The 525,318-nt window shown below is 44.8% G+C and overlaps 2 protein-coding genes and 1 long non-coding RNA gene across 3 annotated transcripts; 1 reads left to right on the top strand and 2 right to left on the bottom strand.

The window, feature by feature from the left end:
* Positions 1–80,519: 80,519 nt before the first annotated feature.
* Positions 80,520–440,683, bottom strand: TMEM178B (transmembrane protein 178B). Its single transcript, XM_060020026.1, has 4 exons — positions 440,302–440,683; positions 325,992–326,105; positions 116,033–116,170; positions 80,520–80,904 (listed from the first exon to the last, which is right to left on the bottom strand). The coding sequence occupies exons 1-4, from the start codon at positions 440,681–440,683 to the stop codon at positions 80,654–80,656; spliced, it is 885 nt and encodes a 294-aa protein (XP_059876009.1). The 3' UTR covers positions 80,520–80,653.
* Positions 440,684–443,735: 3,052 nt separating this feature from the next.
* LOC132430787 (uncharacterized) lies at positions 443,736–475,375 on the bottom strand. Its single transcript, XR_009520565.1, has 3 exons — positions 475,284–475,375; positions 472,353–472,454; positions 443,736–444,214 (listed from the first exon to the last, which is right to left on the bottom strand). It is a non-coding gene; the product is annotated as an uncharacterized lncRNA (long non-coding RNA).
* Positions 475,376–475,464: 89 nt separating this feature from the next.
* Positions 475,465–485,526, top strand: MRPS33 (mitochondrial ribosomal protein S33). The gene is made up of 3 exons (XM_060021010.1): positions 475,465–475,536; positions 480,344–480,585; positions 483,980–485,526. Exons 2-3 carry the CDS (start codon positions 480,371–480,373, stop codon positions 484,083–484,085), a joined length of 321 nt encoding a protein of 106 aa, XP_059876993.1. The 5' UTR covers positions 475,465–475,536; positions 480,344–480,370; the 3' UTR covers positions 484,086–485,526.
* The last annotated feature ends 39,792 nt before the right edge of the window (positions 485,527–525,318 follow it).

Genomic DNA, 525,318 nt, shown 5'->3' with positions numbered 1-525,318 from the left:
GAAAACGAAAACAGGTGATAGAAAAGGAGTGGGGTGAGGGGAGAACTATTTTAAGTTAGGCCTCTCCGAGTAAGGGGCAATTAACCTGAGACCTGAAGGCGAGAAGGCGCAGGTCAAGCAAAGATCCAGAGGAAAAGAGAACCTGAAGGAGGGCACGGCCAGTGCAAAATCTGTAAAGCCTGAGGCAGCTTACCAAGTCGGGGGCCAGTGCGAGTAAAGCAGAGACAACTAAGCAATAAGAGGTAGCGATGAAGCCGGAGGGGTGGGCAAGACGGGCCATGGTGAAGACGTTATATGGAATGGGATGGGAAGACCCTGAGAGGATTCAGTCAGGGGAATGACCTGATCTGGTTTGCATTTTAAACACCTCTGGCCACAGTGTAGTGAATAGATTCTAGAGAGCCAGAGAGCTGCAGAGAAGCCAGGGCCCATGCTGACCACCAGAGGGCAGTTCTAATTCTCTGTCCGCCTCCCACCAGTTCCCCCACCCGCACGTGTGCTGTGGGGACCATACCAGTCAAGTTTTCTTACTTTTCCTCTCCCATCCATCATTGGATCAACCAACATTTGCTGAGTGCTGCGCATGCGCTAGGCACAGGGGATGCACTCCTGTGCAGCACCCACCCCCGCCCATTGTCCCTGCCCTCATACAGCTTGCAGTCTAGTTTCCCCATTTACTGCATAAAGACACGCATCCTTACTATCGCCCCCCCCAGATGAATGTTTTAAGAGAAATGAGAACCACCGACGAGATTATGGTGCAGTAAAGCATACTCGGTCGGGTTCTAATCCTCAGGACCCCACACTACCAGTAGGGTGAACTTCCTAGCCCTTCCACCTGTCAATTAGGAGACTGGATCACCGTAAAAAAAAATCTCTTCTAGCTATAAGATGTTGTGATATTCTAGGTATGAGAGACAGTTATTTTCAACTCTCCTTTTCCAACCATCTAAAACATTTGCATTTGATAATGAGTTGCTGAACTCCTTGCCTGCAGGCTATAAAAATCTGCAACTTGATGCTGCATGGTCCAATGGGCAGACTAAGCTTTAGGGTTTCAGCAAAGTGAGAAAAGTTTGGCTTAAATGAATTTTCCATAATTTTCCAATCAGAAAATGAAGAAATATAGAAAGAAGCTTTTTCTTAAAATATATATCTATACTTTATATATAGATGTGTATTTTGTGTATGTATACTTTTTATATATGCATATCTTTTCTTGTTGTTTTAGGGCTGATTTTATTTTTGTTTTGGATTACACAGTGACTGGGAGCTCTACACTCATTTCTGTCTTTAGGGTCAACAAAGAACAGAATCCAGTCTCGCTGGGACACCTGCATCACGTGTGGATGTGATCTGACCACGCTGAATGTGCTCGTGTGCATGCTGGCCTGTGAGCGCCCCTGTGAGGACAGCTGTGCAAGCATGGCCGTGTATCTGTGCACACGGTGCGGATAGTGTTATGGCAGTGAAAAGAGGCCTCCCTCTGTGGTCTGTGACTTATTGGCACAATTGGACGAGAGCACAGCACTGCCCAGGCTGCAGATGGGCATTTAGTGTGGTCTTTACACTGCACTTAGCCAGTGCGGGAAGGCAGCACTGTCCAGTAGGTAAATGTATTTGCACCTTTGGAACCAGGTGCCTGGACTGGAATTCCAGCTCTGCCACATACTAGCTGAGGGAGTTGAACAATACCTTTCATTGCTTGGTACCTAAGTTTCTATAATGATGATGATAATAACTGTATCTACTTCAATGGATTGTCATGAGGAGTAAATGAGTCCATACATGTAAATCCTTTAGAAAAGTACATAGAACAGAGTTAACACTCAATAAATACTTGTGGTGTTTTTGTTTTTGTTTTTTTCCTGTAGCCACTGCCTAAACCTCAAGCAACTACCAGCTAACCAGAAAATCCCTGGGATCCACCAGGTACCCTGGAAGGAAGAACATGTATTTGGCAAAACTGGGATGAGCTGAGAGTTTCAAGCCCACCGGGAGCAGGCCATCCGTGCACATGGATGGAGTGCTAGTCGGCCAGGGCGAGAATTCTGAGTACCGACCCCTCCGCAATCCACCCCCCAGGGTCACTGAAGACAGGAGACAGGAACGTTAACTCACAGAGGGCTGATGCCAAAGAACCAGGGCTGGGATGAGATTTCAGATCCCCTGTTCAAAACGGAGGTCACAGCTTTGACTCTCCCAAAGCTCCGGGGAGAGGGCGTGAGGGTCTCACCGGAAGGTAACATCTGGATGGGGTTGAGCTGTGGGAAAAGAAAACTCTGGTTTTATTTGAGTTAGAGCCACGCACTGTTGAAAAGCTCAGGCATCACAAGGCAGATGCCCAGAATGCCTGTCGAGAAGGGTGACAGGCCTCTGCCACCAGGGGGAAAAGAGCACCCCGCGGGGGAGGCAGTCCCTCCAGGGAAGGGAGAACAAGGGCGTGTGGAGGGTCGTGTGTCTCACAGCCCACCTCACTCAGGACTAGTCGAGTCGTGTTCATGAGACCATTAGGGAATATTTGTTAGTTTTCTTTACTTTATTTCTTTAATATGAAGGCTTTAATTCATTGTGGCCAGTGTGGCAGTAATTGGGAATGTTGGTGTCAGGCTGTTGAGTTCCCAGCAGAGAAGTCTCCCAGGTTTTTATCTGGATTCTCAGACTAGAGAAAATAAGACATCTCCGCAAGATAAAGCCTCAGAATTACATCTGCAAAAGAGAGGAGTGTAGCCATGGTGTGGGGCATGTCTCTGAGAGAGACCTTTGTGTTCCCTCCTTAAATTGCACGTTGGTATAAACAGGAACAATAGGTCATATGGCTCAGATAGGTCACCTGCAAATGGGAAAATACCTGCATCAAAATGGGAGTGAGCCATAAATTCATCTCTGAGGAATTAACTGTACCCATCACACGACACATGTATTTCCTGACACTGTAAAGCATTACTGAAGCAGCCCATTTATTTTTGAAATGATATAATTTATACTATTAATATTTTTGCTGTAGAAACTGCCCTGTTTGGGCCACATTGGTTAAGCCAATGATTGCCCCTTCGTATCCTTTCTAGAGGCACACAGTTGTAAATAAATAAGTGAAGGATTATCCCTGTTTCAGATGTAGAAAACAGATGGACGGATGCCGGGGTTGGGGGGGGAAGGGGGAGGTGGGATGAATTGGGAGATTGGGATTGACATATATACACTACTATGCATAAAAAAGATAACTAATGAGAACCTACTGTAGAGCACAGGGAACTCTACTCAATGCTCTGTGGTGACCTAAATGGGAAGGAAATCCAAAAAAGAGGGGATATATGTATACGTATAGCTGATTCACTTTGCTATACAGCAGAAACTAACACAACATTGTAAAGCAACTATACTACCCCCCCCCAAAAAAAAGATCAGAAATTGAAAGAAAAAAAAAAACATTATCTGTGTTTACAGAAGTTAACCCCACCCACATCCTGTGGGGGGATAGAGTGGAAGCCACATCCTACACATGTAGTCTGTAAGGTCACAAATGACACTAAAACATGGAAACCTCTCAGAGGCTCTTTTCAGGCATCATGACCAGGGCTGAGCAGTGGACATGGAGATGCGCCACCTGGACCCCCCTTCAAGGAAAGACCTGCTGTCCCAGCTGCCAGGAGCACTGTGATAGACAGCCCCTGCAGGGGCAGCCTCCATGCAGCGAGCCATCTTAACCAGTGTCACGCCCTTCTGGAAGTGACCCACATCTAATGACCTGACCCAGGAGAAAGTACAACAGCTTTGTCACTTTAGACCCAAATAAGACACCTCTGACCAGTTATCCTAGCCCCAGAGCTCCTCATGGGGTCAGCTGCGGCTGTCAGGCTGCATCATAGCTCGGCTTCTCCCTCTACTCCATCCTGCTTCCTTCTCTCCCTTTTTGCAGGTGTTGATTCTGAACGCTAAACACTGTATGCCAGACAGCGTAATAACCCTCCCCAAAATGTCCGTGTCCATCCCCAGAACCTATGAATACTCTGTAGATGTGTTTAAGTTAAGGATCTTGAGATAGGAAGAGTATCCTGCATTATCCAGGTGGACCCAGTATAATCCCAAGCATCTTTATAAGAAGGAGACCAGAGATCAGAGAGAGAGAAGATGTCGCTCTGCTGGCTTTGAAGGTAGAAGAAGGGGTCACAAGCCAAGGAACGTAGGCAGTCTCCAGAATCTGGAAAAAGTAAGAAAATAAGTTCTCCTTTAGAGCCAGAGAGCACACAGCCCTACAGACCCATTTTAGGTTTCTGACCTTCAGAACTGTAGGATAAGAAATGTGTGTTGTTTTAAGCTACTAAGTTTGTGGTAATTTGTTACAGCAGCCAATAGGAAATTAATATACACTGTCATAGAATATGCTTCCTGGAGAATCCAATCTAGACAGGTTGATATTTCAATACTTTCAGTGAATCAAAATTAAAACAAAATTATTTTTCTGTCTGCCATTTTGTTTGTTTAGGGCCATTTGTGCAATCCCTCACCCATCCCCAGAGCAAACCTGCAGTGCCCCCTTTCCTTCTCTCTGCTCATCCAAATCACATCCTTCCTGCAGCCTTTCCTGAGAGCTACACCCCTGTTGATCTACCCCTTTCTCGAACAAGGGTAATGTTTTTAGTCTGCATCTTTCACTTCAGCCATTAATCATGTACAAAAATAGGACAAATGGGCGACATCAGAGTTAATGAGGGAATCCCGGTATGCATTCCTCTAGGTAGATATAGAGGTTGGAGTTTTTGGAGACCTACACCAGCTCTACTCTCTTCCAAACTCTATTTTACTAGGATGTACACAGATCCCAAAATAATCAGGCTCCATTGCTAGCCAGCCTTGAATGGTTTCCTGCAGCCCAGCAGAAATCTGACACTCTGGCTTAGGCAGCCCCAAGACCTTCTGTTAGTCAAGGACTGGAGCCTGGTGCTCTCTCATAGTTAGGGAGAGTCCTGGAAATTTTCCTCTGCTGGTCCATGATGAGCATCTCTAGTTCCAGAGAAGAAGACTCAGGTCTGACGCCACAGGCCTTAGATGCCTGCAGCAGCCCCTTGGGCAGCGTCCCTGAGGTTCACTGGCACATTCATGTCTTAGATGAGGCCAAAGATTTATCCAGATGTGCACAGCCAGAGACAAGGGCATGGCTCATGCTCTCCCTTTCCCATGTTCTTTGTTCAGTATTGCTGACAGTTAAGTGAGGTTCCTAAACAGCAGAAAATTAATTCCCAGTAGTCCTTTGGAATTTTCCTTGGTCTCCAACTCTTGCCTGGGATCTTTGGAGAACATTCTGCACCGTCAAAGATAGGGATTTGTGTCTCTTTCACACAACACATTGCCACACATGGTACTGGCTACATGTTGAAATAAGCTACACATTGAAACTGTGAACTCAGCTGCCTATAAAATGAAGTCATGTTTCCCTGAGGGCATTAGAAGAACGTGCTGACAGATAGCCAATAGCCCCTAGTACTGGAAGAGTCTTACTTACGTCTCAGTATCTGTAATATTTAAGAAACTAAAAATAGAGCTACCACATGATCCAGCAATCCCACTCCTGGGCATATATCCAGAGAAAAACATGGTTCGAAAGGATACATGCACCCCCATGTTCATTGCAGCACTGTTTACAATAGCCAAGACATGGAAGCAACCTAAATGTCCATCGACGGATGAATGGATAAAGAAGATACGGTACATACCATATATACAATGGAATATTGCTCAGCCATAAAAAGGAATGAAATAATGCCATCTGCAGCAACATGGATGGACCTGGAGATCATACTAAGTGAAGTAAGTCAGACAGAGAAAGACAAATATCACATGATATTGCTTATATGTGGAATCCAAAAAAATGATACAAATGAACTTATTTACAAAACAGAAACAGACTCACAGACTTAGAGAATGAACTTATGGTTATGCGGGGGAGGGTGCAGGGGGAGGGATAGTTAGGGAGTTTGGGATTGGCATGCACCCACTGCTGTATTTAAAGCAGATAACCAACAAGGACCTACTGTATAGCAGAGGAAACTCTGCTCAGTACTCTGTAATAACCTAAATGGAAAAAGAATAGGTACAAGTATATGTATAACTGAGTCACTTTGCTGTACACCTGAAACTAACAACACTGTTAATCAACTATACCCCAATATAAAATTTTTTTAAATCTGCAGTATTTTCCTAACACGATGACAGACCATCTGGAAACCCAGTAGCTTCCCATTAGTCCAGAACCAATCCTGAGGTGACTTTCTCTTGGCTCAAAATCTGTTATTAAGAATGTTGAAGGGGGGCTTCCCTGGTGGCAAAGTGGTTAAGAATCCGTCTGCCAATGCAGGGGACACGGGTTCAAGCCCTGATCTGGGAAGATCACACATGCCGCGGAGCAGCAAAGCCCGTGCGCCACAACTACTGAGCCTATGCTCTAGAGCCCGTGAGCCACAGCTACTGAAGCCTGCACACCTAGAGCCCGTGCTCCACAACAAGAGAAGCCACTGCAGTGAGAAGCCCGTACACCGCAAGAAGAGTAGCCCCTGCTCGCTGCAACTAGAGAAAGCCTGCGCGCAGCAACGAAGACCCAACACAGCCAAAAATTAATTAATTAATTTTTAAAAACAAAAAGAATTTTGAACGGAAACAACCTCTGTTTAGAAGTAGGGTAAGAGGAAACAGGAAGAGGAAACAGGAAGACAGGGTAAGAGGAAACAGGAAGATCACTCACGGATCACTGGGGATTTAAGAAGCACTTAAGTCACCAGTCAGATTGCTCCCTAATGTGGAAGAGTGAGAGAATGTGAGACTAAACCAAGGGAGAGAGACTCAAGGCTTAAGGTAGCCCCACATTTTACTTTTATGCTCACTGACAAGATATACACATATACATGCGAATGCCTATATCTAATACTCTTATACTTGCAACCTCCTTCCCAGTTATATACATCAACCTAGAACAGCAAAGGTGGCTGCTGATTACCCTAGAGAGGGTGCTGTGTGGCTCTCACTTCTCACTTACTTCTCCCTGCTTTCGCCACTTCCCTGAAGCTCCAGAACTTGGTCAGCTTAGCTAAGCCTGACGGTAGGATCTACTGCAGGGGTGGTATATGGAGTGACTTCAGGCAGTGACCATGGTAAACCTACAGCAAAAGAACCTTCAGAGTGTCCTAGAGTCGGAAACTTACAGATGCAGAACAAAAAGCCAGAAAGAAAGGAAGACCAATAGAACAAATAAACCCAAGAAAAGTGTAGCCTCTTTCACCACTGATTCTTGGCTCCACTTGTAAGTATGTTGTACTAAGTGTAGTACACACTTTCTTTCTTTATCCATCATCCATTTCCCCCATTCTTCTTTCCTAAAAGGAACCAAATTTCGCTCAGGTATACGCTTCTCACCTTCACAGTCCCTGCCTGCCTGTGACAACTTTGCAGGTGACTAGATAACCCCATCCCTGTTGTTAGGAGTTAGTTCACATCCGTTTAAGGTCCTCATAGTAATTCCTCTTCCACTGCCAGTGCTTGGGTTAGGAAGTGATCATGTAGCTCACTTTAGACCAGTGAGTCTTAGGGGGAGTCTGCTGAGAGATCTCAGGAAAGATTTCATTCTCCTTAAAAGGGGACATTCAAGAAAGATATGGTGATGACCCTTAAACATATTATGCTAGATGAAATAACCAGTCACAAAAGACCACATATTGTATGATTCCACTTATATGAAACATTCAGAATTGCCAAATACATAGAGATGGAAAGTGGATTAGAGTTTGCCTGAGGCTGGGGTTGGGGATGGTTGGGGGAAAAATAGGAAATGACTGCTAATGGGTATGAGATTTCTTTTTAGGGGGATGAAACGTTCTAAAGTTGGTTGTGGTGAGAGTTGCCCAATTCTATGAATATACTAAAAACTACTGAATTATAAACTTTAGATGAAAGAGTTGTAAGGTATGTGAATTACACCTCAATAATGCTGTTGAAAAAAATGAAAGGGATGGTCCCACTTTTTCCCATAGATAGGGTCATATGTGTACATAATACCTGAAACTGCTACAACTATTGTTCAACCATGAAGGGAGCCAGCCCTTGGGCAAAGCCAGCTCACAGGGGATGAGCAGGAAGAGGTGGAAGGAACTTGGTCCTTGGTGACATCGTTGAGGCAAATGGTTGGACTATGCCTGGAGTTTGCTCAAACTTGAACATCCGGGCTTCCCTGGTGGCGCAGTGGTTGAGAGCCCACCTGCCGATGCAGGGGACACGGGTTTGTGCCCTGGTCCGGGAGGATCCCACATGCCGCGGAGCGGCTGGGCCCGTGAACCATGGCCGCTGAGCCTGCGCGTCCGGAGCCTGTGCTCCGCAACAGGAGAGGCCACAACAGTGAGAGGCCCGCATACCGCAAAAAAAAAAAAAAAAAAAACTTGGACATCCCGTAATGTGAAATAATAAATTCCATTATTGTCTAAGCCAGTCAGAGCCAAGGTTTTCTGCTTCTTGAAGCCAAGAGCACTGACTTGATAAAGCACAAGCCATAGGCTCTTGGTGGGTAGGAGACACAGTGAGGACAATGTTTTTAAAAAGATGATGTTGAAATTTTAAGGGAAAAACAGATGAAAACAGAAGGCAGAAAGGAGCTAGTTGACATCAGTTGGTATGTCTAACCTTAAATTGTTCCTAAAATCATTCTCCAACCATTCCCCTGGACCCTGGACCCGGGCCATGCTCATTTGCTATAGATTCATTGACATTAAAATAGAGTTAAGTGTTCAGAAAAATCGGTATAACATTCATATCACAGCAAATAGCCTTACATGAGGCATCTCAGATGGAATCTGCTTCTTATGGGAATAGACGCTCCTCCACCAGAACTTTGACCCTCAAAAATTATGTACAAATTCCTTTAACATTCATTTTGGTTTGTTTACATATTTGATGCACACAGGTTCTTCTTTAGACTACTTTGTTTCCACTAAGAAAAGTATGAAGTGGAGATCTTGTGGTATTTAGGCTTAAAATCTCTTCTTTGTTTTGACCTTTAATATCCACGGTTAGTAGTAACTAACAGATTGGAAACATGTAAATGAGGCCTTTCGAGAAACCAGCAGGTTGCCAGGAGAGAGAATATCTTCCACATTGAACATGGGATTTTATAAGAACCCTCTGCAAAGCCCATTCTCACCCATGATCGATACGGGCCCTGCCTTTTCCCGAAAGTGACTTCTTTTGTTACTGTGTCTCCTTGTCTTTTGCCACCTTCTCCTCCTGACGACATCTGGGCCCTAGCTGGCACTTTCCAGGTGGCTGTTTCACATAGGCATGAAAAGGGACAAAGACAGGGTTCACATTGATTGTATCAAGCAAGTTCTCCAATATTGTTTTGCAAAACCCAGTCTCCCAGAGTAACCCAGTTTCTAAGTATTCTGAAACAAGGAGGAAATTCTATCCATAATGAATTTTAAGGAGGTGTTCTTTTAAAGATTCTATTTTTTAGAGCAGTTTTAGGTTTATCACAAAATGGAGAGGAAGGTACAGAGATTTCCCATATATCCCCCTGCCCCTACACTTGCCTAGCCTACCCCCATTATCCCATCACTCACCAGAATGGTGCCTTTTTTTTTTTTTTAATCTAAAGATGAGCCTACATGGACACATCATAATCACCCAAAGTCCATAGTTCACCTTAGGGTTTACTCTTGGTCTTAAATGTTCTATGGGTTTAGACAAAAGCATAATGACATATATCCATCATTATCATATTATACAGAGTCATTTCAATGCCCTAAAAAAACCACTGTGCTCACTGTGCTTTCTATTTCTCTGTCGCACAATCCCCACCCCAGCAAGCACTGATCTTTTTACTGTCTCCATAGTTTTGCTTTTAGAGACTGTCACATAGTTAGAATTGTATAGTATGCAGCCTTTTCAGATTGGCTTCTTCCACTTTGTAATACGCATTTAAGTTTCCTCCATGTCTTTTCATTGCTTGATAGCTCATTTCTTTTTAGCCCTGAATAATATTCCATGGTCTGGATGGACCACAGTTTATCTACCCATTCACCGACTAAAGGTCATTTGGTTGCCTCCAAGCTGTGGCAGTTATGAATAAAGCTGCTATACACATCCATGTGTAAGTTTCTTTTTTTTTTTTTTTTTGCGGTACGCGGGCCTCTCACTGTTGTGGCCTCCCCCGTTGCGGAGCACAAGCTCCGGACACGCAGGCTCAGCGGCCACGGCTCACAGGCCCAGCCACTCCCCGGCATGTGGGATCTTCCCGGACCGGGGCACGAACCCGTGTCCCCTGCATCGGCAGGCGGACTCTCAACCACTGCGCCACCAGGGAAGCCCCATGTGTACGTTTCTGTGTGGACATAAGTTTTCAACTCCTTTGGGTAAATACCAAGAAGTGTGATTGCTGGATCATATGATAAGAGTATGTTTCGTTTTGTTAGAAACCACCAAACTGTCGTCCAAAGTGGACGTACCATTCTGCCTTCCCATCAGCAATGAATGAGAGTTCCTGCTGTTCCACGTCCTCACTAGCATTTCATGTTGTCAGTGTTCCAGATTTTGGCCATTCTAACAGGCTTGTAGTGGTATCACCTTGTTGTTTGAATTTGCATTTCCCTGATAATATTATGTGGAGTAGATTTTCATATGTTTTTTTATTTGCCAACTGTATATCACTTTTGGTGAAGTGTCTGTTAAAGTTTTTGGTCCATTTTAAAATCAGGTTGTTTGTTTCCTTATTGTTGAGTTTTAAGAGTTCTTTACATATTTTGGAGAGCAGTCCCTTACCAGATGTGTCTTTTGCAAGTATTTTCTCCCAGTTTATGGCTTGTTTTCTAACTCTCTCGATATTATCTTTTGCAAAGCAGAAGTTTTTCATTTTAATGAAGCCCAGTTTATCATTTTTTTCTTTCATGGGTCATGTCTGGTGTGGTGTCTAGGAAGGCATCACCATACCCAAGGTCATCTAGGTTTCCTCCTTATGCTATCTTCCAGAAATTTTAGAGTTTTATTTTACATTTAGGTCTATGATCCATTTTGAGTTAATTTTTGTGATGAGTGTAAGGTGTCTAAATTAATTTTTTTTTTATAAGTGGATTTCCAGTTTTTCCAGCACTATTTGTTGAAGAGACTATCTTTGTTTCATTGTACTGTCTTTGTTCCTTTGTCCAAGCTCAGTTCACTCTAATTATGAGGGTCTATTTCTGGGCCCTCTATCTTGTTCCATTGATCTACTTGTCTGTTCTTTTGCCAATACCATACTGTCTTGAGAAGTGATGCTCATGGCCCTCTACCGAACTTGGGTTCCTTGGTGTGAAGCAATGCTGTGCAAGATACCGCAATCATTCATAAGGCCCCTGTTGAGTCCCCAGTTGGTGGCTCTGGCAAGGCATGACAGGCAGGGAAAATAAAACCAAACCTGTGAATCCACAGGGTCTTGCTATACGTCCATTCCACATCCTGATCTGCCCCCAGACACCAGGAACATGGTTAGATCTGTTAGATCTTAAGGGCTGAAGGACAAAATCAATTGTAGCCCTCAGCAGAGGAAACTTCTCCTGCTCCAAGCCCACTCAGACCTGACAGCTTTTTGCCCACCTGTGAAATGGGTCACTGTAGCACACGTGCATCTCACAGTTGTTGCCTCAAAAATGGGTGCCTTCTTTTGGTGGAGGATGCAGTGCGTGGTGCGCTTCCTTCGCTGTGGTAGCGTTAAGGTAGTGGACCAGCCAATATGATATTTTTTAGGGTAGTGTGGCAGTAAAAGTCTCTTGCCTTCAGTGGCCACATGGTTGCAGGTGACCACAGATCATAATATATATATATTTTTAACTTACTTATTCATTTGTTTATTTTTGGCTGCGTTGGGTCTTTGTTGCTGCGCGCAGGCTTTCTCTAGTTGCGGTGAGCGGGGGCTACTCTTTGTTGTGGTGTGCGGGCTTCTTATTAATGTGGCTTCTCTCGTTGCAGAGCACGGGCACTAGGCATGCGGGCTTCAGTAGTTGTGGCACACAGGCTCAGTAGTTGTGGCTCGCGGGCTCTAGAGCACAGGCTCAGTAGTTGTGGCACCTGGGCTTAGTTGCTCCGTGGCATGTGGGATCTTCCCAGACCAGGGCTCGAACCCATGTCCCCTGTATCGGCAGGTGGATTCTTAACCACTGAACCACCAGGGATGCCCACATAATGTTTTTTAAATTCTTTTAAATTAATACATAATATTTCAACATTTGGATACATCATTCTTTATCCCTTCATTGTGGAAAGATTGGGCTTTAAGATTTTAACTAAAAAAAAAAAATTGAAGATCTTTGAAGTCGTTTAGGATTATATCCTTAGGGTTAATTTTAAAAACTGGAATCAGGGGAAAAAAATATCTAAGGTTTCAGATGCATATTCCCAAACTGTTTTATTAAAAGCTTATAACCAATTTAATATTCTCACCATCTGTATAGGATAGCCTTCTCACCAGCAGTAAGTAACTTTTTTTCCCTCCCATGTCTAATTATTTAATTGCTGGGAAGATGGTATTTCGTTTTTCAACTTCCATTTGATTATGAGTAAAAATGCTTTTTCATCTATTTAGCCATTTTAATTTTCCCTTCCATAAAATAATTGCTTGTTTTTTACTTGTATTTTTATCATATTTTCCCAACTTGCTTTTTATGTTTATTTTTGCCTCTAAAATTCTATAACCTTATCTAAATGATGAAAGTATTAAATCATTTTAGAAGGATGATATTATAGTAACTGGATTCTGTGAATATTTTAGTGGTTTTCTCATCAGTTTGGTACATGCTCTTTGTAGATTAAGAGCCGTAATCCTTTATTTGTTCCAAATACCTTCATGGTCTATTTGCCTTCGTACTTGGTTTATGATATGTTTTACATTTAAGAAAACAAACAAACAACAAAAAACCTATTCTATGGTATGCAGTTGAATTTTAGTCATACTACTGGAGAGCCTTCTATCAAAATCATCAGAAATTCACCTGTATTTATTTCCTAGGAATTTTCTGTGGTTTCATTTTTTATATTAATGTTTTAAAATTCACCCATAATTATTTTTCCATATCAAAATATACCAAAATCTTTCCAATGTCAAGGTCTTCACCAAGCCTGGTCCATTCACTCGTCACCTAACCCACTCCCATTCATCTTCCTCCTCTCAGCTCAATGGTCACTTCACCCCAGAGACCTTCCCTGGGTCATTCATCTAAATTAGGTTCCTCCTGTTACACTCACCCAGAGCTCCCTTAGCCTTCGTGGAATTCATTAATAATCTGAATGTTTCGCAATTGTAATATAATACAAGTTTGTAATTGTATTAGTGCCTGACCCCTCCCCCAACTATGATGTTCTAAATTCCATAAGGACAGTGATAATGTTATTCTTTTTCCTATAGAATACTCTCATCCTTATATAGATAGTGCCTGTCATAAAATAAATACTATTTTAGGGTTGAATGAACCCTGAACTTCCTCAATCTTCTGCCCTCCCACACACAAAATTACTCACATAACATGACTCAAAGGTGAAAATGCACCCTCCTCGACTGCAGGCTGTGGGACACAGTGTTCCCTCCTCCCCTTCAAGGCTCATGCATCCACCTGTACTTTGCCAGGCACCCCCTTCTCCCTCTCTTTGAGAAAACTGCCTTATCAGTCAAACCCTCCCTCCCGTGTTTTCTCCCTCCATCTGCACTGTCTTTCCCTCTTTAGCATATAAACCTACTCAAAATGTGTCCACCTCAACACAGAGATATACCCAAACCTATTCCTTCCTGATCTTGCATTCCCCACTACAATTTTTAAAATCAATTTTATTGACATATAATTTACATACAATAAAATGCACCCAGATTGGTGACTTTTGATAAATATATACATTCCTGTCATGGCCACAATGAAGACATACATAGATCAATTTGAGGAGACAACTTTTTTACAATATTGAGTCTTCCAATTCATGAACGTGGCATTTCTATCCATTTATTTAGGTGTTCTTTATCTCAGTAATGTTTCTTAAGTTTTAATTGTACATGTCTTGGACACGTTTTGTTAAATATATCCCTATGTTTTTCAGGTTTTTAGTACTCTTGTAAATGGTACTATTTAAATTTCAATATAGAACTATTTGTTTCTAGAATATAGACTATGCAGAAATATATCTTTTAAATATTCAGCTTGGATCCGTCAACTCTTTTCTCCAAATCTCTCCAAGGCTAATTGAAATTTTTCACTTACAGAATTATTTATTCCAATTACCAATGCTTCTGAAGCACTAAGAACTGATTATATAGCGAATATTAATTTGATCAGATTGTTTTGCTAACATCAAACTGATAGGCACTGAGGAAACCAAAGTAGGTGTGAGTGGTAACTTTGAAACCTGCTGTATGCTGAGATGGAGAGGTTAAAAGGGGCCGCTAGACTATGAGTCATTTATGTCTCAATGAAGCTGGAAACTAAATAAGTAAATAAAAGGTTAAAAAACAAAAAAGAGAGAGAGAGAGATGAAAAAGATGGGGAGCTAGAGTGAGTAGCAATCCAAGAAAAAGATGAAAGATGTCGAAGAAAGGAAGGGAGAAGATGCCATACCATGGGTACATTTTACATTTTCATGGAGACCCCCGGAGACAATCACTGTACCATTGAAATCCTGCTCCCCCATATTAATTCTTTCTTGAACAAGGAAGGTTACAAGTAAGAATTTTGAAGCAAACTTATGCTCTGAGCTGTTTTTCCATTTTTGTTTTATGCCCAAGGACTATTTGCAAAGATTGAATCCTCATTCAGTTCAAAATCATCTCTCAAGTCCAGGTCTCTTCAATCAGACTGTCCAGCATATTAGCTTCCAGACCAGCATTTCTCATGGTGTGTTTTATAGCGTGTTATGTCAGAGGAAAGTTAACAGTTATGCACACATACCAAACAACAACAACAAAACAATGATTCCATGAGCTTGGGAATCACTAGGCTAAACATGTGTATTTATATTAGATTCAATAGAACCTTTGATATACAAATGAGCATACAAATTTCCAAAAGGGTGATACAGTATATAGTGTTTTATGTATTATTAAGTTGGGAATAAAAAAGACTTCTTGACCTCAAGTGTGGTGCAGTCAGGTCATGTGGCAGAAATACTCCTAGACATTGAGATAGGAAATCCAGCTCCTTTGTTTACTTATGTCATTGGGGGTGGTTACTTTAAATCTATGAATGACATGCTCTTAAAGAAAATGCAGATTTAAAAAATCCACTGTGATCTGCATTAATTAGGTTAAAAATATTACATACAGAGATGGACCTAAATTTTATAATGGACAAAGGAGAGAGGAGTTGACATTATAGTTAAGATATTTAATGTATATAACAAATGCAATAACCTGCCATCTGCATTATAAAAATTCTCAGGAACTGTAGTTCTTGCATTAGGGACAGAGTGATCCAAGCCTTTAGGAGTACAGTTTGTTGCAATAGGATAGAACAAAGCTGACTTGCCCATTGGTAGGAGAATATCAATGCAATTGTGGCAAAACTAGGTGAATATCAAAAGAAAGGGGGCCCTAAGAAGCAGCACAGCAAGAGGAAAAGATCATTCCACCCAATCCAGGTCCTTGCTTCCTTTGTTGGCCACTTGGCCTTGGGCGTTTAATGGAGCCTTACCTGCTCTAATTGAGAAATGGATAACACTTGCTCTGCCTGGGGGTAGGGGCTGGGTCGGGTTCTCTCTTCTACTTCTCAGTTCTGCACTTCTTTGCACAGCTTTAACTTTTGATCTTGGCCTCATTGACCAGAATTGCTCAATATCCCAAGCTGCAGAGAGATAAGCACAAATACAAAACCCTGCTCCTAACTGTATGCATGTAATTGCTGAGATTAAGTTCTGTGACTTAAAATTCTCTGACGTTAATTCTAAAGCTCTCCATTTATTCATTATTTCCACATAGTCTCTTATCCTGAACCTTAAGAGGAAGGCTTTAATCCTTCCAGCTTTAAGCCAGGGCCTGAAGCCCTCCCTGGTCGGTTGCTTTGGTAGCACAGCCAGCCTGAAGGGCACATCACTAGGTGGCGCTGAAGATCTGGCTGGAGAAGGAGAATTGGGGCTAAACAGGTCCACAAGAGACCAATTTTCCTCTGGGTCTACTGGCTGGCCCCAGGTTGCTTTTTTCTTTACTGTCAGAGACCTTGGGGATGTCCTGGCCTGAATCTGATACAAACAGTCCCTCTGCAGTGCTTAGCAGTCTGTAAAGGGGATCTTGGTCTCCGCAGTCGTATCTCCCTGGCCTTATCACAAGATCATTAATGACTGGATCTTCCTGCCTCCTCCTGGCATCTTCCCTGAGTCCCCAAGTCTGGGGGCCTATCCTGTGTTTCCTCACCCATTCATTCAAGCATTTATTGCATGCTCTTACGTGTCAGGTTTGAGATACAAGACTTGAGCATTTTTTTTCTTAGTCGGCCATCAGCAGCAGGCCCAGGTACTGTGCACCAGGCCCTGCGCTTAGGGGACCAAGTTGCTGGCAGTTGAGCTGTGTTTCCAGGAGGGAGAAGAAGAGCAATAACCAGGTTCTCATATTTACAACCAGCCCATAATCCCTGCCCCCTCTGAGACACACCGCCTGCATCAACGCGACGAGAGGGGAAATGCAACCTCTCTGCCCACACACCTCCACATCAAGCTGCCCTGTGCACCTTCCTTTTCTCTTTCATGGAATTCTTGATATTTAATTAACTCTAATACAATGCGGTCTTTGGTCTTTCTTTTTAAATAAAATGTCTGCTGGGAATACGTTGGTAATGGAATATTTTTCAACAATGAAAAAGAGCTCTCAAGGAAAAGACCTGGAGCAACTTGAAAGACATATTACTAAGTGACAGAAGCCAACGTGAAAGGCCACACACTGTATGAGTCCAACTCTATGACATCTGGAAAGGCAAAGCTACGGAGACAGTGAAAAGATCGCCGGTTGCCAGGGTTCTGGGGAGACAGGAGATGAACAGGGGAGCACAGGGGATTTGTAGGGCGGTGAAACCATTCTGTACAACACTGGATATATGTCATTAAACATCTGTCAAAGCCCATGGAATGTGCAACACAAAGAATGAACCCTAATATAAACTATGGATTTAGTTCATAATAATGTACCAGTATTGGCTCATCGATTGTAACAAATGGATGCAAGAATTTAATAATAGTGGAAACTGCAAGCGGAGTGGGAGGCCTACGGGAACTCTGTACTTTCTGCTCAATTTTTCTGTACACCTAAAACTGCTCAAAAAATAAAATCTATTATTTTCTTAAAACATCTGCTGGGAAAGACCTTATATTTATATAGTGCTTTACAGTTTCCGAATCAATCCATTTGATTCTCAGAAGAGCATCATAAGATGAAAAGGACTGGCATTGTCCTGAGTTTACAGACTTGGGCGTCAAGGTCAAAGAAACTGAGTGACTTTTCAAATTCATGTAGCTAAAATACTGCAGAACAAGGACTGGACCTCAGGTCTTCTTATCCCACATCCGGAGCTCGTTTCTCTATTCTAGACTCTTGCAAACAGGGAAGTCGGTAATAGTCCTCTATGCTCTCTAATGATTATTCTCTTTTCTCCCAAGGTTCTGGGTGAGCCCAATTTGATAGAGATATACACCATAAATTATAACTCAAGACTTCACTCTATGGCTATTTGACACAATTTAATGCAAAAGTTTCATGAATAAAAGAGCATCTTTAACGTACTTTTTTCACCCAACTCTACCACCAATTCTTTCCTCCAGAGTCTTGGAAACTTTGTTTCCTCTCCACTTTTAGGATAATTCATTAGAGCAAGAATGAAAGCAGAGAGACCAGCTAGAAGAGGCTGGGGACCCTTTTATAGAATACAGCACTGAGGACGTGGGATTGTTCTCCATAAGAACCCACAGCAGATGGTGATGGGGTCTGAGCCTTCTAGGAGGATTGGTCCAGAGCAAACCAGCATCTGTGGTCAGATGGCTCAGAACAGGTCCTCAACAGCGACACCTTGTGGTCACGAGACTCAACTGCAGTAGAAATCAGAAGAAATAACTTTTGTCTCCTCTTGACACTGTATAAACCTCCAGAATCCCTGGGAGGGGAGTGAAAATTCCTAAGAGAGTCACCTGCTTTCAGCTAAGTCGTCCTTTAGACACTTGAGCAATGAATTAGAGAAAAGAGGTGTGACCATCTTGCACCCCGAGGTTGTGGAGTGGTTCACAACAATTGCACTAAGGAATGTAATCTGGAAAGAGACCTTTTCAAAAGGACGAAAGTGTATTGGGAATGTCCGTAAAATGACCAGGGAAAAGAGGGTAAAATGGAGGTATCATGTTTGTGATTCTTACATGGTGACCGTCCCTGGCACACTAAGTACTCTCCTGCCTCAGGAATGCCAATGGAACCTGAATAAATATAGATGCGGTCAGAAAGGAGAAGACCAACTTGGAAAGTTATGAGATCGTTGGTGAAATGTCTCTGGAAATTTTTAACTTTCCTATAAGAAATGAAGACTGTGGTTTAGGAAGTCACGATAAAAATAACATTTTTGACCCACAGCTGGGGGACCTTGGTGAGCATGAGAGGGGCAGCCTCTGTCTTCATGGGTCTCACATTCTGAAGGGAAAGACAGACATGTTAACAGGAGCACAGACCCACTGGAAAAGACAGGTATCGTGCTGGTAATTTTTTCACGCTTGTCCAGCCCTCCTGACCTCTGATGTTGCTGTTCCTCAGCACTTGTCCCAGGGCCCTTATTATGGGTTCAGTTGTGTCCCCAAAAGGTGTGTTGAAGTCCTAACCTCCAGCACCTCAGAATGTAAGCTTGGTTGGAAGCAGGGGTTTTGTAGATATAACTCGTTAGGATGAGGTCATACTGGAATAGCAATGGCCCTTAATCTAGTATGGCTAGTGTCCTTCAAAGAAGAGGAGAGAAAGATACACAGGAAATGGAGGGTCCCATGGAGACACAGACATGTGAGTGGAGGGTGCCTTGTTTTTTTTGTTTATTTATTTTTGGCTGCATTGGGTCTTCGTTGCTGTGCGCGGGCTTTCTGTAGTTGCGGTGAGCGGGGGCTACTCTGTTGCGGTGCGCGTGCTTCTCATTGCAGTGGCTTCTCTTGTTGCAGAGTATGGGCTCTAGGGCCGCAGGCTTCAGTAGCTGTGGTGCACGTGCTCAGTAGTTGTGGCTCGCAGGCTCTAGAGCGCAGGCTCAGTAGTTGTGGCGCATGGGCTTAGTTGCTCCTCAGTATGTGGGGTCTTCCCGGACCAGGGCTCGAACCTGTGTCCCCTGCATTGGCAGGCAGATTCTTAACCACTGTGCCACCAGGGAAGTCCCTGGAGGTCGCCTTGTGAAGACAGAGGCAGATATCAGAGGGATGCATCTCAAGCCAAGGAATGCCGAGGACTGCCAGCCAACACCAGAAGCTAGAAGAGGCGAAGAAGGATTCTGCCCTGCAGGTTTCAGAGGGGGCACAGCTCTGATAACACCCTGATCTCTGACTTCTAGTCTCCAGAACTATGAAAGAATAAATTTCTCTTGTTTTAAGGCTCCCAGTTTGTGGTACTTGGTGACGCCAGCCCTAGGAAACGAATACAGCCCCCATTCTGCTTCACCCTCACCCTGAGTGACCTTGTTCATTTCCATATTTTTAAAAACCATCCGGTTGCTGATGATTCCCAAGTTTATACACTAAAGCCGTATTACGTGAACAGTGATTTCAACTTTACCCACGTGGCAAAGAAAAAAGTCTTCCTTCCTCCATTTTTCCCATTTCTGCAAACCAGACTTTGCTTTCTGGTAACCCAGAGAAGATGTTGCTGGGGGTGAGGGAGATGCAAATAGGGGCCACAGTGCAAAGAGCAAAAGAAGTGGACCCCGGCTTCTGGCTTCCAAAGGCTCAGGTTCAAGAGACAGTAGAGTTTTCCAAAGGCAGTTTCTAATTGTTTACACTTTGGCTTTACATGCTGACTTTACACCTTAACCCTGAGGTCAGAGGAGACTCCATATATCCCCATCCTACACGTCATCTTTCAACTCCCAGCCTGTATAACTGACCACTAGACACATCTGCTTGAATGTCTCACAAACATCTCAAACAAGCATCTTCAAAACTGAACTCTGGATTTTCCTCTCTAACCAGTTTCTCCCTGTCTCTGGTGCTACCACGCTAATCTAAGCTATTACAGTCCCATCGTGGGATTCACTGAAAGTAGCCTGATTGCAAACCCTGCTTTCACAGTTGCCTCTACAGGGTCCATTCTCACATAGTGACAGTTGTGTCATAGCTCTTCTGGTTAAAATCTTTAAAAATCTTCCTAATATCCTTACTGTAACCTAAATCCTCATGAGGGCCACATGGCCCTGTGAAATCTTTCCCCTGCCTACTTTTTCCAACTTCACCTAGGTTCCTCTCTGCGTCACTCACTGCATTTCAATCATCCTGGCCTCTTTCATTCTTCTTAAATATGCCAAACTCTTTCCCACCTGACTGCCTGCCCCTGGTGGAGGGAACAGCACACGTGAAGACGCTGACATGGCTAGCTGTTTCTCAGCCTTTAGGTCTTAACTTCAAAGCATCTTCTCAAAGAGGCCCTTCCTAGCTCCTGAGTCTACAATAGGTGCTCACACTTCTCTCTCAACATACCCTGCTTTTTCCTTTGAGTACTTCTTATTATTTGTTATTATATATTCATTTAGTTTTCTTATTTATTGTCTGTTCCACCTGTTCACCTCCTGCCCAGACTATGGGCTCCTTGAGGACAGGGACCTCTGTGTCTTGTGTATCAGAATATATTCAGTATTGGGCACTGTTATGGACTGAATTGTGTTTTTCCAAGATTCATATGTTGAAACCCTAACCCCCAGAGCGACTGAATTTGGAGATAGGGCCTTGTCTTGGCTCAGGCTGCCATGATAAAATGCCATAGACAGGGTGGCTTACAAACAACCAGAAATTTATTTCCCACAGTTCTGGAGGCTGGAAGTCTGAGATCAGGATGCCAGCACAGTTGGGTTCTGATGAGAGCCCTCTTCCAAGCTGCAGACTGGCGACTTCTCATTGTATCCTCACACAGCAAAAGGAGAACTAGCTAGCTCTCTGGTCTCTTCTTATAAGAGCACTAATGCCATTCAGGAGGGTTCTACCATCATGACCTAATAACCTCCCAAAGACCTCACCTCCAAATACCATCACAATGAGAATTAGATTCAACATCTGAATTTTGCGGGAACACTAACATTTAGTCCATAACAGGTCTTTAAAGAAGTAATTAAAGTTCTAAATGAGGCCATAAGGATGGGGTCCTAATCCAATATGATTAGCATCCTTGAAAGAAGAGGAGACCACGACAGGGGAACCTGAGGACTGATGGCCATTAGCCAGGCAGAAGGAAATAGTGTATGCAAAGGCCCTGAGGTTGAGAGGAGCACAGTGTATTTTAGGATCTGAAAGGTGGAGCTCAGAGAACAAGGAGAGAGGTTCTAGAAGAGGCTGGTGAGGCAGGCCAGAGCCAGACCAGGCAGGGCTTCTCAGGCCACATGCAAGAGTTTGGAGTAAGGGCAATCCATGTTAAGGACACAAATGACAGGATCAGGTTTGTGTGGAAACAAGATCCATCTGGCTGCTCTGTGGAGAGTTTGTAAGATGGGGCTGGGGTGGGGTGGGATGGTGGGGAGGTGAGGATAGATGTAGAGAGACCAGGAGTCCACAGGAGGCAAAGTGCGAAACCGTGGCTTGAACTAGGGTGATGGAAGCAGAGATGAGCGGGTAATTCCAAAAGATATTTAGAAAGATGTACAAAAAAGAAAAAGACCAGGTCTTTGCCCTCAAAAACCTTACTTTTTCTGAGGATGGAAAGCCATGCCGAAGGTAGGAATGGTAGTAGATAAGGAATAAATAGGAAGAGGAAGGAATAGAACCTGGTCTAATAGAATCCTGAAAGTATTAAAAATGGAATTCTGAGGGGTGATATTGTAAGAAGAGGAAAGTCAAGATTCTTGTGCCTAATCTGTTTGTCTGATTACCTTACAAAATCCCCTTTGTAACACAGAAGCCCCAACATGTATCAGTTCACTACTGGAAATAATATTTTGCATTAAGAGTTTTCTCTTTTAGCCCACTTTCATTCAGTTTTAGATCTGATTTTTTGCTACTCAACAGATCATACTCTTGGTTGCCTTTTTTTTTTTTTTTTTTTTGTGGTACGCGGGCCTGTCACTGTTGTGGCCTCTCCCATTGTGGACCACAAGCTCCGGACGCGCAGGCTCAGTGGCCATGGCTCACGCGCCCAGCCGCTCCGCGGCATGTGGGATCTTCCCGGACCGGGGCACGAACCCGTGTCCCCTGCATCGGCAGGCGGACTCTCAACCACTGCGCCACCAGGGAAGCCCTTGGTTGCCTTTTAATTATTGGATTGCTGTTCTTTATCTGCAGTCTCTGACTAGCAACCTTATTATAACGATTGCCCAAGACTCAGAACTGCACAGGGCACAATAAAAATCTGGAATAATGAAAATGCTTAAATTAAATAAAAATCTCCTAACAAGTAGCAGAGCACATTGGAATGGATTATATGAGTCACCGACTGTATGAATGATTTATTTTGGAAGTTACATCAGCTGAGGAAGATCATATTTTGATCTCAACATTCAATACTGAGGCTTGTCCTAATACCCTCATCACAGAGCCTCTGAATGAAATAGCCTCATGCAGAGATTATTAATCTATAAATAAAACCCTGATGGTCTATTGGGATTTACAACTACTGTTTTTAAAAATATTTGCTAGTGGCTTTAATGGTTGCTGCATATTTCTTTTCAGTGTCCCATATCTGTTTGTAACTGTGTGTGAGTGTGCGTGTTGTGTGGTAAACTTGCTAAACTAGCCATATTGTGATATGCAGGCTAGAATCTGCTTCTCGTTCTTATTTTTTTTTAATACACTATTAGATTCCATTGATCTTTTGTTTTAGTAAGTTTATTTTATTTATTTTTATTTTTGGCTGCGTTGGGTCTTTGTTGCTGTGCGCGGGCTTTCTGTAGTTGTGGTGAGCGGGGGCTATTCTTTGTTGTGGTGCGCAGGCTTCTCATTGCAGTGGCTTCTCTTGTTGCAGAGCAGGGGCTCTAGGCACACAGGCTTCAGTAGTTGTGGCACTCGGGCTCAGTAGTTGTGGCTTGTGGGTTCTAGAGTGCAGGCTCAGTAGTTGTGGCGCACGGGCTTAGTTGCTCCGCGGCACGTGGGATCTTCCTGGACCAGGGCTCAAACCCGTGTCCCCTGCATTGGCAGGTGGATTCTTAACCACTGCGCCACCAGGGAAGCCCATCTTTCTTATTTTTAAAGAAGAATAAGAAAAGAAGAAAGCCTTATAAAACATTAAAGAAAATCCCAATTTTGTGACTTGAGAATGCAGAATGGTTTTATGAATGGAAAACTAGAGAGCTATGTTCTAAATTCTATTCCTCCTTATTCCTCCTTTACTAGAGCAGCACAAAGGAATCGCATGGCAAGAGATCTCATCAGACACTTCCCAAAAGAGGAGATCCGAATGGCCAGTAATGACACGAAAGGGTACTCGACCTCCTCAGTAATCAGAGAAATGGAAATGAAAATGAGATGCCTTAACAGAAAGGCTAGAGTTAAAAGGACTGGCTGACGAAGCATTGACAAAGACGCGGAACAGTGGGAACACTCATACATTCCTGGTGGGAGTAAAGTTGGCATAACCAAATTGGAAAACTGACAGTGTCTAGAAGAGATGAACATGGACATACACAATGATTCTACTTACAAGAACATCATTGTATTAGTTTTCTATTGCTGCTGTAACAAATTACCTCAAACTCAGTGGAATAAAACAACATATCTTTTTATCTTATGGTTCTGTAGTTCAGAAGTTCAAAATGGGTCTCCTGGGTTAAAATCAAGGTGTCAGCAAGGCTATGTTCTTTCTGGAGATTCTAGGGAAGAATCCTTTTCCTTGATCATTTCAGCTTCTAGAGGCTACCCATAGTCCTCGGCTGATGGTCCCAGAGCCAGCAACAGTGGGTGGGTCTCAGAAGGCATCCCTCTGACCTCCTTTTCTGCCCCCTCTCCGACTTGCACAGTGATTACACTGGGCCCAGCCAGATCATCCAGGATAATCTTCCTATCGTAAAGTCAGATGATTATCAAATGTACTTCCATTTGGTGCCCTAATTCCACTTTGCCATGAAATGTAACATATTCATAGGTTCTGGGGATTAGGATGTAGATATCTCTGTGGACCTGCCTACCACAATGGCTAACAGAAATGCATGCACGTGTGTATCAAAAGACGTGTACAAGGAGGTTTAGAGCCTAGTGTAGGTAGTGTCTTTATTGGCCCCCAAGTGGAAATAACCCAAATGTATATCAGTGGTAGAATAGATTGTTATATAATGTATATTGTAGTATATTCATATAACAGAATTCTTTATGGTAATGAAATACATTGAGTTACAGCTTCATACTACAGCTTAAATGGACCTCACACATATGTTAAGCAAGAAGCCAGACGCAGAACACGTACTGCAGGATTGTATTTACATATAAGTTTAAGAACAGGCAAATGTGTCAATTATACCTCCGTAAAGCTGGAAAAAAAAAAAAAAAAAAAAACCCAGGCAGATGTGGTACCAGAGTCTAGGTAGCGGCTACACTTACGGAGGGAGAAGAAAGGTGATGCCTGGGAGAAGAACTAGGGCTTCTGGATGATTCTGGATGATTCTAGGTCATGTTCTATTTCTTGACCTGAGTGGTTACATGGGTGTGTTCATTTTATGAAAATTCACTGAGCTGTGCACTTTAGATCTGTACACTTTTCGTATCTGTGTTATGCTTTGATTAAAAAAAGGTTTTTAAAATGACCCACCTACGTTACTTTTTCTTATTAAATGTCTTTAACTATTGGTCTCACGTCGCTGGGCAGCCCCGTGGAGAGGCCCACGTGATTGAGTTTGGAAGCACATCTTCCGAGGCCTATGAACAGCCACACAGCTGAGCTTCGAAGTGGCCCTTGGAGTCTTGGGATGAGGCTGCAGCCCAGACCGACACCTTGACTGCAGCCTGTGAGACCTTGAGCCGGACACCAGCTCAACTACTCCCAGAGGCCTGACCCACAGGAACTGTGAGACAACGGACGTTTGCTGTTTCAAATCGCTAAGTATTGGGGGTAATTTGTTACTCAGCAATAGACTGCCAATATGGGAACCACCTAGGGCTGCTTCACATTTGCAGAGATTTTGGGGAGAGGCCTGGCCTGTGCGGTCCACATATCCACGTGAAAGCGTAAGTGCAGCTCTGATCAGAAAGTCAGCCCCATAAGTCAGTGCCCTGTCAGGGAGCACAAGGAAGAGGTGTAGGGTGCAGCCCACATGAGTTGGGCAAAGGGCAACACCTGCATGACAGAAGACAGAAAACAGCGACGGTGTGTCCCAACGCCTGGGCCTAGACATCCCGGAACAAACACTAGGTAGAGAGATAAAGGTCCCATTGGCTGACACTCTGACACACTCCAGACATGGCGTCCAGGGCATGGATTCCTTTCCTGCAAGACTTCAGATGAGCCCTTCTTTTCCTCCAAGTACAGCACCAGTGGTCCCCAGAGCCTTTTCAACCCCTATGATGGTTGCTCAAGCCTTCCCCAGAGCAGCTGTGCTGAGGAGTGCTTCCAAACAACGGAAACGGGGAAGTCCTGTGACGTCACACCTCCCCTGAGCTGCTCCAGGCCCGGCCACCCAGCCAAGTGACCGAGCTCTGTCACTGGCTGCATGACTTCTCAGCTGCGCCCTCCACAGCCCAGCGCGCAGGAGCGGTCCTCCTACTCCAGGGAAACCTGTTGACAGACTTTGTGGTTATTTACCACGAAATCTGGCTGCACACGTTCCCACAGATGTCTCCAAACTCCATAATACGTATCGCAGCACCCTAGCTAGCTCGTGGGCTTTTGGAGACACAGAATTTGTCTCATGCACCCTCTGTAGCATCACACGCGCCCTTGAACTAGGGGGAAGGGGCCATGTGTGCAGAGAGATGCTGATTTCTACCTTCACACAGACGTGCCAAGAAAACGCAGCTCTTTTATTTCCTGTAACTGATCTGCTCTTCACCGTCAGCCCCCATCCTATTGGGTAACTCTGAAGAGAAACAAAATTAAAATTTGAGCAGTGTATAGCTTCATAGTTTATTTTGCTGGGTTGTTTGTTTCTTTGTTTTAATCACTCATCCTCTTTGTGGTGTGAAGCTCAGTAGTTCAGATTTCCTCCATACCTAGTTCCTTTCAAGGATGCTCTGTGGAAAGGTAGAGAGTATTCAGGGCCTTATGGTAGCAGAGATCGGGGGGCAGCCTTCACTGAATCATTTCACTCAAAAAATACTGATCGAGCTCCTACTATGTTCAGTACTATATTCCAGGGGCTGGATAGATGGCAGTGGACAAAGTCCCTACCCTCTGGCCTCATGGACCTTATATTCTGTGGGATGTGCAACAGATGATATATAGACTCCCAATATGTCAGGGGGAGATAGGTGATTATGTGGGCGGGAGAGGCAGGTTAAGGGAGACTGAGAGTGCAGGGCGGGGCTGTTCTTTCACGTGGAGTGGCCACGGAAGAGCCTACTAATAAGAAGACATTTGAAGCTGAGTTCTGAAGAAAGTGCAGGACCGATTCTGGGGGCAGGGCCTTCCGGGCAGGCAGAAGAGCCAAGGCACAGGCCTGGAGGCCAGAGCGGGCACGACGTGGAGCAGGGAGGGCAGGGACTCCGGGCGGCTGGGCTGGAGGGGGCAAGGGTGAGAGGCAGCCAGAGTGTGGCAGACCTGGTGCGCCGGGGGAAGGAGTTTTGCTTTCACAGTGAGATGAGAAGCCTTTGGGGACTTCGAGCAGAGAAGAGACATACATTTTAAAAGTCCCAGTACAGCTGCTGGTGGGGAACAGGCTACAGGGGAGCAGGCGTGGGCGAAGAGAGGTGAGTTGGAAGGCAACTGCAAAACTCCTGGTGAACGATGACAGCGCATGGCCCAGGGTCGTAGCATGAATGGTATGAGAGATAAAGAGGTCGAGGATACTCCATGGCTTTTGGTTGAGCAATTGGAAGACTGGCATTTCCCTGTAGAAGAAGAGAAGGCTGAGGGGGAGGCTTTCTGAGGGGAGATGAGGGCATGGACTTCAGTTTTGTGCAAGCAGAAGTGTTAAGGAAGGAACTGCCTTTAAAGGTCTGAGTTCAAGGAAGAGCAAAGAGTGGAGACATACGATTGAGATTTGTTGTGTATGGGAAGCGTTTAAAGCCGTGCCAATGCATGATATCACTAAAGGAGTTGAGTATAGACAAGAATTCCAGAGCTTAGAGATAAAGAGGAATCTGCAAAGGGGACTGAGAAAGAGGACGGGTCCCAGCCATTTGCCCTGGTCTCAATGTCTCTGCCCAGGGCAGTGTCTTCCGCCAATCCCAAGCTTCCACCTGCCCCCAGCACTCTCTGCATCCCCTCTTGGCCAGGGAAGAACTTCCGGATGCTCTGCTCTTCCTGAGCCGGCCAAGGGGACCCAGAAGTGCTGCCTCAGGGTCCTTCATGCAGCCACTTCCTCAGTCAATGCCTCATGACCTCTCTTTTGTCACCTTGGACAGGTGGGTCTTTGACTGGGAACAGGTAGCCTCCTCTAAGGTGTGTCCGGGTACATGTGCCACAAGGCCACCCTTCACTTTAACCTTCTCAGCTCCCCCATAACTACCTGTTTCTCTCCCCGGTCCTCCACCTACACACACACACAAACACACACACACACTGAAGGCTTTCCACCCCTAGAAACGGGCAACAAGAACCCACCTGATTCCTCATCCTAGCTCAGTCTCCCCTCAACCTGGATAGGTCTTCTCTCCGATGTGGACCTCCCTTTTCTAAAACGCACCCATCTATCCAACCAGGCATGGCTCTTCATATGTTAGAAGACCTATCCAGGTTTCTAGAATCTAGAAAATCCTCTTCTGGTTCCATAAATCCTAGCTTTCAAGATCAAGCTCTTGACTAAGAGGTCAAAGTAGTGAGGATTCGATACCCAAAGGTAATCAAGTTGCCTCTCAGTTCTACCCACCTTCTCCTTCCCTGGTGCAGTAAACTCTGTGACTCAGACTTGAGGGGAGATTGTTGCAAGTAATATGATTTAAAGGAGAAATGAAAATACGCCATTTTTAATATTTTCCAAATAGGATTCTCTTCTCGACCCATCTACCTGCAGATAACAATTCTCCCTTTCCCTTTCCCTCCCTACTCACCAAAAAGAGGGGGATCTAGAGGTGAGTTGTGAATGGAAAACCTTATAGTGAGGGCTGAGAGGGAAGGAAGTAGAGCGCAGACTGCACGAGAGGGCAGGTGAGAACCAGCAGACAGAGACTCAGAGCTGGGAAGGCGGGGCAGTCCTGAGGCTCACCTCCCGGTCTTCTCCAGGCTGGGAATGGGTTGGGAGGGGGCATATTTTTAATGTGCAAGGTCCCCGCCCCGGGATTCAAGTCCAAGCCCTGGAGAGCTTAGTTCTGTGGCCAGCGAGGGAAGCTGCAGAAGGAGCTGCTACTGAGCCCAAGGAAGATTCAGCACATTGATTTTTTTCCCCTTTATTTTTTTCTAGTCACTGTGGTTTGTGATTGAGTGGGGAGGTTGGGGAGGACAGCCAAGGCTTTTAAAGGTGCCAATACTCCAGCCAGAAATAAGGAAGAGTGGCTGCTAAAAGAGTCTGGATTCTCCGTTCCACCCTCCTGTGCCTCATTTTTCTTCTCCTCTTTCTGCTTTCTTAGATGACCCTGCCTGTCAGCAGTGTGATTAAGAGCTTTGCTGAAGTGCAGATCAGGACTCGGACGAGGGCTCAGAGCGGGAGTCAGAAGGCCTGGGCCCTGAGCCCGGCTGATGATCTGACCTTGAGCACATCGCCACCCGGCTCCCTGGTTCCTGCCTCCCTTCCTTCACGTGCGCTTTCACTCTGGCATCGATCAAAAAATAACGGAGTGTCTATTGTGTGCTAGGTACTCTTCATGCAGTCGTGACAAAACAGACACGGTCCTGCCCTCAGGGGGCTTATACTCTAGGAAGGTAGAGGACATTCAAGAAAGGGCAAGAAATAAATATGTGCCTACAGGTAATGTTAAATGCCACCGAGCAAAACAACCGCACACCATGGAAGAGAATCACCACGCAGTTGGCGGTCAGGGCAGCTTTCTCTCTGAGACATTTAAGCGAGGGCCACAAGGATGACATAAAATGGAGGTGGGACCCAGGTCACACCCACGGGGACAGACTGCCAAGGAAACCAACAGATGATGAGGAAAAGAGCTCCAGTTGACCCCTCATCTGGTAGGACAGATTCAGGAGCTACTCTCCACATTTTTTAAGCTTATTCACTTCTTCGTTAGCACCAGCCTGTAAGGTGGCACCTAGAAATCCAGTGTCTGAATGTCTCCTGCCCTTGACAGAACCATGTTAAGTGCATAGTGGTACAAGTCTGCTATTTTCTACTTTTAAAATAGGACTTTCTAAATTGAAAGAATTTGTGAACGATGCTATAATAAGGATCTAAAATCCTTCTTATATCAAAAGTCAGGAAGCAGAGATACTTGTGAAATCAACTCTCTACATTTTCATTTGGGAAAGCCTCAAATTCTTTTATAGAAAATTGGAAATTGAGTGTGTCCCAAGATCTTTCTTATACAGTCGTAACATTCCCATCTGGTAGACTCCGAGCAATTACCAACAAAGATCAATAAAGCCAAGTTTTACGCTATGGTTACAAATATTCTTTCCATTCTTTTCTCCCTATTATCCATCTCCATGACCATTTACTCAGCAAACATTTCCTAGACACCTACTGTGTGCCAGGGACCATTCTTCACACTGGCTGGGAATATAGCAATGAACAAAACAGAACAGACTAAGTCCCTCTTCTCGTGAAGCTTACCTTTTGCTGGAGGGAGACAGTCAATAAATAAACAAATTAACATGCAATGAGTCTGTTAGCCATTGATGACAAAAAAGAGAAAGAAAGCAGAGAAAGGAGATAGAGAGTGACTCATGGGGGTCAGAGTTCCTACTTTGTACAGAAGTCAGAGAAGATGGTATTTGAGCAGAGACTGGAAAGACTCGAGGGGAAGAGTGTTCCAGGCAGAGGAAACAGAATATGCAAAGGCTCTGGGTGGTGGGGTGTTTGATGTGTTCTAGAAACAGGAAGCTGGTGTGGCTGGAGTGGAGTGAGAGGTGTCTTAGTTTTCATACTTCCTGAGACAAGGATTTGGGTACAAGGGGTTTCTGGAGGTGATCTTAGGAAGCACTAAGAGAGAGTGGGAAAGAGAGAGAGGGAAGGAAGGAAAGCTAACAATGGGACATTAATGAGTGGGTGTCTCAGTGTGGGCCACTGAGGCTCAGTCCTGCTGGGGACCTCTGAGAATACATGGGACATGCCTCAGAACTGCCCCAGTGACCAGTCAGGAAGTTGGGTATTTTCCCACTCCTGCCTCACTGCTGAAGATGGCTTCTGGAAGCTGCCCCTGAGGCCACAGAAGACTTCCAGGCAGATGCACAAAGACCACTGGAGCCCAGGCCAGTGTTACCAGGTGGCGTCTGGGGCAAGCCAGGGGTGTGGGCAGGGCACTGACCCCATCTGCTGGAGGAGGCAACAGGAAGAGATGAGATCCAGAGGCGGCGCCGCCCAGATCAGACAGGCCTGCTTGGCCTCGATAAGAACTGCGGACTTCATCTTCATCATGGTGGCAAGCATTTGGAGACTTTAAGCAACATGATCTGATTTCCACTTTTAAATAAAAATATTATGGGGGCCGGGGGGGAGGGATAGACTGGGAGGTTGAGGTTGACATGTATACACACTGCTATATTTAAAGCAGATAACCAACAAGGACCTACTGTACAGCACAGGGAACTCTGCTCAATACTCTGTAATGACCTAAATGGGATAAGAATTTGAAAAAAAAATAGATGCATTTCTATGTATAACAATCACTTTGCTGTACACCTGAAACTAACACAACATTGTCAATCAACTGTACTCCAATATAAAATTTTAAAAGAATGTTTTTAAATATGTGGTATATACACACAATGGATTATTACTCAGGCATTAAAAAAGAATGAGGAGAACCGACTCCCTCTTGTGAGAGCACCGGAATCACAAATAACTGCTGAACAATCATCAAAAGGAAGACATTGGAACTCACCAAAAAATATACCCCACATTCAAAGACAAAGGAGCAGCCACAATGAGATGGTAGGAGGGGCAATAAACAAATAAACAATAAAATCAAATCCCATAACTGCTGGGTGCGTGACTCACACACTGGAGAACACTTATACCACAGAAGTCCACCCACTGGAGTGAAGGTTCTGAGCCCCACGTCAGGCTTCACAACCTGGGGGTCCGGTCGGGTCCGGCAATGGGAGGAGGAATTCCTAGAGAATCAGACTTTGAAGGCTAGCGGGATTTGATTGCAGGACGTTGACAGGACTGGGGAAAACAGAAACTCCACTCTTGGAGGGTACACACAAAGTAGTGTGCGCATCGGGACCCAGGGGAAGGAGCAGTGACCCTGTAGGAGACTGAACCAGACCTACCTGCAAGTGTTGGAGGGTCTCCTGCAGAGTCAGGGGGTGGCTGTGTCTCACCGTGAGGACAAGGACACTGGCAGGAGAAGTTCTGGGAAGTGCTCCTTGGCGTGAGCCCTCCCAGAGTCCGCCATTAGCTCCACCAAAGAGCCCCGGTAGGCTCCAGTGTTGGGTCGCCTCAGGCCAACAACCAACACGGAGGGAACCCAGCCTCACTCATCAGCAGACAAGTAGATTAAAGTTTTACTGAGCTCTGCCCACCAGAGCAACAGCCAGCTCTACCCACCACCAGTCCCTCCCATCAGGAAACTTGCACAAGGCTCTGAGATAGCCTCATCCACCAGAGGGCAGACAGCAGAAGCAAGAAGAACTACAATCCTGCAGCCTGTGGAACAAAAACCGCATTCACAGAAAGATAGACAAGATGAAAAGGCAGAGGGCTATGTACCAGATGAAGGAACAAGATAAAATCCCAGAAAAACAACTGAATGAAGTGGACATAGGCAACCTTCCATAAAAAGAATTCAGTATAATGATAGTGAAGATGATCCAGGACCTCAGAAAAAGAATGGAAGCAAAGATCGAGAGGATGCAAGAAATGTTTAACAGAGATCTAGAAGAATTAAAGAACAAACAAAGAGAGATGAACAACACAATACATGAAATGAAAAATACACTAGAAGGAATCAATAGCAGAATAACTGAGGCAGAAGAACAGATAAGTGACCTGGAAGAAAGAATGGTGGAATTCACTGCTGTGGAACAGAATAAAGAAAAAAGAATGAAAAGGAATGAAGATAGCCCAGGAGACCTCTGGGACAACATTAAACACAATAATATTCGCATTATAGGGGTCCCAGAAGGAGAAGAGAGAGAAAAAGGACCCAAGAAAATATTTGAAGAGATTATAGCCGAAAGCTTCCCTAACATGTAAAAGGAAATAGACACCCAAGGCCAGGAAATGCAGAGGGTCCCAGGCAGGATAAACCCAAGGAGAAACACGCCGAGCCACACAGTAATCAAATTGGCAAAAATTAAAGACAAAGAAAAATTGTTGAGAGCTAAAGGGAAAAATGACAAATAACATACAAGGGAACTCCCATAAGGTTAACAGCTGGTTTCTCAGCAGAAAATCTACAAGCCAGAAGGCAGTGGCATGACGTATTTAAAGTGATGAAAGGGAAGAACCTACAACAAAGATTACTCTACCGGGCAAGGGTCTCATTCAGATTCAATGGAGAAATCAAAAGCTTTACAGACAATTAAAAGCTAAGAGAATTCAGCACCACCAAACCAGCTCTACAACAAATACTAAAGGAACTTCTCTAAGTGGGAAACACAAGAGAAGAAAAGGACCTACAAAAACAAACCCAAAACAATTAAGAAAATGGTAATAAGAACAAACATATCGATAATTACCTTAAACGAAAATGGATTAAATGCTCCAACCAAAAGACACAGGCTTGCTGAAAGGATACAAAAAAAAGACCCATATATATGCTGTCTACAAGAGACCCACTTCAGACCTAGGGACACATACAGACAGAAAGTGAGGGGATGGAAAAAGATATTCCATGCAAATGGAAATTCAAAAAAAGCTGGAGTAGCAATACTCACATCAGATAAAATAGACTTTAAAATAAAGAATGTTATAAGAGACAAGGAAGGACACTACATAATGATCAAGGGATCAATCCAAGAAGACGATATAACAATTATAAATATATATGCATCCAACATAGGAGAACCTCAATACATAAGGCAACTGCTAACAGCTATAAAAGAGGAAATCGACAGTAACACAATAATAGTGGGGGACTTTAACACCTCACTTACACCGATGGACAGATCATCCAAACAAAATTAATAAGGAAACACAAGCTTTAAATGACGCAATAGACCAGATAGATTTAATTGATATTTATAGGACATTCCATCCTAAAACAGCAGATTTCACTTTCATCTCAAGTGTGCACTGAACATTCTCCAGGAGAGATCACATCTTGGGTCACAAATCAAGCCTCAGTAAATTTAAGAAAACTGAAATCATATCAAGCATCTTTTCTGACCATAACACTATGAGATTAGAAATGAATTATGTAAAAAACACAAACACATGGAGGCTAAACAATACGTTATTAAATAACCAAGAGATCACTGAAGATATCAAAGGGAAATCAAAAAATACCTAGGGGGCTTCCCTGGTGGTGCAGTGGTTGAGGGTCGCCTGCCGTTGCAGGGAACACAGGTTCGTGCCCCGGTCCAGGAAGATCCCACATGCCGCAGAGCGGCTGGGACCGTGAGCCATGGCCACTGGGCCTGCGTGTCCGAAGCCTGTGCTTCACAACAGGAGAGGCCACAACAGTGAGAGGCCCGCGTACCGGAAAGAAAAAAAAAAAAAAAACCTAGGGACAAATGACAATGAAAACACGACGATCCAAAACCTATGGGATGCAGCAAAAGCAGTTCTAAGCGGGAAGTTTATAGCAATACAATCCTACCTCAAGAAACAACAAACATCTCAAATAAACAACCTAACCTTACACCTAAAAGGAACTAGAGAAAGAAGAACAAACAAAACCCAAAGTTAGCAGAAGGAAAGAAATCATAAAGATCAGAGCAGAAATAAATGAAATAGAAACAAAGAAAACAATAGCAAAGACCAATAAAACTAAAAGATGGTTCTTTGAGAAGATAAACAAAATTGATAAACCATTAGAAAGACTCATCAAGAAAAAAAGGGAGAGGACTCAAGTCAATAAAATTAGAAATGAAAGAGAAGTTACACAGACACCACAGAAATACAAAGCATCCTAAGAGACTGCAACAAGCAACTCTATGCCAAAAAAATGGACAACCTGGAAGAAATGGACAAATTCTTAGAAAGGTATAACCTTCCAAGACTGAACCAGGAAGAAATAGAAAATATGAACAGACCAATCACAAGTAATGAAATTGAAACTGTGATTAAAAATCTTCCAACAAACAGAAGTCCAGGACCAGATGGCTTCACAGGTGAATTCTATCAAACATTTAGAGAAGAGCTAACACCCATCCTTCTCAAACTCTTCCAAAAAATTGCAGAGGAAGGAACACTCCCAAATTCATTCTATGAGGCCACCATCACCCTGATACCAAAACCAGACAAAGATGCTCCAAAAAAAGAAAATTACAGACCAATATCACTGATGAATATAGATACAAAAATCCTCAACAAAATACTAGCAAACAGAATCCAACAACACATTAAAAGGATCATACACCATGATCAAGGTGGATTTATCCTATACATGCAAGGATTCTTCAATACATGCAAATCAATCAATGTGATACACCATATTAACATACTGAAGAATAAAAACCATATGATCATCTCAATAGATGCAGAAAAAGCTTTTGACAAAATCCAACATCTGTTTATGATAAAAACTCTCCAGAAAGTGGGCATAGAGGGAACCTACCTCAAGATAATAAAGGCCATATACGACAAACCCACAGCAAACATCATTCTCAATGGTGAAAAAGTGAAAGCATTTCCTCTAAGATCAGGAAATAGACAAGGATGTCCACTCTCACCTCTATTATTCAACATAGTTTTTGAAGTCCTAACCACAGCAATGAGAGAAGAAAAAGAAATAAAAGGAATACAAATTGGAAAAGAAGAGGTAAAACTGTCACTGTTTGCAGATGACATGCTACTATACATAGAGAATCCTTAAGATGCCACCAGAAAACTACTAGAGCTAATCAATGAATTTGGTTAAGTTGCAGGATACAAAATTAATGCACAGAAATCTCTCGCATTCCTATACACCAATGATGAAAAATCTGAAAGAGAAATTAAGGAAACACTTCCATTTACCATTGCAACAAAAAGAATAAAATACCTAGGAATAAAGTTACCTAGGGAGACAAAAGACCTGTATGCAGAAAACTATAAGACACTGATGAAAGAAATTAAAGATGATACCAACAGATGGAGAGATATACCATGTTCTTGGATTGGAAGAATCAATATTGTGAAAATGACTATATTATCCAAAGCAATCTACAGATTCAATGCAATCCTTATCAAATTACCAATGGCATTTTTTACAGAACTAGAACAAAAAATCTTAAAATTTGTATGGAGACACAAAAGCCCCTGAATAGCCAAAGTGGTCTTGAGGGAAAAAAACAGAGCTGGAGGAATCAGACTCCCTGACTTCAGAGTATACTACAAAGCTACAGTAATCAAGACAATATGGCACTGGCACAAAAACAGAAATACAGATCAATGGAACAGGATACAAAGCCCAGAGATAAACCGACACACCTATGGTCAACTAATCTATGACAAAGAAGGCAAGGATACACAATGGAGAAAAGACAGTCTCTTCAATAAGTGGTGCTGGGACAACAGGACAGCTACATGTAAGAGAATGAAATTAGAACACTCCCTAACACCATACACAAAAATAAACTCAAAATGGTTTAGAGACCTAAATGTAAGACTGAACACTATAAAGGTCTTAGAGGAAAACATAGGAAGAACACACTTTGACATAAATCACAGCAAGATCTTTTTTGATCCACCTCCTAGAATAATGGAAATAAAAACAAAAATAAGCAAATGGGACCGAATGAAAGTTAAAAGCTTTTACAAAGCAAAGGAAACTACAAACAAGACGAAAAGACAACCCTCAGAATGGGAGAAAATATTTTCAAATGAAGCTACTGACAAAGGATTAATCTCCAAAATATACAAGCATCTCATGCAGCTCAATATTAAAAAAACAATCAACCCAATCCAAAGATGGGCAGAAGACCTAAATAGACATTTCTCCAAAGAAGGCATACAGATGGCCAAGAAGCACATGAAAAGCTGCTCAGCATCACTAATTATTAGAGAAATGCAAATCAAAACTACAATGAGGCATCACCTCACACCAGTATGAATGGGCATCATCAGAAAATCTACAAACAACAAATGCTGGAGAGGGTGTGGAGAAAAGGGAACCCTCTTGCACTCTTGGTGGGAATGTAAATTGATACAGCCACTATGGAGAACAGTATGGAGTTTCCTTAAACAACTAAAAATAGAACTACCATATGACCCAGCAATCCCACTACTGGGCATAGACCCAGAGAAAACCATAATTCAAAAAGACACATGCACCCCAATGTTCATTGCAGCACTACTTACAATAGCCAGGACATGGAATCAACCTAAATGCCCATTGACAGATGAATGGATAAAGAAGATGTGGTACATATATACAATGGAATATTACTCAGCCATAAAAAGGAACAAAATTGGGTCATTTGTTGAGACATGGATAGACTTAGAACTGTCATACAGAGTGAAGTAAGTCAGAAAGAGAAAAACAAGTATCGTATATTAACGCATATATGTGCAACCTAGAAAAATGGTACAGATGAACCGGTTTGCAGGGCAGAAATAGAGACACAGATGTAGAGTAGAAACGTATGGACACCAAGGGGGGAAAGTGGCAGGGGGTGGGGAAGGTGGTGTGATGAATTGGGCGATTGGGATTGACATGTATACACTGATGTGTATAAAACTGATGACTAATAAGGACCTGCTGTATAAAAAAATAAATAAAATTTTAAAAAAATTAAAAAAAGAAAATTCTAGAGAACCTAAAAAAAAAAGCAATAAAATTCTACCATTTGCAACAATGTTGTTGGACCTAGAGGGTATTATGCTTAGTGAAATAAGTCAGAGAAAGACAGAAACTCCATCACTTATACGTAGAATCTAAAAAAATAAAATGAATGTGTATAACAAAACAGAAACAGATTCACAGATAAAGAGAACAGACGAGCGGTTACCAGTGGGGAGAGGGAGGGGGCAAGATAGAAGTATGGAATTAAGAGATACAAACTGCTATGTATAAAATAAGTAACCAGGATATATTGTACAGCACAGGGAAATACGGCCATTGTTTTATGATTACGTTAAATGGAGTATAATCTATAAAAATATTGAATCACCATGTTGTACACCTGAAACTAATATAATATTGTAAGTCAACTATACTTTAATAAAAAATTTAAATCTAAAAACATATTATGACTGCTGTGGGGAGAATATACAGTAGCAGAGCAAGGATGGAAGCAGGGAGACCAGTGAGGAAGGCTTTGCAATGACGTAGGCAAGAAATGATGGCAGTGTGGCCCAGGGTGGTAGCAGCTGGATGGCAAGAGGTAGCTGATTTCTTGGTATATTTAGAAGGAAGAGCATACAGAATTTGCCAAAGGATTAGATGTGGGGCAGGAGAGGAAGAGAGGAGCTCAGACTAACTCTAAAATGGGAGAATAGAAGAGACGTTTATTGAGATGGGGTGGGCTTAGGGAGGAACCGTTTGGGACCTGTTCTACTTGGAATGTCTCCAAGTGGAAGACACCCACGTGGAGATGGGCATCAGGCAACAGGATATGTACACCTGGAACTTAACTCATGCTGACCTGACCCCCAGCTTTGTCCTTTCCCTCCTAGCCAGCCCAGCGTCTTCTCTGTCTTGGCATGACACTGCATGATGTCTTTATATCTGAGCACTTCCAGCCTCATCCCACACTTCCGACTAGGTTCAATGTCTCCCTGGTTCTCACACTACTCCACTCCCTACTCCTAAATCAAAAGGTGAACAGGCGATCAGGACATGTCCTATGCTTGGAGAGCAACCATTTGAATGCCTTCCCCATCTTCTGTCAATTCCTTTCCAGCACCTCCTAAGCAAAGGCAGAAATGCTTAAGTTGCACTGCAGCCTCAACACACTACCTCTGAAGCCTTTGTTCCATGTCCTTCTCACCAAGGAAGCCTCTGAGGATGAGGTTTCTCGTGTGCCCTGGGATGAGGGAGAGAGTTTTTGGAACAGTGGGAACAAGTTACTTTTCCCCTAGAAAGATATACTAATGCTACCTTATGAAATAAACTATCTCTAAAGCTCAGTATCTGAACACACTAGAAGTTAAATTCTCACCCACATCACAGTTTGGTGTGAGTCAGGCATCTCTCCTGGTGGCACTCTTCCACGTGGTGACTCAGGATCCCAGACCCTTCCATTGTGTGTCTCCTCCATTGCAGTCCCTCACTTCCAGCACTTGGGACATTGTATGGCCAGGTCTGGAAGTGGCATATGTCACTTCTGCCCACATTGGGCAGAACTCAATCCCATGGTTCCACCTAACAGCAGGTGAGGCTGGGGAATCTAGTCTCCCCACCTGCCCAGGAAGAAGCAACAGGACTGGTGAGCACCTCTCCAGTCTCTGACACCAAAAGGTTTTCCCCCCCTCCTAGTGATGAATACATTGGTACTTCGGTTTTGCCCTTATTCTCTCGTGAATGTTACAGCGTGATTCTACTCTGCCGTGCATGATTCCTCCCAGTGAACCCAAAAGATCGAGCTTCTGAATCAGCAGAGTTGAGGACCAAACCGCACTGACCCGAAGCGCACTCAAGCCGCAAAGTTCCCTCAGGCACATCTTAGCTGGGACAACACTGCCCACCCGAGTCATCAGAAAGGCCCAAGTACATTACCTGTGCTCTGTGCTCTGTTTAATATGTCAATGAAGTGTGTCCTAAATTTAGTTATTTCTAGGATCTCTTCCTCATTACCCAGCAGGCCCGGTTTTACTGCCCTCACATGCTTCCCATGGCGAGGGAGGGAGCTGAGGAAAGTGACTTGAAAAGAAACAAGGCAGAGGAAGGGAGGGAAAGGACAGGGTAAGGGAGGAAGTAAGCTAAACGGTGAAGACAAAAACCTGTGGGCTTCCCTGGTGGCGCAGTGGTTGAGAGTCTGCCTGCCGATGCAGGGGACACGGGTTCGTGCCCCAGTCCGGGAGGATCCCACATGCCACAGAGCGGCTGGGCCCGTGAGCCATGGCCGCTGAGCCTGCGCGTCCGGAGCCTGTGCTCCACAACGGGAGAGGCCACAACAGTGAGAGGCCCGCGTACCGCAAAAAAAACACAAAAAAAAACCCTGTACCTGAGAGGGAGGAAGGGAAGTCAAGGGTGAACACCTGCTCGGGAGAAAGGGTTGGGGGGGCCACCCGGCAAGAGGGCGAGAGCTGCAGGAGCCTGAGGACAGGGAAAGGCAGGCGGACGCAGGGAAGGGCGCCCTTAAGAGACCCTGGGGCGGCAGCCTGGGAACCGAGTGCAGCTGTTACTACGGCAGCGGCGAAGCCCTTTGGGCTCCAAGGAGCACGAGCATCCCCTTTGGGAGCAGAACCTGCTCCCCCGGGAATGGGGGAGCGGGAAGCAGGAAGGAGGGGGAGGTGCAGGGGCGGGTAAGGATGGATCTGAGCGCAGGCAGAGACATGCCAGACGGACGGGGAATGCTGCCCCTGCTGGAAAGAACAAGTAAGTGCCCTGTGCTTGGTAGGCTAGCTTTTTACCTCCCGCTGACACTCAAAGCTCCCGCTTCTCAGTCTCAGTTTGAAATAAACACACTTGCCCACCTAGACGAAGGGACTGAGGCTGGTGCCTCCCACCCATCCGAGCTGCCCGTGCCTGGGCCTTACCTGGCCGCACTTGTATGCTTCTCGCCGGGAGTGCAGGCTGCCTCTGGGACTTTCTACTGCTCTGCAGGAAAATCTCAGGGCTGGGGCCTGAGGTCAAGAAGTGCGACGTGGGGTGCGGGTGCGTGGGCTGTAATTACGGTACTCGAGGGGGCGGCCGGCCCGAGGCGCAGAAACAGCCACAGAATCAGCCGTAAAGGATCGAACTGGCCCCGCTTCCTCTCTGAACGTTGGCCTCTGTCCTTCGCTCGGCAATACTTTTCAGACTGCCGGCTATTAGCAGGCAGAGCATGCGCAGAAAAGGTCCCGCTCAACTCCAGGCGCAGGTGGGCAGGTCGCGCCCCTCGGGGCAATTGCCCACAGCTGGGCAACCTGCACCTTCCCTCATTGGTTTCACTCCATCAGATCTGCTTGGATTTTGTTTTTTGCTCTCTCCTTTTGTTTTCTCCGTTGCGTTTCCTGTCTCTTCCTTTCCTTCGTTGTGGGCCACACCTGAGACTTCTCGTGGACGTTACTGAGTCTACAGGGCACTTAATAAGAGGGCAACCCAAGGCCACCCCCATATGAAGGTTTTTTTTTTCCTCCAGGCACCTTGGGGAACTTACTTGCATTTCCACCAAGCCCCCTCGCTGCCAAGCTCCACCCAAACCTGTCAGTTAAAGCGCACGATTAACTTTATGGCTGTTTAAGTAACGGAAAGGAACTGCTCATATACACAGTGCGGTTTGAAAGTAATCACGTTGAGGCTACAGGCCACATAGGAATCCCACGTCATCACTTCAGTTACATCTGAACTGTGGTGGTAACGGCGCCATCTTGCTTCACTCAGTTATCTCCACGTGGGTTAACGCCCTTCCCAGGAATCCCTTATCACCCCTCTCTTGGGTCCTTTTGGCGAGATTCACTGGATCTGGGGGAAGGTGATGGCTGGTTGCTGTTTCTACTGCCTGTCTCTCCAAGGCTTCAAAACCAAGGCTTGTAGGTTCTCCGAGCTGCCTGGGACTACCATGCACGTTTGTGTTCCATTCTTACAGATCTGTCCTTTTCAGTTCTCCCTCTGTTTCCTTGTGTCCTTGCTCCCAGGGTTCCCTGGCCCTCCCTTCGCTCGGATTCGGCTTATGTTAGTGACTCTTTAGCCTGCGTCTGGAGCAGTTACACTAGAAAGTTCCCTCAGCTTGCCGCAGCTCCAGGCCCGGCCTTGGCAATCCCGGCCGACACAGATGTTCCGCTTTACCTTGACTGATACGGATCGGCAGGCCGCAGAGTTCACAAGTCCCAGCTGCGTTCTGCCTTGCAAATAAACACTCCTAAGAAGTTGCATCCGTTTGCTTTCCCAGAGACACGGCCCCATTTCTCTCCTCCATCTCAGATTCCACTCAGGACAGAGCCACTGTGGAAGAAGGCTAGGCAGCTGGGATGTCTTTAAATAATAAAGTGCCTTTTAGACCCTCAGAGCTGGACTGGGCCTTAGACATCACCTAGTCCGGTGATTCCCAGAGGAGCTGGGAAGGATGAAGAGAGCTGAAACTTGCCAGTGGCAGGAAACACTGCACCCAAGCAGCTGTGACATCCGGGCAGCTCCACTGGGAAATGGGCTCCAAGCCTGGCTGACCACGAGGATCACAGAGGCGCTGAGCTGGGCCCTTTCTGCTGGGCACAGGCTTCCTTCTCCCCTGGGTTTCTTTAAAATGTTAATTTCTTGAAACAGTTTGTCCACCTGTTCTTGTGACATTTTCCATCCACCCTACTACACCTTCGGCGGTTTTCTCCTTCCTCTTCAATGTATTTCCTAAGATCCTCTGCTTCTCCACCCACCAACTTGAGTCCCACACAAACACCACAGAAGAGTGTGGACATTCTTATCACTTTATATTTACCACCTGCCTTCATACCTATTCCTGTTCATTTCTCCTAAAGAAAACACCATCCCGATCAGTTCTCCTTCGATCCTGTGCCCAGTTGGCAAACACAGACCCATCTGTACAAACACACACATAACAGGACGTTTAATCCTGCTCTTCCTGAGGCCTCTGTGTTCAGAGGGAATCCCCAAAGGTGGAGAACAGTATAACAGGTGTCATGCCTCTTACATCCTAATGGGTGTCAGACCACTTGCAGGACACCTTGTAAGGTTGAGAAACCAGTGTAGTCAGAGTTAGTCCACTACCCGCCTGCGTCCTATGACAGAGAACCAAGGAGAGACCATTCCTTTGGAGAAATTTCTGATGCTTTGCCCTCCTCTCAAATCATCATGGACTGCTGGGGTTCCTCGGAGAGGCTGGCATGTCTCTGGGGGCATACTGGGAATTAGTACGTAATATGAACCTAAAAAATACAAGGGGAAAAGGCTTGAGGTGATGGGAGAGAGAGAAAGAGAGGTGCCTTAGAAGCAATGGCATTTGCACAAGTAACAGTAGAGCAGTGATGTTTCCTGTCCTGGCCAACCAAATGTGTCACGTGCTGGAAGGAAATGACCTGGGGCCATTTCCCAGGAACCTCGCCCGTGAGCACTGCCTGGGAGGATGAACTGACCCAGCAGAAGGGTGGATCCCTGGAGTTGAGAGCCTGAGTGTTGGAGGTTTAAGCGGCCGTGGGGGGAGCTATTGCCTGATTCATTGGAACAGCACTGGGAGGTTCTAGTGGGGAATGTCAGAGAAACCAGAGAAGGAAACCTCGAGTAAGAAGTCAGCTTTGAAATTCTGCCAGAGCCAGAGACCACCAACATTACAGCAGCCAGAAACTGTTCCTTTTTCCTAACCCTCCCCAGGACCAGACATAGCAGCTTGCAAGGAGCCAGTGGAGAAAAGAGAAAAGCAGCCATCCTGACCCCTCCTGTACTGCAGGCAACAGACCTGCGGGAGGGGCAAAGCCCTAGATGGTGTAAATTATTATGTGGGACTGGACATATTCACTACCAAAAGAAATCTGTTCTTGTGATTACAAGGACCGGGGAAAGCTTCAGACCTGCCCAGGACTTCCCCCAAGGCAAAAGCTAGTCCACAGAGCAAAGGGGCACAAGAGGAATTGAGTCCCTCTTGTTCAGCGTAATGAGCACACATCCTGGCACCCAGACAAGGATGACAGTTGAACAGATAAGGATATATCCAACCATTACTTGACCTACAGTAAGAATACTCAGGAAGGATGTGGACCTCGTATATATTTTGACTTGGTCATTCCCACCATGATGCTTCTCATGGATGGAGTTTGGGCTCACACCCCCAGCAGTGACGATGCTTCTCTTATTTTCTTCCAGGTACGTGTCTTCCATTAGGTACCCTGCCACCCGATGAAGCGGGATGGGAGGAGATGACTTGATCATGGGTTTATAATCCAAACCACTAGGCTTTCCATAGAGTCATGAATAACATGCTTTTCTGCTCAGTTATACTTTTTACATAAAAATAGAAATCTTTAATAAAACCAGATCAGCATAAACTAGTATTAGTAGAACATCACTGTTTCAACAGATGAATCATCTATTTCTATAATGAAATAGGAATATCTAGATATTTTTTTCTAATCCAGAGACTCACGTGTGCATACGAACCATTTTAGGACCTTGTTAAAATGCAGACTCCCAGGCCCTGTCCTACCCGGGGCAGGACCAGAGAATCTGCATTTTAATAAGCCTTCCTAGCGACTCTGAAGCCTATCGCAACTTAAGACATTGTTTTAATTAGTTGCGATCTACTGCCACTAGTTACTTAACCTAACCTTTTGTTTTTCCCTAGACATGAGCGGAACTATTAGTTTACCCAGAATCTTTTAATGTAAAGTTTTAACATTTTGGAGGCCGTAGGCTTTAGCAACTTTGCCAAATGTCAAACCTACTAGCATTTCTCTTGTATGGAAAACTAGTAAATTGATTCTAATTACCTGCCTCCTAGTTTACCTCCTGGAATATATATTTGCCCTTTTGGCCGCCCTTCTCTTTGGGTGACGGAAACAAACAAAATGGCCAGTTAGACCATAGATTCGCAGTGGTTTCCCCATCAGAACCACTGCCCCAGTCAATCGCAAACACCTCTGAAGTTTATTCACTGAACAGTTTCCAAGCCAAGATCACACACTCAGGATTAGAGACAAGTCAGCTTAAGAGCTTGGGGTTTAAAAATCTATGCTAGCCCAGTCCATTTAATAGGAATTTAACAAGATTTTTAAATAGATACGGTAATTTCTTCACACATCCAGAGCTAATCAGATAGAAACAGGTGTGACTAGAATAGTAGAAACCAGGAGGGAGGGAATCTAGCCGGCCAAGGATTTAATCCGAGGCTGCGGTCAGTGACCTTTCAGATCCTTTTCCTCTGAGATTCTGCCATTTGTTTTTCTCTATTAAATTTATTCTTCGCTTTGGCTCACTGTTTCAGCCTGCTGAGAACATTTAGGGGCTTGGTTTTATCTTCTAGCATCTTAGTGATTCCCCCAATTTTGATTCCCCCTCCAGTTTGATTCACGTACCTGTGAAGAGGTTCTTTGAAGCTGGTGAGAAAAGCCTGGACCGGGACAGACCCGTAACTTGGCTGCATCACCATCAGACTTATTTCACGGGTGATGGGTACACTGCCCCGGCTTACAATGGACACCTGTAATTGCACCAAAAAAGAGGGCAGAAAGGGAGCAAATACATTTGTTACACACTGTCAGAGACACATAGCGGGTGTGAGTTAGGGTCAACGTGGGATGGGGCAGTAGGAGGGTGGCAGGGTGGGACTGAAAGTGGGCTCCCAGCATACTCATCACAATCATGAAGAGTAAGAACAGCTGCCTTTAGTGAGCACTGACCCGGCATCAGTAACGAGCTAGAAGTGTGTACGCATCGTCTCATTTAATTCCCACAAGGCTTCATAGGAAAGCACTGGTGCTGCCAGCATGGGTTCTGGGGCTGAATGGCTTAAGTTTGAACCCTGACGCCAGCACTTACCACTTGTGGCCTTGGGAGAGTTACTTATCTGTTTGAAGATCCTCATTTGAAAATAATGATAGTAATAGCACTAGTCATGGGCTTGTGGAATTAGGTAGGGAACTGTAGCTGCTATTAGACCAGATAAGCCCTCAAATCTTAGTGGCTTAACTTAATAAAGGTTTCCTCCACAACGGTAATAGTCCAAGTGCGTGTTTGATGGGCAGCCTTCCACGTGGAAATGTAGGGACTCATGTTTCTTCTATTTTGTGACTGTGCAAACTGCTAGGAAGACAGGTATGAATTGGGGGTGGGCTGGGTGGGAGAAGAGACGGGTTATGGACCAGACCTAGAAGCAACACACATTCTACTGAAATACCCAGAAACCAGTCACGTGGCTACTCCAATTGTAAGGCAGGCAAGAAATAGGGTCTGTGTGTCCAGGAGGAAAAAATAAAAGAATCTGGTCTCTTCCATAGTTGAGAGGCTTAAACGTAAATTCCTCGGTTTGGTAGCTGGTACACAGTAAGTGCTCAGTAAATGGTAGTGATTATTAGCATTGCTATGGCACTAGCTCTGGCTACATTCCCTTCCATGTCTTCTTGATGCCTCTGGTCCAGCTCTCTTAACCTTTCCCTTCGGAATTCCCTCAGATGTAGCCTGACCTTGGATTTGTGATGCCTTGGGGAGTCTCTCTGTAACTCTTGGGAACCTTCAAGCATTAGGTCTGACTCTGTTCTGTGGACACCAACCCCGGCATCTTCTCTGAACACACTGGCCACTGTAAAACCAGTGGGATGCGAGGGTGTAGGTAGGATAGCAGCTCAGGAGAGAGCTCCAGACAGAGAAGGCAGAGTCAACATCGTGTCAGCGGTGACTGAACCTACGTGACTAGTGAGAAATGGCACGAAGAATGCGTAATGTGAGAGGAGTGAGGACCGAGGTCAGTCCTGAGAAACACCAACGTGGAAGACGGTGTTTCCCAAACCGCAGGCATCTGTGTACCCCAGGCTTGTGTCACCCGGACTGTGATTTTTCTTAGACTTTTTCTCACTTTAACTCAACTTTAATTTTTAGAGATTATTTAGAAAGGAAACATATTTGCACTGTAATAAATGAGAGAGTAGTATCACTTGTCACCAGTAGCAAGTCCTCCTAAAAATAAGTAAGAATGGAGATAAACAAAAGCCTGTTTAGCTGGTGACTATCGGCTGGAAAAGGCTGTATGCCTGAGAGGGCTTTCCTTTTATTTTTTTAGAAGAGGAAAATTAGCTATCATTAGAGAGGTGTTAAAGACGTACTGATTCCAAACTGAGACTCTCTGTTTAACTCAGAAGAATTGAAAGAGAATTAAGAGAGAATCTACTCTCTCACTACACAACTCACATTTGAGGCAGGGCTCAGATCCAGAGGGGGCCATCTTACATGGTGTAGAAAGCCCTGGTTGTGACCTTGTACCACCTAAAATGATCCCTCTGCCATCAGTGGTATGAATCCCTCCCTTTGGGAAAACCGGGAGAGGTGGAGTCATGGCCTCCAGGGGTGGAAAGGTCCAGGGAGTGGTTAGTTTTCAGAGGCTGCGAAAGGATCAGCAAAGTCAGGACTGAAAAGCTCCCTCTGAACCTGGCAACCAGGGCTCACTGGTGTCTTTGGCGGAGGGGATTTAATGGCACAGTGAGGGCCGAGAGGCAGAATGCAGCACTTGAACCGTCAATGGGAGATGACACTGTGGAAACAGCGTTGAGGAGCTTGGCTGTAAAGGAGAGAGTTAAGTTTCAGGGAGATTTGTTTTGCATTCTTTTGTAAAACATGGGAGACATTAGAACATATTTTTAGACACTGGGGAAGGAGCTGGATGCTGGTAAGTACTGCAGGGGGGTGACAGTAGATGGATCAAGGTCCCAGTTTGGGGAAGATGAAGAGTGTTCCGGTGAAGAGCACAGGCGGGAGATCTAACCCAGAAGAGGAAAAGGGTCAACTTTTCTTAGTTTGAGGGTAGAAGGTGAGGGCATATCCAAGCCCAGGAACTTTCTTGGGTAGAAGAGTGGAAAGTGGAAGGATTTCATGTCTGAAGCCTGATTTTCCTTTGACAAGTAAGGGGTGAAGTTATATCTGTGGCCAAGAGAAAAAGTGAGTGCAGGCTTGAACTACTGGTTCTCCAGTTCAAAGAGTGTATTAGCGTTCTCCAGAGAACCAGGACCAACAAGATGTATATATACCTATTGAGAGAAAGAGAGAGAGGAGAGAGAGACTTTAAGGAATTGACTCACATGATTATAGAGGCTGGCAAGTCCAAAATCTGCAGGGTAGGCTGGCACGCTGAAGACCCAGGGAAGGGTTGATGTGACAGCTCAAGTCCAAAGGTGGTATAAGGCAGAATTCCCACTTCCTTCTGGGGACCTCATTCTCTTTTCTCTTAAAGCCTTCAACTGATTGGATGAGGCCCACCTATATTACAGAGGGTAATTTGCTTCACTCACAGTCTACTGATTTCAATGTTAATATCATCTAAAAAAAAATACATTCAGAGCAACATCCAGACTGATGTTTGACCAAATATCTGGGTTCTGTGGCTGAGCCAAGTTGACACATAAAATTAACCATTGCAAGTAGTATTAATGATCTCATTTATATCCATAGCAAAACCATGAGGCGATGTAGATAAGGAGAAGACTGTAGAATGTGGAGAGAATCCTCCGGATTCTAGGAGGTTCTTATTGTCAGTAGGTGCTCTACGGACCCCAGGGTTTCTGATGGAGCCAGAGCTGAAGATGACAACACAGAAGAGTCATGGGGGACAATCCACCCACCCCACCTTCGAGGAGAGACGCCATCTCGGCATAGAAGGATAGACCCTGTGAAAGCAAACTTTCTATATGCAAATTCTGATCTGTAAGTCCCAGTCAGTAACTGCTGAGGACTCCTCTCCTGTCACACTAGCCCCAGGACACAGGTGCTTTCAAGATAACAAAATATAGGAGTTACCTTTTCATTCATTCTCCTTCTTCTATTTTCACCATGGGTCAAAGGTATATATATTTATTTCATTGAGATCAGTGTGATTATTTATTTTCAAGGCTGCCTTTTCTCAATAGAATTTCTAGTTGAGCTTATTCTTTCCCTCATTCATAAGCCTGAGGTCTTTTCATATCCTGTCCTTGGCAAGAATCCTTGGAGAGTAGCCTTGGAGACATACCTAGTGGGAAGCCACCTGCCCTGGACTGAGCGTGGATCTATTCTGGTCATAGGCTTTGTGATCTGGACAAAGGAATTGAGTATGTGCCTGTCCAATTGTCAGGCGATACTAAATTTGGTGGGCCAGCTGAATTCTAGCAGAAAATCATGCAAAATAATGTCTAGCAATTGGGGGAAAATTGGCCCACAGGGAAGACAATTGGATGAAATTCAGTAGGACTACACGGGCCTAGAATTCTAACTCTGGGACTGCAACTAGCTATATCATAACCTTGTAGTTCAGAGACCAAGCCTCAGATATGAGTTGTGCCACACCAAAGAGTTTTGGAGCCAAAGGGACCTTTGAGAAGTCATCCACCACCCCCCCCATTTTATATGCATCAGACAAAAAGGTTTCTCCCAACTTTGAAAGGTTATGGTTCTCCAAGTTCATGTCTTCTGAGCTCCCCTGATCCAGTTTCCCATCCTCTCCATCAGAATCCCTTGCCCCTGCTCCTCCAGTTCCACAGGGCCATGCTCAGCACCCTATAGTACCTCCTTCAGATGCCTCAGGTGGTTTACCTTCCTGATTCCCAGGCTAGATTATCAGCATCTTGACAATGCGATCATGTCTTGTGTATCTCTGCATTTCCAAGGTCTATCATGGTGCCTGGCACATAGTTAATGATCAATAAATTTTGGCTGAATAATAATCAAAAGAAACTGCACATTTGCTCATGTATTACGGTTTTCATATTTTCTCACCTCTGATGCTCTCCTTTATACACAGCCTAACTCAGTGACTCTCTTAATATTGTAAAGGTCAAAAATTGAACACAACTCACCACATTTTTGACCAGCACAAAATATAGGGAGAAAAACATACGTTGTATACCTGGACATTTTACTTCTGATAAGAGAAACTGAAGACTGCATTGGCTTATTTTTAAAGCTACATCACATTAAGCTTGTGGTCAGCTGAAATACCATGATGTTTTCCCGTGGATTTCTGCCACGCTGCAGCGCTCACATTCTGCACATGCGCAATTGATCTTGAACCCCCAATGTAGGACTTGACATTTTTTGGTTTTGGCTCAAGGTTAAATCCAATCAAAATCACTTTGAATTTGATGCTATCAGTGACTACATTAGCAATACTTCCTGGATTCGGGTCACTGGCAAATCCGACATGCAGATCTTTTCTGCCTTTATCCCACTGTGTGACAACAATGTTGAAAGGATTGGGGCTAGGACAAGAGCCCCAGTAGTAATCACCCGCTTCCACGTTGATCCAGAATCACTGAAACTTATGAGCAATCAACCATAAACTGATAAATGCACTCCAAAACACTACCAGACATACCTGATTTCTCCATCTTTTTTTTTTTTTTGTGGTACTAGGGCCTCTCGCTGTTGTGGCCTCTCCCGTTGCGGAGCACAGGCTCCGGACGTGCAGACTCAGCAGCCATGGCTCACGGGCCCAGCCGCTCCGTGGCATGTGGGATCCTCCCGGACCGGGGCACAAACCCGTGTCCCCTGCATCGGCAGGCGGATTCTCAACCACTGCGCCACCAGGGAAGCGCCATTATTTCTCCATCTTATCCACAAAAATCTTGAGGTTGCCATTTTAAAAAGGTTTTCTAAGGTACACACATACTTTATCTACAGCTCCTGAAATTTGCCAGCCAAGTAACCCATTAAAATAAATAAAACACAGCTCGTATGGCACAACTCCTTAGCACGCATGTGCTGGCCCTGGTGCCAATGGCGCTCTTTTCTAAGTCTCACAATCCCCGCCCCTTTTAAGTAAATCTAATTTAGACTATGGCCTGGCATTGACGCTGAGCTGAGTTTCCATGGTTGGGATCCCATCTGACGGCACATCCAATCTTCCATGAGTCCTCAAAAATTACCCACTGTGACTATGAGATCAGAGTACAAGTTCTTTGCACATCCTAGGACAGGGTTACTTAGACTTGAAAACAAACCTTGTGGAGGGTGGCCTTAACACATGTGCGGAACTATCCTTCACTTTTAAGTGACAAGCGTCTTCAGTCAAAGAGATCGATGATTATTCCTTCTGATTTTCACCTGATGCTGCAGGGCGAGGCAATGGCACAGACCTTTGTCACCCTGAACATCTTCCACTATTATACACAACCACCTGCTGAGAAGCTGCTCTTCCGCATCTCAGGACACTTTACATCTTTTCCCTAGTTGATATGAAGAATCTATATGTGTTGGTATTCTTCTGGTCTTTTTTTTTTTTTTAACTATAGCTGATTTACAATCTCGTATTAGTTTCAGCTTCTGATCTTGTAATGCTGAACACATGAAAGCCGTGAGTGGTACCCACAGTATCAAGAGGCCAAGCTGATTGGCACAAGATGCCAGGAACTTAGAAGATCTTCTAGGAAAAAAGATGTCAGAATTTGAGATGGAGGTCACAGGGCAGGCTCACTCCTTCCCTGATAAGACCTCAGGTTGCTCTCATGAGTAGAAGATGACAGAACCAAGAGGTAACAGGAAACCATCCTGATGGGAGCAGGAGTTTTCCTCTCGCTCCTACTCTCCTTGTTCAGATTATAAGCTTTGAAATGAGGTGGGGGATATCCATGTTCTTGCTTCCATAATATGTCAAACAATGAGATCAATAAAATATCCTAAGGTTTAGGATACGCCAGGTTTTGTCTTTTCCACCTGACTCTGGAACTCCAAAAAGCCATAAGCTTTCAAAAAGTGACCCAGTAACAAACTCATTTTATGGAAGAGTATTAAAGTTTAGGTTTTTAAAAGGTAGCTTAGAAATAAAGTAGTCAAACTGTCTCCTTTTATAGGTAAGGACACTGAAGTCCAGAGAGGTTCAATGACTTGCCGAAGGTCACAAAGTTACAAAAGATGGAGCTGGCCCTTGAACCCAGAGCTTTGCAGCTCAGGGCTCCCTTTAGGGCAACTTGCTGACGCCCTCTTGCACACGAGTTGTAGTTTCTCTGTTACCCTTTATTTCTGCTCTTTTCAATTCGAAAATGTTTTTTTTTCCTAGACAAGAGCTAAAGAGAGCAGAGTTTGAATAGTTCTGGCTTCTGCTAATATCATGCAGCATTTTCTGAGAGTGAGAATGTGGAAGGTGGTAAATGTAGAGACAGATAAGCCAGTAATGGAAAAACAGGGTTGGTAGGGAATGAGGAGGCACAGGTGTAACACAAAGAGACCAGGGAGGTCATGGCTGACCACAGATGGAGGCAGGCAGCAGTGGAGTGCTACTGCTGAGAAGCCAATGTGATACTGGGATGTATTTATAGAAGGATGACATGCAAAGCCCAGGAAGCAATCATTAGGCTACAATCTACATTAGTCAGATCTCTATTGAATATGATGCCCATTTTGTCACACTTTGAAATGTGAGAGCCCGGTGTGGTGGGGGGATAAAAAGGGACAGGAAATCATTACTTAGAGTAAAAGTGAAGGAATCTGGATTGCTGAAAGCAACCCCTGCTCCCATCCCACCCATTGCCTGATTGCTCAAGCAGGTAGGGGGACAGAGAGGGAAGGGGAAGGAGAGTCAGCCAGAAATTTCCCTCTAAACTGCTGGTCTCTCGGCATAGAATTTTAGAGGCTGATTCTGTCTCCTTTCCTTCCAGTCAAGGTTAAGATCCCCTGCCTGAGTTCTCTCTCTGCAAAGAGTTGAAGGCCTAGCATCATCAGCTCTTATGGATTAAAGATGCCTTCCTTACCAGCACAGAGCCCTCACCGAGTAAGTCACCACTTCCACATGCTGGTTACAGGAACTTCAAGAGCAAAGTGCTTGAGGAGACTCAGGCCCATCACTGGAACCCCACGCTGACCACAGCAGCCTCGTGGCCTCCACCTGATTTCGGACTAGTTCTCAGCCTGTATGTGAAAGATTTTCTCTTTCAAAAAGAAGTTTATAAAAATAGAAGTATAGTTGGTTTACAATGTTGTGTTAGTTTCTGGTGTACAGCAAAGTGATTCAGTTATACGTATACATTCTTTTTCAGATACTTTTCCATTATAGGTTTCTAAAAGGTATTGAGTATAGTTCCCTGTGTCCCTATATAACAGGTCCTTGTTGTTTATCTATTTTATATACAGTAGTGTGTATTCTCACTCAGTCTTAAGCAAATCTGAAGCTGTGGGCATCTACATCACTACTGCCTTTCCTCTGTACAAGAACTGCTTTATGTAACAGCATGTTGAGTGTGATGGAATAGACAGGTCAACCTCAGAGCCTCAACCTGACTTCCTGAAGTTAAAAACATAGGATTCTTCTGGTTTCAGACATATCTTATGCAGTAATTCCATATTTTGGAGAAAGGTGGTGATGTCTTTAAAACAATCCTCTGTCATGTCTCCTTTGCCCTTCTACAGAGATTTTAAGCTTCATTTAATCTCTCCTTAAAAAAAAAAAAAAGAAAAGAAAAAGAAAGGCACACGATGGAGAAAGACCCTTGTAGATATCACATACTAGGTTCTTGCAGGCCAAAGAATACAAGTAGAAAAGTCCTTGTGCTGGCTTTCCCCATCACTTTCCATTGAAAAAATAAATAAAAGGCCACTGCTTCCCACCTGCAATGGAAGACCTCGAGAAGCCAAGTCCCCTATGGCTGATGCTGTGGGCCAGATTGTCCTTGCTTCTCCATAGGAACGTGGGCCCTGCTTGCTCTTTCTGGTCCCAAGGTTCTCTCTTTTAGTGAGAGGGGCCAAGGAAGTGGGGAATGTAACAGAAAGTGGCCTAGTCCTCAAGTACATGTCACCTGACTCGCAGAAGACCAAGTGTGCCAACACAGAGAGGCCATGAAAGGTTGGGGACATAGGCTTTGTGGTCAGACAGACCTGGGATTGAATATCAATCCCTTCTCCCAGCACAGGGTGAGTCTCAACTGTGTCCAAGGACAAACCCACACACCTTCCAGAAACTGCTGGTCTCCTATAGGATTAAACCACATGTCTGGTGTTTTTCATTTAATGCTTTATCTTGTACCTCTTTCTATACCAACCCACCAAGACTGACCTCGATCGCTTTCTTGGCTGTATGGCATACCACTCTATGGCCATGTTCACTTTTGTCATTTCCCAAGAATTAAAGTCAATGTGTTTCTGATTTTTGCTACAGCAAACAATACTGCAACGAATATCCTTCTACAAATATTTGTACACGAATACAGCTGGAGGAAAATCCCCAGAAAGAGAATTGCTGCAAATGTCTTTACAATTTTGATATTGTCAAATTGTCCTCTACAGTGCCTCCACTGATGCTGCCCAAGAAGTCTTCTTTCTGAAGGTGGGACAATGGGCATGAGGGTGAATGAACTAACAATGTCTTTTGTTATTCTTCTACTCTCCAACAAAGCGTTGTTGCTACTATTTGGGGGGTCCTTGGCCATTGACTCCATGGAAGATGAGAACCCAGTTGTGCTTTTCCCAGAGGGGACATCTGCCAGAAACCAGGCTTATTTTTGGCAACTGGGTGACACGCTCCCTGCATTTCCAGGGGATTCTTGGCTTCCCTCAACAATGACCTATTTGTGGCTGAATATTTAGCTGTTCTCTCAATCCTGATGTCTGGTCTACAGCCTATTTTGAGATTTGATAGGTTGTTGTCCAGCAAACACTGTGGATGCAAACCCCAAAATAGAGTCTTACACTCCGTTATTTGTCTGGGAAGCATTCATGGGTAAAACCTGTTTTTATTTTTATTATTTAATTTTCAAACTTTTATTATGGGAAATTGCAGACATATACAAAAGTAGAGAAAATAGTGTGATGAACCCCTATATACCTACCACTCGGCTTCAGTGATCAATTCATGACCATCTTGTTTATGTATACACCAACCAATTCCCCACCTCCTGTATCATTTTCAAGCAAATCCAAGACATTTTATCATTTCATTCATAACTGTTTCAGTGTCCACCCCTGAAATGTAAGAACTTAAAAAAAACGTACTACTGTTACACCTAAAATGACTAACAATATATTAAAATATACACAAATAACCCAGTCGGTGTTCAGATTTCCAAATGCCTCATAAAATGATTTAAACAGGATTTTTAAATGTTAGAAAAGCAAACACTGAGGACCAGGAGATCTGAGTTCAAGTCTTAGATCTGTCCCTCTCTCCTTGGGTGACTTTAGATAATTCTCCTGACTGCCACTGCCTCTGTTTCTTGGACTTTGGGGGCTGGAAAATACAAATCTCACCACTTTCAGATGATGCTGATGATTTGAGGAAAGGAACCAGAAAAAATGGTAAAAATTGAAACTAGAGTCAAGTTTGAATTTCTATATAATAGTGACCAGATCAATAAATGTCTGCTAAATTCAATAAAATTTACAAAATCTGTCTACTCTTATCCCATGAAAGAGATGTTAGGGTCAGGAGGGCCTCATCTTTTCCTCTTGCCAGAGAAGTGCTTTTCAAAATGAAGTAGATATAGGAGCTGCTTTCATTTTAAAGCACATAATCTTAATACAGTATTTGTTTAAACCCACAGATATTCCTCTAAACTATCCCCCTGCTTTTAGGAGTCTGGAAATAGGGCAAGGGGAGAGGAAGAAAGAAGATAGATTTGTCGGTGGTTCTGGACGTCAAGCAATGCCACTGGGAACTCTCTTATCCAGCCAGTTAATGTATGCCTATATAAATTAGAAAGCGTCATAAATCTGTGATTAGAAAAATGAGGGTCTCCAGATGGTCCTGAATCACTCCTAGCATTTTCCCCTTTGAATTTCTATTAGCAGCAATCGGTTTTCTCTTCCAGAGAAAAATTCTCTATAAAATCTAGGAAAGGGAAGTAGCCAAATAAAGACATAGATTGACAGGACACTGAAAATATTGCTAAAAACTCTTGAAGGTCTTTTTTTAGACCACTGCACGTACCTTCTCCTCGCTCTGTGTATGTGCGGGGGCACGGGAGGTGATGGAGCCTGTGGTGTAAAGGGAGGGAAAGAGAAACGAACAAAAGAAGAATCTGCATTTCTCATCGTGGTTTGGTGAAGGCAGAGCGGAGAACTCCTTCCCGAGCTGGTGGACCGTGGCTGCCAGGAAAGCTGTGTGCGTCTATCTTCTCAACGAGAGGGATCGTTTAGCAGCAAAACGGCTTGGCAAGGATGAGGGGCGGACACCTTTTCTCTCTTTCAAAGACAACAGCACTTAGGGTTTGAAGAGGCTGCATTTCTGCTATTTGAACGTCTGCGGGGTACAATCTCTGTCCTTCACCTGAACACACACGCCCACACATGTAGTTGTGATACCTGCTTCCCCTAAACATACAGGGGACCCTGACCAGCCACCCTTCTGTTGAAAGGTGAAGAGTGTGCCCCTTACTGTCGGGTCAGGGAGGGAGAGAGAGATTGCATATGGGGGAGCTGGGGCGGGGGGTCGTCACAGAGGCGAGCCTGGGAGAAGCCAGGTGGCTTCTGCGGCTAGGTGCAGGGCCACTATCCTCGGCTGCCCAGAACTGATCCAAGCAACCCGAGGAAGATTCACAATTACCTAGGCAACCAGATCACAGGCCAAGCTGTTACCTGGCAATCCCCCTAGACCCCTCCTCCCCTCCCCGCTACACTCTCTGTTTCTCCCAGTGCAGCTCACACACTCTTTCTCCACTTTGCTATGCCTCGAAGATCACGAGATTCTTTGTACGCGTGGAAACGAGGGGACAAGAGGAAAACAGAGATCCAAGACGTCGGGAAAGAGAAAACATTTTCTAAGTGCAGGTGGGAGGATGCAGTTTGAATGACCTCCTCCCACTGGTGACTGGAGAGAGAGGGATGGGACCGGGGTCAGGGAGAAGAGGGACATGGGGTGGCGAACAGCAAAGCTAGAATATCAGGCAGTTTATTTGCTCATTGATTCCAGAGACCATGAAAACTGAGCAAGATTAGAGGGGAGAGTTTATTCCCATTCCCATTTCCCTTTCTGCCCCTCCCCGTCTCCTTTCGGAGGTCTTATCATAGAAACTTGCCTTTAAGCCCGTTGGGTTCCTATCCGGCGGGCACTGGCCTCCTTTCTTTCATTCATTCACTCCACACACATCATTTTGTGCCTAACTATGGGTCAGGCATCGTGCTGGGCTCTGAGGCTGCAAAATTAAAGACAGACATTATCTCTGTTCTCTTGGAACTTAAAGTGTTTAGCAGAGGGGACTGACCAAAACAAGCAGACTCACAAAATAATTGAAAATTAGAATAAAAATGCAGTGATGGGAAACAAGAGCGAACGCAAAGCAAGGGCTTGCGGTTAAGCCTAAGAGGAAGGGACTTACTTTTTGTTCGTTTGTTTTTTATTTTTCGAAAATTTTATTTTGAAATATTTTTGGGCAGAAGAGTTGAGTTCTTATATATACCAGCTTCCCCTCGTGTTCTTTATAATAGTTTTATGGAAGTATAATAGATCTATAAAGACGTGCACACATTTAACAATTTGAGGGTCTGGACATCTGCAAACACCTGTGATATCATCACCCCAATTAAGATAACAGATATACCCACCACCTTCCAGAATTTCCCTGTGTCCCTTTTGTGTGTGTGGTAAGAACACTGACCGCGAGACCTACCCTCTTAACAAATTTATTCTGAAGTGCACAATCCTGGATTGTTAACTACGGCCGCTTTGTCCTAGAGCGGATCTCTAGAATTTATTCATCGAGCAAAACTGAAACTTTGTACCCATTGAATAATAACTCCTCATTTCCCTCACCCTCCAGGTCCTGGCAACCACTATGGTATCACCTGCTTCTATGAGTTTGATTATTTTCAATAAGTGGAATCAGGCAGCACTGGTCCTGTGACTGGTTTATTCATTTACCAAAATATCTTCCAGGCCCATCCATGTTATTGCAAGTGGCAGGATTTCTTTCCTTTTTAAGACTGAATAATAGTCCTTAGTATATACACATCACATTTTCTTTATCCATTCATCCACCGATGGACATTTGAGTTGTTTCTACATCGTGTCTATTGTGAATAGTGCTGCAGTGTACATAATAAAACTTAGGGGATGCAGCAAAAACAGTACTAAGATTACTTTTAATTAGATGGTCAGGGAAGGCCTTTATGAAGAGGTGTCATGTAAACCAAGACCTGAAGGGTGATTGGGAGTAAGGGAAAGAGGTGGAGATTGTCCTCAGCAGGGGAACCTCCGGGGATGCTGTAAAGACAGGGACACCTGGGCATTGCTGGAGGAACTGGAATTAGACCAGCATGGCTTCAGATTAGTGTGTAAGTTAGGCAGATGGGGATCAATAGAGAAGTCAGACGAACTAGGGCTTGAGAGGCCATGGAAGGTGTTTGGATATTATTCCTAGTTCTACAGCAGGCCACTGAATGGGTTTAAGCTTGAGAGTGGCGTGATCAGATGTACATTTTCATTTCAGTAGGCCTGCCCGGTACAGACCAGATGGGAGGGCACCAGAGAGGAGGGACATGGACCCCTAGGTAGATTATTGAGCTGATCCAGGTGAGAGATGATGGGGGCCAGGTGAAAGAATACAGGATGTATTCCTAAAACAGGACCCAGGTTTTAAGTTCTTTTGCACTTTGTTTATCCCTTTAGGAGGAAAAACACAATATACAATAAAACAAAGTAGTGAAGAGGCAGGCTCTGTAATTATGTCCTGACACCTACTTCCTGCGTGACCTTGGCAAGTTGCCCAAACTCACGTATGGAAGATGAGAGTTCTTATAAAGACTGAATAAGATAATTAATGTAAAGTGATAAGTATGACGCCAGGTACACAAAATGCTCAAAAATTGGAAGCTAATGTTAGTGGTCATTGAAAACTCCAAACCAAGCAGCCTAATTTCTGGTCAAGTAAAATTATCATGGGGGCGAGAACAGGGAGTGCTTTCCTTCAACTCAAACTATGAACCTGTAACAAAATAGGAAGAAGATTTGCACTTATGGCAAGAGGGGACTGATAATGCAGGATGTTTAAGGGTTTGGAGATACAAGCTACATGGCAGAAAGAAAGTACATAACGGTCATTAAGAATATGAGTTTTGGCCGAGTAATATTCCAATGCATGTGTATATCACATCTTCTTTATTCTCAGCCATAAAAAAGGATGGAATAACGCCATTTGCAGCAACATGGGTGGACCTAGAGATTATCATATTAAGTGAAGTAAGTCAAACAGAGAAAGACAAATTATCATATGTATCATATGATATCACTTGTATGTGGAATCTAAAAAAAATGATATAAATGAGCTTATTTACAAAACAGAAATAGACTCACAGACATAGAAAACAAATTTATGGTTACCAAAGGGGATAGTGGGGGGAGGGCAGGGATAAATTAGGAGTTTGGGATTAACAGATATATACTACTATATATAAAATAGATAACCAACAACAACCTACTGTATAGCACAGGGAACTATATTCAATGTCTTGTAATAACCTATAATGGAAAAGAATCTGAAAGTTTACATATATATAAAACTAAATCACTTTGCTGTACACCTAAAACTAACACAGCATTGTAAATTAACTATACTTCAATTACAAAAAAGTTAAAAAAAGAATTTAGATAGGGAGCCTGCACCATCACCCAAGATAACTTTGTTTTATATAAGGAAGACTTCTCAGATTGGCAAGGCAAATGTTCGTTTACCAAACGTTTGCTCTTCCCATCTCCCTGGGAATTGTCTTTCTCCCCTTTGAAGTCCCAGACCACTACCACCTTCTCCCTAGCTCAGAAAAGCATTAAAAAAAAAAAAAAGAATATGAGTTTTGGATCTAGATTTTGAACCCTAGCTGTGTGAACCTCAGGGATGTCACCTAACCTCTCTGAGCCCATTTCTAATACAAAGGTGGCGAATGGCCATGCTGTCTGTCTAGGGTCATGGCGAGGAGTGAATACATTAAAAGGTTTGCTTGGCATGACGCCTAGGACCTAGCAAGGACTTGATCAATGGAAGCTGCTGCAGAAAGGGATGAATTTATGCTAATGTGTTGGGGGTCAGAAGATCCATGTCCAAAGAAGGTAATGCTCCTTTGCAATGACAAGGACGTCACTGGAAAATGAGAGTCTATTTCCACTGTGCTTCTCTGACCCTCAGTAGGACTATTACTGTGCTGATTCCACAAATGAGGTGCTTTAAAGAACAGAAATGTATCTTCTCACAGTTCTTGAGGCTAGAAGTCTGAGATCAAGGTGTTGGCAGGGTTGGTTCCTTCTGAGGCTGAGGGAGAATCTGTTCCCGTCTCTCCCCTAGCTCTGGCGACTTGCTGGCAATCTTTGTTGCTCCTTGGCTTGCAGATGAGTGATCTTCCTTGGCTTGTGTCTTCATCTTCACGTGTTCGTGTCTCTGCATCCAAATTTCCTCTAAGGACACCCGTCAAACTGGATTAGGGGACCATCCTAATGACCTCATCTTAACTTGATCATCTGCAAAGACTGTTTCCAAATAAGGTTCCATTCACAGGTACTGGGGTTTAGGACTTCAATATCTTTTTGGTGGGGACACAATTCAACTCACAACAGTCAGTATACCAACACCATATCAAATTAAGAGACTAATCTAAGCCTCCACAGCTAGTATGAAGATTGCGAAGGCGGGAGGGGAGCTGATTCTTCAGAGACAGCCTCTGCCAATCATACTACCTGGGAGGCCCCTTCTCACTACGTCAAATGTTCCCAAACAGGCAGCAGCAGTTTGCTTACAGTCAACCCAACAATCACACCCATATCTCCTCTATAAAATTCGTAGCAGCCCCTATACAAATAAGTGAGCATCCACCCTGCTTTCTACATGCTATGTCTCAACTTTTGTCATGAGTCAGCCTTGATATTGCACGATTGGGCCGCCGTGAATATTGTCCAGGTGTGCACTGCACAAATCTAGAGGATGCCATTTACATTATAGTCTATTTTGTACAAAAATATGCAGAAACCCTGAGACCACATCCAATTCCTACACTCTAGTTGTTCTTCTCAACTGTTTTTCCCCATCTCCAGCTATGTATTCGGGCTTAGTGGTGGGACTCAACAATGTGTGTGTGTGTGTGTGTCTGTGTGTGTGTGTGTGCGCGCGCACGTGCACGTGCACATGTGTGTATGTGTTTAGAGAAGGGGAGAAGAAAGGAGAGAAGGAGAGGAAGAGGGAGAGAAGGGGAGAGACAGAAAGACAGACTGGAGGGAGGAAGAGAAGAGAAATGAGGGATGCAACAGACCACAATAAAATATTCTGTGTATAATCCTTCAAAAGGCTAATAACAAGAAAAATAATACTCTAAGTTCTGATAGTTCTTATAAGAAAATCCATTAAATTATGGAGAACAATTCAACCAGTAGCTTAGCAATTGGCAGAACCATTGTGCTAATTATTAAGGGATAAAAGAGGGGCAAAATGAAAAGCAGAGCTTCACTGTCATGTACTTGAAGGCCATGTGTAAGACTTAAAACTGAGACAGATTTTCAGATCAAGTCTGGAGCTGGTGCTTGAAGTCTGGCCTCATTTCAACAGCATTTTGATGTTGAAGCAGAAGATGATGAAGGATTGAAGAATGAAGCTTCAGTGCACGGGAGAAAATGTTCCTGATTTTTATAAGCTGCTATGTCACTTGTGCTGCATAACCAGCAGGCTTACCATGATTTTAGCAAATAACAGCTAGAAAGTAAGTATGTCAGATGTTATTGGTGATGGTCTTCTTTGGCTGGTGGGATGTAGTAGATCTCCTCCTACTTCTTGTTGTTTGTTCGTTTTGTTTTCCTTATTTGCATTTTTCTCAATGAAAACAATTTCTTAAGGGTAAGAATCCCCTTTTTAAACTTTAAGTTCTTGGTGCAGACACGGTGGCGATTCAAAAATTTTTCCTCTACAATGGCTAAAAGCCATTGCGTATTTTAGTTCCAGAAAAGTGTTCAGTGTTGGAGGAACTGGGTTATTCTAGAAGAAAATATATATGCCTGGATATGCAATATTCAGTAAGATGAATCCACACTTGGCCTTCAAAATAGCTAAGGACAGATTTTATTTTTACTTAGTCCTAATTTTACTGTAGATGAAGTTCAATCCTTCAACACTTGAAAGTTATATTAAAAGGCAGACCTCTAGGGGCTAGAACCCAAATTCTCAAGCTTGGATAGCTAGAGTCCTTTCTGAAGGCCAATTTGTTTTTATGACCATTTGGTTCAGAATTAATGAGAACTACTTTGCATAGATATCATTTTATATTCTAAACAGTACCTTTTGGGGATTCTTCCACTCACCTTGTAGATATAGATTATCAAAGTAGATTTTTTTTTCTGTTCCCAAACCATTACTGTGCTAGTCTATGAACCTCAGAGATAATTATCTTTTAAGGCCCACAATTTCAGAACATTTATCAAGTTATTAAAGCCACCAATTATGGTATTAAATACCCAAGGAATTTAGAGACTGTTGGAGGAGTTAAGAAAACCAACTTCAAATATTCCACTGGGGGGAAGGGACACATGGGACAAGAAAAGCTCTGTGTCTTGGTTGAATCCTCGTATTTTCACATCTTTTGGAATGTTTCTTTTTTCTTCTAAAAGAAGAGATAATTCTTCCTGTGAAAAAGAGCCTCAGAAGGCAACTGATGACTCTATAAAATTTTAGAGAGGTCTCGATGTCCCCAAGTCTATTAAACCACTAAAATGATTTTTGACCCCCTCAACGGACACAACAGTGGAAATATATTGCCATAGATGGAGAACCTTATGTTATAATATGGATGGTGAAGATCTTTGTTGGTCTGGGATCCACAGTGCCAGATATGTTAACTCCATTCAAAAGTATCTTTGGGGCTTCCCTGGTGGCGCGGTGGTTGAGAGTGCGCCTGCCGATGCAGGGGACACGGGTTCGTGCCCCGGTCCGGAAAGATCCCACATGCCGCGGAGCAGCTGGGCCCGTGAGCTATGGCCATTGAGCCTGTGCGTCCAGAGCCTGTGCTCTGCAACGGGAGAGGCCACAACAGTGAGAGGCCCGCGTACCGCAAAAAAAACCAAACCAAAACAAAAAAAACATAGGCAGAACACTCCATGACATAAACCACAGCAAGATCCTTTTTGACCCACCTCCTAGAGGAATAGAAATAAAAACAAAAATAAACAAATGGGACCTAATGAAACTTAAAAGCTTTTGCACAGCAAAGGAAACCATAAACAAGACCAAAAGACAACCCTCAGAATGGGACAAAATATTTTCAAATGAAGCAACTGACAAAGGATTAATCTCCAAAATATACAAGCAGCTCATGCAGCTCAATATCAGAAAAACAAACAACCCAATCCAAAAATGGGCAGAAGACCTAAATAGACATTTCTCCAAAGAAGATATACAGATTGCCAACAAACACATGAAAGGATGCTCAACATCAGTGATCATTAGAGAAATGCAAATCAAACTACAGTGAGTTATCACTTCACACTGGTCAGAATGGCCATCAACAAAAAAATCTACAAACAATAAGTGCTGGAGAGGGTGTGGAGAAAAGGGAACCCTCTTGCACTGTAGGTGGGAATGTAAATTGATACAGCCACTATGGAGAACAGTACGGAGGTTCCTTAAAAAACTAAAAATAGAACTACCATACGACCCAGCAATCCCACTACTGGGCATATACCCTAAGAAAAGCAAAATTCAAAAAGAGACATGTACCACAATGTTCATTGCAGCTCTATTTACAATAGCCAGGACCTGGAAGCAACCTAAGTGTCCATCAACAGATGAATGGATAAAGAAGATGTGGCATATACATACAATGGAATATAACTCAGCCATAAAATGAAATGAAATTGAACTATTTGTAGTGAGGTGGATGGACTTAGAGTCTGTCATACAGAGTGAAGTAAGTCACAACAAGAAAAACAAATATTGTATGCTAACATATATATATGGAATCTAAAAAAAAAAAATGGTTCTGATGAACCTAGGGGCAGGATAGGAATAAAGAGGCAGATGTAGAGAATGGACTTGTGGACACAGGGAGGGAGAAGGGTAAGCTGGGACAAAGTGAGAGAGTAGCATTGACATATATACACTACCAAATGTAAAATAGATAGCTAGTGGGAAGCAGCTGCATAGCACAGGGAGGTCAGCTCGGTGCTTTGTGACCACCTAGAGCAGTGGGATAGAGAGGGTGGGAGAGAGATGCTCGAGGGAGAGGGTATGGGAATATACGTATACATATAGCTGATTCACTTTGTTATAAAGCAGAAACTAACCCAACTCTATAAAGCAATTATACTTCAATAAAGAAGTTAAAAAAAAAAAAAACAACCCTCCAAATGATTGTGGTGCACTCTAAAATTTGAGAAAAATGGTTACCACCTCTGTTGGAGCTGATCCAAAGTAATTTTTAATGTTTATTTACTGTATTTACTTAAGCAATTTCAAGTGTTTACTTTTTAAAGTTAGGTGTGTAGTATACTGAGAACAGTAAAATTAATTGGTTTTAGTTATTAGTAGTATTGTGTTGGTTGGTTGTTTGTTTTTTTTCCTGTAGATCAGAGGCCCATTAGTTCTTCAGGGAAGGGGCCCATAATTCCCCACTAAAGTGTGATTTACATATAGTGACTTATTTTCAGAGAGTACAGTATGGAAAGGAGGACAGAGAGTCAACTTCAGAGAAGAGAAATCTGACAAACATGACCTCAGCCAGGTGATCAAGGTCAACATCAAGAAGTGATAAATCAAGGTGACAGTACGTACCCTTGATATGATATGAAGAAAATGGCAATTCTCCTCTGTGGTCTTCCTCCTAAAAACCAGTCCAATCATGAGAAAAACATGAGACAAATCCCAGTGCAGTGGAGAAACAGTCTACCAAATACCTGACTTGTATGCCTCAAAATTGTCAAGGTCATCAAAAACAAAGAAAGTTGAAGAAACTGTCCTAGCCAAGAGGAGCCTAAAGAGATGTGACAACTAAATGTGATGTGGCTTCCTGGATAAGATGAGATTCTGGAACACAAAAAGGACATCAGGTAAAAGCGAGGGAAAGCTGAATCCAGAATGGACTTTTATTAATAATAGTGTGTCAATCTTGGTTCATTACTTGTACCAAATATACCACACTTATGTAACATGTTAACAATGGAGGAAACTGAGAGATACATGGGAATTCTCTGAAGTATATTTGCAATTTTTCTGTAAATCTAAACGTGTTCTAAAAATAGTTTATATATATATATATATTTATTATTATTTTTTTTTGCTGCGTTGGGTCTTTGCTGCTGCGTGTGGGCTTTCTCTAGTTGCGGCCAGCAGGGGCTACTCTTTGTTGCAGTGCACGGGCTTCTCACTGCGGTGGCTTGTCTTGTTGCAGAGCATGGGATCTAGGCACGTGGGCTTCAGTAGTTGTGGCACATGGGCTTAGCTGCTCCTCAGCATGTGGGATCTTCCCGGACCAGGGATCAAACCCGTGTCCCCTGCATTGGCAGGCGGATTCTTAAGCACTGTGCCACCAGGGAAGTCCCCAGTTTATATTTTAAAAAGAAAAAAAAAAAAAGGTCTTCAGTCTTATATGGCACACTGCCAAAATTTAAAGAGTAGTTTAGGGACATAAGGGAGGAAAAGCTAAGGATGACCCTCCACTCCCAAGGTAAACCGCCTTGTCACAAACCTCAGTGATAAGGAGGGTGCTGAAGACATATGGAAGACTCTTTTCACATCATTTCCACCTCATCGGTGGGAGGAAGGGGGTTCCCGAGGCAGGGCTCTGTACCCTCCCCATCAAGTAGTAGAGAGATGGCGGCCCAGAGAAAATACAGAGGGGCCGCTGTAGTCCCTGCCACGGAGCAGGAGGTAGAACTGTGGACATCACTGCTGTAGGGGCCACAGCCCAATCGGTGTCGCAACACCCGGACATGGAAAGGGTCAGGCTGCAACCAGTGATGCCAACAGATGCTCACGGAGACAGGCCTTCTGTTGTGTCCAGACGGCTGGAATCACCATCACCTTCAAAGTGACGCCTTGCAGAAAATCCTTTTCCATTACCGTTCTTTACAAAGGCTCCGTTCCACAATTTAGTACCAGTCACACCTTCTGATCATGTCTCATTAGTCAGTGGAACTTCACATAGACCATTTAAAGTTTGAATTATTTAATGATAAATATGTATATAACAGCTAGTATATGCCAGGCGCTCTTTTAAGTACCTGGCCAATATGAACCCATTTTATCCTCACAACAGCCCTACAAGGTAGATATTATTGGTACCATCCTCATTCGCTGAGGGGGAAAGTGAAGCATGGAAAGGGTAAACATCTTGCCTAAGGTTACACCGCTAGTAGAAGGGGCCAAATTTGAACGCAGGCCATCTGACCCTAGAGTCCTTGCTTATAACCAGGAAGGTATACTGTCATGAACTAAAGCTTTGCATCTAGCTCACAAAAAACACAAAAGAAGGGATATCAGGGTGAAGGGCCTCCAAGTCCCCTCACTCCAGATCTACTCTGTCTTGTGGTCTAGACTTTTTCAGGAAGAGGCAAAAGTGAACTCTTCCCCCTAGAGCCACCCCATGTCTACTTTCCCACAGTGGCTGAAACCTCGTGGTCTCACACACACCTGCTCCGGGGCAGCTGATGCAGAGTTCAAACCTGCTCACTGGGAGAAACAAAACCTAATTACTTGGCCTTGTTCTCCCAGTGGTGACCCTAAAAACCAGCGTTACACCCAGCAGAAGGGATCTTTCTTGGCATGTTAGTTAAAAACGATACCTGTTCCGACTCACAGACATAGAGAACAGACTTGTGGTTGCTAAGGGGGAAGGGGGTGAGGAAGGGGTAGATTGGGAGTTTGGGGTTAGCAGATGCAAACTATTATATATAGAATGGATAAGCAAGTCCTACTGTATAGCACAGGGAACTCTATTCACTATCCTGTAATAGAGCATAATGGAAAAGAATATGAAAAAGAATATATAATTGAATCACTTTGCTGTACAGCAGAAATTAACACAACATTGTAAATCAACTATACTTCAATAAAATAAAATTTTAAAAAATGATACCTGTTCCAAATTGGCTTTGAGACCTCAGATGGGGACAACTGTTTTCATTGTCCTTTGAAATCCTCCTGTGATCATGATCCTAGATAAAAGATATTAGCAGAAGCATTGAAACGAACGCTCAAACCACACAGCTAGTAAGTGACCCTTCCAGATCAGTGCATACGAATCACCTGGAGCTCATGTTAAAATGCAGACTCCGATTCAGTGGCTCTGGGGTTGGACCAAAGACTCTGCATGTCTAGCAAGATCCCGGGTGATGTGGAGGCTGCTTGGCCCTTGGACCACACAGTGAGTAGCAAGGTTCTAGAGCATGTCTCTCTCTCCTAGAAAAGGAAGAGTTCTGCAAAGGGAAAGACTATTTTCATTCCCAGGTTTTCCCCTCTCCTGAAATAAAAGTATTTCAAAGCATGATTTTATTACACACACACACACACACACACACACACACACACACATACCTTTACAGGGTAGCTGTATTGACTGAAGAATGGTGAATACAATACATGCGAGTTTGCATTTAAATTGTCAATGCGTCCACGGAGCTTTGGGTGTGGTGAGTGAGCAGGGTGCCTGTGGGACTCTAACACCTGGGTGGGCTTCTGCTCAGACACCCGTCTTAGAGGGTAAGAGGTAGAGCCTGCTTACTAACGGAAGAGGACAAACTGTGCAGAGCAGGGAAGGGAGCCTGATGAGCACTGATCACAGTTCTGGGCAGGCCCTTTCGTGGGGGGCAACTCTCTCATCTTCCACAGCAGTCTGGAAGGCAGATGGTGGAAACCCACTTACATAACACACAGGCACACAGGTTGAGGGGGCCAAGTGACACAACCTGTATATAGAAAGATACGAATACAGATCTGTGCTCCTTCCACCCCACACCCACACCCATCTCTCGTGAAGGGCATGTGAGCTGCTTGAGAAGAAGCATGTATGGAAAGGAGTCCACTAGACAGAGAACTTTAGCCAATGACCTGAGAAGAAGGCCAGGGCTGGGCTTGTCTGTAGTGGATCAGGGGGAGGGGAGGGAAGCTAGGATATCTGGGGGAGGGCTTCAACGTGGAGAGGAACTATGTCATGTTTGATCTAACTTAAGATGTAGCACAGTGCACAGTAAAGGGTTCACTCGGCAGGGCTGGGGTGCCCAAACTCTGCACATTCCAAAGAAAGATGTGGCCTTTGCGTGGCTCCTGGGAGATAACCTTCAAGCCCTTGGTATATCTGTCTGATCAGTGTCTTTGTTTACCTGGTTTTCCTTGGGCCATGTTGGATAATTTATGCTAACAATGTGATGTATGGTGGAGACCTTGTTTGACCTTTGGAGGTTGGGTAACTAAGGTCAGCTATATGGGTGTTCCGTGCCCACCCTACTGACCTCCCCCAAGTCCCTGCCTGGGCACTAAGGCTCAGGGGAGCTCCCCTGGTTAGCAATACTCCTGTTGTCACACAGCTTTGCTGGGAGAATTAAGCACTGTCTGTACAAATCCACGGCGGGAGGACAGCTGGAAGCTGTCTCATCTCTCCTGAACTCTGTCCTACCTGCCTTTTACCTTTGTTGATTTTAATCTATATCCTTTCAGTGTAATAAACCATAATCCTGAGTATAACAGCTTTTCTGAGTTCTGTCCGTCCTTCTAGCAAATCACTGAATCTGAGGGCGGTCTTGAGAACCCCCAACAACACTTACCTAAACAGGAATTTAACACCAGCATTAAGGACCAACTTGAGTGAGTGGATGGGGGAAGACTTTAGATGGATTCAGATCAGTAAGTGTTTACTGAGCACTTACTACACACCAGCCACTACTAGTCATTGGAATACGAAGATGAGTAAGTCAGAAGCCCTGCTCCTCAAGACAACCCAGTTCCTGAGGGGGTCCAAAGGAAAACACTCATTTCATCTGGAAGTGTAAGTGCTATGAGAGAGACACAACGTGATGCCATGGGGCTGAAGAAGGGCACTTAGCAGCATGGGCACTCGGGAAAGGAAGGCTTCCTAGAGGAGGGCACCCCTCTGTGGACATCCCAGCTACTGGGGGGACCTGGTCACAGTTTCTGGTGCTGCTTTTCCTTATTTAACAGCTCTCGCTGTGCGGATTTTTGTGCCTGGAGGCACAAGTGCTGAAATGAAGTAAGTGTGTTTCCTACATACCCAGTGGACTGCATAATTCATCACAGACACAGAGATCAAAGTTGTGCTTCTTCCTTGGAAAAAGGAGAAGCAGGCTGTTTACCTCTTTGTGGTTCAGCCCAGGCTGTCTCCAGGGCATCTGTGTTATGCCTCAGATAGTTGCTGGTGACCCTGCCCACCCTTCAGGTCGGAACACTGCGGCACAAACTCATAGGAACTTCTGGGAGCCTCATCCCAGAAGCCTCCTCCCAATGCTCCTCACCTGACCCTGAAGGTACCTGGGCTGAAAGGCCTTGCTCATTTCTTAGGATCAGTGGTGCTTCCACTTTCTCTCTTCCAAGGGACATCACCAACAAGGAGGGCAGGGGACCCTTAGGATTCTGGTCTCCCACTTCTTCAAGTTAAACATCCCCTTGCCCATTCTGTAAGGCACTTACCTTGGCCTGTACTTACTTTTGAAGTATTTTACTGTTTATTTCCATTAATTCCAGGATTCCTCTTTAAAAAAAAAATTTCCGCTTGTGATACTGTTATTTATAATAAGAGATATACATTAGGTCTTCATCCCTATTGCTGGCACAGAGCTTCTAAAGCCATTGGGATTTCCTAAGCAGAAAGAACAAGGGGAGCATCTTTTGTTCTAATATTTGTTCTTTTGTCCTAAGTTTCTGAAATCCTGAAAGAGCTCCAGTTCCGTAAAGGTGTAAGGAGTGTCTTGTAATTCATAACAAGCCCTTTTCAACCACACCAGAGTTTATGTTAATGAGGTCGTTTTGGAAAGTCACTAAGGATGGGGGGCTGGTTGTCAAGGGAATCAACCAGGTGATTGGATGGTTGGAACTTTCGGTCCCATCCCCCAGCCTTCCGGGGAGGGGGGAGGGGCTGGAGATCAAGTTCAATCACCAATGGCCAACGATTTAATCAAACGTACTTAGGTAATGAAGCTTTCATAAAAAACCCAGAGGATGTGGTTTGGAGAGCTTCACGGTTGGTGAACATGCAGAGATTCGGGGAAACTGGTGCCTGGAGCGGGCACAGAAGCTCCACGCCTCCTTCCCCATACCGTGCCCTATGCATCTCTCCCAAGGGTCTCTTCCTGAGTTATATCCTTTTATAATAAACTCTTCATCTAGTAAGTAAATTGTTTTCCTGAGTCCTATGAGCTGCTCTAGCAAATTAACTGAACCCTAGGAGGGGTCGTGGAAACCTCCAATTTGTATCCAGTCGATCAGAAGCACGGGTGATAACCTGGACTTCTGATTGTGTCCAAAATGGGGACAGCCTTGTGGGACTGAGTCCTTAACCTATGAGATCTGACACTATCTCCAGGCTGACAGTGTCAGAACTGAGTTGAACTGTAGGACATCTGGTCAGTATCCTCTGAGACTTTCTAGGCAGGTCTTCTTGTACAATGCCTAACACTTGTGCATATCTTGGAACACAGGCTGCCAGCCATGGTGCTAATCACTGTCATGAAGATCCTACACAGACCCACTGGACACTATTCAGATGCACCATAAAGAGATGCAGCAACGTGCCTCTCATTCAGGGATCCTTCCTCTCACTCAGATATCCCACCTCTAATGAACATTTCCCCTTTTTTGCCTGCCCAGGACCTATGCCTCTTCCAGTGCTTGGGGAATTGCCTACTCTATGAATCTTGGCAGGAGACAGGGTTCACCATTCAAGAGAGAAGCTAAGGGCTCTAGACCTGTTTGCCTGTCCCCCTCAGATGGTGCACACCCCTGGGATTCTGGGGATACCGACTGAAAGAAGCGGGTACCTGGAGATTCATCCTGTTGACAGTGGCAGCGCAGCAACATATGGTCTCCATGGTGACAGTGGCAACCAGGCAACTGTGATGGAGAGTCCAGACTGGACTGGGTGTGATTCTGGCTAGCTAGCTGCTCATTTTTTCCTGCCTGCGCTGCGGGCTTCCAGCTGCCCATGTCTTTTCAGTAAATGACTTTCCCACTTAGACCAGACAGAGCCGGTTTCTTTGGCTTAAAACCCAAGATGCTGACTGACACTATCCTTAAAAAGCACCTACCTGGGCTTCCCTGGTGGCGCAGTGGTTGAGAATCTGCCTGCCAATTCAGGGGACACGGGTTCGAGCCCTGGTCTGGGAAGATCCCACATGCCACAGAGCAACTAGGCCCATGAGCCACAAGTACTGAGCTGCGCGACTGGAGCTTGTGCTCCGCAACAAGAGAGGCCGCAACAGTGAAAGGCCCACGCACCGCGATGAAGAGTGGCCCCGCTCGCCGCAACTAGAGAAAGCCCATGCACAGAAACGAAGACCCAACACAGCCATAAATAAATAAATAAAATTAAAAAAAAAAAAAAAAGCACCTACCTCCTGTCATCTTCACTTCTTCCCTAGATGTCCTACCCAGGCATGAGCCAGAAATGTTTAAAAGGCACATGGGTGGAAAGGAACTGGGATTCTAAGGTAGGGATAGAGATGATGAAGACTGTGAGAGAAGTGTCTCTCCTTACTGATAGCTAAGAAATAGGGTGGGAGGTTAGAATGTAACCAGTAATTTCAGCCTCTTATAAAGCATTTTAAAAAATGTTATGAATGCCAACACTAGGAGAAAAAGAACAATAGTTTCCTTGTTTTTCTCTTCGGAGTCCCTCTCCATCCCCACCCCACCCGGCCCTGCAACTTTAAAAGCATTTACCTTCGGCTTACACATGCTTGAAATGTTTACTGTCTATTTCCCTCAGGATTAGAGTTTTCAGTCTGTTATCTACATAAAAGTTGTTCTGTTTTTCTTCTGTACAAAGCCTGAGGGAAAACTATAGTTCTCCATCAAATACTGCAGGGTGTACCCCTCTTCCCCAAGTAGATACAATTACTTAAAACACACAACATGATCTTCTTTATTTAATTTTTAATCAGTTTACATTCCACAACTGACAGATTATTTATTTTTATTTTTTCCATGAACAAGTCATTTAATTACCAGACACTTTATTTCTTCAATCGATGGAAATACAATATTTCTGCCAATTTGAAAAAGAAAATTGCAAGATGCAGTCAGTGTCAGTGAAGCCCCCAAATGCTCTCTGCTTCCTCAGTCCTTGCAAAGTCACAGGAACCTGGCAATTTCCCTTTTCATCCCCCCCTCCCACTTCCCTGTTAAATTCACCTCTCAGAATAGCACAATAGTTTCAAGATCTGGTTTGGATCACCTTTCCTGTAATTAACTATGAGAAGGAACAGACAGTACAATAGATCTGATAAGATGTAGCATTCTTGTTAAGATTAAACAACACATTTATTCACATCGTATCAGAACAAATTAACATAACATTTAATCTTATTTTAGCACCAATAACCACAGGAATTGCTACCTCTCAGGGCAGAGGCGGTGTTGGAACCCTGCAGTACACATCACTCCTTGTCTAACCAATCAGAACGCACTATGCAAATTAAAGGTAAATCAATTTATATTGACTGAGCAATAATAATCTGGTGGACCATAAACTGAGTTTTTACGGCTACAGTCCCTGTCTAATGACCATATATAAAATGTACTCACCAAATCAGCTCATTCTCTTTTGCTCCGTAACACAGGGCTCAGAATGCAATATTTTAAATGAATCCAACCTTGTCATATTGGCTCTTTGAAATGCTTTGAGAATGCCCAGGGGTTGTTTGCTCGCATTTTATTCTGTTCTCTGCACTAAGACCTCACTTCTTGTCTCCACCCTGCTTCTGTCCCTGCCCCGCTGAAAGAGGTTTCTTCAAATCTAAGGAAAGCCTTGGGGCAGGAAGGAGTGGTGGGCAATAGTGGACTGAGTCCTAGTGTAAGGGACAGAGCTTGTCACTGCCACCTCCTAGGAGACCCAGTCTGCCTGTGGCCACTGCTCTTTACAGCATAGCCCCTTTTAGCATTTAAGGAAAGTAAGGGATTGAGAAAACAGCTCCAAATATTGGTGAGATGCTATTAGCAGGTGACTGGACCAGGGGACGAGAAGTTGTGTAGATCTTTATTCTTGACGAAGAGAAGGTCCGTCCGCCCCTTTCCATCCTAAGATAAAGGACGTCTGGATAAGGGATAAGCTGGTGTTCCTACAGCTGAAGAAAGTGACTTGCTTTGGCCTCTAGAACTTTGACAGGTCATCAGGGCCATGCCCAGGGGCAGCACTGACCCTCTGGGGCAGATGTGCTATGTATTTGACAAGCAGCGGTCCTCTCCTCTAAGCAGGTGAGCAACTTCCAGACGCCAGGATGGCAGCCTGGACATTGCTCCTGTGTTTTCTACCCGGGGCCAACACCGACCTCCAGCATCTGCCTGCCGTGAGATCTGTGTGACTCACAGGTAAGGGTGATTCCATTCCATCCCCTAATGAAGAGACTAAATCTTTGCTGTCCTACACGTCAGCCAGTGGCCGCGTGTGGTTACTGAACACTGGAAATGTGGCTGGTCCAAACTGAGGTGTTTTCTAAGAGTAAAATTCACATTGGATTTCGAAGATTTCATTTGGAAAAAAAAAAAAGAACGTAAGTAGCTCAGTAATTTTTATACCGGTTCTATGTTGAAATGATAATATTTTTGATATGTTGGGTTAAAATAGGTATTAAAATTAATCTCACCTATTTCTTTGGACTTTTAAAAAGGGGGCTACTAGGATATTTAAAATTGCATATGTGGCTTGCATTGTATCTACTGGACAGCACTGTTCTGAATTGCCTTCCTGAAGCTGACCCTAGAGGTGATCACTGTGGACCATCAGAGAGGAGAAAGGTTTGGATTGAAGGTGCCATGAAGGAGGAGGGCTTAGGTCACTGGCCAAGCTTGGTGTGAATCTGCCCCTGGAGCAGCTAGTCTTCTCTATCCTGTGGGGAGGCAGCTCCTTGTGCTATAGGATTACCTGCCCCCGTTTCTCTTTTCTACTTCCTCTTCTGGGTGCCCTGCCTTTTGGGGGTCCTTCTCTGCTGCCATGCTGAGGATGCCCTGTGATTCTGCCACTTCCCCTTCCGAAAGCTTTCTCTACCTTACCTCGACTGCATCTACCCCCACACCCCACCAAGGCTTTCTTCATTCTGATTCGGTCGCATCCCTGGGCCAGACTCCCTGCTTCTGATAGTACAAGCTGGGGTGGCAGAGTAAGTCACAGATTCCAAAGCAATTCACATACATCATCTCCTTTGAAACTCTACCTCCTACCCCAGCACAGCAAAGCTCTGTCCGTAACCACAGTAAAATGACATCATCAAAGTGGGTGGAAAGGCATCCGAGAATGAAAAGGTAGATAAAAGGCTTTGGACTCTGAGCACAGAATGGCTGTTAGCTCGAGGTTACTTTCCGAGGAGTGAAAGCGTGGGGCGAGAGCAGCCAGGAGGGACTCTCCGAACGCACCTCCTGCAGTAAACACGTACCAGCACGGGCTTGAAGCCTCTCCCAAAGTAGCAGCAGAATGGCCAAGGAGACTGGGAGCCCCAGGAGCCCCCAGCCCCGTCTGGCTGAGAGGACGCAGAGACCTGGTGAGGTAACCACATTCGCCCAAGGCCCCGAGCGAGCCGGTGACAAAGCTATTACTACCGCCCCCAGATCGGGTCTCTGTGTTGACCTTCACGATGACCTTCACCCTTCACACTTGGATGACTTGCTTTTACTTTTTGGAAAATATACTTTAAAGGCCCAAACCTTTAGAAAAGAGAGTTCCAAGCAGACACTCGTTGACTGTCAGAGAAACAACCAGAAAGAAAAACCCAACAAAATTCCTGCGCCAATGGCCTCCCTCCCTTCAAATCCCACCCAGAGTTGGGATTTTAGGGCAGTCCACGTAAGTCCTCAGAAAACCGAGGGCTACAGCAATGCATTTGTTTAGTCTCAATTCCCTCCCCCTTATTTTCAGTTTCCACTTTTATTTGTACATTTTTACAGATAGTCTTGACTGGCAAAACAGTCACACCATGAGTGGAAAGGGGAAGGGAGGAGATGGAGTCGGTGAAAGCTCTTCATGTGAAAGACATCATTACAGTCACAGCGACACAGACACACACACACGTTCAGCCTAGAAAGGGTCTACGGGCGACCCGGAAAGGAAGGGAAATGTGTAGCCAGGAGAGGACAGCGGGACACAGAGTTCCTCCAGGAACAGACACCCGGTCCTTGGAAGTGAAGAGAGCTGCAATGGCTGAGGTTGCTGTCTGTCAAAGCGAGGCCAGGTTTGAGTTACTGCCGTGTAACTTACACCCAGTTTTCTGTTTTTCAATAGTGAACAACCACCCTCTGCGGTTGGGTGGTTGCCCCATCCCTGGCTGGGCTCCAACCATACCGGGAGTAGTGACCTGGATTTCCCTTAGAGAAGGTCTCGCCATACCACTTAAGCTGATCCACTGCAAAGTGGAAAGCGTGCAGACCCTTTGGGAAATGCTTTCTTGTCTTGTTTAGAACCTAGAATTCAGCTTTTCCCAAACAGGATCATGCCCAGAACAACTCCTAGTGAATGCACCCTCCAAAGGCCTTCCTATAAGAACCCACGTGCTTTTGATGAAGCCATCCGCTTCACCAACGGCCAAGGGAAAGAAGATCCCAGTTCCTTGAAGCTCGTTCCCATCGTAAACTTCTAAGACCATTAAAATGCTTCGGAATCTGACTTGCCCCACCACTTGGGCCCGGACAGCTAGAAACGACGTGAGGAGAATGGTAAAACAGTAAATAACTGAGGCCTCGACTCTGTGCCTTAACAGTTAACTGTTTTAGCTCACTTATGCCATTTGCCACATATGGTTTACTTATTCCATCACCTCTGGGAATAATAAAGACGATTAAGAGTGCTCTTGCACTGGCCTTGGACATAAGGAAGGAAGGCTGGGGATGGGTAAATTAAGGAGCCGACTTCTCTGAGGAACCTGGATGATCAAATAAAATCTATGTGCCTAAGTTGGAGAGGACAGTCCTGTTCAGTGGCCAAGATGACCCCTCGTTTCTAGATTATCCTTTCCGCGGTGAGACTGAGAAATCACGTGGAAAAATTCCATTCGGTGGGGGCTCGGCCGCTGCAGGAGGATTTGAACAGCGCATAATTCATACGACGCTTCATGTTTGCAAATCACTTTGCAATTTCTTTGTCACCCTTAATATACCATGAGGTAAAGTGTTATCTCTATCCTCATTTTGTGGATGAGGAAGTTCAAGTATGGAGAATACACAGTGCCCAGAGTCACAAATCATTTTAGTGCAGAGCTGAAATGAAATGTACGGTAATTGCATTATACAGGTGTAGCTGAATTAGTGAGTTACTCTGGCTTCAGTGCTCTCACACCTATCATTAGACTGAGATGGCACTCAAAAAAAAAAAAGAGAGAGGAAGGAAGGAAAGAAGGAAGGAAGGAAGGAAGGAAGGAAGGAAGGAAGGAGAAACAGAAAAAGGAAAGAAATCCCAAAGTTGGAATCTTTTAGCTCTGTTCCACCCTGCCCCTAAGCTCTGGCCTCTTCAAAGGGCTGTTTGCTACCTCTGGGGGCTCAGGGCTCTGTGCTCTCACTGCCGTGAACATGGGGTCGACTCCACGCAGCCCAATGTAGTTCTGTGGTCATGGGCTGCACCCCTGGCCCCAACTGCCAACCCAGAGACAACCACTGATGAAGTGTTGGGGCTATGATCGTTGTGATGCCCAGAGCCACGGGATTATGAACAATCTTCTAAGGTTTTTTTTCTTTTGTATTTTATTTTTCTAGTTTTCTACAATGAACATGTATTATTCAGGAAAAAAAATCAAATAGCCAATAATAATGCAGTCTAAGAACTAACCATAATGTTTAAGAAATATTTTGCACCATGGAGACATTGATGAAAAGAGGGAAAACCCAGCCCACCAAGGTGACCACGTTGAGGGAAACCAGAAACTTTTGTGACCATCAACTCAGGGGGTCTTGTTTAAAAATCTGTCCCCTTACCCTATGGTATAACAGCTGGAAGACAGCACAGAAGCCAACCCGGCCGTTAATGCACGAACTATTTCTATCTGTGGTGAAATCACTCCATGACTCATCACCTTTCCCTGGAAAGGGCTGGATATGTCCACGGGAAAGGTTCGTCCCTAGAGCAGAGGGGACCTTTTCAGAAGAGCAGCTTCCCTTTAGCTACAAGAATCAAGCAAACATCCCCCACGCATCACACCAAAGATGACCAGAGTGTATTTCTTCCCACTCCTTCCCCCACGATACTTGAAAATCAGTTCGTTAATGCTCTCAGAATAAGCCAGGTGAAGACAGAGTCAATTCTAAACGCCTCCGACTCAGGTGGGCAGCTTTGGAGACGTAAGCAGCACATCCTCCCATTAAAGCAGGACAACTACACGTGGTTCTTTCATTTCAGACCTCTCATGGTGACAGTGGATGAACACTAAGACGTGGGGCACCGACGGAAGAGTCTCAGGACATCTTCTTCCCTTATCGAAAGAAAGGCAAGCATTGCGAGGTGAAACCACTCACTCCCGACAAGAGAACATCCCCAGATGGCGCCAGGGCCCAGGGTGCCGCACAGGGACGTGTGATTGAGGGAGGCTTTGTCTTGATTTGGTGGAGTTGTCCAGTGTTTGTGACCTTGTGATCCCTGAAATCGAAAGGGTGTTATCGTTGAAAGGCTGGGACTTGGAGGAGGATTGAAGCTGGAACAGGCACATCTGAAGTTGGTTTACACTTTGATGGCAGGGAGTCACAGAACTGCTTATGAAACCTACAGCCACAACGAACAAGGAAGGGGGCTGCTTGGAGCGGATGAGCGTCTCTAAAGACAGATTCCTTAACTATTTTAATGGGTCGTAGTTGATGCAGGGAGAAGGTGGAAGTGAGTGCACAGAAAGGAACAGAAATCAGAAGAAGAAACCAAAACTCTCCAGATGGGGGAAGAAATAGGACCTCTTTCTAAGGCAGACACCCCACTTTCCTGAATCCCCAGGGTCCTAGGGCAGGGAAGGAAATAAAAGGGCCCGTGCTCAAGGTCGACTTTCACGGAGCTCAAAACACATACACGGTCACAGGCCTCGCCTGCACACCTGTAGGGAATTTGAACTTGACCCGGGGTGGGGGCTGGTGGGTGAGGCCGTGGACCCTAAATCCCGTCGGAAGGCTGGGTTCTACTCGGATCTGGGGTTAGCAGAGTCTGATGTAAAGAGTCCCGAAGGTTGAGCCTCCTCCTTCCTTCTCCTCCCTCTCTGCCTTTTCTTCCTCAGCGCTCACAGCACGAAAGCTTCAGTGACAGCTTGGAGTGACACGTCTTCATCTGCGGTCAAGTCCCTAGGCCGGAGGGATCAAGGTGACCAGAGCAGTTCTCCCACTTGCCATCTGTACAGGGCTTCCGTCCTGGCCACGTGGCTGGGCTTTTATTGGCCCCGAGCAGGGTCAGACCCAGAGTGTGCGTGTCTGTACATTTCTGGCCCCATTACCAAAGAAAGCGGCTCTAAGCTCCTGCTCTGCTGATGGTGAGTTGGGCCCAGGTGGTTTACTTCTTTCCTAGGGGTCCTCCTAGCATTTAGGAACATTTCAAAGGGATGCAGCAATCTGTGATGAAGGTCTATGATGAAGATTAGTAGTTGGAGAGAGTGGATGATCTATTTACGGCAAGCATGGGATTAAAAAAGAGGGTATAAATTACAGGTTGGTGAACAGTACCGGTTCCTTAGGAAAAGTTTAAATGATTGATTACAAATTGCCCCATTTGGAATTTCTTTCCGCATTTTCCTACAATTGGGAAACAGCTGAAATTTGGATGTGGTCACAGACAAGCCTCCCGCCCCAAACAGATGCTGGTGGACGCCCAGCTCTCCCTGCTAGGCGGAGCCCAGTCGAGATGCTTGGAAGGAAGACACAATCTGAGATACTTCTCACTTTTCCTCAAGCCCAAGTATGCCCTTCCCCTGAAGTGGGAAATCTAACTTTTCAAAGCAAATTATTATTTTTTTAATTCCCTGTACAATTGAAACACTGGGTTTTCCTGAAAATTATCTCCCTTCTCACAGAATACATCCTTTGTTTTAAAAACCATCCTTAGAAGTGCAATTAGGAGCTAACAGCATTTCCTGCCCCGTCGTCTCCTAGCTCCCCATGCACAGGGCACTCACTCACACGTGAGCCTATCTGCAGAAGCTAATCCGTGTCGCCAGCAAGGAAGTCTTGAGTAGTACACACCCACACCTGCGTCCAGGTACATACTGACACAAATGTACACAAAATGCACCAGAGAGATACACACACACAGAGCCCCACAGTCAGACCCGTCCACGCACATCAGATGTCCTATGTGGTTGTGAATTACACACACACACACAGTCAAAAAGAGCAGATGAGGAGAGAGGCGGGACTTGGAGCCTGGTGGATGGAAGAGGGAGAAGGGAAATGGTTCACAGGTGAGAAAAGGGGGGAGCTGGAGGGGAGGCAGGGTAGAGGACAGGTAGATGAAACAGAGGGCATGGCTGGGAAGGAAGGCTGCTGAGTGGGTGGCAAAGTTCCCAGAGCACATTCAGTTATGAAGCAACTGAATTCTCGGCTACACGGGTGACCCACGGCTGGACGGCTCGGGGAATTCTCTCTTTGCCTCCCCAGGGCTGCTCGGCCCCCGCGGGGTCACTGAGGTGACGGTCAGCTGCTGCTGCCCACTCTTGCTGGCAGACTCCTGTCCCCCCAGCTTTCACAACCCGCTGGCTGACTCCATAGCTCGCCAACCCCCGCAGTGCCAATGCGCTCAACCGAGCCTGAGACACCGGGCTGGATTGAGGCCACTTCCGTTTGGGTGCTAGCCACCAGGATGGCTACTTGGGGATTCATGGCCTTGAATACCAAGAGGAACAGGAAGAGGGCAAGCGTCAGGAGTTCTCCATGAATTTACACAATATCATACAAACTGGAGTCCATGGGACATGGCGGCTCTCTGCAGGTGACCCATTTTCTTTCGTCTGTACAGAGGTCAACCCTACAAAAGGGGTGGATGTCCAGTGACAAAGGACAGCTTCTGTGATGGGAAGTGAAAGGTCTTGTCTGGTATGTGGACTTTCCAACAGCAACAGAGGCCACTTTCCTTCTCCCTCTTGAACCGTGTTCCCCCTCTTCGCTCATGGCTCGTGTACCCAGCTGTGTCTTGAACTTCCAAAATCAGAGGACTAAATCCTGTGGCATCCCAGAACTAGGATGTGAAGCACACAGGTCCTCTGCCCAGTGGTTTTGTCCTTGGTTCTGCCCTCTGGGAATTTCAGGTGCACTAAAAATAACAGAAAAACGCAACACAAATGATAAAACCCCACACTCAGAAAACACACACACGCACACGCACGCACGCACGCACACACACTCCAGGGAGCTGAAGCTGCAAAATTGGCCCCCATAGAAGCCCCCCCCTCATGATGCTTCCTAGGTCTTGGGCCCTCCATCCTGGGCCATGAAACCACCCCAAATGACAGACAACAGTCATAACCCAGTATTGCCATTTAAAAAGGGGAAAAGAAAAAAAAGGAAACTGCCTGAAGTTGTTGCACACACACGCGCACGCATGCACACACATTACAGCGTTACTCCAAGGCTCCGATTTTCCCGGGGAGTGCAGATGGGGCTCGGGGCAGGGCGGCCTCTTGCTTAACTGGGTGTAAGGCAGCTGGAAGGTAAGACTGGGTTTTCTGAGCATCCACTGAAGTGTCCTCTCATCGAGGCGGACCTTGTCTCTCAGCGTGTCGTGCTCTCCCCCTCCCCACCTCCGAAACTCTGTCCCAAAGTTCGGCAGCAAAGAGAAAACTCCCTTCGCGGTGTGTCTTCTCTTCCACTTCTTGTGCGTCACTGGTCGGCCAGGAAGGAAATCAGACGGGAAGAGCAGGAGAAGAAAATGCTTCTGGAAATGGCCTCAAAGATCTGGTTCCATTCTATGAACTAAGGGCGTCGTTCCTCTGATATGATCGGTGTCGGGGTATCGTCCCCTTCTGCCAGCCCAGCGGAGGGTGCTTCCTTGTCTACACCCGTGCCGCCCCAGACCACGGGCACCGTCCCTTCCCAGCCCACCACCCCATCCTCGTGAGTGACGGGCGGGAATCGGGACTGTCTCGAGTGGTGATGTCTTCAAGAAACCACGGAGCCAAAAGTTAAGAACTGATGGAAGAGCCACGTGATGGGAACGCTTTCCCCATCTCGGTGATGAGGCAACACAAAGTCCGACGAGATGCAGGTGCCTAAGCCAGCTCCACTCTGCCTCGGCACTGGCGCCATCTTGATTGAGTTCTGTTGTATATATGTATATTATATATATATTTATATATATATATATGTATGGGTTTGTTTTTTTAGCACACTGTCCCATTCTCGGGTCTGGATTTGGGGCAGTTGGTCCTCGGGACAGGTTGGACAGAAGGGGCCAAGGTACAGAAGAATCCCGAGATTAGCGTGAGGCCCAGGCCCCCCCAAGCACAGAACATGGACCATCCGTAGCCATGGCTGATGTCGTCGGGGAGTCCATACAGGTAGCGTGGGTAGCGTGACAGCTCAAAGTTGATCCCGGCCACACAGGTGCACAGTGAAATGATGCAGAAAGTTCCTGGAGGAGAAGGGAAGAAACAGGGGTGGGGTAACAGAGAAGGAAAGGGAAGAGGAGAGGGAGAGAGAAAGAGAGAAGTGAGGTTTACTACATTTTCGATTTTCTTGAGTAGAAACAATGAGGAGATCCAGGTAAGAGTAACCTGCTAACGAGATCAATATTTGGAAGGATTCACGGAGAAGGGAATAGTATCAAGGCTTCCTCATGCTTCAATAACGACCCAGTCTTGGATAAACTCGGGGAGTCTCTCCTTTGGGGAAATACTAAAAATATATCACATGAAAGTTTGTGTAGGGAGCAGTGAAGCAGGAGAGTATTCAGCTCATTTTTCGAAAGCCTTTAAAATTCAGTCTTTCCTTGGAGATGCAGAAAACACCCCCCACTGCTACTTCTTTAAAGAGAGAAACATTTTTACTCTTTTCTTTTCCATACACAATGTCTCATACGATATTAGGTTTTCCTTTAATCCATTTACCAACCAGCCATCCAAATCCTGGAAGCCTTTTCCCGTAAGACATTTCCCAGCGTTTTCTGTGGAAAACTAAGCCTAGGAGATAACTCCTTCACGACGCGGCAGCAGAGTCGATAACTCTGGGAAACTCTGTACGTCACTTCTCACCCACTAAGATTCATGATGCACAGTAACATAAGTTAACTTGTCCAGCCTAGTCTTACGAAGTATTTCACAAACTTATTCAATGATGCTCCTTTAAAAAAAAACCATTGCTCAAATTAACCTCCAATGAGAAGGCTGCTACAAGAGATACAATGTTATCAAATAGAACAGAATTATAAGTCCACTTTTAGCCAATAGATATTTGATGTACCTAAAATGAGTTTAAGACCTTTTCTCGATATTTGCTATGTCTAATGTTTCCTCTGTCACTGCAGATAGGAGAGCAATGGCCTGAAGAAGTAAAGTCTGGAAAAGGCTGGGTGGGGTCGATAGTACTGCAGGGGTCCAGGCTCTTCAGGGGCTGTGATCTGTGTTTCCAAAGACCACTAATTCAGGAGCAGAGCAGAGGGCGGTCCAGAGGCAGGAGACCAGTTAGGAGCTGTAGTCAAGGGGAGAAGGAAGGAGGGGTCTGGCAAGGAGGGAGCAGGGCAGGGCTGAATGACTGTTAGTGAATGATGGCTGGTAGAGGCAATGGAAAGCAGCGAGTCAGGGGCGACCTGGGCACAGGTGCCACAAAAATAAAATTGTGTGGGTGGGAAGCATGTAGGTGTACATATGTGTGCATGTGTGTGTGTGCACGTGTGTGCGTGTACATGCTTGTGCATGTGCGTGCAGCGACAGTCATCGTGTACAAACAGATATGGTACCATCATTACCTGGGAAAACTGGGGGGGGTTACAAAGCACCCCGAGTCTCTCCTGCTGTGCCCTGGGGTTCAGATGGAATTCTAAGACGGCACCCAGGGTGGATTAGGGCTCATCCCAGACTTTCTTAATCGGAATCTTAGGGAGAGGATGGGAATCTCTCCTTTTTAAAAGTTCCTCATATGATTTCTGTTGATCGGCCGGGTGAGACCCTGTGTTAGGGCAGAGGTTCTTTGTATAACCTTGAGGCACAGATTCAGGTGAGGGAAGAAGCCGAGGGGGGGCCACAGGGAAGGAGGCAGCCGGTGGGACCCTGGCCAAGGACAGCGTGATGGCTTGGCCATCACTGAACTGAAGAAAGCTTCGTATTGACACCAGTTTCAAAGACTCCAAACTCCAACAAACGAGAGCTGGCCTGCTCGTGCCTCAAGTACGCTTTCAATTTCTGGTTCAGAAACCTGAGTGTGCGATGACGTCATCTACTAAAATTTAGATTTAGGACAGGAAGAGGGAGAGAGAGCGCGCACACGTGTGCACGCGTGCTGAGTTCAAATCTGAGCTGCCCTTGGGATGTTAAGGCACTTGGCACCGTGGGTCTGGAGCCTGGTAGTAATTTCTGAGCTAGAGATGTGGACTGAGTCATCATCTTATAGATTGAAGCTCTGGATGGGACTGAGGTCACCCAAGGGCTCTCTATAAACTGTATCCACATAGGATACTTTTAAAAATGGAGACGTTTCTTCTCATCAAATTGTGCACAGTGATTTGTTCCGGGAGAGAAGGTCGATCTCAAGGAAGTTTTGATCTTCCTAAGTTACCAGTAGCTGAAAAAGCTTGACAGACACTATTTTAAGGGTGTTCTGCAAGCAGAGCAGACAGGACACAAAGATGTGGTTGATAAATCAAGACCTAATTACTTAATTACCATACGGACTTAATTAGCTACCAATTGGAAGTGGCCCAGCTTGTTGGTAACATCCATCTTGTTGTCATGTTAATAGGGTTAGTTGGGATATCTTCCTGCCTCCACTTCCTGTCAGTTGTTCTGTGACTCTGGAACCTTTAAAGATTTCTGTAGTTTGTTAGCTCCCGTCAATATCCCCGTAGATGGGAAAAAACTCTGAGGGCTCTCACTTAAGACGGCGCGTTGTTACGCAGGTCATCTGTACAACATGTCGGGAAAGCCCGTTGAGACAGAGAAGAGTTGAAGCAGCTTCTGCCAGCTACCATAGACATGGCTGTTTTCCATTCGGAGCAAGGATTTATATATTTTTATGTACTTCTGCACTTATAAATTCAAGTTTGGAAACGTGCATTAATAACTGGAAATACACACGGCAGGAGTACCGGAGTGTGGGGGGACGAGGGGCACAGGCATGCAGGGACCCTACCTGACCCAGCTTTCTGTCTCAGGTGATGAGCCCAGCTCTCAGATCTGTGGACTGGTGACCAACCGGGAAGGGTGGGGTGCAGAACTCCCCCTACCACCACCAACTCTGACGGGTTCTCTGGGGAACTAATAGAGATTCTAAATGTTTCTGCTAGAAAACATCCTCAATTAAAGGGCGGTAACAGATATTACAGCACGGGGGATTGCAGCCTCCTTCCGTTCACCCAAAAGTACAGTGGTCCTTTGGGCAAGTATAAGGCTCTCCTCTCCCCTCAAGGAACAGGCCGTGGCCTGGGTCATTTTATTTCTCAGGAGCACTTATCGATTGGTGAGTGAGGATCCAGAAAGGCAAACGTAATAATGCATGGTCACATCTTCTCAGTAATTCCCCCCCATGGCTTGGGATTTGAGCCTCACTCCAATCAGCCTCCAAGACTAACTGTAGTCACAGTTAGCAATTAAGTGAAATGAACTACCCAAGCCCTTCCCTTTGGAGCAAGGCTCTGCTGTGTGGCCAGAACTGGCTGTAACACTGGCTAGGCAAGTAGGGACAGCAGCAGCGCGGCTGTCAGACCTAAGTGACGTCAGGTCTGGGGAGGCAGGTTAACTGCAATGGGGCAGGCGGAAGGGGACACTCCTGTGGCCGCCGGCTCCACGGTGTACCCAACGGCCAATCAGCAAATATTTGTTGAACTTCTGTGTTTGTGCCAAGCATTATGCTAGATGCTAGGAGGATAAAAAGGAGAATAAGATAGGATCACTGTTCTTAAGAATTTTTAATAAAGTCTAAAATAACAAGATGAAAAAAAATCTTATAATCTCGCTGGGGATATGAGACAGATATAACTGAAAAGCTGAGGATGAAGTGAAAATAGCACCAGACTGGGGATTAAGAGACCTGAGTTTAGTATCAGCTCTGAATCTTTGGTCCCCTCATCTGTAAAATCAGGGCGCTGGGGCAGACAGCTCTAAGGTGGCTCCTATATCTAGCCACGTTTAGGAAAAGAAGGGCTAATACCCAGAGGTAAATGGTAAGAGACAACTATGCTGGGCCAGGGAAGGTTTCCCAGAGGAAGCAGGGTGTCCGCAGGCAATAAAGAGAACGGGGTCCGCACCTGGCCTGGAGAGCATCCCTCCTTCAACCCCAGTGCTCCAGTGTCCTAGGTCTCTAAGCCTGAGTAGAGAAGGCATGTCCACATCCCACTCCCATCGTGCCTCTAACTTCTGAAATGCTCACCACTGCCATCCTGGTCAGGCTTCCATCATCTCCCACAGAACCTCTGGTAACAGAGCATGGGTTCCCTGCCTTCTTCTTCCAGTGATATTTAAACACATTTAAATCCCACCTTCCTTACCCTGCCTGTATGGGCTTACCTGAGTGGACGCTTCCTACCGATCTGACCTCATTTCTTACCTTGACCCCCATACTCCCTGTACTCTAGCTAAGAAGAATGGCCTTCTTGAGATCTTCTGGGATCTCAATTCAAACGCCATCCTCTCAGAGACCCTTCCTGACCCTCTCCTAAAGCAGTCCCTCCTCCAGTGGTTTTCAAACCCCGTTCCATGGAGGTGCCTCAGGAGCTCCCACTGGGAAAGGAAGAGGGAGTAAAAGAGCCTCCCAGCCCTCTCTCCTCTCTGTGGCCAGAAGAGCCCTGCTTTGATCTGTTTCCACGTGAAATTTCACTTGATCTAAACATTTTTGAAAAGCACCAGCCTTGTCCATTCACAAGGGGACCGTAAGGCCTGTCATTGCAGGAACTGTAAAGCTCTGGACAGCAAAGTGCAATGGCTCTTCTATTAGTTTCAAGTCCATGCCTTTGGCCGAAATAGCTAATCAATCTCAACCCTTATTCCTGCTGGCCTCAGACTCCGACTGAGCCCAGCCCTCCCCAGCAGCCAGCCGCAACTAGTCAGTTGCAGCGGGTTGCAAGGAGAAATGACACCTAGTTACCCTTTCCGTGCCAGGACTCTCAGCTCAGGAAGTCCAGTTAGATGAGACCACACCATCCCATGTGCCCGCAGCCTGAGAGCCAGTGCTAACAAGATCCACTGGCACAGAGGGAACAGTGTCATCCAGAACCCTCTGGTGTCCCCATTTGCAAACTCCACCTGTGAGCGGGAAGGCATGGCCAAGGAGTGGAACGCACTCTGCAAACATAAATGCTTCCTTTTGATTCCAACACAGCACCTGCTTCCTTGGATGACCAACCCCACCTGGAGCTCTTTCAGGAATCAAACCCATGATGTCACCTGGCAACCCATGGGCCAGCCCCAGTCACCGGTGTCTGAGTGTCCCGTCAGCGCCTAGCTGGAAGGGGCGAGGGCTGCGTGGGGTTCTGGGATCACTGGCCGCACGCCCACCGGCCGCCCCCCACCCCTCCGCTCCAGGCACCGCTGAGGCTTGAGTGAGGGTGAGACCGAGAGAAGGGTTTCCATGCCCAGCCGGCCGACTTCTTGTCCCAGCGCCAAATACAGCCCCCTCACCAAGCTCCTCGCATTGTTGCCGTTTCTAATTAACGTTTCTCTGGTGCCGATATTAGATTCTAGTTTTCTCCCCACTTTTAGTTTCTGGGCTGTCTGACAACTTCCTCCTGCTTGGCTATCTCTTCCCTGAGTTTCCAAGCTGCCCCTTGATCCAGGCTTGGTCCCCCTCCCTAGATGTCCCTGTCTGTCTCCTCCTTTGTCTTTTCAGACTTGGGGCTTGTCAGTCTTCCTCTGAAACCACATTCCGTACTCTTTCTGGCCACTTCACCCTCTCCTCTGATTTGAACTACCACCAGAACATGAGCACTTCATAGGATTGTATGATAGTGTGCGCTATCACATGTTATGTAATTCTGTGTCCCCATCCCCAGGGACACGGTATGTTTGAGGCACTCCCTGGCTACACACAGGATTTCCACTGCTTCCCCCATAATCTCCAATTCCCTTCAGTTTCTGACTTTTGTTTTCTTTCTTCCTTCCCTAGAAGGGTGATCAAGCATCCCAGTTTGCCTGGGAGCTGGTGAGGGTAGAGGGTGTGTCCCTGGTAAGGGTGACTTTTGGTCCTAAAACTAGAAAGATGTGGGCTAAGGAGTACACATTGGTCACCCTTCCTACACGTTCCCTCCTGCCCTGCACTCTGGGGCCAATCGGTGACACTGCAATGACTACAGAAATGAATCCTCGCTTGTAAGTTACAGAAAACCTAAAGCCTTAACCCAGTGGAAGCACAGAAACTTGGATCCCCAGGTCTGTTGCCACGTTAAGAAATGCCTGGCCAGGAGAGCACTGTTTTGGGGTAGTTAATTCTTCTGCAACCTTGAAGTGTCACCAGGGAGCACTTACTCTGCAACCCCAAATGGTTCTATCCCAGTACCACCTGGTAGGTTGATTACCAAGGTATGTTTAAGCTGATATTCAGAGTTTTGGCGTTAACCTCTGCTCAGCCCGCTTCCGAGCAGTGACTGCAGGTACGTAAGGCGGGCGAGATGGGGCCTCCCGCGTGGCTGCTGCTTTAGCGCCCACAGGAGGGGAGGGGAGAACACGTCTCCACTTCTTTCAGGGACTGTTGGAGAAGCCACGCAGTAACACCGCAGCCACGGACCCTGTGGAGAAACAGCATCAAAATTGTGGCCTCAGGCAAGGCAGCGAAGGGCTCTTACTAATTCATTGCCTAGGCAACCGAGGGCCTCGAGAAGGTTCTCACGGGAATCCAGGGCGGTCACATATTGTGTGCAGAGGCATTTTCCCAAATAGCTGTTCCTTCTGTGACCAGGTTGTACCCAAAACTTCACTGGAGTATAATTTCTGCAGCTTTCCAGGGCCAGAAATCCATCTGTGTGACATTTTCTGCTCTTGGGAATAAGGAGTGACGCCTGCTTATCCCTGACCCTCACGTGGTGCCTTATTGCTATGGTGGCCAGAGGGCCTCTGTCCTGACCCCAGCCCCACAGGTCGCCGCAAAGCTGTCTCTGCAGAAGTGCCCTGGTGGACGTGTGTGTCAGGGAGGTCAGGAAGCAGCCCAATCCTCTCTCTAAGACTCTCTCCCTTGCGCCCCCTCTGATCTTTAAAACCGTAAAGAAGCAAATCGGCAAGCAGAAAAAGGATCCCTCCTCCTTTAACAGTGGTATGCACCCCAGGAAGCTGATGTATACAAACCCATCCTTTGCTTAGATTAAATGCCTCAGCAGCATTTAGCTCTTGATAGCACTTTATAGCTTTGCTCAGACCTGCACGGAATATAAATTACTGTTGAATTATACACCACTGCATCAGCGGCAGCCAGCAGGCAGGTCATGTGGGGCTTTACAGCCAAGGTGCCTTAGGGGTTCACTGGGATGAGGCAGGGGGTGGTGACAGGCTCTGGGGGAGAACACACTGCAGGGGATGGGGCCCTGAGCTAAGACAAAACCATCCATCATCCTGCAAACTCTGCAGATGCTCTAGGCAGTCATTGCATAAATGCCACCTCACCCCCAAGGCAAGCGGCTTTTGTATCCCCGAGCCTGTGTCTGCACACTGCAAGGCTGGTCTACGTCCGGGCATGATTATGCCACAGTAATGCCACATCCTCAACTCAAGCGACGAAAGGGACTGGCTGGTTCAAATAGCTTGGCATTGACTCTAAAGAAGAAACCTCTGCGTTCCTATCATAGCACATGGAGTCTCATCGCTTGGTTTTCCATATCTCCTCACAAAATTCCTAAATTGAAGCCCTAAGCCCCCAATATTTCAGAATGTGACTGTATTTGGAGATAGGGCTGTTAGAGAGCTAATTAAGTGAAAATGAGGCTCTTAGGGTGGGCCCTAATCCAATGTGACTGGTGTCTTTGTAAGAAGAGGAGATTAGGACATACAAAGAGATATGAGACAGCTGCACGCACAGAGGAAAGACCACATGAAAAGGCAGCAAGAGGGAGGCCATCTGCAAGGCTGCGAGAGAGGCCTCAGAGGAAGCAACCCTGATGACACCTTCATCTTGGACTTCCAGCACTGTGAGAAAATGAATTTCTCTTGTTTAAGCCGCCCAGTGTGTCGTATTTTGTTTTGGCAGCCAATGCAATCTGATACAACAGGTGGATATATGATGACTGGCTTATTAACAGAACGTTACAATACATGATAAAATAAGGCTCTGTTTCCAGACTTTATGGCTACCGGTAACTGAAACAGGCATCTGAACACAGCCGTACAAAACGTAGCTGCCGGGCATCGTGTGGGTTTTTCTCCGTCTCATCAACGCATCTACGCTCACTCCCCCTCAAGCCCCATCACGATACTTATTCTTCTGGGTGTATGTTAGATTTGATCACAAGATCACTGGCCCTGGTGACCTTTACACCCAAGACTGAGCCTTTTCAAACTCGGGGAAACACCTAAAGGGCTGAGCCAATGGAAGAGAGCATCAGTGGGTTCAAATGTTGTCATGGGAATTTACTAAGGTCAAAGCGCCACTGTCCAGTCTCCTTAACTGGACTCTGCCGTTTCCATCCTTTACCCGGTCTACACAGGGTCCCTGCAGCTATCCTGGCAGTTAACCTGTACGGCCCAGTCCAAGCCCCGAATGGCCCAAGAAGTCTTCTCTGAGTGTGCCCAGCACCAGATAATCCACATTTTTTTTCAGAAGCCCTAAAACTTTCTGGTCTGGAACAGGCAATCTCACAATGAGCTATAGGAACCTTCTCTTGTTCTCTGTTTTAGTTTGTGTTCAGCTAGACTGTAATTTTCTCCAGAATTGGTTACGGTAGTGGTGTCTCCCTTCATATTAGATACAGCACTGCCCAGTAAATCTATATCACTGGAGGAAATGGATTTCTGGGCTGTGGAGCTTTTAAATGAAAATATGGGCTTTGAAACCCAGAAGGGAATGAAGGCGATATCACGGCTGGCCCTCTCACCCTCCTTTCTCCTAAATCGTTTTGCGGTTGCTGAGGTGTTTTTGCGTGCGTTCACGCGTGTGCCCACACAGGTACATGCCTACCTACCTTGTGTTTCAATGGGTGCCCTGGATTTCAGGAAGCATTTTTATTTTTAGGGAAATTCAGCATCAGGATAATACCCTCTCCTTAGGATTATTTTGAAGAGCGACAATAATAAGTGTGAAAAGGCTGAGAGAAGTTAAGATTGCTTTCTATATGTAAGGTATGATATTAGAAATGGAAAGCTTTAAGCGAGGGTGAAGACAAATTGTTCCGGAGGACAAGAAAAATTGTGCTTGTTGCTTTTCACCTCCATCACCCGCTCCATTCTCTCCCGGCCCCGTCGCAGGGCAAGTGCCAAACCAGGAAGCACTTGCTCTCAGCAGGGACCAGAGACAGTGCTCCCTCAGGACCCTTCGTTCTGTGGGCTTTGTTGGCACTCCAACCATGGAATTTGGAAGATCTCCGAATACACTTCTGAGACCCTCCTTAGTAAGGAAACCTATCTTTGGGCTCAGGTTGCAGCATCCCGTGGGGGTTAGTCACATCATGACATCGCTGGGTTTGCAAAGAAGCCTGTGGCTCAACTGGGACGGGTAAAAGGAAGCAGCTCTAAGAGAAGGGTTGGGAATAGCTAGGTGACATGAGTTGGGGACCTTTTATAAGTGCTGTAGAGGCTCTGACCGTGACTCCCCTGGAATGTAGAGGCGGCATTTATTAAATTATTATAAAATTCATTTATTAAACACCTATTGCCTAGTGGACTGTGAGAGCTATTTTTTTGTTTTGTTTAACATCTTTATTGGGGTATAATTGCTTTACAATGTGTGTTAGTTTCTGCTTTATAATGTTTTGTTTTGTTTTCAGTCTACACAATACACTTTCCCTTCTTTCTTCTTTTGTTAAAGCACCACCACCATTCTTTCTCCCAGGAAAGCCTTTCTGTGACCACAAGGATTAATTCAGGCAGGGGCAGTTGACTCAAGCCAAGCCTCAGTTTCTGTCTCTTCTGTACCTCTTGAGGTTGCTGTGAGATTACATACATTTACGTAAATCATCTATGTCTATGCATTAATCTATATATATACACACATCCTATAAATTATATAATTCACATCATAATCCCAAATTAAATAATTTGCTGAAGGTCCCAAAGTATAAGGAACAGAGCAAATATGTGATTTCGCTGTAAAGAGTCAAACTATTTGATTGTGGAAACACATGAGAACTACGCATCACACTTGCCTCCACTGGCCCCATTAAAACACAATATACCCCAGGGGAAGCAATCACTGGCCCACTCCACTCTTGCCCACCTGGTCTTGGACATCTCAGGGAATGAAAAGTTGTGAACATCTGAGCCTGGTGGTCTGTGGTGAGCTAAGACCTTTCCAAATAGGGCAGGACAGAGAGTTCTAGAGAGGAAATGAATCAAGAGTGCAGCAACACATTTTTCTCAATGCGAACTTTTGCAGTTTTCTATCCATCTGGGCCTTGGTTCAGAGCTGAGAGTTAGTGGATCCAACTGGCTTCTTAACTAGACCAAGTGTGGCATCTGCAGCTGTGTAGAAAGGAACGTTCTGAAGCTGTGAAGAGCGAGCTTCCAAGCGTAAGGCCACTTAGAGCAGGCCATATTCCTGCCCCGGCTTCTCTTTTCTCTCCTTCTCTTTCTAGGCCAGCACTTTCTGGTGGACAAGGGTCCATGGAGCAAACTTTGAGAACCTTTAGGGCAGAGGGCAATCTTGCCCTGGGTTTCTTGCTAGGGACAAGGTTTGAAGTCATACAAAACCTCCTGCAGACCATCTCAGATACTACAGCTCTCTGTTTGCTCTAACATTCATCTTCCTAAGTAGATACAAGGGTTTTGCAGAGAAAGCCACGTCACCAATGCCACCCCCACCCCCCAAAGCCAGCATGAAGCCCAATACAAGTAAATCTATCATTATGTTTGAATTCCTGTCTTGGTCATCATAAGGCTCTCCTGGCCCGCCCAGAGGTCCACCAAGTCAGCCTGCAACAGCTTCCTGGGAGGAGAGCTGCTACCAATGGGGATGTGGCTTAGTGGAGAGACAACTCCACCAAGAATTAGAAAATCCAGGTTCTGGTCCCATTCTTTCCCATTAAGTGGATGAACCACCTCATCTCTCTTGGCTATGATCAACCATGAAATACAGGGGGTAGGACCAGATCTCTGAGATCCTTCCAATTAAATGATCCTGTGACTCTAGGTATCGGGACAAAAAGGTACCATTCTCTCTGAATTGTTCTAGAACTTGCTGTCAGTTATTTCGTCAGACGTGAGCTGCCTGGAGAGAAGATACTGCTTCTCACCTCCTGACACGCACAGAAGGGCTGGTGCATGGGACCATTAGATGTCATTATTCACCATCAACGTGCCTAGGAGGCTCAGCTCAAAACTGCCCTGATTTGAAACATGGAAGGTTGGGACCCAGCTGTTTAAGTGTCTGGAAGAACTTGGCTCCTGTAAGAAATCTCTCTGGCTTCTGCCCTATGTGATCCAAGCCAATGCCATGTTCATTAGCAGAGGAAGACGCTTGGCGTGGTAGCCAGAAGATCAGGAGAGTCTACCGCCTGGTTTGGTGTATGTTTCCATATGCCTGGCTCATTCGTCAGCTTGGCCTGGCCTTTCCTTGAGATGAGAATCTGGACCCAAGTGATTCTGGCATGCTGTCACCTCATCACTGGGTCACTGGACACATATATAGATTTAGATGGATCAAGCGCTTACATATACTATTATTAATAGGATAGGCATTGTCCCAAATGCTTTACAAATAAAATGGTAGTTCTTTGAATCCTCAAAGCAACCTTATGAGATTTAGATGGGGAAAGACACAGAGAGGTTAAGTAAATTGCCTAAGATCACCAGCTGCTCTGTACTGGAGCCAGGATTCAAATCCATGTTTTCGCCACTTGTTTTCTCTCATTCCAGTTATTTCACGTGCATGCGTATTACCTCTAGAGCTGGACTGTAAGCAATGTAAGCAGAGAAGCTCTTTTCCCCAGTAGGGCCCTATACCCAGTGGTGTTTAAGTAAGATTTACTGGGCTTCCCTGGTGGCGCAGTGGTTGAGAGTCCGCCTGCCGATGCAGGGGATGTGGGTTCGTGCCCTGGTCCGGGAAGATCCCACATGCCGCGGAGCGGCTGGGCCCGTGAGCCATGGCCGCTGAGCCTGCGTGTCTGGAGCCTGTGCTCTGCAACGGGAGAGGCCACAACAGTGAGAGGCCTGCGTACCGCTAAAAAAAAAAAATTTATCCACTAGATGGTGAGATTGGGAGAAGAGGCCCTATTCTTATCAAACGTGGTCCTGAGGAGGTTCTGGGTGCCCCTCAGACTCAAGGCTCAGTCAATAAAATCTCGTCGCTGAATTCTCCAGAGAACTAGGAAACCCTATCACAACCGTACGTAACTTCACTCCTATTTGTGTTGGGTAAAAGGGTGGGTTCCTGTAGAGGGACATGAGTTTCCTATGAGGAGCAGGATGGTGTGGCTGAGGAAGGAAAGGAGTCAAGATCAGAGCATTAACTCTCTTACAGTAAGGCAGTTAGTAGCTTCCCAGGAGGTCAGACACCAACCCCAGTGGGCAGAGTAAGCTGGTGGTCAGAAGACCCAAAGGAGCTCGGTACGGACCGCAGCCCATCAGAGGGCTCCTCCCCACAGTGCTCCTGGCTCGTCAGTGGGCCTCCACCTAACAACCCTTTTAGCTCCACTTTTGTCTGGGAGATTTAGGGAATGATCACTATTCACTGCTCTTCATTTTCTGAATTCAAACTCTGATGAGAAGAGAGTCCCAGAAAGGAGGTAGACAGGATGGGAAATACCAGCTTTCTTACTGTTGAGGCAAGTGTGGTAACTGTGGCTTGGCCCCTGGCCACAATCAAGCTGAGTAACACTTGCCCCGCAAGGCTGACATTTTAGGATGGTTTCCCCAAGGGAATGTTTGGGCCTGCAGGGCAGATACACTCACCCAGAAGTGACTCACACTGGTGGGCCAGAAGAAGAAAGGGAAAATAGGCCTCCAACCTGGCCTCCTGATGCTGGCCTGAGCCTTGACCCTGGGAATACTGACCACCTGGAGGAGCAAAGCACGGGCAGAAGACCCAGATGTTGCTGGGCTCCCCAGGCTTGGCCTCCTCTGGCAACCTCACCAATCGGAGAAGTCAGTCACCCCTTCTCCTGTAGAAGCAGGGCCTTAGGGCTTCCCTGGTGGCGCAGTGGTTAAGCATCTGCATGCCAATGCAGGCGACACAGGTTCGAGCCCTGGTCTGGGAAGATCCCACATGCCGCGGAGCAACTAAGCCTGTGCACCACAGCTGCTAGAGCCTGTGCCCTAGGGCCGCGAGCCACAACAGCTGAGCCTGCATGCCACAACTACTGAGGCCCATACGCCTAGAGCCCGTGCTCTGAAACAAGAGGCCACCACAATGAGAAGCCTGTGCACCGCAACGAAGAGTAGCCCCCGCCCACTGCAACTAGAGAAAGCCTGTGCACAGCAATGAAGACCCAACACAGCCAAAAATAAATAAATTAAATAAATTAAAAAAAAAAAGAAGCAGGGCCTTAAAAGGTAGACTTGGTACCCTTCTAAAGAGAGGAGAGAAGTTTCCTACTTTATGGGCCCAGATGGGAATGCTGAGATAAAGAGAAAATGCCATCCGATTTCCCTTGGCTGTACTAACTCAGGGACCCTAAAGAGCTGTGACCCAGAGGCTTCCTGGAAATGTGATTTCAGTAGAACTTGTCTGAAAATGTTGAGAGCTGAATTGGAAGGGATATTTTAATTAATTATCATTTAAAATAAACTGTAGCCTGGGAGTGTGGTGGAATGTTTAAGGGATTCCTAGGTTTTGTTACATGGGCAGTAGGAAGGACACAGCTATTGGCATTTCTTCCTCCCCAGGGCCAAAATTATGGGGTCAAATATCATACTAAATTTACATTTAACTTGACACAAAGCTGCTTAAGCATTTTTTTTTTTTTAAAGGTGAAAGGGGAGAGGGCAGACGGCAGAAACAGGAAGAACTACAATCCTGCAGCCTGTGGAAGAAAAACCACATTCACACAAAGACAAGATGAAAAGGCAGAGGGCTATGTACCAGATGAAGGAACAAGATAAAACCCCAGAAAAACAACTAAATGAAGTGGAGATAGGCAACCTTCCAGAAAAAGAATTCAGAATAATGATAGTGAAGATGATCCAGGACCTCAGAAAAACAATGGAGGCAAAGATGGAGAAGATGCAAGAAATGTTTAACAAACACCTAGAAGAATTAAAGAACAAACAAACAGAGATGAACAATACAATAACTGAAATGAAAACTACACTAGAAGGAATCAACAGCAGAATAACTAAGGCAGAAGAACGTATAAGTGACCTGGAAGACAGAATGGTGGAATTCACTGCTGCAGAACGGAATTAAAAAAAAAGAATGAAAAGAAATGAAGAGAGCATAAGAGACCTCTGGGACAACATTAAATGTAACAACATTCGCATTATAGGGGTCCCAGGAGGAGAGGAGAGAGAGAAAGGACCAGAGAAAACATTTAAAGAGATTATAGTCGAAAACGTCCCTAACATGGGGAAGGAAATAGCCACCCAAGTCCAGGAAGCACAGCGAGTCCCATACAGGATAAACCTAAGGAGAAACACACTGAGCCACATAGTAATCAAATTGGCAAAAATTAAAGACAAAGAAAAATTATTGAAAGCAGCAAGGGAAAAATGACAAATAACACACAAAGGAACTCCCATAAGGTTAACAGCTGATTTCTCAGCAGAAACTCCACAAGCCAGAAGGGAGTGGTATGAGATACTTAAAGTGATGAAAGGGAAGTACCTACAACCAAGATTGCTCTACCCGGCAAGGATCTCATTCAAATTCGATGGAAAGTCAAAAGCTTTACAGACAAGCAAAAGCTAAGAGAATTCAGCACCACCAAACCAGCTCTACAACAAATGCTAAAGGAACTTCTCTAAGTGGGAAACACAAGAGAAGAAAAGGACCTACAAAAACAAACCCAAAACAATTAAGAAAATGGTCATAGGAACATAAATATCGACAATTACCTTAAACGTGAATGGATTAAATGCTCCAACCAAAAGACACAGGCTTGCTGAATGGATACAAAAACAAGAACCATATATACGCTGTCTACAAGAGACCCACTTCAGACCTAGGGACACATACAGACTGAAAGTGAGGGGATGGAAAAAGATATTCCACTGAAATGGAAATCAAAAGAAAGCTGGAATAGCAATACTCACATCAGATAAAATAGACTTTAAAATAAAGAATGTTAAAAGAGACAAGGAAAGGACACTACATAATGATCAAGGGATCAATCCAAAAAGAAGATGTAACAATTATAAATATATATGCACCCAACATAGGAGCACCTCAATACATAAGGCAACTGCTAACAGCTATAAAAGAGGAAATCAACAGTAACACAAAAATAGTGGGGGACTTTAACACCTCACTTACACCGATGGACAGATCATCCAAAATGAAAAAAAATTAAAGAAACAGAAGCTTTAAATGACACAATAGACCAGACAGATTTAATTGATATTTATAGGACATTCCATCGAAAAACAGCAGATTACACTTTCTTCTCAAGTGTGCATGGAACATTCTCCAGGATAGATCACAATTTGGGCCACAAATCAAGCCTCAGTAAATTTAAGAAAATTGAAATCATATCAAGCATCTTTTTCTGACCACAACGCTATGAGATTAGAAATGAGTTACAGGGTAAAAAACGTAAAAAACACAAACACATGGAGGCTAAACAATACATTACTAAATAATCAAGAGATCACTGAAGAAATCAAAGAGGAAATCCAAAAATACCTAGGGACAAATGACAATGAAAACACAACGATCCAAAACCTATAGGATGCAGCAAAAGCAGTTCTAAGAGGGAAGTTTAGAGCTATACAAGTCTACCTCAAGAAACAAGAAAAATCTCAAATGAACAATCTAACCTTACACTTAAAGGAACTAGAGAAAGAAGAACAAACAAAACCCAAAGTTAGCAGAAGGAAAGAAATCATAAAGATCAGAGCAGAAATAAATGAAATAGAAACAAAGAAAACAATAGCAAAGACCAATAAAACTAAACGCTGGTTCTTTGAGAAGATAAACAAAAACTGATAAACCATTAGCCAGACTCATCAAGAAAAAGAGGGAGAGGACTCAAATCAATAAAATTAGAAATGAAAAAGGAGAAGTTACAACAGACACCACAGAAATACAAAGCATCCTAAGAGACTACGACAAGCAACTCTATGCCAATCAAATGGACAACCTGGAAGAAATGGACAAATTCGTAAAAGGTGGAAACTTCCAAGACTGAACCAGGAAGAAATAGAAAATATGAGCAGACCAATCACAAGTAATGAAATTGAAACTGTGATTAAAAATCTTCCAACAAACAAAAGTCCAGGACCAGATGGCTTCACAGGTAAATTCTGTCAAACATTTAGAGAAGAGCTAACACCCATCCTTCTCAAACTCTTCCAAAAAACTGCAAAGGAACACTCCCAAACTCATTCTATGAGGCCACCATCACCCTGATACCAAAACCAGACAAAGATACTCCCAAAAAAGAAAATGACAGACCAATATCACTGACGAATATAGATGCAAAAATCCTCAACAAAATACTAGCAAACAGAATCCAACAACACATTAAAAGGATCATACACCATGATCAAGTGGGATTTATCATAGGGATGCAAGGATTCTTCAATATACGCATCAATCAATGTGATACACCATATTAACAAATTGAAGGATGAAAACCATATGATCATCTCAATAGATGTAGAAAAAGCTTTTGACAAAATCCAACACCTGTTTATGATAAAAACTCTCCAGAAAGTGGGCATAGAGGGAAACTACCTCAACATAATAAAGGTCATATACGACAAACCCACAGCAAACATCATCCTCAATGGTGAAAAACTGGAAGCATTTCCTCTAAGATCAGGAACAAGACAAGGATGTCCACTCTCACCACTATTATTCAACATAGTTTTGGAAGTCCTAGCCATGAGAATCAGAGAAGAAAAAGAAATAAAAGGAATATAAATTGGAAAAGAAGAAGTAAAACTGCCACTGTTTGCTGATGACATGATACTATACATAGAGAATCCTAAAAATGCCACCAGAAGACCACTAGAGCTAATCAATGAATTTGGTAAAGTTGCAGGATACAAAATTAATGCACAGAAATCTCTTGCATTCCTATACACTAAGGATGAAAAATCTGAAAGAGAAATTAAGGAAACACTCCCATTTACCATTGAAACAAAAAGAATAAAATACCTAGGAATAAACCTACCTAGGGAGACAAAAACCTGTATGCAGAAAACTATAAGACAGTGATGAAAGAAATTAAAGATGATACCAACAGATGGAGAGATATACCATGTTTTTGGATTGGAAGAATCAATATTTTGTAAATGACTATACTACCCAAAGCAATCTACAGATTCAATGCAACCCTTATCAAATTACCAATGGCATTTTTTACAGAACTAGAATAAAAAATCTTAAAATTTGTATGGAGACACAAAAGACCCCGAATAGCCAAAGCAGTCTTGAGGGAAAAAAGCAGAGCTGGAGGAATCAGACTCCCTGACTTCAGACTATACTACAAAGCTACAGTAATCAAGACAATATGGTATTGGCACAAAAACAGAAACATAGATCAATGGAACAAGATAGAAATCTCAGAGATAAACCCACACACATATGGTCAACTAATCTATGACGAAGGAGGCAAGGATATACAATGGAGAAAAGACAGTCTGTTCAGTAAGTGGTGCTGGGAAAACTGGACAGCTACATGTAAAAAAATGAAATTAGAACACTCCCTTACCCCATACCCAAAAATAAACTCAAAATGGATAAGAGAGCTAACTATAAGACCAGAGACTATAAAACTCTTAGAGGAAAACATAGGAAGAACACTCTTTGACGTAAATCACAGCAAGATTTTTTTTGATCCACCTTCTAGAGTAATGGAAATAAAAACAAAAATAAACAAATGGGACCTAATGAAACTTCAAAGCTTTTGCACAGCAAAGGAAACCATAAACAAGATGAAAAGACAACCCTTAGAATGGGAGAAAATATTTGCAAATGAATCAACGGACAAAGGATTGATTAATCTCCAATATATACAAACAGTTTCTATGTCAAGAAAAAACAACCCAATCAAAAAATGGGCAGAAGACCTAAATAGACATTTCTCCAAAAAAGACATACAGATGGCCAAGAAGCACATGAAAAGCTGCTCAACATCCCTAATTATTAGAGAAATGCAAATCAAAACTACAATGGGGTATCACCTCATACCAGTTAGAATGGGCATCATCAGAAAATCTACAAACAACAAATGCTGAGGGAGAGGGTGTGGAGAAAAGGGAACCCTCCTGCACTGTTGGTGGGAATGTAAATTGATACAGCCACTATGGAGAACAGTATGGAGGTTCCCTAAAAAACTAAAAATAGAATTACCATATGATCCAGCAATCCCACTACTGGGCATGTACCCAGAGAAAAGCACAATTCAAAAAGACACATGCACCCCAATGTTCATTGCAGCACTATTTACAATAGCCAGGTCATGGAAGCAACCTAAATGCCCATCGACAGATGAAATGGATAAAGAAGATTTGGCACATATATACAATGGAATATTGCTCAGCCATAAAAAAGGAGCGAAACTGGGTCATTTGTTGAGACGTGGATGGATCTAGAGACTGTCATACAGAGTGAAGTAAGTCAGAAAGAGAAAAAGAAATATCGTATATTAACGCTTGTATGTGGAACCTAGAAAAATGGTACAGATGAACCAGTTTTCAGGGCAGAAGTTGAGACACAGATGTAGAGAACAAACATATGGACACCAAGGCGGGAAAACTGCGGGGTTGTGGGAATGGTGGTGTGATGAATTGGGAGATTGGGATTGACATGTATACACTGATGTGTATAAAATTGATGACTAATAAGGACCTGCTGTATAAAAAAAATAAATAAAATAAAATTTAAAAATTAAAAAAAAAGAAAAAAAATGAAGTGAGTGTACATGGGGGAAAATATTTGAAATCAGGGATCACTGGCAAATAATGTAAAATATTAAAGATGGGTTTTGGAAAAATAAAAAAAAATAAAATAAAAGATGAAATGGATTTTTTTCCTCATTCACAATAGAGTTTAGTTACACAGAGATGTATAAAAACAGATATGTATTAATGACATGTGAAATCCTAAACGAGAATGAATAAATAAGGACTTGGCATGCTTCTTCTGAAGAGTGGCCAACTCCAAGTCTAGGAGCAGTTTCATTGGATAAACGAACATTAAAAGGCCTTTAAGGGGCAACAATAAGAACCAGGCAAGTTTACTCAATTCTCCCTTTAGCCTCAATCATAAGCTCCCCTGCGAGGCTGCTCCTGATACCCAGCAGAGAGACGCTCCCTTTCTCTGCTGCACCCACAGTCCCCTCTGTTACAGCACCGATCACTCTGCCTGGGTGTCCTTAAGGCAGGGACCATGTGTGTCCTGGGTACTAGCACAATGCCTAGCAAACAGTGGGCACCAATCAATGTTTATTGAGTTGAATTTAGTTTGTAAAGCAAATAATTAGCAAGTGCAATAGGATTGTCTCCAAATACTTTAAGGATCATTGGAGGAAGAAAGTAATGACTTTAATTGATCTTACTTTAGCAGAGAGGACCCAAGTCCAGTAAGTCAGTTACCAGAAGCCATATTAAGGTTGGTTTTGTTTTTTTTAATCTTTGAAAAAAAATTTTTGGCCACATCACGTGGCGTGTGGGATCTTAGTTCCCTGACCAGGGATCAAACTCCCTGTGGTGGAACTGCAAAGCCTTAACCAGTGGACCACTGGGGAAATCCCCATATTAAGGTTTAAAAATAGAAAAGAGCAAAATGACAACTGGCAAAGTCAGCAAGAAGGAGGCCCCCTGCCACCACAGAGGCTTTGACCCAGAGGGGAGGCAGGAAGTGATCTAGATTTCTGCTCTCCAAGGTCTTCACAATGAGGTAAGTACCATCAAAATGTTACAAAGGGATGTCTGAGTCCAGAGGAAGAGTCTGGTTTTAGTTAAGCTGATTCAGAAAGGTTTCTGGAAGACACTGACTATAAATTGAACCTTGAGGAAAGCACAGGGCTTCAACAGGCAGAGAAAGGTGGCATGGTGGCAGACAATGACAGGTGGTCTGAAGGGGAGGGAACACAGGATGTACGGCTGAAGATGGGACTGTGGCCGACATTAAGCTCCAGGCCAGGGACATGGGCTTTTACAGACCATACGGAACCACAGAATGTTTCTCATCAGACAAATGACATGGTAATAAGTGTATTTTAGAAAGGTGGTATGGTGCAAAGATGGAATTTAGTGGAAAGCAGGGAAGTGAATACTTAAGGAATGTTTATCCTCGGCCAGATGTTTTTCCTATGTATTATTTCATCTTTACAGCAACATCTCAATTTTACAGATGAGAAAATAGAGGCTCAAAGGTTAGCAACTAAGTGGTGGGACAGAGAGTTCCACTAGGGGCTCTACAATAGTAATAGAGGCCCACGTGCTGCTCAGGGGTTGGAAACAAGTGAATGGGCCCCAAAGATTATTGCAAAGGGAATATTAGCAGATGTTGATAATTGATGGAAAGGTGTGGGATGAAACTGGAAAAGTGAAAAATGATCCAGGGGTAACTGACAGACACACGTGCTGAGGAAGTCAAGAAACGCAGCTCATTTCATTGGGGGAAGGGAAAGGATGGTGTCCAGAGTAAGCCAGGTGTTTGGTATGTATGCAAAAAACATAAAGCACATGTATGTAGAGAAAGGACAAGCCTAGTTCAAGGCATGCTTGAGGTTCCAGAAGGGGGAGATGTCTAGTGAACAATGAAAAACATGAGGCTGGAGCTCAGAAAAGACTGTTCCATGCACAGGTTCCAGACTCATCTGTGCAGAGACAGTGATCACTGTGAAGGTAGGTGTTGTTGACAAGGGGGGCATGTTTATAGGGAAAAAGAAGAGTATTGAAGACCATATCTACAGGTGGAGACAAGAGCAAAGAAAATCGAAGGGCACAGAGAAAAGCAAAAATCATGAGTGTATTATCATGGAAGACAAGTGATGAGAGTTTCAGGAAAGATGGAGATAGGTAAATCTGAGGGAGCTCAGGAAGAGAGGGTTCAAGGACAGGTGAGCAGCCGGAAGTTAGCAGGTCTCCAAGCAGCTTCTGTGACGTGGTGGGAACAGAATCCAGACTTCAAGAGGCGAAGTGGGTTGGTAGCCGAGCCACAGAAGTAATAAGTAAGGATTATTCTTTTTGCTACACGAGTCGCAAGCTTCGTCTTTTGTCTCAGAGCATGTGGAAAGATAAGGTCCTCATTTTCCCATTTCTCTAGGAAACACTCCTTGAACAGAATCAGCCTCATGTTCTCTGCCACCCCGAGAACAATGCCATTTGTCCACTACGATGACACGTCCGTGTGGGGTCGTCTCTTACCCTATCAGGTCACGAAGCTGCTTGAGATTCATAAAGATGTCAGCAAGTTCATTATTATTTGGGAGATACCGCTGCCTGGTGATTAAAAACCCAGTCTTCAGAGTTAAATAGATTTGAGTTGATCTGGGAACTATGTGACCTCGGGCAAGGTACTTAAACTTTCTAAGCAAGAGCTAGGAACTGCAAAGGAGGGAATAGCCAGTGATAAACGGAGCACCCATGAACGAGAATGTAGTAAGTGCTCATTCCGTGCCTGGCACGGTACTAAGCATGTTACCCATCTTGGCTTATTTAATTCCCGCGACAACCCTACAAGGTAGGTACTATTTTACAGCTGGTGAAACTGAGGTATATAAAGGCTACATTTGCCTAAGTCTGTAGAGCTTAGATTCAGACCTGACTCCAGGGTTGATCTCCACACATCTAGACCTAATGTAGGAGAGGTGGCCCCTCTGTGTCTTCTCTGCCTGTCTTCCTCCTGTCCTGCCCCAAAGAGACATCTACCTGCCCCTTGCTGGTGGGGGCAGAGGCGGACCCCTCTGGCCTACGAATACTAACGGAAGCTGGTGGGTAAGCCTGCATCTGACTTCTGGTTCGGTTCTCACGCCTCCTTCTTTATCCCAGGTGGCCTTGCCCAGTACCCTTTTCTCTTTCCTCCCACAGTTTCTAGGAACAGAGAAGAAAGGGGTCGGGGGTTAATCTGAAGGCCTTAGATTAAGGCTCCACCATTTACTTAACTGCATGACTCTAAGCTTGTTTCATGGCTCTCTGGGTCTAGTTCATTATCCACAAAATCAGGGTGGTAATGGCGACCTTAAGGGCTGCTGGGAAGATGAAAGGAAATACCGTTTGAAGAGCATCTACCATTGACACAGCATTGATACTCCAAAAAGTGAGCTCTTACCTTCCTGCCTGCCTCTTCCACCTGCCTTCTCAGGGGGTGTGAAGGTCAAATACGCCCTTACCCCCCCCTTTGGAGCTCTGTGAACTAAAAACTGTCAGCTAAATCGTAATTGACCCTTTTAAAATCCTTTCTGGATGAACAGCACCTTCCTTCCCCAGGAATGGTAGACAGGTAGATTGAAGACATCCTCATCCTCCCGACTGCTGCAATGACACGGAATTCTTTTGTTTTTAATATCTTGCATTTTAAAGGTGTCAGTCATTAAAAGGAAAACGGCTCATTTATCACGCTAATTGGTCGAGGTGTCTGACTCTCCTCTAAGATTGTGGGCAACACCGAGGCAGCGACGAGTTTTATTTTATTTTATCCTCCGACCACCTAGTACTTGGCCGGTACTTAACCGGCTGTTTATTGAGTAAATTATAAGCATTGGGCAGATTCTAATGGTTTACTAACGTGGGGATGGGCTCTTGTCTCTCACAGCCACGTCTTGGACATCCTAGATGTTCTGATGGCTTCTACAGATAGGGTGAGTGTAGTTTTCAAACCCCAAATCAAGGCACATGGAATGAGACATGATCTAATAAGAGGTTAAGTGTATTTGAAATCAGGAGACTTCTAGAATGTCAGGGAAAGAACAGCTCTACACAGGCACTCATTCTCTAATTATTTTATACCGGGAGGTAAAATGCAAGTGACTCCCCATTTGTCCCAAAAGCCCAAATTCTATTGGGATGAAGAGGCACGTCCACGAGAGCAGAATTCACGTACACCTCTGGGGCTGTAATGCTTTAAGGTCTCCCCAGAATCATTCCCCACCAGCACCTAGGCCTTCAAGGCCATCACCACCAGACCCCGGATGGTGTACACAGCAATCGGTACAGGCTTGCTAAGCGCCTCTCTACCTCTGCCCACAGTGGGCATCGTCCACAATGAGGTCCAGGGGCGGGGTGGGGGGCAGACCTGGGCCCAGGGTGTGCTTGACTGCACACTGTGGGGGCCGGCTGCCCACCCTCCCTCACCCCCGCTCTCTGATCTGGGCTGCCTCTCCAAATCAGCTCTCTGGTCCCCAGGGGGAGCTGGGGCCCTGCGCCCGTGCACATACCCCAACTCATCTGCTGGTGATGTCCTCTGAGTCTATCCAGGGGGCCCTTGTGTCTGGTCTGGGCCATTTTCCTTGGTGTCGAGTACCCTGGCTTCAGTCCCTGGACACACAGCACATCCCAGCCGTCCAAGGAGTGAGGGTGACAGGAGCCTCTTGAGAGCAGAACCCCCTGTTCCCCTTCCCTGGGCGTGCCTATTTCTGATGCCACTTTTCCCCTTCCTCAGACTCCTCTCTGCCCCCAGGGCAGGAGAGAGGCAATTCCTCCTCACTTCCACCAGCTCCTCCCTCTTAAGTTTTTCCCAGGAGCAGCTTTTTTTGTTTTTTTGCGGTACGCGGGCCTCTCACTGTTGTGGCCTCTCCCGTTGCAGAGCACAGGCTCCGGATGCGCAGGCTCAGTGGCCATGGCTCACGGGCCCAGCCGCTCCGCGGCATGTAGGATCCTCCTGGACCGGGGCACGAACCCGCGTCCCCTGCATCGGCAGGCGGACCCTCAACCACTGCGCCACCAGGGAAGCCCCCAGGAGCAGGTTTTAAGCCCCATCGGAGGGGTCTCTGCATTTACTTCAGGAATGAGCGTTTTTCTTTGATGTATGACTTGTTTCAAGAGGCCAAGAACTTGCCAAACAAGTTCCTTTCTTCTGAAGCTTGCTCACCTCTGTAAGGACATCCTAGAAGAGCCACAGGGAGGGAGGATTTTGAAGGTGCTTTAGAAATTACCTAAGTTTCCATGGCAGTCAAGCACTGTGGAGTCACCACCACCGTCTGGGTCTTTCTGTTTCCGGTGAAAAGGCTGTTGGAGAAATCTGTTTTCTCAACAACCACTCCAAGAACGGAGATGGGCTTCTGGCTACCCTGCCCCCTCTCCCTTCTCCTGGCTGCCCTTCCCCATCCCATTCTTGCCGATAGTCTACTGTCCGGAAGCAAGAGGCCCCAACTTAGGGCAGCGATGTTAGTATTTCTAGGAAAGACAGGAGGAGACCTCAGGTTGTCAGCAGCCCAGCCTGAGTCTCGACTATGTCTGAGCGTATCTGTCCTGGTGGAGACAGGCCAGCCAGGAATGCACCGAGGCTGTGGAGAAATCACTCATCCTGAGTGGACACCAAATCACCCACTCACACCCAGCCTAGACGCAGAACCATAACCATAACTTACCATCTATAGTAACCTAACTCTGCTATTCCCTCCTTTACACCTTTACACTTCTGGGTCTGCCCTGCCCACGCAAGTGGTTTGACTGCATTACAGGAACTTCCTGCGAGAGCCATCAACTCGCCCATTGAGAGCATGAGGAGACAGTGTGAGCTCTAAGACTTCTTCGGTCCTGCTGTTTCCATCGACCTTGGATAATCTCAGTATTCTCACCCAGTCTTAATCAAAGACCTGCATAGAAACAAAGGGCTTAAACCAAGGTTCCAATTCTCAATAACTCCCACCCTTAACCTGCCCCCTCTCAGACCCCACCAGTTTTGGAAGCTGCTGTTCTCCCTGATGGCAGTAAGCGATGAACTCAGTCTAGTCTTATTAGCGGGTTGTGCTGGCAATGTCTGCGGAGCCAGCTTTTGACCTGAGGCAGGCGGGAACACACGTTCTATGTGATTATTCAGTCATCCAAGACGAGGGGTGATTTTAAACACAGCAGACTCAGCCTGAGTTAGGGAGAAGGAGAGCTGCATGCAGAATAGGGAGAAGACCTGAGTTCTCAAGCTCTCCGCGAGCCCCTGTGGCAAAAGGCTGTGGTGCCCTGGGATCGGGGAGTCTGGGTGTGGAACGATTCTGGAGGCAGAGGCGGCTTCATGGGCATGCCACCTGAGCAGCCGTGTGCTTACTCTAAGGCTCTGCTGTTGTCCCCCTGAAATTCTTAATAATGTTTGAATGAGGAGTCCAAGTTTTCATTTTACACTGGGCCCCACCAATTATGTTGCTGGTCTTGACTGGAGGGGAAGGATGCTACCGGGTGTGTGGCAATGCAACACCTTCAGGGGGCGCGTGGCAGTCCCCCTACCCTGACCCGGCCACCCCAGGCATAGATACCATGCCCTCACTCACTGGAACTGGGCATGGCAGGTTGAAGAAGCCCCAGCTATAGGTACCCCTGAAGGGAGCCAGACGGCTGATAAAAGCCACACGATATCAAAGGATCACCCAGGGGAGAACCCCAGAGCAATGTGGAAACAGAGAGAGGGCAGGGCAGAATCAGTCGAACCCAGCCCATGGCCTCCAAGGCCCTACGCAATCTACCCAGCTTCGGGCATACCGCCATCTCACTCTGCTCCTGTCACAAGCTTCCTGTTGCGCAACTTCTTCAGACTCAACAAGCTCATTCCCATCCCAGGTCCCCTGCGTTTGCTGTTCTTTCTGCAGGGACTCATCTTGCCCGAGTCCTCCCACAGCTCACCACCTCCCTTCATTCAAGCCTCTGTTCACTGTTACCACTTCTGAGAGGCCTCCGTGCCCACCCAGTGGTCCCTCATCTACAATAAGGCCCCCCAGAACTCCCTATCTTCCGCCTAGCTTAATTTTTCTCTATAGTTCTCATCCCCTGACATCAGATCATGTGTTTATGATACTTGCTTCTTGTCTGTTTCTCCAGCTAGAATGTAAGCTTCGTGAGGACTTGATTCTATTCCCTACTATAGCCCAAGTGCTTAAACAGTGTCTGGAACCTAATAGGCTATCAATATTGAATGAATGGATGAATGAATGAATGGGTAGGGTGGCGATTAGCCAGAGAAACAATATCTGTTCGAGCAATTCCGTCTTCATCACCCCGTAGCGTGTGTGTCTGCGTGGTGTTGGTGGTCGTGGTACGGGGCTGCTTAAAGTGTCCCTGAAGGTGGTTGTTTAAAAAAAGAAGCATCTCAGTAGTAAAAATAATAACATCGAGAAATTTATTGAGAACATTAGCAGGCATTGTTCTCATCCTTTTACATGAGTGAACTATAATTTTCACTACTAGGTCTCAAGTGGGTACTATTATTAGTCCTGTGTTACAGGTGAGAAAATTGAAGCAACACATGAAAGGCAGTTAAGTAACATTCCCAGTGTCACAGGGCTAGTCCAAGACTCCTTTGGTCCTCGACAGGTTCTCCATGATAAAACCGTAACTCTCCCTTTTAGCTGGATGATTCTACTTCCTGAAGAAGGACTTTAACCCCCAGTCAGGTAGCAGGGAATGGAAGGTGGCTCAGGGCAAGTGTGGGCAGGGACATCTGAGACGAGAGTTGGTTCTTCCCAAACCACCGACCACCCTCCCCCCACCTTCCATTTCTTTCCAGAGTCTGCTCTGTCATAGCCTCTGCCCTGGAGAATATGTAAGCAGTGTGGCTTTGTTGAGTGTTTGGTGGACAGGTTATAAGTCATTCTGGCATGGCCTTCACTGACCACATTGGGCCAGGGCTGCTTACTATTTTCCTCCAAAGTGCAAATCTATAACAGAGGCAGGTCCCACTGGGTGGCAAGGGCGAAACCGCTTTGAGGTCTATTTCGGCTCTTAAGACAGAAATGAAGCCCCACCCCTGCTGTCCGGGTTGCTGGAGTGATCGGTCCTGGCCACTGGTTCTACATTAGGCAAGCATGGATGTTATTTCCTATTCCTCCTGACGATGTGTCTCCTCCCCCAAAGGTCTTTGTTTTGAATGTAATTATCAAATGCTAATACATATTCAAACATGCACCTTCCAAAGGGCGAGACATACCCCAGGGCCGGAAGTAGTCTGTGAATTTCCGCTTAGGATTTTGAAAGAAAGACTGTGAGACAAAAAAGTCAAGAGAAGAGCTGTGATGTTCTAGTGAAATCCCACATGAAACTATAAAAGCCGTTTAGCGGGGTAGGTAGACGGGCTTTATGCCCTCGTTTGGTCATGATAGATTATGGGCTCTCTTCTGCCTATTGGAATGGATTTCACTTGGTAATACTCACTACCACTTTACTACCATTTACATATAATAGTAATAGCTATGATTTACTGAGGGTTTCTTCTAAGCTTGCATCATGTTAAGTCATTGGCTTACTGATTCTACCTTCCCTCCCTAGAATAGTATCTAACTTAGGTGGTTGCCCACATGACTCTTACCCACGAGTCATGAATTTCGAGGCACAGTCCCTACTGGACCTTCAGAAATGCAGCCCTAGTCACTGAGCACTGCTGGAGCTCGGAAGGACGGTAAGGAGAAGCTGATGGATGTTGCCCTACTTTACAGCATCCCTAAAATCACTCTACTGCCTGGAAGAAACAGTCACCCAGTCAAGACATCCATGCCTTGGCCTTTTCATTTTAGGTTTGTAAGTTTTCATAATCGCTGGGCCTTTATCAAGGTCTTTGTCTACCAGAAGAGGGGTATCTGGGGGTTCAGCACACAGCTGAACTGCTCTCTGGTGAGCCTGGCGGAGGGGGAGCCATTTGGCATCACTGGTTTGCAAATGACTGCAATCACTCCAAGTGGATAGCTTGAGCTTCTTTGGGGCACTCTCTTTGCTCTCCTGACTGACTGGGAAGGTAGAAAATGTTACACTGATCACAGGTGGGAGGAAAAGGACCTTACCACCTGTGCCCTCAATTCTGGCCGCTGTCTCCTCCATATGTCCCTTCGTGCTTTGAGAAGGGAGGAACAGAAAGGGAATAGAGCAAGATTCTGGGACTGGCACCTGCTTAGAAGCACAGAATTGGAGGTATGCTAGCGTGGGAAGACGTGTGTGGTGCAGGGGGTCAGGGGGATCTCCATCACGGGGAGCTGAAAGCAGAGGCAGCAGGATGGGCTATGAGGATCCAGGCTGCTGTCATGGGCTGGGCTCTGGCTCCAGTTCTGCCACTCACTAGACTGGATGACCTCGGACAACTGACACAACTACTCTTATCTGGAAACACAAGAAGGTTGAACTGGATGGTCTCTAAGGCCCCTGCCATTTCTAACATTCTAGGAGTCCAAATTAAAGGCAGAACGTTCTTCATGAGGTCATGTATAATTCATACCCTACATCCAAAAGGAATTTGGGACAGACCCCAGGACTATTCAAATAAAGATGAAAAGAGAATAAGGAGCCCCATGGAAGAAGCGCTCAGACCAAGAACAGAAGACAGGCTAATTTCTTGAAGGACTGCTGCTCTATCAAGAAAAAACAAAACACTTCCTCTGTTGTACATAATTCCCTTTTCTGATACATGAATTCAACAGATATTTGAGGCTGCAGACACTGTTCCAGACACAGGGGGTGCCTTGGAGAATAAGGCAAAGTTCTGGAGCTCATGGAGCTGATATCTATGTTGGTGGTGGGAGGCAATGAAAACATACCAAATGTTAGAAACACTGCAGACACCTAGTGTCCAGATCTCGGTTTCTAATACCATTCTCCAATAAAAGGAACCAGGTTCCTAGAAGAAGTGGCCGGTTCTAAGAGTAGGGCAGGAAATACACGAGATGAGCCTGGAACACCTTGTAGTGCCCCAAACTAAGGAAGTACTCACAAAAAAGCAAAAGCAAAACCCCACATTGATAAGAGTCCACCAAAGGGGGACAGGGGCCAACCAAAAGAGCTCCCAGTGGCCAAAGCCAGAACTGGACAACAAATACAGTATTGAATTATGACCCGAAGTATAAAATAAACATTCACGAGTCCACACTGATATAAATAAATGATTGAATCAATTAATAAACAGGGAAGAAGAGACGAATCTCCTGTGCAGAAGAATTCCAAATAATTTATGTAGCTGCTCTACCCTAAAGGAGGAGAAACGTAACCCCCGACTCCTTAGGTGTGGGCTGTGCCTAGCGACTTCCTTCCAAAGAGGACAGTATGGAAACAGGGGCAAAAAGAGTAACGTTACAGTAGAGAAACTTGACACATACTCCTTCAGCCAGGGGATGAAGGGTAGTAGCCACAGTCAGAGGTCATGGTGATAGTATGTATCCTTGAAATGACGTGATGAACATGGCACCTTACCTGTGTGATCTGCCTCTCCAAACCCATAACCCAGTCTAATCACGAGAAGAACATCAGACAAGTTCCCACAGAGGAGCATCCTACAGTATGGATGGCCAGTACTCTTCAAGTACTCAACTGTCAAGGTCACTAAAAACAAGGAAAGTCTGAGAAAGTGTCACAGAAAGAGGAGACCGAGGAAACATGACAACTAAATGTAACGGGGGATCCTGGATGGTCCAGGAACAGAAAAAGGATATCAGGTAAAACTCAGAAGCTAAATAACTACGGACACTAATTAATAACAATGTACCAATATTTATTCATGAATTGCAATAAATGTACTGTACTAATGTAAGATGTTAATAATAGGGAAAACTGTGTGCAAGGGCAAAGGGTAATATGGGAATTCTCTGTACCATCTGCTCAGTTTTTCTGTAAACCTAAAACTGTTCCAAAAAAGAAAGTCGATTTAAAAAAAAGAATCTGGAGGTCAGAGATGGAGGAAGTCAGAGACCCTCTTCTCCTGCTGGCTTTGCGTAAGCAAGCTTCCCTGAGTCCTACAGCTGCAGGGAACGAATTCTGCCAACGGCATCATGATCTTGGAAGAGGATCCCGGCCTCAGACGAGACCCCAGTGCTAGATGATACCTGGACTGCAGTTTTGTGAGACCCTGAGCAGAGAACCCAGTTAAGCCTGCCTGGAATTCTGATTCATGGAAACTGTGACGTAACAAATGTTTGTTTTAAGCTGCTTTAAAAAAAAAAAAAAGCAACCAAAACACAACAACAATAAACATGTCATAAAGTAGTGGGTGTGCTGCAGAAAATTAATTAAAATGTAGAGAGCAACTGGGTAGCTCTGTTAAATTGGGTGGTTGAGGAAGCCCTCTCCGAGGGGGTGACTTTTCAGTTGGAATCTGAATCCTAAGCGGAGCCAGTCATGAGGTATTGGCGGGGAAAGCACGGTGGGCAAAGCTATCAGGCCACTGCACGGCCTTGAAGTAAAACTGTGCGTGTACCGGGAGAGAGGCAGCCTGTGTGGCTGGAGTGACATGAGCATAGGGGAAGGAATAGGAAAGGAGGTGGGGGAGGCAGAATGAGCCAGATTACATAGGGTTTCCACCGTGGACTGAATGTTTGCGTGCCCCCAAATTCATATGTTGAAATGCTAACCCCCGAGACATTGGTATTAAATGGAGGGGCCTTTGGGAGGTGATTAGGTCATGAGGGTGGTGCCCCCGTGAATGGCATTAGTGACCTTATAAAAGAGGCCCCAGGGCTTCCCTGGTGACGCAGTGGTTAGGAACCTGCCTGCCAATTCAGGGGACACGGGTTCAAGCCCTGGTCCGGGAAGATCCCACATGCCGCAGAGCAACTAAGCCCGTGAGCCACAACTACTGAGCCTGCACTCTAGAACCCATGAGCCACAACTACTGAGCCTGCGTGCCACAACTACTGAAGCCCACGTGCTCTAAGGCCCACGTGCCACAACTACTGAGCCTGCGTGCTGCAACTACTAAAGCCCGCGTGCCTAGAGCCCGTGCTCCACAACAAGAGAAACCACCGCAATGAGAAGCCCGCGCACCGCAACAGAGTAGCCCCCACTCGCCGCAACTAAAGAAAGCCTGCACACGGCAACAAAGACCCAACACAGCCAAAAAATAAATAACTTTAAAATAAATAAAAGAGGCCCCAGAGAGTTCCCTTGGCCCTGCCACCGTATGAGAACACACAAGAAGGTACCATCTATGACATCTATGACCCAGAAGGCAGGTTCTCACCAGACACCGAGTCTGCCAGTGCCTTGATCTTGGACTTTCCAGACTCCAGGACAGCAAGAAATAAACTTCTGTTCTAAGCAGCCCAGTGTCTGGTATTTTGTTATAGCAGCCCAAGCTAACTAACACAGCTTCTAAAGAAGGGTAAGGAGTTTGGATTTTAAGTTCAAGTGTAAGCTTTTTGAGCAGTGGTAGATAAGTGAATATCTGATTTATAGTTTCAAAAATATTATGCCAACTGCCCTGTGAAGGGCTGACTGCCCGGTGCCATTGTCTAGATAGGCGGCTCCAGCATTAGCCTAGGTGAAAGCTCACGGCAGAGGTGACGGATGCCTCCCAAGAGTGGGAGGACGAGGACATGTGAGCGGGTGCTGAGGGGCGGGGCACGGGTGTTGGATGTTCACACCCATCTTGTGGATCTGTGCCCACGAGGTGGGTCTAGGTTCGCCCGGCGAGTGAATTACAAGTAATCGTAGGAGTCACACGCTCCCTGCCACACGGCCCCGCCCCCCATGTCATCCTGTCCCTGTGCTTCTGAATCTCACTGATGACGAATCCAGACACTTGTTTCCGGCAGTTGCACCCAAACGCCGTTGTGCCAGTCTGGACTAGATTCTCCCCTGGAGGCCACGCCAAAGGGGAAACTGGATCCCACTCACCACCCGCAGCCTCCTGGCCCCACAGAGCTGCCGTACTTAACTAAGCGCCTCTTCTGGGCTGAGCGTTAATTGAACACTTTGTTGCTAGTCATCTCACGAGGTGTGGGGTGCCCTCTCTTTAACCCCGGAAACAGTTAAATCGAGAAGAGAAGCACCCAGTGTGGGCCACCTCCTTTCGTGTGGGAACAGAGAAGAGGTTGTGAAGAGAACTCTTCTGTTTGTATTGCGGCCTCGGCCGGTTCATCTGCAGTCAACTGCAATTCCATCTTCAGACTCCCGACTTTAAATTCACCTTTTCCACTCTTGCCAACCCCTCCTTTTCCAGCTGCTCACCACACCCACACCCGGCCAGCACTGAGACAGCTGGTGCCCACCACCTTTCTCACTTGCTGCCCAGTCTAACCCCCTGGGCCCTAGTCTGTGCTCAGTTCCGGGTGCCTGAAATGCCAATCTGGGTGAAAGCTAAGGCCGTGGGGCCTTTCGGTCACAAATATCTACAGTTTGAGTGACTGCTCTGCTGTGCTCAGGAGGTTCCTGTCACAGGCAGCTGACTCTCCAAGCCCTTCAAAGGTCAGCCCTAGAGGGGCTGCCCTGGAGGGCAGGCACCGGTCGGGCTCTGGGAGGGGTTGATGCTGACATGTCTCTCTGACACACAGGGCTCTACAGGACAAGACTTCATTTTGGGGTTTGGCTCCCAACCTCTCAGCAGCTCTCGGTGCTGAGCGGGGATGGGGGGAGGCACAGCCTCTACACTGAGTCTGCTTCCTCCCAGCCTCCAACTAAACCACACTCATGGGGTCAGCAGGCTGCAGCTGCCCTGGGCATTGGGACCCCCTGAAGCTGTGTCGGGCCTCCTTGGAAAGGGCACTAATTTGAAAAGGAAGAGGGTGCCTTCCCCCGCGTAGAGCTTTATCTTCCCCAAAAGACCAGGGTTCAAGGGGTCAGCTCTTAGCGGCTTTGTCCTTCTTCCTCTCCTACTGGGGCCTCTCTGACGGTACCCATGAGGTGTGTGGACACCACTTTCCTCCCCAGCCTCTCTGGGGAGAGGACAGTTCTACCTATGGACACAAGCCCCATGGTGGATGGATGCCCCCACTCCAACCAGGACAAGACTCCCGTCAGGAAGAAACAGCTCTTAGGACAGCAAGCTTCCCCAGAGTTCTTCTGGACGCTAACATTTTATTATGAACTATGGTTTTTCCATTAAAAAAAAAAGAAAGGGAGTGCGTGTGCTGGGGAAGTGGGTTTAGCTGGGACCCTCGGTGATCAGGGCTCGGACAGGCCTCCACAGTCATAATCGAAGCCCTGTGACAGCACTTCCCTGTCTGATGCTGCCTAAGGTAGTCATAAAATGGGGCGGCTGGGGGGCATCGGGGGAAGGAAGAAAACAAATCACGAGAGGTCTTGCCCAACGGATTCATCCCCAGAACATAACATTTCAGAGCTGGAGGGAAATTTAAAGGTCACCTATTCCCCCAGCTCTCACCCCTTATTGAGCGTCACCCCCAGAAGTTCGGCTTGGATCGGTCTGGGGTGAGGCCCTAGCATCAGTACTTTTAAAAGTTCTGCAGGTGATTCGACTGTGTGGTGATTAAGAACCACTAACCAGGCAGAAGGGAAGCAACACCCTCACTCATTCCCCGTGGGGAGGGGCCTCAGGTCCCCAGTCCAGCCTAAGGGCTTTCCTGGCGTCCCCAGAGCCCTAGGGCTCCTGGGCGGTACCTTAGCAAATGGGAGACAGGGCTTCCAGGCACCCTCCTGCCCCCCACTGTCTGCCCCACACCCTCTTCTGGGAGAGTTCCTACCCAGGGTCTCAGGTGAGTGGGAAGTGTCTCAGGGACCACCCCCTCTTCAGGTCACAGTGATGTGTGGCCTGGCCTGGGAGGATCACTGGGCCCATCACTCGTTCTCTGGAAGCTGTCAGAGTTGGAAGGCTTACTTAGCACCTGGGAAGGATGTGAGCCAAGTGCCAGCCTGGCGAGGGGAACGTGCAGGGGATGACGATCGCCTCGGAAGAGAAAGAGTATCGGCTCCCAGGGCTCCTGGATTTCTGCTCTGCCCGAGGCCTGTTTGCTCAGCTTTTCTCGGATCCCTGGGAGCCCTCTCTAGAGCCTTAGAAAAGCCCCGTTTTACTGGAGCCCATCTTTGTACAACCACAAGAGTCTTAGAGAGAACATTCACTACAAACACAGCCACTCCACTTTTAGCTTTTCACTTTTTGGGGTCCACGGAAGATTCTGACTGGAAGGTGGAAACAAAAAAGACTCCGTGCTGCTAACACCAAGTATGGAAATCCCGGGCCAAGTGTGACCCTCGCTTCAGTGAGGAGGACACCCGGGTGCAGAAAAGGTGGTGCGGCTGGTTTTGGGGGCCCCCGTCTCAGCGGGAGACCGGAAGGAGGGGTGAAGGAGCCACCGTGCCCCTCCCTCCCCAGCCTCTGCCCTAAGTGCCGCTGTGGGACCCACAGGGAGGCAGTGCTGGGCAGGGGCAGCTGACCCTGACGGCAGAGGATCCGGGAGGCACAGGGTGTCTGTGCTTTGGGGGAACAAGGATAAGCGGTCAGGCACGAGGTGGAATCCTGCAACTCTCCTCCTCTCCCAACCCACAGCTCACTCACTGAACCCCAGATCTCTCCGTCCACCTAGAAGGATAGCCGCCTCCTTTCTCCAGCCAGACCCACCCCTCCACCGCCTGCCCCTGCTGAGACCCTGAGTCGGGCCATTCACGTGGTGTCTACCATCTACCTGATGGTGGTTTCCACGCATGGGACTCACTGTCCTTTTTCCCCACACATATTTCTAACTCCCTCTGTCCAAGCCCAATTCCCCCTCTTCCTAACTCCATGCAAGTCATCCACCCACTTCTCCCCGAGGAGTGTACTGTGATGGGCCACTTCTCCCCGAGGAGTGTACTGTGATGGGCATGCCGCCCGTTAGCTTTGGCTTCAGACTGAGACTCAAACCAGGAGACCAAAAAGCACATCTCAGCTCCTCAGGGGAAAAGAGGCACGTGCAGATAGTGGATTAACCTTTACTTCCCGTGGACTGGAACCTATTCCCTCATAGCTACACAGTTCTGCTCATATACAGCCCTTTATAAGGGTGCAGTCGGTTCTATGGCCCTGACAGTAATAGAGGGTAAGGGAGACGTGTGACGAAGGTCTAGCCCCGTCTTACCACCTTTAGAGCCTCGTTGGGAAACGGAGCGGCATTAAGACCCATAAATCAAGGGTAAAGGTACGCTTTTGAAGGGGAAACTGCCCAGATAGCACCTGCCGCCCACCCCAAAGTATAGTACGTGCATAAAACGCCCGAGTATCACGTGGGTTCTCACTTGCCCCAGATCTGACACCTCGCTCAACGCCATCGCCACAGTCTTTCCCACACCAGGTGGGCAGACGCCCGAGTGCAAAGACCAGCAGTGGAGAGTGGCTAAGAGGAGCTCAAAACATGTTCGCTGATTGAGTGAATGAAAGGGCCCCGCCGAGCCTGGGCCTTCGCCCACACGCCCACCAGCCATTCTCTCGGAATCCCAGTAACCAGGAGCCCCCCCCCCAATCCCGCAGTCCCCAAGTCTTACCTCCCATGAGGAAGAGAAGCCCTGCCACATACTGCATAAGGCCTCGGTCCCAGCAGCAGCCCAGCACGCCGATGATCCAGCCGAAGAGGATGATGGCCACCGCCATGCCCATGAAGCCGGCCGTCATCCTACGCAGGTCTGCGGGGAAGCAGGCAGACAACAGTTAGCATCAGAGCCCGGAACTCAGGGTCCAGTGCACCCCGGCCCCGGGCGAGGGGGCAGGGAGGCCACCTGCCCTTTACAGACAGGTTGGTACAACCAAGCTTCCTCTGCAGAGGACAGAGCCCCCAGTGGTGACTGTCTCCTCGCGTGCAAACACATGCTGGGGCCGCGTGGTCCACTCGCACAGGGAGAGATCATCATCATAGCTGTCATTTCTTTTAAATCTCCTTTGTGCCAGGCACAGCACTGTTCTTCCCCAGGCTTCTCTCTCAACCTTCTAAGATATGTACTGTCTTTATCCCTATCTGAAAAATGCAGCAAGTTGCGGAAAGCCATACAGTGAGTGGTAGGACAGGGCGACAAGCCCAGATCTGTGCGGCTCCCCAGTCATAATCCAGCATTAGTCACCTCTCCGGGCAGGGAGAACCAGACGAATGGACCGTTAGAGCTGGGCTGGGTCGGGTCCTGGCAGTCTGGCTGCACCTGCCAAAGGACTCCCTCCCTTCCCTCCAGGGTTTGCTGGTCTCCCAGGAGGTCAGGAGTGAGCATGAAGCTGCCGGCGGCATCGCTTTCCTCCTTCTCCAGTCCGGCCCCCAGGGTCTCAGCTCCCTGTGCACGTGAGGCCGCAGGGTGGGCACCATGCTTCCTGTTCTCAGACTGTACCCCCGAGGAGGCCTCCTCAGGTCAACCCGGTTTTCCAGATCAGGCCCTTCTCCGCTCTGCGCCCCACTGACCCGCCAGACAAAGCCTGGCGTAGGCACAGAGGGGAGGAGGGCCGTCTGGAAAGGTGGTATTTTTAGCAGAAGGGAGAGGGCAGAGCTGCTGCCATGTCAGCCTCATTCAGCAACTGGCTGGGCCTGGCTTCCTCCCAGTTCCAGCCCCGCCCTCCAGTGCCTCCTCCCCCTGCACCTGCCTCCCCTGGAGCCCGGCCTTCTTACCGCCCTCCTGGGTAACACACCACAACGGGGCTCCCAACAGGAGCCGTTTGTCTGGGCCTCTGCCCTAAGGGGTGGGAGGTGGGGATTTCAGAGCAGCCTGGAGATCCCCTGGGCGTTCCCTTCTCTTGGAGGAAGGGAGGGAGGAATGTGTGTGTGTGACGCTACACCAATCCCCACCCCCCCAACCCCCCGCATCCAAGCAAGCACGGACGGTCTCTTCTCACCCCCGGGAAACGAACACCCAGGTTTCCATGGGGAGCACCTCACAGGCATCACGTCCCTTCTCTGCCTCTCTCCCACTCCAGTGCAGAGCAAACAGAGGGTCCCTGGCACAGTTTGGCTTGAGGCCTCCTGCCCTCCCTGCCGCCACCCTCACGCTGGAGAAGGATGTGGTCCACGAGCCTTGCCCTGACACTGAATATCAGACACTGGAAGCCGCCTCCCCGCCCTCCAGGGAGGAAGCTGGTTGGGGGGTGGGGGTGGGTGGGAAGGAGAACAGCAGCAGAGCCTCCCCGAGGAGGCGGGGGGACCTGACAGGGCCCTGTCACAGAGGCAGAAATCCACAGAGAGCCCGTTCCTGCTTTACTGAGTTCTCCTTGGTCCTCCCCACCCCTGCCGACCCGGAGTGCCCGCCGCAGCCAGGCAGCAGTCACATCCGTTACTCTTTGCTCTGGGGGCTCCCTCCACTCTCCACTGTAGTCAAGGGCAAGCAGGTGATGGGAATGGGAAAAGAGAGGTCAGGGTATTTTCAGTCTAAAGGAGATTTATATTCCCTTAAACAGGTCAGGAAATTTTTCTTCTATACCCCTGTGAAACCAATGGTTCCCTTTTCAGTAACTGGAGGGTTTCCAGGAAAAATCTCGGCCCCTCTGCCAGCACTAGAGAGGACCAACCTGCGGAAGCCCCAGAGCCCCTTCCAGCTGCACTTGGCCGGTACCGGCCCCTGGGCTGTGCAGACCCATGGGAGCAAAGGTACTGCCTGGGGAACTGAATGGAGACGGGGTCCTGTAAGGTGTGTGCACTTGGGCCAGGGATGGAAAAGCGCGCTGGGCAGGAAAAGAGAAATGCAAATCATTAAAAGAGGGAAGCGTATTGCTGTTGGTGAACGAAAGCAGAGTGCTTTACTTAGAAGAAAACAGAGCAAAAGGCAGGAAGGGAAATGGAGAGAATAATTCCTCTTCCAAAAGTCCTGAGACAGATAGTAGTCATCTGTGTCCCAGGTCAGGGAGGGCTGTGTCTCCAACACAGACTAGGTACACTCTGCTGTCTCCCAAAGGCTTGGTCAACAAAAGCTGAGGGTCACGTTAAGTTGTTGATCTGGAAAGAAGGATGAAAACCAGAGGTCAGGTCTGAGTATTTTCACTGACCTGGGAGGATATTCACCATCACCTTATGAGCCTGATTTTGCTAGAGCCATGCAAGTACGGCTGGTTATTTTGCCCTCAGACCCACGTGGTAACTCAGGGCAGCTGCAGCAACAACTTATAAGGTAGGCAGGACAAGAAATATTCCTATTTTGCAGGATTTAAAGAAGTTACATAATTTATTAACAGTCTCAAACCCGTGAACTAAAAAAAGGAGTGAGTTGGGTTATTGAGTTGTGTGGGAAAGTAAAGTTAAAATGTAATTAATGTATCTAGTATTTCTTCCTCCCAAATTAAGCCAGGATTATAGTTACAAGATTTTTTTTTTTTAAGACAGAAATTCACACAGAAGGGGAAACTAGGAAAGGAGACAGCGGCAACAGAAGATTGGAAACCGTAAAGCTGAGAGACAGTATAATCGCCTCAGCAGAACTACAGAGCTAAGGCGAGAGCCAGCAGGGGGGAAGCTGGAAACCATCTTGCCAAATCCCCAAAAGGCTCAGGAACTGGCATCAGGAAGTTAAGCAGAGGGGAGGGAGATAAAACAAGGATTTGGTACAAGTTGTCTGAGCTGGAACTAGAACCCTAGCTCCCCTCACCCACTCTACACCTCTGGGGCTACCCCCTTTCCCGCACCCCCCAGGGTGGAGTGGGCATACTTAGGACTGGGGGCTGACAAGCTCAGGTGAGGGCTGGCCGGCACAGCTGAGGGTCATTATGCACAGAGCAGGTGTCTGTGCACATACAGAACGTTGAATGCTTACCCTTGAGACCCCAGACCTCTTCTGCGTGGCTCTCAGAAGCAGACTGCCCTGCCTTTGCCCTATAGCCTGGAAGCTGGGAGAGACCTTTCTGGTGATGACCAGCACAAGAGAAAATATCTAGACACATTGCCGCCGTGTGTCGCAAGGGAGGCATAAGCAGCCACTCCCAGCAGCCACAGCGAAGCTTCCCATTGGCAAGCCCACCCCCGACTCAGGGCTTCCAGGCAGCCCCAAATACCTGAGAAAAGCTATAAGCTGGGAGAAGAGCTTGAGGAAACAAACTGCAGGGAAAAGAAACAATAATTAAAAATTACTCCTGGGAAATGCAAATCAAAACCACAATGAGATACCACCTCATACCCGTCAGAATGGCCATCGTCAAAAAGACCACAAGTAACAAATGTTGGTGAGGATGTGGAGAAAAGGGAACCCTTGTGCACTGTTGGTGGCAATGCAGATTTGTGCAGCCACTGTGGAAAACGGTATGGAGGGTTCTCAAAAAACTAAAACTAGAACTACCCTATGACCCAGCAATTCCACTCCTGGGTATATATCCGAAAAGAACAAAAGCACTAATTTGAAAAGATACATGCACCCCAGTGTTCAGAGCAGCATTATTTACAATTGTCAAGATATGGAAGCAACCTAAATGTCCATCAACAGATGAATAAAGAAAATGTGATAAATATATTTATACACACACACACAATGGAATACTACTCAGTATTCTATAAAAAAAATAACAAAATTTTGCCATTTGCAGCAACATGGATGGACTTGGAGGGCATTATGCTAAGTGAAACAAGCCAGACAGAGAAAGACAAATACTGTATGACATCACTTATATGTGGAATCTAAAAAATACAACAAACTAGTGAATATAACAAAAAAGAAGCAGACTCACAGATACAGAGAACAAACTAGTGCTTACCAGTGGGGGGATGGCAGGGGGAATACAGGGGTGAGGGTGGGAGAAACAAACTACTGGGTGTAAGATAAGCTCAAGGATGTACTGTACAACATGGGGAATATAGCCAATATTTAATAATAACTGTAAATGGAAAGTAATCTTTAAGAATTGTATAAAATTTTTTTTTAATAAATTAAAAAATTATTAATATCCCCAAGAGACAAGAGAAGAAACACAGTTTGCCTCCATGAAATACGAACAGGATACTATTGAAAAGAACTCTCTGAAGAACAAAAATAATACCTTATAATAATGGAATCAAAATCACTGAAATTAATATTATAAAATCAATTCTAATTTATGGATTAACAGTCCTATCTTGTTCCAAAATATTTAGGAGTCTTACAAAATGCACACAGTATAACAGGATAAAAATAATCAACAAGGAAATGAAGGAAAGAGAAAATAAAAAAAAAAAGAAGATGAAGCCAGATATCACATTCACACACAAAATTTGGTCCACGATGTCTTTAGAAAGGTTATTATAGTCACCATATTTGGATTTAAGGCATTAGATATTATTTTGATTATCTTTACATCTTTGTTGTTTTTTATTTGCATTTGAGAAAATCCCGAAGGCCACTCTGCCTATGGAATGACCCACATATAGATGGCCCCATTCCTGCCTACCTGCATTAGCCCATGTGTCAATTTCATTTCTTTAGGAGTAAGAATCTGCCTTTTTTACTCTTTGTGATTTCTCACTGTGCTCACAGCAGTACTTTGCACCCAGGAATTTACATAGCTTGTACAGTTAACCCTTGAACAAAGAGGGGAGTTGGGGCACCGACGCCCCGCACAGTGGAAAATCCACGTATAACTTATCGTCGGCCCTCTGTACACTTAGCTTCTCTGAATCCACGGTTCTGCATCCGTGGATTTAGTCAACCACGCATGTTGTGCTACTGTAGTATGTACTCTTGAAAAACACCTGCGAATAAGTGGACCCATGTAGTTCAAAACTGTGTTGTTCAAGGGTCAACTGTTATTTCTTTCCCCGTCTTTTCCTGCCTTTTTGTAGAAAGAAGGAAGGAGGCAAGGAGGGAGGGAGGGAAGGAGGTGAGGTGGGGGGAGGAAAGGAAAAAGAAAAGGAAAAAGAAAACCTAACTCAACTATCTGAAGCCATGGGAAAATATTCTGCAGGGTCAGCCTAAGAATAATCCCCTTGGAAAGAACTTGGAATAGTGAGTTGGGCAGGCAAAGGCTGAGATAAAGAAAAATCTTCTCATGAATTGTGTTGGGTTTGAGTCTAATATCTGTATTCCACGACCGTAATGTTTGACATTCTAATGTTCGAAATGAGAAAGGTGCATTCTAAACTTTCTAGAAAAAGAATTTAGCTCAGTGCAGTGGAAAGGAGCGGGCAGAAGCGGGTGGATGATGAGGACAGAGGAGGAGGAAAACCAGGAGAACCATTAAACAGAAGCAGAAAAAAGCCGTTCTCCCTCGTGGAAAAATTTTTATTTTGAAGTTTACACTCCTATTAACATTTAAATTGAAAGGTATTGCTTGCAACTCTACCTAGGAAACCAGGATATCTGCATTTAAATAAACACCATTCAGAGAAGGAAAATATATATGGGCTCTGAATTTCTTTCTATTTGCTCTTTAAAGAACTCAGTACAAAAAAACTGATGAGGGCTGGGATTTTCTTCTCATTAAAAAAACAGAGATGGTCGGGATAAGTATGGGTTAGACCTTGCTGTGTCAGTAAAGACAGGTGATGGGGAGGGCAGACACTGTATTAACGGTCCAGGGTGAAGAGTATGGCGAAACCAACAAGGTCATGGTCCTCTTCTGCTGGCCACGCGAGGCACCTCTGCCTGAGATGAGCACTGCCTTGGCTATAAGGATGGAAGAGTGTCAGCTGCCCTGGTAGCTGGACATGCATTCACAAATTAATCAGTCCCTTTGGGGTTCAAGGTCACAAGAATTGGAGGGCAGAGCAAGGTGGTGAGGACAGAACTCAGTGCTTTGGCCCCAAGGGATCAGTCTGGAAGGTTAGAAGTGGAGAGAGATAGTTGGGCGATGAACATGTTAGCCGTGGGATCAACTCAGGACAAACTGATTCACAGGGGAAGGAATATTCCAGGAACCAATTACTGCACAGCAACCATCTCTGAAGGAAGTGGGGCTTGATTCTGGGTAACCACACAGAGATTCAACAGATGCGGATGCAAGCACGGATTCTTGGAATCAGGCTGCCCTGATTCAAATCCTGGCTCTGCCGTGTACTGGCTGCGTGAACTTGAGCACGTTAGTCCCTCTCTCTGGATCTCAGTTTCCACATCTATAATGGGAGGTTATAACAGTGCCTACTTCAAAGGGTTATTAAGAGGATTAAATAAGTTATTATGTATAAACTGCTTAGAATAGTACCTGGCACAAAGCGAGAGCTATACAGATGTAAATAGAAATGGAAGACACTTAAATTAAAGCTGTTCTCTTTTTTCATACACCACATCACTCACACGTGTTGTGCAAGAGCACACAAGAGCTAAGCGGCATGTTGGGGTTAGCCCCTAATTAAGGATTGGTACCCAGAGGGAACAGGTTTCTGGGGTCTGTTCTTGTACCTCTCTCGGGTACCAGGAGAGGCTGAGGTGAAGGCTTTATGCATCTATTTGTTAATATTGAGATGCATCCACCCTGGAGTGGTGATGCTCCTTATCCTTGGGGGACCCAAAACAGCTAGAGGCCATGGCAGCTAATAGCAGAGGTGCCGGGGGCCATAGAGGCTGCTTGAAACCTGGGCTCTAGCATTGAGCACTGTACTGATCTAAAAGGAAGAGGCATGGGGCAAGACCCTAACTTTTCAGTGATCTAATTAGTTAACAGTGAAACAGAGAAGTAGCGCACAAATCTGGAGTAGGAACCTATGTTGATGTCTTCTTTGTATATGTGATTAAAAGGTTTTTGCCTATGGCTTTCTTCCAGAGTATAAGTCGGTTCAGCATCGTGATGTAGTTGTAGTTAAGAAACCATTTTTATGTGAAAACAAAATAGTTCTTGGGTTTCCATAAGAAAGTGTCCTCTGCCCATCCCTGTGCCTCCACCTTTCTCCAAGAGCCCCGTGTTCCAGTCATGAAAACACTGCAGTTCTCTGAAAGGCTTGGCATTTTCCTCCCTTTCCTTGATGATGCTGTGCTCTCTGCCAACATGGCTGCCCACACGTTCCACCGGGCAAGCTTCTCATCATCCTTAAAATTTCCCTAAAAAGTAAATGTCTGGGAGGCTTCTAAGGTGCTTTAGCCGACACTGGCGTCCAGTGCTCCAGGCTCCTGTAGCACGTGGCTGATAATCATTCCTCCAACACTTACCACGTCTTACTGTAATTATTTATGTCTCCCTTCCTCCAGCAAATGTGAGCTTGTTCAGGGCTGTGGTCGTGTCCGGTTTATTTTGCCTTCCCAGTCCCCAGCGCGTTGCCCGGCAAAAGCAGGTGCTCAATAAATGTCTGCTAAGTGAGATCACCATCCCACCCTGTGATGATTGCTAAAACTGTATGCACCATGGACTAAAGCAGAATGAAGAGGACGCGCTCACCCAACTCAACCCACTCCAGTGACTCAAACGTCATTGTGACTTGAAGCCAACTTCTCTCTCCTCCAACCTTATTTTTTAAAAGTCAGCATTAATTATTGCTTAACAATTCAACGTAATTTTTTGCTTTTTTTTTTGTGTACACAAAGAAAAGAAACATCATCAACATAGGTTAGGTTTCCGATCGCACAGAGCCATGCAACATGGGGACTCCTTACCATAAAGTTTAATGAGCACATGTGAAACCCCACAGATCACGATTCCAACAGACCTTTCTGTGCTGTCCCCACAAGTCAGGAAGAGATCGTGGGGGAAGGTAGTTGCTGTAGAAACGAGAAGTGGTTTCTGGGTCAGAAGACGGGCTTGGCGCTTCCTGCTCCTCAACCCTACCTCCGGATTAGAGAGCTGCCATAAATAGGGACATTATGTGATATAGCATATACAAATCACATCCATTGTCAAGACAAGGGAAGGCAAATTGCAACATTTGTACCCGCCTGATGAAAGAAAGCTAGGTCAGCAGCTAAAGCAAGTGCCTGGAGAGAAGAAAGAATGGGGGAAAAAACCAGAACCGAGAGGCAGAGTCCCAAACAAAAAAAACCCTCAAGAATGACTCCCTCCTCCCTGCTGCCACACTGCTGAGCCAACAGCAGAAACTGCAGACAGGAATGATGAGAAGGAAACTACAGCGCAGCCAGCCAGATACACGCGAGTAGACCCACTGGGTGCCCAGTTCTCTGTCCTCGGGGGTCTTCCAGCCGGGAACGACGAGCTAAACCAATACAGTCGCTATTCCACCCTAGAGAAGCTCCCAACTCTCCTCCTCTAGATCACGTGTCACTGACAGCTGCTCTGAGTGCAGAGGACAGAAATCGGGGTGGCAAGAATGTGTCCCCAGAGGGTCCCCACAAGGCAATGAGAAGATAGGAGCTTTAAGACACGTGGGCACCCTAGAGAGCACTATGCTTTCCAGAAACATGCTGCAGGCGCCTGAGAATCGGTTGATTGCAAAGAATGTGAAAGGCCTGGGGAAGAGGAAGATAAATAGGAATGAGCGTTTATTGTGCATCTACTATGCGCAAGGCGCTGGGCTGGGCAATTTACACGGGACACGCCTGTGAAGCCTCGCAATGGCTCTATAAGGAAGATACTATTTCTCTCATTTTGTAGACTTAGCTATGGAGACAATGGAATTTCAGTCGATCAAGGTCACACAGCCAGGCAGAGGCAGGCCTGGGAAACGGCCTCCCTCTGCCCATGCCCTTTCCATTCGATTCCGTGCTGCTTCAAACCCCAGAAGAGAATTTAACATTCAGTAAAATGTAATGGAATATTATTCAGCTGTTAAAATTACTCTCGTGGAGAATGTCAATGACCAGGGAAAAGTTCACAACAGAATATTAAATGAAAAATAATGCACAAGCCTATCTATTCCATACAACCCCTAGGCTGCGGGTGTACGTACGTGCATCCACGCACGTACACCCACGTGGGAGACGCAAGGGAGAAGTACCCCAGATGCTAACAGGGAGCCTTTCTGGGTTGTGATGTTTGGGGTTTTGTTTGTTCTTTTCTCCAATGAGAATGAATTCCTTTAACAATGAAACGCTGAGTTCTCTGGGAGATGTGAGCTTTACTGCTTTTTAAAGTTCTAAGTACAAATAATGAGGCACACCGAACTGATAGGAGACGTTGATCTCAGGCCTGGCCGCAGATTCCTTCTCATGAGTACCCCCTTCTTAAAGACACAGTGCCACTCAGTAGTTTCTTCAGTCTTTTCAACAGTGAAAGCAAGACTTGCCAAGCTGCTCTTTGGCCAACAGTATGGACTGTGGAATACTTGCCATCAGAGGGCAGTGCTTCCTTTAGCTGGCAGCTCCAGCTCAGGCCAGCACAGGAACGGGGCTCTAAGATGTCGCTGCCCTCCGCTGCCATTCTTTCCACATGGGATGCCGTCAGAGAGGTGTGCAGGGCCCCTCAGTACTCTCTGTCTGACTAGATCCCGTGCTTTAGGGGCTAGGCACCTTGCAGATACCCGAGAACCTCAGACGGCTCACACGGATGTCTCTATAGCAATCTTCTCACCCTCAAACGTCCCTTCCACTAATGAGGTTCCCAGGAACAAGCACAGCAATTTCTGTTTGAATGACACGATGGTGTAGAGATAAACAAAACACTGAACTTGATGTCAGAAGACCTGCCTCTGAGGCCCAGTTCTCCCCGTGTTGGCTGGGATGCAGCGTACAGGTCACACCAAACTCTTAGTTCTGAGGCCTAAGAACGATACAGAGAGAACAACAATGGGGCAGAGAACAGTGGATGGCGAGCGCCCTGCTCCCTCCACGTTCTCCAGCTGCGTGGGCCGTACGGCAGCCAGGGCTACACGTCGGAGCTGAGGACTTGAAATCGTCATCAAGCACCTGGGCTGAGACACGTACATGTACAATACACACCAGCTGTCCAAGACGGTATGAGTTTTCATGAAATACCGGAATAATCTGTACACTGATTACATGCTGATGTGACAGTATTTGGGATATACTGGAGTAGATAAAATATGTGATGAAAATTAGTGTTATTATTTCTTTTTACACAGTTAATGGGGCTAGTAGAACATTTTAAATTGGATTACAGTTTGCATGATATTTCAATGGACAGCACTTTTTTTTTTTTGAATTTGCTGTGTTGGCAACACAGCATTTATTTATTTAACATCTTTACTGCTGTATAATTGCTTTACAATGGTGTTAGTTGCTGCTGTATAACAAAGTGAACCAGCCATATGCATACGTATATCCCCATACCCCTTCCCTCTTGCGTCTCCCTCCCACCGTCCCTATCCCACCCCTCTAGGTGGATGCAAAAGACCAAGCTGGTCTCCCTGTGCGATGCGGCTGCTTCCCACGAGGTATCTATTTTACATTTGGTAGTGCATATACTGGACAGCACTTTCTGTTTTTTCGTTTTTTTTTTTCTTTTTTTTGCGGTACGCGGGCCTCTCACTGTTGTGGCCTCTCCCGTTGCGGAGCACAGGCTCCGGACGCGCAGGCTCAGCGGCCATGGCTCACGGGCCCAGCTGCTCCGCGCCATGTGGGATCCTCCCGGACCGGGGCACGAACCTGTGTCCCCTGCATCGGCAGGCGGACCCTCAACCACTGCGCCACCAGGGAAGCCCAGTATTTTCTAAAGAGAAGGGTAAGACATTGGGCAGAACTTGCTACGAGGGTTTTGCAACTTGAAGTGTACTCTCCACCTTCAGTTTACACACAGAAGGAGATTAGGGGGCAGAGACTGAAGAGGGAGGGTTCTTAGAAGAGAGTCAGCAAAGGGCTGCGTGTTTCCCTTCCTCCCACGATAGCTTCCCCACTCCCAGCACCACCTCCTCAAGCCAAGAAAAGGGCCCTTGAGAGAACCATTTGGAGAGCGGCACACAGGTACCCTAGAGTTTAGAGGACACAGGGCATGGTACCTACGTGTGGCCCGAAAAGATGAGGCGAGAAGCCGGTTAGAGTTGCCCATGAAAGCAAAGACGAAGCTACACATACAGAGTCTGGCTGGGGAACGATCCTGTGCTTTCTCCACGGGCCAAGCGGAGGCCAACGAAGACTAAAGGTTCCTAGAAAAGACGCGACCCAAGAGCTTCACCTGGTAGGGTGTGATGACTGCCACAGAGTCCTATGAGGGGTAGCGTCAAAATTGGGGGCTGAGGAAGGAGTGGGACCAGGTCAGCTGGAAGGTGCACTGCCCACATCAGGAGACGATGAGGTGTGGTCAGTCACTGAGAAGCTTTTCCAAAGGAATCACAAAGGTGCCCTGCAAGAGACAGATCAGCACTTGGGCCTTGCTGCATGCAGGGCACCAAGAGACAGCAACGCCACCAGGCAAACAAGACCCCGCGGGCCTTTTACCCATCGTTCTCTCGACCCCCCCCCCCCCCCCGGCCTGCCCCAACCCTAGAGGAAGCAGTAGTAGTATAGCTAAAGGGGGGCAGGTGGAACAATGCTGAAGAAGGAGCAGAACAGACCTTCTTTCTTACTGCACGTTTCCAGGAGGGGGTCAAGCCCATGCCCTGGGGAAGGGAGAAGATTTAAACCAGATACAAGACCGACATTCTGATACTAGATCCGACTCAAATGTTAACATCTACAAATGCAAGTTTACTAATACCTGAAGGTTACCCAAAGAAACTGTGGGATCTCCTATAGATGTCAACTAAGAACGGGAGATCAGACAGAATGGGGCTAAAAGGGTGGTAGTGAGAATAAAAGTTGTAGATGCAGCCTTTTCAATAAATTGGTTAAAAATGATCTTATACAAGTCATATCTGAAACAAGAATGATCACAATACAGCCAGCCTTTTTCATGAGTCAGGCGTGTCCTAAGCACTTCCTATACCTTATCCCATTTAATCTTCCCAACAAATTGAAGAGTTTATAATGCTCCTTTTATTGATGAGATAAAAAGTAACTTGCCCCAAGTCAGGCAGCTTGCAAGTAGGAGACTCCAAAACCCAGGCTTTTAGTCACTTTGCTCTGCAGTCTCTTGGAGTCATTGACCAAGTGACATCTGTGACAACAGCCCTTTGCAAACTGTAAAGTACCACCATAAATACCAGTGATCATTTATGTTCACTGGCAGGCTGCAAGGCAGAGGAACAAACACAGGGCACCCAGGGGGCGTTACTGGTATCCTCTAATGTGTAGTTAGCAGTCTCAGGACACACTGGTCATTACAAACAACACGGGAAATCCAAGACAAATAACTTCTCCCCCTCCCTGGCCCTTCCCCAAGTCTTTAAATTTGCAATCCAGGCAAATTTTGTTTTCTAATTTAGAAGTATGATAATGAAGGGCCTAAGAAGTGTGTGCTTGCCTCTGGCCACATATAAGCAGAGAGGTTTTCCAAAGCCCATGTGCATGGGGTGGCAGGAACAGGCAGTGTGACAGAAAAAAAAAAAAAGGGTGCTTTGTAGTAGTAAGGACCATGGAAGAGTGGGTGCGCACTGCCCCGGGCAACAGGAGATCTGGTCTTTGACCCCTGCTACTAGTTCTATTACTTTAGGTAAGTCCTATAATTGCAGGGTTCCTCTACTTTCTGAAATGGGGATAATCATACTTTTCCTGCCTGGAGGTCTGGGGTAGACCAGATGATTCTGCTCTAGCAGCTGTGATACTCAGCCCCATTTTTGCAATATGCCAGCCTGTCTTTAGCTCAAGACACGGAGCACAATTCAGAAACAATGGGTACATTACTAACACTAATACTACATCCTGGGGCCATTTCTGGGGAGTGCTGAATGATCATAACTCAAGCAGGTAACATAAATCAAGGGAGGCTGTACGCCTCCCACAAGGCTGGGAGTCCCGGGCATGAGACACAGAGCGGCCTCCTCTGTGTGGTCAACCTCCCTTCCCCCACTCTGGGTCTCTCCCTGGTAAGGGGATGCTCGGTAGTGATCAGTAGTGAGTGAGTGGACTTGGATGACCTCTCTTTCCCCTTATGCCTTCCTCTGTGGCTCCCTTGGCTTGTTTTTGGAGGCTTCCTGTGACCCAGGCTTCTTTGGCAAATGGTTAAATCTCATTCAAATAAAGATCTTGCCAAGAAAAGGGCCTCTGTAAGGAAACTAAAAGTATATCATACCCTCCACCTAAAAACAATTCATCAACAGAAATTCCCTCTCTGGGGTCAACTTATACTCATTTATTCATTCATTGCATGTTTAGCAAGCAGCAGCTATGTTCAACAACAAAACTGGGTCCCTGGCTTCAATGAAAGGTACTTTCCAGGGAGAGAGACAAATGATTTCCATATACGCATACGTATCACACCATGGCAGGTGGTGATAAATGCTAGAAAGAAAAATAAAGTAGGTGACAGGGATGAAATGTAATGGGGCAGAAGTGGGGGAGTCGCTAATTAACAGAGGGAGGTTAGAAATGATCTTAATAAAGTGACACTTCAGCAGATACCTGAGGAAGTGCGGGAACAGACAGGTGGATATCTGAGGGAAAGGCATTCCAGGAAGAGGGAATAGGAGAAGCAAAAGCACTCAGGCAGGAATCTGCTTAGCACACTTGAGGAACAGCAGGTAGACGACACATTCTACATAATCCTGTAGGATATCTTTCTCTTCCCAATTATTAGTGTAACATGCTGACTTAGAGCCACGTGATAATCCTAGTGATTGTTTGGAAGCAAAGAAGTACTTGGTATAACCAGCTAAGTTCTCTTTCAACTTAGGGAAAGAAAAGCAGTAGAATTGATAGGAATTGGTGACTAGCTAAATATGAGAGATGAAGGAGACACATCACTGATGATCCCCAGGTCTCTGGCTTAGATAAGGGGGAAAATAATGATGTCATTGACCCAGATACAGAGTAAAAGAAGAAGCAGAGAGTGTTGCTCCTCTGTTTGAATTCAGTTTTATTTTTATTCACTTTTTGGAGGGGGATGGGAGAAAGAATGTGAAGGGCAGGTCTTGTAGGAGAAGAGAGGATGCTAAGGTCAGTTTGTTAAGCATTTAACAGACATCTAACTGGAGATGTCCCTTATGGTACTTCTCATAAAAGTGAGAAGACACAAAGGTGAAGGACAGAATTTGAACATCAAGATTTAAGGGATGAGAAGAGGAAGAGAAGAAGAATGAGAATGGGTGCCTAAGAAGGGCGGGGCAAAATCCGGCATAAGGGTCATCCCGGGAGGGAAAGGAAGAAAGGTTTCAACGATGGCTAATGATGCTGAGATCAAATAAGACCTTATGTTAGAAAACAGTCAGAAAGGCTTGCCGAGCACCGACTGTGTGCCAGGCATTGTGCCAGCCACACGGAACACTGCAATTCACAAGATTGGCATGGTCTCTTCCACACAGAGCTCACTAGGTTCACAGCTAGGAGGTCCCCGCGACCTTGGCATAGGCTCCTTGAGTGGAAGTCGACCTCACTGAGTTCCTAGGAACGAATAGGAGGTAAGGAAATAAAAGTCACTCTTTGACACTCTGCTTTCAGGTGGCCTGACTCTAGTGAAGAGGAGGGAAACGGAGAGACGCTTAGGATGGAATGTGGAGTGAGGGGGACTTTTCTTTTCCTAAAGTCTTTAAGACTTGCCTGTATTTCTATGCAGAGGAGAAAGAATTAGCAGAGAGGATGAACCCGAAGGTATCAGAGGCAACACCCATTCATGTGCTCTGAGTCTTATCCAGATCAAAAGAGCAGACTCGCACCCAAACGCAGCCAAGTCCCTGCTTCCACTTGACAAACGAGGGCAGCAGAGCCTGGCGGTGAGAAACGCTGAGCCTGAGGGTCAGACGATCTGGGCTTGAATTCCAGATCTACCACTTACTAGCCATGTGACCTTCACGGCTCCGTGCCTCAGTTTCCCCATCTGCGAGCAGGGATAATAACAGTTATCCTCAAAGACTGTTATGACGATGATATTTTTATATCACTTAGAGGCTGGCCCAAAGTAAGTGCTATGCAAGTGTTGGGAAAGTAAAGTCTAGAAACAGACACACGATTTACACATACGAAGCTTGGTAGATGGGAGGAGGGTTAGAAAATGGGTGAGCACACGGGTGAGTATATATCTTTCTTCTTCCAAAGCCATGCAGCGCTCAGCTCAGAACCCCACCTTCTCTGAAACTCTCTTGGGGAGTTCGACCCAGAATGACACATTCTGTAGGAAGTACCCAGCATGGAGCATACCTGTGGGCCGACCTCTTACTTAGGGCACATTCATCCATTCACTGACTCATTCATTTGTTCATCACCCACAGAGCTCCATCCCTCGTCCAGGTATCGTTCTACAAAGATGGGTAAGACACTAGCCCTTCCCTCGAGAAGGCTGCTGGTCCAGAAAGCCTTGGGTCTTCTCTCCTGCTGTCTGCCATGTGTGGTGTGGTCATTCAACCGCTCAGGAACTGGGACAGCATCATTTCTTCTCTGTGTCTCTCAGAGCATCTAATACACAGTAGGAGCGCCAAAACCCCACAGGATGAAGGAATGAATGTCTATTCCATTCTGTAGGCACCCGAATGAGTAGGAGCCCACACCGTCTCCCAGACGATGAGTTATCAAGGGAGAAAGGAGCTGACGCTTCTTTGTCCCTTACTACGTGCCACGCACCGTTGACAGTACACTACTCACTTACAGCCAGTGGGTGAGAAAAAGCCTTTCCTACTCCTTTTGTTGAAAACTGATGCCTAATGGCTTCATTCTTATGTTTTCAAATGTTTTCCATTATGTGTGGTTTGCTTTCTATGCTTGAAATGTCTCACGTGACTGGAAACATTTTTCATGCTTCACGTGTAGTCAGTCGCTTTGGGATTTTGCCAGTGTTTGGCTGTTGGGTCTTTTGTTAAGTAAATGCTTGTTATGTACTTTGGTTCTGCAAGACAAGAGCAAGCCCACCCCTCTGGCCCCGCGTGCACACTCTCTCCCTCTGCCCTCGACGTTATCTTTGCTCTGTGGCAGCCTATCAAAGCCCGTTCCAGCAATGTGCCTAATTAGTAAGGCCAGGGTCATCGGCAGATGAGTGAAAACCCAGAACCAAACAGGAATCATTGGGCAAAAACATTTTTTTTCGGTTCTTCCAGGGGAACTAGTGTGTTTGGTTTACCTCCAAGTCAGAAAAAATAAATAAATAAATGGATCGTGGATTTTTTTTTTTTTTTTTTTTTTTTCCCGATACGCGGGCCTCTCACTGCTCTGGCCTCTCCCGTTGTGGAGCACAGGCTCCGGACGCGCAGGCTCAGCGGCCATGGCTCACGGGCCCAGCCGCTCCGCGGCATGTGGGATCTTCCCGGACCGGGGCACGAACCCGTGTCCCCTGCATTGGCAGGCGGACTCTCAACCACTGTGCCACCAGGGAGGCCCGGATTTTTTTTTTTTTTTTAAATCATGATGGCCAAAATATTGAAGGCAAGATGTTTATATATTGGTAGCCCATCTTTTCTACCCCTCCAATGACTTCTAAAGGAACAATAACCAAGTTGTGTAGCCTACGCTAGCTCATCAGGTCTTTACGCTTCCCGTGTCCTCCCGCCCAGCAGCACAAAGCAATTCTCAAGTTCAAGATTCATTTTGGCCTTCTGGGGACACTGTCCTTGGCACTGGAAAAGGGAAAAAAGAGTCAGGGGCTTCTGGCCTTGTAGCATTTGGATGCAGGGGTGGGGGGAACATCCCCCTGGACTGGAACTCATGGGTCTGTGGGTAGAATGAACTCTGCTGGCAGAGTCACCTAGATGTGCTTGGGCAGGTTAAAAACAAAGAATTCATTGTCCTGCCTGCTTAGAAGGCTCCAGAGAGCACAGGGCAAGAAGACTTAAGGTTTTAGAACAGGAAGGAGGTTGAAACCTGGCTCCTTCAGGCTCTGGGACCTTATGACCCACCAAAGAATTTAAAAGAGAGCATTCCCCTTTATTGTAAAGTTAGAGTGTATCTGAATTTATATTAAACTGTACTTTGGCTGCATTCCAATATACTTGTAACCTGCCTAAATGAGAGCTAAATGTCTGATATCTATTAATGCTACCTGAAGGTGCAGACCTTTCCCCTGGGCTTTCTGGACACCTCGTCAAGGGTGGTCTGCCTGTGCTTCTAATTCTGAACCTCTAACCCCCAATTCCTCATCTTCACTGTCAAAGGGCTCCTCCTCTACCGATGCCAATGGCATCACCAACCTCATAACCTTCTGTCCCCCATACTCCAGCAGCATTCTGAATCCCCTTTTTTGCCACCTTCCTTTCTGAACAGTTGCCAAGTTCCCCGGATTTCGCTTCCATGATAATTAACCCACGTGATTCCCCTCTCCTCCTGACTGTCTGGTCCAGCCCACCTCACCCCACCCCTGGTGCAGTCAAAGGAGCCTGCACTTCGTTATTAGGGTTAACTACTGGCTCCATAACTTCCGGCCCCACGACCTTCAGCAAGTCTCAGTTTCCCCACCTCTAAGGACAGGAGATAAAATGAGAGAATTTACATGAAATGTGTGCACAGCATCCGGCCCCTAGTTGGAGCCCAGGGAGCAGCAGTTCCTTTTCTACTTGCTGCTCTGCCCCCCAGAGTCCTTCCTCCCAGCGTTTCTCTGCTCCGATCCATTTCATTCTCTGCTGCCAGATTAATTCTTCAAACGCAAAACTCACTTTCTCACCTCTGTGCTCAAAACCTTGAACTGCTCCCCACTGTGTCTCGGAGTAAAGTCCACACCGAGGGCCTAGTTTAGGCCCTTCATATCTGACCCTCACTACCAGCACAATCACTTTTCTGCCTTCTCTCCTTCACATCCCCTGTGCTGTGGCCACCTGGATGGCTGACGCATCTCCGAGATTGCCCTCTGCTCTCCTAGCCTCTTTCCTTTCCTGATGCTGGAGAGAAGGCACCTGCTCCGTGTCTATGTGTCCAGTTCTGACCCATCCAGCTCAGCTCAACCCTTGGGAAAGTCTTCCTGATACTTGATTTGTGGCAAAAACCAAAATAAATAATAACGCACACGTCATTTACCCAACTTTTAGCACTCTGCAGGGATCATTTAATTGTCAAAGTTAAATAATGTTTATGTTAAGGAGATGCCATTACTAAGTATATAAATTTACAGTAGCTTAGTGTGTTTTGTGGGTGTGGGGGGGATAGACAGAGATGAAAGCTAAGACACTAGCTTTCGGTATAGAGATTTCCATATTTCTAGATAGTAAATTAGTTTGAGAAATAAAAGTCATTTGCAGATATTCTCTAGTGAAGTATTATTAATTCCCGAACGTTATAAGCTGACCAGGCATATCCTTCTATGTAAGAAGTGTTGCAGACGTTAAAAACCCAGCTGTGAAAACTGAAAACAACTTAAACTACTCCAATAATTGGGACACAGTTAAATAAATTATGGTATGCTCACATTAGAGGCTATTATGCAGCCGTAAAAATGACGTTTTTGAAGAAATTAAATGATGTTGAAAAATGCAAGATAAGAAATTGTATATTCTGTCTGCTCCTGGACATATAATAATGACGAATATAATCGAAAATGATAACAATAGTAAGCAAGAAAAAAAGACCAAAAGAAAATATACCAAAAGGTTAATTGTGCAGGAAGAAGATTACGGTTGTTTTTTATATCCTTTATCCTTTTCTGTAGTTTCCAAATTCTCAATAATAAGCATGTGTTGCTTTTACAGTCAGAGAGGAAAATATTCAAAGCATGATTCGAAAACAAATACAGCAACAAAAAAATGTCCTTGGGCTTAGATGAGGCAATATAAGGCAGGATAGAGGAAGTTCAAGCAGCCCTTTCAGCATCCTCTAGCCAGAAGCTGTCGCCCCCTGGAGGCATTTGGTTTCCACAGCCTAATCACAAAGGTTTCCTCATCAACAGCCTCTGACCTGTGACCAGCTGCACACTAAGGAGTGACTTCACCTACAGGTAAGATGACCCAAGAATGCCAGGCAAAGGAGTCAAGGTCTCGCAAAAGGACAGACCTTTTTTTTTTTTTTTTTTTCTGTAACACCTCTGTCCGTGACTGACGATGCATACTGGTAGAAGGCATTATTTTATTTATTGAGTTGTTCAGATTCTTAAGACGATTATGCATCTGTGCACTAAGCAATCTCTCTGTAGGTCTCTTTCAAGGATCAGAACATGCACAGGGATCTCCGAAAGCGCCAGTGAGACTTGAAATGATTACAGATTGATGGACACGTGCTGTGACTGGGGCGGGAAAAACACAGGGATATGAAATCAGTTTTCTACACACAAGGAGATATAAGCCCTGAGGAACGTATCAGCTGTAAAATCCTGAATGTCAGACAGAGGATGGGCCAGCAGAAAAGTGCTTTGAACTTGGCACCATGCTTGGCACATAGAACGTGCTCAGGCAATATTCTTGGTTGATCCCCTGACAATTTTTCTAATGTGAAAGATCATCATGACATGGCAGTAGAGTGCTACCATCTGTGCTTCTTTGTGACATCATGAAGCTGAGTGTTCTTCCAAAGATCTAAAGAGAGCACGAGAGTTTACCAATGACAGTGATGCTTTTTCATTAAGAGTGGAAACGTTAAAGCTTGAGACTCAGGGTCTGGAGTCAGACTGCCTGGGTTTAAGCATTGGCTCTTGCCAGCCATGAGACTTTGGGCATCTCTCAGCCTCAGTTTCCCACCTGTAAAATGGGGTTAATAACAGTGTCTCCTTTAGAACCTGAGGGTTAGGGGGGATCACGCATGATACCTATTAGATGCTCCATGAAAGGGAGCTATGTGGGGCACTGGACACTGGCTGAGCTTCACTCCAGGTTCCACTGAACACTCCGTGTGGTTGGCAAAGTGGTTCCTTTCCACTCCCTCATCTGACTCTGCCCAAATACTCTTCTGCAAATGGCTTAGATAAAGTAAAACCCAACCTGTTGCAGAAGCTAAATGCAGAAGTTAAGTGAAAGTTTTTCTGCCAATGAACAGCATGAATCTTGTTGTCAACCAACTCACGCTGCTGCAAATCTCTTGGGCTCGTGATTCCAAAGCAGAAATATAAGAGAAGATCCAGCTGCTCCTGCACTTGCCTCGATTCGAAAGCCTAGGGCACATTTAGAGCAGCAGAATCTAGAGCAGGACTGTCGGACAACTTCTATTTGAATGAGGTCGAGTCAGAGCATCCAAACGTTGGTCAGATTTGATACCTAGTCTCTGCCTTCCCCGCTCTCATCCTTAGGTTCTGACACCATGCCTTGCTTCATAATACGGACAGCATATTCCTGGCACTTGCCGTGCACTGAATAAAGCACTGTCCTAAAAACTGTGCACTTATTAAGTCATTTAATTGTCATAACAACCTGATGCTTTGGAGATGACTCAGACGAACATCCTGCCCCATGTGGGGGGGGGGGTCACTTCTTACTGAAAAAAATGACAAGCTAGCTCAGACAGATCGTCTTTGGAGATACAGGGATGTGAGGGGCATACAGAAAGGACAGGTCACTCGAGCTCAGCCTGAAATCCAAAACCGTGGAGTCACTGTTGCCATAGAGCCCAGCCTTGGAAGCGCTGGGACCCAGGGAAGTGGTGGGGCTAAGGACATGGTTCCCCCGCTACCCCGCCAGCTCCCCTCACTTCATTTCCTTGTATCTCTGCAACACAAGCCTGTCAGCAAACACAACCTGGGCTTGCCTCTCTGCTGCGACGTGAAGGAGACTCACCAGTAAAATCCACAAAAGCCAAGAGTTGCTAGATTCCAAAAGTTCAGCAGCTTGTTGAGCTACGTGTAAGAAAAAGGTCGACCGTTTTACATTAAATTCAACTAGAGAGGCTTCCCTGGTGGCGCAGTGGTTAAGAATCCTCCTGCCAATGCAAGGGACATGGGTTCGAGCCCTGGTCCGGAAAGATCCCACATGCCGCGGAGCAACTAAGGCTGTGCGCTACAACTACTGAGCCTGCGCTCTAGAGCCTGCGCGCCACAACTACTGAGCTTGCGCTCCACAACTACTGAAGCCTGTGCGCCTAGAGCCCATGCCCTGCAACAAGAGAAGCCACTGCAATGAGAAGCCCGTGCACTGCAACGAAGAGTAGCCCCCGCTGGGCTTCCCTGGTGGCGAAGAGGTTGAGAATCCGCCTGCCAATGCAGGGGACACGGGTTCGAGCCCTGGTCTGGGAAGGTCCCACATGCCGCGGAGCAACTAGGCCCATGAGCCACAACTACTGAGCCTGCGCGTCTGGAGCCTGTGCTCCGCAACAAGAGAGGCCGCGACAGTGAGAGGCCTGCATACCGCGATGAAGAGGGGCCCCCGCTCGCCGCAACTAGAGAAAGCCCTCGCACAGAAACGAAGACCCAACACAGCCAAAAATAAATAAATAAAGTTAAAAAAAAAAAGAGTAGCCCCCGCTCGCTGCAACTAGAGAAAGCCTGCGTGCAGCAACGAAGACCCAACGCAGCCAAAGATAAATAAATAAATTAATTTTTAAAAAGTTATAAAAAAATAAATTCAATCAGTGAGTTTGCACTGATTGTTTTCTTCGGCGCTGAGCACTGTGCCCCCACAAAGGCTCCACAAATGCACTGAATACACGGATAAGCTGTATGTCCCGAAGCTAAGCAAGTGTCTTTGAATCGATAAACGGGGCTTTCAAAAAAGTTACTTTTATATTTTTGTTTTCCCACCAATGTGCATTTTGTGCTTTAAAAATGTTTTCACGGTGGTTCCCTCCCCCACCTCTTAAAATTGTGTGGATACATAAAGTTTACCATGTAAACTGTTTTTAAGCGTATAGTTTGGTGAGATTAAGTACATCCACATTGTTGTGCAACCGTCACCACCCTCCGTCTCCAGAACTTTTTCATCCTCCCAACTGAAACTCTGCACTTGGTAAACACTAACTCCCTGTTCTTCCCTCCCCCCTCCCCCTGGCAACCCCCTTCTACTTTCTGCCTCTATGAATTTGATGACCTAGGAAACTCATATATGTGGCACCATACAATCATCTGTCCTCTTGTGTCTGGCTTATTTCACTTAGCATAATATTTTCAAGGTCCAGCCACGTTGTAGCAGGCGTGAGGATTTCATGCCTTTTTTTAAGAACTGCGGCAGAATATACACAATATAAAGTTTACCATTGTGACCATTTTTAAGGATCCAGTTCAGTGGTCACGGTGGTTCATTTGTAATATGATAGGTGTAGCAACAGCGACAACAGACTGCACAGTACAGCCCTCCTCACTTTTCAAATTTCTTTCAGAGCTGGTATCAGAAGAGAGGTCAGGAGGTCTGGATTAGAACCTGGCTGTGCTGAGAACTTCACAAGTCACCCATCTCCTGAGCCGGCTATTTTTAGGTCTCTGGTGATGGTCCCAGGTCAGAGTTGTCAGGGGGGATTATTACAACCCATTACTAGCTCTGGTTAATATTCATAAAAGAGAAAAATGCCCAAGGATACAGTCTCAAGGGAAGTACGAGAGTGATAACAGAGCTGGAGACCTGACCTGTGAACGCATCTGTTAAGGGGGTTCCACCTGGGGGAATTTGCTGCAAGTGCAACAGCAAAGCAGCGCTACTAGGGGCTGTCAGCTGAGGCTCAGAGAGAGGCTCATTACACAGACCAGGCGCCTTGCTGAACACCAGGAAGGCATGCCCAGTCAAACAAAGTGCTCAGAATAGAAACGTAAGTCCCTTTTGACACCGGGGAGAAATCAGGAAATTTTCCGGAAAGTAGGTGATGGGGATGTTGGTGTTAGAAGAAGGAAGCAGCAGAACAAGATGCCTAAGACAGGTGGGTGTGGGGGAGCACGTTGCCCCGTGCTCCTGGCTGCAGCACCCAGGACGGAGCAAGGACACAGGGATGGCCCCAAGGAACGCAGGTCCCCAGGGCTCAGGAGAGCCCACGACCAAACCCCAAGCGAGAAAAGGCGAGTGTGAAAGGAGCTGAGAGCTTGAATCCCACGTTGTGTTAATTAACAGAGCTATGATTTGCCAATGAGCGCCCAGCAGGGGCGATCATCTGCCTGATAGAGAAGGCCTGCTTTCCTGATGGATTCTCAAGTGCACAGAGCCATGAAATTACTTCTAAAACAAATAAAAAGACAAAGACAGTCACTTACGTTTCTGTACTGGGGAGACTTTTGTTCTCTTTCTTGAAGGAAACAGGCTAATTACAGAGACCAGAGATAAAACAGAAATATCCAACCTTATCATCTCTCCTAGGAAAGCAGAAAATACTAACTCAAATAAATTAATAAAAATACCAAACCCGTGGGGGGCACATTTTACTTAAACAGTATCCCATAAAATCCTCACAAAAATCCACCATCCTCATTTCACAGATGTGGAAACAGCCGCGCAGAGAGGTTAAGTAAATAACTAACTTGCCCAAGGTCACACAACAAAATGGAATCAAAACAAACACTTCATCTTCCTTCCCGAGACACTCAATAGCTATCTCATAATGTTTTTTAAAAAAAACTGCCTAAAAAGGAGTTAGCGAGGGTCCCCAATAAGACGCAGCTGAGAAGAGTTTCTTGCCCCTCTTCTCTGTAGTGGCTTTGCCCCCATCTCTCACAGGCTTTCCGCCATCGCTCCTGGCAGTGTTACGTGGTGGCCCAATTCCCGCTTGGGAGTCTCTGCAGCTTCCCCCAATGCACGTCGCATCTTGCCACCCCACAGCTGAAAGTCCTTCAGTGGCTCCCCCCGCCTTTAGAATGAAATCCCAGCTCTTCCACATGCCACGCAAGGCCTCTTGTGGTCTGGCTCCTCCCTGCCTCTCCAGCCTCATCTCCTCCATTCCTGGCCCCAACCCCAGCATCTGTAGCCCATGAGTGAACCTTTCATGCTGATGAACAGGGACCCCCCCAACTCATCCTGGGCTCTCCGGCTTCCTGCTCTCCTAACCCTGGGCCTTTTCCCCTGCTGCTCCTTGGGTGTAAAATCGCTTCCCCCTTCTGCCCGGTCCCCCTCCTGGACCTTCAGAGTCGGCCGAGGCCACCTCCTCCACCGAGCTTCCTGTGCCCAGCCAGACTGTGCTGGCTTCTTCTCTCTGCTCCCTGCACCTTCCATCCTGATCCTGCTATAGCTCTTCCCACATTGCATTTCGATGGTATCTTTCCTCACTACCCCCTCTCCCCCATGAGACTCATTCATTCATTCATGTATTCATCCACTCATCCACTCACACATGTAAGCTCCACTGAGGGAAGGAACTACAACCACCTCTGGTGTAAGCACTGCGTCTCCAGCCTTGAGTAAAGTGGTTCTCTAAGTGTGGTCCCGGGTAGCAGCCTGGTCAGCCTGGGAACTTGTTAGAAATGCAAATTCTCAGGTCTCACCACAGACCTACTGAATGGAGTCTCCGTTTTAGTAAGCCATCCAGTTTGGGAACCAACGCCTGGCATATCGTACTCAATAACTGTGGACTGTCACAATAAATGGGATAGCTGATAGAAACCAGCTATCCTGGAGCCTCTGGTGGCCTCAGGGTTGCTCCATCCTCCCCTGGGGAGGGGATGAGACTTTCTTTGTGAGCTTCCCTGTCTTGCCCAGTGATGCTGGGATCACCGCATTTTCAATCCTATTCTAGCGCTGGTGCAGCTGACAACTAGAGAGGCGACTGGAACAAAACGAATCAATCTTCAGGTCACGTAGCCTTTTGGAAATATAGTGAAACTCAGGGACCAGGCCAGCTCTGGCTCTTCCTGGGTGACACGTGTCCTCTCTGGTCCTCCCTTCTTTTTCTGAAAAGGAAACCTGCCTACCTCAGGGGATTGGCATAAACGTCAAGTAAGAGATTCTTCGTGAATGTGCCTCCTCAATTCTAAAGCATCCTCGAAGCGTTCGTCCCTCATGACAAAATGAGATACACTGGGCTAGATGAGTGCAAAAGTGCTCCAGCTCTAAAATTCTCTGATTCTGTGAAATCTCGACAAAATCCCACTTCAACAAACACTAAGAAAAGACAGGGTCCATGAGGAGAGAGCGGTGGGTCATGATGCAGGCTGAGGCATCAAGCTTGGGTTCTAACCAGCTCTGATGCTTCCAAAAGTGTGTGACATGGAAAAGTGACTTACCCTTCCTGCAGTTTCCTCATCTGTAAAATGGGTCATTACTCCCACTCACCTCACAGGGTTGTTTGAATATATGTAAGATGCTGGAAGTGTACTGGAAGCATTCAAAAACGTTGGGGACTCTTGTTACTAATGCACTATTGCTGTATTTAATGGCGCTATGTTCATTCCTGAGGGGAACAGCACAAAATAAGAGATCATCTGGTGCTACACAATCTATAAAGAAGAGTCTTAGTCAATACAATCTTCTGATTATGTGACACTGAATTGTATATATTTTTTGTGCTCCAGGCTACAGAGTACTGTTTCATTGGTTTTGGTTTGTTTTGGTCTTATTTGGTTGGTTCAGACATCAAACAGGGCAGCCTTTCAAAACCTTTTGACTATTTCAGGGACCATCCTTGCCAAGAAGTCCACCCATGGACGCTAAGCAGCACAGAGTGTCCAATAACTTAAGACAGGGGTCAGTGAACTTTTTCTTTAAAGGGTCAGAGAGTAAATATTTCAGGCTTTACAGGCCATGGGGTCTTTGTTGCCACTGCTACTCAACTCTGCCGCTGAAGTACAAAGGCACAGTAGATGACACGCAAACCAAGTAGGTGGGCTGGATTTGGCCCACGGGCCATAGTTTGCCAACCTCTGGCTTAGAGAACCAAGAAACTAGAAGTGATAGAATCATGGTCCCTCCTTTCCTCAGCCCCATTCAAAACACTTCATTTTCTTTGCTAATTCATTACAGAGAAACTGGCTATCAACTCCATTTTATCTCGAGTTCATGCAGCCCCAGGGTATGAATTCTAGAAATGTATAAATTGTAGCAAAATCCCACTTCAACTTCAGAATTTGAGTTACACAGAGTTCATTTCATTATGGGATTTTTATCTCAACAAATGACATTGAAGGTCCAGAGTTATTAAAAAAAAAACAAACCCTATTTCCATGTCTGCCCACACAGTCTGCCTCTCTCTCATCCTAATTCGAATATGATGCATTTTATTAAGTGAAAACTTTAGTATACTACATGCATTGCAGCCAATCTGTGTTTTCCTAGGAGCTGATCAAAGTTATAGAAAGACAGTCCGTCCTTTTGACCCAGGGTATGTGTACAGTAATAGTGTAAGAGCATCAGTGCTGTGATAAGTAATCTTAATACACTTAGACATCGATCTCTAAGTGATGTGGGGTTGGATTAGTAGTTTTGTTTTGTTAAAAGTCCTTAGGGGGACTCCCCTCCCCTGGTGGCGCAGTGGTTAAGAATCCGCCTGCCAATGCAAGGGACACGGGTTCGATCCCTGGTCCGGGAAGATCCCCCATGCCGTGGAACAACTAAGCCCGTGAGCCACAACTACTGAAGCCCACACGCCTAGAACCCGTGCTCCACAACAAGAGAAGCCACCGCAATGAGAAGCCCACGCACCGCAACGAAGAGCAGTCCCCGCTCGCAGCAACTAGAGAAAGCCTGTGCGCAGCCAACGAATACCCAACGCAAGGCAAAAATTAATTAATTAATTAAAAATAAAAAAGTCCTTCGGATTCCTGAGTGGTGGTGGAAGTTCTCATTTTTACATCCCACTCTGGTGTAATGTGGGAGTAGGATGAGGGGCTGGGTCAAATAGAGGGTTAAGACAGAAAATGGGGGACAAGGCAATGAATAGAGAACAGCAGAAACTTCCCAACAGCATAGGGCAGGGGCCTCGCAGGGCACAAGATGGAGAGGAGGCCCGAATGCAGAGAGATGGAAACCAGAGCCAGGGACCTTGCGGAGAAAGGAAGGCGCAGAAATAACCCCTACAACTTGCCAGGAAGCTAAACAAATAAGATTTCGGAGGGTACCACTCGGGGCTTCTGACACGCCGGTAACGTAACATTTAACATACAATGTGCACTGAAGAGATGTGAGCCGGAAAATGACAGGCTGGAGAGAAGTGGGTGGCAATTTTATCTGCCATTTGAACCTGAACAGCCCAGTTTTAGGAAAACAGGTAAAAAACAATAAATAATGCAGCACACCTTCTCTGTAGCTGGTGGCAGTGGGCTTCCATTTTAATGAGGATTGAAGGCAACATAGACATTTTGACACCCTGACACATCCATTAAAATGGAAATCTGTCTGTAGAGCCTGTCACAGCTGCTTCAGGACACCAGGAAGCCCAATCCCTACCCTACTCCGAAGAGGCCCAGAGGTTTCCACGCAGTGGGGGAAGGAGCCCGCTGCCGTTGTCATGGCACATGCCTCCTCCTTTAGGCTGGACCCCAGGCCCCAGGAGGGCAGCTCCTGAAAGGTCTGGGTTGCTGGTCCCACCTCTGGGCAGAGGGGCGGGTATGCCCTGGGGTCTGGGTTTCAGTTTGCAGGTGGGGTAGAGGGAAGTGGAAGGATAATAATACGATTAATCCTCACCACTTGCGTTAAAGTACTTTTGTTTTGTTTTGCTTTGCAGTACGCGGGCGTCTCACTGTTGTGGTGTCTCCCGTTGCGGAGCACAGGCTCCGGACGCGCAGGCTCAGCGGCCATGGCTCACGGGCCCAGCCGCTCCGCGGCATGTGGGATCTTCCCAGACTGGGACACGAACCCGTGTCCCCCGCATCGGCAGGCGGACTCTCAACCACTGTGCTACCAGGGAAGCCCTAAAGTACTTTTATATAACTTAGTTCATTTGCTCCTCAACCTGCGAGATAGATAGGGAAATGGGTCCCAGGGTCAAGGTTAGGTAATGTCAAGAAAGTTGTATAGAGAGACCATGACCTTGTCTCTGGGCTTGAGGAAAGGCCTCCAGGATGGAGGAGGTCCCTCCCCTGTCCCAGGGACATGAGGTCAACGGCACTGCCCTAGTCTGGCCTGGTGTGGATACCAGTGTGCAGCTGCCCATGGTACAGTGCAAGGTACCCGAAGGCCCAACTGCCCAAATGGCACCAGACTGTCAGAGGAACTGCAATTCCTGTGTCCAAATTCCCTTCACGGGGTTAAGACTCCAGGCCTCCGGATCTGGCTATGCTCAAGTGCCCCAATGAGACTGGGGAGGGTCACAGAAACATGTCGGTTTCCACTGTAAGGCATTAGCAGGAAGCAGCCACCCCGGCAGGTCACAGAGGAAAGCCTGGATGTGAGAGGAAAGAAGGATGGTTGGAAAGGCCCAAAGCAGAAGCACCGTGTGCCCACGTGCCGCAGGAGAGGCTGCCCAGGGGAACATCGCCCGTAGCCTCGCCCTTGGGGTGTTGGGTGTGGTCAGAGGGCTGCTCAGAGCAGTGGACAGGACACTGGACCAGACACAGAAGGTCTAGGTCCTCATCACAGCTGTGTCGCTAAGCAACCACACAACCCTGGAAAAGACAGGAGCCCCAATATCCTTATATGTAAAATGGGCAGAGTGGGTTGCATTGTGTCCCCCCGCCCCAAAAGGTATGCCCAAGTCCTAACCCCCAGTACCTGTGAATATGACCTCATTTTGAAATAGGCTCTTTGCAGATGAAATTAAGAATCTGAAAATGAGATCATCCTGGATTTAGGTCGGACCTGAAATCCAACGACTGGTGTCCTTAGAAGAGAAAGGACAGGAAGATGTGACACACAGAGACACAGGGGAGAAGGTCATGTGACAAGTGAGGCAGAGATTGGAGGGATGCTGCCACAATCAGAGGATGCCTGAAGCCACCAGAGGCTGGAAGAGGTAGAAAGGAGTCTCCCCTAGAGCCCGCTGATGCCTTGATCTTGGACTCCTGGCCTGGAGAACTGAGACAATAAATTCCTGTCGTGTTAACGCCGTCGAGCCTACGGGATATTGTTACGGCAGCCGTAGGAAACTAACAGAGCTGGGGATACACAGCTCATCCTGCCCTCCTCCTGGGGCTCGCTGTAAAGACCAACTGAGCCACGGCCCTGATGTCACAGGTCACAAGCACCTGCGTTGTCCTGCCCAGGTGTGTGCTGTCCAGGACGGCTGACACGAGCCGAGTGTGGCCACTGAGTACTAGGACGTGCCTGGGCCAAATGGAGATGGGCCACCAAGTCGAAGGAGTGTAGATTATCTCACTACTATTTCCTATTTTGATTACATGTTGAAATGGTACTTTGGACCGACTGAGTTCAATAAGACATATTATTACAATTAATTTCACCTGTTTGATTTTAGACTATTTTAAATTTTATTTATTTATGGCTGTGTTGGGTCTTCGTTTCTGTGCGAGGGCTTTCTCCAGTTGCGGCGAGCGGGGGCCACTCTTCATCGAGGTGCGCGGGTCTCTCACTGTCGCGGCCTCTCTTGTTGCGGAGCACAGGCTCCAGACCCGCAGGAGCAGTAATTGTGGCTCACGGGCCCAGTTGCTCCGCGGCATGTGGGATCTTCCCAGACCAGGGCTCGAACCCGTGTCCCCTGCATTGGCAGGCAGATTCTCAAGCACTGCGCCACCAGGGAAGCCCTGATTTTAGACTATTTTTAACGTGGCAACTAGGAAAGGAAGAATTATGTATGTGGCTCCTATTCTGTTCCTATTGGCCCATGTTGGCCTAGAGAATGCCCTGGGTGACAACTGCATGCGGATTCGGGCCAGTCTTTCAAACAGCCACAAGCCAAGGGCAAATGTAATTTATACAAGCATGTGGGGAAGGCCACCTATGCTCTGGTTTGAGCCTTCCTTCATCTGATACCATAAAACAGCTCTCGACAGAGCCCTGCCAAGGGTGGTAGGTTCCTCCTTAAGGGGGTTAAATGAAAAACAAAGGAAAGTAGATACCTTTGTTTCTGGGTTCTACCCCTTCTTTTGCTTCTGACCCAGAGCCGTCCCCAGATGTGCAGCTGCTGTCAACACTCAGGCCACTGAGTGCTTGGTGCCTCGGGCTTCTCCTCAGCTCGGCTAAGTGCCTATAATAATGGGTTGGTGGGAGCTCGGCTAATTACAGCCCCAAACTAGCCGAGGTTGTTACATTTGTCTCCTCCAGTCTGTCCATCTAGCTCAGTCCACACCTGTCCACCCATCTCCAGGCCACTGCTCAGACGTTGACTCTGCCCCTGTTTCTCAGCTCTCCTGTCCTCCTCTGGCTCGGTTTTGTCTTTACACCGGAGCATCGACTCGCTTGATCCTGCGCTGGCGGCAGCGAGCAGACACAGCGCATCGTTCGATCCACCACGATGCAGCTCCAACAGAGGAAATGTCGGCAACAATGACAGGCACCGGTGGGAGGGAGGAAATCAATCGCTGCACAGCCCCGACTCCCTGCCCCGCAGAACATGCGAAGACAGACACCCACACCCACGCGGGCAGACAGGCAGACTCCCACGCTCCAGACGAGGGGAAACCAGGTTAGCTCAACGCACAGGCATCATGGAGCTTCCTCCAGAAGGCTTCCTGCCCTTCCATGCCAGAATGCAGTTTTCTCTCCCCAGAACTGAAATAATACCTATGGCCTGTGCTGCTTCTCTTTTTAACCCTTTCTCGTGGCGCCTGTCAGTGTAGAGAAGTCCTCAAGGGTGGGGCTCACCCTTACGCTTCGCCTGGGACTGTGACCGCCGTGGCACAGCAGAATACCTTGCACATTGAAGATGCTCAATACGTGTTTGCTGTTGTTATTAATGAAGGAAAAAAAGAGCAAAACTACTATGAGGATACTCCTAAGGCCACCTTTCCTTGGGTTAGAAAAAATCTGGAAGATTTGGAAATGGAACAAAGGATTTACCGTGGGTTCGTTTACGGACTTACCAGGCAGCTGGCTGCCTAGAGCTGATTCTTTAGAAATGTGTGCCTTAGTTTGATTTGCTATTTACTATTGATTAAGATATTTACAACTCTGTCAGGGTAGATGTTAACTTAGAAAACTGATGGCAAAGCAAATGATTCCAGCCAACGGTAACGCAAATGAATATTGTCCTGTAGAGATGCAAATGATTTCTAGCCTGAAGAAAAGATAGGCCCAGTCAGTGCTTATTGTTTATTGTCCTGTGGTTCATAACCAGTTTTGTATCTAACCTAGCAATCTTATTTCTTATGCTAGGATATTTTAAATGCCTTTCCCTACAGAACATAAAACCCCCTGCTCTTCAATGGTCTTCAAACCAGCTTCACCATCTTACTGGTTCCCTCATTAATTGGTAAGCTGAATAATTTTTTTTTTTTTTTACAGAAGATGGTGGGGGTAGGAGTTTATTAATTAATTTATTTATTTTTGCTGTGTTGCGTCTTCATTTCTGTGCGAGGGCTTTCTCCAGTTGTGGCAAGCGGGGGCCACTCTTCATCGCGGTGCGTGGGCCTCTCACTATCGCAGCCTCTCTTGTTGCGGAGCACAGGCTCCAGAGGCGCAGGCTCAGTAGTTGTGGCTCACGGGCCTAGTTGCTCCGCGGCATGTGGGATCCTCCCAGAGCAGGGCTCGAACCTGTGTCCCCTGCATTAGCAGGCAGATTCTCAACCACTGCGCCACCAGGGAAGCCCTGAATAAATTTTTGAGACAAGTCCATTCTATTTTGTATGGGAGTCATGTCTTTAACTTTTTGAAAATTACTCTTTGGCACTGGATAGAATCAGGAGCGCTGGGCTCCCAGGCTGTAGCTTCCTGAGATAATTAGTTAGCCATCTGAGTCTTGTATTGTTAATGGTCACCGGCTCACTCTTGTTCCCCCTAATAGTCCTTCTAGGGGGTCTTTCAGGAGGAAGTGCTTCTCAGGCCTTCAGAGGTTTCAGAGAATAAATGAGAATAAAAGTAGGACATTGGGACAACTGGTCACCATCTAATCTGGAGGCAGAGAGAACAGGCCAGAGGCAAAGACACACCACGTCCTTCCACAGCTTTCATGCTGTCCCACCAGTGACCCTCCGTGCAAAGAATACCTCCCCCGCTCTAGCCCCAGCTCAAAGGCTACTGTCTCCTGAAGCCCTCCCTGACCACCCCTCACCCCGGTGCCCAGGGAGAATAAGCTGCAGTCTTTGTGAGAGTGTTACAGAGGCCCTCGCTTTACAAGAGAACTTAAATATCTTTTCTCAGAATTGCAGGAAACTTAGCTCCAATGTAAAGCTGCCGGCTGCCTTAAACAAGAGTATGGGTAAAAGACTATTCCTGGAATGGGTGGGTGTATTCCCAGCTTGGAACAAAGAAGAGGAGAAAGGAGGTTCTAGGAAAGATGAAACAGACTTGGGAAAGGAAGGGCAAAACTGATACAAGCTAAAGCGACATCTCAGGGCCCGCGCTGAAGCAGCGGAATAAGGCAGAAAAATGCAGGTGTGTTTGAGCAGCCAGGCGTGAAGGCTTCTGGGAGTTCAGGGCAGAGGGAACTGAAAAAAGGAGGGAGGGGATATAGAAATCTGTGCTTCCGAAAGTCAGTCTGAGTTAATTTGCACATATCTTTGTTCTTATCTGGTGAATAGATGCATGAAAGATAAAAAACAGAAGCAGTGAACTCAACCAAGCTTGGTCCAAAACTTTAGAACTCCCACTGTGTCAGGGTGGCCTGCTACCAGGAGAACCCCTACCAGTGGGTGCATGAGCACCTATAACCCTTGGATGTCGTGTTATAATGATTTGTGTCTATGCCTGTAGTTTCCACTTGACCGTGGACTCACTGGGAACAGATACCAGGTTGAGTTCATCTTTGTGTTCCCAGATCCCAACACAGAGTTTGCTGTATTTTAAAAGTTCCTGAATATGTATTTTGCTCCTCATTGAGTTTTCTTTACAAGTGGAGAATACCTGTGCATTTATTTTCAAAAAGAGCAAAGAAGAGGCAGTGAAAATCCCAAGACCCAAAGTAAGACACCAATTTAAAAAGGAAAGTAAAATGGAAAATCTCTGGGACCAGCAGAAGAAAAGAATTCATAGAGTTGTAGATATGCCCTTGATGATTCAGCAATCTGGAAGTCATCTGACTCTCCCTCTAATACGGTTCGATATGCAGGCAAAGAAGGCTAACAAATGACCCCTATAAACCTTACAAGAAACAGCAAAGACATGTACGTGGACAACAGGTGTGAAACTGATCTCCTGGGCAGAGGCTCAGGCATATCTAGCTAACCCAGGAAGGGCCAGTTACCTTCTTAGGACATGTGTGAGTATAGAGAACATTTTATTACCATAACCTGGAAAGAGGAGTCAGAAGGCCTGAGTTTTTATCATGATTCTGCCTTGACCATATATCAGCTAATACGTTAAAATGTGATTCCACCACATCCCATACTTCCCGCTACCTTCCCCAAATGCTTGTTCTGTCAAGCGGGGTGTTGCCCGAATCAGGGACAAACTGAGGTCCAGGGATCCCGTTAGATGGCAGCAGCCACAATCCAGGAGTAATAAGGAAAACACTTAAACTGGCTCTGAGATAAAGGCCCAAGTGGTGCTGCAACTGAGGATAAGAAACAAGAAAACGGGAGGGAAGTCAGGATGGGGGAGATAAATCTGGTCTGAATTTGCGTTGATAGGAAACCTTTCCAAGATTAAAAAAGCAAAGGAAGCGAACAGGTGCTGAATCTGGGCTGTCCGAATATTCACCGAACACTGGCTACAGCGTGATGCTTGCTAATTTGGGATGACTGGGGAGCTGGTGTGCTTTTCTACTGATGAAAATGCCCTTTGGAGCCTCTGTCTTTAATGTCCCTTCTCGGGAGGTGTAGGAGGAGCTTCAACAATGACAGACAGTGGAGCCATTTCTTGCCTCTGTCGCCTCCTAGCTTTGTGATCTCGGAGAAGTCAGTTCACCTTCCTGGGCCTCAGATTCCTCATCTGTACACAGAGAGGGGTGGAAAAGAGCTGCCTGCCTCACCTGCCAGCTCTGGGATCTCCTGCCCCAGGCCGGTAGCACATAGCTCGTTGGAGCCCTCTGCAGCCCCTCCTGCTGCTTCCAGGAAGCCCAGGATTCTCCTTCAAACCATTCTAGCAAAGAATATTTTCTGCTCCCTGCCTAACAGTCTAACTTGCCCCCCATGTGCTCCTGCAGATGGCCCAGAGAAAAGTCCACACTGGTGTCTGAGGCTCCAAGCCTTGGATAGAAAAGAAACCCCGCTGTGGTGGGGAAGGGGAGTTGGGCGGGGGGGCGGTGTAGAGAAGGCTGGTCAGTCCAGCTCCCTATGTATTAGCCCCATGCCTCCTTGGGGTGTTCCCACGCTCCAAGGCAAGGGGCTGGGTCACAGCTGCTCCTCGAGCCGTGTAGCAAAACCAGGGGTCCCTGCAGCTTCAGTGTATCTAGATGACGAAGACTTTTCAGAAGCAAGTCATGAAGAGGTCTCCTCCTTTTCAAAATGGGAATCCAGAACTTCAATCTACCCCTCTGGTTAAACCCCAAGAGTTGCTACAAAGTTCTCACAAAGGTCCAAGCCTAGGACCAAAGCCAAGCAAAGGTGTCAAATATCCTAAAGTTGGTCTTTGATACCACCCTTAGCCCCAGTCAAAGGTTCCTTACTGAGTCCCCAGCGTGTTAGAAAGTCCACCGATATACACTGTGGCACCCCTCCCCCAATCTTGCATTGGTGACTTCTCACCTACCCACCCCCCCCCTCCCCAGTCTCCTGACCCTGCAGATGACCCTGACTCAGCCCCTAGTACAGCTGGAGCTGGGGCCCTTCCCATCTGAGTCCCACTTGCCCAAGAGCTTACTGGAAAGCACAGGTGTAGGACATCTCTGCTTCTGCCCCCGACTGAGCAGACTCATTCCTGGCATTGCAAATTAGAAATTGGAATCTAACTTCCCAGGGAAGGATTTATAATGGTGATTAAATTCTATATTATTCAATATAGAAAGATAATCAGTATTCAAGTGAGAAAATCAGAAGCAGTGACTAGATGACTTGCCCATGGTCACAGAGGCAGCTAGCGACAGGGTAGCGCTGAAACCCAGGGCTCCTAACTCCCAGTTCAGTTACAGATGGGCTTTTACTCTTTGGCGTGGAAACCTGCCTACTGTTTATGGCACGGTTTCTATCAGAAACTGTGTTCTGAGTTCCCAATCACCATATCGTAGGGAAAATCTGGAACAGGGCTCATTCTAAGTTGGAGACCACCAATTCCGTATAGGGTCTGTCTGTATTAGGGCTTACAGAAGGGGTCAGACTCAAGGAAATGATGTTACTCCTGGACTGACCTGCCCACAGAAGGATCATCATGGTGCAAAGTGCCCTCAGGACTCAGTGTTAAAGGGAGTCCAAAAACCACTGGGGAGGGAACCTCTTCTAGTCTCCCAAGACCATGCTTAAGTTTTCTTCTCACTGCACTATTTCTAAGGGAAAGGAATGAACGAAACAATCACTATGATTTTTTATGGAGATAAAAATTCCATGATCTCATTACTTCAAGCACCAATCGAAGTTCATCTTTCTTGCAACCATTAACCTTCAATGAAGGGAAGCTGACACGTGGTCCCCTGGGGGTGATGGTGGCCGAGGTGCTAAAACAATGTCTGTGCTCAGTGCTCAATGATGTTCATGGGACAAAAAAAAGTGCAATCTGGAAGATATTTTGTCCCCTTGGCTCTCTCTTTTTCTCCCATGAATGACAACAATCACAAATGTCTTAGAGTGTTATGGTCCCCACACTGAACTGATGAAGGGATTTCACCACCACCTAAAGGGCGGCGGCCACTGAAGTGCTCTTTCCTAGTCCACCAGTAGTTCATCCCTCACTGTCACTCTGTGACAGTGACCTTCTTTATGATCTTTCTCTTGGTATCATGTGGACTCCTAGGAGACATGCCAACTCTCAGTGTTAAAAAAAAATACCTTGGGCTTCCCTGGTGGCGCAGTGGTTGAGAGTCCACCTGCCGATGCAGGGGACGCGGGTTCGTGCCCCGGTCCGGGAAGATCCCACATGCCACGGAGCGGCTGGGCCCATGAGCCATGGCCGCTGAGCCTGCGCGTCTGGAGCCTGTGCTCCGCAATGGGAGAGGCCACAGCAGTGAGAGGCCCGCGTACCGCAAAAAAAAAAAACCTTGTACCCTGAGCCTTGTCCCCATCTTCTCTTCTTTAAGGCCACATCTGGAGTGGCTTCTTGCCTCTGGACAGATACAGGTATGATGAAGAGGAGAGGAAGACAGTGCTCGCCTGAGTGCTGGTGAAATCTTTAACGGCCCCACTCTGTCACCTGCATCTTTCTGATGCTCTGTTTTCTTCTCTGTCACGTGAGAGGCCCAGACCAGGTGAGCCCTGAAGATCATTCTGGCTCCCAAGACACTTGAACCTCCAAAGGCAGCAGGACCACGTGGGGAGGGCAGCTGAATGATCAAGGGATGCCTGTGGGAAACAGGCTGGAGGGTGGTGTGCGGGGTCAGGGAGGGAAACGTGGTAGGGCATTTGCCTCTTTGGACTTCTGGAAACAGATTCTCCATTTTCTTCCTTTGGAATTTGGGCAGCAAACTCCTGGGTGGTGAGGCACGCCAGACGACCAGGAACAAGTTGGGATGCACAGGTGAGGGATGCTGGCAAAGCTGCTTCCGCCCTGGTGTAATGACTCACCCCTCCTCCACCCTAGCCACTGCCTGCTCTTCACTGCCCCTCCTGGGGGCCAGGGGACGGCATCAAGGCCCCCAAGGCTCTCGCTTCATCCTCTTGCACAAGGCACGGCCAGACGCCTGGCTGGGAGGAGCCCTGATCTCCATTATGATTAGGAAGGTGAAGATAATTCCATTACCAGTAATAGGATGCTGTAAACATTCCATCTCCACCTGTTAGTTAGCACTACCCGCCTTTCCTCCCAAATACAAAGCAATGCTGCGTAATGGTGGCATTTTGCAGGTGATGCTGTTTCTCATTTGTGGTATTTCAGTGGTTTGCGTGGGAAAGAGGATTAATTCTAGCTTTCCAGTTCCCAGCCCCGTCCTCTTCTGCCATTCCCCTGAAGCCATATATGCGTGCACAAGCAGAGTAAACACACAGTGCTGTTTCCCATTTACTGAGGAAGGGGGAGGGCGGAGCACCGTGGACCAAACACCCAGCTAAAAGTCACAGGTCTGCCTCTGGTACCACCACCAACCACCCGAGAAGCTTCCCGGTCCTAAAACAGGTATAACAAACCAGCCCTGCTCGCCCCGAGCTTGTTACGAGGATAAAAACAACGAAACCGGGGAAGCTGTGAAATGCTATATACGTTTGCAGCTAAATTCTTCATTACTGTTCCATGTGTCTGTGGAATTCCTTCTCTAGAGTCTTCTGGAGCGTATCTGTAGCCAGGTTGCTTTGGAAACCTGACTAAACTAAGGAAACAGAATCAGAATTATTACATACAAGTAAGTCGATAGAGGTGGGAGCGGCTCAGGTCCAGGAAGCGGGAGTGAGGGGGACGCACTGCGTGTGAGAAGCAGCAGGGGATTGTGGGTGGACAAAGAGAAGGTTCACGATAATGAAAGGTCAGAGGTATCACAGGTGGGTCCAGGATTTGTGGGGAGCACACACTTAAAACATGGAATAAGAACTTAAAAATGGGCTAGCACAGTGGGGGGAATTCAGAGAGGCGGAGGATTGGGGCCAAGGAGAATATATATAAATATATACACTGTGCAATTCATCTGTATTTTAGAATCTGAGAATCTGTAATTGAACCACGCATAGATGAAAAATGGAAAATGCCAGAATTTGCTCAAAGTACCACAGATCTACATTCACACTGGTGGTGGTGGTAGAAAGTAACAGCCGTGTCATGGGCTGTACCCCTGGGACGGAGGTGCCGTGGACATTATTATTTCTACAGAGGGGCCACGATTTGGCTTTTGGTATCACTGTGGAGGGTGAGGCATTTTATAATTTATAATCCCCTGAACAACCCTTGAAGTAGGTATCACTGATCAGGAAACGGAGGCGCAGAAAAACAGACATCTTGCCCAAGGCCACACGGCCAGTAAGTGTCAGAGCTGGGATTCAAACCACATCTGACTCCTGAGCTGCCTCTCATGGTAGACAGGAGGGTCTCTACTTTGCATTAGGCCCCCATAACTAGGATGTGGGGAGATCATATCTAAACCAAGCTCTCTTACGCTCAAAGCCTAAGTTCTTGTCATCACACCCATTTCCTCCTAGAAAACCCCAACCCTTGTCCATCCTGGAAGCTCGAGAAGAATGTACCAAAACCATCAATGGTCAGGCTGTGGGCTGACCACCATGGAGCTGCTGTCTGTCCAGTCCTTCCAGGGTCTGTCGGCAAGGCGCAGAGGATGCTACTGTGGTGGTTAGAGAGAAAACCCTTGACTAAATTGGGTAGAATCCATCTTCAGACAAAATCCCCCAGAAACGCAACTGCAAGTCAAGGAGAGGTCAAGCAACAGAGCTTGCCGGTGATTTATCGAGACAAGAAGAGAAGTTTCCTTCAACATGTCCAGTCATTAGAAGGTTAAAAAAAAAAAAGAACATAAATAAGTAATAGAGGATAAACACCAAAGAATGAAGCCATCCCTTTGTCTAAAGACAAAAAGAAAAATTGGGGGCTAATAAATTCCTCCTAAATTAAGGTGCAAAGTATGTCTTCATACTAATCCCCCCCAATTTTTGCACACCTGGAAGTCACTTGTCTAGTTAACCTTCTCCAAACCCACACACGGAGCCCGTAAGAGAAGCATGTGTGTGGCCTGTGATAACCAAGTGCACGAAAAGCAGTGGGAAGAAAATGAAGGTCTTCCTGAGAGCACCTTTGCAGGAGACGGCTGCCATTTTGTTCCCGCGACCCTGCTCCTGGGAGTACCAGCCTCAGGCGTGGCTGTCAAGTAACGAGGTGGGAGAGGTTTACGTAACGAGGGTGAAGCAGGGCTAGAGCTGAGCCCTGACTCCAAAATGCTGAGGGGATGAACCCTTTCCCTTCTCCTGACCTCTTAGCCACACCCCCAAATCCTTCGAGACCCTTCAACTCCTCTATTTCCCTGGAAGTCCTCCAGCTCCTTCATTCCTCCCTGATCTGAACATCTACTATACCCTGCACTCTGGACTGAAAGCACTGATTCCGTAGTTATCATGCCTGTCTCACTTCTCATTCTCCTGGTCTCAAGTGCTTACGTTTCCTTTGACGACTCCTCACTGCTGAGTAAAGAGCCGTCACTCGGTAAATATCCTGCTGATTCGGTAACAGATGAAGGATTTAGGAATTCACGGTTACCTGAAGATAGAGGGAAGGAAAGGAGGACAAAGACTGAGTTACCCTGGGGAAGAGAAACCCCTTGAAGCACCTAGGACGGCATCCTCCCCCGGCAACAAGCTCTCTTTATCAAAGAGGAGAAGATGAATCATCATACGTTTTGTGAATTCCCAGTGTCTAAACATACCACAAATGCACAGGCTCAAAGTGCTGGAACTGGGGAGTTATTTACCTTAAGTAACAGGGCTTGGAGATTGTATATGCAGAACTTCTGGTAGCTGGATAATGACCGACTGTAAGTCTTTTTTTCAGACGTGTTGAAAGTTTGGAGAGAATAGATGCCAGATGCAAGCCCTATTAGAACTTGTATCTGGTTTTCTCCGGAGCAAAGAATTCACTCCTTAATCTTTCTTTTTTTTTTTTTTTGTGGTACACTGGGCCTCTCACTGTTGTGGCCTCTCCCGTTGCGGAGCACAGGCTCCGGACGCGCAGGCTCAGCGGCCATGGCTCACGGGCTCAGCTGATCCGCGGCATGTGGGATCCTCCCGGACTGGGGCACGAACCCGTGTACCCTGCATCGGCAGGCAGACTCTCAACCACTGCGCCACCAGGGAAGCCGGCACTCTTTAATCTCTTAAATCCATTCCCAAGAGTTAGATAATGGCCCTGAGGGACCCAGGAAAAAGGCTGCTGTCTGCAACACCAGATTTCATCTTGAATCTCCTCTCTCACTGCTCAAAACCTCCAGTCTTTCCGTTCCATCTGCTGGACAGTCAAAGTCTGCCACATATGACCCTTGGCTAATGGATTCTGGTTTGGAAAAAGAAATTCAACCACAAAAGACATCTGGGGGACAACAGTGAACATGAGACTAAGCATGGGTGACGTTAGGAAATTATTGCTCATTTTGTTGAATGTGATAATGACAACGTGGATAGGTAAATACCCTGGGGTATTTAGGGCCATGAAGTCTGCAACTTACATTGGAGCAGTTCACTAAAGATCAAACATTTTTTTTTAACATCTTTATTTGAGTATAACTGCTTTACAATGGTGTGTTAATTTCTGCTTTATAACAAAGTGAATCAGCTATACATATACATATATCCCCATATCTCCTCCCTCTTGCATCTCCCTCCCACCCTCTCTATCCCACCCCTCTAGGTGGTCACAAAGCACGGAGATGATCTCCCTGTGCCATGCGGCTGCTTCCCACTAGCTAGCTATTTTACATTTGGTAGTGTATATATGTCCATGTCACTCTCTCACTTCGTCCCAACTTACCCTTCCCCCTCCCCATGTCCTCAGGTCCATTCTCTACATCTGCGTCTTTATTCCTGTCCTGCTCCCAGGTTCTTCAGAACCATTTTTGTTTTTTAGATTCCACATATATATGTTAGAATACGGTATTTGTTTTTCTCTTTCTGACTTACTTCACTCTGTATGACAGACTCCAGGTCCATCCACCTCACTACAAATAGTTCAATTTCATTTCCTTTTATGGCTGGGTAATATTCCATTGTATATATGTGCCACATCTTCTTTATCCATTCATCCGTCGATGGACACTTAGGTTGCTTCCATGCCCTGGCTATTGCAAATAGAGCTGCAATGAACATTGTGGTATATGTCTCTTTTTGAATTATGGTTTTCTCAAGTATATGCCCAGTAGTGGGATTGCTGGGTCGTAGAGTAGTTCTATTTTTAGTTTTTTAAGGAACCTCCATACTGTTCTCCATAGTGGCTGTATCAATTTACATTCCCACCAAGAGTGCAAGAGGGTTCCCTTTTCTCCACACCCTCTCCAACATTTATGGTCTGTAGATTTCTTGATGATGGCCATTCTGACTGGTGTGAGGTGATACCTCATTGTAGTTTTGACTTGCATTTCTCTAATGATTAGTGATGTTGAGCATCCTTTCATGTGTTTGTTGGCAGTCTGTATATCTTCTTTGGAGAAATGTCTATTTAGGTCTTCTGCCCATTTTTGGATTGGGTTGTTTGTTTTTTTGATATCAAACATTTTGGACAGGTAGAGAAGAGAGAAAGATGAAGCAAATAGAGCAAAATGTCAGCATTTGTTAGATTTGGATTGTGGACCTATGAATGTCATCTGTTCCTTTCAGAAGGACAGGAGCATAGATTTTCTTTCAAGGAAATAAGTATCAGAAGTTTATGTCTGATATGGGATTGAAAGCTGAAGGCTAGACTACGTAATTCTGAACTTTGCCTCTCAATCCCAAACGCTAAGTAATATCTCTAATCAAACGGCAGCCTAGGGCCAGGTGGTTTGAGACTTCTGCTGTGTTGAATCTGAGAAGTTAGTATATGCCTTTTCTTTCAACTTTTGTTAATGTTTAAAATTTTTCGTAATAGAAGTGGTATGTTGGTTCCTAAAAACATTAAACATGGAATTACCCTATGATCCAGCAATTCCACTTCTGGGTATATACCCAAAAGAAGTCAAAGTAGGGATCTGAATAGATATTTGTACACCCATGTTCACAGCGTTATTGACAATAGTCAAAAGGTGGAAGCAACCCAAATGTCCATAGACAGGTGAGTGGATAAATAAACGTGGTACGTTCACACAGTGGGATGTTAATTTAGCCTTAAAAAGGAAGGAAATTCTGACACATGCTTCAACATAGATGCACGTTGAGGACGTCAGCTAAGTGAAGTAAGTCGGCCACAAAACAACAAATACTGCATGATTCCACTTATCTGGGATAGCTGGAGTAGACAATTCATAGCAACAGAAAGTGGAACGGTGGTTGCCAGCTGCTGGGGGAGGAAGAAATGGGATAATGTTTAATGGGTGGAGAGTTTCAGTTGGGGAGGATAAAGTTCTGGAGACGGATGGGGGTAATGGCTGCACAGCAACGTGAATGTGCTGAAGGCTACAAAGGTGTACACTTAAAAATGGTTAAAACGGCAAGTTTTATGTTGCGTATATTTTGCCACAATTAAAAAGCTTCATAATAAAGAGCTGAAAGAAAGAAGCTAGGCACACTCACAGTAAGCTTCCCGAGCCCGGCCTTCAAGGCCATCCCGGGTCTGCTGAGTGCTTCCTGCTCTGTACTGGGCCCTGCGCACACCCAACACCACCCAGCCTCTCTGCGCCTTTCCTCTTGTTAGTCCTGACATGTGAGTTCTCTCTCTCCTTTTCCATCTGTCAAATCCCATCTATTCCGGAAGTCAAGCTCCCGTCTTTAGAAAAAAGCTGTCATCTTCTTTTTAAAACCCTCCCCAGTTCTGACCAGAGCGATACTGTCCTTCTCTGATTCCTGCTACATCTCGTCTGTATTCTCCGTAAATATTCGTTTGCCCTTAAACACAGAATCAACGCTCAGATTCTGGCCAAGGCTGAGTACACCGCGCATATAATTCATTTGAGAGTCCCAGCAGAGGTACAGGAGCATAAATTTTCTTTCAAGGAAACATGCACGTTAGAAAGGTTATGGGTAACACGGGACGAGGGTTAAAGGTTGTAGCTGGGAAATTATGATCTCTACCTTCAATCCCCAGCTGCATATAAAATTTCCAACCAAATGTCATCTCAGGATGTGCCAGGCAGTTTGAGGAGTTCTGGCTTTGAAAACCCAAAAGTAAGGTAAACCAAATTGTAATATGTAACGTGTGTCCCTAAAATCTCACTAGGATACCCGCCAGCCCGTCAGAATGGGGGATGAGGCCGGCCCCCTCTGGAGATGGAGAGAAGCAGGCAGAGAGCTCTGATTTCCCCAACAAGTGAAAATCACTTGATTCTAAGAAGGAGCTGATCCCCCCAAACCGCAGTATTTTTTGTGGAATAGGATATAGTACATAAAAACACAAATAAACAAGCAAAAGTTTGTCACTGGAGGGCAGAAACCATCAAAGCTTGTTCATAAAGTGCACAGCTGGGGCATAGAGCCCACGGTGCACATGATAAAGAATAACACGTGACCGCTTCCTGACTCAAAAGGAGGAGTACTGCCCCCAAAACCCAGGAAAGAAAGGAGGGGGCTTCCCTGGTGGTGCAGTGGTTGAGAATCTGCCTGCCAATGCAGGGGACACGGGTTCGAGCCCTGGTCCGGGAAGATCCCACATGCCGCGGAGCAACTGGGCCCGTGAGCCACAGCTACTGAGCCTGCGCGTCTGGAGCCTTTGCTCCGCAAAACAAGAGAGGCCGCGACAGTGAGAGGCCCGCATACCGCGATGAAGAGTGGCCCCCGCTTGCCGCCACTAGAGAAAGCCCTTGCACAGAAACGAAGACCCAACACAGCCGAAACCAACTAACTAAATAAATTTATTAAAAAAAAAAGAAAGGAGGAAGGTGGCAGAGAGAGAAGTGATGATTTACCCTTTCACTCAATTTGGGCTTGCCCTCTCCCATTCTCTCCTTTAAGCCTAAATGATTTTCTCTTCTTTGTTTGAAGGGAATCTTAACTCGAAAAGAAATGGATTTGAATGCTTGAAGTATTTCTCGGTGAGAAGCCAAAATGTCCCTTAGTAGTAATTATTTGGGCCCAGGACAAGGCGTTTCCAGCCATGTGCTTGGTCTCTGAAGGCACTGCTCAGTTCCCAAAGCAGCTGTATTTTTAAAAGAAAAAAGAGAATCTCTCGCTATTTTCCCAGGCAGATCATTGAGGGCCTCACGGCAGGTACCCCGCTGAAAGACGGAGGTCTCTGGAAACATCCTTTCTCCCCAAAGTCTCTGAATGACTTTTGTTCTGACCCAAAGGTTTCTTGTAAAACTGCAAACCCCACACAACTGTCTGCACTCAGATTCATGTAGACAACTCTCACCGTTCATGTTTGGCCACTGATCAAGGACAGTCTTGACAGTAAACAGGACTGTCACTCTTTTGATGACTTTGGCTACGTGGTGCTGCCTAGCAACAGCTGGTATAATTGGTGTGCCCGTGTGTTATTACTGACTAATCAGAGATCTTAAGATCTTAGAACACAAGGACCTCCCACACTCACCAAACACCCCAGCTCTGAGTGTTGAATACATAACAGCTCTCATGACTGTTTTTTTTACTCTACCCTATGAAGTTGTCTATGGACGCCCCCTCTTTCTTCCATTAGGCTGTACAAGTGGAAGTCCAGGCCTGGATATGACCCAGCTTCAAAACCAATTTACTAGAGAGACCACTCCATGGACCCAGAAGGGGCTATTAGGAGGGTGGATATGACTTACTTGTTACGGCAAGCTGGTAATAGAGAAAGACACTCTTTCCCTTTTACATTATACATTACCCATGTAATTGACACAGGAGAGCCCAGAAGAGCTACACGTTTTTTACTATGAATTTTCTATTTATACCTCCTGGACCTAATAAGAGTAGTTGGTATCAGGAAAAAGTGATAAACTTCCTGGCATGTTCCTGCTGACTGGAGTTCAGAGTAAAGAGTCTGTTTCTGCCAGTGTAAAGAAATCCAGGAAGGCCTAGTTCCTAGACTGTGTTCATCCAGGTGTGGTGACACCTGGACTCAGCCTGACTTCGCAGCCCAGGGAGATCTATTGAATCCTTACTGCTGCCAGGAGTAAGGTACCACCAGGGGGCTTTTGACAGTCCCAGGACAGTAATGTAGCTGTGTCTGCAGAAACGGTGTATTCAAAACATTTGCAATTCTGTTTTTTTTTTTTCTTTTGGTCTGTTTTGGAATGGAAAGGAAAGACATCATGTATATAAAATATCCGATAATCAGTATAAAAATTAGTATCAGTAAATGCATAGGCTGCTATTCTATTTACCATCTCAAATTAAAATTTTTTTCGAACTTTATTGAGTTACCATTGACAATTAAAAATTATATATACTTAAGGTGTACAACTTGCTAAGTTAATATACATTGTGAGATATTCACCACAATCAGGCTGATGAACACATCCATCACCTCAGAGAGTTACCCTTTTTCTTTGCGGTGAGAACCTTTAAGATCAACCCTTTTAGTACATTTCAGGTCTACAATACAATATTGTCACTATAGTCACATGGTTGTACATTAGGTCTCTGAAACCTATTTATCTTGTGTACAAGTAAAAGTTTGTATCACTTAACCACCATCGCCTCATATCCCGCCTTCCCCCAGCCCCTAGTAACCGCCATTCTACTCTACGTTTCTACGAGTTTGACATTTTTAGATTCCACATATAAGTTAGATCATGGAGTATTTGTTTTTTCGCCCCTGGCTTATTTCAGTTAGCATAATATCTTCCCAGTTTATCCATGTTGTCACAAACATGACAGAATCTCCTTCTTTTTTAAGGCTGAATAATATAGCCTTGAACATTTCCTTTATCCATTCATCTTTCAACAAATGTTTAGGCTGTTTCTGTACCTTGGCTATCATGAATAATGGTGCAATGAACATGGGAGTACAGACGTCTCTCTGAGATACTGATTTCACTTTCTTTGTATATATACCCAGAAGTGGGATTGCTGGATCACAAGGCAGTTCTATTTTTAAGTTTCAGAGGAACATCCATACTATTTTCCATAATGGCTGTACCAATTAAACATCTGCAATTCTTGACAGAACTTCCAAGAAACTGGATTATTTTATTTTGACCCATTGTTTGCTTGTGTATATCCTTGGAAATGAGTGAAAGTCTTGCTGACTCCTACCTAAATCAGCCCCAAACTGTATATAAAATGTCCAGCGTTGTGAAACTTCAGAACTACAATGGAATTGGACCTATGAAAACTATTGTTCATCACCCAGCCTGCCATGGTAGGAAAAGTTAATGCCTATTTGAAGTAGTTATTATTCTAGTCCTTTTAAACTAACTCCTTAATTCTGTTCCTAGAATTAGGTTTTCGATATCCCAGCAGGATCCTTCTGACTGGTAGGAAGGGGCTTAGGGGGAGGGAGCATGACAACCTCAGAAGGAAGAAATAATGAATTTGCTCCCTTATTGTTTAGAAGAATTCAGCCTGAATCAATTAAGGTGATGAGAATGTTTTTCACCTAAAGAAAGGTGGCTCAATCTTCAGTGAGTTTCCAGTTGCACTCACAGCAAGCCAGGTGGTCGTAATAGTGACACCCTCTTTAAAGTAGAAAGGCAAGCCTACTATTTATCTTAGGCAAACATCTCCACCCGAAGTCTGACTGATATGATGGAGGCCATTCAGGGCAAGTTCTTATTTAGTGCCTACCACGAGCCTGACGTTGTGCCGGGTCCAGAGGCGCCGAAGGTACACCTAAGCCGCTTCTTGCTGTCCTCCAGGAACTTGCGTGGCTACCTGATAGACGCTCAAGCCGTAATGATACCATATGAGCGAGGAAAGCTGCTTCCGTAGCAGAAACGTCCTATATAGTCACCTAGAGGCACCTACGCGCTTCAATCACAGCCTTATAGCCATGAACGCACACACCCCACAGAGTCAGCCGATGAAGAGCTAGAGGGGGGTGTGCCTTGGCCCCTTCAGCAAATAACTACAGGTGAGTGGAAGAAGGCAGGTTTCAAACAGCAGGTGGGTATTGGGTGAGAGAACGGGCTTCTTCTAGAACAGAGTGTCCAGGAGGATGACCGTGGAGGGCTGGGTGGAGAATATGCATGAATTTTGGGTTGTGTGACAGAATAACAGAGCAAGAGTGGGTGGATGAGAGGTCCAGAAACGGAACAGTTGTGGGTGAGCCATGTGGTGATGGGAGACAAGTGTCAGGCCACAGGGAAACACAGCAGGCAGTGGTGGGCGGGCAGAGGGAGTCCATGCCTCTGGGTGACAGAAATGGGTGAATGCGTGCAGGCTCAACATTTTCCCTTTATTAAAAAGGGGTCTGCTAGATATAGCTTCTGTCCATGAAAACCTTTTCTAAGTCCTAGCTGGCAGTGGTGTAAGAAAAGATGGGCATGACGAGGGATGCATCTACCACCAAATCCATTTTAGGCAGGGACAAACGTCATTCTGTAACTTACCTCTGACCTACATAAATTAACCAGAAATAAAACTTGGGTATCTAGGAACTCAGAATTAGGAGTAGAATTTCTTCCCCTGACTGTAATAAGTTATGAGGACCAGGGACGAAGAGCATAGGGGATTTCAAATGATCTCTTTTCTAAGCTGAATGTCTAGGTTTCCTTATCTGTAGAATAATATGTAATATGTACTTGTCTAAAGGAGTTATTGCAGAAATAAAGAGACGGTGCCTGTAAAGTGTTTAGCCTAATGTCTGACACATAGTAAATGCTCAATAAAAGGATGTGTTATCTAAGGTTCCTTCCACTCCAGTATTCTGAGGTTCTGTGAATTCTGTCAAAACTGGTTTTATCTTCCTCCAAAGCAGGAGGACAGTGAATGCCTTGAAACTGTGTGCAAAGTTTAGATCGCAGGAGAGATGTCCGCATAGCTTACAATGATTTCCCCATTGCTGGGAATGGCCTCACGCTACACACAGTGGACCCAAATAAGCATCCTGCCCTCCTCGTGCAGCTGACTGATCTGACTCAAGCTAGGACAATTAACTTCTCTCTCCTGGGATTTTAAAATTTGGGGCAGATACAGACACTGGGGGTCACTGGAGCTGAGTCAGGAGGAAGACTCAAACCGTGGGACTGCTCAGGCTCCTGTACTGCTCTTATCTAGGATGCTTCTCTCTTACTCAACTCCGTGAGTTAGTCTAACATCCTTCTTTTTCGTCTATGTCAGCCAGAGCTGTTTCCATTGCTTGCAAACACAGGACAGGGCAATGGTGCACACGGGTATGTGCATAATCACATTATTCAGAAAGAAGATTCATAGTTTTCATAATAGTTTTATTCCTGACTTCCCCCCCAAAATGATTAAACTCCAAGATACAAGACCTTCATGTAATAAAGTAATAGAGAGGTAGCTCTATGGAGAATGAATAGCATTTTATTGGATTCACTGGAGAGCAAAGTTCCTGAGAGTAGATTTGAATGCTTTTGACTTCTCCCATATTTCAGAGTCCAGGGAATGGTGCCGAAGTTTCTGCAAAGTTCCCAAATAACCCTTTGTACTAGAATGCCACTAATAAGGGACTTCCCTGGTGGTACAGTGGATAACACTCTACGCTCCCAATGCAGGCGGCCCAGGTTCGATCCCTGGTCAGGGAACTGGATCCCACATGCATGCCGCAACTAAGGAGCCCACGTGCTGCAACTCAGAAGCCTGCATGCCACAACTAAGACCCGGCACAACCAAATAAATAAATGAAATAAAATAAAAAAAGAATGCCACCAACAAGTAGATACGATTTTTAATCAAGTCATCACCCAGGAGAGAAAGGAGCCAAGGGAAGACACAGAGAGAACTAATTATATCCATGACAAATCAAAGCCCAGAAGAGGGGAGCAAAATTTAAAAAACCTCTTTAGCCCTTCAAAAACCCAAAGTTTCTGGTCCTTGTGACTGTGATGAATGGATGCTGAAAGGGAGAGGAACGTTGTGGGAAGTCCAGAGCCTCAAAGAAAAACTTGTAATCACCATGTAGTGTAATGAGTTCCAAAAGAGTCCCCAGAAGAAGAGTCTGCTCTCTTGGTAATAAAACAAAGCTCAGGTGAGGCCGAACTAGGAGTTGGGAGATTTCTTTTGGGTTTTGCTTTTGTTTTGTTTTTGCTTTTTAGCAGAGGGTGGTGTAGAAGGAAGGCGCCACCTTGTAATTTGTCAGGGAGTTGCGCTTGCGGAGATGGGAGTGGGGCTGAGGAACTGATAACCGTTGTTCCTAGACTCACCTAGGTTAGGGATAATTAAGACCAATGGGCGGCCAGGGAATAAGAGGAAAAGTTCTAATGAGGTAAGAGGGATTTATGCCTTGAAATCTGGCTGAAAACAAGCAAGACAGACAGGTAGGGCTGGATAACAATGTGTGGTTGACCTCAAAACAGAAAGGATTATTTGAAACACTGTTCGCTAACAGTTAAGTAAGCACTAATGGTATGCTTTTGGAACTTAGAAGTCTTTTTTCCCCTACTTACTCTAAGATATGAGTTACTTGCAAATAGGGTTCAAGGTTATACATAATGTGTTTCTAATCTTTTAAAATGTAAATCTTCATATAAAAGTCCGAATGGCTGGGTTGACTGGAGTATCTCTGCTAAAGGCAAATTGTGCCTACACAAATTCGGTCCACCTGTGAGGATGCGCCTAGAAAGACCATCTGATGGCAGGGACCATAATGACGCAGACAGAACTCCAGCGATCTGGTTCAGCATTAAGGGCTGCTCTTGCAGCAGATTCTTCTATTTCAGTAATGGACATATTGCATGTGCTGAAAAACTGGCATAATTAAGGACCTTGAAATGTCAGAAACAGGATCATGAGATTTATATTGAAAAATATGAAAAGTAGGGAAAGGAATCTCTTTTGGTGGAAAAAAAATTGGGGGACGTTTTTGAAGACCCATATAAATTTAAGTCAGGACAGTCACTTGGATTAAAGAATGCTTTGAATAGCACAGGGAGATCAGCTTGGTGCTTTGTGACTGCCTGGAGGGGTGGGAGGGAGGGAGATGCAAGAGGGAAGAGATATGGGAACATATGTATATGTATAACTGATTCACTTTGTTATAAAGCAGAAACTAACACAGCATTGTAAAGCAATTACACCCCAATAAAGATGCTAAAAAAAAAAAGAATGCTTTGAGTTCAATTTTGAATTCAGGGATTCACAACAGACTTAGAAAGAAGGTTGGTTTATGGGAACAAAGAAATGGGGAAAAAACAATATAAGAGTGCCAGCATGGTCTGTCCATAAGGGACAAAAAGTAGACTAATTACATATGATGGATTTCCACACTACATAGATTATTACAATACTAGATGATTAGTGAGATCTCAAGTAAACCTGACCTACAGAAAGTGGTGAGAACATATTTCAAAACATATAAGCATACAACTCAATAGAAAATAAACATAACCCAATTAAAAAATGGGCAAAGGACCTAAATAGACATTTTCCCAAAGACATACAAGTGGCTAACAGTTACATGAAAGGGTGCACAACATCACTAATCATCAGAGAAATGCAAATCAAAACCACCATCTCATATCACCCCACACGTTAGGATGTCTGTTATCAAAAAGACAAGAGATAACAAATACTGGTGAGGATTTGGAACAAAGGGAACACTTGTACAACACTGTTGGTGGGAATGTAAATTGGTGCAGCCACTATGGAAAACAGCATGGAGGGTCTTCAAAAACATTAAAGAAGAACTGCCCATTGATCTAGCAATTCCATTTCTGAGTATATACCCAAAGGAAAAGGAATTATATCAAAGAAACATCTAATTCACCTAAGTGTCCAATGATGAATAAATGAATAAAGAAAATGTGGTAAACACACACACACCTTTAAAAATAAGGAAAACTGCCATTTGCAATAACATAGATGAACCTGGAGGACATTATGCTAAGTGAAATAACCCACAGAAAGACAAATACCGCATGGTATCACTTGTAGAAAATAAGATATTCACAAATTGGTGGGGAAAATAGTCAGAGGTTAGTAAAAGGGTACAAACTTTCAGTTATAAGCTGAATAAGGTCTGAGAATCTAATGGATGACACAATGACTCAAGGTGATAACACTGTATCACATACTTGAAATCTGCTAAGAGATTAGAACTTAAATGTTCTCACACACAAAAAAAGGTAAGCATATCCCTGGTGGTGCAGTGGTTGCGAGTCCGCCTGCCGATGCAGGGGACATGGGTTCGCGCCCCGGTCCGGGAAGATCCTACGTGCCACGGAGCGGCTGGGCCCGTGAGCCATGGCTGCTGAGCCTGCACTTTCGGAGCCTGTGCTCCACAACAGGAGAGGCCACAATGGTGAGAGGCCCGCGCACCGCAAAAAAAAAAGGGTAAGCATGGGAGGTGAGAGATGGGTTAATTAACTCAATGGAGGGATTCCTTTCACAATGTATACGTATCATCATGTTGTACATTTTAAATATCTTACAATTTTCTTTGTCAATTACATACTTCAGTAAAGCTGGGGGAAATTACTCCCAAAACCCCACACACATAGGAAGATGAATAACTCTGTCAGTGAACAGTCTCCTCCACGTGTTAAAAATAAAAGCAATTCCAAGAGCAACGGTTCAATGCCAGTGTGAACTCAGGCCAAGAGGGGACATCAGTGGTAACCAAGGAGTCCAGGCTGGATTGCAGCCTCCCACCCTGGCCCAAGGCATGACACAAGCTTGGGGCAGAAAGATGAGTTTGTTTTCCAGGCTCCCAAGTTTTCAAGGGGAGAGGGTGTGGGAGGATAGGACAGTGTTGACAAGGGTCCCTGGAATGTAAGAGAGGTAAGTAAAGGGGTGTCTGTGGATTCCCGTGGGCAGATGTTGCTGTGATGTGTACATTTCCCATTAGACTCCAGAGGCACAGAGGAGCTCACCACTTTACTGAGGCAGAACTTTGAACTGTGTGCACTGTGCGGTTTGTTTGTGGGACTGAATCATTTACCTAGTGAGGAAAGGCATTCCCAACTCAATGTATTAGTGCTGTTTTCTCTTTGTTGTTACACGTGCATTCACATTCCTAAAGTGATTTTTTAAATTGCCTTTCTTGTGAAAAAACAGTCCATTAAAGGAAGCCAACGGCTACTGCTGGTAATAGATGAGATAGATGAGGAGAGAGAGGTCTTAGCAAGTGGTACTTGTATAAAATAAAGAGTGGAATGTTGAATTTGGCAGCAGATCAGACATGTGAAACCAACAAGTTCACTTACAGGGGATATTAGGAAATGTAATTTATGAGTGTTTCAGCCAGTGCGAAAGCTGCAATTTATGGGGGATTTTTTAATAATGTAGTGATGTTCACAAATTGGTAGATTCTCGAAGGTTGAGACCCATCCCTTAAGAATCCCACCAGATTGTCAGTTCCAGGAAGGCAGACTTTGTCTGATACTTCATTGAACCCCAATGCCTACAGTGGTGCCTGGCACAGAGGAGTTTGAAAGATAGGCAGCAACGAAGGTACGCAGTGCCTAGTGGTTCATAATGAAGCATTTGGATATTGATCTAAGTGCGACAGGAAGACTTTGGACATTTTTACACAGGGAAGTGATATGATTTCAGTTTTAAAAGGTCACTCTGGCTGCTACGCAGAGAACAGATGATGGGAAAAGCATTGGTAGGAGGTAGACCAGGTGTCCCTGTGGAGATGGCTACTAGAACACATCAGGCGAGGGGTCATGGTGGCCTGGATTTGGGGATTGACAACTGGTTCGAGATAAATTGGAGATTAGAGCCAATGGATTTACTGATGGACTGGGTGTGGGATTAGGGAGAGGGGAATCAAGCATAATTTGAGGAAATAGGGTGGATAGTGGTACCACTATCGAGATCGGCAAGACAGAGGAAGGAACTGGTTTAGGGGAGGAGAATCCAATTCCGTTGGGGCATGTGAAATTTGAGATAAGTCTTAGACATATGTGTGGAGATGTCAATCAGACATCAATCAGACAGGAGAAGGTATCTGATCCTAGAACTCAGAGAGGAAAAGAGGATTGGAGATTTAAATCCAGAACGAATAAATGAATGCCTGAGGCCTACTCTCTGTATTAAATGGAAAAAGTTGTAGCCAAGACAGAATAGAAGAGTAGTGTAAATGCATTCAGTTCCCTTCAGTTACAAGAGAAAAATGTATTATCTTTGTGCGCAAAAGGGAGTCTGAATTGTCATTGTCCTAAGACAATGGAAGCCCCTCCCACACTTGTCAACCTACCCTCATATTCCTTAAACATATTTGAGACCCGTATGTCTCTCATTAGGCAAGATTTGAGGGCTATCTGGAAAGAAGTAAGAGAAACAGAAATAGCCTTTTAAAATAATTTATAGACAGCAGTATTTGAAGCTCAGGAAAGAAAAGGAAAAAATATGAAAAATGAAAGTTGCGCCTTCTTAGGAAGGAGAAATTTCACACAACACTTAGCTCTCTGACAAACCAAGTGTGGCACAGGAAAATCAAATGGAAATTACTTCCTGTATGACTACAGGGAAGAGTCTACATCTTTATTCAGAATGGGGGGCTGGAATTGTCTGTTATATGGCTTAAGGGTCTACAAGAATTTAAGAAATGTGAACAAGGCCACAGAGGAAAATCAGAAGAAGCCATTGTTAAATTGACTACAAGACTCAGATGCGGGGGGTGTGGGCGCTAGGGCACGTCACTGAGTTACACGAAAAGATCACAGTCACATAGACGCTACGCTTGCCCTGACTTCTGGGGTCCGGAACACTTTCGTACACCTTACCTCACTCCCCGTAATATTATGGGAAACTGAAGGAAGCATATAAAAGAAATACGCTGTGTACACAGGTAAGGTATGGACTGTGTTGTTATAGGGGACAAGGGGTAGGGAGACAGTGATGGACAAGACAAGGGTCTTGTCATCTGCAATATTAACCTCTGTAATACCCAGTTACAGGTCTGATTTCTTCTAGGTAAGTATCTGAGTCTGAAATTTCCAGACAGACAGAAAGGTGTAAGTCTCTTTTCAGAGATGATATCCTGCCTCTAAAATGCTGTGAGTTCAGCACGCTGAGACTACTTCACTTACAATGTCATGATAGAATACAGCTGAGGATGATTACAATTTAGGTGAATAATTAAGCTTAAGGATCAGGATGATAAATGCTATCAGTTAATATTTGCTTGTGGAAAAGCATAGAATCCTTCCCCAAACACACATACACATGCACACACGACAACAACAAGAAGTTGGATTTTTACTGTTAGAAGGGATAGGCACATAACATTCTTTTGTTTTTCTTTAAGTTTAATCAAAATACTTGGACTCTACATAGCATAAAATAATCTCAGTAGTATATAACATATTCTATTTGAGCAGGATGCCTGGTAAAATGTGTATTCCAGTTAGGAAGGCAAAAACCTAAAAAATGTTGACATGAAACCCACAAAGTTTAGAGATGACAAAGAAGAGAATGTGGAGTATCATTTCCTAAAGGGGCAGAAAGGTTCCTACAATTGAACATCAGTAAGGTGGAGTGTCCTTTCTAACTGCCTTAGAAAGGTCTTCACACATGCAAAGAATATAATTGAGAGATCAGTTATTCCAAGTGTTTTGCTATCAATCCAAAACATTCACATACTTCATGTGTCCAGATTTTTGTGCACAGCCAACAAATACTGACATAATTAACTTTTCGTGGCCCCACCCTGTTAACCACTGCAGAATGATCAGTTCTAGGCTATTGGGGTGATCAGCACAAATGTATAAAGACTTGAATCAACTATTTCCCAAAATATACATCTAGCCCTAAAAATTTTGTCATGAAATATGCATTTTTAATATGTGATTCAATTTGTTTTCAAATCTACATTTATGGGTGGGGGGCAGAGTGCTATATCTAGAATAGTCTATATCTAGAATAGTAAGAAATGATGGGTAGAAAAAGAGAGCCAGTGTCAAATTCTGTAAATTAACATCCATTTCCAAATTCTCCAAAGGTAAAAGAATTCTCTGCTAGAATCATAATACACCTGAACAATCCCCCAGTTTGATAAAAAATCTTCCAAGAACTGTTTCATTGTTAGCCTGAGCTGAAACCTTCATTTCTCATGCAGTGACACTTGTAATCAAGAAGGTGTACAAATTTCCAGTTATAGGAAACATAAGTACTAGGGATGTAACGTACAACTTAATGACTATAGTTATTAACACTGCTGAATGATACAGAGAAAAGTTAAGAGAGTAAATCCGAAGGGTTCTCATCACAAGGAGAAAAATTTTTTTTCTTTTTCTTTTACTTATTTTGTATCTATATGAGAGGATGAATGTTGGTTGAACCTATTGCGATCATCATTTCACAATATGTAAATCAAACCATCATGTTGTACACCTAAGCTTACAGAGTGGATGCATGTCAACTATTTCTCAACAAAAATGGAAAAAATTGGAAAAACTATTAAAAAAAACCTGTGAGTGCCTCTTTGAAAATGGCAGTTACACAAATGGGAGAGATTCTTACACTGGCTGCGTGGGGTCCTTCTCTACACACCAAAGTGCTGTCCACCAGGGAAGAGAGCTTGGCTGGCTATTTCCTTTGACTCTCGGTACCTTCCCTTCCATTCACCTGCTACCCATTCTCCCGTAGCAATGAAAGATTCTTGGAAATCAAAAGTAGCTTCTACAAGGGAAGACCACCTCTCTGATCATTTGAAACCCCGATATTTTTTTCAAGTTGAGTGTGAGAAGAATCTCCAGGTTGGTCAAAGGACAATGTGGAGGAGCAGTGGCTGATCAAGGGACCCCATCTCTGTCCCTGAGTATCACTTACTTTCCCTTAGGGTCCCCATACTTCATCACCAGCTCCACCCATACCATGTCCCTAGTGTATATTATTATCTGACAGTGCTCTTTCAAGAGGAGACAAAAATAAGCTCCCCTTAGCTCAGCTAAAATTAACTAGTGCCCTGGGGTTTTTTTTTGGGGGGGGGGTCAATACAGAGCAGCATTTTGTGAAAATCAAATACACATGGGCTGGACTCAGTGACTCACTTCCAGAGGACAGAGAAAGGGAAAAATAGTAACTTTAAGAAACTTTAAAGTACTTACTATTTCTTAACTTACTTTTAAGAAAAGTAAGAAACAGTAAGAAAAGTAAGAAACAGTAAGAAAAGTAAGAAACAGTAAGAAAAGTAAGAAAAGTAAGAAACAGTGGCGAGGTTAACTTCACCAGTGATAAGCCATGTTGGTATCATGCAGCCCCTCATGTAACACACCAAGGCAGGCACCTCACCTCTATGGAATCCTGCCCCAAAGCCCATAACCCTAGTCTAACTGTGAGAAACACATCAGACAAATCCAGAATGAGGGACATTGTACAAAATACCTGAGTAATATTCTTCAAAACTGCCAAGGTCAGGAAAAGCAAGGAAAGACTCAGAAATTGGCACAGACTGAAGAGATATGATGACTAAATGCAATGTGGCTGCTGGAACAGAAGGACATTAGTGGAAGAAGTGGTGAAATCTGAATCAAGTCTGGAGTTTAGTAAAGACTAATATACCACTATTAATTTCTTAGCTTTCACAAATGACCCACAGTACTGTAAGTAAAATGGTAACATTAGAGGAAATGAGGGAAGGATATAAAATAACGCTCTGTACTATCTTCATAATTTTTCTCTAAATCTAACACTACTCCAAAATAAAAAGTTTATTTAAAATATACTTGAGTTCCAAAAGAATCAACAGATCTTAATACAAAATGAAATCTTAATTCCTTTCTGACACGCTTTCTTTACGGTGATTTATTAAAATAATAAAAACAGCCTCCACGCCATTATAGAAAATTACAAAATGTATACAAGGTAAAAACTAAACATCAAAATATCGTATTTCTATGACCCAGAAATCACCTGTTACTATTTTAGGGTGTGCTCTCTTTCTTACATATATGTCCACACATATTTACCAATATGAGATTTTACAGTACATGCTGTCCTGCAGCCTTTTTTCATCAATGATTTCTTCATTTCCACTTCAGTAAACTTTCGTATCATCTAATACTTTTTATCATATTCAAATTTCCCTCCAAATGTTCTTACAACTTCTTTGTTCCAACCAGTATCCAATCCAGGATGATTGCATCTGATTGTTATGTCCTTTAAATACTTTTAAACCTAGTAAGCTTCCCTTATTGACCCTGATTTGTGAAGATATTAGGCCAGAGGCTCCTACAGAATGTCTCAGCCTCCGGATTTGTGTAATTACTTCCTTCTGGTGATGCTTAACTTGTTCCTCTCCTCTAACCCCTGTATTTCCTAGGAGCTGAAATATCAATCCAAAGCCTTGATGGGTTAAACACTTTTTTTCTAGAAAACATTGTAAGTGATATTATGTAGTCACGGCTCAATTACATCACAAGACACAAAACTTCAGGCTGTTACACCATTAGTGATGTTATGATTGGTTACCAGATGAGGGTGGTGATAACCTTTTCCTTATATTGTGCAATTATGTTTTCCTCTTGAGACCAAAAAGTGAGACCAATCTGTGAGTCAGTGTAATTTTGGTAGTATAACGAATATCCTTTTCCCGAATAGCTAGCTATCCGGTGATTTTCATCCTAATTAATACTACTTCCCTGAATCAATAATTTCATGAACTTATTTTTAAAATTCTTTCTTCTTATTAGGTGGCTTTCTTCCATAAAGCACAGCATTCCCTAATCATTTGGGTCTATATAGCTACCCTTAACTACAGTTCCTACAGAAAAGACAAGGGGAAATGCTGGCTGAAGCATTTAAAAGATTTTGCTAAGCATTAAGGAAGTACGAGTGCAGATAAATATTGAGAGTATTACAAATATAAAATAGAAGATGCTTTGGCTGACAAAGATGAAGATAGGTACCCAGAGGACTGGCATGATTTCAAGTCACCTTGCCTTTGTCCCTGGGCTGGTCCCATCTAAACTCTTCTAGGCTTAAGGTCTAAAGGGATGTCCCCTTCTGGTGCTCATCTGAAGCTTGGGCTCTTTATATTATGTCTAAGAGTCTGGCCTCTTCCCCAAGAATAATCTCTCCCTTTAAGTGAGACCACCCTCCACCTCCTAATTAATACGGCAGTATATTAAATTCTCCCCCATCAACATGGCTATTTCTAAATAAACTACGATAAGCATGGCTTCTTAAATATACTACAAGAACCACAGCCTCCCATAACCAAGAATTATACAGAGTAACAGCGGGTTCATTTCCTTGTGGCTTCCTTAAGAGAAAATGGTAGAAGAACCCCCAGAGTCAAACTCTTTTCCCTGGAACGGTCACTTTCTCTCACCCACCTATGTACTCACTCTTCTCTCCGTGATGATGCACACAGCAAAGAAGGTGCAAGAAGACTGTGCAGAAGAGAGTTTGGACGTACCGTCTACACTGCAGACCTGTGTCTCTGAGCCTATATAGGTAATCGCAACTATTACCTGCTGTAATAAGAAACAGGATGTAATACAGTTTACTTCTAACAGACGTCACTCCTGTCTGCTAAAATCAGCATCATAAAAGGTTTTTACTGTACTTTTAACTCCTTGTCTTTTTCATTTAAAAATAAGAGTCTGACTTGGACAACCTCTATGCAGTTGCAGTCAAGATGGATGTCATGGAAGGATTTACTTTTTGCAATTCACATGACACATCACAAGGGCCCTGAAATGATGGGGCTAGTATTTTCAGCCTACAAGCAGTTTCAAATACGGGCCACACCAAGACCTTTCCATGATGTCAGACTCCATCAAGGTTATACAATTATAGGCATAATTTACTCATGTTAATTATTAAAATCACAGGGAGATGGAACATTTAAATGTATAAGGGAGCAAATGAAAGCAAACAGTAACACTCATCATCCAATATATAAAGTGAGGTGGTGACCTGTCCATCAAATATGCAAAATCCAGAAGGGAAAGCATCTGTCAGTATCCAAGGATACATTAAATTATGAAAAAGCAACAGATGGAAATAGCGAGACAAATCCTCAAGTCCCAGACATGGGACATGGGGACATATATCTTAAGACAAATACAAAGTGAATACTGGGTAGGATGCAGAAGGTGTTAGGCACCCTGGGAATGTGTAACTGCAGCTGGTACTCTGCCTCATTGCATTTGGCATCTGTGGAATCTTTGGAGTGGAAGGTCCCTGGTAATGATCTAGCCTGTCAGATTAAATTTTCACAAATTTAGTTCAAATGCCAGAGATGAATACACAGTCACTCAGAGAAAATGCCCTGGAAAAGTACACACCAGGGTAAAATCAAGTGACAAGTTACCAGGTAGGGCAAGGAGGTCCCGTGAATGCTGAAGTAATTGTCACATGAGGTGACACGGTCGAGAGCACTTTGAACGCGGCGGTTGCACAGGTGGGAGGGACTCTTTCACTAGAGAGTGTGAGGGTTTCTGATCTGCACTATCGCGCTCACTCCACACCCACCCGTCAGCCCACTCCCTCCCTGGAACGGTCACTTTTTCTCACCCAGCTATGTACTCACTCTTCTCTCCACTGACGATGCACCCAGCAAAGAAGGTGTAAGAAGACTGTGTGCAGAAGAGAGCTGTCTACACCGCCGACCTGTATCTGTGCGCCTATACAGGTAATCATTTTAAAGGGTGGTCAGCCATTTGGGTGTCCGGCACCCCAGAGCACCAGGAACAACCCTAAGAGATGCCACATGCTCTCCCCTTAGAGGCACTGCAGCCTGCTGATGGAGTCCCATTTAAATGCTGATTTTCAGTCCAGAAGTGTGGATTAAGCACCATTTTAACACTGTGAGGCTGCAAGGGAGGTCCTGCTCCTGGATGTTTACAGGCCTGGGCTTCCCCTCGAAAACCCTGGAAAGGGATGAAGCTCACCATGGTGACCCCGCTCCCATCGGCTGCGGGGCAGGCCTTCGTTTCACCTCACAGCCACTTTGTAAGGAAAAACAATGGGAGGAGGGGCGGGTCCTTTCAACATCACGGCCGTTTTCTTCCTTGTGTGTGCAAGTCCATCCCATAGAGAGGGGTCTGATGCGTAACTAAATGTTGGCCCTTGGGGGGACTTAGCGGCACACCTGGAGGTTCACATTCTGACTGCTGAGCAGAGGTTTCAATATTTTCAATCCCCTACCTCCGCACTCAGGTGCAGTAACAGAAAGCAGCGCTGTGGTGGACTCCGCCCTGCTCACCTCAGGACCAAGCCCGCCTTTCCCCGCCTGCAGGCTCTCAGCTGGGCCCTCCCCTGGAGTCGCTCTTGGCAGGCGCAGGCTGCCTCAGCGGAGGTCATGCCCCTGTCCTGGGGGCAGCCTGCATCCAACAACGGTGAACACAGGGGTGAAACGCCTGGTCCCTGGGTCTCAACTGGGACTTCTCTGAAGGGTCACCCAAGCTCTGGAGCACCTCCTAGGCGGCGAAAGCCAACTTAGAGTGAGTGTGAGAGAGAGAGGAAGGGGAGGAACTGGACACGTCTTCCAAGCTCTGCCGCAAAAAGGAGAAAAGGTGTGAAGGACTAATTGGCAGGGAGAAAATGGGTTCAAGAGGAGACTTGGTTAAGATGAGAAAAGTAACAGATATTTGTATGCTGCTGAGATGGAGGGAGTGGAGAGAAAGAAAAAGACGAGAGAAGCGAGGAACTGGCGGGGCGGTGTCGTGAGGTGTCAAGAGGAGATGGGATCTGGAGGGACCAGCTTTAGGTGGGAGGAGGGGGGACGCTGGCTGGGCACATGGGCTGACATGGCCTTAGCCTGTGGACACTGGGTGTCCTGGCCCCATCGGCCCGACTACCTATAATGCGGAGATGTATGCCCGGGGTCACAGCCTTCAGACCTTGAATATTCTGGTCTCGTGCATCCTGGTGTCATTGAGGAGATCAGAGGCATCTGAGAGATGGAGATGCCGAGTTTGTCTTAGCCTGGTGCCATTATACCCCCTTTCTGTCCAGCCCTACTTATTGTTATTCCACGTTTACATGGTAACTTCCGGCGGTTACAATTCTGCTTTGCTCACAGATCTCTGCCTACATGGGAGAAAAGAAGAGCTGGTCATACAAGCCACTGGCTATTCCTACCCATGTAACCACCGAGCTGTCTCTGTGAGTGCACAGTCCAGCTTTTGGTCACTCTCCATCCCCTCAGGAAAGATGGATCCACTCCCAGAATGCCGACACCACCACGCTTCTGAGCATGTGACAGAGCGGCATCAGATGACCGAGTAACAGATGCCCTGGCCTAAGTGGGGACAGAAGCGCTCATCTTCCACACCGGCCATGTGCAAGCAGGAGGGCTCTTCTTTTCTCATACCTAGGAGCTCATTAACCAACCTCCAAGGGCTTGGCCTGGCAAGAACGATCCCTATTAAATATTAGCATATGTCACAGAGCCAGAGTCTGAAACACCTTGCCCTTCCTTCCTGTCCAAATCTCATTCACCCTCCAAGACTTAGCATAAATTCTCTCTCCAGGAAATCCCCCTCTACTATTTCAGCCTAAGCTAGTTTCTCCCGGTGCTGAGCGCAAAAGGAACTTCCTGTCGATTACGCACGCTGGGAGACTATCATCACACATTATTTTCTGCCACCACTTGTATTTATCAACCTCCTTGACTGGATTAAAAGCTCCTTGAGGGCAGAGGTCACGAGCCGTACATTCTGATCACACTTCTCAAAGTTCTGGGGTCGCTCACCTGGAATACGAGCCCAGCTCAGTCACGTCCCACTCGATACTGCCTCTCCCAGCGGCCACAACGGAGCCCAGCTACGTATCCCTCGCCCCCCAGCATCGCTTTCTGAGCTGCCGGCCAGTGGAAATCCTGGATCCTCGCTCCCTTTTCTTGGGGTCTCTCTCTTTTTTTAATTGAAGTATAGTTGATTTACTGATACAATGTTGTGCTAATTTTGCAAATGATGGGACCGACAAGAGCTTCATCTCCAAAATATACAAACAGCTCATACAACTCGACAACAAAAAAACAAACAATCGAAACATGGGCAGAAGACCTTAACAGACATTTCTCTAAAGAAGACATACAGAAGGCAAGTAGGCACATGAAAAGATACTCAATATCACTAATTATTAGAGAAATGCAAATCAAAACTACAATGAGGTACCACCTCACAGGAGTCAGAACGGCCATCATTAAAATGTCTACAAATGAAAAATGCTGGAGAGGGTGTGGAGAAAAGGGAACCCTCCTACACTGTCGGTGGGAATGTAAACTGGTGCAGCCACTATGGAAAACAGTATGGAGGTTCCTCGGAAAACTAAAAATATAGTTACCCTATGATCCAGCCATCCCACTCCTGGGCATACACCCAGACAAAACTATAATGCTTGGGGTCTCTTGGCCACCACTCTTGATAGGCTAAGACTGGATCTTCCCTTTGAATCTCTCTGCAAGTTTCCTCTTCTTTCTGCGGCCCTCCTGCTACCGCTCCCTGGACCTCTGGGGTTCAGGGATACACTTGGGGGTTCCCCCATCTGGCGCCAGGACCCTCTAACCTGGGGCAGACCTCCAGCTCATCCCTTGGGCCTGGGAGCGTAAATCGCACACAGAATCCATTGTTATTTGGGATGACTGAGGGCTGGGTGTGCTTCGGGCCGGGAGAAAAAGGGAAAAAGTAAGCAGAGGTTTGTTCATTGCTTTTATATTGTTTTCTTTGTTTTTCTTCAAGCTGGAGGATTCCTGAGCCTTCTCAACCAGCAGAATCTCTCTCCAGTTGCTGGCATATTTTTATTTTATGGTTTATTTAAAAGTTATGTTGGAAAAAGCTGTTGTGGAATGATGTAGGAAGTAATCCTGGCTCCAGGGAACAGATGGAGTGACCCACTGGGACTCTGCCATGTCTGTTCCCAAGAAACAAAGTGGCAGAATGTATTTGTCTGAAGTGAATTTCCGTAAACCTGGGCTCAGAGCCAGTCTGCAGAGAGCAAGCTCCATTAGTAACACGGGTGGAAGTACTTCCCTGCTCAGCATTCTAGCTCAGGGAATAAGCAAAACACCTTCCTTTGAATTTTCCACTTTGCTCAGACATATAAACAAGAAAGTAAACAGGAGGTTAGCCATTTTAAACAGCTGGAGAAGCCCAGAAACCCTGCAAGGAGTTGCTGCTTTGAGAGAAAGTCAGTGCCAGAGAGACCAACAGAATTTTACCTTCTTTGTGGTGATAAAGTTATTACCCTCTCTCCCCTTTACACACACACACACACACACACACACACACACACACACACACACACACACGGAAAAAAAGAATAGAGGAAATTCTTAGACAGTATCACTTGAAGAAATTACATCTTTCTTCACTGATTCAAGAAACAAAATCTGAATATCTATACCTTATGCGGAATGAGTAGGTCCAGTGGGGAAGAAGAGCCAAGTTGAGGCTGAAGGGAGGTTTATCCTTTCTACAGCTTGGAAACCTCTTAGAGGGACCAGGCAGGTGGGGAGGGGAGTGAGAAGCGTCCCCCATCATTATTTCTGGGATCAGCCCCATCGCCAGGAGGGGCCCACGGCCTCGGGGCTCAGGCTTTCCCACCTCAAAGGAAATGGGGGTCTTCCTCCCTGTCAGGTCAAACACTCACTGACGTTCCCTGACTTGAGAATTTTTCTTTGTTCAGACTCAGATGTAGGGGAACAGAAAGCACAAGCAGCAGGATCCTCTCACGAGAGAGCCAGATAGAGGAGAAGACAGCCACGCAGAGGGGATTCAGGGATGCTTCCCACTCTGCTGGAAACCCTGGAGTGAAAATTAATCTTTCTGCGATCTTGCAGCATGTCTCAAGAGCCTCACCAACGTTCATGCCCTTCTTACCTCTAGCATCACTATGAAGATAACTAGACATGCACCACCAGTTACGTACAGTAATGTTCAGTGCACAGTACACGAGGAAACACTGACACGAGAGACACAGACACACTGACAAATGGAGGAATTATAACGCACCCGATGACAGAACAGGATTTGGTCTTTAGCTTCCAATTCTGGACGTACTTTTTTTTCTTAACATCTTTATTGGTGTATTATTGCTTTACAATGGTATATTAGTTTCTGCTGTATAACAAAGTAATCAGCTATACATATACATATATCCCCATATCTCCTCCCTCCCACCCTCCCTATCCCACCCCTCTAGGTGGACACAAAGCACCGAGCTGATCTCCCTGTGCTACACGGCTGCTTCCCACTAGCTATCTATTTTACATTTGGTAGTGTATATATGTCCATGCCACTCTCTCACTCGTCCCAGCTTCCCCTTCCCCCTCCCCGTATCCTCATCTTGACGTACTTTTAATAGCATAAATTTTTTGTGATATGAAATTACATCAAAAAGGTTTATAAGTCCAGTCCATTCATGCAAAAATTCAATGAGATACACACTTAAGTACCCTTTATGCACTTTACTGTATGTTCTGGCACAAAAAAGTTTAAAATGTGTAAAGACAGTATGACACAGATCATTTTTCCTTTTTTATATTTTTCAACATTCCTCTGCTTTTCCAGAATGAACACGGCCTCTGCCCCCCACCTCTTGCCTCGTTTGGGGACTCAGCCCCTGTGCTCCCCTGGCTCCTCCATCCCGTTGGTCTTCAGATCTTTGGATGCTCCAAGGTCTACCTGCCCTAAAGGCCTTTGCCCAGAGCCCTGCCCTCTCTGCCCCTCGCTGTCTTACTCCCATGTCTTCCCCCAGTGCATCCTTCAGGTCTCAGCTCAAGGTCACTGCCTCACAGGAGAGCCTTCCTTCCCTTCCCTCCACCTCCCACCATGTAGGTCAGGTTAGAGCCCAGGCTAGTGCCCAGCACAACATCTCATCTGTGTCTTGACCAATAAACTCTTCTGGTTTTAAGAGATGGCTTTACCAAACACGATGCTCCCTAGCGCTCAGCCTGATGCCTGGTCCCTAAGAGGAACTTGAAAAGTAATTGTTGGATGAATGAATGGAGAACCTCCCCATCCTCTTATAAATAACTGGCTTGTAGAAGAAGTTCAAGCTTTCATAGACACCACACGACAGAGCGTCTTGCCCCTTCTCTCTCCCCGTCCAGGGGGCTGGGCAGGGGGTAGCTGCCTCCACAGGGCTGGAAGCCTTTGCTCGCCCCTCCTCCGCACGTGTGTGGCCCTTCCCGGGACTGAGGCCCAGAACCGCAGCAGCGCAACCCAACCAACAAACCAAACCCGAAGAGGGACATAAAGCAGCAGCTGTCCACGAAGGAGCAGCCCCACCTGCAAACGCCTTTGGAGTCCGTTCACTATCTACCACCCTCTCTCGGAAGCAAGAAGATTCAATAGTTTTAAGGTCCACAAAGCAGCTTATAAACTGTCACAGGAGAGTGGCAGAGTATATTACGGCCTGGACGATCGGAGGGGTCTCTAGAAGGAAAATAAAGCGGAGGTGACCCAAAGATCTAGTCCAACCCGATGAAGACAAGGAAGTGAGGGGAAGAAGGAGAGAGAATGTTCTAGAAAGGGAGCAGAAGCAAAGGAGGAAAAAGGGAAGGAAAAAATGAGAGAAATGGGGGAGGAAGTATGCAGAGTGAAGAGAGGGTTAAAGAAAAGCAGTGGAAACCAAACAACATGGTGATAAAGAGAATAAACAAAAAGCTGAGGGAGTCGGGGAGCGTGCAGTCAGGAGAATGGAGGGCCTGAAATGCCAAGAAATCTGGGCTCCCTTCCCTCCTCCAAATAAATCACCTCTGAGTTCACACAGGTGTGCAGTCTGTTAAATTCTTAACAACAAGTAGGTTTTAAACACAAATAGATCCCTCTGGGTAATATGCAATCAGGTCACAGAGTCAGCATGGATATGAAAAGCAAAATACCTTGAGATAAGTTTGTCATGAATCCTCGTGTGGAGGATTTTTATTGGAGGAGGAAGAGGAAAGAGAACAATTATTTCCCTCTTGCATTTTCAGTGTCTGCAGGAACTGGAGGGGGTGATCAGAAGTAAAAATGAGAAGAGTGTCAAAGGCTTCCATCAGCGGGCTCCTGGGCCTCCAGGGACCTAGCACGCAGGTTATTAATAATAAATACTACAAGCTTTTATTTTTATGATAGCTCCAGAGGAAGGCACGCGCTCGACAATCATCATCTCTGACCTTATCACATCCCTTCCAGGGCGATAACAAAATACTGAACAGTTATAAAGTACTTAAATGCTTTACAGAAAGGTTTCCCCCAACATTGCATTTGATCTTCCAAACAGCCCTGGGTGATGGGGGAGATGGACATGTCTCTGTCTGACAAAAGAAGGAAGAGACGTTCTGAGGGTTAAATGATTTGCCCAGGTCACTGCTGTGGGTTGAACTGTGTCCCCTAAGAAGATATGCTGAAACCCTAATCGCAGTTCCTGTCAATGGGACCTTATTTGGAAATAGGGTCCTTGCAGATGTAATTAAGATGGAAGTTGAGATTATACTGGAGTAGGGTGAGCCTTTCATCCAATATGACTGATAGCTTTATAAAAAGAGAAGACAGAGAAAGACACACCCGGAAAGGAGAATGTCATCTGAACACACAGACACAAAGAGAAGACGGCCACGTGATAACAGAAGCAGAGACTGGGGTGAGGCAACTGCAGCCCCGTTCAACCACCAGAAGCTGGAGAAAGAGCACGGCCCTGCCAAAACCTGGATTTTGGACTTCTAGCCTCTAGAACTGTGACAGAATCGATCCCTTGTTTTAAGCCACCGGAGTCTGGGGGGCTCTGGCAGCCCTAGGAAACTCACACACTCACTCAGGCACAGCTGTGGGGTGTGACTGCCACGGCAGCCCCCAGGATTCCCTAATGCGCTCCCGTGAGGCTTATCTTCCCACCGGCCATCCTGCCACCCCGGCCGCCCTGGCCGGGCCACTCCTCTCGCCTTGTAAACCACCAAGCCACCCCACGTGGCTCACTGAGGCGCCCCATCACACGGCGCTAGTGTCATCCGAGCACCAAAACCTCTTCCCACTTCTCTTGACCCTTCTCCTCAACAAATTCCATTTCGTTGGTCAGTGATCTCAGCTGTCAGTAAGGAAAAAAGCTGATATTAACGCCTGTAAACCTTTGGTGTAAAATAGAAACATGGTGGCATTTACTCAGCACTCTGTGCCCAGAACTTTATATACATTTCCTTTAACCCGAAACATCCTTGCAAGTCCAGGGATCGTCACTATCCCCATTTTATAGGTAGAGACTCAGAGAAGTTAAGGAAATGTGTACAGCCATCAAGGGGGCAACATTTGAATCCAGGAGCCTTAATCCGCAAGCCCCGGCACCCTTCCATCAAATCGGAGCTCCAGTGTGGGCCTCCAAGTTTGACTGCCTCTTTTTTTTTTTTTGTGGTACGCGGGCTTCCCACTGCTGTGGCCTCTCCTGTTGCGGAGCACAGGCTCCGGACGCGCAGGCTCAGCGGCCATGGCTCACGGGCCCAGCCGTTCTGCGGCATGTGGGATCTTCCCGGACTGGGGCACGAACCCGCGTCCCCCGCATCGGCAGGCGGACTCCCAACCACTGCGTCACCAGGGAAGCCCTCCTGACTGCCTCTTTTTAAGATGAAGAAACTGTCCTTTATCTTTGCCAAGGTCACACCCTGACTGCACCTTTAACTCACATCATGAGGGTCACGTTGAACCCAGAATGTCGATGGTAGGGATTTAAAAGTAACAATCTGGGTGGAAAGAGCAAGGGTTCTCAAAGCTGCACTTACCCAGGGTTTTACTGAGAAAATGCTGAGTGTCCATATCAAAGAAGGGAGGAGTGGTGGCAATTCTGAGAGAGGGGCTCCAGTCTCCCCAGGTTGGTCCTTGGCACCATCCCTGGGCCACAGATGTGTTTTGTTTAGTCCACAAAGTGAAAAGAAAAAATTTTTTAATGAGTTATGACATCCAAATGCCAGGAGACATTACCTTCAAATCTTGATTCCCAGCTTTTATTGGAAAAAGCAGGAGATCTGGCAACACAAGGCCTACATCCTTGCAGGTGCCAAATGCCAGCTGCCTGTTACCTCTCTCTCATGGTGCTGCTTTTCCTACATCCTGTCCACTTCCCTCTCGGATCACCTGCCTGGTCTGTAGAGTAGACGTTGCAGGATGCGATCCTGGGCCCAATTTTTTAATGGGTTCTTACATGGGAGAGGTATTTGCTTTGCAAGGGGGCACAGCCCAGAAGTGCAGAAAAAATGAATGACTATCTGACTGTACCGAGGTAGTTGTCTCTTGAAAATTATTTTAGGACAGGAAAGGGGGGCTGCTCACCTTGTAAAGTAAGATTTAAAGGAATCAGAAGACAAATCAAAAGAAGTCACATTTGTTAGATGCAGAAGGCATATAAATCCATTAACTCCAGAAGATGTAAAGCTATAACTCGATCCAAAAATGGATACCTTCATGGGTGATGAAAACATAAACAGACATCCAGAGGGAGTTGAGGCAGTTCATGGAGCCTCTTCACCCTTTAAAGGCCACAGGGAGGTTGGCCACCGCTGAGTCCCTCCTTGCCCTGGGCTTATCTTTATTGAGAAGAGCACTAAGAGATCTAACTTCCACAGAAATCTCTCTTTTTCCCACCCCTGCACATAAAGGAGAGAGGAGGGAAAGTTCATTGACACGTAAAGAAACTCATCTTGGGGAACCATTCAGCCTTGAACAGAGGCAGCAGCCCTGCAATCGGAGGCGGGTGCAAGTCCTGGTCTCCCACTGAATCAGCCTGACCGTGGCCAATCACTCCACTGATCTTCAGTTTCCCTCCCTTGAAAACTGAAACCCTCCTGTCAACTCCAAGGGGTTACTTGGCAGGTCCTCCGAGGCCATACATGGAGGTACTTCGTGGACATGGTCACGATATCTTGAGTAACTGACCAGCCAAAGGCTATACACGATGGACTCAGGGAAGAGAACTATGTGTCATGCATGTTGCTCTAAATAATCTGGCTCTCGACGTCAAGATCCTAAAGGAATTCCTAGCTGTTTACGAACCCCACAAAGGCAAACCCTGAGGGTGTCATGATAGCCCCATTCATGAGTCACAGTATTCTGACTCACATTAAGATCTGCTCACTCTTCTCCTAGCATTAACAAGCTCCTCTGTTTTAGGCCCTGGAGACTTTTGCGATGGTCTCGTCTCCCCTGAATTTTCTGCCCTGCCAGCTCTCCAGAGCCCACAGGCGTGGGGACTCATGGCCTGCTCTATCCCTGGAGGAAAGCCTACCTTTGCCTTCCCAGCCCTTGCTCTGTCTGCTCAAAAAACATCCCTCTTTGTCTGCTGTGTCTGACTTCACCAGGGTTTCTCCAGATGGCCAGCCAGCTAGCCGCCTGCTCTGGATGGCAAGAGCTGCCCACTGAGCATTTGTTGGTGGCTAGAGGAGGGAAGAATACAGCGTGGGTGACTTCCTGCCCACCTCCTGTAACTTTCAAACTGCTCAGAGCACCTCTGCCCAGCGGAGGTGGGAACTCACAGATGCTGTCCCAATTGCTCACTGACGTCCAGAAACCAGACCCTCAGCCAGTCCTTCACCCAGAATGTCAGCAAAGGTACGATGCTGACCTCAAAGCACCCAATGTCCAATGGAGCATTCCCTGAGCCCGAGAGCCAACTGCCCATGTCCATATGCTTAGATCAACACTTGGATCATAATATGACCTAGACCTCCCTGTTCCATGGAGCTTTTTTTAGTGGGCAAATGAATAGTCTGGCTAATTAATAGGTCTTTTAAAATACTGTACACGTGTTAAGCTTTCACCCTTATGAGAGAATCGAAGAGGAAACAAGCAGTTTCACAGATGCCGAGGGGCCAGCGTCTTATCCTGGAGCCTGAAAGACGATCAGGCTGCAGGCATCTTGTCTGTACGTTTCAAAGCCAAAAACGGTCCACTTTGGCATGACTGCCGTGCCCTATATTTATTTCCTTGCACCAGAGGTGGGATTTTTGTCCCAGCAAATGGCCCTGGTGGGAATGTCCCCTTCCACAGCAAAATAAAGGTCCTACTGCTGCCACCTAGGCCCAAACTGCACGTTATGTCTTCATTTGTGGGGCCTATTGAAAAGCACTAATTGTGATTGCCAGAGAGCGGGTCCCTCCTGTGACTTGGCACACTAATTAGCAATGGCATTTGTCAGACTAGCTGTCTTGCGGCAAAGAGGTCTGGAAAGCTGAATTAATTTTTAGCCATTGCCATGCACTAAAGATGCTTTGCCTTGTAAGAATAATCAACCTCCTTTTCCAAGAAGGATGGGCATGAAAGTGTCACAGAGACAAATTTCCATTTGTGGCCTGCACTACAGTTATAGTTGGGTTTGCAAATTTGCAAATTCTAAGGCCTACAAGTGCTGGTAGGCAGCTAATTTTAATGATGAAGTGGGCTGGGTGTAAGAAACATGCAACCTACTTCATCTATTCTTTTGTTTCCCCACTCTGGAGAAAGACAGTCTCTATTATGAGGAAAAAAAAAAAGCATTGCAAGAGTGATGATAAACTAACCCTCGGCCTCGGTGTCATGTAGACCATAAAGCAAAGCTGACAGTCTCCAACTAGGAAACACGTGATAGGACAAAGGTTACCCTGCTCCAACCCGAGTGGCATGCAGTTATGTAGGCCTAATGTTGCCAAGATGTCTACTTGCTTTAAAACCAGAAACATGAATTTTTATGCAAAGTCTCCTGATTATTAAATGTCGGCACCTATTATCTTAAACATGTAAAGTGGGTAGGTGAAACGACGCACGTCTTACCAAATCAAGACCTCTGGGACAGTCTTGCAAGCTCCATTCAAGCCGTTTGTTCTTGTTCCCCTCTCCCCCCAGATGTGCCGTGGATATAGAGAAATGGAAGATTCTTCCGTTCAAAAACAGAACTGATTTTCCAGTACAGTTGGCCCTAGCTATCCATGGGTTCTGCATCTGCAGATCCAACCAACAGCAGATTGGGTTGGTTGAATCCGCAAAAGCAGATTCCACAGGTGCGGTGGGCAGACGAAAGGACTTGAGCTTCCACAGATTTGTGATATCCACAGGAGGTCCTGGAACCAATCCCCTGAGGATACCGAGGGAGGACCGTACGTCCTCTGAGTTACTGGACACTGTAATCGGGTTGTTCCTCCACTCCCTGCTTCCTCACCTTCAAACCCAGAGGGATGGCAGAGACAAATGACCTCTTGGTGCCAAACTCTGCCACGTCCCAGGTAAAGCAGTGAGGAGCAGAGAGGTCACCATGTCACATGCCCAGCCAGTGGCAGGGTGGTGCCTTGGACCTAGGCAGTGTCAAGATCCCCAGACCATATTCTCTCCCTTCAAATAGCCTCTTATTCTGGCACACTACCTGGGAAGATACCCACAGAAGGCATCACGTCCTTCCTGGTTTAATGCCTTTTTGACCTCTTCTCTTCTCTCTGCCTAGAGAAGCTCCGCTCACTGTTTCCCTTCTTTGAGGCTTTTCTTTGTGGGGCCAAATTGCCCACAGTGATTAATGTTTTCCTTGCTGTCTTCCCTTGGAACTCAGAAGCGTCACCAAATTGTCATTTTTTTTTCTTTGACCGAGGAGGATTAGATGATGTTCTGTTCCCAAATGCCCTCTAAAATGTTCGATCTTACTTATGACTACATCTAAAACCCAGAACCTAACCTAAATCCCAGATGGAGAAAGCAGTCAGAACACTGTATTTTAAGCCCAAATTAGTTAAGAATGCATTTGGTTGCAAGCAACAGAAAATCTGAATTATGAGAAGTTGAGGTCGTTTAAGTATTCTACACAACACTAGTTCTGGGAGTGAGCTGTTACAGTTAGTGAAGGGGCTCAAAAATGTTAGGGTGCTGGGTCAGCATTCTGGGTCTCTCTCGACTGTTCCATCACGTTCGCAAGACAGCTACAGCCACTGAAGAAATTATGGCCGCGTGCTTGCATGCCAGGCAGGAAGGAAGGCGCAGAGGAAAAAAGGCTTGCTGCTCGCAAGGAGCTCACCTTTCATTTGGAATCCAAATCCTTTCCAGAAACCCCCAGAAGACTTCTCCTTTCCTCTTATTAGCTACAACAGTCCCATAGACACCCCTAGCTGCAGGAGAAGCCGCCAAGGGAGTGTCTGTCGGAGCAGAATGTCATGAGCATGACTGGCTCTTATCAGTCATGATCCATCCTCCAAGGCTGTCCGAGGAACCTACCTTCCCCTCCTTATCCTTATGTGAACAGAACCTGGGTTCTGTTAGCAGGGAAGGGATGGTCATATAGCTCTTCTACAGGCAAAGTATGCCACAAGCTCAATTTACAAAACAAATACATTAATTATCAGAATGAGATGGCACGCACCCAAGAATTCTGAGGGAACTGAAGAATAAAACTGGCCAAAATATGTTACCCACGCGTATAAATGGCCACCAGTTCTAAAGACCGCTTTCCTAAAAATGTATCCCCTGTTCAGAAGAAGAACTCCAAGGTGGATCTGAAGAAATGGCTGATGGCTTCTCTGATAAGAAGCTATGAGCCACTACAAGCCAAATTGTCTCTGTAGCGCTCGAAAGGACAGGTTATCATCACAGTTGTTTATAGTCATTATGGATAGAACAAGCTAACAATCGAGTTAATAATAATGGGTCAACTAGGAGAGACTGGAGTGCAGCTTGGGATAGAGTGAATCTGAGAGGCTGGATAAGAGCATGGCAGTTGGTATAAGAAAATGGTAAAGAGAAATTCAATACAGAACTTCAACAATCCCATCAAGTGTGTTAATTATGCCAGATTCAACTGCAAGGAGGGCACCAAGCTGGCAGGCTGCACCCTGAGGCAGAACTGGTAAGTACATCTCACTAAGACCAGATGTACCCTGGGAAGGCAAGAAGAAAACAGAACAGCAATACACCACTGAGCGAAAGGACTCGAAAAAAAGACACTAGTGCAAGATTCCTGGATTTTGCATGGAAGAGTCTCCCAAATAGAAAGTCTTGGGACCATTTCATTCAATATCAAACGTAGCACCTATTTTATGAAAAGCAGCTGATCACTCTGAGTCAGTTAAGGTAACTATGAACTGTCTGTGCAGGAGTACATACAGTGGTGAGTGAGTGAGTGAGTGAGTGTGTGTGTGTGTGTGTGTGTGTGTGTGTGTGTGTGTGTGTGAGAAAGACTGAACCTCTGGGAAAGACTTAGTAACTAATAAAGCTCTTGAAAATCAAAACTTCCACATCCTTTGATGATCTGTCTGAACTCCATCTCCCAGAGATTTAATATTTATTAAAATATTCATTTTTAATAGATGGTTATAAAATCTAAGCATCCTTATAATGGGAAAGTAACATGGCTCAAACAAGAGAACAGTGGTATCTGCCTACTTGTTAGAATTCTCGAGAAAGGAAGAAGGAATCTAAATAAGGAGGAACAGAATTTCTTCATCATTAATAAAAGCTTCTCCACTCAATGGTTTTTCAATTTATTGAATGAACTGTGATGGAACTGAGGAGACAGGGTAGGGTTAGGGTTTCCCAGATAAAAAGCAGTTAGGGAACAGAGTATTTAAGAAACTATCTCTGAGTACAGAAGCAAAATATGAAGAGGCTGGTTTCTCAAAGATAAGCACCAAGCCAGTGCTGTTTAGCATCTCCAAAAACAATGTTTAGGAGAAAGGACGTAAGTATGCCTCACAGATGACAACAAACTGGTAGGGAGAGAGAAGACTCAAGCTCATTGAAAAAAAGATACAGGAAACTCTTACAAACCTGGACATGCTACAAAAATATCTGTGATATCTATTGGTGGTATCTGTAATGGAATAAAACCCTGAATTTCAATTAGATGTTAGTGGAAATAAAGTCGCAAATTTTCCCATCCAGAGACAGCAGAAGCAAAAGAACTACAATCCTGCAGCCTGTGGAACAAAAACCACATTCACAGAAAGACAGACAAGATGAAAAGGCAGAGGGCTATGTACCAGATGAAGGAACAAGATAAAACCCCAGGAAAACAACTAAATGAAGTGGAGATAGGCAACCTTCCAGAAAAAGAATTCAGAATAATGATAGTGAAGATGATCCAGGACCTCGGAAAAAGAATGGAGGCAAAGATCGAGAAGATGCAAGAAATGTTTAACAAAGACCTAGAAGAATTAAAGAACAAACAAACAGAGATGAACAATACAATAACTGAAATGAAAAATACACTAGAAGGATCAATAGCAGAATAACGGAGGCAGAAGAACGGATAAGTGACCTGGAAGACAGAATGGTGGAATTCACTGCTCCAGAACAGAATAAAGAAAAAAGAATGAAGACAGCCTAAGACACCTCTGGGACAACATTAAACACAACATTTGCATTATACGGGTCCCAGAAGGAGAAGAGAGAGAGAAAGGACCAGAGAAAATATTTGAAGAGATTATAGTCGAAAACTTCCATAACATGGGAAAGGAAATAGCCACCCAAGTCCAGGAAGCACAGAGAGTCCCATACAGGATAAACCCAAGGAGAAACATGCCGAGCCACATAGTAACCAAATTGGCAAAAATTAAAGACAAAGAAAAATTATTGAAAGCAGCAAGGGAAAAATGACAACTAACATACAAGGGAACTCCCATAAGGTTAGCAGCTGATTTCTCAGCAGAATCTCTACAAGCCAGAAGGGAGTGGCATGATATACTTAAAGTGATGAAAGGGAAGAACCTACAACCAAGATTACTTTACCCAGCAAGGATCTCATTCAGAGTCGATGGAGAAATCAAGCGAAAGCTAAGAGAATTCAGCACCACCAAACCAGCTCTACAACAAATGCTAAAGGAACTTCTCTAAGCGGGAAACACAAGGGAAGAAAAGGACCTACGAAAACAAACCCAAAACAATTAAGAAAATGGTCATAGGAACATACATATCGATACTTACCTTAAACGTGAACGGATTAAATGCTCCAACCAAAAGACACGGGCTTGCTGAATGGATACAAAAATAAGACCCATATATATGCTGTCTATAAGAGACGCACTTCAGACCTACGGACACATACAGACTGAAAGTGAGGGGATGGGAAAAGATATTCCATGCAAATGGAAATCAAAAGAAAGCTGGAGTAGCAATACTCACATCAGATAAAATAGACTTTAAAATAAAGAATGTTACAAGGGACAAGGAAGGACACTACATAATGATCAAGGGATCAATCCAAGAGGAAGATATAACAATTATAAATATATATGCACCCAACATAGGAGCACCTCAACACATAAGGCAACTACTAACAGCTATAAAAGAGGAAATCGACAGTAACACAATGATAGTGGGGAACTTTAACACCTCACTTGCACCAATGGACAGGTCATCCAAACAGAAAATTAATAAGGAAACACAAGCGTTAAATGACACAATAGACCAGATAGATTTAATTGATATTTATAGGACATTCCATCAAAAAACAGCAGATTACACTTTCTTCTCAAGTGCGCATGGAACATTCTCCAGGATATATCACATCCTGGGTCACAAATCAAGGCTCAGTAAATTTAAGAAAATTAAAATCATATCAAGCATCTTTTCTGACCACAACGCTATGAGATTAGAAATGAATTACAGGGAAAGAAGTGTAAAAAACACAAACACATGGAAGCTAAACAATACGTTAGTAAATAACCAAGATATCACTGAAGAAATCAAAAAAAACTTAGAGACAAATGACAATGAAAACACGACAATCCAAAACCTATGGGATGCAGCAAAAGCAGTTCTAAGAGGGAAGTTTAGAGCTATACAAGCCTACCTCAAGAAACAAGAAAAATCTCAAATAAACAATCTAAAAACCCACCCAAAGTTAAACAAACAAAGCCCAAAGTTAGCAGAAGGAAAGAAATCATAAATATCAGAGCAGAAATAAATGAAATAGAAACAAAGAAAACAATAGCAAAGATCAATAAGACTAAAAGCTGGTTCTCTGAGAAGATAAACAAAATTGATAAACCATTAGTAAGACTCATCAAGAAAAAAAGGGAGAGGACTCAAGTCAATAAAATTAGAAATGAAAAAGGAGAAGTTACACGGACACCGCGGAAATACAAAGCATCCTAAGAGACTACTACAAGCAACTCTATGCCAATAAAATGGACAATCTGGAAGAAGTGGACAAATTCTTAGAAAGGTATAACCTTCCAAGACTGAACCAGGAAGAAATAGAAAATATGAACAGACTTAGCACAAGTAATGAAATTGAAACTATGATTAAAAAACTTCCAACAAACAGAAGTCCAGGACCAGATGGCTTCACAGGTGAATTCTATCAAACATTTAGAGAAGAGCTAACACCCATCCTTCTCAAACTGTTCCAAAAAATTACAGAGGAAGGAAGGAACACTCCCACACTCATTCTATGAGGCCACCATCACCCTGATACCAAAACCAGACAAAGATACTCCCAAAAAAGAAAATGACAGACCAATATCACTGAGGAATATAGATCCAAAAATCCTCAACAAAATACTACCAAACAGAATCCAACAACACAGTAAAAGGGTCATACACCATGATCAAGTGGGATTTATCCCAGGGATGCAGGGATTCTTCAATATACACAAATCAATGAATGTGATACACCATATTAACAAATTGAAGAATAAAAACCATATGATCACCTCAATAGATGCAGAAAAAGCTTTTGACAAAATTCAACACCCATTTATGATAAAAACGCTCCAGGAACTGGGCACAGCGGGAATCTACCTCAACATAATAAACGCCATAAACAACAAACCCACAGCAAACATCATTCTCAATGGTGAAAAACTGAAAGCGTTTCCTCTAAGATCAGGAACAAGATAAGGATGGCCACTTTCACCACTATTATTCAACATAGTTTTGGAAGTCCTAGCCATGGCAATCAGAAATAAAAAGAAATGAAAGGAATACAAATTGGAAAAGAAGTAAAACTGTCACTGTTTGCAGATGAAATGATACTATACATAGAGAATCCTAAAGATGCCACCAGAAAACTACTAGAGCTAATCAATGAATTTCGTACAGTTGTAGGATACAAAATTAATGCACAGACATCTCTTGCATTCCTATATACTAATGATGAAAAATCTGAAAGAGAAATTAAGGAAACACTTCCATTTACCACTGCAACAAAAAGAATAAAATACCTAGGAATAAACCTACCTAGGGAGACAAAAGACCTGTATGCAGAAAACTATAAGACACTCATGAAAGAAATTAAAGATGATACCAACAGATGGAGAGATATATCATGTTCTTGGATTGGAAGAATCAATATTGTGAAAATGACTATACTACCCAAAGCAATCTACAGATTCACTGTAATCCCTATCAAATTACCAATGGCATTTTTTACAGAACTAGAACAAAAAATTTCACAATTTGTATGGAGACACAAAAGACCTTGTGTAGTCATAGCAGTATTGAGGGAAAAAAGCAGAGCTGGAGGAATCAGACTCCCTGACTTCAGACTATACTACAAAGCTACAGTAATCAAGACAATATAGTATTGCCACAAAAACAGAAATATAGATCAATGGAACAAGATAGAAAGCCCAGAGATAAACCTATGTACCTATGGTCAACTCATCTTTGACAAAGGAGGCAAGGATATGCAATGGAGAAACGACAGTCTCTTCAATAAGTGGTGCTGGGAAAACTGGGCAGCTACACGTAAAAGAATGAAATTAGAACACTCCCTAACACCATACACAAAAATAAACTCAAAATGGATTAGAGACCTAAATGTAAGACCGGACACTATAAAACTCTTAGAGGAAAACATAGGAAGAACACTCTATGACATAAATCACAGCAAGATCTTTTTTGATCCACCTCCTAGAGTAATGGAAATAAAAACAAAAATAAACAAATGGGACCTAATGAAACTTCAAAGCTTTTGCACAGCAAAGGAAACCATAAACAAGACGAAAAGACAACCCTCAGAATGGGAGAAAATATTTGCAAATGAATCAACGGACAAAGGATTAATCTCCAAAATATGTAAACAGCTCATGCAGCTCATATTAAAAAAACAAACAACCCAACCCAAAAATGGGCAGAAGACCTAAATAGACATTTCTTCAAAGAAGACATACAGATGGCCAAGAGGCACATGAAAAGCTGCTCAACATCACTAATTATTAGAGAAATACAAATCAATACTACAGTGAGGTATCACCTCACACCAATTAGCATGGGCACCATCAGCAAATCTACAAACAACAAATGATGGAGAGGGTATGGAGAAAAGGGAACCCTCTTGCACTGTTGGTGGGAATGTAAATTGATACAGCCACTATGGAGAACAGTATGGAGGTTCCTTAAAAGACTAAAAATAGGGCTTCCCTGGTGGCGCAGTGGCTGAGAGTCCACCTGCCGATGCAGGGGACACAGGTTCGTGCCCCAGTCCGGGAAGATCCCACATGCCGCGGAGCGGCTGGGCCCATGAGCCATGGCCGCTGAGCCTGCACGTCCGGAGCCTGTGCTCCACAATGGGAGAGGCAACAACAGTGAGAGGCCCGCATACCGCAAAACAACAACAACTACAACAAAAACTAAAAACAGAATTACCATATGACCCAGCAATCCCATTACTGGGCATATACCCAGAGAAAACTATAATTCAAAAAGCCACATGCACCCCAATGTTCATTGCAGCACTATTTACAATAGCTAGGTCATGGAAGCAACCTAAATGCCCACTGAAAGACAAATGGATAATGAAGATGTGGTACATATATACAATGGACTATTATTCAGCCATAAGAAGGAATGAAATTGGGTCATTGTAGAGACGTGGATGGATCTAGAGACTGTCATATAGAGTGAAGTAAGTCAGAAAGAGAAAAACAAATCTTGTGTATCAACGCATATATGTGGAACCTACAAAATGGTACAGATGGGGCTTCCCTGGTGGTGCAGTGGTTAAGAATCCGCCTGCCAATGCAGGGGACACGGGTTTGAGCCCTGGACCAGGAGGATCCCACATGCTGCGGAGCAACTAAGCCCATGCTCCACAACTACTGAGCCTGTGCTCTAGAGCCTGCGAGCCACAACTACTGAGCCCTAAAAAAAAAAAAGAAAATGGTACAGATGAACTGGTTTTCAGGACAGAAATTGTGACACAGATGTAGAGAACAAACGTATGGACACCAAGGGGGGAAAGCGGCGGGAGATAGCGGTGGTGGTATGATGAATTGGGAGATTGGGAATGACATGTATACACTGATGTGTACAAAACGGATGACTAAATAAGAACGTGGTGTACAAAAAAAAATTAAATAAAAAAAAATTTTCCCATCGAAGTTCATAACCCCCTTGGATTTCTCTCATAGGCCCCCTGGGGGTTTGGGAACCCAAAGCTAAGTGCCCCTGTCATAACAGCAAGGGTTGAGAAATAATATGATCAATGCTTAACATGTAATGAATAATGGAGATGAACAAACTTATGTCCCGTGTCTATGTAAGTGAAGATGCGTGGGATGGAAGCAGAAGAAACACAAGTACAGTGAGTTTAGGACCACAAAAGGCAAGTTTACAAGAAGCCTTGAAAAGATGTGTACCTCACTATTTCAGCAGATTGGAAATGTGAAAGGATTCAAAAAGTGTTTGGACAAACCTGTCAATTTTAACCATAAGCAGCTCCTAAGAGAGCAGAGCTGGAAGCACTTAACCTTTACGGTTGGCATTAGGGAAGACAATAGAACCTTCATCTGAAGACATCATTTGATGGAGAAGATAAAGTTGGAGACCACTGGGTATGAACCAATAATGTTATATTTCTCTCCTTCTTTAAGAGTCTACCCTTGTTCTAATGAATCAGTTTTTTTCATTTCCTCTGTACCTGATTAAAACAAATTATAATACAACCCACAATGATTGCATATCTCTATTTCATCACCCAGCATCAGGTACTGAGCACTAAAAACTTGTGCTTTCCCTGCTGATTTAAGGTGTATTTTATGGATCACAAAATATCATATTTGCAGGGAAGCAGGTAGAGAGTGATTTTACGACCCAGAGAAGAGGTTGAAAGGAGCGAAGGCTAGGGTCATAGTGCCAAGGGCAGCAAGGTTCAAAGTAGTTAAGTTCTTAGGCAGAATCTCTGAGAATAAGATCAATGCCCCGAGGTCACCTAATTGAGAGGCAAGTCAGCACCGTGGACAGCTCAGTCATAGGCGTGATCTTCCCTCCAGCCTTTATTTTAACAGGAACTTTAAACCTGTGTGGAATGCCTAAGCTTGTCTGGCTCCACCATGCCCTTCCCATACAGTACATACTCATTCTGCCCCACTCAAGAATTAAAAGATCCTGAAATATTTACCATCGTTTCTCTCCCTCTTTAAGAGAATCAATGGTCTTCATCTGTTCTGCATCTCTCTCAATTCATGTCAGATCCCTGACAATAATTAGCAAGAACATTTGATTCCCTTCCATAAAACTGGAGATACCCCTGAAAAAGATGATCAGTATTCACCCTGGTGCTCTCTCTGCCTTCCCAAGGGAAAATCCTTCATCCCTTCCACCCTTTTCATCACAGCAGCCGTCTGGCTGAGGAAGCTGTTTACTTGGTCTGGCTGCTTTTAGCGAATTCTTTTCATTAACATGAATAAATTTGTTCCTTCTAAGCAAAACAAAACAAAACAACAACTCAAAGGGTAAAAAAATCATCTTAAATAGAGAGCAACTAGAATCTCTGAAACCTGTAAGGATATTCATGATCAGTTCACAGCAAGGCTGAAGAAGGAAGAAGCCCTGATGTCCCAAAGAGATGAAAGAGGGAGAAACTCAGAGAAATGTCTCAGAAGGTGGTGGTGTGAATGGCAATGGCTCAGAAATAAATAAAGGATATAGAAATGTAATGGGAGGGGGTGCACAAGTGAGAACCACAGAAACCACTAAAGCGAAACTAGGTGGAGAGAGTGAAACGTAGAGATGAGTTACCACAATACACCCCCTAAGGCTTAAAAAGATTTGATTTTGGAGGTCAATAATGGAGGGAAGTGGGAAAATAGGTAGGAAGGCGATACCAAATAATGTAAGAAACCCCCCATAAATGAAAATAATTTAACTCTCAAGCACATATGTATGCACCTACAATTCCCTTCCCCATCACACACACACACACACACACACACACACACACACACACTTTAACTCCTAAACTTCTCACTTTCCTGGACTATCCTGGGATTAGTAGCCTGCTTCATTATTTTGTCAGAACTGGATGCCATACCAAATTTGAAGTTCTAGGGTCATGGCAGGAAGTGGAAAAGGACTGACTACATATAACATCACCACACGGCACCAAAAGCATTTCCACCAAATATGACCTATTTCCATGTTACCATGAAGTTCGTTAATGTTCTTTGAGGATAGCTTATTCTAAAACAACAAAAAACCACAGAATTTAGAAGGTTGTATTAAACCCAAAGTATAACATATATTAATATTCAAAGCATATATATTGCTACTGCCTACCAGAGTCTTTACAAGTCATGGACCATACATTGTGGAGCAAAGCAGGGGGGAAAGACCATAGACTCCTAAAAACCTGCTTAAGGATTAGGGCTAGTTCTCAGTTTTTGCTCGCCAATAATAAGATGCTCACATTTCGCTCTCTCGTTTGACCCTCCTAACACTATGAGGTAGAAAGGGTAGGTTTATTCTTGTTTAGCTAATGAGGAAACTGAGACTTCAAAGAAGGAATGAGACTTCCTCAAGGTCAAGTGGCTATGAAGTAGCAAAGCAACGTCTTCCAGCATCAAGTCCGGTGATCAGTACACGACACCTCGCTGCCTGTCCATCTATGTAATTTAAACGAACTTAATATTTTCACTTCTTTTTGGTTTGATTTCATTCATTTAATTAATATTTATTAAGTGTTAGTTGCTAGATTTTTAAAAGTTGAAAAGGCCGCCGTCTCAAAGGAGGTTTCAGATAATAAACAAAACAATAGTAATGAGAAGAGACAAAATAATGCTAATAGGAGTGGAGCAATGGGGCTTGCACTTGAAGTAGGAATAGAAGTCTGAAGTCATTAGAGACAGCAGCAAGAGCATAAGTTTGAGTTTCATATACAGCTTCTAAATAATGTAGGTATCTTTTTAAGAATAACCTGTGCTCAAAGAAAGTCAAGATCTTCAGGCAGTGAAGCAGGAGAGAGGTTGTTCTTGTCAAAGGGAGCAACATATGTAAGGCAAAAGATTTGAGAAAGGCCGGTGTATTCATGAAACTAACAATGGTTCAGTTTTGCTCAAGCATAAAATGTGAGATGGTGGGGTGATGGGATGCCGGCTCAAAAGGGTCTTGCGTGGCACGTAAGGATCTTTAGCTGTAAGCCGTTAGGCTGGGGGCCATCCATGGAAACATCATCACAGGGGAGGGACATGACCAAATGTTCATGTTAGAAGACATTCTGGCAGCAATCTAGACTTAGCCAAGCTTGGCAGAGGGGGAGGAATTGAGTCAGGGAGACCAGCAAGAAGGCTGTGTTGTAGTCATGGCAACAGATGAAGAGGACTGAATTGAGGTGGTGGTGGAAGGGATGCCTCTGGAAGGCATGTAAAAGTAAAATCCGCAGGACGTTGCATTTAAATAGGGAGGAGGGAGAGTGAGCTACTTGAAACAACGCTAAGTGATCTGAAAACAACTATGACTGCCTTAAGAACAGAGTTCATGTCATATTCATCCTTGGCTTTTTCTTTTCTCATGCCGAGCCTAGCACATTTGGGGTGCTCAACAAACTTCCATGAAATCGTGGTGTTCTCAAGTTTCTTATTTGCCTCTGTAGTAGCACCTCAAGGGTGGGACACATCAGCTGATTACCTGTGTGTTTATTTCCTATCTCTAGGAATAGCTGGTTCAGGGATCTGAAGTCGGGGGTGTTCAAAAAGGTCATGAAATTAGAAAAAATTTCAGATTAAAAAAATGACACGAAAAGGGAAACAAAAGCAGATATCCAGGCTAAGGTAAAATGGTGAAGTGATGTCAGAATTCAAGGGGATTCTTTACAAAAATGGCAACAATCATTGTATTCTCCTCCTTGTAACCACATTCCTTAAAAATGTGACTTTGAAGCTCCTCCTATCAAGGGGTGGAGTTTGTTTCCCCACCTGCCCTTCAATCTAGATTGACCTTGTGACTTGCTTTGAGCAACCGGATCCAGCAGAAGTGACCTTGTACACTGCTGCTTTCTCTCAGAACCCTGCCCAGCCACCACTTGAACAAGCTAAGCTGGCCTGTTGGAGGATGGAAACTCCCATAGAACAGAGACCAGATATTCCATTTGAGGCCATTGCTGGACCAGCCAATCCAGCTGAGGCCTTTCTGGACCAGCCATTCCAGTGGCTGGATCCACCGGATCAGCTGGCCCTCAGCCAACCTCAGCTGACTGCAGATACCTGAATGAGCTCCTGGAGACAAGAACTGCCCAGCTGAGCCCAGCCCACATCGCCAACTCAGAAACTTGAGTTAAATACATGTTACTTTAAGCCACTAGAGTTTGGAGATTATGTGTAGCAAAAGCTATGGATAGACTATCTGTGTAAAAGGACTATGTAAGACACTCTTCCTTGGCGCCCTACTTCAAAGGAAATTGGTGCCCCAACTACTCTGGAGATCAGTTCCAGATGTGCAGAGTCCACCACTAACAGCACTCTCTGCTGTATACCACGCCATCTATCATCCACATGGTGATAAGATTTGCTCAAAAGGATGCCAGAGGGTACACAGGTCACATGTTACAGAGGTGCCCAGGTATGGTTCCACCACTACTGGGGGTAGGGGAAGTTCTTTGAGAGATGGACTTCAAGTGACCAGGGACTGTTTGTTACTAAGCTTTGCTATTGTGAGTCTTGGGACTGAAGCATTATAAAACCTTCAAGGAAATGAGAGAGAGAGAGAGAGAGAGAGAGAGAGAGAGAGAGAGAGAGAGAGAGAGAGAGAGAGAGAGAGAGAGAGAGAATGTCAGAAAAAATAAAACAAAAACCCATGTAAAAGGTGTATATGGATATATTATGTACTTTTTTGTTTGTCTGAAATATTTCATAATTTAAAATAAAAGTTTTTAACCTGGTAAGAAATGTATTACATTTCTTACTATAATAACATTATTTTTAATCATCCCTTACATTGTTTCCAGGGGATTCTATGTAATACTGCTTTTTCTAGTCACCACTTTATTAGGAGATACAAGGTCAGCAGCTCCATACTTAATATACCTCTCTGCTATAGCACTTCATTTATTTATTCATTCATTCAACAAACCTTATTAAGCATCTTCTATGTACCAGGTATTATGCTGGGCACTAAGAATACAGCAATGAGCAAAACGACATGACTCCTTTCAGAGTTTACATTCTAGTGGGGGAGAATAAAATACAAATAAGTACATAACAGTGCCATACAGTAAAATAATGCATTGTCAAGGAATAGAAAGGCATTGAGGAGGCTCTTTTAGGTGAGATGAGCAAAGAAGGCCTCACTCATGAAGGATCTGAGCACAGCCTGAATGAAGGGACACTGAGAGGCAGAGCGCTGTTGTGTAATCACTAGTTTTCTCGTCTAGGTCTTTTTTTTCACCGTGACATCTTGAAGGTAGGGACCATGTCTTATTCACCTCTGTATCTTCAAGTCCAGACCAGTGCCAGGTACCCAATAAATCTTACTGAATGAATGGAAGACAGGTGGGTGGGTTGGTAGATTCATTCTTCCTCATGGCTCTGAGAATAACGGCTGCTCAGTAAATGCTGACTGGGGCCACCAGCGAGGCTTCAAACCCCATTCTGCCCCATCCCCACACCCAGCACTCCCAAACTCTTACCCTGCTGTATTTTTCCTTTGATTCACAGCAATGTACACCTTCTGACACAGCAGATAACTGACCTACTTGCTTTGTTTATTGAGCATCTGTCTCCTATCACTGGAATCCAAGCTCCACAAGGGCGGGGATCTTTGCCTGTTTTGCTTATTAGCATAACCCAGATGCCTCATGCAATGCTCAGGACATAGTAAGAGCTGAAAACATGCGCGTTAAATGTCTGAATGTGACCTTGTCCATCTCAGTTTCTCTGGAGACTGACCTAATGTGTGTCTTGGTCCCTTTCCTGTTTAGCTTCTCCTGCGAGATGTCTGCTTTTAGGAAGATCCATCAGTTACGTGTTCTATCCACAAACGTAGGTTCACCAAAGAGAAGTTGAGACAGGCTCCATGAATAATTTATTCTTAAAAATATGTAATTTTTTTGGCAATCTAAAAATTTGAGCAAGGTAGATACACAGGGAAAATATAGATCAGAAATACTTAAAAAATATAGAGCACTTACGGTTTATAAATAAAAGCTACATTGTTTATCATCTATGAACCAATAACAACATTAACTATGAACTAAAGTGAAGAAGAAGAGTCTGATGGGAAAATTACAAAATATATTCAAACTATTATCTGTGGACCTTTTTCCTTTGCCCACGTGTCAGTCATGTGGGAATGTAGCATGATCTGTCCATCAGTGGCTCCTTGCCCCCCGTAGCCTGTCATGAACTCTGCCTGCCACTCTCTTAACAGGATTCTGACAAGTTCCTAGGGGTCAGGTCTGCTCACTCATGCTCTGATGGCTTCGTAACCTAGTTAAGGTTTCATTATCTTAACTAGGCTAAAGCTATTCTTTTTCAGACAAAACTCAACCTTCCGCCCAGAGTAAGACACATTATCTGAAATTGCTCCTTTTCTTCCCAGGTCCATTTCAAACTCTCATATTCTGATTTCTTTGTAACCTAGTTAAGGTTTCACTAGCTTAACAAGGCTGGAGATATTCTTGTCAGTTAAAATTTGCTTTCAGCCTGAAATTATCCACACGCTCTCTGAAATGGCTGCATTTTTCTCACAGTCTAAATTAGATTAACTAATTTCAGGCTGCTCTCTCCCTAAATTACATTTTGCCAAGATAGCCCAGAGATGGTCTATTACTTCCAAAACCCTGTCTTTCTTCTAAAACTTGACTCCCCAATCAGAAAGCCATTCCTTCACAGCCCCCTCACTGCCCTGCCAGGCCCTGGAAAAGTCCAACACCCTTTAACAAATTACGTGCACAACGCCCAGCTGACAGACATGTTAAATGCAATTTATAACCTTTTCAGATGTGATCTTAGAAAACTTTTACATGATTTGGGCTTTATTACAGAAGAAGCTTTGATTCACTGATTTTGTGATCTTATTTTTATGCAAAACAAAACAACTTCAAAATTTAGAAACAAATTTTAAAAATAAGAAATAAATTTAAAAAACCCACTACAGCAAAAGCCAAGATTTTAGCTAAGACTAAAAACAAAACAAAACGAAATAAAAAGACCTGGTTACACACTGCTGTATTTAAAATGGATAACCAACAACGACCTACTGTAAAGCATGGGAAACTCTGCTCAGTATTAGGTAACAACCTAAATGGGAAAAGAATTTGAAAAAGAATAGATACATGTATATGTATAACTGAATCACTGTGCTGTACACCTGAAACTAACACAACATTGTTAATCAACTACAGTCCAATACAAAATAAAAAGTTAAAGAGCCCATTTGCAGGGCAGGAATAGAGACACAGACGTAGAGAACGGACGTGTGGACACAGGGAGGGAAGGGGAGGGTGGGAGGAATTGGGAGATTAGGATTGACATATATACACTACCATGCATAAAACAGATAGCTACTGGGAACATGCTGTAAAGCACAGGAAGCTCAGATCAGTGCTCTGTGATGACCTAGATGGGTGGGAAGGGCGGGGGTGTGAGGGGAGGTGGGAGGGAGGTCCAAGCGGGAGGGGATACAGGTATACATAGAGCTGATTCACTTCACTGTACAGCAGAAACTAACACAACATTGTAAAGCAATTATACTCCAATTAAAAAAAATACTGCATTGTATATTTGAAAGTTGCTAAGTAAGTAGATCTTAAAAGTTCTCATCACAAGAAAAGAATATTGTAACTATAGGTGGTGATGGATGTGAACTGGACTTATTTTGGTGATCACTTTGCAATATATACAAATATGGAATCATTATGTTGTATGCCTAAAACTAATACGTTATATGTCAATTATGTCTCAATAAAACAAATAAAAAGTAAAAAAGAAAACAAAGACCTGGTTAATAAAAATCTCACGAGGATGCAACAGAATATAGAGCTTGTTGCTCAATGTGGCTAGAGCTTTTAAAATCCTTTTCTCCTCCAACTAGTGTAAATATTGTTTTTAAAATTTCTGTAGTAATTAGATGCAGACCTTTGGAAATTACATTTTGAAAGGTTTTATGACAGAGGCTGTTTATGAAGTCATCTTTCCTGGGTAACAACCGGGACAAAGCAAGATTGTCAGGGCATTTTGTCTTGGGATTGCATTCATTATACACACATTGCACTGTTGGCGGGGGTGGTGGAGTAGGGGGAGGGCAGTCAGTAAGAGGTGAGGGGAGGGGAACAAGAAGGGGAGAGAGGGAGAAGGCAGAGGAGAGATGGAGAGAGAAAGATGGTGTATGTGCCAAGCCTCCATGCAAAGAGCAAGCTGGGGTGAGGTGGACCAGAGCTGGGAACCTGCTGGCCCTGGAGGCATCCCGTCACCATGGCTCCCTCACATATGAGCATCTAGCTGCACAGAGTGTGATGCCGGTCCTTAATGAAAGTGTTTTTGCACAGTGTGTCTTCTCAACACAAACCAACTGTGTCATCTGATGTTCAGCTGAGCAAACAGTGGTCTCTTTCCAGGCTGAAGGAAAACCAGGCTCTGCTGGGCGCCCTGGGAGACTGTGTGCTGACCTCCAATGTGGCAGCGCCCAAAGGAGTTTCCACGGGACGGGTTTCCACTTTACATCCTAACTTTAGAATACACCCAGAGTAGCATGACTCTCTGCTATCCTATATTTAAATTTCGTGAGAAACCTAGGTAGACCTGGTCTAGAAGATTCCTTATGGGGCAGGAAACGCCTCTCTTTATGAGGAATTTACTTTGTAATGGAAATTTACTTCCTGGTTTAAAAAATGTGAGTCTATCCATGTGTGTGTACACAGAGGTATTCATAGCCTATATCTGGGGTGGCTGAAGTGAGGGCAGGGAGGACATACAGATAGTGACATGGGATTCCTACCCGTAAGGTGCTGATAAACTAGCAGCCCTACGTAAAGCTGGTATCAAGCCCTGGAGATGGGTACTGTCCCAAGGAAGACTGATCTTCCAGGTGACATTTTAGATAAATTAGGAAAGAAGGAACTATGATGCTTGTACCAGGGTTGATGGATAACACCCAAGAATTGTTGAAAAGGATGTCAAATTGTCCTAAGTCTGTACTTTTTAGTATTTTTCTACATCATGATTTACTGTTTTCCATATCACCTAGTTTTGTAAAGACTTTTTTTTGTGTGTGGTACGCAGGCCTCTCACTGCCGTGACCTCTCCCATTGCGGAGCACAGTTTCTGGAAGCGCAGGTTCCGCAGCATGTGGGATCCTCCCGGACCGGGACACGAACCCATGTCCCCTGCATCGGCAGGCGGACTCTCAACCACTGCGCCACCAGGGAAGCCCAAGACTTACTTTTAATAAATAAATGGGTAAGAGATCCGGACCACATGCCACAAAACAAGTTTCCTACCATCTACCACCTGGCGACAGGATGCCCAACTTGTAGTTCTCATCTGGCTAAGGACTCAAAGTTTTAAAAGGCCCATCTCGTGGTAAGTGGTAGTTACTATAAAACAACCAGTAAAGGTATTTTATTTTATTTATTTTAATAAATTTATTTATTTATGGCTGCGTTGGGTCTTCGTTGTTGCTGTGCGTGGGCTTCCTCTAGTTGCAGCGAGCGGGGGCTACTACTCGTTGCGGTGCGCAGGCTTCTCATTGCGGTGGCTTCTCTTGTTGCGGAGCATGGGCTCTAGGCGCGCGGGCTTCAGTAGTTGCGGCACATGGGCTCAACAGCTGTGGCTCGCAGGCTCTAGAGAGCAGGCTCAGTAGTTGTCGCACACGGGCTTAGTTTCTCCACAGCATATGGGATCTTCCTGGACCAGGGCTGGAACCCGTGGTCCCCTGCATTGGCTGGCAGGTGCTTAACCACTGCGCCACCAGGGAAGTCCTAGTAAAGGTATTTTAAATAATCCTTTTTTTTCTTTTTTTTATTGGGGTATAGTTGTTTTACAATATTGTGTTAGTTTCTACTGTACAGCGAAGTGGAGTTCCCTGTGCTGTACAGCAGGTTCTTATTAGTTATCTATTTTATACATATTAGTGTATACATGTCAATTCCAATCTCCCAGTTCATCCCACCCCCCACCCCGCTCTGCCCCCTTGGTGTCCATATGTTTGTTCTCTATGTCTGTGTCTCTATTTCTGCCTTGCAAACCGGTTCATCTGTACCATTTTTCTAGATTCCACATATATGCATTAATATATAATATTTGTTTTCCTCTTTCTGACTTACTTCACTCTGTATGACAGTCTCTAGGTCCATCCACATCTCTACAAATGACCCAGTTTCGTTCCTCTTTATGGCTGAGTAATATTCCATTGTACATAATCCTCTATAATTTGGTTTAATAATTCACTAAACCAATCTCTTCAGCTTTTTTCTCTTCTTTGCAAGATAAATATTAATTTACTGGCCACATCAGATTACCTGTTGCATTTTCTGTGCAACACTAACCATCTGTACCAAACCATTGTCTAGTGAGGCTCATGACAAAATCACCTAATGCTTGACTATAAAAGGCTACCAGGACCCTGATGCATACATCACAGCTTACGCCAAGATAACTCTATTATTCACCGTAACAGTGTCATCTTCCCTGTAGCTTGTCAAAGAAAGAGGCCAAGCACTGTAACAGTGAGGACAGGAAGCAAAATTAAGGCGGAAAGCAACACCCTACTTCTCCAGAATCTCTGAAAAATCTTTACTACCCAAATCATTAACATTTGGGTTTAAAGATTTTTATCACAGAATTATCAACTCCTTCTGTAAATGTATTTGTAAAAGTGGGGGCTTCTGATAATTAATAACCTGTTATTAATTCAGTTACTATTGATAATGAATTTGTGCCAATTTGACCGGGGTTAGGTGGAAACATTAGCTGTCTTCTATTTTTTTTTTTTTTTTTGCGGTACACGGGCCTCTCACTCTTGTGGCCTCTCCCGTTGCAGATCACAAGCTCGGGACACACAGGCTCAGCAGCCATGGCTCACGGGCCTAGCCGCTCCGCGGCATGTGGGATCTTCCCGGACCAGGGCACGAACCCACGTCCCCTGCATCGGCAGGTGGACTCTCAACCACTGCGCCACCAGGGAAGCCCCAAGCTGTCTTCTATGTATAAATGGAAGAACGGTGGGGAGAAGGGATCCTGAGAAAGTACTAATATAAATCAGAGTGTATCTGTAACCTTTTACTTAAGGACATAATTTCTGTCCAGACTCTTTTTCATAATACAGTTGTATGCAATGTGCTAATTATGACTAGCTTTAATCTCTTCATAAAAATAAAGCCTATTTTTAAATTTTTTTTTAGCCATTAGTTCAAGTTCATTAATCAAGGTCATAATCAGAGACATGTAGGACCCTTGTCCATCTCTGTGACTTTACAACCAAGGCCACTGAGTCCTGGAGAGCTTGACGACTTGCATCAGGTCTCACAGCTGGTGGCACAGCCACTGGCTAAAAGCCAGGTCTTCTGATGCCCAATGTTTTGCCATCTTTATTCTCTCCAGTGATTTCCAAACTGATCCATGAATCTCTAGGGGTCTGAGAGGGTGGAGTTCTGGGCCTTCCGGGTACATCTTTATTGATTTCATACTTTAGCCTTCTGTCTAAGAGTTATTTGATTTAAAAATAAAAATCCATGGCTTAAAAAAAGTTTTAAAATCACACTAAAATTATTTTCAAAGTAAAAAAATTTTCTAAAATATGCTGGAAGCTTATAACTCTTCATTACAGAGTAGAATTCAATATAAGTTGGATCCCTTAAAACACCATCTGAAGCTTGGTGACTGAAGGGTCACAGAATCAGAGGTTCAGAGCTCGGGCCTTGAAGTCAGACAGACCTGAGACCAGTGCCTCCAACTCTGTGACCACACACGAGTTACTTAACCAGTCCAGCCTCAGTGTCCTGGTCTGTGAAATGGGACTTACAAAACTTTACAGCATAGAAGATCAATGCCATAACCAAGCTCACCGCTGTGGCTGTTGATATGTTCATTATTAGGCAATGTCACCTACACATTAACACCAGAGAACAGAACTTTAGACCAGTGTATAGTGAGGGGTCAATATACTCTGTATTTTCAGACTTACTGCAATTCAAACTCTCATCCTCTGCAGTAGGAATAAGTAGATTTACTCTGCTCCCAAAGAGGCTTGGGAGTCACAGGCTGAGACCACGGACACTCGGGGGTGAGACAGGAGTCCAAGGGCTTGGGCAGCTCGCCCCACAGTTGTCTCTAAAGAAGGAGCCGGAGCACAGAGGCTTAAGGACGTTTTCCCATCACAGCTGCGAACTATATCAAGCCTGATTCTGAGCCGGGCAGCTGTGGGAAGGTCAGCAGCCCTGGCACCAATCTGGCCTTAGATTCTGTGGCTGCAAATGAGTCCAACAATAGGCCCCAGCTGGATTTGGGGAGTGCCAGCCAGGCCTCTCTGGGGGCCCATCTGGCTTTGGAAACTTGTAGTCAGAATCCAAGGACTAGTCTGAGTTCAGAGAGGTGTCTCGTTTCATTTGTCCAATTCAGCATAATGCATATTTACTGTGTGTAACCTTGTCAGATGCAATGCACGGTGTCAGTGGGACAGGAATGAATCAGACTCCTTAAGGGGCCTACGTGGTCCAGCGATGTGTGTAAAATATAGGGCAGCGGTTCTCAAAGTGAGGTTCCTAGACCAGCAGCATCACCTGGGCATCAGCAAGAATCACTTGTTAGAGACACACATTCTCAGGCCTCGTCCCAGACCTACTGAACCAGAAATCCCTGGGGGCAGGCCCACAGCCCGTGTGTTAACACGCCTCCAGGTAATTCTGATGCAGTTAAAGCTTGAGAACCAACAGTATAGAATGTTTAAGGGAGCAGCCAGATGGGATCAATGACAAACAAAATGATGACAGGAAGCTGGCATTCCATCAGGACAGACAGTGTGTATAACAAACTCCACAGCATGAAGAACCTATCAGGCTAGGCAGAAGAGCCAATCAAGCACAGAGAAACTGGAGACGGACACACATGAGATAGGTCAGGGTGTTTTCACACCTCATTGCCTGCAGAAAATCAAATGGAAAAAACCAGGAGTGACTGAGCCATGCATATGTGAGAAGAGTCTTGTATAAAGTGGATACTGAGCTTGCTCTTCTCTCTGTCCAAGTGACGAAGACTTGCTTAAACTTACCCCAAAGAGACTCCGTATCAACCAAGGAGCCAAGTGACCAGCTAAGTGAACACCATCCCGGACTCTCCGGCCACCCTGAACGTCGTCAGAAAGACGTGGGCTGGAAGGCGGAACTTTATCTCAAGGATAAAATGAGAGTAAAATGAGCAGATTCCTTAAGCTCATCCCAAGAGATTCCTTACTTCAGGAGGTTTGAGAAGGGGCTCCATGAGTAAGAATTTTCTGAATATGCATCTTAACACAGGACTCCACCTGTCCCGACTTAGTTCAGTCGAGAAATACCGGCTTCACTCATCCAACATCAGAGGGTTGGAACCAATGACATCTACAGATCTATTATTCCTCTTTTATTCAACTACTGTTTGCTTTTCAGTTGTATTTTTTTATGTAATTTGTAAGTTTCTCCCAGAAGACATTGTAGAAGTTAAGGCTAATTTCTATTTTTTTTTTTTTTTTTTTTTTTTGCGGTACGTGGGCCTCTCACTGTTGTGGCCTCTCCCGTTGCGGAGCACAGGCTCCGGACGCGCAGGCTCAGCGGCCATGGCTCACGGGCCCAGCTGCTCCGCGGCATGTGGGATCTTCCCGGACCGGGACACGAACCCGTGTCCCCTGCATCGGCAGGCAGACTCTCAACCACTGCGCCACCAGGGAAGCCCAAGGCTAATTTCTGAAATAGCAAAAAACTCACTGCAATCCCAAAGCGTAGGAAATTTCCCAGATCAAGCAGAATGGGGCTAGTGAAAAGGCAGTGGAAGATCTCTGGGCTTCCCAGGACAGGATCCTTGCAAACATGTGGGGGTTTTTTGGGGTTTTTTTTTCCCCCTAGATTGAAAAAGAGAGATGCATTTGAAACTCAATCCTGTTTCAGTCAAAAGACTGAAATGACTAACCCCTGAATCACTAGACACAAGAGTTGCCAGGGATCTTTGGTAGCCATTCTGCCACTCCTTAACCTCTAGGGATGAAAATACCCCAGTCGGAAGGCAGGCAGGCAGTCCACTGATTAGAAAGACCTTCCTCACACTGAGTTGAAACTGTCACACTTCCTTCCTTAGAGAGAAAGGAGAGCTTTGCACGCTATCTTCAGATGGATGGGTAGATCCTTTTCTTTTGTAGGAGAGGAAAGTGATGGGGAATTCAAGAGAAAAACCTTAATTGGATTATGCAGTTAAAACAAGTGATGAGACCGAAGGCAAAACCTTGTCTTTTGTCCTTCTTCGTATTTCCCTCCCTGAACTTCTGGCCTCTCTAATCATATCATTTAATATATTCATGTAGCAAAATGGAGAGAAGGGAAGAAAGAAAACCCCGTTTTGTTGTGTTTTTTAGTCCTCAGATGTCATCGTATTCCTTCATTTGTGTGGCCTTTTGTCTCTGACAGTTTCCATAGCAACAACAACGAGCAAGCAGCCTGCACCCCTCTCTCCAGCTTGCGCACAGATAACTCCAAACGGGGTCAAAACCGCTCTACGTTGAGAAAGAAAGTAGATCCACTTCCTTCTCATTGATGTTTACGTGCGGATTTGTTGCGATGGTGCGTACATGTGTTTCTGTGCTTTGATCTCACTCAATATTTTTGTCTGCGAGTGATTTCTGAGAGCTTGTCTTTGTTTCTGATTTGGAGGGATGGAGCAATGAATTTCATATTTAGCCACGTATTTGAGAACATACAGCTACATAATTGTATATCATTGGGGGAAAAAAAGGAATATTAAATGATCTTGCAGAAAAAAACAGCCTACAGTATTCTGTATGCACTGAGGAGAGAAACTGTTTTCTCAAAGTGCTCCAGACTCATGCAATATTTGTAAAATCCATCAACGACCCACCAATCTATTAGGTACAGTTTCATGTCAAGGCAGGATATTTGCTTTTGCTTTGTAACTTTAGTGTTTTCCTGTTGCCATGCTCCCGGCCTACCTTGTGTTTTCCTTAGATATTTTTCCTGAAGGGAACATTGTACTGCCAACAGGTGGTGGTATGGCTACAATTAGGGTGCCGAGAAGCACACATCATCTTCTGATGAGTTTTTTTTTTTTTTTTTGGCGGTACGCGGGCCTCTCACTGCTGTGGCCTCTCCCGTTGTGGAGCACAGGCTCCGGACGCGCAGGCTCAGCGGCCACGGCTCACGGGCCCAGCCGCTCCGCGGCATGTGGGATCTTCCCGGACCAGGGCACGAACCCGTGTCCCCTGCATCGGCAGGTGCCTCTCAACCACTGCGCCACCAGGGAAGCCCCTGATGAGTTTTAACTAAGACTGAAACAAGCATGATTTTACTCCTTTTGAAAATGTGAATCCTTATTTAAATGTTGTCAATGCAGCTATACATGCCAAATTATAATAACAGGAATTACAGATGAAGATTCTACAGCAAGCTTTTAAAAGAAATATCTCAGAAGAAATTGGTAGGTGTATTAGTTTCTGATTACTACTATACAAATTACCACAAATTTAGAGGCTTAAAATACATATATCTATTATATTATAGTTGTGTAGGTCGGAATGTCCAAAATGGTTTTCACCTGTCCAAAATCAAGGTGTCGACAGGACTGTGCTGTCTCTGGAGGCTCTAGGGGAAAATCTGTTTCCTTGTCTTTTCCAGCTTCTAGAAGCCACCTGTATTTCCTGGATGACAGCCTCCTCCTCTAACTTCAAAGCCAACAGTGCAGCATCTTCAAATCTCTAACTCCAACCCTCCTGCCTTTTCATAGGGATCAGTGTGTTTATATTGGTCTCACCTGAGTAATCCAGTATAATGCTCTGTCTCCGGATCCTGAACTCAATCACATCTGAGAAGACCCTTTTGCCACGGACAGTAACATACTCACAGGTTTCAGAGATGAAGATGTAGACATCTCACAGGCAATTTCTCTGTCTAGCACAGCACCACTCTCAACAAATCATGCCTAACAATCATCACGTTTTCATTTGATCCCTGGTCTTACTCCAAGACTTTGACAAAACGACCTTTTCCAACTTGGCCAGAATCCTCTTGGGCAGCCGACTGTCTGGCTCTGTAACTTCAAGCCAGGTTGACAGCAGATGTTTGGCAGAGCGGTCCGTTCACTCAAGGGCAGCCTGGCTGTACCAGGTTCTACCTGCTCCTGTCTTTCAGCCTACATCCTCCCCCCACCTTCAGACAGGGGGTGTCCAGCAGGTACCTGCCCCCATACACAGCATCGAGGAATACTTTCTGCCGCAAAGGGTGAGACGTGACGAGATGGGGAGAGAATCTGCTTTAAAGTTCGATTTTTCTTTCGTGATGCACGTGAATGCCCTTGCTTTTCTATTTGATTTTATAGTTGCACCTTCAACTTTACAAAACTCCTTATTTAAAAAACAAATCTCCTTTGCTAATTTGAACCCCTTTTACTAGATCTCTTGCTGAAGTGCAGTCTTGGTTTTCTGACCTCCTATTTGGCCTGCCTTCTGAAATCCATACTTGCCCCCCAGCTGGTTTCCTGAGCCGTCACGAGTCCCACCCCACCTGCCTGCATGGCTGAGGGGCCCCGTCGTGGGCCTGGCTGCTGCAGCGCATTGCCCATTCTCCGGATCCGTCTACTGAGTTCCACCAGAGACTGCTACCTTCTCCTCCCCAGCTGTGCGAGGCTGTCCACTGCTGAAAGGATTCCTCACTGGCTTCAGACCCCTTTCCTTGCAGGGACCCTCTTTCCACTCCCCAGTGCAAAGAGAGCCAAAGAGAAGGAAGGTGGCCCCAAGGGGGTTGCTAGAGCCTTCCCCAACCTGGGTCTGAAAAAACTGACCCCCTCAGGGATTTACAATGCACGTCTACATGTTAAAGTCACAGTGCATGCCCCTACCCCCAACACACACACACACACACACACACACACACACACACACTCTCCCATCTTCTCTCCCTGACACCTGCCATGGAAGTCCCTGTACTTTTCTGAAGTAACTATGTATTTCCATTTTAATAGATGACTCCAGTTTCCTACCAGTAAGATAACTCCCCAATGCACAACTGTTTGTGATGGGAACGAAGTGCACCCAAAGCAAACATCCTTCCAAGGACCTGTTTCTAACATACAAAATAAAGTGACGTTTTATGCAGAGATGTCACCCCTGACCAACCAGGATTGGATTGGATTTGACAGCTGTGAGAGGTAGAGTGAATCAAGTCAGCACACAGGGTAGACCGCAGCCACAAGGCTAGTAGCTACCAGGGTGAGAGTTCGGTCACTGCTTTCCCTGCATGTCCAGACGGAATCAAATGTCACGAACTCGCTCACAAGGCTAAGCAGTCCAGACCTCACGGGCAATGTGTCGCTGGCAGGTGAAATCACTGAAAAGGGGATGTCTTTTTTCTTTTGTTCTAAACTATGTAAGAAAACAGACATTACCCCTGCCTTCCTTCAATCACCATCCAAGGTCAAACAGAGGGCAGGTGCTGTAGGGTTCCAGGTGTTTTCATTATTGACTGTCTTAATGAGATGTTTCTGGCCAGAATAAGAGTGAGTGCCCTCCAACCTGAACCCCAAAGACTACTTTTATATGCTGCTTTGATTTCCAGGGAAGAAAACAAAGTTGGGAGAGAATAAAAGGAAAGGTTGAGAGAAAGCTCAATTATATAATTGACTCATTTACAGCATTTCTCCACTGATTATAATCACTTTTAAAGAAAAGGTTATTAGTGAAGATTTTAACTGCCTTATGATCAAAATTCTACTTTCCTTCCCCTTTCTTACACCTTTATTACTCTAATTAATTTCTATCACAGTTTCAAAAATAACCTTGCTTTTAAACATACCAAGCCATCTCGTGGTATCTGATAGATATCTCCTGAATTTTTTCTACCCCTGTTGTTTGTAATGGACTGAAAATCTTTAATAAGATTTAATATCTTAATATATTTGTATCTTTAATATATTTTAATATTTAAAATCTTTAATCAGGCCACCATGGCCTCCTCAATGTCAAAACGACAACGTATGTACCAACCTATATAAAAACACATATCCACAGACACACAGACACAAAAGCACACGTGTAAATCATCGGAATGATGTAGCCGAAAGTATAGCTAGAACAGAGGCTTCGTCACCACTTATTAATAACTCTATGACCTTGGGCAAATTACTGAATATCTCTGAGACTTAGATTTGTCATCTGTCATGAAGGTAATAACACTGGGAATGAGGTTAATGATATCTGAATACATCACAGAGTTTTTGTAAGAACTGAGTAGATACGTGCAAAGCACTTATAACTGTGCTTGGTAAGTCAGTCCAACAAGAGTTCCCTGTGGCTGATTTTGGTGGTGGTGGAGGTTACGGTGATGACAGTGATGGTGGAGTTAACAGCAGCGGTGGTGCTGGTGGGGGTAGGCTTGGTGATGGGGCAGTGGTAACGGCGGTGATGGTAGAAGTAATGGTGGTAGAAGTTTTAGGATATGTAGTTCATTGAGCAAGAGAGCATGAGCAGTAAAACCACACATTTACACGATTTACATTATTTTCTAAATACACTGTCCTACAGATATCATCCTCCTGAGAAAACAGGTTCACTGAGCCAACCCTTGGATTAGGAACTTTGTAACATTGGCTCCAAAATTTACAACAGTCCAAACACGTAGGTAATTTGACACATGAGAAAACAGAGACCCACAACAGTTAAATAAGTACCGCCCAAGGTCACAGAGTGGACAGGGGTAGACCCAGCTTTCTGTCATTCAACATTCTCCTCCCCGCCAGTCTCTCTCCAAAGCTCAGCACTTCCCACTGCCTGTTCCTTCCACTGCAACCAGCAGCCCAGGGCTCAGATTCCCAGTGTTTGGGGGTTTGTTTTGGAATTTTTTTTTTTATACACAGCAGGTTCTTATTAGTCATCTATTTTAGACATATTAGTGTATATATGTCCATCCCAATCTCCCAGTTCACCCCACCAGTCTTCCATGGATGAGGGGATGAAGATAGACATGGAGGCCGGCGAACAGAAGGCCAGCTGTGCGTGCGTGGTGACGGTGGTGGGACCCTGAGGCAGAGCGCCGCTGCGGGGGTGAAAAGACAGCAAGGATGGGGGCACGTGAGGCAGCGCAGGCCCCAGTGAGGACTCGATTCTTCCACGGGGAGCCGGCGAGATTCTCCCAGTTGGCTCGGTAACAGCGACTCTCCGAGTCTGCCTGTGGCATGTGACGATTACTCTTTTTCAGTTGAAAAGACCGTCAAACATTTTAAATTACAACTGTCAGTAGCGAGATGGTGTTTCAGCATGTGAAGCGATCTGAAGCTGCAAGGCATTAAAGTCTTCTTTAAACAGCGAAGTAACGGCTCCCTGCAGAGAACGAAACTTCAAGCACGGAGTGGGGCTTCTCTTTTCCCAGAGACACTGGGAGGAAAATTAGCAAGTTTCCTCAAATTTAGGAAAGAGAGCATGGCCTCAGAACCATCTAGGACACACGTGCACACACGCATCATCTTTGCAGCCCTCTCTCTACTGTATTGCTCAGACTGTCACCTGAAATGCTGAACCAGCCTGACGGAACCACCAATGTGTCTCTGCTCCAAGCATGTCTGTAACGCAGGCAGTCCCCATCATGTTGTACTAATGGGGAGAGGTGAGGCAATGCTAAGTTTAAAGGGAAAAAAAGGCGCAATCCCAAACTGCACACGGTATTACGACTCAGTTCGGCTTCTCTCCCCCGACAGAAGCTACTAACAAACAGCAAAACTGTATATTTCTGGGTTCTGTTCTCCGCTTCGTCCATGACCACTAAAGGTGCAAATGAGCCAAAAATCTGCAAAATGCCAGGCAGTGGGAAGAAAGAGGGTTAAGGGAGCCCAAAAGGCCACATCAGCCCGTGCCAGGACCCCAGAGACATGCCAAGACCACTGGCAACAGGAATCAAGAGGAGAGGGAAGTGGGGAGGTAGGAGCTGCTGAACACATAGGGCTGGAGCGGGACAGAGAGAGGAAGCGTCACTTGCAGGTATCGTGTATATTACCTATTCCCAATGTCGCCTCTTTCCTTGAACACCTGTCCCTTTGTTTCTAGTCACTCCTTCTGCCGTACAGCCCAGCTGCCAGGAGCTTCCAAATGACAGGAAGCACCTGGACTCCGGTCCTGGAGCAGTCCCTACTGCATTCCTCGGCATACAGGGTCAGTAGGATTTTCCAAAACCTCCGATCACTAGAATAGCCCTTTCTCCACCCCTGGGAACCTTCACAGGAGAAGTAAATCAAGACAAAGAAGGTGGGAATCATTCATTTATTCAGTGCATATTTACTGAGCACCTACTAAGTGCTAGGAAGAGTTCTAAGAACTGGGAATACTGCCATGAAGAAGACAAGGAAGGAGAGAGACACCATATACACCAGGAAACTAGTAGTGCTAGTTTAGCTAGCAGGGGTTCTAGAAGCGCTAGGCATTTGGGCAGCCCTCTCAGCTGTCACCCTTGGCCCCTCCTCGGGGTGCCTGTCCAATTGCACAGGACCAAAAGCATGAGGAAAGATCTCCTGGCCACGCCAGCCCTCCCCTTCCCATCTCTGTGTCTCTGTTCTCAAGACCCAGATGACTACACATATCAGTCGGCCAACGCCATTCCCAGCATCCTCAGGGCAGAGCCAGGGGCTGAGGCAGGAGAGAGGAGGAAGGGCAGATAAGGACCGGCGGGTGGGGGTTAGTGCCACTCAGGAGATCCTGGAGGACAGGACAGAGCCGAGGGTCCAGGAAGCATTGTCCCCTCCACTCACCTCCCAACAGGGCCACCTGCCCCCTCCAGTTGGATCAGACTCTTATCCCCTGACACCGACTTCCCCTCCCTCATCCAGGCTGCCCCCCTGAGCAACCATGCCTATGGCTTGTATCAGAATCACCGAGGTAACCAAGCAGTTCACGTCATTGTCTGCTATTGATTCAGCAGCCCTGGGAGAAACTGCAGCTTCCTCAAGGGAGGCAAAGATAAAGGTGAAACAAAAGAGTCTCCGGACCGTGCGCGTTCCCACCCCTCCTAGGACCTGCCTTGGATTGAGAACAATCTTCCCAATCTTTACCAGCCGCCTGGCAGCTTGCCCCAGATCAGTAAGTCTTCTTCAGAGTTCCAACTTGCAAAAATATTTACATAATTTAATAGAACCCTCTCCTGGATAAGGAGCTGACACTTTTAATTACCTGGATCAAGTGCTCTCCTCTATAGGACATGGCATACACGTGGCTGGAATGCCAACTATGCACATTTCCCAGGGCTTCTCCCCAGTGATCTGTAAAGAGGACGGTCCCTGAGATGGTGACCTCCACATGGGGAGGAGGGAAGGGGAGCCACAGGTGTAACTAGTGATTTTTTCCTAGTGGAAATTTCAGAAATGCTCTTCCCTTTTTTACCATTGCTTTCTTCTCTACTCCCTTCAACAGATTTTCCCATGTTCAAGTACAACGCATCTTTTCCCCATTTCCAAGGAATCAGGTTGTGCCTCTTCCTTAGGACTCCACCTGGGGTAGCTGGCTCCCAGGCACCCGTCTTCTTCAGGACCCGAGGACATATGACAAAGCATACAATCGAGAACTGATCACGGCAACAACCACAACGATGACAGTAAGTAACAGGTGCGAAACACCTTCATAGGTCAAACGTGGCTCCCGCTTCCTAATATACCTCATTTCTAAGCCGTATAATAATAAGCCTGCATGGAGGTGTTATCATGCCCATTTTTCAGATGAGAAAAAGAGAGGCTCCGAGATGTTATATAACTTACCCCCGGGCACCTACCAGTAAGTTGCTGAACCAGGACTCAAACACACATCAGTCTGAGTGAAACACTGTGTTGCGTGTCAAGCCAGTCCTGAGGAAGGCCCACACATTCCCAGAAAAGCTCCAGAAATCTGACCTAGTTTCTGTCCTAGGGCTGTGTGGAGTTAGGATGAACACATGCCAGACAGTTTTGGAGACTGGCTTCCTCGCCTCTGTGGCCTCCTCCTCCTAGGCATGGGTCCTCCTCCAGCTTGCCTCTTTCCAGGCCCTGGGAGGATGCCCTCCCCCTACTCAGTACAGCTGACGAGGCCTCGGTCCAGCCTCTGTCCGGCTCTGGCCCATTGTGGCCAGGAGCCCCATCTGTAATGTGGGCATTTCTCTCAAATGCTAATGAACTTCCTTTGGCATCTTAGACAAAAGCAATCCCCTGACAATTGTATTCTGCACAGCACCTAAAAATTGGTGGGTTTACAATAAATATGCAGCTCATCACCATTCCCACACTTGCTAACGATTGTGTGGGCACAGTTGGTTCACAGGCAGAAAAGCCAAATAAGACATTGCTGAGACCAGAAAGGGAATGAGGGACCCAAAGTAGCTGTGCCTGGCTGTGACAAGGGGCTGGGCTGGGGAAGGAGAGAGAGTGGAAAATGGACACCCCAACACCTACACAAGTCCTAAGGGGTCCCAGCCTGGCTAAGGTCTGCCAACCGACATGTGATGGAGTCACACGAATGTCTGTGGCCAATGGTGTTTCCAACACCACAGAAATTTAGAGCTGAGTATTTAAGCGAGATGCCATTGGGACCTGGAAAAAAGTAGGTGTTCATTCTGGGCCGCCCCTCGGGACTGCTGACCCCCTAGGAGCAGTGGAGGGGTGAGGTAGAGTGGATTTGACAATAAAGAAATGGGCTTTTCAGCAACTGTTAAGCCAGGGAGATCCCGGCCAAGAACATCAAATCTCACTGTCCTCCCAGCCCTTCCACCTTCTCCCCCGAAGCCCCTCAGTAAACTGCTTTGATCCCAGGGTGGTAAAAAAAAAAAAAAAAAAAAAAAAAAACTTGGAAATTTCATTAAAATGGTGGATTCAAAATGGATGGGGACAATTCTTCAGCCACGTGCTCTTCGGCGCTCACCAAGGAGACCCCTACGAAAACTGGGAGGGAGTGAGCTGCAAAGCACCAAAATACATCCGTTCTCAAAATGACGAATGAAGCACTTGGGCTGGTTGGTGTGAACTTAATCCGCAACACTCACTGCAAGATGAGGAGGCACTAGAGAAGGCTGACACATTTTGCATATTCCAGGTGAGACAGATGGATGGGGCAATGGAGAGTGTCCCCCGTGGGGAAGGACAGGATTGCAGGCAGGAGACAAACTCATCTGCATTTCACGCTTGCATTTCTCTGGGCAAAGTCAACCGTCACCCTCCTCCCCATAAACACACTGTTGCTTTCTGGATTTTGAAAAGAATGTCTAAAAGAGATGCTTGAAAACCTTGTGGACAATCATGTGACAGGCACGTGCATCTCTAAATTGATGATTCCTCCCCAAGAGGAGCGAGGGGTGGAGGAGGCAGGGAACTTGTGTGAAGAGAACAAAAGCACAGGGAGGGGAAGGGCAACCATTCCCACGGGTCACGGGGGTCGCGTCGATCGCTGGTCTGAGTGAACAGACTGTACCAATGGAGTGTGTGTGTTTACAGGTGCATGTATCAGTGTACATGGGAACCACAGGATGGTAACAACAGCTAGACCAGGGTGGTGGGCCTACGAGGGAATTTTTTTTCTTTTTGTTCATGGGTATATTCTAATTTTTTCACAATGCAATGTAGTATTTAGGCCATTAAAAGAACAGGAGTTTTAAAATATTTGGAATGTGAATCTGGATAATGGGTACCTGAATAATGTATTAATGAACAAAACTATGCATAAAGGTTTGCAAGAGGGTCTTGGATCTTGGGCAGTAGCACAAGATTTTTCAGAACCGTGAGTCGGGTTAGACTGACTCGGAATGACAGATGTGAAGGTCAGATTTAGAGGCGCAGGCAGGAGGTCATCCCCTTGCTCTAGGGGTACAAGTACGTGTCCTGAGAACACAGGGAAAAGCCCAATCAGAGGACACAACCTCATGGGGGAATATTCCAAAGGGAGCAGTAGGAGGTCCTGAATAAGACAACACATGGGTGAGAGCAGTGAAATGTGAACAGGCACATCGAGTATCACAAGTAAGGAGGCCACCGAGAGAACCCCGAGGTCTGCCACTGGTTTTTGAGGACATGCACCAACCGGCCCAAAGCACTCACCGTGTTTTTAAGCACGAGCAAGCAGACATTCAATGCCCTCTTTCCCCCAGAGCATCATCCCCTGAAACTGTTTCCATCAGAGGCACCAGTGACTTCCTTGTCCTCACTTCTATTTCCAACTCACCCTCCCCATTTCTCTCCCTCCCTTTAGAGCAAAATTCTCCAAAAGAAATATCTGTAGTCACTATATCTAATTTCTCATCTCTCATTCTCTCCTGAAACCAGTCCAATCAGATTTCCGCTCCCTCCATTTCCCCAAACTGTTCTCATCAAGCTCATCATTGCATCTCATGCTGCTCAATTCAATGGAAACTCATCGGTCCTCTTTTTATCTGACCCATCAGTAGCATTTATCATGCTCATCATTTCCTCCCCTTGTGAACACCATATTCACAAGGCTTCCAAGGACCACACTGTCAGGTTCCTACTAACTCAGTGGTCACAGCTTGTCTATTCTGCTGCTGCTTCCTCATCAACTTGACCTCTTAGCTTTGGAGTGCCCCAGGAGTGAGTCCAACTCTTCTCTCTTCTACTTACATATGTTTACTCCCTTGGTGAGATCATCCACCTCTAAATACCATCTACATGCCAGAGACTCCCAAATTTATGTCTCCAGTCTCTAGAGTCTCCACTAGAGCTCACAGTGAACTCAAGACTCGTCATCTACTTGCCTATGCAGAATCTCCAGTTGGATATATTAACACATCCAACACTTCCCCCATCAATCTAACTCCTTCTTCTGTCTTCTCCATCTCAATTCATGGCAATGCACCCTTTCCGTTGCTCAGACCAGAAAGTCTTGGAGGCATCCCTGACTTTTCTTTCTCTCGTACCTCACAACCAGCCTATCAGGAAATCCTGTTGGCTCAACCTTCAAAATCAAGACAGAATTTGACTACCTCTCACAATCTCCACTGCCTACCATCCCTCGTCTAGATTATTGCAATAGCTGCTCCCTTTGCTACTGCCCTCTTCCCAACCGCCGGTATGTATTCAACCTCGGAGCTAAAGTGATTCTAGTAAGTCAGATCATGTCATTCTTCTGCTCAAAATCCTCCAATGGCTTCCCACTGGAGAGTTACTCTCAAATCCATCAGTTTCTTTTGATCTACGCCTTTACTTCCCTCTGTGTCAATACCCACATGCCGCCATATCGTTCTCCACCCGGCAGCCATGATCTTTCTATATGAGAAATCTAATCATGGTACCCTCCAATAAAAAGCCCTTCAATGTGGTCCTACCGACCTCAGGATAAAGTCTAAGTTCCTCAGGCATGCCATGACCTTCTTGATAAGCTCAATCCAGCTTCACTTTGCTGTGCAGTGGTGGTCCTAGTCTATCTCCTGGCCATGCGCTTTGAGGAGCCCATTCAGCTACCGCTGATTCTGTGCACACTGTATTAGCAACCTGCCATTAGAATACTTTCTGAAGAGTTGCCCTCTTTGTGTGAGTTTGATTTCCCTAACCAGATTGTTTTTAACTCTTTGTGCGCTGGGATTGCGTCTCCTATTTTATTTTCTGTCTCCTTATCAGCTCCCTGATGATAGCAAGTCACTTGATGCTTGTTTAATTAATGGGGAAGAAAAGACAGTGTAACTTGTATAAAGGGATGCTTCCTAAGTATTTCTGGGCCATGGGGTTCATTTCCTTCCCCTAACACATCTGCAATGGCTATTATAGAATGGTCTGTAGAATGGTTGATGTACTAGCAGTTCGGTACAACTCATTTTTCAATTCCGTCAAACAAAAACGCCAAGGACAGATGACTTTACCTGAATATGTTGCAATGACAGGAAAGCTTTATCCCCTGGGACAAGAATAAAAGGCAGCTCTGCTGACCTGATAAGTATCAGGACAAAAGGATGATGATTTGATATAGTGGTTCAACAGGCTGTCCGCTGGCTTGCAGAATCTGCTACCCAGTCACAGGAGGAAACTGACAATGAGGACGGTAAGCACAGTGGCCAGACCAACCAGAGCCCCAGCTTTCCTCCCTCCTGCCTTACACAGGTGGGTGCCTGATATTCTGCCCACAGACACTGCTCCACATCTGAACCCCTGATGCCTGGTGGGGGGGATGGAGTGACAGTTTGAGGGGCACAGTTACTTCACTCATTTTACCATGGCAAGTTTTAACAAAACTCCATACAATCTCTTGGTAGACATCTCAGGATGAACTGGTTGGATGGTGGTAACAGAGGCTGCACAGCCTTGGGGAGCTTTAGGACATCCAGTGTCAATGCCTCAAGTGCCTAGCCTTCATTCCAAACCCTGGAGGTCAACTCTAAGGACATGAAGGCAATAAAACCTAAAGACGTCGTAGATTGGAGGAGTGGGGCACACAATATATAAAGAGGACCCACCAGGGAAGAAGTACAGCTTATCAAAATGATCTGAGAGTCATGAGACCTGATTCTAACCACTAATTTCCTAAGTCACCTTGAGCTGGGTACAGAAACTCTCTGAGCCTCCTCTGTAGAAAGAAGGAGTTGGAAATAAAGGTGATCTTATACTAGCTGGTCTTCAGAGACCTCTGCAGGTCTGTGAGCCTAGCATTTCTTCTAAGAAGACAAAATGAAAGGCATCTTCGGCCTGGATCGTTCAACCTGGGGATGGTACACGACAACCACCAGGCCCCTTGCCCATCAGAGGAGATTCACAACAACAGCTTCAACCTCTTCTCCGGAGCAGAATAAAAACTGTATGCGGGGTGTTGCAGCGGGATACAGGAACGGGTGAAGACAGAGCCGTTTATAAGCCAGAATGCGCCACAGGACAGTAGGAACAGGAAAAACTCTCTTTTTATGACTGGTCTAGACCCAGAGACCCAAAGTGGCCAGTCACATGCTCAGTGGCCCAGGTGTCTCATGTCCCAGGCCAGAGCTCTTCCTGCCACATCACGCTGACTTTTAGGCTTGGAATTCCCTCCCTCAGCCCCCAGGCTTCGCTGGAGGGAGGGAGGGAGGAAGAACGCCATTTGTTTCTTTTCCTATCCGCAGATGCTGTGTCTCACAGTCCCTTCTCAGATTCCTCCCATCAAAAAAGGTATTAGATGCAAGATACCACTTGTGTGAAGTTTGGACAGAATCCCAAACGGGCATTTCTCTCCACCACTGCAGTAACAGTGCCTATGCCTCCAGAAGAAAAGTGATGACCAGAAAGGAAAATATGTACCTTCTCCCTCAGGAGCTGGCCTCCCTCCTTCCTTCTCCACTTGTGAAACATAAGTGAGTGTGCAACTGAAGGGCTTATGCCACACTTATGAATGACGTGAGGTCCAAAGTTAAGATGCAACGTTATCTGGTCGTCCTTGAAGGCTTCAGCCTTCCACTTCCCAAGCTGGCTCCGTACTCTCAGTGCTAAGTAGAACTCAGGGTCTGCAGGGGCCCGGAATGCATGAGGAGGCCAGGCAGAGGGGGCTTGACTCAGTGTTTCTCTAAAGTGTTATTTACATTCACTTAGTGTGAAGTCAAGAAAGACAAACATCATATGATATCACATGCATGGAATCTTAAAAAAATGATACAAATGAACTTATTTACAAAACAGAAATAGACTCACAGACATAGAAAACAAACTTATGGTTACCACAGGGGAAATGAGGGATAAATTAGAAGTTGGGGATTAACAGATACACACTACTATGTATAAAACAGATAAACAACAAGGACCTACTGTATAGCACAGGGAACTATACTCGATATCTTGCAATAACCTATAATGGAAAAGAAGCTGAAAAACTATATGTATATGTATATGTGTGTATGTGTGTGTGTGTGTATATATATATATATATATATATGCTGAATCACTTTGCTCTGAACCTAACACAACATTGTAAATCAACTATACGTCAATAAAATCTTTTTTAATTTAAAAAAAAGCATTCACTTAGTGACCATGCTGAATTACACACACTCTACTTTATATGGGTGTAGTGTTGGTTTAGAAACGTTTTTCAACTAGAACTTGAACAGACGATACCCCTGAAATTACTTTACTTTTTAACATTATGCCCCAGTTATGCCACAATTTAGGATATATAAGCCTCATAAATACTCCATGACGTTAGCTGCAGGTTAACTTATCCCCATTTTACAGACCACATCTTACATATCCTATGCCAGTCTCATCTTCTCTATTTCTCATTTCAACTGCAAAATGCATTAAAGACTGAGCAATAAACCACCACGATCTGTGCTGGTGCTAAAATATAATTGAAGATCATTCCCTGAAAGACACTGAGATTCTTCAAATGCCCTTCCAGTGTGTGCATTAATAATGTCAAACTTCAGAGGCAGAGGAGGGGTTGGAAGTTCAGCGTATTAGATCATCACCAAAATCTGAGACTTTGAATAAAATAAATATGGCTTTCTTTGAAAGACCAAAATGTCAAAGCATGTTGCCTAAAATGGCAATTTCATCCTGAAGCCACATTATACATGTCATGGCAAAAGAGCAAATCTTAACTTCATCTTGGGCTACACAGAGAGTAACTGAAAGAGGTCAAGTTCAAAGAACAAAGTTCACAGACCTTACAGCATGTTTTAGTGTCAGTTGCACTGAACACACTCTCAGTTTGAAAATAAGAGCTTTGTGAGCTGCCACTAGAACCAGAAGCATCCCTGAGAACATGAGTCTCCCAAGGAAACTTAGGTTGGCCATTTGCATCACCAGCACTGCTCTCTATCGGGTCCAGCTGTCTCTGGGAATCACCTGAAATGAGCCGGAAACTGGGATCCCATCCTTTCTGATCATGGCTGCACATGATGGAGGGAGGATGCCTGAGTGCATGAAGTTCACATTCACGTATGCCTACCTGCCCACCTCCAGCTTCCAGGAGAGAAAGAGAAAGTGTCAAAATGGTAAAGCAATTACGTGTTTCTTTATTCTCCTCCATCTCCTTTCAGCACGTTCTCCATCATCCTCGACTTGCCTTCCTGGCTCTATCCCCAAAGCTGTGTCTTCATTTAGGATCTTACAGGTTCCTTGTGAGCTTTATCTAGAAATGAAAGGCTAATGGTTGGGTTACACACTGTGTCATTCTCTTCCCAAAAGGGATTTGAACACCTGTACATTATACATTTGTCAAAACCTACAGAACGCACAACACCAAGAGCGAACCCTCATGTAAACTATGGACCTCGCTGTTTGGTCTAGGGTCTCCTTGCTCAACTCAGTAAATCTGGGCACATGTGGCTACTTATATTCAAATGTAAATTCAATTCAATTAAACTAAAGTGTCACTTCCTCAGTCACATTAGCCACATTCCAAGGGCTCAAGAGATACACGTGGCTAGTGGCTACTGTATTGGACAGCACCGCACTGATACAGGACATTTCCATCACTGCAGAAAGAGCCACCACTAGTCCAGGGCAAGTACCTGCAAACTTTTTCTGTAAAGGGTTAGAAAGTAAATGTTTTAGGCTTTGTGGGCCACCACAAAGAAATGGTGTTCTGTCATAACTACTCAACACTGCCTTTCCAGTGGGAAAACAGCCATAGACAATATGCAAAGGAATGGGCACAGTTGTGTTCCAATAAAACTTTATTTACAAAAATTGGATTTGGTCTGCAGCCAATTTTGTCAAGCCCTGGTCTAGAGGAACCATTCCTAATCTAGGGACATTTGACGCCCAGGAGGTCTTAAGTTACTGCAGGGCATCTATCCACAGGCATCAAAAGCAGTAGCTATAGACTAAGTAAATAATATGTTTGCCATATACCTGGACCTTCATTTATCAGAATGTCTCTATATTATCGTGACTGATAAAATACAAATCCATTTAAAACCATAACTTCTTTCAAAGGAGCATTTGTCGTTGTGTATTATTCTCAAGAAGTGAACCACGAATTTTATCTCTTTTATCATGTTTCTCTAATACAAGTAATGCATGTTTGGTTTAGAAAAATGAAAAAGCAAAATTATAAAAAAATAAGAGAGGAAAAGGAGATCATCTGAGTTTCTCCGCAGGAGACTTTTTTTAACCACTGTTAGTAGATAAATATAAATACATGATTCCTTTGTTCACAGCTATATTCTTAGTACCTGGAACAGTGCTGAACACGTGATAGGTGCTCAATAAATATTTGTCAAATGAAAAAATGACTGAATATTCCAAATAGCAGTGTGTTCATGAACAGACTAGGAATTCTATGACTTCACTACATTAGTAATGCTGGGGGTATGTGAGATTTTGTGGCATGCTCTATAGTTTTTGAAGGATTATCAAAGTTATCTGTGACCTAAAAAAGTGGAGAACCCTTCAGTTATCCCCAGGCCTGGACCCACAGGCCTTCACATTTCTCACCATCAATGGCTGAACTCCCTAGAGAAGCAGATATTTTTCCCTGGGCAGTCTTCTGTAACTAACCAAACCCATCTATCTGAATTCAAAGTATCCCAGGTGGAACTGCTGCTGGGTATTAACATAATTCACTCAAGAAAAATGGGGAAGGAAGTTCTTATGTCTTTTTCTAAGCCTGGAGACATGGACCCAGCATATAGAAAAAGATTTCCTGTGGTCTTCCCAAGAAGTTCAAGCTTGTTTCACCTTCTTTGGGCCCTGTCAGTTCAGGAGGCTTGGGTGTGATTTTAATGAGGTCAGACCATAAGCCCAATCCCTATAACGACCAGCTAAGAGACAGGTGCCCCCACTGGTCTGCCTAAGGTCCAGCAGCAAACATGGTTCTTTTATCTCTGGGGGACCCTCCTGGGGATGCCCTCGCAGCGGGTAGACAGTGTCTGGGAAGGCAGAGAAAGGCACAGCATCCTCTTAGCTACAGTCAACGATGAAGACTTAACACAGAGACACGGGGCAAGTTATCTTCCTCAGAATGCTTTGATAATCTGGAAGAATGACTTGAGATTTATAGAAACCCATTTAGAGTTCTCTCAGGCATTTTACCTGCATCTCTTCCCCAAGGAAGCAAGTTTAGGTTTCTTTTCTGCATCTTCACAATAGAGCACAGACAAATCAGTGCAATTAATTGCTAAGAGTAAAGGGCTTTCTGATGCCTAATGACACCTTTAGGAAAGCAGCCTCCCTAGACACAGTTCTATTTATAGATCATGCATTTTTCTGGCCTCCCTCTCTTATCGCTGAGAGCATGGGGAGGAAGCAGGAATTTTCTGCTTCTGAGAAAATGATCACCTGCCCCTCTCGCTTATTCCCCACCTGGAATCCTAAACCAATTACGACATCCTAATCATTTCCAAGAGCAACCACTATGCTGTCACAAAGAGGATTACGACTTCAAACCCGGATACAGCTAAGAGCTACTCATCGGTTCAGAAACAAAAGGCCCTGTTTTTATGCAAATGCACATAAAGAATCTGCAGAAATAATGACCAAAACTGTAATCTACGATAAACAGATTTATGGCTAAAATGAGATGTGTGCTTCCAAATTCGCACACCAAAAAGCGGCGGATGATTCTTTAAAGGGACGTTATACCCCGATTCAAAACTATGATGAGAAAATCCCCTAAAATCTAACAGCTGCATTTCTCAAAACTGTTTGGAAGCCAACTTGTACCTTAAATGAGCCACAGCTGTAAAAAGAACTTGTTCGAGGCAGAATGCATCTCAAAGGACATTAAGTCAAACTCAGCTCCCGACCCCCTCCCCACCCACTGCCCTCATGGACAGAGCATTTATCCCCATCATTCTCAGTTCGTGGCAATGCTGATCTTCGTTACTCAGGACAAAAACCCTGAAATCGTGTCTTTCACTCCCCTCTGCTCTCACACCCCACATCTGATCTGTCAGCAAATTTGACTGCGTCAAAGTACATTCAAAGTCCTACCACTCCTTACCTCTCCCCTGCCACCATGTTAATCCAGGCTACTACCACCTGCAACCCAGAATGTTTAAATACCCGCACCCACCTCTCTGCCTCTGATTTTGCTCTGCCCTCAGGCTACATCCTATTAAGATAAAAGTCATTTCATATCACTCTGATCAACTTCCCCATGGCTTCCCTTCCAGGAACCAAGAGCCCCAAATAATCTTGCCTTCTTCCTGTCTCTCTTACATCATCTCCCACTAAGCTCTCCCTCACTCACTCTCCTCCAAGTTCATGACCTCCAGGGAGTTTCTTGAACATGCCTGCACCTCAAAGCCTCAGGGCCTTTGCACTTGCTGGTCCTTCTGTCTGGAATGCCCTTCCCCTCATATTCCCATGGCTGGCTCTCTCCTGTCACTATTTCCAAATGTCCCCTGCTCACTGAAGCCCTTCCTGACAACCCTTCTCAAAATCTCAGTTTCTGCTCCCATCACAATATTTCATATCTCTATCCACACTATTTTTTCCACTTAGCCCTTATCACTACCCAGCATACTTCATCATTTATCTTGTTCATCATCTATGTCTCACAATAGAACGTGAGCCCCATAAGGGCAAGGATTTTTGTCCCTTTCGTTCATGAATGCATCACTGCTCTAGTGCCTAGCACAGTGCACGGCACTCAACACTTGTTGAATCTATGAACTCTGAAAATACAGTAATCAGCACTCCATTAATTACAAGTTAAAAACAAAACGTAATTGGAAAATAATTAGAAATGGCCTAAATGCCTATGAACGTGAAACTGGTTAGATAATGCTGCAGCCATAAAAAGATACACGATGCAGCCCTTAAAATAATGATGTAGAATTACTCACTAATGTGAAAGGATTACTACAACCTATTAAGTCAAACAGGAAGACTGCAAAACAGTTAAGTACAGTATTATCGCGGTGTAAGGCATTACATAAATATTGTGTGTATGCATCACCTATATCATAAAACTCCATTTGTGCATGTATTTGTGTGGCTAGATTGATGGTTGAGAGAGAGAGAGAGAGAGAAAGAGGAGAAAAGAGCTCAAACAATTATGATAGAAGAATTTGAGAAGATTTTTGCTTTCTTTATGCCTTGGATTTCCTACAATGAGCAGCTTTTAAACAGAATTTTGTAAGGGGAGTTTCCTCTTTTAACATTTACCAAGGGTTAGCTACCTGCAAAGAGCCCAACTAGACGTAATATCCCATAAACAGCAACCTTCAAACCCTTTCAGTCCAACCCTCCGGAATATATTTGACAGCATGCTCTTCAGAATTCCAAAGGAAGATCTATGCCCTTCCCTGACAACAAAAGCACATGTAAGGAAATGATAAAAGATAAATAAGTCTAGCTCATTCATTAATATTTTGTGAACAAAGGGGGTCCTCAGAGCAAAAGCCCCTTTTCTACCTGGCCAGCCCACCTCACCTGTAGGCCTCATTCCGGTCAGGTTAGGTAACTGAGTTTGCTGACATGCCCATGCACAGCCCACCTCCATGCCTTTGTGCTTGTCACGGCCATGCCTTGAATGCCCTGTCCTTCTAGGCAGGCTAGAATCCCCTTTCCTCCCCGAAGCTTTCTGACCCCCGACTCCCACGAATGCACGCTTCTAGTTATTCCTAACTAACACGGAGGATGTATCCCTTGGCGTTGTTGGTTGTCGTGCTTATTGCTTTTAATAACAACATAAACAATAATGTGTATTCTGCTCCCATGACAGGGCAGGTAGGGAGGAGGCATAAGACGAATGAGACAGGCTGGGCCTGGGCCTCGGATCATTTCAGATTCCCAGCCAGTCAGTACACGTCTAATTTGATTTCAATCTCCCTGTTTCCCAGCACAAAGCAGAGAGCATTTGTACAGTTGAGGAACTCCACAAATGGACGCTGCCAATAATGATGATGAGACCAGGCTGCCTCCAATCAGTGGGAAACGGCTTCCACATCTGTTTAAATCAAAGCCCCCTAGATCCAGGGGTGAGGGCTGAAGCTGGGGCCCGAGCTTCTCCATTCCCACCTGCACATGAGGCTCACCTAGGGAGCATTTTTTTTTTTTTTAAATGCTGACAATTAGGACCCAGACAAGTAAAGCAGAAACTTCACTGGGGCCCGGGCATTGGTCCTCTTTCAAGGCTCTCCAGGTGGCCCAACGGCAGCCAGGGCTGAGAACCACTGCTCTGGCCTGAAGGCTATTTGGCCACGTAGCAAGTGTGAGAGCTCCCTCCTCCTCCGTGCCCTACTCAGGCCTGGAACAAAATCACAAGGCATGGGACCAGCGTTGAGCCCCTTTTAGCCACTTTCAAGGAACCGTGGCACATCGGGGAGGAAAGGAAAACTGAATGTGTGGCTGCAGGGCACGAGTAATGACCACTTCCTCTCACCTCTGCCCCCCTCCCTGGCGTGGCTTCCTCGTGAAGCCTAATCTTGGTCCTCGGGGCCTCAGCGACCAGCGCAGTGTGGGCATGCATGACACCCAACAAATGTGACTTGCCACAGGAGTCAGTGAGGCTCCACTGTTCACACCGGTGGCAACACATGGCAGAGACGCCCAAGATGATGGGGCAGACAAACCGCTTCAGGAGAGGCCACTGGCGTCTGGGAAATGTCTGCCCTGCTGCACAGGATGGGCGAGAACGGCCGACCCACACTGCTGGTGAGTGTGTCGTTTGTCTGGAGATATTCAGGGCTGCAGACGTGGTCTTGGCTGCTTCTGGACGCTGGGCCTCACGCACCACGGCACAGGCTTTCCATGTATTTTTAACGGCCAGAAGTTCCTTTCTCTACAGAGAGGAGTCATATATGCCGACTGACTTCATCTTCTTAAGAAGCATGTGCATGTGACAATGTTTCACCACTGACTGTGATGAGGCTTATTCTCAACCAAGGACTCTGAGGGAATCCAGGTGAGCTTAAATGGGAAGCAAATTGTAAAAAGCATCTCCAACTCTGGAAGCCTCGCCCCACGGGGAAAGCCAGCCCTTCAGCTGCCTCACAGACAGGGCGCTACAGCTTGGAGATTAAGAGCAGGAGCTGGACTTAGACCTCCCAGGTCCAACTCCCTTGCTACCTACTGGCTGTGTGACCTTGAGCGAGTTACTTAACTTCTCTGTGCCTTAGTTTCCTTTTCTGTAAAATGGGGATGATGATGAGGATATCTCCATCATAGATTTGTTTGAGGAGTAAACACAGGGTAAGAGTCAAAGCATTTAACAAATGGAATGGCAGCAACATGCTGAATGACTGAATAAGGAAAGGATTCCGAGACTCACTCAGGGTTGAGAATGGCCTGAGGCTCCAGGTGACAGGAGTCTAAGGACCCAGGGTGGGATCAGCTGGCTACCCAGGACTGAGGAGAGGCACGACCCTTTTATCTCTCACAAGGCTCAGAAGTTTTAAGTCATGTTTCTCCTTTCCCAGAGCTCACTCCAGCCACAGAAGTCATCTCGACTTTTCCAGCTCAAATACGCATGCCTGATAGAGGCCCCTTAACCAGAGTAAGAGTCAACAGGTGGTGAATGCAAACTCTGTGCTGAGTCCCTTAATACCTTTAGTCCTCACACCAATCTTCTAAGTCAGGTTTGCCAGATTTGGACGGGTGGGAAAAAACTGAGGCGCTGGGACGCTAAGAAACTTGCCTAAGGTCTCACAGCTAGTAAGTGGAAATGCATAGATCCCATCCCAAGTGGGCTTTAAATGGGCTTTAAAGCTCATTGTTCTTAACCTTGATGGTGAGAAGACAAACACAATGACACAGTCAGAAAGACAATTGTTTCATCCCATTCTTTAGAAGATGGCCTCTCTGTTGGATCTTTTCACCATCAAAAAATGCCTAGTTCCCCCTTTTCTTGACAAGATACTAAGCAAAAAGTTCAAACTACTTTAGGGACCAAAGGCTAACCAAATGGGCACAAACATTGCAATTGTCAAGCTCACAAGCCTTCTGAGGACTCGAGGGAACACCCAAGTCTTCCAGCTGTGAGCTCAAGCTCCGTGCTACAAAAGACCAGAAGCTTCAGAGGAAAGGCTGTTGAGTCTGTCAACGAGGGTCTCTCTTCCTAAAGAAAACCTAACGGGACCCATTGCATTTTGGGACAGGTACTCAAATGCCAATTTACTTCTAGAGTGACTCTCCTATGCTCTCGTTCTAAATACAGTGGTCCACTAGGATCACCATATCTCTTGATTTTATGCTATTTCCAAGCCTGCTGCTTTGCACTTTATTTTCTAGAGATGAGTAAGAATCACATTTTGTAGTCTCTGACAATTCTCTCCAACCATCACAGTCACCATTTTTTTGCAATTGCTTAAAACTTGGTAAAAACTGTTCATTTTTTTTTTTGGCACAGTATCTCATATTCAAGCTTGGATCCAAGGTAAGCATTTCTGGCACATATGGTTAAAAAAAAAATATCTCTTTAACTGAATTAAGACAGCATGGAAAATACACATTCATTTAGCCCATTTCCAAAAGTTGATTTCTAGCAGTTTAACAATATTTGACAGTATTATTCTTAGCACATGTGGTAGAGTTGGTGCATTGCTCTCTATAAGGTAACAGATATTGTAAAATCAAGATGCGCTGTGAATCAGACAGACTTAAAGTAGCGAAGTTCCAGATGTCTTGTACAGGCTTCTGAAGGGTGGGCTCAGCTTTGGTTGTAAAACAACCGGACAACATGGAACAGGTCTGAAGAGGGAAGACACATTTTAGTCCCCAATACATTTCCATTTTCCATTGAGTGACAAGGGATGCCTGTCCTACTCTGAATGAAAAATTTTTAAACTCAGACAAAGCATTTATTCAAATAAGTGGAAGCTAAAGAAAGACTTGAATGGTTTAATGAATCCACACACTTGGGGGTGTTTCCCCCAACTAAATTAATTCAAGCCAACTTAGATATATGGGTGCACAAGCTTCTTATTGTTAAAACACCCAATTATTGATTTTTCAACCCCATTTCCATCCTGAAAATAGGCTGTAAGAAAGGATGGCCAGCCATCATCGCATATTGTTTACAAATGTATCGGATGTTGAGTCTGTATGTCACTCACGTAGGGGATACCATATTGTAGGCTCAATGAATTGTCATTGGAGGGATAAATGGACAGACAGACAGATGGACATCTCATACCACCCCACATTGTGATCATACCAAAGTCCTAACCAGAAGGTCTGAGAAAGCTTATTCAACAAGAGGTGTTTTAACTAAATTTAAAATAAACCTGTAATCCCTCTCAAGTACCTAACCTCTTTTAAAAAGCCAAAATCTAATAAAATAATTTTTTGAAACTATGGACAGTAGAGAAATCCTGACACTGCACACTTGTGGATGTTGGCATAGCCATATTCTGCAGCTTCTGACAACCCTATTCAACCATCACAGTTGCTGTTTTTTTAATTGCTCAAAATATAACAAGTGAAATCTAATACTTGTTGACTGAAAAAAAGAAGAAAGTACAACCTAAAAGCTGAGAATTGTATTTTATTCGGTGGACAAACTGAGGACCTCAGCTCAGAAGATGCTCTCTCAGAGAGCACTGAGGGACTGCCCCTAAGAGGTAAGGGAGGAGACAGGATAGATAGGAGATTTTGCGGAAAAACTCCATGTAGTTGGAACATCAAAAGATGAAAGAAAACCAGACATCTCAAATTAAGGAAGTTGGCGCTTTTCTAACTGAGGGAAGACGCAAGAGTCTGGGCTCACTGAAATCATTCCTTTGATATGCACCTTAACTATCTAGGGCCAGGATCCTGTTTTTTGCCCATCCTGAATCCTCTCAGAGTGCACCGTCAGGGTACGGCTACAGTGGCTGACGGCGCCATGGCTGCAACATCCTGTGTTTACTGATATGGCAGGCGACATCCTTTGTCCACATAGTTCATCACTAATCCTTAACTGCTGGCACACACGGACAACTTTAGTCTGATCCCTAGACTCTGGTAAAATGCTCCTTTCCAACTCTGAATCATATCTTGGAATGAAATAGCTTCTGGGACTGGGTTATGGCTCTGGAGTTCCCAGTCAGTTCTGTGCCAAAAGCCTGATTAAAACACATCATCCTAAATCACACGGAGACTCTTTATCTTGGCATCTGACCATTCCTGGGCAGACATCCTGGGAATCTCTGCTCCAGGACTAAAGGTCATCTTGGCATTAAAAGTCCCCCCACGTCTCATAGGTACCAGCAGTTTGTCTCCGGTTCCAGTGCTCTTGTCACCTGCTTTTACTTGTTCACGCTAATTAAAAACACAGCCTTAGTCTGCCCTTCTCGTCTCCCCACCAGCTAGAAAAGGTCTGCCATTCTCACTGACACACCTGCAGCCAAGTGGGCAAAGCAGAAAAGGTAGGATTACCTCCACGTAGGGCTTTTTCTCTATGCCACCATGACACCCTGTCATCTCTTGTCTCCCACGGAGAAGAAGAAAACTTCCCACTCCTCCTTAAGGGGAAAGAAAAAGTCCCCTCCCCGTAGGCATCTCCAGTAAAAGCTGGGCTACTAGACGCTGCTTTTAAATACAAGGGCACTTCTCAAAGCAGCCAAGGGAGCAAACTAAAACTTCCACTGCCCACCTTGGACACAGACTGCTTTAACAAGAGCTTCCGAAAACCAATTTCCACCAGAACTTTTCAGATACACCTGAGAAAACAAGGATCTGCAGCACCAGAGGCAGGCTTGAGGAATAGTGGCGAATGCCTACCCATAGCTCCCCATTCCTGTTCCTGGGGTGTTTGGACATGCGTGGGTCTACCCACCCCGAGAAGACTGTCATCCAAAACTGGAGGGAAGGTTAGAAAATGTCATTTCCAAAAAATAAAGGGACGTGAAATTGATCACATCAGCCAGTTTCATAAACACACCAACTTCAGAAATGATTTTTAAGATCCAAAGGAAATGGTCATCTATAGGGAGTTAGAAAAAAAAGGGATGATGAATGAGATCGATACTGTTTACTCACTACTGTCCAAAGGACAGATGCCTGTCTATGCACTCCAGGGGAGTAGGAATAGTGCCTCTGTCTTCAGCACATGGCATCAAGCACTTAGTAGGTGCTCAACAAATACTTGCAAATGGCAGGTGTGAATATGCAGGATGTGGGGGAGAAATGTGTGTGTGTATATGATGTGTATATGAGTACACACACACACACACACACACACACACACACACACACACACACCCCGTCCAGAGGCAATTCTCCAGGCCTCCCCAGAGTTCAAGACTCCTCCGGAACCACTGCTCTGATTCTCTCACAGTCATTGTTCAACTCTCTGATTTAGAATTAGGTTGCCTAGATGCCTTCATACTCCCCAAGTCACCCTAGAAAAAGGATATAAATACATCAATCCCTAAAATGTTTAATTATAAATTAATACATTGGAATGCTGGTTTTATAACCAGTGTTTTTAGATCTGGTAAATACCAATTTCTTCCTCAGAGAATGTGGTGAACTGTTAAATGAAGTTTCTGGATTTGCCAAGCTGAGAACCGGGCTCAGCCTCATTTGCCAGCCAGCTAATCTCTCTTTTCTTTAATATCCTTTAATACAAAAGCCATCAAGGTCAAGCAGTGCCTGAATTAGGTTTGGCAGTCTCTGCGTGCAGTGTTACTATTTCCTCCCCTCTCTGGGGTTCAAACACATGACCCCCAGCAAGATTCCACCCTGAGCATCACTCATACCACCTCATCGGGGAAGAGGCGCCAACAACATGTCGTGAAAAAGAAGGAGTGTAGTAGTACGTCTCAGCTGTCAATCACAGATCATCAAGCTCACAAGCAAGAAACGACACTTTCGACTTCCCTGGTGGCGCAGTGGTTGAGAGTCCGCCTGCCGATGCAGGGGACACGAGTTCGAGCCCTGGTCCGGGCAGATCCCACATGCCGCGGAGTGGCTGGGCCCGTGAGCCATGGCCGCTGAGCCTGCGTGTCTGGAGCCTGTGCTCCGCAACAAGAGAGGCCGCGACAGTGAGAGGCCCGCGCACCGCAATGAAGAGTGCCCCCCGCTCGCCGCAACTAGAGAAAGCCCTCGCACAGAAACGAAGATCCAACACAGCCCTAAATAAATAAATAAATATTTTTTAAAAAAGAAACAACCCCTTTTCTTGATGAGTAAAATTTTACATATTGATGGAAAGATGGGAGGGATGAAGAGGTCAATAAATAATCTTGTAGAGGAAAAAATAGTTATTTTAAAAATAGGTTTCCTTCATTAAAATAAAGTCCCAGCTAACAGTAAATCTCATTCTGCTCTCAAGTGCCAAGAAGTTCCTACCTGCCAAATTCTAGGGGGACACAAGGAAAAAATGTATAGCTCATGCCTTCAAGAAGCTTATAACTGTGTCAGTGCCAAAAACATGCAAAAGGAAAGAAAAAATTAATCCAAAAATAAAAATTAAATACCAGTAAAAGAAAACAATGCAAAAGATACCAAAAAGCAGTAGTTGATTAAATGTAAGGTAAGTGCTGGATATCACTGTTTAGATGTTGGAGATCAGGGTCCTTAAGGCTCAAATATTTATAGGAAGTTTCATGAGAAAAGCAGATCCTAATCCAGTTTGAAGAAGGTGTAAGATCTACAAACAGGAGAGGAGAGTGAGAAGGCCTTCTGGGGTGAGGAAGCTGGCACAAGCATGCGTGTGGGCAGGCATGCCCTTGGCATGTTCTGGGTACACCGTTGACTGGAGGTGTGGACTCACATTGGCCAGAATTGGGAGGTCCTCAGTGACAGCCTACAAATTATAGACTTCAGGCTGTTCACCATGGTAAAGGGTTTGCAGAAGGGATGTGGTGCAGGAAAGCAGTGTTTTCAAGAGATTCATGTGGCAGAGAGCAGTGGCAAGAAGATCAGCTCCCATGCAACAGCAAAACTTCAGGTGTAACTGGACTGCATCACAGATGGCAAGCAACGTGGAAGGGACATTCAGAAAAAAGCTACCAGCCCTTGGCAACCGACTGGATACACGCCTCTAAAACAGAACCAAGTATCAAGAATGGGCTTTGGCTTTCATGGCTGAGGAACATCAGGAAGACAACTCAAGTGTGGATGGAGAATGACTGGATGAGTTTGAAGCAGACTGAATCTGAGATGATAATGTGATATGTGGGTAGAAATGGCCAGTAAGCACCTGGTTCATCTTCTGCTGGAACTCAATGAGACTAGGGCACAGCCTGGGAGTACCTGAATAGAGCAGGCAACTTGGCCATTAGGGTGACTGAGACCTCAGAGGGAAGATGGTGAGCACTGAAGAACAGAGTGAGCATCTAGGAAGAGTGGGGAGAGATGAGAGCCACTGATGGAGACAAAGCAGGAGCAGTTACAGAGGCAGGAGGGAAAGCAAGATCAGAGAGTGGTGTGGTGGCCACAGGAACAGCATCAAGCACTGTTGAGAAGGAAAGAAGGAAGATGCCCAAGAAAAGGACACAGGACCTAAGCCAACTGGCTCTTCAGAGAGCATCACTCCAGTATACTGGTGAGGATGAAAGCTAGATCCCAAGGGGCCGGGGAGACATGGGGATGGGGATGTAGTGGAAGGAGATGGCTGATACGAGGCACCACACGTTTGCTCACGTGATCACGAACACAGCAGTGCGTGCAAGATGGTAGTGCATGCAGACACAGCCCCCAGAGTCCCATCCCTGCCCCATCAGGAGGAATGCTCTCCTGTTTTCAAGAGAGTAGAGACATCCCAAGAGCCTGCCTCCTGACAAGGGTCCTGCAGGAGAAAACTATCCCACGATACCAACAATGTGCAGGGTGCAGGCCTGAAAACTCAATCGGAGGGCGGAGGCCATACGGCTGCTCTTTCTTCCCTGCAATGCTGATTCCAGCTGGCAAGGGTTAAAGCTTTCCAAGAAGAGATGAGAGAAGGAATCTCCTGGGTTTCCAGGCGAGAAGCTCTGGCTGTTGCAACTAAATGAGAGAAAAGTCAGGTGGTGGTGATACTCCACTGAAACGGCTGCACCGCAAGCAAGCAGAACTTTTTGCTTGGTTTGTTTTCAGCTCATTGCTCTCAGATCTCGCTGGCATTGTTTCCTGGAAGCGCTAACTGGTTCCTATCTGCTCCTTATCAGGAACTGGATTTAAATCAGTGATTTTTGCACTTACTGATTTTCCTTGTCTCATCAGGGGGCTCCTAGGCAACGTGCGTCTCTACATCTTTCCAAAATTAGACCCTCCCTCCAAAGACACATAACAATAATGCAGAAAGTGAAAATGCAGACTTTTCAAAAGAAAAGCATAAAAATATGTCCAGAATGCCTATATGTGTCCACTGAAAGCCACACTTACGTTCTTCTTTCAGACTGTCAACTTGCAGCGCGAACTCGGTAGCAGTATTTTTCTCTCTGGAGGGCAGCTAAAGTCCCCGGAGGGAAAGCATTTCAGCAAAGGGCCAATGGCATTTGGAGCCCCCAACCATTTTGGGGCACAGGACTTTCTTTAGCAATTGTGTATGAATGAACCTACTGGTTCTGCTAAAAATCCATAGTCTCCTTGAAAGAAAATGTCTGTGGTTCATATTCACAAGTTAGCAGGAAGCATGGGGCATTTTCAGGAAAGCTGATAATGAAGCTTCAGTGTCCTGGGCAAGATTCAATTCTATAAAGTGGGAGGAGACAGATAATCCGGGGAAGGACAGGGGGCATGTGGGTAAGAGCGAACCTGACTTCCAGGGTGATCCTGGAGCATGAGTGATCTCACCACCCAGTAGCCTGCAGAGCAGTGAAAAGGAAGCTTCTCTTTTTAGTGAGCTTCGTGGTTGCCAAAAAGAACACGGTGAGGACAGGAAGAAGCAGAACTCGTGGCAAGGTCTTCTCTGACACTCCTTAGCAGCTGGAAACCTTCCTTCCCACTCGCTCAAATGCTTGATGCTGCTTCACTTCTGATTATTTTCTTAATGACTCTGATGGCTCCAAATGGATAAAAAGTAATACTTTACTCTGTCTTCTCCCTCGAAGATTTAATAACTAGCCCAAATTTGAACATCTCTTCCTTGAAGCTTTAGAACGTTTATCTAAAAAGAAGTGATGCCATTCTGATCAATCTGCGGTGTCTTTTGTTAATATAAGCAAAAATACAATAAAGAGCTAACTCTGCTCAAATGAGATCTTTGAGAAGTTTTTCTTTAAAAGGCTTCCACCTGCTTCAGGAACTGCATTTGCTGCCCTACCTGGACCACCCGTAGAGCATTGAAATTCTACTGCTTAGTTGTTATCCTACAGGATCTGCAGTTCATCTTCTTATGAATGCAAAATCACAGGAGCAAATTTAGAAACTGTTTTGGAATATGTTACCTCTGGAGACTGAATGTGCAAGCTGAAGACTGGGATGGTTTACCTTAAAAATCTTTATACTGGAGGAATGCTCAGAAACTCTTGTCTCCCAAATGACCTCTCAGGGCCTTGAAAATATCTAGGGGTTAGGGCTTTATTTCCCAAGTCAAAGGACAGCGTGTTGTCTCTGCTGTTTTAGCTTTCCTTGGGAAACGAGTACCTACTCATTCTCAGCCACAGGAACATCTTCATATTGACGCCGAGGTTCTCGCAGAGATGTAAGTCCCTTTCTTCTGAAAGTAGAGCACATGAGCAGCTTGCAAGAGAAACCCACTCACTAAGACAGGGAATCTGGGAAGAAGAGCAAGTTGGGTTTGGGGACAGCGAGGGGGCGGAAAAGCGAAGATTCGTTAAGTTTGGAAATTTAATGCTAAGTCTGCAATAAACCATCCAAACATTGAGTAAATATATTCACCCCGATTCAGAAGAGAGCTCCAGGTTGGAGATACACGTTGAGGACTAGGGTCATCGACATGTGGATGGTAACTGAAGGTGTGGGGATAAATAAGGTCACCCAGGGAGAGTTTATCAAGTAGAGGGAACAGGGCTCAACCCTGAGGCAGGGATGGCAGAAGAACAGAGAAGCCCCCACTTGAGAAGGGAGAAAGAAAACTGGGAGAGGAGATGCCATGGAATCTGAGGGGATTTGGTGCTTTGAAAACCAGGAAACTCAGACAGGGTCAAAAGCTGCAGAAGAGGTAAACAAGAAAGGAAAAGAGATTTGACACATGGGAAGTCCTTGGTGAACTTGGCGAGAGCAATGATAGTTTTTAAACTTACTATTCCCTAATCAAAGCCATCCTATTCCCACCATCCAGAATAAGCATGTCCTGGGGAATTCCCAGGATTCCTCCAAGCTTTCACTGCCGAGGGCCCAGATTCGATCCCCGGTCAGGATACTAAGATCCCATGAGCATGGCCAAAAAATAAATAAATGAACAACAAACAAAAAAAGAATAAGCGTGTCCTCTCTTTGTGGTTCTCTCTTTCTCAACCTCAGCTTTGGACTGTACTTCAGCTATATGGATCTGTACATCTTTTGAGGACCTGTAACCTGACCCTGAATGTCCTGTGTCATAGCCTCTCTTCTCCCTCTGAAATCCCAGTTCCACCTTCCGATGACTGCTCAAACCTGGTCCTCATTCTCCCTTAGAGTCTTTTCAAACCGTCCCACCTCAGACAGGTGACACATGAAAATATACTATCAATGGATGTTAAAGCTAAATGAACAAAATCAAACCAGAAGAATAATCAAAGGACTTTCTCTAAAGCAAAATACAAATGGTAGAAAATCGCAAAGAATGGAATAGATTTGACAGTATAATCTAAAATAATCTAAAACAGCAAATCAAACCAAGCATAAAAATAAGAATTCATGGAACAAAGTGAGAAACAAATTTGCAGCAAATAGCATAAGGTTAAGTTCCTTAATTTATATTTTTTAAACATAAAAAAATCAGTTAGAAAACCAATAACAGCCCAGTTGGGCAAAGAATAATAGCCAAGACACAAAGCATTCAGATACAAATAGATAATAAAATATGAAAGAAAAACATTCTAATAATCAAATAATTTAAAACTAAAAGTCTTTTTTTTTTGCTTAATAAGTTGGACAGCTCCTTAAACATAATACTCAGTTATGCTAAGAGTTTAGAGAAATAGGTATTTGCCTATACTTCTTGTGGGTAGTGCCCCAATAATCCCATTTCTCTAAATCAATCCCAAAGAAATGATACAAATAAGATCTATGTGCAGGCCCTGAACCAAGATGGCAGAGTACAAGGATGTGCTCTCACTCCCTCTTGCAAGAACACCAGAATCACAACTAGCTGCTGGACAGTCATCGACAGGAGGACACTGGACCTCACCAAAAAACATACCCCACATCCAAAGACAAAGGAGAAGCCACAATGAGACGGTAAGAGGGGCACAATCACAGTAAAATCAAATCCTATAACTGCTGCGTGGGTGACTCACAGACTGGAGAACGCATACCACAGAAGTCCACCCGCTGGAGTGAAGGTTCTGGGCCCCACGTCAGGCTTCCCAATCTGGGGGTCCGGTCGGGTCCGGCAATGGGAGGAGGAATTCCTAGAGAATCAGACTTTGAAGGCTAGCGGGATTTGATTGCAGGACTTCGACAGGACTGGGGGAAACAGAGACTCCACTCTTGGAGGGTACACACAAAGTGATGTGCGCTCTGGGACCCAGGGGAAGGAGCAGTGATCCCAGGGAAGACTGAACCAGACCTACCTGCTAGTGTTGAAGGGTCTCCTGCAGAGGCGGGGGGTGGCTGTGGCTCACCGTGGGGACAAGTACACTGGCAGCAGAAGTTCCGGGAAGTACTCCTTGGCGTGAGCCCTCCGAGAGTCTGCCATTAGCTCCACCAAAGAGCCCGGGTAGGCTCCAGTGTTGGGTCGCCTCAGACCAAACAACCAACAGGGAGAGATCCCAGCCCCACCCATCAGTAGACAAGCAGATTAAAGTTTTACTGAGCTCTGCCCACCAGAGCAACAGCCAGCTCTACCTACCACCAGTCCCTCCCAGCAGGAAACTTGCGCAAGCCTCTTAAATAGCCTCATCCACCACAGGGCAGACAGCAGAAGCAAGAAGAACTACAATCCTGCAGCCTGTGGAACAAAAACCATATTCACAGAAAGACAGACAAGATGAAAAGGCTGAGGGCTATGTACCAGATGAAGGAACAAGATAAAACCCCAGAAAAACAACTAAATGAAGTGGCGATAGGCAACCTTCCAGAAAAGGAATTCAGAATAATGATAGTGAAGATGATCCAGGACCTTGGAAAAAGAATGGAGGCAAAGATCGAGAAGATGCAAGAAATGTTTAACAAAGACCTAGAAGAATTAAAGAACAAACAAACAGAGATGAACAATACAATATCTGAAATGAAAAATACACTAGAAAGAATCAATAGCAGAATAACTGAGGCAGAAGAACGGATAAGTGACCTGGAAGACAGAATGGTGGAATTCACTGCTGCGGAAGAGAATAAAGAAAAAAGAATGAAAAGAAATGAAGACACCCTAAGAGACCTCTGGGACAACATTAAACACAACATTCGCATTATATGGGTCCCAGAAGGAGAAGAGAGAGAGAAAGGACCTGAAAAAATATTTGAGGAGATTATAGTTGAAAACTTCCCTAACATGGGAAAGGAAATAGCCACCCAAGTCCAGGAAGTGCAGAGAGTCCCACACAGGATAAACCCAAGGAGAAACACGCCAAGACACATGGTAATCAAATTGGCAAAAATTAAAGACAAAGAAAACTTAATGAGAGCAGCAAGGGAAAAATGACAAATAACATACAAGGGAACTCGCATAAGGTTAACAGCTGACTTCTCAGCAGAAAATCTACAAGCCAGAAGGGAGTGGCATGATATACTTAAAGTGATGAAAGGGAAGAACCTACAACCAAGACTACTTTACCCAGAAAGGATCTCATTCAGAGTCAATGGAGAAATCAAAACCTTTACAGACAAGCAAAAGCTAAGAGAATTCAGCACCACCAAACCAGCTCTACAACAAATGCTAAAGGAACTTCTCTAAGTGGGAAACACAACAGAAGAAAAGGACCTGCAAAAACAAACCCAAAACATTTAAGAAAATAGTCAAAGGAACATACATATCAATAATTACCTTAAACGTGAACAGATTAAATGCTCCAACCAAAAGACACAGGCTTCCTGAATGGATACAAAAACAAGACCCATAAATATGCTGTCTACAAGAGACCCACTTCAGACCTAGGGACACATACAGACAGAAAGTGAGGGGATGGAAAAAGATATTCCATGCAAATGGAAATCAAAAGAAAGCTGGAATAGCAATACTCACATCAGATAAAATAGACTTTAAAATATAGAATGTTACAATAGACAAGGAAGGACACTAAGTAATGATCAATGGATCAATCCAAGAAGAAGATATAACAATTATAAATATATATGCACCCAACATAAGGGCACCTCAATACATAAGGCAACTGCTAACAGCTATAAAAGAGGAAATCGACAGTAATACAATAATAGCGGGGGACTTTAACACCTCACTTACATCAATGGACAGATCATCCAAAATGAAAATAAATAAGGAAACAGAAGCTTTAAATGACACAACAGACCAGATAGATTTAATTGATACTTAAAGGACATTCCATCCAAAAACAGCAGATTACACTTTCTTCTCAAGTGCACATGGAACATTCTCCAGGATAGATGACATCTTGGGTCACCAATTAAGGCTCAGCAAATTTAAGAAAATTAAAATTGTATCAAGCATCTTTTCTGACCACAACGCTATGATATTAGAAATGAATTACAGGGAAAAAAACGTAAAACACACAAACACATACAGGCTAAACAATACGTTACTAAGTAACCAAGATATCACTGAAGAAATCAAAGAGGAAATCCAAAAATACCTAGAGACAAATGACAATGAAAACATGATGATCCACAACCTATGGGATGCAGCAAAAGCAGTTCTAAGTGGGAAGTTTATAGCTATACAAGCCTACCTCAAGAAACAAGAAAAATCTCAAATAAACAATCTAACCCTACACCTGAAGGAACCAGAGAAAGAAGAGCAAACAAAACCCAAAGTTAGCAGAAGGAAAGAAATCATACAGATCAGAGTAGAAATAAATGAAATAGAAGCAAAGAAAACAATAGCAAAGATCAATAAAACTAAAAACTGGTTCTTTGAGAAGACAAACAAAATTGATAAACCATTAGCCAGACTCATCAAGGAAAAGAGGAAGAGGACTCAAACCAATAAAATTAGAAATGGAAAAGGAGAAGTTACAACAGACACCGCAGAAATACAAAGCATCCTAAGAGACTACTACAAGCAACTCTATGCCAATAAAATGGACAACCTGGAAGAAATGGACAAATTCCTAGAAAGGTATAACCTTCCAAGACTGAACCAGGAAGAAACAGAAAATATGAACAGACCTAGCAAAAGTAATGAAATAGAAACTGTGATTAAAAATCTTCCAACAAACAAAAGTCCAGGACCAGATGGCTTCACAGGTGAATTCTATCAAACATTTAGAGAAGAGCTAACACCCATCCTCTCAGATTCTTGCCAAAAATCGCAGAGGAATGAACACTCCCAAACTCATTCTACGAGGCCACCATCATCCTGATACCATAACCAGACAAAGATACTCCAAAAAAAGAAAATTACAGACCAGTATCACTGAGGAATATAGATGCAAAAATCCTCGACAAAATACTAGCAAACAGAATCCAACAACACATTAAAAGGATCATAAACCACGATCAAGTGGGATTTATCCCACGGATGCAAGGATTTTTCAATATACGCAAATCAATCAATGTGATACACCGTATTAACAAACTGAAGAATAAAAACTATATGATCATCTCAATAGATGTAGAAAAAGCTTCTGACAAAATTCAACACCAATTTATGATAAAAACTCTCCAGAAAGTGGGAAGAGAGGGAACTTACCTCAACATAATAAAGGCCATATATGACAAACCAACAGCAAACTTCAATCTCAATGGTGAAAAACTGGAAGCATTTCCTCTAAGATAAGGAACAAGACAAGGATGTCCACTCTCACCACTATTATTCAACATAGATTTGGAAGTCCTAGCCACAGCAATCAGAGAAGAAAAAGCAATAAAAGGAATCCAAATTGGAAAAGAAGAAGTAAAACTGTCACTGTTTGCAGATGACATGATACTATACACAGAGAATCCTAAAGATGCCACCAGAAAACTACTAGAGCTAATCAATGAATTTGGTAAAGTTGCAGGATACAAAATTAATGCACAGAAATCTCTTGCATTCCTAGACACTAATGATGAAAAACCAGAAAGAGAAATTAAGGAAACACTCCCATTTACCACTGCAACAAAAAGAATAAAATACCTAGGAATAAACCTACCTAGGGAGACAAAAGACCTGTACGCAGAAAACTATACGACACTCATGAAAGAAATTAAAGATGATACAAACAGATGGAGAGATATACCATTTTCTTGGATTGGAAGAATCAATATTGTGAAAATGACTATACTACCCAAAGCAATCTACAGATTCAGTGTAATCCCTATCAAATTACCAGTGGCATTTTTTACAGAACTAGAACAAAACATCTTCAAATTTGTATGGAGACACAAAAGACCCCGAATAGTCAAAGCAGTCTTGAAGGAAGAAAGCAGAGCTGGCGGAATCAGACTCCCCGACTTCAGACTACACTACAAAGCTACAGTAATCAAGACAATATGATATTGTCACAAAGACAGAAATATAGATCATGCAACAAGATAGAAAGCCTAGAGATAAACCCATGCACATATGGTCAACTAATCTATGACAAAGGAAGCAAGGATATGCAATGGAGAAAAGACAGTCTCTTCAATAAGTGGTGCTGGGAAAACTGGGCAGCTACATGTAAAAGAATGAAATTAGAAAAATCCCTAACACCATACACAAAAATAAACTCAGAATGGATTAGAGACCTAAATGTAAGACCGGACACTATAAAAGTCTTAGAGAAAAACATAGGAAGAACACTCTTTGACATAAATCACAGCAAGATCTTTTTTGATCCACCTCCTAGAGTAATGGAAATAAAAACAAAAATAAACAAATGGGACCTAATGAAACTTCAGAGCTTTTGCACAGCAAAGGGAACCATAAACAAGATGAAAAGACAACCCTCAGAAGGGGAAAATATTTGCTACCAAACCAACAGACAAAGGATTAATCTCCAAAATATATAAACAGCTCATGCAGCTCAGTATTAAAAAAACAAACAACACAATCCAAAAATTGGCAGAAGACCTAAATAGACATTTCTCCAAAGAAGACACACAGATGACCAAGAAGCACATGAAAAGCTGCTCAACATCACTAATTATTAGAGAAATGCAAATCAAAGCTACAATGAGGTATCACCTCACACCCGTATGAATGGGCATCATCAGAAAATCTACAAACACCAAATGCTGGAGAGGGTGTGGAGAAAAGAGAGCCCTCTTGCACTGTTGGTGGGAATGTAAATTGATACAGCCACTATCGAGAACAGTATGGAGTTTCCTTAAAAAACTAAAAGTAAAATGACCATATGATCCAGCAATCCCACTACCGGGCGCAGACCCAGAGAAAACCATAATTCAAAAAGACACATGCACCCCAATGTTCACTGCAGCACTATTTACAATAGTCAGGTCATGGAAGCAACCTAAATGCCCATCGATAGATGAATGGATAAAGAAGATGTGGTACATATATACAATTGAATATTACTCAGCCATAAAAAGGAATGAAATTGGGTCATTTGTTGAGACATGGATGGATCTAGAGACTGTCATACAGAGTGAAGTGAGTCAGAAAGAGAAAAACAAATGTCGTATATTAATGTATATATGTGGAACCTAGAAAAATGGTACAGATGAACTGGTTTGCAGAGCAGAAATTGAGACACATATGTAGAGAACGAACGTATGGACACCACGGGGGGAAAGCAGCAGGGGGTGGTGGTGTGATGAATTGGGCGATTGAGATTGACATATATACACTGATGTGTATAAAATTGATGACTAATAAGAACCTGCTGCATGAAATTGAAAAACTAAAAGAAATCAATGTGCATATGGTCACTTTATCTTTGATAAAGGAGGCAGGAATGTACAGTGGAGAAAGGACAGACTCTTCAATAAGTGGTGCTGGGAAAACTGGACACGTACATATAAAAGTAGGAGATTAGATCACTCCCTAACACCATACACAAAAATAAGCTCAAAATGGATTAAAGACCTAAATGTAAGGCCAGAAACTATCAAACTCTTAGAGGAAAACACAGACAGAACACTCTATGACAAAAATCACAGCAAGATCCTTTTTGACCCACCTCCTAGAGAAATGGAAATAAAAACAAAAATAAACAAATGGGACCTAATGAAACTTCAAAGCTTTTGCACAGCAAAGGAAACCATAAACAAGACCAAAAAACAACCCTCAGAATGGGAGAAAATATTTGCAAATGAAGCAACTGACAAAGGATTAATCTCCAAAATTTATAAGCAGCTCATGCAGCTCAATAACAAAAAAACAAACAACCCACCTCAAAAATGGGCAGAAGACCTAAATAGACATTTCTCCAAAGAAGATATACAGACTGCCAACAAACACATGAAAGAATGCTCAACATCATTAATCATTAGAGAAATGCAAATCAAAACTACAATGAGATATCACCTTACACTGGTCAGAATGGCCATCATCAAAAAATCTAGAAACAATAAATGCTGGAGAGGGTGTGGAGAAAAGGGAACACTCTTGCACTTCTGGTGGGAATGTGAATTGGTACAGCCACTATGGAGAACAGTATAGAGGTTCCTTAAAAAACTACAAATAGAACTACCATATGACCCAGCAATCCCACTACTGGGCATATACCCTGAGAAAACCATAATTCAAAAAGAGTCATGTACCAAAATGTTCATTGCAGCTCTATTTACAATAGCCCGGAGATGGAAACAACATAAGTGTCCATCATTGGATGAATGGATAAAGAAGATGTGGCACATATATACAATGGAATATTACTCAGCCATAAAAAGGAACGAAATTGAGCTATTTGGAATGAGGTGGATAGACCTAGAGTCTGTCATACAGAGTGAAGTAAGTCAGAAAGAGAAAGACAAATACCGTATGCTAACACATATATATGGAATTTAAAGGGAAAAAAATATCATGAAGAACCTAGGGGTAAGACAGGAATAAAGACACAGACCTACTAGAGAATGGACTTGAGGATATGGGGAGGGGGAGGGGGAGGCTGTGACAGAGTGAGAGAGTGGCATGGACATATATACACTACCAAACGTAAGGTAGATAGCTAGTGGGAAGCAGCCACATAGCACAGGGAGATCAGCTCGGTGCTTTGTGACCGCCCGGAGGTGTGGGATAGGGAAGGTGGGAGGGAGGGAGACGCAAGAGGGAAGAGATATGGGAACATATGTATATGTATAACTGATTCACTTTGTTATAAAGCAGAAACTAACACACCATTGTAAAGCAATTATACTCCAATAAAAAAATCAATGTGCAAATATATTAAGTGTAGCATTATTTATAGTAGCAAAAACTTGTAAACTTTATATATTTCATATATTGATACTTTAGAGGACTAATAAAATGTAGGCTTTTTAATTACGTACTCAATATTTTCCCAGAGGTGCAAAAGAGAAAAGATAAATCTCTTTAATCTATTAAAAACATTTATAAATCAAGAATAATTCTATAAAAATGACAAGACATGGATAGGCAATTCACAGAAAAATAATAAATATTTTAAGTTATCATAAAGTAATAAAAGAAGATAAAATTAATATCTATCCCTAATTCATCACATTGGAAAATATTTAAGTATATGTAATATAACCATTAATATGTTAACAATGTCTATGTATATATGAGTAAGTGTAATAAAAGGACTAGAGAAATATTCACCAAAATGCTAAGCAACAGTGATCTTTACATTCTTCTTAGCGCTTACCTATTTTTCCAAACATCTACAATAAACATGTTACGTGTGTAACGAGTGAGATGTTTTAAATTATGTTTACAACAACATATTGATGAGAATGGAAAATGCAAAGAGCAAGAAGCAGAAATTAAACAATATATAAACACAATTTGATCCACTTAGGTATAGATGCATTATATACAAGAAAAACCCTGGAAGAAAATATACTATGCAAAGCCTTGAGTAGGGTAGGGTTGTAGGGTTATAGGTGATTTTTATTTTCTTCTTTTATTTTTTCTGAATTTTTCAAGTTATTTTATAATGAAAATATTATTGTTATAATCATAAAAAATAAAATATGAGTTGAACTGCTTTACTCTTCCTGTCGGCAGAATTAAAGCCTCTCCTATTTCAAGCACAAGTTCTGAGTGCCTTTCCTCTATAAAATTAACTTGATCCATTTTCTCGGTTCCGCCCCAGAGCACTTGAGAATCAGGATGTCTTTATATCATGTTTGTTTTACTTTCGCACTTTGGGTTGATCGGTAATGTTACATGGTGGGATGGGTGTATGACAGAGGCGGCCAATTACAGTGGAGGCTGGGCAGTCAGGAGCCGTGGTCCTCACTCCTCCCTGCCCCCAGCTCATCACTGCGTTCTTTGGAGACTGCTGTAGGGTGATGCGGAGACTGAGTGCTGGGGTTTGGGGCCCTGAGCCCCTCCTTCAACTAGAGCATTTATCTGCTTTTTATCTCAGGCTCCACATAAAAACAGGTTGAAAAAAGGGGCTCCACTTGTTTAAAAAATACATTTGCAACTTTCTCCCTACCACTCCCAACCCCACCTGTTACAAACTGGATCTGTCTCACCTGACAGTCTGGACTAAAGTCTGAGAAATCAGAATGATTTTTTTCAAGCTGGAGTTCAATTTTTTTTTTTTTTTTTTTTTGCAGTACGCGGGCCTCTCACTGCTGTGGCCTCTCCCGTTGCGGAGCACAGGCTCCGGACGCGCAGGCTCAGCGGCCATGGCTCACAGGCCCAGCCGCTCCGCGGCATGTGGGATCCTCCCGGACCAGGGCACGAACCCGCGTCCCCTGCATCGGCAGGCGGACTCTCAACCACTGCACCACCAGGGAAGCCCTGGAGTTCTATTTCTTAATAGGCAGGTGGAAAGGGTATGGGTTTCAAAATCACAGAATCTGTCTTTGAGTCTTGGTCCTGCCCTCGTCTGACATTTACCTGATGTGTGATTTGGGACCAGTTGTTCACCCTTCTGCCCCCAGTTTCTTCCTCTTCAAACGAGGATAGAAACCAGATCTCTACCAGAGAATGTTATAAAGACTCAGGAAGACACTACAAGTGAAAAGTGCTTTATACAAAACATCTGCTCCAAAAGTTAAGTTTTTCACAGCGAAAATAATCATAAACTCCACACTTGTATTCATCCATTCAACACATATTCATTGATCATCCACTATATGCAGGTCTCATATTCTCATCAATATGCTCAAACTTCAAGACCCTGCTCTGTCTCCAACATGTGGATTAAGTGAGTAAAGTATAGAAAGCCCTTAGCCTGGGGCCTGTAATATAGGAAGTGAGTTTCCCCCACCACCATGTACTGAAAATGAGGTGGCTTCCGAGATAATAAAGAAGGGAGGGAGAACCAGTACTTTCTTAGTTCCTATTTATCCCACTTTCCAGGAAGGCTAATCTGTGTCCTCAGGAGGAGGGTCAAGAAAGAACATGGGGGAGCGCCCCCCAATCACACTGATTAGCTCAGGGACCCTGCCATCAGGCACCGCCCCTGAAATGCTGGATTCCGGCACATGTGTGCCCTGACAGGGTCTGCCTGGTGGGAACTTCCTGTTGGGCTGGGGGCAGGAGCTACAGGAGGGGCATCCCACTGAGGAGAAAGGGATATGAGAGACCCCCAGGGCCAGAATCCCCCTTCCAGGGAGCCCTCCTCTGCTATGGGGTACCGGGGTCACATTCATGAATTAGCACCTTTGATAAACTGCTTATAGGACAAACCCTTATAGGAAGTATTTATTATACAGGTAGTAATTAATACTTGCTAAATCAATCCGTTTTACCTTTTTAAACAAATCTGCCCTCTTAAATGGAGAAAAATATGATTTCAATAGTTAGGCTTAAGCAGGCTACAGTCCAAGCATTATCTTTAAAACCAAGTAGATATCAAATGGTACCAACATCCCCAATCAATCAATATCTAAAAGGAAAGAGATCTGTGTTTTGTATGCTCAACATGTTGTGGAGAGCTGCTGGATCAAAGAAGCAAGATAAAATGAGGCCACCGTCCTCAAGAAGACCCCAATCCATCTGGGAGACAAGACCCAATACACAGTGAGCACCAACACACAGCAATACAACTGAGGGCTGAATTGCGTGGTACAGGCCATAGGTTCCGCAGAAGTTTGAGAAAGAACAGGTAGCATCAGTGTGGATCGAAGAAGTCAAGAAAGGCTTTCTGGGGGCTTCCCTGGTGGCGCAGTGGTTGAGAGTCCGCCTGCTGCTGCAGGGGACACGGTTCGTGCCCCGGTCCGGGAGGATCCCACATGCCGCAGAGTGGCTGGGCCCGTGAGCCATGGCCGCTGAGCCTGCGCGTCTGAAGACAGGAGAGGCCACAACAGTGAGAGGCCCATGTACCGCAAAAAAAAAAAAAAAAAAGAAAGACTTTCTGGAAGAGGTGGAAATTGATCTTCAAGAGGCTTGAAGGCTAAACAGTAGGACACAGGTATGAATATGGTTTACTTTGGGAAGACTGGAACCTGGAGCCACTGGTGTTTTTTTTTTTTTTGCGGTACGCGGGCCTCTCACTGTTGTGGCCTCTCCCGTTGCGGAGCACGGGCTCCGGACGCGCTGGCTCAGCGGCCATGGCTCACGGGCCCAGCCGCTCCGCGGCATGTGGGATCTTCCCGGACCGGGGCACGAACCCGTGTCCCCTGCATCGGCAGGCGGACTCTCAACCACTGCGCCACCAGGGAAGCCCAAGCCACTGGTTTTTTAAAGCGAGGGATGTGACACAAAGAGAGTAAGGAAGGTGAGGGCTGCGGAGGAAGGCAAGGTGGACTGGAACAGACTGAATTAAGGAGACCGGAGAGACCAGAAGTCAAACAAGCTCTCAGGGTCATGAATATCCCACATACTTCTGCCTCTAAGCTCTTCCTAGTTAAAGCTGGCCATACTGATAAACTTGCAAGAATGAATTATACTAATAATATTTGATTTTTCAAAGCTAATTAAGAAAGGCATTCTCATATCATATTGGGGTACCTCTTCTAGATACAGAATTTCCTTCCTGCTACTTACAGCAGGAACCTGGACCTTCAGGTCCCCAATGTATTATTAACAAAGCCACAAAGGTGTACCCATCCTCTCCCTGCCCTCAAGCAAAGGGCATCCCTCCATAAAGGGCCCTCCCGCTGCTCTCTTCTCAGGAGCACAGATAATTACTGAATACTGATGAGCACGTGAAAGAGGATTTTCCCTCTCGCTCACGCTTGTCATCTTCATTCTTCCTGATTTGGTTGGGTTTATCTAGCCTTTAACTAGAAGCGGGTAGGCTACATGAAAGACATCAACCGCAGCCAAGGAATCAGAATGTGAATTGAAGCCCATTAACTTCGGTTCAATAGACCAAGTACAGCCAGCGCTTACCATGTGCAAAGTACCTGCTGGATGCTACAGAGGATACAGATCTGCAGGAGGCAGTCCATGCCCTCAAGGTCCTTCCAAGAAGCCAGAGAGGATAACCCAAGTGCACACATGTCTACAGCACCAGACATAAGATGAAGAGAGGGATGAGAGAGAAGCAGACACAAAAAGAACCTATCTAACGGGAGAGCACCATGGAAAAGAGCAAGGAGGACAGGGCACTTATGACAATCTCAAGATATGAGTAAGATGTAGACTTGGAGAGGTATAAAGGGAGAAGGAGTCTTGTCAGACACAGCAGTAGGAGAAGAGGTACAGAAGGAGGACAGCAGAGGGCATGATCTGCAACATCATGCATTGCAAGTGACGCATTTTCTAGAGTAAGAGTATCTACTCGCTGGGTGGTTAGGAGAACTTTTAAATGAGTTAATATATATAAAGAAAGCACTTAGAACACTGCTCAGCGCACAAAGTGTTCTATGACCATTGGCTACCACTATATTGCTGTTGCTTTACTACTTCTGGTAGTATTACTACTATGCCTATCGCTGCTCCTTCTATTTTCGGTGTAGAGAAGTGATAGCAGAGCATGAGACTGGAACGCGATTTGGGATCATAGTCTGGAAAGCCCCAAATGCCACAGACCGTAAAATATTTTTGACCCAGCTGATGTGATCTGAGTTTTACAATCTGGGAACGTTTATCTGGCAATAGCATAGGACAGAGTGGGGTGGAAAGAAACAGAAGGTAGGAATTTCAGATAAGAAGTTATTCTTATCATCTATTGAAAAAGTTCATGAGAATCTGGTCCAGGGTGGTGCATACAATGTGGAAAGAGCTTGGCCCTTGGCGGGTGTGCAGTAAAGAGGTGCTGAATGAATAAAAGGAATGGATGGATCTAGAGACATTGAAAAGGCAGAAGTCACAGGACTTGGCAACAAGTTAGATATGGAAAGAGAGATGCAGGTGTCAAAGAGGACTGGGACCAGGAGGTGACAGGAACTGTGGTGGTCAGATGGGGGAGAGGGTGCTGGGGTGGGGGTGGGAGGGAAGATAAGGCGATTGAGAGCATGCTGAATCAAAATGATAGAGTGACCCCCAGGGGAACAGTCCAATAGGGAGGTGGAAAGCAGGTCTGAGGATCAGAGGAGGTTGGAGCTGATGACACAGAACTGAGAACAACTCCCATGGTGGTCTTGGTGGCAGAAGCCAAGTAGTGGATGAGGGTTCTGTAGAAGAGAATGTGCAAGAGAAGACAGCTCAGATAGAATGCTGCTTTGGGAATGTCCACATAGGGTGGGCAAAAGGTGGGAGGAGGAGGAGGGCAGGCACGTGGTACACAGAGCCAGTGGAGCAAATTCACTGCCATTTTCTCAAAAGAACATAGGATGGGTTACAAAGAATGGAGTCCTTCTATACCATGGCAACTCTGCCCACCCACCTCCAACCACCACTTTCCATTTTCCTCCACCTCCATCTTGAATCACCAATACACAGAGTGTGGAAGACCTGCAAAGGTAGGAAGAGAAAGAGGAGAAATGTGTGGCACTTAAAAAAACTGAATCAATTAATAACCCCATAATGTAGTTCACTGGTATTCTGAACTAAAGTTGGTTACCTTAAGCCCCAGATATTTAGCTCTTGCAATGAACGCTAGTCCCTGAGCAGCTGTGGAATTGCCAAAAGAATATGGACATTTGAATCCAAAACTCTGATTGGAATCTTGCTTCTACTAGGGATTGGTGGAAGCAAGAATTAGAAGCATTGACCCAGAAGCGCTCTCTCCACCAAAGACTGGAGACATATCTTGCGTCCCGGGGATAACGTCAGCAAGGGCTGCCTGGAGCTTACCTATCAATCACGACTGAGATACAGACACTCAGCTCATCAGGCATGGGGAGGCCATCTGTGGAGGCTGGGTCCTGCCTGAACAGCAGGGCACTGGCTGTTCCTATGGACCAAGCTTCCCCAGCAGGCATCTCACAAGAATGGGACCTGGATGGGTTCTGAATCTCCCCTTCATCTTCATTGAAGTACAACTGTCTGATCCTTACCCATCACAGCTACTCATGGAAGATGCTGCATACATGGCATTTGGCCTTGTACCTTCCGGAGGCTACAAGAATCCTGCTCACATAGGTGATAATTCCAGCGAGACACATTTCCAACAGCGCAGAAGAGCTACAAGGTCACATGACTGAAAAGGAGGAGGGGTAGCAGTCGGCAAAGACAAGCTAACATCTCCACAATGCCGCACGCATCGGAAGAGCAGCCTGGCTCTGGGTGGGAGGGAACAGCACCGAATAAAAAGATGTGATACCTTGAGGAAGAACCGAGTTGCAAATTGGTTAGCCATTTAAATGGCCAAATTACCCCAGGCATAATTAGGGCAACATTTCTCCCCCTGGAACGCCTGTATGTGAATTAATGGACCCTTCTCAGTGAGCCAAGCTCGCACTAATAGGATTTTCTTTCCCTCGGACCGTTTAAATCATTAATCCCTTTTCCAAGCTGGCATTTGTGTTTGCGTCTTCTGTGCCCAGAAGTCAAGTCTCTATCAGGCTGCCATTTGCTCTCTGGCATGCAGCAATGGTGGGCATCTGTCATGACAGAGAATCTTTTCTGGTTTTATTTACACAGTGTTGTCAGAGAGGTAGTCAGTACTAAGCGAAGCAGTACTGGGCCGGGACAATAGGAGAGCTTCCAGGAGAGAGAGAGAGAGAGAGAGAGAGAGAGAGAGAGAGAGAGAGAGAGAGAGAGAGAGGGAGAGAGTGTGTGTGTGTGTGTGTGTCTGTGTGTGTGTCTGTGTGTGTGTCTGTGTGTGTGTGTGTGTGTTGAAACATACATAAACTTTACTATTTTAATCATTTTCAAGTACGCAGTTCAGTGGCACCGTGTACATTCACACTGTTGTGTAACCATCACCCCCATCTGTCTCCAGAACTTTTTCATCTTCCCAAACTGAAACTCCATACCCATTAAACACTAACTCCCCATTCTCCCCTCCCACAGGCCCTGGCAACCGCTCTTCTCCTTTCTGTCTATGAAATTTGATTACTCTAGGTAATTCCTCACATAAGTGGAATTATACAGTGTTTGCCCTTTTGGGTCGGGCTGATTTCACTTACCATAATGTTTTCAAGATTCATCCATGTTGTAGCGTGTGTCAGAATTTCCTTCCTTTTTAAGGCTGAATATTTCATTGTCTGTATATACCACGTTTAAAAAAATCTGTTCACCTGAATTTTTGTGTTTTTAAATTAATGACTAGCGGGACCTCGCTGGTGGCGCAGTGGTTAAGAATCTGCCTGCCAATGCAGGGGACACGGGTTCGAGCCCTGGTCCGGGAAGACCCCACATACTGAGGAGCAACTAAGCCCATGCGCCACAACTACTGAGCCTGCGCTCTAGAGCCCGCGAGCCACAACTACTGAGCCCATATGCCTAGAGCCTGTGCTCCGCAACAAGAGAAGCCACTGCAATGAGAACCCCGTGCACCGCAACAAAGAGTAGCCCCCGCTCACCGCAACTAGAGAGAGCCCGCGCTCAGCAACGAAGACCCAATGTAGCCAAAAATAAATAAATAAAATAAATTTTTTTTAAATTAAAAAAAAATAATGACTAGCAATTACAAAACTTGGTTTTTCATTGTGATAAAATATATGTAACATTTAACCATTTCAAAGTATACAGTTCAGTGGCATAAAGTACATTCTCACTGTTGTGCAAACATCACCCCCATCCATCTCCAGAACTTTCTCACCTTCCCAAACTGAAACACCCATTAAACACTAACTCCCTGTTTCCTCCTCCTCTCAGCCCCCGGCAAGCATGCCAGCTATGACCGTCAACCTTTAAGCCTCAGCTTCTTCATCTGAAAAATGGACACATGTAAGCACAGCCTTGGACCTGGGAGTTGTTTCAATGCCAATTGAGTCTTTTTCGTTTGACTCAAGCCCCTCCGGCACCCCCTCTTTCTGGGCTGGTGCTTACAGCCAACTCAGTGGCAGCTGGATTGGGGGGACATCTGGGAACACACACACAGGTCCCACATGCCAAGGGAGAAGGGGCCAACGCTTCCCACACGGCAAGAAGTGCAGTTGTTCCCAACCTTTACAGGCACCTACAAAACATTGTTCTTGGTATAAATAACCACACTGAGCTGGAGGTTGGAGAACCAAGCACAACATGAACAATCTAAATTTAAGTTCCCGTTTGCTGTTGTTTTTTTTTTTCATTGCAACCCTTCTGGACATAAACAAAAAGAAGAGAAAGTGTTGCTGGTTCAGATTACTCACTGTTACCTCCTGTAAGAGAAAGAAAATTAGAACTATCACTCATCCATCAGTGACACATGAATACGTGAAACTACCATCTCCTTGAAGAAGAGAAAAATAAATGCCCATTCAAATTAAAAATCTCATTTTTGACAACAGAGCCAGTTTCAACTTTATATATTGTGCACATTCGTTAGAATTTAACAAAGAAGAGAAATTTCACGTAATTAGTCACCAGAGGATACCCACACAACCCCATAAATGTAACAGAGGCATATTGACAGTGGCATAAAAGGAAACGCTAATTAAATCCCAATTTCCTCCAAATACTGCCAGGTCTTTCAGGTATAAGCTCACTTTCTGGTTTGTTGAGCCTTTACTCAAATGAGCCCGATTTCAGAGTCAGCGCCGCAAAGCACAGAGGAACCTGGAGGAAAGCATTCCGTAAGCACGGTGACCTGTCCTCCGCAGGCGGGCTACGCCTTGCACAGCCTAGGAGAGTAGAATGGAGCCAAAGAGAGACGGGAAAGGGGGCTTAGTCTAGAGAAGTGACAGGAACAGCTGAGGAATTTTCTGGAAACACAGAAATGTAAGACAAGTCAGTAATTGTGGGTTGGGAAAAACATGAAATTAAGGAGAGGGGTAAATGGAGGTGGACAGAGGAAGAGAGAAGAAGAAAGAAGACCAGCAGTGGGGTCTGGTGAGGGATGGAAGGGGTGGGGGGAGTGGGGAACACTAGCAGGGACAGAGCACTGATCTCTGCCATCCTGCCCCCTGAGGGTCAACAACCCGGTCAATGTTAGGGGTAAAAGCTTTTCCCCCACCATCTTCAGGCTGTCACTTGGCATCTGGCCTTGGAATGAGCCAAAAACGGTGAGGGACCCAAGAAGTTAAGAGATGGTAGGAGAAGCAGAAGAAGGTGTCCAGTTTCCTGGAGAGAAGGAACAAAACTCTCACTCTCCTGACATTTCATCAGAGACAGGTATGGATGGGGCATGAAGGCACACGGACTGTTGTTCCAGTGGACCAGGCGGGTGTCCCTTCCTCCCTCACTGTTTCTCATCCATCTCTCCCACGCTGAGCTCCGCCAAATGAAACAGCGTTTCTTCCCGTGACCACCACTGTTTCATCAAAGGATATATGAGTCCCCTGAGGATGTGCCCCAAGAGTAGCTGAGCAGAACCAGATGGGACCATGTGCCGTTCCACTGATCTATGACAGAGGTGGCAGCCTCCAACGCTGCCAGGTGAGACAGACAAGGGCAGCGACAGAAGCCCAGGTCGTAGGACCCGGATCAAGAAGAGAAAGTGCATCCTAAAGGGAGCAACCACCTCTCGGATCCTCCTAATTGCTCCATGACGAATTATAGTCTGTGATTTTCAGTGTGAAATCTGTCCAATGTTGACAATGAATTTTAAAACAAAAGCCGCCACTATGTAAGACCACCTAGAACTGTCACCAGAATCCCAGATTTCGGATCTCCAAGTGTGTGGCCAGGAAAAGGGACAGAGGAGAGTACACCCTCCAACCCCCTCCCATCAGCAGAGAATCAAAGGGAGACGAGGTAGGGTCTTCCAATCCTGCTTAGAGCAGGGAGCTAGGGAGCTCGGAGGAGAGAGAACCCAGAAAGCTGGGAAGGAAGGACCCAGGCCTGACCTGGCCTGGCCAGGGGAGCCCTGGGGAAGGAGGGCCCCCAAAGACCCCTGAGGGGAAGCCTGGGCTTCTGGAAGGTAGCACTTCAGCTCTGCCTCAGGAGCTGCCTTGGGTGCAGACAGCAACATTCTGGGAGCCTGTCAGTGGAACAGGAAATGTAATACAAGACCCAGTTATCAGAATGGAAAGAAACCAGCTTGCTCTCTAAGAGGAAAGAGCTGTCGGTAAGCCCCCTTCTCTGAAACACCATCCTAGTCCTCTCTCCCGCTACCAGGCAGCTCCCCTTTTCCCCAAAATAGGTTTGTTGCAGTGATACCTCACTCACACCTCCCAGAAACAGGTCCTTGCTCCCATCTCCTGCAGACAAGAGCCCACATATTCCTATGAAACTCAGGTAAGCACACAAGCCAGGTGGGCTACGGGGAGGCGTGGCGGATGGGTCAGCGTCCTGGCCAGACAGTGAGTTCTCTCTCCATGTCCTTCTCAACTATACTCTCGCCACCGACCACTGAGTCATTCAGCCACTCTCACTGACCTTTACAGGAAATAAGACTTTTGAAATTGCTACATGGATTACACACCTGCAAACAGATGCTCCCCAAGTGCTTCTAAGGACTTGGTTCTCTTTTCACCGTATTTACTTGCTTACAGAGCCTTTTCCTCCAATAGTACGAGATAAGCTTATTTCATTCCAATTCCTAGTCTGATGACATAAATTAGTGAGATAAGAACTACTGGGGGCTGATTTATATTAATTCAAGAAGCTTAAAAATCAAATCCTGGAAAATTCTACCCAATTTTAGTCTGCACATATTATGACCCTAGACCTCTCCTTCCTGCCTTGCTGCTTTCTTAGAGTTCTTAGCAAAGTGAAGTATCCTCAAGACAGCCAGGCCCAGCCTTGGGTTCCAAAGACCCCAAGAGGACTGTGCCGTGTGCTCCGGGGAGCATCAGAGATTCCCTGTCCTCTGACGCTGCTCCACATTCCCCAGGCTCCTCAAAGGCCACTGGCATAGATTCATTCCTTTGTTAAGTGGAAGTTAAGAGCGGGGGCTTCAGAGGTGGATAACTTGGGCTCTGCTAGTTCACAGTTGTGTCACTTCACAACTCAACCTGGTAGGGATGGTCCCAGGACCTACTCCGCAGACTTATTTTGAGGGTAAGATACAGCAATATATGAAGACCGTGGCAAAGGGCATTGTAACAGTATCAATCACTATTACTTTTTTAAAGCCAGTAATTCTCACCTCCCCTAGTGATGCACTATGACGGACAAGTAAACGGTGAGAATCAGGTCGGGCTGACAACTGCCACTGTCAGCTTCCTCTCCGCAGAACAATGCTCTGAGCATGCAAGTCACCAACATAAGATGCATTCGTCGACTAATTAAATGACTTTGCTTCACGACTGGAGAGACCCTATAGCATGACAGGGTTGTGGGGATGAGACAAGGAAGATCCACTTAGAAGAAGAAAAGAAAAGAGGGGGTGGGAAGCAGCCCAGAGAAAACACACTTGAACACGCTTGAAAGTCTTCCAGATTGCACTATAGTGATGCAAGATGTTACCCCTGGGGAAAACTGAGCGGAGGGAGTCAAGATCTTTCTGTGAATCTAAAATGATCTCAAAATAAGCTCAAAAAAAGAAGTCTGCCAGAAGCCCAGGTCCCTCAGCTTCTACTAAAACGAATCTGGGTGCCGTCAGCCAGCTGGGTCTCTTGCCATCCCCACTCTGGGCCAGGCTTCCTGACAGCAGGAACCATTTTTTTCCATCTCTGCATCCCGAGCGTAGGGCTGTGCCTGGCGTGCCACAGACTCACAATAGATGTTACATCGATGCATAAGAGGACTCATCCTCTTTCCCAAGCCCCTCACCACTGAAGGCTGGTTGAAGGCACTCCTTCCCCTGTGGCTCCAGGGTTCTGTGCATTTCATTTTTTTCTGTCTTTGGAAACCTCAACTAGAAGAGACATGTGTGCACTGCTGTCAGCTACAGACGCCCAGCCAGGAAAGGTTAACAGGAATGCAAACCAGGCGCCATCAGCATCAGGAGGTTAATGGTAGCAGGGCTGCGGCTGGACGATCTTCAGGTTTCTGGAAATGTGGGACAAAGGTGAGCCGCTCCTCTGAGCTGGTATTCCCTCTCTGCTCTTCTGCCTGCCTCCAGTTTGGCAGTCAAAATACCCACACTAATTTCATTCCCTGCTCTTGGCCGTGTGCTTCGTGAACTGCCTCTCTTGACACAAGATAAAGCGAATGAGCAGAGGAACTGGCCCCCTGCAGAAACCAAAGGTAAGGCCAAGTCTGTTTGCTAAGAAAACACTCCCCGCTCACCAACCACAGCTCGACAGGTTACCTCCTTCCTTTGCTGCTTCTTAGTGCCTCATAGTAATCCTTGGGCATCTGGGACCTGCCAGACCCTGAGCTGAATGTAGTCACGAATAAAGAAACCAGACATCCTCTTCGGGGGCATCACGGCAGGCCCAGCCACGGCTACTGCCCAGACAAGCCTGGAGAAATGAAATTGCGGACAGTACGTGTGGATCTGAGGCTCCGGGCTGCACGTGCGGTTTGCTCTTGGTGCTGTTCTAGACGGCCTCTTTCCTCACCTCTCTGCACCTTCCCGATCTAATACCTAACTCTAATTCCCCTAACTATGCTGGGGGCTACCCAAGGTTCACCCCACAAAGCCCCAAATCTCTCCCAACCCCCATCTCCCTCATACCCTGTACTTAGATTTCTGGAATCTGGATGTCTTCATCCACATCCAATAGCAAAGCAAGTGCACAGGTGTAGACACCCATCACATCCGAAGCAGGCTCCCAGGTAGGCAGCCCCCGTCTGGCCCTGGGTGGGACTCCACTAAAGGCAAGGGCACTTCCTACCACATCATCCCGTCCTGTGTCAAGGACAGCAGGCGCCAAACAGTCCCTCTCTCTAGAGATTAAAACCGCAAAATTATATGTGCAAGCGGAGTGCACATATATATTCGACTGAAAAGGGCCCACGTTTGAGCGATGTCTGTTCATAGGTGACTGGCCTGCAACCGGGCGAGGGCACACTCACCAGGATGTTACAGGAGGCTCTAATTCCCTCCAGGAGAGAAATGAGGGTAAAGTGAATAAAGTTCAGGATTTCTCTTCTTTGTTCTCTTCTCCATATTCTCCAAAGGAGTCTGACCCCCAGTGGGAAAGGGGTTTGAAAGCCTCCGTCCTCCCGGAAACCAAGCCGGTCTCTGGTGGGCCAGGCTGGGAGCCGAGGGCACTGGGCCAGCACAGAAGGAACGCCCACCTCAGCTCCCTCTCGCCGCTCACGAAGTATTGAATTGGGGGGGAAGGGGGCGTTTTGTTAATGTGTTTTGAAAAATAACAGGAGAGAAGGGGATCCACAGCCTGAGCCTGAGCTGGTCTCCTTCTTTTCTTTCTCTTTTTTTAGCTTTATTTTTTATCGAGGTAACATCGGTTTATAACAATATATAAGTTTCAACATTATATTTCTACTTCTGTTTATCCTACAGCCTGCTCACCACCAAAAATTTAGTTTCCATCCGTCACCATACCCATTTCGCCCTTCTCCTCTGGTAACCAGTACTCTCTGTATCTACATGTCTGTTTTTGTTCAGTGGTCTGTTCATTTTTCAACTGCCTCTTTCTTTCTCTCTGTGAAACATGTTTATGCACGAGCACTTAGTCACCAGCCAGACCCGTGAGCACGGCAGAGAGAGATGGGTTCCTGCTGCCTCTTGCTTTGGGGCTGAGATACTGAGCCTTGGAATAAGTTAAGGTCCCCTTCAGAAGGACCACGTTCCCTTTCCTGGGTTAAGCAGCTGAGATCAGCAGGGGTGGGAAGGGGACTGAGGGACCTGAAACTATACCTTTATTACATTAATCACTGCAATTAATTTTGTAAATCAGTTTTGCAGTTTCCTGATTACTCCTCTCTATAGCATTTTCTTTGATCTTTACAGCACCCTGGGGGTGGGCAAGAACCATCACCCAGTAGACAGAGAGAAACAAACTTGCCCAGGTCCCCTCGACTACCAAGTGGCAAACTTAGGACTCACACCCAGGGGACAGGATCCAAATTCTCTGACTCTCCCACCACCATCCATAGCCTTCTTCTATTGATCTCAGACATTCAGAGGGTAGAAACGTCAAACAGAAGAACTTGAGGTGCTCTCCTGTGCTCCCTTCCAAACCAAAAGATGAAGAAAGAAGTAACCACATGAATCACTCCTTTCTGAATTTCCTACATTTGTGATGGAAAAACATGAGATCTATTACTGTGATTCACACTCTCTATTCGCTCTCTGCATGGAAGGCATGGCACGGGCCACAGCTAGGTAACCTTGACAAGCGTTACACATGACACCTTTCTGCTATTAAGGAATAAAACTCCCTCCTTTGCTCTCCTAATAGCAAATTAAAGAGATGCAAAGAGAACCTTCGTTGTGCATTATGCAAAACAACAACAAGCAGTTCTCAGTAAATGTTTAGCAAGACTGAATCCAGTAAAGCCATCCTGCCTGTCTCTGCCCACAATCTCACCTCCTTTCCTTCCTTTCCATTTCCGCTGCCTGCAATTGTCCTCTTTGCCACCATCCCACTTCAGATGCAGATGGCAGATGCACTTGCAGTATCTAAGCTCCTTAGTACTTATAACATCTCCAAAGGTTAATTTTTTTTTGCCACAAAAACAAACCGAAAAACCCAAGGCAGTCAGCAGTCTTAACAACAAAGGGGATTGTTCTAAATGAAAGGCTTGACAAAGACCCTGACTCCTAGTGAGCCTTAGGCCCCCTGGGGAGGGAGGACACCGCAAGGGAAACAGGTAACACCTGGAAGATGCTCACAGGCCACGCCTAGGGAAAGCCCAGAAGCCCAGGTAGGTCCTCTTCCGGGGGTCCTGGTGGTCCCCAATTAGATGGGCCGAGGTGCAGTCTGCTGAGGACATAGGCTTCAGTTTGGGATCTCTGAGGCCATTTCAAGTATGAGTCACTCCCAAATCCCATGAGTCCTCCTCTCCAGATAAGAGTGATGTGGACTCTCCCCAGATTTGTCTCCAAAAATAGAATGATCTCCAGCACTGAGGGAGATCCACAGATCCCTGTAATATTTTTATTTCACAGGACCCTTTTTGCCATGACCCCGACAACCTCAGTATTTCAGGCTCAACTGTTCCCCAGAGTAGCGGCCAGTGAACTCAATAAAAAGATCTGAAAGCAAACCTGAAGGGGCAGGGGAATATCTAAAGGCGAAATACAGAGAGGAAGCCAGGAAAGGTATTGGTTCATTAGTGATGCAAGAACATGGGCACCCAGTCAGTGACTTTCAGGGCATGTGCAGGCTGTCCTCTTGCTTTCCTGCCTGAGGATAGGAACTTGCAAGGGCGAGCTCCTTCCTCTGCTTCCCAAGATGAAATGTGCTTGAGGAATGATTCTTTACAGTCCGGTTTATTAGACAAGATAAAGCCCTCCTAGACAAGATGGCAAGATGACAGTGAAAAGCTATTTCTGAGAAATTAGAATAAAACCAAAGATAAGAGGAAATGATGTCAAAGACTATGACACAGTAGATCAACAGCGGGAGGAGAAATCCAATCACTTTGCAACTACGATCCCCACGCGCCAATATCCTGAATCGTCCAAATAAGATCAGTGTTCTCCGCTCTGCAGAGCACGGAGGTGAATTCTTGCATAGGTGGAAGGAAACTCATTAGTGCCCGGGGCAGGGCGGGGGGGACCGGGGCGGGGGGGGGGGGCGGACACAGGTACAGCATGGCTCTCAGAGGCTCCCTACTGAGAGACACAGGCTGGCTGTTTGTGACGTGACACAACAAGCAGAGAGACGTGCTGTCTTTCTAAAACGTGTACCCAAGATGAAATGACAAAGCGCCAATAATGGGAGGACAAAGAGCAGGCAGGGTTTTGATATTTGAAAAACATGTATGAGATTCACAAAGCAGAGTACAGAATTCCCAGGGAGGACGTTCAGGTGAAGACAAAAGAAGGTGACTGGTGATGGTGTCGAGATGGTGGCTGTTCCACTGTGGGTTGGACAAGACTGATTTTTTTTTTTTTCACTGTAATTAGGTGGAAATTTCAGCCCCCTCAAAGAGGACGCTTGGCCCCCAAGTGATACTGTCCCTAAATTTCCCACGAACCGAAGGTGAGATTCTTTGATTATCTCCACAGTTCTGGGCCCAGGGCTCTCGCTGCCGTCTTGACTGGGGGATGGCTGACAAAGAGAATAAGATGTTCTCACCTCTTTTATCACCTCCCCTTGGGACATGAATGAGCCCTTGATGCCAATTTTCTTACCTCATTCTGCACAGTGACTGGTACAATTTTTCTGTGTGTTTTCTAGTAGAAACAAAGAAAGGAAGTCAGCATGGTTACTCAGCAGAGAAAGTTCGAAAGGGACTCTGGCAGCCATTAAGGATTCTTGCTCCTCGGGGCACTGGCCAGCTTTTCCTCTAGCAAAGGGGGCAACCATCCTGGCTTCATCTAGTTAAGAATCACAGACAACAGGCACCGTCTGCTAATTCCAGCTGCTTCTCATAAGACAGAAAAATCTGTCACACGGTGATGTCAGAAGGCCTCAGGATGATCAAAAGATTTCCCAGAGGGTCTCCTAAAATAGGTGGAGGTAATCGAGTACAGAACCCTCCTCCGGCTGTAGAGATGACAACACTTTCTCAGAATCCAGCCACGGCAGGGCTGACAGAATCCTGGGATCTCTGGTAGCCCAACTCTATTACACGCAGAACGTCAAACAGATTCCTGCCTTGTCCTGCTGACGATTTTCTCTCTACAAAGGTAGAGAAAGCAATTAGGGAAACTGCTATTTGTGACACAATTCTGAACATCAGGGAGGAACCAGCTGGCAATGTGTAAGCGGCAGGGGGCTCCTAAGGGACCACTTTAGCTCAGGATTTGGGATAGCTCGGGAAGGGAATGCCCGGCAGAGGTGGACACAGTCATCGCTGCAGCCAGCATTCATGGACAGAAATCGGGTTGGGCTCCTGCCTCTGAGAGCTTCCACTTTATACGGAAGATAAATAACTTCCAGGGCATTTAATCAATGACAAAGGAGAAGCAGAAAGACCAAGTTCAAGGAAGGAAGAGTATCTGGCGGAGAGGACAAGGTGTTCAGAAAAGGTCTGCTACAGAAATCTGACTTGAGCTGACTTACGGAAGGTGATGGATTAGATAAAGGGTACGGGAGTGGGTGTGTGAAGGAGGAACACAGTTTCCACGCTTGGCCAGTGGGTTGAGAACTAGAATGTGAAGACACGTGTGTTCGGCATTGAGTTTGGCCCAATGAAGAGTTCCTTTAAGGACACAGTGAGTGATGTGATTGAAGACACAAGGTAACACGCGCCTTTTAGGTGTTCAATAAGCCATTCCCGTCTTCTCGGAGAACTGCCTCAGCCCTCAGGGCGGGCCCCTGCAAGCATCCTTGTTCTAAGTCACCATTCACACCGTTGCACCACAGCTGTTTGGACTGGGGCGAACACATGACAAAAGCTGAACCAAACAAATACTTTTCTCCCAGGAATTTGGATTCTCTGCAGGTCGGCTGCTTTATGGGTGCAGAAACTCAGGAGCTCTGGGGAAACCATCTGCTAACTAAGAGGAAAAAAAAAACCCAAAAAACACAGTGGGAAGGCAGTCTGCAGAAGGAGAGTGAAGCAGACAAAAAAGGAAAAGCAGAGAGGAGCCTTGCCTTGTTCAGTCCTATCCTGATCCCTCCTGGGGCGGGCTGCCCTTCTTGTGTTGGGGTCCATAAAAGCCAGGCACCCCGATGCACTCTTTTAACTCAAACCAGACTGCTGAGTTCTGGGACTACATCCCAAGGCCACAATGATGACAATGGTTAACACTTTACTATGTGCCGGGCACTGACTGAGCTGATCACTTTTACACAGTTACCTCCACAGACCTGTAGGTCGATACTATGGACTCTAAGTAACCTGCATAAGGTCACGAAGCTTCCAGGAGGATGGCAGCGCCAGGACTGGCACCAGACACTCTGTCTTGGGGCCTCTGCTCTCAACCCCATCGTTCTTCTCCCCCATGCCTTGGAAAGGCACGTGAGTTGCACCCAGAGCTTATAACTAAAGACTCTGGGCTTAGTCCCGTACATAAGGAGTGGAAGATTTCTGAGCAAGGACGGGACAGGCATGGGAGAGAAGATCCTGAGGTCCGGGCCCAGTCAGCAGACTTTCTCAGGGTTGTCTGTACATGCACTGAGCCTACTGGGAAAGAGAGGAAAATAAAACTGGAAGGACAGACAAGGTCGTTAGCCCAAGGGACAAGAACCTGTTGGACAGTCATGGGAGGTGAGGCTAGAGAGGCTGGAGAACAGCGAGGTCAGTCGCCAGGTCAGGAGAGGTGGTGTGGGGCAGGACAGAGGGCAAGGAATGAAGGAAGGTAGAATGAGCCGAGGACCCAGGTCGGCCAGCACACGGCGAGGGACGGCACTTTGGTGTCACACCTGCTGTCTGATGCCTGGATGCGGGCAGCTCTTTGGAAGAGCCACACTGGAGCTCATAGCTTCAAAGGCACCAGGAGGTCAGAAGTCAGTCTGCAAAGGACCGAGGAAGGAGTGAATGGGGAGCCAGTGATGGCGAGGCAAGACCGTCAAGGAACGTGGGCACAAACTTGAAAGGAAGGAGAGAAGTAAGATAGTCACTGGAGGGGACAGGAAAGTCAAAGACAGTTTCTTCCTCTTTTTTTTTTTTTAACATCTTTATTGGAGTATAATTGCTTTACAATGGTGTGTTAGTTTCTGCTTTATAACAAAGTGAATCAGTTATACATATATTCCCATCTCTCTTCCCTCTTGCGTCTCCCTCCCTCCCACCCTCCCTATCCCACCCCTCCAGGCGGTCACAAAGCACCAAGCTCATCTCCCTGTACCATGCGGCTGCTTCCCACTAGCTAGCTACCTTACATTTGTTAGTGTATATATGTCCATGCCTCTCTCTCGCTTTGTCACAGCTCACCCTTCCCCCTCCCCATATCCTCAAGTCCATTCTCCAGTAGGTCTGTGTCTTTACTCCTGTCTTACCCCTAGGTTCTTTATGACATTTTTTTTTCTTAAATTCCATATATATATGTGTTAGCATACGGTATTTGAAAGACAGTTTCTTCTTATCTTTTCCTCTTTACTTTCATTTTAAGTCCTTTCTTCCCCTATTTTTCCGGACAACGAAACTCTGCTTATCTTTTTAGGCAGAAGGTAAGGAGCCCTCGGGCAGAACGGAAGCTGTGACAGGGAATAAAGAATGGGGCAGGGTCCGGGCCTCGGGAGGCACCTGGACTTTAGAAAAAGTGAGGTGGAAGTATCAGCGGTGAGAAAAATGGGTAGATTTCATGGCGAGGTAGTCCAAGTCAACCCTTTGCGCAAGAAAGATTATGCAAAGTGAAATTTCAGCTGCACACGAGAGATCCCCAAGAAGAAGAAGAGAGGAAGACATCTAAAGCTGCCACAAGGGCACCCAGACCAGACAGCTGTCAACCGGAGCCCGAGCACTGAAGAGACAGGTACAAACGTGCGGAGGAGGGGCCCCAATCATGGGGGGCACACGCTCCGAGGCAGGGGCCTGGGGTGTCTGTCAGCAGGGCTGGGGAATTCAAAAGCGCTAGATAAGTTTTTAAAGAGCTTATGAGCTATGTTTGGGGAAAAACAACCAGGAAAAGATGAATCCACTGCATGGGAAAGATAACTCAGTGCTCACAGATGGCCAAAAGAAGGCAAGCCTGCTATTCTGTCTGCCTTTCCTTAAGGAAATGATCCGGGAAGTGAAGAAGGTAAAAACATCATAAAGAAATAAGTGAAGCGAGAGAGAGTGAAGAGATAATAAGAGAACAGTTGGTCTCCTAAAATGAGTTCAACTATTCAGGCCCAGAACTGAAGGTATGGCTCACGGGTCTGTATCTGGGAAAGTTTTCAAAGAGATGCCAGTTGACTGGTGAGGAACAAATGTTGTCCAGATTAGGAGAAGGAGAAAGGCACTCCCTTAGAAGCCCCAACCTGATCCCCAAATGGAAACGAATTATTAAACTGCTGGCTTGTGAGTATTTAGAAGAGAATATGTTGATTATGAAGGCCACCGGGGTTCATCAGTTGGGCTAGGTAAACCTCAGTTCCATATTTCGAGAGAGAGGGATGATTAGGCTGGTACTCATTTACTTATACCCTGTCTCATTCCAAAAAGAATTGCAGGTTGATTAAAGGGACACCAAAAATCTACGGAGACACTACAAGTTACAGATACATGAGAAAGAAAACAAGAAAAAAGACAGAAGAGACCTAAAAATGGAGCCATAAGTAAGACTAATATTAAAACGTGCAGGGACTTCCCTGGTGGCGCAGTGGTTAAGAATCCGCCTGCCAATGCAGGGGACATGGGTTCGAGCCCTGGTCTGGGAAGATCCCACATGCCACGGAGCAACTAAGCCTGTGCGCCACGACTACTGAGCCTGCACTCCGCAACTACTGAGCCCACATGCCGCAACTACTGAAGCCTGCACGCCTAGAGCCCATGCTCCGCAACAAGAGAAGCCACCGCAACGAGAAGCCCGTGCACTGCAACAAAGTGTAGCCCCCGCTCGCCGCAACTAGAGAAAGCCCGCGCACAGCAATGAAGACCCAACGCAGCCAAAAATAAACAAACAAACAACAAACAAATAAATAAATAAAACGTGCAGCAGAGAGTTCTACCCATTTGTTAAAGCGAATTCTACTCACTTGTTAAAGACAGATACTCATCTGCCTCTCTGTTCTAGCAGGCAACAACAAAAGAGTGACCTGATGGGTCATTCACTTCACGCCAACTAGGAAATTTACCAAAGAAGTAGGAAGAAGGGAGAAAGGAAAGGGGGGATGGATGGAGGCAGGCAGAAAGATTGAAAGAAATAAAGAAAAGCACAATAAATAACATTTAGCCCTTATGCACACTCATGGAGGGGGAGGGGAAAGGCTGTGCAGGGCATGGAAAAATATCTTAATAACTGAGGCCAGGAGAATTATGACCCTCACAATGAGATACTCACAATGATAATAAGAAAAATGCCGAAAGGCCACTTATTAGAGGTTACAGAAGCCACACCCTCCATGGGCTTGCATTATTACCTCATTAAGGAAGTCAGAGTTCCGTCTTAGGAGCTCCCAGTCTGAAGAGCTTTGGAGTTTGACCGACTTGAGTTAAATCTCACTTTCTCTGCTTTGTTTGCGTGGCCAAATCTATTAAACAATTTGAGTTATTATTTGTTCAACTCTAAAACTAGAATAATTTTACCCACCTCAAAGAATTACTGTGAAAATTAAATGGGGTGGGGGGAAGAAAAGCACAATTATTCCTGAGACTAGACCCCAAAGAAACTTCTCCTGAGACTCCTCATAAAGGGGACAGTAATGATAACAAAGACTTGAAGGAAATTTCTGGCAGTTAGATGTAAGATAAACTAACTTGTAACACCTCCAAGAATAAGAGTCCCTTTAATTCTATGCTCCAAGATTATCTGTAATTCAAATTAAAGTAAACTTTGTAACAGACTCCCAGTACCATAAAGGTATTCTCAGTCCCCAAATGTTGGCCTGATTATTTTAAGCAACATTCAGTACAGGTGAATTCCGGAACAAGCTGAATACTAATTGTTTAAAAAACTCTGGAGAACTTTCCACATTCTTCTTCTGCATGGCCGCTCAGGGTCCCACAACCCCTATGCTGGTCTGTCCAGAGCTCTGCTTTGGGAAGACTCGGGGGCTGTTCATTCATGGGTCCAGCAACAAGCATAATTCTCCCTGAGGCTGGGCAGACCCAAGTGGACAACCAGTGACCCAAGTTGAGGAAGGGACTGGGAAGCTAGAGCCCCGTCTTCAGACAAGACTGTACCGCGGCCAATGGACCACATCAGTGATTACCTTCAGCTGGCTCTCCTAAGTTACCACACCATCTCTAAGGAAAGAGCTTTCACATGTACCTGCCCAGTCTAGAAGACTTCACCACTTATCTCGCAGCCAGTCGCCCCAAAATATGAACCCCATAACCTTTACCTCTGCTGTGATCCACTGTCCTTAATTGATCTTAGACTCTGCTCTCTCAGCTACTGCAAACCCGCCTGGCTCCCAGCTGAATCCTCATATATAGTTATGTAACCCCTCTGATTACACTGTTTCCAATCACCTTTGACATCCTGAGATAATACTGACCAGTCCAGGCCCTCAGGGCCAATGGCCCATCTGACTCAGCCTTCGTACTGTATTTGAACAGACAGTGGTACTTGGTGGTCATTCCTTTGTCTAATACACTTAGCCAAGTTGTTCACAATATGACCCCATATTATGCCTTGTATTGTTCTGTCCTAAGAGCCTTCGGAATAAGACCATGGCGTTCTATGATAAATACCACTTTCACTTTCAATTCTTCGTAAAAATCTAATGGAGTCAGAAAAGGTCTGGAGAAGGGCAGCTGAAACCATCAAAAATAGAAAAGTCTCCTTCATAAGGATGAATTAAATAAATTAGGAGTCTGCAAGACAAATAAAATGTTAGGAGGAGACAAACGTCAAAGTTTTCCGAAAGTCTTGGAGAGGATAAAAATACAGTCATAAACCAAATTCCGGAATCCCACACTGAAGCACCATCCCCTGAACCTTTTTTTTTTTTTGCGGTACGCGGGCCTCTCCCTGTTGCGGCCTCTCCCGTTGAGGAGCACAGGCTCCAGACGCGCAGGCTCAGCGGCCATGGCTCACGGGTCCAGCCGCTCCACAGCATGTGGGATCTTCCCGGACCGGGGCACGAACCCGTGTCCCCTGCATCGGCAGGCGGACTCTCCACCACTGCGCCACCAGGGAAGCCCCTCCCTTGAATCTTAAAGCAGACAAATATAGGGCAGTTAGAAAGAAATGACTAATAATAACAATAAAACTGTTAACATCGAGAGGTGATAAAGACTAAACATGTAAATTGAAGGAGGGTTTAGATAAAGTCATGGGAAAATCTACGTATTCGCATTAGGAGGAAACTGAACATCTCTAACCTGTAGACGAAAGCGCAACCCTCAAATCACATGTCATGCTGTCGACCAATAGTTGAGCTTTACAAGCCATAGCCCTTAAGCCTTTGTGTTTGTTCATCCATTGCGACGATTACATGGGACGGTCCCTGTATAAGTACTTCACACAGCGCCTGGCACACCAAGGCTCGATAAAGAGCAACAGCGGCAGTTGAGTGGCAGTAATTCTTACACAATTCAGCGGAAGGAAGTGGGGCCCAGCTCAATATAACAGTTGTTCCACTGCGTTATTATTCTGTCTTCAACAGATCAACAACCACCATCTTTCCACCTCTTAGCTCAACACTTGGGATCAACCTTGGGCATTCCAGACAAGCCCTTCCACACCTAGCAAGAGGATCCGGCACTAGAAATTTTCCAATACCAAGATCATCTGGTCTCAAAAAAAATCCTTCTGTAAAAAATAAATATGCATTAATCCATCACCCAAAATTCTTCACCCCAGCGACATTCAGTAAGAAAGCAGAGTGGAAAGAGCTCATGTGGTGGTCACCTCGGGAAAGACATGGGGGATTTCCACAAATACTTCAGACATTTGTCTTTGCAATAAGACAAGTCAAAAGTGAAAGACAGAAAGTTAAAGGGTGAACGATAAGATTTCCAGACACATGCGAAATTAATAGCAGCTCAGAGTCCAACCAGGAGAAACTGTACCTTTGGCTGCAGGAGACAGGATGGGAATGCCCCGAGCCCTCTGGTGTACCTCCCAGGGTCGGGCAGGCAGCTTACAGGAAGCAGACATTTCTCCTCTGAAATTCACCTTCTTTTTCCCCAGTGAGGCCAGTATGACTATGTTCATTCCCACTGGTCACTCTTACTTTGAGCTACGGACACAGTTGCTGGATTCCCGGGGCCAGGGACCAAAGCAACCACAAGTGGAAGAAGTTGGCTGGATTTTATAGGCGAAGAGCATTTTAGGAGTATTTTGAAGCAACCTCCACCTTCTGCTGATAAGGCAGCTGAGACCCAGTGCATTATAATGGGGAGGAGCTGAGTCCAAGCCTGCTGTTCCTCCTCACGGGGTCAGTGTGCCCGTAACCAGAGATCATGACACCCACTTTGCCAGCCATGACCACCTGGCCTCCAAGTTCCTCAGTGACAAAATGAGGATAATAAGAGTCCCTCCCTCATTAACTGTAGGAAATATTAAATGAGATCATCTAAAGCCGACAGTTGATGAACTATTCTCAGCACAGTGGCACCTTCTGAGCATTTAATAAGTTATCCTTATTATTAGAATTCTTCATGATTCTTCCCTTTCCTCCTTTCTCATCCCCATGCAGTTGCAAAGAAGAACAAACAATGCGAACATTTTTGGATCACCTGCTGTCTGCCATGCCCGCATTTTCAAGTGTTCATTTATTTTAGAGGATGTGCCTTGATTAATATCCTGTACGGGTTTGAATTTACATTCACAAGCATGTTTGAATTTCACTAGCACTCCTCTCCAGGGAGTCACGCTATGTCAATACCTCTTATCCAGGTAAAGCTTACATTGGTGTCATCAACTACCATTTGGACTCTGCAACAGAACTGTAAACAGAGCGATAATTAACGAATTTCCCAATTCTTCCCCCCTAGTCCACATTTACCAGGCATCTCATCTTCAGAGTTGTCCTTCACCCTCAGGAATTTGGAATGAATAATGAGCAAAGGGGGAATTTTTTTCAAAAAGAAAAGCCCCATGAATTACAAGCAGGTGGCTTAATTTTACGATTTACTTTTCACAGTTGTTGGATACTATCTTTGCTTCTGCCCTTACATCCTCTCCCTACACACACACACACACACACACACACACACACACACACACACACACACACACACACACACACACACACACACACACACACGGATCTGTTTCTCTCCCTCCATCCTTCTCTCCCCCACCCGATGCTTGTTTTTTTTTTTCTGGCACCAGAGTTTAGGACTTTTAATTTGTCCCAAAGTTGCTAAAGCAAAAATCATGATAAAACCTTCTGCTTTCCTTTATAACCCCCCAACACAATAAACTGCTGTTTTTAAGGCCAGGGTTCCAGGGGTCTCACGATTGCCAAACCCAAGGGCACTCTTCCAGCCTCTCCATCTCCAGATTCTCTCCTTCACTGGCACCTGGTTTCACTCCCTCTTAGGTCAGAGAACCTCTTGCTCCGTCATGTCTTCTAAACATCTCTTCTTTCTGTCAGTTCTTCACCCCCAGTGCCCTGGCCTAGCTCAAACCTTCCTCATTGCTCACCTGGACCCCTGCCATGGCTCCCAAGTAGGTTTTCTTGTCTCTGGGGTCAACCCCACACACCCTCCAATACCAACCCTCTTCCACTGGCAAAATGGTCCTTCAAAAAAGCAAATTCTATCACATCACTCCCCTCCTCAATTTTTTTTTCACCTACGAAATCATATCCAGACAATTCCCTACAGCACACAAGTCGCCTCTTGATCCGGCCCTGCCACACCTCCTGCGTTTCTCCCCGCATCCCACTTGCCTCTCCACAGCGCCATGCCCTTCCCTTTGCACACATGCTGTCCCCTCTGCTGCAAGTGCCCTCGCCCACCTCCCTCACTGCAAACTCCACCCCCTTGTGGAAGATTCAGCTCCAGGGGGGCTCCCCAGGCAGAGGGTCCTGTGCCCCTCCCATGGCACACAGGAATCCCCACGTGACCGGGGACCATTAGCGTTTCTTGCCTTCACATTCTCCAGGAAGCTCCTTGGTGTGTGGGGGGGGGGCACACCTTACTGGACTGTGGTCACCGGTCCCTCACAGGCAGATGGTACATGTCAACCACGTGGTGCCCAATCTGATAAATGACTAGAGAAGATAGAGAAGTATTCCTTCAGAACGATATTTTTAAACCCCAAAGAGGAAAAGATGACAAAAGCCCTGTGTCTGCTCACGTGAGTGGCATTCTGGAAAGCTTTCAGGACGGAAAAAAAATCTTGTGGGTCTAACTGGTGGCACCAGAAGAACAAGCCTATCCCCGAGGCGCTATTTAAATTACACTCAGTGATTTTCTTTTTAACTCATTTTCATTCCAGGTGCAGCCCTGCAGCTATTTTAAAACTGAGACTTAAAGTAATACTAATGGCTGGAGTGCTCACAGGTTCCCACAGTAACAGGGCACCTCGAGTCTGGAAAAAAGCCCTTCACGGAGCCTTGACAAACCACTATATCCCTTCCCCGGGAGACTGTGGAAAAGGAACAAAACAGTGGGCTCCGTCATCAAAAGATTATGCTTCACTTTGCAAAAGCATTCATTCCTCCAGCCCCTTGAAAGAGTTCACTTCGTACAGTTAACCATGTGTTTTCAAAATATTAAGAGTCTGAAGGGGAGACGAAAATGATGGGCAGGGAAGCAGACAGGCACCAAAAGAAGCTTCCTCCCAGTGTGGTCCGCAGGCCATCTGCGGGTTCTGAGTACAAATGCCAATTCCAGACACCCCCTCAGAACGTGGAATCAGAATCTCTGCTAGGAAAAAATAGTAATAAAGTATCATTTAAATGCATGCTTTCTGGAAAGCTGCCCCAAGAAATAGTTTTGTGAGTGGTGCCCAGAGACACAGCCCTGCCTCTGACCTGCCTGTGTCAGCAAGAGCCCGGGCTGTTGCCTCTCAACTCATTAATGAAAAAAATCAGGCTTTAATTACCGGCCTAAGCCAGCAGGGAGTCTACAGTATGAAGGCAGCCCAGCCAGGAAACTTCCCCAAGCATGGACTCATGGACGATTCGTGGTCGGCGAGCCCGGCCCCTCTCCTCGTTCTGGAAATAGCACTGACCCTCGACATGGGGGATTCCTATCTCCTCATCCCGCACCCAAATGCACAGCACAAATCTGAGACGAGCAGGCACCACCTCCATCATCAGGGTTATCGCAGTCAGGGTTACAGGTGAAAGGATGGGCACCTGACTCAGGCCAGGCCACCAGGAGTCCCTCCTTGAGGATGAGCCCAGGAAGATGGGCGGGTGCAGCCAGGCCCCTCCCCCTCGTCCACATCCCCATGCCATGGGAAACGGACTTGTGACCCAGTTTACCCAAGGTGGGACTGTGGGACTCTTCCGGACAACCCAAAGGGCCCTGTGACACAAGGGCCATTAAAGGGAAAATGGACTCGGTTTGAGGGTTTCTGCCAGGATCCCAGAAGTGTATCAGATGACAACTTGCAGATACGCAGTGGGAAGCTTCCAACGGCTACAGAGTGGGTGATCTAAGAAGTACCCATGCCATTTGCTCACAGCCAGCTTCCCCAGAAGCACTGCAGTTTTGCTCAGTAAGTTGGGTCACTTCGGTCAGACTCGGGATTCATGGCGGGGGGGAGCCTGCCCCGGCAGCCACTGCACTCCTTTCCAGCCAGTCCCCTGCCTGAGTCCGCCAGCCCACCCGCCCACCAGCCTCAAAGACCCAGAGCGCCATCCTTCCCAGCTAGGAGTGCACACCTCTGAGTCCAGCTCCTAGATTGGACATTGCCTTTTTAAGAAAACATCCCCTGCTGCCGGGAATGAAAGCGGCCGTCTCTCCCTTCTATCAATTTCCACAGCATTTGCCTTGCCTGCCACAAATTTAGCCCTTGTATTACAATTCATGGCATCAGTGACAGCCTTCGAGTCAGAAAGAGCATTGGACAGTACTTCCCAAAGTTTAAAATTTCACAGACCCGTGAAATCTCCCCATAAAGAGAGTGTCAACTCAGCACTCACCTGCTCCAATTGTTACCAAGACCTCTCCTTATCTGGGGTCTAGTTCTGCCTCCCTCTAATGTCCACTCTTTGGCCCTTACCTTACCCCTTAGAACTTTCCTTCCACATAGTTGTTTTCAAATTTCACCCCTAAGTCCTTTCTTCTCCAGACTAACTAGGCCTCGTTCAGCATTTTCAGGATGACAAGCTTCTCTCTGAATCCCCTGCGTATTTCACAGTGCCGGCTACATGGCAGACACTCCCTAACTGCTTGCTGCAGAATGAAAGGATGAACTGCTCTTCATTCAACGTGATTTCCCCTTCACTTTCCTGGCCGTGTCCCTCGAGAGGCACTGCAATATCTCCGTGTGCCTCTCAAAATGTCACGCCCAGAAGTGTGTGCCACGCACCAGATGGGCTCAGCTGCGTGGAATGCCAAAGCCCCTCGGCCCTCTTGCCCTGGGCACAAAGACTTTATTCCTGAAGCTTGAGACTATATTTGCTTTCTGGTAGCCATTTCGTACTGCTGACTCCTGTGAGATAGGAGTCAACTAAAATTCTTAGATATTCTAAGAAATTCTTAGAATTTCTTAATTGGTATTTTCAATCCAAACGCAGATCTTTTCCATTTAGCCCTATTGTATGTATTTTTGCGAGTCAGTATCTTTGATTCTTATCTGGCTTTTCATATCTTATCTCTCCAACTAGAGGTTAAGTTCTTGAGATGGTATCTCATATACTTTGCTATAAGGAATAAGGGTAATGAACCAAATATGTGTTGGTTCATTAAGCTCTACCTGAATCCTAATATCCCCCAGGACTCTCAACTCCTGATGAATCACATTTAAGTCCCAAGGGTAGCACCCGAAGACTTCTTCCAACTGCCCCCTTCTCACCCACACGTTTCCAGATGTGACTCTCACTTGTCTCCGTAGGACCCAGCGGCTGCACCCAAAGCAGGCTGCTTGCATCCAGACACACTCTGCTCTCCATAAATCACCAGCCCCCTCCCCGGTCGCCATCACTGCCTTCCGCCTCCTCAAGACTCAGTGCGTCCACACGCCATGACGCGCTGCATTGCCCCATGTTCCCTTAGCATTTCTAGTACAGGCCATCACACAGGAGAAATACCTGGAGCAAACCTGTGATCATTCAGATTAACCAAAACAGAGAATCATCATCTACTTTAAAAATGGGATTCTCTCTACAAAATGGCCTGTCACGGATTTTTATAAAAGCCCCCTTTAGTGTATTTAAAATATGACTTGACGTGCCCATATGCAGTCAACACGCAACTTTCCATGAACACATCTATCCTACGTGGAGATGCCTCCGGACCTTCACAAAGTATTGTTCTCTGCAGCAATGCTGTCTCCACACATGCCAGACCAAGGCCTTGAGACACACTCTGTCACTGATGGAGCAATAGTGAATTCTTCTAAGTATGTATATAAAAAGGGCTTTTCCTGCATTCTCTATGTATCGCAGTTTTTCCAAGAACCTTATAATGGAATTAAAGAAATCGTAGAACCTTATATGCAGAAGAGACTTTGATGAAGCGACTCACATTATGGGCAAGGAAAATTAACCCAAGCAGAGCGGTCTACACCTCCTTTATCCTGCTTTCAAGTACCAAAAATCCTTCAATGAAACCCATCCACGAGCACCTCCTCTGGAAGCTGAAGATGGCACTCCCATCCTTCCCTGACAGGGTTTCAAGGACAGATGCTCTCCAACTATTTTATTGGAGATGCTGTACGTAAGTCCCCTTTCATGTGAAGCTCCTGAAGACTAGTGGAGAGTCACATGACAAACTATTCAACACTGTGTTATATCTAGATGCCCCATTGCACATATGAGTAAAAACTCCAGCCACATGTGTCTTTACTTATTCAGATATTGCTTTCAACTGTCTTGTCTTGGGAGAGGCCTGATACTTGGACAGGGGCTTCTAGGGACCCTTCACAGCTCCTGGGACAGTACTGGGCACAGAAGCTTCTGGCAGACCTGCTTGACGCTTATAACTGGAGCACACCAGAGCAGGAAAACAGATGCACAGTCTCTCTCCAGTTGTAATTACTGGTCAGTTTGTTGAGACAGTATCTGTTTAGATGGCCAATAATTACCAATTTGTAGAATGCCGTATTTTGTTTTGGTTTTTTTAATGTCTTAGATCAGCCTCTTCTTTGTGCCCTAATATCTCTACAAAAATGTCGCAATTTCTCACTCACTCATTATATCCCAGGGACCACGAAGGTTTGAGAAGGTCGTTTCTATAGAATTTTTTGTTTTAGCACAAGCCACTGTTACCATGTCCACAAGTCACATCCCGGAAAGGGGAGAGTGAGGTGGTGAGCGGAGCCCCCTAGCAGGTGGGTGGAGGGGAGTTCTCAGAACCCCTGAATTTTGGAGCAGAAAAAAGGTTGTGCCTGGTGACATAATCCCCAGCACAAGGGGACAGACTCTGGTGGAGTGACCCAAAATTAGGTTTCAAAATGGGAATTTTGTTTTTTCTCCAGAGACAGCAGAGTTGATACAGAACATTATTTATAGATTTGACATTAGCAGGTCTAAACCATTTTTCTTGTTTGCAATAAATCATTTCATAGAAATAGCTACAGATTATTCCTTCTTTGTTTTAGAAATAAATTACTTATTAAATAAGGGGGGAAAGTAAATGATGTCAGTAAAATCCTCCAGTTGGGCCACACAACATCAATTCAGCAAAATGCATTCCTGCCTTCATAGGTAACGGCCCAAATTTAAAGTAACATCATCAACGAGCAGGATTTGTTGAACACGTACTATGTGGGAACGTATACTCATCACTGCAGGAGAAGCGAAACGCACTAGGAATTGCCTTCTGAAAAGGTGCCACCCAATTAGAGACCGGAGACATGAAAGTGCGCTACAGCACAATGTGGTGAATGGTTAAGCAGCTGAGCTATGTGAGCCACAGGAGTCTATGTAAGAGCTCGCTTCTGTCTAGCGTTCACAGAAGGGCCGGGTGTGGAGCTGGGCACTGCAGCATGGAAGGAAGGAGGCCTGAGCAAGGGGACAATATGTCCAAGGACATGAAGGTGAGGCAGAGTAGGGCAGTCCTGCCTGGTGGGAAAGCAAGTCAAATCCCGACACTTGCAAGCTGTGTGACCTTGGGCAAGTTGCTAGGCCTCTCTGAGCCTCCGTTTTCTCACTGTAAAAAGGGGATACTAGAGGAACCTAGCTCCCAGGACTGTTGCGAAGAGTAAAGGAGATCATGCAAATGAAGCACTTAGCAGAACCACCCAGAACCGAGAGTAAACCCTCAGTACATGTTAACTATCATTTTACTTTCAAGGTTATAGAGGAACACAGGCAACCCTTGGGTTGAGCTCTATGCTAGAGCGGAGATCAAAAATGGAGGGACCGGCGGCTTCCTTGGTGGCGCAGTGGTTGAGAGTCCGCCTGCCGATGCAGGGGATGCGGGTTCGTGCTCCGGTCCGGGAAGATCCCACATGCCGCGGAGCGGCTGGGCCCGTGAGCCATGGCCGCTGAGCCTGCGCGTCCGGAGCCTGTGCTCCGCAATGGGAGAGGCCACAACAGTGAGAGGCCCGCGTACCGCAAAAAAAAAAAGGAGGGACCTTGTTTTGCAATAGCAACTTAATGACTGGAGAAAGGAAATGGGTCATGGAGCTCCATGCTGCTTGCCGTGAAAATGAACGTGAGGGAGTGACACAGGAAAAGAGGGTCACGGTCAGCACGTCTGACTCTTCCCCGCACTTGCCCCCCCCCTCAGTGGCTACTACAAGTGGAGTCCACTCACCCTTGCCCAGCTCCTAAACCACTTACACTCTTTTAAAAACCCCATAAAAGGAATGTCAGAAGGAAACCAATGCCGGGAAACACCTGAGGATGGTACCTTGTGATCCTCCCCGTCAGGAAGCCACAGAAAAGCAGAGTTCCTGAAGGCCGAGACAACCGACAGCTTCCCCAACCCCAGCTTTTCAGAAGACCCAGTGATGCAGGAACACCACTCACTGGAATGTGGATACAGCCGTCTACAGAGAGGGTGCGATTTGCCTCCTCAGGGAGCCGATGCAGGGGTAGGGACTCCTCTGTTACTGGGGCAACAGGCAAACCGAGGATACGGTCAACTGTCCCTGCAATGTCCCAGGGGAGACTTTTAGAGCCCGTGTCAGATAGACCTGTCTTAGAGCATTCAGGAACAAGCACACCTCCAAAGTGGCTGCCTGTGGGCTAGTGTCAAGGCTCACAGCAATGATGGTCCAGCAGAAACACACAGAACTAGAACCAGGAAGTTCTGGAAGGCACAGGAGGCACTGACAAGGCTGATCAGGGAAGCATTCTTCCGGTGAACACCTGGGCTGCCCGGCTGGCTGAGCAGCCAAAGTGTAGTGGCATTTTCTTCTCGGTACCAGAGTGAGAATGATGTGGCCCTAAGGACATGATAACACTTAGCAGCAAAGGTCAGCAAGAGCTATGGCTTCGGTTTTTAGAAGGCTTAGAAAGAAAACTTATCTTTCTTTGCAACATTTTGATTAAGCTTCAACTGGAATTATGCAGTGTTTTGTTTTTTTTTTTAAAAAGCCCATATTTTAATTAGAAACGCTGCTTTCAGGAAGAATGGTAAAAACAGCAGTACCCAAAAAAACACTGAAAGTAGTGAAATGACTTTTGGTGAATATATCTGACAAACAAGGATGATGTTAAATGGTGGTTGAATATATATGTTGCTAAACTGCACCAGATTTTAGGAACAAAAGAGAATGTACTCAAAGAAAATTCCTGAATGTCATTTTCTTATCATTCTGGAGTCTCTTCCCAGAGCTGAGCTGCCCACCTGAGCATCTCAGCTCAAACCAGGGACTCCCTAGAGCTGCGGACTGACCATACAAGAATCAGAAGTTGAACCAGGTGTTTCCCCAAGGGTCTTCATTGCTGCTACTAGACCCTAAAGCCACACAATTTTTATAGTACTTCAGGGACCACAGCTCTGTAATCAAAAGACATTAACATATCCTATCTGAGGGAATCCATCCTATCGTGAATGTCTAGACAGTCACTGCACTTCTTATTGATGGCCAGTGAGAATATGGGTCTCCATGTAATTCTGTAGCTCTGATATAAACAGAGTGGCACAGGATACAGTGCCCCTAGCTGGCGAAAACAAGCCTCGTACTCCCTTAAGAGCTCCAATGTTGACTTTCAGGGGGAACTTTGAGAACATTTAATTAAGCATTTGCTAAGTGCAGGTACCAGCTAGGTTCCACAGGTGAAATGGTCGTCAGGCCAGCTCCTCCCCCGACCCAGTTACAGGATGAAGAGTAGAGAATCAGGCCAGCACAGCCCTGAAGAGGCTCTTAAAGAAAGCATGGGGCTTCCCTGGTGGTGCAGTGGTTGAGAGTCCGCCTGCCGATGCAGGGGACACGGGTTCGTGCCCCGGTCCGGGAAGATCCCACATGCCGCGGAGCGGCTGGGCCCGTGAGCCATGGCCGCTGGGCCTGCACGTCCGGAGCCTGTGCTCCGCAACGGGAAAGGCCACAACAGTCAGAGGCCCGCGTACCACACACAAAAAAAGAAAAGCATGACCCAGAGAAGAACACAGCATGAATTAACTATGAGGCTATCCCAGATGCCAGAGCAAGAAAGCCAGCAAAGCCCAGAGAACAGGGCAGCTCCACAGTGGCTGAAGCCAGCCGAGCTGCGGCACAGAACGCCCGCCTCTGGGCTCTGTAACCGCTCCAGACTCTGCAGACGTGGCTTGGTTTTCAGCCTGATGCTTGATGTCAGTACATTAACCAGGGATGCCCACATCTACGCCTGTGCCCTGGAGGATGCTGGCTTGAAGCCAGGGCCAACCTAACACGGAGGAAGAGGAGGCCAAGGGTAGGTGACCCCCGAACAAGTTATATCAGAAGAGGGACTGCTCAAAGCTACAGCACCATTTGGGGTTCCAAGTTTCAGTATTTTTCTCAAGAAACTTAAGAGACTTTATCTCATTTAGTCCCCAAGCAGCCACTCTGGTTAAGGTCTCCGCCATGAGAAGCCCTGATCACGCTCCAGGATGGGCTGGATGACGGAGCAGAAGGAATTCAAGGAGGAGGAACCTCAGGATCCCCAGGACAAGCTCATGGAGGACCCCAATCCCCCAGCCAGGCCATACCTGGGGCCAGTACTGGAGAGCTTTAGTCCAACTGGCAAAGACTCATTAGCTGGAGAAACCCGACCTGTTGTCACAAGAATGAACTCTGAAATCAATTAAAATCTACTGTCAGGAAGGGGAAGTTGATAGCCATCATGACCATATTTAGCAGGCAGGGGGCTGGAGGAACACCACTGTAACCTGTGCCCACCATCGTTTCTGAGGTCCTAGAAAGAGCACTGGATTTGGGGTTTACAATTTCTTGGTCCTTTATGAGTTATGAAGCCTTCAGCAAGTCATTTAACCTCTGTAAACCTCCAGTGTCCCCACCACTTATATGAACACAATAAAACTTAACTCCAAGGATGCTGGTGAGGATCAAATGGAATAACATACATAAAAGTATCTTAAAACCATGAAGGGCCACAGCAATATCAAGTATTATTTTGACAGCACCTGGGCACCTTTTGAAAATACATAAGTGGCAAAAAAGCTGATCCTGCTTCTTCATCCTTCATCTAACCCAATCCCAGAAGAGATGAGCCCCACCTAACTACCTCACATACCTACCCATTCATTTATTCAACAAACATTCATTAAACTTCCCCAGGCTGCCAGCACTGTGCTAGATGGAGATAGAATAATAAATGAGACACACTTCCTGCCCTCAGGGAGCATGAATCTAGAGGATTCTAACACTATCTATTTCCACCTTCATTTTATATTCTTAATCGGTAAATCCCGTCCTAGCAAGATCCCTACACCACCTTCCTGGTGTAGATGAACAGGCCTTGAACATGCCACCCTACCCGGGGAGCTGAGTCTGAGGTTAAGTCTGCACCACTGTCATGAAGCCAGGAGACTCAGCTGTCCCCCCACCAACCCCATCACCTTGGCCCTTGCAAGTAATTAACAAGTAATTAGCAATTTCTTGCCTCCCAGAAGTCCTGGTGGACCCAGCCTCATTCTTAGCAGATGCACAGTTTTTTGAAGCCACTTCTGAAATAAACACATTAAATATCAAACCACTAAACCAGAGGTTTCTCTCTACCCTGTAGACCACGTTAACTATGTCCATCATAAGGACTTGTAGCAGGTTAAGCACAATGTCAGAAAGACCCGGGTTTGAATCTTAACTGTCACTTGTGATCCTTTAAGCTAATTACTTAGCTTCAAGTACCACACTAAGGTTCAATTTTCACATGTAGAAAACTCAGATAATACCTACCCCATAGTGATGTCCCAATAATTAAATGTGATAATGTTGGTAAATAATTTAACAGTGCTTAGCACTTAGAAGCACTCTATAAATGGTAGTCGTTACTGTTTATAACAGTCATTACTATTGACATGCTTACAAAACATAGCCCATTTCATCCTATGCCCCTTGATTTCTGTATTGCCTGAATAAACGTACAGAGAAAGCAATGCCGCCATTGACTCCAGAACACATTATTTCTACCCGTGGACCCCAATTCATCTTGCCTTTTTGGGAAAACTAGCTCTCAACCCTGAAGGTTAAGATACATTTATCCCTGGTTTAACACACACCTTGTGGACAAAATCAAAGAATAAATCACTACCTGAAAAATTTCACAAACCCATCGGGTTTCATGTCTCCCACTCTATTCAGACATAATATTGAAGTTCATGTCTTCACAGCAGCCCCTCTTCCTTTCCAACGACAGTTTTTTTTTCTCATCCCAGTCCCTCATTTACAGTTCTTTCACCTCCATCTTCACAATGGCCACTTGCCTCATACAGGTCAGGAACACCCAGGCTTAACGGAACAGATTTCTGCAGCTCGTTCAGCCTTAAAGACAGGCTGCGTAGTAAAGAATCAACCTTGCCCTAAGAGAGGTCTGGCCTTTGCCATGGGCTTCTGGGAGGCAATTCTCTAAGCCCATGGCACATAACACCTGACAGGGGTCTGTCTGCCTGGGGCCTATCGTCATAAAGGATAGTATAAGGTGACTTAGAGTTGGGACTTCGGGTCACGTGGTATCAGCTCAGCCTCAGGAGGGGCTGGAGACTGAGATCAACCCTGTGGTCGGTCAACCATGCCTACATGACGGAGCCTGAATAAAAACTCTGGTCACCAAGGATCAATGGGCTGCCATGGTTGACAGTACTCCATACATATTATCATTACATTGATGCCAAGAAAGCAATGGTGCCCATGATTCCACAGAGAGAGGAAAACTGGAAGCTCCACATTTGGAACTTTCCTGGACTCTGCCCTTTGTGCTTCTTCCCTTGGCTGATTTTAATTTGTATCTTTTCACTGTAATAAACCGTAACCATAACAGCTTTCAGAACATTCTATGAGACATTCTAGTGAATTATCGATACTAAGAGAGCTCTTGGGGGCTCCTGAGCTTGCAATTGGTGTCAGAAGTGAGAACAGTCTTGTCAGCTATTCCTCTAACATTTCAGAGATCATTGGGAAAATTCCTTCAGGTGGGCAGGTGGGTTCCATGTGCGCTAGGGACATCTCTAAGAAACTGAAAAACTGCACCCTTGGATCATTCCCTGTCATCAGAAATTGAGCCTCAAGGCCTAAAATTGTTACTCTGTGTCCACTTGCAAGACCTTGTGGGGTCTTGATGATCTACAATCTCTGAGTTTGTGTGTATAGATGGACCCCTCAGCCCTCTCTCTGTCCTCTGACCTCCATGCTCAACGTGGGTGAGCTCCTGCCTCTGGGGCATCTGGGACTTCTAAGTCTGGCATAGGTAGTCACAGAGGTGGCAGACTGGAGGTAGATTACAGGGATATCATCTGGAAAACCATACCTGGGAGACCACCACCTGTGTCCATGTGTCTCATCTGCCTCAAAAATGTCATAGTCACCATTCTGCTGAGCCGGATCCTCAACTCAGGGGAGGAAATTCTATAGACAGAGGGAGGGAAAAGAGGAGACAGAGGAATGCTGGGGAAGCCAGAGGCCAGGGCGAGTGCGGTCCATGACAACCTCTGAATCTTCAGGATTCACACCTGTTAGGATGTCTTCCCCAGGCTCGCTGGGTTCCCCTGCTGAGAAATAAAACCCTTTTCAAGGTTGTGCTGCTATCTGCAGTGGTCTGGTGTCCAGATAACGAGAGCAAGGAGATACATTCGCGTGTCAAGGCTCATGGGGAAAATACAGGAAGGAAAAATGTCAGCATTTGGATACCAACGGAAATGGAAAATTTCAAAAAAAATTAAGAGAGAAAGAAAATGCATTTTGGTGATAACAGGACTGGAGTGAGCTGATGCTGGCCAAATGTTATACTGGATCTCAACTAGCCACAATGTCTTTCTTTGTTAACCTTGAACCCCAGCCATCTGCTCCAAGAACGGGGAAGTAAAATGAGGGGACAAACTGGACCCCATATGTTTAAAATGAAGAGGTTTCAGGGCTGTATCAGTCACTGAAGTCTAATAGTTGGATTTCCTTTAAATTGCATTGTCGTCAGAGGCTGTTCAGGCTGAGTTGCTTAGGCAGTAAATTCTGGTTCTAGCTGCCATTTCACATTATGCTAATGTATGTGAGAAACTGTCTCCCTGGATACCGTAGCAAATTGTCAGCTGAATCATAGAAACGCTATCAACTTTTTTATTTTTTTTCAAGTTTTCCATTTTTGCTTTGCCATTGTGTGTAGCCAAGAGAAACCGGGAGGTGGGGGGGGGGTGGTGGAAGAGTTGGAAAGACATTATATATATATATATATATATATATATATATATATATATATGTATGTGTGTGTGTGTTCAAGCTTCCATTGGATTGGTTTTGCCTGTTTGAGAAAAAATGTAGATTTCTGCCTTGTTTCTAAAGCAACCACATGCATGTCTCCATTTTATTTCAAGTCATTTCATTGCCCAAATATCTACGTCAGTTTCAGGGAATCAGCCTTGAGAGCCAGCAGAGGGAGAAAGAGAGCACCAAACCTGATTTTTCTACAGATTCCACTCAAAATCAGAGCCTGAACAAATGGACGTAATGGACGTTTGCTGAGCCCAAAGAGAAACATGCAACTCAAGTGGATTCACCAGGTGAGGCCACTTTTTAAAAGACAGCTCAGGGTTCCTGGTGTGGTACAGCCTTGGCTTGCAAACAGGTTCTAACTCTGGTATTGCTATCTTCTCTCCTTGATGACCCTCTGCAAACAGCTCCTTTGTCTGTAAATTAGGAGAGGGAACTGAATGACCTCTAAGCTCCTCTTCGCCCTAACATTCTAAGTGTCTAAGGCTTTTTTCTGGCCTGAGCTGCCTTTTGGACCGTGGGTAACGATACCTTACTTTCTTGGAATCGGGGGCTGGACCTGATAGCCTAGCAAGATTCTTCCAGGTCTAAGAGTTAAGATTCTGTGACGCTTGCGATGCAAAATGATAATTTCTCCTGTTGTCAGATGGTGAGAGAGACTGATACATGCAAGGGTGAGAGATGGCAGCAACAGAAATGGAATGGCGGCATCCAGAGCCTGGGGGAGGGGAAATAGCGAGGTATTAAAGAGTCCAAAGTTTCTATTATACAAGTGAATACATCCTAGAGATCTACTGTACAGCACAGTTCCTACAGTTAGCAATACTGTATTGTAATAGATAACCAACAAGGACCTACTGTGTAGTACAGGGCACTATACTCAATATCTTGTAATAACCTATAATGGAAGAGAAAGTAAAAAAAAGAATATATGTGTATAACCCAATCACTTTGCTGTACACCTGAAAATAACAACGTTGTAAATCAACTATATTTCAATAATTTTTTTTTTTTTTTTTTTTCCGGTACATGGGCCTTTCACTGTTGTGGCCTCTCCCGTTGCGGAGCACAGGCTCCGGACACGCAGGCTCAGCAGCCATGGCTCACGGGCCCAGCCGCTCCGCGGCATGTGGGATCCTCCCGGAGGGCACGAACCCGTGTCCCCTGCATCGGCAGGCGGACTCTCAACCACTGCGCCACCAGGGAAGCCCCATATTTCAATGAAATTTTTTTAAAAATCAAATGGCAATAAAATTTATTGTATACTTATAAACTCTGTAAGAGGGTAGATCTTATGTCAAGTGTTCTTATAAGATGATAATAATAATCATAGTACTAGTAGTAGTAACAAATAAGAAGGTGGGAGGAAACTGTTAGAGGTGATGGATAGGTTTATGGCATATATCGTGGTAATGGTTTCACAGGTGTATACTTATCTCCAAACCCATCAAACTGTAAACATCAAAAACATACAGCTTTTTGCATGTCAATCATAACTCAATAAAGTGGGTTTTTTTAAAGAAAGAAAAATACAACAATAACCAAAAAGACAGCTGTGACAGACCGAGCACACACTCCCTTTGCACTTCGGGAACTCTAGCACTGGACTCCACTTTCCCATCCCCTTGTCCTTGTTCTGTTTTCTGGGATCGTGGAAAGGACAGAGAGCCCAGAGCAGAGCAGGAGCTCAGACTCTGGGACATGTGATGATGATCAAGATCACTTACCACTCTCAATCACTTGTTGGGTTTTAGACTTCCTGTCCTGCTGTTTGGTTAGCTGTGGGACCACAGATGATTAGCAATTTCCGCGCTTGAGACCCTCCTCTACGTCCACAATTTCCGTGCCTGGTCTGTCCCGTTCCCAGCCATCCAAAAGTGCTACTCATAATCCAATGCTCTCTTTTCTTGCAGACTAAGATTCTAACTCCCGCCCCCACTTCACCCCAGCCTTTGCTTAGAATTTGATCAATGCGAGGGTAGCACACTCAACTGCCTTTAGGAGACAATCAAGAAATCAAAACAAATGAGGTTGCCCAAAGTAAGGCTATAGGGAGGAGGACTGCGGCTCAAGAGAGGAGACGGGATCCACTGCCCCACCCCAACAAATGAGGCACTCAAAACACATCTGTAAAAACTCTATGCCCCAATCAAAACAACTGTGCAGAAATCAGGCCGCACTCTACCAGTTTTTGACTGCAAGGAATGTGTTCATTAAATTTGGTTTTTTCAACAAATGCTGGAGAGGGTGTGGAGAAAAGGGAACCCTCTTGCACTGTTGGTGGGAATGTAAACTGATAGAGCCACTATGGAGAACAGTATGGAGGTTCCTTAAAAAACTAAAAATAGAATTACCATATGACCCAGCAATCCCACTATTGGGCATATACCCAGAGAAAACCGTAATTCAAAAAGACACATGCACCCCAGTGTTCACGGCAGCACTATTTACAATAGCCAGGTCATGGAAGCAACCTAAATGCCCATCAACAGACAAACGGATAATGAAGATGTGGTACATATATACAATGGAATATTACTCAGCCATAAAAAGGAACGAAATCAGGTCATTTGTAGAGACGTGGATGGATCTAGAGACTGTCATACAGAGTGAAGTAAGTCAGAAAGAGAAAAACAAATATCGTATATTAACACATATATGTGGAACCTAGAAAAATGGTACGGATGAACTGGTTTGCAGGGCAGAAACAGAGACAAAGATGTAGAGAACAAACGTATGGACACCAATGGGGGAAAGCAGCAGGGGGGTGGGGGTGGTGGGATGAATTGGGCGATCAGGATTGACATGCATACACTGATGTGTATAAAATAGATGACGAATAAGAACCTACAGAAACTAACACACCACTGTAAAGCCATTATACTCCAAAAAAGATGTTTTTTAAAAAAAAGGAACGTGCTGTATAAAAAAAATAATCAATAAAATAAAATTCAAAAAAAAATTGGGGTTTCTTTTTAAGTATAGGAATATACCTGCATTGAGAATTCTCAGTTCTTTTCAATGACTAAGGCTGAACTTGGATCACCACTTACCTTATGACACACGATCTTCCTTTCAATGTAATAAATCTTGAAGCTTCCTTACCAGAAAGCCTATATTACCTTTTATGAACTGTTTGAAGCCTCATCTCTAGACCAGTTCTGTAATTTTTCAATGAAAATACTCCCGAGAATGAAGTCATACCTCTAGGGGTACCCCAAGGTGGTCAGCGTAAGTGTAAAATTTCTCTGATGTCTCATGGTTTTATTGAAACACATGAAGTACTTTCTTCTGAATTTTGTAACCTACTTTATGTTATACCTGTGTTGATTACTTTGAAAATAACGTATTTTAAATTACTTATCACCTACTTAACTCTTCACTCCAAATCTTCAAGTGAAAGGGACCCTTATAAATGAGAATTTTTTTTCCAGCATACCTCAGGTGAGACCTGGGTTCCCCTGTGCTGCATAAATGGTAAGATTGGTTTGTGATCCAATGCTGCTCTTTTAGGGGGGAAGGATGTGTGTTCATGAAATCAAAGGTTTGGAAACAGCTATTTCTAGTCCCTGCTCTTCTACCTTCTTCCTGTGACCCAACTCTTCCATAACCCCAAAGTCTTGTCAAAATCAACAATAAGCAAAGTACCCCAGTTTCTTCAAGGCTGAACTCTGGCCTTGCATTTAAGCAGCTTCTCATAACACCATGAAGAGGAGTCAGCTACAGTTCCCCAGTCCTGCCTCTGGGGCCCTGATCCCACTGGCAGAGATCCTGCCAAGAGCAGGGAAAAATGAGAAAGACCCACAGGTGGAGCCTGACATTATGCTCCTGAAATCAGGCACAAAATAAGCCTTGGTATATGGAATCCTATCTGCCCATTGACCCCATAGTTACTTCTCTTCTCTAATGGTTGCTATTCTAAAGACAGTGGACGCGAACACATGAACTTGGCGTTTCCCTGACCTCTACCAGGTATAGTCAGTGATTTGAAATACTCAGGGGATATAAAGACCTTTTCTTACTGTGAAATGAAAAAGTGTTTCATATGGGGAAAGACTGACCCTTGATTTACATATTTTGTAAGACTGCCCCTTGATTTATATATTTTGTAAGTCTAGATTTTGATTTATCAGCTGCTGTTAAAATTGGGTCACCTTTTCTTAGATTCTGGAATCTAAAAATTGTGAAGATGAGGACTCAGTTCTCTCACTCATCCCTCTTGAATTCTACTTGAAGTAAACAAGCTTCTAATTTCAAGCGAGAAGGAAAGCAAAAAAAGAAGCCAAGGGGAGTGGAGCCGTCTTCCCCAGGAACTCTGAGTTATCACTGGTGGGCACTTCGTCTCATGGGCACCACCTGTTAGGGCTTACCTCTGAAAGCTCTTTCCCCACCCACACTGCCTCTCCACTTTGCTGGAGATGCCCAAACTTCCATGCCCAGATGCCAATCACACAAGTGAGGCATTGCCCTCTTAAGAAAGCAAGCACTTCTGACCATTTTTTTTTAACTGGCTTGCTTGGTTTTTTGTTGTTGAGTTGTACGAGTTCTTTACATATTTTGGATATTCACCCCTTATCGAATGTATCATTTCTCCCATTTGGTAGGTTGTCTTTTCATTTTTTTTTTTGATGGTTTCCTTTTGTTGTGCAGAAGCTTTTTAGTTTGATGTAGTCCCACTTATTTACTTTTGTTTTTGCTTCCCTTGTCTGAGCCAGATCTAGAAAGACATTGCTAAGACCAATGTGTACACACACGCACACATTGGAATACTACTCAGCCACAAGAAGGATGAAATCTTGCCATCTGCAACAACATGGATGGACTTTGAGGGCATCATGCTAAATGAAATAAGTCAGACAGAGAAAGACTAATACTGTATGATTTCACTCATATGTGGAATATTAAAAAGAATCAACAGAAACAAATGAACAAACCAAACCAAACGAAAACAAGCATCTAGATACAGACAACATAATAGTGGTTATCAGAGACGAAGGGGCGGGGGGGAGGGAACGTAGGTAAAGGGGACCAACTGTACGGTGACAGATGGAAAATAAATTTTTGGTGGTAAGCACATTGTAGGGTATACAGAAGTAGAACTATAATGTACACATGCAACCTATATAATGTTACAAGTCAATGCTACTTCAATAAAGATAAATAAAACCAAAAAAATACAACAAAATAACTACCCTTCCTTCCCATCAGGAACGTTCTTTTCTACTTTACTAGCAGTGTCCACGTGAGCCACACTTTTGAAACCATTTTGAAAGGCAAAAAGCCAAACTCACAAATAAGCAAAAAGTTTGAAGGGAGAAAAGAAGGGGACAGGGTGGCGGAACTCCTTTTACCAAAAGGCGTCTATCTTTGCCCTGGGATCCAAATGCAGGCTTTATTATAGGAGGAGGCTCTCTGCTCCTTTTGTGGTGGGATTATAGGTCCCTAGTCTTAGGAGCTACCACTCCTTGTAAGGCACTCAAAAATGAAGGGAAAATGTGTATCTGAAATGAAAATAGTATAGAAAAGTAGCAGCTCAACTAACACATGTGTAACTTAATGCAGTTTCCGGAGCACAGCTATTGTGTAAACCAAGATACACCTGCTACAGGGGATTAGAAAGTGCAGGAGCCTGGAGCTGGTGAGGCCGCTGATTTAAGATCCAATAGCCCAGGGAGGAGGGAAGTGCCTGGAACTGTCAGGACCCAACAGGGTAGGGAGAACACACTCAAGTGGACTTGACTGAAGAGAGTTTCAGGAAGGCACCGAGCACAGTTTTGTGCAGAATTTAAGGGACAGTGAAGCACCCAGGGATTGGCAACGAAAGGGAAGCTATCATCGCCCCTAGGCCTGGGGGAAAAGGGGAGGGAACTGTGAGCCTGGGAAGAGTCAGAGCAGTGGAGGAGACCCCCCACCCCGCGGCAGGACCCGTGCCTTAAAGGAGCCCAGCACTGCAGCACGGGAGGATGCAGAAGGCGGGGCGTGGTGCCCATGGAGAAAGCCACCTTTTTCCTCTGGCCTCGCCTCCCATTGACCAAACCCAGGTGGAAAGCCGAGAGTAAGTGGGCCCAGAGGTAATGCAGGCCATCAGGGTCAGCTTCCCAGGGCCCGGAGAACGAAGCTGGGGCAAATGAAGCAAAACCAGCAAAAAGCCCCAAACCGAGGGTCAGGACACCTGGTTCCAGCTGTGCCGCTACAGGCTTTGTGACTTTGGACACCCTTCAACATGGTTAGACTCCCAGGAAAGAGACTGAACTAGACAGTCTCTATGGTGTCTTTTAGTTTTTACATCCTGCAACTCTAATCCAAGACTAATACGGATGCAAAAGCTAAGCAGACCCAGGAGATGTGCAGAATTAGCCGATAACACATTAGCTACTATGGTTATCACAAAGCTTTAAACCTGTACCCTTCAATCTGTGAAACAGTCTGTTTCCTACCTCCACAATCCAGATAGAGATCAAAGCCACAGGAACAGAAATACAGGCCCAAGGAATTCTCATTTCTTGATTCTCAGCTTTACCACCAGAGCTACTCTCACATTTCGACCGGTTTCCCTTTGGATTATTGAAGAGTTCACAATTTCACATGGCTGCCTTGTTCCTTTCGAGAACAGCAAACATGGACAACATTAGAAGATGAGGTAGCTTGCGCTCCAGCCTCTGCAGCTGTGCATGCAGGCGAGAGGGCTCAGACACCCAAATGGGGAAGGGGACTGGAAGTCCAGTCCTCAAGTCAGTTCTGTAGCTTGACAAAATCTTTCTCTTGTTATCTCAAAGCAGCTTGAAAAAGAACACTAATGCATAGTAGAATCCCATTTTTTTAAGCCTTAAGCAAATAGAAATCTTGGAGAAATTCCTTCCTCCTAAGCAGAAAAAGAAAAGAATTAAATGATAAAAGAAAGCATCAAGTTGACTGAAATTGCAAAGAGCAGTGTGACTTCCCTTGCACCCTGGGAAGGGTAAAGCGTGCTGCCCCTCATGTGAGGTCCTCCGGGGTGCAGCTGCTGGCATCCTCAGATGAAAATCCCAGGGGGAGGCAGCCTGAGGAAAACATGTCATTTTAAGGCCAAGTCTACTAATAAGTTAAAGAAATGAAGGGCTTCCCTGGTGGCGCAGTGGTTGAGAGTCCGCCTGCCGATGCAGGGGACACGGGTTCGTGCCCCGGTCCGGGAAGATCCCACATGCCGCAGAGCGGCTGGGCCCGTGAGCCATGGCCGCTGAGCCTGCGCTCCACAATGGGAGAGGCCACAACAGTGAGAGGCCCGCGTACCACAAAAAAAGAAAGAAATGAGTCTGTTAACCTTGGAGAGAATACTGTGGGTTGGGACTGGCAAAGACAGTGCTTCCTCCTTGGGGACTGAGGGGTTCCCATACGAGTTAGACTGGGAACCTCTTACCCATCACTGTATCTTCAGGGTGGAGCCCCGCGGCACACAGGCCTAAGGGAGACTATTAAAGCTGATCCTTTAAGGAAACACCAAGTTGAATACAAAGTAAAGGTCTATGAAGGGGGCGGGGGGTGCAGTCTTCCTTTCCCACAGCCTGGAGTTTGGAGAAATGTCCCCCATAAGTGTTTTCAGAAAGACTGTAGTGAAATTAGACCCATTTGGTCCTGTCTGATGTGAAAAAGGCTTTTCAGGAACCCTGAGGCACGCTGGTCAGGGCTCCACTTGGTGAAGAAGGTTAAAACACTACAGTGGGAAAGAGAAACTGATTTAGCATATCTTGGGGAAGGGGTGGAAGAGCCGTGAGTGGCCCAGGGCTCGGCAGGAGCCTCTGGCTGTGGAGAGGATGCTATCAGGAGGTCTCGGGAGGACGGAGGGAAGGTGGGTACCAAGAACCTGCTCTGCCCCTGTGAGAAAGGTTCTCTTTCCTCCACCCTCTGCTCTTTCCTCTGAGCTCCAGCCACTGAACGGTTCTCTCCACTCCACCATGCTTTCTTTCCGTCTCAATGTATTTCCTTCTGGTTCTGTCCCAATTACACAAGAGGGGGTACAAGGTAGTGGAAAAGAACACTGATTCTGGAGCTAGACTGCCCAGTTCAAATCCTTCCTCTGCCTGTCACTTGCTGTGTGACTTTGAACATGTTACTTAACCTCTCTGTACTTCAACTGTCTCATCTATAAAACTGAATGATAATAACAGTACTTACTCATAGGGTTAAGTATGAAGATTCAGTAAATTAACACACGAGTGCTTAAAAGTGACCTGAAGCTCTACTAACCTGCCTAACAGACAAGATTCAGATTGAAGAGGAAAAGCAAGCAGGCCAGAAACCCATCCCAAAAGGAGGCAGGAGCCTGGACCAGCGCTATCAGGAACAGCTAATAAAAAGACGATGCCCACTTACATTCAAAGTTCAGATAAACAACAAATAAATCCTTAGTATAAGTATGTTTCAAATGTTGTATGGGACATACTTATACTACAAACATGTTTGCTGTTTATCTGAAATTCAGATGTAACTGAGCATCCTGTATGTAATACGGCAACCTCAGCCTGGGCATCAGGCTGTGATAGGGATCCAGTGAGTTCGCTGTGTACCTATTTCACACAGATGACACATTAGGCTCCAGCAGAAGGCTGAGGTCGTGGTGGCCAGGACCCTACACATGAGGCCTGGGAGTGGTTCAGGTGTTCAGGACCCTGAGGACTCTGAAGCACCTTCCAAACTCTGAGATTTCTCCTCTGATTATTCCGCCACCCTGCGCCCTTATTCAAATCAGGATTCCTCCCTTGCTTGAGCATTTCTGGACTCGACGCTCGCAATTCCTAGGACATAGTTCCCTCCTCCCGGGAGTGTTCCCAGCACTGCATGCTGCACACACTGGCTCCAGTGCTGATGAGATGGCCCCAGAGGAGCATGGGCTCTCGAGTCAGCAACTGCTGAGTTCAAACCCTCGGCGCACCATTCACCAGCCACGTGACTCCGCGAGACTGTTTCCACCTATGGAAAACTGCGTTAATAACAGCCACCTTGCAGAGCGTTTGCGAAACTGGCAGCAATGCATACATTCAGTATAAGACGCCAAGCAAGCACAGTTGCTTAAGTAGTAACTGAGCTAAGAGCAGTCATCGTTGTTGTTGCTACCGTAATTATTAGTATCGCCAATTTCCACCTGAAAAGCTTTCATTTTGAAAGTTTCCTTTCTTTCAGATGAATTCACCACTACTCCCCTCTGGCTCTGTAAGTTTACAGAGTCTGTTTCCTTAAAGAGAGTAACACCTATGTGGAATTAATCATCTCCCCTAGAGTTTCTCTCTGAATTATTACAATGATATTAGAGGGAGGTGAGTCTCATATTCGATTTAATATAACCACATACAATTTGTTTTTAAAATTCTGCTACTCTGAAAAGCATCTCCAGGGAAGACATGAAATTGTATCATCACCTGTTGCAATGGCAGAAGACGAACTTCCTGTTTACAGCAGAAAATACTCCAGGGAGCTGCCACGTTCCATTTTTCCTAACAACCCCACCCTCAGTCGGGCACATCGCGATAGGGCTTGTTTTCTCACTGTTTCCCACGTGACTGCCAACTGTTCATGCTTCAACATCAGCTAACACCCTCCCTTAAACAGGCATTCCTCTGCCCTTCCACCATCAGCCCCATTTTTGCCCTTCCCAGCTAGAACAGCTCTCCACTCTTTTCTAGAGGGAACCACTGATAGCAAACAACCCTCACTGTCTGCATCCCAGAAATCTCAGCAGGAAATCTCAGCAGAAAGTTGGAAAATCACAATAAGGAGAGATTCCAGCTCCCTGCACACAACAAAATCTTTGTGACTTAAGGGACAATTTGCAGGGGACTATGGAATAGAATTGAAAAGAAGGGAAGGCGTAGATGGGTTGTATGCGTATTAACAGAGGACTGAGTAAGTAGATGTGATGGTGCCTTTAGGACCTTGTAAAAGCCCTTAGATCCTAATTAGGATTATTAGAGTTCGGGGGGAAAAAAACAGGACACCCAGTTAAATCTGAATATCAGATAAATAATGAGTAACTTTTTAGTATGTCTCAGGAAATAGTGGGGACATACTTATATACTTATACTTGCTTTAACAGAAGTCTATACTTGCACTAAAAAAATTATTCATTGTTTATCTGAAATTCAAATTTAACTCGGCCTCCTATATTTCACCTGGCCTGGAGACGTCAGACCTCCAATTAGACACTGGAGACATCTCGGTACTAACTGCTCCCACCTGTTGAAGAAGCTGCCAGAAATCCTCTCTCATTCCCTCTTCCACTACATCCTCCACTGGAGGTACAGAGATGAAGAAAGCATGTTGCTCACCCTCTTTCCCCTTCTCCACTGGCAAAAAGAATAAGAGACCCAAAGAAAAACCCCTCCCCTGGTGACAGAGGGAGACGCCATGGAGAGGTGGCTGAACTCAAACTCCCTGAACAGAATGTGTGATCCTAACTTGGTTGCAGGGTCCTTCATGGGTCTGGGGTGATGGGAGCAGCTTAAAATTATACACAATACTTTGTGAGTATACACTTCTCCAGAGAGAGTAAAAGTAGAGACAGGGGCAGAGATAGAGCTATATATACAGACACGGACAGAGACATGGTGACAAAGAGAGACACTACTCAACCATGCATTCTTACTCATGCTAGGAAGGGTCATGCAGTGAGTCTAACAGACAAGGCCCCTGACTTCAAGGCACTCACATCCTAGTGGAGTAGAAGAGCTATAAGAAGTAAACAGATACATACTGATTGCAGAGAGTGAAAAGTGCTCTAAAGAAATAATGCTTGGTAATGGAGAAAAGAGTGCTAGAGGTGACTGGACATTCTCTCTATGCCGTCACTCTCCTACTGGAAACCTGCACAGGTTCCATGTCCTTCTGGAACACAGCATTGGTAAGTCCGGCACTTAGGACTTTCTATAACCTAACCCCAATTAGTTTACCCAATTTCATCCTCTGCAACACAAATTCTCCACCTCCACCAAGCCTCTGTACCTTTGTATATGTTTAGGCTCTTTTCCAGCTTCAATATTTCTTCCAGTTTTAACTCTACCATCCAATATGGTCCATCCAGTTCATGACTCGACCTCCTCCAAGCAGCCGTCTCTGGTTACTGCATCACTTAATACTACTTAACTTCCTTTGAATTCCTAAGCACACAGGCTATACTATAAAATACTTTATATATTTAGCCAGATTATTTTAAAATCCTTTTATTTGAGTTATTCTTGTCTCTCCACGTAGGCTGTAAGCTCCTGAAGAATAGATACCACTCCAAACAGCCTTTTGTAGTCTCAAAATCCCCTTGCCTGATAAACTGGACCTGATAGATACTTGCTGAAATCATGAAGGAAAAAAATGCCACTTGCATCAATGTAGGGCAAGGGGCCACTCACCTGTAAGTACTTTTCAATTCCATTTTACTCAGGGAATAATAAACATTTGATGCTATGATTTGATTTGAACTAAAATAAGCACGGCTCCATTGAAATGAACATCAACAAAAACGTACAGAAGTTGCTGCCGTTCTTCCGTTGATGTCTAGGACCTGGAAGAATCTGATTCTTAGTCAGAATGAACCCCTTCAGAAACAAGTTTGAACAAAACGTAGGCTGTGCTAAACCAAAGCCAGACGGGCTCTTGTTGAGTGTGTAGAAATCTCCAGAAGTTACAGGTTTAATCAGAATTCAGAAAACAAAACAAAACAAAACATTTCCCCAATTCTTCTATTTCCATCCTTACCTCCTAACCCTTTTCCAGTCTGATGGTGGTTCTGGAATGAGATCCAAATAGTGCTTGTTTACATAACGGAAGTGGATTTACATCTGATTCCTCATGACAACATTATGCGCCATAAGGACATTCATTGGACAACTTACACAATGCAAAGAATGTGGATTTGGGATTAGGTTTGGAAGCAGATCTGCTCATAGCGTGCTCACTCTCCTGCCTCTATTTCAGTTGAAAATCTACAGACATTCCCAAATAATACGGAGCTCTGTCAGGGCAGCTGGCTTACGAGTGCAGTGGGGCTGCATCTGAGCTTCGGGACAAGTGAAAACATATGTGCATTATTTGCAGAAACAAGAAAGTTTGCAGAAGAGGATTCTCAGCAGGGAAGGGAAACAGTTCTGAGACCTCAATGATTCCTCTCTGTGCTGTAAACTCAACAGGCTCTCAGATTTTTTTGTTGTGTTTTTCCATTTTATAAAGTGTACTCGAAAGAAGACTCAACCCTGGCAATCGTCCTATAGTAACATCCAGGCCTCTGAGCAAAATTATCTATGAGCATGAAATGAACAAACCTCTTTCCACTAAGTCCTTTCTTCGTCCTCATCCAGAAGAACCCTGGGTTCTGCCTCTGGCCTGTCCAGGGTTCTGCTGTCCCTCCCGCTATCAAGAGGCACAGGTGGCAGCCACACCAGGAAACCTCCTCACTCCTTGACCCCTCGATGTGACACTTCTTTGCTTTCCTCCCATGTCTCTGGTCACCCCTTCTCTGTGCCCTTTTCTGACCCCTTCTTCCCCCAAGTGCAAGCCCTGTGCACTTCACGCGACTCTGGTCTTCACTCTCCTTCATTTAGGAAACACATCCTACTTATGACTTCACGATCACCTCTACTCCATGACTCTCAATCTGTATTCCTCCCTCGGTTTCTTATCTACACTCCAGTTCAGGTGTCCACAAGCATCTCCAACTGGACACGTCGTCATCACAAACTATTCTCCTTCAACAGCTTAACTAGGTTCGGTCACCCTACCTGAAGCTTGAAGCCATTCATCTGTTCATTGAACAATGACTTACCTGTGTGTCTTTTATTTCTCATATACCTACCAGTCAACCATAACTAAAACTGTAACCCATATTATTCCTACTCAAAAAACTATCTTCCTTCCCCCCCACGTCTCCCCGGAGAACTATCGTCATGACTCAATTCTAGTCCTAACTGATCTCTCCCTTCCGTGAATGTCTGAAGCACTATCTCTTATGCACTTAATAAAACAATGCCTTGGACTCTTAACTGTTTCCTGCAGACATATTATACACCTCAAAGTATTCTATGAGCTTCTGGATGATAGGAACTGTGTTGGTGAATTTATTTTAAAGGATCTGCCTATCTTCACACGTAAGTGAATGAGCTGATCTTTATAAAATGCTTATTTCAGGGACTGGCACAAAATATGAGCCTAAAAATATAGGTTTAAAGATAATTAAGTAGGACTTCCCTGGTGGCGCAGTGGTTAAGAATCCGCCTGCCAATGCAGGGGACACGGGTTCAAGCCCTGGTCAGGGAAGATCCCACATGCTGCGGAGCAGGTAAGCCCGTGCACCACAACTACTGAGCCCGCATGCCACAACTACTGAAGCCCGCACGCCTAGAGCCCATGCTCCGCAACAAGAGAAGCCATCGCAATGATAAGCCCGCGCACCGCAACGAAGAGTAGCCCCCGCTCACGGCAACTAGAGAAAGCCCACGCGTAGTAACGAAGACCCAAAGCAGCCAAAAATAAATTAATTAAAAAAAAAAGATAAGTAGATACTCAATAAACACTTGGCAAACTGAGTAAGACTGAACTATGTGAAATGCTCCCAAGACATCCACATCCCAAGAGGCCCCAGTTTGCCTCTTCTGCCAGTTGTAGAGGAAAGCTCAGAGTGCCAGGCCATATCTGGGCCAGGCATCTGGAGGATGTGCGTGCATGGTGGATACATGTTTGGGTCTTAAGGGGTCAAGCAAAAACTCATGCAGACTTGAATTATTTGGGGAGTGAAAATGGCACATGGAAATACGTTAGCTACTATTTTATTCCTTCTCCCCATTGCCTTTAATAATGTAACTGCTTGATTTAACCTCTTCTCAGTTCTGTAACTGGGCGCCTGCCTGGCAGTAGGAATGAGTGTGTTCTAAAAACGTGGATCTGGACTCACAGGCTAATACAGTGGAAGAACCACACAGAGGCAGCTGAACCTGACAATGAGGAAGGAAGCTGAGGTCGGAGGAGGAGAGTGACTTACTCAAGGTCACACATCTACTGGCCCAAGTTAACCTGAGGGCCCTGCCTCAGTCCCCTCTCCCCCCAGATCTTGTCCGATGACAACACCCACTCCCAGCTGACCTTTCCCTCCGCTTCATAAGCATCTCACATCCTTGGCTAAGATGCTGTTTATCACTTCCCATGGCGACCATAACCCCACAATGCAGAGCTGACCTCCCTTCGCCCCTTGCAAGGATAGAAGAGCTGAGAGCCTTCTGTGCTCTTTTTCATCTCAAAACAGAAGCTAATTGTTGGGGTCAGACCGAAAAAGCAAGTGACTATCCCAGCAGCCCTCTCTGCAAAACCCAACACAGAGTGCCTAGCTGACCTCAGATGGATTTAGTAGCAGGGATATTTTCCCCCTTTGTTAGTCAATGACCCTCAAGGAAAGGAAATCAATCAAGTGTTCCAGGTCTGCTTAAATTTTATTTTAGAGTAAGGGAAAAATCTAAACTGTCTCTCTTTTTTTTTTAAACTACTGAGAATTCAAAATTATTCAATACAAAAAAATAATTTTTTAAAAAGGTGGAACACGGAGGATTTTTAGGGCAGTGAAATATCACCCTGTATGATACTGCAGTGATGGATACATGCCATTAGACATTTCCCCAACCCACAGAATGTACACCACCAAGAGTGAACCTAAGGTAAACTATGGACTTCGGGTGATGACGAGGTGTCAGTGTAGGTTGATGGAGTGTAACAGGTACACTGCTCTGGTGGGGGACGTGGATGATGGGGGAGACTGTGCATGAGGTACGTGGGAAATCTCTGTACATTCCACTCGGTGTTGCTGTGATCCTACAGCTTCCTCTAAAAACAAAATCTTTTTTTTTTTTTTTTTTAAATACACTGTGGGCTTCCCTGGTGGCGCAGTGGTTGAGAGTCCGTCTGCCAGTGCAGGGGACACGGGTTTGTGCCCCGGTCCGGGAGGATCCCGCATGCCGCGGAGAGGCTGGGTCCGTGGGCCATGGCCGCTGAGCCTGCGCGTCCGGAGCCTCTGCTCCGCAACGGGAGAGGCCACAGCAGTGAGAGGCCCGCGTACCACAAAAATTAATTAATTAATTAATTTAAAAAATACACTGTATGACTAGTTCATAAAGAAAGTCAGATATGAAAGAAGGAGAGAGGGGAAGTAAAAAAGCTGGATGGAGGGTGAGATGAAAAACGATATCGGAAAGACAGGAAAAATCCACTGCAATTAAAAGGTAGAAAAACAGCAGTTATAATCCCAGATAAAGAGTCAGAAAAGTAGTTAAAGAAGACACACATACACACGTTTAAAACGAAACACTTGAAAATAACCAAACGGAGAGGTACTGTGGGAAAAAACACTATAAAGTTCTGTTTATATTTTGTTCTTTTCAATTCAACAGGGCTTTAAAATATCCTAAGATAGCAACATGTGCCTGAATTGAGCATCTGAATTGCGGCTACTGTGATCGAGAAAATGAATTTTTAATTTGACACAATTTTAATTACTCTTAAGTTTATATTTTAAAATGAAAGTAATATAACGTCTTTTTTCATTAAACACAATGTTATTTAGTAGGACTACTTTTCACTTTGCTTCAAAGTCAAATCAATTCATTCTTCACTGATAAACCAGTTTTATTAATACGGATAAATAAAGAAAACTGATTTTGGAAGGTACTCAATCTAGTTACTGAAAAACTTTTACGTGTGTTTGGAACAACTTGGATATGGGAATCCACATTTTCTACTGTAAATTTTTTGAACTGTAAATACCGACCAAATATTTCTGATGAAAACTTACCACTCAAATTCAGATGTGTTCTAAGTGTAAAATGCCCACCAGGTACTGAAGACTTAGTATGAAAATCAAGAATGTAAAATATCTCAATAACTTTTTGTGTTGATGAGACACTGAAATGAGGTTATTTTGGATATACAGGGTTAAATAAAATACAGTATTAAATATAATGTCACCTGTTTCTTTTCACTTTTTTTTTTTTTTTGCGGTACGCGGGCCTCTCACTGCTGTGGCCTCTCCCGTTGCGGAGCACAGGCTCCGGACGCGCAGGCCCAGCGGCCATGGCATGGGCCCAGCCGCTCCGCGGCATGTGGGATCTTCCCAGACTGGGGCACGAACCTGCGTCCCCTGCATTGGCAGGCGGACTCCCAACCACTGCGCCACCAGGGAAGCCCTCACTTTTTAAAAAAAATGCAATTACTGGAAAATTAAAAGTTTAGTATATGGCTCACATCGCGCTTCTATCAGTTAGCCCTGCTCTGAAGGAAGCAAGGCAAAGCTATTTAAAGAGATCTAATGGAAACCAGCATCACCACGTGCGCCCAAATCTTGCCGAAGCTTGTAACTGAGGAGTCAGATAAATTCTAAGTAATCTGCCATGTTGATTTCTGGGGTGAGACGAGCCAGGGGAAGGAGGAACCCACTTTGGATTAAAAAGGGATCTGAAAGGAAGCGATGATGTTCTGACCTCACAGAGAGGGTTTCCGTAGGCTTCCTGCCCAGAGGAGACACAGGGCAGAAAGTCCAAGGGCAGCCTCGCCAGCACCCACCTTTCGGAGAACTTTCCAAAAGCTGGCAGGTACCAAATCACCAGGAGGAGGAGAAAAACAGAGATGTGAATGAACAAAAGGAACACAAGCACACCCAGAGCAGGGGAGGGTAACAAAAGGAACACAAGCACACCCAGAGCAGGGGAGGGTAACAAAAGGAACACAAGCACACCCAGAGCAGGGGAGGGTAAGAAAGCAATCTGCTTTATGTAAATGAGAGCAAAAAGTGCTTGTAGCTGGAAAATCCATCCTGGGGTTTGCCAAAGTCAAAGAAAGGTCGATCTAACTCACTTCTGATAGCATTGTCTTTGGGGTGAAAATATAATCCAATTAATTAAAAAGTTTTACCCCCAAACATTCTTAAAAGTAAAATTTCTACTCACAGAAATTCTTGTCCTGATTGGCAACAGAGAAAATCATCAACTTTCTACTTTGGGAAAGTAAAGGTATCAGCACCCACGGAAGAGAGAAGAGTATCTTCTACTTTTATGGCCTAATATCCCAGTATCTTGGGACTTTTTAAGGTATTGATGCTCACATTCTTAGGTTCAGGTTGTTGTTGGTTTGTTGCTGTTATTGTTGTTGTTTTCAGCTCATCATAAACTATATCATCTCTTGAAAGTTGGCCCAGAGTCCAGAAGACCCTGAAAATGGACTGTGTAGATTTAGAAGCTTAAATAGCAAACACTGTAACAGAAGCTTAGAGGCCTCTAGAAGGAAGCTATAGCCTTCTTAGTGCTACACACACAAAACAGATCCAGCCCTGTACTTTACACATATTTTTTTAATATTAATGGTGATGAATTTGAATTACTGGCTTCCTAAACTCCCTCCAAGAAAACTTTCATTTTATTAATCGGTACGGGGGGGGGCAGTGGAATTCATAGCAGAAAGAAATTGCTTTCTAAGCCATCTAATACAGGAGTCATGAGCCACACGCCTACTGAGCACTTGACATGTAGCTGGTCCAGATGGAGACTGTAACTTACACTGGACTCCAAAGACCTAGTACCAAAAATTTTAAAATAACTTATTAAAAATTTTTTAAATAGATATGTTGAAATAAAATTTTGATTATTTTAGGTTAAACTACGTTATTAAGGTTAATGTCGCCTGTTTCATTTTTTAAAAAGTGAATATTAAAAGTTTTTAGTCTATGGCTCCTATTTCTATTGGAGAGTGCCACTCCAAAGTGACCAACTTTAGCTCCCTAAAAGCAGGGGGAAAATGGCCCACGTTCACTTATACATGAGGTCGATGGTATTCTGGAGGAGGACCACCAAGTCCTGTGGACAAGCCCTGACTCCCTGATGCAATGCCTAGAACCATCAAGAAAGCTATCCTGCTGTTGGAAACCCACAGATGGGCCCAGGGTGGTGGGCAGTTGTCAGAATGGAGGTGTTCTGAGACTCTTGCTGCCCCCTGTAGTGGATGCTGTGATTCGCCACCAGATCCCTCTGCAGCACTGAGGCTCACAGCTGAGACTCTCCCTGGTCATTGTCCTTAGCCAAAGGGAGCCGCCTTGCCCAAGGCTAGACGCCTTCCAAGCAGCAGCCTGCACCCCAGTGACAGGTCAATGTGGTGGTCGATGCCTTGCCTTAACTCAGGACACTCTGAAGGGCTATCCCAGCTCCAAAGCCCCCAGCTGAGGTCTCTGTCACAACTCCATTAGCATCTAGCTGTTCTTTCTGCCCAATCCTGCTTCCCTCTCTTGTTTCCTCACAGGGCATTTCCCAGTAAACTCTCCGCATGCAAAGCTCAGTCTCAAGGTCTATGTTATGGACTGAACGATTGTGCACCCCCCCCAATTCATATGCTGAAACCCTCCCGAGGCTCAGGCCCGGCGGAGGAGCGCGTCGGCCAGCTGCCCAGCAGCGCCACACAGGGAGAAGCGGGCGGGCGGACCAGCCTGCCATGGCAGACCAGGGACAGCACTCTGGCTTTTGGAGACGGAGACTCTGCGAGGTAATTATGTCATGAAGTTGGAGCCTTCATGATGGCATTAGTGATTAAAAGAGAAGACCCTAGAGAGACTGTTTCCTCTCTCTGCCCTCCACCATGTGAAAATGTACGTAGCAAGAAGGCAGCCATCTGCAAACCAGGAAGTGGGCCCTCACCAGAACACATCTGTAGCCCGGTAGGCACGTTGATCTTGGACTTCCAACCTCCAAAACTGAGAAAAGAAACATCTGTTGTTTAAGCCTCCCAGTCCATCACGTTTTTGTCATAGCAGCTAAGAGAGCCTGCTTCTCAGTGAACCCACCTAAGATATCCCCAGATAGGAAGAAAACGTTACGGAAAAAGGGTATTGGGTGCACACACGTGTACAAGCATTTGAGCTCAGGAATGAAGTCAGGATATTTGAGTCAGCTACACACACACACACACACACACACACACACACACACACTCACACACGAAGCTCGTATCAGTTCCCCCTCGCTCTTCTCAGTTGTGATGATTACTGGGAAACATCTGTCCATCTCTCCTTATTTGAGCAAAGAAAAGACATCCTGACACCCAAGAGCTAAGCGACACATAGCTGGTGATGTCACCTACTTAGAGCCCTTTTTAAGAAGTCTGGAGATAAAGGCCTCAGCTCTTCCAAGGGGACGTAACAATTTCCTTCTGTTCCTTGACCACAAACTGCACCCCTCACCACACAGACCTCTGGAAGCATGTGCACTATGGGTCCCAGGGCGGCTGTGGGGAACACAGGCACAAAGAGTGACCAGGTAACCCACAAAGGCACACCCAGGCAGGGGGCTGCCCAGCCACCCTCTGGTGTGACCTGCCCAGGTTCACTCACTGCTACCATCGCAAAGAGGAGTGATTTTCCCCTCAGCAATGGTGCTTCACATGCCTGGTCTGCGCACTTTTTCTCTGCAATGTTACCTCCCTACCTGGTCCATGATACTTCAGTTGAATAGCACAGGTATTGTTCCTGCAGGTCAGAGAATCTCGGGGTGCAGGTTTTACACAGTCAAGACACATCACGAGTATGGCTTTTATTACACCCCAAGTCAGGTGAGGACGGGCACCAACCTTCCAGGGGCTGCCTGGTGGTCTCTCTTCCCAAGCCCTGGAGGTTATAACACAGACCACCCTTTGCCTCCACAGAGAAGTAGGGCCTTTCCAATCCGGACTCAGATCTATTCCTGGGCTTCCAGTTGTGACTTCCCTGCATCTACAACATGCACTACTCCCGGGCTCCAGCCCTGGGGACCAGCTACACAACCTGCTGACTCAGCTCCCTGGCTATGTGTCTCCACTGACATCACCCCGTTCCCCAGTTCATGGTGCTCTATTTACCTCCTCCTCTTCTTACTCTCAAATAAAGTATGTGGTTTTCTTGCTGTTATTGTTTTATTTCAGTGAACCACGCATGCTTACAGGAATAAACACACACACAAAAAAAAACTCTTAAAAAAAAATCACTCATAATCCCACCATCAGGAGATAACCACCGTTAACATTTTGGTTTATCTCCTCGGAGCCCTTTTCCTTGCATGTGGGTATACAGTTCCTTGTAACATTCTAATTGGAAAGAGTCTACATATGTTTGCATGTTGCTTTTTTCAATTAACATCCAATATGTAAGCATTTCTTCATGGTTTTAAAAATTCTGCAGAAACATCCCACGTACTGGTTACAGCATCATCTACCATATGACTGAGGCATACTTTGTTTAACCCTTACCCCCCATTCTTGAGCATTAAGGTCATTACCGGTTTTTAGCAATGAACAATTTGAATATAGAACTTTACGTGTATTTCAGACTGCTTCCTTAGGATAGCAGCCCTTTTTTTCATTTTTTTTAATTTTTATTTTTGGCTGCATTGGGTCTTTGTTGCTGAGCACGGGCTTTTCTCTAGTTGCGGCGAGCAGGGGCTACTCTTCGTTGCAGTGCGAAGGCTTCTCATTGCGGTGGCTTCTCTTACTTGCGGAGCACCGGCTCTCTAGATGCGCGGGCTTCAGTAGTTGTGGCTCACGGGCTCAGTAGTTGTGGCGCACGGGCTTAGTTGCTCCGCGGCACGTGGGATCTTCCCAGATCAGGGATCGAACCCACGATCCCTGCATTGGCAGGCGGATTCTTAACCACTGCGCCACCAGTGAAATTACTTAGTCCAGGGGTCGGAACATGCTAAGGCTTTTGATAAATACAGCCAAATATATTTCAAGTAAGCTTATATCAGACACACCAACGATGAATGAGAGCTCTCTAATTTTGTTTGGCAAAAGAAAGATATGTTATTACTATATTAATTAGCATCTCAGATTACTTGGTGAAACTGAACACTTTTCACGTTTATTAGAAACGTGGACTTCTTTTAGGCAACCTCGTCAAATCCTTTACACATTTATTTATTGGGCTCTGAATCTATGTACATGCCCTCTTACCGTATTAAGAAAGCTAATGTCTCATCTGTTGGTGTTTGTTGCAAGTATTTGCCCAGGTTTCTTTACCTTTTGATTTTTTATTAATGTTTGTCCTGCACAGTTTTTAATTTGAATGTAGACAAACCTATCAGCCTTTTCCTTTGTGATTTCCGTTAAGCTTAGAAAATCTTTCCCCTGTCAGAGCATCAGATAAATATTTACCTATTTTTTTTGCTACTTTAATAGTTTTCTCATTGAGTATTCCCACTCTCAAGGCATGTCTCATCAGCTTCTTTCCCAGGCCTTCCCTTACCCTGGATTACTTTATTCTAGCTCTTCACCCATCCCATACGCTGCAACTGTTCTTGGAGGGACAGAGACAATCTCTTTTAAATAATCTGTATCTTGGGAAAGATGCAGGCCCCAGGCAGTTGACTTGGCTCTGTTATCTTCTTTCAACATGTGCACAGGGCACAGATACAATGCCCCAGCGCCTGCCTCCCCTCCCGCGGGTGATGTCTGCCTGTGCCCAGGGAAGAGAGAAGTTCTGCTCAGGGCTTTCATGACTCCTCTCAGGGGCTCTGGTAACCGCATCACCACCGTCACACACACACTCGCACATCTGCTTTCCCCTCGCTCGTTCCCATCTTTCCCTTTGTCTAGTTCCTCTCCACCTAATCTCCGTAATTTCCCGAACTTGCATGTGGTTTAGTCAGAGATGCTGGGGAACCTTTCCATTTCCTCTCCCCCTCCATACAAGCCCTTCCTGAGATCTGAGCTCCCTCTATCCGGTCTCTCCCAACATGCACAGCGGCCTCTGGGTGAGGGCGTTTGCTTGGCCAGCCTCCCAGAGAACGCTGAGAAGCTGGAATCAGAGAACATCACTGCAGCTCTGCTCTTTCTCTTGCTCTCATCCAGTCCAACTTTTGCTGGTGATTAAACAGAGAGAAAAAAAAAATCCCTCTTGTGCTCTTCTGTTTGCTCTCATTAGAAAGCCAAACAGCAGGCAAGCTTAAGAAACATCACACACCTAGGAGCCGGAAGGCTGAGCTGGGTAGACAGGCCTGAAGCCAGCAGACAAGCACAGTGTGTCCAGGGGAAATGTAAGATCCAAATGGCAAGGACGATGCCCACCTTGTTCACGAGCGTACTCCAAGACCTCAGAGGGCGACTGGCAATTTCTTGGGGCTCAGTGGGTAACTGTTAAGGAACAAGTAGGAGTACCTCTCCATCATGGACCCCTAGGAAGTATGGTGACTGAAATATATGTAGACAAGCAACCTGGCATTATCCTCAGAGGGTTTTTAGGGTTTGGTTTGGTTTTGGTAACCCATCCACTTTTCTTTTTACCCTTGGCTAGCCTGTACCCCACAAACACACTTTCAGTACCTCAGCCTCAAGATCTTTAACTTTCTCTGGGCTTCATCACTAAAATGATAAAGTTTGATTAGATGATCTCCAATGTTGCTTCCAGCTATAAAATTCCATGATGAGATGAATAAGTGACAGATGAATGCTTTTATTGACGGTTATAACTTCTGTTCTATCCACATATGGGCTTAGAGTACAGCCCATCATTTACATCTGACTGTACTTTAGTGGAAACTAAAGTTCAAAAGGGAATGAGAACCACAAATGGCCTTTCCCAGCCTACTGTGTACACTGCAACACAGAGAAATCCGTCTTCGAGCAAGAATTCTACACCAACCAGGAAACTATTATCAGTATAATTTATAACACATCCCTTACTACAATAAATCAGAAGGCTTGATTCAATGATTCTGAATTTGGTAGGTTATTCCCAGCTTCATAAAAAATTCAATCACAAATGAAGATGTACAGCTGGGAGCCCATTTGCCATAGAAGCCAATATGATGGGGATCTCTTACTGCAAATGCTCCAGAGTACTCCAACTAGTATTAATGTAAATAATTAATACTGAAATGAAAATGGATACGATTTCTTTGACAGGGCCTTGCAATTCGGTGGCATGTGTTCAGGGAGTGCCAGCTCATTTGAATATTTGCCTAATTAGGAAGGTAAATCTGTTCCTGCTGCCAGCAATCACGCCGCGCACTGCAAAGCCAAATATAAATGCCTTTGCTATCACCCACCGTCGTGGACTGTCACCTCCCACGTCCGTCCCTCCAGTAGCGTGGACAACGCAGAGATGACCAAACCATGTCTCTTCTCTCTCTGTCCTCTGCTGTCTCACCAAGGCTTGCCTCTACCACATAGAACAGAAGCGCAGACGGCCTAGAACTCTTCTGAGGGCGCGGGGTGTGAGATGGCAGAAAGGGAATAAAGGACCTTATGAACCCAAACGTGGGGAAATAGAACGGTCATGCAAACACGTGGACCAGGTTTTGTACCCAGAGGATGGGATCACATCAAATCCCACTAGAAGGGCTTCCCTGGTGGCGCAGTGGTTGAGAGTCCGCCTGCCGATGCAGGGGACGCGGGTTCGTGCCCCGGTCCGGGAAGATCCCACGTGCCACGGAGCGGCTGGGCCCGTGAGCCATGGCCGCTGGGCCTGCGTGTCCGGAGCCTGTGCTCCGCAATGGAAAAGGCCACAACAGTGAGAGGCCCGCGTACCAGAAAAAAAAAAAAAAAAAAAAAAAAAAATCCCACTAGAAAATGTTTCAAGGCTACCCTGCGCAAACAGAAGAGAGTCCTGATGTACGTGAGTTTTACCCCTCCTTCAGTCTCTTCTCCCCATGAGTAAGCCTCGGTGCATTCTCCGTTCCAGCCACACGGGACATCCCAGCATCCTCCTGATCTCCGGGACTTTGCTCAAGCGGCTCCAGCAGTCTAGACAGTCTTTGTTTCCTGAGTGTGCCTGGGAAGTCCTAGCCACGCTTCAAGGTCCAATTTGAATCCTACCTCCCATTAAACTCTCACCAGATCATCCTAACCTCAGTAAAATGCTCTCTCCTCTCCCCATCTTTTATGGCACTGATTTGCCCCAGCGTGCCGTGTATTAAAGTGATTCATGTATGAATGCAGACATCTTGGACTTTACGCAATATAGGGCAGCTGCATCATCTTATTCATACTCTAACCCCAACAGTTCATATCACAAGCTTTATATATAACTATGAATCAGCAAGAAGCAGGCTGTAGAAAGGAAGCAGTTACTATCCCTTGGCACCATCTGGACCAGACATCTTTTAGGACCACTGATCTCAGGCAGACCAACTCCCCGCGCCCTAGAGCAGGAGTTATCCAACTTTAGCTAGCACATAGGAATAACTGTCAGTTTGTTAAAATGCAGGTTCCTGGGCCCTGCTTACAATTTGGATTCAGTAGTCTGAACTGGCAGGACAAAAATCGGGTATTTTGCAAGCCCACACAGATGATTCTGGGGCTGCTGGTCCTGGGACCACAGTTTGGAAATTCTGTGGGGGACTATTTCATGGGATACAGATAGAGGCACAGTGAAGTCAAAGAAGCTGAACAGGGCTTCCCTGGTGGCGCAGTGGTTGAGAGTCTGCCTGCCGATGCAGGGGACACGGGTTCGTGCCCCGGTCCGGGAAGATCCCACATGCCGTGGAGCGGCCGGGCCCGTGAGCCATGGCCGCTGGGCCTGTGCGTCCGGAGCCTGTGCTCCACAACGGGAGAGGCCACAACAGTGAGAGGCCCGCGTACCGCCAAAAAAAAAAAAAAAAGAAGAAGAAGCTGAACAACATGCTGCCAATTTTTCAAAAGGGAGAAGTACTATTTGGTGGAGAACCCCCAGGGATGCATGGAATTCTCAACATCCTTCTGACCAGCAAAGGTACAAGTCAGAGTGCTCCTGACTTTCCAAACACTGAGCTCCTTGGAAGCATCTGTGTGACCAGAGGCTAAGACTCTTCCCTGGCAGAACACATACCCTAGTAGGACGTGGGAGTTAAAACACCCACAGTTTAGTTCCCAGTGTCTGTCTGTGTTGAGATGCACAGGAACCTGTGAGAAGGACCAGCCTGAAAATGGAGGAAGAGCTCTGGGGAACCATCACTTGGAGAAAGGTTTCCGGAGTGAATATGGAAAATGGAGAAAATTCTTCCTCAAAACACAGCTCACCCAGTTGACAGCAATATAAATTCTACTTTCAACAATCCTGAGTCGGCACCATTATGCTCTGAGCTGCCCCTGCAGGCAACGACTCCACTCTTACACTCCTTAGCTTCTTCTCATTAGAGAATTGTTTTTCACGACTACTACGTGCCAGATGCCATACTAGACCCTGGAATTAAAAGGTGAATAAGACCTGTTCCTTGCCCTAGGGTAGACAAGCACTACGGTAAATGACTGCGATACAAAGTACAAAGTGTGCTGAAAGCGATATACAGGAGGGGCACCCAACCTCCTTTAGAGAGCCGAGGATGGAGGATGGAGACTAATCTCAGAACTGACAGACTCCTCCAGGATCACCACGTGCAAATCAGTATACTCTCCCTCCATCTGTTCCAAGTCACTGAAGAACTTCCCAGCCCAGGGAACTGACATCATCTCTTTCCCCCTGGTTACTAGAGAGGGCAGCTGACAGCTGTGCTCAGACGACCTTCTCAAGCTTTTCTCAACCGGGGCGTGATGCCTCCATTACCAACCTCTTGCTTCCCGGGTTTGGGGCCTGACTGGTGTATCCGCACAGGCCTTGGAGGGGAGGCTCAGGGCCCCTGCTGGGCACAGGCCTGCCTGCCCTTAAAAGCAGGATAATTGAAGACTCACAACACCCCAGGGCTAGGGAAAGCTTTCTGGCAGGAGAAGGAAAAATCAAAGTTAGCCAAGGAGGAAGAAAGGAAGTTGCTCCCCTGTTTACACGAGTTTAATTGGTGCTTAATTCATGCTTACACTTCTATTCAAAAAAAAAAAAAAAAAAGAGTTAAGCTGTATAGCAACAAGCAGTGCTGACTGTATCAGATGGCCAATTATGTGAGCACTGGGTAGCCAGCATGGGAGAAATACCTGATTGATGGTGATGGCCATGCCGCTCTGCACCTCCCACCGAAAGCAGCAGCCCTGCACCTCACAGGTGTGGTGACTGAGGGGGGCCCTCCCAGCCTCCAGGGAACAGACCTGGCTTCTGTCTCTAAGTGGACATGCTGCAGAGGAGATACCATGTCTCATACAAAAAGAAAACAGATAGATGGCTAGTACCGGGCACAGAATTTTACTAGGCAAGTGTTTATTTTCATGAGGCATCAGCAATTTTTTAAGGCTACATGCCGAGTAACTACCGTCACTGATTACATGAACGGATTACCTCTGGAGAAGGAATCTAATTATATTCTTGTACAAATTGCAAAACGTAGATTAATTTCAAATTTGCTTGGCAGCCCTCTTGTACTTTTCTTGAGATCAGGGATAGGGCTGTGGGTCAGGACAGCCAGATCACTGCAAAGAAGCTGGAAACTTGAAAAGGATTTGCCCTTTCATTAAACAAATGTGCACCGAGCACCTTGCCTTCTGTGTGCCAGCTCTGTTCCAGGTGCTGGACATACAGATTTGAGCAACACAAGGTCTCATTTCTCTTGGAGTTGCCCGAAACATTAACCAACTCCAAGAGCCATAAAATCCAAAGTGTTCCTGAACCCATTTAAGTAGCTACTGGGATTCATTTTCTGAACACCTGTGAGGGCCTGGTACCTGTAAACCAGGAGTTGTCAACCTACTGGCCTTGAGAGGGAAATCTGTAAGAGGCAGCAAAGGATTAAGCAGGGGGCGGGGGGCGGACTAGAGGAGGAGCCAAGTGACATACATCCTGAAGATGGATTAATTCATGTAAGATGGAAACGTAAGGAATAGGAAAGACAAAGCAATTGAAGAGAGAACTTGAAAAAGGAGAAACATAACCATTTCTTCCAGTTCAACCTGTCTCATAATCATAGTAATGACAATTTCAAAAACGAGTTACTATTTCTCATCAATTGAATTAGCATATACTTGAGTGAAAAAAGAATTTTCAGTGTAGGTAAATTTAGGTAAGATGAAACTAGCCCAAGTTTTCTGAAAGGAAATTTGTCATTGTTTGTGAAGAAACTAAAACTAAAAAAAAAAGTATGTACCTTTTGAGCCAATAATTCCTGTTCTAGAAATTTATCCTCAACAAATTATCAAAAATATGGTTAACGATTTACACACAAGGGTTTATCATTACATTATAACAGTCTAAAATTAGAACCACATAAACACTTAACTTGAAAGGAAAGGTTAAGTAAATTATGAATATCCATATGGTAGAGTATTATGATGCCATTAAAATTATGATTATGAGACGTTTTGATGCCAAGTTTTAATGCCTATAATTATAAATAAAAATTGGAATAAAAAATTATATAAAAAGTATGATTTACAACATGGAAAGAAATGCAAAAGGATATATGAAGTAACAGTAATTTGTCTATTGGTAGTAGAATTTCAGATGAGGTTTTTCTGCTCTTCTATACTTTCCTATCAAAGTCTTCTATAATAATCATGTTTTATCTTGAGCATCAGGAGAAATGAAATAAGCTGATGAAAAAGAGAGAAAATAGGAGGAGGGGAAAACATTAACCTAATGAGGAAGAACAGGAAGTGGGATGGGGGTGGGTGGTTAGAGGGAAGGATTACAACCAGAGACAAAGGAAGATTCAGATGGTGGGCAAATGTTTGCTGCCAGAATAGTGCTTGGTGACGATGTCCGTCTCAGATTTCCTCCTTCCTTTCACGATTAATCAGATTTCACATTCAGTTTCAATCGCCCTGACAACGCTTAAATAAATCTGACCCAGGTCTATAGGATTTTAAAAGTCTCATTTGGTTCCCACCATTTTCAGCCTCCAAGTTGAATCCTAGTTGGTCCTAGAAACTTTATATATTGACTCATGAAAAAAAAAAAAAAGCTCCTATAGAACCATAGCACTTTCAAAAGTTATTTCAAAAAATCTTTTGTAGCGTCATCAGATTTCCCCTCCCCCCCAAAAGAAAACACCATAGCACTGACTGTAATCAATTGACTCTTTTGTTTAGATGCTTTCTCTAGAGATTCCGTATCTCACTGAAGGAGATGGATTAGTCTTGGACAGCTTCTAAAACGGTGCCCTGTCTATTTAGCACTTACCTAGAGTACAGTGAACTCTTAATACTTAATGAGGCAGCCGACAGGGATGACTCAGTTCATCAATAGTGAACACGGAGACAGCATCCCATTTCCACCACTACCAGGATGGCCGCTGAGAGAAGGGACAAAAACTACCGCGTGCAGGAGACACTTAGCGGCTCTTCCTCCTTTTCTTCATTCACCCATGGGACATCCCCAGCCGATGGCAGCCCAGTGTCCCCAGAGAGTGGGCTGAGATTGGGGGTTCTGACAGCTGAGATGGAGGGTGCCAGCCATTTCCTCACCAGTGTCTTCTGGCCATGCAATTTTAATAAGCTCAACCTCAAGAAAGGAAAAAGGAGCCTGGGATCATGCTGAATTATTCACAGCTCCAATCGGGTAAGGCAGAAGAACCCCTCTTCAGAGAGTAAGTAATAGCTCCTCATTGATTTTTTTCCCCCTTTGCGATCCCTAGGTGAGAACCCAGTTTAAATATCCAAAGATGGAAGAAGATCTAACTATCCTCTTAAATCTGAGTTCATGAGTAATTGGTGTATTTGCGACCTGTGTTACAGTTGACAATTCTGTTCTCTCAAGAATAGTTTCAGAGAGATTGGCATATTTAAATTTATTTTAAATATAACATATATACAAAAACGAATTTTTATAGATTAATGACCATGATCAAAGAGGTCTTGTTTAATGACAGAACGAAAACTGTTGTTAGCCTTGAGACTTGAAGGCCAAAGAGATGTAGGATTCATGCATTTATCAGATGCCAACGGTGAATTAGCTCTGGATATAATGAATATACCTTATTTCTACGCACAGAAAGAGAAATGTAAGCTCGACAAAGTATAGTTAACTCTTCCCTACAGTTCAAGGAAAGCTTACTTTCCATATTCTCAGCCCATAGTTAGCGCTAATAAAGTTGTTCTCAAAATAAAGACAGTCTCCATGCCCCTGTAGGGAAGTGAGTTAGAGACCAGCTCGTTCAGACCTTGTCTACAGATCAGAATCTCAGCCCTTGCCCATCAAGCACTTACACAAGCGCACCCACCTAGCGGGTGGCCTCCCCTCCTTTTAGCAAGTCTCACATAATCCACTGCTGAGAGTCCAGTCCAGACCACCGTGACCTCAGGCCTGGAACATCACAGAAAGCCCCTCGGAGTCCAGACTCCTCTCCATCCATCCCAGACAGAGCTGATGGATGAAATTCCTAAGGGATCATAAAGTCGTAACACTCACACCACGTGGCTCTCCCTCGAGTTATTGAACTGCTGGAAGCCTCAGTCTCCTTATCAGTAAGCTGTAATAATAATAATATGCTCCTCAGAAGACAGTTGAGGTTTAAGTGAAATAATGCACACTGGGGATACAGCCGCCGGCCCGTGTTAAGGCTTCACCAATAAGTGGGAGTTACCATCTCATGAGAATGCAAGCTCCATGAGGGCAGGAATTGCTGGTTCTTTCATCTGGTGCCTATAACAGTTCCCAGTAAATGGTGGGAACTCAATAAACTTAACAAATGAAGTATTTCAGGCCCATGTCAATGCCACTGCTCCTGCCCCGTTATCCTTGGCTGACATGACCTTTTCCTCCCGTGGATGTTGCTAATAGTATTTTGTTTGTCCACGTCCTGTAGCGCCGACCCCTGCTGTCTCAAGGCGATACCACTGCCCTATGTCCTCTAGCGTAAAGCCCCTCTTTCGCTGCCCGGTTCAGATGCTGTGCACACCACAGGCCCTCAACCAGGCATGAAGAGCCTGCTGGGTCATTCCAAGAATGACCAAAGATGGGTCCTCGTTAGCCAGGGCCACAAAGCTCCGAGGGGGAATTGTAAACACTTAGGATCCCAGCCCTTCTCCTTGAATTGAGTGAGGAAATGGAGCTGAGTTAGTAATCTTTTTAATTGCACACTTCTGTGAGTTCTGCCAAGCTACATAGCAGCTGGATTTCAAACCTTAACCACAAACCAGAGGTCCCTACTCTCTTTGAAGTGGAGAAGTCATCTTCACTTCCAGGAAATGAAACGACCCCTTGGGCAGGAGCTGATGGCAATGTGAACGAGGGGAGGGTAGCAGAATGTAATGCTAACAGGACACATGGAAAAAGCCAGGCTGGGGTGGGGACGGGTGCTGGCTGGGTGTCGGCATTGCCCCCCCCAACACACACACACACACACACACACAGAGCCAGAAGGAACGCACCCCTCCTTCTCCTCTACCCCCACCCCCAAGAGGGCGTGCCCAGGAGCTTAGGGAGGAGGTCGCTTTTGTACAGTTCCTTTTCCTGGTTTCCCCGGCAACCGTGCAGCATCTAGATGCTCCAAGAGTGAGGCGGTGGGATGTGGTGGTGCGAGGAACACGAACGCTGCGTCCGTCCCAAGCGGTGTCACCTCCACACCCACGTTTAGCAGCATCTCAGCCTCAGAAGGTCAAACACACACACTCCCCACTCCAACTGCTCATTTGTAATGTGGTACCAGATGCCCAAGCAAGGAGCCTCAGGGAAACGTTACATGAATAGCCTCATTTACCAACGTGAACTGAGAGGTGGGGCCTGAGACTGAACGATACCTAGGCACGAAGGATGCTTGATGTCTTGTGGTTGGGTTTCTGGATATCAGCTAAGCCTACACAGGACACATCATGGGGCATGAATTAACGTTGTATCAGTAGCTGGTTATGGGCTGAGAACAAGGGACAGGGGAGTCTGAGCTGTCACCCCAGTGAGGGTGTCTAATTTGGGGGATCCAGCCTAAGAACAACAGATGTAGAAACGGGAGGCCACAAGACCATTCAGAGGCATATTGCCTAGAAAGTAGAAGATACAGTCTCCAGCTCTGAAATGAGCTCTATTCTAAAACCTCATTAGTAAGTCGGTTATTTGGAATTCAGAAACCATGTCCAGGGAAGTCATATCTGTTATAAATGATGATTGGGTCTCTAGGCTAGTCCACAAAAGCCTATTTAACTCATAATGTAGATGAAATACTATAAGCTTGCAATGAAAAGCAACAGAAAAAAATCCTGTTGTGATACCAGTAATTAAATGAAAAAGAAAAACAGAGAAGTGGAAAATAAACAGCTTTCTTTCGTTTCCTTTGAATACTAGAGCTCTTGGATGGAGTGGCGGGGGTGGGGGTGGGGGGAGGGGCTCTTCATTTACTTTAGACAATGGGATGGAGGGGAAGGAGCTGATGGTGGGGGAGGGCCGGCTGTAGGACGAATTAGAGTTGTCCTCTGGGATAATGAAAAACAAAAGCATATTTGTGAAAGCAGGCAGAGAGAGGAGAAGAAAAAGTGAGTAGGCTTGTCTCATGTCAATAAGACGTAGGTGGTGGTGGGGGGACCCTCGGAGTGAGGAAAGAGAGTGAACTTGGCATTCACAAAGGCGTGGGTTCTAGTTCTGCCTCCCAGAGGGACTCAGGCGGGGCAGCTGTGTAGCCCCTCTCCCAGCTGGCAGGTTACCAGCTGTCTCCAAGGCCAACTCATTCTCCCTGCAATTCTTCGTCCCTCTTAGTTGCTAACAGGGAAGGGCAGAAACCAAGACCAACCACAGCCAGCACCACCCCATGGCCCACTGTGGGCACTGAGCTGAAAACAAGGAATTCCCAGGAATATCGCCTCCAGCACCTCCCCCACCCCACCCTAACAGCATCTCCTATCCTCTTCCTGGACCCTCTTTTCCCTATACCGCCAACACTCTCACAGTATCCTCTTTGGGAATGTGTCTTTTCCTTTCAGGAATAGGAAAGGACCTCATCATAGTACATACTGGAAACCGCAGCCTTCCTGGAAGGCAGGGCTGGGCTACAACAGTTAGGAGACAATCATTTCCATACTTCCCTTGACAATTTCAATACAAATGTACTCACAGTGTATTTATCTTCAAAGCTCTGAAAATGTTACTTTTTAGACACTCAGCATGTAAGTCTCTTTTAGAGACTCACGTTATGGTCTAAACTGCATTCTTATTGGACACAACTGATAAATTAGAGAGCTGCTTCTGCTGCACTATCCCATTCTCTGCTCTTAAACTCCTTTCACAATATGCCACACTGTTGCCACTCAGCACATAACACTGCTCAGCCACTTTCTACTCCCACACTGGAGACGCCTGATGCCAGCTCCCATCCCCCGCCCCCCCCTCGCGCTCTCTCTCTCTCTCTCTCTCTCTCTCTCTCTCTCACACACACACACACACACACACACCTGTGCAGACAGCAAACTCACAGCAGACCCACCAATACATACAGCCACACACGAGGCACACTCACCCACACAGGCTGCACAGAGTTGAACAGAAAAGCCCCCAAGTCCACGAAGTACCATTTTAGAGCCTTTCCCCCATTTCCTATGGGGAACCCAGTGCCTGGCACAGCTGTGCTCCGATAATAACAGCACCTAATGCTACTTGGTATCAGCCTTTCCAGAGTTACTGACCGATTTCACATGAATCATTTAAGTTTTATAAAACTCTCAAGACAGGTAGTATTACCTCCGGTTTACAGACGACTGTACTGGGTTTAAAACACTCATGTAGTTTGCCCAGGGTCATACACCTAGACAGCGACAGAGCTGGAACTCAATGCCACGTCCCCTAGCTTGAAGTCCGTTTTGAAAGGAGAACATTGCAGAGGCAAGATAGAGATTTCAGGCTAGATAACAGGACGATGCTCCCACAATGGGGGAAAAAAAGAAAATACACCTCACCTCTTCCATGCTGTTTTATTCAATTAACAGAAAGAAATATGGAAAAGTTAAATTACCAAAGCTATAACCAAGTAGAAACAGACAACACACGACATACAAATAACTTAAAAGTCCTGCTTCTGCGTGAGAGGTGCAAAATGCAATATTTCCTCTCCCAGCTCCCGTCCAAAGCCCACCCACACTCTCTCCTCTCCTGAGCCTTCACTGACCACCACAGCCCCCTGCCCTCAATGCCCTCCAGACCAAGAGTTCTCAAGCTTTAATGTGTTAAGAATCACACAGATTCCTAGGCCCCACCCACAGAGATCTGGAGTCAGTGGCTTTGGGCTGAGGCCCAAGAGTTTGCATTTCTAGCAAGTTCCCAGATGATGCAGATGCTACTGGTCCATGAACCGCCTTTGAGGTGCACTGGACTAGACTCTGATAGGACCTTTACCACACAATGTAGAACCTCCCTACTTTTCCTGTTAAGTGATTCTGGTTCCCAGATGCCTCTTCCCCTACCCTCCCCCTGCAGTCCTACCATCCTCAGAAGCAGCCTCATCTCCAAATCCCAGGACCCATCCTGATCACAGTTTGAGACTGCTGCTCTAAGATCACGCCCCATTCTTGTTCAAGGCGTAGTATCCCTGACCTTAAAACTGGGCTTCTCTCCTAGCTGCTGTTCTCTATTTCTTATTCTAACTCCCTAATGTCCCAGATTTCTCGGGAACTAGTGCCTGCCTTCTCCTGGCCAAGCCTCTTCCCTATTGGATCATGCAGTCCTGAAACCCCAAAGCACCACTTACTGTATTCATACCTGCTGACCCACTGCCCTGATGACAAGTGTCTGCTGCTCAGATATCCGTGTCTCATCCAACCCAGATTCCCTATTGCTGAGCTGCCCCTGCCCGCTGGAACACTCGGCTCCGGGTCCTGTTTCTCCCCCTCACTGCTGTAGCTCACCTGCACAGTGAGCTGCTGTTGTCTGAGCTGTTGGAAAGATGAATCACCTGCAATACTGAGCTTCCTTTTCAGCACCTAGAGCTGGGACAGTTCCCCTAGAGGGCCCAGAGAAAGCAGATCTTAGACCATCCCCACTTTTCCCACAGAGGCCAAAGCCTCTGTGATACGGTAGTTCTGCCTTATGTTCTGCCTTTATTTCCCCTGCAATGAGTTCTTGCCAATTTAAACGTGGAGGTCGGGACCCATGATGTGTGCGCGTGTCAGCCGCGTTAGCCTGCACTCTGGGTAGTCGATAAACATTAAGCAACAAGCAGTTTGATCCCTTGCCCAGTTGGCACCTGGAAATATATCATCCAATTTGGAAAGCAGGATACCTTTTAATATCTCCTCCAGCACCTAACCCAGGGCTTCTCATGGAACAGGCACTCCATGAATATTGAATGAGTAAATGAACAAATGGATGAGGGATGCCAGTGGGTTGCACCCAGGTCTCCTTTGTGGTGTCCAGATCGGTGTGCTCGGCCGGAAGAAAACACCTTCCAATCTGCAGAAGCTAAGAGAACGCCTCTAGGCCAGACTTGCAACTAATTCCCAGCACAAAATTGGACCTGCCCATTCAGATGAACTGTGGCTTGAAGACTGCAGTTACACCAGCACAGTGGTTCTCAGCTTCGTTTCAGTACCTGGCTATCTTTAACAGAAAAGGTTGTGCCCTACTCCACCCCGCCCCTTACTCCAGGCCTCCTCCCTTCCCGACTCCTAAGGCCGCCTCAAAAATAAACTCTCCCTCTTGTCCACTCCATTTCCGCCACTGGTTCCTAGCCAGGCCGCCATTTAAGTAGGTGGGATCAACAGCTACACATGTTACAATTTTAAAGTATCTCCACATGACCTTTAACACCTCACTATCACACCTTTGGGTGAAGTCTCCTGAAAAATAACAATGCTATCAGGACAGGTAACCCAAGAAGACATTAACACCTTAAAAAAGTTCATCCAATTAGGAAGTGTGCTGTCTAGCAGAAGCCTGAGGGAATGGGACAGAAGAGAGGTAGGTTTGTTTTGTTTGTTTGTTTGTTTTTTGTGGTACGCGGGCCTCTCCCTGCTGTGGCCTCTCCCGTTGCGGAGCACAGGCTCCGGACGCGCAGGCTCAGCGGCCATGGCTCACGGGCCCAGCCGCTCCGCGGCATGTGGGATCTTCCCAGACCGGGGCACGAACCCGTGTCCCCTGCATCGGCAGGCGGACTCTCAACCACTGCGCCACCAGGGAAGCCCAAGAGGTAGGTTTTGACAGGCAGGGAAAGCTGTGAAGGAAAGGAGTCCTGGCATGAGTTACAGCTGCCAGAGCAGGTGTAGGTGTGATGCCACATTAAGGGGTGTGTGTTCTCTGCCTGGCCTGTTGCAAAAATACCATAGGAGCTCTGGGAGGACAAGCATAGGGCAGCCTCTGGGCTGCAGGCTTTGGGTATCCTGAAAGGTTTACAATGTTCCCTGCAAGGGCTTGGGGGCAGAGAGACGTGGGATGGGTTGCAAAAAGCAAAGACTTCAGAACACCAAGCGACATATGGGGATGCTCTGTCAGTTGAGTTCCCGTGCTACCAAGCTTCCAGAATTCTGGGGAGGTTTCTTGCTAGGGATGACCCCCAAGGATGGCAGTCTTGCAAGCAAGAGGCAGCTCACAACAGACTGCACACAGTGAGAACCTCACACTGGCTGGGCTCAGAGGCAGATGCAGGGGAAGGAAAATGGTCAACACTGCAGGGGACCGAAGCTTCCCTTGTCTAGGATGTTTACCTCATTAGGCTGTTTTACATCACATCCGCCAAAAACAAAGAAAAAATAGCTGGAGGGTGTCTGCTGGAGTTCAAACCTGGATCCTGAGTCTCAGATCCTTCTGAGGCCAAGAAGGGACCTCTAGGCAGCCCCTTCCTGCCTGGCATGGTTACCCCATCTGCAAGAGGCAGTTATCGCTGTTACAATTACTCTTATCATCATCCCAACCCCTTGGGTCTACCACATTCATTTCGCCATAAGCAGGGATGGCTGGGGGACGAGGGACCAGAAACCTAGGCCACTCCTAGGCTGTGAGGCCAGAGGTCTGAGTAGGAGTAAAGTTCAGAGGGCAATGAGCAGGCTGGTCCTGAGGGGCCAGGACAGTCCATCAGGAAAGGAGAAGATAAGCGCCATCGGGCAAGAAGCCAACACAAGTCCAAGGCCAAGGCCAAGGCCAATGCCAGCGGGGAGGGGCAAGGAGCAGCTTTGGACCCAGGAGGTGGGCGGTACCTGGGGGTGGCTGGAGGGAGTCTTAGCACCGGGGAGACTAGGGTTCAGGGGCAGGACGTGCTAATCCTAGAAAGAGGGGAGCGTGTGGAAGAGATTACGGAAGAGGCTAGAAGAGGGGGAACCGGGTAGGGCTTGGCCAAGCAGAGTAAGAGAAGAGTTCGGCACCAAGATCTACAGCAGATTAGCAGACAGGCTGGGCTTCCCACCATGCGCAGCCTGGGTGGGGCTGGTACCCCCAGACTGAGCTAAGCTACAGGCCTCCACGGTGGGCGGTCAGGAGTCTCGGGGTCAGGGATCCAAGTGTGTCACTCAGGTGTGTGCATTAGACAAGACAGTTCTGAATTTTATTGCTTCCCCCTCTTAGCAGCACATCCACTGACACGTTCTCGCTCCTCCACAAAGCCTCCATCTCTGCTCCCTCCCTCCCCCAATGCCCTTTCCCTCCTCTTCTCCGTCCCTCTTTAACTACATATCATATTGCTTCTGATTCCACTTTGCAAAGCTACTGTGTGAGGCTGTGTTTGTGTGTCCCTGGGGGTGGGGAGTGAGCCCTCAGGAGGATGGGGGGGGGGTGTCGGGGGAGGAGATCATCTCTCCCTCCCTCCCTGGCCAGCTGGAAATGTGCTGTGTGACCATCCAATTTAATTAGCTGAACTTTCAGTCTTGACAGAAGGAAGCTTTAAAAAAAACAAAAACAAAAACAAAAAAACCTGGAGCTTTCTTGGCTCTCAGCCTCTTGAAAGATAGCGGAGAGGATGTGATTGCAGGAAAGCGGAATCCCAACTCCCTGATTCCCACTGCCAGGGGCAATCAACTGTGAGCTGAAACCTGCATCTTGAAAAGCTAAGTGGAAGGAGAGAATCTGAGCTCACAAGCACAGGACTCTGGAGCCTCAGGGCTTGGACCCTGGGGTAGACTGTCAGCAGCTACCCAGAGTCCCTGACAAGCAGAGTTGGAGACCAGGGGGGTGACAAAGGGCTGCCCTTCTCACCTTCCAGTGGGTACCTGCCCTGCAGCCCCCAGGCAGGCCCCCCACTGTGCCCCCGCCACCCATTCCCTCAGCCCCGGTCGCTGGAGCAGCCCCCCAAGCCCAGCTCCACTCCATGCCAGCTCCTCCTTGCAGAAGCACCCACATCTCAGCAGCAGCATCTCCCCAGAGCCTGCTTTCTCAGCACCCTGGCTGCCCAGTCCGCATCACGGGCCACCCAGGCACCCCTCCCACCCCCTGCCCTGCCACTGGCAGCATCCAGGACCCCAGCTGTGCTACAAGCGCATTCCAAAGGGACACCAGTGACAGTGAAAGCAAAGGAACAACCACTAGGGATGGCCTCAGGGGTTCCTGAAGGTGACACAAGGACACAGAATTCTCCAAACAAACACAGCAACCCAAGCCTGGACTTCAGAGCACGAAAAGCCCATGCGGATGTGTTCTAGTGAGAGGAGGAAGTGGCACCGTTTAAGATGTCACTGTCCTGCCAGCCTGCTTCCCCTGACCACTGCCAATCTGCTTCTGTCATATTCCAAACATGAAACCAGACCACCCACCCAGAGAGTGGCATCGGCCACTCTCATCTCCTGTAGCCACCGCCCCATCCTCGCTGGCCCAGCGATACTCACCCACCCTGCTCCAGCCCTGGAGGGGGCAGGAGGACCCAGATCAGGGGTGCAGTGCACCCTCGGAGCCCACGGAGCCCGGACCCATGCCACTTGGGGTCACTGCGATCTCATGGGAGGCAGCAGACAGGGAGGAAAGTCCAGGTGGGCTGCCCCAGGCAAACAGTCAGGTCTGGGTGGACTGAGGGCACGGTCCCAACTATTGAAGGAGTTCTGCCTTCTCTGGGGGGGCTCTTGCCAGGGTGGGAAGGAGAAACAGGTACACCCAACACTTCATCTGCAATCATCATCCAAGACAGATTCAGAACCTTGTCACCAAATCACCCAGAAAACTCAGTATTCAAACCTCCATAGCAGAGACCACCCTCAACACACACACACACATGCACAAACACATTTGATTCTCCGACCTTTACTCCCCAGACTCGTGGTTATTAGCTCTTTACACTTGGACTTATAAACCTAGCGACCTACAGATACTTTTATTCTTTCACCTGCTATTCATGTGACCATAAGGTGAATGAGCTCACAGCCAGTGAAGCCTCCCATTGGTGAGGTTACCTGTTCAAAACCCACAGCATAGTTTTAAACCAAATGGTGCTTTTCTTCTTTGAAAACATTTTTTTCCACAACAGTGTTTCATGACCACATGCAAATTCTTGATGAAAATGTAGGTATAACCTAAGTTTAACCAAAGTCCAAAATATTTACCAGAAGTTATTTCAGGAGAAAAAGAAAATCAAAATTTTTGCTTTGGCAAAAATTACTTCCTGAGAAAAATTACAGAATGTAAGGTATTATGACGAAATTATAAAACGATAACCGACCTAGTATTAAAGGAATTTGATCCCACTGACAGTATTAAACAATACAGGACTCTCAAATAAGTAAAGAAATCAGAGTCTGTTTTTTTTTCTTAATTTCCAAAGCTTGGTCATAGGGGTTTGCTAATCTTTGACAGTTTCTACTTAATTTCAAAGGGGGCTTATGTGCCCATGTCCCACCTAATGTCATCGATATCTGACCTTTGAAAATTAAAACTGACATTTACTACACCTCCCCATTGCGCCAACATTGCCAATTACGTTCAGCAGCAGCTTCAGGCGTGACCCACGGTCGCCTGCTCTCGGAACGGCAAACGTTCTCTGCCTGCCTCACAGACCAGCAGGTCACTTTGTGAAACAGGCAGATGAATCCCTCACCAAAGGGGAGCCTCGACTTCACCCAACACGGGGTGCCCAAAACGTCTGCATGTATCAGTCGCTGAGATGGCTTTTATCACTTAAAAATAGATCTGTCAGCACCCCCATTCACCACAGCAGAGCCTGCACGCTCGATCTTGCAGAACCTAAGGGCACTCCAGTTTCAGAACAAGGACCCGGGAGACACTGGGCTCAGAGAAGGGCCATAAAGCTTAGCATTAGCCTCCTCTCTGCCTTTGCTAACACCATGTAACATGTTTTCAGTGATGCCCTTGAAATGCATCTGTGCAATTTACGCTAGAATAATTCTTCTTGCTGAAACACTTTCACAAACTACCTTAACTGCATGAAACCGTTATACTATATTGTAATCAGGGCATTGCCCTGTAATTATTTGCTTTGTGACTGTATCTCTCCACTCCTGCCCACCCTCCTCCACCTCCAGACATGAGCTCTTTGAAAGAGCTCCCTGTGGCCTCGGTATCCACCATGTGCCCGGTACACAGAAACACTCGGTAACTGTGATTGAACTGAGTGAATCTGAATTGAAGCCGAAATACCGACAACAACGTCTTCCTTCTGAGATTCCACGACGCCCCTCCCCCTCCACTGCATTGCTTAAGTTATATTTAAGTGGTTCTTCTACCAGGCTTGTCATGTATCTTGAACATGCACTGTAGGTGTCTATTAAGTGACTATCCTAGACCAATGCAACTTGACGAATAAGCAGTCACTGTCAGGGATTTATACACTTGGCTCTTCACATGTCTCCCTCCAAAAAGGAAATTAATAGCCCTGATTACTAGTGTCCCTAAGGCAAATCTCACATTAAAATTAAATAAGTATGTGGTATGCTTAGCTCAATGTCTAGCACCTGAGGATGCCCATTGGACATTAGCTCCCTGTTCCCAGCTTCTGGTTCGTGTCTCCAGCAGCGATAAAGCTTGTAAGGGTGGCGGGGGGGAACCATCTGGTTAACGCATTCCTATCTGCTCATACCTGCCCTACATCATTTTGGGCCACTGGCATTAGGTAACACTCATCCAGACACCTAGTCAGAATCTTTTTCCTGAAACCAACGAACGATTGCTCTGTTTAATTTTACTCCTCTCTCACCCCACCCCCACTTCAAGCTATGGTGATTTGATTAAAACCAAACCAAAAAGTGGTGGGCCCCATGCATGCAAAAGACAATGAGGCAACAATAAAGAGAAAAAAGATGGTTTTGACCTTCTTCAAAGTTTACCGATTACAGGAACCTTGTTATCAAGAAACAAAGAGCCTCCTTCACATAGAAACATAAAGTTAATCTTGTGACGTTATGTGAAAAAAGCTAGAATCGGGGAGAAATGACAGATGCACCAGAGGCAGCGTGGAGCTTACTAAGAAGAAGAATGTGTTCACATGAAGAACAATGCTGGTGAGGAAGGAGAACTTTCCTGACACAGACAAGCAGGTGGATCCCCATGGAGCAGAAAGGTAAAAATAGCCAACCAACTGTGTCCGCTCATGACGTCACCCTCTCATCATAATTTAAGTCTCTGAGAATCCCTGACCAAGAATTCCCCTAACCAATGGAGGCAGATACTCTGATCTTCTCCGAGCAATCACATGCGAACATGGGTCCCAAAGCCCATCATTCTAGGGGAAACAGAAACTTGGAAGTTGAGGACCAGCCCCTCCCCCTTCGTGACCCCTCCGACATGCAAATTCCCAGCGCCACGCTGCCTGCAACCACCACCGGGTCTTAGCAGGTCTTACCCCGTACAGAGGACAACACGAGAGAGATTAGCAGGTTGCCACAGTAACACCCCAGGCAACTTGGAGACACACTGGACTTGAATCCCAGGAGTTGGTTTGGTCAGATAGGTGAAATCTTAAATGCCTACCAGGATGGCGAAGCAAGACCACTGATCACCGTCTAACTGCTGGTCGTTTTTTGTTTTAACTGTAGAAGCAAACTCCTCAAAAGCTACAATGCCATCAAAACCAACCGAGGCCACTGTGACCCACAGACATCGACACTTTAAGGATTGCCGCCAAGTTCTGAGACTGTCCACAGGTCTCACACGGAGGTGCATCTGTCCATCCGGACCGAGCTGCTGACGGGCATCCAGTCTCCGCGCCCTCCACAGGTCACAGCCAGAGAAAGAAACTCAGGTGTACTTACGCAGGGCGTGCCACTCATCCTGGCGGATGGTCTTCGTGATGTTGAAGGTGAGGTTCCTGGGGATGGTGGCTGAGGAGTAGTGGTATTTGATGTACGTGCATCTCTCAATTTCTCCTGGCAAAGAGAGACAGGAGACCAAAGGTTAATGAGGCAGGAACCATGTCTGGGGCAGTCTCCAGGATCCATTTTTCTGTCCTGGGGCAAGGGACTTGTTTCATATCGGGCCTGGTGACACCTACATTTTACACGTACAAGGTAATAACCTTGACTCCAAAAGAGCAAGAGGGTAGGACAAAATCAAACGCCATGGATTTAGATAGAAAAATACACCTCTGGCATCATTCAGAGGTGGGAAGAGTCAATGCTTAGGCTGATAGCAGCTTGTTAAGAAAGTAGTAGCCATGTGTGTTTAACCTTAGGAAAATCAACTTTTATATCAAGGGAGGAAGTTTGGCATCTAAAGACGTTTAGAGTTTGCACCCACAGACCAGTAAACGGCAGGCCTCGGCCTTAACCATGTAGTACGTGCTGTCTTGCGGAATGCTGAGCTAGAGGGGGCCTCTTGCCTTTTCTCCATCCCCTGCCCCCCCAGCCTCACCTCTGAACACAAAGCACTCAGATCCATCTGTATCTCCTTGAACCAGTCTCTTCTCAGATTTCTTGGACAAAACTGAAGCCCCCTGACATACTCAACACCTGGTCCAGTAGGACTTTTACTGAGAAGCCGTTATCAATCAATGCATGCTTTGCTAGTCAGATTGTCAAAATAGTCCTACATCTTAGAGCAGAGGCCCTCCAAGTGTGGCCCTGGGATCACAGCATCAGCATCCTCTGGGAACTTTCTAGAAATGTCATTTCCCAGGCCTGACCCCAGACCTGCTAAATCAAGAACCAGGAGGTAGAGCCTGCAATCTGAATTTTAATAGGCCCTCCAGGTGATTCTGTTGCACACTTTAGTTTGAGAACCGACGCCTTTGAGAATCTAACAGAACTGCCAAAGCACGAATTTATAAATCCGCCATGTTTGCAAATTCCAAAAGGAAGGCATGATTAGGAGTCCTTGGCCTCCTGCAGACGCTTCCATCGACACTTGCTTATCTGGGGGATGTTAAAACTCAGCGTCAGCGCGTTGTGAACAATCAGGAAAGGTGTCATCTTTAAAGGTTAGGGGTTTTAAAATTTGGTTTTGCACCTGAATGGATTTTGATGGTAATCCATTTTGCACCCCACTGATTTTCAGTTTATAAGTGGTGGCACCTGACTGAATCGTCTGATTCCTGGCTCACTGTCAGCAGGGAACCTGGCAATTGGTGGAGTGCAGTAATTTAGACAGCGCCTTATTGCAAATCATATCTGGACAACCGCCCACTGCCCATTATTGGCAGACACTCCTCCAGTGGGACAGACGCTGTCCAAAGGGGCAAAGTTTGAGGAAAGTGCTATGCACTATTTTTCTTTTAATTTCTCAACTCCTCTGTCTTTTTCCCCTTAGCCTACAAACATCCTGAGTCTCTCGCATGCCATACCCTCCCCCAGACCACATCCCCCCACACCTCTATGTTCCTTCTTCCCTAAGCTGGTAATACTTCTAGAAAAAGTAGTCTGCCAGACAGTCTCCGCTTCTTCAACGCACATTCATACCTCATTTCCATAGCAATTTCCATCAACAGCATCACCTCCCATCCAGGCCACATCACAAATCCCACAGTCATCCCCAAGGCTTTCCCAGCTCTAGCCGTGCCACGCCTCCTTGACATCCAACTGGTCACCAAATTTTGCCAGTTCTGTCTCAGAAATGTCCCTGGCATCCAGCCTGCCCTCTCTGTATCCACTCCCTCTATCATAGTTGCACAAAAACAGTGACTGAAAAAAAAAAAAAAAAAAAAAAAACCAGTGACTGATCCCACATTTGCTGAGGACTTACTAGGTAGGAGAGACTTGCCAAGAGCCTTGTAGACCAGTGGTTTCCAACTTTACTCATGCCCTGGCGCATGTAGAAGAGATGCGTGCAAGGCAGCCGGGATGAGCAGATGGGCTGCTGCGTCCGGTCCAGCCTCGGGGAGGGTTGAAGGAGCCACACCTCAGCCACCCATAACCTATTCGCGGCTTCTGTACCTGTCCCACCAGCGAGACACTCTGTTATGAACACTGTCCTACTAATCCTTTCTATAACCCAATTAAGTAGGAGCTATGATGCTCATCACCCCTATTTTACGAATAGGAAAATGGAGGCTCAAGAAGATGAAGTGACTTGCCCGTGCCAGGATTAGAACTCAGAATTGTCTGATGGGAGTCTCCTCCACCAGCCCACCCTCCGCACCGCACCCGCTGCTCAGACTGCATTCCAGAAGGAAAATGCATTCCAGAAAATGCAGTCTCTTTCACACACCGGATAAACCCAACACTCCCGGCAGAAAGTCCCAGCCCCCATTGGGCCCCAGCCACTACACACCCTAGGCTCCAGCCAGGCGCGCCCCCCTCCACCCTGCCCAGATAATGCCCTGTCCGCTCACGACTCTGTCCCTCCTCTCCTCCCGGCCTTTCACCTAGTACACCTCCAGCTCCTCGGCAAAGCCTCCCTGCATCCAGGACAGCACACAGCAGCAGGCATTCAACATCCCCTCCTTCTCCCTCCCTAAGCTCTTTGTGCTATACAGCCAGCACACCAATGCCCTGTGATTTATCTATTTACACGCCTCGCTCCCCCACTGGATGATGAGTTTCTCAAGGGCAGGGACCTGTCTTACTCATTCATCTTTATCTCCCCGGCCACCAGCACAGGGCGGGCATCAAGAACACGTGCTTTGAAGAAAGCAATGAACAACATAAGGCGCCCTTTAGAAGACCACAGTGGGCAAGGACCCCAACTGCTTCTATTATATGCAAGGGATTAAGATAATTGAGGCAAATTAGAATGTCATGAATAAAAGGAGGTGATTGTTGCAGAACTCTGGGATCCTACAGCAAATACCTCTTCCCTGTCTGGACAATATAAGGAGAGGCTTGTCGATCACATATGAACGTGGAATAGCCTCTCACTGCACTTTGTAAATGTAATCCGAGGGACAACTAGGTCGATGGTTTCGGGGTGGAATAAAGAGAAAAAGAAAGAAGAGAGGGAGATATAAGGGAGAAAGGGTTTTTACATGAATATCATCGGCAACTACCTGGGACATATACAGTTGAGCAGGTTGTGCACTGCGTAAGGGTACCTCCCGAGAGTACCTAGGTGCTGAAGTCCAGCTGCTGCTCTGCTTGCCAAGACATGCACCCTGGTGGGGTATGCGGGAGATGTCCCTGTCAGAGAGGCTGCCTTTATCTAATTTGCACAAAGATGTCATGCAAACTAGCAGCCACCCTACATTCCGCGATTTCAAGATCAAACAAAATCCTCCCTGGACCCCGCTTGGGAGACACAAGACAGGATCCCACTGTTAAGAGCTAGATTGGTGCCTGTCACTCATGTCTGAGAAAAGTACCTGATTTCCTAGCCAAGACCAGGTTCTCTCAGCCTCAAAACATACTCAACAAGTGGCCACAGGTTCCAGGCTCCCTGAGCCTCCCTCACCCCCAGCCCACCCAGCCAGTGAGGCAAGAGGCCACCTGACACTCGACAAGAGCAGGAGCTGACGGACAGGCGCCGCGGGCAGCCGGCCAGGAAGCCTGGCTGGAGAACTTCCCAGCAGCCCCGGTGGAGGCCCTCACTATTTGCTTTGCCTCAAGGATGCAAGCATCCTGCCTGTGACAGCAATTAAATTTGAAAGACTCAAATATTGCCTAAGAAGAAAGGCAAAATATTTACCCATGTGTCTGCAGGTCCTGTCAGTGTGCTGGGCTTTTGTCAGTTCAGGCGCCATCTGGGCACCAAATTCGTGTGCCCAGAATGTGGGCTTCCCAATACAAACAGATTTTCCTGCAAAGAACGGGTTAGAGGGGCGACCTGGAAGGCAACGGAGAAGCCCATGACCTTCCCCACCTCCTGCATTCCAGCCCAGAGACATGAGCTTCCCACTCTGGAAGCCTCAGCTGGGGGCCAGAAAACTGGTCAGCGAGGCAGCAGGGGTGGCCCCTCCTGTGGGCCCCTTGGGACTTTATACCTTCAGCCATGCTCTGCCCTCTGAGCTGAGGACCCTCCTATCTGCGTGTCAGGATCCCAGGGAGATAGGATACCCAAATGGGTAACCGAGGAGAGTTTCCAAAAGGGACAATTTACAAAGCTGAGCGCAGAGTGTAAACAGACCAGGCAAGGGTGGTGCAGGGCCCTGGGGCTCGCAACACAAGGATGTGGTTATAACACCGAGACCGGGAAAGGCGGGGGGCGGGGGGGGGGGTGTGCATCACCGGAACCTGGAGAGGTGATGCAGGCTTCGGCAGGGGGTCACAGCCAACCTGTGTGAAGGGCAGGGAATAAGCACCCTACCTCTCACTCCTCCTACCCTCATTCCCTGCCAGTCCCCCCCCTCCGTTTCCTGAACCCACCAGGTGCAGGGGGGCAGCCTCTGAGTACGAGCAGGTGAAGGTGGGGACTGGACCCACGGGGCAAACACAAGCATCCAGCTCACTCTGCCCTTCTTCCTCTTTCCTTCCACACCTCCCCAGCCCTCTCCCGTTCTAAAACATCACTCCAGCTTCCCTTAGTCCAATGCTAGCACCTTCCGCCTCTCCCCCACCTCCACCTCTCAAGGTCTTCAGTGGTGAAGGGAGACCCGGGAACAAGGAACAGGGGGAGACTGTTCCTATCCTTTTCCTGCCTTTCAAATCCTTTAAGACCCAAGGCATGAGTGTAATAATGCATGTTAAAAACTAATGTACTTCCTGCACATAGTAAGTGCTCAATAAACACCAGTTATTATGAACTGCTGCCCTAAGACTACTTACTCTAAGGGGGCAAGACCACAGGAAATCAGAAATAATATTAGTAAGCAATGTTTATATCACACTATACAAACACAGAGGCAGGGGGTGGGGAGAGGGGGAGAGAGAAATTTCACATGCAATACCCCTAGGAGGCTGGTAGCACAAGACCCCTGATGTACACTGGGCATATGAGGAAACAGACTGGAGGGGGGCAGCAGAGACAGCGTACACAATGAACTCTGGATTCTGACCACGCTCTACCATGATACCAGCAGGTGATATTCCTTTCACGCGCAATCTGCTATCAGCAAGACCTGGTTTCCTAAGTAGCTGTAGAAGGAGTCTATTACTCCACCGTTATGTATATTAAGTGGAAACCTTCTTAGGCAGGGTGACTTCAGAGGCAGTGCTAGGACCCATCCCCACACCATCTAAACTTACCTTCCCTAAACAGGTGCCACAGCACTTATATTCATGCATTAGAGAATCATTCCTTTGGCTCAGACATTGTTCTCTTAGGTACCTATTTTTAAAGCTCTTTTAAGGGGCTTCCCTGGTGGCGCAGTGGTTGAGAGTCCGCCTGCCGATGCAGGGGACACGGGTTTGTGCCCCGGTCCGGGAAGGTCCCACATGCCGCGGAGCGGCTGGGCCCGTGAGCCAGGGCTGCTGAGCCTGCACGTCCAGAGCCTGTGCTCCGCAACGGGAGAGTCCACAACAGTGAGAGGCCCGCGTACCGCAAAAAAAAAAAAAACTCTTTTAAGTAAGTCCAAAGAGGGTAGTTCTGAGTCACTAGTGCCTAGGTGTGGATGAGATTCCGAAATCCCTTCCTCTAGATGGACCCTCAGCAGCAGAGGGACCCTAGAGAAAAGAGGCTGAGGATCCCGGCAGCTCATGAGGGAGGGGGAAGGTGTGCTGTAAAGGCAACCCTGCAACTTCACGACCATATCTGGTGCTGATCAGCGTGGGCCTGAGAAAGAACCAGAACATGGGACCCCCTCCCCAGCTCTCACTTTAAAAGTGGAGTGATGCCTGCTGGGTATGCGATGGTCAAACGTATTTAGGAAAAATTGGGTTTAACGATGTTTAAAAGGTTTTCTTGCTGCAGGACTTTAAGAGTTCTTAACGTACACTGTAACTCCCCTAGAGGGGACAGGTATGGCGTGCAGACTTCCCCAGACTCCTTTGACTCCAAATCCTTTCTTATTCAAAGAGCAGTTTCTATCGCTCAACTGTGAGCTCCTCAAACCCAGAAACCAGGTCTCTTGTTTGCACTTCTACCCCCAGGGCCAGGCAAGCAATACATATCTGGATGAGTGGGGAATAGACACCAGGGTCTGTCCTTTCATCACACAAGGTAAAGGAGGTAGCTGGCCCCAAGTATGTGCTGGCCTCCTCCCCGTAGCCACATCTGGGAGCAATGCAGCACCAGGTGCAGATGCCCATCCAGGAGCTGTGTTTGCACGATGTCGTGAAGTCAGTCTGGGACCTTTGTGGGCAGGACTAGAGCCATGGCTCTCCGTGCTCTTGGCCCACCTTGGACTCCGGCCGCAACTGCAGCGAGTGCTCCCGGGCGTGCTCATGGCACCCACGTCAGGTCCCTGGCAAGTCTCCCGCCTCCTTGCAACTCACAGGTCACTTGGCCCTCAACGGGCAGCCCACAAGGGTGCAGGAGAGTCAATACTCACAAGAGAGACCCTCAACCCAGGGCGTGAGAGACAGAGCACGCACCCCACCCACTGGGGGATGACCACAAGGCACCCTCTGCACGGTGACCCTGAGGGCGGCCCTGGGATCCAAACGGACGCTCACAGCAGGAAGCTGCTCAGCACTGCACCATCCACTGGCTTCTCCTCCTTCCCGGGAACTCCCCCAAAGTCCCTGTCTCGGGCTCTGCTTTGGGGGACCAAACACTGAAGAACCACCACCTAGGGGAGAGCAGTGCAAATGGTTCATATGTTTGAGAAGTGTGAACAGTAAGAAGTAAAAAAAGTTGGTCCAACTCGATCCCGAGGTTGCTGTGAAGGGTCCCGTCAGGACCCAGGGCTGAGGCAGGCTCTGCTCCTTCTCAGCTTCCCTTGTTCCTCATGTTCTTTTCTTCTTGATATTCGAGCATCCTAAAGACACACGGATGGATGACTGGACCGCTTCTGAGCGTCCCCGTGTTTCCTTCATTCCAGAGCTCCTTCTTTAAAAAAATTAAATCTATTCACAATGCCTTCCAGACGCCGGACACTCATTTTATCCCCCGTCATCCTCACAACAACCTTGCGAGGTAAATATTACAGTAATATTCCCATTTGACTGAAGGAAGAGAGAGTTTAGACAGATGAAGGCCTTCTCTGGAGCCACTCAGCCAGCAAGGAGAACAGCCAGTGTCTGGGTGTCGGCGCAGAGGTTTCAGACACCACAGCTGAGTCACTGCCTGGTTGGAGATTCACTGGGAACAAGGATAATTTCGCAGCCACAGTGCTTTGTATGTGGAGGAACGTGATACATTCACTGAAGAAGAAGAAAGGGAGGAAGGGACATCACCCATGTGTTGTCTGCCGCTCGCCCTTCCTCGGTGCCAACGGTGAGAATGGCCAGGACACTGGCGTCAGTCCCGCTGACCGGCCCTGGCCTCAGCCCACTACAGGGTGAGCTCTTATGGTCTCACTTTGACATCTGTCTCACCCACCGGGCTGGCGGTTCTTAACCAGTGTTCTAGCCCGAGGCCTGTGCTCTGTGCCTAATAAATGGAAAGACTAAGTAAAGGTAGAAAGAACACACTGGAAAAAACTTGAAAGCCAACCTTTAAAAAAAAAAAAAAAAAAGGAAACCGGTTGAGGATTTAAATTTTGGACTTCATCTCCTCCTTAAAGGGCATTTTCAAAAAAAAAAAAAAGTTAAAATTACACCTTAGAAGAGAGAGGAAGTAGAGACAATCTCCTTTGGCAAATGAGGAAAGCCATTATCAGATTAGCATTAGCAATGTTGGATTCTTCAGCCAGCCACAAGAGTGGGGATGGAGATTAGGGGGTTAAAGGTTTGAGATCAGAAGCAAAACCACGTCCCCGATGAAAGGGGAGGGAAGCAAACCAGGGATGTCCCAGGGGTTCAAGGAGGGCAGACGGGACTGGGGTCCCCAAGCCCGGCAGGAAGGGGAGGAGGGTGACGAGGGCAGCGATGTTTACAAATGCTCCCGGATCTCAGACAGGTCTTCGCAAAAGCTTACTGCAAGAACCCTCCCCAGCCCGCCCCCATCTCCTCTTTGGCGCCTCCTGTCCCTTCCAGGTGTTCTGAGCCGAAGGATTTGCAAGGCTTATCGCTGCTGCCGACCTGGCAAGAAAGAATGTTTTATTTTCTTCATACTGAGGAAAAGTGTTACGGACGTTTCATTTTTAATGCTTGCAAACGCATTCCATTTGGTGCGCATTGTTTTTTGTGTTTGTGGTGTCGGCGTGGCCTTTTAATGTTGTTTTGTATGCAACGCACAGACAGACTCCTAAATATTTAATTCCTTTCCATTCAATGTTTCATAAATGCTTGTTAGGAGCCATGTTCAGGGGGCCCTCCGGACTCACACAGAGGGGTTGCATTCTTAAAAACCCTGCTCCCAAATGCCAGCCCTCCACCCCATTTCTGACCCCTCACCCTCTCCTCCAACACTTCTGCTGACTTCTATTGTAACACAGCTGTTTGTATATTAATCGTCTCTTTCTGTCTGTGGTAAATGCTCTGGGATAGGGGAGCTTGTGGTTTTCATCTTTGTACTCCTGACGGCCAAGATGGTGCTTTGAGTATGGTACAAATGACCCTTGACCAACATGGGTTTGAACTGCACGGATCCACTTATTCACAGATTTTTTCAATCGTAAGGACTACAGTACTGGGCTTCCCTGGTGGCACAGTGGTTGAAAATCCGCCTGCCAATGTAGGGGACACGGGTTCGAGCCCTGGTCTGGGAAGATCCCACATGCCGCGGAGCAACTGGGCCCGTGAGCCACAACTACTGAGCCTGCGCATCCGGAGCCTGTGCTCCGCAACAGGAGAGGCCGCGATAGTGAGAGGCCCGCGCACCGCGATGAAGGGTGGCCCCCGCTTGCCACAAGTAGAGAAAGCCCTCGCACAGAAACGAAGACCCAACACAGCCAAAAAAAAAAAAAAAGACTACAGTACTATACTATCCATGGTTGGTTGAAATCGACGCTACAGAGGAGCCACGTACAGGATACCCTGACTATAAGTTATACTCGGATTTTCGACTGCACAGAGGGGCCACGTCTAACCCCTTCATTGTTCAAGGGTCAACAGTAACTCCTTTGAACAATCGTTTATGTTCAATGAATGCTTTCTATGTGTTAAGTACTGTACAAAGGACTTTACTACACATTATCTCATTTAATCCTAAAAGTTAGACTCTGTTACTATCCCCATTTCACAGATGAGGACATAGAGGCTTAGAGAGGTCTCCTGCCCAAGAATGCAGAGCTATTATTTGGCACAGGTGGGACGTAAACCCACCTACCCCGCTCCCTAGCACCACACTATACCCACTTGTGAAGAGAAACTGGGAAAAATCAAGCTCTTCAGAAAAAGAGAGTCCCTCCAAGGTTTTCTTATCGGAAACAAGGCAAAACTTTTCCATGTGCAGGGATTTCCAGCTTCTGCAGACTTTGCTGCTCTTATCAGAGCAGGACGGAATGTTTGCTTCCAGAGCTCCTCTCATGAGCTGGCCAGAAGACAGCTCCTAGTCGTGGTGGAAGAGGGCTGAGAATGTGTCTACCAGCCCCACACTTGGCCACAGCCCTGTCCCCGCTCCCAGCACAAGCCACTCATCAGCAGGAGGGCCTTGGGCAAGTTACTCAGCCTCTCAGAACCTCACTTCTTCTTCTGCAAAATGCAGATAATGATAGCATCCACCTCTTAAGACCGACGAGGAATAAATGAGACAACTTATGTAAAACCTGCTCCAGAGGAAGCGTTCAAGAAACGTTCATTTATCAGTTCTATCTCTGGGACACACACCCGCTCCCATAGAACAGCCCATAAGCATGTAAAGACAGCTCTCACACCCCTCCCACCCAAGGTTCCTTTTCTTCCAGCGGAGAACGTCCAGGTTCTGCACCCACAGTCTCAGAACCCAGCACCATACTGGTCGTCCCCAAGGTTCGGCCACACGTCAAAATCTCTCCCAGGGCAACACTGACCACGATCATTCCCCGAGGATGCAACACCTACGCCTCTCCTGGTCTGGAGCCGTAACTGTATCAGCGCAGCCAGGTTCCCCGTGAGCTTCGCGGGCAGCCACGTCACAGGGCTGGTCACATGCAGGGGACGACGCACAAGTACTTTCCTCCAGGGAAGCTATGTAGCCACCACGGGCTTGGGCAGCTATGTCTCATTTGGGGTTGTTTTCTGTAGTTTGATTTGTTACCTCCTGTGGGATCTCCTATTTGTTCCAGGCCCCTGAAGACATTTCTGGATGGTGATGCTGTCCTTCCATGAATTAGCCATCAGTCCACACACTCCATCAGCAGGCCACCCCCATCCTCATTCAAGTCATCACTAAAATCTCGACAGGGCAGTGGTGAGGGCAGAACTCTGGACACACACACACACACACACACACACACACACACACACACAAATATCCTTGTGATCAGAAATCAAACCATTAAGAGAGAGCTCTTCGGGTGGGACCATCCAGCCTGCTGTGAATTCACATTCCCGATCCACCTCCCCAGGCCCACGTCCATGTCTTGTGTACCTGGATGTCATGAAAGACCCTGTCTGTACCGTTCAGCCCACCTACCGGGTCTAGGAACTGCATCCACAGAGGGGATGAGGTCAGCTCAGCACCACAGCTTCCTTGCTGAGCACCCTGCCACCCCCCTCTGTTTCCTAAGCCCTTTCCCTCTAGCACAGCTGCTCGTCTGCGTGCATGGAATCCCCAGTCTCCTTGATTGAAAATCTGGACACGGCACACCTACCCACAGGCTCACAGCACCCTGGACGCCACAGCTTACTCTGACCGTCCGGTCTCCCTTCGCAAACGGGGTGACCTCACTGGAGAAACGACCTCCCACGCTCCCTGCCATCCTTCTGCATCACCTGGCGGCCAACACAGCAATCGAGGAATAGAAATGAGGCCTCTCTGCTGGGTGACCCCCACGCACGTCCACATCGCCCGTCGGAGCACGGTCCCCGCCCCTGGCTCCTGGCTCCACCCTCACCCCCACCCCAGGCTCTTCTCATCGCCTTATCAAGTGACTCCTTGACTCACCGCTGCAGCATCTGACATTTCACAGTCTTCTGCGCTAAACGTCGCCTCATCTTTTGTGCGATCTACAACCTTTTCATGCTCACTTCCCTGTTCCCGGATTTTGAACATCTTTTCCCCTGAGTCTTAAAAATGTCTTGTTTAAAACACGCAAAAGGTGTCATTACATAGTAACTTCCTCACAAAAGGAAAATAAAGAACGAGGTGTCATCATGCTGGCCTCATACCACCATCTTCCCTGCGAGGTCCTGGCCGCCTTTTTCCCCAACTTGCTCATGTACTTTCCAGCTTGAAACAGGCTACTTGGGAAAGAATGAGAAGGTGAGGTATGGCTTGAAATTACCATCTGGGGTGTAGCAAATAATCTGCTCCCTTGTTCCCATCACATCCCTAATGACCCTCCGGAGAGTTCAGGGCCCTGAGCTGCCACTGTCCTCCCCAAGGCCGCCTCCCACCCCGGAGCACCGACACCCCGTGCACAAGTCTGCAGCTCCTCCGGGCACACTTTCAGCTGGTGGAGGCATCATCCACCTCCAGGCCCTGACAGACAAACGAGGAGCGGAGGAGACCAAATGTGGTTTTTCACTGGAAAACAATGAGCTCATGCTTTCTCTCCAGAGACCCAGGAAGTAGAGACAGACCCGGAGATGGGGAGACAGTGACGTAAGCAGACAGGAGTGATGAGGGATGGGCAGGAAAGACGGAGGAGGCCAGGCTCGCACTTTTTTAATATCACTTTTTTTTTTTTTTGCGGTACGCGGGCCTCTCACTGTTGTGGCCTCTCCCGTTGCAGAGCACAGGCTCCGGACGAGCAGCCTCAGCAGCCATGGCCCGCGGGCCCAGCCGCTCCGCGGCATGTGGGATCCTCCCGGACCGGGGCACGAACCCGCGTCCCCTGCATCGGCAGGCGGACCCTCAACCACTGCGCCACCAGGGAAGCCCTAATGTCACTTTTGATAGGAATCCCCAGCTCTCAGGCTGGAGGGAAACATCCATATTCTTTAAATTAAGGATCCAGCACGAGGCACACACTGTCCTAAAGGGGAGGAACAGGGAGAAGATAAACCGAGCTGGAAATTCTTCATTCCTGCTCCTTCAGAGAAAAGTACGATGATAGTCCCTGAGCTGCCAGCATTGCAGACGCAAGGGCAAGGATGGCTCTGCCTTTGCAGGGCACTGCTGCTCCCAGGTGGGCTCCAGATCAGATCGTGGACACTGTCAGCTTCTGGGATGGAGGCTCTGCCACCCTCAGGTGTGCATCTCTGTAAGACCAGGGCCAGCCATTCCCTATGGAGGCACCAGATAAAAGTCAGAATTCAGACAGCTGCCCAGGTATTTCCAAAGAGCTGAATGTTTGTTTTCAGCTAGGGGGGGAAAAATCCAGCTTACTGAGTTTTCTACTTTTCATTTGAAAAAGGAGTTTTAGAATGCTGATTTTCCTTTTTACCAGTTAATTTAGGGAGAGGGACAGAGAGATTGTGTGTGTGTGTGTGTGTGTGTGTGTGTAGGGCAGCATTAGGGAAAGTTGGGCTGTACTATGTGAGAAACCAAACCCAGATGACTGTTCATTATTTTACTCTTAAACTTGTGTGCCTGAGCTAAAAACTGAATGGAAACTAAAGATCACAGAATTAAAGTAGAAAACCCAAACAGATTAATGATGTTTTTCTTAATACCTCTACTCACAAAATTGATTATTTTCTTGTTTAAGTTAAATGACTTGGCTAGATTAAAGATGTTAATTAAAGTGTTAACTTAGCCTGACTCATTAGTTGAAATGAAATTCAAAACCAGACTCATTAGCTGAAATGAAATTCAAAACCAGAGTTGAAAATATGAATAGTGAATTATTCCACCTTCCCCGCTGTGTCCAGGAGCAGTATTGCGGTCAAGAGGCTGGGAACCGGAGCCAGCTTGCCTGGGGTCAGATCCCAGCTTTGAAACTCTCAGGGTGAGTGATTTCGGCCAAATAAATAAAGCCCTCTGTGCCTCCATGCCTTCACTTTAAAGGGACGTGATACAAATATCTACCCCCCGTAAGGGTGCAGTGAGAATTCAGTGAGTTAGTTTAGATAAAGCACCCAGCACCTGCACCTGGTAAGCTCTCCATGATTATTCCTGATACTGTGTCATCACCATACAGGATCCTGCACCTGGTAAGCTCGCCATAATTATTCCTGACACTATGTCATCACCATACAGGACGCAGATTTATGATGTGTGTCAGATGCCAAATAAGTTCTCATGCGTGAGTCAGACACACGCAGCAATCATGTATCTGACACGTTTGAGCAAAAGAAATGGATGTCCCACAAGACAGGTTCCCAGCCCCCCGTCTTTGCCTGCCTCACGCTTCCTCAGCTGTGGCTCTGGCACCAGCCCCCCAACTCCCAGGTCAGGGCATTTCCCCATAGGCTCCAACCCTGCCTACATCTTATCACACTGCTCCTGCCTCAAGGACTGAGACCACCACCCCCAAATCCAGCCCCCTGGTGTAACACTGGTTACACCAGTGAGCTTCCAGAATACATCTCCCTGCCTACCTGTAAGACCCTCACAGACAGAACAGCACAAGCATCGCTGCAACTACACAGCACCGAGTACGTTGACCACCCAAACCCAGGAGAGTGGCGATTTAGGAAAACCTGTGACCTGTGACGATGACCCTTCCTAGTTGGAAGGGTGTCCCCTAGCCCTCACCTGATGAATCACTCACTGGTCCACACCAAGATGGAATTTTTTTTTTTTTTTTTTTTTTTAACTTTCTGGAAATGCTGCCCCACATTCCACCTCCCAATCAAAATAGCAAAACCTAACAGAGTCGGATAACTTCAAGGTTTGGTAAAGACGGGGGGCCGGGGTGGGAGAAGCATTCAGACACTATTGTTGAGAGTGTAAGTTGTCACAAACACTTGACAAAAATCAAGTAAATTGGAAACATATACACCCTATGGCTCCAAATCACACCCTTAGACAAAATCCTACACATGTGCATGAGGACGAGAGAAGAGCAGAATGTTCTATAAAGTACTGCTTGCAAAAAATAGTGAAGACCTAAAGGTCCCTCGATCAGGAGCAAGAAAATAGAAGGTGGTTATATTTACATGACAGGATATTATACAATACTTTAAATGAACTGTACACATTAATAGACCTCAAAATATAACACAGAGTGAAAACAGAACTGTGGAGTTATACCTACAGTATCTTTGCACTTTTCAGTATTTTAGATTTTTTCCTCCCACAAAACATAGTCTTGAGACCCAATGAGAAAGAATAGTCACTTCTCGAGAAGAAATCCACTCAGTCACTTAACAAAATCAAAGCCGTATTATCCAAGTTTTAATGGTAGGAGAACCTCCGGGGGCTCTGGCTCACCTCCCACTGACCTTCTCCTGGTACCTTCTAACCACCCGTGAGCCCCACCTCACCTCCGCTGCCCAGAGGGGCAGATGACACAGACACAGGAAAGCACCAGGGAACAGAGGGCGTGGTGACTGCTGCACGGGGCCGGGGGAGGGGCGGGGAGGGGAGGCCACAGGCGGCTGAGCACATCAGGGAAGGCTGATGGAGGAAGAAGGAAGAATCACGGTCTTCAGTTTGGGGGACACAGAATATGGGGGAAAGGGTAGCCTGGGCCCAGCTCACGTCTGAGTCTGCAGCGAACTCAACAGCAAACAGACTCCTCCTCGGCCAGAGCCTAGGGAGGTCCCGCAGGGACTTGCGTTTGGGCTGATGGCAGGGCACTGAGGGGAGAACTCAGGCAGGGGGCTGTCATGGTTGTCCAGACACCAGGGCCCGAGTACGGCTGGAAGTGTGGACAGGGGGAGGACACTGTGGAGCCTTCTGGTCTACCTCCCTGGCTCCTTGAAAGGGCGGGCACAGGAACATCCTCCCTGCTCAGTGGACCAACACTTCCACTGCAGCTGAGTCAAACGGCTGCCCAACTTTCAGATCACAGGGGCAAAGAGGTGGCGAGCGGGTGCCCTCTGGGGCCCCAGACATCCAGACTGAGCAAGCGCAGAGGTGCAGATCATCCTAATGGAGTAACCCGCTCCTTGAAAGGCTGCCCCACTCCTCCCTAAGGACAGTGACCATTACTCCCAGGCCCCCTTAGGCTCTGCATCCAGGACTTCACGGAAATCAGCAGGCAACACACAGGCAGAGCAAGGTCAGACGGACAGCTGTCTTCATCTAGTTTTGCAAGGACTCAGGGAGTCACTCCACTCACTGCAATGGAACAGAACTGGTGCAGCCTCAGCCCGGAAAGGAGGCTTTCTGGAGGGGACCCAGGATGCAGAAAGAGAGCCAAGAGCAGGAGCGCCCCAAAGGCAGGGCTGGAGGCAGAGGAACAGAGCAGACCCCACCAGTGCGGGCAGGGAGAAGGGGCGGGGCAGGAGTGGGATGGTTAAAGGAGGGCAGGGGCAGCTAGTACTGGAAGCACCTCCATTCACTAATATCTTTCCTGCTTACAGAAGATGGCAGACATTAAGATTCTTTTAAAGAAGTGTAAACATCGACTAGTAAGATGCCACCGCCCAGAGTTAGTACTCCAAATGTACACTGTGGAGACGTTCTCGGAATCAAGAAAGACTCTAAGGAGCCTGGGGTTTGAGGGCAGGTATGCAGCCGGAAAAACAAGTGCAGTCTGAACTACTGGGATAGACACTGAAATAAACACCTGAAAGACAAAGAATACACTCACAGAGTCCCCATTCTCTCCTATCTCTGGTCCAAGTTGCAGCAGCCCCCAGCTGGCTCTGAGGACATCTGTCCGGGTGTTTCCTTCTGCTGGGCCCAGCAGCTCCCGTCTCCCCCTTGCCCAGTCGTGTGGTTCCCCCTCCACGCCCAACAGTCCTTCTCCAGCCTCTAGGGTCTCCACTGATCTCAGTCCCTCCCTGCTCCCTCTCTCCACTCACTACTTGATGCTTCCCTTCCCCAGCATTTCCCTCTGCCCCCCGCCGCCCCTCCCCAGGCTTTGGGAGCCCCAACTCTAGCCCTGCTGCCTAGTTGGTGGGCAATAGAAGAAGCAGACCAGAACTCAGAAAAGCTGAAGTCAACCCAAAACACATGGGAATTTACTATACAGTATGTATCAGTCTGCTCAGGCGGTCACAACGAAACACCACAGACTGGGTGGATTAAACTACAGTCATTTATTTTCTCATAATACGGAGACTAGAAGTCCAAGATCAAGGTGCCAGGGTTGGTTTCTGATGAACCTACTCTTCCATGGCTTACAGGTGGCTGACTTCTCACTGTGTCCTCACATGGCCTTTCCTCTGTGATACAAGGAGAAAGAGCAGGCTGGTGTCTCTTCCTCCAAAGGACACTAGTTCTACCCAGTTAGGGCCCCATCCGTATGACCTCATTTAACCTGAGGGCCCCATGTCCAAATACAGTCACATTGGGGGTTAGGGCTTCAAGGTATGGATTTTTTGATGGGACACAATTCAGTCCTTAGCATAGTAATAGTGGCATCTTAATCAATAGGGATAAGATGGTTTATTCAATCAATTGTATTCAGAAAACTAGGTAAACCTTCTGGGGAAAAAAACTCAAGGCATACTTTGCATCTTAGGCCAGGATAAATTTCAGATAGATCGAACACTCGTTTGGGAAAAAAGTTAAATCATAAAAGTACTAGAAGAAACCATGGAGAAAACTTTTGAAGCCTTAGAGAGAGGAAGCCTTTACAACTATGACACAAAATAAGAAAATACTGATAAATTTGACGACAAAAAAATACAAAATTTCCACATAGCAAAACCCACTGTAAACAAAAGCAAAAGACAAACTGAGGGAAATATTTGCAACTCACATCACAAAGAACTGATTTCCCTCATACATAAAAAGCACCTACACGTTGATAAGAAAAAGACCAACAGTCCAATTTTAAAATGAGCAAAAGATATACATAGTTCATGAAAATACTATATATCAAACATATGAAAAGATGCTCAAGAACACTCAAAATAAGAGAATTACAAATTAAATCTACACTGAGGTGCCCTTTTCATTCTGGCAGAGGTCCAGAAGTTTGATGACACACCTCCTGGTGAGGTGTGGGGAAACAGATACTCTTAGGGGCTGCTGTTGGAATGTAAATTTTATAAATTTGTACAACCTCTCTGGAGGGCAATTCATCAATCTCCCTCCAAATTACAAAGACTCAGTCTGACCCAGAAATTCCCCTTTTAGTCATTTATCTGAGAGATGTCTCACAGGTGTGAAATGACATAGGTACAAGGTTATTCATTGCCCGTTTGCTTACAAGAGCAACCTAAATTTCCATCAATAGGAGACTAGTTAAATAAATTATGATATATCCACACAATGGAAGGCAATACAACATTTTGAAAAAGACCAAACTGTTTAGAAACCGCTATGGAAAGCCTTACGAGATAAATTAAGTGAAAATAAGCAAGGTGCATAACAGTACATAATATATACCACATTTATGTAAGGGGGGGAAGGAGATGATAGATATAGATGTAGTTATACAGGTACATTCCGGCACATACATAAAACATCTCTAGGAGGAAAACAGTGGTATTTCCTTCTACACAAAGAATCAGGAGGTTGGGAAAATGAGAAGCAAAGAGACATTCCCCATTTTATATTTCATATAATCGTTTTATATTTTTAAAACACTGAACCATGTCAATGTCTTACCTATACAAAAAAGTAAATTATGATGATAAAAACAAAACAAGGTAAAGTTAAGATCATAAAAAAGAAAATCCAGCTCTGCTCCGGATGGTTTTGAGGCAGTCAGTTCCCCGCTCTGAACCACAGATTCTGATCCCTGCCCTCTGGCTTCCATATCACAGCTGCCTGGCACTCAGCATCCTTGGTGGTCCTTGACGGACGCTTTTTTGTTCTCGGCCCTCAGAGCCCTCCTCTCCCCACAGTCTGAGCCACCCCTCTCTTAACCTTAAAAGCAGCACCGGCCCTTCGCAGAGAGACTTTAGAATGGCTGACACGGCCAGTGGGTGAGCTGGTGGCCTCCGGGGCCACGCTCAGATTGGGGCAAGGTCAGAACTGCCATCTCACCACTCACCCTGCCCTCCCCTGTTCACCAGTCCTGCCTATCCTCCCATGACTAGGACTGACTGTGATGGCCACTTAAATCACCACTTCCTCCAGGCCGAAGGCTCCCCCTTCCGCTTGTCCGGATGGACAGCTGCATTCCTAGCCCTGGACGAGCCTCAGGAGACTCGGCCACTGGCTGCCAGTCTCCCGTGCGTCAATCCAGCAGCACGCAGCCTGACCTTTAGTTCCTGTTGCTCTGTCTGCCCGCCGCGACGCCCCGCTGGCTGGGCTTCCCCCTGGGTACCCCCCCTTCCCGCTGCTTGGAGAGCTCTGCCTTCACTCCTGTGCTCCCCGTGGCCAACCTGTCCAAGCTTTGTTCCCGGAAACAGCTCTTCAAGTCTTGCCCTCAGCTATGTTCTAGTACACTGTACTGAGGGATTCTCTCTTGTCATTTGATGTTCATTCTAGGCTACGTTAAAACTGCTTTAAAAACCTCTTGTGAAGTCCTCGGCAAGGACCATGGCTGTCTGGAAGATGAAACACCATCACGGTGTGGACCTTCAGAGCTACACTGGCTCCACCACTCTCTTCCCAAAGGACACAGCAACCTCCTTGGTTTCAGCTTCAGATTCCTTGTCAATTCCGTCACCACCAGGCCTGGACCTCCTCAGGCAGCAGGATTCAGGAACACCCTCCAGCTCACTGTATTTCCACCAAATAACGTTGACTCCTGGTAGGGTTTCCCGGGTTTGGACAAGCACGTGACCTTGATTCTCTCTGGGCTTATCTTCAATCCACAGCACATCCCAGACTTTCAAAGCAGCCTGTAATTTGTGTGTCCTCCTGTGTATTTCAAGGTCACCATCACCAGCACAGAACAATCAGCTCTCAGATGACTGTCTTAATAGATGTTGTTTGCAATTTCTCCTAACTAGGAATGTAAGCTTATTTCTTTTTTATCTCCTCCTAACACCTAGGGAACTACAAGGCTCGGCATACAGATGTGTGACGTATGGCAAGTAAGAGGTACAGGGCTAGAAGTCAGAAGACTTAATCCTGCCTCTTTCACATACTCATCACGCAAGTCTCACAACTTCTCCCTGACTCAGTTCCCTCCCGTGTAAAATGAAAGCAATAGCACATACTCCACAGGGCTGTTGTGAAGGTTTAAGGAGTTCAGGTGTATGAAGGTACAGTTCCAGCCATTACACACAACACAGGAATTAGTGTCTTGAGAGTCATTTTACAGACATCTTGTCAAAGATGTATACCTAGAAGATACAGGCTCTACATTATGTAAATGGACTTGCGATGTTGCCACGTGCCAATACTCAGGGACTCCTTACAGATGCTGCAGAGGCAAGAGCCCTGAGATGAGGGCAGCCCATGTTGTCAGTGGCCTCGGTGACGGAATCAAGAGAACCACCTTCCTGGAAACCAGAGAAATCCTGCCCCAGAAGCCTGAACCACCCAAACTTCCTTCTAAGAGAGTGTGCTTCACCAGTTTTTCCTGCTGCTTAAACAGCAATATGGCCACGTGACCCTCAACCCAAGACTGGGCCGGGGATGGCCACAGCCACCCATGGCAAGGGCCCAGCACGAGATCCGCAGCTAAGCCAATCACATCCTCCCTCAAGTGAAATGATCGCAGAAACGCTGAAGAAATGCAGAGGAAGTTGAAGGGGTAGCCAATCACGTTAGGCTGGTACCAAGAAAAACAAACAGAATAAACAAAATCAACAGAATAAAAGGCAGGTTAAAGTTATAAAGGAGGCAGGGAAGTAGGAACCTGGGTAGAAAGAGATGAGGAAGAAGCAGAGGCCCCGAGAGAAAGGGGGTTAGATATGGGCTGTCCCGGTTCTTCACCTTCCCAGCTGCAGTCCATCCTCCCAATTAGCCCCCTCCACGTGAGTACCCTGTGGTCCTTGAAGTCAAGCCAGTCAGACTTGACTGAAAAGGCATGCAGTTTCCAAGATGTAGCTCCCTCCCTGGACCATGGTTGTTGGCAAAACCCTCTCAGTTCTTGGCAACTACCCAGACCCCTCTAGGATCAGCTCTGGTTTCCTATCCATGACCTTGACTCATCATGAACTGAATGAACTGTCACCCTGACTTACTGATCATAGGTCACCCCCCAACCCTGTTTCTTTTTTTTCTTAAAATAGTTTCAAGTCACAGTGGGACAGAAAGACCAAGGTATTAAGGATCTAAAAGGTTAAAAATTGAACTTTCAAAAGGAAAGAATTCTCAGGAGGAGCTGATCAAGGACCAAAGTTCACATTTAATGTCATAATTAAGACCCTCTTTGGATGGGGCTCATGAATGAGCCGCTAAACATCACCTCCCCAGAAAAGCACTGAAAGTACCATGGTAACAGCCTAAGCCGTGACTGCATGGGGCAATCGACACGTCTGGGCACATCCGGAGGGTCAGTAGGGCAGATGCCCTGCAGAGCAGGAGAGGGACCGATTGGAATTCAGAGTATCTGCAGTCTAGTCCCAGGATTACCTGTCTCTTCCCCTCTCTGAGCGTTCCAGAAGTTTATTTGCACCAGGGACCAAGGAGACCACCAGGAAAATATTCATCCTGAGGGAAAGGTCACTGTGCACAAGCCTGGTCCAAGGACAACAGTTCAGGGTGGAGGCAGGGCGATTCCAAACGCAGCAGGATGTGCTGCTCTGGAGTCCCCAGGCTCCTGGCACCCAGGATTTGTGCCAGAGCCTCAGGAAAGAACAGCTTTAACAAAATAAATGCAAATACCAAAATCTCCTGTAAGAAAGACACTGCCACACACACAAGACAGTGCGTGCTGGTGACCCACAAACAGGGGGAGCGGTTCTTCCCTCTCCAGTGAAATGACAACCAAGAGCCATGCTCCTGGGGAGTCAGGGTGCACAGAAAGCTGGACCAGCCCAAGTCTGGAACAGACTAGGAGGGCAGAGGCTCCCATTCATCAGACGAGAGCAGCAGCAGAAGAGCCTAGCGGTGGGAGCAGAAGAGGCTGTAGGGCAGCTGTCGCTGGCCGAGAGAACAGGTCTTGACACATTCTGAATGAATCACAAGAGCCCTCCAGGTAGCCAAGAACGTTTGGAAATATACATCAGACACCTCTAGGACTTCCTGAACCCACTGGGAGGAATTTGCGAGTCCCTAAAGAACAACAGTGGGGGAAGAAGGACTGTGTAAAATCAGGATAAGCTAAATCCATGCCTAAAACCTGAACCAAAACAATGAAGCAGTCGCAGGTCTAGCACCCACTCCAATCAGTCAACAAGTCAGTCAACAAACGCTCCCCAAGCAACTGTGTAAGATGATGGAGGAGATATGCCCTCCAGAATCTCACTCTATTACCTGTGTCCCAACAAGTTGCCGTTCTCATTAGTCTGTGCTGTTTAGATCCTGTGAGAGACTGGAACCTCCCAGAAGAAATCCATGAAGAGTGTCTCTCCTTTGGTAAAAACCCTCCTGAAGGAAAGAGCTCTCAAAAAGCATCAGTGCCAGGAGCCCAGCTGGGAGACCCACCCGGCAGGAGGCTGAGCCCAGAGGGTGCTGGTTCCGTCATGTCTGAAAGGTGATGTTCCTTTGCTGAGGCCAAACCTGGCTGCTCTATGTCCCAAGGAGGCCAGCAAGCTGGGGCAAACTCGGCCACAGGCCACAGGCCAGCAGCTGCCCTCTGCTCAGAACCTGCACCTTCCAGGAAGTGGTCTTATCAGACAGTCATGACCTTATAAAGGTTCACAATTATCCATCATTCCTGTCATTAGGTATCCAGGCACTGCACTAGGTGCTGGGGTAAGAAAATGAATACAGTCTCAGTGTCAGCAGTTTAAAATCTAATTTGGGAAGGGGAGCAGAAAGGAGGAAGAGGAGAAAGCAAGCTAGAAATCAAGTCCAGGGAAATACTACACTGGTAAACAGAAAGCACTGTTTGGTGATTAACATATCAATGGTCAAGGTATAAATAGGTACTTCTAAATTGTTGGAAATCAGAAAGTTATACTTACATTTCTAATACCCTCAACCCACTGTTTTTTCCCTAAGTAACACAAAGAAAAATTCCAATCCCAGACCTGTTTGAAGAATGCAAAGTTCTAACTTAACGGAGCACTAATTTTTTACCACTGACAAAGTTAATTCCATGTTCATTTTCAACAATTAAGGGCAAGACAAAGGACCTGGAATTTGAGTGAACACGTGGATGACAGGGTGAGAGCTGTGAAAGTTGCCAAAGATTAAGAGCTGTTTCCTCCCACCCTTGGTTCACTTAACCCCAAGCCGTTGAAAGATTTCAGGTCTGGGAAGAGATCAGCAAGGACACAGCCGTTTGTGAGGCTCTCTGACTTATAATTTGTTATGACTTAGAGTCAATGTTGTTTTTATAATGAGGAATTTTAGCCAGTTAGGGTGCTTCACAGCTCATTCAAACACATGCAACTCACCAGTAAAAAACCTCTGAATAGGTGACAAGATTCGGGACTTTGATATCCTTCAGGACTATTGTTTCACTATTTTACTTCCATATCTTGAATGAACACAACTGCAACACGCTGACCAGTCAGTGTCAATGCCATACCATTCCTTCTATATGTTTCCCCCATTCACTCTTTCCAGCCAGATGACCCGCTTCTTTTCTCTTCCCTGGGTGAGTCCCAATAGACCATGCCCCAGAATTGCACCTAAACCCAGTAGAAAGAGGCTAAAAAGCTTCCTGGGTGCAAATGTGTTCTCAGTGGTGACGGTCTTCTCAATCATGGCATTCTGAGGCCACGGCCCAGCAGGCATGCCTGGGCCTCCCCTGGTGCCCGGAACACCTGCCTGGTTCCTGACATTCCAAGCCCCAAAACTCCTACCTCCTAACTTTCTCTGTATCATAATTCTTGCAGGTCCAGCTTCAAAGTATGAGGACCTCAGATGTAAGCCAATAGGGAAGATTGTGCAGCTGGGAATAAGCAGGCCTAGGAAATGACTACCCACCTCAAGGTCCAGCCCTGAATGAGAATTATCATCAGTCCAAACATCAACACCTCTAGTTAACAGACAAGGGGTCCAAGATGGCAGGTGGACTCTGGCAGTAGGACATTTTGGGTCGAGATGAGCCTCCTAGTTGGGCAGCTGGTAGCACCATGATTCTAGGGAAGGGGATGACAGAACTTGGAAAGGCTTAAAACCCAAGAAGGAAGACACGCCAAGAGTTTTAGGAAATGAGGGATGCAGTTTAGTACAATGACATTCAAGGACCAGACTCCAGGACCAGCGACAGAGAAGGGTACACGTAGCTGTGGCTCCTGGTCCCAGCTCCTGGCTATGAACCTGAACTCACTCTCACTACAGACCCAAAGTGGCAAAGGCACATTCACATGCAAAGAAAAGCAATGTTCATGGGTAGCACCCTTCCAGAACTACAGCTCAGGATACAATCACCCGAGCCACTTGTCTCAAAACTTCCTTCCTCCTCCGGGTAGCCAGTCTACACTGGGCCCCTCCTTAGTCAGCCAGCCTACATCAACCCCTCCCCAGTCAGCCTCTCGACCTTGGTCACCCCTGTATTGTACATTTCCATTGTACGTATCTCATCATGAGATTCAAACATGTATCAAGAATTTACCGAGTGTTAAGGCCTCAGAAGGCTTACAGCCTAACTACATAAAGATGTATTATGAGCACATTGCTGTGATGACACAAACTTATATTTTTTTCTGGTCTCTGGCTATTTTATATACCTAATCTTTTTTTTTTTTTTTTTTTCGGTACGTGGGCCTCTCACTGCTGTGGCCTCTCCCGTTGCGGAACATAGGCTCCGGACGTGCAGGCTCAGCGGCCATGGCTCACGGGCCCAGCTGCTCCGCGTCATGTGGGATCTTCCCGGACTGGGGCACGAACCCGTGTCCCCTGCATCGGCAGGCGGACTCTCAACCACTGCGCCACCAGGGAAGCCCTATATACCTAATTTTGTCTCTAAAACTAAAATATAGGTTCCCCAGAGAAAGGATCACATCTTCTATGGCTTTTAAATCCCCGTCATCTTACCCTATTACAGTTCACTATCGTACTTGGCACACGAGGGATGGATGGATGACTGAAAGGATGCTGGTGGAATTTTTCTCAGGTGGAGGATTTTGGAATAGGATTTAGAAGCAACAGAGGGCAAGGAACAAGAAAACCTAGAATTTTACAGTTAGAAGTGGCCTTTGAGGTAACTGGTCACATTTCTAATTTCACAGATAAGGAAACTAAAGACCAGAGGAATCAAATGACAAGTCAAACAACTAGAAACTAGTAATTATGCAATTTGGGAACTAATGGAAATGTCACTGTCCTCTGCCGGGTGATACTGAAAAGTGAAAGGACAGAATGGAACCCATCACTTGAACCTGGATATACCAAGGTGAAATAACTCCTAAAGGTATGACCAACACTAATACAAGCTCCATTTGACACACTAAGTCTACCAGAAAGGAATGAATTTTGTTCCCATGAAAGTGACTAAGGAAAGGAGAAATGGTGACCGCCAGATGCAGGGTAGAGAGTAAAGGATAGGGCTGGAATCAGTGTCGTGCTTTTGGACATATTTGTATTTTAGTTAAGTTCTTAATGTGTTAAACCACATCCACCAATTCTCTCCTTCTATCATTTTGACATATTGATAAGCACAAAGGAAAAAAAAACTCCAGCAATATACAGTTTCAAAGGCTTTACTGCATGGAGAGTTAAGGACCACCAGCCATTCACATCTTATTAGTTTAATTAGACTACTTTCCCCTTAAAAATGGGCAGAGATGGGAGGACCACTGGAGGTGGCGTGGGAGCCCAGGGCACTGAAGATGTGCAGGACTGGGTGGGATATACAGTGGGGGCTTTGGACAACACGAGCGAGATCAAGAGAAACAGAGGAGCCTGGTAGGAGGTGGTTACAGAAGGGAGAGTCAAGTGCATTAAAGACCAAATGGGACAAAAATCAAACTTCATCTCCTTCACAACAAAGCCAAGGGTCAACCTGGCCCTGGGCTCTCATGTGGTCTTGAGGACAGAGGATACTTCTCCAGGCTGGTCTGCCCTGACAGCAGCATTAAAAAGGCATTCCCGGGCTTCCCTGGTGGCGCAGTGGTTGGGAGTCCGCCTGCCGATGCAGGGGACACGGGTGCGTGCCCCGGTCCGGAAAGATCCCACATGACGCGGAGTGGCTGGGCCCGTGAGCCATGGCCGCTGAGCCTGCGCGTCCGGAGCCTGTGCTCCGCAACGGGAGAGGCCACAACAGTGAGAGGCCCGCCTCGCCCTTAATACCGCACTGTCCCTAACCACTTAAATCCCACTCCGGGCAGCCCTTTCACTTTTGAAGGTCACTTTAAATTCTAAATATTGTCAAATAGAATCTGAACCACAACTATTTCTCTAGACCTAATCTTTTGCTGTCAGCAAATTCAGAGGGGGAGGAAAACAAAAAAGAAAATCAATAAAGGGATTAGTTGTGAGTGACACTGCATATTATAGCAGTGGTACATTGTGTCCATGATGAAGGGCTGCCGGGTAATATTATGCAACCATTTCAAACAATGACTTTTTTTTTTTAACCAGAAAGCCTCTCCTCACCGTCTCGCAAAAGAAAAAAAAATTAATCAAAATGCCATTTTTCAGAATTTTTTCTTTTTGGCAAATTCTGCCACTACTTTGCCTAAATTAATATTAACTCTTCACTGCAAGTATTTATACTGATCTTGATACAGCCCTTTATCTAAGAAACTAAAGTCTTAAATTATTGGAAGCCAGGTTAAAGGACAGCATTTTCTTCAAAATTTCAGAGAAGCTAAGCAAATTCTAGCAAATGCTTTGCGGGCTGGAGTCTTATTCTCTAGATCAGTGGTTTTAAGTCTGACCTCAAACGCTCGCCCATAAAATCAGGGGATCTCCTGCAGCACGGTTATACCTCGATTTATCCCCAGGTCACTTATGCAGCAACCTCGACGAAGCAAAAGCCAGCTGAGAAACCCAAAGTAAGTGAAAAGAGGTGTCAGGGCAAGCCCAGACACCCACGCGTGGGAAGCGCACGTTCTTTATTCACAGAAACGTCCCTCAGGCCTTCATTCAGAGCCTGCTGTGGCTTCCTTTAGACAAAATCTTAACAGGCTTACTTACGTGATTTTGGAGAAATTCAGAAAACTGTAACACAAACAGAAGCGCTGCTAAGGAAGCAGGAAAAGTGACAGGAGGCTGTGAGCTGACATCAAAGTAAGACATAGGAAAACAAAATGAAGACGTAAAGTCTCAAAAGCCACCTGGGACTGTTCAGTGCAGGACCAAGCAGCCCAGTAACCCTTGGGGACACAACTGCATTACAACAAAATAACAATAACTTAACCATATGAGGATGACAATGTATCACCAACGATACCTTTAATAACAGCCTTTGCGAGTGAGCCATTTAAGTACATTCTACCATCAATTCTATAGTTATTCCCTTTAAAATTGTTTTAAGCTGTGTTTAAGTTTTTAACACAAAACCTAAGTAGTAATCTGGAAATCTAACCTTTGTGGTTCAGTTGATACCTCAACAACTCTAGAACAATTAGACATTATTAAAGTGAATAGTGCGAAAATGTCTGCTTCTGTGACGCATAATTCCTTTCTGACAATTACTGTTTTTCAAGAGAACATCTCCACGAGAATCTCTTCAAAGCCTAATCCATCCACTCAGCCTCAGAAGAAATGCTTTTGTGATGGAGGACCTGACCGATGAAAAAGCAGAGAACCCCTTCTCTCCCCTGTACGGTCTCTTCCCCTAGTGTGAGCTGGCACCACATGCAATGCCACGCCCCGTTCACCATGAATCTGCTTTCCCCCTATAGATGGCGCTGAGGCCAAAGAAAGGAGTGGGGTTATTTTAAGAGCCCAGAGACTTAATACGGACACTTACAAATACCACCAGCACCTCTCCCACACCACGGCAAGCATGGCCAGTAACAGACTTCCCAATCCTCCTCTCAACACAAATTCAGGCCACCATCTGGGTTGACTGGGTGGACATTCAGAAGGAAACAATTCCAGGCCTAAGTCACTGCTACACAGCCTCAGAGTAGATTTATAAATTGTCAAAGTTGAAGGTGTTTCAGGGGCAAGGGGCTATCTTCCTTGGTATCTTCACATCCTCACCATGACCACAGTCCAGTCTTGAAGATCTGACTCAAACATCCCTCCTCAAGGAACATTCCCCAAAACACCCAAGGAAAAAAGGGTTGGGGAAGAGGTGGTTAGGTAGTAAGTAACGGGTGCTATTCTGTTTCCTTAACACTTTGTCTATCATTCACTCAACTCAATCAGGAAACATTGATTATCTACTCCACGTCAGGCATGGTGCTAGGCACTGGGGATACAAATTCACATACAATATGGTTCCTGCCTTCAAGGAGCTTACAGTCTACCTTGTAGAATTCACCTGTTTTGAGTTCCTTAAGGGGAAGGGCTTTTGTCGTATTCATCTCTGGATCCCAGGCCCAAGTGCAATCAATGTCCAGCAGACTTAGGGACACTTAGCTGGCCACCCACTCCAGGCCTTACAGTCTGAACTTCAACAGCTCTTTTCATGCACACACACACTCGTACCATGTTTGTACAGATCTCATCTATAACAATACCTCAAGGAGTATTTTAACTAGGATTTCATGAGGAGAACAAAAGAATTAATTGAGAATGACTATTTCTGCTTTGGGATAGAACTCACACCTAATCATGTACAGCAATCTGGAAGTACTACACCTTCAACGTCCAATAATCGCTAATTCCTCCTCCTCCCTTGCAGAGGTGGCTGTAATTGTTTCCGTGTGCGTTCCTTCCTGCTAAACCTTCTCAGGTCCTCCCTCTGTGGCATCCCTCACGGCTGGGAGGCAGCAGTCCTGGTCAGGCTCTGCAGCCAAGCCTGCGTCTCTGCTGGGTGCTGAGCTCAGCACCTTCTTCTCTCGTGAGAGGGGGCCCTGCCGTTCACCGTGCCCTCTGTTCCAGGACCCAAATCCTCTGGCCAGACCTGCTCAGCCTGCGTTCTCTGCTTCACTGCAGCATCTAAGAGGGGATTGGCAGCTTCCCTTCTGGTGTGAAAAATAACTTTCAGCTTAAGTTCTAGCTGAAAGAGATCCCATCAAGTACAGAGACGTGGAGTCTTGAACCTCCTGTGTCACACTCTTCACATTCTTCCTGGCAGCAAATCCAGGGTTTCACCCTTCACCCCAGTGCCTAACACTGTGATTGCCACCTAGCAGGCTCTCAGTAAACATCTGTGAATGGATGATTAAAATGAAATTATGAAATAAACTATTCACACTCACCGTCCTGGGAGCTGGAATAGTGGTTCCAACTCTAGAACTGTGTTGCAACTATTTAATCTCTATGTGCCTCCATTTCCTCATTGGTAAAAGACTATGTACCACACGGCATCACTGGGAGGAACAGAGAAAACGGATATAAAGTACCTGCCCCAGTGAGCGGAGCACAGTCAGCACACAACAGATGGCTGCAGCCATCGTGGCACTAGCACGTAGTAGGTACTCAAGTATCTGTTGAAAATCAACACGCCAAGACTCCAACAAGAACTGCAGGCATATAGCTCCCCTTGCCCCTGCCCCGGCCCACACTCACGTGTTCCACCTTCTTCCCTCCCCCAGCCCCACCCGAAGCACTGTCCCCCCATCACTGGCTCTCTGCTGTGACACCCCACGCCCTTCCTCTGCATGGGATTTGCAAGCGTCCCTCAGAAGGCAGGTACATAAGGGAGACCGGCTGCCGAGTACAGTCACGCACCTCGATCCAGAATAAGTTGTGGGTACGGGTCTGGCCAAGACAGAGCCCCGAGACACCAATAAGCAGAATATTTTTAAAGTCTCGAGTTCTAATCCTGGCTCCACCACTTAGCAACCAAGTGACCACGGGCAAGTTATTTAAGGTCCCAGACTGTTTCCCACTCAGTAAAATGGATTTAACATTAGTACCTACATCATATCACCGTTATATGGATGAAATAAGATAATGACTGTAAAGCACTTAGAACGGTTTCTATCATATAGTAAAACTCTAAAATATTTATTTTTAAAATAGACAATAGATCTATACTAAGGAACTAAGAGTAGTCTAGAAGACTAAGAGTAGTCAAGCATGTTTTACGTTTGGGGTGTTTTATGTATCTGTGTGAAATCTGCACTAACCAATGATTCATTCAGAAGGTGTAGATTCATCAATCCGAGGGAACTAGAAAACAGGGCATAGGCTTTTGATTGATAGAAGAATGCCGACTTTGCTACGTGGTTTGGCATGTGTGGTCCACCAGCCTCACCACCCCCAGCAGGAGCTGCTCCACAGCTGTAGCATCTCCTTCAATATCAACTAGTGTGTCGGGCCAGGAAAGGAGGATGCCTCAGGAGAGGGGCTCAGCACAGGATCTGTAAGAGTACATCGAGGAAGGAAGGAACAGCTCTTAACTGAAGGCCTCACCAACAGGCACTGGTCTGGGATTATTAGTTCTATCTTGGGCTCTTCCAGCCCCTTCTCCACTAGCACATATGCCTGCCTCTCACCCCACCATCTCCTCCCTGGTACAGCCATGCACTGCAGAGTCCTTGTAGCTGGTGGGAACTTAGTGTCAGCCATCCTTCCCCTTGGGAGAAGGGTCATTCAGAGCAGAGAAAGGGGGTTTAAGAGGCAATCAGTTACATCATCAGTAACAGCTTACTTCTGTATCATTTACAGAGAAATTCCATAAATTATATTGTTTGATCCTCACAACAACCCAGAAATAATTGATGGTCCCCATTCTAGTGATGAACAGGCTGGAGAATACTCAGGCTAAGTCACTTATCCGTGATCTCACCACTGGTCACATCACAACTGAGAAAGAATTGAGAAGAACTGCAATGGAAGAAACAAGGTTCAATCATAAGACTGTTACTCCAAGGGACCTCCAGGATTACTGTTATAATGGAAAAGAATCCATCCAGGGGTAATTTGGGTCAAGAACATTAACTCACACTTTGTGGATGATAGGATAAGGTAATATAACCATTTAAATAACAGTATGACAAACCGATCAAGAGCCATGAAGATGTTCAACCTTTGACCAAGTAGTCATACTTCAAGGAACCTAGACGAAGGAAATAACCCAAAATAACTAAAATTATTGGCAGAAGTTTACTACAGCTCTATAATGGCAGAAATGTGGAAACCTAAGTATCTAATGGTAAACAAAAGGCTAAGCACGCAAAACATACACTTGATTAATAAAACGACTGTACAGCAATGTGGAAAAACATTTGTATAATATTGAAGAAAAGTCATAATTCATGTTCACGTAGGCAAAAAGTGGAAGGGAACACAGAACACTGAGAACAGCTTGATTTGGGGGTGTGAGGAAACCGTGGGTGAAATTTTTTTTCTTTTTTTAATTCAGAGTTGTACAAATATTGAACATTATTGGCGTACCATGTAAAATTTAAAACAGAAAATGAAGGAAATTGTGCTGGAACCTCTGAGGTCTCCAAGAGCCCCAGTCATCTCTGTGAGCTTGTTGAAACCGAGACCAGTGTCTTTCTCATCTTTGTGTCTCCAGAGTTTTCTGCAAGTGACTGGACCTCAATAAATACTGAAAGAAGGTGACAAACAACCACTTGGATGATCCTCTGCTGAGCCTGGGACCATTTGATCATTCAGAGCCATGTGTCTAGATATTAATTCGATGAATTAGAGGTTCAAGAAAATACCCAGGAGGAACCTTTTTTTTCTTTTTTAAAGAGGAGATGAGAGCAAGCTCTGGGGAAGAGAGGACTTGACTGAAAATTTCTGAATTTTGCCCCTTTGCTGTAATTCGGCAAATTGAATTCCCCAGATGCACAAGCATGGGAGAGCTCCAGTTCTCCAAAGTATGGAGATCTTCCCCGAGGCAGAGCTCGTCTGCGGAAGGAGATGCCATGAAGTTTGCATGAAATTCAAAGTCACGAGGAGAATGACTTAAAGCCAGAAGACAAGCAAATGATAACAAGTCAGAATCGTGAAAGATCAGAGTCCCTGGATGAGTAGAGACAGAAGACCCAGCTAAGAACGTGCTCAGCTTAGCAAATCACTCACCCTTTCTGAGACTCAGATTTCTGGCCTCTGTCTTGGTCTTTCACGGGGCTGTCATAAAAATCAAACATGTTATGAAAATGTACGTGAAACAGATGGATAAACTGTAAATGCTATATAAGAACCTCAAACAATAAATGTTGGAGCACATGAGTGCATAAAAGCGTGGAAAGGAGCCAATGATCGTGTGATTTTCACAGAAACATAGAAGCAAGTATAAGGTGGGGAGCAGACGTTTTAACTTCAGAGCAGCAGGATAATCGCAGTTTCCCTTGACAGGGGAAGGAGTATTCAAACTGCAGGCAAATTGGCCCCTGGGATGGGTGGTCCCCAGCGAAGGGGCCTGCACACCACCCCGCCCGGGGGGTACTGAATTCTTTCACCGGCCCTTGAAGAGGTAGCAGCCTCGGGGACCTCAGCCACACTACCTTCCTAATTATGCATCTGGGGGCAGCACAGGCACAAGTATTTTTGCAAAAATGTTTTCAGTTTAAGGGATTGGAAGGAAGCCCGTTGTGAGAGAGCACATCAGGCACCGTCTCTGATCAAAAGGATGAAAAAGAGCAAGGGGATGTCCGTGACACGGATCCAGGCCCTTGTACATGGTGAAGTGATTAAAGGCACGAATCTGCTGCAGAGTTGTCATCCCTAATCAGACCTGACCAGAGCCAGGAGAGGTGAACTGGCAGAACAATGTGACTCGCACACATTCGCGGCGCCCACCTCGTGCGGGCTTGGGCTGCTGCCATGGGAGGATGGAGCGCCCTGCACTGGAGCCACTTGGAGTCAAATAAACAAACGATACGGAGGGACACTCTGGGTAACACACGGGTGCAGAGGTGAGTTCTTATGCCCCGCATCAAAGGACAAGATGCAGTACTCACAGGCAGCTCTGGATAACGTGCCCTTGGATCAGGACAAAGAGCCCAGAGCAGTTTTTGCTGGAAGGGGTCTTTGATCCCCTTATTTGACAGAGAAGACTAGAGCCCAGAGAGGTTAAGCAACTAACTCTAGGCCACACAGCAAGCTCCGGCTATGACCTTGAACACTATCATTCTCCAGACACATTCTATGAAAAGCACAAATCTGGCAGGGTAAATGCTAGACTGGGAGGAAACTGCTCCCAGACAACTGACATAATAGGGAGGGGAGTGGAAGCTCGTTAGGAGCCACCTATCGGGACCAAGCTTCAGGAGCTGGAGCAGGTCAGACACAGGCCTGCAGGGCTCCAGCTATAATTAGTGTTGAGATCCCATATCGGCAAAAGCAGAGCCATTCTCGGTCCTTTCTCTTTATGCTCTTTTTCAAACCTGAAAACCCAAAGGCACGACTTGGCGGTGCCCCAGGCCTTGGTTCCTGGTGCTCTGAAGGAGCGCCTGATCCATGAAAGATAGGGTTGGGCAGCTTCTGGGTCATTCCCACGGCTCTTCTGGATGTCAGCCCTCCCGTCCCAGGGATGTTTTCTTACCTCTCCTTCTGCTGACACACAGGATAAGGTGGCTCTGATCTTTGCAAAGACTTCTAGCCCACCCCATCTCTTCCTTTTTGAGGATTAAATATATTTTCAGGAACGCAAACACATCAAACACTTTCAAATGGATTCACCATTCCTTCCACCAAGCTCATCCCGGGTGTGAGCCACTCACACTATGTCCTCGGCTGGGAATGGGATGCAGAGAGGAAACTGATTCTTCCCCAAAGATCAAGTAAACCCAACAGGACCCTTAATTTCTGACGAACTCTTAGCTCCCTTCTGGTGGCAGCCTGCGTTTCTCACTTTCCCAGGGCCCACTTCAAGAGCACAGGGGACCCTGTTCAAGGGAGACTTTGTAACAGGAAAGATACTCAGTTCACCGTCCCACCTACTAGAGATCCAGTTCTTGAAAACAGCCCATTACGGCAGACACCGCTGACTGTCTCTGAATAGCCTCCCTTTTCCTCCTTAGCAGCAGCATCCCAATTTTTAGCCAATTTTTGCTTCGCGGGAAAGACTGCATTTCCCAGCCTCGCTCGTAGCTGGGTGTGGCCACATAACAACGTCAATAGCTAACCATGATGCCACCTCATTATGTGCCGGGCACAATTCTAAGCACCTTTACGAGTAGAAACTCACTCCATCCTCACAGTGAGCTTATGAGCAGGCAGTTATTATCCCCTTTTTGACCAAGGAAACAAACACAGAAGTTAAGCGATTTGCCCAATTCATACTGTTAATGAGTGCCAGAGCTACCATTTGAACTCAAGCAGCCTGAAGCCAGTCAAAGCTCTTCACCATCAATTACACTCCACTAAATTCCAGCCAATAGAAGCGGAAGCTCTGTGTGGGACTTCCTGGAATGTGCCTTCAAGGCGAGAGATCCAGGAGGTGGGGCTTAATTCCCCTTCCCTTGAGGGTGAGCTCAATTTAGAAACTTACTTCTACCCAAGAGAGTCTGGAAATGGAAACAGAATAACTTGACAATGGAAAGACACCACCTTAACCAGGCAATCAAGGTTAACATCACCAGTAATAAGTCGTACTGATATCACATACCCTGATATAATGCAATGAGAAAGGGACGTCCCCTCTGTGAATTTTCCCCGAAACCCGTAACTGCTGTCTAATCGTGAAAGAACGTCAGACAACCCCAAATTGAGGCACTTTCTACAAAATACCTGACCAGTAATCTTAAAGATTGTCAAGGTGGGGAAAACAAGGAAAGACAGAGAAACTGTCACAGACTGAAGGAGATATGCGGACTAAACGCGCAACGTGGTATCCAGAATGGGATCCTGGAACCCAAAAGGAACACTTGTATAAAAACTGTAATATACAAACACTGACCGTAGTTAGGTTCATAGTGTTGTAGCAATGTTAATTTCTTGGTTTTGATAAATATATCATGGTTATATATATAACGTTAACATTAGGAAAAGTTGAATGAAAGATACATGGGAACTCTATCTTTGCAACTCTTCAGTAAATCTAAAATTATTTCAAAATAAAAAGGGTTTCAAAAAGCAAGGGCAAGTGCTTTTGCCCATTCCTCCATTTCTTTCTACTGCTGTCCTGTCATATGATGATGATTGCTGGAGCTCTAGCACCCATTCTGATCCATGAGGCGACCTTGAAGGTCACCTTGAGGATGGGAGTCCTGTCCTAAGGATGGCAGGACAGAAAGATAGAAGTCTGGATCCCCAATGATGCGCAATGCTATCTTTTTTTTTTTTTTTTTTTTTTTTTTTTTGCGGTACGCAGGCCTCTCACTGTGCAATGCTATCTTATTAGCCCTGAACTCCTAACTCCAAATCTTTTTTTGGTTGTTAATAAGAAAGCGAAATAGCCTCTATATTATACAAGCCACTTATTTGGGGAACTTTCTGTCAGGTACTGCTGAACCTAATCCTTATTAATAACAGCAATATAGGGAAAAGCTGTATCATTTCCATCACTGATGAAATAATTAGGATTTTAGCCTTGGTATTGGCCTTAGATTTCATCTCGTCGAACCTGTTATTTTTCACATGAGTAAAAGAAGAACCAAAGAGGTGAATCATGTGCCCAGGTCCTGTCACCAGCAGTAAACATGGGGATCCAGCCCTATCCCAGTCCAATTTCCTCCACCTGTCTCACTGCTTGGTGACAATTCCAAACGCTGGCACTGCAGTATTAGTATCATCATATACATAGAAGTCAGGGTGAAATGCTGCAATGCAGGCTTCTTCAGGTTGTCACACTGACTTACCTACCTCCGGTGAAAACATCCTTAAATTTTTCATTTAAGAATCAATTACTGAATGCAGCAACACATCCGCAAATTATAATTCTGTGACTTTCACATTTTGAGTTTTGTGAACAAGAAGCTCTAATATTAAAAGTAATGCTATTGGTATATTTACTTGGTTTTTATTCAAAAGAGGATGTAGGAAGGAAAGTGTGTATTATTATACCTACCAAACAGTATTATACTCAGAAAAAAATATATAGTTTCAATAGTTATGGTCACTGATGACTAAAAACCCTACGAACATCACCTCACCAATCTGGGTTAAAATTTTCTTAGTCTGTAAAATTAGTGGTTTCGTTGGGATTTGATTTCCTCTGAGTTCCCTTCTAATTCTAATAATCCATAACTTCAAAACACTGAGCAATCATTCAGATTTCAATACCTATGCATAAATGACCGATTCAAATATACATACCTTTGCTTTCTTCATCAAACCTGCTTAACAACATGCTGTTTGCTAGACAGAGAACACCGCTCTGTGGTAGATTGCATTTGGTCCCAATTTTTCACCCCTCCCCGTACCCTCACCTTTCTAACTAACTCTGCAGTTCTTCTCACCAACCAAGCAGAGCCTATTTCCCTACCCCCAGAATCTGGGCTCAGCCATATGACTTGTTTTGGTCACTATTAGGTGGTAGGAGTGATGGGGGGCCAGCTCCAAGGCTTACCATGTCTCCACGTGCACTCACGGCACTTCCACCATTGCTGTGAGAATGACACACTGAATCTAGCCTGCTGGTCTTGGCAGGAGGAGAATGAGACGTATATAAAGAACTGACCCAGCTAAAGTGCCCCAGACAAATCCCCATCAACCTCCAGATACATGAGTGAGCCCCACTGATCAACAGAGCCACACAGCAGAGGCCAGATCACTGTACCCAAAGCATTACAAGCCACTGACTTTGTGTGGTTGTTTGTTACACAGCAAAAGCTAGCCGATGCACCACCTTAAAACCTCAGTTTTGGAGGGAATCTGTTTTTGACAAGAACTGGGAATGTGTATTTGCCATAAAGTGCTCTGCAAGAAATGGACTTGCTTGTGAACTGACGGATTCAGATGCCCACTTGGTGCCACGCTCACAATCAATCCTTTGTCCACAGATGGATAAGAAGTCTGCCTACCCTGCATGCACAACCCTCGAGTTTTATTCTCCACTCCCATAAAAAACGCACGCAAATGCTCATTTATCTACACAATACCGCCTTTTAAAATCATGATGTAAAAACTATTTATACCAGTCCCCATCTTTTTCAATGCCTGTATTCAACAAAGCCTTGCCCACTTTGATTAATGAAATCAAATGCTAGTAGTGGTACCATGGGAATGATACGATTCTTTTTCTAACTATGCATTGGTAAGAAACGAAATTAGATGTCAGCCTCCTATAATGAGTTGAATATTCCTTTTGTCCCCTTAGGCAGTCGTGCTAAAAGGCAAATGTATTTAGCTGGGCCCATTTTGCTTGTTCTTACATCACTCCACAAACACGTATTAAGCATCAAGTTGCTCTACACAAACACTGTTCAGAAGTCAGCCCCGGGGTGCGGGCAGCAGCCAGAACCAGAAAAACCCAGAGTGTGTCACATGCCAGCAACACAGCAGACAAGGTGCCACGAGGCCCTGCGGGGGTCAAAGGACAGTCAGCCACAGAGCCCGGGTACAGCAGAGGGATGTAAACATGAGCGGAACAAGGCGAGAGGCCGGTGGCTGGAGAGGAGGCAGCAGGGGCCACGGGGCTCGCAGAAGCCACTGGGCGTCCTGCCTCCACGTCACCCTCCAGATCCGAGATGGCTTCCTGCTCCTGAATGGGCTTCTCTGTGGTTCCTGCGGGGAAACAGGGAATCCTAGGGGAGGTGGCCAAGCCCTGCAGGTGGGGAAAGGCGGTTAGTGGCACCTGACTGTGGGGCACCGGGAGGAACGCCTCCCCTTTCTGCCCACAAGTGCACACACACCCCCTCACACACACACAGAGCTGTCAAGTCCTGTCTGACCCACCTCAGAAAGGCCTCGCCCTCCTTTCACTCAGCCACGCTCACCCACGCTGCCTTCTACCTATACCACCGGAAGAGCCTCCAGTCTCACTGGGGCCCCTGCTACCAGCCTCCCAACCCACCCGGGCCAACCTGCCCACGGCTGTCCAATGATCTTCATGGAACTCAGCTCTGATCTCCTCCCTCTTCTGCTCAGAAGCCTGGATTCCCTCAGGATTACAGCGTAACAGCCACGCCACAGACACGCACTCCGGCACCACCGCTGCCCGCCCCGCCCTGACCCACATCTCTCGTGTTGCTCCTGCATCACAGGCCGGGCTTGTTCTCCACTTAAGAGCCCCCCCCCCCCCATCCAGACCTGCCTCAACAGAACCTTTCTATGGAGAACTTTCTGGAGCCCTGTGGCTAAAAGTAACAGACCCCTCCCACCACTCGCCGCCTCCGGCCGTTCACCATGGCCCAGACTACGCACATCTTCAATCTTGTCAGACTGGAAGCTCTGTGAGACACAGCCTGCGTCTCATTCATCCCTGTAACTCTCTTCCCCTGCCCTAATGTCTTAATCGTAAAAAAAAATCCAATAAAAATGTGTTGAGTTCGAGGTTAATAATTTAATTCCTATGAGGACCAATTAATTCTGTTAATCCCACATCCGGCCAGTTTCCATCACCGAACATAAGCGGCCCGGCCCAGGGACCACGGCTGGTTCAGTGTAACTCAGGCCCACAATGAGGAAAACGGCTTAGATCATATGCCCCCTTCATAGCCAAACAGAGATACGCATCAGGAAATACCACTCAGCCAGTAGTTACCGAGTATCTTTTCCTGAAGCTGACACTCTGCCGGCCACGAGGGCAGACAAGTCAAGCAACAGGTTAGGGAGGCAGATGGACAAAATCCATCCTAGAGAAAACGAGCACCATAAAGTCCAGAAAGGGGGTAAGGTTATAAAGAGTAACTGGGAGAAGGTGGGGCAGGGAAGAGATGGAGGTGACCTTGGAGCGGAGACCCACCCATGAGAAGGCACGAGCCACGCAAATTCCCTTCTGGGAGAAGAGAAGCTGAAGAGAAGGGAGACTGGTACCCAGACAGTGTGTATTAGGGCCCAGCACCATGAGGCTGAAGGCTCAGGTGGAGGCAGATCAGGTAGAGACCCACCGGTCATGAGAAGTCTGGGCTCCTTTTTCATTGACAAATCACACACAACATAAAATTTACCACCTGAACTATTTTTCAGGGCACAGTTCAGGAGCGCTACATTCATGCACATCGTGCACCCACCACCCCATCTCCAGAACATTTTTCATTTTGCAAATCTGAAATTCTATACCCATTAAACAGCGATTCCCCATCCCCCCTCCACCATCCCCTGGCAACTACCATTTTCCTACTGTCTGTCTCTACGAATTAAGACTCCAAACCTCATATAAGCAGAATCACACCGTATCTACCTTTTTGTCACTGGCTGGTTACGCGGAGCATAACGTCTACAAGATTTATCCGTGCTGTAACGTGTGACAAGGTTTCTTTCCTTCTGAGGCTGAATAATAGTCCACCGTGTGCATGTACGACATTGGTTTATCCGTTCATCCCTGATGGACACTTGGGTTGCTGCCACCTTTTGGCTCCTGGGAATAATACTGCTCTAAACGTGGTATGCAAATCCCTCCTTCAAACTTTACTTTCAGCTCTGAGGCTGTGAAATTAATTAAACAAGGAGCCCATCAGACAGAGGCGGCTTCGCTGCCTCGGTAGCCTAAGTAAGCAAACCCCAACCTAAGCCTGGAACGTGTCCCAGGGTTAAGAAATCAAAACCGAAAGGCAACCAATCACAGCCAGCCAGCTGTGCTTCCCCAAATTACTCAACCACTACAACCAGACGAGGGCTAGAACGCGGGGAAAAGGTGGGACAGGAGGGGAAGGAGGTGAAGAACACCCTCAGGTTTCCGGCCTGAGCCCCTGACTGTATGGTGACGGCATTCCCTGAGATGAAGAGAGCAATGAACATAAGTATCTTTAAACAGTTCACAAAAGGGACAGAAACACTGCCAACACTTCCCCTCCTTTCCCTTGTTCTCCCCAGCAGCCCCCCGCCCCCCCTTTTTTTTTTTAAACACCCATAAATCTCCATTGAACCTGCATTCTCTCTGGCCTCCCTGCCAAACTCCTCAGGGACAGAAAATGACTCATCAACAGGTCAGGCACAGGATCAAGTTCTGTGCAGCCAGAAAGCAACTGGTACCCTCAGGAGGCACAGGCAGGGACCCCAGCTCCACACCCAGACACCAGGGGATTCTACAGGCTTGTCCCTCGGCCATGCAGGCCAGCAGGGGGTCAGATCACGTCTCCAAACAGCAGCCGGACAGTTGGCCAGTCGCTTATTAGTGGGTCCCTGCACTCAGGAGGAGCTCCTGAGACCATGTCATCCAGGGCTGGGCTCCGGGCAGAGTGACCCTTTACACAGACCTGGCCTCTTATCTCAAAGAACCCTCATGAGTCCTGACATCCTGCTGGTCTCCTTGTCCTTGGTCACGTCTCGTAGATAAAGGTGACGGCTCTGGGGAGCCTGAGATTATTTTTCTAATCATTCAACAAATATTTACTAAGCACCTACCATGGTCTTTGCAATGTGCTGGTATAAGAGATACAGAGATGGATCAGACATGGATTTTGCCCTTGAAAAACTTTCAGCAGAGACATCAATTGGCAATAGGAGGCCACACAAGGTTAAATACCAACGGCAAGGAGAGAAAATCCGTTGTAAGCTGATGTCTGTTAGCAAAAGAAAGTGGGACTTGTGCTGGCCTTAAGAAAAACACTATTTTTGCAGAGAAGAAAGGATACACCAAGCAGAGCAAAGCGCCCCATCAAAGGCACAGAGGCAGGAAAAAGCAGAGCCATTAGGAGGGAAGCCGAAGGTGGGAAGGGGCATATGGGAGGCTGATCTAAAAATCCAGCCACGAGGAGATAAGGGTCCAAAGGTGAGCAAGGAGGAGAAACAAAGGTCTTAATACCCACTACGTGCCAAGCTTCGCGGCCATTAACGCAATCCTCACAGCCACCCTGTGGGGAGTGAGACTGAAGTTATTATCCCCATTTCACAGATGGGAAACTGAGGCTTAGTATAACTAAAAGTGTTTTGAAATAAGACTACCAGCTATAGATCCTGGCCTCCAGCCATTCAGATAAGTAAGCCGTGTTTACTATACATGCCCATAGACCTCCTCTCTCTGTGTGGTCACCACTGTTATTGTTCATTGCTTGGTGTCTTATGTTTTGTGTGTGTGTGTGTGTGTGTGTGTGTGTGTGTGTGTGCGCGCGCGCATGCGTGTGTTGTGTAGGGGCAGGGAAGTGAAGATCTGCTGTGCTTTGCTTTCTTTCTTGTCTGGAAGCTGTCCTATACAATGAAGAGGGCTCCTCTCCTGGGACTGCAGGATGAGAGTCCTCGCTGGTAGACGGGCATACTGTTCCCAGTCTTCATCCCTTCCTATTCCCACAGTCACCCATGTGACTTTGAAGTTTGTCCCACGAGAAGTGGAGCATACATTCCCGCACCAAGGATGTTCAGCTTGGCTGTGTGACCTGCCTTGGCCAGTGGAATATGGGCAAACGTGACCGTGAGCCTCGGCTCCGCGTAAACACGAATGCAGCCCACGTTTCCACTTCCACCACTGCTAAGAGAAGAACATGCTCCACCGGTCCCATAACACTGAAAGCCAGGTAAAGCGGACCTGAACTCCAACTGCAGCTAGGAGCCAAAGCCAGACCAGCAACGTCCTGACATGGCCCCTTGTTGAAAGTCACTGAGCTATCCCAAATCCCTTATTTTTCAATAAATGCATCTGAGACCCAGACTGGAGAACCGATCTGTTGGAGTCTTATCATTAGAAACAGTTAAAAATTGGGTCTCCCGATTGCTAATCCACTGCTTTTTCACTACACCACCCTCTCTCAAAGGGATTCCCTGCAGGCTACAAGAAAACAGAGGAAATTTGAGATGCCAACCAAGTAAGTAATTAAGCAGAACAGATGCAGTCAAAAAGCATGAAAGCAAGATTGAACCTAGATAATCCCTCCATAATGTAGAGGTGATCTGTCTAAAAGAGCTCCTGTTGATCTCCCAGGAGGACCTTCCTTCCAGAGCTGGAGCCACAGGGAGCATCACAGCTGAACCTATTAACCCCATCATCTTGCAAGGTGTCAGTCTTTTGTACCTATGAAATGTGGCCCACTTTCTTTCGGTTCTGAATTTGTGTTTTATTACTAGAGTCTACAGTACTCAAAAATAACATTTCTTTCCCAAATGACTTGGCATGTTCTTCTCTGCCTCACATAGGGAATGTTCAGGCTGGCTCATAATCTAAGTCATATCACTGCCTATAAATATTGCCGTCACCCAAAGGTTCTTATAATCATAGCATGCTAGGGCTGGAAGAGACCTTAGAGATCATTTGTTCCAATGCCGTCATTTTAGAGATAAGGACAGTGAGGCCCAAGGAAGGTAAGTGATATTTCTGATGTCACACAGCTAGTTAGTGGCAGAGTGACCAGTGCTACGAATGAGATTAGCAGGACTGTGCTCTAAACACACAACAAGCCCAACTGTCTAAGGGAGCCACTGAAACTGTGTCCATATTTGTGAAGATGCCAGGACTCATGCTCTGAGGCTGGGGAAGAAAATGACCCCTATTGGGAAGAAACAGAGACCTCCCTGAAGAGCCAGCAGGCTGCCAGGACTACTGGTGCCTCGGACACCAGGCTGAGCCCAGGTCTGCTGAGCAGACACAGGGCTTCCTTCAGACATGGACGCCAAGGCCCCTGGCAGGGAAAGGGTGCTGCCATCGTGTGCTGCAACCAGCTCTTGACAGCTCCTGAAAGCCAACAGTTCAATTTTGTGAACCCACTGCTAATCTGCTGGTAGCTCCAAATCAGCCACAGTGGGAGTATTTATGCTGTGGAAATTGGCACGTGCCAACTTTTAAGGGTGGTATCATTTTCTTGATCACAGCATAGGCTGTTGTCCCTCCACCAGGGACTGATGGCTTACCCTAAAACTGAGAAGCCCCTTCCCTACAGATCAGCCTACTCAGAGGAAAAAAACCAAAACCAGAATAAGCAAGGATGCAAGAGCTCTTCCCTGGTCCTGTCAGAGCTCCAGGACCCTCAAGAGCTTTGTCCCTGAACTATGAGAACTTGCCTCTGGGAACTCCTTGTCTGTCTAAGGCTTTTGCCTAGAATCCCTGATTCTTGCTCCCCACACTAGCCCCTGATTTCAGTCCTGGATATCTAGCACTGTGTCCTTTGAATCCTCCACAGACTGACCAAGTTGGGGCAATAGCAAGGAAACCAACCCCTTCTCTCCTTTTCCAACCTGAGTTAGAAAAGTCAACAGCTGCATTCCAGGGACCAAGGGCCCCAGGCCTCCAGGTAACTAGCAAGGAAACAGAACTATAATTATCCAACAGCCACTGTGAATCCTTGGTCCGTCACCCTTCCATGGAGAAAGCATCCAGCGTTTTCCAGAAAACTCACGTGAAGGAACCGCTACAAGAAGACTGAAAAAGGAGACTTCGGTGTAATGAGCTTATTGGGGGTGGCGATGACCCTCAGTGGGTCAAGCCAAGTTTTCTTGTCCAAACCAAGCCACCTCTGGAGGATCTTCTGTACAAATAAAAAAGCCAACCGGTAATTCCAGCGGTTACACTGAAGCCTTGGGTCTGTTTGGATGAGGGCCCAAGCCCATGTGAAAGGGCCAATTTCAGGACAGAGGGCCTCAGTGGCCCTCAGTGGGATGAACTGGCCTGTGGCAAAGGGTCTCGGATTTTTACAGTCTGATGATTACAAGTGAAGGGACACGGTTCTTGGTGATGTATCTTCCATTGAGGCAAAATGCCATTATAGTTCAAGCCTTAAAACTCCAGCCTTAAGAATTTTCCTTTTCACCTTTTCTTGCTAAGGAAGGCAGGGCCACCACAGAGGAGTTCAGTCAAGCTGCAGCTGACCTCGTGAAGACAGACTATATTCTTAAAACCTCGCCTCCCATCGTACTTAAAAATAAATTTCAGATGGATGGAAAAGGTCAAAGAAGTGGAACATTTGTCCCTCTTGCTTATGTATATCCCCAATGCCTAGAAAGGGTCAGGTGTAGCACAGGTATGCAATAAATATTTGTCAAGTTAATCACTTAAAAATGAGTAACAGAATAAATTTTTTTAAATGGAGGTAACTATATCATCTTGCATAGAACCAAAAGTAGAAAACAGTAAAGGCAAAGATAGGTAGATCTGATTACCTAGAAATTTAAAACTTCTTTACATAAAGAAACCACTTTACATAAAATATAAAAGTACATGGCAAATAGAAAAATATCTACAACATATATGACAAAAGGTTCAGGTCACATTTTAATATATAAAGAGCTCATCCAAGTCAAGAAAAGAGATAAATATTCTAATAAAAATAAAGACATGTATTTTGTAATGCACAGAAATGTTAAATCACAATCTTGTGCACCAGGAACTAACACAGTTTTCTAGGTAAATTATACTTCAAAAACAAACAAGCAAACAAACTAACTCATAGAAAAAGAGATCAGATTAGTGGTTACCAGAGTGGGAGGGGCAATGGGATGAAGGTGGTCAAAAGGTATAAACTTCCAGTTATAAGATAAATAAATACTAGGGATGTAATGTACAACATGATGAATATATAATTAGCACTGCTGTCTGTTATATGTGAAAGTTGTTAAGAGAGAAAATCCTAAGAGTCTCATCACAAGGAAAAAACACTTTTTCTTTCATTTTGTATCTACATGAGATGACGGATGTTCACTAAACCTACTATGGTCATCGTTTTGTCTGAAAGTATGTACCAAAGTCCAATCGTTACGCTGTACACCTTAAACTTATGCAGTGCTATATGTCAGTTACCTCTCAAAAACACTGGAAGAAAAAATAAAATAAAAAATAAACAAAAAATGAAGGCAATTCACAATGGAACTACATGCGGCTGATAAACATATAGTGTTCAATGTCATTAGTAATCAAAGAAAGATGTCGCTTCTCAATGAGAAATTTTACAAAGTTTAAAAACAATGAAATATCCAGTGTTAGCAGAGTTAGGAATAAATAGGTACCCAGACAGTGGGAAAGGAAATTAGTACAAACCTTCTGGAAAGTGCTTTTTCCAATACCAAGAGCCTCTAAGGCATACCTGCCTCTTAATTCAGAAATGCCTCTTCTAAGAAGTTATCCTCAAGTAGGCAGTCTTCTGTGATATATGCAAAGATGCATAAACAAAATTGTGAGTCATGGCATTATTTATAACAGAACTTATAAACAACTTGAAGTTCCAATAATAGATGTTTTTAAGTTAAAGTACAGATTCCTATATAATAAGATACTTTGTAGCCAAGAAAAAAAAGGTGTTGAAAATACTTAACATTGGAAAATGTTCAAAATACAATGCAGAATTTTTAAAAAGCAGACTAAAGTCAGTAGTTACTGTAACTCCATTTTTTTTTTTAATTCCATGTGCATGGAAAAAATATTAACAGAGGTTATCTGTGGAGAGAGAGACTACAGATGATTTGTTTCTCTCAATGTTTTGCAAATTTTCTGCCCTGAGCCTGTTCTCTGCCTGTTGGAAGCAGCACAGGTAAGCACTCAGGCTTTAATTCCTGAGTCCATGACTTACCAGCCATGTGACTCAGGACAGATTATCTACTTTCTCTGCACCTCAGTTCCACCATCTGTACAAAAGGGGTTCTGCTAGTGTCTGCCTCATAGTGTTGTGAGAATCGAATAATACAATCTCTGTGAAGTACTTAGCACAATTCCTGGTACCTAATAAATGTCTGGTAAATATCAGCTACTGCCATTAGAGAAAATGAACAGTAACTATCATTTAAAAAGAGAAAAGGGGCTTCCCTGGTGGCGCAGTTGTTGAGAGTCTGCCTGCCGATGCAGGGGACACGGGTTCGTGCCCCGGTCCGGGAAGATCCCACATGCCGTGGAGCGGCTGGGCCCGTGAGCCATGGCCGCTGAGCCTGCGCGTCCGGAGCCTGTGCTCCTCAACGGGAGAGGCCACAGCAGTGAGAGGCCACAGCAGTGAGAGGCCACAGCAGTGAGAGGCCCGCGTACCGCAAAGAAAAAAGAAAAAAATAAAAAGAGAAAAGAACATATTTGGAGGTTTGGCTTTGGTATCTACTGGGGTCTAACAGAATCTGCCTGTCCAGGTAAAAGGCCAGTTCTGTCCAAGAAGAGAAGGCCCTTCTGGCTGGTGGTCCTCCACAGAGCCACTGGATGGGAGGGACCCCCGTTCCACCACTCACCTCCTGCTGGTACTCTAGCTCCTACGGCCACAAAGCCTGCAGCCACCGCAGAGCAAGGCTACCTCAGGATTTTTTTTTTTCCCAAACTTCAAAACTCTCCTAAGTGCCTGAGTCAGGACAAAAGCCCAGTCCAGTGGCATAGAAGGGACTCTTGGTCACACTCTGCCCTCAAGTCCCAGGACTCACAGAACCTAGGGTCCACAAGTGGACACCAGGAAGCAAAGAGAAGCACCGCTCTTTGAGGCGACCCCCATTGTGAAGTCTGGAAGCTGAGTCAGCCTGACCTGTGACACCCTGAGGCCCTCCCAGGGACGGTGCCTGCACGCAGCCCCCAAGAGGGGCCTCACTGCAGACAGCGGCCCACGCAAGGGGGGGGGGGGGGGCTCCAGGACTGAGAGTCGTGCGCGGCCTCGCAGCACGTGGCCCTGTCTCCTGCATCCTATCCTGAGATGCTGACTTCTGCCTCCCTGCGAGGAACCTTTCTCCGCCTGTGACCTCTCATCAGCCTAACTCTCAGGACAGTAGCTGCCACGGGCTCCCTCCGAGTCCGCACGGTGCCATTCCTTTCGGCACGGGACGACCCCCTAGCCATGACCTCCCTCTTCCCCTCAGAGTCAAGTGACATGCAAGCCCTCCTCCGAACTTAGCTCACTCACACACACCCACCCACAGCACGCTGTCCAATGGCTGTGACACCATGCCCTAGCTCTGCTGACGGAACCGGCTCCCACGCCAAGCTGTGGACGGCACAGGACGCAGCTCACACACCAGGAGGGACCCGAGGCGAGGGGCGCTGACTCTGAAGGTGGTCCTCCCCTCACAGCTCACCCCCATCACCCCTGCAGCTGTGCCATGAACCCGGCACAACGAGAACGTATCCTGGAGGGGCGATCCTCCCTGTTAAAGTCGACTTGGGGCGGGGTGGTGGGGGGGGGGGTCTTTCAAGATTTTACAGATTAAATTCATGATGGTGTGGGTTCATGCGGTCTTCCCATCCCGCTGGGATCCTTATTCTCCTCGTGCAGAGACACTGGAGGTGCTGTCTGTCCACGGTGGTTTTCACCCTTCGGCATCAACCCTCCTGACGTCAACTGCCAACCCAGAGAGGAACTCCATCTGATGACAGGGTACCCCAAACCCAAACTATAATCTGGCCCTATAACCTGCCTTCAAGTCAGGTGAGGGATTCGTGGGAAATTAAGACACCCTGGTAGAAGAAGAGGATAAACTTGAGAGTCAGACATAAGTGGTGGTGTAGCCACCCCCTGCCAGATGTGTGATCCTGGCCAAGCTACTTGACCTTTACAAGAGCCGGTCTGTCTGTTCATCTGTAGAATGGAAACAGACGAGCCCCACTGCATAGGCCTGTGGTGAGGTCTAAATAAGATAATAAATGTAAAGGGCACGGGACCCAGTGAGAGGTCAATCAGTGACAGCCATTGCCATCATTATCCCCAGTGTGCATCTCCACGGCCACTCCTAGCACACAGTGATGTCACACCCCCAGTAATAAACTCCATACAGTCAGTGACAGTATTCTGAGGGCTCATTCCACTCACCTCTGTGCCTCTCACCTACTGCCCTGCAGGTATACCGTAGAGAGCAGACCCTTAAATATTTGTTGCAGGAATGATTTAATGAATGCCATTTGGTCTCCGAAATGTGCCTTCTGTATTTTATCATTTCGTGAATGATGTATGATTCCATGACCTTACAGATTGCCATTTAATCACGCATCTAGATTAAACCCTGATTTATTTTCATGACCTTGAATAGCATACAGCCCTCTCCCTCCATATTATCCTGCCCATGTGGATGCGAGCTCTGAACCAAGTGGGTCCCTTTACGGAGCCAACCAGTCTGAAACTCTGCGGCTTAGAACCACCCACCATGTATGATTCCCCCCGGTTGGGTGGGCTGACCAGGCAGTTCTGCTGCCGGTCTCACTTGGATGCACTCACTGGGTTGCAGTCAGACGACTCTCCCATCATCAGCAGTAGAGCCCAGTCTTCCTTATACGGAGGTAGCAGTGGTCCAAGAGGGCAGAGTCAGAAGCCGCAAGACCTCTGGAGCCCAGGCTCTGAGACTCGCTCAGCATCACTTCTACCACATCCATCAGTCAAAGCAAATCCCGTGACCAATACAATTATTTCTAGCGGGGAGGAATTTGGAGGAAAGAATAGACTCTACATCTCCATGAAAGGAGCTTCAAAATATTTTGGTTTCAAACCAGGTCTGCAAACCAGACTAAGTAAAAGAAATATGTATTTAACTTGGAGGACTAGCACACATCCCCCCACTGGAACCCATAAAGTCAGGAGTAGCTGACATTGGAAAATACTTTTTCTCCACATTAGGAATTTAAGGGCACTCAGGGTTGCCTGAAACTTCTTCTCCCTGGGTGACTTCATTTACCCTCATTATTTCAATGCCATCTATATGCTAATGACCCTCAAACGTACACCTCCAGCTCAGCTTCTGACTCACAGAGTCAAGTCTTGATTTTGCTGCCCAAACTTGCTCCATCCATGGTCTTTCTAGTCTCAGAAGAGAAAATCATCCGTTATCCAGCTGCTCAGGCCACGAATCTACTTTGTCCTCAATTGCTTCCCCTCCTTCACACATCCAATTTTCAATCCAACAGCAAATCCCGTCAGCTCTACCTCCACACCACCCCTTCCCCATCTCCACTACCATATCCATTTCCTAGGGCTTGCTGTACCAAACTTCCACCAAGTGGGTGGCTTAGAGCAACAGAAATTTATTGTCTCATCGTTCCAGAAGCGAGAAGTCTGAAATCAAGATGTTGGTAGAGCCCTGCTCCTTCTGTAACCTGTAGAATCCTTCCTTGCCTCCTAACTCCTCACGGTGGCCTTGGTGCTCCCTGGTTTGCAGCTACATCACTCCCATCTCTGCGTCCGTCATCACATGGCACTCTCCTTGCTTCTGTCTCTGTCGAAATTTCCCTCTTCTTATAAAGATACCAGTCATATTGGACTAGGGCCCATCCTGATCCAGTATGGTCTCATTTTAATTTGTTTACATCTGCAAAGACCCTATTTTCAAGTAAAGTCACATTCACAGGTACCAGGTGTTAGGACTTCAACATTATCTTTGGAGGGTGAGGGGACATAATTCAGTCATAACAACTACTATAATCCCAGTCCAAGCCACCATCCCCTCTCACTGCAATCACCTCTTTTTCTAGTCTCCCTGTTTCACTCTTGACCACCTACAGCAAAATCTCAGGACAAAATCTAAACTCCTTACCTGGCATTCAAAGCGCAAAGCCAAGATCTGCACAGCCTTTCCCAACCTCAGTCTCCACCACACTCCTCACTCTCATGCTACGGCCACACGGAGAGCCTCTCTGTTCCTGCCCAGCGAGGACCCGCCCAAGTGAGGACCTTTCCACTGGCTGCTCCCAGCGCCTGGAACGCCATCCCCAGGACTCAATGACTCATTCCTCTTGGCACTCAGACACAGGTTTCGACGTCACCCCTTCAGAGGTCTTCCCAGTCATTCTTTCACATGTCCTAATTTGATTCCTTACATAGCGCTTGTAACTATCTGACTTCTTTACTTGTTGATCCATCGCCTGCCTCCCCTGCTAGGATGTAAGCAGGGACTGGGCCTCCATCACTGCTATATTCACCACGCCTGAGAGTGCCTGGCACAAAGGAGATGCTCAGTTAAGTATTTTTTGAAAGAATGAACTGCCTCTTGGTTGTCAAGTCCGATGGACATTTTTCTATCTTTATCCTTTAGAACCTAGTGCGTTGGATAGAAGCAGTCATTTCCTCTTCACGAAATTCTCCGCCATCTCCTCCTATCCCCAGCCAACCTCCAGGCTGCGGTCTCCTAGTTCTGTCTAATTTCTCTGGCTCCTTTGCACACTCCTCTGCCTCTGTGCCTTTAAAGCCAGTAAACCAGCTTTGGGGTTCTATTTCAGGTCCCTGTGGCAGGCAGGATAATGGCTCCCCCAAAGATGTCCACATCCTAACGCCTGGAACCTGTGAATATGTTACCTTCTGCAGCAAAAAGGACTTTGCAGATGCAATTAAGTTAAGGATCTGCAAAGGGGAGATTATCCCGGGTTATCCAGGTGGGCCCAATGTAATTACCAGGATCCTTATGAAAGGGAGGCAGGAGGATCTGAACCAGAGAGAAAGTTATGAAGACTAAAGCAGAGGTGAGAGTGACGTGGCCACGAGCTAAGAAATGTGGGCAGCCGCTAGAGGCTGGGAAGGCAAGGAACAGATTCTCCCCAAGAGTCTCCAGAAGGAACGTAGCTCTGCCGACATCTTGATTTTACTCCCACGTGAGGCCCATTTCAGACTTCTGACCTCTAGCACAATAAGGTAATAAATTTCTGTTGTTTAAGCCACCAAGTTTGTAGTAATTTGTTACAGCAATATTAGGAAATTAATACAGTTCTCTCCTCTTCCATTCTGTATGCTCTCTTTGGGCAACTTCATCTTCACCTACGGCTTCAATGACCCTTTACAAGCAGATGTTTCTCCTCCAAAATTCAGATTTACATATTCAACAGCTTGTTAACATCTTTAACTGGATGTCTGATGGACACCCCAAATTCCATGTCCTCAGCTCAAATCCCTCTCTCACACCACCCCAACATGTCACTTAACTTTCTGGGATCCCATTACATCATCCACTTGTATTCTGTCTCAGGTGACAGCAGCATCGTACACCCAACTGTTCCAAGCAGGGCACCTTGAGGACTCCCTATTCTTCACCCCAGCGTCCAACTAATCTCTAAGTCCTGCTAATTTCATCTCATAAACTTGTCCCTTCCTCTCCATTGTTTCTATCACAGTCTTGGTTTCCACAAAAGTCTTCCAACCGATCTCCCAACCTCCATCCTTGAACCCCTCAAATCCATCCTCCACGCCGCATTTTTCTTTTTGAAATTCAAGTATCTTTCCACATCCCTCCTTTCTATCCATAGGTTCCTCTAGCATAAAAGTCAAGTTGCTAAATGCGACTTACAAGGCTTCCCTGTCTGCCTCCCACCCCGATCACTCCAGCCTCACCTCCTCCTTATGGCAGCCCATCTTCCAACGCCCCCAAGTGCACTCCTCTATTAGAAGACTGGGAAGAGGGAGGGAAGGAAGGAAAAAACTTGGTCTCACTACGGGGTCTTTCCTTCACCGTGTATACCTTTCCCAAAACCCCAATCAGATGAACTACCAAAGGGGAGTAGAAACACCTCCTCCATACAAACACCTCCTCAAACATATATATCAGCAATTATTCATTCTCATTACTCAAGAAAGACACGCCCCAAAAATGCAAAATCACACCCCAACTTGCAAATTCATGCAAGTATTCAGTTCCTTATAGATATGGCCACCCACAGACATACAAACACAGACGATACAGACAGATGCTCATCCAACCGCATGTGCCTTCCCACAACTACCCTTAAGATCCTCTCACACAGACACAGCCTGAAGACACAAACATCCAAAGGTAGGGCAGCAGACAACTTCTGTGGCTTACGGAATGTGAGAATAAAGAAACAGGAGAGGTGGGAAAGGATGGTAGAAGGTTGAGGGTAAATGGAAGAAAAGAGGAATGACCACAGAAGAGTCAACTGGGCTATACTCATTCACCAACCTTCCCTAAGCCCCAACAATAGGCCAAATGCCATGTTGCTAAGCAACAGATCCACAGTAGCAGTAGTCGTCATCATCATCAAACAGCAGCTAATATTCCAACTGTGGTCACTATACACCAGGCACTAAGTGTTATATTACCTCATTTGATCCCCATAGCAATTTCATGAGGTAGATATTATCCTCAATGCACAGATGATGTACTGGGGTCCCAGAAAGTTAAGTGACATGTCCAGCATCATATTGCTAACAAGTGGCAAGACCTGGATTCCTAACCAGGCGGTCAGATCCAGAGTGTGTTCTTACCCACCTCCCAATGCAAGACCCTGCCTGTGAGTAAGGTGCTCACAGCCCACTAGGAGCTCACATGCTGGAGTTCGGGCTGTGTGTTTTCTTTCCCTGAAGAGGCAGCATGAAAAGAAGGCAGCGACAGGTACTAGTGGATGGACACTGGCCTTGAAGTCAGGCTGACCTGGAGCCAGTTCCTAGTTCTGCCGCCCATTACTTGTGCAAACCGCAGCAAGTTATGTTATTAACCTCCCTGAGCATCAGTTTCCTCCTCCATAAATGAAGATATTAATATCTACCTTGTTGAGCTTTATTGGAATTAAATAAGATACTATATACAAAAGTGCTAAGTGTGAGTGAGCTCTCAATAAATAAATCCCTTCCTCTCGTTGCTTCAACAACTAGTTACTCTTCAACACTCCCTAAACCAAATGCTTTCCGGAAACATTAGAAAAACGATTGCAAATTACGGCCCTCCGGCATATATTAGGCCAAAAAAGTATTTTAAAAGTTGCCACCACAAGATAAGCAGCTCAGCACCTTGATTTGCAATTACCATCAGCCCAGCCCCTGAGGCATCTGAGTTCTCCACCCAGCTGAGAATCAAGGCGGCCTAAATCTGCTTCAGACCTACAGAATCTGACTTTCCTGGGGTGGGCCCCTAGGCTCTACTGTTTAAATTCTTGTACACCCTCAATTTTGAGAACCACTGAATTAAAAAGGAAAGAGACACTGTGTTTTCCAAATAAATGCATAGCCCAGGGGTGAATGAGTTAACCTGCAATACTGCCAACTTCAGATGTTTCTTTTATACAAGACAGGAAATAAACAAAGGCCATTTCTGTCACTGGAAAGAAGTGGCCCTCTTAATCTAGGATTTCCAGGAAATCTTCGAGGGGAAGCCACCGTGCCTTCCCCACAGAGATTTCAGAAGTCTGAAAAGCTACGCACAGCAGGGAACATGAAGCGTTAACTCTACCAGGTCTGTCTTGGAGGGAAGAGGTGGCTCTGAGGTAAGGGAGAAAATTCCTGGGGGACAGAATCCCTGACTGTAGTGTAAAAGGGTGAGGAACACAGTCCCCCATTCACCTCTCCTCAGAGGAGCCCGGGAAGGGAACTCGGAGGGCAGCAACGTGGCCCTAGGCACAAGGGAGCAGAGCCCAAGGGCAGCCCAACATCTACTGGGGCTGGTGGAATGTAGTCTTCAGGCTGCCCAGGATACAGGGCAAGGGTGAGTCCTGCTGGCTGCCTCAGGAAGCAACCAAAAGTGGCCTTAGAATCATTTCCTCATAAAAGTAATTACACCAGAGCTAAAGGTCAAACAGTAACCAAAGGCCCCCAAGTCGGGCCCAGCATTTCCTCTCTACCTAAGGCTGTGGTCACATGACCAACCTCCCCAACCCGGGACCCCGAGGCCCTGCAACCTCCACCTGCCCTGAGCCTGGTTAACGACAGGAGACAACTAAGGGGTACCAGCCCACATTAGAGTTGAACCTCAAGGCTGCCCTGCAGTAGCCCAGTCCTGGCGTCACGCTTCTCTCCCTTGCTCCCACCATGGACTCCAGTCCTGGCAAATAAGCCCCACCTCCCTTGTGCCCATGTCTCTGAGCCCAAGATGCTCCCTCTCCCCCTTCTTTCAATGAAGGGCTCTTCCCGAGCTCCTTGGATGAACTAGGGCCCTGCTCTTAGCAGGCACCCCCAGAATGTTCCCACTCAGTGCACAGACCCCCCGCATTGTTTGTGTCTGGATTCTGCACTGCAAGGACACTGTGGTCTCCCCAGGGTGCAGTCTCCCAGGCTGACGATGAGAAACTTGAGACCCTTCCAGTTCTGACCCTTGCATCCAGAGTCCCTGAGTAATCACCCCCACTGAGCACCTGCTTCAGGCCCCAGCGCCCCCCAGCCTATTCCAGCCCTCTGTGCTTTACCTGTCATATCTCTAACTTTGTTCCAAAATGTTACTTTTTTTTTTTTTTTTTTTTGCGGTACACAGGCCTCTCACTGTTGTGGCCTCTCCCGTTGCGGAGCACAGGCTCCGGACACGCAGGCTCAGTGGCCATGGCTCACGGGCCCAGCCGCTCCGCGGCACGTGGGATCTTCCCGGACCAGGACACGAACCCGTGTCCCCTGCATCGGCAGGCGGGCTCTCAACCACTGCGCCACCAGGGAAGCCCCCCAAATGTTACTTTTAACAGAGAAAAAGTAATGAGCACATTTACTGTGCCTCCATTTGCACTTCTTTGTCCACAGCTATTGGGGATGGAGGGAGACATTAAAAAACAAAACAAAAAAACTGTCTTTACTGTATCTACCAGAAAATAAAAATCAGTTTTCAGTATCCAGCTATCTTAACTACAGAGAGCAATACTTAGCTAGAATTCGTATATACTTTTTCTGACTGTAAAGCTAATAAACAACTGACTAGAGAATTAGAATGTAAACATCAACACAATTAATGAATTTTTAAGTACTGTATATATAAAGGAAATCCTCAGTTTCATATGCTCAGCTTTGACTTGCCTAACCTTTCTCTAATACTTTGTACACCGAAACCCCTAGTCTGAACCACCACTCATATACTGAACTACAGCTGTTAGATGAACATTCAAGCTCTAAGGAAAGTCCTGCCTTCCAGCCAGCATTCATTCATTCATTCATTCATCCTTCAACAAATGTTTCTTGAGGGCCAACTATGTGTCAGGCACTGTGGGTGACTTTGTGGAGCAGACAATATAGGTGGGAAGACAGACAATAAAGCAAACAACACACTAATTTATGCTATGAATGAAAGAATCAGCGTACTCTAATAAAATAAAGGGGAACACACCAGCAGCGACGAGCATACCTAGCACCTAGGTCTTGGTCTCTACTACCATTCTCCAATAAAAGGAACAGGGCTGATTGTAGGCGTGGGGCAGGAAATATACAAGATATCCTTGCAGTGGCAGAAAGAAAGAAGGTGTTCAAAAATAAATACCTTATTGATGGGGCAAGATCAAAGAGACACAGGAACCAACTGAAAGCGCTCCTAATGGCCGAAGCTGGAACAACCAGAGCAACAAAATAAAATAGTATTGAATTATAACCCAACATATAAATATTCATGAGTCCATACTAATATGAATAATTGAATATATTAATAAATGAAGAAAAATCTCCCATACCGAGAAATTCCAAATAACTTATGTAGCTACTCCACCCTAAAGGACCGGAGAGTTATGGCCCCGTTCCTTAGCTATGGGCTGTGCCTTGTCCCTTCCTTCCAAAGAGGACAGTAACTTTAGAGAAATCTGACAAATACTACTTCAGCTAAGTGATCAAAGTCAATATCAACAGTCATAAATCATGTTGACAGGAGGGACCCCTAATAAGATGTGATGAAAATGGCACTTTACCTGTGTAATTTTCCTCCCAAACCCATTATCCAGTCTAATCATGAGGGGGGGGAAAAAAAATCAGACAAGTTTCAAAAGAAGAGCGTCCCACCAAAGCCCTAACCAGTATTCCTCAACACTGTCAAAGTCATCAAAAACAAGGAGAGTCTAAAAAACTGTCACAGCCAAGAGGAGCCCAAGGAGACATGACAACGAAATGTAATGTGGTATCCTGACTAGGGTCCTAAAACAGAAAAAGGACAGAGAAAAACTAAGGAAATCTGAATAAAATATAGACTTTAGTTAACATCAGCAATATTGGTTCATTAATGAAAACAAATGAACCCCACTAATACAAGGTGTTAATAGTAAGGGAAACTGTGCAGGGGCTGCTAAGAACTCTCTGTACTATCTAGCTCAATTTTTCTTTAAATCTAGAACTATTCTAAAACTAAAAGTCTATGAATAAAAAGAAATAAATAAATGGAGAGGGCAATCTAATTTAAATAGAGTGGTCTGAGAAAGCCTCGCTGGGGAGTTAAATTTAAGCCTGGACTTGAAGGTCTAGCTCATGTGAAGAAAGGAGTGTGTTCACAGCTTAGGAAACAGTATGTGTAAAAACCCTCCAGCAGGAAAGAAGCTGGTACATCTAAGGAATGGAGAGAATGTTAGCTTCCCAAAGTGGCATGAACAAGAGGGAGAGTGGTGAGAAATAAGGGTGAGGGAGTAGGTAGGAGACCACTCAACGCCTTGACTCTAGTAAGAGGAAGGAGCTTACTCTAAGTACAGTGAGAAGCAATAAAAGAAGGGCACTGTCATCAGTACAGCCATCTTACTTAGCAGAGCAATGTTTGTTCAACTATGCAATATATTATATTCACTCATTTTATAAAAGTAAAAGGGAATTGAAATACTGAAGATAAAAACTAGAGGTCTTGGGCTTTCCTGGTGGCACAGTGGTTAAGAGTCCGACTGCTGATGCAGGGGACACGGGTTCGTGCCCCGGTCTGGGAAGATCCCACATGCCGCGGAGCGGCTGGGCCCGTGAGCCATGGCCGCTGGGCCTGCGCGTCCGGAGCCTGTGCTCCGCAACGGGAGAGGCCACAGCAGTGAGAGGCCCGCGTACCACAAAAAAAAAAAAGAAAAAAGTCAATTAGACAATTTCGGATGCTGACTGACCATGTACCCAATGTGTACTAAAAGGGTATCTTGCCTTAGGGTTTTTTTCTAATTAAGGTACAAAGTTGCAAGACAGAATGGTATAGCAATAAAGAGCATGCAATGGATAGGGCTATAGAGCATTTGCTTAATTGCTTACTGTACTTCCTGGCATAGCATAACCTTTCAATAGTGTCAGTTATTATTATCATTATTTCCCTCCTCTCTCTCCCTTCCTATAAAACATGAAATTTTAGGACATATGAGCAATTAAAGACATGTACAAAAACATTCATAAGTTTCATTCATAATAGCCCAAACTGGAAACAACCCAAACAGTAGAATGGATAAATTGTGGTATATTCATATAATGGAATACCTCCCTGCAATAAAAGCTGCTGCTACACAGCAATTAACAACTTGAATCTCACAGACATACTATTGAGTGAAAGAAGCCAAATACAAGAGACCACATACTATATAATTTCATATATATGAAGTTCAAAGACAGGTAAAGCCAACCTACGATAACAGAAGACAGAAAAGTGGTTATGTTTGGCAGAAACTGTTAACTGGAAGGGGGCACGGGGGAGCCTTGTGTGTTAGAAATGTTCTTGATCTTGACCTGAGTGGTGATGACATCAGTGTGTACATGTATAAAAACTGAGCTGTTCACTACAGATCTGAGTGTTTTATGCATGTTATTCCTCATAATATAGTGCAATCAAGCTAAATAAAGAAGCACATTTGGGAATATGAATATTTCTTATGTAGTATCTCAGAAATTTTTAGCCACTGATGACTTCAGTGAATGGAAATGCTGGACCTTTTCTACTATAAATAGCTCCTTCATTCAATACGTATCTCCTGAGCATCTCCCAGCTGCCAAGCACCATGCTGGGTGCCCAGGACACATGAATGAACATAGCAACACTATCCCTACCCTTAAGAGCATCCCTGAAACGGGCAGTCAAACGTGTAACCCACTACCCTGGGGCAGCTGGGGGCAGCTTCTCTTAATGTGGCTACAGGGTCCTGAAGCAGTTTACCGACTTCCCCAAGAGATACCTTAGCCCCTAATTCCAGTCCAATAACTGAAACACCATGCATGGTCATTTCTCCTGAGAAGCAATATGGGTAATAGATCATGGTACTTAATTGCAACTGACATTTCTAGGTCACTGGTGGTGATGGCAAATATTCTCCTGGAAGGCCCCTCATTTGCGACAACAGCAGAGGAAAGAGGCTAATTTTAGAGAACGTGGCCCAGCTTCCACCCCAGAGGAACATCCAAGAGACGACACTCTGTTCTCCCAGCAGTGGCGGTGGTGTGGGAATCATGAAACAACTTCAGCAACTGCCTACAGCCCTCATCATGGGCCCCAGGATTCTGCGCTCCAGATGGTTTAAGAGTTGGCCCCATGCAGCATTCATGTATGAAACACGACAAACTCTTTGCTCTCGTTTCTGGTATGAATTAATAATTTAACGTATTTTAAGTTTTATTCTACAGGATTCAAATTAATTGATGGTTCATCCAAAAGAGCCCTGATCTTCTTACCCACCGTAGAGAAGCATTTTTACAAAGCTGAGTGGCAAAAAACGGGAACAAGTAAGGGGTCCAGGGGCTGTGTTGCCTTACAAAGAGGTCTGAAGACAAAACAAGTTGGATAACCCTGGAGCTAAAAAGGAAAAGGAAAAAAAAAAAAAATCAACCTCTGGAGAGAACAAGAGAGCAAGAGAAAAGGGACTAGGAAGGCCAGTCAGTGATTCTGAACACCCTGCATTTCTCACTCTTTCTAAGGCTAAGCAAGTACTCCTGACTTTAATACTGACAAGACCAGAAAGGAAGCCCAACGGGACTAATATTTGGAATCTGCAAATGAAGAGTAAGTAGGACGACCAGATGTCCTGGTTCACCTAGGACAGTCTCAGTTTACATTTGTTATAAATACCAATAGCATCCCCTTTAACTCTCACAAGCGTCCTAGCTTGAACAATATACTATAGAGACACCTTATCAGTAAAAGAAGCAAGAGCCAGTGAACTGGAATTGGCACAGCCCTGGGAAAGGGACCAGGTCCTCTGATATGCTAGGGCCCATTCAGACAGGTACAGATTCCAGGACCAACAGACCCTGGGAGGAAATCAGTGCAAAGGAAGTGGACCTAAAACATGAAATTCTAACTCTACCTCACGGAGAAATGAAAGTGCAAAACTTCTAAAGAAGATAACTACTCAGAGAGGCTAAAAGGGCTTAGACCACAAAGGCGAGAGGAAGCTCGGCCACATGGGTGTTATACGAGTTTCCTAGGGCCGCCAAAACAAATTACCATAAACTGCGTGGCTTAACACAGAAATTTACTCTCTCGTGGTTCTGGAGGCCAGAAGTCTAAAATCAGGGTGTCAGCAGGGATGGCTCCTTCTGGGAGGATGCGTTCTATGCCTCTCTCCTAGCTTCTGGTAATTTGCAGTAACCCTTAGCATTCCAACATTCCAGTCTCTGCCTGAGCTTCACACAGCCTCTATCTGTGTCTCTATATCTCTGGGTCCTCTCCTCTTCTCATAGGGGCACCTGTCATTAGACTTGGGCTCACCTTAAATCCAGGACGATCTCATCATGAGATTCTTAATTACATCTGCAAACAGCCTTTTTCCAAATAAGGGACTTTCATAGGCTCCAGGGGTTAGGACTTGGACGTATCTTTTTTGTACACCATTTTGTACACATGTGTACAAAATGGTGCCCAGGTGACTCAAAGTCCACCAAATATTCTTTTAAAAAAAATTTTAAAGTCCTTCTAAGCTAAATCTGGAGGAAGAAGAAAAAGAACTAGACTCCCTGCAGGAGAGAATATACAAGCAAACCAAATGCCCAATGAGTGGAGACCCTCCTCTGTCTCCTTTTGAGGCCACTGTGTCCAACAAGGAGAGGCTGGACCCCCTGACAGTCATTCCCCACCTCTCGCCTACGGGGCTTTCCCTGGTAGTCACTGTTGCTGGACTGTGACACTCCAACACAGGTCACAGGGCTGAAAGGAGCAGAGCTGCATCTGACACAGATCTGCCTATTCCTCAACCTAGATGCCCATCGACAGAGGAACGGATAAAGAAGATGTGGTACATGTATACAATGGAATATTACTCAGCCGTAAAAAAAGAATGAAATAATGCTATTTGCAGCGACATGAATGGAACTAGAGATTATCATACTAAGGGAAGTAAGTCAGGCAGAGAAAGACAAATATCATATGATATTATATGTGGACTCTATAAAACATGATACAAATGAACTTATTTACAAAACAGACTCAGACACAGAAAACAAACTTGTGGTTATCAAAGGGGATAGTGGGAGGGGTGGGGGAGATAAATTAGGAGTTTGGGATTAACATATACACACTACTATATATAAAACAGATAGAACAACAAGGACCTACTGTATAGCACAGGGAAATATACTCATTATCTTCTAATAACCTATACCAGAAAAGAATCTGAAAAAGAATTTACATATATATAAATTTATATATATGCATATATATAAATTTATATATATGTAACTAAGTCACTTTGATGTACACTTGAAACTAACAACACTGTAAATTAACTATACTTCAATTAAAAAAAAATCTGCCTCATCCTAAAGCCTCTGTACTGTCCACTTTTTGGTCACCAAATATACTGACTAGCCCCCCCACACACACACTCTGGAGGGATGCCAAAGCAAAGACTGGGACTCCTCAGGCCACAGTCATCAAGAACAATGGGTGGCTGCCATCTCAGAACTCCCCCAGGGTATTTTTAGACCAAGATCCCTCCTGACCAAGTGAATTAAACAGCAACCACTGATACAATTTAGCATGTCCACTGTCCATCAAAAGCTGCAGCTGGGGCTTCCCTGGTGGCGCAGATGGTTGAGAGTCCGCCTGCCGATGCAGGGGACACGGGTTCGTGCCCTGGTCCGGGAAGATCCCACATGCCGCGGAGCGGCTGGGCCCATGAGCCATGGCCGCTGAGCCTGCGCTCCGCAACGGGAGAGGCCACAGCAGTGAGAGGCCCACGTACCGCAAAAAAAAAAAAGCTGCAGCTGTAAACAAGACATAAAACAATTACAATTATATTTAAAAAATAAGTTCTTACATACTCATCTTCTGAGACATAGCATCCCCCTGATCAAAGCATCCCTGACTGCCCACTGCGACGGCAGTGCTTTCCCAACCGGTTTCTATGTACTCCCAGAACATGGTGAAGGGCATGGACGGAAAAGGATGGAGTAGATTGGGCTCAGGGAAAGACATTCCGGATTCAAACGGCACCATCTTCAAGGCATTTCACACCTCTGTCCCTGCCCGCCATTCCTGCCTCATCTCTCATTAACGCCCTCCATGTACCACCGCCCCCACCCCCCACCATGGCGTCTTCTTTCTGGACTCCAATCCAACACGGCCTCTCGTTTCTCTGAGATCCCAGCACACCGATGATCTGAACACTCGGCCCACAAACTCGGGTTCTCTCTTAAGTGTCTTGCTCCCTTCCCACTCTCAACTAGTCCCGAGCCCTTTAGGGAAGGGAGTTCTCTGCACCTGCAGACACCCTCCACTTGGCAGTCTCTCAACGTCCACCACAAAAGGTTACTCGAGGGGTCGGGGTCGTAAGCAATTCCAGAGACGAGCTTTAACGGGTAAGGACAACTTTGTCTTTGGTTCTTTCTTATTCATCTCTTGTGCTTCTGATGCCAGAAGAAGTTTTCCATCAAGCTGACTTCTTTCACCTGGAGAGTTGCAAATGCCAACTGCTATTAAAACAACTGCTTTGTTTTCCAGTCACCTTCACACTGGACTTCACTCCCTTCCAAGCAGCTGGGGAGCCGAGATTTTTTTTAATTGTTTTCCAGATTTTATCAGAGCTCTTCTTCCTCCTGAGGGGAGGTATGGCATATATTAAGCCAAAGCAAACTAAAATTAATTTTGCTTTGAGAATTTTTTAAATGTCTCAACACCTCTTGAGCTAACTGGAGACACCTGAGTATGTCACATAAAACGGGTTGAGACAGGAGAGAAGTTCCCTCCTAAATCAAACGTAGATATTCTCTCAGAAACATCTTTTTAATTCCTTTGACAAGAAAACAAGTAACATTCTAACAGGGGGCCTCAGATACTTCTTTTTATCCTTGGTTACCTTCCACCAAAACAAAGCACAAAAAGGACACACACCAAAAAAAGGAGGGGCATAAGTAGCCTAGGTAATTCTGGAAGCTTTCCTATATTTTTCTCTTTTCACTGTTTGGTGAGACAACAGGACTTGAAATTCTGGGGAGGAGGAAAGTGATGAGTAATGAGAAAGAAAACAGCTTTGTAATCTTCTTTGAAAGGTTTTATTTTGGACCATATTTTTTTTCTTAGAACAAATAAAATACCATGCTCATACCCTTACCTTGCTTAGGTTGCAATTTCAAGCAGTTACAATACTTAGAATACCATATGTTAGGCACCAATTCCAACAAATATTACATGCCTAGCACTATGCTAGGTGCTAAAGAAACAAAACAAAGTATGATCAACTTTCACTTCTAGTCATGTGGACAGGCAGATGCTCTGAGGGATTCTTACATAAGACAAACAGGAGTCCTGCCTTCAGGGAGATTAGTCTAGGGGATAATGCTTGTCATTATTAAAAAAGGACCCGGGTTGGGGCCGGGGGAGGACACAAAAGCTCATTGTTCCGTAATGTTCGATACTCCCTGTCAGAAAAACTAAAGTGGGTCCACATGAGGGAGAAGTTCATCCTTTGAAGCTTCTAAAAAGTGAATGTTTAATGTCACTCTAAGAAAGGATGTATAACCAGTACAAGCATACCTCACTTGATTGTGCTTCTCAGATATTGGGGTTTTTTTGTTGTTGTTGTTTTGTTTTTTTTAGTAAGTTGAAGGTTTACAGCAACCCTGCATCAAACAGGTCTATCGGTGACATTTTTCCAAAAGCATGTGCTCGCTTCATGTCTGTCACATTTTGGTAATTCTTACAATATTTCAAACTTCCTCATTATTATATGTGTTATGGTGATCTGTGATCAGTGATCTTTGCTGTTACCATTGCAAAAAAGACCGACTCCCTGAAGCCTCAGATGATGGTTAGCATTTTTTAAGCAATAAATTAAGATATGTAAATTTTTTAGACATAATGCTGTTACATACTTAAGAGAATACAGTATAAACATAACTTTTATATACACTGGGAAACCAAAAACCTCATGTGACTCACTTTATCATGATATTTGTCTTACTGCAGTGCCTGGAACAGAACCCACAGTATCTCCAAGGTATTCCTGCACACAATTCTAGAATACGTATTGCCGCTAGCTTCACAGAATGTTCTAGTTCAAAGGATTACAGAGATCTCTAGCTTCCTCATTACTATACAACCAAGGAAGCCGAGGCCCCCGAGGTCTGCATTTGTCTGAGTTCACAGCGCCCACCAGTGTAGACAAGGGGATTAGAACCCATGTCCTGGGTCTGAGGCAGGCGTACTGCCACGAGCAGCTGCCCTCTCCCCTGCATGACGCTAACGCTTCTTCCTTGGACTCTTCAAGGAGTTCAGCGGGGAGGGTGTGTGGGAGCCAAGAGGAGGGGGGACCACTCCTGTTCCCATTGCTTCCCTACATTTGCTACAGAAGGACAGAGAGGAGTGCAGGCTTCGGGGGATCTTCTTAATGACAGAGACACCACTGGCCCTGGGACAAGTCATAAAAGGAGGAACGGGGGAGCCTCCTGGTCACCGGAACACCCACTAAACAACTGAATATCCGGCAAAGTTTAGGGCTGCTCTTCCCGCCCTGGCTGATCTCAAAAAACTTCTCTTTCCACAACTTGGGCCCAATTCCTACTTTTCTGTATCTCTAATAGAACATCGAGAGACAGAGAAGATGGGCCGAGACAGATGGGGCAGCATTCAGCACACTAAAAACCTTCAAACAAAGAGGCGATAATAAAGTAATTAAAGGAAAAGAACCAAGGGCATCATCAGAATGTTGCATATGAAACTGGACTGAAATTGAGTCCTGAATTTCCTCTATGAAGGAATGTCTCTATGAAGATATGTCTCTATGAAGTCCTTCACTGAGGCATATTTTTTCTGCTGAGCCCTCCCTTTTTTTTTCTTTTTTTTTTTTTTAAAGTGAAGCAACATTTATTCAAGAAAATCTACTAAACTCGGAACAGTGAGAGCCAATGGGATCTGAACCACATCCCTCTCCTTCCTACTTCCCCTCTCCCAAGCTCAGCTTGACAGAAGCTTTACTATCTTCCCTTTTTTTCCTTTGCCCTATCCTGCCTCTCTCTTTGGTCCTGGCTGACCAAAACTGGAATTTCCAGAGTTTAAGTTTCTCTTCTTATTCTGACCAGTGGCCTTAACCCACCTGTAAACGGACAAGAAATACTGTATTTGGCTATGGAAACAAACTAGCTATAATGGTTGTCTTAAGAGCTACACAAAGAAACAAGCTATTATCATTATCTTTCATTCAGAGCCTTCAGATTTGCAAAGAAGAAAAGTGGTTTAAAAAAAAAAAAAAGAATGGACAAGATGACAAAGGAAAAAGCCCTTATCCGTAATCTTCTCCCTCACCATCATGATTTGTGGAATCACATTTAAGGTTGAGTCTACAGTCTCCATACGGTTCGTTCATACACAGCCAGACCCTGCATTTCATCTACCAGGACGCTAGTGGTAGTCTTCTGATGGAGGTGAAGCACCGCTCAGTAGGACAGGAAAGAGTTTGTTTTGCATAATCAATGTCCTTTGTTTTACAATCCTGTGTTTTTAGGACCCTCTGAGGCTGACAGGTATAAAATTCTTATATGTAAGAGGTACAGTGGCTTACTGATAAATCCATTATCAATAACAATTCCCTGATCTACAGCAGACAAAGAACCTGAATTAGGACAGACCTGGGTTTCAACTTTTTCCTTCTTAATATGTCGCTAGAGTCCTTCACTGAGGCATATTTTTTCTACTGAACCCTCTTCCTTCATTCTTCCATTTCTTTTTCTTCCTTTGCCCTGTCCTGCCTCTTTTCTTTCTCAGCCAAAGTCTTATTTACTTAACAAAAGGCCTTGAATACATTATGTTCCAGTTTTCCAGGGGAATTTTCAGGTGTTCTCATTTAATGATAATAATTCTAATAATTTTAATAACATTTCAAATTGGACACAGCAGATCAAATACACTTGTTCTTCTCTCCTCGTGAACTCCAAGGGAAGGAAATGAATTACCAAGAAAAAGTCACAATTCCACAAAAACAGAACAGAAAAGGAGACATCAACACATGAAAGATTCCAAATTGTTGGTTTAGTGAGGGGTGGTTGTTTTTTTTTAATTCAAGTATAGCTGGTTTACAATGTTTCAGGTGTACAGCAAGGTGATTTAGTTATATTTATTCTTTTTCAGATTTTCCATTATAGGTTATTACAGGATATTGAGTATAGTTCCCTGTCCTATACAGTAGGTCCTTGTTGTTTATCTATTTTATATGTAGGAGAGTGTATCTGTTAATCCCAAACCCCTAATTTATCCCTCCCCACCTTTTCCCCTTTGGTAAACATAAGCTTTTCCTAAGTCTGTGAGTCTGTCTGTTTTGTAAATAAGTTTATTTGTATCTTTTTTTAGATTCCACATATAAGTGATATCATGATATTTGTCTTTTACTTAGTATGATAATCTCCAGGTCCATCCATGTTGCTGCAAATGACATTATTTCATTCTTCCTTATGGCTGAGTAATATTCCATCCTATATGAGTAATATTCCATCCTATATATGTACCACGTCTTCTTTATCCATTCATTTGTCAATGGACCTTTAGGTTGCTTTCATGTCCTGGCTATTGTAAATACTGCTGCTATGAACATAGGGGTTCACGTATCTTTTTGAATTACAGTTTTCATCTTTTAATACATGCCCAGGAGTGGGACTGCTGGATCATATGGTAATTCTATTTTTAATTTTCTAAGGAACCTTCATACTGTTCTCCATAGTGGCCTACCAATTTACATTCCCACCAAGAGTGTAGGAGGGTTCCCTTACCTCACACCTTCTCCAGCATTTATCATTTGTAGACTTTCTAATGATGGCCATTCTGGCCCATGTGAGGTGGTGCTTCATTGTAGTTTCGATTTGCATTTCTCTAATAATTAGTGATTTTGAGCATCTTCAAGTGCCTGTTGGCCATCTGTATGTCTTCTTTAGAGAAATGTCTATGTCCTCTGCCCAATTTTTTGATTGGGTTGGGTTGTTTTTGTAATCTACAGCTGTATAAGCTGTTTGTATATTTTGGAAACTAAACACTTGACAGTTGCATCATTTGTGAATATTTTCTCCCATTCTGTAGGCTGTCTCTTTCATTTATGGTTTCCTTTGCTGTGCAAAAGCTTTTAAGTTTAATTAGGTTCCATTTGTTTATTTTTACTTTTGTTTCCATTACCCTTGGAGACAAATCCAAAAATATATTGCTGCATTTATGTCAAAGACTTCAACAAATTTTTTAAAGAGACAGCAGGTGGAGGAGGGTACCTGACTAAACAGTGTGAAGGAAGTTATAACCTCAGCAAGTTAAAAGTGACGATGCCAACCATAAGGGAGTGATTCTCTACCACAGAGCCCTGGAGAGGCTTAGGGTGCCAGGTGCACAGGGGGAGAAAAAAAAATCATGTCTCATACAGAGAAACAATCTAAGCAGCATCACACCTCTCATTACCTAGAAACCAATGGATTCATTGTTTCAAATTTTAGACATAGTTCATTTCAACTTAGTTTGACCAGGGAGAGAATTCTATCAACCAAGAGTAAGAATAAAAGCATTTTCAAACCAACAAGAACTCAAATTCACCCTTTTTAAAGAAGCTACTATAGGATGTGCTACAGCAAAAAGAGGAAGTAAACTAAGAAAAAAATACAGGACACCCATGAAAAAGGGATTTTAACCAGGAGAGTAGTCAATTAAAGTCCTCAGATCACTGGAGTTGCAGTCCCAGCCTAAGGAAAGACCCACCAGAGCAGAATGAAAGAGGGCTGTGAGAGGGGGAAATGGAACTTAGAGATTCTCTCCCCTGTTGAGGTGTTTGGAAAACAGTATTGATAGATATTTGACAGATCTATTGTAGAATCTTAGGGAGAAATTAGCAAAAGATACACCAAATGCTAAGCAAATTTTTTAAAAGGCAGTTACTACCTCTAGGAAAACAAAATGTATAAGAAATAGAATCAGAGTACACAATTTGGCTCAGAAGTAAATGATAACTACAGTCATAATAATGTCAATACTGACAAAGGATTTAACCAAAAATTGTGATATACTTAATATTGAGAAAATAAGGAGGTGAATGAAGCATAGGGTATAAGGACTAAAATTCAATCGGTAGCAGAAAGTTACTATGTAATACCTAACACATTGCAGCATGAGTATATCATTTTAAAATGAGGAAACAACTAAAAACATCTAAAGTAACTGCCTCTAAAAAACTGGCTTGGGAAATGAGAGGCAAAAGACTGGTTTTTTTTCTTTAGGACACTTTTAGTTGTATTTTATTACCACTATTTTACTTTGATTAAAAAGTTAATAAAAATCTAAATTTAAATTTTGTGTCCCATTAATATATACTCTGAATTAACATTTTTATAAAACCTGCAATTATCTTGTAAATAGCATAACTGCATTAGGTTACATTTAATTAAATGCTTTTAATTAAAAAATGCGAACATTTAAAATATCCCAGGGACTTCCGTGGCAGTCCAGTGATTAAGACTTTGCCTTCCAATGCCGGGGGTGGGGGTTCGATCCCTGGTCGGGGAGCTAAGATCCCACATGCCTCGTAGCCAAAAAACGAATACATAAAAACAGAAGCAATATTATAACACATTCAATAAAGACTTTAAAAATGGTCCACATCAAAAAAAATCTTAGGGCTTCCCTCTCTGTGTCCTTCCCAACCATGGCGCAGTGGTTGGGAGTCTGCCTGCCAATGCAGAGGACACGGGTTCGTGCCCCGGTCCAGGAGGATCCCACATGCCACAGAGCGGCTGGGCCCGTGAGCCATGGCCGCTGGGCCTGCGCGTCCGGAGCCTGTGCTCCGCAACGGGAGAGGCCACAGCAGTGAGAGGCCCGCGTACCGCAAAAAAAAAAAAAAAATCTTAAAAAAAAATAATAAAGCATTCCACACAAAAGAACAGGACTGCTTTGAGATTTTTTGTTTGTTTTTCCCATGGTAAGTATATGTTTAATTTTATAAGAAAGTTTCAAAACCTTTTCCAAAGTGGTTGCACTATTTTTTATACCAGTTTTTTTTTTTTTAACTGAAGAATAGTTGACTTAGGGACTTACCCTCGTGGTGCAGTGGTTAAGAATCTGCCTGCCGATACAGGGGACATGGATTCGAGCCCTGGTCTGAGAAGATCCCACATGCTGCAGAGCAACTAAGCCCATGAGCGACAACTACTGACTGAGCCTGCGCTCTAGAGCCCACAAGCCAAAACTACTGAGCCCGGGCGCCTGGGCTCCACAACAAGAGAAGCCACCGCAATGAGAAGCACGTGCACCTCGACAAAGAAGAGCCCCCGCTCACCTCACGCAACAGAGAAAGCCTGCACGCAGCAAGGAAGACCCAATGCAGCCAAAAATTAATTAATTAAAAATAAAAATAGTTGACTTACAATGTTGTGTTAATTTCTGCTCCACAGCAAAATGATTCAGTTATACATATATATACATTCTTTTTTTATTCTTTTCCATTATGGTTTAATCATAGGATATTGAAGATAGTTCCCTGTGCTATACAGTAGGACCCTGTTGTTAACCATTCTATGTATAATACCTTACACCTGCTAACCCCAAACTCCCACTCCATCCCTCCCCCAACCCCCTCGGCAACCACCAGTCTGAAGAACATGACAGTTTTCTAACAGATATATCAGCTCACCTGATCTTAATGACCTGGTAAGTTGCATATTACCATTTCTTCCTTCAGATGAAGGAACAGAGGTCAACCTGCCCAAGGTCACAAGGCTCAGAACAGAGTGGAGACCCTCCCCCCCTCCTGTCTCCAGCTGCACAGTAGCTGTCATTGATACCGCCTCCCTGTTCTAAGCCAGATCCCCCAACGCTAATACCCCCAGATTTTGCCTGCAAATGTGGAGAAACACACTGCTCTTCCCAAAGCCAGTTACAAGATCCATCTGCACTCCACCTTACCCTCTCACCCATGTCTAGAATCTGCCATCTCACCGTTTCCACCGGACTACCTAGGAAAAGCAGACCACGCCCTGCTAAGCCTTTCAATCCCACAGTGAAGGCAGAGCCCTGCCCTGATCCAGGAGGGAGAGAGAAGCCTCTTCCCACACCCGCAATGGCTGCCCCTGAAGGAGGGGAGAGCCCAGCCCCTTCACATGCCAGGTGCCTCTGCAGCCTCCGCCAACCTGCACAGCCCTGGCTCCCTTCACCAGCCTTTCCTCCACCTCAGCCCGCCCCCCCTTTATCTGAGACTGGACCAAACAGGGATTCCTCACCAAGGATGAGGGCGCTTAGCAAATATAGCTGCAGAATGTAACAAAGCGTGTTAATGAAAACATTTGCCGAGTGCTAACTGAAGGTGCAAGTGTCGCACAGAACACAGAACTCAGAAAGGACTTAGCCACCATCCCAGCCCACACCCCCAGGGGTGCCTCAGTCCCTGCAGGTGAGCCCAGTCTTCCAGCTGCCAGGACCCGACAGCCTGTCTACAGAACCTCCCTGGACACCTCTCTGGTCCCTCTGGGGCTCTGCGAGACAGACCACAAGTGCCGGCTAGCTAACGCCTTCTCCCCACCCCCACAGGCCTCAACGCAGGGCCTTGGAGGATTGGTGGATACGCAGCACACACCCTCACAGGTCAGCCTGAGAAACTGGAAGCGTTTTCCACACTGTCCCCCCAGAGGCTGCCCACAGCAACAGCCCTCTCATGACCCACCCTGTCCCGTCGCCCTCCCCACGCCTCCTCCAGTCCTTGTCTCGGGATGGGGGCCTCACACGAGGCCTGACTCAGCAAAATGTCTTAAGAAACCCACGTGCGCCAATTAATCGTCCTTGGGGACCTGCTATAGTTAATAGATAAGACTGACATGGGCTTCCCTGGTGGCTCAGTAGTTAAGAATCCACCTGTCAAGGCAGGGGACACGGGTTCGAGCCCTGGCCCGGGAAGATACCACATGCCGCGGAGCAGCTAAGCCCGTGCTCCACAACTACTGAGCCTGTGCTCCAGCGCCCTGGAGCCACAACTACTAAGCCCACGTGCCACAACTACTGAAGCCCGTGTGCCTAGAGCCTGTGCTCTGCAACAAGAGAAGCCACTGCAATGAGAAGCCCGTACACTGCAACAGAGTAGCCCCTGCTCACTGCAACTAGAGAAAAGCAACGAAGCAGCAACAAAGACCCAAAGCAGCCAGAAACAATAAAATAAATAAATAAATTTATTTTAAAAAGACACATAATTAGCACATCTTTTTTACTGCAAGATAAACATATTTAGAAAGTAAGGTTTTCGGGCTTCCCTGGTGGCGCAGTGGTTGAGAGTCCGCCTGCCGATGCAGGGGACACGGGTTCGTGCCCCGGTCCGGGAAGATGCCACATGCCGCAGAGCGGCTGGGCCTGTGAGCCATGGCTGCTGAGCCTGCACGTCCGGAGCCTGTGCTCCGCAACGGGAGAGGCCACAACAGTGCGAGGCCCGTGTACCGCAAAAAAAAAAGAAAAAAAGAAAAAAAAAGTAAGGTTTTCAGAAGTGCCTCAGAAAAGGCCCTTTCAGGTCTGTTCTCACTGTTGTTTCTTCACACCCTCCCTTCATCACCCTCTCTTTGCAAAGGCAAACTTCAACTGACCACAAATGAACGAGGGCTGAAAGAGTGAGGTTTTGTGATTCCTGATGTATTTTTATATCCTGGTGTTGCCTCTTCAGCAGGGTCCCCATAGTTGTCCACCAATCATTTCTCCCACAGAACCTGTACAAGACCCTTCAAACAGCAGGCCCAGCACTTCCCTTTGGGGTCAAACGTCACCAACACCGTCACCATCACCATCATTAACTGTTACACAGCACTTACTACACACCGAGTGTTCTGAACACTTCACGTATGTTAACTCATTCGTACTACAAAGCAAGCATTATTATCATCCCCACTGGACAGATGAAGAGACTGGATCTAAAGTCACATAGGAAATGGAGAAGCTGAGATTAAAACCCAGGCTGCCTTACCTCTGAGCCCTAAGTCTAAGAGCGAAGGCAGACCTCCAAACAGAGTCCACCGGTACTGGCGGCATCCTCAGGTCTGGGAATTAGCCCCACGAGAGAAGCCCTTAAATAGCTGGGGCGGGGGTGGGCACACAAATGAGCCACAGGTGAAGCATTTTCAGTGCTCAGAGAGCCCAGAGCCTGAACTTTACAACAAAGCTCCCTTCCGTAGGAGGACTTTCTTGTAATAAAATAATTTCACAAAACTGTATGGGAGATAGTAAATAATGTAATATTTCACAAATATTCTCCTCCACCCACAGATGCCATTGCGGCGGGGTGGGGGGGGGGGGGGTCCTTTAATCCGGAAAAATATCTCTGAGAGCCCCACCTTCACTGAAATTTAATAGTCGAAGAAATTGACTTCAGCTCCCCAGCTGAACTAAATATTGGATTTCGGCATCCCTCTTGGTCTCATGAGATGCTGACCGTTTTCTCCAGTCCTCCGTTGACCTCCCACCTCCATCTCCCAGCTTCCTTCCAGGGCCTCCTCCCCCCACCCTCTGCCACAGAAGGTCCGCACCCACTTTCGCTTCGTGCTTCGGGCTGAGTTGGTACAAAGGATGCCACTTTCATTGTCTCTGACTAACGAGAAAAGAACAGAGGCGGCCTCTGTGGGTAGATAATGCATTCAATCATGGCCAGCTGTTCAAACAAAGGTTTCTCAGTGGTTCAAACAGAAACAGGCGGCAGGATGGAGTCTTTGCAGGGCTAACAGCAACCTCAACTCAGAGTCTAAGCTGCGGCCGGCAGGACCGCGCTCATTCACCCACAGCAATTTCATTTTAGCAGAAAACATCATCCAGCACATTAAATTAATGTTGGTAATGTGAATTTTATTGATTTTTGTCATCTTATTTGTTTTTAATGTGTAAATCTCTTTGGGTTTTATGGACATATGAGTTTATACCTAGCCTTATTTTATACACATTTAAATAAAACTATAATAAAAATAATTTAAGTCAACTCTGGGGGTCCGTGAGAACTTTTTTCTTTTAACCACCACTCTACTCCTTACACACGGGCCTCTTCCTCAGATGTGAATGCCCCCTGGGGGTTTTCTGTTTTGTTTTAACAATGGGCAAACATATCTTTTTAATTTTTTATACAATTTTTAAGGGCTGATTTCCATTTACAGTTATTACAAAATATTAGCTATATTCCCCATGTTGTACAATACATCCGTGAGCCTATCTTATACCCAGTACTTTGTGTCTCCCACCCTCCCACCCCCACTGGTAACCACTAGTTTATTCTGTGAGTCTGCTTTTTCTTGGTTTATTCACTAGTCTGTTGTATTTTTTAGATTCCACATATAAGTGATATCACACAGTATCTGTCTTTCTTTGTCTGACTTGTTTCACTCAGCGTAACTCCCTCCAGTGAATGCCCCTTTGTCGAGGTTGATCTTTGTATCCCCCATGGAACCCTGCTCCTAGCAGAACGCTCAACGAAGTTTGCAATTGATTGGGTCATTGAACTTTGCCCCTCATTCACCTGATCCCACTTTAATGTCTCAACAGTTTCTTGTCCCTTTCTCTTCCTTCTCCAGACTATAGGGCCCAAGTTTTCAAATTTCCATAATTCCTACTTTTCATCAAATCAAGGGAAAGTCGGGAATCCTATGCCTGGTATTCAAGGCTGTACACAATCTGATAACTCCAAATGTACTTTTCACTCTTTCCCTACAATAACGCTAACGCACCTTTTCTGCTCACACCTGCTGTTACATAACACTGGAGCTTCCTCTGCCCTTCCTCCCCACCCACTCACCTCCTTCTCGGGATGTGCCTAGTCCACAAGCTCCACTCACACAGACCTTCCCTTTTCCTTTCTGCAGTAGCACTCACCCATTTTGGCCTTTCAATGCCTTCTAAAGTAACCAAATGTTCCACAAGACTCCCCAAGCTATAAGCTTTCGGAAGACAGGAAAAATATCCCACGGCACTCCTTAATCCCATAACTTAGCCTGAATTCCCCACTAAAAGCAGAGTCTTTGCTAACAGCTTATGTTCATGCAGCAGGTTATCTGGGATGGATCCCAGGAGTGGGAGTGAAGAACTAGGGGTGAGAGAAACACAGGAGGGGAGAGAGCCAACACAAAGGTGCATGAATGAGTGCTCTCTGTGTGGGTCCTTGTGTGGCTGACTCCATCGCACTGGCCCCTCTGAAGATGAACAGAATATGGCTCAGAATCACCCATCCAAAGGACAAAGAAGGGAGCAATTCACCACCAGCTCCCGCCCCTCACTGGTAAGGGACAACCCATAATAGCTGTTGACTCCTTTGCACGCCAAGGGGCCTCCCAACGATGGTTCCCAGAAACCTATGAGCAGAAAGGGAGAGCCATGTGGTGCAGCTGAAGCAAGATGCTTTCTGGTTACACCTGTGTGAGGCTGCTTGCCCAGTAATGGCTGGAGTAAAAGATGGGTTGAGAGGATGTGAAGCAGGACACAGAGATGTCTGATACAGACCCTCAGTACCTTAATGCAATGCTATACTTAAAATAGGTGTGCTGTCCTTAATGGTGAAATTAACTCACACACTTCCTCCTTGAGGACCTTGCACACCGATCAGTGGTATTCTGTGGTCATCTACTTTCAAACCTGGAAAACTCAAGGCTTCCTCTTTATACCAATTATAAACGTTCTTTGATCCCCATATTAAAATGCCCTTAACTGTGAAAACAGCAAGAAATATAATCATGACTTTAGATTTTTACATAGCATTTCTGAACACTTATTATCTAAATAACCTTCTCCCCCTGCCTGATGTAGCACAATTAGCATACCCAGAAATCAGAGGTTAGAGAGCTCAAATGGTGCTTAAATGGTGACCAAATTAAAATGGTCTCTTCAATTCAATTCCACAAGCATTTGCTGAGTCCCCATTGTTTGCAATATGCCGTTATAGGTGCTGAAGAGATGAAATGAGTATGCCGTGGTCCCTGGCCTCAGGAAGCTTACCCTCAGACTGAAGATGGTCCAGCTTATCACCAAGGTAGACAACAAGAGGAGCCCCAGAGAAACAGATGCACTGGAGTTCAGAGGGAGGGGGCTCCCATTCCGATGGGGGGATTGGGAATGGCTTCCTGGAGAAGAGGATGTTGAGATGGGCTCTGACTGGTCATTCCACCTAGAAGGATGCTCCCAGAGAGGCATGAGAATAGGAATAAGAAGACTCATTTGGCTGGGCGATGTCTTCACCTGGGCCCTCCCACGCCCTTCTAGTCCAATGGTTATCAAGTCTGATAGTTTTCAAGCTGTGTTATGTGGAGTCCCGGGAACTCGAAGAACAGATGGACAGCAATGGGACAGATGGGACAGAGTACAGGACTCTGAGGTCCTCTTCCCACTTCAACTAGAGCAGCGGAGTTAGAAGAAAATGAACTCCACTGTTAAACAAGCATTTAAAAAGTAAAAACTGGGGCTTCCCTGGTGGCACAGTGGTTGAGAGTCCGCCTGCCGATGCAGGGGACACGGGTTCGTGCCCCGGCCTGGGAAGATCCCACATGCTGTGGAGTGGCTGGGCCCGTGAGCCATGGCTGCTGAGCCTGCGCGTCCGGAGCCTGTGCTCCGCAACGGGAGAGGCCACAGCAGTGAGAGGCCTGCATACCGCAAAAAAAAAAAAAATAAGAAAGAAAAAAAAAGTAAAAACTGCTCTTGGAGTGGAAAGCACTGGTGCAGGAGTTAGGGACCCACCCTGCTACCACCAACCAGCCACAGGAGCAGGACCTGGAGCCTCGAGGGGCCTCGGTTTCCTCACCCTCATCCTCAGCACTTCTCAAAATGTCTCCAACTGTTCCTGCCATTGCAGAAGTTAGACAGCTTCGGGGAAGCTACGTAACATTTGGAAGCCTGGTGGGGTATTCACTGATAGCCAATGGTCTGCCTCTGGCTAAAATGCAGAGCAAGCTCCCAGGTCACAATACACTTCACCTCTTTTTCCTCCTCTTCCCCACATGAGGGGCTTGAGCAGTAAGATAAATGAAACGTGCTCCGTGGCCACTCACCCAGCAAAAGCCATTTATCACCCGGGCCAAGTGGGTGAGTGGGTATTTGCAGAACGGAACGCACGGTTTTGAGGGGTGTTCTCACTTCTCTGATGAACAAGAGAAAGACCTTTGCTGTTACCTCCCTGGAGTCCTTAGCTGCAGACCATGCAGAGATGTTCTTGCTAAAAGGTTAGGAACTGTGAAGTGGAAAAGAGGGGAGATTGCTGGTACCTTGACCTGAACTATTAGTAGATTTTTACATTCTAATCCAGTAATAACACAGAGTCAGTGAGGTAGTTTCTGAAGATAAACTGCTTTGAGGCAAATAAACCTTCCAGAGTAGAATCAGCCCAAAAAGCATATGAAAATGTCCTGCATGTGTTAATTCTTCCTGATGACCTATTATACACATGGGCAAAAAAGAAAGATCAAATATCAACAAATAGCAGGAAAAACAATTATTGACTTTGTAAATTGTGCATCCTTAATACTTCTGATCTAGAGACTAATGTTTCTGGCTTCGTCATGAAATGACAAAATTGTTAACTTTGTTCAACTACTTCTATAAATTAGTACACACACTTTAGTTTACTGAAGAGTGTAATCAGAATAAAAATATTGATATAAGCAAACACTCATTTCTGGCAATAGAAAAATAAATAGAAACACAATCCACAGCGGCATTCATCTGTCCTACTCTCTTCTCTCCTCGGAAAAAGTTTTTATAAAGTGTTCCAGCACTGTTATGTCTGAGGAGGTGATGGAGAGCCTTTTTGATTCTGACCCTTCCTCCTTCTCTTTATTTTTTTTAATCCAGAATTAGCATCAGAAAATCCCCTGACCCTTTTAAAATTTGTCTTCTCAGATGCTATGAAAGCGGGCTTCTCTCCACAGTTGAGGCAAGAAGCAGCAATCCATATTTGAGGAACTTTCCCTAGACCAAGGAATTGTCAGCAAAGACACCATCTGTGAAGCAATCCTATATAACATAAATGGAAATTTAATGTATCAGATAAACAGAGGTTGGCAGATGTCACATTCTTCAAGTTGTAGGCAGTTTCACATGCCCGTGTTAGTCAGCAAAATACCACAGACTGGGTGCCTCACACAACAGACATTTATTTTCTCACAGTTCTGGAGGGTGGAAAGTCCAGGATCAAGGTTCCCACACGGTTCAGTTTCTGCTGGGATCTCCCTTCCCACTTGCAGATGGCCACCTTCTTGCTAAGTCCTCATGTGGCCTGTCCTCCGTGTGTACGCATAGACGGAGAGCCAGTGAGCTCTCTGATGTCTCTTCTCATAAGGACACTAATCCTTTCGGATCAGGGCCCCACCCTCGTGACCTCATTTAACCCTAAGTACTTCCCATTTAACCCTTGTACTTCCCAGTGTAGTACAAATATAGCTACACTGGGGGTTAGGGCTCCCACATATGAATTGGGGGGAAGGTGGGGAGATCGTGTACATTCTATCCATAACAACACCACAACACTACCTATGGAGAAATCTGTTATTCTCTGGAACTTAGGTAAATTATTTACTCAGTCAGTCAGTATTTATTCAGTTCCTAATATGTGCCAGGCAATTTCCTGATGTGAAAGGGAAAAGAGGGAAAAGGGGAAGAAATGTTCAAAGGAAAAGAAACAGTGAACACATGTTCATGTCCGAACAATGACTGCCTCGCTTATTCAGATCTTCAGTTTTATATATTCACCTTTAAAGTGAGCTTATTGACTCTCAAAATGCTGATCTATACATTAAGTATGGTGCCTCAGGAGGAAGTAGTACAATTCAAATCACTATTTGTGTGTTCTTCCCAAGTTCTGATGCAACTGTATATTCTGAATTGTATTACTGAATTTCCACTACTTATTTATCCAAAAAAAGTTCTTTCTTCAATCAGTTCTTAATTCTGTAAGTCCTTGGGGGACAGGACTTTGCCCTGTTCCAATGAAACTCACAGCTACATAGTGTCTGACACGTACTGACATTCATACAGTTGCTGAATGAATAAAGAAACAACAATAACCTTGCTCAAAATTTTAAAACATTATTTTAATAAAATTGTTAAAGAAATAAGATCCTAAAATCCAATCCTATCTTTCCTACCATATGCCTTCTTTTTCCTAGAAATTAACTTTCAAAAATGGTGCAGGGGACTTCCCTGGTGGCGTAGTGGTTAAGAATCTGCCTGCCAATGCAGGGGACATGGGTTCAAGCCCTGGTCTGGGAAGATCCCACATGCCGCGGAGCAACTAAGCCCATGCGCCACAACTACTGAGCCTGTACTCTAGAGCCCACGAGCCACAACTACTGAAGCCCACGCACCACAACTACTGAAGCCCGCGCACGCCTAGAGCCCGTGCTCCGCAACAAGAGAAGCCACTGCGATGAGAAGCCCATGCACCGCAATGAAAAGTAGCCCCCGCTCGCCGCAACTAGAGAAACCCCACGCGCAGCAACGAAGACCCAACGCAGCCAAAAGTAAATAAATAAAATAAATAAATTTTTTTTAAAAATGGTGCAGGATTGTGTCTTTTAATCAACAGATCAGAGATATTGTCAAATCCTATTTGATTTTTGCTTAGGAGTCAATGTTTGACTCCTGTGTTGGCATCATCAAAATCCACAGGGCCCAAGTAGACAGTGTCTTCCCCATCTTGGGTCACATTACTACCATCAGCATGGGTCTTACCTTTCATTCAACAATTATTTGTGAAGCTCCTACAATTTGCCAAGCACTGACCTAGACACAGAGTGATGTAACCATGAGAAGAAACAGACACAGTCCCTGCCCTTATGATGCTTATACTCTAGTGAAGGAAACAATCATGATAATAAATGTGTAATTACTACCTGGATTAAGTGTACTGAAGGAGAGGAACCCAGGTCTGTAAAACCTAAGAACAGGAAGTCAGGTAAGAATTCAAAGGCCTTGTCATTACCCATAATGTAAGTCTTCCATAATCACAATTTCAGGGTCACACTCTTTGTCCACCACCTCCTGAAGTTTGCAGTTTACTCCCTCTAGTGACCCATCTCCAACAATTCTTTGATCCCACCAAGATTTACATTCCATCGATCCCATCACTTTTTCACTATCCCTCATCTCCTCCTGACCTTTCTCTTCACATTTTCAAGCTTAGATGCCACAGTCTCTTTCACTTCTTCATACTCTATTCTAGCGAACTCTCGGTTAACTCTATCTCTTTGCCTTCTCCATGCATTTGCTCACGCAGCAAAACACTCTAGAGAAAAACACATAATCATGCCATGCTAGTCTCGTGTTAAATGTGGAACCGCAAGCCTTGACTGAACCTTTAATGCTGCCTGCAAGGATACTACATTTCCAAGTCCAGCCCTTTGTCACCTGCTTCCCATCTTCACAGGCGATGATCTTGCATCCTGCAGCACTGAGAACTGAGGCAATTGATAGAATTTCCACAAACTCCCACTACCACATCTGTCTACCTACCAGCACGTGCCTAACTACCACACATTCTGCCTTGCCTCCTGTGACTACAAATGAGCTGCTCGTACACCTGTCTGATGCAAACTTGTGCACTAGATACCATCTCCGTGTGCCTACTCAGTGACATCACTGTAAGGATTCTCCCCCTCTCCCACATCCACAAATTTCCCTTCTCTATTGGACCATTCCTGTTATCATGCAAATGTGTTATTTCTCCCACCTTTAAAAATCCCTTTCCTAGGCCCACTTCTCACTGCAGCTAATTCTCCATTTCTCTACCACTTTTATGACAAACCATAGTTAACTAGAGGAGTTATTTATACTTGAGTTATTTATACTTATTTATAGTTGAGTTATTTATACTTTATATTTATCCAATATCTCCTCTTCCATCCTCTCATGAACCAACCCAACTGGGCTTCTGCTCCTCTACCAAAACAACCAGCAATGACCACCGAATTGTCAAACCCATTGGGCAATTCTCACTCTTCATTCCATTTGATCAACCAGCAATATTTGACACAGACTACTTCCTTCTCCTGGAAATACTTTATTCACTAAATTTCCAGAATATACTGACCACTCCTTCTTGGTCTTCTTTCTCCTGGACCTCCTTATGTTGTAGCACCCCAAGCCTTAGTCTTAGGACCTTTAGTCTTCTCTCACCCACTCCCTTGTGGTCTCATCTAATCATAGCTTTAAACACCATCTATGCTGATGACTCTCAAGTTTATATCTCCAGTCCAGATTGCTCGGCTGAACTCCAGACACATATATCCAAGTGCCTACTCTGCAACATCTAACAGCCATCTCCAACTTAATATCCCCAAAACCAAAGCCCTTATCTTCCCAAAGCCTGCCGAATCATTGTGGTCTCCATCTTGGTTGACGGCAACTCCATCCCTGGTCAACTGAAAACTCTGGAGCCTTCCCTGAGTCCTCTCTTTCTCTCACATCCCTCATATCAATCCAGGTTCACTTTACCTTTAAAATACATCCAGAATCCAATCACTCTTCACCACTTCTACCACCAACACTCTGCCCCAAGCCACCATCACCTTGTCTGAGTTGTGAATAGCCTCCTAACTGATCTCCCTGCTTCTGTTGTTGTCCCCCAAGTCTGCTATCAACACAGCAATCAGAATGATCCCAGTGGCTGCGATCCCATCTCAGAGTGGAAGCCAAAGACCTTACAATGGCCCTACATGAACACATCTCCTGCTGCTCTGCCCCTCACTCACTCACTCACTCATTCCACTCCACTCCGCTGGCCTCTGGCTGTTTCTCAGGCAGGCCAGGCATACTCCAGCCTTAGAGATTTTACATGGCTACTTCCTCACTCTTCCTTATCTTTCCCTAGAAATCTATATGTCTCGGTCCTTTATCTCCTTCAATGTCATCTACTTGGTGAGTCCTTCCCTGTCTGGCCTCTTTCAAATTGCAAACCAGTGCCCCACTCCTTATGCCCCCTACCTTATCCCATTTATCCCAAAGCACTCATCAGCTTCAAACACAGTATATCATTTACTTATTCTGATTATTATCTCCCTGCTAGAATGTAGGCTCGGCCAGGGCAGGGATTTCATTTATTTTTTACTCCTGTAGCTCAGGTGCCTGGAACAGTGCCTGGCACATTGTTAGTGCCCAATGAATATATGTTGAGTGAATACATACAACAAGAGGCAGAGACACGGTCACTCAATGGCCACAATTAAAATACTCAAAGCTTATCCTGGAGTGAAGAGGGTGATGAGTAAAAGGACGACTGTGTTCCCATTAATGAGTTAGCATTTATTAGTGTATTTACACATACGTTCTTATCAAATTATCCGATTGTTACTTTGGAAAGTGGCCTGAGGCCAAAAGAAGGCTTAAGTATTTCTAAAACTCTCTCACAACCCAGCAACCTACTCCAAAGAGTAAATGACTGGGAATTTGTACTCCTAGAGTAAATGAGAAGTGGGCATGGCCCACCAAAGCCCTAAATGTCTTTAAAGTATCATGTTTTAGCTTTAAAAGTCGTACACATTTTGTACTTCTCTCTGTAATACATCCATTTGTTTTAATATAAAAATAATGTTAAATTGTTTAATTACTTGATTTCCCAAACACTCCTAGAGTAAAACTCACAAATGACAAAGGGGTTCCATGTTTGTCCTGGGTGTCACATACTCCTAGGGAGTACAGGAACTCCACTTTGATAATCACAGGGCACTTTGGAACTACCGAACAGCAACCAAGAGGGTTGCAGAGCCACACGGAAGCGTCAAAACAAACTGGCCTGTTTCATAATTTTGCCTTGTCGGACGCTAAGTGACCCTTCTTAAAGGTCCTATTGAGAGGTTCCTTTGAATTAAACAGACTCTGTGTAAATTTCTGTCTTTGCCTTCACAGCCTTCTAATGACCACACACTTTGTTCTAGAGAGAAGCTCTGTTATCTTTAGAGAAGCTGCATGTCACTTTTTTTTTTTTTTTTTTGCGGTACGCGGGCCTCTCACTGTTGTGGCCTCTCCCGTTGCGGAGCACAGGCTCCGGACGCGCAGGCTCAGCGGCCATGGCTCACGGGCCCAGCCGCTCCGCGGCATGTGGGATCTTCCCGGACCGGGGCACGAACCCGCGTCCCCTGCATCGGCAGGCAGACTCTCAACCACTGCGCCACCAGGGAAGCCCTGCATGTCACATTTTATGTTTTCCCTCTAACATCCTTTAGCAGCTCTAACTTGGAAGAAGTCATTACAACCGATGAGAGAAATTAAGGAGGAGAGTAATTTTAAAGAAAATGATATTAACATGCATTTCCATTTGTGGCTAAATAAAGCAAAAGGAATAAAATACTCCATCTTTCAGATAAAATCTTGGGGTGGAGGCTGAGCCAGGCTCTACAGCTCAGCCAGCTGGTCCTTCCCTCACCACATTCTGATTACTACACTTATCCCCTCTTTTCTCTTTTCCCTTCCTCTTCCATCATGTCCTAACATTTAGACAAAAAGCCACATTGGGGTTATCCCCTCTTTTCTCTTTTCCCTTCCTCCTCCATCATGTCCTAACATTTAGACAAAAAGCCACATTGGGGTTATCCCCTCTTTTCTCTTTTCCCTTCCTCCTCCATCATGTCCTAACATTTAGACAAAAAGCCACATTGGGGTTGGGGGTATAAGTCTGACTTCAGTGCAACTGTCCTCAAAGCGCATGGAGAGTTCTGACTTCAGCCCACGTTATAAGCTGAACTGTGTCCCCCAAAATTCATGTTAGAGTCCTAACCACTGGTACCTCAGAATGGGACTGTATTTGGAGACAGGGTCTTTAAAGAGGTAATTAGGTTAAAATGACATTATTAGAGTGGGCTCTAATATATACGACTGACATCACTGTAAGAAGAGGAGATTAGGAAACAGACACACACACAGGGAAGATGGTGAAGACACAGAGAGAAGATGGCCATCTACAAGCCAAGGAGAGGGGCCGCAGAAGAAACCAACCCTGCCAGAACCTTCATCTCGGAGTTCCAGCCTCCAGAACTGTCAGAAAATAAATTTCCGTTGTTAAGCTACCCGGTCTGTGGTACTTTGCTACAGCAGCCCTAGCAAAGGAATACAGCCCATAACCCGTAGGTGCAATTCAGTAATGATGAAAGCAAGGGTAGGAAGGCGTGGAGGTAATTGATGATGGTGCCCAGATGGCAGAAATAGAGCAGCAGGCAGAGGGAGAATAAAACTCTGGAAATCTGAGTATGTTTTTAGACCTAGAAAGGATCCTTGTTTTGTTAGACAGCAGTTACTCCCTGGCACCTAGTAACACATCATTCCACCTGCAAAGGAATTTCACCTCTTCTGCTGCCAGTGGAAGGCGTTCCTGAGCCCCACAGAAGCCCTAGGTCAGCCTTTCTAGGTTCACTGTGCATAAAATATGGGCTGAAAACAGAGATCCCTTTGCCCCCACAGTAGGAACCAGGACAGCCCACTTCCTGTGAGCCTCCAGGTAAGACAAAGGCTTTGCCACCTGCCCAGATGCTCTTCCTGCATCTCGGGAGGCTGGGGGAACATGAATTCTGTTTGCTCTACATTCAACACTGGTCAAATTTCTGACTTTGCTCAGATTCAACTGAAACACTGGTAGCAAGAGCTTGAAAAATGAATGAATGTGTTCTCAGTTGTGCATCGCCAGGTGGTGAATGGAGAAGAAACAAAGAAAATTGTTTCTATTCTGATACCCAGTTGCCCCAAGTGAGGAAGACTCTCTTCTCTTCAACAGTGATTATGCAGAGGATCTGTGAAGTATCCTGAGTCCAGTCAACCCTGTTTTCCTTTGCTATGATAAGGTTTACGAGGGAAAACCCATAATTCCCGCACTAACAGTTAGTAAAATCTGCCAATAAACCTTCAAAGAAAATCTGTCGGCAATGCTGTTAGTAAATGAGTGGAACAACATACTGCATGCTGCAAATTCAAACAACACACCTCGTTACCGCACAAATTCAGGTTTCTTCCAAATCAAATCTTGTCCCCTAAAACGGTGTGAAAGCCAACACCACCCCTAGTCCTCCATCCGAGCCCAGCGTTAAAAGTTCCCTCAATCATTCAACCAACGCTCAGAGAAAACCTACTACATGCCAAGCGGGGTGATAGAAATGGAGGTAGACAGATGAGATACAGCCTCTGCCTTCAAAGAATTCATTATCAGGCAAATTAGACAGACAAATAAATCAACAGATTAGAATGTAGTATGATACGTGCTACACTAGAGGCAAAGTGAAAGAGAGATGGAAACGGAGAAAAAGGTGGTCCTTGTATTCAGGATTCTGGAGGCACCTGAATTGTGACTTCCAAGCCAAGCGGATGAGAACCACAGAGCACGCTGGTTTTAATGGTTTGTGATCTCAACTCAGTCTAACAATCTATGTCCACCACCAACTGCTCCTCTCTTTCCTGATCCCATGGTCCACGTCACATGATTCAGCAGGTCTAGACTGGTCTCTGCCTCCCAAAGTCCACAGAAAAGATGAGTTGGCACCACCTGGGGAGCAATCAATTTTTTCTCTCCCCACTTGAAAGAAAACTAGGTAGCAGGGAAATGACAGCTATAAGAGTAGAGGAAACTCACAAATGGCATGGAGTGCTATTCTGGGTATCTCTGGGCCCCTGGGGATAGCAGTAAAGGTAGCTAGTGGGCTGTGATGGAGAGAGTTCCAGATGGAGACTCCAGAGTCCTGGCTCCACCCACCTCAGCCACTTAACTGGACACATTTTCTTTAATGCCATCAGCTTCAACTTTCTTGTCTGCAAAATGGGGTCATACCATCTACCCTGCCTACCTCACACGAAGCTTAGAAAATCAAAGGAACTGTGATAAGGAGAAATGTTCTTAAGCCTGAAAAACACTGTACAAATATGAGAGGGTTATAATTAACCTAGCCACAAAGCTGCCTTAGGGCTTGATTAAAATATACTGTACCCCTCTGGATCGACAAAGTGTGAAGATGGTTAAAAAATAGGGACAGCTACTCCTAAACAGAGACAGTTGGTGTGTGGGCAAACCCCCATAAGCATTTTCCACGCCAGGAAACCTGCATATGCCTAGAAACTAGCACGTTTCTGTTGGCCTTATAGCAGCAGTGTAGGAGAGCTCACGAAATGAAATCTGCAATAGGCCAACACCACTGCCAAACACAACTGTCCCAACACTCAAGAAATATGTTGAACACCAACCTCTATCAATGGAATAAAATATACCCTGCACTATTAGATAAAGAAACCCCATTCAGAGGACATACACAGGATAAATGCAGATAGAACCTCTAGCAAAGTAACCATGTTTTGAACACTGACTGTTATGGACCAGATGTTTGTGCCTCTCCCACCCCGAATTCGTATACAGAAACCAAACCCCCAATGTGATGGTACTGGGAAGTGATTAGGTCATGAGGGTGGAGCCTTCATGAATGGGATTAGTGCCCTTATAAAAGAGACCCTTGTGCCATGTGAGGACACAGCAAGAAGATGGCTGTCTGTGAACCGGGAAGTAGGCTCTCACCAGACATCAAATCTGCCAGGGCCTCAATCTTGGACTTCCCAGTCTTTAGAACTGTGAGAAATAAATGTTTGTTGTATAAGCCACCCTGTCCATGGTATTGTTGCTACAGCAGCCCAAACGGACTAAGACACTGACCTATACATTTCAAAGCTTATGAGTAAAAACCCTTTCAAAAGATTTCCAGATAGTGAAACTATTTCCACAACCTGACAAATGATTCCCAAAAACAGTACTTTTTCTATCTGATTACAGTAAATTTTCCGATACAATGAATGCTTTGTTTGGCTGAACCATTTAATAGTCATCCACACTCTCTAATGAAACTACTAATTACAAAATCTCTGCATTGCAGGCAATAAAAAGGGGTTGCTAACCTCTTCACAGTGCTTTAGTTCTGCCATCAAGTAGCAATTACTCTTCAACGGCCCTCGCGCTTTTTCACTGATTCTCACCTCAAACATCCCAATCAAACCTACTGAAAAACTAAAACTCACTCAGACATACAGGTAGGCATGCAGCGCGCGCACACGCACGCGCGCGCGCGCGCACACACACACACACACACACACCTCCTACATACACTATCCAGGAACTAGAAGAAGAAAAATAGAGGTAATGACAAAGGTGGTAGGGGACCCTCACACTCAGGTTATTCCTTTGCAATGGCTGATTCAGGAAGAGCAGGGCTTCAGCTCTGGACACTGGAAATGTAATTTTTAGTAATAGTGTCATTAAAACTAAACTCCACTACAACAAAAATATTGGATACCTAATAGAGGAGGTTGTATCAAAATATGCTACATATATTTTTATTTCTAGATAGCTATCTGTCATCCATCAGTCTCCCCAGCTGCTGTCACCAAACAAGAGAGAAAAAAGCACTATGACATAATGAGATATGTCTGTTTCAGGCTTGTTACCATTACAGCAGCTTCCAAGCCACCAGAACCACCTCAGAGAGCTACACACCTTATGCCCCAAGCTCCAAGGGCATTACCACCTGTACCAGGAAAAACACAAGTTAATAACTTCAACCATTTCCACTAAGGCTCTTTAAAGAGCAGTGAGGGCCACAGCTGAAGAAATCAATGTTTACTACATGAACACTGGCAAAAAGAAAGAGGTGAAAATCTATTATTCTAGTTTTTAAAGGTTAAAGGGAAAAACAGAAAGGCTGCATAAAACATTTTACTGTAGATCATTCATTAATCCATCAAGAGTTAGACAACAGGCAACAGATTTGGAGTAACTTTTGCCAAACCCAAATTAGGTTCAAAAGAGCCAAAATATTTTTTCCCAGATTTTCAGATTACAGACTTAGAACTGGATGCCTTATCTGACGTTTCAAAGAATGTATCTCAAAGGATTATTTCAATAACTTAGAAAGTACTCAAATCAAGCCTATGGAAGTCAATTTTTCTCCTTTCCAAAGATCCATGAAAAGGAGTAAGAGCTTTGAGGGCACTTAAGTCAGAACCTGTCTACTTATAAAGTAGCCAAACTATTTAAAGGCATCTGCTTGTTTAAACAAATGCAAAATGTATACGATCACTTGATTGTCCCGTAGAGCCCTTTAATGCTTTACCTTTGAGGTCAATATAATTATTCCACTGCTCAAAACACTTCTGGAATATTTCCTTTGAAATAATTGTTAGAATAAGTTTATGAGCCACACAAGAAAATCAGCTTATTGCCATGCACTATGCATGCACTCAAATGCATTCCACCCTCATTTATATCCAAAAGAAGAACTTCAGAGTGAATGATGTAAAAATCATTTCTATTTGGTTGAGCATGCTTTTGTATTTTCCTGTTAGAATGTAGTTGTTTTGGAACGTCTATAAATTTATTTCAACTGAAATAACAAACCACATAATGATGGGGGGCCAGACTGAATTAGGAATACCTGGGAGGCTGACCACGTTTCCTGCACTCTCCATAGAATCCAGCTTGCTATCTACTCGAAGCTGGTTATCAAAAATGCTAGCATCTCTCACACTTCACAGTACAAGGAGAAGGTATGTGTATGAGTGTTTGCACTTACAGAGAGTGCAGACTAAGAGCTTTCAGAAAGAAAATAATTGCTCAAAAGATCCAAAGGACCTTAAAAATGGACCCGTCCAGTAATTCCCAATCCAGTCTTATTATAGACCACCTAGCCCACTCAAACATACTAAATTAGAAGTTATAGAGCTGAGGTCTAAGAAGCTGCATAGTTTTAAGCTGCCCAGGTGATACTGACTGCAGCCTGAATTAAGAGACACCATTTTCATTTTACAGACAGAAGCTATAAAACAAAGGAGGCAGTGACCCCAGGTAAATGGCAGAGCTAGAAGTAGGATCCAAGGCTTTGATTAAACCTAGCACAGTGATCTTTCAACTAAATGTCACCAATAGCTGTGATTAAGGACAATAACACATTGACACCAGTTGATACATATGAAATTGTGATTTGCTATGAATCTACAACAGGACAAATCAAGCTACCGTGCCCAATCAAGAGACTGGAACGTTACTGAGGATGGGAGCTCTATTCTGATTTGCCTCCCTCTTTGAAGGCCTCAGCTTATGGTTCTTTAACAATAAATTGCTAGCCACATTTAAGTCCATTCAACAAGACTACAATTCAGTGCAGAATGAATTAACATATAAACACTTAATCAGAGCCGAGATATGTAAGAAAGTGGAAAAAGGTAGCTATTTATAAGGATGTTAGAAAAGAATGTGTGACCACAAAATATTCATCCCATCTAATTGCTAAAATTTCACATTAGAAATGTATTCCTTTAGCTTAACACTTCTCCTTATCTGTAGCAAGTTCCTCTGGGAAGGCCTAGGCATTGAGCTTTGTTGGACATTTACAATTGATAGTGAAGAACCTACTCAGATTCTTTCCTCAGATGAAGAGCTATGATAGGAAGGAAAGTAGATTAATGTTTTAATAGACAAAAATGGGATTCTATCAAAGGAGGAAAAGATTCTGAAAGGGGACACAGGGTATCCAAAGACAAATTTCACAGCTGTGCCTAGTTCCAGTTTTGCTCTGGATGGTGTTGTATGGTCAAGCTGGCTTTAGCAAAGTTGAAGAATTTTGTTTTGGGGTTTTTTAACAGATTTTTTATTTGTTTTTGTTTTGATCTGGTTTTTGTAAATAACCATGACCAGTACTGGGATCAAAAATGGATTCTTAAAAGAGCAAACATCATCTGCTCTTGAAAGATGAAGAGAAAACCCCAAAGAAATTAAAAACTGGAGACTTTCAGATATCTGCTTATCCATAAGGCACTTTTGGCCACAGAGATCATTTTGACAATTATTTAATACCAGAGACCTACATATAATTTATCCTGTTTAATCCATTCTATTTTCTTGCAAGTTTTAAATATGATAATAGCCAACTGTCACTGTGTGCCAGGAACTGTTCTTAAATCTTTACTTGGGGGAGAGAGGGAGAAGATGGCGGAAGAGTAAGATGCAGAGATCACCTTCCTCCCCACAGATATATCAGAAATGCATCTACACGTGGAACAACTCCTACAGAACACCTACTGAACGCTGGCAGAAGACCTCAGACCTCCCAAAAGGCAAGAAACTCCCCATGTACCTGGGTAGGGCAAAAGAAAAAAGAATAAACAGTGACAAAAGAATAGGGATGGGACCTGCGCCAGTGGGACGGAGCCGTGAAGGAGGAAAGGTTTCCACACACTTGGAGCCCATTCGCGGGCGGAGACTGCGGGTGGCGGAGGGGATAAGCTTCGGGGCCACGGAGGAGAGCACAGCAACAGGGGTGCGGAGGGCAAAGCGGAGAGATTCCCGCACAGAGGATCGGTGCCGACCGGCACTCACCAGCCCGAGAGGTTGTCTGCTCACCCGCCGGGGCGGGCGGGGCTGGGAGCTGAGGCTCGGGCTTCGGGCGGAGCGCTGGGAGAGGACTGGGGTTGGCGGCGTGAACACAGCCTGCAGGGTGTTAGTGCACCACGGCTAGCCGGGAGGGAGTCCGGGGAAAAGTCTGGACCTGCCGAAGAGGCAAGAGACTTTTTCTTCCCTCTTTGTTTCCTGGTGCACGAGGAGAGGGGTTTAAGAGCACCGCTTAAAGAAGCTCCAGAGACGGGCGCGAGCCGCAGCTAACAGCGCGGACCCCAGAGACGGGCATGAGACGCTAAGGCTGCTGCTGCCACCACCAAGAAGCCTGTGTGCGAGCACAGGTCACTAGCCACACCCCTCCTCCAGGAGCCTGTGCAGCCCACCACTGCCAGGGTCCCGGGATCCAGAGACAACTTCCCCGGAAGAACGGCGTGCCTCAGGCTGGTGCAACGACACGCCGGCCTCTGCCGCCGCAGGCTCGCCCCGCACTCCGTGCCCCTCCCTCCGTGCCCCTCCCTCCCCCCGGCCTGAGTGCGCCAGAGCCCCCGAATCAGCGGCTCCTTTAACCCCGTCCTGTCTGAGCGAAGAACAGACTCCTTCAGGCGACCTACATGCAGAGGCAGGGCCAAATCCGAAGCTGAGCCCCTGGGAGCTGTGCGAACAAAGGAGAGAAAGGGAAATCTCTCCCAGCAGCCTCAGGAGCAGCGGATTCAAGCTCCACAATCAACTGGATGTACCTGCATCTGTGGAATACATGAATAGACAACGAATCATCCCAAACTGAGGAGGTGGGCTTGAGAACAAGATTTATGATTTTTTCCCCTTTTCCTCTTTTTCTGAGCGTGCATGTGTATGCTTCTGTGTGAAATTTTGTCTGTATAGCTTTGCTCTCAACATTTGTCCTAGGGTTCTATCCGTCCGCTTTTTTTTCTTTAAAAATTTTTTTTTCTTAATACTTATTTTTTATTTTAATAACTTTTATTTTATCCTTTTCTTTCTTTCTTTCTTCCTTTCTTTCTTCCTTTCCTTCCTTCTTTTTCTCCCTTCGTTCCTCTCTCTCTCTCTCTCTCTCTTTCTTTCTCTCTCTCTCTCCCTTTTATTCTGAGCCATGTGGATGAAAGGCTCTTGGTGCTGCAGCCAGGAGTCAGTGCTGTGCCTCTGACATGGGAGAGCCAACTTCAGGACACTGGTCCACAAGAGACCTCCAAGCTCCACATAATATCAAATGGCAAAAATCTCCCAGAGATCTCCATCTCAACAACAAGACCCAGCTTCACTCAAAGTCCAGCAGCAACAGTGCTGGACACCGTATGCCAAACAACTAGCAAGAGAGGAACACAACCCCACCCATTAGCACAGAGGCTGCCTAAAATTATAATAAGTCCACAGACACCCCAAAACACACCACCAGACATGGACCTAGCCACCAGAAAGACAAGATCCAGCCTCATCCACCAAAACACAGGCACTAGTCCCCTCCACCAGGAAGCCTACACAACCCACTGAACCAACTTGAGCCACTGGGGACAGACACCAAAAACAACGGGAACTACGAACCTGCAGCCTGCAAAAAGGAGACTGCAAACACAGTAAGATAAGCAAAATGAGAAGACAGAAAAACACACAGCAGATGAAGGAGCAAGATAAAAACCCACCAGACCTAACAAATGAAGAGGAAATAGGCAGTCTACCTGAAAAAGAATTCAGAATAATGATAGTAATGATGATCCAAAATCTTGGAAATAGAATAGAGAAAATGCAAGAAACATTTAACAAAGACCTACAAGAACTAAAGATGAAACAAGCAATGATGAACAACACAATTAATGAAATTAAAAATACTCTAGATGGGATCAATAGCAGAATAACTGAGGCAGAAGAACGGATAAGTGACCTGGAAGATAAAATAGTGGAAATAACTACTGCAGAGCAGAATAAAGAAAAAAGAATGAAAAGAACTGACAGTCTCAGAGACTGCTGGGAAAACATTAAACGCACCAACATTCGAATTATAGGGGTTCCAGAAGAAGAAGAGAAAAAGAAAGGGACTGAGAAAATATTTGAAGAGATTATAGTTGAAAACTTCCCTAATATGGGAAAGGAAATAGTTAATCAAGTCCAGGAAGCACAGAGAGTACGATACAGGATAAATCCAAGGAGAAACACGCCAAAACACATATTAATCAAACTGTCAAAAATTAAATACAAAGAAAACATATTAAAAGCAGCAAGGGGAAAAAAACAAATAACACACAAGGGAATCGCCATAAGGTTAACAGCTGATCTTTCAGCAGAAACTCTACAAGCCAGAAGGGACTGGCAGGACGTATTTAAGGTGATGAAGGAGAGAAACTTACAACCAAGATTCCTCTACCCATCAAGGATCTCATTCAGATTTGATGGAGAAATTAAAACCTTTACAGACAAGCAAAAGCTGAGAGAGTTCAGCACCACCAAACCAGCTTTACAACAAATGCTAAAGGAACTTCTCTAGGCAAGAAACACAAGAGAAGGAAAAGACCTACAATAACAAACCCAAAACAATTAAGAAAATGGGAATAGGAACATACATATCGATAATTACCTTAAATGTAAATGAATTAAATGCTCCCACCAAAAGACACAGACTGGCTAAATGGATACAAAAACAAGACCCATATATATGCTGTCTACAAGAGACCCACTTCAGACCTAGGGACACATACAGACTGAAAGTGAGGGGATGGAAAAAAATATTCCATGGAAATGGAAACCAAAAGAAAACTGGAGTAGCAATTCTCATATCAGACAAAATAGACTTTGAAATAAAGACTATAACAAGAGACAAAGAAGGACAATACATAATGATCAAGGGATCGATCAAGAAGAAGATATAACAATTGTAAATATTTATGCACCCAACATAGGAGCACCTCAATACATAAGGCAAATACTAACAGCCATAAAAGGGGAAATCGACAGTAACACATTCATAGTAGGGGACTTTAACACCCCACTTTCACCAATGGACAGATCATCCAAAATGAAAATAAATAAGGAAACACAAGCTTTAAATGATGCATTAAACAAGATGGACTTAATTGATATTTATAGGACATTCCATCCAAAAACAATAGAATACACATTTTTCTCAAGTGCTCATGGAACATTCTCCAGGATACATCATATTTTGGGTCACAAATCAAGCCTTGGTAAATTTAAGAACACTGAAATTCTATCAAGTATCTTTTCTGACCACAACACTATGAGACTAGATATCAATTACAGGAAAAGATCTGTAAAAAATACAAACACATGGAGGCTAAACAACACTACTTAATAACGAAGTGATCACTGAAGAAATCAGAGGAAATCAAGAAATACCTAGAAACAAATGACAATGGAGACACGACGACCCAAAACCTATGGGATGCAGCAAAAGCAGTTCTAAGAGGGAAGTTTATAGCAATACAATCCTACCTTAAGAAACAGGAAACATTTTGAATAAACAACCTAACCTTGCACCTAAAGCAATTAAAGAAAGAAAAACAAAAAAACCCCAAAGTTAGCAGAAGGAAAGAAATCATAAAAATCAGATCAGAAATAAATGAAAAAGAAATGAAGAAAATGATAGCAAAGATCAATAAAACTAAAAGCTGGTTCTTTGAGAAGATAAACAAAATTGATAAACCATTAGCCAGATTCACCAAGAAAAAAAGGGAGAAGACTCAAATCAATAGAATTAGAAATGAAAAAGGAGAAGTAACAACTGACACTGCAGAAATACAAAAGATCATGAGAGATTACTACAAGCAACTCTATGCCAATAAAATGGACAACCTGGAAAAAATGGACAAATTCTTAGAAATGCACAACCTGCCAAGACTGAATCAGGAAGAAATAGAAAATATGAACAGACCAATCAGAAGCACTGAAATTGAAACTGTGATTAAAAATCTTCCAACAGGGCTTCCCTGCTGGCGCAGTGGTTGAGAGTCCGCCTGCCGATGCAGGGGACATGGGTTCGTGCCCTGGTCTGGGAAGATCCCACATGCCACGGAGCGGCTGAACCTGTGAGCCATGGCCGCTGAGCCTGTGCGTCCAGAGCCTGTGCTCCGCAACGGGAGAGGCCACAACAGTGAGAGGCCTGCGTACCACAAAAAAAAAAAAAAAAAAAAGTGTTCCAACAAACAAAAGCCCAGGACCAGATGGCTTCACAGGCGAATTCTATCAAACATTTAGAGAAGAGCTAACACCTATCCTTCTCAAACTCTTCCAAAATATAGCAGAGGGAGGAACACTCCTAAACTCATTCTACGAGGCCACCATCACCCTGTTACCAAAATCAGACAAGGATGTCACGAAGAAAGAAAACTACAGGCCAATATCACTGATGAACATACATGCAAAAATCCTCAACAAAATACTAGCAAACAGAATCTGACAGCACATTAAAAGGATCATATACCATGATCAAGTGGGGTTTATTCCAGGAATGCAAGGATTCTTCAATATATGCAAATCAATCAACGTGATACACCATATTAACAAATTGAAGGAGAAAAACCATATGATCATTTCAATAGATGCAGAGAAAGCTTTCGACAAAATTCAACACCCATTTATGATAAAAACCCTGCAGAAAGTAGGCATAGAGGGAACTTTCCTCCACATAATAAAGGCTATATATGACAAACCCACAGCCAACATCGTCCTCAATGGTGAAAAACTGAAAGCATTTCCACTAAGATCAGGAACAAGACAAGGTTGCCCACTCTCACCACTCTTATTCAACATAATTTTGGAAGTTTTAGCCACAGCAATCAGAGAAGAAAAGGAAATAAAAGGAATCCAAATCGGAAAAGAAGAAGTAAAGCTGTCACCGTTTGCAGATGACATGATATACTATACATAGAGAATCCTAAAGATGCTACCAGAAAACTGCTAGAGCTAATCAATGAATTTGGTAAAGTAGCAGGATACAAAATTAATGCACAGAAATCTCTGGCATTCCTATACACTAATGATGAAAAATCTGAAAGTGAAATCAGGAAAACACTCCCATTTACCATTGCAACAAAAAGAATAAAATATCTAGGAATAAACCTACCTAAGGAGACAAAAGACCTGTATGCAGAAAATTATAAGACACTGATGAAAGAATTTAAAGATGATAGAAATAGATGGAGAGATATACCATGTTCTTGGATTGGAAGAATCAACATTGTGAAAATGACTCTACTACCCAAAGCAATCTACAGATTCAATGCAATCCCTATCAAACTACCACTGGCATTTTTCACAGAACTAGAACAAAAAATTTCACAATTTGTATGGAAACACAAAAGACCCCAAATAGCCGAAGCAATCTTGAGAACGAACAATGGAGCTGGAGGAATCAGGCTCCCTGACTTCAGACTATACTACAAAGCTACAGTAATCAAGACAGTATGGTACTGGCACAAAAACATAAAGATAGATCAATGGCATAGGATAGAAAGCCCAGAGATAAACCCACGCACATATGGTCACCTTATCTTTGATAAAGGAGGCAGGAATGTACAGTGGAGAAAGGACGGCCTCTTCAATAAGTGGTGCTGGGAAAACTGGACAGCTACATGTAAAAGTATGAGATTAGATCACTCCCTAACACCATACACAAAAATAAGCTCAAAATGGATTAAAGACCTAAATGTAAGGCCAGAAACTATCAAACTCTTAGAGGAAAACATAGGCAGAACACTCTATGACATAAATCACAGCAAGATCCTTTTTGACCCACCTCCTAGAGAAATGGAAATAAAAACAAAAATAAACAAATGGGACCTAATGAAACTTAAAAGCTTTTGCACAGCAAAGGAAACCATAAACAAGACCAAAAGACAACCCTCAGAATGGGAGAAAATATTTGCAAATGAAGCAACTGACAAAGGATTAATCTCCAAAATTTATAAGCAGCTCATGCAGCTCAATAACAAAAAACAAACAACCCAATCCAAAAATGGGCAGAAGACCTAAATAGACATTTCTCCAAAGAAGATATACAGACTGCCAACAAACACATGAAAGAATGCTCAACATCACTAATCATTAGAGAAATGCAAATCAAAACTACAATGAGGTATCATCTCAGACCAGTCAGAATGGCCATCATCAAAAAATCTAGAAACAATAAATGCTGGAGAGTGTGTGGAGAAAAGGGAATCCTCTTGCACTGTTGATGGGAATGTAAATTGATACAGCCACTGTGGAGAACAGTATGGTGGTTCCTTAAAAAACTAAAAATAGAATACCATATGACCCAGCAATCCCACTACTGGGCATATACCCTGAGAAAACCATAATTCAAAAAGAGTCATGTACCAAAATGTTCATTGCAGCTCTATTTACAGTAGCCTGGAGATGGAAACAACCTAAGTGTCCATCATCGGATGAATGGATAAAGAAGATGTGGCACATATATACAATGAAATATTACTGAGCCATAAAAAGGAACAAAATTGAGCTATTTGTAATGAGGTGGATAGACCTAGAGTCTGTCATACAAAGTGAAGTAAGTCAGAAAGAGAGAGACAAATACCGTATGCTAACACATATATATGGAATTTAAGAAAAAAAAATGTCATGAAGAACCTAGGGGTAAAACAGGAATAAAGACACAGACCTACTAGAGAATGGATTTGAGGATATGGGGAGGGGGAAGGGTAAGGTGTGACAAAGCTAGAGAGAGGCATGGACATATATACACTACCAAACGTAAGGTACATAGCTAGTAGGAAGCAGCCGCATAGCACAGGGAGATCAGCTTGGTGCTTTGTGACCGCCTGGAGGGGAGGGATAGGGTGGGTGGGAGGGAGGGAGACACAAGAGGGGAGAGATATGGGAACATATGTATATATATAACTGATTCATTTTGTTGTAAAGCAGAAACTAACACACCATTGTAAAGCAATTATACTCCAATAAAGATGTTAAAAAAAAAAAGAAGATGTGGCACATATATACAATGGAATATTACTCAGCCATAAAAAGAAATGAAATTGAGCTATTTGGAATGAGGTGGATGGACCTAGAGTCTGTCATACAGAGTGAAGTTAAGTCAGAAAGAGAAAGACAAATACCGTATGCTAACACATATATATGGAATTTAAGGGAAAAAATGTCATGAAGAACCTAGGGGTAAGACAGGAATAAAGACACAGACCCACTAGAGAATGGACTTGAGGATATGGGGAGGAGGAAGGGTAAGCTGTGACAAAGCGACAGAGTGGCATGGATATATATACACTACCAAATGTAAAATAGATAGCTAGTGGGAAGCAGCCGCATAGCACAGCGAGATCAGCTCGGTGCTTTGTGACCACCTAGAGGGGTGGGATAGGGAGGGCGGGAGGGAGGGAGACGCAAGAGGGATGAGATATGGGAACATATGTATATGTATAACTGATTCACTTTGTTATAAAGCAGAAACTAACACACCATTGTAAAGCAATTATACTCCAATAAAGATGTAAAAATAAAAAATAAAAAGTAAGATAGAGAAAGTAGTTCCACAAAATAATAACAACCATAATGCAGTAATGGTTATTATTTATCTAAGCTTATCATGTGCCAGGCTCCATATTAAGCACTTTACATGCATAATTTAATTTGATCCTTGCAACAACTCAATAAAATAGAGACTATTCCAGTTAAAAAAAAAAAAAGAAGCCAGAGCAAGAACCTGGCTAAGATGCTAATCAAGTTGTATAGAATGTAGTTCTGAGTCTCTTCCCTTCTTGATACCACATCTGAGGCTGTCGATGCCCGTGGAGAGATAGGGCTTGATTGCCTAGAGCCACCATCAGCGCTTGCACTTCCTTTCACCCATCTGGTCCCTCTTATGGATGCAATGATGAAAGAGAGGTAGGAGTACGAAACAGGAAAATATACAGGCACACCCCCAATTCAACCCAGCACTATGAGGCAGCATCCTGGTGTGTAGTGGTTGAAAGAATATGGAAAAAAGCAATAGTCCTTGTATGGTTTCACTATTTACTAGTCTGGCAGCAGATGATAAACTTTTTTTGAGTCTCATGTGCCTCATATGTAAAATGATGGGAATAATTATATCTGCTCTATAGGCCCCACATATTGGTGAGGTGCCTCAGGGTTTATCTGGTGAAAACAAGTCCTGATGAAAGGATATACTTGAGAGAATAAGCAACCTCTGAAAGAGAGAGAAAAAGTAGGTGATAGAAGATTAGGGAGGAGAGCAACCTTTGAATAAACCTATTACTGTGACAGTTGTGAAAGAAAGTGGCAATAACCTAATCAGGAAATATGATAAGCTTAAAAATTTCTAAGAGCTTGAAAAAATAAAATTGGTCACGGCATACACCCTGAAAGATATTTTGTGGAAATTCAGAACCTACTTGCTTCTAGATGGAACCAAATGTACTCCCAGCCACAAGCCAGGAGGGTAAAGAAAAAATCAAAAGTTACATGCAATTTTAGGTGGCAAAGAATGACATTTCTCGCATGGTTTCCAAACTGGGACCTAATTTCCTCCCTATTTCTGAGTAGGAGGCAAAGGTGAAATTATACACCACCTCTCCCCTAACTTGCACCTGTTACTCTTTGTCTCTAGAACTTATACAGTTTTTCTTAGATTTTTGAGTCTTTACAATCTGCAAAGAAGAAATCAAAGAGGCTAATGACATCCACACCTTTTCAAAAAACATGCAGATAAGTGATTGCCTATAAATTCGACTCATAATTTTTTCACGATATCCAGACTCTTTTCTCCCCCAAGAAAGGGAGATTTTGTGACTTTAGTTCCTACACTAATCGTAGAAAATATTTGCTACTGAGAGGTTACCAGAAATTCTTGGGCTTTGTTTTCCAGAGAAACTTACAGCGTAATACACAAAAAAGACTAATTCCACACCACCATAGGTCTTCACTCATTTAACCAGTGGCTCTGAAATGCAGACACAGTGCGGCATTTTTAGGATGACAAGGCAAGAGTGTGTCTATTCAGCCTGAAAATAAAGCAGCTTTATCTCAAAAATGAATGTCATCAGAGTCAAAGCATCCTAAGATCCTAATTAGAGTGATGGTTTAAATGAAAATACTGCAGAAGTTGTTGGTTAAAAGATCACTGCAGGGCTTCCCTGGTGGCGCAGTGGTTGAGAGTCCGCCTGCCAATGCAGGGGACACGGGTTCGTGCCCCGGTCCGGGAAGATCCCACATGCCACAGAGCGGCTGGGCCCGTGAGCCATGGCCGCTGAGCCTGCGCGTCCGGAGCCTGTGCTCCGCAACGGGAGAGGCCACAACAGTGAGAGGCCCGCGTACCGGGGAAAAAAAGAAAAACTATAATGGAAAGGAATTTTAAAAAGCATGTAGATATACACATACATACATATACACACACACACACACACACACACACACACACTCACACATATGGATAACTGAATCACTTTGCTATGCACCTGAAACTAACACAACATTATAAATTAAACTATACTTCAGTTAAAAAGTACTAAATAAATAAATAAATGATAATCTCAGATTTTTACTTACTCACTTAAAATATGTGTTTCTTCCTGGGCTACATGGGCTACATCCCTTTCCTTTCACTCTTTTCTCTGTCTTCCTTTCTGCCTCAACCCTCTCCAGCAATTGCTCCAGCAATTCTTCCTTCTTTTTTCCCTGTACCATCAGTTTTGTCCCTGTCTACTGTGTCATTCCCATCAGCCTACAGTTACACTAATATTTCTCTAATTAAAAAAAAAAGTTCTTAAGTCTCTCTTAATCTAAATTTCTCAGTCCAGCTACCACTTCTCTCCTCACTTTTACATGGAAAACCCTTTTAAAAGTTGTCTAAACTCAGTGCCTCCAATTCCTCCCCTCCTCCCATTCACTCTTGAATCTACCACTGGAATCAAAAACTTCCATGTTGTAAAATCCAAAGTTCAAGTCTCAGCCTCATCTTACTCGACCCACAGGCAGCCTTGCACACCGTTGATCACTTCCTCTTCCTCCTTAAACTACTTCCTTTACTTGGCTTCCAGGACACACTGCTAATTTTTCCCTCACTACACTAGCTGTTCTTTCTCGGTCTCTTTTGCTGATTCTTCCTCAACTCCCTGAGGTCTATAAAGCCCGTGTGCCCCAGGATTCAATCCTTAGACCGCCTCTCTTCTCTATTTACATGCACTCTCTAGGTGATCTCATTCCGTCTCATGACTTTAAAAATACGATAAGCTGATGACTCTTAAATTTACATCCCAAGTGAGACTTCTCCCCTGAACCCAGGCCAACATATCCAACTAGATATAGACATTTCCACCTGAGCATTTAAAAGGTATCTCAAATGTTATCATGTCCAAAAGTGTGGATTCCCAAATCGAGATCTTCCTGCAGTCCTGGCCATCATATTTAATGGCAAATCCATGCTACCAGGTCCTCAGGCTAAAAACCTTGATGTCATCTTTGACTTTGCTTTTTCTCACCCACCTGTGTCTGATCCATCAGCCAAAATCCTGATAGTTTTTCATTCAAAATATATCCAGAACCCAATCTCTTCTCCCCCACTCTAGTTCCATCCATTACCTATGTGGGCTAGTCTCCCTGCTTCCATATGTGTCCCACTGCATCTAATTATTAACATAGCAACCTAAGTGATCCTTTTAAACCATGTCTAGTCTAATCATGTCACTCCTCTTCTCAGAACCCTATGATGGCTTCCCATCTCACTCCTTCCTATGGCCTTCAAACCCTGTGGGAGGTGGCTCTCTACTCTGCTGACATCATATCCTACTACAATCCCCGCTTCATTTCTTCCTCCCACCCAGCCATTCTTCCATCCTTGTTATTTCTCCAACATGCTAGCTGTTCTCCCACATCAAGGCCAATGTCCTTGTTACTCCCTCTGTCTGAAATCCTCTTGCCCCAGATCTCCCCATAGCTAGTTTCTGCATGCCCATCAGGTCTTTACTCAAAGTCACCTTCTCGGTGAGGTCCTCCCTGGCCACTCCATCTATAATTCCAACCCTGCCTCCTCACATGTCCTTTCCCTTTCCATGCTTTGTTTTTTCTCCCTAGCACTAAACACTGTCAAATATATTACATATTTTACTTATTAATCTTTTTATTGTCTCACTGGAATATAATCTCCATGTGGGCAGGGGGTTTTGCCTATTTGGTGCACTACTATACCCTAAGCTCCTAGTACAAATCCTGACATAAAAGTATTCACCAAATATGTGTTGAATAAATGAATATATAATTTATTCCTGCATCATGAAGGAGAACCACTGAGTAGAAATTATCACACACAAACCGGAAAAAGTCACCATCCTCTCTGACGCCATATTCCTAGGAACTCTCCTGTATATAAGTACACTCAGCTCAGATATAACCTTGACTCCATGTGTCCACAGCCTTCAAGTCAAGAACCTTAGCCAAGGAGCTCTGTGCCATCTTCTGGAAGTTTCCACCACCCTCAAACCCCAGCCATATCACTTTGTGTTAGGGTCCCTACTTTTCCCAACTCCTCACTGATGCTGTATACAAGCCCACCCAAGTCTCTTAAAAATCAGTGTTAAAATTATAAGAAGACTTTTTTAAATTAATAGGACAACAAAGTTGCAGAACAACTACAATCAAGGCATGTTTGAGGCCAAGAGAATTAATTCTGTACTTCTCCATCTGGGAATTCTTCTATTAAAACAAACTGAATTTGTTTGGAACAGAAGATCTCCTCTGGACTTCCCTGGTGGCGCAGTGGTTAAGTATCTGCCTGCCAAGGCAGGGGACATGAGTTCGAGCCCTGGTCTGGAAAGATCCCACATGCCTCGGAGCAACTAAGCCTCTGCGCCACAACTACTGAGCCTGTGCTCTAGAGCCCGCAAGCCACAACTATGAAGCCCACACACCAGAGTCCGTGCTCTGCAACCAGAGAAGCCACTGAAATGAGAAGCCCGCGCATCGCAACAAAGAGTAGCCCCCGCTTGCCGCAACTAGAGAAAGCCCGCGCACAGCAACGAAGACCCAACGCCGCCAAAACTTAATTAATTTATTATTTTCTTTTGTTTTTTTTTTTAAAGAAAATCTCCTGGAGTATATGTTTAGCATGTTAAAGTCTTTATCATAGGACTCATCACCTTGAGAGAGTCCACTTCTCTCTTCTAAATAATAAGGCTCTCAGTACAGGGATATCACTGTTGTTCCTAAATGCACTTCACTACCTGGAGACGATCTATCTTCTGTGAAGAAGCCATTATAGTCTCTGATGCATCTCCCCTTTTAGCAACTTATTGATCTACAAGCACCCAGCCAGCCACCACACCACTACGGATATGTGTAATAAAAGCTGATACAGGCGTGCTGCTGGCACAGGAGCACAAAAGTCCTTTTCTGAAATGTTAACAATTCTGCTGACCCAAAAAGATGAAATGCCACCTTCCAGTTTGAAATAAACCGCTGGGTTCCTACAGGTTTTAAAACAAGCATATATGACAAAGAGACAGTTTTCTAGGGTAAGGGCTACCCTCCATTTTATAGGACCCACATTACTGCATAGATCACTAACAATTTTTATAATTATTTTTTACAATTAACCCAGCTCTTCAAAACACAAGTTTAGTGTTTAGTTGGGAGGCCTACCCAATGGTTACTACTGAATGTACAATCTAAATTTTGGACTATAGCACTTTATGCAACTTAGGCAGAAGGCGCTGGAAATCATTTTTCTAGGTTAAACCCAGCATAGACTTAACTAATATAAATCCAGGAGATACAGTGGTCATAGAAGATGTTTCCTTGATATGAATCATTTATTCAACCTAGTTTAGAGAACCAAGCAATGTAGCTGAGTGTACATTTATCTGCTGAAAACAAAAGAATTACTCTACTAATCCGAATGACAGCCATGGCTCTGCCCTTAGTAAATCACATGGCTAAAGAAGAGGTCCTTAAAACCTTCCCCATGAGATTATCAGCCTGAACAACAGTCACTGTCATTCCGGAATAGAATCCACTTCCCAGTGACACCCTGAGAGTGAACTGAACTGGGACTCGGTGGTCTTCATAAGCCAAGGTGTACTGGTCGGTCATGATGTCTTTCTGGCCCCAGACCCTCTGTGGGGATGGATGTTTCCTGGGAGCAATGTTGCTCACCAGCCACAATGGGGCCAGATGCATCAGAGACCTGGAAATAGATACTGGCCGTGTCTTCCCAGCATCGCTGACCCACCCCAGCTGGAAGTTATGAAAAGCGAACTGAGGTATGAACCAGAAGGGAGGCACTCACAAAAGCACATCCTCTGTCTTGTGGCCATTATCTGACCAAAATCTCTACTAGAAGAGATTTGAGAAAGCTGCCCTAGATAAACAGTTGAGAGGGGGGCTTCATTGAGACAGCCTGAATACATGCCTGGTGATAAACACTGCGAAACTTGAGGGAATGGTCACATATGCCTGACCCGGAGGTAAATTTGGCAATTCTAATATCCATGATGGGGACAAGAAATGGAGCTAGGCTTCTCTTTATCCAATACACTACGGGTGGGAGGACCTGCCTAAGGAAAGCATGCTGAGAAGAGAAAGCAGGTACGATCATAATGAAGAGGTCTAGTCCAGGAAAAATGGAACAGTCCCCACTTGAAATTCTCCTCTTGTGAATCAGAGATATGGACACTTGAAGCAAATACAAACCTTAACAAAGAAAATAAATTGAAGTTGATCGTGTGCATTACAGAACAACTCACAGCAGGTTTCCTTTTAACAGTGAGTTTCCCTAGTCCAATGAAATTATGGCTCTTCGCTAAATGAGGTTTCCAGGTCGACTGCATTAACTGAAATAAACCTTCATTCATTCAACAGCTATGTATTAAATACCTATCATGGCCCATGCATTATGCAAAACACTGCAGATAAAAAATGAATAATAAACAGGTCAAAAATAGTCTTTGAAAGGAGGGAAACATATGGGGAAGCAAAATGTCACTGGTGCTAGGAGGGGAAAGATGTCTAGTGTGTGACAGAGGGCTAAGGGGGAAGAAGGCAATTCTCCCTGGGAGATGGAGGTGACAGAACCCCAGACGAGACTAGGAGGAGGGGCTGAAGGCTGACGCCTAAAGCATGAGAAGGTGTTGGCCAGGCTGGCTTGGGGGTGGCCGTGAGCAGGGACAGGGACCTTCAGGAGAAGGAAGAAGCTTCATAAACAAAGACTCCCAAGGCACCAACAGCTTAGCCTGCTTGGGGACCCAGGAGTCCTTCATCTCTCTATCTCTCTATCTCTCTATGGAGAGAAGTAGACAAAAGGATGAGATGGGCAGGCTGGGGGCTGGGGAGGGGAGAATGTTGCCAGACCTGTGAAGCATTATATGCCAAGGTGAATGAAGATTATGGACCTTATTGTGACGGACAGGCTGCGAGGAGCCACTGAAGGGTTTTGAGCAAAGAGATAACATGATTAGATTTACATTTTTTAAAAAAATCACTCTATATAGAAAAGCATTTACGGGAGATGAGATTAGAGTACAGGGAAACCAAATAGAGAATGCTACAAGAATACAGGTGAGGAGGACCTCACCGCAGCAGCGATACCCGAATAGCATGGGGAGATGAATATAGCAGCAGGGAAAAGTGGCTTGTTCACTGCTTGGATGAGGAGGGCAAGAATGAAGAGATCCCTAAGGATGACTCTCAAGTTTCCGGTTTGGGCAAGGAGAGAGGAAGTGATATCATTCCCCCAGATGAAGGAAAATGAAAGAGGAATGACTCTGGGGGGAAAAGAGAAAATAGGTTCTTTTGGACACATGGAACCTCCACGTGGAGATATCCAACAGGCGAGATGTTTGGGTGGAAGGTCTGAGTGAGCGATTCCCAGTGCAACAGGTTGTGAACATCAAGGGCTGAAACTGGCCCTGGGCATGAGTGAGATGGCTCAAGGAGAGGGCAAAGGGTGAGAAGAAAAAGTGGTACCCTGGAGAACACTCACACGGGCTGAGAAAGAAGAGCCAATGACTGAGAGGGGGTAAGAACCAAGACAGAAGCAGACCAAGAGAGAACGGTGTCCTCAAAGCCAGGGGAGGTGAAGTTTTCACAGGGAAGGAGTAGACCCAGCTTGGGGGTCGGGGAGGAAACCCATTGGCAGGGGCCTCAAAGTGCACTGAAGGTGAAGGTGAAGAAGACAAGAGACCCAGGCAAGGAGGAGAGGCCACACCTGAAAAGAAAAAGGGCCAAGCAAGATGATCTTCTGTTTCGCTTGTGTTAACCCATTCCGGGAGGAGGGAGAGAGAGGGAGAGGCTGGAAACACAGAGCCCAGCCCTTCCCAAAGTCGTTCATTTAAGGGTGGGCGGGAAGAGCATCCCAGCGGAGCATAATGAATAAAGCAGCTTATCCACCTGGGACCTGGCGATGCAGGCCTGCCCAGAGCTACACGTGGGCATCTCTTTAGCCCTGTGGTTACTAAAACGTGATCGTGGCAGTTATTCAGCTTCAACACCCCTGAAACCCCCTAGGACTTTCATGATCCCTAGTAACTTCAGGCCCAGCTTTGGTGTTTTAAAAGCGTTATCAGGTGAAAATGGAACCCTTGCTGTAATTCCGATGGGACTTTCCTGTTCCAGCTGGAACTTGTATGGCATGGGAACATACCATTACCATAACAGACGGGATCCTGGCTGAAGTCATCCCCACAATTTTAAGACTACAATTCTGATTCCTTCTTAGAAGTCCTTAGCTTTTCCTTTCCTAGTTTATGCTGAGTTCCTCCCTTAGGGCTCACACGCCTTTCCAGGTGTTCGTGCTCAGTCTCTGGTTTGTCCCGCTCTCTCTGCCTCCGTGCCTTAGCTATTAACGTTCAATGTCTGATCAAGTTCATTGGAGGGGTGGCTTTGGTTTAACTTTCTGGCCCTTAGAACTCTTGGTTTTTCTCCACAAGCTGCAGGAAATCTACAAAGCAGGGAGTGACATGTACACTAGTCTCTATCTCACAAATAAGTCATTTTAAAGCCCTGATTTCCTCTTCTTACATTACATCAGAAGGGAGTAAAACATGATTTTATCCTTTCTAAACCCTTCCCCGGGAGCTACTTTCGGTGAAAATTGTTGGTTAAAGGTTACCTGATTCTCCTCTTTGCTACTGCTACTTACAAAAGTCAGTCACAGATTGCCTCAAAGCAAAGTTTTCCAAGAATTTTCTTTAAAGGACCTTCCTCCTGAACGCTGAATAGTAGTCTGAATAAAATGTTAACTTCTTTTTTGTCAGAACGGCAACAACTTTCCAAATAGCTTCAGTGTGCATGAATGTGTGTGTCCCAGTTTCTTCAGATCTTTTCTGCTTTTCAAGAAATAAAATATCACAGATGAAAGCCGCCCCAATTCCATTTCTTTTCTTGCCCTGAGAAAGATAAACACCATCCTTCATTTTGTGTTTATCAGTCACATGCATATGTTTATAAACACAAGGCAAATAAACAATATCTAATGTTATCTGATCTGTTTTTGAGCTTCATATAAAGAGCACCATACTCTTCATTTCAATCTGCACCCTGCTCTTTTCACTCAAATTTTATCCATTTGGAAATATGTACATCTAGTATATTTATTTTAAATACACAGTGGTAGTTTCCACTGTATGAACATACCATGCCTATTACCCATTCTCCTATTAATGAATACAAGTTTTTTCCTTTTTTTTACTTGTTTATTTTATTATTATAAGACAGTGATGCCACGGAGAGTCTTGGATGTGTTCCATGGACTCATGAGTATATAGCCAGGGGTAGAAGCGCCAGGCGACAAGGCACGTGTGTCTTCCGCCTCACAGGATAGTATCCGATGCTGTATTAGTTAGTATACAGCAGCATATGAGCCCAGAGCTTCTTCAAGGTAAAAATCACCCTATCCCATCCAGGTGTGCAAAATACTCCAGAGCCTTGGGGACTAAGAGTTGTGTCTGCCTAAATAGAATTGCTCTTACAAAGATGAAAAGAAATTGAGGGCACAACTGAATGAGAGATTGCTCTAGAGCAAATAAAGTGTCCAACAGAGTGAGCTTCAGGATATAGAACAGCAGGGCATTTTCAAACGTAGGAAATGATATAAATTTATGAAGATGACCTAATATAAAGTAAATTGCCTTTTCTTGGCAAACTACTTGGACACCAAAAAAAAAAAAATCAATTGAAATAATTCAGATACTGCACTCTCCCATAAAAGCAGCAAATCTGTCAAACTTCTCTGAATGCCCACAGCAGCCTCCACTTAAAATAAACATCACCTGTAGAAGATTCCTAGTGACTCCTGGAATGGGCCTCTAAATATCATCTCTGTGTGTACAAATTTGCAAAAAAAATAAACTTTTTTCATCCTTAAATCCCCTGTTCATTGCCTGACCTATATTTATACTTGCTGGTATTTTTAAATATTGCTGAACAGAATATCTCTGATATGATTTCTTAAAATCTGGTAGCAACAGCTACCTCTTCGGAGAAGCACTGGGAGTCTAGGGGACAAAGGTGGGCGGAAAGCAGACGGGACAAGTTATTACTTTGTCATTATTAATTAATCATTTTTAAATGAGGCTAAGACTTCACCTTATCAACCCACAGTCAACCTCTCTAAGTATATGTTAGGACTAGATGTCCCCTTTTCTGCAAAGCTTCCTCTAACTCCTCCAAAACTCAAGAATCACTCAAGCCCCCAACACATAAATCTCTCAAAGAACCAAACTTGGATCTCCAAAATAAACAAACAGCTCATGCAGCTCTATGTCAAAAAAACAAGCCAATCAAAAAATGGGCAGAAGATCTAAATATACAGTTCTCCAAAGAAGACATACAGATGGCCAAAAAGCACATGAAAAGATGCTCAACACCACTAATTATCAGAGAAATTCAAATCAAAACTACAATGAGGTATCACCTCACGCTGGTCAGAATGGCCATCATCAAAAAGTCTACAGACAATAAATGCTGGAGAGGGTGTGGAGAAAAGGGAACCCTCCTACATTCCAACAGGTGGGAATGTAAATTGGTACAGCCACTATGGAGAACAGTATGGAGGTCCCTTAAAAAACTAAAAATAGAACTACCATATGACCCAGCAATCCCACTACTGGGCATATACCCTGAGACAACCATAGTTCAAAAAGAGTCATGTGCCACAGTGTTCATTGCAGCACGATTTACAATTGCCAAGACATGGAAGCAACCTAAATGTCCATCAACAGAGGAAAGGATAAAGAAGATGTGGTACATATATACAATGGACTATTACTCAGCCATAAAAAGGAATGAAACTGGGTCATTTGTAGAGACGTGGATGGACTTAGAGATTATCATACTAAATGAAGTAAGTCAGACAGAGAAAGACAAATATCACAGGGCATCACTCATATGTGTCATCTAATTTTTTAAAAAAAAGATACAGATGAACTTATTTACAAAACAGAAGCAGACTTATCAATATCGAAAACAAACTTCTGGTTACCAAAGGGGAGACGCAGTGGGGGAGGGATAAATCAGGAGCTTGAGATGAACTCATGCACACTACTATTGCATAGGATAGATGACCAATGGGGATGTATCGTATAGCGCAGGGAACTCTACTCAATATTCTGTGATAACCTATAGGAGAAAAGAATCTAAAAAAGAATGAGTATATGTTTATATATAACTGAATCACTTTGCCGTACACCTGAAACTAACACAACGTTTTAAATCAACTGTACTCCAATCAAATTAAAATATTAAAAAAAAAAACTTGGGGTTTGTATTTGTTTCTCTTCTTGTATACTACCTTTTTTTGTCTCTCTGAGGACAGGAGCTCTGTATTTCACTCAGGATCCTCTACCCCAAGTAACGTGCCTGAAATAGTTGGTACTCAATAGACATCTTTAGAATAAACACAGTGAAGTGTTCTTTACCATACAATGGTTTTAAAATGACCCAAGGAATGTATTCATTACTTTTACTTGTTTTACATACTGGTGCTCTTGAAAAGTTTTGTTTAGGAAAAAGATACAGTCCTTGAAGGTGTTTCAGGGTAAGCCCTATGAGAACAGGGATTATGTCTGTTTTATTAACTTCTGTGTCCCAAGCATATCTGAGCTAGCGCCTGGCACACAGTAGGTGCTAAAAAAATGTATTGACTAAATGAAGATCCTCAGTTTTGAAGCATTCTACATACCAGGAATCCAGTTCCTCTCTCTATTAAGTTTTTTAATTCTTTTAATTCACTTATTTATTTATTTTAATTGTGTTAAAACATACATAATATAAACTTTATCATTTTAAGCATTTTTAAGAGTATGGCTCCGTGGCATTAAGTATATCCACACTGTTGTGCTACCAACACCACCTTCCTCCATTAACTTTTCAGATTTTTAACCCCAATCTGCAACATGGCATTTCAAATCATTAGAAAGAGAAACAGTTCATTCTTATTACAAGGTCCTACATTAGTATGAAATTAGCTTTGTTTTCCACCTCTTCCTTTTACAAACTAGCAGCCCGCCATGATCCCTTCAGAAGCATCTGTCTCTGTCTCTCAATTTGCTCTCTTTCTCTCCCTTTCCTCTCCCTGATTTCCCATCCCTCTCTTTCACCTTCTCTCAGCCATTCACCCTTTATTTACTCTCTATCACATAAACTTAACTTTCTCATCAAATGTGAAAGGGTTTGATGTGTTTACAATCCAAACCCACTCTTTTTTTTTTGGTGGTACGCGGGCCTCTCACTGCTGTGGCCTCTCCCTTTGCGGAGCACAGGCTCCAGACATGCAGGCTCAGCAGCCACGGCTCACAGGCCCAGCCGCTCTGCAGCACGTGGGATCTTCCCGGACCGGGGCACGAACCCAGGTCCCCTGCATCGGCAGGCGGACTCTCAACCACTGCGCCACCAGGGAAGCCCCCAAACCCACTCTTTTACACATGAGGAAACAAAAGTCCTTTAAAAGAATGTATGCATTCTCTCAAAAACAGCAGACATCCAATCAAGATGTTAGAATAAACGTTCTGTCCACTCATCTATCAAGTCACGCACTCCCTTCTCTCTCTGTGTATTTTTTGGGGTAAGTAGTTATAAAAGTATCTGCATCTGAATGAACATTTGTGACTCTACTGTCTGATGTCTAGATGCATACCTGCGTGCATGCATGTGTGTGTGTGAAGGGTCAAACTAACCCAGAGTGTGTTTAGGATTCTGCCCGAAGGCCTAAGATCACCTACAAATAGCAAAGAAGGAGAAAATATATATATATTTTTTTTAGGAGAAAATATTTTTAACTGACAATCCAAAGTGGAATGTACAGAATCGATCCTCTAATTGATCCTTACCTCCCCTACAGTAAAGGAACAAATAAACTCACCTTCTGCAACAGAAACAAGACCCTTGACTTTGTTGGTTCAATAAGATGAGCTCACCCTTGAGTTCCCTGACCAGCTGATTCCTGATCCAGTTGATACAGACGTGACCTCCTGCAGAAGAGCCTGATTCACCCACACGTGACAATGAACTTGGGAAACAGTGAGCTGGAGCGTAAGCTCCCTCAGGACAAGAACCACATGATGACTCTTTGTTCTCCTCCAACACACATATAACACATATGCACGGGGATGCACACCTTATACAGAGACCGTGGGTTTTGTGTATGTCTGCCTGTGAGCAGGTAAAGTCTCTGGATATTATGAAACCAAAACTAATAGAACTATTTAATTTTTGGCTTACTTGTCCACCTTCCCCTTTCTGCTTCCCAAGGGCAAAGACACTTCATAGCATCCACTACTGCACATTATATTATATATTGATTAGTTCATTCGATATTATTTTTATTCCATCTGTATTTATTTATTGTTTGTCTCTCCCCCCATGGAATGGGGGGGAGCTTAAGTTGATTTAAGCTTCTCCACAATACCCAGCCTCCAGGCCATCAATAAATATTTGTGGAATGAATGTGTACGTCCTTCATGTCTATAACCTCAGCACCTACCACAGTGAACAAAACAAACACTCAAAAAAAAAAAAAAAAAACTCAAAATCACAGAACAAAAGGTGGACAAGCTTCTGTCCAGGGGTCTCTAGGCAAAGTGAGATGCTTTGCTTCGAAATGACCTTCCTCTCAGTGCTAAGCTGGAGTCCTCCAGCAGGTCTCACCTTTGTGGATTCTAAAATTACTTCCTATTTTGTTATATCTTTGAAATAGCAAGTTTATTTCTTATTGAAGTTGATTTACAAAGTTATAGTTGATTTACAAAGTTGTGTTAGTTTCAGGTGTACAGCAAAGGGACTCTATTTCTTTTTTAGTTTGGGGAATCAGTATACCAGCTTCTTCTCCCCCCACCCCTGCCCTGACAGACTCTATGGTGACAGTAGAGTGGGGTGCGTGAGTCTCCAAACCAGGAGCCAGAATTCAAATCCTGACAACTTCATTTCCTTATCATGAGCTGTGGCAAGTTAATGAAGCTTTGTGTGTCTCAGTTTCCTCAACTGTAGAATAGAGATAAATAATAATACTACCCACTTCAGAGCAGTATTATGAAGAATAAGTTAGGTAATATATGTAAAGCTTTTAGCAGAGTACCTGGCACCAAGTCTGATTACTATTAATCTTCCCACCCAGTCAACTTTGCAAGTTACTTTAATGGAGTCAGGGGAGGGAAAGGAGAGAAGAGAATTCTGTGAGTCAAACATGGAAAATTAGCGGCTTCGCTGGTGGCACGGTGGTTAAGAATCCGCCTGCCAATGCAGCGGACACGGGTTCCAGCCCTGGTCCGGGAAGATCCAACATGCCACGGAGCAACTAGGCCCGTGCGCCACAACTACTGAAGCCCGCACGCCTGGAGCCCGTGAGCCACAGCTACTGAGCCCGCGCGCCACGACGGGTGAGGCCACCGTATTGAGAGGCCTGCGCACCGCAGCGAGGAGTGGCCCCCGCTCGCCACAACTAGAGAAAAGCCCGCGCACATCAATGAAGACCCAACGCGGCCAAAAATAAATTAATTAATTAATTAGTTAATTAAATTTATTCAAAAAGAAAAACATGGAAAATTAATAAAACATAGATTTAGCACAACTGACCATGAACTAAAACCTTCTGTGAAACACTCAAGTAGCAAAGTTTCTTCAGGTGTAGAATAATACTCTTAAATTTAAGCCCAAGTTACCATGTTCAATTATCCTCATCTGAAATAAAGTATGCGCTTGCTCTTAGAGGCTATAGGCTCCATGTCGCCCTGTCCCATAGAACTTTCTGTGGTGATGGAAACATTCTCTAATCTGCACTGTCTGAAATGATGGCTACTAGATACATACAGCTACTGAGCATCTGTAATGTGACCAATGTGACTAAAGAAGTGATTTTTTTTTTTTTTTTTTTTTTTTTTTGAGGTACGCGGGCCTCTCACTGTTGTGGCTTCTCCCATTGCGGAGCACAGGCTCCGGACGCGCAGGCTCAGCGGCCATGGCTCACGGGCCCAGCCGCTCTGCGGCATGTGGGATCTTCCCGGACCGGGGCACGAACCCCTGTCCCCTGCATCGGCAGGTGGACTCTCAACCACTGCACCACCAGGGAAGCCCAGAAGTGATTTTTAAATTTTATTTAATTTTGGTTATTTTAAGTTAAGTAGCCGCGTGTGGCTAGCAGCCATCCTATGGGCCGCACTGCTACAGGGGATCTGAGCTCACAAGCTCCTTGACTTGGCCCTCGCCTGCTCTCCAGCTGTTGGTCTGCTCCTCTCCCTCGCCCCAGAAATCAACACTCACAAGGCCAAACTGCTGGTTCACACCTCCATGGCTGTGCATATGCTGGCCTCTTTGCCTGAAATGCCCTTCTTCCCCATCCACCTCCAAACTTTATGAAAATCTTGTTCAAATTTCATTTCCTCAGGGCAACTCTCCCTAACTCCTTCCCGCCTGACCTCATCCCACTGCCGACACAGTCCAGCATCACGTCCTCTGTTTCTCTGCATCTGTTTCTGTTGCTCTCAGTGTCTTGTACTTGTCACTTATTCTATGTGACACTAACAGACTATGGGAATTCTAAGGACCAGGTCTTATTCTCTCTTCGTTCTAGTGATATGTGCCCATCCCATAATACCTGTGCAGTAAATATTTGCTGAGTAACATTATTAATTTGTGAATACGTGCAATGTTCCATTAAAATATACTTCAGAACATTGACCATCACTCCATGATTATGAAAACCATTTAGGTCAAATGCTATTATAAGGCTTATTTTCAAATAATAAAAAAGTTCTTAGAGTCTCAGTTGAAGGTCTGCTGATTTCAAGCCATATCAATATAAGATTTCAGTACTAACCAAAGAATATACATGTTCCCGGGAACAGAATCCTACCTGTAGCTGGTCCTCCTAAGGGTCTGGAAGTCTCTTGGATTTCAGAAGCTGATCCCGCCATTGATCTGTCCCCAGTGCAGTGACTTACTAGGGAGACACAGATGAGGTTGAAAAGCAGGAAGACAAGAGGACATGAGTATGGACACAGATGGGAATTCAAGAGTGACTGATCCTTGCTGCACCCTCTACCCAAATCCTACCCTCGAGAAGGAAATAATTAAAATCTTATCTAATGTGAAAAATAATGATTGTGCGTGATATGTGTTTTTTCAATGACACGTGTTATCCAAAACTACGGTGTTACCTCTATTCCTTAGCAAAGCTTTTGCTCAAGAAATCCTCCTTGTTAAATTATGTAGCCTCTGTTGCAATATTAACCTGCCCTGAGAGCTACACTGGTTCATTTCCTATCACAGTTTTCTGACTAATCCTTTATTTGGATTCCCATACAGTGTTCCTACAATTAGAATAAGCTCTTGATGGATAAGTTTCTGTGAACCTAATTTGTATATTTCCCAAGTACCAAGCAGATGTATTTTACAAATGATTATCTTTCCTGCCCTCCAGGAACTTATTGTTCAGTAAGACAAACAAATAAATAGGCAGTGATCAGAAATGCCTTTTTGTGGGTACAGTCATGTCAGCAGGGCAAGAAACAGATTCCAGAAAGAACATGAATCCCAAGGACTTTATCTTCAAATCAGATATGGATTTGTTTTGTTTTCTTATTAATTATGTGGTTTTATTGTAAAATGCAAAAACAGCACTTTCTAATGTAATGAACATTGATTTAACAAATGACTGAGTTCTTTAGGGCTATATGATCATTTAGATAAATCTCTAATTTTCCCATAATACTGACAGATTTTAAGCAGTCTTTTCTCTGATTTCCCTTTCCCCCCGCCCAACACATACCTCCAGAATTTTAATCGAAGATGTTTCCAAAAAAGACAAAGGCGTAAGATAGCTTTTGAGGCTGCTAATGAATACCATGAGAGAAATATCTTTCCCTAAGGTGTCCTAAAAGTAAATATAGGGATATCAATTTATTTTTTAACTTCCTTCTAAAATCTGTACTTCTAAGAGGAACATTAAGTCTAGAGGTTACATTCTATGTGCCATTGGAATTGCTTGTGAATTCTCCTAATATAAGATGCACTTATTTCCAAAATGTGTCCATCACTACTTAGAAAAAGCAGATCTGGCTTTGAAAGATTATGTTTTGAGATTAAAAATGAAGATAGTGCCCTTAAGTCTCTCAAGATTTGTAAGGCTGGCATGCCATCTATCTCAATAATAACTAACAAGAATGTCAAATGGACAGAAACAGCCATGGTAAGCAAGGGCTTGCAGCTGACAGTGATTGCTTTATTTTGGGTGATGGGGAACAGTGTTTGCATTAGTTCAAGAGAAATACAGTGCCCTCCCAACTCTAGGTATCAGTGTATTCAATCCCCCTGCTGGTCCATTTTCTGTTGCTTCAATTAAAAATCAGTCGATACAAAGTCAAAATGTTGTACATCCTTCCCCTACCCCTTTCCCTGTCACTGTGTTTCCAGCTTCACCGGAAGAACATGTCACTATGGTAACCAATCCCTCTGGTGCACAGACCAAGTCAACCTTTCTAGTCGGATCGCCAAGCAGAGCAACATGGAATCAAAGCTCTCAATGGAACCACCAGAAGCCACGAATTCCATCCCCCTTTTTCTAAGTGGGGTTAACCAGTACCAGACAGAAGGATACCAGTCTTGTTCCAGGAGATGTTCAAGAAAGGAAATTCAAGAATGTCCTTCAGCAAGTCCTACCAGTGTTTGTCAGTCATTATTAACATGAATTCTTCCTCACATGTCAGCTAACTTCCTACCACTGCAATTTTAATAAAAGCAGAAAATGACGGATAAAACAACATTTTCTGAATCTGAGAATTTGAAAACTGCTACAAAGTCACCCATTGTCAAAAACTCTTCCGCTTCCTCTTGTTTTCCCACTTCTAAATCCAAACCCAAGTTGTTCTCTTCTGCAATTCTCCAATATCCTGTACAGCTTGACAAAGTTGTAGAGCTCCAAGCGGGACACCCTGCTCTAATAAGAGTCTAACCATGAAGCAGATGTGATATTTCTAATAGTAATACATTCTTAACTAAATCAGCTAAAATCCCTCGTCATTCTACAGAAGCTGTAAAACAAACATTAAGATGGATTCTCTTTCTGGACCTACCCCACCTAAATCTAAATCCATACGCACTGTTTGCCTTTCTTAAACAACTGACTTTTTTTTCAAATTAACAATTTTTTTCTGATCCATGTCAACAGTTTTATAAATCAAAGAATATCAGTTCTCACATATAAGATTTTAAAACAGGAGAAACCTTGCATTATATTTACTGAGACATTAAGAAACTGCTTGGTATCTTGGCCACAGAGACTTTGCAGATAACAGCATTGTTTTCACTTTGGTATCACCACTTAATAGATGAACAAAATGAAGGGAGGTGCGGGGAACAAGACATATAGAATTGCACCACATCTTCCAGGGTGCAGCTACCATCAATGCATATTCCCTTCTTCAGAGCAATATTAGTATACATCGAAACAACATCTCAGTAGGTTAACGGAACAGGAGAGTCCCCAAAGTATAAATCATGCAAGATTTACAAACTGCATCAGATGAAGAGACTTTTAAAAATTTATGTGATCATATTAAAGTATCAAATAAATTTTTATCATTAGCAAATGCAGTTTGTTTTCTGTTTTGGTATACTTTGGGTATTTTTTATACAAATCTTCTGAAAATAGTATCTTTTTGTCTTAAGTACCCACTTTGGTGCTGCTGGAAGAACTACTTTTTGTGTGCTTATTAGATCTTGTTCATATTCAATGTGCATAAGACACTTTTGTCAACCACTTTCTCAAAATGAGAAATCAAGAATTGTGGCATGATGCTACAGGTCAACGGGCTTTTGGGGTGAAACAGGGCAGGGGCTGTGATTTATTAATGTTTATATGACCAATGCCTGCAGTATGCCCGGTAGAGCATAGCACTTAAACGCTTCCGGCATGAATAACGCCTTCTCTGTGAGATGTTTTCCCAAATTTCCCTTGATGAATCAGTTCAACAACATCTAAAACAAAGATTAAAACTAGGAGTGTGTCTACACCGACAAATCACTCTTAAAGGGCTTCCTCTACTAAAAGCAGAACATTATAGACTCCCTTGCTTTTCAGAGACTACTGAAGCCATTTCCCTGTGTAAAAACCCTGGACCGTGAGATTCTACTGGAATCCCATCAGACAAAACGCAAGGCAAGAGGCCGGGTAGGGAGAGGTAAGCCTCCATTACCAGCTACTCGGCGGCAAGATCTGGCCACTGCAAGCCTCAGCCGAGCCTGGATAACCTGACCTCCTGGAACCAGGAGGCCTGCGAGACTGCGGCCGCTCAAGGGAGGAGAGGGCGGCCCGGCCCAGAGGCGCCGGTCTCTCCGCAGCGCCACGCGTCGCGGCGAGCGCTTACCTTTCCGAATCAGGGCCGCGATCTCCGCGTCGAAGCCCTGTCGGTGGCACTTCCTCCAGAGGCCAGTGTTGGTGGAGTTGTACTGCCGGCTGCACTCGTCGGCGGGGCTCATGGCGAAGAGCTGCCGGCGATTCCGGGCCCGGAGGAGTGTGCCCTCCCAGCGGTCCAGGCGCGAGCGGCTGGCCCGGAGTGGCAAGTTGTTGTTATTGTTGTAAATGAAGCCAGGGTCGACCCGGCGCGTGTTGAAGGCCTTGCACCTGTCCCTGTGCTTCCTGGCGTCCGTCTCGTACCAGTGGTCTGAGCAGACGGCCACGGCCAGCATGCCCAGGGCGCAGAGCGCTAGCGACAGGCCCGTGTAGAGCAGGAACCTTCCGGCAGCCATGCCTCCGCTTCGCGGCTACACCGTGGGCATGACCCGCCGCAGCCTCGCCTTCCCTCCGCGCGCCCGGAACACAGCTGCGGGCGGGCGGGCTGCCGAGCCAAGGAGGGGGAGGGGGCGGGAGAGGGGGTCGCGCAGCGGCGCCCCCTCGGCCCCCGGCTGCCGGTGCGCAGCCCAGGGACTGCGGGAACGCGGGCGGGCAGCCTAAAAAGTTCTCATCCGGAGAGGCTCCGGCAAGCCTCTGCGCATCCTGCGGAGCAGGTGCAGCCTCAGGCGGCGGCGAGCCAGACACGGCCGCCTCCCGCCCCCTCCCGGCTCGGCAGGAAGCGACTGCTCCGAACCCGCCGCGGCCGCACTCAGCCGGGCTTCGGGCGACGCTGCCCTCGGGCCGGAAACCAAACACCGAGTGCCCTCGGCTGCGGCGGGGCTCCTTGGGCTTCCTTTGTGTAGGGGGGCGATGGGACCCACTCGCTTGGCTTTCTTGGGAGGGGGATGGGGGTGGGAGAGTGTCTATCAGGAGGAGCCGCTAGACGACTGGATGAACTGCAACACCCGCGATGCGGCCGGCCCGCGAAGGAAACCTCCAGATGCCAGGGCTGCCTGCCCTGCGTCCCGCCTGGGTCTCCCTCTCAGCCACTCTCCCCCTTCCGGTCTGCGAGAGAAGAAATGTTCTTCCTCTCTGGGTCGGGTCTTTTAAAAATCTCTGTCCTCTGGCCACCAGCAGGTCCTTTGCTTCTTCTGGCCAGCGCGCTGCGCTCAGAGGCGGGCTCGCAGTCGGCGCACGGTCTCGGCCGACCTTTCCCCGCGAGCTCCCGGGTCGTCTGCCTCTTGCTTCGCCATTCAGGCGGCCCCTCGGGCCGACGGTGCGGTCACCCGGACGGCGTTACCGGACGAGCTTTGGCCGGGGGTTTGCGGCGACGGGGCGGCAGCTCGCGGGCGCGAGAGGCGGGCTGCGCCGGGGAGGGCGCACCCGGCAGGGCGCACCACGCGGGGCTCGCGGAGCTCGGCGCAGGGCGCCTTCAACACCATGGACAGGTCGCGCGATGGCTGCTCCCCGCCAGCCAAGCAGCCAGCCCCCGGGGCGTCATGCCGCCCTCCCCAGTGCCGTCTTCTTCCTGGAGTGTCCACCCTGCCACCTTCAGACCCGCCTCTCCCGCGGCGCCTCCGCCTCACTTCATCTGGCTCCCGGGTAGCCCCGGGAACGTGCTGCCCGGGAGCTGCTGGTACCCAGAAAAACAACTGCCCCGGCCTTTCAACACAATCCGCCCCCTTCTCCTTACACCTGAGCCCCGGCACTCTAGCACCCCGTCTGCGCTGCCCAACTGGGGTCAGCCGCTCTCAGATTGCAGCATTTTCTTCGCAGCCCACCCAGGAGCTGAGGTGCCGGCTCGCTCGGCAGCGTGCAGAGAATCGCATCCCAGCCTCGGCGTTCCACGATCAGGCTCCCGGCGAGGTGGTCGCCGAGGTGAATGGGGCGAGGGTGGGGGAGGGAGGCTGGGTCGCTCAGCTTCCCCTCCCGGCCTCCTCCTCTAGCCGCGGCGGCTCCGGGGCCTTGCGGTCTCGGCCGGTGCCGGGGAGCGAGAGCCCAGGCTGCGCCCGGGAGGCTCGGGAAATAGCATCGCCCGATTGCGGGCGCTGTAGGAAGCCGCTGCTGTGCTCGCTCGGGCGCCGGGCGCTGCAGCCTTGGCTAAAACCCACAGACGAGAACACGGAGCGCGCAGCCAAAAGCTAGTGATGTCATCCGTGCAACGTGAGCCTCATCTCTTATTTTTCTAGCATTCTTAAAGATAAAGTGCACCATTTCCCAGGCAAAATGTCTAAGCCTTATTCTTTGACCAGGCAAGTCAATGGTGTCTAGAGAGGTTTGTGCCCAACCACATCCATATTTATGCACATATACATATATGTGGTATGTAGCATGTTTACACGCATTAGTATTAAATTAGGGATGTTGCCTCCATCTCCTGTTTATCTCTTTTCAGTCGTGGAAAATTCCCTTAAATAGAAGAAAAGACTGCTTATTGCGGAGTCGGCATTCAGAGGGGCTGAGGAAGTTCCCTGCATCCCCGGTTTCGGTCGCAGATGTCCTGGATTGTATTTGATCTTTGTTTTCCCTAGAAAGCCACAGGCGCTATCCTATTAGCTACAGGCGTTTCCACCCGGGGCTGAACGCGTGTCCGCGGGGTTGTCACCGCCAGCCCCGGCCCAGCCCCACGCCAGCGCCAGACACCCGACACACACCCACCTCCACTTGCCTCCACCTCCCTCCTCAGCGGGAGAAGAAAAAAGAAAATTGACTGATCCTTTCCAGACAAGAGGAACAGAATTTTCATGGGTGGGGGGGTGGTGCTTAATAGACATTATGAAAACGCCCAGGGCCTCGCGCTTTGAGGAGGGGAAGTGGGGTTAAACGAAACCTCGGTGCGGGCTTTGTCCTTATCCGGGTGGGGGCTGGATTTGGGCTCTGCGAGGGCTCTGAGAGGTGTCGCGGGTAGACCCCAGACCTTGAGCGAGTGGGCCCCGAGCGAGCCCAGCTTCATCCCCACACACACACCGCCCGGCTCACGTGAGACGGCGCCGCAGGGCTGGGAGCCTCCCTCCCAGGTCGAAACCTTAGGCTCTTCACTCTAAGCCTCGCCCCTCATTTTCACCCTCATTCCAAAGCCGAGGGCCTGCACTGCCGGGTAAAGAGCTACCCTGGGGAGTAAGAGAGGGTCCGGCACCCTGCTTTGAACAACTGGGCCTGCGATGCAAAATGAGCGCACCTCCACCATATTCTTTTTGTCTTTTTTCCTCCTTCCTGCATTTTGAAAATCGCGAACGAGGCGTTTCAGTGCCATCTAGTGGGGGAGGGGTGTGCCTCGCTTTTCGTCCCTGATGCTGCAATGGGACTCGCTGAAGGGACAGCTGAACCCGAGGATGTCCGCTCGGGTTCCTGGGTGCCCCACTGGTCGCGGGCTGCAGGCATGTCCCCTCTGCCAGATCCCGGTCCCGGGAGCTAAGGCGGAGCTAAGCGACTTTGGCCACAATGTCTTCTCACCTTTCTTTCTACACTCCTCTTACCCGCTCTCCCTCCGTCAACCGTGAAAAAAACAGAAACAAGTGCAGACACTTCGTACACAGGCAGGCAACGTCTTAAATTTCTGGAGCTATTTTCTTCGGTAAAGCCCAGAGCACTTTTAGCTTAGCAGTATGCCTGCCTTTGACAATAGGAAGGAGGCAGAAAGGCGAAATGACATCTACAAGGTCACTCGGGAAGCTGGGGCACAGCCAGCAGTAGAGCCTCAGTCTCCTGGTACCCAACTCTCCTGCCCCTGAGAACCAGCTGAAAGAGGTGCGCCTGAGACCTCTGGAAGCCCAGGCAGCTTCTGTTCACAATAAATGTACTTGTTCATTTTGTCTGTATTCTTCCTCTCTCTGCCATTATTCCACTCCTTTCTTGCTCTTGCTTTTTAACTTTTTCTCCTGGCCTGTGCCTTAGGCCTGCTTCCAATGATGTGCCTCGCCCCTTCCTCATGGTCCTCCTGAGCAGTCCTGCGGGGGGAAGGGAGCAAAATGCACAATGTCATCTTTTCTGAACATCATTAAAATTGTATTTTGAAATGTTTCTCCTCCATCCCCAAAATCCTATGAAAGACACTGATTAGAGGCCTTCTTTAAAGTGCAACGTTCTTGGACAGCCCTAAACCATTTGGAGATGATCCTGGTCTTTGGGGCTAAAAAGATGGTGGAGTCTTCCTCTAGACTATATGACTACAGGATTTTCTTTTCTCAACTGAGTGATCTACATTTCTTCCCTCTGTCTTCTTCCAATTCCTCATTAGTTACGGCTTCACAGTCTCTGTATTTCCAACCTAATCCTTCCCATTCGCACCTACACTGGCCTAGGATCACAGAAGCTCAAAATTGGAAGGAACTTTAGAGTTACCCACACAATAACACATGAATCTCTTCAAGAACATTTCCAAAAAAAGTGACTGACCGGCTTCTGCTAGCACACTTGCAGTGATAGAAAAATCACTGTCTTGGGGGACTTCCCTGGTGGTCCAGTGGTAAAGAATCCGCCTTACAATGCAGCGCATGCAGGTTCGATGTCTGGTCAGGGAACTAAGATCCCACATGCTGTGGGGCAACTAAGCCCGGGCGCCACAACTACTGAGCTCGCGAGCCTCAGCTAGAGAGCCCACATGCTGCAGACTACAGAGCCCACACGTCCTGGAGCCTACGCACCACAACTAGAGAGAGAAAACCCGTACACCACAGCTAAAGAGAAGACTGCGCTGCAACAAAAGATCCCGCATGCCTCAAGGAAGATCCCGCGTGCCGCAACTAAGACCCGGCAAGACCAAAAATAAATAAATCTTTAAAAAAAGAAAAAGAAAAATCACTGTCTTGGAAAGCACTACTGGATGGTGCACGTGGTTACACAGGTCTTCCTTATCCTAAGTCTTATCCTAGGTCCCTGGAATTCTACCCATTGGCCTTCGAGAAGCCCACAGATACCTGATCCCTCTTCCATATAATGGTCTTTCTCATATTTGACATCAGCCACCATGTTCTCTCTAAGCCTTCTTCCCTCCAAGCTAAATATTCTTTCTTCATGTCCTCCTTGTGCTTGCTCCTACTGGGTTTCTAATACCTCCTGATTTTTAGTGCTTCCTGCATCAGATCGTGCTCCTGGATCTAACAGTCATGGCATGACCCATGTAGAACCAAAGATCCTCACCTCCTCTTCTAGGAGACTACAAGTCATCCCTTTGGAATGCTATCCTAGGATCTTGCCCCGAAATGACATTAAGATCATTTGCAATTTGTGAAATCTACATTTTTGAAATTTGGAATTCTATTTGCACGCACACACACACACAGGCATACACACACATCTATTTTTAAGTTCACGTTCTCCAGGCTTTCTCCAAGGTCAACATCAGAGATTCAGAGATATCATTAAAACTTCTTTCAGTTTCCTGGGGTACAGCTCACACAGAGCAGATAGATGCTCTCCTATAATTTTTTCACCCATTGTGAACTATCTTCAGTTATCATAGTTGTTCTACCCTACACCCCACCTTCAGTCTGAAAATCACTCTCCTTGACATTGTCAATTGGAAGCAAAATAAAGGTTGATGAGGTGTGCTTTCTCTTAGCCGTCCATCAAGATTACATCATTGCCCAGAGAAAAGGCCCTCTGTATATTCTTATTTCTATTGTCCTAATTAACTCTGGACATTATTTGAAACCCAAAAGTTATCTTCCACTTTAGCCCTCCTGACAAAGTCCCCCAAGTCTGTGACGCGTTAGTACTTATGCTTGAATAGGTACACTTCTTTCCTTATGAAGATCTTCTTCCTAAATCTCTCCTCATCAGAGTCATATTGGTGTGATACCTACCTTCCTCCTTTTTTTCCTTATTAGGGTCATTATGGCAAAAGGCTATTTTCATCTCACCCCTGGGTTTCTAAGTCCACTCCTTGCTTTTATTTTCGTCTTCCTCCACCACAGCATCATATTAATCTTCTTAAATTCTACAGTCCTTTACTCAAAATTCTGCAGTGATTTCATTTTGCCTGTACAGTAAAGCTCAAACTCTGTACCCCACATAAAGCCCCACAAAGCTTCAGCCAGTTTTCTAAAGCTGACCGTCACATTCCCTTAGACACATCCTCTGTTCTAACCAGGCAGCCCTCTAGACATATTTTGAAAAACCCCACATTGGCATCACTCCTTTTGCCCATAAATATTTAATTGCTCTGCTTCTTAAAGTTCTTACAATTACAGGTGCCTCATATCAATAGGTCAAATAAATATCATTTGATCATCTCACTAGAAGCTGAAAAGACAACCAATTAAACCCAACAAACATTCTTGATATTGAAAAGCTCTTCCTATACCAGGAATGGTTTAAAATGAATAAGATCATCTCCTGCATAAAGAAGTATTTCAAACTAGTAGGAATAAAACAAATAACACAACAGGAAACCGGGCAAAGGTTATAAAAAGACAATTTACAGAAGAAGAAATTCAAATGGGAAATTAACATATGGGAAAAAACTCAATCTCACTAGTAATCAGGGAATACAATTTTTTTTAATACTGCTTTTTACCCATCAGATGGGAAAAAAGTACATGTCTGTTAATGTCAAGTGTTGGCCAGGGCATAAGGAAACGTGCTCCCATGCAAGGCTGATAGGAGAGTAAACTGACATTGCCACACTGGAGGACAATTCGGAGGAGCTGCTAAGATGAAAAATACAGGCTTGTTATGACCCAATGGATGTGCTTCTAGGTATTTAGCCTGCAGAGCACTTGTACAACAGGCAAAGAGTATATTCATTATACCACCTATATTAGTTTCCTAGCGTTTCTATGACGAAGTATCACAAACTATGTGTCTTAAAACATCAGAAATGTATTGTCACACAGTCCTAGAGACTAGAAGTCCAAAATCAAGTTGTTAGCGGGACATGCTCCCTCTGGAACCTGTAGGGGACAATCCTTCCCGGCCTCTTCTAACCTCCAGGGTCTGCTGGCAATTCTTGACATTTCCCAGTTTACAGATGCTTCACTCCAGTCTTTGCTTGTGTCAGCACATGAACATCTTCTCACATCATCCTTTCCTCTGTCTCCAAATTTCTCTCTTCTTATAAGGACACTAGTCTCATTGGATTAAGAGCCTAGCCTACTCCAGCATAACCTCATCTTAACTAATTACATCTACAATGACACTGTTTCTAAATAAGGCCATATTTTGAGGGCATGAGGATAAGGACTTCAACATACCTTTTGGGGGGGGACACTATTTAACCCATGACTTTACCTTTCATGTAAAAAAGAAAGGGACATAAGAAAATATTCATGTGTCTGCTTATTTGTGCAAAATTAAAGGATGATGGAAGAACCAAGAAGCCAAGCAGGCAACAGGAAGTTGATAGCAAAAAGCCACTACCACCCCGCAGCTGAAGGCAGGCTCACCTCTAACAAGGAGCTCAGGACGAGCATACAAATGGAGGCCCACATACCATATGTCTAAATGTTTAAAAGGCAGAAGTCAAGTGAAAAATTGTTAACTAAGAATTTTCTATCGTTCTACCTTTATGATGACAGAAATTTCAAATATGTGTAAAGTTATGGCTTTTGTATGAAAAAAAGTTGGCAAAATATCAAAGACAACCAAATTAATTATTATTGCTCATGCATTGATGGGCCAACAACGTGAAAGTGAGTAAAATAAAGACTTCGTAATTAACTTGTAATATGTGTATCATAAGACTTAACCTTCTTGACTTTTGTTTCAGAAAAATCATTCTATTGTTGTAACCAGGATTTTCACATAACATTATATTCCATAGATGATAATGCCAAATGTTTTTGACAACTGTTTTTGATTCACTGTAGTTTCTAGATAGTTTTTTTTAATTAATTTCAATTTGGAGAAACTTTACTGAGGCAATAGCACTTCTATTGGAAGTGTCAATAAAATTCTTAAAGCAATACTTGCATTTGGAATTTTACATGTTACATTCAAGCATTGTAGCAATCACATATGACAAATTATTGTTAATGCAAAAAATACTATATTACTTTCACCATATAAATCATTATCACATACAGCATGATTTTTACTATCTCTTAAAGTAACATCTATATCCACACAATATTTATTAAGTTCTTTCAAATATTTAAATGTCAGAATGAAGAAAACCAAAAATTGCAGTACATTGCTTAATTTATTCAAATCTCTCTACAAGACCATAATTTGATCAATAATGGTTGGAAAATAGTTACTACAGACATTACTTTGGGATTAACTGTATGTGAATCTTCTTTAAAATCATAAAAACATTTGCATTTCCTTGTTCTAATTTCCTTATATTTTTTTGGAATATCACTTTTGGTTCTACATAGTTCATTTCTACTTAGAAAACCATTTTCTTTACAATTTTAAAATATTTTAATCCCCTTAAGTGAGAAATTGCCAAATTTAGATATGCTTTTTTATATTAAAAATAGCAAGCAACAGTTCATATCAAAAACTTTTAGATAGCACAAATCCAAAGTTAATTTCATTTTCCACCAAAGACCACATTTTGCTCTGTATTTAAAGATCTTCTATTGTTTCATTTAGCTATCCTAGTATATCTTATACCCACTCTCAATTAAATTTAATGGCTTTAACAACATTTAATTGACATTTCCATTATATGTCTTAAGTGGCTATAAAGTCAAATTTAAATGTATTTCATCTATGGATAGATTCAAGACATATCATAAATAATCTTTGAGTTTCCCCAAAGAACTTCATGACTATTCGCTCAGTTGAGGCCACATCGCTAGAAACAAATTCAAACTATGTTCCACACAAGAATATTTCTGGATCGGGGGCCAAAATTCAGATTAGGTCTAGAGAAATACACTGGTAGTTTAAGAGCAATACGAATTGCAAGAGCATAATGTTGTAAAAAGTTCCTCAGTTACTGTGTGCTACTGTTCAAAATACCATGCTAATTCATGTGTAACTCCAGAGCCATGAATTGGAACACAAAGGGAAGCAAGAAAACGGATGCTCATCACTCCTGGGAAATGATACCTCCTTATTCAAAAATCTACTGTGGGCCTGCTCTCTGGGAGGAAGACTTTGACAAGTTAATCATTTCATCTTTTCTTTTATCAACGTGCCTCCACTCTCAGATCCTCTCAGCACTCCAAAGCAGTATCTATCGCCAACATCAGCAGCAACTCAACCCGCATAACTTAAAGGCATTCAGATGCAGTTGCCTTTTGTCTTGAGGACACAGGGCAAGAGGTATAGATAAGCATCTCCTTGGGGCCTGTTCTGTGTTAACCAGAAGAACAGATGTTTTGGGTTGCAAGCCATGCTATGCCAGTACTGATGCCGGATCCCAAGACATAAAGGCAACCATGAGGTCTTCAACAGTTATTTTGTGTGTGTTTGTGATATGTGCGCCCTCTAAAACAAGGGGTCTAGGGCAAGGGCGCTCTTGCTGGGGACTGACGGCAGCCTAGCTGGAGGAACAAAAAGAGGTCCCGAGGCCAGGAACCAGATTCACCCAACAGATGCTGGAACCATGGAAACACTTGACCGGCCAGAGATGGAACCATGAATTGAGGCAGCTGTGGCTGGAGTTGTTACCTGCGGCAGAGAATAGGGGAGAGATACTCTGGATGCTCCCTTTCTTTTGTTCGTTAATCTCTTCCCAGGACCTCCCATTGGCTGAACCCAGATGGACACCAGCTGACATGGGAGCCTCAGGATATGTAGCCTACAAATGTCAGCCCCCTGCAGTAGAACTGAGCAAGGAAAATCAAGGAACAAATCTGAGGGCAAACAGGCCAGGATGGACTGGCCCAGAGGGGATATTTCCATAAAATCAGGACAAAGACAAGTATGCTCTCTCTACCACCACTATTTAATATTAGGGCGGTGAGGGGTGGTAATGAAAACTCAAAAGAAAAAAACCAAAAAACTATTAACACCAATAAGGGAGTTCAATAAGATGGCCTGATATGAGAAACATACACAGGAATCAATACATTCTAATATAATAACAACTAATTGTTAGAACAACTACTGGAAAAGTATCCTATGCACAGTAACAACAACAAACAAAAGACACCCTATAATATACTTAAGTGTAACAGTTACAAAGAAAGTGAAGGCTTTAAAACCACAAAATTTTATCGATAGACATAAATGACCTGAAAAGATGTAGAAACCTACCATGTTCCTGAATGAAACAACTCAATACTGTTAAAATGCCAATGCTTTACAAAATCATTCATATATTTACCACAGTTCCAATCATAATTTCAATAGGTTTTATTGAAACCTAGGTATTTATTGGAAAATAATTCTAAAGTGCATCTGTAAATATCTACTAGTGAGAATAGTTATTTTTCTGTGATAATTTCTCTCTCATAAGTATGTATGTATGTATGTATGTATGTATGTATTTTTGGCTGCACTGGATGTTCGTTGCTGCGCGTGGGTTTTCTATAGTTGTGGCGAGCGGGGGGTGGGGGGCGGCTATTCTTCATTGCGGTGCGCGGGCTTCTCATTGCGGTGGCTTCTCTTGTTGCGGAGCACAGGCTCTAGGAGCGCAGGCTCAGTAGTTGTGGCTTGCGGGCTCTAGAGCACAGGCTCAGTAGTTGTGGTGCACGGGCTTAGTTGCTCTGTGGCATGTGGGATCTTCCCCACCAGGGCTCGAACCCATGTCCCGTGCACTGACAGGCAGATTCTTAACCACTGCACCACCAGGGAAGTCCATCTCATAAGTATTTTTAAAAGCCACAATATTTTAAACTGTGTGATTATCTGCTTCTCAGACTCTGTAATTCTTCCCCAGGAGCCCCAGGATTTTTTTTATAAATAAAAAGAATAAGAAACCTGATCTAATCATTCACCAAAAATCATGGCACACGTGATTTGTATGAAATTAGACCTCTTGGGGACAACAATTCCACAGGATCTGGAAATGTGATGAGTAGACACACTTCTCCCAGGCAGGCTTTGACCAGTACAGGTGCACTGCAATGCCACCCAGCCAATGCAATACCCTGAGGTTTTCCAGGCATCAACCTCCTGGACTGAGGACTCCCTTTGGGAAAAGGAATCACTCTTCAACTAAGGCCTGTGCAAGACTTGAAGGTACTGCCCAGGATATTGCATTACAGGGCGCTCACATGGCTACAGCCTGTAATAGGCGACACAGACACAGAAACCACTCCTTCATAACATAAGCAAGCTAACATAACAAAAGCGAGCTGCCTTTGTCAAGTTTACCATTTCATATGCGCCAAGCAACTAAGCCCACTGGGAAGAGCCCCCTCCTAGAAGGTAATAAAAAGCATCCTACCAGAGAGCATCCTCCACCCAACGCATCTTTGGTCCTTTAGCCCCACTGCAGTTGATCTCAATGGTATCCCATGGACGGCAAACCAGAGCTTCACGAACAGCCAGAGGACCTTGGAAATATAAAGTGCTCACAAAGAATCTATTTGAAGGGTATAACTGGATAAGTACTCAAAAATGAAAGTTCAAATATTTACACTGAAGTATTATTTCTAATAGGATTCACAAATGTCCAGCAATAGGGGTAGATGAGTAAATCATAATACAGTCATTCAATAAAAGGATAAGCAGCCATCAAAAATAATGTTTTGGAGGAGTATTTTTTTTAACATCTTTATTGGAGTATAATTGCTTTACAAAGTTGTGTTAGTTTCTGCTGTATAGCAAAGTGAACCAGCTATACATACACACATATCCCCATATCTCCTCCCTCTTGCATCTCCCTCCCACCCTCCCTATCCCACCCCTCTAGGTGGTCACAAAGCACCGAGCTGATCTCCCGGTGCGATGCAGCTGCTTCCCACTAGCTAGCTATTTTACACTTGGTAGTGTATATATGTCAATGCTACTGTCTCACTTCATACCAGCTTACTCTTCCCCTGCCCCATGTCCTCAACTCCATTCTCTACGTCTGCGTCTTTATTCCTGTCCTGCTCCTAGGTTCATTAGAACCATTTTTTTTTTTAGATTCCATACATATGTGTTAGCATACAGTATTTGTTTTTCTCTTTCTGACTTACTTCACTCTGTATGACAGACTCTAGGTCCATCCAGCTCACTACAAATAACTCAGTTTCATTTCTTTTTATGGCTGAGTAATATTCCATTGTATATATGTACCACATCTTCTTTATCCATTCGTCTGTCAATGGACACTTAGGTTGCTTCCATGTCCTGGCTATTGTAAATAGTGCTGCAGTGAACACTGTGGTACATGACTCTTTTTGAATTATGCTTTTCTCAGGGTGTATGTCCAGTAGTAGGATTGCTGGGTCATATGGTAGTTCTAATTTAGTTTTTTAAGGAACCTCCATAGTGTTCTCCTGGAGGAGTATTTTTAAATGTAGAAAGACACTCCAGAGATACTGGTAAGTGCAAAGAGTAGGATATAAAACCATGGATTTTCCAAATTTCATAAAGGAAAACAAATGACAAGGACATACACCAAAATGTTAGGATTATTTCTGGATTATTTTCTCTTTAAAGGTTTTTGTATTTTCTAGGTTTTATATAATGAGCATGTATTACTTGATTACCTAGAACAGTCACATTAAGACAGTAAAGGTTCTCAAATTCAAACTTTTATATGTATGATTAATTGCCCATGCAGATAGGCTTCCCCAGGTTCCAAAATGAACAAATTCATTCAAAAGTACAAAACCAATCAAAGAGTCACTGACATCCAAAATTAAAAGTATTCTCCTTAGAGACAATTCTGCTTCTAAGTGATTTGAACTGTATATTTTCACCCTATTCTTTTTGAAAGTGAAGATTCTTTTCAGGAAAAAATTACGAGTCGTGGTTTTTCCAGGGTTCTCTGCTCATTGCAAGCCAAAAGCCATCTCCTCCCTCAACTGGATCCTTATGCATCAGTCTGACAAGCACATGCCATAGAGAAACACAGGTATGGTACAGGACCTGAAATGATTTTTGCCAAGGTTAGAAGGCAGGTTACTGAGTGACCTGATGGGAGTGGTGCTCTAACCCAAGCCAAGTGAGAGCACCCAGAACTAAAATCACAGGAACACAGTCAATGAGCAAGTTGATGGGACCCAAAACATCCACTAAATGAAGGAGGACAAACAGCCAGAAAGGAAGCAGGAACTGTGGTCCAAAAGCAAGATTCTAGACCAGGACAAGGATAGTCCTGCTAGGAAAACCAGAACCTCTGCAATTAACTCAGACAACTGGAAGGGAGGGCAGGTCAGAAGGACAGTTATGAGCATCCAGCCCCCCATTTGTTGGCTGCCTAATTTGTGCCAAGCATTGAACAGAGGACTTTTCATTTGATCATCAAAATTCTATAAACCTGTATTATGTACTTTTGTCAGATGAAGGGAGCCACTCAGTAATTTGCCCAAGTTCATCCAGGTGGTAAATAATGGATGTTAATAACTAATCCAAGTCCATTTTCAAATAACACTATACCACTTCATGGGTAATCCAAGTACTTTATAACAGGGTATTTCCAATTCCTCATAATAGCACTGTCATTCATTTCACTATGCATAAGCTACAATCACCAAATACCTTGTTTCTATTATTATTTTGAGCAAACTATTATGTTAGATTAAGAATGAGAAAAATAAAAGATTTATATTACCTTTATTTATTCCTTCTCTAATGCTCTTCCTTTCTTTATGAGGCCCGAGTTTCTGACCTGTATCATTTTTCTTTCTGTCTAAGAACTTCTTTGGCTGGGGAAGGGGGTCGGGTTGCAAAGGGAGGGTTCCTGAAGAACTTCTTTTAAGAAGAAGGTGGGTCTACTGGCAACACATTCTCAACTACCGCTAACCAAGCAATCACTAACTGGGCAAATTATTTAACTTGTCTCATTCCGTGGCTTCTACAAATATGAAATTATCATCAAACATTTTTCCTGTTCTGAATTTCCAGAATTCTAAGGACAATTTTATAAATTAAGTCAAATAGCTTACTCACTAGGGTAAATATTAATGGGAAACATAGAAAAGGCTTTGTTTCAAGTGAAAAATCTTTTTTATACAAATAATCACTCCTTCAAATAGTCATTTCATAAATATTACTTCTCAAATACCAGCTTCTCTTAAAGTGAAACTCATTTAAATGACTCTGCTTTTCCTGTATCAGTAAGTACAGAAAATCTACAATGTAAAGGTCAGTAAACTGTGGACTTTAGAGAAAGGTTTAAAAAAAATTTTTTTTAACTAAAAAAAGGAGGTGGCACATTTCTAATATTTTCACTTTGCTTTAGTGGCTAGCAAATGTATTTGGACCCAGAATTTACTCTGGAGCATGGATGTTAGATATGAAGGCTTTTAAAGGAAAAGTCGGACTTGATGAAATGGAAGGGAAAGGAAAACATTGCAGTAGGACAAATTAACACAGTGAGGCAATATAGTTAATCCTTGACATTGCAGATTTAGCATTTGAGGTTTAGTTTCCTCTTTAATGATCCTAAAGTCTGCATCCTGTGGTAATAGATAATTTTGCTAAAACATTAATTTTCAGAATCCTATGCCCCAAGCAGCTGGTGCATGATCCCAGCACCCAAATTCCACTGCAGCATCTTCAGTCCTTGACTTGTCATTATGGACGTGCGCACTCTCACATGTGCATTTAGGAAGGAATTATATGCTACAATGGCAATTAATAATTAGGGATCCATGAAGGTCTCTAGGAGATCTCAAAAAACATGAAGCTTTACTCTATTTTTAAAAAGAAAAAGAAATAGATAGATAGATTTTTTAAGATAATTTTTTTTTTTTTTTTTTTTTTTTGCGGTACGCGGGCCTCTCACTGTTGTGGCCTCTCCCGTTGCGGAGCACAGGCTCCGGACGCACAGGCTCAGCGCCCATGGCTCATGGGCCCAGCCGCTCCGCAGCATGTGGGATCTTCCCAGACCAGGGCACGAACCCATGTCCCCTGCATCGGCAGGTGGACCCTCAACCACTGCGCCCCCAGGGAAGCCCTAAGATAAATTTTTTAAAACAGTGGTACAAGCTACCATGAATAATACAAAGCTCCATAGTCTGTTTTGCAATGTCAGGTAACTGTCCTGTTGCAAGTGACAGAAACTCAACTCAAACTGGCATCAGCAAAGGGTTTTGGTTTGTTATTGAAAAGTCTCAGGATGCATGATTTTCAGTGAGCCTGGAGCCCAAATGATGTTATCAGGATGACAGCGTTTCCTTCCCTCTTGGCACTGCTCTCACTGTTGGCTTCATTCTCATTCTCCACTCGGCAGCTCTCTGGGCTCCCATCCTCCCTACTGTATTCTAGCAGAGAAGACAGTGCCTTTTTCTAATACCTCCCCTATGAGTCCTGGGTTCACACTGATTGGATCAAGTTGGGTCACTGTCCACTCCTGATGAGTCAGACTTTGGTCATATGTTCCACGTCTGGTGCCAGAAAGGAGCCTCACCCGATCCAAAATCCACAGGGTTGAGTCACGGGGAAAGGTTCACCAGAGGAAATTCAGGATGTTCTGACCCACAGGAAGAGCAAATGTGTGATGGGTGACCAAAACAGTCGCTGTTGCCTATGGATGTTTAAGATAAAACTGAAGTAACCTGTGGCTGCTATGGTGAGAGTTGGATCCTAAACAACCGTAGTTTCAGTATCAGACTCTCCTGTTTGGAAAGCAAGGGAAGGTCCAGGGCTCTGGCGAACGCGAGTGTTCCAGGAACTGTGGCAACATGTAGCTGCTCCATGGTTTTCCCAAGAAAATGTCCCAACACCCCTTTAGTATCTGTTGCCTCTCTGTGTTCAGAAATTTAACTATTAATGTAATTGTCAGAGAAATCCTGCTGATGGTCAAGCCTTCTGTATGTATTGGCGACCATGTTTTTTCGCTAAGCCAGCCTTTAGTGAAGTCAACCCTTGAACAATACAAGTTGTTCATACACACACAGATTCTTTTCAGTAAATGAGTACTACAGGACCACACAATACAAGGTTAGTTGAATCTGAGAATAGGGAACTGGGGATTTGGAGGGCTGACCATAAAGTTATGCATGGATTTTCCACTGTGAGGAAGGTCGCACCCCTAACCTCTGCATTGTTCAAGGGTCAACTGTACTTCCACATTTATTTGTCAATGTGTTTATTTTTGTATTACTAGCAAGACCCAGGAGTGCCTACATTTATTACATGTTCATTTTTGTATAAAAGCAACTTGGGATAAAGAGCCAAATAAATTTTAGGGGCGAAAACTTATTTTATGTTACTAGAGTTTTTGGACTAGCATTAGGCTATGCAGAAAACTGACACTATGTTTTAAACTCCCCGGCCTCAACCAGGAGAAAGTCCACTTGTATCTCAAAAGGATGAGTAGGGCTTCCCTGGTGGCGCAGTGGTTGAGAGTCGCCTGTCGATGCAGGGGACACGGGTTTGTGCCCCGGTCCGGGAGGATCCCACATGCCGCAGAGTGGCTGGGCCCGTGAGCCATGGCCGCTGAGCCTGCGCGTCCGGAGCCTGTGCTCTGCAACGGGAGAGGCCACAGCAGTGAGAGGCCCGCGTACCGCCAAAAAAAAAAAAAAAAAAAAAGGATGAGTGACTCAGAGTGTGAAGAACCACTGGCTTAAGCCCATGACCTGCAGAGCACCATACTGCCTGTCTCACTGGGAGGGTGATTGGGCATGAGAGTGACATGCAAGGGCTGTGGAGACAGATTCAGAGTTAACCCAGCTCTACTCTGTGACCTTAGGCAAGTTATGTAGTCTCTCTGTGCCTCATTTCTCTCATCTGTAACATAAGAATAAAATAGCTCCTACCTCAAAGGATTGGGGTAAGAATTAAAGGAGATAATTCATGTTGAGTATTTAAACCAGTAACCAATGTGTAGTAAGTATTAAATAATTATTAATATAACTGTATATATTGGTTTTCATGTTTCTCTTCTCTGAGTTTAAAAACTCTATTTGTAACAATATAACTTATCCACAGTTCATCCAACCTCAATGTCAATCACCCACCATATGTATTTACATAATGAGAACTTATGCATGTGGAATTTGGGATTAAAATTTTTTTAATAAAAAATATTTTATTTAATATACATATATATAGCACTGACTGTGTATTGAGACTGTTATTAAATACTTCACTATATCAAACCATTTAATCCTCATAATAATTTTATGAGGTAGGTTCTACTATTATCTAACTTTATAGATGAGGGAACTGAGGCACAGAGAAGTTAAGTAACTTGCCTAAGGCCACACAGCTAGTAAAGTTTAGATTTAGGATTTGAACCCTGACAGTCTGATTCCAGAGTCCAGGTCCTTAACCACTTTACCATTTACTTTTTGTCTTTTCTATTCAGTTGACAGAGAAGGAAGTGTTGAAAGAGAGAAAAAAAATTATCAGCTTCTCACATTTATTAAGCACCTACTGTGCTGGAGCTTTCACACCTACTTATTTCAATACTTTAATCACCATTAGTACTTTTAAGAATAACCATAAAAAGATTTTTATAGAGTGCTTAAATACCAGAATTTATTTCATTTAATCTTCTAACAGCCCTATGAAACAGATGTTATTATTATTGCCATTTTACAGATGGAGAAAGTAAAGGTATAAAAGGTTAAGTAACTTGCCCAAAGTCATGTGGGTAATAAGTAGTAAAGCTGGGCTTCAAACCTAGGTTGTCTGGCTCTAAAACTCTTGTGTTTAACCGCAACACAAATACTCTCCTATCTCCTTAACCGTGTGGGGTAGGTACTACGATGCTATCATTAGTAAGTCACACGAATACTTATTCAGAATCCACTCAGAGGATACTGACCACTGGCACTATTATCTATCACTCTGAAGATGGGAAAATGAAGCCACAGAGACTAAATAGATACGAGGCTGCCACAATGAAGCGTCAGTCTCGTCACTGGGAAAGCTAACTGCAGGCAAATTTGTGAAGCAAATGAGTATTTCCTTTCGGGTTTCTAAACTCTCTTTCAAACCCTTTTCTCACTAGTAACTCTGATTCCCCACGGTGCTATTGGAAAATAATATATTCTCTCCAAATTATTATGACTCAGTTAAGAACTCAAAATGGGTTGGAGAGGATATGATGAAATATAAATGTGGAGTTCCAAGAATGCTAATGCTGTCAAGTAGACGGTTCAAGGCAAAATGTTTCAGTTAAATAAGAATTTCTAACATTCTGATGTATGGCCGAGGACAAGAACTCCTGCCACCCAGGGCAGAATAGTGGAGGAAACTAGAAACTTTGAGAGAACTTCTGGATTCAGAAATTAAGAAATATGGAAAACATTCTAAGAGCAGACAACTCGGAGATTCGGATATAATGATAACAAATGTCCAAGTAGAGTTTAATTTCTGTTGACCAAGTCCAGAGATACATACCAAGGTTTAGGTAACTCCTAGGAAGGCAGGTTCAACCTTAAACTGAGAGGAATGAGTAATGGCAAACACCATGTGGTTCACACATTATATTTATTAATTCTCACGATGGTCTTGCTAAATAGCCATTACCAACCTGTTTTATTGATGAGGAAAATAGCTGAAAGAGTATCTAGATCTCTTAAGTACGGGACATAGGATTCAGACCTAGTTCTATCTGATTCCGAAACTTTTGTTTTTAACCATGCTGCCCCCTGGAGCAGAAAAAGAGCATGCCTCTTCGAGGATCGCAAAATCCACCCCAATGGTGGGATACAAAGGGGAACTTCCAAAAGCTAGAGTGAGAAGGAGTGGGTCAATGCAGCAGACAATGAGCCAAGCTAACGTAAGAGTGTGTGCCTAGGGCTTCCCTGCTGGCGCAGTGGTTAAGAATCTGCCAGCCAATGCAGGGGACATGGGTTTGAGCCCTGGGCCAAGAAGATCCCACATATCGTGGAGCATCTAAGCCTGTGTGCCACAACTACTAAGCCTGTGCTCTAGAGCCCGCGAGCCACAACTACTGAAGTCCGCACATCTAGAGCCTGTGCTCCACAACAAGAGAAGCTGCTGCAATGAGAAACCTGCGCACCACAATGAAGAGTAGCCCTCACTCGCCACAACTAGAGAAAGCCTGCTCGCAACAACAAAGACCCAATGCAGCCAAATAAATAAATAAATAAATTTATTTATTTTAAAAAAATACATTAACCAATTAAGAAAAAGATAAAGAGTGCGTGCCTGCAATTTACACAAGGCATTATGCCCCTTAAACAAGAGCCCTTCTAAATGGCCCATGGGCTATGCTAGACTGTGTTGATTTCCTGTGCAAGTGATCTAAATGATAAGATTCCTGGTCACTAATGGAAACATGTTTTTCAATAACCTCTGTGATGACAACATCTTTGGATCCTTTTTCTCTGGTATTGACAGGTGTGACTTTTTGCTCTCTCAGAGTTATAACAGTTCCAGGATTTGAGTTTGGGTTTAAGAGTCAGAAGGCCATATTGCCCCAGATTTGGATATTCATGAGTTATCAGGCCAAATTACCATGATAATGTTACTGCTTATTCGCACTGCATTACAAGGTCCCGAAAAAGGCTGATTTTATTTTAAATAAGCAAAAGAAAGTCCCAATCTTTTAGACATGTATGCTGAAATACATGCATGTGAAATCATATGCCATCTATGATTTGCTTCAAAATAATATTAAAGGAGGGGAAGATGGGCCATGAAATCGGGTGATGGGTACATAGGTGTTCATTCTGTCGCTCTTTCTGCTTGTGTATATGTTTGAAATTTTCTATTAAAAAAACTTTTAATACATCTTGCCACTAAGTTTTTGTTTACAATATTGTATCAGCCTGCTCTGCACTTCCCTTCCTCTTTCTGAAAATGCAGGTCCCATCTTCTCTGTGATTCTTTCTCTAGCTATGCTAGCTCACAGGGTTCTCACCCTCCTCAGAAGTCATCATTTCTTTAAATGCACATAGTAGGAAAGAAGACAGGTTTAAAATCAATATGCTAAAGGGCTTCCCTGGTGGAGCAGTGGTTAAGAATCCACCTGCCAATGCAGGGGACACAGGTTCGAGCCCTGGACCGAGAAGATCCCACATGCCATGGAGCAACTAAGCCTGTGCACCACAACTACTGAGCCTGCATTCTCGAGCCTGCAAGCCACCACTACTGACCCCATGTGCCACAACTAATGAAGCCCGCCTACCTAGACCCCATGCTCTGCAACAAGAGAAGCCACTGCAATGAGAAGCCCGTGCACCACAACGAAGAGTAGCTCCCACTCGCCGCGACTAGAGAAAGCCCGTGCGCAGCAACAAGGACCCAATATAGCCAAAAAGAAAATAAATAAATTTATTAAAAAAATAATGAAGTAGATTAAAATCAATATGCTAAGCATCCACATTTATAAGTAGTAAAAACCAAAAAACAAGCAACAAATTCAACCCAAACAGAAAAGAAGATAATAAACAGAGATGAAAACAATAAAATAGAAAACAAACATACAGTAGACAAGATTATCTAAGCCAAAGGTTGGTTCTCTGAAAATGGATAGCCCAGGGCCTACTGTGACAATAAAAAGTTAGGCTACATGGAACACTAATGATGAAAAATCTGGAAGAGAAATTAAGGAAACACTCCCATTTACCACTGCAACAAAAAGAATAAAATACCTACGAATAAAACTACCTAAGGAGACAAAAGACCTGTACACAGAAAACTAAAAGACACCGATGAAAGAAATGAAAGATGATACAAACAGATGGAGAGATATACTATGTTCTTGGATTGGAAGAATCAACACTGTGAAAATGACTATAATACCCAAAGCAATCTACAGATTCAATGCAATCCCTATCAAACTACCACTGGCATTTTTCACAGAACTAGAACAAAAAATTCCACACTTTGTATGGAAACACAAAAGACCCTGAATAGCCAAAACAATCTTGAGAAAGAAAAACAGAGCTGGAGGAATCAGGCTGCCAGACTTCAGACTATACTACAAAGCTACAATAATCAAAACAGTATGGTACTGGCACAAAAACAGAAATACAGATCAATGGAACAGGATGGAAAGCCCAGAGATAAACCCATGCACATATGGTCACCTTATCTTTGATAAAGGAGGCAAGAATATACAATGGAGAAAAGACAGCGTCTTCAATAAGTGGTGCTGGGGAAACTGGACAGCTACATGTAAAAGAATGAAATTAGACCACTTCCTAACACCATACACAAAAATAAACTCAAAATGGATTAAAGACATAAATGTAAGGCCAGACACTATAAAACTCTTAGAGGAAAACATAGGCAGAACACTCTATGACATAAATCACAGCAAGATCCTTTTTGACCCACCTCTTACAGAAATGGAAATAAAAACAAAAATAAACAAATGGGACCTAATGAAATTTAAAAGCTTTTGCACAGCAAAGGAAACCATAAACAAGACCAAAAGACAACCCTCAGAATGGGAGAAAATATTTGCAAATGTAGAAACTGACAAAGGATTAATCTCCAAAATATACAGGCAGCTCATGCAGCTCAATATCAAAATCACAAACACCCCAATCTAAAAATGGGCAGAAGACCTAAATAGACATTTCTCCAAAGAAGACATACAGATTGCCAACAAACACATGAAAAGATGCTCAACATCAGTAATCATTAGAGAAATGCAAATCAAAACTACAATGAGGTATCACCTCACACCAGTCAGAATGGCCATCATCAAAAAATCTACAAACAATGAATGCTGGAGAGGGTGTGGAGAAAAGGGAACCCTCTTGCACTGTTGGTGGGAATGTAAGTTGATACAGCCACTATGGAGAACAGTATGGAGGTTCCTTAAAAAACTAAAAACAGAACTACCATATGATCCAGCAATCCCACTACTGGGCATATACCCTGAGAAAACCATAATTCAAAAAGAGTCATGTACCACAATGTTCATTGCAGCACTATTTACAATAGCCAGGACATGGACGCAACCTAAGTATCCATCAACAGATGAATGGATAAAGAAGATGTGGCACATATATACAATGGAATATTACTCAGCCATAAAAGGAAACGAAATTGAGTTATTTGTAGTGAGGTGGAGGGACCTAGAGTCTGTCATACAGAGTGAAGTAAGTCAGAAAGAGAAAAACTAATACAGTATGCTAACACATATATATGTAATATTAAAAAAAAACTGGTTCTGATGAACCTAGGAGCAGGACAGGAATAAAGACATAGACATAGAGAATGGACTTGAGGACACAAGGAGGGGGAAGGAGAAGCTGGGATGAAGTGAGAGGGTGGCACTAACATATATACACTACAAAGTGTAAAATAGATAGCTACTGGGTAGCAGCTGCATGGCACAGGGAGATCAGTTCGGTGCTTTGCAACCACCTAGAGGGGTTGGATAAGGAGGGTGGGAGGCAGATGCAAGAGGGAAGGGATATGGGGAAATATGTATACATATAGCTGATTCACTTTGTTATACAGCAGAAACTAACACAACTGGTGGGAATGTAAATTGATACAGCCACTATGGAGAACAGTATGGAGGTTCCTTAAAAAACTAAAAATAGAATTATCATATGACCCAGCAATCCCACTACTGGGCATATACCCTGAGAAAACCATAATTCAAAATGAGTCATGTACCAAAATGTTCATTGCAGCTCTATTTACAATAGCCAGGACGTGGAAGCACCCTAAGTGTCCATCAACAGATGAATGGATAAAGAAGATGTGGCACATATATACAATGGAATATTACTCAGCCATAAAAAGAAATGAAATTGAGTTATTTGTAGTGAGGTGGAGGGACCTAGAGTATGTCATACAGAGTGAAGTAAGTCAGAAAGAGAAAAACAAATACTGTATGCTAACACATATATACGGAATCTAAGGGAAAAAAAGGTCATGAAGAACCTAGGGGTAAGATGGGAATAAGGACACAGACCTACTAGAGAATGGACTTGAGGATATGGGGAGGGGGAGGGGGAGGCTGTGACAGAGTGAGAGAGTGGCATGGACATATATACACTACCAAACGTAAAATGTATAGCTGGTGGGAGGCAGCCGCATAGCACAGGGAGATCAGCTCGGTGGTTTGTGACAGCCTAGAGGGGTGGGATAGGGAGGGTGGGAGGGAGACACAAGAGGGAGGGGATATGGGAGCATGTGTATATGTATAACTGATTCACTTTGTTATGGGGCAGAAACTAACACACCATTGTAAAGCAATTATACTCCAATAAAGATATTAAAATAAAAAAAAAACTAACACAACACTGTAAAGCAATTTTACTCCAATAAAGATGTCAAAAAAAAAAGGGGGGGGGGAAGCAAAAAGCCATAATCTGATAAATAATGTCTACAGTAAACCTCAGCAAGCATTATATTTAATGGTAAAAAAATTGGAAGCTTCCTCTTTCTGAAATCAGGTGCAAAATGAGATTCCCGTTATCATTTCTATTAAACAGAAAAAAAATAATATAAGGATGAGAAAAGAAGAAATTAAAGATACGTGGGCTGTTAAGGAAACTAACAATGGATGGTGAAGCATCCCAACTGCCAAAACAGAAGGCTATTACTGCCCATAGGCCTGAAGGGTCCAGAGCAGGAGAGCAGTTAGCAGAGCTCAGCAAGAGCTGTGACTGTAGAGAAGGGCTGCCCAATGGCTTTGGGTAGAAGACGTAGCCACCCAGGCTGGGGAAACTCAAGGGAATAAATACCCCCGCCCTCCAATCTCTTGGTGGTGCCTCCCAATGCCTGGGCCCAATGAAACGCAGTCCTAGAAGGTCAGCTCCTACAGCACAGGGCAGGGTGGAAAAGAATGGACAGTACATATGGAGGTGCAAGTGGGAATACCCAGCACATGGGCTTTGAGGTAGTGGTGGGACACTCAGGTTAAAAGTTCCCAGCCCATCCTTAAAGATGTGGGTCTGGAACTCAAAGAGAGTGCAAACAAGACACACTTCCTGCTCTCAGAGAAGCTAAACTGCAGCTAGAGAGGGGGAGGCCAAAAGACTTCAATACATAATTGGGTTAAATGACATGGGTCAGATTATAAGTACCATACAAATGTAGAGAGGAGGAATATCAGTAAGAACAAAAAACAGTCAGGATGCATATACATGCTACTATATATAAAAGAGATAACTAATAAGGACCTATTACAGAGCACAGGGAACTCTTCTCAATATTCTTAATGACCTATATGGGAAAAGAATTTTTAAAAGAGTGGATACATGTATATGTATAATTGACTCACTTTGCTGTACAGCAGAATCTAGCACAACATTTTAAATCAACTTTATTCCAATAAAAATTAAAAAAAATAAAGGATGATTTTAAGTCAGACATGGAACTTAATCTGAGCCTTCAGGATAGATGGCTTGGTTAAATAGAAAGGAGGGAACAGGACATTCCAGGAAAGAGGAATAACAATATAATTATAATAACAATCAGCATTTACTAAGAGCTAACTATTTATCAGGCACTGTTCTAAGTGCTTTACCTATAATACTACATTTAATACTCAGAACAAGGGGTGGGATAGGGAGGGTGGGAGGGAGGGAGACGCAAGAGGAAAGAGATTTGGGGATATATGTATATGTATAGCTGATTCACTTTGTTATAAAGCAGAAACTAAAACACCATTGTAAAGCAATTATACTCCAATAAAGATGTTAAAAAAATTTTTTAATTTAAAAATTTAAATTTTTTAAAAAAAATACTCAGAACAATCCTATGAAACAGGTACTAGCATCAGTCTGATTTGACCGAGGAGGAAATTAAGGCACATAGAGGTTAAATAACTTGCCCAAGATTTAGGCACAGAAGGGTTAAATAACTTGCCTGAGGTTGCACAGCTAGTAAACGGCTGAGCCAAAATTTGAATCCAGGGAATCTAGCTTCACAGAATATGCTCTTAACCACTCTGCTATAGCACCTCACACCATAAGAACCACTGTAACAGGCTTGGGAATGAGATTATTTTGGAACAGTAAAATAGGTCTGCTAAAGCTAAGCTATGTGGCATCTGCCCTGTTTTAGATGGGCAGTGAGTGGGATTGAAAAATCACTTAAGGATGATGATGATGGTGATGGTGATGCTTGTATGCTGCTGCTGCTGCTATGATGACAATGATGATGATGATGATGGGCTTCTAGAATTCCTATGAGCAGATAGCAGACAAGATTCACTGTGAAGGGATGAGGTAATTTCCCCATTAGTAAAGTTTTAAGAAAAAGAAATAGGGAAAAGTACTGAACAAGCAAGTAGTGGGAAGAAACCATGATGTGCTGATAATACAGTGTTTGATTAAGAGAAATTGGCTAAGAAAGAAAGAAAAGCAATTCAATTAATAAAATTAGAAATAGCTAGAGAAGGGCTTCCCTGGTGGCGCAGTGGTTGACAGTCTGCCTGCCGATGCAGGGGACACGGGTTCGTGCCCCTGTCTGGGAGGATCCCACATGCCGCGGAGCGGCTGGGCCTGTGAGCCATGGCCGCTGAGCCTGAGCGTCTGGAGCCTGTGCTCTGCAATGGGAGAGGCCACAACGGTGAGGGGCCCGCGTACCGCAAAAAAAAAAAAAAAAAAGAAATAGCTAGAGAAGAACACTTTTTCAGTCAGACTGGCTTCAAGAATATCTTCTGCATTTACACACACATTCCTTCACATTTCTCAGTTTGGACTATTATAAATAAGGCTGCTATGAACATTTGAATACAAGTCTTTGTGTAAACATATTTTTTCATTTCTCTTGGGTGGAGTGGAATTTTGGGGAATTCTGGTAAGGATATACTTAACATAATAATTTGCCATATTGTGTTCCAAAGTGCCTGTACCATGTTCCAATTCCACTAGCTCCACATCCACACTAACACTTTTATTGTCTGTTTTTAATTTTAGCCATTCTAGTCAGTAAGTTGCCTTTAGTTCGCATTTCCCTGATGTTAAGCATCTTTTCACATGCTCATTTCCCATCTGTATATCTTCTTTCGTGAAGAGTCTGTTCACATCTTTTGCCCATTTTTAATTGGGTTGTTTGTCTTAATTTTTAGTTGTAGGAGTTCTTTATATTTTCTGACTGGACATGAGTCCTTTATCAGGTATAATTTTTGCAAATATTTTCTCCCAGTTGTGGCTTACCTCTTCATATTTTTAACAGTGTATTTCAAAGATCAGAAGTTTTACATCTTCGATGAAGTACAATTTATCAACTTTTTATTTTATGGCTTGTATTTTTCATGTCCTGTCCAAGAAGACTTTGCCTAACCTAATGTCACAGTAATCTTCTTGTATGTTTTCTCAAAGAAATTTTATAGTTTTTGTTCTTACATTTAGATCTATGATACATTTTGAGTTGATTTCTGTACATGGAAATACAAGGTCTCTGGATTCGACAACAGGCCATTTATTACTCAGAGAGCATCTTAGCACCAGTTCTGATGCCCAGTTCCCCACAGAACAACACAATGAGGGCCTGACGTTACCCTGCAGATGCAGCAGCGCTAAAACCAGAGGTGAAGACCCCAAAATTATGAGACTCAGAGTTTATGAAGGGACTGATGGCAATCTCTTCTCAAGAGGATGGGAAAGATTTTTACTCTGGAATGTAAACAGATCATCTCTGGGTAATAGGTGATGAGTTTCCTTTTGTTTTTCCTCTTGTAATTCCCAGATTTCACCCGAGGGTGGCCCAAGTGAGGAACTGTGCAGCAGCACAGGCAGCAAAAAACTCCAAGAGAAACACTGTCTTCCTGTCTTGAGGACCAAGAAAAGGGGAACCTGAGAGCCAGAAACTATAGGGAAAATGCACTTTTTCCTCTCTTTTTTCTTTTCTAGCCTTGCTGCAAGGTTAGCCCCAGTCATGGGGCTGCACTACAGTGCTGGTGGTGGAGCAAGCATCTGAAACCTCAAGAGGTAACTTATCATTCTGAACACAGGAAGTGGGGGAGGGGCCTTGTCATCTAAAGACTGCAGAGGAACCCCTACCATTTTTCTCTCTCCCTTTTTCCTCCCTATTTGGCCCCATGGGTGGCCCCGTCATGGCAATGCACATAACTAAACTCCTAAAAGAAACATGTCTTTATAGCAGCCAGAGGATGAGGAAAAAAAGAGGCCCCTGAGAGCCAGAGGGTGTGAAGGAAATCTCAGAGGGTAGAAACAGAGAGAAAGGGAAACATAATTCTCTATATAAACTGACCCATTATGGGGCTCACTCCCTAATCTGCACATGCTTAGAACTGACCCAGGGGACTTCACTGCTGGCACAGTTATTAAGAATCCACCTGCCAATGCAGGGGACACGGGTTCGAGCCCTGGCCCGGGAAGATCCCACATGCCACGGAGCAACTAAGCCCGTGCACCACAACTACTGAGCCTGTGCGCTAGAGCCCATGAGCCACAACTACTGAGCTCACGTGCTGCAACTACTGAAGGCTGCGTGCCTAGAGCCCGTGCCCTACAACAAGAGAAGCCACAACAATGAGAAGCCCGCGCACCGCAACGAAGAGTAGCCCCCGCTTGTCGCAACTAGAGAAAGCCCGTGCACAGCAGTGAAGACCCAACACAGCCAAAACTCAATCTATCAATCAACCAATAATTTTAAAAAAAAAGAACTGACCCAAAGCAGCATTGCAAGGGCTTTGAAAATTGTACTGACATAGAAGCCACACATAACTTGCAATCCAAATATAGCCAAGCTGACTGCCTACTAAAACAAACAAACTGACAAAACATCAACATTCTCCAGAGAATTTTAACAGGGCTGACAGACTCACTACCTAATATTCGAAATACAAGATACAATCCAAAGTTACTCAACATACAAAAAACCAGGAAACTGTGATCAATTCTCAAGGGAAAAGAAAATTAAGATATGCCAACCCCAAAACAACCTAGATATTGGAAATATCAATTACTTTAAAGTAGTCATCATATCCATGCTTCACAAAGATAAACATTCCTTAAGTGAATAGAAACACAGTTCTTGCAAAATAACAGAATCAATAGCAAAAACTCAAATCGAAATTTTAGGGCTGAAAATAAAATAAACATTTCATCTGAAATAAAAATGTCACTGCAATGGCTTGATAACAGAATAGAGACAGTGAGAAAGGAAAGGGCCAGTGAAATTGAAGATTAGATTGAAAATAGATTATAGACGTTATCTCATGTGAGAGGGGAATAAAAAAACAGAGCATTAGCAAATAATCTAACATTTGAGTCACTGGAGCCCTAGAAGGACAGGAGAAGCAAATTAGTATAAAAAGAATTTTTGAAAAAATAATGGCCAAAACTTCCCTAATTTGGTGAAAGACACAAATGTACAGATTCAAGAAGCTCAGGAAACCCAAACAGGATAAATGCAAAAAAAAAAAAAAAAAAGGCAGGTTCATCAAATCAAACTTCTAAAGACCAAAGGTTTTTTTTTTTCTTAAATCTTAAAACTTCACACATTACATATAAGGGGACAACCATTTGAATTATTGCTGATTTCTCATCAGAAACTATGGAGAGCAGAAGATAGTGGAATAACATTTTTAAGAGCTGAATGAAAACAACTATCAATCCAGAATTCTATATTCAGTGAAAATACCTTTAAGGAATGACAGTGAAATAAAGACATTCTCTTGGGCTTCCCTGGTGGTGCAGTGGTTGAGAGTCCACCTGCCGATGCAGGGGACACAGGTTCGTGCACTGGTCCGGGAAGATCCCACATGCTGCGGAGCGGCTGGGCCCGTGAGCCATGGCCGCTGAGCCTGCGTGTCCGGAGCCTGTGCTCCACAACGAGAGAGGCCACAACAGTGAGAGGCCTGCGTACCGCAAAAAAATAAATAAATGAAGACATTCTCACATGAAGCAAAAATAAAAGAATTTGTCACAAGCAGATCTGCTCTAAAAAAAGTGATAAAAGAAGTTCTTTAGGCTGAAAGGAAATTATACTAGAGGGACACTTGGAACTTCAAGAATGAAGGAAGAACACAGAAATGGTAAATATCTGGGTAAATATAATAGATGCTTTTTCTTCTTTTTTAAAAATATGTATGACTTGAGAACAGAAGTTATAACCTTCTCCAGTTTTCAATATATGTACATGTACTACTTCAGACAACTGAAGTATTAGTATAAAGAGTGGAGGATAAATGGATAAATATCATTTTAGGCTTGAAATAAAGCTGGGAAGCCCAAAAAATAGAGGACCTAGGGTTCAGGAATCCTTTGGCAATGGGTCTTCATATGATACGTACATGCTACTAAATCCTTCCACAAAATGTTGACATTTTTAGATGTGTTGATGTGAGGGAAAACGCATTTAAACTATTTTGATAAAGAGATAACAGTTTCCTACACTGCTAAGTTTTATTTCTCCCTTATTTATCAACTTCTTTGTCTGAAAGGATATACAACAAACGTATGAGAATTGGGTGATAGAAACAACAAGGAAGGATGAAGGTCATTTGTAGTAGTATGTGCCACCAGAAGACAGCTTTGCTTTCCCGTATCCATAATTTAGATTAAATCTACGTAAATATCCACACACTTATGAAAATGAGACAATTACACAGATAAGCAACAGGTATAAAACTCTTTTTCTACAATGAGTTCTCACAAAAAGAGATATCAGGAAATGGTAATTACTCTCAGACAATTACCTTAATTCTCCAGTTAGCACTTGTCAACACAGCTTTAGAAAACATTAGTGTACAAATATAACACAGTCTTCAAACTTTTGCTTATGAGCCACCTAAGAGAATTTACAAAATCATGTTCTCTCTCACACATCTTTGGTTGACATCTAAAATTTTTCATCATAAATTTAGAAGGTGGCAAAGTGTATCATGAACATTGAAATTTTAAAATAAAACCATTACATCATCTTTTCAATGTCCAAAGGAATAGTAATTTCATATCCATCATCATTTGTTTTTAAAATTCACGAATAAGGCCTTCTTTAGAAGTCAAAAAGTTTATACCATTTCTTTTTCTCCTTCAACTTACATTCTACTCACCTCATGAAATTTCACCATATCCTAATGTTTTTATGCTTAAAAGACATTTATTTCTTGATCATCTATCATATTTCTCTGCAACAAAATATTTGTAGATTGAATTTTAATTTTTTTTAAACTTCAATTTTTTGGTACACAAGTGAGCAAAACAAACTAAATATATCATGAATTTTGGTGAATGCTTATAAACAACAAAAAATTTAACACATCTCTTGACATAAGTTTTCCCCATTTACCTAATGTATCCATGTATGACTATTACTTATTGCTTGAATGAGACAGCATCAATTCTATCCCTATTTTCACTTGTATTGACGTAAGCACTGAGAAACTTTGTTCACATGAGTAAGTATATGGGAATGGAAAAAGCTAGGTATAGCAATATCACCCAATTCTTTAAACTCATTCCAAGTTAGATGCCAAAAATTACATAGAAATCTATCATAAAAATTATTTGTAATGATCTATCCACTGACAACGTCACTAGTTCCTCCTTTAAAATTTCTTAAAACAAAGAATTGTTTTCAACCTGACTTTTAAAAGAATATATTGACCTGGAGCAGTTACTGTCTGTGGCTAAGGTTTCTACTACAGATGCTAATATAAGGAAAAACATAGAAGAATTTTTGCAACTCAAAATAACTTGTAAACAGTGTAGAGGCTGTTTTACTCCAAAAGAGAATCTAAAATCTGAGATAAAAGGAAAATAATTTATTACACAGCCATCATAGCCATTCACTTTCACAATGTCTGGGAAATAAACCAAAAAAGCAATACGAAGATTTACCAAATCCATATTTGTTTTGTTCTCATTTAGAAGCATCTTGCCTTACCTGAAATAACCCTTAAAGGACTAGCAAAATGGAAACAGTATTAATTTAAAGTAAAATATTTTTTATAAAATACTTTCATTTCATCATGTATTTTATATATTTTTGCTGTACCTTGCAGCTGCAGATATAACTTATTCAATATGCAGAAAATGTGCTATTGACCACGTAATCTAATTAGTAAAGTCGATCCTCACTGTCAAACCAATCATCTAAATAAAATTCACTTTGAGAAAAAGTGTGACAATTTTCAATTCAAATGAATGTGTTAGTATATGAATTTGATGTAAATTTTCTAAAAACTGAGAAATAGATCACAAAATGTATCTCATAAGCTCAATTATTAAAACCAATCAAGATTAAAATGATGTAAGAACTAATAGAATTAGTTTATACATTTTTATAATGTCATAAAACCAGGAATAAATCTATATGGGTCTGTCATCACTTAATTCATAATAGTAAAACATAATCAATAAATATTATTTATGAATTAGAATATGATTTTTTTAAAGCACAGTATTCCTTTAATAAAGTATATCCATGTGTATACTGAAATTTGGTTTTCAGCTTTCAGGAATAACTAAATAAAAATCACATATAAAAATTCTGTAATAGCTCTAACCAGTTTTTTTTTTTGAAGTAGTAATAAAAACTTTTCCCATATATTTAATGAGGAATAAAAGTATGTTGTTAAAAATAGATCAGTCCAGCAACTAACACATAATTTTTTGATAATAAGAAGCACAAAGTATCAAACATGTTAAAAGATAAAGTGAGGTCAGGATGGGAGTATTTATATACTGATGCAGAATTTGATAAAATAAGTATATCAGACAGGATAGGCTAGGTCATGCTGCAGTAACAAACAACAAAATGGTATGACTCAAAACAACAAAGGCTTCTTTCTAACCTAAGCTACATGCACACTGTGACTGGCAGAACAGATCTGCTCCTCATAATCACTCAAGGGCCCAGGCTGACAGAGCGATGATCCCCTGCACCAGAGGGAAAGGAGAGCTCTAGAGGTTTCATATGGGTAGAGGCAATACTTCTGTTCATAACTCACTGGCCAGAAATAATCCTATGGCCTTACCCAATTCCACGATTGCCATGAAATTAACTCCAACCTCATGCCTAAAAAGGGAGGGAATGGGAATTATTTGGTGATCTGTGATTTTTACAATACGTTTTAAATTTTATTGAACAACACATAACAAATCTAAAATAAAATTACATATGACATTTTTTGCAGATTATTCTGTATAATGGGAAAAAATAGGAAGGTCTCTTAAACTAATCCATTTTATATTTAAAAGAATCACTGTCACTAACCTCCACTCCTTCAGCTGTTCAAAGTCACGTTTCTTTCCAGATAATGACACATCTTACAGATAAATGTTCAGAATAGCTGGAAAATATTGCTTATGTTTAAATCTGTGAAAAAAATTTAGGGTTCAATATTTTCTTCAATGCTGGTTTTGCTTTGCTCTCACCAGACTCTCCTTCAATAATAATGCACTTCTTAACCACAGAGATAAAAGAGATGTGATGATTAAAAGAGATGTGATGAAAATTACTATCACTCCCACCATTCACACTCACACAGTATATCTGATTTCAGAAAGTCACAACAAATATCCAATTACCATATTTCTAACAGCCTTACTTCACCCTTACCTGGGATATATGTAAGATGGGAAAAGACAGGAAGCCTAAGAAGGGTTTATAATGCCTTGATTAATAATTAAAGGAAGCTTCTCCCAAAACATGTTGAATTGTCCCTTTGTTTGTCATCCTAGAGGGTTTTACACCCTAGGTGAGGGATATACCTTTCTTTTGTAAAGTTAGAAAAGAACTATTGTAAATGCAGAAGAAGGAAAGAAGAACTTACACAACACTAGGAAAGAGTATAAGGGCTCTATAAATTAATTTACTTCAAGGAGTAGGTATCCACCTGTCCCGTGGACTATTCCACACAATAAGAACTTGAATTGATGTGAGCTTTAATTCCTGCTCAAATAGCAAGAAACATTTGCCACTGAGTATGATGAAGAATGAATTTGCTTACAGAAGAGGCTTTCCATTTTACCACAACTTAGAGTGAGCAGTATATTTTACATCATGATGCAATACACATATACATACTGTTTCATGAAACAATAATTACCCTCACTACATGTGATGCACTCTGATACTTCCTATTCTAATGTCTTTTAATGCTGTTCACGACCCACTAAATTGATTTCACAACCAACTAATGATTCATAACCCACAAATTTAAAACACTGGGCTATAGAAAATAGAAATATATAAGGCAATCTCTGACTATAACAAGTGTCCTTAAGGAAGCTTTAGCTTGGAGGTACAAGTGGGTAAGCCAAAGTCTGGAAGTTAATATCCACAGGAGGTTAAATTTTATTGTTACATTAGTTTGCCCACCGTAATATTTAAACTTCCCCATTGGTCAGTAACAGCTTTTATAGGCCTATTATCATAGACTTGCTGTTTCCAACTCTGGGGTAGACAGGAAAATGTCCCCCAAGGTTATCAGTCCTAATCCCTAGAACTTGTAAATCCCACTATATATGTGACAAGGGCCCTGGCAGATATGAATAAATTAAGAATCTTGAGATGGGGAGATCATCCGGGATTATCCTGTGGGCCCTAAATGCAATTACACATAACCCTATAAGAGGAAGGCAGTAGGAGATCTGATACACATCGAGGAGAAGGTGATGTAAAGAGGAGGCACAGAGATATTTGAAGATTCTGGCCTTGAAGATTGGAATAATGTGGCCATAAGTCAGTGAATGCCAGCAACCACCAGAAGCTGGAAGAGTGAAAGAAATTATTCTACCCCAGAGCCTCTGGAAGGAGCGTGGCCTTGCCAACACCTTGATTTGGGCCCACTGATACTGATTTTGGACTTCCGGCCTCCAGAACTGTGAGACAATAAAGTTCTGATGTTTTCAGCCACCAAGTTTGTGGTATTTTGTTATAGCAGGCTCCGAAACTAGTATAAGCCCTATGAAATTGACTTAATAAGAGACAAGGTACAAAGTGCCCCATGGTACACAGCCATCTGTAACTCTCTATACCTTGCTATATTTTAAGAAAGAGTTATGGTAGCTTACAGAGAGTCACAAAACATCCTGATAACACAAATAATAAATAGGCGAAAAGGGAAAAACCAAAGATATATATGCAAAACAGAGCCAACAAGGTTTATATTTCTGTATGCAAATATACATATAATAGTTCCTGCCATGAGTCCACAGCAAATTTGGCTTTAAAGTTTCTAACAGCCAGTATTCAAAGGAAGTCTCCTTGTTTATGTGATTCAGTGGTTATTAGATAAAAACAAGCCAAGACAAGGTGAAATTCCTACCCAGGATATTTCTTTTGGACTGAGCTATGCATGCTATACTCATTACACCCTGTGTCAACTTCTTAAGCCAGACCCAAGTTAACAAGGCTACTAATTATATCATAGGTTGATAACATATCAAAACTTAACTTGATAAAAACAAATTCTATAGCACATATTGATAAGATATCAAAACCTAATAAAACAAAATTCTATAGGAGGGAAGAGGGTGTCAATAGAATACCCTCTAGGAATATAGCTTGCCACTGATTTACCTTAATTCCGGGGTACATTTTAGAGTATTTATGACAGGCCTTGAAAAATGCTCAGAAAATAAGAAGTGTTCTCAGCTGAACTATTAAATATTCAACAAATGCTTCAGCCAATGCCTATATGGCTTGCTTGAGAGCAGATGTCTTATGGAGTAAAATACAGTGTTTCTACTGTCAAGCGGGGTCTAGACAACTACTGAGGAGTCAGATAAATACCCCATCCCTACTCCCTGAAGAAGCTTCCAGGCCAGTGGGGTAGAGAAACACAGAGCACTCCAAATAGTTCCCCTAATCCAGCAAAGGGGTATCAAGAATGGCCTCCGGGAAGCGATACTAATTGACTGTTAGAGATGAGTAGCTCGGTGGGAGGGAGGGGAATGGCACCCCTGATGAGTCAGAAGTTTCTTCAGCCCCTAAAGTCAAGCAATGCGCTTGAAGCACGTCAAGGCCTAAGCTGGATGAAAAGAGAAAAAAATCACGCAGAAAGAAAGTGGAAGGAGGAAAAGAAAAAAAAAAAAAAGCATTTCATTCTCCACCACATGGCACACGCATAAACATTGCTTCAGAGGTTGGGGGGTTGGGGTCAGCGCTATAGCCATTTCCAACAAAATAGAGTTAGCGAACCCTGCAGGACGTTCACGAAAGCCAGGCCTCTCGTCCCTGAACCTGCGTTCCGTCAGTCCTCCGCTCACCTGGAGGCGCTCGTCTCACTGCGCAGGCGCCAGGTCAGACGTTAGGAGTTCCGGGTCTCTCACTAAGACTCCACTCTAGCCGCCAAACTTCCGTTTCTCTACTGCTCCCCGCTGAAGTCTCCGGCAGGAACTGGGGGGCGGGCCTTCCGGGAAAGGGGCGCGCGGCAGAGGAGGCTTGCGAATAGGTAAGTCTGTAGGTGACTGTTAGGGGGGCATGTAGTGAGTTATGGGCAATGGCTGCAGAGACCCTGCGGAGGTCTCCAACCTTGTAGAGTCTCCAGGAATAGGACGAGTCAATTTCATTAAGCAGCTCGGAGGTTTCACAGGTCTCCCCCAAACAACTTGGCCTTTTCCTGCATAACTTGGCGAGATTTACCAAACGAAGGACGCTAGCCTAGTTTCCTCTCCGGCGCAGTTACTCTCTTCCTGTTTAGGCAGCATTCAAGGCTCGGTTTCTCTGCTCATCAGTTGGCCTTAGCTTTGTGGGGCTGGGGGTGCAGATTAGTTTTGTTACCAGCTTCAGAAAAGTATGATTGAATGATATTTAAGAAAAATATTAGCGAAATGCCCTACCGATTTAAACGTCGGTTGACTTGACACTGTTGCTTCCATCACAGGCAGGCGTGATCCAGGCGGTTGGAGGTTGGGGGTGTTCTTGTTGAATTGAGTAAAGCTTGACATCCATTCAGAGCCGTTCGTGTCTCTGCGACCCAGTAAAATAAGCGGTACTGGGCTTTAAAAAAAAAAAAAGCACTGTGTCTAGATTTTTCTGTGAAACACGTGTGCACATTGTGTGAGTTCCTTGAGGCCTGATAACTCTATTAGGGCAGGCCGTGGGCCATGAGTTTCGCACGTCAGCCTCATAATTCAGTGAGATAGTACAACTGTCCTGTAGTAGATGAGAAAACGAAGGCAAAGAATACATACTACTGCAAACACGATATGTCCATTAAAGTGCAGTGGCAAGATTCCAACCAGCTTTTCTACTCCAGAGCTGGCGCTCTCCACTAACCCGTGGTTTTTGAGAAACCTCCCCCCCCCCAGCAGAATTTACAAACACACACACACACACATTTCAGCATTCACTTTTAAAGTTCCCCCCGGGGATTCACCACACTGAGGGTTACCCAGGTTAAGAACTCCTGCACATTATCTGCACTTTTCAAAGAAAAAAGGCAAACCTAATCCAAAGCCAGTTACTGTATAAACTTGACCTTTTAAATGCATCAGACCTATCAGAACGATCAGAGAAACTTAGCCTTTTATGCTAAAGTAAAGAGATGGATATTTTCTCCTATGGGCTTAACATGTTTTGCTCCGGCACATTTCAGTAATTTGTTTTTGCTTAGCATTTTCAAGTCCAGGTAATTTTTCTTCATGATACTGTTTTCTTTAGTTCACATTTAAAGAAAATTTGATATTTTAAGTGACTATTCTCTACCCCTTAGAATAGCTTCATGTGAATAAAAATCTAATTTTTTTGCCTTTTACCTTAATGTCTTTCACACGGTCATCATGGTTTTTTTAAGATAAAGTTGAAAGTTTCTGTAAAGGGGCATACCAGGGTCCTGAAAAATCCTAGATAAGGCTTTCCAATCTTTAAAAAAACGTAAAGCTAATAGAGTGGCAGTTTGCCAGTCTCAGGACCAATATTTATGGACAGCAGAACTTGTGAGCTGTTTTAGTCTATGTAACAGGAAGGTTTACCAAGCTCCTATGCTGTACTTCATCAGAAGCATACAGGTCTGTGCTCTGTAAGAGACTACAAAGCAGTAATTGGCAACTGTCATAGGCATTTTCAGTTTGCTTCTATTTAGCAAGTGTTTCTGTTTCTAGTAAAGGATTCAGGTTTGGAGAGGCTTATTCTCCTTCTCCATCATAAAAGTTTTAGGACTTGGATTTTGTGATATGACCATTTCCATTGGATTCTAATGAGACCTTATTATTTATGAGCTATGTGTCCCAGTACTTTGCTACATTCCATGGTGGGCATGGAGATAACTTAGCATCCTGGGAAGGCTTCCGTGACCACTGTCCTAGTGAGTCCCTCCCTCCTTACTACCTGTCAGGTTACCAAGCTGCTGGTCCCCTCGTCTATGTTTCTCTGGCTGTCAGTGTCTGTAAGTGAGGATACCATTCCAGGGAGGTGCAGGTTCAACTACATGGAGTGTGCAGATGCTTTTTTACATGATTAAATGAGGACAAGGAATAAACAAATGTGTCTGTATAGAACGTATGAACACCAAGCATGTTCAGGTTTTTCCTTTTTTCTTTTTTTAGTTTACCATTGATTCAGTGCCACTGTCTTGTTTCTCACATGGTCCTTCAAGCTTTGTTTTCCGAAAAGGAAACTCATATTTAGAGAGGATAGGTAATTGTTCAAAATAACCCGGTTGATGAGTGGCAGAGCCAATACTCAAACCTAGGCCTCAGGATTCCATGCTGCCTCTTCATTTAAAAATAAAATGATTTGGGGCTTCCCTGGTGGCGCAGTGGTTGAGAGTCCGCCTGCCGATGCAGGGGACCGGGTTCGTGCCTCGGTCCGGGAAGATCCCACATGCCGCGGAGCGGCTGGGCCCGTGAGCCATGGCCGCTGAGCCTGCGCGTCTGGAGCCTGTGCTCTGCGACGGGAGAGGCCGCAACAGTGAGAGGCCCGCGTACTGCAAATAAAATAAAATAAAATAAAATAAAATGATTTGGGGTTCAGAACATATTTTCGTGAAAATTTTGTAGCAAAATGATAGTTCCTAGACCACCTTACAAATAACTGATCGTGGAAATATTGTGCAATGGCAACAGAAATCTGTTCTGATGCCATAATGGTAATTAAGCAAAACAAAGAAAAGTTGATTAAGAAACCTTTTGTTTTTAAGTTTTTTTGTCTGATGTTTGGGAAAAAGATAACCTTAAAAGTGGAAAGAAGACAAAAGATAATGCATGCAAAGAAACTTTTTGTAGCTTCTGAAGGCAACTTCTGGTAATTTGCAAGGCCTTTAGAGGTTTATAGCACTGACTGTTTTCTCTTTATACATTAACTGTTAATGACTTTTTTTCTCATTGATGAAATTATACATCTCTGACAACCCCAATCCATCCCCATCCACATAATGGAGCAAGAGTTGGGAGAGAAAGGAATCCTAGAACTGAGTGCTGAAAGGAAAAGGAAGGAGTAAGTAAGGTTTGCACAGATCCCAGGTTGGAGGGGAGAGACCTTGGACAGTTCTCCCACTGCTGGCCTTCAGGTGGCGCTATTGGCCCAAGATTGATCAGTTGGTGTTCAGAAGGTAAATGGTTTGAGACTAACATTCTGAAATTGGTTTGAGGTCATCCTCTGCTCTTTCAATGGATCTTGGAATGGACATGAAAAATTCTTTAATTTAAATACTGGATATTTAAATTGCCAGAGCAGTTTTGAAATTAACTTGGCGGCATTCCTGTTGAGGAGGGTTTTTTAATATATTTCTTCTCTTGGTTTTTCAAGATAGGTTTATGCCTTTTTTCTATTTGGAGATCAACTCCTTTTCATCCCAGCTGAACTGTCCCCCAGGATACTGTCTTAGTCAGCAAAGACTCTCATCTCACTATAAAAATTTCATGTAAATTAGCATATTCTGCCAACAGGTACCCTTACATTTGAACTAGCATGGAATGAGGGTTATTCCACCAGCAACATTCTTTGTTTTTTTGTTTTTTTTCAGTTAAGGAACTCTCAAATGCTTTTTTTTTTTAATTGAAGTATAGTTGGTGTACAATATTATATGTTACAAGTGTACCATATAGTGATTCACAATTTTTAAAGGTAATACTCCATTTACAGTTATTATAAAATATTGGCTGTAGTACCTGTGAACGTTCTTGATTTTTATGTATCACCTATATAATCTTCGATATATAGTACCTATAATTTCTGCATATTACAGATATCATTCTTATACTATTTCAACATTCTATGCCTCTGAAGAAAAAGTTACTGTTTTCAGCTATTAAGAATTCAGCTAATTTTCATTAAAGCAGAATATATAAAATGGAAGATAAGGCAAGTAACATCACAATTCATAAATGCCTTTTGTTCAGGAATAAAATGAATCTTTTGAGCTGTTGAGTTAATTCCTATAAGACTACTATCTTTGTTTTTCCCAGCTGGCTCTCAGTCTCTAGGCAGAATTCAATCCAGCAACCTGGAGGCTAAATGACCTCATAACTCATTAGCTGTTCTTAGAGCCATCTGGAGCCCTTGAGGAGAACAGCATTCAAAGGGCTGATAATAAAGACAACAGCATAATTATTTCTCCACCATGATTAAACCTTTAGGTGGCAAGCAGTCAGCATGTTTATTATGCAGATTGCTGAGGTAGGTGTTTTCTGAAGGTATAATAACAATGCTGTGGTAGGATAACTTGTTTCCCTGTCCTCATCTAGCCTACAAATAGGTAAGCTGACTCTCAGTAAATAACCTATTGAGTCATAAAATCGTTCATTGTAAAAGAGGCAGTACAGCTGGGACGTAATAGTGTGTGAACACCAAATGTAAAAGATGCAAAAAGGGGCTTCCCTGGTGGCGCAGTGGTTGAGAGTCCGCCTGCCGATGCAGGGGACACGGGTTCGTGCCCTGGTCCGGGAGGATCCCACATGCCGCGCGCGGAGCGGCTGGGCCCATGAGCCGTAGCCGCTGAGCCTGCGCGTCCTGAGCCTGCGCGTCCTGAGCCTGTGCGTCCGGAGCCTGTGCTCCGCAACGGGAGAGGCCACGACAGTGAGAGGCCCGCATACCGCAAAAAAAAAAAAAAAAAAAAAAAAAAAGATGCAAAAAATGTAAAGCATGCAAAGGAAATAGCCACTTGGACTGTGGATATTTCTCAACACCAAGGCACATCCTGCCAAAGATGTGAACTGATTCACGTGTGGCTTGCCGTGTTTTCACTTTGTAAACCGTTCATTCGATAATCTGGGAATTTCTTGCACTAAACTGTTTATCTTTCTTCTCATTTTCTATAGGGACTCTTGCTCCTTGCTGCGCAAGAAATGTCGTCACTTTCAGAATATGCCTTGCGCATGAGTCGTCTCAGTGCCCGGCTGTTTGGTGAAGTTGCCAGGCCTGCTGATTCCAAATCCATGAAAGTGGTGAAGCTGTTCAGCGAGCAGCCTTTGGCCAAGAGGAAGGAGACTTATGACTGGTATCCTAATCACAACACTTATTTTGCACTCATGGGGACACTACGTTTTCTTGGACTCTACAGGTAATGACAAAAAAAAACCACACACACGAAGAGTAACCTATAAGAAATTTGTTTAGTAGATCAGAAAAGGAAAAAATTAGCCTTTCTATCTTTATAGTTTTGTGGTTCTTATAATAGTGCCCAGGTAGTTCAAAAGGTACAGTTGTGGGAGGGGAAAGCTTTCAAAATATCCATAATGAATATACTTTAAAAAAAAAAGAAACATGCAGTTATTGGAAGACATAATTTAATTATGTCTAAAATGTGACTAACATTGACTAGATACTGAGCTATAGTGAGATGTTAAATTAGTCATTAATCTAAGAGCACTCAATGGATGCAGAGGAAAACTGGCCTAAACACTGAGCACATTTTTGTTGGTCAGATGAAAAGAGTCCCTGCCCTGTGGCTGATCTGCTTCCTAACTGGCGAGGGGGAGCCTCCTTCCTTTCCTGAGGGCAGTTTTGTAGGATTTCTTATTTCCTTTCACCCTCTTTGGACACTTTTAGTTGGTACCCTTTTTGGTATACGAATTTGGTCTAAATAAGCTGTAGTTTACCTTTAAGAGTAATATGTAATCAACATTATAATAGGATAATAATATGTAATAGTAAGAGTAGCAGGCTCTTTCCACCATGCATTTGTATGTTTGTGTATGTGTCGGAAGTGGGTGCTTAAGATGATATACTGCTCTAGAAAGAAAAAAGATCAAATACCCATGTGACCATTTTCTTTAAAAAAAAGTCTTAGTTACCAAACAAATACATGCTCATTATAAAAGAATTTAAACAGTACATAATTGTATAAAGTTAAAATGCCTACTTTTTTTTTCAATTTAACAAGTTTTAATTGGACTTGTCTTAGGGCAACAGTACAAACATTAATTTGGGACTGTTGGCGCTAATATAATAAAATTAATAGTTCATTCCAGATAACTAAAGATTGGTACATTCTTTTATCCAATAGATTTTTTTTTAAGTACCTTCCATGTACAGGCACTTAAGATGGGCACAAGGGGAACAGCAATTAACAAAATAGAATAGATTTTCTTAGTTAATATATTACTAGAGATGATAGTCCATGACGTTATTTTGAATTTCTGGAATTGCTTTTGGGATTATCTCCCTTGCCATTAGTCTCGGCTCAAAAAATAAAAATTAATTTTATTCTTACCCCAAATAAAATATTGGAAGGTAGATGTCCTCAGTAGAAAATCATAACCCATAACCAAATTAAATACATTCAGTTATTTTAATTTACTTGTTTGCTGCTACTCTCCATTTGTTTGAAAAATAAAGCCTTGACTATCTTTGGGGACAGAGAAAAAATACTTAGCATTTAGTTATCCATGGAAAAGCACAATTATTTTCACATTTAGCCACTAGTTATGGTAAATGGTGCCTCTAACACAAGGCCTCCTGGGAAGTTAGGCAGGATGAAACTAGACAGTCTTCAATGAAGAAAATCTTACTCAGAGACCTACAAAACAGGGAGGGAAGCAGGTTCTCAAAAACAGTGACTCATTCGGCCAAGCAGGTGCTTGGGCTGGTTCATCAGCAGAGACAAAGACCCCTGCCTTGGTCGCTTGCTCTCTGGAGGAGGTTGTCGGGAAAGGTTGGGGGGCGGGGAGGGAAGGAGAAGGGGGAAACATATTAAATAAGTAAATTATGTGGTGTGTTACCAAGTTGAATGTGCTACAGGGAAGAAAAACAGTAGAGCCTGCTGAGCAGGATCAAGAGTGCTGACTGGGCACAGTATTAAACAGGACAGTCAAGGTTAGCCTCATTGAGAAGATGAGGCTTAAGCAGAGACTTGAGAGTGGTGAGTGAGCCAGGTGGGACCCAGGGAAGAGCTTGCAAGGCAGAGACAAGAGCCGAGCAAAGGCCTTGAGTTGGAATGTTCCTCGTCTGTTCCAGGGGCTGCACAGGCTGAGGGGAGAACAGTGGGACAGGAGGTGGATTGTGCAGGGGGCTGAGTAAAACGGGGAGCAGTTTGCCGGGTTGTAAACAGGAGTGACATGATCTGACTTATATTTCAGAAGAATTACTCTGTTTTTGAGAATGACTTATTTGGGGGGCAATCATAGCTGATCCCTAAGAGGTCTGTTGTACCTATCATGTTCATGGAATGAAACATCATACCCTTAAAACTGATCTATTTTAAAACAGCCTAGGGGGAATTCCCTGGCAGTGTAGTGGTTAAGACTCTGAGCTTTCACTGCTAAGGGCCCGGGTTCAATGCGGTTGGGGGACTAAGATTCCACAGACCACATGGCACGGCCAAAATAAAAAAATAAAGTAAAACACCCTAGGGAGTTAAAAATTGGGCCCATCAAACCCCTCTCTTACATTTAATTGGTACGCCATTATCCACCCTTTTACAGGTGAGGAGACCAAGGGGCAGGGAGGGAAGATTCCTTATCCAAGGTCACACAGCTACTGAATGGTGGAGCTGTGACTTAAACCCAGGGTCAAATGGGTTCCACAGCTTACATATTTAAACACTATACTGTTTGAGGGCCTCTATATCCGCAGGTTGCATATCTGCAGATTCAACCGACCACAGATCAAAAATATTAAAAAAAATTCCAGAAAGTTCCAAAAAGCAAAACTTGAATTTGCCACACACCTGGCAACTATTTATATAGCATTTACATTGTATTAGGTGTTGTAAGTAATGTAGAGATGATTTGAAATATTCAGGAGGATGAGTGTAGAATATGCAAATACTATGCTGTTTTACGTAAGGGACTTGAGCGTCAGTGGATTTCGGTATCTGGGGGGGGGTCCTAGAGCCAGTCCCCCAAGAACACTGACCGTATTTGATCTTAGAACGCAGATATTTTTATACAGTACAGGCAGTCTTCATTCGTATGTACAGACAGTCCTGGCAGCCTTGACCCCTGGAGGATCTGTCTGTTGATCCGGCTTCCTTCTGCCTGAGACTTTCCCCGGCAGCCTTTTTGTGTGAATCATCCACTGCCATCAGGGCAGCTTCCTCCAGACCTTTCCCGTTTGTAGCAGGTGCTAATCCCTGGGCCCCTCAGGGTCTCGTGTAGCTGTTGAAGCTTATACCCACTTTCTGCCCCCTTCAGTGTTTAGTCTTAGTGTTACAGGGAAATTTGGGGCAATTATCAGTGTTGTATCCTAGCTACCTAGGTTTACATGGGCGGGTTTGGTAATTAAGCTGTGGGTAGCATTGTTTCTGTGAGGGAAAACTGACCTAGAAATGAACTTTGGGAACACAGCCCATCTGTATGTCGGGGGTTCCCTGTCCTTTCTGTTCACCAAGCTGAGCATGCGCCCTGTAGGAGTCAAAGCTTGATAACCAGAACCACCTAAGAGAACATTCTAGATTGGTGTACTTTTCCAGTCTGATAAAAATACTGGCTACTTTTTTTTTCTTTCTCTTTTAGAGATGAGCATCAGGACTTTAAGGATGAGCAGCGGCGTCTGAAGAAGCTTCGTGGAAAGGGGAAACCAAGGAAAGGAGAAGGGAAGAGAGCAGCAAAAAGGAAATAGTGTTGGGCCATCAGGGGAGGACTTCTCCCTCAGCAACCAAGAGCAGGACGAAGTGTATTTATTGTCCCTCCACATATTGGAGGAGTACAAGCTTCCTAAGTTGAAGATTATTCAGAGGAATACAGTCATCTCCGTGCTGAAGTCTAATGCAGTTGAATTGTGACTGGTTTCTTGAACACATTTTAATTCTGCAACATTGTTTACCTTGGTTCTGTAATCTGAAGTTTACCTTATTCCCCAGAGAAATGAGTGCATGATTACTATTGAATGACTTGTTTGGGAGGGGAGGGGATGTTGGCGGAGTGGAGGGGAAACTCATTAAATGAACACCCTCGTTACTCCCTCCTTGCTTCCCCACTTAGCCAGCCCTAAGCTCTTTCATCTCTCTGGCTGTTCAGCTATGGTCTCCACCACCAAGCTCACAAACTTGATGTGCCTCTCCACCTACTCCTTTGAGAATATCTGTAAGATAAATTTGTGGGATAAAAGGCTGCGTCTGTTAAGAGAGCATTGGGTACCTGCTGTATACAGCCTACCAGAGCCCGGGTAATACAGTGGTTTGCAACAAACAGTCCATACCTTGTGGAACTTTCAGTCCTGAGGGAGAGCCTAATATTACATAATTACATAAATACAATTGTATTACATGCTACAAAGGAAAAATCCAGACCAGACTTCTGTGAGAGTGTGGATGGATCGATCCACAAAGCAAGAGGCCCAAACCTCATTTGGTATTTTAAAGAAGGCGTCCCTGAAGAGATGATATTTAAGTGGGGCTCTGAAGAATAAATTAGAGTTAGGCAGAAGAAAAATGGTGGAAAAGCATTTGAGGCACAGAGAATGCCGTTTGCAAAGCCCTAAGGTAAGAAGAAATTGTCCCGTTCAAGGAATTGGAAAAATGACCACTAACTAGTATGGGTTAGTCATAATGAAATAGACAAAGGCCAGACTGTGAAGGGCTTTGCAAGTTCTGTGAAAAAGGTTGGACTTAACCAACTTAACCAGAGATCAAAGTGCGTAAGACGTTATTTCTGTGAGAGGTGAGTTGTATACAGTAGAGGAGCTCGATGCTCATTGTGTTATATTCTAGCAGTGAGTTTCCAATGAGGTTGCAAGGGCTTTCTGATTTTTTTTTTTCCCAAGAATTCTGAAGATCTCTAGCACCATCAAGGAAATTTTTTAAGTACTTTGTTTTTATTGTGGTAAAATCATAAAATTTACCATCTTAACGATTTTCAAGTGTACAGTACAGAAGTGGTAACTATATGCACATTGTTGTGCCAAATAAAGTACCTTTAACCTCGTTCCTACCTCTCTCAGGAAAAGAGCAAAGCACACAGGCGGGAGCGCGTGCAGCAACTACTCCAACTATGATTTTCTTTCCCTCCAACACTGGAAGTATTGGCAATAACTGCCCCGTGAATAATTCCTGAACTAGTAGGAATCCTGCTGCATATGCTTAGATAAATGATATTTTTAAAGAGGCCTAATCCAGATGGTATAGCTAGGGCCTATATTACAGTTGTTGGTAAAAATAAAAACTAACTAAAAATGGGTAATTCCATCTGATAGATGTGAATTCCAGCAGAAGGCTGAGAATCCAGTTAGAACTCTTTCCCGAGCACCTGCCACATGCCTGGCACATGCTAATTTTAGAGGACACAGATAAATAGCCGTAGTCCTTAAGACTGTGTGAATGAGCATGTGTGTGTTGTAAAGTATCGACAAGATCTTGGGGATTTGCTCAGAAAAGTGCAGATGCACTGTTACTCTTGGCCAATGCAGCTGAGCCTGGTGGGTGGATGGGCCCCAGGACACTGGACTGAGAAACAGGCTTGTAGCCTGGATCCAGTGTAGCTAAATGGATGTTCTGAATCATGCCATCTCCACCTTTGGGAGAAAGACTAACTGTAAGAGGAACTTAGGAGCATTAGGTTGATACTTTAAAGAGGATAACTGCTTTAGATCCCAACAGCTATCCTGAGTCAGAAAACAAGGCAAAAATCTGTGTGTTGGTTCTCTGATGGGCCCCGAGCCTCCAAGGAGCCTTAGCACTGTTTGATAGGGAAGCTGTAGACAACTCAGCAGCAGGTTAGTGTGGCACTGCTCCATGCTGAAAATTAGGAACTAAAGCTAAAATGCATTTGTACATCAGCTGTACCCTAAAACGAACTGATACAGTAAACACTGTGCAGCTCAAGACAGCCTGTACTGAACAGTGGACCAGATGGAAAGTAGAGGATGAGAGGGACGAGTCAATTCTTTTTTTTTTTTTTAACATCTTTATTGGAGTATAATTGCTTTACAATGGTATGTTAGTTTCTGCTTTATAACAAAGTGAATCCGTTATACATATATCCCCATATCTCTTCCCTCTTGCGTCTCCCACCCTCCCTATCCCACCCCTCCAGGTGGTCACAAGGCACCGAGCTGATCTCCCTGTGCTATGCAGCTGCTTCCCACTAGCTATCTATTTTACGTTTGGTGGCGTACATATGTCCATGCCACTCTCTCACTTTGTCCCAGCTTACCCTTCCCCCTCCCCGTGTCCTCAAGTCCATTCTCTAGTAGGTCTGCGTCTTTATTCCTGTCTTGCCCCTAGGTTCTTCATGACCATTTTTTGTTTTTGTTTTTAGATTCCATATATATGTGTTAGCATACAGTATTTGTTTTTCTCTTTCTGACTTACTTCACTCTGTACGACAGACTCTAGGTCCATCCATCTCACTGCAAATAACTCAATTTCGTTTCTTTTTGTGGCTGAGTAATATTCCATTGTATATATGTGCCACATCTTCTTTATCCATTCATCTGTCGATGGACACTTAGGTTCCTTCCATGTCCTGGCTATTGTAAATAGAGCTGCAATGAACATTGTGGTACATGAGGACTAGTCAATTCTTGATGCCATGGAACCAACACATTTCAGGACACCAGTGACCAAAGGTTAAGACAAGAACTAACTGTAACTAGAAAAAAAGTCTTTTAACTGTAGGTTTCAGCTAGCCAGATTGTTTAGTTGGATTTCTCTGGTCACGACCCAAACTATTTGTTTTCCCTCTAATGTTTAGTGTTTTGTGTGCATGAAGGATTTTGCCCTTGACTTTAGTGTGGCATAGTAAAAAGATTAGGGTTTGGATTCAAAAGTCATGGGTTTGTGCGAGTTCTACTCACTGGCTGGGAGACCTCAAGTCACTTAACGCCTCTGAACCTCTTTCTGCCTCTGTCAAATCCTGATAATACTTCACTGGATTAATGAAATCATGTTTGTGAAAAGGACTAGGTAAACTGTAAAAGGTTAATCAAATATTTTTACATACAGCTATTTGTATGACCAGTAAGAATCGGTACGTCTTACTAGCAGATTTTTCCAAGAAGGTGTTGACAAATACCTGCTAAAAATATGAAGTTCTCTGTGTTTACATGCAGCGTGATAGGTTCAGGAAGAAACAAGTGTGAGATGCATTTTATTGTTTTTGTTTCTAACATTTTATTTAATTTTTGGCTGCGCCATGTGTTAGTTGCAGCACACGGGCTCTTCGTCGTGGCATGCAGGCTTCTCTTTAGTTGTGGCGTGTGGGTTTGCTCTCTCTAGTTGTGGCACGCGGGCTCCAGGGCGTGTGGGCTCTGCAGTTGGCGGCATGCAGGCTCTCTGTTGAGGTGCGTGGGCTCAGTAGTTGTGGCGCACAGGCTTAGTTGCTTCGCGGCATGTGGGATCTTCCCGGACCAGGGATCGAACCGATGTCCCCCGCATTGGAAGGTGGATTCTTTACCACTGGACCACCAGGGAAGTCCCAAAATGCATTTTATTGTTATGTAATCATGGGTTCCAGAAATTTATTTTTTGAAAAAGCACACACATACATAATAATGCTTTTATTTATGAAGCACCTTCCACAGAAGAATAAGTCAGAATTTAAAATTCCACCCTCTTCACCTTTTTCCTCTTTCCTCACACATTTCTCCCAAAGCTTCTAAGTCTCAAAGTTTAGAGAGTGAGAGATAGGAACAAACTTCCAGAGCAATAGACAGGGGGAAAGGTCTTTCAACCTGCCAATCCTGTCTTCATGGCCCTTAAGTACTCATTTGTTAGTTCAAAAGGAAGCGTTTCTTTAAAAAAAAATTTTTTTTGAGATAAAATCAGCAAAACAAACAGCAATACATTCAAGAAGACTTAGATGAAACAGGGAAACAAACAGTGAAACCCTGGATATCCAAATACTGGAAAACCAGTAAAACATTTATGCTGAACTTGAAACGTTTTGTAAAATGACATAGAAGCAGCAAAACAGAGAAGTTCATGAAACTAGTGGGAAGACTGACCAAAGAACCTACCCAGATGCAACTTTCTAACGTCACTGGAGATCTGGTAGAATTATAAGTTCATATTAAAGTAGAAACTAGACTTAAACCAATGTAGATTCTAAATCGTCTTCTACTTAAGAAAATGTGTTTTCTGAGACAGGATAGATTCATTTACGGAGAACTTTCTGTGTCTGTTGCAGAAAACATGCGCTTCTCCTTACTGACAATCTGAATTGGTGCTCGGTATCATCTTCCCCAAATCGCCTGAAAACTACTAACTGACCCTTCCTTTTGAGTTTGGCATAAAAACAACACTCAACAGAAACTGAAGAGAACAAGGATCTATCTAAAAAGAGCTCCAGGCTGAGTATATCGGTATGGGAATTGACCAGTGCATTAAGCACCAAACAAGTTAAATTCTTAATAAAGAAATAACAGAGAGGAGAGATCCGTGTGGTTTGAATCATCAGGAACTTCACAAGCAGTGAAAACAATGATTGCAAGTAATGTCAACATTTTTGGAGCACTTACCAGATGCCAGGCGTTGTGCTTTGTAAACCTTACGTAACCCCCATATGATAAGAATCCCTGTTTTACAGATGAAGAAACTGAGGCTTAGATCTTGTACCCAAGATCACACAGCTCTAAATGTCTTAGACTGAGGTTTAAATCCAAGCTGCCTGACTCAAAAGCTTGTACCTTTTATGACACGACAGAGTAGCACAGATCTGCTAAGTCAGAGGATTATCGTAACAATAACTACCACTTGTCCAGTGTTTTAGCATTTGCCAAGCACTATGCTTAACTCTTTCTATAAGCTATATCATTTAATTCTTAAAACAACCCTATGAAGGAAGTGTTACCGTTCCCATTTTATATGTGGACTGCAGTTTAGAGCTGTGGTTCTCAGCTCCAGCTATGCATTAGAATCCCCAGCAGGAGGTTAGAAGAGCCCTGTGCCTGGTCCCACTCCAGGCCAATTCAATCCGAGTTGGGACAGGGAGGGAGAAATGACTTAATCACTGTATTTCTGAGAAGCTCCTATGGCTCTGTTGTGTAGCCAAGTTTAAGAATCATTGGTTTAAAGCAGTATTCCTCAAACTCCAGTGTTCAGCAGTATCATCTGGAGAGCTTGTCAGACATAGCTGGCCACACCCCAGAGTGTCTTATTCAGTAGGGCTCCAAGGGGCCCAAGAATTTGCATTCGTAATGCTTCCCAGGTGTTGCTGGTGCTGCTGATGTGGGACCACACTTGGAGAACTAATAGTTTAAAGTCGCTTGGCCAAGGTCCCCCCATTGGCAAACTACTGTGGCTCTACCTCGCTAGTGAAATTCCCTAGCCACCCTGGAACCTTTTCAAATCTTTAGAACTTGACAGCAGTAAAATAAGTATCCCAGGTAGGGAGAAAGATTTAGCTAATATGAGAAAGTTTATGAAAATACTGAATGTTGTAAAAAAAATTGAATAAATGGAGAGGGATCCCATATATCTGAATGGGAAGATTATGTATTATTGAGATGTTAATTGTTTACATTTAATTTATATAATTTATTTTATAATTTCTACCAAAATTTCGATATACATTTCTTGTGTTTGATAAAAGGATTTAAAATTTCAAAATCCATTTGGAAGGAAAAATAGAGAACACAAGAAATTCTGAAAAGGAAGAATAATGTGGGGACTTATAACAGATGTTGAAACATATAATTTAAATTGTTTCTGGATTTCCCTGGTGGCGCAGTGGATAGAATCTGCCTATCAATGCAGGGGACACAGGTTAGATCCCTGGTCCGGGAAGATCCCACGTGCTGTGGAGCAACTAAGCCCGTGAGCCACAACTACTGAAGCCCGTGTGCCCTAGGGCCCACGTGCGGCAACTACTGAGCCTGTATGCTGCAACTACTGAAGCCTGCGCGCCTAGAGCCCGTGCTCTGCAACAAGAGAAGCCACCGCAATGAGAAGCCTGCGCATTGCAAAAAAGAACAAACACAGCCAAAAAAAAAAAAAAAGTTGTTTCTAAAAATAGTGATATTCATACAAGAATAAATCATTGGGGAAAAAAAGAGATAACCCAGAAATAGTTTGTATAAGAATTAACATATAATAAAAGATGCTTCACAAATTAGTTAATAAATGGTATTGGGACAATTAGTTGGCAATTGGGTGGGGGGAAAACAATTTAGGTTATCACTTCATGCCATACACCAAATAAATTTTGGATGCGTCAGTAATTAAACATGGGGGGAAAATTATTAATGGAAACTATAAGGGAATAGAACTGAATCATTAGCTAAACTTGGACAGGAATTTACTTCTCTAACTTCAAGTAATAAAAGAAGCCCAAGGAAAAGGCAAGCAGATTAAAAACAGGTTCTTAAGAAAATTTTTAAATGATACCAAAAAATATTTATGGCAAACAAGACAAATAAATAGGGTATTTTTAAAGTTATATAAAGAGCTCATACAATTTTATGAGAAAAACATTCATGTAACAAAAGAAAAAGGGCAAATGATATAAATAGGCAAATGACACAAAAAGAGCAACTAGAAGTAGTAAACAAATACACGGTGGGGGGGTGGGGGGGTGGGGGGATACACACTTTGGCCTCAGGGCCATTATATCTTTGCCTCCAAACACAATCTCCCCAGACGTCCCACCTGACTCTTGAACTCACTTTTTCAGGTCTTTGTTCAAATGTCACCTCAACAAAGCTTTCTCTGACCACCCATTTGAAAATCACATATGTTATTCACTAGTGAACCACACCCCCTCTTCTGCTTCATTTTTCTCCCTGGCACCTTTTCCCCTTGCTAGAACCCAGCTCTGTGTGGACAGGAATTTTACACACTGCCATATCCCCAGTGCCTCGAACAGTATGTGATTCGTAGTCAGAATCTCTACATTTTTGTTGAATGAATGAAATACTCAAGCTTGCTTATAATTGGAACGTAAATGAGGTACATTTTTCTCACTATATTAGAAAAGAGAGAAAGAAAAGGAGAAAGGGAGGGAGGGAGAGATGAAGGAAGAGAAAGATAAGTGAATGATAATGATAATTCATTTGGATTGATAACGTGATTTAGTAAAACTGGAAAACGTTGTCGGCAGCGTATTTAGTTTAACCTTATGGGAAAAGAATCTGGTCTTCCCTGGTGGCGCAATGGTTAAGAATCCGCCTGCCAAAAGCAGAGGACACAGGTTCGAGCCCTGGTCTGGGAAGATCCCACATGCCACGAAGCAACTAAGCCCGTGCGCCACAACTACTGAGCCTGTGCTCTAGAGCCCGTAAGCCACAACTACTGAGCCCACGCACCTAGAGCCCGTGCTCCGCAACGAGAAGCCACCGCAATAAGAAGGCTGTGCATCTCAAAGAAGAGTAACCCCCGCTCACCACAACTAGAGAAAGCCCACAGGCAGCAATGAAGACCCAACACAGCCAAAATTTTTAATAATTAATTTAAAAGCCTATGCTTTAAAAAAAAGAAAAGAAAAAGAATCTATCGATGTGTATACTGAGCCATTAATAACACCCATATCCTCTGACCCAAAATGGTGTTGATTTTTAAACACTATTCTCCAACAAAATATATCCTAGCTCCTTGGAGAAACAGTGGATTCCAGAGCTGGGACAGGTAAGATACAAATTATGCCAGAAAGTCAGGAAGTGCCCCTCCAAAAAAAGGATGAGGGACCTGTTGAAAGGGCATGGAATCCAACCCGAAAGAGTTCTCAGTGGCCAAGGCTGGAACAATTTGAGCAACAAAACAAATAAGAATAGTACTGAATTAAAACCCAGAGATTAAAATAAATATCCTTGAGCTCATACTGATACAAATAAATTGGGAAGAAGGGACAACTCTTCCTTATAGAAGAATTCTAATTTAAAAATGTAAGGAATGAGGGAAAGAGGAAATCACCATCGGAACACCGCATAATCATTGCTGCAGCCCAGATCCACTGATGGGATGCTAAAATTAGTGGGCAAAAGTTTTAGGAGAAACCAGATATTTGTATGCTTTTAAATGATATCCCCTAGATAACTATTGTTTACAAGGAGAAAAGTAGTAACTTTAAGGTAGAGAAACCTAGCGGGCACCACCTTAAGCAGGTAATCCACGTTGACATCAATAATAAGACACGCCGACATCCTGTACTCCTGATAGGATACACTGAGAGGGCTACACCACTCCTGTGAAGTTCTTCCCCATAAGTAGAACTGGGACTTCTGTCAGGTACCCTGGCAAGATACAGATGGGCTTGGAGTTGCAGGGCTATGACAGTACGAGATTAACACACATGGCACCTTGCCTTGGCCCATGCAGGTTTTCCCAGGCGAAGGCTCTGGTCCTGGAAGCAGCAGTGACAGCAGAAGGCGGAGCAGGGGGACATGGGTTAGGCAGCTGGGGGACACAAGTGAGCCTGGAGTTAGTAATTAGAGAAAGAAGAGTGCAAAAGGTAAAATCAAGCTCAGAGTGTGGAAGCATAAGGACCAGAGAGTTCAAGAAAGAAGCAACCAGGCCAAGAAGGATCAGAGGGAAAGAATCTAGCCCAGAGGTCACAGGCCGGTAGCCTGCAGCCCATATTTGGCCCGTGAATGTGATTTGTCTGGCCCACATGATATTTTTTGAACTGTGAAGTAGATATCAATGTTTTTTAATGAAGAGATTTTACATCAGAATGTAAAATCATCAGATTTACATCATCAGATATCAGCTTCTCTTTAAAAAAAAAAATCAGAAGTCATGGGAACACTGGGTGTCTGTGGCTGCCCCTCCAGGACAGAGAAGTCAGAGACAGCCTCCGTTTATTACTGGGCTGTTACCCTGCCTGTTTCTCTGGTTCCGTCACCTGCGTGGCTTTCCTGTAGGCTTTTCAGTTTCAGGATCTCGCCGAAGCAGTGAAGTCCACGTGACGAGCCAGGCAGGGAGTGACTGTAGGATAAGGCACTGCCTGTCCCTGGCCTGGGTTTGAATCAGCCCCCTTGGTGTTGAAGGAGCGTCGCTGGTGAGGGTGCTCTCTGCAAGGTTCCAGTGCAGCCAGAGCGCCTAAGTTCCAGGGGCAGTGCTATCAATCCATGCCGTCAGAAACTGAGACAGGAAAGCACATTCTACCGAGGAAGAGCCTCGCAGGCTTCATGGTTTCTGCTCTGTCACACTCAGCTCTTCTCTAAGCAGTAGCACACCTGGTTCTCTCTCTGTTTCCTGGGATCTTGCGACAGCCAAGGAAAAAATAGAATAGGATCCAGTAGGCTTTGCATGGACGAGACAGACATATTTGTGTGGTTTGAGGGCAGAGGTGGGAGGAAGAAGAGATGATGCATTTCAGGAGGGACCACTGTTCTGGAACAGAAGTTTTCTGGCTGTCTTCCCTGTGTGAGTGTGCATCTTACCTACTCTGATAGCAAATACGGGTAGGAATTGCTGGCTGCCAAGCATGAACTTGAACTCCGATGGGGAATGACTTCTGAGCCCGTGGGTCAGTGGTGGTACTGACCCAGAATGAAGCCAGATGGGTGACCAGCCCGACCAGGACACCTGGTCTGGCAGGTGGCATAGAGAAGGCAAGGGCTCCGTCACTCTGCTTCTCCAGCCACAACTTGACAGTCAGCGGGGCAGAGCGCAGGGAGAGCCGGGGCCTTGGGAGAGTATAAACCCCTCACATGGAGGCAGAAGCCAGCAGCAATGACCCCCAGAGAGATAGGAGGAGGCACCAGCCGTCTGTGTGGGGAGGGGAGCCCTCAGGCGGACGAGGGGCTCTGCCGCTGTGAAGGCGGGGGCCCTCAGGGCTCTCGCTTGCTCTGCTTATCCTGTACACGGGGAGTTATTCGTGGTGGAGAGGCTAGGTGGAGCTGAAAAAGAAAGGAGAGGCGGCAAAGCCACTACCACGTGAAAATCAAAAGTGGATAGAACATGCTGGGGTTTAAGTAAAGGGAAAGTAAAGATGAGCTCACATAAATTAGATTTTTACACAACCTTTCAGAAATACATCTAGGATGTAAAAATTGGGGTTTGTCTATTCTGTTTTTCTTTGGACCTCTTCCCTTCGTTTAGCCTTTGCTCTTAGCTCTGGGTGGGAGACCAGTCGGAGTTAAAACACCACTTTCTTTCCCAGTCGCACAAGACTTGCACTTGTCAATCAGTGTGACTCCAAGAAGGAATAACACTCAGCGGATGGACTCAGCCCTCCTGCGCAGAATCGTCACCTGAGGCGTCTCTGAATCAGCTGGATGGGCTGCAGCCCAGGCATCTGCATTTCCCACAAGTGCTTCCAGGTGATTAATATGCACTTTAAAGCATGAGCATCACTGTTTCAGGAATTCTGGTGGAAACAAAATTGAAAGGGATAAACACTGGTTCCAAGATACTTCGTTAGTGAGCCACAAGATGTAGGCCTCCAGATGACCGTGTGCTTGGAAACGTATCAAAGATGACTTGAGTCAACTTTGAATTGTGGGGTCCTCATCACCAATCTCCTTCAGGCTCTGATTTTATAATTCTCTCCAACAAGCTCATATGTCTGTCTGGTTTGATTCTTAGTGAGGCCTTGGTGTTAATAATTGCTTATCATTCTGGTATGATCTTGTCTCTGCGGGGGCATGTTCAAGGATGCACAGGTAGTAAGGATACCCGAATCCCTGGGTGCTAAATTCCAGCCACGTGGTCTGCTCCAAACCATCTGTGCAGGCTGTACAGTTCATCATGGAAAGGCAGGCATGACGAGAATTACCTTTCTTGTGAAAAATAATCAATTGATCTTTCCTCCGCCTTCATTAGTCTTTTGAAGTCTCCCCACTGCATTTCACAACCAGCCTTAATAGCAGGGAAGATGAAAGTGAAGAGAAGCTCAGTGGTCTCATTTGGAGATCGCAATCTGTCTTTAGCACACAGGTTGGCCCTCTGGGATTCTGTTTGCCACGTCGCCAAGCCACTCACCAGAGCCAGCTCCCCAGGGAGGGCATGGCGACAGGGTGATGTATGGAAAACAGGAATAAAAGAAAATTAGTCCAGATCATCCTCTCGACTAAGATCACTCCGAAACATGGTCGGTTGTCAAATGTTCTGCAAAAAACAAGTATGACTTCTATGATACAAAACAAAACAAAACAAAAGGTCGTTCTTTAGGAAGAACATGGTCATGAATTCAAAGCAGAGCATCTCAATGGATGCATCTATTTTCTAGTTAAAAATGAAGCACCTGAGAAAGCATCAACAAAATAACTCAAAATGGTAACGTGGGTTATGTTTTCCTAACTGTTATTATTCTGCAGGAGCTCCAGTCAGTTTAAAACTTGTGCAAGTCCCACGTGCCCTGCTTTCCTTTCCACCTTCCACCACAGACCCTTAGACTCAGGAGTTCTCCACTGGCCTGCTGCCCTGATCCACGCGAACTGACTGGTCCTGCGGAAATTTTGCCCTCGGCATTACTGCCGTGCCTGCTCCCACATTTCCTGAACCGGTGACCTACAGGGTGAGTGACCCTCAACTTACCGGTTCAGGTACAATGCCGAATCTGTTTCTGAAATGCTACAGTCTCCAAAAAAGAGGCTTCTTATACTTTTTATTAACTTGCGCAGACAAACCTGTGCTCTCCATCCTGCTCTTAGGTTGCACCAGCTAGCAGGCCCAGCTGAAGCAGACAACATTTACAGAATTAGAGCCTTTTTACTCAAAATGTGATATGTGGACCCCCTGAGAGCTTGCTAGAAACGCAGAATTGCAGGCTCAGCCCAGACCTTTTGGATCAGGATCTGTTTGCTAACAAGATCCCCAGGGGGTTTGCAGGCACTGACTTAGATTTGTATTATTAACCTTCAGAGTCCTTAGAGGTCGTAGGTATACCAGGGACACAAATGCAGCCTTTCTGCCTTTACTCGTGCAATTCGTTATTCTCTGTGCCCCGAAATACCTTCCGTAACAGCTCATCAATCTGGCAAACTCCTTCAAGGCCCAGCCCAAAGATCACATCCCCATTGGAACCTTCCTTATAACCTGAGCCAAAACTAATCATTCTCTCTTTTGTGCTCCCTTGATACCTTTGATACTTTACATCTACATCTAGTACATACCAGTATTACAGAGTCTTCTTACCATATTATAATTATATGCTCACATATCTGTGTCCCCCACAAGAAGTTGAGTTACTCAAGGGCAAAGAGCACGCCTTAGTTATCTATGTTCCTCAGCACCCAGCCCAGGACCTGGAACAGAGGCTCAGTAAATGAAAACAACTTTTTGATCTTTCCTTTCTTTGTTTTAGAGTCATGTCATAGTAAATCGTATGTTGCCTGAAGATTTTCACACTGTAACCTTCTATCCTTTAAAAACTATCCTTGTATCTTTAATTTGCTAATTTACAGTAATGATTCAAAAACATTTGCATTGGCCTAGAAACGATCTCTGAGCCTGTGTTTCGTCGGGATAACTATTTCTGCCCCCTTTCCCTTGCCCACTGCCTTCTCCCACTGCATAACATATCCATTGCTGATGAAAAGCCAGCTTACAGAGCAGATATTTTTAGGGGGTGGTGGTAGATGGTATAATAAAAGGAAGTAATGTTTCTATTCAATTATATTAAGCCTGTCTTGATGCTGCTAATATTTTCCTACAGGTATCTAACTGATATTACTGAATTGGTTGTGAGTGAAAGACAAAAAAACAGTGAAGAGAAGAAAGTAAAGTAGAAGATAAGTAGTGATCCCAGAGTCACAATAATTAATAGCTGTGTTCTTAAGACAAACACACCAGCAAACAGGCAGGTAATTATGGGGCACTTACAGAGTTAGCATAACCCCTCAGGTTAACAATGCACTCTTGAGAGACTGTGTAGTCAGGTACCAGCCTGCATGAGATAACACACAGCCAGAGATGTTCATTGGTAATATACAAGAGGCAGTTATCACTGCCCCTGCTGGTCAGCAAGGCACAGCAATAAGCAACTCATGGGGCTTCCCTGGTGGCGCAAGTGGTTGAGAGTCCGCCTGCCGATGCAGGGGACACGGATTCGTGCCCCGGTCTGGGAGGATCCCACATGCCACGGAGCAGCTGGGCCTGTGAGCCATGGCCGCTGAGCCTGCGCGTCCGGAGCCTGTGCTCCGCAACGGGAAAGGCCACAACAGTGAGAGGCCCGCATACCACACACACAAAAAAATAAGCAACTCATGGTCCCTAAGACTCATTCAAACAGCCCACAGATTGGTCTCAGTCATTGTTCACATTTATTCTGAATGTATGTTTCTGACAGTGGCAATTAAGAGATACTACTTAGGTGAGCTTTTGCTTTCTAAAGTGGCCCTTGCAATATTAATCAAGAGGTTAAATATGAATATCCTTTGACTCAGGAATCCCATATGACTGTAGCACAGGAATACAGATATTCAATACAAATGCACAAAAAAGTCCATGCAGTTTTTGTAGAAAAACAGGAAAAAAATGTCCATGTTCATCAATAGTAAAGTTATTAAATAAGTTGTACTATACATCCATACCCTGGATATTAAACAACTAGTTTTTAAAAAGAGATATATGTATATGTTCTGACATGGGAAAATATCAGTGATAAAACATTTTAAAAAATCAAGTAGGAGAACATTCTATTAAAGTATTATAGTATGAACCTACTTAAAAATTATGTGTAAGGGGGCTTCCCTGGTGGCGCAGTGGTTGAGAGTCCGCCTGCCGATGCAGGGGACGCGGGTTCGTGCCCCGGTCCGGGAAGATCCCACATGCCGCGGGGCGGCTGGGCCCGTGAGCCATGGCCGCTGAGCCTGCGCATCCGGAGCCTGTGCTCCACAACGGGAGAGGCCACAACAGTGAGAGGCCCGCGTACCGCAAAAAAAAAATTATGTGTAAGAACACATATACAGACATGTACATACACATCTATTTATATATGCATAGCATATGTTTGTAAGCCTACCCACCAAACTGTTTACTGTGATTATATCTAAGGAAAAGGATTAAAAAAAGAATAAAAATCACTTTCTTATTCGTATTACAGCATATACATTTTTGCATTGTTTGGATTTTTTTAAACTTTCGATTCTGGCAAAATTTCAGATTTACACTAAGTTGCAAAAATAGTCCAAAGAATTACTTTATAACCTCCACCCAGATTCCCCAGATGTTAACATATCAGATTTGTTTTCTCTCTCTCCCTCTCCTTTCCCCTCTTTCCTTCTCTCTCTCTCCTTTTTCTCTCTTTCTGTGTGTGTGTTTGTGTGTAAATTTTTAAAACTGAGAGTAAGTTGCAGATATGATTACCCTTGGACCTCTAAATACTTGAGCATGTATTTACTAAAGCAAAGCATTCTGTTACATAACTGCAGTATAATTACCAAAATCAGGAAAATCAAGAAATTAACATAGATAAAAAGCTATTAGCTAATCTACAAACTGTATTTCAACTATTATCCCAATAATGACTTTTATAGGAAAAGAAAATCTCAGATAATGAATTGCATTCAGCTGTCGTGTTTCTTTAGTCTCCTTTGATCAGAGACAGTGCCTCAGTCTTTCCTTGTTTTTCATGACCTTGATATTTCTGATGAATACAGTCCAAGTATTTTGAAGAAAGTGACTCAGTTTGGGTTTGTCTGATGTTTCCTCATGATTCTGGTTAGGTTATCATTATGGGTGGCAGTATCATAGGTGTAATGTGTTCTCCATGCTCTGTATCAGGAGGCACACTATGGGCCATTACAGGTGATGTTAAACCTTGAACACTTGGTGAAGGTGATGTCTGCCAGGTTTCTCCCCTGTTAATTTATTAGTTTTTCCTTTGTAATAGTGATTTTCTACTTCCGTCATTCCTTCTACATTAATTAGTTAGAATATTACTATCAAGGAAAACTTTCCCTTTCTGTCATTTATTCATTTGTTCGTTCTTTCTTTCATACATTCTTATCAGTTTGAACTCATGGATTCTTTACTATGATTATTCATTTTGATGCTCAAATTGTCCCAGATTTGGCCAGTGGGAGCCCCATTTAGCTGACTCCTATGTTCTTTTCACATATTCCCTCTTTCTTTGGGCACCGCCTTACTTTCTGACACAAAAATGTTGCACACTCATCTGGCACTTTTCCAGGCCCAGCCTTGGAACTGGCCATTTCTCCAAGGAAGATGTGGTTGCTTTTAAGGAAGAATGGCACTTAGAAACCAAGATGTGGGTGCTAAGTTTGCTCATTGCTACTGGGTGTCATTGTTTTTAGGCCCTTTCAGCAGACAGAGCTGGTAAACATATACATGTATGCATTTATATCCTCCCAATACACACATATCTGTATCTATTTCTATATTTAACAGTCTAAATATGTTTCTCAAATACCATAAGTTCATACGCATACCTTCAATTCCAATCCAATACCACTGGCTTACTCTAGCTTTCCCTCACTACACCCCTCTTTCTTTGAGTACATCCTTACTGTCTGACACAAGGCAATTAGACAATGAACCTTAAAAAATGCGGAGTTAATTTGACCCTCATTTTTACTTACTGGAATTTAGCCTAAAGGTATAATGAAGTATGTTTGCAAAAATTAACAAAAGTGATGACCCTCACATCACTGTTTATAATGACAATAACTTAGAAACTTCCTAACTGTCCAACAGTGGTAATTTAGTGAATAAAATTTATCAGCATAACAGAATACAGAAAGGCGGTAGAGTATAGTGGTTAAGAACAGATTCTAAATCCAAGCAGACTAAGTTTGAATCCCAGCTCTACCAATTATTATATGTGTAACATCTGGTAAGTTATTTCTTTTCTATATGCTTCAATGTGTGTAACATGAAGATAATAATACTACCTTCTTCATAAGCCAGCCATGAAGATTAAATTTAATATATATAAAGCACTTGGAACTGTGCCTGGCATATAGTAAGTACAATGTAAGTGTTAGCTGTTATTGTTAATATTGTTATCCCATCATTAAAAATGATGTAGAAAAAATTATGATATTGGAAATATACCCAAAAGTTAACAGTGTTTACTCCTGGGTGATGCCATTGTAAATGACTTTTATAACCTTGTTGCTTCTTTGAGGTTTCTAACTTTTCCACAATAAACATCATGCCTTGGTTAAAATTTTAAATAAATAAATAAATGCTACTGGAGCAATTGGGGAAAAAAAAAAAGTGGATTTTTTTCCTTCCCAAGAGCACAGATGCAAGAATTTAATAATCGATGTTGTCTGACTATAGGTTCAGTGGCACTAACCTGGTCACTACTAGATTATAAAATCTTTATCCAAATAGCAATTGCCTTGTTAAATATACATTTCAGAGGCTTGTTTAAAACTATAACACTTGTGGGACTTCCCTGGTGGCGCAGTGGTTAAGAATCCGCCTGCCAATGCATGGGACACGGGTTCAAGCCCTGGTCTGGGAAAAATCCCACATGCCACGGAACAACTAAGCCCGTGCACCACAACTACTGAGCCTGCGCTCTAGAGCCCATGAGCCACAACTACTGAGCCTCTGCGCCACAACTACTGAAGCCCGCGCACCTAGAGCCCGTGCTCCACAACAAGAGAAGACACCACAATGAGAAGCCCGTGCACCACAACAAAGAGTAGCCCCCGCTCGCTGCAACTAGAGAAAGCCCGTGCGCAGCAACGAAGACCCAATGCAGCCAGAAAATAAACAAAATTTTTTTTTAAATCACTGCTTATTAAAAAAAAACATAACGTGTGCCATCACTTTTTAGTTTCACAAGCTGACTTTTCTTTAGATGCTTTTCCTGTAATTAGGCAATGTGCCAGCAGGTGATGGTAGTGCCTCAATCATGGCCAAGTTATTTGAACAATAAGGATTTTACTATAGGAAGGTGTTCTAATATATCAGAATATGTATGGTTTTATTCTTTGCTCTGTTTTAATTCGTTATTAAAATCTTTGCACTTAATTGAATATGGTAAATATTTCTTACATACCAAGATAAAGAAAACAGAAAAAAAATTTAAAGATTTTAAAAAAAAAAGAACTCAAAAAAAGTCAGAGCCTTGTCACACTGCTTAGGCAATTAGAGTAACTTAAAGGAATAATATTATTTTGTCTTTCTAGTATTCCTAATCAATTATAAAGTTCCAGGCTGCTTCCTGTGACTCTCCTGAAATGTATTTTTCATATGGCTAAAGAAGAATGGCAAGAAAACTCTCCTTGTTAGGTTTCTTTTAATTGCAGGATTAAAAAAAAAAATCCAAGCTTTAGAGCTGGCAGCAACCTTAGAGATTTAGTCAAAGCCCCCAGAGAACAGCTGAAGAAATTGGCATGTCAGGAGCTAGATGTTTTGCCCAGGATCCCTTAGAAATGCAGAACTAGATCCCAGGTTACAGAAAGACTCTTGGCAAATGTGCTCAAACAGGGCACAAATGTTAATTTGTGAAACCTGTGGTCACTTTATAAGGCTGAGTTTACCAAGCCAGTGCTTTACAAACCAAGTAGTTCCTCTTAGTCACTATGTTTGCAGTTCAGGTAGGTTAAAAGATAAATTCTCCTTAGTAGCTGCTAGACCAGCCACTTAGGCTTTGTCCAAGTGGGAATGATCATGAGGGCATACATTGTAATTTCAACTAAAAATTAAGTGTGCTAGCTGAATTGATAACCTATACAAATATTTAAATAATCCGCAATGATAAAATAAAGATAAGTAGGTTCAAAGTATAGATAAAATATATGAACTACAAATATCTGCCTCTCTCACACTGAGTTTCAAACTGTATGACTGCTTAATCTAATTCCGATTCTCATTTCATTTCAAAAGGGGAATAACTTTCTCTCATTTAGGCTCCACTTTCCCATGTAACTCACCTTCTGTGCCTTGACACTAAAATTTTACATTTACCCACTGTTTTTGTTTATCATGGTGAGACATTAAGAGATTCCCAGTCCACTTTCCCCCAGTTCTCTCTTTTTTCTCTCTTCTCAGTTCCTTTTGAAAATGAGGAACTGTGCTTTCCGCAACCCACAGTTTTCTGTCATTCTTAGGAAAGGTCTTAAGTCATCATTCCTTGAACCCACGGCTGCTACAAATTTACTCTAGAAACTCAGGAAAAGAAAAGAATGAAAAACATGAAGAGGCCTCAAACCAGTGTGAAAATCCATCATTCCAGACTCTCTAACCATCCCCTCCCAGTCATCCCCACTCTTCCTAATCAGCAGCTCATGGACAGTCACAGATGTTTCTTTCTTTCCTTTTTTTTTTTTTTTTTTTTTGCGGTACGCGGGCCTCTCACTGTTGTGGCCTCTCCAGTTGCGGAGCACAGGCTCCGGACGCGCAGGCTCAGTGGCCATGGCTCACGGGCCCAGCCTCTCCGCGGCATGTGGAATCTTCCCGGCCGGGGCACAGAACCCGTGTCCCCTGCATCGGCAGGCGGACTCTCAACCACTGTGCCACCAGGGAAGCCCACAGGTTTTTCTTTCAAATACTCTTATTAAAAGTTTGCAGTCCAACTAGTTCCTAATAGAGACCAGCTTTACCTTCTTAATGAATCATTACTTATGCTTTCTTTGAGCTGATGAGTATATCCTCAGACTTTGGCGGTATGTAAGTGTTTTGCATTTAAAATAGCTTATGGATATACAATAAAAGAAAAGAGAAGGAAAACTTTGTTAAATATCTCTGGACTGGAGATAACTTTCTAAGTTTAAAAATAAAAGAGGGGCTTCCCTGGTGGTGCAGTGGTTAAGAATCCGCCTGCCACCAGTACAGGGGTCATGGGTTCGAGCCCTGGTCCTGGAAGGTCCCACGTGCCGCGGAGCAACTAAGCCCGCAAGCCACAACTACTGAACCTGCACTCTAGAGCCTGCACGCTGCAACTACTGAGCCCACGTGCCACAACTACTGAAGCCTGCGCACCTAGAGCCCGTGCTCCGCAACAAGAGAAGCCACCGCCATGAGAAGCCCGCGCACCGCAACGAAGAGTAGCCCCCACTCGCCGCAACTAGAGAAAGGCTGCATGCAGCAACAAAGACTCGGGGCAGCCAAAAATACCTAAATAAAATAAATAAATTTATTAAAAAGATAAATAAAAGAAAATAAAAGATTAAAAAGTTGAGCTGCATCAAAGAGATATAGGTAGGTTTGAAATACAAGCAACACTTGAGGGAAATACTGAAACAAATATTATAGACTAAGGAGTAAATGAACTCATACAAATGAGTAAAAGAAAAAACCCTCTAAATTCTGTATAGACAATGGACAAAGAACATGAAGAGACAATGCACATGCAATTGGATGATAAACATTTGGTAAAATGATTAACTTCACTGAAATCAAATAACTGAGAATTAAAACTATAAATACATGGTATTTCGCCTACCTATGAACTGAGCAAAGATGTGTTAAAATGTGAATGTCCCAACTGACGAAAGTGTGATGAAATGGGTCCTTTCATATATTGCTGGTAGTAGGAATAAAAATTAATACAACTTTTCAGAATTCACAATGTGTTTAAAGATGCTTTAAAATGTTCTACTTTCTGACCTTGAAATTCCATTTTTCAGTAGCCTATGCTAAAGTAGTAATCCAAAATATACACAAGTATTTTGACATTAAGATGAACAACGTAAAACTTTTTATACAGGTGAAAAATTGACACTGACCTAACAACTAATGATAGAAGTCTGTTTAGGCAAATCCATAAATAAAACACCAGGTAGCCACTTGAAATGATGGTTTTTAATAATTTTTTAAATAAGAAAAACGCCTGCCTTGTAACATTGTGTTAAAAGCAGAGCATAACTATTTTTTATGCATGAATAAAGACAGTAAGGGAATATTTCTAAAGGTTAATAATGGTTGTAACTGGGAAATGGGATCTCAATTTTATTTCTGCTTCTTTATATTTTTATGCATTTTACAAAATGCATTTTATGCACTCTACATTCAATAAGTATTTCTTTTCTAATTAGAAAAAAAGAGAGAAATAAAAGGAGAAAAGCCAAAGAACAACATAAGAATTAACAAAATGATTTCTCCACCCTCCCACGACAACAGAAGTTTCGAGAAGACCCTACAAGTCCACCCTCCAGGTAGTCCTCCTGGCCTGCTGTTTACAGAGAAGAGTTGGTTTAATGCAATGTTACGCGATAAATTGAGAAATGCCCCAGTTCCTGCCACATGACTTTATAGGGTGCTGAGTTCTCTGCAATAACATGTATAATAATCTTTTTAGCCATCCCTGCAATTAGGGGGTTGCCAAACTGGAACTGTTACTTTATTTTAGACAGGTACACACACACATGCACACATACCAAATACCAGAAACTCAGAACCAGCTACCCCCTTGAAGAAAAACAGTGTAATTAGCTCTCCTTTAGATGGGAAGATATTCTTCAAAATCTAAATGTAAACAGATTTTTGTTTTGTTGTTGTTCATAAAATACAGATCACCAACTTCCAACATATATTGGTCAGAAGTCAGGTAGATGATGCCATCTCTCAGTGGTATCATAGTGCTTTGGACCTTAGGACAACAAACTAAGTTGGTGACTAATAGGATACAGAGACCCACTTAGCTTTGGAGTTGAATAAGCAATGAAGGAAGTTCTCAAGCTGCACCGTGAGAACCAATTTTCTCAAGCAGAACTTAATCACAAGTGTACAATTATCAAGATATTTATGGAGAATGCTAACCTTACACCCACTGCTGGGTTTCTGTTTAGCTGATTTCCTTTCACTGAGATATTCCCATGGAGTGTGTGTGTGTCTGTGTGTGTATGAGAGAGAGAGAGAGAAACAGAGAGAGAGAGATGGGCAGGTGATTACTACTGTTTTTGCTCAATATCAATAATACCTTGTCTCTTCCTTAGTAAAGGCTAAGTATTTCCTCCCTTGACAAGAATCTGAGTGGGACAATATCTTAGAGAGCACCTAGTACTAGTCCAGCTATTGTTTTAAACACAAGAAAACCAATTTTCCAAGGTTATACAGCTAATCAGTGGTCCTGGTTTTACTGGAACCTGGTTCTCTGAGCTTGATTCCACTGTTCTTGTCCCATTGCCTTAGCAGTGTGGTATCCTTGGTTGCTTTTCCCAAAGAAAAAACTAAGACATGAATATCAGATTGTGTCTTTGAATGGAAAGAAAAATGAAAGATTAAGACAATTAATCAAATAATTCCGTAGAGGGGAAATAATCACCATTTGTGATATGAAGGAGTCACTGTCCTGGGACTACGATTTGGGGCTGACTCAGAGATGTCCCCCACTCCAAGGACTGCTGGCCGTGTAAATGAGGAGGCTACACCCATGCAGGGACAGGAAAGAAAAGGAGCCCTGGCCAGGTAGCCAGGCATCAAGGCCAAACAAATGACTTGGGGGAGAAGGACGGAAGTGGGTGCAAGGCAAAGAGCAAGCAGATGGAAAAACAGTCTGTTTCAGCCCAATACGTTGTTTGGAAAGAGGGTCATGGGTCTCCAGAGGAACCCATGAGCACCAGCTGACTTTTTCATCACAGCCACACACTGATAGACATAGACACACACACACACACTCACATACCTCTTAGACCCTGCCTTAGGGCAGTGCTGATACACAAACACACTCTTTGTACTCTCTCCTTTTGAACAAGCAATTTCTTCTCCTCTACTGCTCTGATCTGGCTAACTTTTACCCATCCTTAAACACTTAGTTCAAGCGACACTGCCCTCTCTGGGTCACTCCCCCATTCCTCCCACCCTCACTCAAACAGTGCCACATACCCCTCCTCTGTGTTCCCACACAACTCAGATGTTGTGCTCTACAAAGTGCTTTTCGTACTGCACAGCAGTTCTCGGTCTCCCCTCAAGGGACCATAAGCTGCTCGAGGACAGGGACCTCATCTGTCCTCTTTATATCCCAGTACCGAACACTGGGCCTGCAACACGTTAGTGAGTATGTGAGTTCATCCATTGAGAGGATGATCACGGAGTATCTGCTTTGTGCTAGCCACGTACGAGCTCCTGGAGGCACAGCAGTGGGCGAGATACAGACAGTCCCTACCCTCATGGTACTTGTAGCCTATCAAGGGACCTTGACACTCCAAAAGCACCTCTCCAGAAATGATATTTAACGTGATGGCTGAATGTCAGATCAGTCTGATATACTATAAACAATTTCCTATCCTGCAGTATTGTCCTACTTCCATTTAAAATAGACTCGAGGAGAAACACGTACTAGGATTAGCATTTTCTTAGGTAAGCTAAATTGTACAAAGATTGCTAACAGAGAGACAACACAGACAAACTGGCCTGAGGCTGCTTACTAGCAACACCTAAAAAGACTGGCATTATATTCCTACAGCAGAATAAAGATAGTCACAGCCAAACCCTCCTTAACTGAATTCTGCTAATTTTGAATCTGTGAATTACTCACTTAGAAATTTGGCTGACCTATACTTTGACACTGCATACAGAGAATTAGACTTCCAGAGAAAACTAATAATAACAAACCCGTATATAGCTCTTCAAAGTTTGTCTTTCACACACAACATCTGGTCTGAAAATGAGACTGTAGCAACTTCCACCTTTGGGATCTTTACCTGTGAGTTTTAGCCACTCTCAGTAGGATGTAGTAAAGAATCTGAAGTTTGATGAATCATTGCCCGATATGAAGTGAGTTATCTCGGCCATGACTCAGGTACGAACACTAACTTTAGGTGATGTTCCAGGCACTGGCTACACTGTCACACCATTCACAGGGACTCCACGGGTTCCAGTTTGAAATATTAAGTTTTTACTAAAATGTAGACCCCTGCCTTTAAGAATAGAGCTGAGGAATCTTAATTCACTCTTCATCTCACCATGTCCAGATCTTTAGGAAAAATACTTCTTCAATATAACAGTAGCAGAATGTTAAAATGGACTTTTCAGCTGAGACACCAAGGCAATACCTATTTGATTCCAAAGGAATTTTCAAGATAGACCACCCTACAGGAATCTTTCAGCGGATATCTAAAAAATTGGTAGCATGGCTCTTAAAAACCCTTTACCCATATTAAAACTATAAAAGGAGAAAATTGTGGAAAAAGGAGAAGAATTTGTAGCAAAATTTACTTGCAGAAAATTGTGCTGTGATTCTCTCTCCTACCCCCCTTAGGGGAGTGGAGGGTACTTCTCCCTTTATGTCAGGTGAAGAAAGAAGAAACACAGTGAACTGGTGCCTGATTCCCACCTAGAAAAACCCCAAGCCAGAGAAGGGCTGACATCAGATCCGGAAGTGAGATAAGGATAGTGGGAGTGTAGGGGAGTGGCTGCTTGGGGTGGCCATGCTCCCAGAGAGTGTCAGAGCAGAGGACGCTTGAGCATTTTGAAGACCCACTGTGGCCCTCTCAGTAGAGAGCCTGCCTGGAGCCATATTGGACCTGGCCCCAGAGGGCCACATGAAGGAAGGAAGGACAGCAGAAAACAAGACTCTACATGGAGCAAACCCCTGAAAAACCAGAGAAAGAACTGGCCAACCTGTGGAAAACATCACAGGAAAGGCAGCCCAGTGTTCCCAGGGGCTGCCTCCAAAGAACCTGGGAAGAGTCCCATGAAAGAAATCGTCAGCCAGAAACATCTGTCAGACCCAGAGCTGTAAGGTCATCTTCCAAGTCTACCAGTCAAGTAAGAACTTTCCTGCAGTGCTGTACCAAGCCATATTGGAGCCTGCGTCCATAGGAAAAATCCGCACCCCTATATACACTTATCAAATTATCCTCCCATATGTTGAACCTGTGGAAAAGTTAATAAAGATTTTACAATCTAAAAACAGGATGACATATGAAGTCCTGAGTTGCCCAGTCTGTTCTCCCACCATTGTAAACCCTCATAAACATACTCATTGGGGGACACGATGATCCCGATGACCTGGTGGCCCTTGAACTACAAGCTGATGATTAGAAACACTGTTTCCATTGCACAATAACTCAAGGTCATAAAACAAACAAAAAACGACAGCCTGTCTATATTTACATTTTTGGTGTGTTGTTCATGCTGGATTTTTTGCATTCAATTTTTTAAAACATTGCATTAATATTTACCTTGATTACTGATGCCCTTTAAATTTTGCACCTGAGGCAAGCACCTTCCTTCCAACCCTGCTTTCCAGCTGTGTTTCTTCTTTTTTCACCCCTTCAACCTCTGAGAACCCAGAAATCTTGGTTATTTAGCAAGTTGAAGGGGAGGGGTGGAAGCATAAAGTGAAGAAAGATTTCCATCTACAGATGGTCTTAGCTAGAGGAGAGAAACAGTGGGAAGAAAAATAAAGATGCATTCTCTGATTACTTTCCCTTAAGATTTGCTTATTCAATGCACAGGTCATGTGAAGTTACATACCAGCTTCAAAACAAAATCACACAGATGCCTTGAAGGTGGGACTTTAACTGGGGATGGATAGAGGAACCTCCAGCATGGAGGTTGGATAGAGGAACCTCCAGAACTTGGGATTTGAAGTCAAAGGCCAGGGTTCTACTCCTGGCTCCTTTACACATAAGTTTGGGGAAATACTATGGTAGTCTCAGTACCTCATCTATAGGTTCAGTGAATGTTATTGAAAACTTTCAGTATGCTAGGAAGACATGATTAAATCTTTGGGGGAGACATAGGCAAACAGCCAATCGCTTTCTATTCAATAAGCCTTATGGTAGAGCTATCTGCTGGGTGTTTCTGCAACGGAGACCAGAGGCACAGCAACCTTCCCACTTAGGGAGCTTAGGAAGGTGACAGCAGAGCTAAGTAGGGCAGAAAAAATAGAGGTGGGTCACATGAAGCTACAGGAAAAGAATGCCTCAGCCAGAGGGAACTGCATACATAAAAGCACAGAGGAGAGCGGAATCTAAAAGGGCCAAACTCGGGACGTCCCTGGTGGTCCAGCGGTTGAGAGTCCATCTTCCAACGCAGGGGACACCAGTTTGATCTCTGGTCAGAGAACTAGGGTCCCGCGTGTCACGGGGCAACTAAGCCCATGCGCCACAACTAGAGAGAAGCCCGCGAGTCGCAACTAAGACCTGACGCAGCCAATAAACAAACAAACAAACAAATAAATAAAATAGGCAAACTCATAGAAGCAGAGAGTAGATGGTGGTGGCCAGGGACTGGGGGAGAGAAAAATGGGGAGTTGGTGGTTAAGGGGCACGAAGTTTCAGTTATACGAGATGAGATCTTGCAGATTGTTCTGGAGATCTAAGGTACTAGATTAGATCTCCGGATCTAATACATTACTAATGTAATGTATTGTGACTAGAGTCAACAATACCGTGTTGTTTATTTGCTAAGAGGGAAAATCTTACGTGTTTTCACCAAAAAAAAACCCCAACAAACAAACAAACAAACAAAACAGAGAGCGAGAGAAAAGAACAGGAAAATGGTAACTATGTGAGGGGATGAATATGTTAATTAGCTTGATTGTGGCAATTACTTCACAACGTAAACATATATCAAAGCAGCAAGATGTACACCTTAAAGATATACAATTTTTGTTTGTCAATGATTCCTCAGTAAAGATGGGGGTGGGAGAGCCTGAAGGAGAGCCGAAGTATCATCCCTGGTTTTATGTTCAGATTTGATGAGACATTCTAGCTAAAACTCACACACAGAAGGTGACATAGAATGTTAATTATCCTCCTCATTACTTCTGTCCTGTTGTTACTATATATGTGCTGGCCAAGAACCCAGGCTGCTAAGGACATTGGTGCTGGTTACACTCTGTACACTAGGGTGTGCCTTTCACATACTGTAGTTTTTATGAATGGCGGCCCCTGGAATTGTGCAGCCAAAGACAGTGGTCCTGCCAAGATTTTATTTCAAGGATAAAGTCTTAAAAGCTTCCTATGTCTTTAAGAACATGGTAAAATATGTAGGCTTACATCTCTTAGGAGTAAAACCTTATAGTCCTCTCGGATCTTTGATCTTCCCAGCAAAAAATTTATAGAATCTAGGCAATGGGCCTCAGGATCCTCAGGGTCAAAGCTGCCTCTGGGGGCTTCCCTGGTGGCGCAGTGGTTGAGAGTCCGCCTGCCGATGCAGGGGACACAGGTTCGTGCCCAGGTCTGGGAGGATCCCACATACCGCAGAGCGGCTGGGCCTGTGAGCCATGACCACTGAGCCTGCGCGTCCGGAGCCTGTGCTCCGCAGAGGGAGAGGCCACAACAGTGAGAGGCCCGCGTACCGCAAAAAAAAAAAAAAAAAAAAAAAAAAAAAAAAAAAAAAAAAGCTGCCTCTGGCATGGAGGGGGTAAGGTGATGAAAAGACAGGTAATACCCAGCAGGTGAGAAACACTAATTAACAGGAAGCCTTTGGATCAGGCTTTCTCCTGTGAGCATTGCTTAGCCTGTGCAGACAGAACCTGCCCATCCTGACCATGATTGGTTTGAGTTGAACAGGACCTATAAAGCAGGATACCACAACATGTGAATGTGGCCTGTCCAAGGGCGGCTGTCAGCCCAGAGGACACAGGGTCTGGAATGTTTGGCACTGTCTTCATCTGATCTCTTACCCACCAAATGCAATTGTCCAGAAGTGAAAGACAGGGCCTAAGATAAAGCTTTAGCACAATTTCTGGGCCAGTATTGTGGAACCTTGCCTTAGGTGGAAACAATCGCACTTCCTCAGTTAATCATGGTAAGCCCACACAGTGACATATTACATTAAAATCTTAAATAATTATGAAGACTCTAGAAACAGAAAATTCTTGCAATGTAAAGTAAGACCATCATAAGGTATACAAAATGTCAGGTACACCATGATTATAATTGGATAAAAATGTGTATGTATCCGGCTAAAGGCCAAATGGAATCTCAAACTAAAAATGATTCTATTAGGCTGCTAATACATATGGGGTTTCTTTTGGGGGTGATGAAAATTTTCTAAAATTAGATTGTGGTGATGGTTGCATGACTCTGAATATACTAAAAACCACTGAATTGTACATTTAAGTGCGTGAGTTTTATTGAATGTAGATTATATCTCAATAAAGCTGTCGTCTTTTTTTTTTTTCAAAAGTACTTGCATACAAAAACATTTTTTTCCAGCGAGGTAAGATTATGAGTCTTCCTCCTTTAAAAAAAAAGTGGTTTTTTTGGACCTCAGATGCAAAGGGATGAGTGGAATGTGGAAAGATTTTGAGGAAATGCTAACAGGAATAACATAAATAAGAAGAAGCAAGTCACTCCTCTTTTCTCCAGCTCTCCAGTCTACTTTTAGGGTCCCTTGTTGGTAAAACCTAACAGGGAGCCAGGTGACAAAGGAGACACATGGTTTGCAAAGTCCCAGGCCCAGCATCACAGGGCAAAGAGTGGATTTTGAGCTAAAAGACAATAACTTAAAAATCAGTACAAATGCCCTTCGGCAAAAGAAGGGGGAATCTTAGAGAATATCATAGAATCAGTAAACAACAGAAAGTCCATGGGACTTCCCTGGTGGTCCAGTGGTAAAGAATCCACCTTACAATGCAGGGGATGCAGGTTCAATCCTGGTCAGGGAACTAAGATCCCACATGCCGTGGGGCAATTAAGCCTGCATGCCATAACTACTGAGCTCGCGCGCCTCAGCTAGAGCCCACGTGCCTCAAACCTCAGAGGCTCCTCAAGCACTCTGGAGCCTGCTCACCACAACTAGAGAAGAGAAAACCAGCATGCCACAGCTAGAGAGAAGCCCGGGCGACGCAACGAAGAGCCTGCGCACCACAACGAAATATCCACATGCGTCAACAAAGATCCCTCGTGCCGCAACTAAGACCTGACACAGCCAAAAATAAATTAACTAAATAAATAAAAATAAATCTTTTAAAATAAATAAATAATAGAAAGCCCAGAAACTGATAAAAATTGATTTTTTAAAAAGTTGGTAAATTTAAATATAACTACTAATGGTAACTTACAAATAACTAATTTCTTTGTGTTTAAGAAAGACAACTTAAAGCTGTTCAGAAATTAAAAGATGGAGGAGGATATCTTATGGTTAAAGTGTGCAAGATCTGTATTGTTTTGGGAGAAGGATAAGGATACTGAATAACTTTAGACACTGTTAAAATAATATATATTAACTATGTATTTTAACAGTGTGGTGCTGGCATAAAGACAGACATACAGACCAACATAATAGAATAGATAGCCCAGAAATAAATTCTTCCATATGTGGTCAAATGATTTTTGACAAGGATACCAAGACCATTCAGTGGGGAAAGGACAGTCTTTTCGACAAATGGTATAGGGAAAACTGGATAGCCACATGCAAAAGAGTGAAGTTGGACTCTTACCTTACACCATATATAAAAATTAACTCAGTGCTTCCCTGATGGCGCAGTAGTTGGGAGTCCGCCTGCCGATGCAGGGGTCACGGGTTCGTGCCCCGGTCCAGGAAGATCCCACATGGCGCGGAGCGGCTGGGCCCGTGAGCCATGGCCGCTGAGCCTATGCGTCCAGAGCCTGTGCTCCACAACGGGAGAGGCCACAACAGTGAGAAGCCTGCGTACCGCAAAAAAAAAAAAAAAAAAATTAACTCAGAATGTATTAAAGACCTAAACATAAGAGTGAAAACTATAACACTTTAAGGAAAAGACACAGGAGGAATGCTTCTTGATATTAAATTTGACCATGATTTCTTGGAATGACACCAAAGCACAGGCAACAAAAGTGAAAACAGATAAATAGGACTGCATCAAGATTAAAAACTTCTGTGCATTAAAAGACACAGAGTAAAAAGTCAACCCGCTGAATGGGAGAAAATACTTACAAACCAAATATCTGACAAAGGGTTAATATCCAGAATATATAAAGAACTCCTACAACTGAACAACGACAACAAAAAACCCCAAGCAACATGATTAAAACACGGGCAAAGGACTTAAATAGACATTTCTCAAAAAAAAGATATACAGGACTTCCCTGGTGGCACAGTGGTTAAGAATCCGCCCACTAATGCGGGGCACACGGGTTTGAGACGTGGTCTGGGAAGATCCCACATGCCGCGGAGCAACTAAGCCCGTGCGCCACAACTACTGAGCCTGCGCTCTAGAGCCTGTGAGCCACAGCTACTGAAGCCCGCATGCTGCAACTACTGAAGTCCATGCGCCTAGAGCCTGTGCTCCGCAACAAGAGAAGCCACTGCAATGAGAAGCATGCACACTGCAACGAAGAGTAGCCCCCGCTCTCCGCAACTAGAGAAAGTCCCCGTGCAGCAGTGAAGACCCAACGCAGCCAAAAAAAAAAAAAGATATACAAATGCCAACAAGGACATGAAAAGATGCCCAACATCACTAGTCATTAGGGAAATGCAAATCAAAACCACAATGCGATACCATCTCATACCCATCAGGATGACCACTACTACTATAAAAAAAATTTGTTGGCGAGGGTGGGGAGGAATTGGAACCCTTGTGCACTGTTGGTGGGAATGTAAAATGGTGCAGCCAAAACAGCATGGTGGTTCCTCAAATAAATAAATAAAATAACCCAACAATTCCACTTCATGATATATACCTCAAAGAGTGGAAAGCAAGGTCCTGAGGAGACACTTGTACACCCATATTCATAGCAGCATTATTCACAGTAGCCGAAAGGCAGAAGCAACCCAAATGTCCATTTACCACTGACAGATGAATAGATAAGCAAAATGTGGTCTATATATACAAAAGGAATATTATTCAGCCTTAAAAATGAAGGAAATGTTGTCACATGCTACAACATGGATGAACCTTGAGTACATTATGCTAAATGAAATAAGCTAGCCACAAAAGGACAAATATTGCATGATTCCACTTACATCAGGTCCTAGTGTAGTTGAATGCATAGAGACAGAAAGTAGAATGGTGGTCGCCAGGGGTTGGGGGCAGGTGGAGAATGGAGAGTTAGTATTTAATAGGTACAGAGTTTAAGCTGAGAAAGACGAAAAAGTTCTGATAATGGTTGCACAACAGTGTGACTATGTATTTAATGTCACTGAACTGTACACTTAAAAATAGTTAAGATGGTAAATTTATGTGTATTTTAACCACACTTTTAAAAAAATGAATGAATGAATGGTAGAAACTATTTGTAATGCATAAAATCAACAAAGCATTAACATTCCAATTATACAATGTGCCCCTAAAAATTAATGAGGTGGTGATAAATAACCCAGTAGAAAAAACAGGCATAATGTATAAATAGCACTTCACAGAAGAGGAAAACACTGACAGATTTTTCTGTTTACCTAATAGCCATTCACCTCTTCTTCCTTATTAACAGAGCCCAGATTTCGTTCCAGGGAGCAATGTTTCCAGCTAAAAATATTCACTGTCTACAATTTTCTTGCATATTGAAGAGGCCATGTGATACAGTTCTGGACATGAAGAAAAAAATGAAAGTGCTGAGGATTTCTGGAAAAGTTTTTCATTATTGATACAGCTAATGCCCTTTCTTTCTTCCTCTTGCTTAAATGTGTGTCCAAAGCATGAAGATGCAGCAGCCGTATTGTGTCTAACAGGAAACCATCATGGGGACACAGGCCAAAATACTAAAAGTGTGGGAAGACGGAGAAGCCTGGACCCAGAGAATTCACTGCACCAAACCTGGACTACCTACCTGTCCCCCAATTTCTTGTGATTTGAGACAAATAATCCTCCATCTATTTAACAACCACACTGAAGTTTTTGATTACTTGCAGGTGAAAGTATTCCTGACTGATTATGACTTTTATCAGAAATGAGAAACCACAAGAGTAAGAAAACTAAATTGTGGAATTGGCTAAGAGGAAGTAGGTCAGAGAGTACCAAGGAATCACTCATTTCAGGCTGAAAAGGTGGTGAAATTTGATATGTGGTAATGAAATATCTGGGCAGAATATCATCTGTCATACCTTGTCATATAATGTGCAGTCTACGAAGTGCTATAGGAAAAAAATCAGCAAAGTAAAGGAGATAAGGGAGTTCTACAGATGGGAGTTGCTTTTATACGAGTTGGTCAAAAAGGCTACTGTGATAATGTGAAAGGTAGGCAGGGACCTCAAGGAAGTGAGAGGGAGAGCCATGAGGCTACCTGGATGACACTCTCCAAGCTGTGGGAATAGGAGGGGTATCACTGGAGTGTTCCTGGAAGACTAAGGAAACAAAGAAAAGGAGCATAGTAAAAAATGATGTAGAGGGGTGTGTCGTAGGGGAGGGGAGTGAGAGCATGGAAGGCCTTGGGGCCATTGTAAGGACTCTGAGTGTTCTGGAAACCACATGTCTTGCCACTTTCAGCAAAGAATCTCTAAAAGAGGAGTGAACTGAGACTCAAGTTAGCGGGATGCAAACACAGAGGGAAGGGAATGTGGAGAACTGCAGGGCTAAGAGGGGCTCTGTCTGCAGACTCCGGAAGTCCTAGGGTTGGGATACTTGTGAGGCTGAAAACATCGACTGCTTCAATACCTCACCCTGCGGTCCAAGCCAGCAGTGCTGTGAAGCAACAGGTCAGCAGGGCAGAAGACTGGGTGCCCAGAACTTTACCCAATACCTTCACACTTAAGAATTCTTTGTCAGACAAGACTTCCCTGGTGGCGCGGTGGTTGAGAATCCGCCTGCCAAGGCAGGGCACACGGGTTCGAGCCCTGGTCCGGGAAGATCCACATGCCACGGAGCAGCTAAGCCTGTGCGCCACAACTACTGAAGCCCGCGCGCCTAGAGTCCGTGCTCCGCAACAAGAGAAGCCACTGCAATGAGGAGCCCGCGCACCGCAACGAAGAGTAGCCCCCGCTCGCCGCAGCTAGAGAAAGCCTGTGCACAGCAACGAAGACCCAACACAGCCAAAAAATCAATCAATAAATTTATTTAAAAAAAATTCTTTGCCAAACAAGGAATGCCAGTGGAAGAAGATGGGATTAAGGGTGTTGTTTTCCTGCCTTTGCTTAAACAGTGCCTCAAGCCTGTGGCCGTTAAATTCTGGGAGTGGGGGACTGGCAGAGCACAAAGGCTGGCCTGAGAGCCAAAAATTTTCAGGCTCAAAGACTATCTAGAAAAAGTCTTGACTGTGGTTACTTGCACATAGAATTAATTGGAAATAGATAATCCAAAAACCTACCAGGTTTAGGAGAGGACTGTGTTGATTGAAAAACAAAACAAGGAGCTTCCGGGAAGATGTTGGAAGAGTAAGACGCGGACATCACCTTCCTCCCCCAACAGATACACCAGAAATACATCTACACGTGGAACAACTCCTACAGAACACCTACTGAACGCTGGCAGAAGACCTCAGACCTCCCGAAAGGCAAGAAACCCCCCACGTACCTGGGTAGGGCAAAAGAAAAAAGAATAAACAGAGACAAAAGAATAGGGATGGGACCTGCACCAGTGGGAGGGAGCAGTTTAGGAGGAAAGGTTTCCATACACTAGGAAGCCCCTTCACAGGCGGAGACTGCAGGTGTCGGAGAGGGAAGCTTCGGTGCCGCGGAGGAGAGCCCAGCCACAGGGGTGCGGAGGGCAAAGCGGAGAGATTCCCGCACAGAGGATCAGGGCCGACCGGCACTCACCAGCCCAAGAGGCTTGTCTGCTCACCCAGAGGCGGAGGTTGGGACCTGAGGCTCGGCTTCGGTCGGAGCGCAGGGAAGGGACTGGCGGCGTGAAAACAGCCTGCAGGGGGTTAGTGCGCCACGGCGAGCCGGGAGGGAGTCCGGGGAAAAGTCTGGACCTGCGGAAGAGGCAAGAGACTTTTTCTTCCCTCTTTGTTTCCTGGTGCGCGAGGAGAGGGGATTAAGAGCGCCGCTTAAAGGAGCTCCAGAGACGGGCGCGAGCCGCGGCTTTAGAGACGGGCATGAGACGCTAAGGCTGCTGCTGCCGCCACCAAGAAGCCTGTGTGCGAGCACAGGTCACTCTCCACACACCCCTTCCGGGGAGCCTGTGCAGCCCGCCACGGCCAGGGTCCTGGGAGCCAGGGACAACTCCCCCGGGAGAACGCACGGTGCACCTCAGGCTGGTGCAACGTCACGCCGGCCTCTGCCGCCGCAGGCCCGCCCCTCACGCCATGCCCCGCCCTCCCCCTGGCCTGAGTGAGCCAAAGCCCCGGAAGCAGCGGCTCCTTTAACCCCGTCCTGTCTGAGCAAAGAACAGACGCCCTCCAGCGACCTACACGCAGAGGCGGGGCCAAATCCAAAGCTGAGCCCCGGGAGCTGTGAGAACAAAGAAGGGAAAGGGAAATCTCTCCCAGCAGCCACAGGAGCAGCGGATTAAAGCTCCACAATCAACTTGATGTACCCTGCATCTGTGGAATACATGAATAGACAACGAATCGTCCCAAATTAAGGAGGTGGACTTTGAGAGCAAGATTTATGATTTTTTTCCCCTTTTCCTCTTTTTGTGTGTATGTGTATGCTTCTGTGTGAGATTTTGTCTGTATAGCTTTGCTTCCACCATTTGTCCTAGCATTCTATCCGTCCGTTTTTTTTGTTGTTGTTTTTAAATTTTTTTCTTTTTTTCTCTTAATAATTATTTTTCTATCTTAATAACTTTATTATATTTTACCTTACTTTATTTTATTTTACTTTATCTTCTTTCTCTGTTTTTTCCTTTCTTCCCTCCTTCCTTCCTTCCTCCCTCCCTCCCTCCTTTCTTTCTTTCTACTTCTACTAATTCTTTCTTTCTACTTTTTCTCCCTTTTATTCTGAGCCATGTGGATGAAAGGCTCTTGGTGCTGCAGCCAGGAGTCAGTGCTGTACCTCTGACGGGGGAGAGCCGACTTCAAGACACTAGTCCACAAGAGACCTCCCAGCTCCACATAATATCAAACGGCAAAAATCTCCCAGAGATCTCCATCTCAAAACCAACACCCAGCTTCACTCAATGACCAGCAAGCAACAGCGCTGGACATCCTATACCAAACAACTAGCAAGACAGGAACACAACCACACCCATTAGCAGAGAGGCTGCCTAAAATTATAATAAGGCCACAGACACCCCAAAACACACCACCAGACGTGGACCTGCCCACCAGAAAGAGAAGATCCAGCCTCATCCACCAGAATACAGGCACTAGTCCCCTCCACCAGGAAGCCTACACAACCCACTGAACCAACCTTAGCCACTGGGGACAGACACCAGAAACAATGGGAACTACGAACCTGCAGCCTGCAAAAAGGAGGCCCCAAACACAGTAAGATAAGCAAAATGAGAAGACAGAAAAACACACAGCAGATGAAGGAACAAGATAAAAACCCACCAGACCTAACAAATGAAGAGGAAATAGGCAGTCTACCTGAAAAAGAATTCAGAATAATGACAGTAAAGATGATCCAAATCTTGGAAATAGAATAGACAAAATGCAAGAAACATTTAACAAGGACCTAGAAGAACTAAAGATGAAACAGACAACGATGAACACCACAATAAATGAAATTAAAAATACTCTAGATGGGATCAATAGCAGAATAACTAAGGCAGAAGAACGGATAAGTGACTTGGAAGATAAAATAGTGGAAATAACTACTGCAGAGCAGAATAAAGAAAAAAGAATGAAAAGAACTGAGGACAGTCTCAGAGACCTCTGGGACAACATTAAACACACCAACATTCAAATTATAGGGGTTCCAGAAGAAGAAGAGAAAAAGAAAGGAACTGAGAAAATATTTGAAGAGATTATAGTTGAAAACTTCCCTAATATGGGAAAGGAAATAGTTAATCAAGTCCAGGAAGCACAGAGAGGTCCATACAGGATAAATCCAAGGAGAAACGTGCCAAGACACATATTAATCAAACTGTCAAAAAAAATTAAATACAAAGAAAACATATTAAAAGCAGCAAGTGAAAAACAACAAATAACACACAAGGGAATCCCCATAAGGTTAACAGCTGATCTTTCAGCAGAAACTCTGCAAGCCAGAAGGGACTGACAGGACATATTTAAAGTGATGAAGGAGAAAAACTTACAACCAAGATTCCTCTACCCAGCAAGGATCTCATTCAGATTTGATGGAGAAATTAAAACCTTTACAGACAAGCAAAAGCTGAGAGAGTTCAGCACCACCAAACCAGCTTTACAACAACTGCTAAAGGAACTTCTCTAGGCAAGAAACACAAGAGAAGGAAAAGACCTACAATAACGAACCCAAAACAATTAAGAAAATGGGAATAGGAACATACATATCGATAATTACCTTAAATGTAAATGGACTAAATGCTCCCACCAAAAGACACAGATTGGCTGAATGGATACAAAAACAACACCCATATATTTGCTGTCTACAAGAGACCCACTTCAGACCTAGGGACACATACAGACTGAAAGTGAGGGCATGGAAAAAGATATTTCATGCAAATGGAAACCAAAAGAAAGCTGGAGTAGCAATTCTCATATGAGACAAAATAGACTTTAAAATAAAGACTATTACAAGAGACAAAGAAGGACACTACATAATCATCAAGGGATCGATACAAGAAGAAGATATAACAATTGTAAATATTTATGCACCCAACATAGGAGCACCTTAATACATAAGGCAGATACTAACAGCCATAAAAGGGGAAATCAACAGTAACACATTCATAGTAGTGGACTTTAACACCCCACTTTCACCAATGGACAGATCATCCAAAATGAAAATAAATAAGGAAACACAAGCTTTAAATGATACATTAAACAAGATGGACTTAATTGATATTTATAGTACATTCCATCCAAAAACAATAGAATACACATTTTTCTCAAGTGCTCATGGAACATTCTCCAGGATACATCATATCTTGGGTCACAAATCAAGCCTTGGCAAATTTAAGAAAATTGAAATTGTATCAAGTATCTTTTCCGACCACAACGCTATGAGACTACATATCAATTACAGGAAAACATATGTAAAACATACAAACACATGGAGGCTAAACAATACACTACTTAATAACGAAGTGATCACTGAAGAAATCAAAGAGGAAATAAAAAAAATACCTAGAAACAAATGACAATGGAGACATGACGACCCAAAATCTATGGGATGCAGCAAAAGCAGTTCTAAGGGGGAAGTTTATAGCAATACAGTCCTACCTTAAGAAACAGGAAACATCTCGAATAAACAACCTAACCTTGCACCTAAAGCAATTAGAGAAAGAAGAACAAAAAACCCCCAAAGTCAGCAGGAGGAAAGAAATCATAAAAATCAGATCAGAAATAAATGAAAAAGAAATGAAGGAAATGATAGCAAAGATCAATAAAACTAAAAGCTTGTTCTTTGAGAAGATAAGCAACATTGATAATCCCTTAGCCAGATTCACCAAGAAAAAAAGGGAGAAGACTGAAATCAATAGAATTAGAAATGAAAAAGGAGAAGTAACAACTGACACTGCAGAAATACAAAAGATTATGAGAGATTACTACAAGCAACTCTATGCCAATAAAATGGACAACCTGGAAGAAATGGACAAATTCTTAGAAACGCACAACCTGCCAAGACTGAATCAGGAAGAAATAGAAAATATGAACAGGCCAATCACAAGCACTGAAATTGAAACTGTGATTTAAAATCTTCCAACAAACAAAAGCCCAGGACAGGATGGCTTCACAGGCGAATTCTATCAAACATTTAGAGAAGAGCTAACACCTATCCTTCTCAAATTCTTCCAAAATATAGCAGAGGGAGGAACACTCCCAAACTCATTCTACAAGGCCACCATCACTCTGATACCAAAACCAGACAAGAATGTCACAAAGAAAGAAAACTACAGGCCAATATCACTGATGAACATAAATGCAAAAATCCTCAACAAAATACTAGCAAACAGAATCCAACAGCACATTAAACGGCTCAAACACCATGATCAAATGGGGTTTATTCCAGGAATGCAAGGATTCTTCAGTATACGCAAATCAATCAATGTGATACACCATATTAACAAATTGAAGGAAAAAAACCGTATGATCATCTCAATAGATGCAGAGAAAGCTTTCGACAAAATTCAACACCCATTTATGATAAAAACCCTGCAGAAAGTAGGCATAGAGGGAACTTTCCTCAACATAATAAAGGCCATATATGACAAACCCACAGCCAACATCGTCCTCAATGGTGAAAAACTGAAAGCATTTCCACTAAGATCAGGAACAAGACAAGGTTGCCCACTCTCACCACTCTTATTCAACATAGTTTTGGAAGTTTTAGTCACAGCAATCAGAGAAGAAAAGGAAATAAAAGGAATCCAAATTGGAAAAGAAGAAGTAAAGCTGTCACTGTTTGCAGATGCTACCAGAAAACTACTAGAGCTAATCAATGAATTTGGTAAAGTAGCAGGATACAAAATTAATGCACAGAAATCTCTGGCATTCCTATACACTAAGGATGAAAAATCTGAAAGTGAAATCAGGAAAACACTCCCATTTACCACTGCAACAAAAAGAATAAAATATCTAGGAATAAACCTACCTAAGGAGACAAAAGACTTGTATGCAGAAAATTATAAGACACTGATGAAAGAAATTAAAGATGATGCAAATAGATGGAGAGATATACCATGTTCTTGGATTGGAAGAATCAACATTGTGAAAATGACTCTGCTACCCAAAGCAATCTACAGATTCAATGCAATCCCTATCAAACTACCACTGGCATTTTTCACAGAACTAGAACAAAAAATTTCACAATGTGTATGGAAACACAAAAGACCCTGAATAGCCAAAGCAATCTTGCCAATGAAAAACGGAGCTGGAGGAATCAGGCTCCCTGACTTCAGACTATACTACAAAGCTACAGTAATCAAGACAGTATGGTACTGGCAGTAAAACAGAAATATAGATCAATGGAACAGGATAGAAAGCCCAGAGATAAACCCACGCACATATGGTCACCTTATCTTTGATAAAGGAGGCAGCAATGTACAGTGGAGAAATGACGGCCTCTTCAATAAGTGGTGCTGGGAAAACTGGACAGCTACATGTAAAAGTATGAGATTAGAACACTCCCTAACACCATACACAAAAATAAGCTCAAAATGGATTAAAGACCTAAATGTAAGGCCGGAAACTATCAAACTCTTAGAGGAAAACATAGGCAGAACACTCTATGACATAAATCACAGCAAGGTCCTTTTTGACCCACCTCCTAGAGAAATGGAAATAAAAACAAAAATAAACAAATGGGACCTAATGAAACTTCAAAGCTTTTGCACAGCAAAGGAAACCATAAACAAGACCAAAAGACAGCCCTCAGAATAGGAGAAAATATTTGCAAATAAAGCAACTGACAAAGGATTAATCTCCAAAATTCATAAGCAGCTCATGCAGCTCAATAACAAAAAAACAAACAACCCAATCCAAAAAATGGGCAGAAAACCTAATTATACATTTCTCTAAAGAAGGTATACAGACTGCCAACAAACACATGAAAGAATGCTCAACATCATTAATCATTAGAGAAATGCAAATCAAAACTACAATGAGATGTCATCTCACACCAGTCAGAATGTCCATCTTCAAAAAATCTAGAAACAATAAATGCTGGAGAGGGTGTGGAGAAAAGGAAACCCTCTTGCACTGTTAGTGGGAACGTAAATTGATACAGTATGGAGATTCCTTAAAAAACTACAAATAGAACTACCATATGACCCAGCAATCCCACTACTGGGCATATACCCTGAGAAAACCATAATTCAAAAAGAGTCATGTACCAAAATGTTCATTGCAGCTCTATTTACAATAGCCCAGAGATGGAAACAACCTAAGTGTCCATCATTGGATGAATGGATAAAGAAGATGTGGCACTTATATACAATGGAATATTACTCAGCCATGAAACGAAATTGAGCTATTTGTAATGAGGTGGATAGACCTAGAGTCTGTCATGCAGAGTGAAGTCAGAAAGAGAAAGACAAATACCGTATGCTAACACATATATATGGAATTTAAGAAAAAAAATGTCATGAAGAACCTCGGGGTAAGACAGGAATAAAGACACAGACGTACTAGAGAATGGACTTAAGGATATGGGGAGGGGGAAGGGTAAGGTGTGACAAAGCGAGAGAGAGGCAAGGACATATATACACTACCAAACGTAAGGTAGATAGCTAGTGGGACGCAGCCACATAGCACAGGGAGATCAGCTCGGTGATTTGTGACCGCTTGGAGGGGTGGGATGGTGAGGGTGGGAGGGAGGGAGACGAAAGAGGGATGAGATATGGGAACATATGTATATGTATAACTGATTCACTTTGTTATAAAGCAGTAACTAACACACCCTTGTAAAGCAATTATACTCCAATAAAGTTGTTAAAAAAAAAAAGAAAGAAAAACAAAACAAAACACAAAGCATGGTAACAGCCTATGGCTGTTGAATTCTAAAGCAATCTCTGGGTCCCCAAGTAGTACCAGGAGGAAGAGAAGGGCATTATCTCCAAAGATGGAGGGAGACACAGGTTTACCCCAGGGAGAAGACTAGGGGCTGCCAGATTGGCACATTAAGGAAATTACTTCTCTATCAGGGCAAGGAGTCCTCACTGTTCCTGTCCAGTAGGATTCAGTAATTGTCTAGCAGGATTTGATCATTTCTAAAGGTTGGTAACCGCAGTAATTTCCCATTTTCCCCTTTCTCTGAGTGGGAGTTTTATTGCCGTCATCCTGGTCTTCTCACCACTGTATATTAGGTATCCTGGACACAAGCAATTTGTCGTTAAGCTTACGGGTTGCAGGATTACCAGAGCCATGTGCATACGTGATGGAGAGGATGGTACTCCTTCAGAGATCTGGGGTGTCAAGCTGGACACAGTCTGTGGATGAGACTTTGTGGTTGTCTCCCTTAAGGGGAGGCAAATGCGCCTCTCCACCGAAAGGGAAGAAGGGCATGTACAGAGAGATGAGAGGTAGCAATCAGAGGAGGTTTGACCCTGTCTCAACCTCTAACTCCTTATCTCTTGCCTGGTGTACTATAGAGGCTCTGTTCTTCCTTGATGTTACGGTGGCCATTGGAGGGGAGAAGAAATCATTTTTCCTCTACCCTTCTAGACGCTTGACAGAGGCTCCCCTGTAATAAAGAGACATTAACGGGAGAAAAACGAATTTAATTACATGTGTATGCATGGGCGTCCCATAAAGATATGAGGCTCAAAGAAGTGACCAGAGGAGGATGCCTTTATACCTTGTAAATAAAGAAACAGTAAATCTGTAAAGAATTGACAAGACAAAGGCGTTTGAGCTAGTGGTAAAATGGTGAAGAAGTAACAATGTTTGTTTATACAGCCTTCTTGGCCCTAAATTCCCTATCTCTAGTGATAAGGATGCCTTTCTACCCTCCTGCTACAAGGAGTGTACTTTTTCACATGGGAGATTTTTCTCCTGCTTTCAAGGGGTCAAAGGAGGGTCAGAGTGACATTTTTGCACTGGCTGTTTCTCAAGTACCTTTAATTCAAAATAATATGCCACAGTGCCTAATTTGGGGTGACATACTCTGAACCCCTACACCATGTAACTAAGATTTGACTGAAATATAAGTAGAAATCCACTGGGGACTTTAGAAAGGTTTTTGCTTTCTTGATACACACTTCCTGTTCCTCTTTCTTCCACTCTAGAGTCCAGACTTAAAGCTGGAGGTGGAATAGCCATCTAGCTCCCAACCACGTGCAACAAGATCAGGACAAAAGCCAACATACTAGCAATGCTGGGGAAGAAAGGGATAGAAGAAAACACAAGGAAAAAAAGAAAGAAAGGGCAAGCTAAGCCTGAGTCCTAAATGGCTATTAAACAGATGTACCAGCCCAGGATACCTTAGCCGTGAACTTGTTTTATGAAAAACACAACAACCACGATAAATATACATGTTTAAACCTAGTAAATCTGTATGTTTAACACGAATAATCAGGGAAATGTAAATGAAAATGGTGAGATACCCTTTTATGTTCATCAGATAGACAGAATGTGTAACATCTGATACGAAGTGTTGGCAAGGAAATGTAGAAACGCGGACATGCATACATTGCTGGTAAAGGGTACATTGGTGCAATCACTTTGGAGAGCAACTTGGAAGAAGCTAGTACAGTTGAAGATGGGCATAACA

Source organism: Delphinus delphis, chromosome 9 (assembly GCF_949987515.2).
Source record: "Delphinus delphis chromosome 9, mDelDel1.2, whole genome shotgun sequence".
NCBI classification, from domain to species: Eukaryota; Metazoa; Chordata; class Mammalia; order Artiodactyla; family Delphinidae; genus Delphinus; species Delphinus delphis.
This window is presented reverse-complemented; position numbering and strand designations above follow the sequence as displayed.

Coding starts and splice junctions, on each gene's coding strand:
- TMEM178B (XM_060020026.1), bottom strand. CDS start 440,683: ATGGCTGCCGGAAGGTTCCTGCTCTACACGGGCCTGTCGCTAGCGCTC. Junction 116,171..325,991: donor GGATGAGTGGCACGCCCTGC/GTAAGTACACCT, acceptor GCTTCCCCGCAG/ACCTGCGTAGGATGACGGCC. Junction 80,905..116,032: donor GCTTCTCTTCCTCATGGGAG/GTAAGACTTGGG, acceptor CTTCTCCTCCAG/GAACTTTCTGCATCATTTCA.
- MRPS33 (XM_060021010.1), top strand. CDS start 480,371: ATGTCGTCACTTTCAGAATATGCCTTGCGCATGAGTCGTCTCAGTGCC. Junction 480,586..483,979: donor CGTTTTCTTGGACTCTACAG/GTAATGACAAAA, acceptor TTTCTCTTTTAG/AGATGAGCATCAGGACTTTA.